Source organism: Pteronotus mesoamericanus, unplaced genomic scaffold (genome assembly GCF_021234165.1).
Source record: "Pteronotus mesoamericanus isolate MK-2021 breed Mesoamerican mustached bat unplaced genomic scaffold, CSHL_Meso_final contig_25, whole genome shotgun sequence".
Classification (NCBI taxonomy): domain Eukaryota; kingdom Metazoa; phylum Chordata; class Mammalia; order Chiroptera; family Mormoopidae; genus Pteronotus; species Pteronotus mesoamericanus.
In genome coordinates this window covers 31,947,307-32,351,476 of record NW_026555105.1, presented here as the reverse complement: position 1 = coordinate 32,351,476, position 404,170 = coordinate 31,947,307, and the positions used below count along the sequence as shown (strand labels likewise).

Sequence of the window (404,170 nt, the reverse complement as noted above, 5' to 3'; positions counted from 1 at the left end):
GAAAAGAAGCAAGAGTGGAGAAAGAAAGAAGTTGAGCTGCAACTTGAAGCTAATGACAGCTTCAGCCAGTCATGGGGAGCTCAGAAGCCAGAACAAGTCTTCAGAGTTGTCCTGAGTCAAACTGAGACGGTGCTCCAGCATTGATTAATCTTTGCATAGGAGCTGTCCCAGGAATGGGTAAATCAGTTTCCTGAAGCTGAGGCAATCCCTGAGGCATGAATGACTCAAAAGTGTCTTCTGAGCTTAAGATCTCTGCAACTGCCGACTTGATATCTCTTTCCCATCTCAAGATGGAGGAAGATGTTGAGAGTCAGAAGTGGAAACAAGGAGAACAAGATAATGAAGGTGTGTGCAGAAAAAGCACAGAAGACAGACTCCAGGGTACCAAAACTTATGTTATCCTCCTCACAATTTTACCAAGGGCTGATTATTATTCTAGCAATGGCTGCATGAGAAGTGGACCCAAGATCTTCAAATGTACCTGTGACCTCTACTCTGTCACCCGAGAACCCTTACTATTAATGCGCCCCTCACATTTCACACAGTTGTGATTGCGTTTCTTCCTTTTGCTTTGAAAGTTGATTTTCTTCTTCGTTTTCTTTTATTTCATAGTTCAGTGTTTATAAAAAGACCTTTAGGAATTAATACAAAACCAATGTAATTTAAAGATCTCAGAGCCAAAAGACTTTGGAAGAAAGAGTTTTAGGCCTTCAAAGTATAGATGGCAGCCAACAGCTTCAGCTATTGAGATTTTTTTTGGGCAGGAAAACTCTGGAATACTGGAATGATACTTTCTTCCTCTTTCTTTTCCTCTTCTGTCTCCAAATTGTTCCATAGGTCAAATATTAAAATGAAGAAGACTTCAAATTTGATCCCCAAAACTATGCTTTACCTCCAAAAATTTAGAAAAAGGAAAAACAAAGAGAAAAAGTTCAGAAGAATGAAATTGTACATTTGTGGTGTTGGAAAGAGTATGGGATTGAAAGCCAAGAGACTTGGGTTTCTGGTCCCGACTCTGCCACTGAAAGTAGTTATGTGACCTTGAACAAAACACTGACATTTTCTTGGCATCTTCTGTAAAAGGAAGGGGGTCTGGGCATGGTTATCTATAAGTACCTCCTCCACCCACTTCTTTTTCTTTTTTTTTTTTTTAACTTTTAAAGCAGTTTTATTCTTGGTTCTCCTTCATCCTGTTAAGCCTCCTCAGTGGGGCAAGGTTGTTTTCTGTCCCTGGATAAAAACTTAGGCAGTCAGAATGACTTTTCTGGTAACTTGTAAGTAACGCAGTTTCCCAGTCTAACTTTTCTTTTAATGCCGAGATTCTATTATTTACATAATTATGAGTAATACTAACACACATTTGCAGAGTTATGTGGAAGTTAGCAATATGCTTCCACACGTAGTAATTCATTTGATCCTCACAAATTAACAGTCTTGTGAGGTAAGCTAGACAGAGAGTAATAGTTTTCCATTTTGCTGCATGGGTAAGAAGTTTAGAGACATTTAGTTACATAGTGTTTTAGGGTTCTTTCAGTCACAAGTTCTTCCTAAAATTCCAACTCAGACTGGTCCAATAAAAAGTGAGAGCTTATTGACTCATGCTATCTCAAAGTCCAGAGGTAGGTAGGTATTCAGGTTTAACTGGATCCCAGATCTCAAACTGACATTAGCACCTGTTTATTTTCCATAATCTGGTCACTCTCTTCTGTGTATGTTTTTCATTAAATTAACAAATATTTATTTGAGTATCTACTATGTATCAGTCATTGTTGTAGGCATGAACAAAGCATTGTATTTAGAACAGTGACTAATACACAGCTATTTTAATAAATATTCATGAAATTTACATTCTTAGGTTCATGGGCATATTCATAAAATGTACTCTCTAGTGGAAAGAGAGGGCATAACTAACAAATAAATAATGTGTATTATGTCACATGGCGATAAGGATTATGAAGATGACTAAATCAGAAGAAAGTGAAAATGAGAAGGTGCAGGTCTACTCTTTATGTAGTGTTGTCAGAAAGGTATTATCTGTGATAAAGTCATTTAAAAATATATTTTAGTATAAAAATTTTCAAACACATAAAGGGAAAGAAAGTAATGTGGACCCATCATTTAGTTTCATTAGTTAACATTTTTCTAATCATGTTTCACCTATCCCCTTTCCACCTCCACACACATCTCTCTCTCACACACACACAAACACAGTCATACAGAGTGAGCCAATCCAAGACATCATACCATCCCATCCATAGGTATGGAGTCATGACAGATGAGAACATTTTTGCATAATCTACAATGTCATTATTGCACCTAGAAAGAATTAACAATAAAATTTTTAGCATCTGTGAATATCTGGTAATAAGGTGATACATGAAGGAGGCAAGAGAGCAACTCACCAGCTATCTAGGGAAAGAGCTCTGCAGCCAGAGAACTCAAAGTCCAAAGGCTCTGCAGTAGGACCTGTCTGGCATGTTTAAGAAACAGCATAGCATGGAAGCCAGTGTGGCTGGACCAAAAGGAGTAAGGGGGTCAGGAAGAGGAAAGAAGTCAGAAGTTAACTGGGAGCTGGATCCCAGGCAATATCAAGTAAGGTAAAGACTTAACTGAGTGAGACAGGAGATTTCAAGATTACTAAGAAGATTTCAAGTAGTTGAGATGACACTATCAGTCTTTTGGTTGAAAGGCTCGCTCTTGTTTGTAGAGAACTCTAGGGATCAGGTTAGAAGCGAGAGAACTTTGAGAAACGATTGAAATAATTCAAGCAAGAGATAACATTAGATTGCAACAGGGTAGTGGAGACAAAGAGAAGTGACTTGATTTTGGATATTCTTTTAGAGTAGAGCAGAAAGAGTTCCTGATGGAGCAGATGTGTGATGTGAGAGCAGTCAAGAACAATTCCATTGTTTCTGGTCTGGGAAACTGGGTCAGTGACGGAGCCATTTGCAAAGTGGATAAAACCATGGGGAAAATCATGTTTGGGGTGTGTGAATAAAAACTGTTGTGTTGGGACTTGCAAAGCTGTGATGCCTATTCAGCCTGTAAGTAGAGATATCAAACAATCCTTTGACTACATATGCCCAGCCTTTAAGAGAGAGGTCTAGCCTGGAGCCCACAGTGTGGGGTGTGTTGGTCCAATATATACTCTTCTAAACTCAATTTTGTTGCTTTAGGTTTTCACAAACCCAAATACTTATTTTCAGGTAATTGAAGCAGAAGTTGTGATTCATCCTGTTCTTTTGGATCATTGTTATCGATCGCTGTGGCCAGAGAGAAGGGAAGCTCGGGCTGGCCAAGCTTGTGTCCTAAAGTCCCTGATTCAGCCAGGGTGGACCCAGCACATGGACTGAGAGTGGGAAAGTTTGATTTCTCAGAAAACTATGGTGAGAAGAAGGTTGGAGGAAATGCTGGGAGGCAGAAACTATGAAAAATATGTGGGAGATCTGGGACTCAAAACAGGAGATCCATACTTTTTAAATAAAATTTAACAGAAAAACCCGCCATAACAGGTTATCATTCAAAGAAGAAGTCAAATACTAAAATGTATGTGTCTGATTCCCTGTTTTAGGGTTCCATGTTGGGAGCTCAAAACCAAACAGCTCCCAACTCTATTCTATGATTGTTTCTGTTGTTTATTGCAATGTAACAAATCACTTCAAAACTTAATGGCCGAAAACAACAACAAACAATCTATTATCTTCATGTTTCTGTAGGTTGACTGACATTAGCTGGGCAGTTATTCTTCTAGTCTCACCTGGGTTATAGTCAGATGGTGGCTGAAGATGGAGTCATCTGGAGATTCACCTGGGATGCTGGGACAGCTGGGTCTCTACCTCTACCTCTCTGTGCAGATGATAAGGCGTCTCCTCTTCACACGGCCTCTCTACCTGGTCTCTTAAGCAAACTTGCCAAGCTTCTTAAATGGCAGCTCAAGGCGCCCAAAGTAAATTTTCCAAGAGGGAAAGAGTAGAATTTATATATCCTCTTAAAGACCAGAGCTGCAATGTTATTTCTGCTCATTCTGTTGGCTGACACAAGTTCCCAGGCCAGGGTTGATTCAATGTGGGAATGGAGAGTGGGCCCACATAAAGGCATGGATACCAAGAGTGGTTACTCGAGGGCTGTCGTTAGAGACCAGCTGCCAAAACTGCATCACATGAAATCCAAGATTTTTTATCTAGACCAGCCTTGCCCAAAATGTATCTGTTGAACATTAGCCTTATAAATGTTCATGAAAGAAAAAAGTATTGCCATGTCAATTAATTTAGAGAATACTACATACTATAAAAAATATCATGTTGTCCACTAAAAAGTAAGGACCTAGAAAAGCTCTGCACTAGAAAAACTCATGTCACATTGTTTCATATAGGGTCTTATCTTCAAAAAGCAGAGCCTGAGACAAGGGTTTGTGTGCAAATAGACTTTTTTGTAGTTTTTGTTTTATTTTGTTTTTATTAAATAATCTTAAGGAATAAGAAGAGTAGAAGTGGGAAAGAAAACTAGCCAGTCTGAGGGTGTGCTATTAAGTTGATGACCACTGTGGGCAACAAGGGCTATGGATAGGGTTCCACTGATGAGCTATGTAGAATAAATCTTAGAATTTTCTACCTGAAAGATATAAAGAGGCATTTTTTATTCATTGGCTTTTTCCCCAACCTGTCAAGGATTTACCTGTAAGTATTACTTTCTTCACATGTCTAGTAGTGCCCATGCATCAGAAGCACTCAAGGGATTCCCATTGACATCTCAGCCTTCAGTGACAAAGAAGTTCTGGGACAAAAAGCAACTGAAACATGGTGTGGCTGACATGAGGTTCCTGTACATGGTTGGGTTGGCACAGCAATGGCTGGAATAAAGCGGTGGTCCGAGAAGTTGTGAGGTGAGGCATGAGGTATGTTTCACATAGGTTACATTTACATTTCTCAAACTTGTCTGCATAAGAACCCCATTTTTCAGATGGATAGAAGTGCCTGCCATTATCCCATATTGCCAATGTTGTGCAGGACAGACTTATTAGTGCATAGGTCTAAATTGCCACTAAAAGCAATGTTATACTGAAGCAATAGAAACCTCCGTCTCTCAGTTATCATACCTGATTTCTTAACAATATCCTGGCTAAGTCCATCTTAGTGTTGATTGAGCAGCCATTGGAACACACCTGCATAGAATCTCCTCCCCGACCCTTCATGGATACACTCGCCTGCACTCCTACTATTCAGGATTCTGGTTTGTGGTGGATGTAAGTTACTGGCTTTCATAGTCCCATTTCTCCTTCTACATTCCTAATAGCACCCCACATGCGAATTGGGTGACATTTATTCTATTCTTAGCTCAAGAGGTGAGCTATGTTGGGTTTAAGCAATCAGTGCATTTCATATGCTAGCCCTAGTGATTGGATAAGAGACAACTCAGTAATTTTCTGGATATGGGTGAGAGAGTGTATTACCCCAGTGGTTAACGATAGCCACCTTGTAACCACAGGGAGAGCCAGTTTGGGGATGCAGGCAAAAACATGGGAGGTACAATTATGGTAGAAAGACTCTGGAGGGCTTTGGGTCAATTCTGGCCTAAAGGTCAACTTAAATCCAGATTTCTCAGTTACACGCACTAATAAATCTTCTCCCTGGCTTAAACCAGTTTGAGTTTGCTTTTCTGTTATTTGTAACTGATCACACTCTACCTTATTGCTTCTTTGAAAAGGCTGACCAAATTTCAGACTCAATTAAGTATATAAGCTTTTATGAGATTAATTTCATAAGGCTTTGTTTTTCAGGTTATCCCTAAACCTGAAGTAAAAGAAATGGTATTTATTTGGCATGATTTCACTATTTTTCACTAAAACCCAAGTAAAAGAAATAGTATTTACTTGGCATGATTTCACTATTTTTCCCCTAGCACTATTTGCTCATAAGAGTAGAACACTAACACTCTCCCAAAATCTAGGTTGGAGGAGTGTGAAAAGGAAAGCCCATTCTTTAAGAAGAGATTTCCCACTCCAAGGGGCATTCTGCAAAATAATTCACCCCAAATAACTGACTCTTCAAAACTATCAAGGTCATGAAAAATGAAGGAAGATTAAGTTCCAAATTAAAGGAAACTAATGAAACCTGACAACTGAATGCAACATGTAGCCCTGGATTGGATACTGGACCAAAAAAAAGAAGATTAGTGAGACAATTATCAAAATTTGCATAAGTTCTGTAGTTTAGTTTATAGTATTGAGTCAATGTTGATTTTCTGATTTTGATAATAAATCTGTGGTTATGTAAGTTGTCAACATTTGAGGAAGTTGGATGAGATATACAAGGATCTTGTACTATTTTTGCCATGTTTTGAAAAGTGGAAACTATTTCAAATTAAAGGTTAATTTTAAAACAACTATAAGGAAGAACAGATTTGGGCTGACCCTTTTTTAATTCATAGATTAGAATTTCCATTGCCATGATATTTCATGAATATAGAGAGGATGTGAGTCTACAAAACTGCCTGGAAATGTATATATTTGCAAGACTTGGAATTCACAGTTATACCCTGGAAAACACTAAGCTGAAGGCAAATCTATTTCTTTTATGAGACCTTATTAAGGGTCTCTGACCTGGTCTTGGAAGAATGCAAAAAATGTTTTGGTTTGAGAGTAAGACAGATGTCAATCCAGAAAATTTTTAAAGCAGGCAATTGTTCAAATGAGACTTTTAGTCTCAGATTGGAGAGCAAAAAAGATTTGACAGAGAAATGCAGAGGAAGCTCATCTGAGCCGGTTGTTTTGGCGCCCATGAGTGAGTTGTAAGCCAGCATTTAGAATGGGCAAGCCTGGAAAATAGATTTGGTGGAAAAAGAGGATGATTCACTCACCAATAATAATAGTGATAAATACTGCTGACAAGGAACTTTTAATTAACAAATGGAAAATAAGCCCAAAACACATATGCTGAGTCCCTTCTAAGTGAGATCAGAACAAATTCTTTTCAAAATGGGAACATTTGCAGTAGCTCCTGCCCTGGAATCTTTTCATCCTATTTTTTTTCTTTTCTTTTCTTTCTTCCTTTTCTTTTTTCTTTTCTTTTCTTTTCTTTTTTTTTTTTTTTGTTTTTTTGCATGTTGGAAATATATTCTCTATTTCAGAGGAAATCTAATTATTTCCCACTGAGTTAACATGAAGATTGCTCTGAAATGCATCAGAAAAGTTACTGCACAGTGTATTATTTCTTTTCTCCAAGTACAGAAAAAGTATCTTAAGTTTTATTTTTCAGAATCATTAACTATGATTCTGATTCATACTCAAATTCTACAACTGGAAAGAGAGGTTAGGACCAAATTCTGGGAAGCGAGTTCAGTCAAAATTTGGAAACTTGTTTTGAGGACTTCCTGTCCTAGAATGAGGCATTAACTGGGGTGGAGGAGAAATGACCCTCAGGGCATTCAAGGAGGGAGATGTTAAAAGTTCTGTGCATAATGCTTTTATTTGAATTTCTACCTCAGAGGTTAACCATCCTACGTTAAATGGGATCATCCCCGACTTTACCTTTATTCTTCCTTCTGACAGCAAATTCCCTTAAATTTCTTCTATACTCTTAGTTTTCCTCCTTCTTCTCTTCTTCTCTTGTCTTTTTACTTATCCTGAGGTCAATGATCACAGTTTTCTTTGCCAACATCTGAAGAGTTTCAGTTTGCATAAGTCTAGAGAATATGATGCTGAGCAGAGGAAAAAAGTGACAGCCAACAAACATTAAAAGTCTTCTTCCCATTGAGGTTTTCTGGACTCTCCAACTCCAAGTTCAGTTTCCATCCAGGGTTGATTTAACCATACAAAAACATTATCATCTATATCATTCCCTTGAGGGCCAATGCTGACTCCCAACCTTGTTTTAACCCCTTGCTTAAGTCCAAGTCCCAATTACAAACTTTCTTGATCCTTCTTTTATACCATAGAAGGCCTGGAGTGGATTGCATTATTGTTCCCAATTATTTACTGCTTACAACAATAAGTATTATACTGATGTCTTTGCCAACTGACTTTCTAGTGCCTCTCAGTAGAATAGACAGTGTATACTCTCCATTTCATTGTTTTTGAGCTTGGCCATGTGACCTGCTTCAGCCAATGGAACATTAAACAGATATCATGTAACAGATAATAAGCTGATACGACATATTCAACATATATCATACAGCAGATAATAAGCAGATTCTAAGTGTGCTTGCATGGTTTGGTTTGGTCTCCTGCTTTGTCATCTCCATGAGTCTCTCCTAGATAGCTGTTGTTTTTAGAATGAGATACACATGGAGTAGTTCTAAACCTGATGTGCAGTCCGGTGCTACTCCCAACCAGCTCACAATCTGAGGCAGAAATTCTCCAGCCAATTTACACACAAATGTTTGTAAAAAGTAAGTGTTCATTATGAGAAGACACTGAAATATTTGTTGTTTATTACATAGCATTATGCCAACTATAGTTGACTGATACAGGGTCTTTTGTCTTCCCAGTATTAAACACATTTATTAGCTTTACCTCTAAAATTTGTCATTGTGTGAATTTGGGTGGGAAGCCAGTCCTCTCTAAGCACCCTCTTTCCCAGTAGCAACAATGAAGTCATGTGATCTGACTTAGCCAATCATATGCTGTCCTCCTTCCAGACCCTTTAATTTGGAGCATATAATACAGATAAGAAGGGACAGTGTATAATTAATTTCTTTAGTGGGTAGCAAAGAGTGTCCAGTGGAAGTGACATCATAACCAATCTCTTCAGTAAGATTTTGGTTACAATTTTGCAAGCCTAGTCTCCATTTTCTACCCTTCCTATCAATTCTGTAGAACAATCAACTAATTTCTTTTCTGCTTCAGTTAGCCATATCCACTTATGCTTGCAACCAAAAATCTTGACTGGTATAAATAGCTCATCAAAAATACAGTCATTTTGGAAGATAGAAGCTCTTTAAATTTATTTTTAAGGCTTTAAAATCTTTGGAGCCAAGGTAGTTGCCCTCCCCTCTGACAACTATATATTCATATTTCTGTGAAATCATATCAAATTATGTCAACAAAGAGTGTGAATTAGATCCATAATTTTAGAAAAAACTTCCTTCCTCTAAACCTACATTACCATTATATTTATAGAAAAGAGCAGATTTTATTCAATACAAGAAGCCTGGTATGCTTTTATAAGTGGAGCTTTGACTTAAACTAGGGGTAGGACCAGATTGCTAATCAGTATTGGGTCTCAAAGGAATGATTCAAATGATCATTTTTTTTGTATGGAATTTCCTTCAAAAACCAAGTATAGAACTATCATATGATACAATAATTCCACTCTCTGGTTTTCAAAGAAAATAAAATCCCTATGTCAAAGAGATATCAGCACCTGCATGTTCATTGCAGCATTGTTTATAATAGCCAAGACATAGAAACAGCAGAAACAACACATACACACAATGGAAACTAGTCAGCCGTAAAAAAGGGAAATCCTGCCATTTGGGACAAACTGAATGGACCTTGAGTGCATTATGCTAAGTGAAGGAACAGACAGGGAAAGACAAATACTCTATGATCTCGCTTATATTTGGAAACTATAAAACAAAAAACAAAAAAAAGAAGTCCAAAAAAAAGATCATATTTGTGCTTACCAGAAGGGAAGGTGGAGAATGGCAGGTGGAGAGAATTTGTACAAACTTCTACCTATAGATAGGTACTAGGGATGTAATGTACAACATGATAACTATAGTTAACACTGCTGGATGGTATATATATGGTATATTTGAAAGTTACTAAAAGAGTATATCCTAAAAGTTCTCATCAAACAAACTTTTTTCTTCCCCCTCTTTTCTGTATCCATTCGAGATGATGGAAATTAATTAAATTTATTATTGGTAATCATTTCACAATATCTGTAATTCAAGTCATTATGCTGTACACCTTAAACTTACACAGTGCTGTATGTGAAAAAAAAGAAAGAAAAAGAAAAATAAAAGAAAAAAAGAAAGAAATCAAAGACCTGGAGTCCTGGCTTCCTCTCTGTGAGTCCCAGTTTCCTCATGTATGAAATGGGCATAGTAAGTTGGATATAAAAAGGTTTTTGAACCCCAAACAGCTATACAGAAGGAAGATACCATTGTACCTTCTGATTATATATTGCCCTATCCATCTTCTCAGTGAGAAAAAAAGAAAAGAAAAAAGAAACTTTATGGAAAGATTGATTGCTAGTGGCCATTTCTGGCAAGCAATGGACATTGTAATAAGAACAAAAAAAAGTAGTAGATTTAGGCTTCTTAAGGTTTTTGGCTCAGCCCCTAGGTAGTCATGATTCCAAATGCTGGCCGGCAAAACAACACAATCACATTTAGGCTCTTTTGAGATGTTATGGAACATGCATTGGAAAGAGCAAGCTGGGGGTGTGATGCACCTGGGACTCCCAAGAATGCTGCAGAAACTCAGCCAGAACAGGCTGCTGAGGCGTTCCGATCATGTAAACTGAGTGATTATGTGAACCAAGTGTTTCTACTTGACTGGACATCAGAAAAATGGCCCAGCTAGTATGGTGGTGAAGGTAGAGTGTTTGCAGAGTTAGACTTATCCTGAGTGACTTCTCCTCAGAAGCACTGCCAGGCTTTTGGTAAATCATACAGCCTAACACGGAGATTGGCTGTGTTCACAGTTTTTCTCTTCTTGACTACATTTTTCCAAAATAAACCCTTCAGTATAACTACTTTAATGAATGAATTTGTTACTACATATTAATGGATGACTCCTATTAGAGTCAGCAAACTTTTTCCCAATATACCAGTGGTTTGCAAAATGTGCCACCCAAATCTGCAGATCAGTATTATCTGGGAACTCAGAAATGCAAATTCTTAGATTCCATCTAAGATCCACTGAAACAGAAACTCTGGTGGTTGGACTCAGCAATCGGTGTGTTGATAGGCCCTCTAGGGGATTCTGACTCACACTAAAGCTGCCATATACCATCTTTTTTTGCCTTTTCAAGATGAGAGCTCCAAGAATTCTTCCCTCTGCTCCGATATTATCGATTTCTCTGTCTCCATTCGATCATTTCCATCAGAACACTTATTCATGCTGTTACTTTTCCCACTCTAAAGCAAATATTCTCTTGACTTCATTTCTCGTCCTATAGCTTTGTTATTTGATTCACTTACATTTTAATAAATAAAACCTCAAAAAAGCTGTCTCCATTTTCCTCCCAGTCTCCTTTATACTTACACAAAAAAAGATTTGCCATGAGCAGTCCCAGACACTGCTCCAATCAACGTGAACCAGTGACCTTCAGGCTGCTAAATCTAATGAATAATTCCCAATATGCACCTTACTTGATCACTGCCTCCTCCTGCAAACACTTCCTCACTTGGCTTTCAGGTCCCATACTCTACTGGTTTTCCTCCTACCCCACCAACTTCTCCTCGGCTTTCCTTGTGGGTTCCTCCTCATATCCCTGGCCAATTAATGTTGAATGCTGTAGAGCTCAATTTTTTACCATTTTTCTTGTTTACCTACACCTACTCCTTTAGGTGATCTCATTTTTATTCTCATGACTTTAAATATGAACTATATGTTTATGACTCACAAATATATATGTCCAACCCAGTAATGTCTCCTAAACTCTATAATCATATATCAAACTGCCAAGCCAGTAGATCTACCTGGATATTTATTAGATATATCAAAGTTAACATATCCCAACCTGACTTTCTGATTTTCCCCTACAAACAGAGAATCTTCCATCCATAGTCTTCTACATTTCAATGATTGAAACTTCCATCTTTCTTCCAGTTGCTAAGACCAAGAAGCCTGACATCATCTTTTATCCTTCTCTCTCCTATATAATACACGTGCAGGCTAACACAAAATCATGTTGGGCCTACCTTCAAAATATAATCACAATCTGACCACTTCTTACCATATCCAGTGCCAGCACACTGGCCCCAGTCACTATCATCTTTCGCCTAGATTACTAAAAATGCCTCTTTTATGGTCAATTTTCAGCAAGTAGAAAGAAAATCCTTTTAAAACATAAATATGATCATGTCATCCTAGGTCTTAAAGCCAAGTAATTGTGATTTCTAATGATAAATATATATTTGGTATTTATCTGTTCCTGGCACAGAGCTCCTAAAACTCTTGAAGTTAACTAAGTGATGAGAGGAGGAAAGGTGTCTTTTGTGCTAACCAGGTAACTTTTGGAAAATGCCTAAGAATGGGGGCTGATTGCCAGGGGAACAAGCCATGTCATTAGAGGGCTAAAGTTTCAGTCCCACTCTCTGACCTCCAGGGATTAGGTTCAATCGTCAATGGACAATGAGTTAATCAATTATGCCTAGGTTATGAAGCCTCCATAAAAACCCAAAAGGACAGGGTTTGGAGAGCTTCCTGGTTGGTGAACACATGGAGATTTGGAAAGAGTGGCCCACTCAGAGAGGGCATGAAAGCTCCACACCCATTCTCCATCCCTCGTCCTATGCATCTCTTCCATCTGGCTGTTTCTGAGTTATTTCCTTTTATAATAAACCAGTAATTGAGTAAATAAAATGTATGTGAGCCATTGTAGCAAATTAATCAAACGTACGGGGAAGACGGGTGTTGGAACATCAAATCTATAGACAGTGGATCAGAAGCACAGGTGACAATCTGGGCTTGTGATTGGTATCTGAAAGAGTGGGGAGGGGGCTGTCTTGTGGAACTGAGCCCTTGACCTACAGGATCTGACACTAAGTTCAGGTAGATCACGTCAGAATTGAGTTATATTGTAGGCCACCTGGCTGTTGTTAGAGAATTGACTGGTGTGAGAGAAAAACCCACACATTGTAATTGGGTGCAGAATTCCAGTTCCCTTCTTTGTTCAAAGTTAAAGTCAAAGTCCTTCCCTTCACTTGCCTCTCTGCCTCATCTAATTCTCTCCCCATTTGCTCCTGCTCCAGCTACCTTAACCTTGTTGTTCCTTGAACACTCAGGCTTGCTCTTGCCTCATAGCCATTGAACTGGTTGATTCCTTCATCTGAAGTGACTGGATCCCTCAATTCCTTTGTCTTTTCAAAAAAGTCACTTTTTAAAATGAAGCTTACCTTGTCCATCTAAACTAAATCACAGCACCACTCCTCCATTTTACATGTCCTCCTCTCTTTTTTCTCATTGCATTTACCATCTTCAACATATTGTATTACTTACCTATGTAGTTTTTGCCTGCCTCCCTGCACCAGAATGTAAGTTTCACAAGGCCAGAGATCTCTGTCACAATGAATCCCCAGCCCCTAGAGCAGTTTCTGGCACATGGTCAGCACTCAATAAGTATTTGTTAATGTTCAATTGAATGAATACATGAATAAATTACTGCATGAGTAAATGCATGTGGAGTTACTTGGGGCCTCCGTGATACTGACGTCATCACTCTGTGTCTTTGATCTTAATGTATCTTGTCCAGAGGATCTGGAAATTTTCTTCTAGTTGTCATAAACCCATATGGATTTCGTTATTATTGCTATCACCACTGAATATCATATCTTCAAAATATCAAATTAAAAAGAATATAAAAGTGGAAAGGGAAACAGAAAAGGAAGCTGAACATCCCAAACTGAAAATTGTGAGAGGAACTAACACTTCTAAGCTTGAAAATATTCACTGTTGTTAGTGTTAGTTTTGTACTGAGGCCAGAAAAAACTGATGGGACTTGAAATATGACAGCAGTCAAGTTCAGTATACAGAGGGGTGGGAAAAATACAGAAGACCCTGATGACAGCCAAAAAGAATGGCAAGACATTTTAAATACAGGTTATGGGAGTCAAAACTGAGTCACTAACAAATGCATTATCGTTGTAACACATGAGAGGGTCTTGCAGTTTCTTCAGAAGCAGCAATGGACCTAAAAAGCAAATGGTATCAGTTCTCTACTGTTGCTGTAACAAATTACCACAAACTTGCCTTTTTCAGCTTCTGGAGGCTGCTCACATGCTTTGGCCCAGGGCCCCACTTCCATTTTCAAAGCTAGCAATGGCAATTCAAGTCTTTCTCACATAACATCACTTTCACACTGAAGCTTCTGGTTCCTTCTTCCCATTTAATTCCACTGTGCCCATATGGGAAATCTAGGGTAATCTATTTTAAAATCAGCCAATTAGCAACCTTAATTCCATATGCAACTGTAATTCCCCTTTGTCTTGTGCAATAACACATTCAGAGGTTTTGGAGATTAGTACATAACCAACTTTGTAGGGCGAGAGGCATTATTCTGGTTACCACAGATCTGAATCACAATGGTTTTTTTTTAAATTTGTTTAGAAATGGGTTCTAGAGAAAAACAGAACCAGCCCAGACAGCCTCCCTTTAACCCTGTTTCTCACTGACAATTCGAAGTGTTGATTACCCAGGATCTGTGCAAAAAATGTAACATGACTGATGAAAAATTAGGAAGTACCCTTGGCCAACAGTCAGGAAATACTTTTTGGCTGGAGAATTAAAAAGTAGAGTGGGATTAGAGGTGCTTTTTACTAGCAGTTTACCACAGGAATGTTTAGGATCCCTTGGGGCAAATAAGACTACAGTTTCCTATCTGTTATTATGTTTTATGTTTGCATACCTTAGAGATAAGAATAGGACTAGAAGAAAACTATAGTAATAATCAAATAATAATGTTTCAGAGTTTCTCAGTGAATGCCATTGGACTTGGGTCCATTTACAGATATTTTTCTACTTGCCTGCTTTCCGCTGGTGTAGGTGATTTATATAACTTTCCAATCCATCTTCATTGGGTTTTTTTCTTTCCCAGTTTCCAGGAGTGTTGTTAAGTTAATAATATATAAATAAACACTGCATGAATAACACATGAATTCATGCATTTGTCATCAGTAACACCCTCTCCTGTGCTCTCAAACAGGACCTGATAGAAGATAGTGCGGGCCCTGGATCAGGAGACTCCGTTTTCCACTTTCCTGGAGATCCACTTCTCCATGCTTAACTGTGCCCAGCACATAGTAGGCTTCAATAAATATTTGTGGGTTGTCAGATTGGGTTAATTGTCTGTGAAATGAATAGATTGGAGCAGGTGAACTTTCTCTTAGGTCTTAAGGGGGGCTCTTCAGAAGCAGGCCCTGCAATAAGGATTTGTGCACATGTAATATGTTAAGGAAGACTTCTGAGGAGACAGGTACAGGTGTAGGGAAGATGGGATGATGGGGAAGAGGAAGAAGCCAGGCAAAGATATGATTTAGGGCAGAGCACTAGCCTGCACTTGATCCCATGGGGAGGTTTTAGGATCTAAACTATCCCTCAGAATCTGTACTATTTTAAAGTAAAGGAGTTGGGGCTTTTATATTCCAGTACAAGTCACTTGTTGGCCAAAGGCCACCCCAGGGGGATATGAACTCTTAGGTACTTTCAGCTCTCAGCAAAATGGACAAAGTCGCCCCAACAGCCCAAAGAATGGCCTCCAAAGAGAGCCACAGTGCTGGCTGTTATAAGCAAAAACACAGAAGCCAAGGGAGGGGCACAGAAATGGGCAAAGAAATCTGAGGGGAGCTAGGTGGAGCCCCAACAATGTTTACCAAGCTTCTTCCAGCTCTACAATTACAGAAATAGACTGTAAAGTGACAACGTGTCCATGTTGGTATGTGCAAAAATTCACATTTTGAGAACTCGGAGAGATACCTCTTTACTTGAGATCCATTTGTCTTTAATAAATATGACTTGGCTCCCAGGAAATACCATTTTCCAGTGGTAAATATGGCTTTAAATGACCATGGTCTATATAATTCCTGCAGTTAAAAAATTCCATTTGGTTGTTTCTAAGGATATTTTGGACATTTTCAGTCCAATTCTACTGTACTTGTAGAATTGGACTAGAAAAATGTAATTGACCACATACTAGATTCAAATGTCCTTCTGATTGGTTATGGTATTAATTTGGTTTAATATTAATGTTTTGGATATTATTCATGGCATAGTTAGAAAACCATAAAAGTAAAACTTGAAGCATATGTTCTCTGGATCATTTCTGAACAAATATCTCAACAATTAAAGAAGAAAATAACTGAAAATAAAATAAACTGGAGAGGCCCATCTCCTCATGATCCTGGAACCACTAAGGGCAGAACAGTCCCTCAGAAGATTAAGACATTTCACTTATAAAAGTTTTAAATTAATCTGGTTTCCACTGAGGGCAGGTCAAAAAGGCACTTGAAAGCAATGCAAAGTGTTGGTTTTGGATCATTTTAATGTTAAAACACATATTTAAGCCATTTACACAAGATAAACTAACAATTTTTTTGGCTAAGGGCCTGCCAATTACAATGTTGAAAGAGCAGCATAAGAAACCCTGAGTTATTTGGGATGTAATTTGAGCCTGGTCTTTGGGCCAGCAAAATTGTGAAAGACCAACATGTTCCTGTTTAGATCAGCTTGTTTCTGTAGGCTTATGGGCTTCTGTGTGTCAAAATACTCTTAGAGCTGTTTATCTTTGTCTAAAAAGTGACTGGCAGAGTTACTGAGATACCATTTAGCCAACAGAGTTACAAATAAGATGTAATAATTCAAGTCACTTAGGAGCTGCAGTAACTGATTATTAAATATACCACATGTACTTTCCTATCATGATGAGGATGTTGATGAAAATGGTGAGGAGGAGATGCAGAATACTTTGCCAAGCTTCTTTTTGTTGCTAGAGCACCCTGGAGCTTTTGTACTGACTGGTCTTTCCTTCTCTCTGGATCTTGTTCCACCAGATCTTGGTTCCTTTCTTCATTGAGGTATAATCCAAGTCACCTCTTCCACGAGGTTTTCCTAGGGCTAATCTAATATTGTTTCCCCTGACACACCAAAATGCACTATGACATTACTCTGCTTTTTTTTCTTTGTAACACTCAAAACTAACAAAAGTTAATTTGTTTACTTCTATTTTTATTTATTTAATGTGGGCCTCTTCTAGGCTCACCACTCATTTATGGAGGTTCCTGACCCAAAGGAAAGCTTAACTGCTTTCCTTTCCCATCTCTGGCTCTATCCTGTACCATGAGGGGCCCTCATACATGCATACAAGCTAGCTTACCCATCCAAGGCCTATCCAACACACCACCATGCCTATAAAGGGTGAGGTATGGCAGAACAAAAAGAGAACTAGTTGCAATTTACCCTGAAATTCATTTTTAAAAATTAGATAAGTTTATGCCTGGATAGAAAAAAGGCTAGATATGTGAAAAAACAAGTAGAATTATATGTAAAAGGTAAAATGTAAGTGGTAGATAAACATGTACTTGCTTTTTAATTTTTCAAGTTTTCTGTATGTTTGAGAATTTTTATCATAAAGATTGGAAGAAACACAAAAATACAATAATTGTTTTGGAAATCAGGAAATCTATAATTGGGTCACAGCTTTGTTAATCACCAGACACATAACCTTGGACAAATCCCAAATGCTGTGGTACTTATACTTAAAAAATAGTTTGTCTCTTTATTAGTTAACCAGGATTCTTTGGGTTGGAAGTGACAGAAAGCCATTTCAAATTAGGGGAGAGAGAGAGAGAGAGAGAGAGAGAGAGAGAGAGAGATTGGCACAGGTAACTGGGAAGGAGGAGCCTTCAAACTAGACCATTTAAAATTTCTCCCCATTTCTTGACTCTTCATCTTTTCATGTACTAGCCTTAGTTTTTCCAACTTCAAATGGACTCTCTCCATGTACAGGGAAGAGGACTGACCACAGATTATACCTCTTTCCAATTTAGTATCCCCACATGTAAAAGAGGATTCTCTCTCCAAAAGTTCCTGTTTCCAGGGAAGAATTTGAATTGGCCTGGAATGAGTCATGAGCTTAGACTTAACCCCAGGGATGGTATGTAGTTAGCAAGTCCTGGATCACATGCTCATACCTGGGCCAGGCTGCCAGGGCACTTAGACTGAAAGAACCAGCAAAGCCACGTCAAATGGGCGTGGGGATCAGCTCCATGGTCCAAGGGACATTATTACTAGGAGAAAAAAGAAAAAAGGGATGCTAGAGAGAAGAGAAAACAGATGCCTACCACACCTGGGCTCTCCAAGGAATCTTCTAGTGCTAATATTTCATAAGTGCCAATCAGACTGCTATGTACCTAATAGGTGCTCAGAAAAGGTTTCTCAAATGAAAGAATATAGTAAAAAACCATGAAAATAAAAAATTACTTAAAATGTTAGTAATGAGAAGGTTCTTTAGAGATCAGCTAGTCTAACTCCTTCATTTCACAGATAAAGGAAAATGAGGTCCCAAAAGTTTAAGTGATGTTCTCAAGGACATGTGCTTCTTTCTATCTAGAACTCAAACGTTCTGATCTACCTCTTCATCTCCCTTTAAAGCCTTATTTCAAACAGATTCCCTTTGCCCTCAACTCTCAATAGATTAACCATCAGCTAATACCACCCAAGCATCTTGATAGCAAAGAAAATAGAGGCTAAAAATTACAAAAAAAGGAAAAGAAAAAAAAAAAACTACCTTTGCTTAATTGTTATTCTAATGAGTTAAGCCTTGGATTCAATGTAGGCAGCCTCTTCTAACAAAAAAGACGAAGGTTCTGTTGGCTGCCCCCACAGTAAGCTTGTGGATAAAAGTGTGTTTATACAGCTGGATTGGTCCAGAAGGAGCCAGGGCTGAAAACAGTTGGTGAGCAGGCTGATGGCAGATGACAGCTGGGAGCATCTGTTTCCCATTAGAGACACTAGTGCTGTCCTCTGACCCTTGGGCCTAGCCTGCCTAGGGGCCCGGGTGTGCTCCCAGGTCTCAAGGTGCTGACAGCCAACTCACTTGCTAACATACCCTAAGGGTACTCATGGGTTAGAAAACTCTAGTCTGGGATTTGAAAGTAAAGCGCAGAATTCGGATAGTGCGGTGAAGCTATTTATTTTCAATGCCTAAAGCACACTTTAATTCTGTAGTAAAAACTATCAGAAAGAACAGGTCATCCACTTTCCCTCCCCTGCTCTACCTTCCCCTGCCCTCCTCTCTCCTCTCCTTGTTTCTCCTCCCTCCCTCCCTTCCTTCCTTCCTTCCTTTCTTCCTTTCTTCCTTCCTTCCCTCCTTCCTCCTTTTTAGCTGAGCAAGAATATTGGAAGAGAACACTACTTTTAATTTTTGTAGAGATACAGCATTATGCTGCTCTTAATTTCTTTACAGCTGTTAGCCACATGGGGCAGCATCTTGAAAAACATTTTGAGTCCTGCCTGCAAAATGAGCCTCACATAAATTAATATTATACTTTGATGGCAATCAAAAGATATGACTGGGTAAAGGATGATAGTCTTAGTTTGGATTCCCCTGAATATGGATCCTGAGTCAGAAACATAGATGCAGGAAGCTTTTTGAAAGGTGGTTGTAGGCAACAGAAGTGAGGGACTAGGAAGAATAAAGCAGGGAAGAGGAAAAACCAATGTGAAGTAGCTTAATCAATTGCTGCTGTAGTCAATTCAGGACTTGGTATCCCAGAGGACAATCACTAAGAAGTTTAAAATATACCTTTCAGAAAGGGCCCAAATGACAGAAGGCTGGATGGAGCATTGCAGGTTGCCCCTGGCGTGTGTATTAACTTCCAGGCTGTGCTTCTGGGGCATTAAGGCTGAGCAAAGCACAGGGAAGCTGCCTGCCAGTGATGAAATCAGAGGCAGCCTAGGAGATGCAGTAGGGGTTCCAGAGGCATCTGCTAACAAAGTGTAAGTGGCCAGAATAAACCCAGATAAACTAGATTAATTGATGATTAGAATAGGAATTCCATTATACTGTCTTCTCTACTTTTGCATATCTTTGAAAACTTCCATAAGAAGTAAAAAAAGAAATTGGAGCTTAATACATAAATTTCTTTCCTTCAGTGTCATCTTTACATTTAAGAGAAACATTGGAGGAGATGCTCAATTAACCCTTGTTCTTCCAAATACTATCATATGCACTCGTTTGTAAAGATTATAAAGGATGGAGAGATGTTATTGGTTCTAAACTACATAAAATAATAAGGGTTAATAATTCCTCATAAAGGATATGTTTTAAGTTTGTTAAGACTTCATTGAATTCACAGAAGTAGAAGGTATAGTATAGGCAGATATTAAGAAAAGTATAGAAAGGGGGGAAGGTCCTCTTATTTTAGGCAAAGTTACACCCAAAGCACCTTGGACAATGCATATCTGTTGTTTGGGCAGCCTAGCTTTCGTGTCCCCTACTCTTAGAGGGGTTTCTCTGCTTCCTTCTTCCATTTTATGCAGTTTTTAGGGGGATTATAAGTTCATTTAGTGGGATGGTCTTAGGGTGTGAACACGTGATCCAACTGAAGCCATATATACATCTTTTTTTCACTCTGGAATTTGAATCTTGAACAGAAAGACATAAGCACCAGAAATGGAGGAAGTTGACTCATCCTGTGGTTGTACCTAGAAAAGCTTGTCCATTAGTACTTGTTAGGACACTAGAACTTCTCTGGTTCCTATCTTTTCCGGAAGTTTTCCCTTTGCTTCTGTTAGTTGTCCCATCCTTTTAACAAATTCTTCTTTTAAGTTTTATTTTTTTACTTAGCGAAAGGGGGTCTTGGTCACATGCAGCCATTGAACCCTTACTGAGTATGGCAGTTTTCCTCCAAGAACACTGCCACCAATTCTTCCCTTCCCTAGCGATGCGTGCTAGTCTACCTATTGAGAGGTGGAGAGAGACCCTTTTAAATCTTATCTGGCCTTTGACTGGACTCTCTATGGTTTAAGTGGCACTCTGCTAGTTGTGGGTCTAATTTAAGAGAACTGGCAGTACCCATTTTTTTCTTAGAATGTTCATCCTGGGGGAAGTCAGCTGCTACGTAAGAAGTCCAACTTCATTGTGATCTCCATGCTATGAGGGAGTCCAAGTCACATGGAGAGGCTGCGTGGAGAGGGAGAAAGATGCCTATTTCCCACTATAGGAGCCCAGGGATGTCAGACATGTGAGTGAAGAAGCCTTTAGGCGAAGAAGCCTTTAGTCCCAGCTGCCATATATCTACAACTACATGAGAGATCCCAAATGAAAAGTGCTTAGCTGAGCCCAGTCAACCTTAGACCTGTGAGTGTAAAAAAAATGTGTGCATGAGTATAACAAAAGACATATACTGAAATGGTCATAGAAATACTATTAATATGTCATAGCCCTGTATCAGTTTCTTAGGACTGCTATAATAAAGTACCACAAACTGGCGGCTGAAAACAAGAGAAATCTATTCACTCTCAGTTCTGGAGGCCAGAAGTTCAAAATCAAAGTGTCAGCAGGGCCATGCTCATTCTCAGACTTCAGGTAGAAATCTTCCTTGCCTCTTCCTAGCCTTTGGTGGTGGCCTTCAATCTTTGACATTCCTTGGCTTGCAGCTGCATCACTCCAATCTCTGCCTCTGTCGTCACCTGATGTTTTCTTTTTGTGTGTCTGCCTGAATCTGCAACCAAATTTTCTTCTTATAAGGACACCAGTCAAATTGAATTAAGGGCTTACCCTAATGACCTCATCTTAACTTGATTACATTTGCAAATACCCTATTTCTAAATAAGATCAAATTCATAGATACCAGCAGTTAGTATTTCAACATACAATTTTTTGCACAACTGAAAATTCAACCTATAACAAGCCCAACTGAAAAGCACCTCAATGACCACCAACAATGGAATGGAATATTTCACATGACTAAATACCACAGATTAATTAGAATAAACGTAATATGGACTAATTTCAAAGCATGGTATTGATGGGCAGAATAGAGTTCATAGTGTAAAATTCCATTTAGATAAAATTAGAAACCTGGGAAAAGGTTGTGATTTCTTTTAGTTGGTCTGAGTGACAATGCAGCATGTTCCTTTTGCAGAGCCATCAATCTTTACTCTATGTTAAAAATCAATACATTTTTTTTTTTTGCAGTTCTTGTACTTGTGGAGTTGACCCTACAGGAGAGATGGTCAATAATCAAAATAAATAGGAAAAAAATTATAGAGGATTAGCTGGAGCTATGTGCTGCTAATAGAGATAAAGCAGGGAAGGGACCAATGGGGACTAAAAGGGGGATGTGATGACCCAGCAATCTCATTCCTGAATATTTATCTAAACATTTTAAAATTTGGATCTGGAGAAACAGCTTCATTCCCATGTTCATTGTAGCATTATTCACAATAGCCAGGATATGAAAATAATGCAATTATCCACTGGATAGAGAAAACATGGTATACGCACAGAAGAGAGTATTATTCAGACTTAAGGAAATCCTGCCCTGTGTGACATAGAGGACATTATGCTAAGTGAAATAAGCCAGTGATAGAAGGACAAATACTGAATGATTCCAATTATATAAGGTATTAAAATAGTTAAACTCATAGAATCAGAGAATAGAATGGTGGTTTCCAGGGGATGGATGAAGGGGAAATGGGGAACTGTTGTTCAATGGGTCCAAGTTATAGTTATACAAAATGAGTAAGTTCCAGAGATCTGCTACACAACATAGCATCTATAGTTAACAATATGATGTTGCGTACTTAAAAACCTGTTGAAAAGGAATAAATCATGAAGGTAGACCTCATGTTAAGTTTTCTTACCCCCACCTCCCTGAAAAAAAAAAAAACAGCAAAGGGACACAAGAAATCTTTTGGAGGTAATGGATATTTTTATTGCCTTGATTGTGAGGACAGTATCAAAGGTGTATGCATATATCCAAACTCAGCAAAATGTATATATTAAATACATGCTTTTTAAAATATATTAAGTATACCTCAATAAATCTGCAAAAACAAAACAAAAGTGGTAAGAGAAAGGCAGTTGAGTAGCTGACAATGGTTTAATTCAGTAAGTTTAATTTAATTTTCACAAGTTTATGAGAGAGTGAGGGATTGTTACATATTAAAATAACATAGGCAAATGTGGATAAAGGTGCTAAACTAAACAACAACAAACAGCTAGGACAGTTTGCTGCTTAGAAAACACATTTATATTGCCCTGTGAATGAGGGTTGATGACATAGCTGGCCAATCACTGGCAGACAGACAGATGGATAGACAGACAGACAGACTACAAGGATAAAAACAGAGATGTAACGGCTTCCTATAACCTTGCTGGTCTTTGTCAGGGTTCAGAAGAGACTGCGTTTGTCATTAGAGCTTGAAGAGATAGTCAAGTAATCTCTGGTTGGTTTGTCTTGCTCAAGGTTTTAAAAATTGCAGAAGAAAAAAGGAATTTGTGGGACAGATAGGGAGTACCTTATCTAATTGAGAGAATGTGATATTTATCATATTACATAATTATAATACAATATTATTGTCTATATTCATTATACAGTGCATTAGCTCTCCATGGTTTATTTACTTGTTACAAATTTGTACCCTTGAACACCATCATTTTTGTTAATATTGTCCTCACCCCCTGGTAACCACTATTTTACTCTGTTTTTTACAGGTCTAACTTCTTTTAGATTCTACATATAAGTGATATCATATAGTTTTGTCTTTCTCTCTCTGACTTACCTCAGTATAATGTGTTAACGATCCATCCATGTTGTCACAAATGGAAGGAAATCCCCTTTTTCAAGGCTGAATAATATCTCATTGTCTATATGTCACATTAAGAAAAAAATCGTTTCATCCATTGTTGGACATTTGGTAGATTCTATATATTGGCTATTGTGAATAATGCTGCGATAAACATAGGAATGCATATATCTTATTGAAATCCTGTTTTCATTTCCTTTAAGAATATACCCAGAAGTGGAATTGCTGGATTATATGGTAGACCTATTTTTTTTTATTCTTTGAGGAAACTCCATGTTGTTTTCTACCCTTTTACTTTTGTCTATAGAGATTCACAGAAAAATACATTGCATAATACAAACGTTATTAAAAGGAATTTGAGATTAGTAGCAGTTGAGAAATCTTTCCCATGCAATTTACATATATTTTAATCTAGGAATATCAGAGTGGGAATAATTTCCAGGGTCTCATTCATATACTTACCCCAAAGTGCCTTTCTCTTCTTCTTTATAACTGAAGGCACAAATTTTTATTGCACCCTCACTTCTGAGGAGTTTCTTACATCACCCCTCCCATCCCATCTCTACAAGTAGGCTAAAGACAAAGTCCCTCTAGTTCCGTGGTTCTCAAAATTTAGGCACAGGATAATCATTTGGAGGGCTTGTTAACATACGTTGGTGAGTACCGAACCCAAAGTGTCAGCTTTGGAAGTCTGAAGTGAGGCCCAATAATCTGTATTTCTAGTGAAAGCCCAGGTGATGATGCTAAGTTGTTGGTGTAGGGACAATACTTGGAGAACTACTGCTTTATTTCTTTAAATCTGCTTCCCAAGGGAGGTTTAAAGGTGGTTATGCGGTAGAGGATTCTTGTCAATACTTACAAGGAAACACTAAAGGGATTACATTATTAGTGAGTCTTCGTTTTAGGTGACAGATATTAAAAGGCCACCCATACTTTCATTCTCCCTAGGGCAAGGCTGGCCCACACCTCCCACATGGAATCCAGGAAGAACCCATTTTCCCTATTGTATAAGAGGCCTGCAAGGATTTAATAAAATTAAGCTTTTAGGTGACGGACAGTTCAATAAATGGTGGCTGCTGCAACTCGTTTCCTGACATATAGCTAGTCAGCCAGCCAGCCACTGGGATCAGATGCGGTCACTTCTTGCAGGCTCACTAAGGGGCGGGACGAGGCGATACAGACAATGGCGCTTGCGCAGTTCAGGACGAGGCTTTGCAGCGGAGTGCCCTCGGCACCTCCGCAACCAGGTGAATGCTGTGGAGCAGAGGGCGGAGTCAGAGCCGCGCGTGAACGGAGGCTTCCGGCCACGTGGTAACGTTCTGTGCTAATGGTAGGACTGGACGTCACCCCGCTTCCTCACCCTGGCAACGGGCCGGTGACTACTTCCGGTGCTGTAAGGGCTCGGGGCTGACGCGGGTGAGTGTCCTTCTTCCTCACGCTGTCTGCGTCGCCGCCGCTCCCGCGTCGCTTCCTCTGTATGGGCCCCGTGCGCTCTTTGGGACCTTTTCACCAGGGCCGGGAGGGGGCGGTGCGCAGGAAACCCCTTGCCTGGGGCGGTGGCGACGGAGCGGACCCGGGACGCCCCTCATTCCCTCGTTCGCGCGTGGGGCCCTCCCGGCCCCCTTCCCAGCCTTGGCTCCAGTTTGGCCACCTCATTTCCTCTGCAGGGAAGGGACTGTTTGTGTGTGTGGAGTCCTCGCTGTCCTTCACTCACTTTGCAGTCTCTGGCCGCAGGTTTCCCCAACTCAGGCTCGCAGAGACTGGAGGGTGTGCGCCTTAGTCTTGCGTGGCCGATTGGGGCCAAGGAGCTCCACGTGTAATAGAGGCCAGGTTAGAGTCCTTCAGGACGTTAGCATTTACTCCCCAGGCGGAGGAAGAGGAGGAGGAAGGACCGAGATGAAGGAGGAGCAGCGGTTGGCGAGGAGGGTGGAAAACTGGAGCCTGAGGTGGCCTGGAAATAGAGGGCATCGTGTTTCCGGAAGGAGGGATTTCAACTTGAGTGGCTTCTGTAGAGTAGGGGAATAAAAGGTATTTTGGGGACCATGTGACTGAAATCGTTGACTATTAAAATAGGAATATATACATTCAGGAGTTTCATAATTTCCTCTTGTTTGTTTTAAATAAAGCTCCCCCCCCCCACCTCTAAAGCGACACATGCTTACTACACAATATCTGGGAAATGCAGATATATTTTAAGAGCTGAACTATGGTTCCACCAACCTGGCCTTTTGATCTTCTAAAAAAATATTTTATTTATTTATTTATTTTTAGAGAGCGGGTAAGGAGGGAGAAAGAGAGGGAGAGAAACAGGGATGTGTGAGAGACATGGATTGGTTGCCTCTCGTAGGCCCCCAACTAGGGAGGGCCCTCTCTGGCAAACCAGGCGTGTGCCCTGATTGGGAAGCCAACCAGCATCCTTTTGATCTCAGTCCACGGAGCCACACCAGCCAGGCTTTGATCTTTCTTTGTAATTTTTCATAGCATATTCTTAGTCTACTTTATGGTCGTAGAGTGTGTATAAAATATAATTGCAGTTGTCCATAGGTATCCACGAATTGCGTACGGAGATTAAACAACCACAGACTGAAAATGTTTGGGAAAAAATGCTACATTGTAAGGGTCTTGAGCATTCGTGGATTTTGGTATTTGAGAAGGTTCTGGAATTGATATCCTAGACTGATTTCTAGGAAGGACTGTAACTAAAAAGCGTACTTTTTGTACATTGCATCCATTATGTGGATAGATCTTTTTTTTTCCCTCAGAGATAAAATTCACATATCATAGAGTCCATTCTTTTAAATTGTAAAATTGATGTTTAGTATGAAATTCACACATCACTATGTAATTCCATAACATTTTTATCACCTCCAAAAGAAACTTTGTACCCATTATAGTCATTCCCTATTCAGTCATTTACCCCCTACCCCCCGACCTTGCTTCTTCAGTCCCTGGCACCCACTAATCTTTTTTTGTGTGTGTGTTTACGGTACCACACAGTACGTGCCCTTTTGTGTCTGGCTTATTTCACTTAGCATAATGTTTTCAAGGTTAATTTATGTATTGAATTAAGGATTACTCCATTCCTTTTTATGGCACAATATTATCCCATTACATGAATATGCCATGTTTTGTTAATGGGCATCTGGGTTGTTTCTGCTTTTTGACTATTAATAATTTTTCTGTAAACCTCCATGTACAAGGTTTTGTGTGGACATATGTTTTCAGTTCTCTGGTGTGTATACCTAGGAGTGGAATTTCTGGATCATGTGTTTTCAGAAGTGACCTGCACCAGCAGGTCATGAGGATTCAGATTTCTCTATATTCTTGTTAATACTTAACCTGCCTTTTTGATTTTGCTATACCGTTGGTTGTGAAATAATTTGCCATTGTGGTTTTGATTTGCACTTTCCTGACGGCTGATAATATTGAGCATTTTTTCCTGTGCTTATTGGACTTCTGCATATCTTTAGAGAAATGCTAATTTAATTCCTTTGCCCATTTTTATATTGAATTTTTTAAAATTTTATTTTAAAGTTGTGTGAGTCCTGTACATAGTCCAGATAAATCCCTTATCAGATATATGATATGCATATTTTTTTTCTATTTTCCCTGTTTTGTGGAGTTTCTTTTCACTTTTTTGAATGGTGTCCTTGAAGTGTTACTGGAAAAACCCGGGCTCTTCTCACCGACACAGTAAAGAATTACACATCAGTGAACTTACTAGTGCGTATGCAAAGTTTGTTAGTGCTAAATTCTAATGGGAGAGCAAAAGCAAGGGTGGCAAGAGCAGGGTGGTCAGAAGCCAGGTGGCCAGCACTCAGGTGGCCAGGGTGCACCTTTCCCCCTTGCCACCTGGCTCTTCACCCCTACTAAGTTGGCAGAGAGCCATGAACCAAGAGACGAGAGCAAGTCCTTTGTTCTGAGAACTTACATAGTTGGCAGGGTGGGGGTCAAGAAGTTACATATTGATTGACAGGTAAAGGTGGTGCCAGCTTTTGCCTGGGGAGATGAGACTACCCAAACTTAGTCTCATGTGTGCGGTCTTAGGTATGTGTGCGGGTCTGTTAGCCTGAATTCTTAACTTGCTCCAGACTCTATTTGTTCATTCTGCATCATGACAGAGGGCAGGCAATTAACCAAAGTTGTTTCATGGGCTTTTTCTCTGAGTACTGTAGACCCCCATCCCTTCAGACCTTGGAATGAATACACAGTCTCAGGGTTTTCCTTTTCCCTTCTAGTGGAGGTAATACTCACACACTTCCAAGGGCTTCCCCTCTGCACCATCTTGTTCGAAATGCCTGGTAGTCTTATTGAACCAGGCTCAGGACTACAGGGTCAATGGGTGAGACATGTCTTTCTTTGCTTTTAGCCTCCTGTATTAAGTTCTTTGTTAGATTACAATGATGAGGGTCCTGCCTTTATTTCCTTCTGGCCACTTAACTAGCTGCAATCTGAGTGTTAAAAGGTGTTGCCTGGCAATCAGGTCGCTAGCCGCTGGCCTGCAACAGCAACACAGTCTCAGAGTTCTTCCTATACTATCTCCTGCAGCAGAATTACTGGTCCAAGATTAAGTAAGTATGAAATTGTTTTGGCCCTGGCACGTGTGGCTCAGTTGGTTGGAGTGTGGACTTGTAATCCTAAACGTTACAGGTCTGATTCCAGTCAGGATACATACTTAGGTTGTGGGTTTGGTCCTGGTTGGGATGTGTACAAAAGACAGCCAGTCCATGTTCCTGTATTGCATCTATGTCTCTCTTTCCATCTCTCTGCCTCACTTCACTCTCTCTAAACTCAATAAGCATGTCCTCTGGTGAGGATTAAAAAACAACAAAACTGCCCTGACTGGTGTGGCTCAGTGGCTTGGGCATTGTGAAAGGTCGCAGGTTCAGTTCCTGGTCAGGGCACATGCCTGGGTTGCCAGTCTAGTCCCAGGTTGGGAGCATGAGAGAGGCAGCCAACTGATGTTTCTCTTCCTCTCTTTCTCCCTTCCCGTCTCTCTAAAAATAAATAAATGATTTTTTTTTTTTAAATAAAAGAAGTATGTTTTGGAGCTCATTGAACGGGGCATTAAACCTTCAGTGTCATGATGTTAAAAGCAACAAAATGCTTCCTGATTCAACAGTTGCTATAGCTTAAAGGCTGGGTTTCTGTAAAAGCCTTCTGTAAGAGGGATGGATTACACAACTTCCTCCTTCAACTGCTTCTAAAAGACTAAGTAAATCTTAGTCTTTCAACATGAGGGCAAACCGGACATGTGGTAGTTTTCTAAATGGTTTAAAGGAAAAAAAAATGTCATCATATGCAGTAGGAAAATAAAATTTTTGAGAGAAATAGGGTCAAAATTTAGACCATAAATCAGTGCCATGGAAGTTTCTGGAGCAAAAACAATGTTTCATTCTGAGTTTTTTTACTGGCCTTGATAATCAAGTTAGTTATGTTCATCGTGGTCTCAAAGATGGTTAATTTAAATATTCTCTTTGTAGTACAGTACCCAGTTTAAAAAAGTTCAAATACAAAAAGTTATTGGATAATCAAGTTTCCCTGTTATCTTGTCCCTTCAGTCTCCCAGTTTTCCTTAGAGGTATCCATGATACTGTTACATATGTCTGTATAGACTGGTTCATGCATAGAGTATATCTATCTGGAAAGATAGTATATCAAATTATACATTTTAAGGCTCTTGATACGAAAAAATGATTTTAAAAAATAGTTACATCAGTTTTTAGTAGCAGATACAGTGCTAGTTAGATTTCATTTTTGTTTGTATTTCTTTAATATTCTTTCCTTAATATTGGAATTCATTTATATTTCCTCTTATGTATTGTCTCCTAATGTCTTTTGTCTTGCTATTTGTTTTTACAGTATTAGAGTTGTCCTTTATGAGCTTTATTTTGGCAGGTTTTTGTGAATGGATGTTTTATGATAACCTGGACTTGAGGGAAGAAGTTAAATGCTTTTTGTAACTTTTAAGCTAAGAGGTATGTGAGCTGAACAAAGGTCAGGGCAGTAAGGAAAAGGAAGTTAAATGCTTGAGGAAGAAATCTGTAGGATTTGGAAACTGGGCGCAGTTGAAGATTACTTTAAGGCGAGTTAGAAAAGGATGGTGCCATTAAGAAAAATAAGGAGTAATGTGGGAAGAATTAGATTTCTGGGGAGAGGCGAATTTGTTTTAGGCAGGCTAAGAGTGATAACAGGTTGAGCTATCCAAACTTGCGGCTAGGGCTCAAGGGATAGAAGATAAAGAGTTAGGAATCATCTGATTTACTGAAAGTATAGTTTGAAAGATTGTTGGTGGATAAAATTGTTGAAGGAGACGTTTGAGAATAGGTGGATGGACAGGCTGTCTGCCAGTCATGTAAGAAGACAAAGTTGGGAGGGATCAGAGGAGCCATGAAGAGCTAGGATAGTAGATTGGCATGCCTACCAAGGAGAACAGGGGATCTAGAGAATCAAAGGTTGCAAGCAGAGGATTAGAAAAACCCATTCGGTTTGGTAAGTTGGAAGAGGTACATCATATGGGTAAAGATATAATTTATGAGAAACGAGAAGTTTTTAAAAATTCCCAAACAGCTTTATTAAGATATTATTTATTTATCATATAATTTACCCACTTAAAGTGTATAATTCAGTGGTATTTAGTATATTTAGAATTGTGCAAACATTGCCACAACCATTGCCACAATCAACTTTGGAACATTTTTTTGCCCCCAAGGGAAACCCTGCTCCTGTTAGCAGTCACTCCTCAACTCCCATTCATCCTTCCAGTCCTAGGCAATCACTAATCTAATTTCTGTTTATTTATATTTGTCTACCATAGACATTTCATATAAATGAAAATATGCAACATGTGGCCTTTTGTGTCTGATTTCTTTCATTGTTTTCAAGGTTAATTTATGCCACAGTATGTATCATACTCCATTCCTTTTTACAACTAATTGTTCCATTTTATGAATATATCATATTTAATCATCACCAGTTTATGGACATTTGAGGCATTCCACTTGTTGACTCTTATGAATAATTCTGCTCTAAATGTCCATGTACATGTTCTTGTGTGGGCATGTTTTACATTCTCTTGGGTCTCTGCCTAGGAGCGGAATTGCTGGGTCATATGCTGACTTTATGTCTAACTTTTCAAGCAACTGTGGCAGAGGATGGACAAGTTGCCAATGTGTTTTAGAAATAAAATTAATTTTAAATGATCATTGGTAGGAAATTGCAAAATGTCTATATTCAGACATTCAGAAATAAAGACATGATAAAAATGGGTCTATAAAATTGTCTTTTTGTTCTGTGAAACTGTAACATGCTTATGCATTGCCTTTCATTGGAAAACTTTAGTGTTGAGTGTTACGTCAAAGTTTAGCCGAAGTGCTAGACGTTTTTTGTGTGTATTGATGTATGATTCATCAATTTCAAATAGTGATTTGTAATAATGACTACAGATGTGATAAAAAACATTACTGGGATATTTGATGTTAATCTATGGTCATGATTGATTTTTAACTATTTAGTCTTAACCGTAGGGATCAAAAGCTGTTATTTATTTTTAATTTCGATCACCTGTAGTTTGTATGGCCCTAGAAGTTTAAGATCCAGAAAAATAAAAACAAAGACCTCTTGGGTCAGTATTGTTGATTGGCCATCTTTTTGTCTATTCCTTCCCTAAGTAGGAATAGTGTTGAGAAGTTTTAGAATGTGGGATTTCCCCTCTTACTGCAGTTTTTAAGGGGGATCTCATAGATTTGCCTTATTTTGGAACTTGAAATTAGCTAGTTACTTTGTGTTCCCATAAATAACTAACTAAATAACTAAATAAATAAATTTTATATGTAAGTAGTACATTCAGATTGTTCAAAATTGAAAGGTACAAAAATGATGAACAGTAAAACACCCATATCACCTTTATTCATCAGTTATCCAAATCTGCTGGTGACTACTATTTTTCTATTTTTTTGGTATCTTCTTCCAGATTTGTACTTTGCACATTTAGGCATATGTAATATTTTTTTCCCTCCCTCAGATATGGTACTACATATAATTGTGTATTTTTTTTGTACTTATCAAAATAACTTCAACATCTATCATTCCATATTTATATATTAAGAATGTTCTCATTTTTTTCCAGTGGTGGCTTTTATTTTTAACCAGTTTCATTAAGACATACTGTTGGTTTATATCTTTCCTATTATAGACCGTCCTTCAGTGTGTGTTTGTAATTTTGTTCAATTTTGCCAATTGCCTTTGTTGAGTTGTATTATTTTATGCTACCACTACTAATGTATGAGAATTCCTGTTTCTCATACCTTCAAAACATGAATTTTATCTTACTGTTTTTTTGTTACTTTACTTTTTGATGTTTGCCAATCCAAGTTTAAAAAAATGGTAGTTCAAGTGTAGTTTTAGTTTGCATCTTTCTTTTGAATGAGATTTAGCATCTTCTAGTATGTTTAAACTGTTCTGTAATTTTTATGTGAACTGAGATTGTCCCATTAGCTCTTTTTTGTCTTTTTTTAGTCTTTTGTTGGAACTCTTTATTTATTAGGTAGGTCAGACCTTTGATGGATTTTGAGTTGAACAAAAACTGATGTTGGAGTAGAAGTTGCTTCATTTCTAGTTGAATTAAAAACATTTTGGTAACCATTGCGAGTTGGAGGCCAGAGTTGTACTTGAGTCTACTTGAGTTCTTTTCCCAGTCCAGCAGAACTCTGGGGTCAGTGTTTTTGGAGGAGTTTATTGAGATGACATGGCAAGATAAATATGTTTCACATAGCCTCCGAGGGATGGTCGGTTGCTTAAGAAATAATGTTAATTCATCTTCTATGTTTTATTTTTTTCAGGCAAGCTTGAGAAGCAGTGTTTTAAAATCTTTCATATATGTATGTTTAAAGGTATTATAGCAAACTTTATTCATTATAAAATTATGTTCTAATTTTTATTTATTAAAAAAAAATGCATCTGAAAACAGTCTGAGTGGCCTGAAGTTTAATAACCCATACTGCTTGGATGTGTTTTTATTTTAACTGAAGCTCTTAATTTTCCAAAGCATGAGTTTTCATTCAACCTATTATTGTGGAAATGGGTGGGTCCAAGCTCATTTTATGGCTGGGTCATACATGATAGCCTGTAGAGGCTGGCAGATGAACCATGATCATTTAAATTCAACTGACACATGAATAAATAGAAATCTATCTCAGAGAAATAACCAAAGTTATTAAAGGTAATTGAGGCAGATCCTTGTGAAGTCTTTGGAAGAAAAATCATCCTTAGAAAGACAGGCACCACCACAAAACAAAAACAAAAACTGGCATTTAAACTCACTGTTTATTTAATCAGCTCAGCACTCTTTGTAATCAAAAATTTTTCCCTGTGTTTGTGAATATATGTAAACATTTTAATACAACAGTATATACCATTTGCCCTTTAATTTAAATGTTATATAATAAAAATTAAATGGACTCTTTTTAACCATGAATTAGAGGAAGTTAAAATATCATACTACAGTGCTCTCAGACCATCTCTGGTGTAAAGGACCAGCTTCAAAAAATTTTCAGTTCATTGCTGACTGGGAACTGAACAAAGAACAAAAACAAAATAAAACCAAAGCAAAACCCAAACAAAACTGAATTATGGAAGTGTGAATGAAAGATAAAAATAAAAGCTCAAGTTTTTATTAGATTTAGCAGATAAAATTGTTAAATTAAAAAAGATAAAAGTATAAATGAAACATGAAGAAATAGAAAAGATATACAAAGCTGTACATTTTTTATTGAAAATATGCATATAAAGCAATTAATATATTAATAAAATAATAATTTATTTCAGACTGGTAACAAACACTGGTACGCAGACCACACTTAGAGTAACAGTGCTTTTTTGGACTAGGCACCTCAGTCACTCTTTATATTACTATTTATGTTTTATAATAGAAAAGAAAGACTTTTGCTCCTTCCCGTTTCTCACTTTAGAATAAGGTAAAGATTTTACATAACAGTGCAAATCTAGGTTTAAGTAGTGTCAACCATGTTACTCTCAAATTTTCTTCAAACATATGTGTTGATTTTTTTAAATGATCCATTTTTCTTTAATATGAAATGTATTCTCCCATCATTACCGTTATTAAGCCAAGATTGTTAGAAACTTGTAAGTTTATGAGAAAAATTAGGAACTTTGTGGTGTAAGTTGCTGGTAATTTATTTTATTAAATTTTATGTTTCATTACTTATCTGTTGAGAAACTTGGAAATAATGCTTTCATAAAAATTAACAAGTATTTACACAACTGTTACTTTAATTTCTTGGTTTAGTCATATAATTTTGTTAGCATTTGTGTTTTACAGTTGAGCTATGGAGATCAGACTGTTTTTCTTAAAAGGACTTCATAGTGTGAATATATATGTGTATATATTGCTTCATTAAGCAGTAGTCTATAGATCTTAAGTGTTCTCATGACACAAAAAACTGTAAGTTGAGGTGATGGATGTGTAAACTAACCTTATTGCAATCATTTTGCAGTATATATCAATATCAAACCATCACGTTGTACACCTTAAACTTACATAAGGTTACATGTCAATTATATCTCAATAAAGCTGAATAAAAAGTAAGCAACAGCCCTGGCTGGTGTTGCTCAGTGGATTGAGTGCTGGCCAGCAAACCAAAAGGCTGCTGGTTCGATTCCCGGTCAGGGCACATGCCTGGGTTGTGGGCCAGGTCTCCAATTGGGGGTATGCCAAAGGCAATTGAGTGATGTTTTTTTCCCTCTCATTCTCCTTCCCTTCCCCTTTCTCTAAAAATAAATAAATAAAATCTTAGAAAAAGTAAGTAGCAATAATAAAGTCTAGGCTTTATTAGCAAGGTTTGGTGATGTTTCCAGCACTGCCTGTGATTCTAAAATGTCCCGTGGATTATTACCATTTGGTTTGGAGGAAGTAGAAAGTAATATTTAAGTTATATTGAGTTTTTCTTTAATGTAGATACAGTGAAAGATAAAATATCTTTGGACTCAGTATGAAGTCTTTTTATAACAGTTCTTTTGTTTATACAACTTCAGACAAGTACTATCAGTGGACAGAGATTTAAATTCTAACCTTTTTATATTCTTTGTATTACCCAGTTAAATAACTTTAAAGTGGTATTTTTTTGTTTTTTTTTGTAAGTTATCTTTGTACTAATTTATATAAGCTATGTGTGTGCTAGAGGAAAGGAATGTATACCATCTTTGTCTGTTTTCCTTTAGGGTAATTCCTCTCCTGCAGTTACTTTTGGATGGAAGTATGCTCTTTTTCCAATAGAAGATGGTAAACTTGGAGAATGACCATGGAGAAGGGGATGAGTTCTGGAGAAGGGCTGCCTTCCAGATCATCTCAGGTTTCGGCTGTTAAAATAACAGCCAAAGAATTGGAAACAAAGCAGTCACATAAAGAGAAGCGAGGGGGCTTTGTGTTGGTGCATGCAGGTAAACTCTAAGTGATTGAGTCGGAAGATGAGAATAATGTTGATTTTTTTCTTGCCTTAAACTACACTGAGAATTGAATTTCACCTTGTGAAGAGCACAGTACCAGAGAGGAATTGGAATCAAAAGAGATCAGCTTTGGTATAGTGAAGACCTCCCCTAATTACCCACTGGGAAGATCTTGTAATGACAGCTCTTCATATGTCTTCTTCAGTCCTCTACCCTATTATTTACTTTTACCCTATATAATAGATATATTTAGTGTTAAAACCAGACAAAGTACTTTTTTTAACCTCTGGTTTATAGTTTTAAAAACAGTGATGCTGAAAAAAAATTTTATTGACCCCCATATTCGATTGTGGCCATCCTGGAGTATATTTACACAGTGTTAGAGCTAGTTTGCCTTCTTAACATGATATGTGAGGAATCTTAAAACCAGAGATTCAGTGACTTCAGCCACATGGCTAGTTTGTTTTAGAGCTAAATTGAGAAACCTTTAAGTGGGCCCTTAAGTGCTGGTCTAGTGCTCTTGGCTATATGTGTGTATCAGCCTATGATCTCTACTTTAGAGGACCACAAGGACTGACAACTGAAATTTAACCCTTGGGTCCCCCATTATTGAAGGGTCTTGGATTTCAGAGTTTTGCATCTCTGCCCAGGTTTGTTCAGCAGGATTTTTTCTTTTTCTTTTCTTTTTTTTTTTTTAATTTAGTCATTTTTATTTGCCTGTATAGTATTCAGGTTCTAAAGTTTATGATTTCCCTGAAGGAAGAAGGAATGACTGGGTCCCCTTTTTGCTTTCCTCAGACAGCCAGGAAGTATGGGAACAAGATTAGTCTTGATATGGGGTTGAGGAGTGGAAATGTTTGCTGTCAAACTTGTGTCTTACTTGGTTCATTAACCTTTGGCTATATTTAGACTGGACATCTTGGAGGTCTTACAGAATCTGATCCAGAAGAATTAAAAAAAAGCATTTAATTTCCTTTTCTTTCAAATGATTTTACAAAGAAAAAAGTAATTTTATAGAAATAATTCTGGGACTAGAACCTCCTGCCAATGTTCAGACTCGAGGGCCAATGTTCTTTCTGGGACACCATATTGAAGGTACATCTTTCATAGTACCGAGTGAGTTGTTTTATTTAAGTATTTGACAACTGTACAAGAAATTTGAAATTTATAACAAGCGTTAAGCTAAAGCTTTTGATTAGTTAGGAAAGTGCTTGTTTCTATGACTATCATGATGTTATCAATTCTCTCTCAAATACAAACTTGATGGCTCCTAGATAAAGTTGGTGCTGGGGGCCAGCAGTAATGGGAGGAAATCTGGGTTATGGCAGGATTGTGTGAATTAAGGATGATCTCCCCTTCTAAATTTTTGAAAGTTCAGACAGGACGATTGATTATGCAGCAGCAGTATGTATCTTCTACAAATAAGGGACAAAATTTCAAATTCAAATTCAGTGTAGAGGTTTTAATGCTGATTTTTTTTTTAATATTAGAGATTTACCCACATTTTATTTGTTTGAGTAGTAGATTCTTTAGATTCTAGATTTTTCCCAGATCTGTCAACTACCTATATTTGTTTACCTGAAACTGGAAACATCGGTGTTTGTGCTGCCTGTCACTATAATAACCAATAAGTAGAGATACGGATTAAATCTTTATGGGTGCTTTATTCAGATGGCTGGCCATTTGAGAAGATGGGTTACGTACCCTGAAAAACTGTCTTAACATCTCATTTCAAGCCTACCTTTTTATAAGGAGAAGAGAGGGTAGGTAAGGGGTTTGGAAAACAGGTTAATTGGGTAAGGGTTGTAGTCGGGGGTGATTTTCCTATTATTTCTTTATCTGATCAACAATTCTTTATTTGCATTATGGAGTTCCCTAGGAACACAATGGCTCAGATACCATCTCCGTTGCTTGCAGATCCCCTGGACTGCAAAGGTTGAATTGCTCATTGATTTCCTGGAGTCCTGTGGTCACGCATTCCAGTTCCTGGAATAACTGTTTTCCACGCGCATTAATTACTTAAGCCTGTCAACTAAGGCTAAAATCTTTAACTCTTGAGTTTTCCTATCAGACCTAATGTTAAAAAAATGAAACACTTCGTTACCTTAAAATTTTAAAGATGAAACATATATTTACTAAAATGGAATGCCAGTATCACTTGCATGCAGAGAAAATGACTTTAAACCAGTGAAAACAGAGCAGTGTAATTAAATTTTAGCTAGATCCTATGGAATATCTGTGGCTTAGATCCTAAACCTACCTTTCCCTTGTTAAATAGAGTAATTACTGGAGCCATGTTGAGACTTTTTCCCCTATTCTAAGAGAATGTATATGTTAATGATATCAATGCTGTTATGCATTCACTTAAATGATCTATCTGGCAATAGTGTCCCATGCTTTGGGAAATGCAAAAGATTGGGGGTTGAGATTGAAGATGATGGATCTGAGATCAGATCTATTAGAGAACCATAAAGAGAGGCCTATTAAATATTGGCACAGATTCTATGAAGTTTTCCTGAGAAACAGGATTAGAATTTGGATGTGTTAAGGATTCCTGTTGCTTGGGCATCTTTTCTGCACTCTTGAGTCCAATAGCTTTTTGTCCAGTTCCTTCTCTGCCTTGAGAAATTGGGGTTTAGGTTGTATCAGTCTTCAGCCTCACAGGAGGAGCCGTGAGGTTTAGAGTTGTAGTTCTTAACCTTTTGTTGTACTCCTATGGGGTTGTGGGGCTTGGGTGGGGATAAAGCGGGGTGGGGTGGGGTGGCTTGGGTTGGGGTTCAGAACTTTGATTAGAAGCTTAATTATCACAAGAGTTTAAGGACTCTTATCTTGTTTTTTTCTTATTTAGATCATTCTCCAATCTGTAACTAAGCAAGTGTTAACCATTTTAGGGAAACAAATTTCAGAGCCATTCTCTTGAGGAAGTTGCTGGGTTTTTGATTAAGAGTCAGGGACCAACAGAATTTCTAATAGGCAGTCGTGCATTTACCATCACTGACGTTTCAGAGACACCCTGAGCTTATCCAGGTGAGAGGATGTAGGAGTGGTAGTATTGGTGGTGGTTGTGGATAGGTGGGGTGTAATACCTCTCAACTGTAAATGTTATTTAGAAACTAGTTTTGTGGTGTTACTTTTAAGAATTCTGGAATCCCAGATGGCAGGTGCTTTCTGAGGGTCAACAGAGAAGAACTTGAAGGGACTCTTTTCCCTGACACTGCCTGTGTTATCAACTCCAGACCAAAAAACTCCTGACTTTGGAGAGAGGTTTTTCAAAAGGAGGAAAGGTGACGTTGATGAAGCTTCTCTGGGGACATGAGCTACTTCTAGTGCCTCTCCCAGGAAAATAGCTTTTGAAAAAGAAGATAAGGCATGGTATTAAAAAGGTGTATGGTGGAGAAAGAAGCTATTAGATTTTTAAAACTCCACACAATTAAGACAATAGTTTTATTGTCATTACAGAGCATCAGTTTGTATGAACTATTTATATAGTATAAGCAAGGTCTCTGACATTTTAATGAATACTAATAATTGGTTGGTTTGTTTCACTACAGGTGCAGGTTATCATTCTGAATCCAAAGCTAAGGAATATAAACATGTATGTAAACGAGCTTGTCAGAAGGTATGATACAAACATTCCAGTTTTGACCATAAAGCAGCTTTACCTTGAAATTAAAAATTTTGAGGTTTGATTTATAAGATAATCTTTAGTTTGGATCATAAAATATTTTTGCTCATATTTGTGAGGTCTTTTGAGAGAGAGAGAGAGAGAGAGAGAGAGAGAGTGTGTTTGTGTATTTTTTCTTTTTTTAATTCAAATCATGCTTAGATCTTTCCTGGATTAAAGCCTGTATTTTTGGAATCATGGGCACGTAATCATTTATCTTTTAATCTTTGCAAAGGCGTTGAGCTCTATAGGAAACAGCTCAAAGGCAGTCAGTGTGTCTTTCTGTGAAGGGAAGGAAAAAAAATACTAACAAATGAAAATGGGTGCTTTTCTTTGAGATATTATCATGTATGTTTTCCTTCTGTTTTTCATCATGTAGTTTGTATCATAGAAATTCATTGTCATTCCTGAAGTTAGCTTTGCCCTTGTACTCTGTCGTGCTTTTTTCCTCTTTGGTTTTTGAGGTTTTGTTAAACAGTTGAATACTTAATGTGGAATCAGGAATGGAATCAGAACAAATAGTGTTTATTTTTATTTTGATCCTGTCTATATATTCTTGTAGGCAAACCTTTCATTTACTTTTATTTAAGTAGAATGTTAACTGGATATTGTAGATCAAGTAAATGAGTCTCTCAGTTCTTGATTTAAGTTTAATGCCATTTAAAAGAAAGATTGTACTTTATTAAAGATCCAAACTTTTTCTTATGAATGAAATCCCATACATAAATAAGAATATTTTGTTATAGGGATGTTTAAAAAAATTATAATAATGTTAAAATTTCTGTAAGCTCTTTTATTTTTTTATCTTATTTTTCAAAGTGTAAAATCTTTTCATTATCTGAAAAGAATGTTTTACTTCTATAGGACTACTGTAGTCCTAGAAACCTAATACATTTGGAGTGTGTAAGTAGCCTCCTCAATTTATACAGTGAATGAACTTCTTAAAAGTTTAATAGAATTCTCTTTTTAAGCCTTCTCTTTATTGACTAATGCGGAGCTTTAATAGTTCATTTAGAAATCAGTCTTCCTTCTCTGTCTTTCCTGTCCTAAGTTATACTCAAGAAGCAGGGTGATTTTATAGACCTTTACTCTCTGTAGTTTATATTACAAAAGAATATGATTTATTTATCTCACTATAAAATCCATTATAGTATCAAAAATGTGTTTGTTAAATGTATGTTTCCATCTAAGGATTCTGAAGTGCCTCTGTGATTGGGTGTCACTGTTTTTTTATAGTTAGGGGTGTGGAGAGTAGTAACAGTAGGAAGAGAACTTATTAGCTTAGTCTGATTTAAATATCTATATAAAATATGAATTATCAGGATGTTTAAACCAAACTGAATTCATATAATGTCTATGGCTATTTGACTTGCCTGTGATGAATGAAATCCTTGCACTTATTAAAATTCCTAGCACTTTGCATTTAATGGCTAGGTTTTTTTCCATTGTCTTAATTTGAAAAATATTAAGGGAGTTAAGTCATAAATTATCCTGAATGTAAGATAACTTGATTTTTATCCTACAATTGATTGTTTTAAACTGAGACTAGTTTATATCTTGAAGTATAGAATGGAAATAAGGATCAATTTTTACTAATTCTAAGTGTCTTTTACACTTGTTTAAGCCTTTGGAAAGTTTTTGGGTATGTTTGAGAAGTTGTGGTTTTAAAATAAATAATCTTTCCCCTTGGTTTCATAGGCAATTGAAAAGCTACAGGCTGGTGCTCTTGCGACAGATGCAGTGACTGCAGCTCTGGTGGAACTTGAGGTATTTCTTTTCTCTATGTTTTATTTAACATATTTGTGAGTATGTTTGTTACTGTTAAATGTCATGAAACTATTAAGTTAGTCAACCCTCAATTACATGTCTCATGTTTACCAACAATATTAACAAAGTTGTGAAGAAACCTGTGATATTGTTAGGTTGTTTTTATTGGGGACGTCTCTGAGCAATATAGGAAAATTGATTACATTTCTTTTTTCCCATTTTGTGAGACTCATGAATATAAAAGTTACTGGTTATTTAAATTACTGGATACTTAAATTTCCTTCATATTTTTAACAGGAAAATTCCTGAAGTTAGCGTCCCCCAAAGGAATATGTCTAAAGAGTTGGAAAACAAAAAATTCCAACTGTTATAGTCATTTCTAAAGTGGAAGAGAAAGTTTCCTGAACAACTGAATAGTTCGATATATGTTCTGAAGCTATGCTCTGTGAAGTATGTCTTGTCCAGTGTGGTGGTTAGGTTTCCAGTGAACTGTGGGCAGTGAGGAATTCAGTGGGGAGGTGCTCAAGTTTGCTGTAATTCTTTGTACTCCAGAGCGAGGGGCTCTCAGTTCTCATAGTGTGGAACTTTGATGATGAATTTGTCCAGGGGATATTGAGGCCTTCAGAAGACTGATTTCTGCCCAAACTTAGAGAAGATAGATTTGTATTAAGTCAGTTTAGAGGATTATAGTGAACAAATAATTTTTTGGTTGAGAAGACTACTTGGGGAATCAAATAAGACAGGAAGATAACATAGTGATGAGTTTGAGGGAGAAGGGGATAGTTAGATTTTCCCAAGTTGATTTGATTGTGGCCCTTGTGTTTAGGCTCTTATATCAGGGCACCTACCCTGTCATGCCAGGCCTTGCTTTTCCCTGTGAAAATTACCCAGGATTTTGCCAAAAGTCATAGCTGTGTTTTTTGTATATTCCCTTGCTTAATTGTGGAACTATATTTTGATCATGCTTTATAGATTTTAATATCTCCTGTTAACACTTCTAGCTTGGTCTTAGTCAAGGAGGGTAAACAAACATAGTAGGTGCCAGTTCTATTGGAGTTTGGTCCCAAGGGCATCTATCTGACTTTAGGTTATATGGTCCCCTCCTATTGTGACTGACACCAGTCATTAGCCATGTGTGTCTGGGCACCTCATAGCCTCTCCTTGATCCAGTTTTTCTATCTATAATATGTGGATAATAATGCCTGCTTTACAGAGTTGTGAAGATTAACTGAGTTAACAGTCCCTTAGAACTGTGTGTGGTACATGGTAAGCACTTCATAACTGTTAGCAATTATTAATATCATGAGGTGCTTTGGAATTGATATATATCAGGTTGGCTGTTTATGGTAACTAGTAATGACAAATTTTATAATCTTAAAGGTTAACTTAGATTATGGATAAAAGGAGGGAAAAAATTCAAGAAAAAAGATTAATGCATACTTAGCACCAAATTGTACCTTTACTCAGTATATACAAGGAAAGCTTCACCTAATTTAATTCAGTTGTTAATTGCAAATTACTCTCCTTTGTGCAGAAAATGATGTCCTGAGGTTACCTGAGATTACCAAGGCATGGAGTCACTGTGGGCCAGGGAAAGAAGGTTAATGAATAGCTGGGAGATATACTAGAATGACAATTATGAATACAAAATTGAGTAAAATTAAGTTTTCTTTTTTCTTTTCATTTTAGAATAACTTTAACTTCTCCAAGTCATACTTATATCAGATTGAATATTTTATTATATTTTTTACTCTGTGATGCATCAATCCTATTTTAAAAAGTTTGCTTATTTATACTTAAAATACAGTTTGGAATAATGTGTTATATATAAGTGAGCTTTATAACTTTGAGTGATGACCTGTGATTTTGAGTGTGGATATGGAGGGTTTCTTTTCTTTTCTTTTTTTTTTTTAAACAAATGTGTTCTCTTATTTTTGATTGTTACATGGGTAATGGTGGCATGGAATACTGTCGTAAGTGAAGAGAGTGGACTTCCCCCCCTTTAATTATTCAATTTGAGGAAGAATTTCAGTGAATTATCTTTAACAGTTCATTTTTATGTGGAATTTTTGATTGAAATACGTGTTAGTAGTTTAAAGGCTAAGGCTACGCTGGAAGAATATGTATCTTAAAAACTATGTTGGAAGTCATGCTTATAGTGCCCCCTGCAGTCCAGTCACCTTGCATAATAATTTTGATTCATCACCTTTAAATAGGGTGAGGTTTTTAAATAAAGAGTTTGGTTGAAGTATTATAATAGTTTGGGTCAATGGAAAGATATATGAAAATCAGAGTCTAATATTTTCTATACTTCAAGGAATATAAGCAACAATATTGAGTCCTTTCAATCCATTGAAAAGTCCCAGAGTATGATTTATACTACTATGTTTATTGAAGATAACTATAGTTTTTAGTTTTGATCAGTATATTCCGTGTCCTAATTCAATCTATACAGTCTTGACCTACTTATTGACTACATATGGACAATCATACCATTTCTTTTTGACTTTGAGATATGCTTTTTGACTAAAACAAAACTGTGCTTTTAAAACTTGCCTGTTACATTATTACTTAGGCAGATAACAAAAGTCATTTTGAGTTCCTTGAACTTTACTGACAGAATTGAAATGACTGAAATGGTTTAAATGGTCCCTATTGGCTAGAAGGACCTCGTAATTTGAAAAATATGAAAATTTGCACTTATCCAAATAGTAAAAATTTCACTAATCTCAACTTGATATCATAGAGGAGGAAGAGGCAAAGTGGAAGTAAAGAAAGTCTGTATAAGTATACATTATATTCAACCAAAAATGATGTACCTAGGTGGCCTATATATTTAATACACTCCACCTAGACACATCATTGTTCAGCTTTTCTTGGAAACCAATTATCTTGTGTAGTTTCATATATCTCATTTACCAGTACAGACAAATGGTGTTTTCCTAGGACTACTACTTCTGGGCACCGGAGTGGGTGTTTCTTTCATTTTAAAGAGGGAGGTAGGGCCAAATGCTAAGTTCCTGCCTATTAAAATGACTAGCTTCTCCCTTCAGGGTTTTGGGTGTGAAGTGACCACGGTTGTAGGAGAGGTGTTTTGTAGTGTGGAAATGAAAATATGACCCCACAGTGCATTTTGTTTTATCTGCAGAATGGGGGGAAGGAAATAGAAAGGTCAGTTTATATCAGTAGATCATATTTTAATAACTTATTGTTAAATTGATTTGGTTCTATTGTTTCACTTAGCTATTTAGAGCTTTTTTGAGATTATCTTTATAACTAACTGATGGGAAAGTGACTTATATCCATTGGTCAGTACAACTCTGATTTCACTCACAGTAGAGAAGATAAATATTGTGAAACAATTTGATATTCATCACTAGGGCTGTGCATTTGGAAGACAGTTGCTTTGATGGCTGCCTTTAAAAACAGTTTTGGTTCAGGTAGTAAATAGTGGGTTTTAAATTCTGAAGACCATTTTGGACATTTTACATGGTAGAACTTCCGATAGGAATTTCTTTTTTGAGGACATTGGATATAGAGCTGGGTGAGTCATGATGCCACTGTTAAAGAAGAAAGAGTTTCATAGATTCTGATAGAAAATGAACTAGTGCTCATAAAATAATTACTGAAGCACCCTTAGCATATTGATTTTTTTTTTTAAAGTACTGAGGCCTGGTTAAAAAATTGTAATAAGGAATAATAGATTTAATATGGATGACAAACTTTTGAGAGATTATTTGTAGTCTTGTGTTAGAAAACGGATGAATCTGGCTGAGATTTTGAAGATCTTGATGTAGCTAGCCTTTGGGAGATTTTGGTTAATTCATTTTGGAAACTGGTTATTTGGCATGTAGAATAGTCTATTAAAAATAGTGATAGGTATAGCTTTTACATTCCATATAGTGAAAGGCAGATTGCACAGGCTCCATTATTAAAAATATTTTGTATTCATGAATTTATGTTATTTGAAGTGGAGCCTACAGTTCTTTTGTTGACTCGATTCATCTGTAAAGGCTCCCTATGGTTAGAGGGGATAGTGTAATTCATGGTTGAAACTAGTTTATTGTACAAATGCTTTAGCATTTAAAGAGCAGAATCTATTGGGCATAAGTTTTTATATCTGTACATTTTCTTTGGATCTCTATATAATTCAATATAATGCTTACTTATAAACTCTAGGAAAATCCTCTAAGAAGTAACTTTTTGTCCAGATGGCTGATAGTTTGGGGTATAAGAGAAAAAATTAGGTATTGCATTATTATATATTTATATTATTATATGTAATATCATTACACATTTTTCGTGTCTCTTATACCCAGAGCCAGCTCTGTATGCTTTTCTGTTTCTGTTAAAAGTAGGAATCTTCAGAATGTCAGCACTGCTGAACAGCTGGTTGCTGGTGGACCATAGTGTCTGTGCAACCACAGTATTAGGCCACACCCTCTTCCCTTGGCTATATACTTCTTGCCAAATTGTTTGTGTGCCTCAGAGGGGGAGAGAGAGCGCGCTTAGGCCTGCTGATCCTTGAACTGCCTTGTGGTCATTGAGATGATGTGGCTTGTTGCTGGCACATGGGCATGTCTAGATTGGATGGGAACATTGGGAAGGGCTGATATGACCTCCTTTCTCTCACCAAACCTGTAGCAATATCACTTGTGGGATTTTTTTGTGAGTAAATACTTAATCACACTTTGTTCCTTATCTCACTTAAGTGATTGGTTTTTATTGCAAAAAAGTAGGCCATCTGTTTTACAGTTATTTCTGTTTATTTGGGAGGTTAAAAAACAAATTAATGAGCATCCACATTTGTCTGCACTTTTCTTTTGCAGAAATCATCTTTTCATACATAAAGCATAGCTGAGTATTTCGATGGTTCCTTACTTCCTTCTTCCCCATCACCCCTCTCCCCTTGGGGCTGAACACATTGGACAGAGAGCTTGATGCATTTAGCTCACAAATGCCCATTAACCAAAATGTAACGGATGAGTCTAATTTTAGACCTAATTTTTCTCTTCTATTTATAATATCTTTTATTATCTGTAATCGGAAGAGGTCCTGTTTTTATGTATGTGAAACAGAGTTTTTACCTTTTTTCTTCTTAGAACTTAAAATGTTTTCACTGCATGAAATTTGAGTTTTGACTTTAGATGCTGTTTTTTTTCCCCCCAACTTGGTATCATTGCTTATTTTAGTCAAAGACCCTATTTTGCTCTCTGTTAAGCAGTATTTCCAGTGGTGCTTCAGTATTTGTATATTCCAGCTGTTTATAGAGTCTTTATGTTTCTCTGCATTTTTTGTTTTATTTTTTGAGGTGTATACACACAGTTACACTTCATGGAGTTGCATCCAGCCAAGTATCCATGTTCTTCTTGTGAAGAGGCAGAGAAAATCACCTCTCCCAAGAATTTCCACCTTCTGACCAAGGGAAATGTGTCCAGAAGAGCTGTACGCAGATGGAGGCAACTTGTTTGCTTGTTCTGCTGCTAGAGCATTCATTTAATTAGAAGACAGGCTGTGGGTGGCCATGTGCAGACAAAGAAGCACCAGACAGAGCCCAGTTAGCCTGGGACAGTAAAAGTAAGTTACGCTCTTTTTAAAACATTTTTGAGTACTGATGCTAATTCTGGCCTTTCATACTAAGGGGCAATTTGTAACTTACTGTTTGTGTTTTACATTAGGTACATCTGTTCTTTTTCTGAGACCCTAGAAATTAAACATGCTCTCTAGCACAAAGTACCTGCTTAATGGAAAAGCAGTGATTTTTTTTCTTTAAGTTTTTTTTAGACAAAAAAGAAAACAATCAATTATTACATTCTAGATTAATTTTACTCTGCATCAACACTGTATATTACTTTTTGACCAGGTAAAAACACTTAAGTACAGAGCCTGTTATGTTATACTTTGTACTGATTCTTCCCTTTTCTAGCCATTTCTTGATGAGCTGTATTCACCTTGGCTGAATCTGTTAGAAGATGTGGTCCAAGACCAGACTTTGTAGCGTGAGCCCTTATTTTGCTCTAGGAGTTTTTGCTCTCTGAGAATATGTTACATTTTGGAATTTGGTTTTGAGCTACTTAAGCTACATTTGGTAGTGTGATAGAGTTGGTGGTAATCCTGTGTTTTAGGAATGAGGAAGCAATTTAGACTTTTGGGTTAAGTGTAAAATGTCTTCTTGTCATATATTAATAGATATATTAGATTCATTGGTAGTTGGAGTTATAGCGTTGTGACTGTTGAAGCATATTGTGTGTGTGTGTATGAGTTTGGATCCAAATTGTTTGGGGCATATATTTTATAATCTTTTTTTTTTTTTTTTTTTTTTTGGTACCTAATGAAGGAACTGTGCTAGGAAGAGTTTTCTATATTCAGTAAAATCACAGGCTGATGTCATAAAGGTCAATCTGAAAGACTGTCTTTAGCTTTTAAGTTTTTGTCTATCTCTCAAACCCAGGTTTTTATTCAGAATCTGGAAAGGAATGAGAAAGTGATATAATTTTTAGGAATCCTATCAAGATCATATCCTGCTCCAAAGGAAACTTTTTTTTTCATTCACCCTCTTTTTCTCCTTATCACCCGATCTTTATGGGGGTAGTGTTAGAATAATGAAGGATTGCATCTCACTATAGCAGAACAAACAGCTTAAAATTGAATTGTAAGCATCTTAGTTAACAGGAGTTCTTCGGCCATTCCAGCTGCTAGGGAGTTTTTGCAGGCAGTCATTCTCACTCAGAATCCAGCCTCCTGCATGGTATACACATTTACTGACAGTTCATGACATGTATATACTGTAACACAGGGCGTCAACACTGTAACACTTATTTGACTTCTCAGAAAATTCAGGGTGAAGAACTTATGTCTTCCTCTCTTGGAATATGTGCAGATGTTAACATTTTCTAGTGGGTTGGAAGTCTTTTTAATAAAAAGGAAAGCATAGTTATAAGTTACTCCTTATAAGTTGTTAGTAAATCTCCCTACCCTCCCATTCTGACCATGCCCTCATGATGGAAGGATAGTTTAAGTTACTATAATTCCATTGTCTGTTAGGATTTTTTTGAGTGATATTTTCATATTATTGTCAATATGGTTAAAAGGTATAATTATTTAGGTTTAAGGGAAGTGTAAGTGGATGCCAAAGTTGGCTTTACTAGAGAAACAGCTACATTTGTATTTTCTATGGTAGCTCATGTGGAAAGGACAGTTTCAGGTACTGTGTGTGCTGAGCTCTTCCTGGACATCATAAAGAATCCAACTAAAATAAAGTTTAAAGCTATTTCAGATGTACATGTCTATTGAAGCCAATATTTTATTTTAGTGGTTTGTGTTATATTTGACAAGTAACTCTGTACTGTGATTCTGTGGCTTTCAATTAAAAAAATGAAAATAAATTGCTGTGATGTCATTTTTCTGCTTAAGTGTACGTTTGTTTGAAAATTAGGCAGATTAGCCCTAGCTGGTGTGGCTCAGTGGATTGAGCACCGGCCTGTGAACCAAAGGGTTGCTGGTTTGATTCCCAGTGTAGAGCACGTGCCTGGGTTGCAGGCCAGGTCCCCAGCAGGGGGTATGCAAAATTCAGCCACACATAGATGTTTCTCTCCCTCTCGTTCTCCTTCTCTTCCCCTCCCTAAAAAAGCAAACAAACAAAAAAAATACTAAAAAAAAGTCCCATTTCCTTATTAAAAAAAAAAAGAAAATTAGGCAGATTAATAATAGAAAGTAGATAAAGACAGATGTGCAGTGCTTTTTCATTCAACTATTTTTAATAATAAATTAGAGAAAAATATGGTTTCATTTTTGACATGCTATTGTATGCCTGATCAACAAATGCTGTAATGAACAAATTATCAACATTTGTTGTCTTTATTCTGACTTTTCCAGAAGAGCTTGGATGCTTCAAGATCATAAAAAGCCTTAGTTCCTAATACATATGCTGTTGTGTGTGAGGGTTTTTGTTTTTTTTAAGACATTAAGTATGTTTTCTTTTGTGTAATTGAACATTTAAAAAATGAACTGTCACAGATACTAAAACTGGGTATTCAACATACTATATTTGACTCAAGTGTTCACAGTGTGATGCAAACAAATGTTCTCTCAACTTGCTTCCAGGATAGCTAAAATATCACTTTAACACATGTTTAAAGTAGAGCACTGTAATGATTTGGCTAGATGTAATTCTGGACTGTCTAAGTTGAGTAATTTCCTCAGGCATTCCAACTTTGATCAACCACAGCAAGAACTTTTAGCATGTCTGTAAAGCAGCCAGTGCATCTGTAAATATGTCCTGAGGTAGAGAGAAAAGAGAGAATGCCAGAAAAGAAAGAATACTTTCTGTCATTAAGAAGCAGTTACAGAATGAAAATGGAAAGATTTTTGTTTTCCTAGGAACTCTTTTTAGGTAATTAAGCCTCTGATGCCTAAGTATGACCTGGGGTTCTGTATTAATGAAGGAAAGATACTTCATTTGGGCCTAGTAAAAATGCCTTTTGGCTAACTCTGCTGAGACTAATTGGTTAAAGTCCATTAATTCTTAAACTTTTAATTCTTTATTAATATAATATTAATTGGCTAAAACCTAAACATAAATAATAACATGTATCTCAGTAAAGCATGTTGTTTATAGTTAATTATAATTAATAAGTTATTAAATTATTAATTATAGTTAATAAACAAGTTAATTGTCTATAATTGGCTAATATTTGGGTGAAAATACTCTTACATGACCCTGTTTCAGAGATGAACTCTTAAGAACATAGGCAGTACCACTAAATAAATAATCTCATATACCTTTTGTTTTCAGTACATGGATGAAAATAGGTTTTTTGGTTTTTATTTTCAGTCACCTAAAAATGAATTTGGCAATGCATATTAGTTTCTATACAGAAGCATTAACTAAGAATATTTATAATGGAAATCATTCTCTGCTACGTGGGAGATGCATATTTCCTATCTTTTTGGACATAACATGCTTATATCACATGAATATAACTTTCCCTGGAGATCTTTTAAGGTGTAGTTAACAACTGCTTGCAAACTGTATTTTCTTCTTATCTTGTTTTCTGTTGTCCCATGATAATATATAGACACCATGACCTCCAATTAGTTTCAGTTGTGAAAATTTGGATTTTTTAGATCAATATTGTACCAAACATTAGGAGGAATCCATAATCCTCTTGTAATTTTCATATTGTAGATCTCTCTTATTCTCCAATCAGTCAGTTCTGGAGAACATGGTTAACACAGTGAAATAAAATTCACTGGTAATAAAAAAAGGGATTTAATTATAGTTTCACTTCCATTTGATTGCTTTCCTTTTTCAGAACTGGACAAAGGGCAGTATAATTGGTAAATTTACACCCTTTAAGCCCATTCCTTGTATCCTTAAAAGAGGTGCAGAGAAAGGATGAATGTGCAAGTTAGAAGGAAGATAGAAGGGCAAGGCCTGGATAAACTAATTGTGATTTTCAATAGGGTACTTGAATAGATTTCTGAGTTGGTTACCTTGTTACTGTTTCTTTGTTTACCTCAAAGTTTTTCTTCCTGTAAATATTGTCCATCTGAATGGCATAATTGCTTCAAAATTTAATACTTATTTAATTTCATGTGTTTATTGCCTTGATCTTGAAATCACTAAAGTTTGCACTGAGAACAAAATAGCCAACTTTTAAAAAAACTATATGGGACCTGGTATCAAATTTATGGATAGATTCTCATTATCCTTTAATTATTTTACCCAATTTTCTCTCATTTTTTGCATGTTACTTGAACATTTATATTCTACCTCCCATGTAACTGTGTGAATTTTGTATGTGGATTAAAAAAATTTTGTTCCAGACTACTAACTCCACAAAGAAGACTGTCTCTTAATATCTTGATAATGGCAGTTTACCACTGCATAGAGTTGTAGGTGAAGTTAGTTGTCTATACTAATGGTGATCAAGGTGTTTCTTTACGAAAATACCATGATAATTCATCATTCTTCTTGTGGATTCTGGGTAAAAAACTTAACTGACTTACTTTGGAGAAGCAAAAAAATATGATAAATTCTAATTGTCAAAATGATAAAATATGTGGCATTTCTGACCACTAACCTGGCTCTTCATAGTAATGGTGTGTTGACATGTGGCAGTGCAGCTTAAATGACTTTCTATATTATTATTATGCTTCTTTAAAGTAGAAAGAGGTAAGGATATTCAGTATTTTAAATATTCAAATAAGCATGAGGATGAAATTATGATTTGTTTTTAGGACTGGTGTTTGTGTCAAGGCGCTACTTTGCCTGAAATCTGTATTGTGTGGAAAACTAAAGACTTAAACGAAGATCAGATTTTTGCATCTGGAGGAGCTTGAGACCTTATTAACCTTTAAAAAGAAATGTAGGCCAGAGGTTACAGAAGAGACAGGTCACAGATATGTGTTGCTTGGCCCATAGACAAGTTCTTAAAAATTGGAATTTGTTTCCAACATTTAAAAATTAGGCCCATAAAAATATTTCTAACCACTTTTGAGAGAGAAAGAGAGAGAAATATTGAGATCTGGCCATGTAGAGCATATATCCTCTCAGGGCTTTAGTCTGCCTGGGCTGAGTGACAGCTGCCCCCTTTGAGTATAAGAGGCTGTGTAACTAAAACTGTATTTTAGTCCAAGGTACAGCTAAAAATGAGGGTTGGACAGAGATGCCAACTTTTGTCTTGTTGGAAGGGCTAAGAAAGTGAATTGATGGTTTAATTGTTAATGCTCTAGACATGACAAATTATTGCAACAGGGATTTCAACAAAAGTATAAAATTAATTTTAATTTTTACAAACTGGAATTGGCCCTGGCTGGTGTTGCTCAGTGGACTGAGCGCCGGCCTGCCAACCAAAGGGTTGCCAGTGTGATTCCCTTCACACTGTACAGGGCACGTGCCTGGGTTGCAGGCCACATCTCCAGTAGGGGCTGCACGAGATGCAACCTCACATGGATGTTTCTCTTTCTCTTTTTCTCCTTCCCTTCCCTTCCCTAAAAATAAAAACAAAACAAAACAAAACAAAAAACTGGAATTGGGCTTAAATATTAACTAATTATTTAAAAAATGATCTTCAAATCAAACTGAGGACTTTTTAGAAAATTTCCCATTGAAGCAATTTGAATGGAACCAATATATATCATTCCAAAGAGTTTTGATCTAGAGATAAAGCAGATGAAAATACTCAATGACCCAACTAAGATTGAACCAAATTGTTCTTTTATTCACTTCTAGTCCCAGAAGTAAAATATTATTTCCAGTGTTTATGGTGAAGAATGTATGGGAAATGACTATAAACACACCATATAGTACCAGTTTCCAAATTTTGTCTTGCTAATCTCCTAAAGGATATTTAATTTCCAGCATAATTTATCTTATCTTGATTCTGCTACTTTTTAATGGAACACATACCAAAAAAGGTTATTGATTTGCACATAATATTTATGTCTGTGTTTGTGATGATTATCCAGAAAGCTTTCTATGTCCCTTTACCAATGACTTCTCGCATTTTATTAATGTTTTTCCAATTCATCTAATTCTTCAGTAAAAGTTGAATCCTGGCTCTCAGAGCGCTTAACTTTTGTAGCCTCTCATGGCTTATTTTGTGTTCTCTTACTCTCTACCTCCTCTGTGCTGTTTCTGATAGGTGCCTTTATAAGCCTCCTCAAGAATGGGATATGCAGAGAAAGTGAGGTTAAACTGCTTATGAAGTTCATTTAGGTCAGAGTTTCTCCAGATGAGGGCCATGATACAGCTGGATCGGAGGTTGCTTGTTCAAAGAAAAAATGAAGATTCCCTATCTTCACTGTATATGACTTAAATCACAATCTTTGATAATAGGAGTCAGGAAAATTTCATTTCTGATTATTTTTAAAACCTTTTTATTTTTAGGTAACTGTAGATTCACATGCAATTGTAAGAAATAATACGGAGAAAACCCTTGGATCTTTAACCTTCAATGATAATGGTATTTTAAAAAAATTGCAGTTAATCTTTTATTTTCAAAAATTTACATGATAATTTAAAAACTTTTTATCAAAGCCTAGTATACATATAGAAAAGTATACACATTTATTGTAAAGAGACAGGTTCTTGAATTTTTCATGATGAACATGTATGTGTACAACCAGCACCTAGATCAGGAAACAACATTTTCAGCCCTCTAGAATGTCCTTCATGCCCTCTTCCAGTCACTCGCAGGGTAAAACCTCTTCTGAAGGGAGTCATGTAATGTGTAATCTTAAGTGTCTGCCTTTTTTATTTGTTAATTGAGGGGAAATTCAAGAACACAAAATTAATCATTTTAAAGTAAATAATTCAATGACATTTAAACATTCAAAATGTTTTGCCCCCACCACCTCTTTCTTTTAATTTTTTAAAATTACATTTTGTTGATTATGCTATTACAGTTGTCCTGATTTTTTTCCCCTTTGCCCCTCTCCACCCAAAACCCCTGACTCCCTCAGGCAACTCCCCCACCATTGTTCACGTCCATGGGTCATGAGTATATGTTCTTTGGCTACTCAGTTTCCTGTACTGTACTTTATAGCTCCTGTAAATTCTGTAACTATCTGTTAGTACTTCTTATTCCCCTCACCTCTTCATCTATTCTTCTGCACTCCCTGCCCCTCTGGCAACTATCTAGTAACTGCTTTTCTCTTGCTGCTTTTAAGATTCTCTCTTTATCTTTAACCTTTGGCATATTAATTATGATGTGTCTTGGAGTGGGCCTCCTTGCATCCATCTTGTTTGAGACTCTGTGCTTTCTGCACTTGCATGTCTATTCTCTTCAGCAAATTAGGGAAGTTTTCTTTCACTGTTTTTTCACGTAGATTTCCAATTTCTTGCTCTTTCTCTTCTCTTTCTGGCGCCGCTATGATGCGAATGTTGGAATGCTTTAAGATGTCCACTAGGCTGCTTACTCGGTCCTCGTTTTTCTGGATTCTTTTTTCCTCTAGTTGTTTTGACTGGTTGCTTTTTGCTTCCTTATGTTCCAAATCATTGATCTGATTCTCGGCTTCATCCACTCTCCTTTTGCTCCCCCGTGAATTGTTCTTTGTTTCAATTAGTGTATCCTTCATACGTGACTGGATCTTCTTTATGCTGTTGAGGTCCTCATTAAGTTCCTTGAGCATCCTTATAACCAGCGTTTTGAACTCTGCATCTGATTGCTTATCTCCATTTTGTTTAGTTCTTTTGCTGAAGTTTTGATCTCTTCTTTTGGTTGGGCCACGTTTCTTTGTCTCTTCCTTTTGGCAGCGTCCCTTGTGTTTGTTTCTGTGTCACAGGTAGAGCTGCTCTGACTCTGTGTCTTGGTAGTGTGGCCTAATGTAGTAGGTGTCCTTTAGGGTCCAGTGGCAGAGCCTCCCTGTTATCAAGGTGTGCCCTTCCTGTGGGCTGAATACACCCTCCTCTTGTAGTTGAGCATGGATGCTGTTGACGGGTGAATGGGAGGGGTTTACCCAGGCCTGTCACCTGGAAAGACTGGCTTTGACCCCTGACCACCAACCTTCGCCCTTTGTGGAGGATCAGCTGTGCAGAGGCAGGGTCATGGTGCTCTGACATGGTCTGTAGCTGTTCCCTGGGTGCGCTGGCCCTGGGTTTCCTGGATAGTGCCGGTCAAGTCAGCCCCCACTTATGTTTTGCCTGGGACACCCTGCCTGAGCTATAAAGCAATCTGAGATGGCTGCTGCTTGTGCTGGGCTTGGAGATTTCCAGGCGAAGCCAAGCTGTGGATCTAGGCTGGCTGCTGCTAGTGCTGGGCCTGGGGCTCAATGAGACAGGCTGTTGCTTGTTTGAGAGGATTTAGGAAATTGTGAAGCAAGAGCCAAGATCAGCCATTCATATGGAAGAGCAGCTTGGGTGGGTCTGTAAGTTGGGTGGGGCGGAATCGCTGGGTTTCTCCAAGGCAGGTCAAACAGTATTAGCCAGAGCTCAGGCACCAGCCTGGCAGCTCTGTGGGCAGAAGGCCCAGAAAAGGGACAGTGGCCTCTGCTTGCCTTGAGGCCAGACACTTCAGCCTCCTGCTGCATGCCACTGGTGCCCCTCATACTACCACCCCAGTGCCGGAGTCCTGAGGGAGTGAGTCTGAGTAGGTGAGTCTGTGTGTGGGTTCTTTAAGAGGAACTGCTTAGGGCTCCAGCAGTTCCTTCCACTGACTCACTCTCCCCACTGGTTTTTACAGCCAGAAGCTGTGGGGATTTGGGCTGGTGGACCTGGTGTGGGGCCAGGACCTCTTGCTCCCTAGATATCCCTCTCAAGTTTTTATCCATTACATGTGGGTGAGGGACCAGCCCAGTGCGCATCTGTGCCTCCCCTACTTGTCTGGATGGATGTAGTTTCTTTAAGTCCGTAGCTGTCAAACTTCCATTCAGCTCGCTTTCTGATGGGTGAGTGATGGTTGCTGTAAATTTAGTTGTAATTTTGATGTGGTTGTGCCATGTCTGTGTATGCCACCATCTTCTCTGTCTTCTTCTAATACATTTTATCTCTCCAAAGGCAGTGCTGTGACCATTAAAATGTTGCCCTTCATTTCCTCCTTTTTCAATCCTTGGTGACCACCGATCTGCCTTCTTTCTATGGATTTACCTCTGGAGATTATATGTAAATGAAATCATGCAATATGTAACCTCTGTGTCTGACTTCTTTCAGTTAACATGATGTTTTCAAGGTTGATCTACAGTATAGCATGTGTCAGTACTTTTTTCATATGTGTAGAATATTATTCAACATTAATCATGTATATACTATAAATTTCTCTCTTTTTTAAAAATCCTCACTTGGACTATGTTTATTGATTTTAGGGAAAGAGGGAGAAGAAGTAGGGGAGAGAGAGAGAAAAAACATCTGATCAGTTGCCTCTGGCACCTTTGAAACTGGGGTCTGTCCCTGCAACCTCGGCATGTGTCCTGACTGGGGATAAAACCCACAGCCTTTTTTTGGTCTACACAATGATGCTTCAACCAAGACACCTGGCCAGGGCTACACTACAGTTTTCTTTATCCATGTATTGATGGACATTTGAGTTGTTTCCAGTCTTGCTATTTTGACTAGTGTTGCTGTGAATATTCAGCACAAGTATTTGAGTACAAATTGTTGGGTCATGTGCTAATTCTGTGTATTAACTTTTTGTGAAACAGCCAAACTTTGCACAGCAGCCCAACCATTTTACATTACCAATAGCAGTATACAAGGGTTACAATTTCTCCACATTTTTGTGTTTATGGTTTTCCTTTTTCTAATGACTAATGATGTTGCGCATCTTTTCAGGTGCTTGTTGACCATTAGTATATCTTCAGAGAATTGTTGAAGTATATTCAAGTCCTTTACCCATTTTTAAAATTGGGTTGTTTTTGGTTGTTCTTATTGAAAGTTATAGAAATTCTTCTTATATTCTGGATACCATATTACTATTGCATTCCTACAGATTGTTTTTAAAAAATTTTCAATTTATTAATTGGAGGGAGAGAAAGAGATAAATATCGATTTGTTTTACTATTTTATGCAATCATTGGTTGAATCTTTTTTTTTAAAGATTTTATTTATTTATTTATTTTATTTATTTTTAGAGAGAGGGAAGGATAGGAGAAAGAGAGGGAGAGAAACATCAATGTGTGGTTACCTCTTGCATGCCCCCTACCAGGGATCTGGTTCGAAACCCAGGCATGTGCCCTGACTGTGAATTGAAACAGCGATCCTGTCGCTGGCTGGCACTCATTCCACTGAGCCACAACAGCCAGGGGCATTCTTTGATTATTATTACCCTGACTGGGGATAAAACCCACAGCCTTAGCAAATTGGGACAACATGCTAACTAACTGAGCTACCTGGCCAGGTCTCTTTGTATTTCTGAAATTATGTTTAAGTAAACAATTAAAAGGAAAAATAAATTATAACTTCCCATGTGGTCTTTCTGTCTCCCCCTTAGAGCCTTTTGACCATGTCCAGTATTCCTTGTCTTCTATCCTGTTTCATGTATCTTCATCGTATTTACTGCTATCTAATTAATATGCCACTTAATTTATTTAATTTCTTGGTATCTGTCTCTCTTAGCTAGACTTGAGCCTCCATGTGGGCAAGGATATTTGTTTGGTTCAATGCTCTATCCCCATGGTTTTAGGTCAAGGATTAACAAGTTATGGCCTAAAAGCTAAATCTGGACTGCTGTCTGTTTTTGAATAGATAGGAAACTAGGAATGTTTTTATTTTTTTTAAATAGTTGAAAACCCAAAGCATCTACTTTGAAAAAATTAGAGTGTTCAGAGTAAGCCCTAAAATAGATAGCTAAATAAATAAATAAATGTTGAGAAAGGTCAAAAGAAGAATATTTCATAACACCAGAAAATTATATGAAATTCAGATCTCAATGTTTGTAGATGAAGTTTGATTGGAATATAGCCATGATCATTCGTTTATGTATTTTCCCTGGCTGCTTTTACACTACAACCGGAGAAGTCCGTAGTTGTAGAATTTTCTGTGTGGCCTGCAAAATCTGAACTATAGAATATATCTGGCTCTTTAAAGAAAATACTTGCCTGGCACGTAAGTGCCCAATAAATATTTTTTGAATGAATGAATCTTAATCTGTACCACCAGAGAAGAATCTGAGTTGGAAATCTTTCAACAATTCAGTTCTTGAAAATTTGAGCTTAATTGGCCACTAAACAAAAAAAATCCTAAAGGATTTTTTTGGTATTACTATTCATTAGCCTCCATTAATCCTGTAAATAATGAAAATTGATGATGAAATAACACAGAATTTGTAATTCTTGATAGTGTCAGTTAAGATAGATATATTGTACAAGTCTTACCAGTGTTAGTTTGAAAAAAAAAAAAAACTATAACAGCAGTTGAGTATACATCCTGTTTTTATTCTCTATTAAAAAATAAAAATAAAAAAATTGTTTCAAAAATTGTTTCAAAAACTGTTTGGATTTTTCCCTTCTCGTAAGGTTTACATTATTAAAGCTACCTGCTTATTAATGAAGATAGCAGTTAAAATTATATTTTGGTATTATAACCTCCTTAATTTTGAATAAGAACTGTATTATCACATAGTTTTATTGTACTGTATTTCAATCATATAATGATGTTTTTGTTGAATTTTCACTTGAATAACAGGGTATGATATTAACATATTAATAATTTCCTATAAATGTCTAACTTTTCCTTAAAAGGAAGATTGAAAATTGTACAAATGTAAATCATTTTATATAAAAATGACTTTATAATGCACCAGTTTAGTTTTTGTACATTTGAAAACTAAATTGTTTGCATCTGTAAGAGCTGTTAATAGAGGTCTCATAATAGATCTGTACCTCAAAGGTACAGTGTACCTCATAGCCTTGCAAACAGTTCTTTAATTTTATGCTTTCAGCAAAGGACATTAAATAAGTAGTACAGGTTGTGGTTTATAGTAAAAGAGTAATGCTTTGCAGATCTTTGCCTTGGCTTGGTGCTTCCAAATTTTATTAATAAGAAAGAGTTGTATGTCATGGTAGGGGTGTAGTTGCGGGCTTGCCTCTTGGCCTTCCTGCCCTCTCTTTGCTGGGTTAAGCAGTCAAAGGGATCTTACTTTTTACAAGCTTTGTCTCTTCTGAAAGGTATGAATAAGCTTAAACATGTTTTGCTTTTAATAAAAACTGAAAATACTGTTGTCTGAATTTATTTTATTTCTTGTTTTAATTGTTAAAAGATTGAATTCTTAGCACTCTATTACATTTGCCTCATATTTCTCTATAGGAGTAACCTGTAAGAATCATTAAGTATCAGTTTGCTTATGGAGTTATTGTTCATAATGATTAATTATTCCACTTATATCTAATCATAGTTAACTCCTATTCATTCATTCTGCAAATATTTATTGAGTACCTGCTATGTGCCAAGCATTACTTTAGACTTGGGGATATAGCACTTAAAAGTTATGGGGTTTACATTCTATGGGGAGAATTAGACAAACAAAATTACATATAATGTCCGGTAGTAAAAAATGCCATAAAGAAGCATAAAATCATAGAGAAAAGAAATTGGTTGGGGAAATGCCAGGTTAGTAAGCAGAAGGCCCTCTGATAAGATGTCATTTGAGCAGAGGCATGAGCAAAATAGGGGAAAAACCCATGGGAAGATGTTGGGTCAGGGAGTTTTTGGTTAGAAGGAAAAGTATCCCATTGTATCTTATCCCACTTCATTCTTTAAAAATCCTTATCCTCATTGAACAGCAGCTATTTATATGTACATGTATGTTTCTATACACACACACAGTCTGTATTTATTGACTCTTTCGTCTGCTAGAATCATGCACTAAACTCAGCATTTCAAAGGAATGAATAAATATGAAGGCCCTGAGTGGGTGTGTTCTTGGTATGCTCAGGAAATTGCAAGGAGGAGGAAATAAGTTGGGAGAGAGAGGGGCCAGATCATGTAGGGACTTATAAACGTTGGAAGTTAGCACATTGGAATTTATTCTAAGTATGATGGGAAACTATGGCAGGTTTTTGAATGGGAGTAACAGGGTATGAAGAGTTTTTAAAGGTGGTTGGCTTCTGATTGGACATAATGAACACTAGTTTTATGAAATTCATGTCAGAAGATAATTACAAATGAACATTTAAAAAGCTTATGCATATTATAAGAACAAAGTTAGTCTATAAGGTCATCAGTTTATATCAACTGATAGGTATACTTTTTTTGTCAAGTTTATTGAAGTCCAATTTATATACAACAAAACTCATCTATTTTAAGCATGCTGAGAGTTGTGACAAATGTATGCAATAGTGTAACCACGAATACAGTCATGTTATATATAATATTTTAATCCCCCTCCCGCCCCCAGCTAAATTTCCTTATACACCTATCTGCAGTTGGTCCCCTTCTGTCACCGGCCCCTGGCAACCACTCAGCTTTTTATCATAATTTGGCCTTTTCTTGAATTTGGTACAAATGGAATCAGACAATATGTGGTGTATTGTGATTGGCCTCTTTAACTTAGCATAATGACTTTGAAATTCATCCCATATTTTTTGGGTATATTAGGAGTTTGTTCCCTAATAGTTCTGAATAGTAGTTCATTGATTTGTTATATCACAATTTGTTTATCTGTTTACCAGTTGATGGGCATTTGGATTGCTTCCTATTTTTGGCTGTTCTGATTAAAGCTGATCAGAATATTTGAATACAAGTCTTTATGAGCACATATGCTTTAATTTTCCTTGGATAAATACTTTGGAGTAAAATAAGTGTATGCTTAACTTTAACGAAAAGTGCCTACTTGGCATTTTCATTCTCGTCATCAGTGTGAGTTGCAGTTCCTTCACATTCTTGACAGTACACAGTATTGTTAGTTTTTAAAATTTCAGCTATTTTAGTGGATATGTAGTAGTATCCTGTAGTGGTCATTTGCATATCCTTAATGGCTAATGATATTATGCATCTTCATGTGTTATTTGCAATCTGTACATAGAATTACCCATTAAAAACTTTGGATTGTTTGTCTTAATGAATTGTATGAATTTTTAAAAATATATATATTCTAGATACAAGTCCTTTACCTTTATGTTTTATTAAATTTTTCTTCTAGGCTGTGGCTTGATTGTTTCTTTTTAATACACTTTGTTTTAGAATAGTTTTAGATTTACAGAAAAATTGAAAAGATAGCATGGAGAATTTCCATATACCCAACACCTGATCTCCCCATTATTAACATTTTAAATTAGTATGTACATTTTCACAATTAATGAACCTATGTTGATACAGTGTTATTAAACAAAGTCCATACTTCATTCCAATTTCCTTAATTTTTACCTAATCTAAAAATCTGTTTTGTTGCAAAGTGTTTTTCATCTTGGATTATTATATTTTTCATTTCTAGAAGTTCAATTTATTTTTTTAATACCTTCCTTTTCTTCCTCCTTATCCTTATGACTGTGTAAAGTATGTTTATATGAAAATTAGTTTAACATTGTTAGCTAACATTAGAATTGCTTGTGAATTCTATCATCTGTGATATTTCTGGGTCTGTTTTCATTGTTTGATTATTCTGGTTATGGGTCATATTTTCTGATTATTTGCATGTCTGGTCATCTTTAGTTTTATACTAAATGTTGTGACTCTTACGTTTTTTGGAATTGGATATTGTAGTATTTCTTAAAATATAGTAGGACTTTGTTCTGTGACAATGTTGTTAGTTTCAATCAGTGCAATCCTTTTGAGACTGGTTTTTAAACTTTGTTAGTGAGGGTCTAGGATAGCATTCTTCCTAGGGCTTATTTGGCCCAACTCTTGAGATATTACCTCCTAAGACTATTCCTGATAGCCTCACTCTGACTGATGGGACCATCACCTAGGCTTACCTCTGTGTAAGCTCCATAATTGTTCAGCTTATCGAAGTTTTGTAGGTTTTTTTGGCCTTGATAGTTACCTTACAAGTGTAATACTTATTTAAAAGACTAAGAGCTCTGGAGCTCTCACCATGCAGCTTTCTCTTCTTTGTACTCTGTATTGCATATTCTAGCCTTCCTGGCCTTGAACTCATAATTGTCTCTTCAACTCTAGAAGAACATTGGCTCATTTTTGAGTTCCTCTTTCCTGTGTTATGGCCTGGAAAGTATCTTTAGGAGTTAAGTTGAGGTGCCTGGTTAGTGTCTCTTCTCTCAGGATCAGAGTCCTGTGCTAGCTATTGAATAAAGTCTGGTTGTCTCATATACTTGTATGTTGTCTGATTTTGTAGTTAGGAGAACAAATATGACCCCTATTATGCCTTTATTGTCAGAGCAGAAGTTTAGTAAACACACTTTTGAAGTTATATTTTGAAGGAGGAGAAATATTTTTGAAAAAATTGTTTCTAAGTTACCCTTCAATTTTCTTACGTACTTTTTTCTTATGTATTTAAAAAATGTCAAATTTAAACCATCACGCAAGGACCATTTTCACAATAACTTGGTTTAGTTTGTGGTTTCTAATTATGTTGGATTTAATTTTGTCGTGCTGATTAGCTGATATATCCTATTTCAAAGATTGTTGAGATAGTGTACATAGTATGAGATTATATATGTGTTTTGGTATTTTTAAATGTGGATGCTTTACATTTTTCTCATATTTCAACTCCTTTATCACATTCTTTGAAGATATACATGATAAGGCAAGAGAGGTTGTATAGATAGAGCTAGAAAACCTTTGTAATATGGTGGTAATATACTTTGTTTACAATTTCTTTGTTATGTGTTGGAGAGACTTTTGATCTGGATTTTTATACAATTCAAAATATAAAATAATTCAGGCAAGAATTCCGCATCTTCTGTTTTATGCCATAATCCTTTATTTTTATTTTATTTAATTTTAGAGAGAGGGGGATGGAGGGAGAAAGGGAGAGAAACGTTGATGTGTGAGAAATATCAATTGGTTGTGTCTCACACATGTCCTGACTGCGACTCAGGTATGTGCTCTGACTGGGAATGGAACCGGAGGCCTTTCGCCTTGCGGGATAATGCCCAGTCAACTGAGCCGTACTGGTCAGGGCCATAATCTTTCTTTAATTGTGTTCTCTTTCTCAAGATTTAGTACTCACTGAGGTACAAATATTCACTTGGAAGGTCTTATTCACAATCATTATGCCTAATTATGCACGCTCTTCCCTCAATCTTATAAAATGCCTTTTTTTACTAATGGTTTTGCCTCCGAAGTTTGAAGATTCTGATCTTTTCCTCTCTTCTTTTCTGTTCTCACTACTATCATTCCATACTATGTCTCCTCCCTTTCTTTATCATGCAATATATGAATGTCAGTTTATGTTTCCTCGATCAATATACTCGTCTTTCTCTTGTATAGAAAGCTTCACTGACTTCTCACTGTTTTCCCAGTTAACTCCAGTGTCTGACACGTGACTTGGGGCAATCTCTATATTTGTCTCCAGCCAACCATTTTTGCTGAGTGTATCTTTCGTAGCTCTTACATTTTCCATTGCTTATGTGTTGCTCATGTCATTTCCACCAAATGGAATTTTCTAGTCTCCTGGCTAATCTTTGTTTTTAATATCCTTCATGTACTATTTAATGATATAGCCTATGATCTTATTTTTAAAATTCTGTGGACAATTAAATTGTCTAACTGCATTAAGATGAAAACCTTGTCTCAAATCCCTGGCTCAAGGTATAGGTGCGTATTAGGAAGGATTTAATGTTGTCAGTTTTTCTTGCATTTGGCAGAAATCCACAAAACTGGGGACATTTGTTGATTTTGGGCATTTGATGATTTTTAGGTTGATCCAAATTGCCCTGGTTTCCTGTGTAATATTGGTCTTACCTTAAATCGGTGAATTTTCTGGGTTGACTCAGATATCTGGAATGCAAGGGGAAGTTTTATGGCCATTGGTTATTTTGGAGTAAGCCCTTCATCTATTCAGTGATACTCTTAAGGAGTGCCAATCTAATTGCTTTCCCCTCCCCTCCTTTAAAAAAAAAAAATGGAGTTTTGCCATGACTAGTGCGGTTCAGTGGGTTTGAGCACCAGCTTGGGAACCAAAAGGTCACCAGTTTGATTCCTGGTCAGGGCATATACCTGGGTTGTGGGCCAGGTCCCCAGTTGGGGATGGATGTGCAAGAGGCAACCTGTTGATATTTCTCTCACACATCAATGTTTCTTTTCCTATCTCTCTCCCTTCCCATCCCTCTAAATAAATAAATAAAATCTTTAAAAAAATTAAAAAATAAAGTTTTTTTAGGACTTTGTCCCCGTGACATTTATTTTTATTGTAAGGTTTCATTATTATTAGATTTTTCACATATTCTCCTGTTGGAAATCATGTATGATAATGTTCTTCATGTAATAGGACTAGTAGTATATATTTTCTAAAACTTTACTCACTGTATTAGAAAAACAAGGTACTCTGTGTGCATGTGTGTATGTGTGTGTGTGTTTTGCCTTTTAAAAAAATTCAAATATATCTGATTCCAGGCCTTTATGTTCTGTGTACCTTATTTATACAAGTTCTTTTTCCTTTATATCTTTTTTAATTGTATTATTTTCTATTATCATTTAGTTCCCTTATATCCCCTTCCCTCTTTATATCTTTCTTTAAAAGATATATTTCATATGTCATAAAATTCCCCCTTTTATGGTACACAGTTCACTGGTTTTTGGTATATTTATGAAGTTTTGCAGTTATCACCACCATCTAATTTTAGTTTCTTTTTTTTTATCAACCAGAAAAAAAATGCGGTAACCATTAGCTGTCACTCATCTTTGCCCCTTTTCCCAACTCCTGGCAACCACATCTACTTTATGGATTTGTTTATTCTCTAGATTTTATATTAACAGGGTCATCCAATATGTGGTCTTGTGACTGGCTTTTAAAAAAATTTACCATCATTTTTTTAAGTTTCATCCATAACTTAAGCATTTCATCCATATTGTGCCACATAGCAATACTTCATTAATTTTTATTGTAATTGATACTACATTGTATGGATATACCATTTTTACTTATTCATTCATCAGTTGATAGGCGTTTGAGTTGTTTCCAGTAATGCTGAAATATGAGTATTGAATATTCATGTACAGGTTTTGTGTAGACAAGTCATTTCTCTTGGATATATACCTAGAAGTAGAAGTGATGGGTCAAATGGCAACCCTAATTTAAAAAAAAAATGTTTTTTTAAAGATTTTATTCATTTATTTTCAGAGAGAGGGGAAGAAAGGGAGGGAGAAAGAGAGAAACATCAGTGTGAGAGAGAAATGCCATGCCTCCAACCATGGACCTGGCTTGCAACCCAGCCATGTGTCCTGACTGGGAATCGAAATAGTGACCTTTCAGTTCACAAGCTGGTGCTCAGTTCACTGGACCACACCAGCCAGGGCTTTGTTTAACTTTCTGAGGAATCTCCAGATGTTTTCCAAAGTGGCTATGCCATTTTACATTCCCACCAGCAGTGTATGAGGGTTCTAATTTCTTCATACCCTTGCCAACACCTCTCTCCTTCAGATTCTTTTTGATATTATTGTAAGTAGAATTTTGAGTGTGAAATAGTATTTTATTGTAGCTTTGATTTGCCTTTTGCTGATATCTAATGTTGTCAAGCACCTTTGTAGGTGCTTATTGGCCATTTACATAGCTCATTTGGAGAAATGTTTATGTCTTTTGCCCTTTTTAAATTCTGTTATCTTTTTTATTTTAGAGTTGCAAAATTTTAAAATATATCCTGGATACAAATCTCTTATAAATGATTTGTACATTTTTCCCATTCTGTGAATTTTTTCCTACCCTTTTTAATGGTATATTTTGTAACACAAATTTGTTAATTTTGGTGAAGTCCAATTAAAGTTTTCTTTGGTTGCTTGTGCTTTTAGAACCATATCTAAGAAACCATTGTGTAATACAAGCTCATGAAGATCTGTCACTTTGTTTTCTTTGAAGGATTTTATAGTTTTAGCTCTTACATTTAGGTCTTTGATCCCTTAAGAGTTAATTTTTGTGTATGGTATGAGAGTTTAACTTCATTCTCTTCTATATAGGTAGCTGGTTGTCCCAGTATCATTTATGGAAAAGACTGTCATTTCTTTATTGAATTGTTTTGGCATCCTTTTGAATTGACCATAAAATGGAAGGCTTATATCTAGCTTCTCAGCTCTATTGTATTGATCTATCTGTTTATCCTTAGTGATATGTCTATATCATACTGTCTTGGTTACTGTAGTTATATAGTAAGTTATAAAACCTAGATGTGTGTGAGCCCTCCAGTTTTGGTTTTCTTTTCAAGTTCATTTTGCCTATTCTGAATCCCTTACATTTCCATATGAATTATAGGGTTAGTTTGTCAATTTCTGCAAAAAAAAAAAAAAAAAAAAAAAGGCAGCCAGGATTTGATAAGTGATTTTTTGATTCAGAACAATTCGAGGAATATTGCATCTTGAAGATGGTAAGCCTTGTGATCTATGTACATACATGATTGTCCTTATATTTGTTTAGGTCTTTAATTTTTTTTTAACATGTTTTGTAGTTTTCAGCATACAGATTTTACAATTTTTGTTAAATTTATTCATAAGTATTCTTTTTGCTGTATCGTAAGTGGAATTGTTTTCTTAATGTCATTTTTGGATTGTTTACTGCTAGTGTGTAGGAAAAATACTCAGTTTTGTATGTTGATCTTGTAACTTGCAACTCTGTTGAACTTGCTTATCAGTTCTAGTAGTTTTTTAGTGGAGTCTTGAGGATTTTTTTGTATACAAAATCATGTCATTTTCAAATAGAGATAACTTTACTTGTTTCTTTACAATATAGATGCTGTTTATTTGTTTTTCTTTCCTTGTTGTCCTGTTCAGATATCTAGTATAATGTTGAATGGAAGTGGTAAGAGTAAACCTTGGTGTACTGTAGTGTTCCTGAGCTTAGGGGAAAGCATTCAGTCTTTTACTATTCTTTTGTTAGTGCTGAACTTTTTATAGGTGCCCTTTATCATATTACGTTCCCTTCTCTTTCTATTTTGTTGAATTTTGTTTTTTTCTCATGAAAGAATTTTGGATTTTGTCAAATTCTTTTTTTTCCCTGTCTGTTGACATGATCATGGCGTTTTATTTTTTGGTCTTTTATTAACATGGTGAATTACATTGAATTTCAGATATTAAACCAAACTTGCTTTCCTGGGATCCCTGTTTTTTATAGTGTATACTTCTTTTATGTTTTTTTGAACTTGATTTGCTAATATTTCCTTGAAGATTTTTTGTGTCAATATTCATAAAGTATATTGATCTGTAGGTTTTTTCCCCCTCTTTATGTCTTTTTGTTTTGTTTTGTGTTGTTTTGTTTTGTTATCATAGTAGTATTGCTGTCATATAATGAGTTGGGATGCGCTCTATCCTTTTTCAGTTTATGGAACAGTTTATGAAAGACTGACGTTAAATCTTTTTTAAGACTAAAGATATTTTAATTCTTGTTTTTATCTTTTAGGATTCTCCTTTTACAAATGCAGGAATGGGATCTAATCTAAATCTCTTGGGTGAAATTGAGTGTGATGCCAGCATAATGGATGGAAAATCCTTAAATTTTGGAGCTGTTGGAGCACTGAGTGGTATGTGGACACTATAATACACCATCTCTATTCTTTAAAAAACTATGAATTAATTACCATTCCATGCTACCTAAAGACTTAGTTCAGTTTTTTTCACTATTCTTGCTTGGAATAGTGTTGGAAACAAACATTTTTTCTTTTTTAAAGACTTTATTTATAGATAGAGGGGAAGGGAGTGAAACATCGCTCCCCAGCTGGGGAGGTGCCCTGCATACCCCCAGTTGGGGATGTGCCCTGCAACCCAGGCACGTGCCCTGGCTGGGAATCGAACCCGTGATCTTTCTGTTCATAGGTTGGTGCTCAATCCAGTGAACCATACCGCCAGGGCCATTTTTTTCTTGTACTGAATTTAAAACATGAAATTTTAGCTATAGCATGTCTTTGTTAGAGTTTGATCATTCTTCTCTATCGCTGCAAGCGATTATAGACATTTAAAATGGATCAGCAGATTTCCATTCAAGGTAGTGGTGTAGGCAGACATGGCTTGATTCTTCGCACAACCACATCAAAATTACAACTAAAACATACAACCATCACTCATAACTGCCAGAATTTGAGTTGAATGGAAGTCTGATTACAGAATTAAAGAGACCACTTCCATTCAGACTGTTAGGAGGGGACACTGTGCCATTAAAGGGCACATACTAGATTGTGGCCCCTTAATTTGGTGGTTTGGATTAACAGAAAATAGAAAACCCAAGTCAGATATGGATAATTAAGCATTTTATTAAGTGAAAGCAAAGTGAAAGCAAGAATCAAGAGCATACATCACCATATGGGAATTCACCAACACCCAAACATAGATGCTGGGGAATTCCAGAGGCAGCATTTGGGGTTGAACTGGGAAAGCTCTGAGCAAAGCGTCCTCCTCTCAGGTAGGATTCCAAAGTCTCACTTTGGGGGCTAGGCTTAAATGTTTCAGACAAAAATGGCTGTGTGCCGAGGGCCTTGTGTGATTTAGCTAACCAACAGGTCCCTCTGGGAGAAGGGCCAGTTCTCCCTGAAGGAACAGTTATATATTAAAAGTACTATTCTCCTGGGGATAAGGGCCAGTTCTCTCTGGGAGATAGCATGCCTATATTTAATTACCATAAAGGTCACAGCTCGGGCATAAACAAGGAGGATTCTCAATGTTCTTTCAACCCCTCAGGCACAGACATGGAATGGGCTAGTCTCTCACCCTGTGTGGTAGATAAAAATTCAGGAGGGTTATCTTAGGATGAGGAGTCCCAGCCACGCACCAGTCCCCCCGGCCCTGGGTTTCTGTTCCAGGAGATAAGTCCCCACAGCTTCTGGCTGTAAAAACCAGTGGGGAGAGTGAGTCAGTGGAAGGAACTGCTGGAGCCCTAAGCAGTTCCTCTTAAAGAACCCACACACAGACTCACCTACTCAGACTCACTCCCTCAGGACTCCGGCACTGGGGTGGTAGTATGAGGGGCACCAGTGGCATGCAGCAGGAGGCTGATGTGTCTGGCCTCAAGGCAAGCAGAGGCCACTGTCCCTTTTCTGGGCCTTCTGCCCACAGAGCTGCCAGGCTGGTGCCTGAGCTCTGGCTAATACTGTTTGACCTGCCTTGGAGAAACCCAGCGATTCCGCCCCACCCAACTTACAGACCCACCCAAGCTGCTCTTCCATATGAATGGCTGATCTTGGCTCTTGCTTCACAATTTCCTAAATCCTCTCAAACAAGCAACAGCCTGTCTCATTGAGCCCCAGGCCCAGCACTAGCAGCAGCCAGCCTAGATCCACAGCTTGGCTTCGCCTGGAAATCTCCAAGCCCAGCACAAGCAGCAGCCATCTCAGATTGCTTTATAGCTCAGGCAGGGTGTCCCAGGCAAAACATAAGTGGGGGCTGACTTGACCGGCACTATCCAGGAAACCCAGGGCCAGCGCACCCAGGGAACAGCTACAGACCATGTCAGAGCACCATGACCCTGCCTCTGCACAGCTGATCCTCCACAGAGGGCGAAGGTTGGTGGTCAGGGGTCAAAGCCAGTCTTTCCAGGTGACAGGCCTGGGTAAACCCCTCCCATTCACCCGTCAACAGCATCCATGCTCAACTACAAGAGGAGGGTGTATTCAGCCCACAGGAAGGGCACACCTTGATAACAGGGAGGCTCTGCCACTGGACCCTAAAGGACACCTACTACATTAGGCCACACTACCAAGACACAGAGTCAGAGCAGCTCTACCTGTGACACAGAAACAAACACAAGGGACGCTGCCAAAAGGAAGAGACAAAGAAACGTGGCCCAACCGAAAGAAGAGATCAAAACTTCAGCAAAAGAACTAAACAAAATGGAGATAAGCAATCAGATGCAGAGTTCAAAACGCTGGTTATAAGGATGCTCAAGGAACTTAATGAGGACCTCAACAGCATAAAGAAGATCCAGTCACGTATGAAGGATACACTAATTGAAACAAAGAACAATTCACGGGGGAGCAAAAGGAGAGTGGATGAAGCCGAGAATCAGATCAATGATTTGGAACATAAGGAAGCAAAAAGCAACCAGTCAAAACAACTAGAGGAAAAAAGAATCCAGAAAAACGAGGACCGAGTAAGCAGCCTTAGTGGACATCTTAAAGCATTCCAACATTCGCATCATAGCGGCGCCAGAAAGAGAAGAGAAAGAGCAAGAAATTGGAAATCTACGTGAAAAAACAGTGAAAGAAAACTTCCCTAATTTGCTGAAGAGAATAGACATGCAAGTGCAGAAAGCACAGAGTCTCAAACAAGATGGATGCAAGGAGGCCCACTCCAAGACACATCATAATTAATATGCCAAAGGTTAAAGATAAAGAGAGAATCTTAAAAGCAGCAAGAGAAAAGCAGATAATTACTTACAAAGGACTTTCCATAAGACTGTCAGCTGATTTCTCAAAAGGAACTTTGCTGGCTAGAAGGAATTGACAAGAAGTAATCAAAGCGATGAAAAGCAAAGACCTACCACCTAGATTACTCTATCCAGCAAAGCTATCATTTCGAATCGAAGGGCAGATTAAGAGTTTCCCAGACAAGAAAAGAAACTAAAGGAGTTCATCACACCAAACCATTATTATATAAATTGTTGAAGGGACTTATTTAAGCAAAAGAAGATCAAAACTATGAACATTAAAGTGGCAATAAATACATAACTATCAAAAATTGAGTCTAAAAAACAAACTAAGCAAACAAGCAGAACAAAGAATCATGTATATAGAGAACACTGGGATGTTGGTCAGTGGGGAAGGTGGTGTGAGGGAAGGGGGGAAAAGGTGAAGTGATTAAAGAGTACAAATTGATACAGAATGGGCAGGGGGATGTTAAGAGCAAGTACAGAAAATGGAGTTGCCAAAGAACATATAAGAATTACCCATAGACATGAACAAAGGAGGGGTGACTGCCAGAGGTAGTTTGGCATGCTAGTGGGAGGGAGGGCAAAGGGGGAAAAATCAGAACAACTGGGTTAGCATTATCAATAAAAAATAAAATAATTTAAAAAGGTGAAAAAAGTGGCACCTAAAATCAAAGCCATCAATTTCCTTTAAAGAATAAACATAATTATAAACAGCTTCAAATTTACCTTTGTTGAAAAATTAATGGCCAAATATTTTAAATCTCACCTGAAAGAGGGACTGAATGCATAGGAAGTCCTGCGAACTAGGCAAGGGTGGGGAAAAGAGACCAAGTATACTCACATACAAGATTGTAACCTAAAGTATGGTTGACTTTTCAGGAGGAAAGCAGAAACAACAGGGCAGTAAGTATTAGTGTGAAAACATTATCTTGATGACAGTGACAGATATGACATTAATGGCAATGACAGTTTAGTATCTAATATGTGCCAGGCCCAGCACCAGTCCCTTAAATGTAATCAGATTATTTAATTGATCCCTTCATTCTATCACATAAATATAAATATGAAGCCTACCTTATTACTGAAGAAACATTCGCACAGAGGGTTAATTAAGTTATCAGTTCAAGATCACAGTGCTGAGATTTTAACACAGGCAGCTAATGCCAGAGAATGCACCCTTAACCACTAACCTATGGATGCTTCTTAGGATACTACTAATGCACAAAACAAAACAAAACAAAAAAATCAGCAGTGGGATATAAAGAGGATATAAAAACTAAAATTAAAACCACCAGATTGACATAAAATTGACTACATATATTTAGCTCAATACCAAAAACTGTCACACAAAAAAGCATGAAATACCAAAGGAGGAAAAAGCTCAGTTCTCTGAGCTTTTTACTTACGTATAAATGATTCAATATTGTAGACATTAATAATTGCAAAGTTAACTAATAAATTCAAACCTATTCAAAACTTCAAAAAGATCTCTGTGATGTATGAGAAGCTGACTCAAATTTATCAGGAAAAGAAAATTTTGGAAAAAAGAGGTACTCACCCAATGAGATACCACTTTTATTGAGAGCTATTCTAAAGAAGAGTGTGGTTTGAGTATAAAATACACAAATATATCAGTTGAATAGAGTTCAAACACTGACATAACGTGAATTTGAATATTTAATACATGATATAGATAGTATTTCAAATGAGTAGGACAAGAATAGGGTATATATGAGATGGAGAAATAACACAGACTGGGAGTCAGACTGTTTTATAACTGTACCAGCCATCCATTAATTGGTTCCCGGCTATAAATTTACCCTTTGTTGCCTGATCTGTCAAAATGGATATGGGCCCTTTAAATGTTTCCTTTGTCAGCTGCCATGCTGATATACTTCGTCAGTAGAGGGCACTGGAGACACAGTGAGGAGGAAAGGGTGACTGGCTATCAAGCCTCCTAGAAAAGTACCAGTTTTGCTCCACTATTTGGCCCACATAGGGGTCTCCAGGGCTAAGTGACTACAGGATGCAGTTTTCTCCAGCGTTGGCTACCACGTTTTCCCCAGTTCCTGATTCAGGCCACAGGTGCATATCTGACAGCCCGAGAAAAAAAGAGGACTCCACCTAATTCAAGTCACTGATCCCCACATCTCCTCAGCCTCACAGTCAACATGGCAAAATGTCCCATCTGGTTGACTGTCTAATGAGCCAAAAGCCCAATTGTTACCTGTGCAACAGAGGTTTATTTCCCATGGCTTTCTGACATCTGTGTGCCCACCTACCACGCTAAGCTCACCTGACTCCCCTCCCAAGATTATTCCTGCTCTCACACTGACTATGGCCTGGGTACCCCAGCAACTTCTCTGCCTGACAGTGGGCTAGAACCATACCTTCTACAACAAGGCCCGAAACCGTTCCAAGTTTATCTATTCTTGAGTATTCTCCTTCTGCCATAGGATATCCTTTGAGTTTTCTATCTTTATATAACTACTCTCTTATCACTAATTAATAATTATTTATACTAAACTTTTCCTGTTTAAACTACTGTGTGCTTTCTGTCTCCTAGTTGGACTCAGACTATTGGACAAATTACTAAATCTCTCCTGTGTCTCAGTTTCTTCATCTGTAAAATAGTAAAGAAAAATACTTCATAATGTTATTGAGAGAACTAAATAATTTAATATATATAAACTACTGGAGAAAAATGCATAGTATGTAATTGTTTTCCAGTTAATGATAATTACTATTGTTATTAAAAAAATTATATAAGTACAATATTTTGGTCATTTCAGAAAAATAAGCGATGTCTTCAAGCATTAAAGAAAAATATACTATACATGTATTAAAAGAAAATATAGGTGACCATACTTATGAGAGAGAAACCTTAAGGAAAGCAAAATATAAAAGCCACAAAAGAAAAAGTAGTAAGTATGAAAAATAAAAATTTTTAATCCCAATATGATAAAGTACATAATAAACAGCTTTAAAAGGCAAGCCACACAAGAGGTATAAACAGTTCACAGAAAAATGTTAATTGCCTTTAAACACATGAAAAGTCATTAAACACCAATAAAATTTCATAAAAAATGAAAATAAAATCAAAACCAATTGAAATAACCTTTTTTACCTATGACAGAAATCATAAGAGATATAGAATATTGGAACAAATGAATAATCAAATAGACATAGCTGACATGTAGCACATACAGCCAAAAATTGCAAAATACATACTCTTTTGAAGTTCACATGGAACATTTACCAAAACACACTATGATCTGGGCTATAAAGCAAGTCTCAAAAAGCTTTAAGGGCTTGGAATCTTACACCATATGGTCTCTGAACATAGTGAAATAAAACTAGAAATCAATGGAAGCAAACTAAAAGGTCTTTAGCCAAATACATTTGAACACTCATCTGAGAAGGACAAATTCCTTGAAAAAGATACATAATAAAAAGAAAATACAGCCTTATAACTGTTAAAGAAATTGAATCCCATATTTTAAAGCTTCCCATAAAAACTCCACTACTAATTTAGAAAAACTAATAAATTCCAATTAAAAGGAAGTCATTCCAATCATACACAAACTCTTTCAAAGGTCAGAGACAAAAAATCCTCAGCTCAATTTATGAGGCCAGGCATATACCATAATTCCAAAACCTGAAAGGAATATTATAAGAAAAATTAAAGCCCATCTTTAATGTGAACACAGACGTCAAAAATCTTGAACATGAGCAAAATATAAAAAAAATAAATAAATGTATAACCAAGATTTTAGCCAATGGAACATAAATTTCATCGTATTTAACAAAATAAAAGAGAAAAATTCATCTCAGTAGATGCAGAAAAGCACTTGATGATATTCAATACTCATTTATAATAAAAACTATCAGCAAACTAAGATTAGAAGAAAACTTCTTTAATATGATAAAGAGCATCTATAACAATCCTACAATTAGCAGCATACAAAATGGTAAAATATATAAAGCTCTCCCTCTAAAGTCAGGAACAAAGGAAAGATGTATATACTATTACCACTTGTATTCAACTTTGCCCTGGATGTCAGAGCCAGTATGATAATGCAAGAAAGAAATTAAAAAATTTAAACATTGTAAAGAAAAAAGCAAAACTGCCACAATTCACAGGTGATATAATTGTGTATGCAGAAATTCCAAGGGAATTCTTTTTTAACTTTAATATGCACTGGGAAACAACAAAACTAATTTCATGTGACTCATTTTAAAGGGATATTCATTATACTGAAGTGGTCTGGAACAGAACCAAAATATTTCCAAGATATGCCTATATGTCATTTGAATTTTTAATAAAAATATATTATTTCATATAAATTATTTCAAATTATAAATTAACATACTAACACTTTATTTTTTATTTTTTAATTATGTTTTATTGATTATGCTATTATAGTTGTCATGATTTTTCCCCCTTTGCCCTCTCTCCACCCAGCACCCAAGACTCCCTCCGGCATTCTTCATGTCCATGGGTCTTGAGTTTTAAGTCCTTTGGCTACTCCATTTTCTGTATTGTACTTTATAATCCCATGGATATTCTGTAACTACCTATTTGTACTTTTTAATACCCTCACCTCTTCACCCGTTCCCCAACACCCCTCTTCAGTTAGGAAACCATCAAAATGTTCTCTATATACATGATTCTGTCTTTGTTCTGCTTGTTTGCTTAGTTTGTTTTTTAGATTCAATTTTTGATAGTTATGTATTTATTGCCACTTTAATGTTCATAGTTTTGATCTTCTTTTGCTTAAATAAGTCCCTTCAACAATTTATATAATAATGGTTTGGTGTGATGAACTCCTTTAGTTTCTTTTCTTGTCTGGGAAACTCTTAATCTGCCCTTCGATTCGAAATGATAGCTTTGCTGGATAGAGTAATCTAGGTGGTAGGTCTTTGCTTTTCATCGCTTTGATTACTTCTTGTCAATTCCTTCTAGCCAGCAAAGTTCCTTTTGAGAAATCAGCTGACAGTCTTATGGAAAGTCCTTTGTAAGTAATTATCTGCTTTTCTCTTGCTGCTTTTAAGATTCTCTCTTTATCTTTAACCTTTGGCATATTAATTATGATGTGTCTTGGAGTGGGCCTCCTTGCATCCATCTTGTTTGAGACTCTGTGCTTTCTGCACTTGCATGTCTATTCTCTTCAGCAAATTAGGGAAGTTTTCTTTCACTGTTTTTTCAGGTGGATTTCCAATTTCTTGCTCTTTCTCTTCTCTTTCTGGCGCCGTTATGATGCGAATGTTGGAATGCTTTAAGATGTCCACTAAGGCTGCTTACTCGGTCCTCGTTTTTCTGGATTCTTTTTTCCTCTAGTTGTTTTGACTGGTTGCTTTTTGCATCCTTATGTTCCAAATCATTGATCTGATTCTCGGCTTCATCCACTCTCCTTTTGCTCCCCCGTGAATTGTTCTTTGTTTCAATTAGTGTATCCTTCATACGTGACTGGATCTTCTTTATGCTGTTGAGGTCCTCATTAAGTTCCTTGAGCATCCTTATAACCAGCGTTTTGAACTCTGCATCTGATTGCTTATCTCCATTTTGTTTAGTTCTTTTGCTGAAGTTTTGATCTCTTCTTTTGGTTGGGCCACGTTTCTTTGTCTCTTCCTTTTGGCAGCGTCCCTTGTGTTTGTTTCTGTGTCACAGGTAGAGCTGCTCTGACTCTGTGTCTTGGTAGTGTGGCCTAATGTAGTAGGTGTCCTTTAGGGTCCAGTGGCAGAGCCTCCCTGTTATCAAGGTGTGCCCTTCCTGTGGGCTGAATACACCCTCCTCTTGTAGTTGAGCATGGATGCTGTTGACGGGTGAATGGGAGGGGTTTACCCAGGCCTGTCACCTGGAAAGACTGGCTTTGACCCCTGACCACCAACCTTCGCCCTTTGTGGAGGATCAGCTGTGCAGAGGCAGGGTCATGGTGCTCTGACATGGTCTGTAGCTGTTCCCTGGGTGCGCTGGCCCTGGGTTTCCTGGATAGTGCCGGTCAAGTCAGCCCCCACTTATGTTTTGCCTGGGACACCCTGCCTGAGCTATAAAGCAATCTGAGATGGCTGCTGCTTGTGCTGGGCTTGGAGATTTCCAGGCGAAGCCAAGCTGTGGATCTAGGCTGGCTGCTGCTAGTGCTGGGCCTGGGGCTCAATGAGACAGGCTGTTGCTTGTTTGAGAGGATTTAGGAAGTTGTGAAATATGAGCCCATACCAGCCGGTCATATGGAAATGTCTCTGTTAACAGCTTGGGTGGGCCAGAGTCTTTAGGGTTGGGCAAAGTATGTTAAACAAGGCTGATGGAGTCTCAAATATGGCATCTGCCTGCTGGGTCTGTGGCTCTTTGCAGGAGGGCTCAGAAAAGTGACCGTGATCTGTAGCTGCCTTTCTGCCTGGGTGGAAGCTGTCCCCCAGCTCTCTCCTTGATGCCAGGCACTTCACTTCGTCCCTGTATGCCGCTGGTGCCTTTTAAGCTGCTACTCCGGTGCTAGAGCTCAGAGGGAGTGAGTCTGTAAGTCTGTGTGTGGGTTCTTTAAGAGAAAATGCTTGGGACTCTTGGAAGTAGTTTCTTCCACAGACTCAGTCCCTCTGGTTTTTGTAGCCAGAAGTTTTGGGGACCTACCTTTCTGGCACTGGAACCCTGCACTGGGGGGCCTGGTGGGAATCTGGGGCCCCTGGCTTTCAAGATATCCCTCCTGAAATTTTATCCACCAAACCGGATGTGGGACCAGCTGTTCTGTGTCTGCCCCTCCTAAGTCTGGATGCTTGTGGTTTCTTTAATTCCATACTTGTATGACTTCCATTCAACTTGATTTCGGACACCTTTGAGTGATGGTTGTTCTATAGTTTAGTTGTAATTTTGATGTGGCTGTTTGAGGAGGTAAACCATGTTTACCTCTGACACCACCTTGAGCAGAAGTCCTCTGGTGCCACTTTTTTAGTTTGTTTTTCTGTTCCATTATTCTGCAATCTATTGAAAAGGAGCCTAGTTTAAATATGCATTATTTAAAATTCAGTCATTAGTATATAAAAGAAGAGTTTTCCAAGATATTTAGAAGTATTTGTATTGAAATTGCCACAAAACTGTGGGGAACTTGAAAACTTTTTTTTTTGACTCCATTTTCTGCCACTTTTATTTTATAGGAATCAAGAACCCAGTGTCAGTTGCGAACAGACTCTTGTGTGAAGGACAGAAGGGCAAGCTCTCAGCTGGCCGAATTCCTCCCTGGTAACCACTCTGTTCTGCCTGACTTTCCCTCATCTTTGGTTTGTTGCATGCTGTGTTTGAAGGCTATTTTTATCCACAGAAAGTTGATGCTATGGTTTTATATCAACAGTAGCTTGCCTTAGTTGAAGAGTCACTTGTTCTGTGATCTTGGAACAATTTGTATACTTGATAGACGTCTTGATGGAATAGAATATTAAGAATTAAAGCAGAAAAGAGATCAGAGTTAATTTTTGGTTTTGTTGATTATACAGATGTTTTTGCTCGTACTAAGTACTCAACTAGGGTCTTTTTATTATGAAATTTTAATGTATCTTGTGCATCCCAGTTCATAGTCTAAACTAATTTTTAATCTTGAGGAATTCTTAGAATAAATACACTTAATTTTTCTCTTCTGTAGAAATACATTGTGACACTAAGATTAATAAGGTCACATCTTTTCTTCAGCATTAACATACAGTTTTCATTAAAAACACTTTGAACTTTTTCAAATATTTATAGAAGTAGAGACAACATTGTAAAGAGCTCTCATGAACCTGTCATCCGGCTCTAATAATTAAAAATGTTTTTTCTCTTCATCCATTTTATGCATCTCCTTTTTCTCTTAGTGTTTTAAAGCAAATCCTTGATAACATATTTTACCCTCAAATAGTTTTTTAAATTTGTCTGTTCCACAAAACATAATCACCATCTTGTTAACAAGCCTAACATTATTCACATATATGCCTCAATATTACCTCATACTCCATATGTGTTCAACATGCCTGGTAGTCAAGGTTACTTTAATGTTCTGTGTTTAAATTCATGACAAAATAGTACTATAGGTATCACTTTATTTGACTTATTATTTGAAGTCATAGAAAATAAATTAATACAGTTTTGAAAAATCTTGAAAACTTTTACCTAAATAAATTACAGGTATCCTTTTAATTACATACTTCTTAGGGGTTTAGTTGTGTTACTAGGAGGGTTGATTATAAAATATTTTCAAAGAAATATTAATTTTTAATATTTGTTTTCAATAAAACAATGGTATGGAAAAGCAAATATAATATACTGAGCTAATTTCTAGTAAGTGTTTAATTATTTCCACAGTGTTAAGTATAAAATACGAATAAGGAAAAAATAACCCAAAATTCTGAAAATTGATAAATGATATAAATAGTTAATTTATAGAAAAGAAAATATTGATCATGTATAAATGCACAAAATGTTGCCCAATCATAATATCAATCAAAGAATTGTGAATTAAAATGAGATGGTATTTTCACCTTATTTAAAGTAGCAAAGTTAACAAAGACTAATGCTATCTAGTATTGTTCAGGGTGTAGAAAATAGGTTTTTTGTTTTTCTAGTGGTGGGAACATAAATTGATATAGCTAGTTGAGAGACATTTTGGCATTGTTTCTTAATGTAAAAAATTTAGAGTGCACATGCTGAGTGCTCCAGCAACCACATCTTCAGACAGAATACCTTCACATATACACAGGAAGGCTGGTACAGCCAAAGAAGGCTGTAGCAATGTGCTTGTGATGTAAAAAACTGTACACAACCTAAGTCTTCATCAGTGGCTAAGTAAACTACTTCCTAGTTGTTCTATTAAATACTCTACAGCATAAAAGAAAAAGAGCTTTTATATAGTGACATGCATAGATCTCTATATTGTAGAGTAAAAAAAAAAATTACTGAATACTTTCAGTTTCGCTTACGTTTTCTTAAAAAATTACAAAATAATATGATGAATTCCTGTTTCCTACCACCCAGGTTAGGAAATAAAATACTACCAAAGGATACAAAGCTAACTAGATTGAACCCTTTCTAATGGCATCATTATCTTTCCCATTGTCTGTCCTATACTCTCACCCTGACCCCATCTCTGCCCTTGCCCCTAGGTAACAGTTGTCTGAAGTAAAGCTTTTCTCATTCTCATATGTTCCTTCGTAGTATTACATCACATATAACACTAATTTCCTAAGGCTACTTATATATGTACGTAGATGTACAAAAAAGGCCTGGAAAGAAGGTTACCAAACTCACTGTGATTACCTTTGGGAAGGAGGAACGAGGGAATAAGGTGAGGCAATTATCAAAGGGGACATGTGCAATATTTTTATATTTTACAAAAATAAAATATATGGGGAAAAATGATGGCTGTTTTTCTGTTACAATGATATAATATGCTGCTACACTTGTCTGGAACTAGCTGATTTTCTCATGTATATAGTTCTTCAGCTGTGTTCTTTGTTTTCAAATTGTTTTGACTATTTTAGGCATTTTGTATTTCCATATGAATTTAGTCTGTCAATTTCTATAAACACCTGCTAGAGTTTTGATTAGGAATTGTAACATATCTGTTTATTAAGAATTTCTTTAACATCTCTGGACAGCTTTTATTCAATTTATATTTAAGTACTTTACTCTTTTTGATGCTATGATAAATTGCATATGTTAATTCCATTTGTTTATTGTCAATATATAGACATATGATTTATTTTTACTATAGTGATATTCGCTCCCAGGAATCTGCTGAATTTATTTGTTCTAGTACTACTTCTATAGATTCCATAAGATTTTCTACATGGATAGTCATCTTCTGGGGGTTGAGTTTGACTTTTCTTGTTCTAATCTGGATTCCTTTGATTCATTTCATTTTCTTAATTATACTGGCTAGGATATTCTTGCCTAGTTTATGATTTTAGGGAAGTAATATTTAGTGGTTTACTCCTAAGTATGATGGTTCCTATAGCTATGTTACAGATGTTCTTTTTTATGTTGAGGAAGTCCTCTTCTTTGCATAGTGTGCTGAGAGTTTTTAATAGTGGGCATTGCACTTTTTCAAATGCTTTTCTGCATTTATTGCGATGATCTTATAATTTTCTTAGTTAATATAGAGATTGGTTGCTTTTTAGCTGTTTAAGCAACAGTTGCATTCCTGGGGTAAGTTCTACTTGGTCATAATGTATTATCCTTTTACTATATTGTTGGATCCAATTTGCTAATAATTTGTAAAGAATTTTTGCATCTATGTTTATGAGAGATATTGGCCTATTTTGCTTTTTTGATAAACAGGAATATATATTTCTTCAGATTTGGGAAACTTGTATGTTATTTCAGACATTTTTGCTGATCTTCCCTTCTCTTCTATCCTTTAGAACTCCAATTATACATCTCCCTGATCTCTTGTACCAATAGTAGTCCTATAGATGACTGATAATTTGTTTACTTTTTCCTTTTTTATTATTTATTTAAAAAATAATTTACTTATTTTTTGGGGGGAGAGGGGAAGATAGAGAAAAAGATTGAGAAATATCGTTTTGGTTGCCTCTTGAACATGCCCCAGCTGGGATCGGACCGCAACCCAGGCATGTGCCCTGACTGGTAATCAAACCTGCAACCCTATGCTTTGCAGGCCTGTGCTCAACCAACTGACCCCTGCTGGTTGGGGCTGTTTACTTTTTCCATTCATTTTTCTCTTCATTGCATTTTGAATAGTTTTCATGGTTGTTTTCAAATTCTAATTATTTTTCTTCAATATCTAGTCACCTGTTAATCCCACTCAATTTATTTTTCACTTCTAACGTTGTAATTTTTTATCTTGCAGAAGTTTAATTTTCATTTAAAAAATGTCTTTCATATATCTACTTAACATGTTTAAGCTTTCCTGTAGCTTCTTGAACATATGAATAGAGTTGTAACTGTTTTAATATCTTTGATACTAATTCTGTCGTCTTTGCCATTTCTTTGTTGTTTTCAATCGAATGATTTCTCTCCTCATTATAGATTACATTTTCCTGCCTCTTTGCATGCTTGGTAATTATTTATTTATTTATTTATTTATTTTTTCAGACCGTGTGAGTTCTACCGTATTTGGTGCTGGATATTTTTGTATTATAATAAATATTCTTGAGCTTTATTCTAGGATGTGGTTAACTTACTGAGAGGCAGTTTCATCTCTTCAGGTCTTGCTTTATACTGTTACATGTGACTAGGGAAGCATTTAGCCTTGAGCTAATTTTGTTTTGCTATCCGGGCCAAACAGTCTAAGTATTATAACAGATGCACCTAGAATGAGGTTTTTTACTTTGACTGGTGGGAACAGGAGCTGTTTCTGGCTTTGTGTGAACTTGGGGATTGTTTCCTCTAAAACTTTCATATTATTCTTTCCCAGGTTTTGGGTAATTTCTTCTTTTTTAAGAAAAAAAATTATTCTCACCATAAATGCCTCAACTTTATACAAGTAGTCAGTGAAAGGTATAAAAAAGGTTACAACATAACACTCTTATCATTTCACATTTTTTCCTTTGTGACATAATCAAGTATATTTTTATTTTTGGAGCTGTATACTGTTTAATTTAACAAGCCTAAATGTCTATAAAGTTTAACTTTTCAAGTAAGAATATAGGGCTTTATGACTATTAATTTTACTATCAAAATATCTAATGGACTCACCCATTTTAATAATTATAATTTTTCTAAATGTCACTTGGAGAATTCTTTGCGCACACTAGACTCAAGACTACACTAAATGGAAACAGTATACCTATGACCAGAGTTTTAAAGTTTATCACCTCATACTGCAGTAACCTGTCTTCAACCTGCTACTTCCTCTCATGCTTTCTTCATTTACTTACACAAATTGTTAGATTTTTACATTGGACTCCCTCCTCCAGGGCTCTATTAGATAATTTTGTAAACATGCATTTATGGCCTTCAAACAGCAACATTTTTAAACTGAGATTAATGCCTAGAGTCACATTTCTTGATAAAATTTAAAGATTTATAGCTCTGGAGCTTTAACCCAACACTGACTGAAAAAGGAGCCAAATTCCTGATAGTACCATAAATCTTAAAACCCAAAAGTGCAATTCTAACTTTTTAAATATCACTTGTGAAGAAAAGTCAACTGCACTTATTACCTCAACACTGTTAAAGGATAAGTGACGCAACAAAGGGGCCTACTCATATATCTGAAGACCAAGATTTACCATGGCAAAGTATAAAAAACGGGCAAAGGAGATGAGATCCTAAATACCACTATCATAAAAATAATAAATATCTGTCTTTCTGTCCTCTTTCTGCTGTATGAGGAGCCAAAGAAGTGAAATAGAGAATTGTTCTGTTTGAGTCAACCAAGAAATCTTTAAGAACAGATAGGTATATTTCCTTTTATTCTTTCAGGGCATTATTTATACATGTTTAAAAAATTCAAAAATGAAAATAAGCATTTAACCTTGTGATTATTTTGAAATAAAGTTTCTTGAATTTCTGTGATGAACTCTTCAAGCAATTCAATTTTTTTGAGTCATCACTCAAAAGTCCCTTTAACATGGGCTCTATCCCGCAGTTACAAAGCACCTTTCACCTTTGTTGAATGTGAGAGTGGCTCTTTGTCCCTTCAGGATCCCAAATCGCTCCTTCGTCATTCCTGTCTGTTTTCCAACACTATTTATGTCAGATTGTAGGGGAACACCTTTAGGAACTTTCTTTACATCAGATTACTCCTGTTTTGTCAAGAATGAGGGTACAGCAGTACCAGTTAATCATGGTTTCTGAGGTCCTGGCACTGTGCTGCTCCAGGGTTATCAATGGATACAGTCAAAATTCCTCCATTTGTGGTTGGAAGTCTGCCATCCACGAGTTCTCTTTGCTACTACATTGTCTATCAGTTGTTCTGCGTTCAACTGGGCCTGAACCTTTAGTCCTCTTTTGAAAAGAAAAGTTGCCTGATGAATGTCTTTCTGAAGACTTAATTTATTTCCATTCCTGGTATAATTGGTTGGAATGTTATTTTTTCTGTTTAACTGGTTGGGTCTCTTGAGAACTGCAGCTGGTTTTCTCTGCACTTCATTTTGTCTCAGAAGGTTTGCCTTCCTTATCGTTCTATGTTCTTGTCACTTAGAGGTGACCCATTTGTAGGAGTCATCCCTTTTCAAATTCCAGTTGTTTTCCTACCTGCAAGACCAGTGATAACTCCATAAGAACATCTCTTGCCAGGCATTATTCTTCCTCTAGGGCTCAGACTGTTCTTACCAAGACCAGAATTTTGTTGGATTCCCCATCGTACTCTCATCATCCTGAATTGCCAGGCACCCCTATGCTGGAGTTTTCTATTTAGTCGTGGAAGATTCTGCTTCTTTCCTTCCTTTCGATTCAATTTGATGATGTCATCGACAGACATACCAGTTTTGTTGATTTTCATTACTGCGGGATGTTGGCTGATGTGACGGGATCGCAGTGGCTCCCACTAACCGGGTATCAAAATGGTTCACGGCTGGAGATATTGTGCTGGTTCAGTCAGTAGAGAAGGCTGGAGTCTGAGGCCTGCCCCCTCCCACTCATGCTCACAGACTAGCTGCACCGAGGAAGCGCACATGCGTGCTGGCTGGGCCCCCACCCTCCCACCCGTGGCTGTGGGCTGGGGAAGGGGCTACAGAGCGGTAATTTCTTCTTACATATACACTGATCTCTACTCAGCTGAAGACTAGAGGGGGACTCTGGAGATCTCTGGAGCCCCTTCTCTGTGGCAGCTGTCTCTTCTCTGGCACTCTGCCTCCTGAACTCTGGCTGTCTTGGCTTCTTTGGATGCTTAGCTCAGACAGACACTGCTGGGCTCTTCCTGAATTAACCTGCTTGTGCTGTGGCCTGGAAACTCGAGGCAGTAAGCTGGGACAAAGGGTTTACCTAGTTTCCTTTCTCTCAAGGATCACTGTCCTATGTTGTGTAGTGTCTAATGTTTAAAAACTGTTGTTTTCTATGTTTTGTCTGATTTTTTTTCATGAGTTCAGGCAAGAGTGTAAATTTGTTTTTTGTTACTCCATCTTGTCCAGAAGCAGAAATTTTTCCTAAATGTACAGTATAAACTACTGTATTCTGCAGTAGTTTAAAAAAAGTCCAATCCCCTGAGTATCTTAGTGTATTGTTTCTTTAAAAATACTGTGTAATCTATTGTAGTTCATAAATATATTCAAATTTTTTAAAAATACTACTTTATTAATGTGAAAAATAAATTTGAAGCCTAAAAATTAAAAGAACTATGTGACCTTAAAAGAAATATGAGGCCTATCAACTAATCAGAAGGTAGATTTAGTTGGATTTCCATTCAAAACAAAGTTTAAAAAACAAAATAAAAAAATAGCAAAATTTTATAAGATAATCAGGGAAATGTGAACATTGATTGACTATATTTTAATGATTATTGTTAAAAATTTTTAGGTGTCCATTGGTTATGTTTTTAAAAAGTCATTTTTTGAGATGCACGCAAATACTTGTATTTGAAATTCTATGATATCTTGGATTTGCTTTAAAATAATTTCGTTGGGGGTATAAATGAATGAGATTAGTAGTCTATTAATATTGATGAAATAGGTTGATGATCCATTTGGTTCAATATACTATTCTCTGTATTGTATGTGTTTGAAAACTTCTGTAATAGAAAATATTTAAAAGAGCTAATTATTTTTTAATTTGGTAATTTCCAAATTCAGCAATTTCTCCTTTGTTTGTACTTTATGTGTCTGTACTCTTTATTAACCAATAGCTATTAATTTGTTTTCCCTTAATTTTGTATATTTATGATGAACAAAGAAGTAATAGGTTAAATAGATGGAAATCGGTTTTTAAGTCTAAAGAAGCAGCTATAATTTTCTCATATATCTTTTCATCTCATTGAGAATTTGATTATTGGGGTCCCTGAATGTCCTTGAGAACTTTCTCAGTCACTAGATTACACAATTTTAGACTGATTATGGAGTCTTAGTTCTTTGAAAATGAGTGTTTCTTATCCATAAGATTATAATTCATGTCACTGTATTTGCCCAGAAAGCTTTTCTTGGGGACTTAAGCTGTGTTAGTACTTGCAGCAGTGCCTACAGCTCAAGTTTACTGAAGGTGTTAATCATCCCACCTCAGGTCTGGTCTCCCTAGAGTGTTGTTACCTTTTGTTTTATATCACTTTAGACTTGCTTTACTGTGAACTAAGGTGCATATATCAGAAGGAAAATGTTGTCCTTTAGGGAATTTTGACACCGTAGTTTATTTTTTTTAATATCTTGTCACTTTATTTAATGCTTAGTGTGCTTTAGGCAATATTCTAAATGCTTGGGATATTTTCAATATCAATGAAAACACAAAGATTCCTACTCTTGCAAAGCTTATAATTTATTTAGGGAGGACAGAAATAAATAATAGATACAATGTATAAATTATAAAGTATATAGTATGTTAGAAGGTAAAGAAAGAAGAAATGTGAAAAAAGAGTGGCAGGGATTATGAGTACTGGATAAGGGATTACAGTGTGTTGAGGTACAGTTTTAAGTAGATCTTGTCAAGCACAGATGTTGGAATGGATGAATGAATTTGGCCTTTGGGAGAGCATGATAGAGAGTACAGTCAGGATGAAGGCTTGAGACAGGCGACCCCATAATATATTTGAGTTTTTACAAGAGACTGGGGTAGGATTAGCAAGGTGGCAAAAGGAATAAGAGATGAAGTAAGGGGGCAGAAAGGATGAGATCATTTGGGAGAGTTTGTGAAAACTCCATTTTTTTGGTCCTAAGATGATATTTATTTATTTGATTTATTTTAATATTTTTTAAAGAATTTATTTTATTTTTATATGTTTTAAATTTATTTTTATTTATATATTTTAAATTTATTTAATTGTATTTTTCCATTACCATTTAATTCCCTTATTTACACTCCCCCAATCACCCCACTGTTGTCTTTGTCCATGAATTCTTCTTCCCCCCACCCTTAGCTGTCATCTTGTTATCTATGAGTCCATTTTGCTTGTTCAGTTAGTTCACTAGATTCCACATGTGAATGAAGTCATATGGTATTTGTCTTTCTCTGACTGGCCTATTTCACTTAGCATGAAGTTCTCCAGGTTCATCCATACTGTTGCAAAGGGTAAAAGTTTCTTCTTTATTATGGCCATGTAGTACCCCATTGTGTAAATATCTCATAGTGTTTTATCTGCTCATCTACAGGTGGACACAGGCTGCTTCCACATCTTGGCGACCGTAAATAATGCTGCACTGATCATAGGGGTGTATATATTCTTTTGAATTAGTGTTTTGGGTTCCATCAGATACATTCCCAGAAATGGGACTGCTGGGTCAAAAGACAGATCCATTTTTAATTTTTTGAGGTATCTCCATACTGCTTTCCACAGTGGATACAGCAGTCTGCATTCCCACAAACAGTGCAAAAGGGTTCCCCTTTCTCCACATCCTTGTCAGCATTTGTTGTTTGTTGATTTATTGATGATAGCCATTCTGACAGGTGTGAGATGGTATCTCATTGTGGTTTTAATTTGCATTTTTCTGATGATTAGTGACATTAGTATCTTTTGCCCATCTGTATGTCTATCCTTTGCCCATTTTTTAATTGAGTCGTTTGAGTTATGTAAATTCTCTATAAATTTTGGATATTAACCCTTTATCAGATGTATCAGTAAACATGTTCTTCCATTCTGTGTATAGTCTTTTTATTTTGTTGACATTTTCCTTTATTGTGCAAAAACAATTTAGTTTGATGGAGTCCCATTTGTTTATTTTTTTCTTTTGTTCCTCTTGTGTGGAGACATATATATGATGAAATATTGCTATTAATAATGTCTGAGATTTTGCTACCTATGTTTTCTTCTAGGATTTTTATGGTTTCGGGTCTAACATTTAAACCTTTGATCCATTTTGAATTTATTCTTGTGTGTGGTGTAAGAAGGTGGTGTACTCTCACTTTTCTGCTGGTATTTGTCCAATTTTCCCAACACCATTTATTGAATAAACTATCTTTAGCCCAATGTATGTGCTTGGTCCCTCAATTGACTATAAAGTTGTGGATTTATTTCTGGGTTCTCTATTCCATTCCATTGGTCTATGTGTCTGTTTTTCACTAGTATCATGTGTTTTGCTTTCTTTCTTTTCTTTCTTTCTTTTTTTTTTTACTATGGCCTTATAGTACAGTTTGATATTAGGTAGCATGATTCCTCCAACTTTGTCCTTATTTCTCAGGATTGCTGTTGCTATGCAGGGCCTTTTGTAATTCCATATTTATTTTAGTTCTGTGAAATATGTCATTGGAATCTTGATAGGAATAGAATTAAACCTATAAATTGCTTTGGATAGCATTGACATTTTAATAATGTTAATTCTTCCTATCCATGAACCTGGTATGTACTTCCACTTTTTTGTATCTTCTAAAGTTTCTTTCTTCAACGTCTTACATTTTCCAAGTACAGGTCTTTTATAGCCATGCTTAGGTTTATTCCCAGGTATTGTATTCTTTTTGAAGGAGTCACGAACAGGATTGTTTTCTTAATTTTCCTTTGTGATAGTTCATTATTGACATAAAAATGCAACTGATTTCTGGATATTAATTTTCTATCCTGCTACTTTACTGACTTCACTTATCAGTTCTTATCAGAGATGATAAGATGAAGAGGTAAAATTCATCTCTAAAGCCATCTGGTCAGTTGCCTTAGTTTGTTGGGATATTTTTTATTACTGCTTCAGTTTCACTAGGTGTAATATGTCCATTTATATTCTCTGATTCTTCCTGATTTAGTTTTGGGAGACTATGTGTTTCTAGGAATTTATCCATGTTGACCATGTTGTCTTTTGGCATATAGTTGTTCATAATATTTTCTTACAATCTTCTGTATTTCTTTGGTGTCAGTTGTTATTTCTCCACTTTCATTTGTGATTTTATTTATTTGGGCCCTCTCTTTTTTTCCTTTGTGATTTTTTTTTTTTAAAGGTGTCAATTTTGCTTGTCTTTTCCAAGAACCAACTCTTGGATTCATTAATCTTTTGTATTTTTTTTTTTTTTTTAGATTCTATTTTGTTCACTTCTGTGCTGATCTTTATTATTTCTTCTATTCACCTTGGGCTTTGTTGTTGTTTTTTTTCAAATTCACTTAAGTGTGAAATTAGAGTGTTTATTTGAGCTTTTTCTTCTCTCTTTTTTAAAATTCATGTTATATTGTGTTATTTTTCTCATGTTCCTTGAGATAGGCCAGTAATGCTATATATTTCTCTCTTAGAATTTTTTTGCTGTGTCCCAAAGATTTTAGGCTGTTGTGTTTTGTTTTCATTTGTTTCAGGGTGTCTTTTGATTTCTTCCTGATGTCATTGTTGACCCATTCATTGTTTAATAACATGTTATTTTGCTTCCACGCTTGATATGATTTAAATCTTTTTAAATTTATTGAGACTTGTTTTGTGTCATAACGTGTGGTCTATGCTAGAAAACATTCCATGTGCACTTGAAAAGAATGTATATTCTGCTACTTTGGCATGAAATGCTCTGAAGATACCAATTAAATTCATTTGATCTAGCATGTCATTTAAGGCCCCTGTCTCCTTGATTTTCTGCCAGGAATTTCTATCAGTTGAAGTCAATGGGTTACTAATATTCCCTACTATGACTGTATTTCTGTCAGTCTCTCTGTTTATGTCCATTAGGATTTGCTTTACATATTTAGGTGCTCCTGTATTGGGTGTATAAATATTTACTAGGTTTATATCCTCTTGTTTGATTGTTCCCTTATCATTATGTAGTGTCCTTCATCTTTACCATAGCCTTGATTTTAAAGTCTATTGTGTGGGATATAACTCTTGCTGCCCCAGCTTTTTTTTCCCCAATTCCATAAAATACATTTTTACATCCCTTTGCTTTTGGTCTGTGCCTATCTGAGGTGGGCCTTTTGGAGGAGACAGCATATATGTGTGTCTTTTTTTTCTTACATTCAGCTACCCTGTGGCTTTTGATTGGAGTATTTCAGGCATTTACTTTAAAATGATTGTTGCTAGATATATATTTATTGCCATTTTATTGTTTTTACTATTTAGCTTTGTTTTTTTTCCCGTTTTCTTTTTCTCCTTCTCTTCCCTTTGTTTTTTCTTTCCCTCCTTATGTTCCACCTCCTTCTACCCTTCTTCAGCCACCTCCCTGTCTTCCTTCTCCTAAAGCAAGCCCTTTAATTTATTGCGGTACTGGTTTGGTGGTAAGTAACAAACTCCTTCACTTTTTCTGGTCTGGGAAGCTCTTTATTTCTCCTTCAGTTATAAATGATAGCCTTGCTGGGTAATGTAGCCTTGGTTGTAGATCCTTACTTTTCATCATCTTTACTATTTTATGCCACTCCATTCTGGCCTGAAATGTTTCTGTTCAGAAATCAAATGACAGTCTTACTGGAGACCCCTTGTAGATAACTAATGGCTTTTCTTTTGTGGCTTTTAAGATTCTCCTCTTGTCTTTAGGTTTTGCCATTTTAATTATGATATGTCTTGGTGTGGGCCTCTTTGGGTCCATCTTGTTTAGAAATCTGCGCTTTCTGAACTTGTGTGTCTTTTTACTTCACCAGGTTAGAGAAGTTATCAGTCATTATTTGTTAAAATAGGTTCTCAAACCATTGCTCACTCTGCTCTTCTTCTGGTATTCCCATGATGTAGGTGTTGTTATGCTTCAGTCCCTAATGTTTCTTAAGTTCTCCTTATTTTTTAAAAATTCCTTTTCCCCCCCTTGTTCTGCTCAGGTGTTTTTTTCCCTACCTCATCTTCCAAATCACTGATTTGATCCTTTGCTTCATCTAACCTGCTTTATTCCTTCCAATGTATTAGTCATTTCAGATACTGCATTCCTTATTTCTGACTGGTTCTTTTTTATGGTTTCTATGTCTTTTTTCATGCTATTAAACATCCTTATAATCATTACTTTAAACTCTATATCTGATAAATTGCTTGTCTCCATTTCACTTAGTTATTGTTCAGGAGAAATCTCTTGTTCTTTCATTTGGGGTTCTCTTTCATTATCTACCATTTTGGCTGCTTCTGTGTTTTTTTTTTTCTATGTATTAGTTAGGTCTGCAAAGACTTTGCTGCATCATGTGTCAGACTCTGCCTGTGACTGGTCCTGGACAACCTGTTCATAGCTATCAGTGGTCCAGGGCATGTTGCTCTGTAGATGTGTACAGAAAGAACCAAGCTGTCCACTACAACTGGCTTTTACCAGCACCTGGCCCTGGGGAGGATCAGCTAGTCTCAAAGCTCTCAGACATTCTCTTCCACCTTCAGCCTTTCTGTTAGGCTTAATCACCGAAAGTGCCTCCAGCTGTACTTACTAGCAGCCTGGTTAAAGTTCCACAGTGTGGGTTGAGAGGGATTCCTGTGGGGCTCTTGCTTCAGTGAGATGAATGTTCTGCTAGATAAAGATAGCTTCTGCAGTATGGGGAATGACTGAGCACAGGGATCCTTGCTGCTCACCTTTCAGCTCTCTCCTGAGAGCCACCAACTCCAGACTCTCTTCATTAGGACTAGTCTGCTCTGCCCTCCCTCTGCTGGAGCCCAGTTTAAGTGGCTGCAAACAAAATTTTATGTGTTGGCTCTTTAAGAGGCTTTCTGCATTCTAGTCCTCTCTCCCTGGCAGACAGAAACCTTGGTGCTTTTCACGGCTGGATGTTATTTGGATTCCTTCCCTGGTTCTGGCACTCTAGGCTAAGGGGCCCGGCTTGTTGTTCAGACCTTACACTTCTCAGCAGAACCCACACTCCCCACTGCCCTCCCCCCGCCCCCAGTCACTGAAATATCCCTCTGGAACTTCAGCTGCCACCTGTATGAGCCCAGTGAGCCCCCTTCCCTCCTCCATGCTTCCTACCAGTCTTGATGTGGTGATGTGGTTTCTTCTGTAAGTCCTTGGTTATAAGGCTTCTCTCCAGCTAGTGTTCAGTTTATTTGGGATGATTTTTTTATAATTTTGTTGTATTCCAGTTTGGTCCTGGGAGGAGGTTAATATAGCTTCCACTTGCTCTGCCATCACCCTGGATATCAGTATTGTTTCTTGCAAAAGTTTATGTAGCTTTACAGCATCTTAAAGTGATTTCAAAATCAGTTACTTCATTTTGTGTGATGGTGAGCTAAGACACAATGAATTTTTGATAATAATTGAAGGTCTGATATTTAGGTTGTTTTTTTTTTTTTTTTAGATTTTATTTATTTACTTTTAGAACGAGGAGAAAGGGAGAAAGAAAGGGAGAGAAATATCAATGTGTGAGAGATACATCAATGAGTTGCATTCCTTCACTGGGGACCTGACCTGCAACCAAGGCATGTTCCCTGACTGGGAATCGAAGAAATAACCTTTTGGTTTGCAGGTCGGTGCTCAGTCCACTGATCCACACTAACCAGGACTGATATTTAGTATTCTTATTCATAATATTGCATCCATATATTCACCTTTCAATGAATATTGTAAGATTCCTAAAGTATTTAATACTTGCATACAGACAATGTCAAACTGGTTTTATTTAGAATCAAACCTATGAATGATTAAGGAATGAAAAATAAAGCTAAGAATATTTTGTAATATGCCATTGATTTCAGGTACTGGGATTAAACCCCAAATGAGCAATGGACAGGCTTTGAATACTAGATTCATCTCCAAACTTCTGTCCTCATCATTTAATTTATTACTTCAGCATCTCTTTTACATTTTTCCATGAAAATCTTTGAAATTCTTATATCAAATTCTTTCTCTATAAGAAGGAAGTGCTAAAAATGCCGTCAAGACAGTTCAACTCACATCTAAGTTTCTATTTCAGTTATTCTTCCATTTGAACTTTATGTGGCTGCTTTTCTTTGCAGTTTCTTTGCAGTGTTCTTCATTCGATAGAAGAATAGGAAAAACTTTTTTATTTTCAAAATCCTTTAGAATTTTATAAAAATGAAGTCTGAAGAGGTAAAGTTATTTATTCTTGTTGGCCCTCTCTCCCTCATTTTTTTCAATGTTCCCGCCATCCCTACCTTTATGTACACTGGAAAACACTTATTGGGCTTAACTGTTTAGTTTTTCATTGGAACCATTTGGATATGTTTTTGAGTGTCTACTTAGATTTTGTTTTGCCATTCTGTCACTGATCTTCTTATTAATAATCAAATCTAAAGACTTCAGTATGTATTGCTTTGAGTTCTTAGTGTTGGAATGATTAGAAAAACAGAAACAAAAAATAGGGAACAGGAAACTAATGAATAGGCACTTGTTCAAGGAATCCATTATTAGCTGGCTGAGATCTTTAAGAAGTTGGCTAAGGAAGGAGATGAAGTGACTGATTATAATGGTAACTGTTTGCTATTGTGTCTTAGAAAGTGGGGTGGTTAATTATCCTGCCTGCTATTTGAAACCTTTGAAAATGTCTCTTATAGTTAGCTAATAGTATTGTTTTATTTGTTATGTTAAAATGTGCAATTTTTGGGACAGCACAATACTTTACTTCCCATAGCAAAAATGATTCTGAGGGGCCGGTATATATTTTTGAGCATCAAGGGTTAGAAATGTAAGCACATCTCCTTGTTTTGGGGGTATCTCATTTTGAGTTATGACAGCTATTATACTAGGGAAGAATACTATATCTGAAGACTCACTTAAACTTTGACTCTTAACAAGATTAAATAGATCTTGTGATGTGAACTGAGAACCATGTTGATCCAAGATATATCTTAATATTTTCCATTGGGAAATCAACTTTTTTACTTGTGTGGTTGGGATTTTACTTATTAGTTATTGTAAATGAATGGTAACATTTCTAACTGAAAACTTTTTAACTTGGGAAAAATTTTAAAGAATTTTTTGAGCCATATTATTATTTTGAAGTTAATCTATAGTTATATCTATATGCTAAACATTTTTTTTTCAGTTGCCTTACTGTATTACTTTATTGAATATGTAGGAGAAGATGAAACTGGGAATTTTTAAAAGAATAATTTTTTTGTTGTTAGCTTTTTAGTTGGAGAAGGAGCCTACAGATGGGCAGTAGATCATGGAATACCCTCTTGCCCTCCTAACATCATGACCACAAGTGAGTAAAAACTTTTCAAAATTAAGCTATATTAGCATATATACCTGACAGTGTTACATTACTTTTGACCCATATAGTACTGATATTAAAGGAAGAAAACTTATATTTTGAGATATTTCTAATTAAAAGACACCAGGAAATTATTTGCTTTTAAGCCACATTTCTATTCCTGAGGTTCCTGCATTGCTGTTTCATGCTTTATAGAAGTATTGTTAAAGGATTTCTTTTAGGTTACTTTAATCACTAACAATAAAACCATAGTATGACCCCCTCAGAGAGAGAGAGAGAGAAGAAAACATAGAATGTTATTTAACTGTTCCTGAGCTGAGGAAGGCCTTTCTACATACCAAGTGCAAGAGAGGGAAAAAGAAGTGACTCTGAGAGAGTTAAGACTTAAAAAACACTCATCATCAATATGACAAAAGGATGACTATTCTTAATCTATGAAAAGGTTTACCAAATTTAAAACCACATGAATACATGTAATACCCCAGTAGAAAAGTGCTCAAAAGTCATGAATAGGTAATATGGAAATTTATATTAAAATGAGTACATGTTGCCCTGGCCGGGTAGCTCAGTTGGTTGGAGCATTGTCCTGATATGCCAAGGTTGCATGTTTGATCTCTGGTCAGGGCACATATAAGAAGCAAACAAAATGTATAAATAAGTGGAACAACAAACTGGTGTGTCTCTCTCTCATCAATAAAAAAAAATTCAAAAAATGAGTACATGTTAAATTTGTTCTCTCTTAATTTGTTGAAGAGTTAAAAACATTGTATTATTGGGAGTAAGTATGTGGTGAACTGAACATCATATATTATAAGTAAAAATGTAAATTGGCAGAAATTTTGGAGGATAGCTAAGTAGTATAGATCAAAAGCCTTAAACTTATTCTGCTTCTAAAACAATTTGAAAATATCTTTTGTGCAACACAGAAGAATGTAAGTAAATAAATTATCATATATTTGTATGTTCTTAAGTAGTTAGAAATTGATGTCAAGACAACTTTCTGATAGTGATTAAATCTAATGACTAAAAAAAGTGAAAAACCAGGTTGTAAATATGTATATATACGTATTATATGTCTATTTAAAATCAACCATAACTATATATTTATGGATAAAAAGACAAATATTTAAAACATATGCCACTACTTGTTTTTTAAGTTAAAATTTTGTTCTTTATCAATGAAACCTATGGATATAATTTAAATAATCAAATGAAAAAATGAGAAATCATTAATTCTAAGAAAACCAAGTAATATTAAAAAGAAATGATTTTATATCATAGCAGGTATTTAATAGGGATCAGTTCTTAATAATATTTTATTTAAAATGAATATTTATATAGCTGAAAGTTCAATATAGGGAGGCTGAAGGGAAGAGAAATGTGTGTGTGGTGAGAAAAGAGGGAGTATGAAGAGTTCTAATTCTCACAGTCCCCATCACCCATGCTGCCTTAAAATCTTCCCAGTGGAACTTATTGTAGAGTTTGAATATCAAGATCATCTACTAGGACCATTTTGTTTTTTTGGAGACACCCCCACCTGGCACCTTCAGGTCTAGAGTGGGTGCTCAATAGGCCTGCTGCGTAACCATCATCACTGGTCTTCACCTCACCATCATTTTGGATTCCCTTTTCCTTTCTCCAAAATCACATTGTCTGTTTCTTGATCTTGGTTTTTCTTTCTTATTTTACTTCCTCATTTGGTATATGGAAGACTGGAAATTATTTTTCCTTAGGTTTTTGAAGAAATTGTTCTTATTTTTTAATTTCTAGCCTTGCTTTTATGCAGTCCTTTGGCATTTTGATTCCCAGTTTTTTTGTGGTGTATTTTTTCTCTTTGGAAATAAGCTCTTAACTCCCATGTTCTTATTGTCACAATGAAGCCTCTTGGAATGGGTGCTTTTTATTCATTTTTCTGGGTAGTATTTTTGCACTTTCAATCTGGAAATTCATGTGCTACAGTTTTGGAGAAATTAAAAAAAATGTATTGAACTCTTCCTCTCTCTTTTCTCAATTTTATTTTCCTAATTTCTATGAATTAAATGTTGAATTGTGCTCCAATACCTTGTTTTTTTTCAAAAATTATTTTATTCTCCTTTTAAAACTTTCTGTCTTTTGTCTTGCTGACTTGGACATTTCTTCAATTTTATTTCCTAAATCTTCTAATTCTAATGAATTTTAATTTTCGTTTTTACAATTTTATTTTCTAGAGATTCATCTGTGATTAATACTTTGAAAAATAGTGTCCTGTTCTTGTTCCATGAACTTAATATGCATTTTGGCTTATCTCTTAAGGTATTATGGTTTAAATTTTGTTCTTATCTGCTGTTTTCTCTTTCCACTGCCTTATTTTTGGTTTATTTCAGACCCTAATACATATTAGCCAATTTCCTCAACTATCTAGTGACCCTCTGCTGTTTTCATGCTCATGAGTGTGCACTTAAAAGCCATTTGGAAGCTTCATGTGGAGGACAGGTCTGGGTGACCTCAAGGGGTGTGGTGATCAGGCTTTTTTGTTGAGGGAACTCCCAGATGTTCCCTAAACACAACCGAATGTTTATATGTTTTTCTTTTGGATTAGAAAGAAATCTTCTCAGCTCGGGCAGGGCAATACACCATTGTTCTGATATAGAGCAAAGGAAGGGGCTGGAGGTCTCACCTTTCTTTTTTCAAACTTTTATGTAAAATTCAGGTTTAAGTAGAGCTCCTGATATCTGCCCCAGGCTGTACTTGATGTCCCTTAGTTTGGAGCCCATCTGATCCAGCCTCTCCAGACTTAACTGCCTGTTTTCTGCAAGCATAAAGAGGGGATTTAGGTATCTATGTGTTACTTATTGACAGTTTCTGCCAGTTTTCCCATTTGTAGTTTCAACCTGGCCTTCCGAGATAACAAGCACTTTCTGTTTGGAGCTCTTTTGATTATTTATTTTTGTCAGGAATTAGTTTGCTTTGGAAGAAGAGATTAGTTTACTTTGAAGAGATTAGTTTGCTTAGTGATGTTTTAGCTACTAGGCAATTGGGGTTTGTCTTCCTGTATTCAATTAGTTACTGTTTATGCATCCATTTGCTTTCTGTTTTCTAACATTGTGTTGGTATTGCCCTTCTCATTATTATTATCCCGGTGTATGTCAGTCTTTTTTTTCCCCTTAAACTTCTTTTTGGGAAGGTTTTAGTAGGGTGTGGCAGTAGACTTACTCCTGTGTTCAATTTGTCAGTTTTACTTTAGAATATTTGTATAAAAAGGTGTTATAAAACCGCTATTACTGGATATTTTGCAGATGACAAAAATATTTTGACTATATATTAGTGTCTTATGCTTATAATAAGAAATATATATGTATATTATATATATATATATAAAATATACGTATATTGCTATAGATCTCTTAGGAGTTACATAAACAACCAATAAGAAATGTTCTCTGAATAAGTAAGTTATTTGAAAGATAAGTGATATATTCATCTATTTCTTGCAAAAAAAATATAGTATTGACCTATGGTGAATTGAGAAGTATAAATTATGCTCTCATAGTGCCCTTGGTGGTTCCCTGCATCTGCCTCTTGCTTCAGCAGTGTTTGGATAGGACATACCCAGAAATGCCCCTTCTTCCAGCCTTTGATCACCCTCCAACCTCATTTCCAGTCATCACCTCAGCCATCCTTGGACTCCAATTTCAGCCAACTCTGTTTTTGAGCTTAATCCTTATTGCTGAGCAACCATGGGCTCCCAAATTCAATCAGAATTATTCCACTGAGGTAGAGGCCAATGCCAACCTGCTTCTGCAGGTCTCCTATACCTACCTTTCTCTGGGCTTCTGTTTTGACTGCAAAGATGTGACTCTGAAGAGCATGGGCCACTTCTTCCATCAGTTGGTGAAGAAGAAGTGCAAGTGCACCTAATGTCTCTTGAAGATGCAAAATCTGCATGGTGGCTGCACCTTCTTCCTAAATGTGCAGAAGCCTTCGCAAGATGAGTGGGGTAAAACTCAGGACGCCATGGAAGCCACCATGATCCTGGAGAAGAACCTGAACCAGGCCTTTTTGGATCCATATGCCCAGGATTCTACCCTTACAGACCCTCATCTCTGTGATATCTTGGAGAACCACTTCTTGGATGAGGAGGTGAAACCTGACTAACCTCTGCAGGCTGGTTGGCTCTCAGGCTTGGTGAATATCTCTTTGGAAGGCTCCAGCACTAGTAGTAGCCTTCCAGTGGAGCCCAGAAGCCTTTGAGGGGTACCCCTGGACCCTACTGGTGTCTGGCTTCTGGCTGAGCCTCTCCCTGCAACCACTATGCCGCCATTTATCCACCCTGGAGCCTTTCCCATGCTGTGAACCAAATGGAAACAAAACTTTATGCAACAAAAAGAAAAGAAAGAAGAAGAAATCACAGCTATCATTTATAATAAAAGTTTAAAAAAATTCCATCCTATATTTCAGCACTCTACAATCCTTAATAAAAATTAGCTTGTGTATTTGTGGCAGTTAATGGTATACTTTATACTTGATTACTTTTCTGGGGGCATAATTTGTAGGCTCTTATCTCCCTTCAGTGTTACACAAGTTTATAGAATGTCTTTCTAAGGTTTATCTTAAAAGACTCTCTTAGATATTTTTACACATATTTAACATTTCATTCCTATATGTAGATTTGAATTTCTATGTGGCATTATTCCCTTCAGCCTGAAATGAGCTTAAGCTTTTTTGGTAATATGGTAGGTATTGTGGTTAAAAATTTTTTCCGCTTTCATTATCTAAAAAATCTTTTTTTTTAAAATTATATTTTATTGATTATGCTGTTATAGCTGTCCTAGTTTTTCTCTCTTTACCCCACTCTACCCAACACCCACATTCTTTCAGGCAGTCCTCACACATTTCCCTTTAACATTTCATATAATAATGATCTGGTGATGATGAACTCCTTTAGTTTTCTCTTGTCTGGGAAGCTCTTTTTCTGCCCTTTGATTCTAAATGATAGCTTTGCTGGGTAGAGGAATCTTGCTAGTAGGTCTCTGTTTTTAATGACTCAAAATATTTCTGGCCAATCCTTTCTAGTCTGCAGTTTCCTTGAGAAATAAGCTGACAGTCTTATGGGAACTCCCCTGTAGGTAACTAACTTCTTTTCTCTTGTTGCTGTTAAGATTCTCTCTTCATCTTTAGTCTTTGGTGTTTTAATTATGAGGTGTCTTGGAATGGGCGTCTTTGCATCCATCTTGTTTGGGACTCTCTATGCTTCTAGGACTTGCATGTCTTATTTCCTTCACCAAATTAGGGAAGTTTAATTATTTTTTCAGATTTCCAGTTTCTTGCTCTTCTTCTTCTCTTTTGGGCACCTTATTGTTGTAAATGTTGGAGTGCTTGAAATTGTCCAGTAGGCTGCTAATACCATCCTCATTTTTTTTTTTTTTGGATTATTTTTTCTTCTTCTTGTTTTTTGCTTCGTTATGTTCCAAATCGTTGGTTTGATTTTTGGCTTCATCCACTCAATTGTTCTTTATTTCAGTCGGTGAATCCTTTGTTTCTGATGAGATCTTTTTCATGCTGTTGAGGTTTTCATTAAGTTCCTTGAGCATCCTTGTAACGGGTGTTTTGAACTCTGCATCTGATAGATTGCTTATCTCCTTTTTGTTTAGTTCTTTTTCTGGACTTTTAATGTTTTTTTCATTTGGAACGTGTTTCTTTGTCTCCTCAGTTTTGCAGCCTCCCTGTGTCTGTTTCTATGTATTAGGTAGAGCTGCTACAACTCTCTGTTGTGGTAGCATGGCCTAAAGTAATGGATGTCCTTTAACGTCCAGTGGCACAGCCCCCACTATCACCTAAGATGGTTATTCAAGGTACGCCCTTTGTGTGGGCTGAGTATAACTTCCTCCAGTAGATGAGTCTTGATTGTTGTTGGCAGGTCAATGGGAGGGATTTACTCAGTCCGATGGGCTGCAAGGATTGGCTGTAATCACTGACCACCAACCTATGCCCTCAGTGGAGGATCAGCTATGCAGGTGCAGGGTAGTGGTGCTCCAATATGATCTGTAGCTGTCCCCTGGGTACACAGGCTCTGGGGTTTCTCAGGCAGTGCATGCCAAGGTCAACCCTCACCTGTGTTTTTCCTGGGGCTACCCTGCCTGGACTGTAAAGCAGTCTGAGATATCTGCTACTTGTGCTGGGCTTGGAGGTTCCCAGGCAAAGCCAAATTGTGCATATAGGCTGTCTGCTGCTAGTGCTGTGCTTGGGGCCACTTAGCAAGAGGTCGCTGGGTAACACTGAGGTCGGCTGTTGCTTGTTTGAGAGGATTTATGAAGTTGTGAAGGATGAACCAAGGCCAGCCATTCATATTGAAAAGTCTCTGATAACAGCTTGGGTGAGTCCATAAGTTGGGTGGGACAGAGTCTCAGGGCACCTCTAGGGCAGGGCAAACTATGTTAACTAGGTTGATGGAATGTCAGATATGGTTGGCATCCACCTGCTGTCTCTGTGGCTCTTGGGGCAGTGGGGTGGTTCAGGAAAGGGACAGGGGCCTTTCTGTCTGGGTGGAAGCTAGACCCTTCACTTCCTCCCTGTATGCCACTGTGCCTTCCAAGCTGCTACCCCAGTGGTGGAACTCAGAGGAAGTGAGTAGGTGAGTCTGTGTGTGGATTCTTTAAGAGGAACTGATTGGGACTCCAGAAGTTTTCTTCCACTGACTGATTCCCTACTGGTTTTTGTAGCCAGAAGTTTTGGGGACCTATCTTCTAGTCATTTCAATCCTGGGCTGTGAGGCCTGGTGTGTGGTTGAGGCTCCTTGCTTTTGAGATATCCCTCCTGAATTTTTATCCACCTCATGTGGGTGTGGGACCAGCCCATTCCACGTATTCATCCCTCCTACCAGTGTGGATGAATGTGGTTTCTTTAATTCTGTAGTTGTCAGACTTCCATTCAACTCAATTTCTGATGATTCTGAGTGATGGTTGTTCTGTAACTTAGTTGTAGTTTTGATGTCGTTGTGCGAGGAGGTGATGATCTGTTTACCCATACCACCACTTGACCAGAAGCCCTGAAAAACCTTTTAATTTTGCCTTTACTTTTAAAGATTTTTTTGTTGTTGTTGTTGGATATAGTCTTCTAGGTTGGTTGAATTTTTCTTTTGTACTTTTTATTCATTATTTTTCTTATTGTGATAAAATATACATAATTTAAAATTTATAATTTTAACAGTTTTTAGGTTTATAATTCATTGGTTCTAAGCATATCCACAGTGTTGTATAACCATCATACATTTCTACAACGTTTTCATCCCAAACAAATTTTGTACCTGTCAAACAGTATACTCATTCTCCCTTTTTGCATCCCTTCTAACCTCTATTCTATTTATTTTTCTCCATAAATTTGTCTGTTCTAGGTACTCCTTAAGTGGAATCACACTGTTACTAGCATTGAAATTCTTGGGTCCCCCAAGACAAATCGAGAGGAAATCCTGGAGAACTTCCCAGACAGATTTTATTAAGTTTATGCTCAAGCACAAGGGAGATACCACAGAGGAAAGAAAGGTCCTCTGAACTGGGCTTGGGATGGCGGGGGAGGGTGGTGAGGTTGTTGGCTCTCGTTGGCCTGCTTTCATAAGCTGGGGACAAAGTGAGATTGCATGAAAAGGAAGGCTTTTTGAAAAAGGCAGATTTGCGGAATTTTCCACTTCAGGGTCCAGTGACTTCCTTTTACAGCCATGTTCCTTGCCTGGTAACTGTTTATGCCTGCACTGTGGGTGCAAAATAGAAGACTTCTCATAACTGCCACCCTAGGAAGGTCATGTAGCAGTTAAACCTTAACAGCTGTGCACGCAGGTCAATAGTTTAAGCAGGCATTTGGAAGGATGATCAAATTAGCTACTTCTGCATTTTTGACTGGGAGTAAAGGCGTGGTGACATTTGTGCAGTCAGCTTAACTCCACTAGTCTTCACTAGACTTCCTGGGAACCTGGTATTTCCTATTCCCAGGCCCAGCTCCTGGTGCTGTGTCAATACAATGCTTAGCGTAATGTTTTTAAGGTTCATATGTACTGTATCCTGTTTTAGAATTTTATTCTGTCTTGTAACAATAATATTCATTTATATTTTTAGCATTTTTAAGGATGCTAGTACATTTTTCTTAGATTACTTTGTTTCTAATTGGAAGTCAAGACATTATTTTTATCACTGTTCCCCTGTATGTGGTAAGTTTTCTTTTTTCTGAGACCGCTTTTTAGAATACTTTTATCTTTGATTTTCAGCATTTTAAACATGATATGTCTAGGTGTGGCTTTCTTTGTGCTTAATTTTTACCCTGCCTGTTGCATCTGTGGGTTATAGCTTTTAATCAAATTAGGAAAACTTTGGACAGTATTTCTTTGGATACTTTCTTTGGTACGTATTCTACCCTCATTTGTTTCTAGGATTTGAATTCTACGTATCTTAAAACATTCGGTACTCTCACTTGTTATTGAGGGCCTTACTTTCTCAATATTTTTTCTCTCTGCTTTCTGGATTCTCCATAGAAGCAGAACCTGTAGGACATCTATCTCTGTCTGTCTATCTGCCTATCTTTTGTTTATCTACCAATTAAAAAGATTTGTTATAAATAATTGGCAGTTATGGAAGCTGACAAGTCACAAGATCTTCAGGGTCAGTCAGGAAGCTAGATCTTCATTCCAAGTCCAAAGGCCTGAGGACCAGGAGGGCCAGTTGTGTAGTTCCAGTATGAGGGCTGGCATGTTTGAGACTCGGAAAGAGCCAGTGTTTCAGTTCAAGTACCAAGGCAGACAGAGGTCATTGTTCCAGTTTGAAGGCAGTCAGGCAAGAGGAATTCTCTCTTCCTTAGTGGGGAGTTCACATTTTAGTTTATGAAAGCCTTCAATTGACTGGATAAGGTCCATCTACATTAGGTAGGTCAATCTGCTTTAGTCAGTCTACCAATTTAAATGTTAATCTCATCCTCATCAAACATACCTGTACAGACATATCTAGAATAATTTTTGACCAGATATGTGGGTCCCTTGTAGCCCAATCAAGTTGATATGTAAAATTAACCATTACAATTTCATTTGTATGATTTCTGTTGAATTGTCTTAAAGTTCACTAATCTTGTCTTCATCAGTGTCCAATTTAATATTAATCATACGTAATGATTTTAAAAAATATAAAATACTGTATTTTCAGTTCTAAAGTTCCATTTTTTGAAAAATAGTTTCCATCTCTAGAAATTCCCATGTCTTCACCCATTTTACTCATTGTTAACATATTTGTCACTGTTATTTTAAAATCCTTGATTGCTAATTCTAAAATCTAGGTTATCTGTGGGCCAGTTTCCATTGATAGTTTTTTTTTTATTTCTCTTTTGACTCTGGATCACATCTTCTTGTTTAGTTACATATCTCATAATTATTTTTATTGCAACTTGGGCATTGTGGGTGATATGTTTTAGAGGCTATGGATTTTTTATCTTCCTTTGAACGATGTTGAGTTTTGTCCGAGTATCCGAGGCAATAAATTAAATTATTTGCAGATAACCTTGATGTTGTCACAGACTGGTTTTAGGCTATGTTAATGTGAGTCTATTTCAGTTTTGTTGTTAATGCTAGAGTTCTTTCCTTAGCACTAGTTTGTGGTATTTATTCTTAAGATATACGTATAGGCTTTTTTTGGCTTTCCATGAAAAGTCTCAAACTTTAAACTTTGTCTCAACTGCAGTGAGTGTTTGCCAAAACTCCATCAGCTTTTTAGGTTTTGTTTTCCTCACTAAACTCTAGGGAACCCTGCATCGTTGTATGAACACTTTGAGCTCATTCGTGAATTTGAGGGGACATTTAAATAGATTTGGGGGCTTCACTTTTTGTGGCTTCCTCGTTTCCAGGATCGCTCCCTCAATTTCTAGCTGCTTCAGAAACTCCAAACTCTTTCCTTTCAGCCCAGTGAGACTGTAGTGTTCTATTTGAGATATATTTTTTGTGCATCTCAAAGAGTAGGGGATTGCCTCATGGGGTAAGCTGTATGAATGTGGGTCTCACATGTTTCTTTTTTGAATCTCCTCCTACTTCTCCCAGCATTTTGTCACTTGCCTTCAAACACACACACACACACACACACACACGCATATATGCATGTATATATGTACATATATGTATATATTTAATTTTTAACATTCCATGCAGTGTTTGCAGTTGTTATTGGTCTGTGGTTTAGTCTGATATAAATTACTCCTTCGTTACCAGGAGATGGAACCTATGCTTTGTAATTGTGTACTATTTACAAATATAATAATGTAAATTATAAAATATATAAATTAACAAGTATTACAAATTTCACATTAATAAAGAAGGTTGATTATTTAAACATTATATTTATTACTCCTTAATTGTGTGGTATAGGACTATGTTATCTTCGCAAAATTGGAACATTCTACATAAACCTGACCTTCTTTACTTCCATTTTTAGCCCCCCATCCCCTCCTCTTCACTCCAGTAACCAGTTTTTGGTTTGATTTGCTTTTTATAGTCTATAGCTAGACTATATTGTATTATTCTTTTTGTAAGTTTTAGATAAATGATATATTGTATCTTTAGTAAGTTTTTAGATAACAGTATTATAATATGATCCTCTTAATATAGTTTTATGAGCAAATTTGTATTTTGAAGTCTATCTATGTCGCTATAAATAGATCAATTAATTTTTAAATTGCTGACATTTAAATTGCTGGCATTTTATCATATTTATTTAGCTCTTTCTTTATTGATGGGCATTCAGGTTATTTCTAAGTCTTTATATTAACATTAATGATTCTATGAATATTCTTTTTTTTAAATCTTTACCCAAGGATATGTTTATTGATTTTAGAGAGAGAGAGAGGGAGGGAAAAAACATTGATGTGAGAGAGAAATATTGATATGAGAGAGAAACATTGATTGGCTGCCTTCTGTATGCCCCATGATGGAGCACTGAACCTGCAACTAGGCATGTGCCCTGACTGGGAATCAAACCTGTAGCCTTTTGGTGTACCGGACTATACTCCAACCAACTGATCAATCTGACTAGGGCTTCATGAGTATTCTTGTATATATCACTTTATACATAAGTGTTTTATTAGGACAAATAGTTGGAATTAGAATTGCTAACTCAGAGAATGTGCATTTATTGTTTTGCTGGCTATTGCCAGATTTCTCTCCTAAAATGTTTATTCTGTGCATACTTTAGAGATGTCTGGCTTTGTAAAGTTGCTACCCTTAATGATCACATAATGGTTCAGAGCATAGGCTTTAGCTTAGAGGCATACACCTTTGTGTGACTAGAAGCAGGTTACTTCCAAGAAACTTTTCTCATTGACGTGTTGTGAGCACTTGAGAAAATATATGAAGAATTCTTATTTCAATATCTGGAACATAGAAACACTCATGTGTTAACTATTAATATTATTCTTACTATTATTAGTATGTTGGATGTGAAAATGATCCTGGTGATATGATTTCATCAGAATTTAATAGGTCCAGCACTTTAACACTAACTGATAAGGTGATTTTAGTGATTGATCCTATCTGGTGTTAAGTGTAACCATTAGAGTGGTGATTCACAACTTCAACCGCATGTTACAGTCTCTGGGGAGCTTTGAGAAATTTGTACCCCCTAACTGCACCCAAAATCAATTAAACTGGCAACTTGGTAGGTGGGTCCCAGGCACCTGAAGTTTTTAAAGTTTTGTAGATAATTTCAGTGTCCATTCAATATTATGAATGTCTGGGATAGAGTTTGTACATCCTTGAGTCCTTCTAGAAGATTCATTAAAGCTGAAATAGAAAGTAGTTTTGTTTTCCCTTGGTAAAGGTTGACCTTAAATAGTTTGTGCTAGAAAAGTGAAAGCATCTATGCTTTAATTTTTAGCTATTTTATGCTTTAATTGGATCTGAGGTATATCTTTAAGTGAAGAGTAGATTGGGGTCATTATACCATCCTGTCAACTTATGGGCATGATTCTGCCAAAAGGAATCCTATTTTCTTCTTTTCTATTGGCTAGATTGTATTCTTATAGTTTTTTTTTTTAGTAGGATAGTTTGAAGGGCATGATTGATATAAAACATTTTATGCACTAATTGTATAATTTTATTACAATTAGTATGTGATATATCAGACTTAGCTTTACTCTTTAATATGGCCAGTTGTGCTATTTTTAATTTTCAATTTTGAGGTAACTCTAAATTCACATGCAATTTTAAGAAATAATACAGGGAGACCCCATGCACCCTTTGCCCAATTTCTTTCAACAGTAATATTTTACAAAACTATGGTGCAATATTACATTCAGGATATTGAAATTGATATAGTAAACTTACAGAACACTTCCATCTCCACAAGGATGGAGATGTATGTTGCTCTTTCATAGCTACATCCGCTCATATCCTCCCTTCACTTCTTCCTTAACTCCTCACAGCCACTAAGAGTATTCTTTATATAATTTTGTAATTTTAAGAATGTTATATGAATGATATCATACAGTATGTTGCCTTTGGGAATTGGCTTTTTTTTTTTTTAATCAGTGCAATTCTCTGGAGATTCATTTAGGTAGTTGTGTTTATCAATAGCTTGTTTTTTATTTTATTGCTAAGTATTCCATAGTATGGATGTACCACTGTTTTTTAACCATTTACCCAAAGGAAGAAAGCTGGATTGTTCTCAGTTTGGGGATGTTATAAATAAAGTTGCAATAATCATTTGTGTAGATTTCTTTTGTAAATTTTTAAAAAATATTTTAACAAAACACACGTAACATAGGATTTACCATGTTAAAAACTTTTATTGGCACAGTTCAGTGGCTTTAAGTACAGTACATTCACATTGTGGTACAACCGTCACTGCCATCTTTGTACAGAACTCTTCATTTTGCAAAACTGAAACTGTACACTCTTGAAATAGTAACTGCCCATTCCCTTCCAATTAGCCCCTGACAACCACCATTCTGATTACTATCTCTATGAATTTGACTACTCTGGGTACCTCAGATAAGAGGAACCATACATTATTTGTCCTTTTGTAATTGTGTATTATTAGAAAAAGAATAACAGTATAACAAAAAACAAAATAATATAAATAAATATAACAAATTTCATATTATAAAAGAGTTGATTATTTAAATACCATATGTATTACTTTTTAATGGTGTGGTACAAGAATTTCACTTCGCATGAGGTCCTCAAGGTTCATCTATGTTATAGCATGTGTCAGAATATCTTTTTAAGGCTGAGTAATATTCCATTGTATGGAAATGCCAGGTTTTGTTTACCTTTTCATCTGCTGATGAATATTTTGTTTGTTGCCAACTTTTGTTTCTTGCATGTAATGCTGCTACGAACATGGGTATAAAAATGTCCAATTGCCTGCTTTCAGTTCTTTTGGGTATTGAGAAGTAAAATTGCTGGATTATATGGTAATTCTGTTTTCAGTTTTTGGAATAACCACCAGGCTCTCTCTTCCATAGTGGCTATGTTATTTTAAATTTTCCCTAATACTCCACAAGAGTTCTAGTTTTTTCACATCCTCAGCAACACGTTTTTGTTTTTTTTTTTCCTTTTGGGTAAAAGCCATCCTGGCTTGGGTGTGATGTGGTATCTCCTTGCGGTTTTGATTTGCATTTCCCTAATGATTATGATATTGAGTACCTTTTCATGTGCTTATTAGACATTTGTATATCTTGTTAAACGTCTTCCTCCCAAAGGGGAAAAAATTGAATAATGAAGGGGGCAGAAAGCACCAGCCTTTTAAATCCCCTGGAAGTCAGTTCAGCTGGAGGTGGAGGGCACTGCAATGCTGGCTGCTTATCTCTGCTTCTCTGTGACCAGAAACAGCATGTAGCAATCAGAGCATAGATTCCAGTATTTGGAGGACAGGGTCTTTATTGCCCACTCTGGCTCTCTCAGATTGTGTGCACATTGCTCTAGGACTACTTGCATAACTACTTGCCTTGTGGTTGGGAATGGGAAATAAGTAGATGCTATTGCAGTGATTTGACGTCCCAAACTAACCACAGTTTACATCCAAGTCATCCCCTGGAAGTTACATACCTTTAATAGACCCCACAGTTCCATAAACCTTATATTAAAAACATTTTGGCAGGCCCGTCATCTAGGTGGGAAGATGGATTCCTTATGCCTCCTGCTCCATCTTCCCTTTAGCTCCATTTTAGTAATTTTGTATGAGACCATTCTGAATTAAGGATAATAATCTTGTTCTAGAAGTTTTTGCATATATTTAAAAAATTTAAATGTCACTTATCATTTACCTTTGTGCATGATATCTTTTGCTTTATAGATATTTTAATTATGTGGTTGCATCTGTCAACCATCCTTATGATGGATTCTGGCTTTGGTAACATTTTCTGGAAAAATCTTTTAATTAAAAATGATAATAAAACCTATCTAAATAAAAATTCAAGTGTCTCTCAAAAGGGTCTGATATTTATGTCTTTATTTTTGTGTGATGGTTTACTTTCTTTGTACCTTTTAAAAAAGTTTCTATATGTTTAAGTCATTAATATTTAAGATTTCATCTTTGTAGAATGAGGTAGGAACGTATTTTCTAAATAGTTAACATACAGTGCCAAGACAGTTTGTTGAATAACTTATCCATTTTCTTGCTGGTATGAAATATCAGCCTTATTCTCAAATTCTATTAGAATATATATGCATTTGTTTATGGATTTGTTGGTCAGTTATGTTAATTCTTAAAAAAATTTGGTCCATATCTATTACTATACTATTGTTTTTAGACTTTTGAGGAAACTTGGTTTCCTTTTGACCTAATTTTCCTAACAGATTAGTTTGTTATAATATTGAATCTTCCTATCCAGAAGAGATTTATTCAGGACTACTTTTTTTTTCAGTAGTTCTATACTATTTTATAATTATCTTTATTTTGATTTTCCATATTTATTGGTTAGTTTTTAAAAACTGATTTGTAACTTTTAATAATTACATTTATTGGGGTAACATTGGTTAATAACATTATATAAATTTCAGGTATAGACTTTATAATAGGGCATCTGTATAGTTTATTGTGTCCTCACCACCCCAAACCTGGTGTTCTGTCACTATGTATTTCACCTTCTTTACCCTCTTTGTTTTTCTCCTACCCCCTTTACCCTATGGTAACCACCATTCTTTTGTCTGTATAAGTTTTGTTTGTCATGATTAGTTTATTGTTAGATATTCTGGTATTTTAGTTGGTTTGGTACTGTAAATGATATCTTTTTCCATTTTGCATTTTAACCTCTTTATTGTGAACTGCAGTACATATACCTCTAATAGGTGGACAGTTGTGTTGGTTTTAGGCTGGATTGGAACAAGCCTACAAATTTCCTTGCATATGTATTCTGTATCTGTAGCCTTTCTCTAGTTGCATCCATTACAGTAAAATTGGTGCATCACAGTGTCTCCATATCTTCATCTTTATCAAGGTATTTTTCAAAATTGTTTTTACCAATAAATATAATTGTTTTTTAATATATATTTCTGTATATATGCATATACACATATATTTGTATCCAGCTACCTTGCTAAACTATTATATTTAATCATATATTTATCTGTGGATTCTTGTTGATTCCCTAAATTCGCAAGCATATCATTTGTGAATTGTGAGAGTTCACTTTCTTCCTTTTGAATCTTTATAGTTTTTCTCCCCTTTCACACTGACGAAAGATCATTAGTACAGAGTTTAATAGAAGTGATGAATAATGGGCATAATTTTAAGTATGATTGAAAATTAGTGGCCATCTGTTATGATATATAGGGCCTTTTTTCCCCAAGATTAAAAAAAGTGTAAATTAATTTTATCAGATTTTCTTTATGTTAAGAGGACATTAATTTGTTAGTCTAATGAATTATGTTGATTTTTTAATAAAGTTAACACAATCTCATATTGCTCATATTTATTACATGTTCTGTTATGCAAGAACCTAACAACACTTTCCATTTTTTTCTTTTGCTGTATGTACATATTTTACTTGCATATATGTTAATAGCCCGTAAGAAACTTTGGTTAATTGACCTTTGTATTTTAAAGAAATATCACTCTATATCTAATAATGCTTGCTGCCTGAAAGTCTTCTTGGTTGATATGAAAATAGCTAAAAATTTTCCTTTGGTTGGTGTTTGCCTATGTATCTTTTTCTATCCTTTTGTTGGAATCTATGTATTCTTATATTTAAGATGTATCTCTTAGAAGCAACACACATGTATTAAAATTTTCAAGACGAGATCTTTGTATTTTAAATGATGCATTTAGTCCATTTACGTTTGATATAATTACTCATATATTAGGATTTGAATCTACTCTTTACTTTGTATTTGTCCCACATGGTCTGTTCTCCTTTATCTCATTTTTTGACTTCTTTAGTATTATTTTCTACTGCTATTTTTTCTTTTTTATAAATAAGTTTGTTTTCTATTACCATTCTGTTGCAGTTAACTTAGAGATTTCATCATGCATACTTGATTTATGAAAGTCTATTAGAAAATACTGCTTATTTGCCTTGGCTGGTATGGTTCAGTTGTTTGGATCATTGGTCTTGTACAACAAAAAGTTGGGGGTTCGATTTCTAGCAAGGGCACATACCTAAGTTGCTGATTTGATCCCTGGTTGGGGCATATACAGGAGTCAACCAATCAGTGTTTCTCTTTTTCCCCTTCCTCTCTAAAATCAATAAAGATATTTTAAAAAGTTAAAGAAAAAGAAAATGCTACTTTTTATTACTTCTCAAACAATGCAGGGCTGTTGCATACTTAAATGAACTACAGTTAACATCTTCCCAACTTTTGTTTTCATCTTTTAAACTGTATATATATATATATATGTATTTTAAATGCCATGAGACATAAATTATTGCTTTGTGATAATCAATTTCTATTTAGATTTGCCAAAATACTTACTTTTTTCTTTGCACTTATTTTTTCCTACTCTACTTTTTTGTCCTTGTGCTTTCCACGTTGTATTATCTCCCCTGTTTTGGAAAAATATTTTTTGATATTTTCATCAGTACAGGTTTTGCTGGTGATGAATTTGTTCATCCTTGTTTATATAAAGCTATTTTAATTTTACCTTCTTTTTGAAGGATATTTTCACTGGGCGTAGTGTTTGAGTCAGCAGATATTTCCTTTCAGCACATTGAAGGTAATCAGTTCATTGTCTTGGGCTTCCATTGCTCTTGAAAAGACAACTGTCATTCTAACTGCTGCTTATTTGAAAGCTCTTTTTCCTCCTTGCTGTTTTTAGATATTTTTACTGTACTTATTCTCTTTTATTTAGTGCATTCTTGCTGTGGACTTTTATATTTTTAATGTAATTGATGGCTATTATTTGGAATTATTAAATCTGTGGATTAGTGGCTTTTAGAATTTTGGAAAAATTCTTACCCAATCTTAAAAAATATTACCTTTTTTCCATTTCTTACCTTCACCTTCTGAAATTATATTAAATCCTACATCTACAAGAATTCCTACAAGAATATTCCTTCCTGTTTCTTTTGTTTTTTTATCTTTTTAGCCACATTCTGGATAAGTTTTTTTTATCTGTTTTTTAAAAAATTTAATCTTAACTGTATTTTTTCCCATAACCATTTAGTTCCCTTACATTCTCCTACCCCCAGCAGTCACCACACTGTTGTCCATGCTCGTGAGTCCTTTTTCCTTTTTGCTTACTCCTTCCAACCCTAACCTCCCCCAGCTGTTGTACTGCTCTCCATCTATGAGTCTGTCTCCATTTTCCTTGTTAGTTTAGTTTGTTCATTAGATTCCACATATGAATGGAATCACATAGTATTTTTCTTTCTCTGATTGTCTTATTTACTTAGCATAGTGTTCTTAAGTTCCACCCATACTATCACAGAGGGTAAAATTTTCTTTTTTTACAGCCAGGTAGTATTCCATTGTGTGGATGTCCCATAGTTGTCTTGTCCACTCATCTACTGATGGACACTTGAGTTTCTTCCATGTCTTGGCAATTGTAAATAAAACTTCAATGAACATAGGGGTTCTTGTGTTCTTTTGAACTAGTGTTTTGGGTTTCTTTGAATATGTTCTCAGAAGTAGGGTTGCTGGGTCAAAAGGCAGATCCAGTTTTCATTTTCTCATGTATCTCCATACTGCTTTCCACAGTGGCTGCACCAATCTGCATTCCATCAACAGTGCAAAAGGGTTCCCCTTTCTCCACACCTTCACCAGCACTTGTTGTTTGTTGATTCATTGATAACCATTCTAACAGGTGTGAGAGGATATCTTATTGTGGTTTTAATTTGCATTTTTCTGATCATTAGTGATGTTGAGTATCTTTTCATAGGTCTTTTGGCCATCTGTATGCCCTCTTTGGAGAAGTGTTTATTCAGCTCTTTTGCACATTTTGTAATTGGGTTGTTTGTGTTTTTTGGTGTTGAGTTTTTATAAGTTCTTTATAAATTTAGGATACTAACCCGTTTTCAGATGTATTGGTGAATATGTTCTCCCATTCTGTGTGTTGTCTTTTTGTTGTTGTTGTTTTAGTTTGTTGATGATTTCCTTTGCTGTGCAAAAATGTTTTAGTTTGATGGTGTCCCATTTGTTTATTTTTTCTTTTGTTTCCCATGCCAAGGAGGATATATCCGATAAAGTATTGCTACGAGCAGTGTGAGATTTTGCGGCCTATGTTTTCTTCTAAGATTTTTATGGTTTTGGGTGTAACATTTAAATCTTTGATCCATTTTGAATTTATTATTGTGGGTGGTCTAGTTTCAGTTTTCTGCATGTATCTGTCTAATTTTCCCAATGTAATTTGTTGTATAAACTCTCTTTAACCCATTGTATGTGCTTCCTTCCTCTGTGTAATATTAATTGACTATAAAGGTGTGGGTTTATTTCTGGGCTGTCTATTCCGTTCCACTGATTCATGTGTCTGTTTTTATGCCAGTATCATGCTGTCTTGATTACTATGGCCTTATAGTATAGTTTGATATTGGTGTGTTTCTTCCAACTTTGTTCTTTCTGAGGATTGCTGTTGCTATGTAAGGGCCTTTCGTGGCTCCACATAAATTTTTGAAATATTTGTCTAGTACTGAGAAATACATTATTGGAATCTTGATTGGAATTGCATGAGTCTATAGATTACTTTGGGTAGTATGGACATTTTAATGATGTTAATTCACCAATCCATGAACACTGTATATGCTTCCATTTATGTGTATCTTCCTTATTTCTTTCCTCAGTGTTCTGTAGTTTTCTGAGTACAGATCTTTTACGTCCTTGCTTAAGTTTATTCCTAGGTACTTTATTTTTCTTGTTGCTATAGTAAGTGGGATTTTTCTCCTAGTCTCTTTCTGATATTTTATCTTAGTGTACAAAAATGCCTTTGATTTCTGAGTATTGACTTTGTATCCTGTTATTTTGCCAAATTCACTTATTAGGTCGAGTAGTTTTTTCGTGGCACCTGTAGGGTTTTTTATGTATATTATCATGTTATCTGCAAATAATGACAGTTTTACTTCCTCCTTTCCAATTGGTATACCTTTTATTTCATTTTCTTGTCTTATTGCAGTCTAGAAGTTCCAACACTGTTGGATAGAAATGGTGAAAGAGGACACTCTTGTCTTTTTCCTATGTTAGGAGGAAAGCTTTTAGTTTTTGCCCATTGAGTATGACATTAACTGTAGGTTTCTCCTATCTGGCCTTTATTATGTTGAGGTATGCTCCCTCTATTCCCACTTTACTGAGTGTTTGTATCATAAATGGGTGCTGTATTTTATCATCTATTCAGCATCTATTGATGTGATTATGTGATTTTTGTCTTTTTTTTTTCTGGTGTATTTTCTTTATTGATTTGGGAATATTATACCATCCTTTCATCCCAGGATGAATCCCACTTGATCGTGGTGTATAATCTTTTTAATATAGTGTTGGATCTAGTTTGCCAATATTTTGTTGAGTGCTTTAGCATCTATGTTCATCAGCAGTATTGGCCTGTAGTTTTCTTTCTTCGTTGTGTCTTTACCTGCTTTTGAAATTAGTATAATATTGGCCGTATAAAAAACATTTGGGAGTCTTCCCTCTTCTTGATTTTTTGAGGTAGTTTGAGAAGGATAGGAGTTAACTCTTCCCTAAATGTTTGGTAAAATTCCCCAGCAAAGCCGTCCAGTCCAGGCCTTTTGTGTGCCATGAGTTTTTTTATTACTCCTTTAATTTCACTAGTTGTTATCAGTCTTCAGGCTTTCTGCTTCTTGATTCAGTTTTTGAAGATTATGTTTTGTAGACATTTGTCCATTTTGCCCTGGTTGTCAAATTTCTTGGTGTATAGTTCTTCGTAGTAATTTCTTACAATCCTTTGTATTTCTGTGATATCAGTTATAATTTCTCCTCTTTTATTTCTTATTTTATTTGTGTTGTTTCTCTTTTTTTCTTCATAAGTCTGGTTAAAGGCTTGTCAATTTTGTTTATCTTTTCAAAGAACCACTCCTTGATTTATTGATCCATGGAATTTTTCTTTTAGTCTCTATGTCATTTAATTCAGCCCTGATCTTGAGTATTTCCTTCCTTCTACTTGCACTGGGCTTTGTTGTTGTTCCTCTAGTTCTTGTAGATGTAGGATTAGGTTGTATATTTGAGATTTTTCTATCTTTTTTAGGTAGGCCTGTATTGCTATGAACTTCCCTCTCAGGGCTGACTTCCCTCTGTCCCATAGGATTTGGGCTGTTGTGTGTTCATCTTCATTTGTTTGCAGGAACTTTTTGATTTCTTCCTTGATCTTATTGTTGACCCATTCATTGTTTAATAGCATGTTGTTCAGTCTCCATAAATTTGAATGTTTTCTAGTTCTATCCCTGAGGTTGGTTTCTAGTTTCAACCCATTGTGATCCAAGAAGATGCTTCATACAATTTCATTTTTTTGAATTTTTTGAGGCTTGTTTTGTGTTCCACCACGAGGTGTATATTTGAAAATGTTCCATGTGCATTTGAAAAGAATGTATATTTTGCTTCTTTGGGTGATAGGTTCTGTATGTATCAATTAAATTCATTTGATTTGTAGTGTTGTTCAGTGGTACAATATGCTTGTTGATTCTTTGCTCAGAAGATTTACCAATTGGTGACCAAAGGGTGTTAAAATCCACTACTATGACTGTTGCTGTTGATGTCTTTCTTGAGGTCCTCCAAGATTTTCCTTATATATTTGAATGCTATGTTGGGTGCTTATGTGTTTAAAAGGGTAATATCTTGTTGGGCTCCTCCCTTAAGGATTATGTAGTATTCTTGTCTCTTTTTATGGCCTTTCTGTAAAATCTATTCTGTCTGATATAAATATTGCTACTGTTTTTTTTTTTTTCATGCCCATTAGCTTGGACTATTTCTTTTCCACCCCTTTGTGTAGGCATTTAAAAATTTTTTAAAAAGATATGTATTTTACAGATTATGCTATTAGAGTTGTCCTATTTTTTTTCTTTCCTTTATTCCCCTCCACTGTGCACCGTCCCTCCCCGCAACATTCCCCTCCTTCCCTTTGTTCATGACCATCGGTCATACATAAAAATTCTTTGGCTTCTCCATTTCCTATACTAATCTTAACTTCTCCCTGCCTGTATTGTACCTACTATTTATGCTGATTATTCCCTGTACCTTCCCCCAATTCTTGCACCTCCCCCTTCCCTTCCCCTCTGATTTCCATTTCTGTGATTCTGTTCCTGTTCTAGTTGTTTGGTTAGTTTGTTTTTGTTTTTGTTTTTTAGGTTAAGTTGTTAATAGTTGTGAGTTTGTTGTCATTTTACTGTTTATGGTTTTTGATTGTCTTTTCTTAGATAAGTCCCTTTCATATTTCATATAATAAGAGTTTGGTGGTCATGAACTCCTTTAACTTGACCATATCTGGGAAGCACTTTATCTGCCTTTCCATTCTAACTAAATGATAGCTTTGTTGGATAGAGTAATCTTGGATGTAGGTCCTTGCCTATCATGACTCTGAATACTTCTTTCCATCCCCTTCTTGCCTGCAAGGTTTCTTTTGAGAAATCAGCTGATAGTTTTATGGGAACTCCTTTGTAGGTAACTGTCTCCTTTTCTCTTGCTGCACTTAAGATTCTCTCTCTATCTTTAATCCAGGGTAATGTGATGATGATGTGCCTTGGTATGTGCTTCCTTGGGTCCAACTTCTTTGGGACTCTCTGAGCTTCCTGGATCTCCTGGAAGTCTATTTCCTTTGGCAGATTGGGGAAATTCTCCTTCATTATTTTTTCAAATAAGTTTTCAATTTCTTGCTCCTCTTCTCCTTCTGGCACCCCATGATTTGGATGTTGGAATGTTTAATGTTGTCTCAGAGGTTCCTAAGCCTCTCATTTTTTTTTGAATTCTCGTTTCTTCTTTCTGTTCTGGCTGAATGTTTATCTCTTCCGTCTGCTCCCAGTTGTTGTTTTGTGCCTTTGTTTCCTACCCTTTACTGTTGGTTCCTTGTGTATATATATATATTTTTATATCATTTTGTATAGCCTTCCCTTTTTCCTCCATTTTGCGGCCATACTCAACCAGTTCAGTGAGCATCCATATTACCAGTGTTTTGAACTGTGTATCTGATAGGTTGGCTATCTCTTCATCATTTAGTTCTGTTTTTGGAGCTTTGTTCTGTTCTTTCATTTGGGCCATATTTCTTTGTCTCAGCATGCCTGTTATGTTGGGATGGGCAGAGTCTTAGGTATTCGCAGAACCTTAGGTAGTTGCTGCTTTGGGACGCTGTGTGTGGTAGAGAGGTCCAAGAGGGAGCAATGCAGCTTGCTCGGCTCTCAGCCAGCTTTCAGTGACTTCCCCTTCTACCCATAAGCAAATTGGACCCTTCTGGTCCTGATTCCTGGGAGGGTAGGTTTGTGTACATTCTAGGACCCTGTGGGTCTCTCCAACAGACTTTCCTGTGAGGCCCAGAGTTTCTCCTGCCACTGCAACCCCCACAAGTTTTTACCTCCAAAGGTTTTGAAGCTTTCTTTTCCTTCACTGGGACACTGGGTTGCATGGTCTGTCTAGCTCCCTAGCTATTCCTCACAGTTTATTGGCATGCAAATGTGGGACTACCTGGTCTGCCAGCCATGGCCTTGCCCGCTCAGTACTCCACCTTCCGCCTTGCTGTGCATCATTTCCTTCCCAGCCGCCCATTTCTGTCCCTTCTACCAGTGTGGGTGAACTTTTTTTTTTTTTTAAGCTTCTTGGTTGTCGTACTTTGTACTTCCATGCAGTTTGATTTTCTGGTAGTTCTGGTTATTTTTTGTTTTTAAATTTGTTGTGTCCTTCCTTGGGTTGTTCAAAGAGGCTAAGTGTTTCTACATACACCTCCATCTTGGCAGGAAGTGTGTGTAGGCCTTTTGTTCTGACGTAGGTCTGTTGTAGGCAGCATTTATGCAAGTCATGTTTTTTTGTCCATTCTGCTATTCTTTGTTTTTTGATGGAGCATTTGATCCATTTATTTTTAACAATATATTTGATAGGTACTTATTCATTACCACTTTCCCCCATTTTTCCTTGTTCCTTCTCTATCTCTTTCCTTTTCTTCATCTTAAAGCAGTCCCTTTAGTATCTCTTGCAGTGCTGGTTTGGTGGAGGTGTATACTTTTAGCCTTTTTTTGGTCTGTTAAACTCATTATTTCACCTTTAATTTTAAATGAGAGTTTACTGGGTAGAGGTAGTCTTGGTTGTAGGCCTTTGCTTTTCATTACTTGGAGTATTGCTATTGCCTTCTTGCTTGTAGTGTTTCTGTTGAGAAATCAGCTGATATTCTTATTGGAGCCCCCTTGTATGTTACTAGTTTTTTCTCTGCTGCCTTTAAGGTTCTCTCTTTGTCTTTAAATACTGAAATTTAATTATGATGTGTTTTGGAGGGGACTTCTTTGGGTTCATCTTGGTTTGGACCGTCTGCGCTTCCTGGGCATGTGTGACTTTTTCTCTCATCAGGTTAGGGGAGTTTTCCATTATTATTTTTTCAAACAGGTATTCTCTCTCTTGCTACTCTTCTTCTTCTTCTGGTATCCCTATGATATGGATATTATGTTTCATGTTTTCCTGCAGCGCCCTTATACCCACTCTGTACTTTTTGGGTTTTTTTCCTTTGGTTTTGTTGCTCTGTCTGGGAAGTTTTTTCTACTTTGTCCTCCATCTCGCTGATTTGAGCCTCTGCTTCATCTATCCTGCATTCAATTCCTTCTACTGTGTTCTTACTTTCAAATACTGTGTTATTCATTTCCTCCTGGCTCTCACTGATAGTTTCTGTCATTTTTAATGCTGGTGTAGTTCACAGTAAGGTCCTTGTAGCTTCCCTGGAGTTCTTTTTAGTTCTCATTGATCTCACTGAGAATTCTTATATCTATTATTTTGAACTCAACGTGTGATAGTTTGAGCATCTCAGTTTCATTTAGCACTTTTTCTGGGGATTCCTCCTTCCTTTTTGATTGTGGGTTGTTTCTTTGTCTCCCCATTTTAGGTGACTTTTGTTGTTTGATTCTGCTTCTTAATTGATCTGATTTGACTCCCTCTTTTCATGGTGTGACATTCTGTGGTAGACATGTGGGGTTCCATGCTGCTGTCTTCTTGATCTCCTGAACTTGATGCTCTTGTGATGCCCTTTATGCTGTTTATGTGGGTTCTCTGGTTGTAATTGGGTTCTGGTTGTTGTTTTTGGGTTGTGCTTTGGTGGGTCTTTCCCTCTAGTTGGCTGACTGAGACTTACTGTGCCCACCATGTCTTGTATTCTGTGGTACAGGTGCCGCCATAACAAAACCGAATAGCCCAGAAAATAATCCCAGCTGCAAAAATAACACCCACCCACAATCACACTATCAACAGCAATTGAGCCAGTATTAATAAAGCTGTAAAGAGAATAAGACTATTATAAGAAAGGAGAAATGAATATGGGATGACTACCTGAAAGAAAAGTGATTTTGACAGCATACAGAATCAATAATAAGAACAGGTAACAGAGACAAGTGAAGAGAGAAAAGAAAGTATAATTTATGTCATAAAAATAGGGCAGGAAGAAGGCTGAATGGAGTAAGAGAAGGGAAGTGCATAGTATTAGAATTAAAAAGAAATTTTAACAAAATATAGTGAGAGAGAGAAAAACAAATAGGAACCAAATTGGAGAAAAATCACCACAGCACTATCAACAACAAATGAGAAAAGATTAATATAGGTGGGATGGGAATAAGAGGGGAAAAAAGAAAGAAAGAAAAGCTTAAGAGATGTCTAGAGGAAAGAGAAATGAGTTTGATCGGATAGAAGGAGAAGGAATACTAAGAGTGAGGAATGAAAACCAGGCAAGGACAGGAAAAAATTAGAAAGGTCTGGAAGAATGCTAAATGGAGTGGGAGAGGGCAATGGTAAAGTTTGAGATTTGAAATGAACTATAATATAAAAGCTAGAAACTTAATATACACAAACTTGAAGGACAAGAAATGAATGTTAAAAAGGCATGCAGGAGAGAAAATAATGCAAATCAGGAAGAAGACCATAGTGGAATTCGTCTCACTGTTTTCTTTTTTTGGATGCCCCGTGGCAATGTCAAATGGTGTCCCAGTGTGGCCCTAGGCAGCCTGTTTGAGGCTACTAGTGATCCACAGTCTGTGGCTGTCTTCTTCAGTTGTTAATTTAGCCAGTCTGTAATCAGCAGTCAGGCTTATGCACCACATGGTGGGGCAGAGTAATTCCTGTGGGCAGGGCTGTTGCTTTCCCTCTGGCTGATGCCACTTAGTAGGGACTGTTGTCCTTAAGCAAGGTGGTTCCTGCAGTATGGGGAATGACTCAAACCAGAGATCCTGGTGGTGCTCCCCCAGTTCTATCTCCAGAGTCACCATCCTTAGACTCTGCTCATGTGTCTCTAGTCCACCCTGCTCCCTTTTTGTGAGTCTAGGGTAAGTGGCCAGCAATGAAATTATATTTGTTGTATCATTTTTCTAATTTTTATTTTTAAAATTTATAAATCATGTTTGTTCTATTACGGTTGACTCAATTTTTCCCCCTTTACCCACCTCCACCCATCCCACCCCCACCCCCTTGTTCCCACAGTCATTTCCCACTCTGTTGTACATGTCCATGGATCATTCGAACATGTTCTTTGTCTAGTCCCTTCCCCTTCTTTCCACCATTGTCCTCTTTCCCCCTTCCCTCTGTTCACTTTCAGTCTGCTCCATGTTTCCATGCCTGTGGTTTATTTTGTTTGTTAGTTTATTTTGTTGAACAGAGTCCACTTATAGGTGAGATCATATGGTATTTGTCTTTCATCAACTGGCTTATTTCACTTAGCTTAATATTCTCCAGTTCCATCCATGTTGTCGCAAAGGCAGGAGTTCCAACTCTCTCTCTCTCTCTCTCTTTCTCTTTCTTTCTTTCTTTCTTTCTTTCTTTCTTTCTTTCTTAAATGCAGATTGATTTTATTTATTATTTTTAAATGTCAAAGTTAATTATAAAATATTAAAAAAATGTGAAACCCTTATAAAGTCTCAGCAATTAAACCAACAGGACACCAGTACAGAAATAATCAACTAGATCAATGAAATATGATGAGCATTCTACAGAAAAACGTATATATTTGTCTAAGAATATAGAATATGATTAGGTTGATATTTCAAATCAATGAGTAAAATAAGGCTTATTAGCAGATAAGGTGCATGGACCACTATTACTTGAAATAAAACAAATATACAGCCCTATTTCACACATTATACAAGAAATATTCAGGTGAGTTAAAAATCAATATGTAGAATCTAAGGAGTTTTAGAAGAAAATATAACTAATGTTTTCCATGACCTGAAGTAAAATATTCAAACCCAGAAGGTATAAAGTAAATATTAACAATATGACTATATTAAACATTTAACTATATGGTAATATACATGTAAAAAAAGGACAAGGAATAGAATAGAAAAGTATTTGCAACACATCTAAAACATGGTTAATAGTTTTCTTTTGGTTTTTAGGGTTTTTTTTAAGAGAAAAAATTCTACAAACCTTGAATCAATAAATGGATAAAGAATACCAAAAAGTCATTTAAAGCTTTTTAAAAAATAATTGAAATAGGCAAGAAATATACAAAAACAGGTTTAATTTCAGCAAATAATAAAGAAACAATTAAAATAACATCATTGTCACAATCAGATTAATGAGTATTAAAAATATTGGTAATATCAAGTATTGGCAACTCTGAAAGGAACTAGGTATTCATACAAACTTTCTCTTCATCTTAAAGCAGTCCAATTAGCATATTTTGCAGTGCTGGTTTGGTGGAGGTGTATTCTTTTCGCCTTCTTTTGTCTGGGAAACTGCTTATTTTGCCTTCCATTTTAATTGAGAGCCTTGCTGGGTAGTGCAGTCTTGGTTGCAGGCCTTTGCTTTTCATGACTTGGAATGTTTCTTGCCATTCCCTTCTGGCTTATAATGTTTCTGTTGAGAAGTCAGCTGCTAGCCGTGTTGGGGCTCCCTTATATGTCACTACCTCTTTCTCTCTTGCTTGCTTTAGGATTCACTGTTTGTCTTCACTATTTGCCATTTTAATGATGATGTGTCTTGGAGTGGGCCTCATTGGGTTCCTCTTGAATGGGACCTGTGCTTCCTGGACTTGTGTGACTTTTTTTCTCCTCCAGTTAGGGAAGTTTTCCATCATTACTTTCTCAAACAGGTTCTATATCCCTTCCTTATCCTCTTCTCCATCTGGTATCCCTATTATACAGATATTACTACGTTTCAGTTTGTCCTGCATTTCCCTCAATGCCTCTTCATTCTTTTGGAGTCTTGTTTTATTTTCTTGCTCTTTCTGGGAGCTTTTTTCTACCTTGTCCTCCAGCTTGCTGATTTGGTTCAGCTTCATCTAGCCTGATTTTGATTGCTTCTACTGTGTTCTTCAATTCGAAAATTGTATTCTTCATTTCCTCTTGTCTCTTATTGATAGTTTCTATGTCCTTTCTCATGCTGATATAGTTTGCAGTAAGTTCCTCATAGTTTCCCTGTAGTTTTTTGTAATTCTCTCTGAGCTCATTGAGCTTCCTTAGAACTGTTGTTTGGAACTCAATATCTGGTAGTTTACTTGCCTCTATTTCATTTAGCTCTCTTTCTGGGAATTCCTCCTTTCCCTTCTAGTTGGGTGTGTTTGTTTGTCTTCCCATTATTTGTGAGAGTCTTCTCTTTTGCTCCTGATTCTTAAGTTGATCTGTCTTGATTTCCTGACTTTGTGGTGTCAACTTCTATGGTTGGAGACTACTGTTTTTACTTTCTGGATTTGCCTCTGATGATGTCAGATGTTGTCTCTGTCTGAATTTAGGTAGTCTGCTTGAGATTTTCAGTAATCTACTGTTTGTGGCTGACTCCTTCAGCTGTTAATCTAGTCACTCTTCACTCAGCAGGCCACCTTAGACAACTCAGGACAGGACGGAGTCCCTCCTGGGGGCCCGGTTATTGGGTCCTCTCATGCTGCTGCCATGTGGGTGAGGAGTCTGCACTGGGATTCCGCCAGCTACTCTCTCTGTTCTCTCCCCAAAGCCTCTGTCCCCTGTCTCTCCTCAAGTGTCTCCAGACCCCTCTGCCCCCACTTTAGCCACGGATCTACTGTCTGTGGCTGCCACTCTGCACTAAGCAGGCAGCTTAGGCAGTACATGGCAGTACATGGAATCCCACCTGGGGTGGGGCTATTGGGTCCTTTGATGCTGGTGCTGCTCAGGGGGAGTGGTCTCTACCTGAGCAAGATGGCTGCTGCTGCGTGGGGCATGAGTCAGTACCGAGATCCCGCCAGCTACTCTCTCCGTTCTCTCCCCAAAGCTTCCTTCCTTTAGTCTCTCCTCAGTCATCTCTAGCCCACTCTCCCCTACCTTTGCTGGAGACCTGGGTAAGTGGTTGGAAATAAACATTTATGCATTGGCCCCTTAAACAGTTCTTTGTGTCTCCTGCTGCTGGTCTCTGGCAGAGAGCAACTCTGCCGCTTTTTTCAGCTGGCTGTTTTCTGTGTACTTTTTGGGCTCTGGTGTTTGGGCTAGAGATCACCACTTTTGGTTTAGACACTGCTCTTCTCAGGGGGATCCAACTGGCCATTTCAATATCCTTCTGGTGCTGCCGCCCATGGGCGCCCCACCCGCCTTCTCGAGTCTGTACCACACTCTTTTCCAGTTAGATTGCGCTAAAGCTGATTCTTCCATCTCCGAGATTACAAGGCTTCTCTCTTGCTATTGTTCAGTCGTTTGTTCCAGGTGATTTTTCCACAATTTAGTTGTAATTCCAGGTTGGTCCTGGGAGGAGGTCAGTGTGACTTCTACTCACTCCTCCGCCTATCTGTTGTGTCTTTAAGAGGCTCTAGCCGTCTCTCCCTGGCAGATAGAAACCCTGCTGCTTTTCTCAGCTGGATGTTGCCTGGGTTCCTTTCTGGGTCTGAGGCTGTAGGCTGGGGAGCCTAGCTTGAGGTTTATATACCACACTAGTCAGGAGGAACCCCCGGCTGCTGAAATTTCCCTCTGGCACTTCAGCTGCCACCTGTGGGATCCCCATCAGCCCTCTCGCATCTCCTCTGCATTCCATACCAGTTACATTGTGGTGAAATGGCTGCTTTTGTCTGTCAGTGGTTATAAAGTTTCTCTGTAGTTATTGTTCAGTTGGTTATTCAGGATGATTTCTCTACAATTTAGTTGTAATTCTGGATTGGTTCTGGGTGGAGGTTAGTGTAGCTTCCCTGTACTTTTCTGTTATTCTGGATCCTCTTTATGAAATATTTTTCCATGCCTTTTACTTTTAGTCTGTGTGTATTTTTCTATGTGAGATGTAGCTCTTTGAGGCAGCATGTATATGGGTCTTGTTTTCTTATCCATTCAGCTACCTTATGTCTTTTGGTTGGCACATTTAAGCCATTTACATTTAAGGTGATTATTGATAGGTACGTATGTAGTGCCATTTTATTCTTAGACTGTTTTCCTCTAGTTTGTTTTTTCTTCTCTTTCTTATTATAACAAGGCCTTTAACATTTGTTGCAGTACTGGCTGAGTAGTAACAAACTCCTTTTGTTTTTTCTTGTCTGGGAAGCTTCTTATTTCTCCTTTGATTTTAAATGATATCTTTGCAGGGTAAAGTGGCCTTGGTCGTAGGTCCTTGCTTTTCATCATCTTGAATATTTCATGCCATTCTTTTCTGGCCTGATATGTTTCTGTTGATTAATTAGGTGACAGTCTAATTGGTGCTTCCTTGTAGGTAACTACTTGCTTTTCTCTTGTGGCTTTTAGGATTCTCTCCTGTCTTTCATCCATGTCATTTTAATTGTGATGTGTCTCGGTTAGGCCTCTTTGGGTCCAACTTGTTTGGCACTCTCTGACCTTTTTGGACTTGTGTGCCTTTTTCCTTCAGCAGATTATGGAAGTTTTTAGTCATTATTTCTTCAAACTGATGCTCAATTCCTTGCCCATTCTCTTTTCCTTCTGGCATTCCCTTGATGTAGATGTTGTTATGCTTCATGTTGCCCAAAATGTTTCTTAAGCTTTCCTCATCTTTTACAATTCTTTTATTTATTTATTTTTTTGCTGCTCTGCCTGGGTTTTTTTTAGTACCCTGTCTTCCAAATTACAGGTTCAGTCCTTAGCTTCATCTAACCTACTGGTTTTTCCTTCCAGTGTATCATTTATTTCAGCTGCCTCTCATGGGAGCCCAGCTAGCCCTCTCATGCCTCTTCTGTGCTCCCTACCTGTCTTGTTGTAGCAATGTGGTTTCTTCTGTCTGTCCATGGTTATAAGGCTTGTCTGCAGCTGTTGTTCAATTGGTTATTTAGGATGATTTCTCTACAATTTAGTTGTAATTCCAGAATGGTCCTGGTAGGAGATTAGTGTAGCTTCCACTTACTCCTCTGCCATCTTAGATCTCCCTGATCAGTCTTTTAATTCATCAGTTTTTTTCCCCTATATCCCATCGACTACCAAACATGTACATTTGAGATTTTAATTTTGCTTATTTGCTTTATCATTTCCAGAAGTTCTTTTTTTTAAGTATCTGTAGTTTATTTTATTTTATAATATGAAATGTGGTGTTTTCATGGTTTTTGTTTTGTTTTTAATCATTTTAAGGATACCTGTTTGATTTTGTGCCTGATAATTCCATCATGTGAAATACACATTAGGATTTTTTTCTGCTTGTTCTTGTTCATGGTGCTTCATTTCCTTTGTGCCTTATTATCTTTGACTATATATTTCTTATTGCCCTGGAATAATTATTTGTGTAGACTCACCCATGGCCTAGGATATAGACATCTTTTTTCAGATGTTATTTTTTGGTTTTACTTTTGCCAAGTGTGTGTGCACTCTGAATGGGAAAAACACTCTTATTTCTCCTTTACTGTCATACTTCTGTCACACTCAAAACTCCCTTCATCACTTCTGATCCCAGAGGTGGGGGTTTTCTACGCCAACTAATTTCCAATACCACTTGGGTGTCCTACAATTTAAGTTAATTCTGACACTGACTTGAATTAGTGCAGACCCTACAGATTAAGGGCAGTGTCATAAGACTGTAACTCCCCTGCTTTAAATGCCAATTGCAAGCCTTCATTGTCGCCTGTGCTTCTTACTGACTGGGTTATAAATCAGAGGTTCCCATGACTCCCTCCTTGGATTTGATTAATTTGCTAGAGTGTCTGAAAGATCTCTGGAAAACAGTTTACTTACTAGATTACCAGTTTATTACAAAGGATATTAAAGAATATGAATGAACAGCCAGAATTATAGATACATCTGGCAAGATCTGGAAGGATCCTGGGTGCAGGAGCTTCTGTCCTCATGGAGTTTGGGTGTACCACCTTCCCAACACATAGATGTGTTCAGCCACCTGAAAGCTCTCCAAAGCTTTGTACTTTGGGGATTTTTATGAGGTTTCATTATATAGTTATTGTTAGCTAAATAGCCAGTACTTTTTATTCCCCTCAGAGGAGGGTATAGGACTGAGAGTTGTAAGCTTTCAATAGTGGCTTTGTCTTTCTGGTGACCCGTCCACATCCTGAAGACTCAGGAACCCACCAAGAGTTGCCTACTCAGAACAAAAGACATTTATATCATCCTGGAAATTCCAGTGGATTGAGAAGCTCTCTTTCAGGAACTGGGGTCAAGAGACCTGGTGTTAGAACAAAAGGTGATCATAGTGCTTTTATCACTTAGGAAATTATAAAGGTCTTAAGAGCTCTGTGCCAGGAATTGGGGGCAGAGACCACTGTATATTTACTATTATTTCACACATTATTAATTGGAATCTACTTAAGATTAGTTAAAAGCTTACTCTTCCCTGACCTACCCAAGCCACATGTTTGCAAATCTGTGCAGAGGCCCCAGTCAACCCCAAAATTCTCAGGGAGTTTTTTTCTTTCCAATTACTCCCATCCCCCTTTTATTTCTTCTCCTTGTCCATTTTTTCCCTTCTGTTCTGCCATAATCTAAGACAATCTTGCCTGAATGCACTTGGTATTGAGGTAGAGAGTAGGGGCAGACTTGCATAGTTCTCGGTTATCCCTGTAGTGAGTGTATTAGCCCTTTAAATTCCCAGCTTATTCTGGAAAGTGTCTCCAGTAGAACTCTACTTTTAATGGCCTCTAGGCTTGACTTTGTCTTTTTTTTTGTTGCCTTACAACTAAAATTAATTTATACTAGTGTTGACAGATGCTCCCAGTGGTAGTAATAGCCTTAGTCCTCAGTTCACTCTCAGAATTTCACTTGGAACTTTTTATAATATTTTAAATGCTTTTAAGGTAATATGTTTTCATATTTTAATCTCACATTTTTAGTAATACTCTGTAGGAAAATTACTTTTAATAATTTAGCCTGCTATTATCAGAAAACTTTGGAAACCTTTTCATGTTCTAGTTTGTAATTTCTCTTTTATCAGCTGAATCTAATTGGCTGTTTAAATCTGTATATGAAGTTTTACATTTTTCATTATTATATTTTATACTTTACCTTTATTTTTTTAAGATTTTGTTTATTTATTTTTTAGAGAGGGGGGAGGTAGGGAGAAAGAGAGGGAGAGAAACATCAATGTGTAATTGCTTCTTGTGCACCGTCCACTGGGGACCTGGGCTACAACCCAGTATTTGCCCTGACTAGGAATCGAACCAGTGACCCTCACCTTTGCAGGCCGGCACTCAGTCCGCTGAGCTACACCATCCAGGGCTATTTTATTTTGTTACTTTTAGAAGCTCTATTTGTTTTTTTCTTCAAGTCTGCCTGACCACTTTATCATCTTTTGTTCCTTAGTTATGTTTTCAGTATTATTCTTTTTATTTCTATAATCATTACCATGTTTTATATTCTGTATGCAATTATTCCAGTGTCCAGCGTCTTCATAAGTTTAAGTTGAATTATGCTTCCTATGTTTGGTCAACTTTTTTTTTAGTGTTTTATTTCTCATTTGTGAATTTTTAAAAAATAACTATGGGCTCATGTTAAGTGGAACAGTAGAACTCTCAAGTCTGGTGAGTTAAGGTGTGTTTTTCTAGGGAATATGTGCATTTGTGTTATATGGGTTTTTAAAGCACTGGCACACCAAGAGAATTTTTGAATTTTTATTTTTATTTTTTTGCTACCCAGGTAATACACATTCTCCTCTAAACCCATCTGAAAGCCCTTCTTGGTCTAGAGAGACTTTTCTTCCCTTACGTGTATTTTTTAAGGATTATATTTATTTATTTTTAGAGAGAGAGGAAGGGAGGGACAAAGATGAAGAGAAACATCAGTGTGTGAGAGATACACCAGTTGGTTGCCTCCTGCACACCCCCAACTGGAGACCTGCAGCCCAGGCATATGCCCTGGCTAGTAATCAAACCAGTGACCTTTCAGTTTGCAGGCTGGCGCTCAATCCACTGAGCCACACGAGCCAGGGCCTTCCCTTACATTTAAATTCAAGGCTGAGACTTGCAAGTTTTTTGTGTCTTTGCATATGGTGGCTTTTCCTGGTTTTCCCTTTTATTGGTCATATGACCCTTTGGGGTTTCCTTCTGTTTTTTTGTGGGTAATCTCCAGTATGTTTCTTTGTGCTGTATTGTCCCCAGGTTTCATCTCTTGTCCCATATGTGCAGAGACCTTCAATACCAGAGTTGGCTGTTTTACATTAGCAGATACCAGAGGCATCTACCTTCAGGACTCACTTGTCTCTCTGGATTTGACCATTATTTTACTTCTCTAACCTTAGGTTATTTATTTTATTTTCCTACCATTTCAGCATACACTGAAAAGACTTTCTTAACCTTTTATCCAACACCCTTAAGTGTCCTGAGAAGGCTTTTCAGGATATCTCTTCTGCCCAATTGCCCTAATATTTATCAAATGTAATTTTTAATGTTTCTTTTATAGGATTCAGTTTAGCTGCATTTAAAAGAAACAAGCGGAAACTAGAGCTGGCAGAAAGGGTGGAAACAGATTTCATTCAACTAAAGAAAAGAAGACAATCAAGTGAAAAGGTCAGGAGGTATTTGAAATATTAATCATTAATGTGTCATAATGATATTTTTAATTTGCACTTAACATATACAGCTTTAAAATAGTATGATCCAGTGGAAATATAATGCATGCCACATACATGCCTTTTAATTTTCCAGTAATTATATTTAAAAAGTAAAAAGAAATAGGTAAATTTAATTTTAATAATTTATTTAAACCAGTGAATCCAAAATATTACTTAAAAATCTAACCAATGAAAAAATTATTAGTTAGCTATTAAACTTTATTTTTTGTGTTGTCTTTTAAGCCAGTGTGTAATTTACTCTTTGAGCACATCTTAATAATGACACTGAATTTTCTTTGGAAATATTTGGTCTGTATTTGTATCTCATAAAAATAACAGTTGAAAAGAATAGTTTACATAACAAGTTATTCCAATAATTGAATTGAATATGTTTTAAAATTCAAGTTAATTAAAATTTAATAAAATTAAAGATTCAGTGTTTCATTTGCTTTCACCACATTTTAAGTGTTCAGTAGCTACATGTGGTTGACGGCTACTGATCTGGGCCCTGCAGCTTTAGATAGTGACTCTTATCATGGCTGTTTAGGGAGTAGAGTATGTTATAAGGAAATGCATATATTGGATTCATGTAGTTTTTTTATACATTCTAATTATAGGTCTCTGTCATCGTTATACATTCTTGTTTACATTTCACGCATTAGTGTGCCATTATGAGTCCATGTGTGGCATTTCTTAGGTGTTTGGGGGATGAAAGAAGTTGAACCACAACACTCTTACTCAGTCTATGGCTGGGGGGGTTCATTAGCACACAGTTTGTGATGGATGTTTCACATCACCATCATTTGATGTGCTTGAACATTTCATCGATACCAGTTCATGCTTTTTATCATAGTTTTATATGGTTAACTTATTTATAAATGCATAATAAGTTATTTTTCATAGTGACACATATTTTTCCATTGTATTGCCACATTGGAGAATTTACAAAAAAATTGGTCCAAATCTAAATTTTTCTGCCAGAGAACAGTAGGAATTTCGGAGGAAAATGACCATTTTAATAAGTAGGTCTTGGTGAAAATGGATAACAGTGTGGTTCCGTTTCTGGATTTTTGTATCCTGTGTGATGTCTGAGAAAATTTAGGACTTTTGTTCTTTTAAAATCCTGTGATAAAATTTGCATATGGTGAACAATTTAATCATTTCTATAAATGTATATACCCATGTAACCCAGGTGTCTATTAAGATGTAGAACATTTTGGTTCCTTTGTACTTATTCCCCGCCAATCATAACCTTCTATCCTTGCCTCCTCTTTCAATCCATTCTCCACATAGCAGCCTAAAAGAACTTTGAAAAATGTAAATGAGATAGCATGGTATATCTGTTTTTAACTTTTTTTTTTTTAGGATTTTATTTATTTATTTTTAGAGAGACAATAGCAGGAGGGAGAGAGGGGGAGAAACATCAATGTGTGGTTGGCTCTCGCGCACCCCCTACTGGGGACCTGGCCTGCAACCCAGGCATGTGCTCTGACTGGGAATCGAACTGGAGACCCTTTGTTTTGCAGGCTGGCACTCAATTCACTGAGCCACAGCAGCCAAGGCTGCTTTAATTTCTTGATGGTTATTTATTATTACGTGATACATAGCAACCCAGAGATGGAAAGAAGCCCAAAGAAGGAGTCCTTCAGTTAGAATGATAAATAAACCTCTCTAAGGGCATATAACATTTGAGGTTACATCAGAAAAATAAGAAGTGAGGTTATGCAAAGTCAGTGGAATAGTGTTCCAGGCAGGATGACCTGCATGTGCAGTGGCCCTGGTAGGGATTTGGCATAGTAAAGGAAAGGGAAAGAAGGACTGTGCCTAAAGAAGAGTGGGCAAGAGGAGAATGGTGTGAGATGAATCTGGAGAGGTAGGTAGGTACTAGCTCCTTTAAGACCTGGTAGAACATGGCAAGGTAGATATCAGCTAGGAGGTGATGATAGCTTGGATTGTGGGTGATGGGGATGGAGGTGGAGAGAGGTGAACGTGTCTAGGATACATTTTGAGAGTTTCTGGAAAGACAGGAATTAGTGATGTTTTAGATATTAGTAAGGAAGAGAGAGGAATTAAAGCTTTTAGCTTTTGTAATCGACTGTTACCATTTACTGGTATGAGGAGGGCTGGAGAAGGTATGGCTTCATGATGATAAGGTGGGAAGTGGAAATCAAGAACTTTCTTAGCACATATCCCCTTAATGGACTTGGAATACCATGGCTTTCCATTTTCACCATAAAATATGTTACCTGATTTTAACAGTACCTAAGTACCCATACACCATCCTTTAGTGTGCCACATTTATTTAGTCCTTTTAGTTGAATTATATGCCACGTAGGGCCTCATTATGCTAATTATTTTTACCATTATAATTACATAATTCATGAAGTATCATAAACTCTAATGAATATTGAGTTTAAAATAGTTATCTATTTAAAAACTAAGAGAGTTGTTTGTTTGAAGACAATTTGTAAAAGTGGAGTTGGTTTATAAAAAAATTGCTATAGAATTAATTATCAGCAAGCCAGGTATATAAGCCAGGAAAAAAGTCTTAAAATTCTAGAGGCATTCTGCATTCAGAGTGCATGTTAGTGTCTTTATGTGCTTTTTCTTTGTTAGATCAAATGAAACTTGAAATCATAGGACAATTCAGTTTGTTATAAATTATGCAAGAAAGATGATATGGAACATTTATTTGTGAGTCCACATTCAAAGAAAAGGCTTTGGTCTCATATGAAAAGATTGGCTAACGAATGAACCTTTGTGTTTTAAATTAAAAAAAAAATGTTTAAGATATGTGTCTTTTTTGATTCCCACAGAATTTTCAACTTTTGAAAATTTCAGTCAACCACTTGTCATATTTGTTAAAGAGGACTTCCCATAAAAAGCTAGATATGACAAGAGGAAAGATTAACTGGAGTTTTTTACATGACTCTGAAGCTTATGGGGAGGTCAGGAGGGATATTCATATTCAGGAATTATTGGCATCAAAAGTAATATAAGTACATGTGGTTGGATGAGCTCACTTAGTGAGAGTAGATGGAGGTCTGAAAACTGAACCTTAGGCCAGTTCAACAGGTTAAGGAAGGCCAGTTGGGAGGGGAAACCAGCAGAGGAAAAAGAAGAGACAGCCAGGGAGGCAGAGGTACAAGCAGGAGAGTAGAGTGTCTACTAGGAAGCCAAGAAGGGAGTGTTTCAGTCAGTTATCATCTGGTTCAAGTGCTGCTGAGAAAATGAGGACAAAGAACTGGCCATAGAATTTAGCGCCTGGAGACCGTGGACCTGGATAGGGACAGTTTCTATGACACAGTGGATTATAGACCAGTAGGTTGATTAGGGAGAACAAGGGTAGAGATAAATCTTTCGAGAAATTTTGACATGGAGTGGAAGGGGGGCGGGGGGGAGAGAGAGAGAGGATACTAGACTATTGTCAAATACTTCCATGAATTCAGTTGAGTAATTTAACATGTGAAGTTTCAGTTTTTTACTTTTGAGTGCAAATAGTGATATTCTGTTCTCTAGCAGGGCTATTATAAGGAACAAAAGTGATAATGGATGTTTAAGGACTTAGTGGCTGTCATTGACTTAGACACCATAGTCTTAGCTATGGTAGCCTTCATTTTTAAAGTCACTCAGCCTAAAAGAAAGAAAACTGCTGCCTAGTTATTTACCCTGGGTGGAATCTTGTAATGGAGGAAGGGAGGGTGGTAAGGGAAGTAGGGAGAGGTGGATGGAAGTATGGGATTCAGGCATTATTCAAAAGGAATATTGTAGATATCTTAAGTGAAAGAAAAATATTTTTAATATTCAGAATATATGAACTGTAATGTGTACAAAATTATGTGTGAAATTGGCCTACAAAAATGACTAGGATCCACCCTCTACCTTTAGGGAATGATGCTAGTCATAGGCTTTGTTTTGTAGGTGTATATATAACCTGGGTAGGCCTTGTCTCTCATAGTAAAGATAAAACATGCTCCCAGAAGAAAAAGATGACCAGATAAAGAACCAATTGGGCAGAAAATTATACTTTTTAAGAGGAAGTATAGTAATTTTTAGAAATATGACAGCAAAGGACAAACAGCTATTTTCTAAATCAACCTGTATTTAGCTTATTTCTCCCTGTCCTGTCTGTGTAGTTTCAGCATAGTTCTGGCAGCATTGACTCTAAAAAGGAGTTTGAGAATTCACCATGACATAAAAAATGTTCACTCCATATCATATATTATGTGACAAGAAAGCAAGTTCTGTTCGAATTACTCTTGATAAGTTTTTACACAGAAATAATATACTTTAATTCTTAACACTTCTAATGTTTTAAGTTAGAGGCCTGGTACTACTGTTTGTTGTGGCTACATAAAAGAAGCTGTGAGTTGGGTATGTAAATATAATAGAAAAAATACAGTTTTGGTAAATTTCCTAATGTTCACATTTTTTGTTAGTTGAAGGAGATAAATATTGTCTTGAAAGGAGGAAAGGGTAGAATAAGTCAATATTTTAAAGCTGGAAAATAAAGTAGATAAATTCAGAAATTTTTGTTGCATTAATATTTCTTGTTTCTCATTGAAAAAGTGATTGTACGGACATCATAATAGTACTAGTAGAAATCAAAATTAATGCAAGAAACTATTTAATCAGCTTGCTACTGTAATAGATTAGAGTACTTTTGTTTTTCTTAGTCTTAGACATTGACATTGACATTTGACTGAGTTTAAAATAAGAATGGTTAATCCAGATCTGGCTGATATGGCTCAGTTGATTGGAACTTCCTCCCATCAAAGGTTCAATTCTTGGTTAGGATGCATGCCTGGGTTGTGGGTTCACTCCTGGTTGGGGTGCATACAAAAGGCAACAGATCGATGTTTCTCTCTCACATTGATATTTCTCTCCTTCTCCTAAAATTCTAGGTGACACATCTATATTCAAGAGAGAAGGAGAGAGTGGAAGATGGGAGTGGGGAGACTAGTGCTAGATATATCTGTCACTTTTTATCTGGGATGCAGGTTTTTCAGAATCTCCCTCAAAAGGCTTCTCTTTAGTTATTTCTTTTTGGGAGAGGGGGTGGTGGAGCAGGGGCACAATATCGTCACATGTCACATGGATATTCTTGGCTGCAAGGGAGCCTAGGAAATTGAATGGGTTGTTTTAAGTACTTTATCTCATAGCTCATGGCTTGCTGTTGGATACTTTGTCTTCCCAAGCAAAATAGTGGTTTTGTTGTGAAAGGAGGAGGAGAGAGGCTATTAGGAATGTAATTCATAGTGTGTAGCATAAATGGAGAAAGTTTTTTTTCATCTCTTTCCCCACAATTAACATGTCTCTTGTTATTACAAAACCAATATTGAGTTAAGTAGTTAATCTACACATAAATCAAACAAAACACATTTTTGTCTTAACTTTGAGGATATATGGATTTTAAGATATAATATTAAAAAATGAGGAGTATAAATTTTTAGTAATTGTTCTTACTAATTGGCATCTCTGTTTCATCCATGCATATTTTTTGTGACTTAGAGGGAAGACATGCTGGAGAAGCAAAAGATTACTATTTAACTGTAGAATTGTGTAATATAAAAATAGTAGCTGTTTATTCTTCATTTCACTCCACTCTCTGGGTGGATTCATGCCTTGTATAGTAGTGTTGGACCATAAAAGTGACTGGACAAGCTACAACTATGCGAAGGAGTCTTATGGCAAATCATTATGCTTGTTCCATGACCTTTATTTTGTCAAAACATTAAAAACTCTTACTGTTGGTTATAACATAGGGAAACAAAAAAAGTAAGTAAAACTAATACTTATTTAGTACACAAATATAAAACATTAGAAGTGTTAAGAATTAAAGTATATTATTTCTGTGTAAAAACATATCAAGAGTAATTCGAACAGAACTTGCTTTCTTGTCACATAACATATGATATGGAGTGAACATTTTTTATGTCATGGTGAATTCTCAAACTCCTTTTTAATTTTGAATCAGCTTTCAACATTTTATCCTTTGCTCTTTCCATGTAAAATATCTTCCACAGTTTCCTTAATGTCAAGTTTTTGTTCAGCTTTTTTATTTTTTGGTCACAACTACAGTTCTTATTTATGTTCACATGTTTTTCTTCACTAAATTCCTTTGACTATTAGTCTAGAGTGTCTTAAATGATAGCAGTGTTGAACATTTCTATGGTCAACCATTTTTTCTGTAACTTCATATATTCCTTATTAAATTTCATTTCCAAATGCTACCATTTTTTGTTTCTTTCCTTCATTCTCATCTTTGTTGGCCAGTTCCCTCTTTTGATTATCACTTCGTAAACTGTCATGTGAATTGATCACTGGGAGGCAAGGAGGAAGCAAGCACAGCTACTTGCTTTACTCTCTGTGCACAGTGACCCATCACTGATAGACTTTGAAAGAAATGGCATGATTGGTCACTGATCATGATGAATAGTGATCTGTGAACTGAAGAGCAAGCAGCAAAGTTTGTACTTTATGCAATTCCTCATAGTTAATATACGATGATAACTGAAATGTGAACCATGTTATTGAGTGACTGCTAGTCTTTAACTAAATTGTGGTAACTAAAATTCATATAAATTGGAATTAGGCAAAGTGAGGTGTGTGTTTCTGTAAAGCAACCATAACTATTTGTCCCGTGGTTTCCTTCAACATGAGTTTTGCTTATCAAATATTCATTGTGCAGTTCTTCATGCCCCTCTGTTTTTGTAATTCCTACAAATTGGCCTCTGGATCTTCCCTGGCAGTATGGCCATGGACTCTCATTGTTAGAACATTTTTTCAATAATTGTTGTGATATATGTGATAAAGTAATGACATGTTTAAAATTTTTTTACTTTGTTTTGATAAAGAAATAAAATCTTTATAATATTTGAATGAGGAAACCTTTATTTTGGAATGAAGTGGTTACCTTGTTAGTCAGTTGCTGTACTTGGCTTATGCCACAGGACTAACTCAGTGGCTACAAAGAGGAGATGCTCACATTGGGAAAACAAACAGACTCAATTCACACCGTAATCTAGATTTCATAAGTATCAGTTTCAAACAGCTAGTCCTGGATATTACTGGAGGGACTCTTTTATTCTTAGAGTATTAAAAGAGGTTGGGGGTATTGTTTGATCTCAACATTTTTGATGTTCAAGCCTTTTTTTTTTCCTCTTCATTTTTCACAAGCATATTGTTGAAATAGTTTCCATGTCTTTTTCTTTAATAGCAGATTTTAAGGTTGAATGTACATAGAATTCTTTGCCTTCTCCCACCACTTTTACGAAGTAATTTAAGTTTTCAATTAATTTCATTGGTTTTTAGGTAAAGCAGTTCTTGCATATGGTAGTGAAATAAAAGATAATCAGACTTTTACCATCGTGTGAATATGTTTCTTTCTTTAATTTCTAATAAACAAGTTTAGAAAATTTTGCACTGTTTATACAGTGTTGTGTGTTCAAAACCACTCTAAAGAGATGCTACAAATTTTAATTTTGTGTTCTTTAGCCACCATGTAGGAACATCAGATTAGCCACATGTTTCATAAAGAAAATGTTGGGCCTTGCTTTGTGTGCTTCATATAAATATATTCTATTCTTTTGAAGTATATCGTGGGTAACATTTTTTCCTTTTATCCACCATCTTGAAATTATTATGTAAACGCTTAACTGTATCATACTAAATCACTGTATTTTTTGGGTGAGAGGTGGGTTAAGATCAAAGAAAATAAATGCACAAAAAAACAACATGTTTTTCTCAGATTTTTGTATTTGTACTTGTGTATATGTCTATGCATTATATGTGCAGGGAAAGAAGTAATTAGTCTTTTACAGAAATTTACTTAATCTGGAGTTTTGTTATGTTTCTCAAGAAGATGGCTAATGTATAGATATATGTGTAAACAGGAGTAAAATTCTTTTGACTTCTTTTTTACATAAAGAAATATACATTATGTATTTGTGTTTAAATACAACTGAACATTCATCCTGTGAAATGATACCTTCTCTATGAAATGATTTCTTTGAATTGTAATATTTTAAAAATTATATTTGCCTCACCTAAGAGTATATTGATTACTGATTAAACCTATGGAATTTACATGTAAATAAGTAGGTAGGTTAATGCCTTAAATAAATGTATTACTAGATTACCACCACCTCATGCATTTAGATAGGTTATGGAGTCTGAAGATCAGCATTCCTTTGCAGTGTAACTTGATGAGAATTTAAAAAAAAAGCCTTTGGTTTGTGATACTTCGTGAAAACTTACCAATTACCGAAATCCAGAAATTTCAACCCTTGATAGCTGAACTCTCCCTGACCTTTTTAGGAAAGGTGTCTACATTTATATACAAAGATTTAATAGCTAGTTAAGTTGGGTTTCTTTCCAAGTCTTCCTTAAACTCATACCAAGGTCTGCCATATGTATATACATACTGAATCTTAAAGTTGTAAGTGTGATAAGATGGAAGCAAAATTGAGCAGTTAACCAATCTTAACTGCTGTCTTTATTTTGTAATGAAAGTAACCTGTTGTTATAAGTTGACATCAGATATTGTCAGTCTTATAAATCATTTCTCAATTTTTAGTATTCTGCAGCTCAGTGAAGCTTCTCTTAAATTTTAGTGTTTAACAGAATTAGTGGAGGGGAAAAAAGAACACTTTTCAGTTATCATTGTAATAGTCCCAGTTGATCTTGTGTACAATGTAGAAATCACTATACTGTAGCTTTTCTAACAGGAAATACCTCCAGTGAATGGAATTTAATTGGGACTACAGATAGAAGCCTTCCCACCTGGGAATTGACTCAGACCATGATGTTAAGATCATCAGATTCTAATTCAGAAGTTTTAAATACGTTCTCATAGAGTGTTACCATGCATTAATGACCTTAATGTGAGTTGACCCATCACATAGTGTTGCTGACACTTAGAGGTAATAAAACCAGTGGAATGAACCAATGCATAAAAAGACAAATATGTATGTATACACACACAGGCATATCCACACAGAGATCAATAACAAGGATGTTTTAAGAACAGAAGATAACATCTGATACTTAATCAGGTTGAACGAAAATTGTGAGTCTTTAAAAGCTTGATTGGGTCACCTATGTTCTAATCAGCTTAGAAGATTTTGAATAAATAGTTAGACCCTTGGAACTACTTTAGAATTCAACACCTGAGGCTAGGATTACCTAAGGAGTGGAAGGAGTAGTACAGGTTAAAAGATGAGGTATAGCAGACTAGGACTTCTAGTCTAGGTCTGCCATTGACTAGCCCAGGAATGTTGGACTAGCATGGAACCTGTCTAGACTTTACTTTCCTTAGCAGTAAAGTTGGCCTGCTGGACCAGATAATTACTATGATTCTAGTTTGATAATTTTCTAATATATTGTAACTGACAATGTGGATTTTGTCCAAAACTCTCTTGATCCTTTGGATGCTCTGATTAAGAGATTCTTTATTCTAGTGTAATCTAAACTTTCCTGACCATTAGATTCACCTGAGGAGTTTTACAACTACAGATTCTTACTCTTGCAATATACTTTATCTGCAGATACAGAATCTGCAGGGATGGGTAAGATATTGGGTCAGCACTTAAGAATCATTGTTTTATTCTGCCTAATGTACCACAGTGGTCCTGGAAAAGCTCCCTCCTAATAATCATTGTTTAAATGAACATAGAACATTATAGAGGAGTTGGAAATTACATGATCACATTCAATTAATAACTCTATATCCACTTTCATTCAATTAGCTGTTCTCCTTACTCTAGAGTTTGTCTCCAGGTCATTGTCATCGTCCACAGGCACCCAACACATAGCACCTATTTAGTGAAACTTTGAATAGATGAATCTAAATTTATATTTTTACCCTCCTTTTCATTCCCTCAACTGTCCTAGTTGCTTATTATGTATTTTTATTTCTCAGACTCATCAAAACATAACAGCATGTCTAGATTCAAGCTTTTTCAATCTCTCCTGGATGACTGCGATAGCATTTTAACCCATATGCCCACACTGCTGTTGCCCATTCCAGTCAGCTCTACACACAGCATTTGTGGAATCATTTAAAAGTGCAATTTGATTTTGTCATGCCCCTGTTTAAACTCTTTAGTCAGTTCCAGCTGCTCTTAAGAAAGTATAACTCCTTAACAGAGCCCGCAGGACTAGACAGGCACAGATGCCTGTCTTTATTTCCAGCCTTTTGCTCTCTTACTCTTATTCCAGGTCACAGTTTGTAAAGATTCTTCCCGAGTCAAGGCCTATTATTTCATATCCCAGGAATATTACCTCTCCCCCTCCCATTTCTCATTTCAAGCTGTCATAGTGCTCCAACTGCCTTTCTTTGTGTGGTTATTTTGTTACCTCAAAGGGAAGCTGACCCTGAGTGGGCCTGCCTAGGTTCTTGACTTTGTACAGGAAACGTTTCACAACATGAGCCCAGGTGATTTTTGAAAGTATGTTTATTAAAACTGAGGACAGTGAGACAAAGAAGGGCTTAGGACATACAAAGCAACAGGAGAGCCTAAGCAGGGCTTCTTTGGCTCTCTGGAATGTTAGTGAGCTGTTTTAGTTCACTGCAAAGTCAGAGAAAAGGAGACTTTGGAAACATGTTCAGGGGTTTATCCCGGGATGAGTTGCCACTGCCCATTGCTCCCCTGGTTGCAAGCCTTGTGGGGTCCTGAAGAATTTAGGAGATGCATACCTGTTGGGGAAGAAGACAGTGTAGGGGAAGGGAAAGGCAAGGTGTACTCCCAGGAGGGAAAGTGTGTGTGGGATCTTCAATTTGAGGGTTTTTAAAGGATGGGATTATAGGGGAGGATCTCAACACAATATTCATCAGCTTTATTCTGATGTGCCAAAATGAGATTTATTCCCCTAAACTTCATCTGTCCTTAAGTGTGGTTTGCAAATGGCACTGATTGGATTCCTGTTATCTACTTGAGTAGGGTGATTTTAGCTATTTACCCTCTGGTTGGGGGAAAGTGCAAACCAAGTGTCTTTGGTCTAGGGAAGATAGGATTTACTAGAGGGCTGCTAGCTGTTCCGTTAACTATCTATTTCCTTATTCTGCTTTTCCTGGTTTACCAGCCAGTCTTGATTTGATGTCATTCTCTTTCACTAGAGTGCAGGTTCCAGGACAGATTTTATATATCTTTTAGTCACCATAGTTTCTCTGCTTGGCATGTACTAAGTGCTCAGTAAACATTTGTTTAATGAATACATGTACTGTTGTTATTTTTTGCTTGTTTCTTTTTGGTATATTTATTAACATGAAGACCATACCTTTTTATCCATGATGGTTAGATGGTAGTAGCATCTTTAAAACTGGCTTCTCTGTCTGCTTCTAGCCTTTCTGTGTTCGTCTTTAATCCTATGTATTGTCTCAAGATATATTTCCTTAAAAATACCTGCACTGGTCATGTTGTTTCCCTGGAATAAACTTTAATAGAATGTTTATTGTCTGTAGCTTAAAACCCAAATTTTTAAAAAAAGATTTAAAAAATACTAGAGAGAGGGAAGGGAGGGAGAATGAGAGGGAGAGAAACATCAATGTGTGGTTGGCTCTTGGGTGCCACCTGCTGGACTCCTGGCCTGCAACCTAAGCATGTGCCCTGACTGGGAATCAAATTGGTGACCTTTCGCTTTGCGGGACAATACTCAACCAACTGAGCCACGCTGGTCAGGGCATAAAACCCAAACTTTTTAGCCTGACTTTATAAACCCTCTTCTAACCTGGACCTACTTTTCCATTATTTCTTTTTTGGAATAACATTTTTCTCTTGCTGAGAACATTTTTCTATTGTTTTTTCATGAATTTGCTGAAAAGTTCTCACTTCTAAGTTTTTGTTCATGTTTCCTTCCCTTCAAAGAATAAATAATAAGGAAAGACCAGGCACTTACTCTGACTACTGAAATTCTAATCCAAGTCTTCTTTAAGGACCAGCTCAAATGCCACCCAGATCAGAAATATATTTCTCTCTTCTACTTAGTACATGTAATGGAGATTCAATAAGAGCCTGTTGAATTATCTGTTTTATACATTTGCCATTTTGAGATTATTGTGTGTGGTTATTTTATTGTATTTGTGTGTGCTCATGGAGGCATGAACAGTTTTTAAATTTTTTTATCGTTAACACAGTGGTTAGAAACAGGGTCTCCATTCAGTAAACATTACTAACTTAATATATGAGTATATAATTGATGATTTTAATATTGATTTTGAGAGAGAAACATATGTTATTTTTTTAAATTGTACATCTTATGGTCTTTCAAGGTAAGTTGGAGTCTATTATTTGTTTCAAGCATATGTTGGTCCAAAATTATGCTTCACTTTTAACAATATATGCTTGTGTCTAAGATAAAATAAAAGACGAGAATTTATCTGACATTACTAATAATATCGTTGCTTTTCAATATTGTAGAGATCTGAAGAGACTATATAAGTAAATGAGGGAAATGATTGTCAGGAAATGTCTTAGAAACAGCCACAAATCTCATCTGACCATTCCAAAGAGGTGAGTCAGGAAGTGCCCACAAGGGGGCGTGCCCATCTAGAGAAAATTGACCAAGTCTCTTTCCTGCTAATGCAGGTAAAGTGGCGGTTTTGTAAACACACTTCCAGATCAAGTCTTATATTCTAGGAAAAATAATGGATTCTCACCACAACAAGAATTTCTACCCATTTTCTAGCACCTGTTTACTGTGGTTGTGTGGTTTTCAAAGGGGAAAGGGACAGAATGGAACTGGAGATTGCTTTACGAGCTAAGACAAACTTATATGAAGCTTGTGATAGTGCTTTTTTTTCCTTTTCTTTTTTCCCCCTGCGTTGAGAGCATTTTCATTTGACAAGGACTGTCATCTCTTGTGTGGTCATTTTGGGTCGTTTGCCCAAGGAATAGGCAATAAAGCACTGCTTCCTTTTCATTGCTCCATTGACCTGTATAGTCCAAGGTTATGAGGAAGTTATCTTGAGGAGGCTTTGAGTAATGTCTCTACCAGAGGTCATGGCCTCATGGGATCTTTGTTTTTTTTTCTTTTTTTCCAGTATCTGTTTTATCTTTGACATGAACATTATCACCAGCAAACATTTATTGAATGCTTGTTATATGCAGGTTTTTAAGTACGTTTTAGGGAGTAAATAGAGCATCTAGCATCTAGACCTTGACCATTATATTTGGTCCAAGGGAATTAAACAATAAAGGGAAATAATATTATTTGGTATGTGCTAAAAGAATGAAACCACCAATGAAAGCTACAGGAATTACCATATTTTACCATGTATAATGCACACTTTTTTCCCAAATTTTTGAGGGAAAAATAAGGATGTGCATTATATATGGGTAGTACTAATTCCATATCTATGTAAATGTTTTTAATTCTTTTATTTATACTTATGCATTAAAAGTGTAACTCTTGAAAGCAATAATGATATCCATGTGCAAAATAATACCCTGGAATTTGATAATTGGTTTTGTTTAAATAAATAAAAATAAAAAATTAATACATAAATAAAAATATAAATAAATAATTGAATTAAAAAATTAAAATGAAAGAGTTTTTTCCCTGAAAGTTTTGGCCAAAAACGTGGGTGCACATTATACACAGAAGCTCATTACACATGGTAAAATGCTGTAACAGGATGGAGAAATCACTTTAAACTCACTAAGTTTCTCATGGTAGGCTTTATGTAAGAGATGGGATTTAAGCTGAGTCTTGAATAAAGGAAGGAGTTAGGTATCTAAGTGGAGAGAAAGAGGAAGTAAATGCTAGATTTAGAAATCCACAGGTGGACAAGCTTGGTTGCATTCTGGAGTTTCTGCAAGATAGCGGTGTCAAACTCAGATGCTTAATGGGGCCAGACAGGTACCCTACATGTGTGAGCCAATCTGGATAGGTAGAGCTGCTGGCAATATGCATTCCATTTTAAGATATTCAAAAAACAAAATGTGTAACACCAAAAATATGTTGCTGGTCAAGCCAAACTCTGGTTTTGGCAGCTTGTTATCTTTGTGAAGACAGGGCAGTTGATAAAATCCAACTCTCCACAGAATTTAGTAAAGTAAAATAGGACACAGAAGAATTGAGTCCATAGCCAGAGTGGCTATGAATCACAGTGTTACTGATCAGGGATGTGAGGCTGTTTTCTGGGTTGGCTAAATGTTGTCTACTCTCATTCATACTAACTGTACTTAGGAGCACATAAGGAGAATATTTAGAAATGTGTTTGGATGGGGCCTATACTGATGGCTAGTTGCATTAAACATAGACTTTTGAATGTTGACAGTCTCTGACAACATTATTGAGGTTAATTTAAATGGCATTCAGATTTCTAGGATATAGTTCTATTATAATTAATTTAGATTGCATCTTACATCCTAGAATATACTTAGGTTCTCCTCTCCTGTTCTTTGTAATTTTTGATATATCACTACTTTCAAGTAAGATCTTAAGCAGTTGAGGAATAAAAGGAGAAAAAATATATAGGCTTTTTTCCTTTTCTTTTTGCTTCTTAATATGCTTATCTTTAATAGTTATGTACTCATGATTTTGAAATAACTTCTATTTTTGTGAGTATATTTTTATTTGTGTAGTCAAATAGATATTGCTGTACTTTAGAATAACATCAAATAAAGTAACATTACTATGCTATTACAGTCTATGTCAAATATTGTCCTTGAATCTGGAGAGGATTGAATTTAAATCCAGGTGTAATGACCCATTTCAATTGTCATGGTGTTTCACTGGCAGGAATAGAATCCAGATTGTCCCAGTTACCTTTTAGTCCTTTATCTGTTATTCCCCACTGCTTTAAGACTCAGTTCAAAGGCCAGTGGAGCTCTGGTATTTAAAAGAAAAAGTGTAATTTTATCCAGAGAAGGTAAATGTATGCCCTGAAATGAAAGAAAGACCAGAGGTCCAGACCATGACCAGGTGTTCCTGAAAAGAGCCAAATTGGACAACTAAATTGAAAAAGGTTGCCTGCTTTTATTAAAGAGACTTTATTGCTGTCTATTTAATTAGTAAGGTCTTAGCTCATGTATGTATGTGTTTTTTAATCTGCCCAGGTAATGAAGTTCATAGCCTATTAGTGAGTATGCTGGTAGCATGTTGTACTATCTCTGTCATTGAAGTACTATGATATATGTACCTCCCTCAAGTGAAATTGCCAGATTATCTTGATTTTTCTCCTTCTCCCTTGAACACATTTCCCAGATGGTGATGACTGAGTTTAAGATAGTAAAGGATGATAACCAGCTCTTGAGTGGAAAAGGCTAAATTAAACCTAAAGTATAGTACAGGTATTACTAATTTAGAGTTCAAGAAACTGAACTGGTCCGTCAAAAAGGAGAAGAATGTGATCTGGTGCAGATGACTTAAAAGGATGGGACAGCAGTGAAGAAGTGTTAGCAAAAGATATATTGAATGGAGGACTGTGTGACCAATGTCAAGACACAATTTCTTTATAGATAAAGTGAGAGGTTTGGTAGTAAGAACCTTAGGAGTTTGTTTTCAACAGTAGACCAAAGGGCATGCAGAGCTTCCTGAAACAAAGATTACTCCCATGTTGTGAAAAATGAGTATGGATTTTAGTTTGGTTATTATGGGGACCAGCCAAAGATTTCAAAGCAGTTCTTTAAGGATGTACTTTTGGGAAAGAATGTATTTAGGAGTGATATGCAAAAGCAGTATGTTAGGGAAGATCTAAATATGAAATAATCAGAGAGAAATGTGAGATAATAGTAAAACTGCATTAGATAGGCTGAGATTGGATCATGTATATAAATTGAAAAAAATTTGAACAAGATGTAATCTCAGCACAAAGTTTGATTAATGAGCTTCAATTAAAAAACATTTATGGCACTTTGTTAGTTGCTCCTTACTGGTGGATGAGCGACAAAACAAGCTGCAAAAGATCCCAGAACAAGCCAGAGTATGGAGTCTTTTTAGGGAGGAGAGAACTGCACAAGGATCTCTTATGTGTATGGGAAACCATTCAGAAAACTTTTCTGGTTATTTAGGCCGTAGGACTTGAAGAAAGGCAGTGTTTTGTTGTGGTGTAGTGATGTCGACAGTCACATTTGCACTGGACAGAGAGAGATTGAGGTAGGAATGCCAGTTTCTTTTACTCCAGAGTCAAGGCTCATGTTGGAAGAGAAGGCAGGAGGGCTGAGTCTTTACTGAGATTTTGGTGACACACAGAGAAAATTACTGCCTATCAGATTTAATTGATTCAGTTCATTTATCCAACAAGTAGTTTTTTTACAGAACCAATAAACCAATTGCCTTTTTCAGATCTATTTTATATTTATTTCTCTTTCCCTGATTTTTCATTGTCTTTGTTTTCTCCTTTCTCTTTGTGTTTATCTTCTTCTCTAACTGCTTTAGTTGGACACTTAGCCTATTAATTTTTGTTCTTTTCTAATAACATTTTGGGTATAAAATTTCCTGTAAGTACCACTTTTGCTGTAGCCCACAAGTATAGAAATACAATATTTTTATTATCATTCATTATATATTTTTGCTTCTATTTATATTTCTCGTTTGATCCATAAGTTATTTAGAAGTTTTTTTAATTGCCAAATTTTATTTATTTTTTTATTGACTTCTAATTGTATTACAGTCGGAGGGTGTATTCTGTTTGATATTATTTCTTAAAATCTGTTATGATTTAGTTTGTGGTTTAGTGTATGATCAGTTTTTGTAAATATATGTGCTTGAAAAGAATGTTTTCTCTCTAATTGTTGGGAACAATTTTATGAATGCCCATTTAATCAAGCTTTCTAATGTGCCATTGGGTTTTCTATTTCTTACTGATAATTGAGAGAAATGTACTGAAATATCTCATTATAAAGTGTGGTTTGTTAATTTCTCTTTATTGCTCAGTTTTTACTATCTGAGGGTATCTTTGATGGTTTGAAATTTTTAGGCAATCCCCTGGAATTTTCATATGGTGAGATTTTATAATTAATGCTATAATCCAGATATATTAAAGCCCCTTCAAAGCATAGTTAACCTACTTTATTTACATTTTGAGCTAAAAATATTTATGTTAACTTTCTTTGAGTGATTTAGGGAATAAATAATTTTTATGTAATATAAAATTTTCTTTGTTGTATATATGTTTGGCAATAATTTGTAGAGTGCTGCAAAGGTATTTAATGCATATTTACTAAACAAAGGAAATAAAGCATTTTTAAAGTATATTTTATGCTATTAGGCTATTACAGTTGGCCCCATTGTTTTTCCTTTTACCCACCTTCCCTCCAGCAATACCCCCCACCCTAGTTCATGACCATGAGTCTTGCATATAAGTTCTTTGGCTTCTCCATTTCCTATACTAATTCTTAACATCCCGTTGTCTATTTTGTACCTACTAATTATGCTTCTTAATCCCCTGTACCTTTTCCCCCATTCTCCCCATTTCCCCTTCCCTGTTGATAACTCTCCATATGACCTCCATATCTATGATTCTGTTCCTGTTCTAGTTGTTCGCTTAATTTGTTTTCATTTTTGTTAGATTCAGTTGTTGATAACTGTGAGTTTGTTGTCATTTTACTGTTCGTAGTTTTGATCTTCTTTTTCTTAGGTAAGTCCTTTTAACATTTCATGTAATAAGGGCTTGGTGATGATGAACTTCTTTTACCTTTACCTTATCTGAGAAGCACCTTATCTGTCCTTCCGTTGTAAATGATAGCTTTGCTAGATAGAGTAATCTAGGTTGTAGGTCCTTGCTTTTCATGACATTGAATACTTATTTCCAGCCCCTTCTTGCCTGTAAGGTTTCTTTTGAGAAATCAGCTGATAGTCTTATGGGAACTGCTTTGTTGGTAACTCTCTTCTCCTGCTGTTTTTAAAATTCTCTCTTTATCTTTAACCTTTGGCATTTTAATTATGATGTGTCTTATTGTGGTCCTCTTTGGGTCTATCTTGTGTGGTACTCCATGTGCTTCCTGGACTTATATGTCTATTTCCTTCACTAGATTAGAGAAGGCTTTTTTTCATTATTTTTTCAAATAAGTTTTTAATTTCTTGCTTTTCATCTTTTTCTTCTGGCATCCCTATGATTTGGATGCTGGTACTTTTGGAGATGTCCCAGAGTCTTATATTTTCATCACTTTTTTGAATTCTTGTTTCTTCATTCTGTGCTGGTTGACTGTTTATTTCTTCCTTATATTCCAAATTGTTGATTTAACCCTGGCTTCATTCACTTCACTTTTGGTTCCCTGTGGATTTTTCTTTATTTCACTTAGTGTAGCCTTCATTTCTTCCCTTAGGTGTTTGCTGTACTCAGTGAATTTTCTGAGCATCCTTATCACCAGGATTTTGAACTCTGCATCTGATAGGTTGACTACCTGTGTTTTGCTTACTTCTTTTTCTGGAGTTTTGATCTGTTCTTTCATTTGGGCCATATTTCTTAGTCTCCTCAATTTGGTGGCCTCCCTATGTTCGTTTTTGGGTCTTAGGTAAAGCCGCTTTGAGTTTTAGGGTATTACGTAAAGCTGCTTCGACTCACTGTCTTGGAGCACCTGTTATGTTGTAAGGGGCTGAGCCTTAGGTATTTGCCAGGGCAGGACAAACTGCTTAGCCTCTTTGTGACACTTTATGTGGGGGAGGGGTTGGAGAGGGAACAGTGCTGCTTGCTTGACCTTTGCCTGGTTTCCAGTCACTTCCCATATGCGACTGGCACCCCTCTAGCTTTTGCCCTGGTGGGTTTGCATGCATTCTTGTACGGGGGCTCTTTAAACAGACTCTCCTGAGACACTGGCAGTTTCTTCCACCTCCCCAATACCCACTGGTTTTTACAGCCAGAGCTTATGAGGCTTCATTCTGTGTTGCGGGAACCCCAGGCTGCTCAGTCTGGCCTGGGGCTCAGATGACTTGCTCCCCAGGTGTTTCTACCAGTTTTTATCCACCACATGTGAATGTGGGACTGTCCATTCACTGGCTGCTGCTGCCTCAGTGCCACCATACCACATCTTCTCTGCCCCTCCTACCCATTTGGATGAATATATCTTCTTTAAATCCTTAGTTGTCAGATTTTCATAGAGTTTTATTTTCTGGCTGTTCTGGTTTTTTGTTTCGAGGTTAGTTGTGATCTTTCTTATGGTTGTGCAAGGAGGCAAAGTTTGGCTACCTATGCCTCCATCTTGGCTGGAAGTCCTAGCTTAGGCATTTTTTAAGAGTAGACATCTTGTCAGTTTTCAAGAAACCTTGTTTATAGCAATGGGCATCAGATGGGTGACTTCCCCACCCCCCTCCTTTTTTTTTTCTTTAATCTACCACCTGTTAGAGCTCTGTGCCCAGTTTGAGAGCATAATTTTAAAGACTTAACAAATTTAGGCATGAGACATACTAAGAAGATTAAAATATTATGGTAGAAAAAGGCTTAGGATAAGGATTACTTAGTTTGAGAGAAAAGGTAAGAAGTTAACCTACCATGTACAAATCTAAACATTTCTAACTTTTATAATTTATTAAAATTTATATATTTATTTTGGGGGGTATTATTAAAATTTTTATTTTTCAATTACAGTTGACTTTTAATATTGTATCATATTAGTTTCAGATGTACAGAATAATGGCAGGACAATTATGTTAATTGCGATCCCCCAATAACTACCTGGCACCATACATAGTTATTACAATATTATAGACTTTGTTTCCTATCCTGTACTTTATATCCCTGTGACCATTTTATAACTACCAATTTGTACTTCTTAATCCCTGCACCTTTTTCACCACACCCCCAGCCTCCCTCCCCTCTGTCAATCATTAGTTTGTTCTCTGCATCTGTGAATCTGTTTCTGTTTTGTTTGTTTGTTTTTTTGTTCTTTATTCCACGTAAGTGAAATCATATGGTATTTGTCTTTGACTTATTTTACTTAGCATAATACTTTATAGGTCTATAAGTGTTATAACAAATGGAAAGATTTCATTCTTTCTATAGATAAGTAATATTCCATTTTATATGTATTATACATTCACATATATGTGTGTATGTTTATCCACTTGTCTATGGATGGGCACTTGGGTTGCTTCCACATTTTGGCTTTCATAAATAATGCTGCAGTGAACATAGAGGTGCATGTATATTTTCAAGTTAATGTTTGGAGTTTCTTCAGATATAGATACCCTGAAGTGGAGTTGCTGGGTCATTGGTAGATCTATTTTAATTTTGGGGGCAACATCCATATATTTTTCATAGTGGCAGCACCAATGTGCATCTTCATCAGCAGTGCAAAAGGTTCCCATTTCACCACATCCTCACCAACAGTCATTGTTTGTGCATTTACTGATGTAGTCATCCTGACCGGTGTGAGTTGATAATCTTATTATGGTTTTAATCCTTTAATAGATGTATCATTAGCAAATATCTTCTCTTATTCAGTAGGTTGCATTTTGGTTTTTTTTTATGGTTTTCTTTGTAGTGCAAAACCTTTTTAGTTTGATGTAGTCCCATTTATTTATTTTTTCTTTTTTTTCCTTGCCTGAGGAGATTTTTTTAGGAAAAATATTGCTAACAGAAATGTTGAAGTTTACTTCTTATGTTTTCTTCTAGGAGTTTTATGGTTTTGAGTTTTACATTTAAGTCTTTGATCATTTTTAGTTTATTCTTTATTTGGTGTAAGAATGTGGTCTAGTCTTTTTTGGATGTATCTGTCCAATTTTCCCAACATGATTTATTGAATAGACTGTTTTTACCCCATTGTATGTTTTTGCCTTCTTTGTTATATATTATTGTGCACATTGGTGTGGGTTTATTTCTGAACTTTCTATTCTGTTACACTGATGTATGTGTCTGTTTTTATGCCAGTACCATGCTATTTTGATTACCATAGTCTTGTAGTATAGTTTGATCCCAGGTTGTGTTATACCTCCAGTTTTGTTTTTCAAGATTGCTGTGCCTATGAGGGATCCTTGTGATTTTATATACATTTTAGGATTATTTTCTCTAGTTCTTTGAAAAATTCCATTGGTATTTTGATAGGATTGTGTTGAATCTATAGATTCCTTTGGGTAGCATGGACATTTAAAAATGGTAATTATTCCTATCCATGAGCATGATATATGTCTTTATTTATTTGTTTCTTCTTTGATTTCTTTCTTCTGTGTCATACAATTTTCTGAGTGCAGGTCTTTTACCTCTTTGATTAAATTTATTACTAGTTTTTTTTATTCATTTGTAATGGGGTTTTCTTAGTTTCTCTTTATGATAGTTCAATATTAGTGCATCAAAATGCAACTGATATGAATATTTATTTTGTATCCTGCTACATACTGAATTCATTTATCAGTTCAAATATTTTTTTTTGGTGGAATGTTTAGGATTCTCTGGAAATAATATCATGCCATCTGCCAATTATAGTAATAATATCATTACTTCTTCCTTTCTAATTTGGATGCCTTTTATTTCTTCTTCTTTTCTGATTGATATGTTCAGTAAGAGTGGTGAAAGTGGACTTCCTTGTCTTGTTTCTGATCTAAGAGAAATACTTTTATCCACTACTCCCCTCTTTGTCCCCCCATTGAGTATAATGTTAACTCTGGGCTTGTCATATATAGCCTTTATTATGTTGAGATGCTTCCTCTATTCCCATTTTGCTGAGCTTTTTTTTTTTTTGGTCACCAATGGGTGCTAGATTTTGTCAAATGCTTTTTTTGTATCTATTGATATGATTATATGATTTTTAGCAGTCTTTTTTTTTTATGTGGTGTATCATGTTAATTGATTTGTGGATATTGAACCAAACTTGCATTCCAGACATAAATCCCACTTGATCATGGTGTATGATCTTTTTAATGTACTGCTGAATTCAGTTTACTAACATTTTGTTGAGGATTTTTGTATCTGTGTTAACAGTAATATTGGCCTATAATTGTCTTGTTTTAAATCATGTCTTTGTCAGGTTTTAGATTCAGGACAATACTGGCCTTGTAAGATGAGCTTTGGGGTCTTCCCTCCTCTTGAATTTTTTGCAATAGATTGAGAAGGATGGTGTTAGTTCTTCTTTGAGTGTTTGGTAAAATTGACACATTTAAGTCATCTCGTCTAGGACTTTTGTTGTGAATTTTTTTATTACAGAATCAATCTCATTTGTTAAAATCGCACTGCTCAGATTTTCTGTTTCTTCTTGATTCAGTCTTGGAAGATTGTATCTTTCTGGGAATTTATTCATTTCTCCCCGATTATATAACTAGTATTTTTTAAAATAATCATTTATATTTCTGTGGTACCAGTTGTCACTTCTCTTTCATGTCTGATTTTATTTATTTGAATCCTCTCTTTCTTTTGTCTTTATGAGTCTGGTTAAAAGCTTATCAATCTTGTTTATCTTTGGAAAGAGAACCAGCTCTTAGTTTCATTGATCTTGTATTGTTTTTATGGATTCTTCCATTTATTTCCATTTTGATAAATATTATTTCCATTTTGATAAATATTATTTCCATCCTAGTCACTTTTTGATCTTTGTTGTTCTTTTTCCAGTTCCTGTAGGTGTAAATTTAGATTATTTGAGGATTTTTTTGTTTATTGCTATGAATTTTCCTCTTAGCAGTGATTTTGCTGTTTCCCGTTCATTTTGGGTTGTAACGTTTTCATCTTTTGTCTCAAGATACCTTTTGATGTCTTCCTTGATCTCGTTGTTAACCAATTCATTGTTTAGTAATATGTCCATGTGTTTGTGTGCTTTTTATTTTTTCCTGATTATTAATTTCCTATAATTGTGGTCAGAAAATATACTTGATATGACTTCAGTCTTCTGAAAGTTGATGAGACTCGTGTTGTTGCCTGACATGTGGTCAGTCCTGGGAAATATTTCATGTTCACTTGAAGAGATTTTATATTCTTCTGCTTTGGGGTGAGATCTAAAAATATTAGTTAAATACATATGATCTAATGTGTCACTTAAGGCCACTGTTTCCTCATTGATTTTCTGTCTGGAAGATCTATCCATTGTTGTCAATGGTGTGTTAAAGTTCTGTACTATCACTATATAATAGTCAATTTCTCCATTTATATCCACCAACTTTTGCTTTATGTATTTAATTGCTCCTGTTTTGGATGTGTAAATATTTACAAGGGTTATATCCTTATGTTGCTCCCTTTATAATTATGTAATGTTCTTTTCTCATAGCCTTTGTATAAAGTCTGTTTTGTTTGATGTAAGTGTTGCTACAATAGCTTTTAAAAAAAATCGTTTGTATGAATATCTTTTTTCATTCCTTTGTGTGTGTTTTTCAATCTGAAGTGGGTTTCTTTCCTATAGACAGCGTATATATGGGTCTATATTATTATCCATTCAGCTACCCTGTGTCTTTTGATTGGTGCACTTAATTCATTTGCATTTGAAGTGATTATTGATAGTTATATAGTTTTTGCCATTTCATTGTTTATAGTTATATTTGTTCTTTCTTTCTCCTTAAAGAAGTCCCTTTAAAATTTCTTGTAATAGGGGTTTGATGGTGATGAGGTCTATTATTGTTTTTTCTTATCTTGGAAGCTCTTTATGTCCTTCAATTTTAAATGATAGCCTTGCTGGGTAGTCTTAGTTGTAAGTCCTTGCTTTTCATCACTTTGCAAACTCTGTGCCAATCTCTTCTGGCCTAATATACTTTTGTTGAGAAATTAGCTGACAGTCTTATGGGAACACCCCTGTAGGTAACTCTTTTTTTCTTGCTTTTTAAAAAATTCTCTGTTGGAGGATCCATGATGGCAGAAGAGTGAGTGGAAGCTACACTAATCTCCTTCCAGGATCAGTCTGGAATTAGAACTAAATTATAGAGAAATCATACAGAATAACCAAATGAACAATAGCTAGCAAGAAGCCTTATAACCACGGACAGACAGAAGAAACCATTTCAGCAAACATTACTGATTGACTAGATTAACAACTGAAGGAGACAGCCACAGACTGTGAATCACTGGTAGTTTCAAACAAGCTGCCTAGGGCCAAATTGGGACTCCATCTAACATCAAGAGGGGTAGATACAGAAAGAGAAGTCAATAGTAAACACTAGATTCTGAGATGAATTCTACTGTGGTCTTCTTCATGATTTGCATTATTTTCTCTCCTGTACAGCTTTTTAACATTAATTTCTTGTCCTTTAAGTCTGTGCCTATTAGGTTACTAGTTTTTATATTATAGTGTGTTTCAAATTTCATATTTTGCTTGTCTCTTTTCTTATACCATTTTACCTTTTTTCTCCTATTTTCATTTTAAATTTTATTTTCTATCTTCCTATAACTTGTTTCCATTCTGCACTCTTACTATTTCTACCCCCTGCAGCCTGTCAAAACCATTTTTCTTGTCATTAGTTATTTCACATTTTTTCCCTGTTCTTAAAACACCCTCATTCTCTCTCCACTTTTATCAATCTCTGCTCGTTGGTTGTGGACATGGTGGTGGTGGTTGCGTTTCTTTAATTTTATTTCTAGATCTTACCTGTTTTTGTATTTCAAATCTCAAATTTTACTGTCCCCGTCTCCCACTCCATTTTGCATTCTTCCTGCCTTTTCTTTTTCATTTTATATTTTAATATTTCCCTGTCTTAGCCTGGGTTTTCATTCTTCACTCTTAGCATTCCTTCTTCCTCTATCATATCAAAATCATTTCTCTCTCCTCTAGACATCTCTTAAGCCCTTTCTTTCTTTCTCTCTCTCTCTTTTTTCCTCCTTCCCTCCCTTCCTTCCTTTGCTTTCTTTTCTTTTCTTTCTCTTCTTTTTCCTTTCTCCCTCATATACCCATCCCATCCATATTAATCTTTGCTTATTTGTTGTTGATAGTGCTGTAGTGGATCTTTTTCTCCAGTTTGGTTCCTATTTGTTTTTCTCTCTTTCACTATATATATATTTTTTTACCTTCTGTTTAAACCTAATACTATACGTTTCCCTTCTCTTAACTCCATTCCCTTCTCCTCCTTCCCTCCCTTTTTTATTTACAATATAAATTTTACTTTGATTCTCTCTTCATCTTGTCTCTATTACCTACTCTGATTATTGCTCCTCACTCTCTGCTGTCAAAATCACTTTTCTTTCAGGTAGTCATCTCATATTCATTTTTCCTTTCTTAAAATAGTCTTAATCTATACCTTTATTAATACTGGCTCAATTGCTGTTGATAGTATGATTGTGGGTGGCTGTTATTTTTTGTGGGGGTGGGTTAGTTTCCTGGGGTTTGTGGTTTTGTTCTGACAGCACCTGTACAACAGCATACAAGATGTGGTGGGTGGAGTGACTGTCAGCCAGCCAGAGGGAAGGATGCACTAAAACACAACCCAATAACAACCAAAACGCAGTTACAACCAGGGAGCCCATATAAACGGCATAAAGGGCATCTAAGAGCATCAAATTCAGGAGGTCAAGGAGAATGCACAACTGGATACCATGTGTCTACCACAGAAATTCACACCATGAAGACAGGGAGTCACAGCGGATCAATCTAAAAAGCAGAAACAAACAAGAAGAGTCACCTAAAATGAGAGAAAAGAAACAATCCCCAATAGAAAAGAAAGGAGGAATCCCAGGAAAAAGTGCTAAATGAAATTGATGCAAGCAAACTATCACACATTGAGTTCAAATTAATGGTTATAAGGATTCTCATTGAGCTCAGTGAGAACTACAAGGAACTCCAGAGAAGCTACAAGGAACATACTGCAAGCAACATCAGCATGAAAAAGGACATAGTACTGTCAATGAGAGCCAGGAGGAAATGAAGAACACAGTAGAAGGAATTGAATGCAGGGTGGATGAAGCAGAGGATCAAATCAGCAAGCTAGAGGACAAAGTAGAAAAACATTCCCAGACAGAGCAACAAAATGAATAAGATTTGAAAAGGATGAAGGGAGTTTAAGGGAACTGCAGGATAACATGAAACATAATAATATCCATGTCATAGGGATACCAGGAGGAAAAGAAGAGGAGCAAGGGACAGAAAATCTGTTCGAAAAGTAATGATGGAAAATTTCCCTAACTTGATGAGAGAATAAGGCATGCAAGGCCAGGAAGCACAGAGATTTTCAATCAAGAGGAATCCAGAGACCCACTCCAACACATCATAATTAAAGTGGCAAAATTTAAAGACAAAGAGAGAATCTTAAAGGCAGCAAGGGAGAAAAAGCTAGTAACATACAAGAGATCCCTGATAAGAATATCAGCTGATTACTCAACAGAAACACTACAAGGCAGAAAGGAATGGCAAGAAATTTTACAAGCAGTGAAAAGCAAAGGCCTGCCACCAAGACTGCTATACACAGCAAGGCTCTCATTGAAAATGGAAGGTGAAATAAGGAGTATCCCAGAAAAAAAAAAAGTATAAAAGAATTCATCTCCATCAAGCCAGCATTGTAAGAGATGCTAAAGGGACTGCCTTAATAGATTAAAGAGACAGAAACAGAGACAGAGAAAAAAAGGAAGAGGAAGAGAGGAACACCAGGTACAAAGGGAGAAAATGACAGTGAATAAGTACCTATCAGTAATAAACTTAAATGTAAATGGATTAAATGCTCAAATCAAAAGACATAGGGTACCTGAATGGATAAGAAAGCATAGCCCATATATATGTTGATTATAAGAGACCCACCTCAGAGCAGAAGATCCACACAGACTGAAAATGAAGGGATGGAAAAAAGTATTCCAAGCTAATGGACATGAAAAAAAGAGCTGGGGTAACAATACTTATAGCAGACAAAATAGATTTCAAAACGAAGCCCATAAAAAGAGACAAAGAAGAACACTACATAATACTGAAAGGAATAATCCATCAAGAAGATATAACCTTTATAAACATATATGCACCCAGTATAGGAGCACCCAAATATACAAGGAAAATCTTGAGGGATTTTAAGAGAGACATCAGCAGCAACACATTCATAGTTCAGGGTTTTAACACCCCAGTGTCAACAATTGATAGATCTTCCAAGCAAAGGATCAAAAAGGATATTGTGGCATTGAACAACACTCTATCAAACGGACTTCATTGACATACTCAGAACTTTTCACCTCAAAGAAGCAAAATATAAATTCATTTCTAATGCACGTGGACACTGTCATCAATACATAACATGGTAGGACACAAAACAAGATTGTAAAAATTGAAGAAAATTGAGATCATATCAAGCATGTTCTCAGATCACAATGGCTTGAATCTAGAAACCAACCTCAAGGGAAAACCACAAAACCATTCTAATTCATGGATGCAAATAACATACTCTTAAATAATGAATGGGTCTACAATGAGATCAAGGAAGAAATCAAAAAGTTTCTGCAAACAAAAGAAAATGAATACACAACAGCCCAAAACCTATGGGACACAGCAAATGTAGTCCTGAGAGGGCATCATAGCAATACAGGCCTATCTAAAGTAGAGAAAAATCTCAAATATTCAGCCTAACCCCACATCTACAAGAACTAGAGGAACAACAACAAACAAAGGCCAGAGCAAGTAAAAGGACAGAAACTATCAAGATCAGACAGAATTAAATAGTAACTAAAAGAACAATTAAAAGCATCGATGGTTCTCCAGGAGCTGGTTCTTTGAAAACACAAAATTGACAAGCCTTTAACCAGACTCCTGAAGAAACAAAGGAGAGAATACCCAAATAAATAAAATCAGAAACAAAAGAGGAGAAATTATAACCGATACCACAGAAATACAGAGGAATCCAAAGACCCACTCCAACACATCATAATTAAAGTGGCAAAATTTAAAGACAAAGAGAGGATTGTAAGACATTGCTACAAACAACTATATGCCAAGAAATTTGACAACCTGGTCAAAAGAACAAATTTCTAGAAAAATTAAATCTTCCAAAACTGAATCAAGAAGAAGCAGACAGCCTGAAGACTGATAACAACTAGTGAAATTGAAGCAGTAATCAAAAAACTCACGGTACACAAAAGGCCTGGATCAGACGGCTTTGTTGGCACTTTTACCAAGTATTTAGGGAAGAGCCAACTCCTTTTCTTCTCAAACTGTTCACAAAGTCAGGAAATCAAGACAGCTCAATTTAAGAAACAGAAGCAAAAAAGAAGAGTCTTCTCACAAATAATGGGAAGACAAAGAAACACCCCCCCCCAGTTGAAAGGGAAAGGAGGAATCCCCAGAAAGAGAACTAAATGATATAGAAGCAAGTAAACTATCAGATATTGAGTTCAAAACAGCTGTTTTAAGGGCGCTCGATGAGTTCAGTGAGCTCAGAGAGAATTCAGAAGACTATGGGGAAACTACGAGGAACTTACTGCAAACTATATTAGCATAAAAAAGGACATAGAACCTATCAATAAGAGACAAAAGGAAATGAGGAGTACAATTTCTGATTTGAAGAACACAGTAGAAGGAATCGAAAGCAGGCTAGATGAAGCTGTGGACTGAATCAGCAAGCTGAAGAACAAGGTAGAAAAAAGCTCCCCGAAAGTGCAAGAAAATAAAAAAAAAAAGACTAAAAAAGAATGAAGAGGCATTTAGGGAAATGCAGGACAACCTGAAACATAATAATATCCATATAATAGGGATACCAGAAGGAGAAGAGGATGAGGAAGAGATAGAGAACCTGTTTGAAAAAGTAATGACGGAAAACTTCCCTAATTGGAGGAGAGAAAAAGTCTTGCAAGTCCAGGGAGCACAGAGGGTCCCATTCAAGAGGAACCCAATGAGGCCCACTCCAAGACACATCATCATTAAAATGGCAAATAGCAAAGACAAAGAGAATTCTAAAGCCAGCAAGGGAGAAAGAGGTAGTAACATATATGGGAGCCCCAATACGACTAGCAGCTGACTTCTCAACAGAAACACTGCAAGCCAGAAGGGAGTGGCAAGAAATCTTCCAAGTCATGAAAAGCAAAGGCCTGCATCCAAGACTGCTCTACCCAGCAAGGCTCTCAATTAAAAGGGAAGGCGAAATAAGGGGTTTTCCAGACAAAAGAAGGCTAAAAGAATACACCTCCACCAAACCAGCATTGCAAGATATGCTAAAGGGACTGCTTTAAGAAGATGAAGAAAAACAGTCTATAAATACCCAGTTCCTTTCACAGTTACCAATACTTGATATTACCAATACTTTTAATATTTATTAATCTGATTGTGACATAGATGTGTTATTTTGTTATTTTATTATTTGTTGAAACTAAACCTGTTTTTTGTATATACCTTGCCTATTTCTATTATTTTTCAAAAGGTTTAAATGACTTTTTGATATTCTTTATGAATTATTTTTTACTGTTTGTAGAATTTTTTCCCTAAAAAGAAACAGAACAAAACTGTTAACTCTTTTTTAGACATGTTGCAAATACTTTCCTATTCTATTACTTGTCCTTTAACTTTTTTATATGTGTATTACTGTATAGTCTTAAATGTTGAATACAGTCATATTGTCAATATTTTACTTTATAGCTTCTGGTTTTGAATATTTTACTTCAGGGTATGAAAAACATTATTTTTTTCTAAAGCTCCTTAGGTTATACATACTCATTTTTAACTCACCTGAATATTTTTTGTATAATGTGTGAAAGAGGGCTCTATATTTGTTTTATTTCAAGAAATAGTGGTCCATGCACCTTATTTGTTGAATAAGCCTTATTTTCCCCATTGATGTGAAATATCAATTTAATCATATATTACATTGTTAGATATATATGTTTGTTTCTAGAATGCTCATTTTATTTCATTGATCTACTTGATTATTTCTGTGCTGGTGTCATGTTTTTTTAATTGCTGAGACCTTATAATGGATTTAAATATTTTATTATTTTATAATGGATTTTGATATTTAAAAAAATAAATAAATAAAATCAATCTGTATTTAAAAAAAAAAGGAAAGAAAAAAGGAATGCCTACCTTTTATGGCAACATGGATGGAACTGGAGAATATTATGCTAAGTGAAATAAGCCAGTTGGTGAAAGACAAATACCATATGATCTTACCTCTAAGTGGAATCTATTCAACAAAATGAACTATACGTATGGAAAAATGGAGCATACTGAAAGTGACCAGAGGGGGTGGAGAAGGAGGACAATGGTGGAAAGAAGGGGAAGAGACTAGACAAAGAACATGTATGAATGACCCATGGACATTGACACGAGAGTAGGAATTGACTGTGGGAGAGGGGGGCGAGGTGGGATGGGTAGAGGACGGCAAAGAGGGAAAAATTGAGACAACTTTAATAGAATAAACATGATTTAAATATTAAAAAAAAATTCTTCCAGACTGATAGGAGGGGCAGAGATGGGCAGAGATGGGCAGCTGGGGTGGTGAAGATGTATGTCAAGGCACTGGCTGGATTTCCAAACAGTGTCACATTTGCCTGAGGATAAACTGGGAGGGACAACTGGGTAGTGAGACAGACTGCACATCCCTGGGTTCCAGCGAGGGTAAATAAAGTCTCAAAACCTCTGGGTGTAAAAACCTGTGGGGGTTGCGGCAGTGGGAGAAACTACCAGATTCATTGAAGAGTTCGTTAGAGAGACCCACAGGGTCCTAGAATATACACAAACCCACCCACCTGGGAACCAGCACCAGAAGGGCCCAATTTTGCTGTGGGTAGCTGGGGAAGTGACTGAAAGCTGGTGGAGAGCCTAGCAAGTGGCATGGTTCCTTCTCTGAGCACTCCCCCACTTATAGCACCATAATGGAGTGACATGGGTTGCCCCGCCCTGGTGAATACCTAAGGCTACACCCCTTACTAACATAGCAGGAGCACTGGGACAAAGAAATATGACCCAAATGAAAGAACGGATCAAAACTTCCGAAAAATTACAACTAAGTGACAAAGAGATAACCCACCTGTCAGATTCAGAGTTCAAAACTTTGGTCAGGATGATCACTGAAATGGTTGAGTATGGTCACAAGATAGAGAAAAAAGTGAAGGCTATGCAAAGGGAAATAAAGCAAAATACACAGGGCACCACACGAAGGGAAGGAAACTGGGACTCAATTTTTAGCAGAAGGAAGAAATAAACATTCAACCTGAACAGCATGAAGAAACAAGAATGCAAAAAAATGAGAGGCTTAGGAAGCTCTGGGACAACTTTAAATGTTCCAACATCCAAATCATAGCTGTTCCAGGAGAAGAATAAAAGGAAGAAATTGAAAACTTCTTTGAAAAAATATAGTAGTTCTAGGAGGAGGAGAAGAAGAAACTGAGAACTTTGAAAAAATAATAAAGGAGAAGTTCCCCAATATGGCCAAGGATATAGATTTCCAGGGAGCCTAGGAAGCTCAGAGTCCCGAAGAAGTTGGACCCAAGGAAGCACATACCAAGGCACATTATCATCACATTACCCTGGATTAAAGATACAGAGAGAGAATCTTAAATGCAACAAGAGAAAATGAGGCAGTTACCTACAAAGTAGTTCCCATAAGACTGTCAGCTTATTTCTCAAAAGAAACCTTGCAGGCAAGAAGGGGCTGGAAAGAAGTATTCAGAGTCATGAAAGGCAAGGACCTACATCCAAGACTACTCTTTCTAGCAAAGCTATCATTTAGAATGGAAGGGCAAATAAAGTACTTCCCAGATGAGGTCAAGTTAAAGTAGTTCATGATCACCAAGCTCTTATCATATGAAATGTTAAAGGAGTTTATTTAAGAAAAAGATCAAAACTGTGAACAGTAAAATGACAACTCACAACTATCAACAAATGAACCTAAAAACAAAAACAAACTAATCAAACAACTAGAACAGGAACAGAATCACAGAAATGGACATCACATAGAGGGTTATCAGCAGGGAGGTGAAGGAGGAAGATAGAGGAAAAAGTACAGGGAGTAAGAAGCACAAATGGTAGGTTCAAAATAGACAGGGGGAGGATAAGAATAGTATAGGAAATGAAGAAACCAGAGAACTTATATGTACGACCAATGGACATAAACTTAAATGGGGGAGATGCTGTTGTGATGGGTAGTGCAGGGTGGAGGGCGATAAAAGGGAGGAAAAAAATGGGACAACTGTAGTAGCATAATTAATATACTTCAAAAAGGAAAAAAAAAACCAAAATAAATTATGTTCTAATGCATTTCTTTGATACTTTCATCTTATCCACCAAAGAAGGCAAACTTTAATTTGTCCATGGCAAATCACCAAACCTGTTTATTGGTAAATCTTCCCTAAGATATTAGCACCCTCTGAATTTGCATGAAATTGAATCTTGAGAAAAGGAGATGAAAGACTGAGGTCCTGACATTAGAATGGCATGACACCTATCATCACTTAACTAGCCTTGTTTTCGTGACACCAGGGATACAGACATGCTTTATTTCCTCCTAATTGGTGTATAATTATGTCCTGAATGTCTGCTGTGTGCAAAATGAAACAGAGTGAATGAAAGAGAGTTTCAGGTTGGGACACTCTCCTTGAAGGTCTCGCACCCTGCCACCAGCCGAACCATGGTATTTTGGTAGATGGCCATGTGGGTCCATTAGCAAGGCTTCTCCCAGGTATGGTTAAAAGGGAGAGTAGAAATACAGCATTCATTTCAGTCAGTTATACTTTTTCCATCAATGTAAGTACTGTTATATTATATCAGTATATTTAAGAGGAATTAGAATTTAGAGAAAGAACCAAAGAAATGTAAATGTCTAGATCTATCTCCTCGTAGCAGACAATATTTGTTGTGCCATACTCTCCTTCTGAATTTTTCAGTTTGCTTTAAGGAAAAACCTTTTGTTTGCCTTCTGCTCCCATTGTTTCAAAACTCCCTTTAGTTTTGCTCAGCTTCTGAGGTGGTTGTAGGAGCTCATTGACTGTTCTGGGGATTGCTCTTCAAAACCTTCTTAGGGAGCGATTCCTCAGTGCAGATGAAGTCTTACCAGTAGTGTGACCATAAACCATACAGGAGGGGGAGCTGTTCTTGTTGAATCTGGAGTTAAATCTGGCTTTTTAATTTATCTTTGTGGGTGGGAATGTAGATAGGGATCTTGGGTTCTGGAGCACAGTTTGAAAACCAGTGTCCTAATGTTGAGAACACCATCACAACTGACTGCTATTAATATATATAAAAGACATATTTTTTTCATGACACCTTTTATCTGCCTCCCTTAATTCTGATTTTTATCCAGTAGTATAAGGTTTTTCTGTCTTGCACAGGTGACCCAGAAACCTTCAAGGTAGGAAGATAGCTGCTTGCAGTCACTACATGTGAAGTGTCTTAAGCAAGTGGGACCTGGGACAAAACAGAGAAATACAAAGATGCTTCTCAAAGACATAAAATTTTCTGATATGCAATTAGGAAGCATATTATTGATAAAGTAAAGAAGAGGGCTTGTCATAAAGTTTCTCACAGGCCAAAAAGTGTAAAAGAAAATTACAGCATAGTATACTCTGAGATTGTAAATGCCATTCTCTACTGTGCTGACTCTATTACTTACTTTTAGAAATTTGCATATAGCATTTTTAAAATACTAATAATGGCATTTCACTTATGCCACAGATATTTTCCTTTACAAAATCTCAATTATGAACTTAATTCTTGGGAGTAAGAAGGCACTGTGATATATTGTAAAATCATATTAATTTTCCCCCCTCCCTTAGAAAGGCATGGTAAGCTTATTATGAGGAAAAAAACTTTTGTTCTGGATTTTTTCTGTGGAAAATACATTTTAACTTGAACAGGATTTAAATGGTAACTTGGTAATAGATAATTGTAGGAGATTGCTGAATGTTCCCCTTAAGGATTAGCTCAGATTTTATGTCATGATTTTTGTAAAAAGTACTATGGAGTCCTATCAAATTGTCTTACATCATGGTTAGTAAGTGCTTATGCTACTTTTTCTCTACAGGAGAACGACTCAGGCACTTTGGACACGGTGGGAGCTGTGGTTGTGGACCATGAAGGGAATGTTGCTGCTGCTGTCTCCAGTGGAGGCTTGGCCTTGAAACATCCAGGAAGAGTTGGGCAGGTAATTGTGAGGTTTTTAAAGTAGTTTTTCAAATTAAAACATGGAATTTTCTAGGTCACACATTTTAAACCATAGAGACATTTTTTTCCATAGGAAAAAAACACCATTGCTTTATAACACATCAATCAAAAACCTTTTCAATATTCTTTCTGAAAAAATTGACTCATAGTAATAGAGTTCTTTCTGATCTTCATCATTGATAATCCAGTGTTTTACGGTTTTCAGTAGGCTGGGCATTTAGTTGACATTTAATAAACGTGTTGATTTCCATTTTCTTTCTTTGTAAATGTCATTCTCTTTAAGAGGAAGCACTACCTCACTGTAGTGCTGTTTGCTCTTTAGGTGGGAAATGATTTTAGTTACATTTTTGTATTTCTTCCATGCAAGGGATATTTTGACCCTCTAAATCCTTCTCCTGATTAAGCATTTCAGCTGTTTTATAGACTAACCAGTATTTCAGGTCACCAACTTATGATACCCAAGAAATCTAGATATAAGGGAGGTCTAATTTATGTGCAACTGACTTATTTCCATTTCACTTGCACATATTCAGTCCCTTTCCCCACCCTCACCCCCTATCATCAACCTTTAGTACTATACTGAGAATGAAATTTAACAGTCTGTTTTATCTAGTAAGCTCTATGTGCTTAATATATTTGTTGAGTGAACAAATGAATTGGACACCCTCATGGTATCTGTTAAAGTAGTTGCAGAGGGTGTGTTTAAGCTCAGTGTTTGGATCCCATGTTACATAGAGAGCACTACGTGGCTGCTCTTTGCACTTTGTTTCTCATGTTTGAAAAAGAGTCGGTGTTACCGTTGCTTTGGACATGGTGGTTAGAGAATGCTTGCAACAGAGTGATCTGATTCATGGACAGCTTTGCAAAGCCTCAAGTCTTGTTCCGTAATCTGCATTTATTGTGGACAAACCACTTACACTCCTCAGAAGAAAGGGAAGGGAAAAATAGTTACTTTTGTGCAATTCTTTGCCTACTATACAAGGGAATTTATGGAGAATGATTACTCAACATGTGTACTATGCTTTGAACTCATTATAAAAAGGTCTTTGTCTCATCATGGTATTTTTCCACATTATGAAATTCTCATGCATTTGTCAAGTTTGGAGTAAGGAAACAAAGGTTGGCATATTGGATTTGGATGCCTTTGTAAAGAAGGAGAAAGAAAAGCCAGCAGAGCTACCTTTATACCATTCCAGTTCTTATGATTTTCTCACTGTTTTTTGTTTGTTTTGGTTAGCAAAATAGCAACAACAGAATCAAGGATAGCTCTGGACTATGTTAGCAGACTATTACGTCAAACAATCTTTAAGCCATTCTGCCACTGCAGAGAAGACTATCCTGGAAAAAGAAATACTTATGTAAAACTTAAATGTTTATTTGCTGCACTTGGCTAGTTTAAGAAAATACTGTTTGTGAGAGATGAAAACTCAGGAAGGGGTGAGGAGACGAGGAGTCAAGGTATTTACAGGCAAATACAATTGCTTAATTGGATTATTTTGCTTGGATAAGATGTAATTAACCTAGTCTGGAAAAATGTAAAATTCAGACGAAAGATAGAACTGTTCTTGACAATCAGGACAGAATGTAATAAAATACATAAGCAAAAAAAATGCACAAGCAAATTTATTTTATTTTTTTATTGTTCGGATACATTTGTCTTCATATTCCCACCACCACTTTCCCCTGTCACACCTAACCCCACCTCCCACTCTCAATTCTTTCCCACTCTCAATTCTTTCCCACTTTTGCTTTGTCTGTGTGTCCTTTATATATGTTCCTTGATTTGACCCTTCTCCTTCTTGAGGATGTTATTTCTTCCAATACATGAACATGGTATATGCTTCTGTTTACTTGTGTATTCCTTAATTTCTGTCTTCAGTGTTGTGTAGTTTCCTGAGTACAGGTCTTTTACCTCCTTGGTTAATTTTTTCCTAAGTACTTTATTTTTCTTGTTGCTATAGCAAATGGGATTTTTTCCCCTTGATTTCTGATTCTGATATTTCATTGTTGGTGTACAAAAATGCCTTTGATTTCTGAATATTGACTTTGTATCCCTCTCTTTTGCCAAATTCACTTATTAGGTCGAGTAATTTTCTGGTGGAGTCTATCAGGTTTTCTATGTACACTGTCATGTTATCTGCAAACAGTGACAGTTTTACTTGCTACTTTCCAATTTGGAAGACTTTTATTTCTTTTTCTTGTCTGATCACTGTGGCTAGGACTTTCAGTGCTATGGTGAATAGAAGTGGTGAAAGTGGAAAACCTTGTCTAGTTCCTGATCTTAGTGGGAAAGCCTTTAGATTTTGCCTGTTGAGTATGACATTGGCTGTAGGTTTTTCATATATGGCCTTTGTTATGTTGAGGTATTCCCCCTTTATTCCCATTTTGCTGAGTGTTTTGATCATAAATGGGTGCTGTATCTTATCGAATGCTTTTTCTGCGTCTATCAAAATGATCATGTGGTTTTTGTCTTTTCTTTTATTTATGTGATGTATTACATTTATTGACTTGCGTATATTGAACCATCCCTGCATCCCTGGGATGAATCCCAGTTGATTGCCAGATGAGGTTTGCCAATACTTTGTTGAGGATTTTAGCATCTATGTTCATCAGCGAAATTGGCCTGTAGTTTTCTTTCTTTGTAGGGTCTTTATCTGGTTTGGGGATTAGGGTGAGGCTGGCCTCATAGAAAGAGTCTGGGAGTCTTCCCTTCTCTTGGATTTTTTGGAATAGTCTGAGAAGGACAGGGGTTAGCTCATCCTTAAATGTTTTGTAAAATTCTCCTGTGAAACTGTCTGGCCCTGGACTTTTGTGTGCCGGGAGTTTCTTGATTACTGCTTCAATTTCCCCAGCTGTTACCGGTCTGTTCAAGCTTTCTATTTCTTCCTCCTTCAGTGTTGGAAGATTATACTTTTCAAAAAATTTGTCCATTTCATCAAGGTTTGCAAATTTCTTGGCATATAATTGTTTATAGTGATTTCTTACAATTCTTTGTATTTTTGTGGTATCAGTTGTTATTTCTCCTCTTTCATTTCTAATACTTATTTGAGTCCTCTCCCTTTTTTCCTTGATGAGTCTGCTTAAAGACTTGTCGGTTTTGTTTATCTTTTCAAAGAACCAGCTCCTGGATTTGTTGATCCTTTATCCTTTAAATTGTTGTTTTATTCTCTGTGTCATTCTGTTCTGCTCAGATCTTGATTGCTTCCTTCCTTGTACATGCTCTGGGCTTTGTTTTTGTTTCTCTAGTTCTTGAAGCTGTAGGGTTAGGTTGTTTATTTGAAATGTTTCTATCTTTTTTAGGTAGGCATGTATTGCCGTGATCTTTCCTCTCAGGACTGCCTTCACTGTGTCCAGTAGGTTTTGGACTGTTGTGTGTTCATTTTCATTTGTTTCAGAAACTTTTTGATTTCTTTTTTGATCTCATTTTTGATCCATTCATTGTTTAATAGCATGCTCTTCAGTCTCCATGAGTTTGAATGTTTTTGTGGTTTTTCCTTGAGGTTGGTTTGTAGTTTCAAGCCCTTGTGGTCTGAGAAAATCCTTGTTATGATTAAAATTTTCTTGAATTTGTTGAGGCTTGTTTTGTGTCTTATCGTGTGATCTATCTTTGAAAAGGTTCCATGTGCATTTGAAAAGAATGTGTATTTTGCTTCTTTGGGATGAAAGGTTCTATACATGGCAGTTAGGTCCATTTGATCTAATGTGTCATTCAGTTCCACAATCTCCTTGTTGATGTTTTGTTTGGAAGATCCACCCATTGTTGTCAGTGGGGTGTTAAAATCCCCTACTGTCCGTATGTTGCTGTCTATCTCTTTCTTGAAGTCTTCCAAGGTTTTCCTTATATATTTGTGTGTTCCTGTGTTGGTTGCATAGAGGTTTACAATGTTTATGTCTTCTTGATGGATTGTTCCTTTGAGTATTATGAAGTGTCGTTCTTGGTCTCTTTTTATGGCCTTTGTTTTGAAATCTATCTTCTCTGATATAAGTACCGCTACCCCTGCTTTTTTTTCCTGTTCATTTGCTTGGAATATTTTTTTCTTGCCCTTTACTTTCAGTCTGTGTAGGTCCTTTGTTCTGAGGTGGGTCTCTTGTAGGCAACATATGTGTGGATCATATTTTCTTATCCACTCAGCTTCCCTGTGTCTTTTTATTGGGGCATTTACTCCATTTACATTTAAAGTTATTATTGATAGGTACTTATTTCATTTTTTCCCTTTGTACCTGTGTTCCTCTCTTTCTCACTCTTTATCTTAGCATATCTTGCATTGCTGGTTTGGTGGAAGTGTATTCTTTTAGCCTTCTTTTGTCTGGGAAATCCCTTATTTCACCTTCCATTTTAATTGAGAGCCCTGCTGGGTAGAGCCCTCATGGTTGCATGCCTTTGCTTTTCGTGACTTGGAGTATTTCTTGCCATTCCCTTCTTATTAGTAGTATTTCTGTTGAGAAGTCAGCTGCTAGCCATATTGGGGCCCTCTTGTATATTACTACCTGTTTCTCCCTTGCTGTCTTTAGGATTCTCTGTCTTTGGTATTTTCCATTTTAATGATGATGTGTCTTGGAGTGGGCCTCATTGGGTTCCTCTTGAATGGGACCCTCTGTGCTTCCTGGACTTGTGTGGCTTTTTCTCTCCTCAAATTAGGGAAGTTTTCCATCATTACTTTTTCAAATCTACTCTCCCTTGCTCCTCCTCTTCTCATTCTGGTATCCCCATTATACTGATATTATTTCGTTTCAGGTTCTCTTGCATTTCCCTAAACGCCTTTTCATTCTTTTTGAATCTTTTTTTCACTTTCTTGCTCTTTCTGGAAGCTTTTTTCTACCTCAATCTACCATCCAGCTCACTGATTTGATCCTTGGCTTTATCTAGCCTGCTTTTGATTCCTCTGTGTTCTTCAATTCATAAATTATATTCTTATTTTCCCCTTGCCTCTCATTGATAGTTTCTCTCTCGTTTTTCATGCTTATATGGTTTGCGGTAAGTTCTTCATAGTTTTTGTGTAGTGTTTGGTAATTGTCTCTGAGCTCTCTGAGCTTATTGAGCTTCCTTAGAACCATTGTTTTGAACTCAATGCCTGACAGTTTACTTGCTTCTATTTCATTTAGTTCTCCTTCTGGGAATCCTCCTTTCCCTTTAATTGGGGGGTGTTTGGCTTCCTATTATTTATGAGACTCTTCTTTTTACTTCTGCTTCTTAAATTGATCTGGCTGACCTCCTCCTTGTGGTGTGAACTTCTGTTGTAGGTGACCACTGTTTTTTCTTTCTGAATCTGCCTCTGATGATGTCAGATGTTGACCACCTCTGACCCATGTCAGTCTGTTCGAGACCTCCAGGAATCCACTGTCAGTGGCTGTCTCCTTCAGTTGTTAATCTAGGCACTCTGCACTCAGCAGTCAGGCTTAGGCACCACAGGGTGGGGAAGAGTCCCTCCTAGCGGTGGGGTTACTGAGTCCTCTCATACTGCTACTGCTTCAGCATTCTGCCTGGCAAGATGGCTACTGCCATACAGGGGAGGAGTCAGCACTGAGATCCCATTGGCTACTCTCTTAGTTTTCTCTGCAAAGCCTCTGTTTAACTCTTCTCAAGTCTATGTAGACTACTTTGGCCCCTTTAGCCAGGGATCTACTATGTGTGACCGCCACTCTGTACTTAGCAGTCAGGCTTAAGCACCACTGGGCCAGGCAGAGTCCCTCCTGGGGGTGGGGCTCTTTTGTCCTCTCACGCTGCTGTTGCCCAGGGGAGTGATCTGCCTGAGCAGAATGGCTGGGGCCATACTGGGGAGGAGTCAGCACCAAGATCGTGCCTGTTACCCTCCGTTCTCTCCCCAAAACCTCCATCTCCAGTCCCTCATCAAGCAGATGTCTAGACCACTCTGCTTCCCTTTTAACCAGGGATCTACTATCTGACTCTACTCTGTACTCAGCAGTCAGGCTTAAGCACTACCTGTCCAGGGTAGAGTCCCTGCTGGGGGCAGCGCTATTGTGTCCTCTCATGCTGTTGGCGCTCAGGACAGTGGTCTGCCTGAGCAGAACGTCTACTGCTGTGTTGGGGATGAGTCAGCACCAGGATCCGGCAGGCTATTCCCTCAGTTCTCTCCCCAAAACCTCCTTCCCCAGTCTCTACTCAGATGTCTCTAATGTATTCTGTCCCCGCCTTTGCCTGAGTCCAGGGTAAGTGGCAGCAAATTAAAATTTATGCAATGGCTCTTTAAGCCACTCTTTTTGTCTCCAGATGCCTGTTTTTGGCAGAGAGCAACCCTGCTACTTTTCACAGCTGGCTGTTAGCTGTTTACCTTTTGGGCTCTGGTGCGGTAGACTATAGATCCCTGCTTATGGTCTAGACCCCGCTCTTCTCAGGGGAATCCAGCTTGCCGTTTCAGTATCCTTTGGGTGCTGCCACCCGTGGGTGCCCCACCCTTCTTCTCAAGTTTCTATCTCACTCCTTACCAGTTAGGTTGTTCTAAAGCCGATTCTTTTGTCTGTCTGATGTTATAAGGCTCCTCTCTTGCTATTGTACAATTGTTTCTTCCAGGTGATTTCTCCACAATTTAGTTGTAATTCCAGATTGGTCCTGGGAAGAAGTCCGTGCGATTTCTATTCACTCCTCCTCCATCTTGTAGTCAGTGTTTTTTAAAGCAAAGACTATTTTATAAATGTGCTAAAAGTAGATTTCCAGTCAGGATGGATGCATATGTAAGCATGACTCACCTTGCACAACCACATCAAAATTACAACTAAATTATAGAATAATCGTCACTCAGAAACATCAGAAATGTATTTTGAATGGAAGCCCTCAACTATGGGTTAAAAAAACCTAATTCATCCAGACTGGTAGGTGGGGCTGATATGTGGATATGTGAAACAGGCTGATGCTACACTCACATGTATTGGATAATAATTTGGAGGGATATCTCCGGAGCAAGGAGTACCAGCACTATGCCAGTTCTCCCAACCCACATTCACTTGTCAGGATGATAACTCCTCATTACTTAATGGCTGTTAAAAAAACAGTGAGGATTGAGTTGGTTGAAGAAACTTCTTGTGTCCCAATCAGTTTCTCTTAATAAACCCACACACAGACTTACTCAGACTTACTCCCTCTGAGTTCCAGCACTGGAGTAGCAGCTTTATAGGTACCAGTGGCATATGAGAAAGAATTGTAGTGTCTGGCATCAAAGTGAGGGCTGGGGAACAGCTTACTCCCAAACAGAAAGGTCGGCAGAGGCCATTGTTCCTTTTCTGAACCCACTCTCCACAGCGCTGGCAGGCAGGTGCCATATCTGAGACTCTATCAACCTAGCTAACACTGCTTGCCCCACTTTGGAGATCCACTGAGGTGCCACCCCAGGCCCATGCAAGCTGTTAACAGTAGTTTATCCATATGAATGCCTGGTTTCGGCTCATGCTTCACAACTTTCTAAGTTCTCTAAAACAAAGAACAGCCAGCCTCAGCGAGCTCCAAGCTCCTCTTCCATTTGCTATGAGGCCCAGGGCTGGCTCTAGGCAGCCAGCCTAGGTTCACAGATTGGCATTGCCTGTGAATCTCCAAACCCACAAGTAGCAGCCATCTGCAGATCATGCAGGATGGCCCTGGGAAAAACACAGGTTGGGGCTTACCTTGGCCTGCACCACTTGGGAAACTCCAGAGCCTGTACACCCAGTGGACCACTACACACCTTGCTGAAACACCATGACCCTGCCCCAGCACAACTGATCCTCCATAGAGAGTGGAGGTTGGTGGTCAGTGGTCACAGCCAGAACTTGCAGCTGACTGGCCTGTGTAAATCCTTCCCATTCACCTGACAACAGCAATCAAGGATCAACTACAAGAGGAGGGTGTACTCAGCCCACATGGAGGGCACACCTCAAGTACCCAGCTTGAATGATATGGAAGGCTGTGCCACTGGACCCTACAGGACACCTGCTACATTAGGCCACACTATCAAGACAGGAAGTCATAGCAGCTCTACCTAATACATAGAAACAAACACAGGGAGGCTGCAAAAATTGAGGAGACAAGGAAACCTGACCAAATGAAAGAAGAGAAAAAGAAGTAATCAAAATGGAGATAAGCAATCTTTCAGATGCAGAGGTCAAAACACTGGGTATAAAGATGCTCAGGGAACTTAGTGAGGACCTCAGCAGCATAAAAAGATCCAGTCAGAAATGAAGGATACACTAATTGAAATGAAGAACAAGTTATAGGAAACAACAGCAGAGTGGATGAAGTTGAGAATCCAATCAATGATTTGAAATATAAGGATGCACAAAACAACCAATCAGGGCAACAAGAAGAAAAAAGAATCCAAAAAAAATGAGGATCGTGTAAGCAGCCTCTGGGACAACTTTACAAGGTCCCACATTAACATCATAGTGGAGCCAGAGGAGAAGAGGGAGAGCAAGAAATTGGAAATCTATCTGAAAAAATAATGAAAGAAGACTTCCCTAATTTGGTGAAGGAAATAGACATGCAAGTCTATGAAACACAGAGAATCCCAAACAAGTGGATACAAAGAGGGACACTCCCAAGACACATTATAATTAAAATGCCAAAGTCATTTTTAAGATTCTCTGTTTATCTTGGCAAATGCCAGTTAGAATACAAAGACAAAGACAATCTTAAAAGCAGCAAGAGAAAATCAGTTAGTTACCTATAGGGGAGTTCTCATAGCACTGTCAGCTGTTTTCTCAAAAGAAACTTTGCAGGCTAGAAGGGATTGTCAGGAAATATTCCAAGTCATGAAAAGGAGGGACCTACAGCGAAGATTGCTCTACCCAGCAAAGCTATCATTTACAATCGAAAGGTAGATAAAGAGCTTCCCCGACAAGAAAATACTAAAGGAGTTCATCATCTCTAAACCATTATTACATGAAATGTTGAAAAGACTTATTTAAGAAAAAGAAATCAAAACTATGAACAATAAAATGGTGGTAAATAAATCTATATCAACAATTGAATCTAGAAAACAAACTAAGCAAACAAGAACAGAGACAGAATCATGGATACAGAGAGTGTTTTCTTTTTTTTTTCTTCTTTTTATTGAAATTTTTTCCCATTTTGTCCTCTTATATCCCCTTTCTCCCTGCAATCACCATGCTGTTGCCCATGTCCATTAGTCCTTTGGAGAGCATTTTGATGGTTGCTGGATGGAAGGGGGATTTGAGGGAATGGGTGAAGAGCAATGGGGATTAAGGAGTACAAATACTTGATAATTACGGAGTAGCCATGGGGATGTAAAGTACAGTATAGGAAAAGGAGTAGCCAAAGAACTTACATGCATGGCCAGTGGACATGAACAAAGGTTTGGGGATTGCCTGAAGGATTGGGGGGTACTGCATGGATGGAGTTAAAGGGGAAAAAATGGGACAACTATAATAGCATAACCAATAAAATACAATTTAAAAATTAAACAAATGTGCTAAAACTAGATATTTTAAATATATTTAAAATTAAAAAATGAACTTTTAAAAATTTGGCATATTTCCTTGCTCTTGGTATATGATAATAGTTCAGATGGTAAAATGGCAATTTGAATTAGAAAGGATTTGTTTCTTTAACTTACTGTTATAATTAGAATTTACAACTGGGACATGAAAACAATTATATTTTCCTCCTCCCCCCCCCAAGCTCCACCCTATCCACATACAAATAGACAGTTGAGTTTAGTGGTCAAGAATACGGGGTTTGGATTCAGGTAAACCTTTATTCTAATCCCACCTTTTCATTTACCAGTCTCCTTACTATGGACAATATTCAGTGTTTTAAGCTGTACTTCCCACTCTTTCCACTACTATAAAATGGGGATAAATAGCTACCTTACAAAGTTCTAGAAGGTTAAATGATATAATGCATTTAAATGATATAAGTAATATAAAGGTTAAATGATGTACATCATTTAACAACACTATGGGGAGGGTGTTTTTATTATCCTCATTTTATAAAAGAGGAAACTAAGACCCAGAGGAAATTAAATAATAAAAATAAATATAATTTATATGATCTACTTTTACCACATGATAATAAGTTTAATAAAATTTTACTACTAAAAGAAGGAAGCTTTTTAAAAATGTTTTTTAATCTGGCTTAAGGTTATTATGTTTCATCCAAAGAAGTAAATAAGAGAGAGACAATCTCTGTTTTTTTCTCTTATCTTACCTGTGTCTCAGCCCAACAAATTTCAGAAAGTTACAAAATAAGACAAATTTAGGTCATAAAATTGAGGAGAGGTAGAAAGGGGATTTTCTGAGAAGAAACAAGAATAAGAATAAATGTTCTTTCTTTTCTAGAAAGAGATGACTCTCCACTGGGTTTCTAAGAGGAGTCCTTATTTACTGTTTTTTGGAGTGCAGGCTACTGGTCAAGACTATTATGGGGAATGGAAAAGACAATGGGCTAATGTCCAGGGTTTTCAATGAAGGAAGAATGGGCCCTTCTACTGAGGTCATGTGTTCTCTGAGGCTTTGGCTGACGCAGCATCTGTCTCCCAGGTAGTACCAGTTGAATCACCAATCCCACAAGTCTGCCAGTTTTGTTATGAAATCCATGTGTTGAATAATTTCTGTAGAGCTTTCAGTTGCCACTCTGACCCAGCAGTCTTATGAATGTAGGCAGCATGGTGTTTTCAGCAGCCATAATGTATTTTTTACTGTCTGCTATGTTGGAAGTGTTGTGTTCAGTTCTTGGTTTTACTTTTAAGATGGCTATTGTCATGACACCTGGGAAGGCAACTGTGGGTCACAAGACTTCATCTCCAATTATCCTAGATTTTGTATTATTTCTCAAGGAGGGTAATTAGGGGAGTGGGATATGTGTGTATGCATTTCAAAGTCTTGAGGAACAGTTTACAAATCTAGGATTCTTTGAATGAGAAAAGAATAATCATGGCACTAGTATAGCTGTTTAAAAAATTCAAAGGACTTTAGTAGGAGGTTAAAGTATTTTGAGAGAGTAGAACTAGTACTGGTGGGTTGAAGTTAGCAGATATTCCCTATGCAATCTTAGGAAGAACTTTTTGCCATTGGCAAGTGTCCAAATGGGGAGTATGTTCCCATATGAGATAGTGAGCTTCTCAGTATCAGAAATGCCTGAGGTATTTCATGGAGATTCATGTGCTTGGTAGAATATTGGAGCAAATGAATTTTGAAGTCCTTGTAAAAAAAGAATAGAATATTATAGAAAGCTTGTAGTATGCCTGTTCACCATTTGCAGTCTTCTTCCTCCATTCCTCAGCAGTGAGCACCTAGAAAATAACAGTGCTATTTTATGGGGCTGTCTTTCTTCCCTTTGGTCATACTGAGTGCTGATGTATTATTGTGGCTCATTTCTTTTTTTATTGGAACTAATTTAATTATTTTTGAACCTTTGCAGTGAATTCCACATAATTGCTATGCCAATATTTAGCCATTTCCTTACTCATTGACTTTATGTTTTCCATTTTTCATTCTCACCAAATAGGTGGTAATGTACATTTTTATATTCTATGATAGCAATCTAAGGTTTTTTCTAATTCTGCTTCTAACTGATGAGTGGAAAATTATCAGTTGTGATTCCCCTCTCAAACGCACAGAAGTCATTGTGGATTTTGAAAAGATGAATCCAGACATCCTGGGTAGCATTAATGGGAAACAAAGTAGGAATGATTGATGTATTCTTTTATAAAACTATAGTAGCTTATTTTCTTTCCAGTTTCAGACATATAAATCTGCTTCATGACTTTACAAAGCAATTAGCTTTAACAGAACTTTTATCCTTTTTTCTTTATACCTGGAAAGATCTAGCATAGTGGTGAACATAAACTGGGCTCCTTGGTCCATAACTGTTTGCAGTTGTTATTGTGCCACCCAAGGGAGGCATGGAAAAGGCCATCTTAAATGGGGTTTTCTAAATAAAGGCAGAGGAGCTCTGGCATTCCAGTCTCCTAGGGCCCTGGTTAATGTAGCTGATACCTGGGCCGGCTCCCAGACCACTGACTTAGAATATCTGGGAAGATGGTTCCTATCTCCATGCTCCTTAAGTAGTTTGATAACACACCTGGTTTGAGAATAAGACAACTGGAATGATTTGAAGGGGCCAGAAGAGTAACTAGTTGACAAATTACAATGGGGGAAGATTTTTCAGAGTAAGGAAAATTACTATTGATAAGACTAAGGAACTTTCTTTTCCTGTTTTTCTGAAAAATTTGCTGCAATAACTGAAAATATAATTTTAATAGTGTTAGAATGTTGTTTGGATAGATTTTAAACAGCCTCTGGTATTATTACCCAGTTGATATACATCACTATTAAATTTATTAGTTGGTATGATTTTGTCTTCTGTTGAAAGCCAGTAATTACATATAGTATTTCTGAACTATTGTATTTACCTATTTTCTTTTCTTCCAGGCTGCTCTTTATGGATGTGGCTGCTGGGCTGAAAATACTGGAACTCATAATCCCTACTCCACAGCTGTGAGTACCTCAGGTATTTGCTGCTTTCATGACCATTTTTCATAACTTCAGCCTTGTAGGTCATTTAATGATTGAAAACAATATTTTCATGTAAGAATAAAGCATGTGCTAAAACACTGCATAGACAAGAACACTAATACATAAAAGATCTGTGATATTTGAGAGCTTTTAAGAGTTTCACAATGTATCACAGTGTAAATGCTTTCCTAACATTTTAACACACTTTTGGAGTTAACTGTAACTTAATAATATTTTTTATGCATTTTTTTGTCTAATGATTTATGATAGTGCCAAATTTAGATCACAGATATAAAAGAAGCAAGGCATTTCCAAAACCAAGTTGTGTTCTTCAGTAAAATGCTGACATAAAACTTACAAGGTACATTTCAAAATACATAGTTTATGATACCCAATCCTTTACATGTTTAATAAAATGTATATCCTGTGTTTGTACCTATATTATAAAAGTCATTATCATTTAGAAATGAGAGAGAGAGAGAGAGAGAGAGAGAGTGTGTGTGTGTGTGTGTGTGTGTGTGTGTGTGTGTGTGTTGGGGGGTGAATTTTAATAGGCAGAATGGTTGGTGTCTAGATCCAAGTTTTTATATGCTGTGTCGTCAGATGTACTTGAAAGCTTTTCTTTTAATGTGGTGATATGCATGGCTGACAACATAATATTGGTTTATATTGACAAAATAATACTGGTTTGCTTTTACCTATCAAGTTACAGCTTAGGCCTCTCCCCCCATATCCTCAGAATTTATTAGTAGGGAAGATTGATATGACTGCCTCTCCATCCTTTCCTTCTTCAGTCCAATTGCCGCCTCCTCCTGATAACTCTCGACTCTTTCTGTGATCTCTGATGAAGTTGGCTGTTTTCTTTATGGCTGTAGCAAAGATTCTGGAATTTTTTGGTTTGTCCTGCTTCTCTGACCTGTCTTTGCCTTCTTTCTAGATTCTTCCCATTGCTAACAGCTGCAGATTGAGGCCTCTGCTGTCTTTCCTTCATCTCACAGCATGTGTTGTCATGGTGATTTGGTGTCATTGCTGTGTTCCCATGATTTCTGCAATTATCTCTTAGGGTATTGGCTTTCATGTCTATCTCTACTATGGACTTTTCACTTGAGGCCCATGTGAGTCATTTCCTACTTCCTGTTGGACATGTCCCTGTGGGTGTCATGCATACACAGCATATTCACCAGACTCTGCAAACATGTTGTTTCTTATTCCCCCTCTTTGGCTATCTTTCTCCTGTACTCCCTATCTCTTTTATTGCCACCATTATCCTATTTGTTGCTCAGACTTGACATCTTAGTACCATTCTCATATTTTTTGCTTCTTTCCATTTCTGCTGACCTGTCATTTTCAGTCTGTACGATCTTGCCTGCCTGTTTTAGCAGACCTAAATTCACTCCTGACCTAGATTCATTCCTGTATCAGTGAAAAAATAAGACTCAACCACTAGCTATTAAGTGGTCTAAACACATATTAATATTTAGTATAAACCACAGTAATGTAATTGGTAAAAATTGTTTTCAGTCTTTTAATTTTGAAGAGATGAACGTAAAATGATATTATAAATTAATTTTTAATTTAATATTAGTAGCATGAAAATCTCTACACACAATATTTAGGAATTAGCTTGTGCAATGGAAAATTGTGGTATTTGAATAAACAGGAGTCTAAAATAGATAATTTATAATTTCATTTTTATTTTCTCAAAGAAGTATCAGTTTGTATCATCTGTCAGTTTTATTGTTGACCAATATGTTGTTCAGTAAATTGTTTTGCTATTCTTTAAATGTTATTCTCATGTCTAGACCTTAGGAAACCTGGATTCTATTTTTTAAGCTGAAATTCTGAGAGCCTATCTGATTTTGTCACTTCGGAAAATAAATTCAATTTCCTTGGGATTTTCCAAGCTCCCCGACCCTGATTTTTAAAATTGGTCATGTAGGTGGGATAAGAACACATTTACTGAATTTGATTCTGTTAAGTATAATGGAGTGGGTGGGTAAAACTAAAATTGTAAAATTAAGGTCTTTTTCCCTTACCCTTGGATATTTCCTTCTTTGCCTAACTTGCATCAGTTAAAGATAGTGTCATATGACTAAATATAAGCTTAGGTTTCCAATTCATGACATCTTTTGTAGCTTTTTAACTTGGATGCCCAGCTCACCATTCTACATCCTTCCCAAGTATAAGACTAACCATCATCAGCCCACAGAACCTGAAGATATTAGAGCAGGTCTCCAGTTTCTTTCATGTATAGAACTTTGTGTGATTGCTTTACCCTTGTTTTTCTGGGGGCTGTTGGTATGAGTTTGACAATGGTATGTATGGCAGAGTTGGGTGATCAACTCAGAAGAAAGGTGGAGCAAAGAATTTTGCAGTTGTTTGGCCAAAATATAAAACTTGTACCTTAGCCTATTGCAGAAAATCAAGAGACCTGGCCTACATTTTAGGTTTATAGTTTTTGGAAGGTGATAATCGAATGGCAAGAAGGAAGGTAGGTAGTTATGGTTAGGGTAGGGCTTTCCCAAGGCCAGACAGGACGTGATCATTAGTCTGAGGGATAAACTCCAGCATCTTGTTCTCATCACTGGGTAGGGAAAAATGAGTAGGGAGTGGGGAAGAGAATAAGGTGGCAGGAGCTGAACTTGGAAACTCTGACTAATGTTCTGGCATCATGGAAATTTGCCTAGGTAGGGAGGGAGCAGAGTGGATACCTGGGTCCTTTTTCAGACTCTTTCACTCATTGGCTGTGACCCTGTCAAGGGGTTATTTGTAAAATAAGATTAAATATCTATGTTAATATTTATGAGACTTGAATGAGTTAACATACAAAAGGAACCTAGCACACTTTTTGGTTCTGAGTATTTAAATGTATTTTGTTGAATCTAAATCACCCTCTTTTATAAGATACACCATTATTTAAAAAAAAATGCTAATTGATTCCTTTTCTTTTTTATTGTGGTAAGAACACTTAAAATGAGATCTACCTTCTTTACAAATAGTTTTTACCATTTTAACCATTAAAACAAAGTATAGTTGTCATAAAATGTTAGTTTCAGATATACAACATTGATTTTTGACATTTATATACCCTATGAAGTGATCACCACAAGTCTAGTAACCATCTTTCATAGTGCAAAGTTATTAAAATATTATCAAATATATTTCTTATGCTGTATATTACATGCCCATTTCTTATTTATTTTATATCTGGAAGTTTGTACCTCTTAATGCCCTTCACGTTTTTCACCCATCTACCTGCTCTTCTCTCTGGTAACCATCAGTTTGTTCTCTGGGTCTGTGAGTCTGTTTCTGGTCTTTTGGGTTTTTTTTTCTTTGTTTTATTCTTTAGATTTCACATATAAATGAAATCATACAGTATTTGTCTTTCTCTATTCAACTTATTTCAAGTAGCATAATACTCTGTAGGTCCATCCATGTTGTCACAAATGACAAGCTTTCATTCTTTATTATGGATGAATAATATTCCATATTGTATATATACCACAGCTTTCTTATCCATCTCTCAATGGACACCCAGATTACTTCATATAATTTGCCAGTATAGTCATGTGCTGCATAACATGCTGCATAAAAACGTTTCACTCAGTGATGAACTGCATATACAATAGTGATATATCATATAGCTTAGTTTTGTAGTAGGCTATTCCATCTAGGTTTGCATAAGTACACCTTAAGAGGTTTGCACAATGATGAAACCATCTACCAATACAGTTTTCAGAATGTACTCTTGTCAGTAGGTGGTGTATGACTGTATCATCTTTTACTCAGTAGGTTGCATTTTCTTTTTGTTGATGCTTTCCTTGATTTTGCAGAACCTTTTTAGTTGATATAGTCCTATTTGTTTATTTTTTTGCTTTTGTTGCCCTTGCCTGAGGAGACATTAACAAAAAAATGTTGCTAAGAGAAATGTTGGAGGGTTTACTGCCTATGTTCTTTTATGAGTTCTATGGTTTCAGGTCTAACATTTAAGTCTTTAACCTATTTTGAGTTTATTTTTGTATATGGTATATGGTATAAGAAAGTGATATAGTTTCATTTTTTTGCATATACCTGTTCTGTTTCTCCAACACCATTTAGTGAACAGACTGTCCTTTCCTTATTGTATATTCTGCCTTCTTTGTTGTAGGTTAAATAACCATGTAAGCATACGTTTATTTCTGTACTCTATTTTGTTTCATTGATTTAAATATCTGTTTTTGTGCCAGCACCATATTGTTTTTATTTCTATAACTTTGTAGTATAGTTTGAAGTGAGGATGTGTGATACTTCTTTGTTTTTCTTTCTCAAAATTGCTTTGGTTATTCAGCTATTTTTGTGGTTCCATATAAATTTTAGGATTATTGTTTTGTACAAAAAGGCCATTAGTATTTTGATAGAGATTGCGTTGAATCTCTAACTTGCTTTGGGTAATATGGACATTTTAATCCTATTAATCCTTCCAATCCATGAGACAGTGTATCTTTATATTTATTTGTGTTGTCTTCAGTTTCTTTTGTCAATGTTTTATAGTTTTCAGAGGACAGGTTTTTCACTCCTAGATTAAATTTTTTTCTAAGTATTTTATTCTTTTTGATGAAGTTGTAAGTGGGATTGGTTTCCTAATATCTCCTTCTGATAGTTCATTATTAGTGTATAGGAACGCAACAGATTTCTGTATATTAATTTTGTATCCTTCAACTTTACAGAATTCATTTATTCTAAATTTTTTTTGTGGAGTCCTTAGGGTTTTCTATATATAATATAATGTCATCTGCAAACAGTGACAGTTTTACTTTTCTTTCCCAATTTGGATACATTTATTTATTTTGCTTGTCTGAATGCTTTTCTAATACTGTCGTGAAGAAAAGTGGTGAGAGTAGGCGTTCATGTCTTCTTCCTGATCTTAGAGGAAAAGCTTTCGGCTTTTTTACATTGAGTATGATGTTAACTGTGGGTTTATCATATATGGCCTTTAAGTGTTGAGGTATATTTCCTCTATAACCACTTTGCTATGAGGTTATCATAAATGAGTGTTGAATTTTGTCAGATGCTGTTTTAATTGAGATTATCATAGGATTTTTATCCTTTGTTTTGTTAAGGTCATATATAATGTTGATTGATCCGCAGATATTCAACCATCTTTGAATCCCTGGGATAAGTTCCACTTGATCATGGTTTATGATCCTTTTAATATATTGCTGAATTCTATTTGCTTGTATTGAAGATACTGCATCTATGTTCCTCAGGGATATTGGCCTGTCGATTTCTTCTTCGTCGTCTTCCTTCCTTCCTTCCTTCCTTCCTTCCTTCCTTCCTTCCTTCCTTCCTTCCTTCCTTCCTTCCTTCCTTCCTTCCCCTTCTTCCATCTCCTTCTTCTTTTCTCCTCCTTTTTCTTTTCTCCTCCTTCTTCTCCTCCTTCTCCGCCTTCTCCTTCTCCTTCCCCCTTCCCTCCCCCCTCCTCCACCCCCTCCCCATCCTCCTTTCTTCTTCTTTCTTCTTCTTCTTTCTTTTTCCTTCTTTGTCTGCTTTTGGTATTGGGGTACTGTTGGCCTTGTAGAATGAGTTTGGAAGCATTCCTTCTTTTTAAATTTTTGGAATAATATGAATTCTTCTTCTTTAAATGTTTAATTCTTCTTTAAATGTTTGGTAGAATTCACCTGTATTAATTCTTCTTTAAATGTTTGGTAGAATTCACCTGTATTAATCTTCTTCAAATGTTTGGTAGAATTCACCTGTAAAGCTGTATGGTCCTGAACTTTTGCTCGTTGGGAGTTTGTGATTACTGACTGACTCAGTTTTGTTACTGCTAATCATTCTGTTCAGTTTTTCAGTTTCTTCCCTACTTAGATTAGTTTTAGAAGATTGTATGTTTTTAGGAATTTTTCAGATTCTTCTAGGTTATCTAATTTGTTGTGCATAATTGTTCGTAGTGTTCTCAAGATTTTTGTAATTTTGTGGTGTCAGTTGTAACTTTTCTTTCATTTCTAATTTTACTTATTTGGGTCCCCTCTTTTTCTTTATGAGTCTGATTAAAGTTCTATCAATGTTGTCTGTTTTTACAAAGAGCAAGCTTGGTTTCATTGATCTTTTCTATTTTTTTAGTCTCTTTTATTTCCACTCTAATTCTTATTTCATTTCTTGTACTAACTTTGGGCTTTGTTTTTCCTTTGTTTTCTAGTTCCTTTAGGTATAAGATTAGATATTTTGAGATTTTTCTTGTTTCCTGCAGTAGTCCTGTTTCACTATAAACTTTCCTCTTAGAATTGCTTTTGTTGTTTCTCATTGATTTTGGAACATTGGTTTTCCATTTTCAGTAATCTCAAGGTATTTATCAACTTTCTCTTTGATTTCTTAATTCATGCTATTGGTAGTTTAGCTTTCACATATTTGTGTTTTCCCATTTTTCTTCTTGTATTTAATTTCTAATTTCATACTGTTTTGGTCAGAAAAGATGCTTGATATGATTTCCATCTTCTTAAATATATTGAGACTTGCTTTATGGCTTAAGATGTGATTTATTGTGGAGAATGTTTCATGTCACTTAAACAGAATATGTGTTCTGTTGTTTTTGGATGGAATGTTCTATTATGACCATTGTACCTAATGTGTCATTTACATTTAGGCCTCTGTTTCCTTTCTGGTATTCTCTGGATAGTCTATTCATTGATGTAAGTGGGATGTTAAAACCCCCTACTAATACTGCATTACCTTTAATTTCTCTCTTTACATATGTTAATATTTTTTTATATATATAGGTACTCTTATGCTGGGTATTTAGATATGTATAAACTTTATATCTTCTTGGATCAATTCCTTTATCATTATGAAATACCCTTCTTTGTTTCTTGTCATAATCTTTGTTTTAAAGTCTGTTTTGTGTGATATAGGGATTGCTACCCCAGCTTTCTTTTTGTTTCCATTTGCATTAAACATTTTTTTCCATCACTTCACTCTCAGTCTGTGTGTGTGTGTGTGTATCTGAAGTGAGTCTCTAGTAGGCAGTATATGTATGAATCTTTCTTTTTTTTTATCCATCCAGCTACCCTGTGCCTTTTGATTGGTGCATTTAAACCATTTACATTGAAAGTAATTACTGATACATGTGTACTCATTGCCATTTTGCTGTTTTCTGGTTGTTCTGTAGTCCTCCTCTTACTCCTCCCTTGTGATTTGATAACTTTTTTATCGTTTAGTTTGGATTCTTTTCTCTTTATTTATTTTTTTACATTTGGTATGTAGTTACCATGAGACCCATACATAGCAAACTGTGTATATAGCTATCTAATTTAAGTTGATGGTTGCTTAAGTTCAAGTACATTCTAAAAGTAGTACATTTTTACTCACACCACTCACCCATTTTATGTTTTCGATGTCATATTTTATATATTTGTGTGTGTGTGTGTGTGTGTAGTCTTTATTGTACAGATGATTTTACTACATTTGTGTTTTCACCTTTTTTACTAGCTTTATTAGTGACTGATCCACTACCTTTACTATGTATTTGCCTTAACCAGTGAAATTTCTGTTATATATTTGCTCATTTCTACTTTTAGACTTTTCTTTTCCACTTACAGAAACCGCTTTTAGATATTTCATAATGCCAGTTTAGTGGTGATGAACTCCTTCAGCTGTTGAATGTCTGGGAAATTATTTCTTTCAATTCTGAATGATAATATTGCCTGGTAGAGTATTATTGGTTGGAGGATTTTCTCTTTCATCACTTTGAATGTATCTCATCATTCCCTTCTGGTCAGCAAAGTTTCTGCTGAAAACTCACTTGGTAGTCTTATGGGGAGCAGGGTGGGGGGTCCCTTGTATGTAATTGGCTTTTTCTTGCTGCTTTTAAGCATTTTCTCTTTAATTTTTTAAGTATATTTTATTGATTATACTATTACAGCTATCTCATTTTTTTCCTCCCCTTTATCCCCCTCCACACTACAACCCCCTTCCCTCCAGTATTCCCACCACTTAGTTCATGTCCATGGGTCATACAAGTTCTTTGGCTTCACCATTTCCCATTCTATTCTAAACCTCCCCCTGTCTATTTTGTACCTACCAATTATGCTTCTTATTCCCTGTACCTTTCGCCCTAGTCTTCCCCTCCATGTGATCTCCATTTCTGTGATTCTGTTCCTGTTCTAGTTGTTTGATTAGTTTGCTTTTGTTTTTGTTTTTTTTTAGGTTCAGTTGTTGATAGTTGTAAGTTTGTTGTCATTTTACTGTTTATAGTTTTGATCTTTTTCTTAGATAAGTCCCTATAACATTTCATATAATAAGGACTCAGTGATGATGAACTCCTTTAACTTGACCTTGTCTGGGAAGCACTTTATCTGCCCTTCCATTTTAAATGATAGTTTTGCTGGATAGAGTAATCTTGGATGTAAGTCCTTGCCTTTCATGACTTTGAATATTTTCTTTCCAGCCGCTTCTTGCCTGCAAGGTTTCTTTTGAGAAATCAGCTGATAGTCTTATGGGAACTCCTTTGTGGGTAACTGTCTCCTTTTGTCTTGCTGCTTTTAAGATTCTCTGCTTATCTTTAATCTTGGGTAATGTAATTATGATGTATCTTGGTGTGTTCCTCCTTGGGTCCAACTTCTTTGGGACTCTCTGAGCTTCCTAGACTTGCATGTCTATTTCCTTCGCCAGATTGGAGAAGTTTCCTTTCATTATTTTTTCAAACAAGTTTTCAATTTCTTGCCCCTCCTCTTCTCCTTTTTGCATCCCTATGGTTTGGATGTTGGAATGTTTAAAGTTGTCCCAGAGATTCCCAATCTTCTCATTTTTTTTTTGAATTCTTGTTTCTTCATTCTGTTCTGGTTGAATGTTTATCTCTTCTTTCTGTTCCTTATCATTGATTTAAGTCCCAGTTTCCTTTCCTTCACTGTTGGTTCCCTGTATATTTTTCTTTATTTCAGTTTGTATAGCCTTCATTTCTTCCTTTATCTTGTATCTGTACTCGATCATTTCTATGAGCATCCTGATTATAGTGTTTTGAACTCTGCATCTAATAGGATGGCTATTTCCTTATTGCTTAGTTGTATTTTTTCTGGAGTTTGGATCTGTTCTTTCATTTGGGTCATATTTCTTTGTCTGGGTGCACCTGTTACATTGTAAGGGGTGGAGCCTTAAGTATTCTCCAGGGTTAGGCAACCTACCTGGCTGCTTTGTGGCACTGTACATAGGAGAGGGTTCAGAGAGAGAACAGTGCCACTTGCTTGGTTCTTGCCCCGCTTTCAGTCACATCTCCCGCTACCCATGGTCAAATTGGGTCCTTCTGGTGTTGATTCCCCAAGTGTGTGGGTTTGTGTATGTTCTAGGACCCCATGGATCCATCCAGCAGACTCTCCTGTGAGACTGGGAGTTTCTCCCACTGCTTCAAACCCCACAGATTTTTACAGCCATAGGTTTTGAGATTTTATTTCCCTTTGCTGGAACCCTGGGTTGTGTGGTCTGTTTGGCTCTCCAGTTGTTTCTCCAGTTTATCTGACACAAATGTGGGACTGCCCTGTCTGCCAGCCACCGCTTTGCTTACCCAGTTTGCCAACTGCCAACTTGCTGTGCATCTTCTCCATTCTAGCTGCCTGTCTCTGCCCCTCCTACCTGTCTGAATGAATGTTTATTTTTTAATTCCTTGGTTGTTGGATGTCTGTACAGTTCAATTTTCTGGCAGTTCTGATTTTTTTGTTTGTTTCTGAATTGGTTGTTATCCTTCTTTTGGTTGGAAGAGGAAATGAAGCATATCTACCTATGCCTCCAATTTGGCTGGAAGTCTTTATTTTTAATTTTTGATATTTTAATTATGATGTGTCTTGCTATTTGTCTTTTTGTGTTCATCTTATTTGGGACTCTCTTTCCTTCCTGTCCTTGGATGTCTGTTTCCTCTGCCAGGTTAGGGAAGTTTTCAGCCATTGTTACTTCAACAGTTTTCTTTCCCCTTTCTTCTCTCTTTTCTGTCTCTGGGACCTGTGTAATGCAAATATTAGTATACCTGATGTCCTAGAGATCCCTGAAACAATCCTAATTTTTAAAAATTCTTTTTTTTCTTTATTTATCTTCCAATTGATTTTCATTACCCTGTCTTCCAGATTGCTCATCCACTTTATTATCTAATCTGCTGTTGATTCCCTTCCAGTGTATTTTTCATTTTGATTATTGTATTCTTTAGTGCTGATTGGTTCTTTTCTATATTTTGTAGTTCTTTGAAGTTTTCTCTTATTTATCTACTCTTCTTCTGAGCTTGGTGAGCATTTTTATGACCATTACTTTTAACTCTTTTATCTGTTATACTGTTTATCTCTGTTATTCCACCCATCAGCACACCCATAGTATCACAGACCAAGTCCCACCAGGTGTGCACAAGGGTTCATTTAACTCTATTTCCTCACGAACACTTGTTGTCTCCTGTCATTTTGATAATAGCCATTCTAACAGGCTTGGGATGCTAGCTCATTGTGATTTTGATTTGCATTTCCCTGATGATTAATGATGTTGAACACCTTTTTATGTACCTGCTGACCATTTGTGCGTCATCTTTGGAGAAATGTCTATTAAAGTCCTTGGTCCATGTTTTAATCTTGTGTGTGTTTTTTTTTTTTTTTTTTGCTATGACTTATGTTCCTTATTTCTTATATATATTTTGGATGTTAACCCCTTATCAGATATATGGTTTGGAAATATTTTCTCCCATTCTGTAGGTTGCCTTTTAATTTTATTATTTCCTTTTCTGTCAGAAGCTTTTTAGTTTGATGTAGTCCCACTTGTCTATATTTGTTTTTGTTGCCAGTATGTTTAGTGTCATATCCAAGAATAAAATACACCTATATAAGAAATATACACTAAAGTGGAAAAGACTGACAAGTATAGTATAACACACTGCTTTCTCATACATAACACATGCTTGTTGCTTTAAAGAAAGAATTTGGTTTATTCCTCCATCAAGAAATATTTGCTTCATTGATAATGTCATATTTATTGCTATTTCCATGCCTTCCTATGTATAAATTACATTTTGTATCATACTATAATCCTTTTGAGCACATCTTAAATGGTAATTAAACTTAACACGTGTAGTGCTGACAAAGCCTGTAACTCAACTGAAGGGTCAAAAAAATGGCAGTGGGTTACCTCCAGTGGCAGTGGTAACTGCTTCACAACTGCAGTCTAGGGGATGGCCATTGGAGGATGCTATCAATTTTAATGCAACTCCGGATTTCAGAAAATTTACAGTGTGAAAAAAAGGTGCACTTTAGAATTGATAAACTATAATAAAAGCTGTTTGTCCCTTTTTCAACTTATTTTATGAAAATAATTTGTTTCAAGGTTTTTTTAAGTGGTGACATAAGCTCTTGAGGAAACGGGGATTGTGGGTATACTTGTGTCTACTGAATGCCTACCAGAGAACCTTGCATTTAGTAAGTGCTTAATAGACAAGTTAAAATTAGGTGCATATGTATAGACATTGATATTGTATTATAATTATCAAACTTGCTAAGTGACTAGAATTTAATTCTTCCAACCACTAAAAAGAAGGAGTAATTATGTAATGTGATAGTGGTGCCAATTATTGCTACAATGGCTATCATATTATGGTATGTAAATGCAATATAAATATATTTATATGCAGTATATAAATGTATTATTACAGTATATAAATGTACAGAGTAATATGGTATACACCTTAATTTACCCAATATTATATGTCAAATATATTTTAATTAAGAAAAGGAGCGCATATGTGATTCCTCCCTCTTCTAGAAGGTTGCTTGTCTTTTCAGAAAGATTATTTAACATGGAATTTCTTTAAATAGTATTTTAAAGTTTAATTTAATTTGCCAAGCAGAATTACACACTGTCCTTCAGTGACAGATCAGATGCATAATGTAAGATATACCTGTGTTCTCTCACTGGCTGTGGAAAGGTAGACTAGATTGAGGATTAGAACATTAGAAGGAGGAAAAAAGAAGGAGATTGAGTTTATGCTTAGGTTGACCTTAACATTGGTCTTTTGTTACTTATTTTTGCAGTCTGTTTTATTTTTAAAGAGAAACAGTGAGTCTGGGGAGGGGGTGGCTATATGGCAGCTGTTTAGGGATCAGAAGAACTAGATTTCAGTTTGCCTTCTGAAATGAAGAAAGTTTTGCTACTTTGTTTCTGATCTGAGGCCCCATGATTTCTGATATCTTAGGTTCTTTTATTCTCTGGGTCTTGGCTCTGGATAATGCTAGAAACCTGAGGTCAGTGAGGGTGTGGCACACTTGCCCAGAGTATATTTAAAGGTGAAAGAATTAAAAAGTGCATAGAATGAGACTAGGCATTTACTTTAGTATTTCTAGCCAGTGATTGGGAACTGTGTAATCCCTTCTTGGTTTTTCAACCTAATAATCACCACAGGTTTTCCTCTGCCCCTATGTAGGAGATTATCTAACAGAGTCTTTACTGCAAAACTTCTTCCCAGGGACCTTTGTCAGGAAGGTACAAGGCAGCCTTCCCTGTGGGATTGGGGTCACATGACAGAAGATCCAGTGGGAGAGTATTGCTGAGCCATTTACATTGCTTTGTGGGGACTCAGAAGGCAATGGAGCGGCAGACAGGAATCCATGTTTTTGCTTCAGTTTTACAAGTGACTGTTATTTCTCTTTAGTACTCTTTGTATGTCACAAGCATTCTTGATGGCCTAGTTTCTTGATTACTGTCCTGAATAAAGGCCTGTTCTACTCAGACTCAGTGTGTAGGTCACCTAAGTGGTTGAGCTTTCTTTCCAACTTTCTTATGTGTTTGTTTTAGCAGCCCTTCAAAGTGAAACTTCAAGGAGTGGTCTGTACTTGAGGTTCACTTTTTTCTTCAGTTCTCTCCTCTCATTTATTCTTAAATCTTCCTCAGTCAGGCCCTGTCCTCTGCCACTCCACCAATTGGTTTGTGTCAAGATTAACAATCACCTCTAAAACCCAGTGGTCATCTCTTAGTCCTGTAAGGTAGCATTTGGCACAGTTGCTTGAGTGACTTGCTTCCTCTGGAGGTACTACCCTTGATTGACTTCCAGGGTACTGTGCTTTCCAGCTTCTTCCCACCTCACTGGCTGCTCCTACTCAGTTTTTTTTGTTCATGTTGGCTTTGTCCTTGAACTTTTCTCTTTTTGTATACCCACTCCTTTTGGTGTTCCCTTCCAGTCTAAAGGCTAAGTATCACATATAGAGTGACTTTGGCATTTTTATTTCCAACCTGGACCTCTCCCCTGATCTCAGTTATTCAACTGCTTATTCAGAGTCTGCGCTTAATTTGTTTAACAGTCATCACAAATTTAGCGTGTCCAAATATGAGCTATTAATGTCACTGTCCCCTTTCCCACCCTTTGCTTGCAGTCTTTTCCACACAGCAAATGGCAACTCCAGCCTTCCAGTGGCTCAGGTCAAAATCTTGGGGTCATGCTTGACCTTGACTGTCTTCTTTTACATCACACCCACAACCAAAGCAACAACAAACCCTAAATATAATTAAAATCTAACCACTTCTTAGCAATTTTAGTTCTACTAATAGAGTTAAAGTGCTGTCATCTCTAATCAGGATTATTGCAGTAGACTCAAGCTGGTCTCTTGTTTTGGCTCTTTACCCTTTATTAAACTCTCAGCATAGGAGTTGGTGTTCAAACCTAAGTCAAATCATGTGTTATACCTCCCCTCTGAATTGTCCACTGCTTCCCCTCTTACCCAAAGGAATAGTCCAAGGTTGTGTGAAGGGCCTATGAGGTCTTATGCAAAGTGCTTCTTTCCTTCCCATTGGATTTCAGCTCCTGCTTTCCTTCTTTTACTCATTCAGTTTCAATTATATTGGCCACTTTGATGTACCTCAAACATGCTAGGCATACTCCCACCTTAGGACTTTTGCTTGAGTTGCTTCCTTCCCCTTTAGCTCTCTACCCTCAGTATCTTAAGCCTTTGACCCTGACCTCGTCAGTTCTTTATTCAGACAGTTCACCTGCTCATTGAAATCTTCCCAGACTGCCCTACTTAAACATGTAAATCTTCCCTCATTCAACATTTCCTACCCTCCTTCTGTTGTTTTATTTTTTTCAATAATATAGATCATTATCTAATATTTATTGCTTTTATGTATTTTTATTTATTTTCTATCCCTCTCTATTATGCAACTCCATGAGAGTTGGGATTTTCATCAGTTTTCTTCACTGCTGTGTGAATGTTGCTCATCAGGTAGCACCTCTGATGTTTGTTGAATGAATTGACGTGAATGAAATATGAACAAATAAATATATTCAGGTGACATCTTACTCAGCTTGGGCTACTGTAACACAATAGCATCGACTCCGTGGCTTAAACAACAGATGTTCTCAGCTCTAGAGGTGGGGAAGTCCAAGATCATGGTGCCCTCAGATTTAGTGCATGGTGAGGGCTTTCTTAAGTAACAGGAACTTTAAGGGCCTGGCTTGAAGGTGGCTGCCTTTTTGCTGTGTCCTTACATGGCCAGCAGGGAGAGAGCTCTGATCTCTCTTTCTCTTCTTATAAGGACATGAGTCCCTTCAGAGGGTGCCCATGCTCATGATTTCACCTAACTTCCCCCCAAATACCATTACATGGGATTAGCACTTTAATACATGAATTTATTTGGAATTGGATGGGGAGACAAATAATTTAGTCCATAACAGGTATAGTTCAAGCCCAGATGAGTTAGGGCTGACATGAAGTTTAGGGAAGGGTTGAGAGTGGTGTGTTCTGATGAGAACAGAGGATACCTGAAGAAGAGCAGTGAGTGCAAGGTGTGTAAGACTTAATTTCAGATATTATGTGGTGGCCTCTAGATGGTCTTGACTAGGTATTTAACTTTTGTATAAAGCGGGTACCCTTTATGCTCATTCTTTTTGGAAGACAGATGAAGACAGATAAGTCATCCATGAGGTTGCTCTGGAATGATAAGCAATGATTCAGACAGTGAAAGGCAAAACTGGTCAAGGAGTTAAATACATTGCTCTTAGTTCTACTGGGGTGGAATTGAGACTCTTCAACCCACTCTGTTCCTTTATCTGCTTCATTAGACAGTACTGTTTCTCACTTTCATGGCTGACACTGTGGCTTCTTAGAAGCTTTTTGTCTTATGAAATAATACTTTTTAATAATCTTGCCACACTCAACAAGATTCCTTTAAGAATCTCAGGCTCAGGGTAAGAAGCAGCCATGGGATATAATATGTATCATTGGGAATAATGCCATGAAAAATCTTTTTGTGAATTATAACTTCTAGATATGAGCATAGATAAAACTGTGACATTTGTAAACATCATCTTAAAAGCACTTGACTCTTTGGATTGTTTTGTTAGTAGGGATGGGGAAGAAATATAGTTTATTTACAGATAACAGAGTATATAAAGTATCAGCACATTTCCAAGAACTAAAGTAATTATCTGGGACAGGAATTCTATTCTGAGACTGTTGCTTACTCTAATTAGGTCATTTCATATCTGATGAACTATTAATATATTACTTCTTACTTTTTTTACATAACTAAAATCATTGATGGTCCAAAATAAAGTAGAATTCTGAATCATGATAGGTCATTTCCTGGGAAGTCAGCTTAGTGTTACAGCTTTGGTTATCATGCACCTTAGAGGTTTTAAATGAGTGGACTTTTTTTTTCTTGATTGTGAAGTAATACATGTTCATTGAGAGGAATTTGGAAAATGAAACTGATAGTTTTGCTATCCTCTGGTAGTGTGTTAATTATTTTTTATAGGTTTTTGGTAGATAAAATAAAAATACTTGTTTAGCTTGTATCACAATTTATTTTATATTATAAAATGAACATTTTTATGTATTATTAAATATCATTCAAAACATAATTTTAAAGGTTCTGAAGGATATCTTTTCATACATACATACATGAGTTTAGGTATTTTAATTTTACTTAAGATGGCTTGTAATTGTTCTGTGCTATAAAACAACAGCTATTTTAGAGGCTGTTATTTTGTGCTCCAGCTTAGGTATGATAAAAGAGAAGTAAAGATAGTTCTTGTTTCAAAGGGCATCAGATCTGTGCCCTTACTTGATAATACAGGAAGGTTTCTTGCCAGCCTAAGTGTAACCAATATGATGAAATACGTATTGGCTATACCAAAGGCTTGCTAGCCCTGAGTGAGATTTGATGCATCCATATACCTGGAGGTCATTTGCAGGCACCTCAGTGCACCTGACGGCTGGAGTGTTAATCTCCCTTCCTGCTATACACCCTGTCCCCAAAGTCCCACCAAAACCAGTTGTCTCTAAGCTTAGCCCCAGCCACCCAACTCATACTCACTGAAATGTCTCTAGCACCCCAGGAGAGTGAGCACATGACATCATGAAGAAAAGTTGGTATTTCTCTGAAAGAGATTGTAGACATGGGTTACAGGGCGTCGAATGAGACCCATGATCTTCTTTTGACATTTGTACTTTCTCAGGGTTTGTTTTTTTTTTGCCAGATACATATTTTGTATTGCTTTGTTGTTGTTTTGTGAAAGAACACACTTTTAATTTAAAGACATAAAGTGAAGAAATGGTAAAAACAGAAGCATAAGATCAAGTGATGGGTTAAAATGCCAATGCTATGATCCTTAATGTAAATCTCCCTTTGATTGTTCTCACTTGAAAGAATGCCTTTCCTTCCTATTGTAGAGTACTACCTGCTGTCATTTGGAGAGGGAGTTAAAGTTGAGCAACTTGTCAAATACTTTCTAAGCTCCCTTCATATGGTTCACAGAAACAGAGCTGGATTTTCATTTCTTCTTTCATTCAACAGAAGTCCCTTTCATGTTTGAAAATTGAAAACGCGTGTTTTTCAGTGTGGAGCGAGGATGTGTGTGCCCTCTGGCACACCTGTTTCTAATTTCCTGACTTGAAAGCAGAACCCATCAAAAGGAGCAGAAAAACAGTTTCTTTCTGACACGCTGCTTCGTGTTCCTTACTGGACTGAAGGCCTTCGTGGCTTTGCCATCTTAGTTCCTTCTTTAGAACATTCTTGTTAGAGGCAGAGTTCACTCACTATAAGCAGTGCCTTTTATATCACAAGACCATTTTGGGTATTATTTTGTTGTGGTGGTGGCGGTGGTTCTTTTCACCTCAGGAAATTTACTTGAAATAAATTTATTTTTAAAAAATACACAGAAAGTTCTTAAAATTTCAAACATTAAATTTAGCTGAGCAGTATATGTTGGAAGCATATATGTAAGCTGATCAGTGAGCTGATTGACCAGGAATAGGGTTTGGTTGAGCATACGAATGTTTAAATTCCAGAGCACTGTTTAACATAAATCAAATATTTCTAACGCATTACTTCAGATTTGTGTATACTTTAAAGTCTTGCCAGCTTAAATGACTGTGAGGCACAATATGTTGACTTGGAGTTTTGTAAATTGATAATTTGTTGCTATGAAAGTTGTACATGGTATAACTCATCACTTTCTGAAGGTACATATATCTGATGTTGGCAAGCTGTTATGAACAAATTGATGCCCAGAAAGTCAGGGCTTTAGCTTTCAGTGCTTGAAGTGTAGATCTTTGGTTCCTATTAAGGTTTCCCTGGACATTTACAGTGTAAGGGACATGATTCTTTATACCCAAACTTTGGTTTAGGCTTCCTGTTTCTGAGAGTTATTTGAGATAATAATCTCAATGGCATATCTTCAGAAAGTTTCTTAGGCTATTTTTTTAAAAACATGTAGTCTCCTCTCTATACCCCCTCCTCCCTGACACACACATATAGGTTTGTATGTATGAGTCACCTGTTAAAATGCAGATCATGATCCAGTGAGGCTGGGAAGGATCTGGGATCCTGCATTTTTCGTAAGCTCCTAGATGTTGCCAGTGCTTCTGGTCCATAGATCACACTTTTTAAGTAGGAAGACATGTTATGGGCAAACCAGTGCTGTTCCCAGCTCTGCCTTGCCTTTAACATTCATTCCATGCAATTTACCAGTTTCTTCTGTCATTGTGTTTTGGTGAATCTAAAGCTAAAAAGATATGGTCTATATCCTTGACCCTAGGTACTCCTGAGAGCATTAACAGATACTTTAATAAGTGACCATAAGGGCCGGCATGGATAGGGACCACCGAGACAGGATTGTTGTGCTGGCAGAAATTATATTTATGTTTCCAGACCCTTCTGGGATACACCTAGCCATGATATATATTAGCCGAGGTTCTTGTTGCAAACAGAAGTAGATAAAACAAACTGGTAACTCTAAATGTGCTTTAGTGGGGTTAGAAAGACATAATGTTGATTCAAATGTTTTAGGTTAACCAGCTCTGTCCATAGTGGCTGGTTAAGCAAAATGATTTGCTGGCAAATCATGGAGAAAAAGTGGAGACATGTAAATATCAGGTGTAGAAACAGTCAATTTGTATTTTTATTAACTTGTTATTCAATACATGTCATGGTTCTCATTAATGAATCATAGCACAATCAAGCCCATAACATAACACATCATGACCAAAGGTTACCTTACATTTTTATTTTCAGAATGTTGTGTTCATGTCATGAAAATTTATTCATGTGTTGAATTTGTCTTTTGGCTTTGATGAAAAAAATTTATCAAACACTGGCTAGTAGAAAGAAAGCATGGATATACATTTAAAAAAATCCAAATTAGCCATGAAAGAATTAAGAGACTTCATCAAAATTCCACAGTGGTATTTTAGCCCTACACATTTCCACATTGAATGGAAGAGCAGGTGCCCTCTGGAGGAAGTTTGGTGTAGGGGAGATCATGGGTTTGGGAATCAGACTCTGGTTTGAATCATAATGGAGAGAGCAGGTTCAAAGGTTATGTCCATCTGTCCCAGGACTGAGACAGCTTTCTTTGTGGAGGGGAGACATACAGATACGCACAGTATCATTGGTGTTATCACTTTGTACCATTGCATCTACTGTTAGTTGGGGCTGAGTGTTGTATGTTTTGTAATGCTGAGGATTTCTGTTTTCTCCGTCTTAATAGTACTTCCTTCTTTGTAGCTTTTAACATCAGAATTGTAGCCTATTTGCATTTATAGTAAGCATAAGCAATACAGAGTTGGTTTATGTACAGCCTCTGAATTTCCTCAGATCAACTTATGCAGGTAAACCCTGCCCATGTCATCAAGTTCATAGATAGTTTTCAGCAACTCACTATGTATTTCACAGGTAATTTTTATTTTGATCTACAAGTCTGGGTAACTCTTATTAGAAAGTCCTAGCTATCATTATTCACTTCATTTCTTTATTTTCTGTCATGCCAATGTCAACAATATAGCACAGTTTCTTGAGGCAGGAGGGTATGTTTCTTTTTATGTTCCTGTTTGCAATTTCTTCCCTCCTTATTAACACATTATGTGTGTGTTTGCACACATGTGTGCAGGGATAGACAGGGCTTATGTATGTACAGGACTGAGGAGCTTGGTTCATCCTTCAAGGATGAGTTCAGATGTCTTCTCTTTCCTGCAGCCTCACTGGTCCCATCTCTGCAGATTTATTCCCTTCATAGTCAGTGGTGCCATGATGTAGCACTTATACCACTCCTATGGGACAAGTTGTTCCTCTTCACAAAAACTGTTCGCTTCTTGAGGGAAAGGCTGGTGGCTTAACAGTAGAGTTTGCATTCAGTAAACCTCTATTGAATTGAATGCAATAATCTTGCATATTTTGAAGCACTATCAAACAGATTCTGATTGGCAAAATGATTTACTTGTTCCACATTGGTAAACCTGAGCAAGTGCTCCTGCTTGTTTAAGAGCTTTAGATATTTGTGCTAGAGGCTCTGTTCTACTGAAGAGAAGGATGATTTAATTTTAGTTTAGTTTAGTTTTAATGAAATCCATTACAGTTTTCACACATTTCTATTACTGCAGTAACTAAAATGTGTTGGGTTGCTTGACAATGGCTTCAACAATAAGGAATGATATTATTTTTACCTAGGAGGAAGTTCAGAGACTGGTGAACTAGGATTGGCTGGTTCAGGGGCTGCACTCATGACATCAGGGATCTTCACATTCCTTGCTTGCTCTGTTGTTGCCATTAGTGACCTCTTCTTCAGGCTGGGGGCAGACTGGTACTGCATTGTTAAGAAAACTCATCACATAAAAATCTAGAGGAAGAAAAAATAAATCTCTTTGTAGCTCTTTTCTAGAAGTAGGGAACACTTTCCTCAGAAGCTCCCCAGCAGACTTCTCATAGTTTATTGATTGGCTAATATGAGCTCACATGCCCATTCCTGAGCGAATCAGTGACAAAGGGGAATTAACCATGAACTAACCATGGGCATATGCCAGGCCATGGGTCAAGTACATGACCATGGGTGGGATCAGTAGAAGCAGAACAAACTAAGGATTCTGTTTGGCTAGAAGGAAATAGTTATTGTGCAGGTATCACCAGTATCAGACAAAACTTCATACTTGCTGTCATTTTGTGATCAATAGGTGTGATAACCGCTATCATTTATTGAGCTTTTGCTGTGGTCAGGAATTATGTTAGGTACTTTTTACAGAATGATTCTCATCTTCAAACAAGAAAACTGAGGTTTAGAAAGGTGAAACAGTGCCCAAGTTCCTAAAGAACTTAGAGAATCTTAACTTAATGATAGAGAGATGTGGAAAAAAAGACGGGCCAAATTTAAATTTAATCACCCATTGTTGAACTAGAAATGTTATAGGTTATGTATTTAGAGAGTTAAAAAATGTTTAGTTGTCATTTAAATCTGTCCTTACAAAGCCATGCCTCTTGCCATTATTTTTGGCTAACAGAGAGCTGGCTGTGGAAAATGGATGTTTTTGTTTTGAAAAATCAAATGCAGTAGATTAAAACCAAAAAAAAAAAAAAAAACCCCAAAAAATCCCAAAACCAAAAAGCGCCACCGCAAAGTTTGTTTATATCTTCATTTCACTCAAATTGAATGGATGAAATGGGATCTGGCCTTTTTCATATTGTTTATGTTCTGCTTTGCTTCTTGGTTCTGGGGCAGGATTCCTGGTTCCGTTTGAATTTGTTTTCCTCTCAAGTATCATTTGCAAGATTATTATGGAAATTAATAAAGAGAAAGTATTTCTATTCAGTAAATAGTATAATTGTCCTAATAAGACATAAAACAATGCTATTTTATTAGTATTATAAAATACCTTTTAAATACAAGTTTCCTTAACCTCAGTGTACTTTTTTTTTAAAGTCTAGAAGGAGGCAACGTGATTTACCTAAGTAACCTCTGTAATATTTAAAATGAAGGGTCATTTGAGGGTCTCACTCCTTTTCATCTCTTTTAATATAAGGGCAAAGTTAGATGCTTGAGGTATGTTTCATTTACGTGTAATAAAAGGGCCTGTATAAATAAAGTAAATGAAATCAAAGTGACTAAAGTAGATTTTGCTCAATGAAACTGATATATAAATGGCATCATTATGTGTGTGTTTGCACACATGCATGTATGGATTGGCAGGGATTATGTATGTACAGTACTGAGGAGTGATGTTATATGCTCTGGTGGATAGCTTCTGATTTTTGTTTCAGCTGTTATATTGCAACATATTAGGTACTTAATTAGGTGAAGTTACTCTGTCTAAACAAATACTCTGTAACTCTTGGTTCATCTATTGCTGTTTAACAAATCACCCCCCAAATTTACTACTTATCTTTTCGGATCCTGTGTTAACTGGGTCTCAAGTGGAAAGGTTTGTTTGTTTACTTGTTTGTGTGCCTATTATGCTTAGGGATTCTCATGTGGCTGCAGTCAGATGGTGGCTTAATTAGATGCCTGTGATGGCTTTATCACATGGCTGATGCCTTGTTGGGGGCAGTCAGAAGTTTGGGCTCAGTTTGTATGCTTTGGCCTTGCTCTTTTCCCATGTAGTATCAGGGCTTCTCCTTTTCTAATGTGGCCTCACCAGCAAGGTAGCTGGACTTCTTTACCAGGTAGCTCAGGGCTCTTGAAGTACAGAAGAGAAAGCTATCAGGCCTCCTTAGGGCTTAGGCCTGAGACTGGCATTAGGTTTGTTAAAATGAATCACAGGGCCAATTCATAGTCAGTGTAGAAGGGGATCACAAAACAGCATGAATACTGGGAAGCTTCATTGGCTGAGCGGCTATAGTAACTGCTGTAATAACACATTTTTTTATTGGAACCATTAGCCTTTTAAGAATCGAAAAACTGTGGATTCTCTTCTTAGAGCCATGCATATAAACACAGTTACCTGCACAAACACACGCACGCATGCACACGTGCGCACACACACAATTCTAGTAAAATTTCATGGGACTTTTAGTCATGGATTGTTCTGCCTAAGTACCTCTGGTTTAACTCATAAAATTTAGGAATCTATTAACTCCTATGTTAGTGATTTAAACTATACTTTATTATTTTAAAATAGCTGCATAAAATTCTATTCAATAGTTATTTTAGTTTTTGAGAATAACCATTGGGTTGTTTCCTGGTTTTGTTTTCATTCATTCTGTTCTAATAACAGTGATTTTCTTATACATAACTTTTGTATATTTGTCTATTTCCTTACCATACATTTCTGGAAGTATACTTGATGACTCAAAAGGAATGGATATCTTTAAGGGTTTTGATAGATATTGACTGATTATATCTTTTTTTCTTTTTAAGAACTATTTCAAAATTGAATTATTGTATGCCTTTGAAACAATGTATTATATATACATTATGAAACAAAAAATAAAATCCCTTAAACTTATCATCAGCTTAACATGAACATTAGTAGTAATATTATATACTTCGACTCTTTCCCAAATCCCTGCCTCTCTTCTAGATAAATCCACTGTCCTGAATTTTGTGTATCATTCACTTGCTTAAAAAAAAAGTTTAATCACATACATATGCATCCTAAACAACGTATTATTTATTTTTTTGATTTTTATTGAGCTGTAGGAGAATGGTATCATATGGTATATAGTTATGTGGCTTGCTTCTTTCACAAAATACTATGTTTTTATAGTATTTGTCCATATAGTTGCTCTGTAACTCTAGTGCATTGTTTAAACTTTTTTAAAAAAATTAAATTACATTTATTGTTTATGCTATTACAGTTGTCACAATTTTTCCCCCTTTTGCCTGCCTCCACCTAGACCTCCCCCCAATTCCATCAGGCAATCCCCACACTGTTGTCCAAGTCCATTGGTTGTGCATTCATGTTCTTTGGCTACTATATTCCCTATACTGTACTTTACATCCCCATAACTATTTTGTAAGAACAGATTTGTACTTCTTAATCCCTTTACCTTTTTGGCTCATCCTCCAGACACCCTTCCCATCTGACAACTATCAAAATGATCTTTATCTATGATGCTATTTCTGTTATGCTTGTTCATTTATTTTGTTTACATTCAATTATTGATAGATATGTATGTATTGCCATTTTATTATTCATATTTTTTCATCTTCTTAAAGAAGACCCTTTAACATTTTGTATAATAATGATTTGGTAGTGATGACCTCCTTTAGCTTTTTCTTGTCTGGGAAGTTCTTTATTGGCTCCTCAATTCTATATGATAGCTTTGTTGGGAAGAGTAATCTTGTTTGTAGTTGCTTGCTTTTCATCACTTTGACTATTTCTTTCCAATCCCTTCTAGCCTGCAAAGTTTCTTTTGAGACATCAGCTGACAGTCTTATGGGAGATCCCTTGTAGGTAACTATCTCTTTTTCTCTTGGTGCTTTTAGGATTCTCTCTTTGTCTTTAACCTTTGGCATTTTAATTATGTTATGTGTTGGTGTGGGACTCTTTGGGTTCATCTTGTTTGGGATTGTCTGTGCTTCCTGGACTTGTATGTCTATTTATTTCACCAAGTTAGGGAAGTTGTCTGTCATTCTTTTTTCAAACAGGCTTTCAATTTCTTGTCTTTTCTCTTCTCCTTCCAGCATCCCTGTGGTGTGAATGTTGGTACCCTTGAAGTTGTCCCAGAGGGTCCTTACATTATCCTCATTCTTTTAATTCTTTTTTCTTTTTGCTGTTTTGATTGGGTGTTTTTTGCTTTCTTATATTCTAAATCACGGATTTGATTCTCGGTTTCATCCATTCTCTGGTTTATTTCAGTTAGTGTATCCTTTGTTTCTGGCTGTTTTTTTCCCCCCATGATTTCCATGTCCTTTTTTATGCTGTTGAAGTTCTCTCTGAGTTCATCTACTCTTCCCCTAAGTTCATTGAGCATCCTTAATCCAGTGTTTTGAACTCTGCATCTAGTAGATTGCTTGTCTCCATATATTTAGTTCTTTTTCTGGAGTTTTTTTGTTTGGGCCATATTTTATTCTTATTTTGGCAGCCTCCCTGTGTTTGTTTCTTGTATGAGGTAGAGCTGCTTGGTAGAATGGCCTAATGGAACATATGTTCTATAGTCTAGTGGCACAGGTTCCCCTATGACCCAAGCTGGGTGCTTGCGGTACACTTACTGGGTGGGCTGCGCACATCCTCCTCATGTAGCTGATACTTGATTGTTGTTGGCACCTCAATAGAAGGGATTTTCCCAGGCCGATCACCTGCAAGGACTGGCTGAGACCACTGACCACAAACCTCCAACCACTGTGGAGAATCAGCTGTGCGGGGGCCCAATCCACAGAGCAGGACTTACTTCAGTAAGGTTCTGGTGCCCGTTGAGTCTGCCTGTTGAGTGTGTTGCTTGTGGAGGTGGTTGGGTGGTGGTGCTCTGACCTGGTCTGTAGCTGTCCAATGGGTGTATAGGCTCTGGAGCCTCCCAGGAGGTGCAGGTCAATATCAGTCACCCCCTGTGCGCTGTCAGGGCCACCTAAATAAACTACAAAGCAGTGCAGATGGCTGCTACTTGTGCTGTGCTTGGTGCTGCCCAAGTGAGGCCAACCTGTGAAACAAGGCCAGCTGCTGCTAGTGCCAGGCCTGGGGCCACTTAGCGAGAGGTATGGGGCTCATTGAGGCCAGATGCTGCTTGTTTGAGAGAATTAGGAAAATCTGAAGCATAAACCAAGCCGATCCATTCGTATGGAAAAGCCACTGGAAACGGTTTGGGAGGGCCCATAATTTGGGTGAGGTGGGGCCTCAGGGAATCACCAGGATGGGGCAAACGCTGTGAACCAGGTTGATGGAGTCTCAGATATGGTGCCCACCTGCCTGCTCTGTGGTCAGGCAGACTATCTGAGAAGTCGCCTCTGCCAGCGCTTCTGTCTGGGAGAAAGCTGCCCCCCATTTCTAGCCCTGTTGCTAGACACTTAAGTTCTCCCCGTATGCCTCTGGTGCCTTTTCAAGCCCTTTTAAAGGAACTGCCTGGGACTCCAGAAGTTTATGTCTTCCACAGCCTCTATTCCCGCTGAATTTTGCAGCCAGAAGTTTCAGGGACATACCCTTCTAACACTGGAATCCTGGGCAGGGACCCCTGGCTCCTTAGATATCCCTACTGGACTTTTATCTGCCACATGTAAGTATGGAACTAGCCTGTTCTCCGCCCCTCCTATCAGTCTCAATGTGGTTTTTTCTCTAATTCTGTAGTTGAAGGGCTTCATTCAGCTCAGTTTCTGGCAGTTCCCTATTTTAACTTTTGTGTAATACTCCATTGTGTGTCTATATCCCAGAATTTGTGATTTCTCCTGCATTTATTAGCTGTAATTCTTCTAAAAAGAAAACCTGTTCTCATTACCTATTTGGCTAGAATCAGAGTTACAGTTTATACAGGAAAGGCAAGAAAGGTGCTGAGATCTTTCTGTTTATACCCTAATTTTCAAAACAATAAAATGATACACAGGCAGTTTCCTAATATGCTAAATTAGGTTTTATTTTATTTCATTTATTTTTAACCTACATTTATTTGTTCATGGGAAATTGTCAGTTTTTGGATTTTTATATAATTGATGTGTTTCAGCTCATTGTATCCATTATTATTTTTTTCACCTGAATGTATAAGCTCTAACATTTGGAAGTATTCTAAATACAGCTCTGTTGTATTTAGATGTTACTAGGTATGTACACATTTAGGATTGTTATGCCTTCTTGACAGATTGATATTTTTATCATTATAAAATACCTTCTGTTATCATAGAGAATCCTCTTTGTTTTGATGTTTACTTTGTTTAACATTAATATAATTATATTATCTTTCTTATACTCAGTGCTTTTCTGGTTTGTAATTTTCTACTCATTTTACTTTTTGCCGACCTTGCTTTTATATTTAAAGTATGTTTCTTATAAACAAACTGCCCCCTCCGCTTTAAAAATTAATATACATGGATAATCGGATCCTTCTACAAGGAGTGTTTAGTCCATTTACATTTAATGTATGGTTGGCCAAACGTTCATGTGGTATTTTCCTGCAAAAGACACATTTTTCATTTTTACCAAAAACTTTATTAATTTGGAAATTTTTAGTATGTTGTCTGTCTCCCATGTGGTATAATGTTGGTTGTTCTCAATGAATGTCTTGATTTGATCGCTGTCAACTTCAGCTGGTCTACCCAATTGCATCATCCAGCAGGAAGTCTCCAGCACAAAACTTCCCAAAATCACTTTTGACAACATTTGATCAGTCACAGCACCTTCTTTATACACTGCACAAATCCTTTTCTGCATTTCCAGTGGGTTTTTACTTTTCTTAAAAGAATAAATATGATGAAAATGTGTATTTTCTTCCATCTTTGATATTAAAATGGCTACGCAAAAACTCACCAGTTTGATAAATTTTTAAAAAATCAACACTGATTTGACAGCTGCTGTCACAGTGCAGTGTAACAAAATTGTTCTGAATGAAGTTAAAGACAACTAAACGTTACTAGAGCCATCTTACAGGAAAAACTAAATGAACTTTTTGGCCAACCTAATAATTATTGACATTATTGGAGTAAATATACCACCTTGCTTCTTGTTTTCTATCTGTTCTGTCTTTGTTCCCATGTTCTCCTTTTCCTGTTTTCCTTTCCCCGCCCCCCGCCCCCCAGTATTTCACTTTTCTCTTCTATCATCATTTTGTTATACTTCTATGTTATATTTTTTGTGTGTGTGATTGCTCTAAAGATTACAGTAGGCACCATTAATTTACCATAGTTTACTGTAAAGCAGTATCACTTCACAAACAATGTAAGATCTTTCTGACAGTGTAAATTCATTCTTTCTCACCCTTTGAGCTCTTGGCATATATTTTAAAGTCCATATTATGTTATAAATTCCACAATACATCATAATTATTATTTGTGCTTTAATCAATTAGTTATCTTTTAAGGAAATACACACTCATGCGTATAGGCAATGTACATATACCTAATGGCTTTTTAAATTTTTTTAAAAAAATGTACCTAACTAGTTCTTTTTTCTGTTCTTTTATACCTTAATCCAAATACCAGCCTTCTTCTGATATTATTTCCCTTTAGTCTAAAGAATGGCCTATATTATTTTTTATAATGCAGATCCACTGGTGATATATCTTCTCTTCCCTTTCTGCCTCTCGCTTTTCTCTCCCTCTCCCTGCTTTTGTTCCTTTACAGACTGGCTGCCAGCTTCTTGTGAAGTTCACTATGTAGATTTTAGCCCCCATTGCTATCTCTCTGCCCCTATGAGGTCTTCTTCTATCCTCCTGCTCTGCCCTCGTGCTTTGGAGGACTGCTGCAGTGCAGTTAGGGAAGACAAAATGTGCCTTTGATGGATTTCTCTTAGCTTTCCTGCCTGTCTCCCATTGTTTAATAGCTACTGCCTTGCATTAGGTGATAGCTTTATGCACCGAGGTTGATGGGGGAGGCTCTCTTTTAGTTTTCTTGTTCCGTTCCCAGTGTTCAACATGCTGCTACTCTGCACTTTGGGAATACCCATGAGATTGAAGGTGTGTATGTTCATTAGCTCTCTTGCCCAGCCCCAGGTCTTTGGAGCTCTTGCTGAAGACCTGCAACAAAGAGTCAGCATATAGAATCAGATTTTCTCAGTTAATGGGCTTGACTGGATTCTAAATCACTTTTTCAGCCCTTATGTGGTTATTTAAAGTTTGTCCAAGTTCAACTAGTATCTCTTTGGCCTCATCTGTAGCATTTCTCTTTTTTCCCCCTGCTTCCTGGAGAATAAAAGGTCCATTGACCTTTTCTCTCATAGGAAAGGCCTGTCCCTTTTGAGAATTTAGTTCATTGAGATAGCTTTGCATTGTCATATCTCTGAGTTTTTAAAAAAAATCACAGTGTTGTAGCTTATTTGCTGTTCTTAGGGTGGGAGTGATGGAATTTGCAAATTTCTCTATCTTAACTAGAAGTGGAAATCCAGGGGATCAGTTCTGGTGGCTTGTAAGACATTAAAAAAGTTTAGAACCATCTTTTGTTTTTTGTTTTGCTGGTAAAATTGTTCATCTTTTGTCAATGAAAGCCCCTTTAAGTTGGCTTCTGTGGTCTTTGACATGACCACAGGAACTATCTTTGATCGTTCCTTTGCTTTTAGGTAGGACAAGATGTCTCAGACTCCTCTTGCTTACTTCTTTACTCAGACCCAGAATCAATCATTTCTCCAAGGATCCCTATTTTTTAACAGATAATGGCCTGATTATAACATGATAATCTTAGTATATGTGCTGCTGGAGTAAGCACTATGATAATCTAATTTCAATATCTTCACCAAAATTTTCATGTTAGCCTCTAGGTAATGATTGTGTCTCTATTGCCTTTGTCATATAGAATTAATGGCCCCAGCAGTAAGTGTTTTTATTGGAAATCAAAATGAAAGTTTAGCCTACTGGTTTATCACCATATGCTTATAGACTTTTAAATAAAATAGAGCTATGTGTATGTTGTTAATTTGGGGTTTGTGGACCCAGTGGAATCTACACATGGATTTTCATGGTGAATTCTGTAAATTTCCTGAATTGGTTAATTTTAGGCAAAGATACAACTTTTTTTCTTTTTCTTTCTCATGACCAAGGAGAAATTAGGAAACAATTTTAGGTAACTTTGAATAAAATTTTAAATAAATTTCTTGGCTAAAATAGAAAGTTAAAAAGTAATACAAGTAAGTGTATTTCCTTTTACTAGCATTATTTCTTAATAATAATGTCAAGTGAAAACCTTGAAAATTGCTGAATTGTATATTGTCTATTTGCTCTTTGCTACATTGTCTTATTTGAGGTGGCCTACCTATGTTGCCTTTTCTTTTTCTTTCTTTTATCTGCTTTTATGATAGCTCTACTAGTTGTAGTAAGATAGCTTTGGGATCATTGTTTTCATTGTTTGTTCTTAAATTCTATTCTGATCTAACAAATGAATATGATTATCATTTTCCCCTTCTATCTTCAGAACTTTTTGTCTTTATTCAGTCTCAGAACCACCCCTGATACTGTGTTGAATAGAGAAAGGAAAAAGCAATGACTGGTGAGCAGATTTAAAAACTTGTCTCCATCATACTTCACAAAATCTCTTAATACTGAATGTTGTTTTTAAACTCTGAGTACAACTTTCAAACTGATGAAATGATTTGTATTGCTTATCCTTTGTGCAGAGGAATTTACTGAGAAATAACATCAAATCCAACTTCCTTCTTTAGTTTTTAAACAGTCCCTGGCCATTTGGATCACCCCTATCAGTCACTTCTAAATTTTGTCATTGAGAAAATTATTAATTAAATGTTTAATGTATATGGTTAGCTTAGTAGTTATAGGTTAAATTTATGGTATAACATAACTGTTTTGCTTACGTTCTTTGTGTTTGTGAGCTTTATACTACATATATAATTAATATGTATATTGAACTATGTATTTTGTATTACATTGCATCTACATTATTGTTGATGTTTATAACTTTATCTTGTTTTTTCCCTCATAAAATGCATACTGTGGTCTTAATGAAAAATGAAATCTCCAGTTTTAATATTATTCCTTTGGGACCTGCTTAATTACTGTTTCTAACATGTTGTGGTTAAATATGGGGGCTAGCTACAGTCCTAAGAATTGGTATCAGACTTCGTTGTACTGCTTATCTGCAGGCAATTATTACTTTGATCTTGACCATGGATTCAGGTTTTTGAAGCCTTTGAATTTTCTTTGCTTGTATTACTTTTATTTGTATGATGACAGCCTGATTTCTCCAGTGGTGGAACAAGCATGTTACATGAAGGTGTAAGGCTTGGATCTTAGAATCTTAACTCTTCCAATTCACTTTTCTTAATGTGTCGATCTGGATGATGATACCATTCTTACAAATAACTTGTAATGCCTTAATGAGATGATATTTGTGAATGCCCCAGATGTGTGTGTACAGTAAATGAATCAGTGACTTTTCTCTTCCCCCTTAAAAAATAAATTCTCTGTAGTTGAACTAAATCTAAATATTCTATTTCATTAATTAACAGCTTTTTAAAAAAGAAATTTCTTGTAAGTGTTCTGTCCATTACAATCCTCTTAACTAAAATTAAACCAAAACATTATTGAAGTTCTAAAAGTATATTCAGCAATAAAATTTTGTCCTGTGAGGAATTTAGAGTTATTTAAGCTAAGTCATTTTTTTTTTCCAGTGAGAAAACTGAGGCTCAGAGATCTTAAGTGACTCATTTTAGGTTCTGCTGGTAATGATTCCCTTCACCTGTGGTTTCTCTCTCTAATGGAACAGGAATCCAGGTAGAAGATATACAAAAGCATCAACTAAATATTACAGACAGCGCTGTTTCTTTTTATGGCTACTGCCCTAGTGAAGTTCCCAAGTGTACATAAGTTTAATGCTAATAGTATATGTAGTACGCTTCCCAGACAAGTGCAGTAGTAGTGATACAATTTTAGGGGCTCCATCGTAGTTAAGAACACCACTTCTTCTGGGAGTGGTTGCCTCTGATTGTTTTCTACCAGTTTGGGATCATTTGTCCCTGGTGTTCTAATTGGAATATTGTAATTTAGATAACTAAGTTGAGAAAATTTAGAACAGAAAGCACGATTCTGTTTCATGATTTGCATTCATACTCGCAGTGAATATTGGCTAAATTCCTACATTGAGATGTGACGGACAAAGAGACAAGAGAAAGGGCTGGCTCAAGCTTTAGAAGGGGACAGTTCTGTGTTCTTAACCCCTCATCTTTTGACATGACAGATTGGATAAAGGATTTTCACAACTCATTTTTGTTGAAGGTTTTCTGAAATAAGTTTTAATCTATGAAAGTGTTTACATATTTACAGAACTGGAACCCTTCCCATTTTTGCAGCTACTTCTTGTTCAGACAGTTGAATCTTTTGTGGTTTAGTTATACCTTCTCAATAAAATTGATGATAATAACAACTAATAAATAGCAAGCATTTAATATACATAGCATATGCCTAGCACTGTGCTCTACAGAAGATGTTTTCCCAGGTTTAGTGGTAAGTGTTCTAATATATTTGTCCACGTTTTAGTAATTATGAAATTCTAAAGCATATATCAATCACATCGTAGTTTGTAAGAGGAAATCTGTAGGAGATAATTATAAAATTGGTTTTTCTTTTATTTATTATTTAACAAAAAAATTAGAAAGCATGAGTTGTGTTTGAGAGATTACTATAAATATTCAAAGGGTTTATGGATTAGAGAGAATTGAGTATTGGGGACACACTAAGTGTGTGTTGGTGACTATAACCTTTGGACTTGACAGGATTAAACATCTTCATTACTTATTCCACCTCTTTATGAAGCTCCTTATGTTTTCTTCTATATAATAGATTCCAGGTTTGATAACCATGGGGGCACTGTGAAGACTGAAATCATGTGTGTTCTATCACTTTTAAGGCAGACTTCTTTTTAATTTCACTAGACAGGCTTGAAAACCAGAAGTAACCCAACTCCAAAATTGGCAGTAAATCTTCCGACAGGGAACAGGGAAAAGGTGACGTACTATGTAATAAATTCCTTTGTTGAAAAAGAGATGTTGCAATACTGGAAACTGAAGTACCAAATGTTTCCTTTTAAATTTGGAAAGGCCTTTCCTCATTACTTATCTGTCCCTGTGGACTTCTAACAGGGGATGTGTTGAAAGATTTTTCAGATGCCCACTAGCCGCAGTGAGAGTGAATGGCAGCATTTATAAGATGACATAAATACTTCAAAATCATCAGTAATCCTTAGAGATGTGTGGTGTGCCAGTGGTACTAAATGTGAACTTTTGTTGCTGCTGATCTTGTACTCCTGGATGTAGGCTGCCTGGGAATATGGGTTTATGTACTCCTGTGAATGAAACTTCACTTTTTCCCTCTGGGGGCTTTTTGTATCAGAACTGAGGTTAGAATGTTTTAGAAGAAATAAAATCTCCCAAAGGAGAGAAAGATCTATGAGTTTAGGAGTTATACTTGAAAATCCTAATCTCATTTTCTTCTTGTATATAATAGGTTTGGAGTTTGATAACGATGGGGACACTGTGAAGACTAAACTTGTGTGTTCATGGAGGAATTATAGCACAATCTTTTACCATTTAAATACTACTTTAAAACCTTACATTTTGGCTGTGGCTGGTTGACTCAGTTTGTAGGAGCATTGTTCTATACACCAAAAGGTTGCAGAATCAATTCACAGTCAGGGCACATAACTAGGTTGTGGGATCCATCCCTGGTTGGGATGTCGATGGAAGCCAATGGATAGTAGTTCCTCCCTCTATCTCTCTTACTCTCCTCTCTCTATTCCCCCTTCCTCTTTCTCAATAAAGGCATCCCTGGATGAGGATTAAAAATCCCTACATTTGCACACTATGCTAAAAACTTGACATTAGGGGTCTTTTAATTTTCATTCTGTCATAATTTGGCTCATAGCATCACTGCTGCCACCACTAAATGAGACAAAAAATATTAAAAATTATCTTGAAATGCAATGTAGCTTGTATTTTCAAGCCTGTCTAGTGAAATATCAGCCAAGAGTTGGTAAATTTTCGTATTTCTTTATGCTTATTGCAAATACTTTTTAATTTTTTAGTTGTTAGTTACCTTTTGGAACTAAAACATGATTGACAGCATGATTTTATTGGGCTATTATAATAAATCTTTTTAATTATCTTAATTTGAAGGATACATTTGTCATTAGAGCCGAAATGAAAATACCGAAAGTGTGATGAAGGTCAGATGAAATATAACATCTGTAGTATTAGTTCACGTTCATTTTACCAATTCATGACCTCAGATATGGGGAAGTAAAGTGCATGGGAGCAAACCCCATCACAGGAGACCGTGCTTTGCTCTTTGCTGTCTTGTCTTAAGGGAAAGTATTGTGAATATAGGAGTGTAACATTGAAGTCAGGCAACAAATCTGTTGGGGAAAATATATATAAAATAGAATTTAGGTAAAATAACAAACAAAAACCATGCATAATCCATAATCCCTGGATAACCACAGTTAAAATATTTCCTGCCAGACTAACAGAAATCTTTATCATGTTTTTTTTTTTAATTTTAATAATGAAAGGTTTACCTGGGTGGTCATTTTGACCCTGTATGAAGTCTCTGCTTGCTTTGAAGCAGTATCCTTCAGAATTGCAATTTAAAAGCTAAATTCTTTTTTTAACTCTGTTCTGGCATGTTAGAGATGATTGTCAGGCTAACTGGGAATCACCTTTCCCTAAGAGAAGGAAAATGCAGAGACAAGGATGAGGAGAGAAAAGAAAATGGTGGAAAATGGGTTTTCTTAAGGCAGTTATGATCCTCATTGTAGTATTTATTAAAGTGCTTACTGAATACCCTGCTGCTACAGATAGAAATGGTGTCCATGTTTGTGGTGGTCACAGACAATGAATTGAATGGACTACATAAACAGAAGTAAGCAAAGCAAGTGAGATTTATTAAGAAAAGTACACTTCTAGTAGACCCAAGATGGTGGAGGAGTAAGCGGAAGCAACAGTAACTTCCTCCCAGGACCAACCTGGAATTACAGCTAAAATGTAAAGTAAGCATCTTGAACAACCAACTAAACACCAGCTGGAGAAAAGCCTTAAAACCAGGGACAGACACAAGAAGCTACATCACTGCAACGTGACTGGTAGGGACTGTGGAGGAGATGCGAGAGGGTTGACTGGGCCACTACGGGTGGCACCTGAAGCTCTGGAGGGGTATTTCAGTGGCTGGAGGTTCTGCCTGAGAAATGTGGGGTCTAAACCCCAAGGTATGCTCCCCAGCCTACAGCACCAGAGCTGGGAAAGGAACCCAGGCAATATCCAGCTGTGAAAAGCAGCGGGGTTTCTGTCTGCAGGGGAGATATGGCTGCAGACTCAGAGAATGCTTTAAGGGCTAGTGCACAAAATTTCATTCGCAGCCGCTTACCCTGGACTCTGGCAGAAGGAGGACAAAGTAGACTAGAGATACATGAAGAGAGTCTGGGTCTGGTGGCTCTGGGGAGACAACTGAAGAAACAGCCGCCAGGATTCGTATACTGTCATTACCCATACTGTAAAGGCCATCTTTCTCAGGCAGAATGCTCCCCTGCAAATCGCATCAGTCTAAGGGGAAGCAATAGCCTCACCTCCAGGAATTACTCTGCCCCACCCTGTGGAGCTTAAGCTGGGCTACAGATTACAGTTTGAGGCTGTATCATTGAAAAGTTTAACTAACAACTAAGGTGGATCTCTGGGAGCTCTGAGACTTTCCCTGACTCCCTCAGTCCTGGTGCTGGTAAAAGTGGCCTTGGTATATACCTTGGTTCTGCACACAAACAGGCCCAGCAGAGGCAGCACATGCCGTGGATCACTGATAGCTCTGAACAGGTTAGCCAGGGCCAGTGACAGGCACCATCTGACAAAGGCCTACAACAGAGTCTTTGCAGATCTACCTAATTAATACACAGAAACAAATACAAAGAAGTAATCAAAATGAGAAGACCAAAAAAAAAAAAACAAAAAAAACAAAAACCCCAACTGAAAGAACCAGAGAATTCTCTAGAAGAACTAGATAAAATGGAAGCAAGCAATTTATCAGATAGAGTTCAGAGTGATGATCATATGGATACTGAGCAGCATGAAAAAAAAACAACATAGAAACCGTAAGAAAGGACCAGTCAGAAATAAAGAATGCAATATCTGAAATGAATAATACACTGGAAGGAATAAACAGTAGGTTAGACGAAGCTGAGGATTGAATCAGTGATTTGGAAGACAAGGTAGAAAAAAGCACCCAGACAGAATAGCAAAAATAAAAAAAAAAATTTAAAAAATGAGAGCTTAAGAAGCATTTTGGACAACATTAAGCATAACATCTGCTTCGCAGGAATACCAGAAGGAGAAGAGAGTGAGGAAGGGATTGAGAACCTATCTGAAGAAAGAATGACTGAAGACTTCCCTAATCTGGTGAAGGAGAAGACACATAAGTCCAGGAAGCTCAGAGAGTCCCAAGGAAGTTGAACCCAAACAGGTCTACACCGAGACACATCATAATTAAAATGACAAGGCTTAAAGACAAGAAGAGAATCCTAAAAGTTACAAAAGAAAAGACATTAGTTACCTACAAGGGAGCACCAATTAGACTGTCATCTGATTTCTAAACAGAAACATCCCAGGCCAGAAGGGACTGTCGTGAAATATTCAAGGTGATGAAAAGCAAAGACCAACAACCAAGGCTACTTTACTCAGCAAAACTATCATTTAATATTGAAAGAGAAATAAGGAGCCTTCCAAACAAGAAAAAGCTAAAGGAGTTTGTTAACACCAAACCAGTACTACAACAAATGTTAAACGGCATGCTTTCAGAAGAAGAAGAAGGAGAAGGGGAAGGGGAGAAGGGGAGAAGGAGAAAAGGAGAAGAAAAACAGAGGAAAATAGTCTAACAATAAAATGGCACTAACTACGTGTCAATCAGTAATCACCTTAAATGTAAATGGCTTAAATGCTCCAACCAAGACATAGGGAAGCTGAATGAATAAGAAAACAGGACCCATATATGATGTCTGTCTTGAGAAAGCCTGACCACTGTTAACATAATAAGACTGGTTTGTGTAACATTGACGTAACCTGGCATCCAAGGAGAGTGGATAGAATGTGCATGAATGAACAATGACGACTTCATTGTACTAGTCAGTGGGGTGGTAGATGCCATTGAGTGAGCCTTTGTACCTTGTGGCCATCACATTCATAATGACTGAGCGAGTAGAACAACGAATCTGCATCAAATTTTGCATTAAGCTTGAACAGTCCTCTGTGGAAACTACTTGGATGATTCAGAAAGCTGCATCTATGGACAACTGTTGATTGGCAGCTTCATCACAGAATGTGCCCATACATCCATCACATCTCGTGGAGAGTTTTTTGCCCAGATTGGCACCCTGTGACTCATGGATTTTTGCAAAACTGAAATCACCTTTGAAAGGGAAAAGATTTCAGACCATTGATGAGATTCATGAAAATGTGACAGCAGCTGATGGCGATAGCAAAAACTGTGTGGGGTCCCAAGATGCCTACTTTGAAGGGGACTGAGGTGTCTGTCCTGTGTACAATGTTTATCGAATTTTGTATCTTCTTCAATAAATGTATCTATTTTTTGTGTTACGTGGCTTGATACTTTCTGGCCAGACCTTGTTGTGTATGCTGCCTCTAAGAGACCCACCTCAGATAGAAATATACATACAGAGTAAAAGCAAACAAATGGAGAAAGATTTTTCATGCAAATGGAAAGGAAAAAATGTTGGGGTAGTAGTATTCATATCCAACAAGATAAACTTTAAAACTAAGGCTATATAGTAAGAGATAAAAAAAGGACACTACATAATGATAATGGGAATAATCCAAAAAAAGGATAGAACCCTAGTAAAGATTTACACATAAGAGCACCTAAATATGCAAAGCAAATCTTGATGGACATAAAGGCAGAGATGTATAGTAATACAGTCGTAGTCAGGGATTTTAACACCCCATTGATTTCAACGGTTTGATCTTTCACACAGAAAATCAACAAGGAGACAGTGGTCTTAAATGTCACACTAGATCAAATAGATTTAATTAATACCTTCAGAGGATTTCAAGCCATAGCAACAGAATGTGCATTTTTTGCAAATTGTACAAGGAAGGTTTTCTAGGATACACCACATGTTAGGACACAAAACAAGTCTCAATAAATTTAAGATTGAAATTATATCAAGTATCTTCTCTGACCACAATGCTATGAAGCTAGAAATCAATCATAAGCACACAGAAAAACACACAAAGACAGAGAAGCCTAATAACATGTTATTAAACAATGAGTGGGTTAACAACAAGGTCAAGGAATAAATCAAAAGATACTTTGAAACAATTGAAAATGAGAATACAACAATCCAAAAACTTCAGGATACAGGGAAAGCAGCGCTAAGAGGAAAATTCATAACATTACAGGCCTATCTCAAAAACACAAGAAAAAGCTCATATAAACAATCTAACTTTACACTTAAAGAACTTGAAAAAGAACAACAAACAAAGTCCATAGTGAGTGGATGGAAGGCAATAATAAAAATCAGAGCAGAAATAATTGGAAGAAGGTCTAAAAAAATGATACAAAAGGTCAATGAATCCAAGAGCTGGATCTTTGAAAAGATAAACAAAACTGACAAATTTTTAACCAGACTTATCAAGAAAAAAAGAGAGGATCCAAGTAAATAAAATCAGAAATGAAAGAGGAGATATGACAACTGACATCAAAGAAATACAAAAGGTTATAAGAAAATATTATGAACAGCTATATGCCAACAAACTGGACATCCTGGATGAAATGGATAAATTCCTAGACATATACAATCTCCCAAAACTAAGTTGGGAAGAATCAGAGAATCTGAATATATAGATTACACCTAGTGAAATTGAAGCAGTAATCCAAAAATTCCCAACAAACCAAAGCCCTGGACCAGATGGCTATACGGATGAATTTTACCACATATTCCGAGAAGAACTAACACCTCTCCTCAAACTATTTCAAAAAATTCAAGAAGTGGCAAGGTTTCTAAGCTCATTTTATGACTCCAGCATTATCCTAATTCCTAAACCAGTTAAAGACACCACAAAAGAAAATTATAGGCCAATATCCCTGATGAACATAGACACTAAATTCTTCAGCAAAATATTAGCAACCCTAATATAGCAATGCATCAAAAAATCATATGCCTTGATCAAGTGGGATTCATTCTGGGAATGCAAGGTTGGTACAACATTCACGAATCAAAAAAATGTGACTTACTATATAAATAAAATGAAGGATAAAACCACATGATAATATCAATAGATGCAGACAAAGCATTTGTTAAAATCCAGCACCCATTTTGATAAAATCTCTCAGCAAAGTGGGAATAGAGGGAACATACCTAAACATAATAAAGGCCATGTATAACAAAAATGCACTGCCAGCATCATACTCAAAGGAAAAAAACTGTAAGTGATCCCCATAAGATAGGGAACAAGACAGAGGTGTCCCCTTACTTCTCTGATTCAACTTAGTACTTGATGTCATGGCCACAACAATCAGACACAAAGAAGAAATAAAAGACCTCCAAAATGGAAAAGAGGAAGTAAAACCATCATTATTTGCAGATGACATGATATTGTCCAAGAAAATCCCAAAGATTCCAACAAGAAAGTACTAGAACTGATAAGTGAATTCAACAAAGTAGCAGGACACAAAATTAAATATTCAGAAATCAGTTGCATTTTTATATGCCAATAATGAACTAAAAGGCTAATCAAGAAAGCAATCCCATTTACAGTTGCTTCAAAAAGAATAAAATACCTAGGAATAAATGTAACCAAGGATGTAAGACCTATACTAGGACATTGTAAGACACTGAAGAAAGAAATTGAAGATGATACATATAAGTGGAAGTGCACACCATGTTCATGGATAGGAAGAATTAACATCATTAAAACATCATTAACCCAAAGTAATCTATAGATTCAGTGAAATTCCTATCAAGATTCCAATGATGTATTTCAGAGAACTAGAACAAATAATTCAAAAATTTATATGGAACCACAAAAGACCCCACATAGCAACAGCAATCCTGAGAAAGAAGAAGAAAGCTGGAGGAATCACTCTACCTAATATCAAACTGTACTGTAAAGGCCATAGTAATCAAAACAGCATGGTACTGGCATAAAAATTGATACAGTTAATGAACAGGATAGAGAGCCCAGAAGTAAACTCACATCTTTGTAGTCAGTTAATATTTGGCAGAGGGAGCAAGTACATGCAGTGGGCTAAAGATAGTTCATTCAATAAATGGTGTTGGGAATATTGGACATACTATGTTAGAAAAACAAAGTGACCACTTCCTTACATCATACACAAGAATAAATTCAAAATGGATTAAAGACTTAAATATTAGATGTGAAACCATAAAAATCATAGAGAAAACATAGGCAGCAAAATCTCGGACATTGCTCATAGTAATTTTTTATTGGGTATGTGTCCCAAGGAAAGGAAAACAAAGGAAAAAATAAACATGGGACTACATGAAACTAAAACGTTTTTGCACAGCAAAGGAAATCATCAACAGAATAAAAAGATAACCCACAGAATGGGAGAACATATTCACCAATACATCCGATGAGGGGTTAATATTCTAAATTCATAAAGAACTTAACAAAACCCAACACCAGAAAAACAACCCAATTAAAAGATGGTCAAAGGACCTGAATAGACACTTTTCCCAAAAGGGCATACAAATGGCCAATAGACATATGAAAAAATTCTCAACATCACTAATCATCAGAGGAATGCAAATTAAAACCACAATGAGATATCATCTCACACATGTCAGAATGGCTATCATCAATAAATCAACAGACAAGTGCTGGTGAGGGTGAGGAGAAAGGGGAACCGTTTTGCACTGTTGATGGGAATGCATGTTGGTGTAGCCACTACTGAAAAGCAGTATGGAGATACTTCAAAAAATTAAAAATGCATCTGACTTTTGACTTAGTGATCTCACTTCTGGGAGTATATCTGAAGGAACCCAAATCACTAATTCAAAAGAACAGAAGCATCCCTGTTTTCATTGCAGTATCATTTACTGTTGCCAGGATATGGAAGTAGCCCATGTGGGTGTCAGGAGATGAGTGAATAAAACAACTGCAAGGCAATTACACAATGGAATATTACTTGGCCTTAAAAAAAGAAGTAAATTTTACCCTTTGTGACAGTATGGATGGACCTGGAGAGCATTATGCTAAGTGAAATAAGCCAGTCAAAGAAAAACAAATACCATGTGATTGCACTCATATGTGGAATCTAATGAACAAACTGAACTAACAGCAAAATAGTGATAAACTCACAGATTGTGAGCAGGGTAATGACAAAGGTATGGGGACATTAGGGGGTGGAGGGATCAAGCAAAGAAGGAGAAGAAGTCATGGACATGGTCAGCAGTGTGGATTGCAGAGGGGAGGGGTGTAGAAGGGGACTAAATTGTAGTGGGAATATAAACAAATTTAAAAAAAAAACCCTATATCATAATGGAAAAAAAAAATAAAAGCACAGTTCCCAAAATACAGATTGCAGGCCATCTTTTGCTAGCAACAGATGGACCCTTTCCCTGGAAAGGGTACAGGCTTTATAGGGGCCACTTTTTTCCCCTCAATTTCTTTGTTTTGTTTGGCAGGCTTTTTTCCACACATGTGCAAGTGCTTATAAGTATATAACTTTTAAGCTTGTGCTCTAGCCATTTCCCACAACGTCCCTTGATTGCTCACCTGGAAATCAACTTGCAATTCTAATTTATTAGAATGGCGTGATGATGAAGCAAGGTGAAACAGTGGTCAGTTACTGGTAGGGTCCACACCCATGGCCACCTTGCTGGGTGCTGCAATGCATTTCTTGGTAATCAGGACTGTGGACACTGGCTGGTGACAGTGTGGCATCTCAGGGCTTCCTCATTCCTATCTTCTGTCTCACAACCCCATGCTAAATGTTTTATGTGGATTGTGTCATTTTGTCTTCACAACAACTGGATGAGGCAGTTATTACTCCCATTCTCCATTTTATAGCTGAGGTAACTGAGGCTTAAATAGAGTCCCAGAGTCTTTCAGCTTGATTCAAACACGAGTTTGAATGTAGACTAGAAAGTGCTAACCTGCCATGGGGATGGAGTGTGTTGCGGGGAGTGCAGGGCTCCCAGATCTGAGGGTTACTGTCCCAGGCCAGCTAAGGAGGGAGCGGGGCTCTGAATCCTGCAGAGCCTGTCTCAGGGTTGTCATGGATGGGGGGAATACACACGAGTAGTCGCAAACATTTCTCTGTTTGCCAGGAGAGGGGACATGGCTCTTCCCTCTAATGCAAAAGGCCCCTCTAGTGGAGAAGGGCCCGAGCCACTTTGTTCAAAGGCTTTTATTGAAAAGATTATCAGGGGGGCTAGGTAACAGGAATGCACAGGTTATCTCATTACATCAGTATGTTAATGTTTACAGAGAATAGATGACATTTTGAAGAAAACAAATGGCAGCAACACACCGATTTACATGGATCCGAGAGGAGACTAGTAAACACGAGAGTGTAAGCATGAGAGCGCCAAAAGGCATACGATTAGGGTCTGTGAATAATGTCAATTTCCTTCCCAGAATGAGCTGACTACCATAGCTTTTGAGGGAGAAACAAAGCATTCTTTAAATAATGTACTTCTAGGCCTGATTTCCCTGGGAACCGTCAGATCTAGTTCAAGACTGTCTCCAGTACTGAATATTGTTTTGAGCCTGAGCCAGGCAGGGGGAGAGAGCCACCGAGACAAGGAGGCTTCTTTCAGATAGAATGAGGACTCTGGCCATGTCCAAGCCAAGCCGATGGGTGTGGGCCTTTTTGCCTTTCTCTGTGTCCCCCAAGTCCTTCTCCCACTGTCTGATGTCTGTCTTAGGTCATCTCTCCTAGTGAGAGAACTTACCCATCATCAACAACCAACTATCGCTGGGCCAAGCAGGGTGATGTGAGGGAGGCAGGGGCTGTGCCCCTGCCAGGGGGACAGGTTTCGTCTCCTCAGTGGCCTGTTTTCCTCAAGGCCTCCTTGATTATTTCCAGTCTTGGGGCCCTCTTGCCTGTCCACGGGGTTACAGTTCCTGAAACCAGACAGGGCGTTTCCCAACACTAACCTCTACTCTACAGTGGCTTATGGCCTTAAGGGAGGGGGGGAGGAGAGAGAGAGAGAGAGAGAAAGAGAGAGAAAGAGAGAGAGAGGGAGAGGGAGAGGGAGAGGAGAGGAGAGAGAGAGAAAGAGAAGAAGAAGAGAGAAAGAATGAGAGAATTCAATAAATAGAATGTGCAGGCTGTTCTCCTCTTAAGAAGACAAAGAAGACCCTGTGGCTTGGCCCAGAAATCTCGGATTTCTCCTTTTTAATAAAGATACAAAAACTACTTGGTAATGTAGGCCATTGTGTTCACTAGAGAAATGATGGGGTTTTTTTTTTGGAAACATTTGGATGAGGGAAAAATAAAGATACTTTAGTAACTTTTCTAGGTTCCTTGGGGTTTTTTGTCACCTTTTTCTGGATTCTAAACAAATCTGCAAACAAGTGTTTTAAGGATTGCCTTCTTAAGTGGTTTAATACGGCTGAGGGAAATGGTCATTCTTTATATGAATAAAAAGTACTCTAAAATATGTCAGATTCCATTGTTTCAGACATCATAAAGCATTTATTTCAATCAGATTGCTCTCATTTATTCAAATAAAATAAAAAGAAATTTGATTATTAGTACCAATTAATTATATCATGGATTTTCCAAAATTAACTCAGTTAAAATAAATGTTCTTAGATCAAGTTATCTTTTTTTCATGTGTTGCTGCAAGTGGCATCTGATAAGCACATCTATCTATATGGACTTATCAGAAACCATTTTTGACTGAGCACAAAAGTTGTATGAATTGGAAGTAGCTAGAAGTTGTCTTTGCAGTATAAAGTTTTCTGAGCCATTTTCACCGGCAAGTAGCTCTCCCTCTATATTAAGAATGCATTTGATAGCAAATTTCTATCAACAGATTGATAGATAAACAAAATGTGGTATATACATAAAATGGTATATTCTGCCTTAAAAAGGAAGGAGATTCTGACACATTCTATACAACATGGATGAGCCTTAAGGACATGATGCTAAGTGGGATGTCAGTCACAAAAGGACAAAAGTGTATGATTCTGCTTATATGAGATCTATAGTAGCCCAGTTCATAGAGATGGAGAGTAGAATGGTAGTTGCCAGGATAATGGGGAGAAAGGAAGTGAGAGTTATTTAAAGGGATCAGAGCTTCAGTTTGGAAAGATGAAAAACTTGTAGAGATGGATGGTGGTGATCGTGGCACTGAATTATACAGTTAAAATGATGGTTAAATGTTAAATATTCTGTATATATTTTATATGTGTTTATATATTGATATTTGTATATCTGTGTGTGTATATGTCTGTATATATATAATATGTGTTTTAGCAAAATAAAAAAAGAAGGATACATTTGGTCTTAAAAAAAGAGAACTCAATTACTCTGGTTTAAACATAGAGTTTTTGTTTTATTTTAAATCTCATGTGACAAGAAGGCTGGGAGGAGTTGAGCTGGCCAGGCTACCCAGCAATGCTGTCTGGTACCCTGTTCTTTCCCTTGTCTCTACCTTCCTCAGGGTAGGCTTTCTTGCTCATGTTTGTCACCTTATGGTTAGAGGATGCCTGCTGCACCTTATTTAGCTGTGCAGGTGCAGGCGTGGGAAATTGGATTTAGTCCGATATGTCAGAGACATTTAATTTCACATTCTTTGAATATCTATCTGTACACTATGCCATTTGTCCCATTGTAGTTGCCTGAGAACGTGTGGCTATTTCTTGCAAATGAAGTCAGGTGCAAATATGTGTTACTTCCAGGCTAAAGCTGTAGAACAGCCCTCAGTGGCCCTGTTGCTCTCCTGGAAGGGACATGAGCCAGGAGGTGCAGTGACAGAAGAAGCTTCTATCAGCCAAGGTTTGTTCATGAGTGACTTTATGGAGCACATCTTCCTGGTGACTCAAGTATGACTCATAATATTAATGAGAATTATATTTATATTGTATTAAGCTAGTGAGATTTGGGGGTTATTTATTTTTGCAGCTTTTACTGTACTTATTCTGACTGATAGTCCAAGGTGGGCTTTGTGAGATAGATTTGATGGAGTGAAATACGGAAGATTTCAGGAGTAAGAGAATGATTGCAAGTTGATGAAGCATTATATTTTAGTTGGTTAAGGAATGAAGTGAGGACCTAAGGGGAGTGAGGAATAATTAAAAAGCAGCAGAATTAATGAATGACAGTTTTTAGTGAGGTGGAGAGATATTAGAATTGGAGTGCTCAAGAAGTCAACCTGAAAGAGAGGAAGGGTGGGATGTATGCTGGTGAACCTGTGGAGGAGTTAGTGTTACTAATATTGACACAGTCATGGGTGTGAATTTATAAGGTTGTGTGGATAACTTGAAGAAAGAATATCAGACTGTGGAAGCCACGGTATTGGTAGAATCATCTAGGTATATATTAAATCAGTAAGAATTATGACAAGGAGTAGTGTTGGGCAGAGTGGAAGTAACCTGGGAACTAAAATCTCAAAGGAATGAGTTTGTCTTTATTTATCTGAAACTGTTTATATTCACTCTCACTCTAGAATGGTAGTTTAATTGCTTCTAGGTTGACACGTGTTGTTGTTTTTTGTTTGTTTGTTTAATGCCATCTTTAAGATATTAGTGTTTTGGTCTTTTTTGCTGTTTGGCAATATGTAACTTACCACTTAAATTTTAAGATTTCTTTGTAGGTGATTCTTTTTTACTTTATTACTAGTTTTTAATATTTTATTTATGTCTTTGCCCAAAGCTTCACTGAGGTGTACCTAAGGATGTATTTATTTTTATTCCTCTTCTTTGGAACTCTGTATCTTCAGTTTAAAAATTTCCTTATGACTTAAATTCTGGAAACTGCATTGATTGACTCTTTAACTATTAGTGCCTCCTTCCTCATTCTTTCTCTCCTTTCAAAATGCCTATTAATATCTGGATATTCTCATTTTACACTCCAGGCTAAAATCCTCATTTTCATTCTGTTTAACATTGTAGGCTGCTTTTTAATTTTCCACAGATATATCTTCTAGTTCTCTCACTTGAGCTGAATTTAATCTTGTTGCATGTGTTGTATTAAACATTTTTTTTTTAATTTGAAAAGTTTTATTTTGGTTCCTTGAAAAAAGTGCACACCTCCCCTGACCTCTACTCCCAGATTGATCTGCTTTTAAAATTATGATCCCCTTTCCTTTTTATCTTTGTACTACAGATCGTTCTATTAAAAGAATAACCAAATGATGACCTGTGGGTCAGATTTGACCCATGGTCTATGTTAGTGCAACCTATGATTTAAGAATTATTTTTAAATTTATAAAAGGTTATTACAAAATTAAAGATGAAGAATAATTGACAAAGATCAAATGTAGCCTGCAAAGCCTAAAATATTTGCTTTATCCTTTTTTTTCCTTTTTTTTACAGAAAAAGTTTGTCAGCCTGTGTTCTGTTATCACCACTTCTTGGTTTGAACACCTTTCTGATTTTTGCATCTGCACATTCCACCTTATGGGTGTGTGTGTGTGATTGTATATATGTGTTTATGGTTTGTAATTTTTTTATTGTGAGTTTATCTTTAGTGTGGGTCATGGTAGGTTAAGGATCCCCACAAGAGAGGAAATGTATTATAAATATGAAGTCTTTGGATGTGGTATATACTGGAGCCTCAGCAACAAGAAGTACACTGGGAAAGAGACAGCTGAGAGTGGGCTCAGGTTTGAGATTAACAAGAGATCACCTGGCCATAGAGACAGGCTCTCAGTAGGCTATGAGAATGTCCAGAGTTCCTGCTGAGTCCAGGGTTCTCATCTAAATCCCGAAGGTTGGCCTTTAGGATACACAGTTAGGGCACTAGCATCTGGAGTCGCCAGAATGACAGTTGAGTAAGTACTCAGTAACCAAGTAGGGGGAGATCTGACAATATGCAGCAGCACCACTGACAAACTGCTCTATGCTCCGGGCCTAGCACGGTGCTCGGTAACAATCTGTTGAATAGATGGGGGAAGAACTGAAAATCAAGTCCACATTTGCAGTACTGATAAGTACCAGGTGGGTATCTGCTGGGAGCCTTTGCCCTGGACTACTAACCAGATAGGAAGAATCTGGAGACATTCCTTTAGTAGTTGTTTTGTTGATTTCCCCTGGAGTTTTGTACATGAGCAATTATATCATCTGCAAATGGGGCAGTTTTTACTTCTTTCTTTCTGATCTTTAAGCCTTTTGTTTCTTTTTCTTGCCTTAGAGCAATGGCTGGAACCTCTAGCATATTTCTGAATAGCAGAAATAAAAGCAGGCCTCGTTGCCTTGTTTCTGATCTTAAAGAGAAACAATTCAGTCTTTCGTAGTTAAATTTGATGTTAAGCTTAGGTTTTTTGGTGGTGCACTTTATTTTTGGAAAGTAATCATTGAATTTGTAGATTTGATCAGATTCAGGTATAATTTGTCAGCAGGGTCAAAATTAAAAAAGTCTAATTTTATCAAGAGATAATGTGGTATCTGGTTGTATCTTTTTGTGTTATTAGCAGCCATTTATGATTGTTGCCTATAATAGTTATTACATTAAGGTTGCAAATGGTAATATTCTAATTCTGTTGATTTCTTCTTCATTTATTAACTCGGATAATTCTATGGAGAAAATTTTTCTTCATCACCTATTTGGTTAGCCTGCTGTATATTTCTTATAGGAAGTAGAGAGAAATCCTTGCTTTTATTTTTTTAAATTTATCAGTTTTCACAAGACTGAGTTGGTTCTATATCATCCTTCAAAGGTAACAAATGCTTTTTAAGACATTAGTTATGGATTTACTATGTGTTTCAGTTCATTCAGTTATTTTTACTGATGCTAAGTAAGTGTGTATTTATTTAAGTTCTTTTAGAACTTGGTATTTTTTTCATTTTTCTTCTAGGTTTGTTGTTAGGTCTTCAATTCTATAATATATACAGTTCATATTTACTCCTCAGAACTGAGAACATAAATACACTCTTACTTGTGTGAGTAAAGACAAAAGGAGGATGTGTGAAAGGCTTATGTCTAATATCTTTGAATAAAGAATGGAACTGTTTGCCTTTGTATTACACTTCAGCTACATGGCATCATATTTAAGAAATCTTGGAATTTTGTGGGTAAAACCACAGAAGTCAAATTTTTCTTTGATTGGAACCTGCAGGAGAACAAGCTTTGGTGTCAAAGCTCTTATGTTAGAGGTGATATATGTCAGAATAGAAGTCATAATTTTAGAAGTTCCTTGGTAAAAATCAATCATGGGAAAACCCTGCTGTTCCTGTATAACAACAGAGGAAAAAGTCTCTCTGACATATATTGTGTATTTTTGATGTAATGTTAACTTCATGTGGCTTAGCTGTTTGACTTGAGGTGTGTGTACATAACCTTCTGAACACTCATTTAGCTTATAATATGCCAATTTCCTAGCAATTATTATTGTTCCAAAGTATAACATTTCACTGTTCAGCATCAGATATGTACACAAAGGGAATTAAAATTTATGGAGTTTCATGAGCTTAGCACAATGTCTCAACATAGTAAATGTCAAAAATGGTTTCTTTTCTTTTAGTTTTATTGTTGTTTTTTCTCTGATTATAAAAATAATATTCAAAAAATTTAACAAAATAGAGATTACCACAATACTGCCTACAAAGTTATATATTAAGTTGTATATCTAGATCTTCCTGTAAGTGTAGATACTCACAAAGACATATTTAGACGTTGAAGGTTATTCACATTTCCACTTTTCCAAAAAATACAGGGGGACTCTTTCAGGCAAAATGTCAGATGATTTTTTAAAAACCTATATGCTTTTTGAATGATTTGTATTTATGGCAATGAGCATATGTGTGTTTATATGTGCATGTGTTTATAGGGGGAGGGAAGGAGAGAGGGAGGGAAGGAAGAGAGGTGTATATATGAGAGAATATTTCTGAATGAAAGATACCAACATGGTTTAACAATTACAGGTTATATTTTTAGTGAGATTTGCATTTAGTGCATAACATCTGTCATAATACATACTAGCTGAACAGAGAACTGTGTATCTTACCAGTTTGTGTTGGTTGAGTTTTATGATTTTAAGACTTTTAAGGCTTAAAAGAGGTTCTTTCATTTGATAATCTTAGTCCACATTTCTTTGGAACTGCTAATAACCTCCTCTCTCCACTCACCAGTGTAGTGTTTGTACATGAACATATCTGTGTGCAAATTAATGACATGGAAAAAAAAGTTACTTTCTCTCTGGTTCTGTTAGGGAAAATGAATGGATCCTGGAGATGCTTCTTTTTTTGCTGTGATTGTTTTTGACAATAGTGTTGAGTAATACTTTCGTCTGAGTAGATGTTTAGAACATTTGATACCTTTTATTGGTGAATTTATAGAGGACTTGATTTTCTAATGAACTACAGCACATCTTTGGCAGGGATTTTTTTTTAATTTTTTTTTTTTTTTAAGAGATGGGAAGCAGAAGTTCAGTTGGGAAGAAGAATCATTTTGAATGGAAAAATGATTTTAAGAAAGAGACCTAAAGATATTTTATATCTACTGTTCTCATTGAGATAAGAGGGCACTTTCATTTTGATAGGAAAATTGGTTTTATATATAAAAAGCATTTCAAATGTCATTTGCTATATTTTAAAAAAGGCTTACTTCTCCAATGTTTGTCAAAGTAGCATTTTAACATTTTTTATTTTTAAGAAAAAAAATCAAGCTCTTTATTCAGAAGTCTTTTATTTGAACTAACCAGTTTATAAATTAAATTTTCTGTCTTTGCTTTTGCAAGGAATTTCTACTTTTAACAGGTAGAGACTCTAATCAGATTCTAGGCTTTGCCCATCACCACCATGCCTACTCTTTCTTAGTATGTCTAAATGGTCCGGATTCAGACACACTCAAGGGATTAAAATACAGTCTTTCTTTAGAACTATAGAGAGTATTCGCCCTTGAAAGCTATGTAAATTGCCATTAGAACATGAGTAAGGTGTTATTTTATTAAGTCCACTTTACAGCTGTTGTTGTGTGGTGGACATTTCAGTGAAAAGTAGGTTGGGGGAGATTCAGATTGGCCCTGGCTGACTAGATTTCTCCCAGGCCCCCAGGTGTGGGATGCCAGAGGGAAATAGGAGACCAAGGTCGATGGAATGTAAACAAATAAAGAAATTATAAAGCAGAGTTTTTTGTAGTTACCCAAATGTGGAAATGAGATAGAACCCTAGGAGATTCCTAGGTAAAAGACTAAATTCTTGTATTGTATAAATCATTCTTATGAAAAGGAGTTTTCCTGGGGTTTTTTTCTTTTTGTTTGTTTGTTTGTTTGTTTTGAGATTAGTCAATCATGTGTTTCTCTAGTTTCTGCCAAATCTCATTGCTAAAGTTACTAGATTGCTCATAGAAATCATTTCATCCATCACTGAATTATTCTCCAGCACAACTACTTCTTAAGTAGTTCATAAGGGTATTTTAATGTTCATAACGCAAGACAGATGTTTAGTACTGCTTTTCCTCAACAATTTTTGGTTTCCTTCAATTTCTAGGATGTGGGGAGCATCTTGTACGCACCATACTTGCTAGAGAATGTTCACATGCTTTACAAGCTGAAGATGCTCACCAGGCTCTTTTGGAGACTATGCAAAACAAGTTTATCAGTAAGTATAACATTAAGAACATTGTATTTTTCTAATATAGATTGCTTTACTGAGCTATACACTTCATGAGTCACGTACCACATTTGTATTGCTAGACCTAGGTCCAGAGCCTAGCATTGACTTAGACCCTCAATATTGGTCATAAAAAGAATCCATCACAGTAGCTACTACAGCATGAAATTTGCCATGTAACTAATCTAACGTGCAAGCTATGAGAGATATTCCTAGGATTTGAGTGACATACAGTAGAATAAAATTCTACTAAAATAAAATTTAAGGTATAATTTCCTTTAAAAGTTTTAAAATAAAATTTGACTTTTTTTAAAAATCCAAGTTTTAAAATTTAGTATTCATGAGTCCAGTGCTGCCACATATATTTGTGTAGGGTTAAGTTGAAATCCTATTCGGGCTCCATTTGCTGAACCATGTAAGGGTTAAAACGATTTGACTTAGTGTGGTTTTCCCATCACTTAACATTGAACTTATCACTATGCAAAGATATGGGAAGTACTGTAAATAATATAAAACATTAAGTATGTTAGAGTAATTAGCCATGAACACATAAATTAGAGAAAGAGTATCACAGGATTAATGAGGAGAATATGTCCACTTAGAGAATTAAGACAAGAGGATATAATAAGGTGTTAACTGTGTATAATAAGGAAAACACAGATGAAGTGTAGGAAGAAATCACTCCAAAAGGACTAAGGCATGATGGGCTCTTAGTACTGGCTCCGGAAGGCTCTGGGATTAGTGGGGAAAGAGGGAGAAGAAAGAAACATGAATGGAGACATGACAATAGAATTAAGCATGGCAGGGGGCGGCGCATGGTGGGGGTTGGACACCTGTGTGACTCTTACTTAGTATTCCTGATGTGTGGTGGGGCTGGATTGGCCAGGTGAGGCCAGGTCACAGAGGGCATTAGAATCTCAGTGTAGGAGTTCATACTCGATCTGATAGGAAGGAGAGAACCTGTATGTGTTCTTAAGCTAACAAAATGTGTTTGGTGGGGAGAGTTATAGAGTAGAGCTAAAGTTGTCCAGGTACCTCTCTGTAGGAACAAGACATTAGGGGCTGGGAATGGTCCAGGGAATGGAGAGGAAATGGTGATTTTGAGAGAGTCATCAATAGAGAAAGTAGAAATATTGATAAACTATGATTTTGACATTGGGAGGATATAGCCCTCTGGGTCCATTCAAGAGATAGAAACCATACATTACATTAATCAGGATAAGTTTAATATGAAGACTTGTTAACTATGATAAAAGTGTAATTATAAAATACAAGGAAACTCTTTGTGGTACTCTAGAGCTGAGAGACTGTTTAAGGAATGACATAGTTAGAAGGGGCTCAGACATTTTTGGAAAAGGTGTGGTTTGACCACCAGGTAGCAGAGGTTTGCTAGTTTGATCAGGGTGTCAGTGGTCTGGAGTAGCTGGGTAAACAAAAGGCCACACTCTAGAGTGCTGACAGGGAGCAGCTAATCAGCAGTGGGTGGCTGGGTGTGCAGTGCACACAGAGGTCACCAGAGCACATATGCCACAGGGCACTTGCAGCAGGAATGACTGCTTGGAGTTTGACCATCTGGGCCACAGGGGCTACATGTAGGTTGTGTGGCACCTTGACAAAGGAGTCCTGATGGGATGGTGTGCAGCTGCTGGGAGCCTCTGGTTTCCATGTTGAGAGGGCTGTGGATAGGTTATCACCAGGCTTATCCTGCAAGGTCACAGATGGACTGTGTTCTGGGTCTTGTGGCTGGGGCAGGCTTTACCAGGTAACCACACACCACACTGCCTCTCTTTGGCATATGCTGGAAATTGCAGGAACAGTGCCTATTTTAACTCTGTTTTTGTTCTCTAACTCAGATTAATGCCTGGCTCCTTGCCTTCATGCCACTAGTCCCCTAATCTCTTTCTTACATGGCACTTTATATTTGTCCCCGCTTCCGTCTTCTTTGAGTGGTAATTGGATTCCAGGGAGCTTTTTTGTTACTGGAAGAGGGACTGTGGTTCACAGTTATTCTCTTCCCATTGTAGGCTTTTGCTGAAATGGGACTTGCCCTGTACCTACCTGTGGGTTACTGTGCTCTGTTGCTGTTGAATTCAGTGTGGTGTTTGGCTTCCTTAGCACTGACTGCAGACACTACTGGTAGTGGAGCCAGCTGGTCTGAAAACTTGGGGTAGTCAGTGAGACTGCCAATTCCTTATGCATATCAGGCTACTTTTTCTGCTTTACTTTTGCTGGCGTGAGGGTGGTATGGGAATGGAGGACTTACCTACCTGCCTTTTTGTTTCTTTAGATTTCATCTATTCTTGGATCTTCCAAATCTACCTGGGGCTTTTTTTATTATATCTTCTATTTTCTCCGCCCTCGCCAGTTTGGGAAGAGGGACAGAAACCCACACCAGTGATCAATCTATTCTTTTCTTCTAGTTTTCTCACAAATATCCAGGTGTTCAATAATACCTCTACCCCAGCGCTTTGTTTAGGGTACTGGTGAGGGATGCAGCTAAGCAAGGGTTGCTCCAAACTATTTATTTTGCCAAAATTTAGGCTTCCATACTCAACAATATTTCATTTCAAAGCTGTCTCTACCTAGAATTTACAGAAGTGCATGTAGCAGCTCAGCTATATAAGCATGCAACTAATGGGATAAATAGAAGCTTCCATGGATGAAGCTAAAACTGAATTTCACTGTTGTTCAGGCCTTTTAATTAAGTTTCATGCCCTGTTAAGAAACATTTTTTAGGGAAAAGAGTAAGAAAAACAGATTATGGGCAAGAAGGGACTGTACTTACTTATTTGAAGGAAGAAATATTTGAGTAAATAATTGTAGAAAAATTTTAATATGAAGAGATTTTATGCAGGTGCTTTCTTGCAGTTATTTGAACTAAGTTTATGAAGACATAAATAATGGAATTACCTGTATGCATATTAGTAAGAATTGCCAAATGGCTAGTGGAAAAATGTAAATTCAGGAATGAGTTAGAAAGAGGATTTGGAAGTCTGCCTTCTAGTGATTTTCCAGAAAAAAGGTTGATTATATTTACATTACTATATCTTCAGGTATATCAAAATCAAAGTTTAGGTTATTGTTCTTTTGTTTTAATAATTACCATTGTTGAATGCTGTTTTTAAGGGAGTCCAAATTCTTGGCCTTAATAGCATATATAATTTATATAATGTGTTAGTTGTCCAGTTATTCTCAACACGTTCTAAGGGCATTAGTGGAAAGGAATAGTAAGGGGTGAAAACTAGATGTTCAAGAGAAGTTAACTTCCAGGGAACCATGTGGTAGCTGGGTAATTATGGCATATAACTTTCTACTTGCTGAGAATGACCTGAAGCACTTTATTGAATCTGAAATAGCAAATTCACTGGCCCTGGCTAGGTAGCTCAGTTGGAGTATTGTCTTGATATGCCGAGGTTGCAGGTTTGATCCCCAGTCAGGGCACATATAAGAATCAACCACTGATTATATCAGTAAGCAGAACAATAAATTGATATTACATGCTCTCTCTCTCTCTCTCAAAATCATTAAATAAAAAATAAAAGGACAGATTTACTAGCTACTTCTACCTCTCCAGAGTTGGGTCCATGCTAAGGAGTTCCTGAACTCCATTTTTTTCTCTTAGGTTGGTTGGTTGTACTTTAAAAAAAAACACCAAAAAACAAAAACTCTCCCCTTTAAAAGTATTCTCCCCTTTAAAACTACTTAGAGCATTTGACTGCAGTATTTCATTTTGCCACTGGATTCTATGATCTAGTGTATATTGAATCCAGTCCTAAAAATTCCAGATTCAAATTTTTAAAACATATCCAAAATCATGGATTAAAAAAACGTTTTCAGTTTTATTTTGTCTTCTTCTGATGAGTGAGGTTGAGCATCTTTTCATATTTTATAACTTGGCCTTTTTATTAATTTGTGAATTATCTGTGTATAGCTTTTGACAGTTTTTTTTTTTGTACTGGTTGGGTGATATTCTTTTAATTGACAACTAACTTTGATTAATGATAAAATTACCTTAAATGAAAGATTCTAAAATGGCACAGCAAAATTTTAAAATAACTCTTCTTTTTCTGAGTAGTGGTATGTTTGATATCTGTGACTTTCTGCACTAATAAGGGATTTTTTTTTTAAGTAATTTTACACTCGTGATGAAATAATTTGTTTTTAATGTATTTTTCTAAAGTTGTCAGTGACTTATTAAAATAAAGATTCTTTTCCATTTTTTGCATTTCGAAACAAACTCTGAAATTATCTTAAAAATAAGGTTCTTAAAAAATCTATGTTCGATAAAATGAGACTTTAATGTGATAGAATGAATAGAGTAAAATTGGAAGACACTTTGAAGATTTAACTGTTTTTGTTTCCTCTTGCATTACCATTATGCCAAGATCCAGAGCTTTGGTTTGACTTAATATAGGAAGCATAAAAGAGAGTAACCAATTCATGCATTTTTTAAAAAACCACTGTTCGTGTAACATACAAAACCCATAAAAGTGGGTACTGTAAAAATAGTGCCTTAATAATACTTCATGCTAACCAACTGATTATAGACTGAGTGCTTAGTTAAGTAGGGAAAAGAAATAAATAGACTTCCTTTTTAGTTGTGCTTTTTAAATGATTACACATATGCATACACACACAAGCCCTTACAATGATTCCGATGTGACTTTTCCTACTCTTGGTTATTTTTTAACAAACTTGGTTTTATGAATTTTTCTTTTTTCATGCAAACTGTAGCTACATGTGTGGTATTTGAACTTAAGGGTGGCATTGTAGCTTCCTGCCCTGTTCTCGACAAGTGATGTCACAGAACACTTTTTAGTTGGTTCTGCGCAATACTAAACATAATGGCTGATAAAATGTTATCTATAACAGGGGTCCCCAGCCTTGGGCCAAGGACCGACTGGTACTGGTCTGAGCCTGTTAGGAACCAGGGCCATACAGCAGGAGGTGAACTTGAATGTAATGCTCTTGAATCATCCCAAAACCATCTCCTCCCTACCTCCCTCTCTCCCTGGGTCTTCCTTAAAACAGTCCCTGGTGACCAGAAGGTTGGGGACTGCTGATCTATATAACTCTAATGTCTCTCTTCTTTTTTTTTGAATTTCTAAGCTAAGTTATTAGTATTATCAACCTATAGTCTACGTGACCGTTGAAAAATTTTATGCAGTGTACATATTATGATAAAAAGGTAGTTTTGCCCTATGTTCTTTTATTCCTTTGGGAAGTGTTCCTACAACATTAGTTACATCATAAATTTATTGTCAATTACAGTATGCCATCAACAGTTGAGGTTGAAAGGAGTACACTCTTGCAGTTTCCTGCCAAATGGAGGAGTTATGCAATAAATATTTTCTTCTAATGACCAAATTTTTGGCTAAAAACCCAGTAATTCATGATCATTGGCTTTTCATAGGAAGAGCAAAAGGTATGTTGGTGTTACACATTTTAACCTCTTACCTGAGGTTATTCATTATGTTTCATGAATTTCTTTATAGTTTAGAAAACTTTAAAAATACACCATTCTCTTTTCCAGTACAATTTTGGAGTTTTATAAGACCTTTCTCCATATTCGTTATGCATGTTTCTCTTTTTTAAACACAAAAATCTTTTTCCTTTGCAGCTACCTGGAACTTGAGGGACATCTTTTTATCCATTAAAAAATCAAAAATATTTCTCCTTCATTACTTGCAAACACTGCGATATTTAGCCAATTGCACTCACATGTCCAAATTGCAAAATAAGGAAAACAATAAATTTAGCATCTTCCGCAGCATTATTCATAACAAATTCTTGGGCCCTGGGCTTTTATACTTTCAGGATTTTTACCACCTTTTTGTTTACAAATATACATTGAAAGCCATGTATGTACTCTGCTGGCTATTGGATGAGGGAAACCCTCACCTGCAGGGTGAAGGCCATGACTATTAGAGAAAGCAGAATTAGTTTGGATAGAAAGGAGTGTCAGGTACCAGAGATTCTCAGAGAACCTCTGGGACTTGATGGTCAATCAAGCGTGACAGATAATAGCCAAAGAGTCACCCAAAAAACTAGAATTTTCATTATGATGGCCTTGAAATTGCATGCCAATAAGTGATTATAAGAAGGTCATATATGAAACATTGGACATGAAGAGAGAATGGAATTGATTTTGACCGTTATGGCCTAGAAGTATTTATAAGCAAGACAGTTAGTGGGATATATAGGGCTGGAGCTTGAAAGGGAAGTTGAGTGCATGCCGAGTGTAGGAAAGAGAATCATCACAATTTCTGAGAAACCCAGAAGTTATCTTCTGTGAAATGGCTGATGTTTTGTTTCTAAAGGAGAATAAAATTAGGCCATCCTGTTTGGGACAGTCTCGATCATTTTTCAATTTTTTCTCTCCTCTTACAAATAAGAAAAAAGAAAAACTTGTTGTTGTATTAAATTACTAACAGAACTGATCAGAAGCTGACTAACAGGATAGACTATCAGAGTAAGTGGAAATGGGTAGCCAGCAGGAGAAGGGTAAGTCTCTGGGCTTTGGGCATTCACAGCTGAAGTTTTTCTCCTTATGACCAAGGTTTTCTCTTTACACAAGGATTTTTAGCTTCTCTTAGATCCTGGAAATCCCATATATTTTGCACATTTGGAGCTTTTTGTCTATTTGTTTATTTAAAGTCTTAAAATATTTATTGTGGTTTTTTTTCATTACCATTTAGTCCCCTTATACCTGCCTTCCCCTCTATTGGAGCTTTTTAAAAAGTGGAGGATGGTTGTGTTAATCGCAGGTGTGTTCTTACTCAGGTCTTTTGGGAAACAGGGAAAAGACCATTTATATTAGCTATCAAATTTTGATAACTGGAAATAAATTGTTAATATTACTTGGTTGAAAAGGAAGTAAGTACAGTACTAAAAGGTAGAAAATAAAAACAATTCTGTAAACAGTGTCATGTCACTTTAAAAAGAACCATAGTTTTGTTGCTGGTCTATTTGAGTTTTAGGGACCATGGACTTGATTATAAAGGTTGGTGCCATCTCAGAATTGGGAGCTGCTGAGCTATTCACAATAGGTACTTTATTTTGAATTTTATGTTAAAAAATATTTATGAAGTATTAGGATATAATTAAAACCACACAAGGAATTTGTTTTATCCCATGCAGGGGAAAAAAAGAAAGAAAAATAAAAATCTTTGTTTCCATATTAACAATATATTTCTCCTAAGGGTACTGATTAGGTGATCAAAAAGCTTTTTTGTCTGTTCCTTTAGTTTGTGAGCATGTGGAGAAAACCACTAATATTAGTTACAGTAAACTCAGAGCACATAATTATAATGTTGCGAGAAGGAAAGGAAAATTAAATCATATGAAGCTGAAGGCTGAGTTGTACAGTATATGGAATGATTAGTTTGAATAGGGTTTAAGTTACACATGGTGGAGGTGGGTAAATAAATAAATCCATAATTATAATAATGTTCATAATAGATTTTAGAATTGTTTTTATGGTTGTAAAGTTGCTTCCCCTCATTGTAAACTTTTTTTTTTCAGTCATCACATATTTTAGAGTAGCTGATTTTTGAGCCTGTGAAGACCATATATTCATGAGGGAAAAACAGAGTGTATATAAACAACATTATTCCTAACCTTTTATGAATGTGGTAAAACCCAGTCCATTCATTAGCATTAATCATGGGCAGCTTGTGCTGAGTGCTTCTCAAATAGTCCATCTGAAGCTCAATGACACTGATGATTTTCTGCTATTTTACCTCGCTTCTGGGTTGATTTTCAGTTTCAAATTGGGTAAGCTGAGAGTATTTTCTTTGTTTGTTTTAAGTAGCAGATTTATATTTATTTAAAACATTTCACTTCTTCACTTACTTGAATTTGTGATTAGAAATTCTGTAACTATTGGGGGTGAGTAAATTTTGAATATGTTGCTCTAAGACTGTATGTGGCATATGTATGTTTTAAAAGTTACTTTAAAGGTCAGAAATAATCCCGCCTTTCTTCCGTCCCTTTTTTCCTTTTCTTCCTGTAAAATACAATGTTCAAAAGAACTTCTTGTTATATTCTGTAACTATTTAGATTCACAGATGCAAAACAAGTGACCATTTTATGAGTACAGAAACCTGTATTTAAAGAATCCAGCCCAAATGGTAATTGACTGACAACTGATAAAAATGATATAGGTGAAAATTAACTGTCTTTGTTTGATTTTGAAGCAACACACTTTAAACACAAGTGTTTGGGAGTGATTAGCCTTTGATTGAAAAACAAATACTTTTTAAGACAAATTTTAATAGACTAAGTGATAATCAATATTTATAAATATTACTAATTAACAGAATTACTGTTAATAGTGTTAGACATGATAATATTGTGGTTAGGTAGAAGAATGTCCTTGTTCTTAAGAGATGTCTTCTGAATTATTTATGATGGATTATGATATTTTAAACTGACATTCAAATGACTCAGGAAAAATAAATATTTGTGTATGTAATTCTTTTGTACTGTAGGCTGATGATGACTTTATAAGGTAATTGACCTTTTTAGTAGGAAACATTAAGATAAAGCAGCAAATCTTTGGGACTTGAATTATAACAAAACTGTTTACCATTTAACAAAGCTGAGAGAACACAACTGACTTGTACATCCTGAGAAATAAATTAAAATTCTAAAATAATAGTTCATTTAACAAATGAAAACTTACATTTAAGAAAAAAAATGTATAGAAAGTAAATATGTGATGTGTGTGATTTTTGTATGTGCATTTGGCAGGAGAATTACATTTTAATGGGGAAGTACATAAATATGAATTGTAGGTTATTTTCTTATTTGTGGATTTCTGAAAAATCCCTCAATATTTTCACTTCTGAACTCATGCATTTACCATAATATTGTCATATTTATGTGATGAGGGGTCACACAAAAAGGAAAAAAGTACTCATGGACATGGAAAACAGTGTGGTGATTATGTGGGAGAGTGGAGTGAAGGAGGATTAATGGTAATGGAAAAAAATACAATAAAATATTTAAAAAATACGCTTTTTTAATTAATTAATTTTTTCAAATACATTTGTCTCTGCCTTCCCCCAACCACTTTCCCTTGCCCCCTCCCTCAACTCTTCCCCTTTGGTTTTGTCCATGAGTCCTTGCTATATGTTCCTTGACTTTCCCCTTCCTTTCCTTTTTCCCCACCCCCACTCCCTCCCTCCCTCTTGTCTCTGTTGGTTTCTTTTCCTTTCAGTGTTGCTGGTCTTATTTTCCTTGCATCTTTGTATTGTTGGTTAGGTAGGTTCCACTTATAGGTGAGATCATATGGTATTTGTCTTTCGCCCCCTGACTTATTTCCCTTAGCATAATGCTCTCCAGTTCCATCCATGCTGTTGCGAAGTTTAGTACTTTTTTTTTTCTTTCAGCAGCGTAGTATTCCATTTTGTAAATGTACCATAATTTTTTGATCCAATCACCTACTGATGGCATTTAGGTTGCTTCCAACACTTGACCATTATAAATTGTGCTGCTATGAACATTGGGGTGCATAGGTTGTTTTGTATTGGCATTCTGGGATTCTTAGGGTATAGTCCCAGCAGGGGAATGGCTGGATCAAAAGGCAGTTGCATTTTCAGCTTTTTGAGGAAATTCCACACTGCTTTCCACAGTGGCTGCACCAGAATGCATTCCCACCAACAGTGGACTAGGGTTCCCTTTTCTCCACAGCCTCACCAGCACCTGTTGTTTGTGGATCTGTTTCTGATGGCCATTCTGACCGGTGTGAGGTGGTCCCTCATGGTGGTTTTGATCTGCATTTCTCTGATGGCTAGTGATGCCGAGCATCCTTTCAAATGTCTCTGGGCCCTCTGTATCTCCTCCTTGGAAAAGTGTCTGCCCAGGTCCTTTGCCCATTTTTTGATTGGATCGTTTGTCTTCTTGGAGTGGAGTTGAGTGAGTTATTTATATATCTTAGAGATCAAACTTCTATCTGACGTATCATTAGCGAATATATTTTCCCATAGGGTTGGGTCCCTTTTCATTTTGCTGATGTTTTCTTTCACCGTGCAGAAGCTTCTTATTTTGATGAGGTCCCACTTGTTTATTCTTTCCTTTATGTCTCTTGCTTTAGGAGACATATCAGTGAAAAAATTGCTACGTGGTATATCTGAGCGTTTCCTGACAATGTTCTCCTCTAGGACTTTTATGGTGTTGTGACTTATACTTAAGTCTTTTATCCATCTTGAGTTTATTTTTGTGTATGGTGACAGCTGATGATCTAATTTCAATGTTTTGCATGTGGCCATGCAGCTCTCCCAACACCATTTGTTGAAGAGGCTATTATGGCTCCATTTTATGCTTCTGCCCCCTTTGTCAAATATTAGATGCCCATAGAGACCTGGGCTTATTTCTGGGCTTTCTATTCTGTTCCACTGGTCTATGGGTCTGCACTTGTGCCAGTACCAGATTGTTTTGAGTATAGTGGCTTTGTAGTAGAGTTTGATGTCCGGTATTGTGATCCCTCCTACTTTGTGTTTCTTTCTCAAAATTGCTGCGGCTATTCGGGGTCGTTTATAGTTCCATATAAATTTTTGAAATGTCTGTTCTATTTCTGTGAAATATGTCATTGGTATCTTAATAGGGATTGCGTTGAATCTATAAATTGCTTTGGGTAGTATGGACATTTTGATGATATTAATTCTTCCAATCCATGAACACGGTATATGCTTCCATTTTTTTGTGTCTTCCTTAATTTCTTTCTTCAATGTTGTATAGTTTTCTGCGTACAGGTCTTTTATGTCTTTGGTTAAATTTATTCCTAGGTACTTTATTTTTCTTCTTGCTATATTGAATGGTTTTTTTTTTTTTTCCTGATTTCTTCTTCTATTGCATTGCTGGTGTACAAAAATGCCTTTGATTTCTGAATGTTGACTTTGTATCCTGCTGTTTTGCCAAATTCACTTATTAGGTTGAGGAGTTTTTTGGTAGAGTCTACAGGGTTCTCTATGTACACTGTCATGCCATCTGCAAACAATGATAGCTTTACTTCCTCCTTTCCTATTTGGATGCCTTTTATCTCTTTCTCTTGTCTGACTGCTGTGGCTTGGACTTCCAATATGATGTTAAAAAGACGCGGTGAGAGCGGACATCCTTGTCGTGTTCCCGATCTTAGGGGGAAAGCTTTCAGTTTTTGCCCATTGAGTATGATATTGGCTGTAGGTTTTTCATATATGGCCTTTATTACGTTGAGAAATGCCCCATTGATTCCCATTTTGCTGAGTGTTTTGATCATAAATGGGTGCTGTACCTTATCGAATGCTTTTTCTGCATCTATTGAGATGATCATGTGATTTTTGTCTTTTCTTTTACTTATGCGATGTATCACGTTTACTGATTTGCGTATATTGAACCATCCCTGCATCCCTGGGATGAATCCCACTTGATCGTGGTGGATAATCTTTTGAATGTATTGCTGGATGCGGTTTGCCAATATTTTGTTGAGGATTTTAGAATCTATGTTCATCCGCGAAATTGGCCTGTAGTTTTCTTTCTTTGTAGGGTCTTTATCTGGTTTTGGAATCAGGGTCATGCTGGCCTCATAGAAAGAGTCTGGGAGTCTTCCCTCCTCTTGGATTTTTTGGAATAGTCTGAGAAGGGCAGGCGTTAGCTCTTCCTTAAATGTTTTGTAAAACTCTCCTGTGAAACCGTCCGGCCCTGGGCTTTTGTGTGCCGGGAGTTTCTTGATTACTGCTTCAGTTTCCCCAGCTGTCATCGGTCTGTTCAAGCTTCTTATTCTTCCTCCTTCAATGTTGGAAGATTATACTTTTCTAAAAATTTGTCATTTCATCAAGGTTTGCAAATTTCTTGGCATATAATTGTTTATAGTAGTTTCTGATGATCCTTTGTATTTCTGTAGTATCAGTTGTTATTTCTCCTCTTTCATTTCTGGTATTATTAATTTGGGTCTTCTCCCATTTTTTCTTGATGAGTCTGCTTAAAGAATTGTCAATTTTATTTATCTTTTCAAAGAACCAGCTTCTGGATTGGTTGATCCTCGGAAATGTTCTTTTCGTCTCTATGTCATTCAGTTCTGCTCTGATCTTGACTATTTCCTTCCTTCTACTTGCTCTGGGATTTGTTTGTTGTTGTTTCTCCAGTTCTTGAAGTGGTAGTGTTGGGTCTTTTATTTGAAATGTTTCTATGTTTTTTAGGTAAGCCTGTATTGCTATGAACTTCCCTCTCAGGACTGACTTTGCTGTGTCCCATAGGTTTTGGACTGTTGTCTGTTCATTTTCATTTGTTTCCAGAAATTTTTTGATTTCTTCTCTTATCTCATTATTGACCCATTCATTGTTTAATAGTCTACTGTTCAGTCTCCATGAGTTTGCAACTGTTTGAAGTTTCTCTATGAGGTTGATTTCCAGTTTCCAGCCCTTGTGGTCCGAGAAAAAGTTCGGTATTATTTCAGTTTTCCTGAATGTGCTGAGGTTTGCTTTGTGTCCTATCATGTGGTCTATCTTTGGAAAACTGCCATGAGCATTTGAAAAGAATGTGTATTTTTCTTCTTTGGGAGGTAAGGTTCTGTATATGTCAGTTAAGTCTCTTTGATTCCGTGTGTCATTCAGTGCCACAATATGTTTATTAATGTTTTGTTTGGAAGATCTGTCCATTTTTGACAGTGGGGTGTTGAAATCCCCTACTATCAGTGTGTTGCTGTCTATATCTTTTTTGAAGTCATCCAACAATTTCCTTATAAACTTGGGGGCTCCTATATTGGGAGCATATAAATTTACAATGTTGATGTCTTCTTGATAGAGTCTTCCTTTAAGTATTATAAAGTGCCCCTCTGGGTCTCTTTTTTATGGCCTTTGTTTTGAAATCTACTTTGTCTGATACAAATATGGCATCCCCGGCCTTTTTCTCATGCCCATTTGCTTGGAATATTTTTTTACATCCCTTTACTTTCAATCTTTGTTGGTCTCTTGCTCTGAGATGTGTCTCTTGTAGGCAGCATATGTGTGGGTCATGTTTTCTTATCCATTCAGCTACCCTGTGTCTTTTGATTGGGGCATTTAGTCCATTCACATTGAGAGAGATTACTGATAGAAACTTACTCATCTTTTCTCTTTGTACCTGTGTTCCTCTCTGTCTCATTCTTTTCCTTCATCTGCTTAAACCAGTCCCTTGAGCATATCTTGGAGTGCTGGTTTGGTAGAGATGTATTCTTTTAGCCTTCTTTTGTCTGGGGAACTCGGTATTTCCCCTTCTATTTTAATTGAGAGCCTTGCTGGGTAGAGCAGCCTTAGCTGTAGGCCCTTGCTTTTCATGACTTGGAATATTTGTTGCCATTGCCTTCTGGCTTGTAGTGTTTCTGTTGAGAAGTCAGCTCCTAGGTGTATGGGGGCCCCCTTGTATGTTACTTTCTCCTTCTCCCTTGCTGCCTTGAGGATTCTCTTTGTCTTTGATCGTTTCCATTTTAATGATGATGTGTCTTGGAGTGGACCTCCTTGAGTTCATCTTGAGTGGAGTCCTCTGTGCTTCCTGGATCCATGAGAGCCTTTCTCTCCTCAACTTAGGGAAATTTTCCATCATTACTTTTCGAGGAGGTTCTCTATCCCTTGCTCCTCTTCTTCTCCTTCTGGTATCCCTATTATGTAGATATTATTGTGTTTCAGGTTGTCCTGCATTTCCCTCAATGCCTCTTCATTCTTTTTGAAGCTTTTTTCCATTTCTTGTTCTTTCTGGGACCTTTTTTCTACCTTATCCTCCATCTCACTGATTCGACCCTCGGCTTCATCCAGCCTGCTTTGGATTCCTTCTGCTGTGTTCTTCAATTCAGAAGTGGTATTCTTCATATCCTCTTGTGTCTTCTTGATAATTTCTATGTCCTTTTCCAGGTTGATATAGTTTGCTGTAAGATCCTAATAGTTTTTCTCTAGTTTCTCATAGTTATCTTTGAGGTGGCTGAGCTCATTGAGCTTCCTTAGAACCATTCAATATCTGATAGTTCCCTTGCCTCTATTTCATTTAGCTCTCTCTGTGGGGAGTCCCCTTTTCCACTCATTTTGGGGGAACTTCTTTTTCTTCCCATTTTTGTGAGAGTCTGTTAAGTAGTTTGTTTGTTTGTTTGTTTGTTTATTTATTTATTTATTTATTTTTGCTTCTGCTTCAATTGGGCTGTCTGGATTTCCTGACTTTGTGGATTAAACTTCTATGGTAGTAGGTGGGTCTTTTTATTTATTTACTTACTTACTTACTTTTTTCTTTTACTTTTCTTTCTGGGCCTGCCTCTGATGATGTCAGTTGTTGACCCTATATGACCTTGGGTCGTTTGTTTGAGCCTTCCAGGAGTCTACTGTCTGTGTCTGACTCCTGCTTTGAACAGCTGTGTGACCCCTTCAGCCAGGGATCCACTATTTCTGTGGATCGCTCTGCACTCTCACTCTGGCTCCTTGATCGCCTGGACCGGCAGGATCCCCAGCCCACCTGGGCTCGTGTGTGCTTGTCCCAGCCCAGGGGGCTTCTTCGGGACCTCGCGTACTTGTCTGGCCCCCCAGCCCGTTGGGCACCTCGGCACTGGTCTGTTTAGGGTCTTCTATTGTGTGCTTTCCCCGCTTTTGGCTCTTTGGATGCATTGCCTGCCCTCGCCAAATGAAGACTATGGCAATGGGAGGAAGTCAGCTCCACGACTCTCCGGTTAATCCTGTCTCCCGTCTGTCCTCCAAGGACTCTGGGCAGCTTTGTGACCTCTTCGGCCTGGGATCCACTATTTCTGCGGACTGCTCTGCACTCGTGGGCCCGCGCGGGTCTATTTACACCTGCCCTCGCCAATCTGCGCACTCCTTCAAGGCCCCATCATTGCCAACCTGTGGGAGGCCTCGCCAGCCTGCGCGAGCCCTCGCCAGCCCGCGCAGGTCCACACACAAACTTGCCAATCCTCGCCGGCCACTCGGCGCAAGTGTGCGCGCCTGCACTGGGTGGTTTTAGGCTCTCTATTGTGTGCTTTTCGGCTTTGGCTCTTTTGGGGTGTGTCCTCTTCCTGCACAATGGAGACTAGGGAAAGGAGAAGGAGTTGGGACTCCCCGGTTCCTCCTCCTGTTCTTTCCCCAACGCCTCCGTCTCCAGTCTCTCCTCAAGGCTCTCCCAGCCATTCTGCACTTAGCCCCCCAGCTCACACACACACAAGGTGTGTCAGAGCGCACAAAAGGCAGGTTAATTGATTCCCTTATTCCAGAGCGAGATGGTAGCTGCAGAGTGGGAGGTGCATTATCACTGGGGCTCCACCGGCGGCTGTCTCAGTTCTCTTCAGAAAGTTTTCCTCACCAGTCTTTTCCCAGGCACCAGCCCACCCTGCTGCCGCCTCTACCCAGAGATCAAGGAGGGTGGCTGCCACTGTAACTTTTGCATTGGCCCTTTAAATGTCTCTTTGCATCCCCAGCCACCTGTCTCTGGCAGAGAGCGCCCCTAAGCTTTTCAGGGTTGCATTTTGTCTGTATTTTCTTGGTTTTAGCTGCTGTAGTTTAGGGGTCCCTGATTATGATTCAGACCCCATTCTTCTCGGGGGAAGCTGTCTGGCTGTTTCAATGTCCCTCTGGTGCTAGTGCCCGTGGGCACCCAGCCCACCCTCTCGAGCCTTCACCGCACTTCTCACCCGTTGGGATGTGTGAGAGTTGAATCCACTCTATGTCCGCAGCTCCAAGGCTCCTCTCCCACTATTGTTCCATTGTTTTCCAGGAGATTGTTTCACTGTTTAGTCGCAATTCCAGTTTGGTCTTGCGGGGAGGAGGTCAGCATGACTCCCATTCACTCCTCCGCCATCTTTCCACCTCAATCTTAAAAAATATTCTTAATAGTTAATAAGACAGTAAAGAGTACAGACTGACAGAGGTCACACTTATCATCTCTACATTTATTCTTCTGCATCCTATCAGAGGACTTGTGTCATGCACTGTGGGCCGGCTTGTCCAGTCATCTTTCTCAACCTGCTTTGCTCTTGCATGCCTCTATTAATTAACTGTAAAAACTGAATATTCACATTGTAAGACTTTCTTGCAGCTTAGGAATAGCTATACAGTATAGGTCAGGAATAAGCAAGAGTTTGCTTGATTTTTAGCGAGAGCCTTTGTTTACTTGATAAAAGGGCTCACATCGTCCCTTTTGTCTTCTTCCTGTCCTAAATATGGATATGATGTCTGGAGTAAAAGAAACCATCTTGTAGCTGTGAGGGAATGGATGGGAGACTACAGAAATCACGACCTTGACACTGTAGACCTGCTGCTGGAAATGCAGGTCACTCTCTTCCAGATGACTTGTTAAATGGGAAGAGTAAATTTCAATTTGTATAAGTCAGAGTAAGTCTGGGTTTTTGTTAGTTATTGCTGAATACAGTCCTAAATTGTTCTTTCTGTATTTTTAGCGAACATCTGTGAAATGGTGAGTTTGTTCAAGATCTGTCCATTCCTTTATTTTGAAAATACATACATACATATATACATACTTGCATACATAAATGAAGGGGATGTTTTTGTTTGAATACCTAATTCCTGTATGTTTCTGCTAATAAAACCAAAGGTTTGCTCAAGTGAATTTTGTAGGGAAAGGCGGGGTGATTGTTACATTCTAGCCACTATCCTATGTTAACACAGCTATGGTGTTCGACTATTAAACTTAGAGCTGATTTTTCTGGCACCCAAGTTCATCAATCTCTATGCTTGATTATTAGAAATCTGTGTGGTCTGGTGGTTTATTTTATCTTTCCATAAAGTTTATGCTGTATTATACTATCAGTCTAATATTCATTCGGTACAAAGGTAATATGTTCACATAGTACAAGATTTGAAAGACACTAAGGAACAATTGGAGAAATCTCTCTCATACTCCATCCTTCTGCCAACATAGTTCTTCTTTGTTGAGGCAACCAAGAAAATTAGTTTCTTTGTATTCATCCAGTGATATCCCATGCATTTATGGGTGCTGTGGGATGTGTGGTCTTTTCTTGCTTTTTACACTAGTGGTAGATACCCATATACCAATCCTTCACTTTGCTTTTTTCTGCTGAATGTATCTAAGAAATCCTGTATGAGTTAGTCAGTAGTTTCTTTATTCCTCTTAACAGCTACATAATATTCTATTGTATGAATATATCATAATTTTATTATACATTCCCCTTTCAGTGGAAATTTAGGTTGTTTGTATTACAAACAGGTGCCACAGCAAATGATTATATGTATGTCCATTCATACAAGTCATTTAAAGTTTAAAACAATATGTGTACAGTTATTTTATTTTTTTAGGTTTGGTTCTTAAAGACTAACAAAATGAGGAGGTATGACTAGAACAGGAATAGAATGAGGCAAGTAATTTTTGAGGAGAAGGTAGTGTATTGCCTTGGTTGTCTAGGAAGATTTCAATCTGAGGCTTCTTATGGTATTTATCATAGTAACTGTTTCTTAACATATTTTATACGTTTGAATGAGGTAGGAAAGAATCTCTTACATTTTTCCTTTTATATCAGCTGCATTCATTCACTTATAATAATTATACATAATTATATAGCACTTTATACTTTTCAACAGTTTTCAAATTCTTGAGATCATCTTTTAATACTAATGTTGGATAAGTCATCTCCTTTTGGTAAATGATTGGAAAGCTTAGAACCAAATCATGTGTCAACCTAGTGACCCACAGGTCTAAACCCACAACTCACATCTCTTAATTTCCTTGAGTAGGTACAAAAAAAATGTGTGCGTGTATGTGTATATGCATGCGCACACTTCAGGACTCTTCTCCTATGTCTTCTGGTGTTATTTATGGTGAATCACACCAGGATGTTGGACCTTGGTTAGCAAGGAAAGAATTCAGAGCCTAGGAACTCAAATTATAAGAGAAAGTTTACAGTCATACCTTAGTACTTGTTAACTTCAGAACTTGTCAAACCCTGTACTGGTGACTTTTTGAAGAGAAAAAATGTTTCAGTACGTGGTCCTTGTTCAGGACTCATCGCATTTGCTAGAACTTGTATGAGGTATGATGCTACCCTGCAAGAGAAAATGCTTTATCATTCATTGCTTGCTTGGTACTTGTCGGTTTTGGCACTCTTCATGAGTTCCAGAATGAATTAACGACAAGTAGCGAGGTACCACTGTATTTAGAATGCTACAGAGGTAGAGGGAGTAAGCCAGCTCAGCTACTCAGGTGAAAGTTACAGAGGCAAAAAGAAGGGCCCTTGCAGCTTAGGAAAAAGAAAGCCAGAGAGAATGGGCTTGGGCAAAGGAGGGCAGGGAAGGCAGGGGCATGCTCCTGAGAGAGAGAGAGGGAAAACCCACTGGGTCTTTGTCGTAAGGGCTAGGAATTAAAAGGCTTGGAATTTATGGGAGGTCTCAGGGGAGGATCTCAATAGACTATTCTTTAGCTTTCCAGGTGTGCTCCATCAGGGTAATGGTCTCTAATATTTGGTCAGCACCAGGACAGGGGCCTAATTGTCCTGATGTCAGCTATGGTGTTGCTCCACCTGGCCTTGCTGCTTTTCTGGGCCTGGAGCTGAAAAACAACTGAGGCCTAGATGTTATCTCTAGGGCTGCATGCAAATGTGGTCATTCTTGTGTAATCAGTGGAAGTGGGGTTCTTGCAGTGTCTAGAGGAAAAGAATTTCCTAAGACCCACACAGAAGGATTGATCCATGGTGAACTTTATGGATGATGTAATGAAAAGGGTCTTCTCCTGACTTCCCAGTGTCTTATCTCCAACCACCTCCCCATAGAAACAGTCCAATATTGTCTTCAGTGGGTCCAACACAAAAAGCCAATGTCCAGAGTTCCTGCTCCACATTAGTGTATAGGCCAGTCCAGCATCCAGCTAGCTTAGTATGTATCTCCAGCTACAGTTTATTGATGTGCTGCAGTATTCAGTCTCCCTCCTGAAGTTCTCATGGCCATGGGCCATGCGGCTGCCAGGGCCACACAGCTATGGAGACAGAGCTGATGAACACAAGGGGCAAGTGCAGGTCCTAGGCCAGAGAGAGAGAAAGCCTAGTCCTTTTGGAGTCCTTGCCATCTGCCACGGGGCCTGGTGGCTGCCAGACCCACATGGTTACCTGCTCCTGTGTGAGATACCGCATGAACAAATAGGGCAAGTGCATCACCAGGTTGGAGCGGGGCGTGATGATAAAGAACTTCTCTGTTCTTCTGGGATTATATTAGCTTGGGTTTGGAACAGACCAGGTACCTTTTCAAAAGAACCAATCAGCTTCTCAAGCTTTTGCTAGCTTTGGATGTCTCTACTCCCCCTAGTAAGACTGACAAGCCTCCGTGGTCCATCACCTCCCCCTGGGCCCCTCAACAACCAGGAAGTGGAATGGGGAAGGGAGGGGTGTTAATCCCCTTGGCAGAGCACAGTGCTGTAATCCTCTGGAGTGTGAAGCTGTAGCTTCCTGGCTAGCAAATAGGCTTATGTTCCCTAGATTACTAAATTCAATGTCTAGTTCCCTTTTCTCCCCTTCTGAATATCTAGCTAAACAGTGACAGTAACACAAGGACTTATATGGGGGGTCATGTGAGGCTATTCTCTGGCCCCCTTGTTTCTTCTCTAAAGGAGCCTACCACAGAACTAGCAAATGTCAGGGGAGGAAAGGGCAGGGGAGGGTCCGAACTGCATGACTAGTGATATGAAAGGTCAGGGGGTCTAAACCCCATGACCAGCAATACGCTAGAGAAGGAGAGGTTACCCTGGGACAAGGTCCCACCCTATAATTGTCTATTGCTAGGTGCCTAGGGCACGTCTCTCTCTCTCTTTCTTTCTTTCTTTCTTTCTTTCTTTCTTTCTTTCTTTCTTTCTTTCTTTCTTTCTTTCTTCCTTCCTTCCTTCCTTCCTTCCTTCCTTCCTTCCTTCCTTCCTTCCTTCCTTCCTCTCTCTCTCTCTCTCTCTCTCTCTCTCTCTCTCTGCCTGCCTTCCTGCTTGCCTTCCTTTCCTTTCCTTTCTTTCCTGGGAGGAATTATTCTGACCCCATTTGGATGGGATTGTCTCATCTCTGTTGCCATGGATGAACATGTGACCTAGTCTAAGCCAATCAGAATAGTCAGCATTCTGGCTATAGTGGTTGGTTCAGTGATGAGTATGATATCCCAGTGAGGCTGATCAAAATCCTCTCTTGGGCTTTTCTGCCGAAGCTTAGTTTGTGAATTACAGGATTGACTTTTGGGCAGTCAGCAGTATAAATCCAGACAGGTCTGAAGTTGGATAAAATTCCCAGAATTTCTAGTTATTTTTAGTTTAGCCTGGCAAATGATCTTTTTTTTTAATATAAAAAAGGCTTATCTAATTTACATACTGTCTACTTTGCATGGAATAGCATATTGTGTCTTTTATTCTGCCTTTGAGAGGGGAGTGGCATGAGAGAAATGTTACCAAAAAGCCTCCTGTTTTTCCAGAACAGTCGGTGGGGTTCTGTTGCTTGCTACTTAGAAGCATAACTCTGGAGACAGGAGTCTGGTAAAAAGGAAAGTGCCTTATTTAAAGGTTATGTAGTTTTGGAATGGTGGTAGGTTTCTGCCTCAGGGCCCTGTTCCCTTTAAAATACCCAGAGACAAACAGCTCTGCTACCCTCTGCCAGTTCAAGAATGTGCCTGAAATCCCTTTTCCCACTCCTACACGTTATCATCCTTTATGAAATGCAGATAACTGTAGCAGGACTATCCAGGCAGGTTGGCAGATTCCCAGTCACAGTTTAGCTAGCACTGCCGCTTTCTATGCAGGAGGGATGCAGGGGCTTGGAGCTTGACCATGCGGTCTCCTCAGAACCCTCCAGTCTCAGGAACCCAGACTCCCTGTGGCCAACCAGGCTAGCCAGGGAGAGGAAAGAGATTGTGCTTCTCGGCACATTCCATTTTTAAGACTGAGCCCAGAAATCCTCGGGTGACAGAACATTCGTCTTTTTAATTGGTGCGTGCTAATATCCACCATGTTTGCCTTTGCCCCTCTTCGGGCTGCCATTTTGCGCAAGAGGGCAGAAGTCTTGAACCACACATGGTCTGTACAAGCTCCCTTCTTCTGAGTCACAAGCTGCTCAGTTGCTGGCAGCCATGCATGCTGTCACAACTGGGCTGGTTTGCCCAGCTGTGTTGCTTTTGTTTATAGTTGCCTTGGACAGTCTCCCTTCTACCACCCCTCCCTTCACAGGGAAAGCAAGCCACTCCTAATTTTCAGTACCACCTTGGGGTTTTCTTCCCTCCCTCTGACCTCCCAGCAATCTAACATGACCCCTGACCCCTCTTTTACAGAAAGGCTACTGAAATGGAAGTCACAGGATACGTTCAAGTCTCTATTTTGCCACTTGCTGGCTTTTAGGATTTGGATGATTTATTTCTCTCTTTAAAAGCAACTTCGAGTGGCTTAACCCAAGATTTATTCTCTTTTTAAAAAACTCTGTTTAAGAACCACTTTCTGATGGCTTAACGAGAGATTAATTTTTACTCTCATAATTAGACTTCCACAGGACCTGTGTCTCCTTTCCTCCTCTGCTCTCCTTAGGGTGTGGCTTTCACCACTCCCTGGACATCATATTTGCATTTCAAACAGGAAGAGGGAGATGGGTAAAGAGCAAAAGGAATGTGTGTGCCACATGTCAATTGTCTTTAAAGGACTTTTTACAAATCCCCTCCAAATGACTTCTCTTTGTGTTTGATTGTTCAGGTTTGAGTCCCACGTTCACCTCTAGCTATAGAGAGGTTGAGAAATAGTTTCTTAGTTGGGTATATTGCTGTCCCAACAAAATTGGGCTTCTTTTAGTTAGAAAGAAAGAGATAATAGGTAAGCATCTACTGTCTACCACAGGGATTGGATTAGATGATCCTTTTGTGGTAGGCAGTTAGACAGACATGAGCAGAGCAAAGTCAATTGACCAAGTTCAGAAGGGCACCAGGGCAGAAAGCGCTGGGTGCCTAGCAATGGGAAAAACTGGAAAAACAGGAACCTCAACCCAGCGTAACCTTTCCTCCCTTAGCATATTGCTGGTCAAAAGGGTTAGATCCCCTTAAGGGGGAATGAAAAAGGGGGCCAGAATAGCCCATAAGCATTAATTCCAGGACAATGATGTTCTGGTCTGCTTCAGGTAAATCTAGACTTCAGTTGTGTTTCAGCTTTGGGCCCAGAAAAGTGGCACAACCACACAAGTGCCGCCATGGCTGACCTCAGAACCAGCTGCACTGACTAAGGACCACTGCCCTGGTAGCAACCAATCAGTGGAGATCACAACCCTGAAAGGACACACCTACAAAGCTGATGAATATTCCATTAAGATCTTCTCCTACAACCTCCCCTAAAATTTCTACCCTTAAAAGCCCTCAGAATGGAGGACCCAGCTTGCTCTCCCTTCTAAGAGCTTTCCTAGGCCTTTCCCATCCCCATTCTCTTCTCTGCAGACACATTACCTTTACCTTCCTCTTTCCTAAGGTTGAAGGACCTCTTCTTTAGCCTCTTTAACTTGTTTCCTGAGCCTATTTCTTCTACTACTCACTTCTTCTACACCTGTGACTTTGTAAATATACTTCCTCTAATAGTTTGAGTCTGAACTGTTTCCTAGGCAGAACTCAAGTACTGAGGTGGCTGAATCGAGGTCAGGTCTGACTCCTCCAGTCTAACACCTGGTGCTGTTCTCTCTGCCAACACTTGCTCTACATGGCCCTTTCTAGTTCTAGAAGCTGTGAACTCTATTTAATAAGTTCTGGGAGAATTGATGATCAAGACTCTAATGCCCACTGCAGCAAAATAACCTATATCAGGATTTGGTTACTTATGTTCCAAGGTCAAATCCTGCTACCCACCTGATTTTAGAAATAAAATTTTATTAAAATGCAGCCACACTTATCTGTTCACATATTGTCTGTGACACTTTTATATTACAGTGGTAGAGTTGAATAGTTGTGACATAGACTGGATGGCCTGCAAAATTGAAAATATTTACTATATGACCTTTTACAGAAGACGCCTGCCAATTTCTGGCTTAGATGATCCAGAAGAGCCCTTCTATTTGGGGGTTTCAAAAAACAAACATGTATTCATTTGTTTCTTAAGTATTTGACCATATACTACATTTCAGTATTTAGACCAGGAACTGAGGGTATAGCAGTAAAGAAAACAAAGTCATGTCTTTATGGAACTTATGTTTTGTAAAGTCAGGCAGACAATAAGTAAATAAGTAAAACTTATAGTCTTTCAAATAGTATCATATAGTAAGAGCTACAGAGAAGAATGAAGCAGGAGAGATGGATAGTAAGTACAGGAGAGGAGCTTACAGTTTTTGAGCATGGTCAGGGAAGGCCTCCCTCAGAAAGTGACATTTAAACAAAAATCTAGAGTTGAGGGACAGAAGCCATGTGGCCAAGAGAGGAAAGAAAATTCCTGAAAGGCATGTGCAAAGGAGGTAGCAGTGTATCTGGAGAGGTTGAGAAATAACAGGGACGCCAGTGTAGCTGGTGCAGAGTGAGCAAGGGAAAGGATGGTTAGGGATGAGCTCAAAGAGGTGGTAAGGACCATCATGTAGGGTCTTACAAGCCACTGTAACATGGGAGCCATGGAGAACCTTAAGGTGAGGAATTACATGTCCTGACTTATATTTTAACACAGTCATTTCGGCTGCAGTGCTGACTATTAATAGACTATGAGTAAGGAGGCTTGGGAGAGTGGAACCTAGGAGACCAGTCTAGATGCTGTTGAACTCTACCAGGCAGGTGACAATAATGGCTTTATTCAGATAGTGGTGGTAGGAGGGAAAGAAGTGGCTGGACTCTAGATAGTTTTTAAAGGCAGAGCTAACGTGATTTGCTAATCAGTTGACACAGGGTAAGTGATAGAGTCAAAGATGACTTGGTTTCTGGTCTGGGCAAGTGGAAGAGTGAAGTTTTGTTTATTGATATGAGGAAACCTCCAGGAAGAATAAGTTTTATGGGAAAGATTGGGAATTCCTGGAAGTGCTTATTAAATATGCACGTGCAAATGTTAATTAGGCAATTGTATACTCAGGTCTCTCATTTGGGGGAGGCCTGGGATAAAATAAATTTGAGAATCAAGAATGTGCAGATGGTATTTTAAAGTGATAGGCCATATGAATTTACCAGGGGAATGAATGCAGATAAAAGAAGATGTTGAAGGACCCTGGAACATTCCAAAAGTAAGGCCACAGAAATGAAGAGGGGCCAACAATAAGATTGAGGAAGGATAGCCAGTGCTCCTCCTGGAAGTCAAGTGAAATAAGTGCTTCAAAGAGTGATCAGCAAGTTCAGTGCTGCTGACAAGTAGTCAGGAAGATGACGACCAGGGTATTGATTCACCATTGACTTTAGCACTCTGTGGAGGTCATGGGTAACCTTGGAAAGAGGGTTTGGTTAGAGAGATAGGGATAGAAATCCCAAATTGAGTAGGTAGGGGAAAAGAATGAGAGGAGAGAAATAGAACACAGTGAATACAGACAAGTCTTTCAAGGAATCTTTCCACTTTTTTAAGGATGAAGAGACGGGGAAATAGATGAGTTGTAGTTATTTTTGTTTTTGCTTTTGTTTTTGTTTTGGTATATATAGCAGACAAACAATATGTTTTTTGTTTTTGTTTTTTTCTATGTAGGAGACATTAGAGTAAATGACTAGGAGAATGATCTAGGAGAGAGACAAATGACTGCATGTGTATTTGGGGAGGGGTAATGTGGCGAATGAATTGCTGTTGTGAGGTCCTTGAGTAGGTGAGAAAAAAATAAACCATGCACATGAATCAAGAACATGTGAGGGTAAGGGATTATGGAGATTCTTTCTGATTGCTTCTGTTTTTCTCAGGGAATTGGGAAGCAAATTCAGCTGCAGAATTAGGGTGAAGGAGATGCGAGATTTGAGGAGAAATGAGAAAGTAAACATCTGTACTTGCGAGATGTGCGATTGCTGGGCAGCATTGAGGGCTGACACTGAAGTTAGTGATCATGAATTTAAAGAGAGTGGTTAGCCATGGTAGTGCCACTCTCCAGCCAAATTCAGCTTAGGAGTTCAGGCATGGAGTAGGATTTAATTATGCTTGGAGTTTTGCCAGGTATTTAGGTGGCCCAGACTGGGCCAAAATAGTTGATAGTTTCTGCAGGGACTTAATTATAATGATGGACCATAGACTTTAGCCCATAGGACCAAAGTGAAGACTTGAGGGGGATGAGGGCCAGGTTAAAAAGTTGTTAGGAATGGGTACTAGAGGGTGCTCACTGGAAAGTTAGGGGTAGTAACGAGATGCTGGCAAACAAGACCTATGGAAGAGGTGGAGTTTTTTGGTAATCATAAGGACTAGGGTGTGATGAGGTGAGTGAGTGGCTGACAGAGTAGAGGACAAGATTCTTGGGAGAGAAGAGGTCAGGAAGTTAAGTGTAAACTTCATGCCTTGAAATCTCTAGGAATTATGGCAGGGCAGGTGTCAGAGAAACAGTGATCTAGTAGCATAAAACTTGAGGAGTGATAGGGAGTGACCTCTGGGGGCCAGTGGATGAACTGCCACATGGACGAGTCTGATGACAAGAATCTCAAGTCTGGTTCAGGGTGTATGGGCAGCCCCAAGGAGGAAGATAGTGCCCTTCTCCAGACATGATGAGTATTTCATTGTTTCCATAGAACTCATTTACATTACTATAAATTTTAAACCTTGGACACCCCTAATGAGTGTAGAAATGCCAACTCTTTGTTACAGTTAAACTGGAAAGAAAATGCATGGTTCTCTAAACCCACAAGCACTAACATTGTATGTTGGCACATATGTCCTTTACATCCCCAAATCTGCTGTTTTTTGCTGAGTTGAGGCATTAACTGATGTGAACATGAAACAGCCACAGGGCTCAGGAGTCCTGGGATGGAGCCCGGCCAGATGGGTACAGAAAGTGAGTGATTCTTCTTTTCTTTAGCCCAGAAATTGATGCATAAACTTAAGTATGAAATGAAAAATTTGAATCACTGGCACTCCCCTTTTTCCTTCATGGTGCTCACCCTCAAAAACAACATTGTTCATTTAACTGTCTATATAGATCTTGCTCTTGTTAAAAATGGCTCTAAAATATGTGTGCTGTTTTCAAATGTTTGGAGTTGAATGGTATTGCTAATGTTAACTTCTTTGGTTGCACACTAGATTAAGGTTTTGTGTGCCACAACTGGCTGGGCTATATTTAGTTGTCTTGGTGGATATGCATAATTGAAAATGTGCAAATGAAAATATCTCTCTATCCCCTTTTCAAATTTAGAACTTTTTATGAGTCTCACAGTAGTATTTCACTTGATTTCTATATTTCTGACAATTTTTTGGGTGGAGGACCTTTTGGCTCTTTAGTAATTATCCCTTTCTGGGAGACAGGTCCAAAATAGACCTTGCTTATATGGAATTCCTCAGATTCACAGAGTGAGAGTTCAGTGTTTATTTCTTATTAATATAAAAACCCTACAAAATTTTGTGTATCTGGATAAACTTGCTAACCTATACAGTGATATTTTAGCTTTATCCCAGGTATTATTTTTTCCTTAGAGTTGCTTCATTTTGGTGGTCTACTGCTCATCCTTCTATAAATTAAAAGTAACTGCCAAATCACTTTGGTCTTTCAATGCTGCTGATGTCATATTTATTCCAGGAGAGATGCTTTTACAAATGCAAATGAAGGAATGGAATTAAAATTTTTTGGTTACTGTTGCCTTCTTTCTGGTTGTTCTGTAATAACAACATCTCTCTCCAATAATGTTTATGAATTTTTTTTTAAAATCATGGCTCTTATTTTTGCCTATCAGCCAGTCTTTAAGATATTTATGGTTTTATTTATTAGACATAATAAATGGTTACCCACAGCCTAAGGCTTTTTGGAATGTAAACTGTAAAAATCACAGTTAAATCAAACAGGGCTGCTAAAATTCCACAAGGAAGGTGGAAAAAAAGTTCAGGGCTTTATTTAGTAGAGAATGACAAGCTGAAAATTAGATCCTGCCCAGCATCCTAAAGTTAACAAATTAGAGCTCTATTGAATTAGAACTGGGTGGGAATTCCAGATACGAACAAGGCCACAATGAACCAACAAAGGGAAAGAAGTTGGAGATTTGAACTAGGGAAACAATTTCACAGGAAATAGTAGACCTCTCTGTGCCTGGGTTTCTCTGATAACTGCCCTGGAGGCACTGCAAGCTGATTTTACATAATGATGACAGGACATGTAAATAACTTGATTAAAATGACAGAATGAGGTTAGGGGCCCCTTACACACGTTCTGGTGTGGTACCTGGACCTCCTGATGGAGAGCAGTGACCCGAATGCTTCTTCTAGGTAGAGCATCTGACTTCAGTCCCTAGTGGAATTTCTTCTGGCCTCACTTCTACCCAAAGCAGCACCTGCTGCCCTGTGTACTCAGCATGATGCCATGGGTATGGTCGGTTCAGCCATGCTGGGCCACCTCATTGGACCCAGGGGAAGGGACGCCACTGGACACATGGGGGTATCTCTCCACACTCACTGAGGAACACTCACCTGGACTACCATAGAAACCTCCTCAATAGTCTACCTCCCTCTTCTCTTGACTACTACCCCTCAACCCCGTCTGTTGTCCACATAGCAACATAATCTGATTCCTTGCTATTATCCCTTTGATGATCCTTCAATGTAAAGAAGATAAAACACAGACATTACCTCATGGTCTCTGTGATCCCCATCACTCTCCTCTCTTGCTCATTATACTGGCCTCCTCGATCTTGTTTTTCTAAATTCCTAGGTTCTGTCATGCCTCAGGATATTGGCATGTCCTGTTATCTTCATCTGGAATGCTCCTACTTTTAATCTTCATCTGGTTCCTTTCTCCTTTTAATCAAAATAAAAATGCTCCCATCTCAGAAAGGCTTGACAACAGTGGGTTCTGCCTGTTCCCATTCATCTCCATCTCAGCCTGTCATTCGTTTTCTCTGTGAAACTGCCACAATTGTAAGTAACGTGTGTATTTGCTTGTTTGGCCATCTCTCCCATCAAAATGTAATCTTTCTGAGAGCTAGGACCAAGTATGTCTTGTTACCAGTGTAATCCCAGAACCTTAGATAGCATCGAATGTGTAATTAATAGATACTCAAATAATTATAGAATAAATGAAGGAAAAGTAACAGTGATATCTACACACTATTATAAGTGGTGGGTCACCTTTTTGTTGTCGATCCTCCCTTTTCAGTATATAGCTTTTTTAATTTTCTTTAACCTAATTTAGATGTGATACTTCCAAAAGGAAATCAAGAGCTCACTGTGGGAGCTCTGGGTCAAGTGGCACTTGCTGGACTTTTTGAAACAGTTAAAAGATTGTTGGAGCCTTGTTAACAAGTCAAGTCCCTAGTTATTATGACCACTGTCATCAACTTGCTAAGCAGAAGATCTTGGAAATGATATCACTTTCTTGACTTTCTGGATTACCAGTTGTCATCTTTATAGCTGTCATTTCATCCTTCTCTTCTGCTCCAAGATACCGCCAGTCTTTTCCTTCCTCTGTTGTTATCATTTCAGCATGATGACCAGTTGTGGACTGCTGGTTTTTTGTCATTCTACTCTCATATTTTCGGTTTAGTCAGTTTAATCTGTTTCTTATGTCATTTCTCCCACCGCATAGTCCTAGACATTCTCTACACTGTTGTTCCTTGGATCATCAGGCTTTGCTCCTGTCTTTTCTCTTCTTGGCTCCTCTATTAATTCTTATCTTGTTGATATGCCAAAACTGCCCTCTATGTCAAAACTCAGTCGTCTCTTTTCCCAGTGTTGCCTGTGCGAGAATAGCATGCCTCCACATCCACGGCCGAGCAGCTTTTTAGCCCTTCCCAGGTCCACATCATCTCGCAGATAAGTACCTGTCATATTCTGAGCTATTTACACTTTTATTTATGACTTTCTCAAGGTTCTCATTGTCCAAAGAGTCAAGAGCTGTGACTCATCATTCTACTGCTTGCTTGATGCCATGATAAGAATCCATGTTCAACCCATTGTCCATGGGTAGATTTTCCCATTGCTCCACCTTGAGGCCTTTTTCTAATAAAGTGAGTTTGCCCTTATTAAGTCCTAAAACACTTAACACAGGCCCATGGTTGGGCTATTTATTTATTCATCTAACAAATGTTTTTTGATCACATGTTTTGTGTCAGACACTATTCTAGATGGTGGGTGGTGAGCAAGACATTGAAATTGCCCATACATTGTAGTGAATACATGTACATGTTTAGTGTGTGTGTGTGTGTGTGTGTGTGTGTGTGTGTAAAAATAAAATATGTTATTATACTTTGTTATGTAAGTGAATTGTGTCTTGCCAACAGGGTTATGTTTTTCAGAAACTTTTCTTTTTTTAGTCTTTGCATACCACACTGCTTGGGAGAATGCTGAGTACAGAACAAGTATTCAGTAAGTTCAGTGACTTCATTAAAAATAAAACACAAGAGAAAAATGAAATACATAAGGAAGTACATTCAAGTGAGATACAGTATCTCACATATTATTGCATTGATGCATTGTCCAATTGCAGACTAGCCCCCCAGCATAGCATAGGGTGTCACTATGTGGTGGGTTCAGGATATAACTCACTATATATGGATATAAAACAGCTTCATTTAAAGTTCATATTGTAAGTAGTGTAGTGTTTATAGAATTTAAGTTGTAATTTCAAGCACTGATAGCTAATATTAATAATTTGCATACATAATCTAAATGTATACCCTCTCAGTGCAATAACAAATATAAAAAATATTGAAGCAATCCCATTTGCTAAGAAAAAATATGCTCCTGTGTGTCTTGTCCACTTTCAGCCCTTCACTTCTGATGCTCCTGATCACCAAGGTTTTCCTACATCAAGCCATCTCTGTTTCTCTAGATACCAGTTGGGTGGGCTACAATTTAACTCAATCCTGACATTATTTACCTGGAGATAACATCAGATCTCAAATGTTAAGGGCTCAGTCCCACAAGACTGCCTCCACTCCAGATGCCAGTCACAAAACCAGATTGTCACCTGTTCTTCTGACCTACAGCTGTAAATTGGAGGTCCTCATGATGGCCTTCCTGAGTTCAAATAACTTGCTAGAGTGGCTTCCAGAGCTCAGGAAAACAGTTTGCTTACCAGATTACCTACTTATCATAAAAGAATAACTCAGGAACAGACAGATGAAAGAGATGAATAGGGCAGGTTATACGGGAAAGGGCCTGAAACTTCCATGCCTCCTCTGAGCTTGCCGTTCTCCTAGCACCTCCATGTATACCAACCCAGAGCTCCTCTAACCCTATCCTTTTTTTAAAAATTAAATTTATTGGGTGACATTGGTTAATAACATTATATAGATTTCAGGTGTACATTTCTATAATACATGATCTGTGTATTGTTTTGTGGGCCTACCACCCAAAGTCAAATCATCTTCTATCACCATATATTTAGTGCCCTTTACCTTGTACTAACCCCTCAACCCTTTTCCCTCTGGTAACCACCATATGTTGCCTCTGTCTATGCATTTCTATGGACGCTTCATTACATAGCCATGATTGATTAGATTGTTGAACATTGGTGATTAATTCAACATCTACTCCCTCTCCCTACCCTGAGGTCTAAGGTGGGGGTCTGTAAGTTTCTACCTTCTAATCACGTGATTGACTTTCCTGACAACCAGCCCTCATCCTTACATTACCTAGGGACTTTCCAAAGTCACCTCATTTATATAAACTCAGCTATGGTTGAAAGGAAGTTGCTGTGAATAATAAAAGACACCCATTTCACTTTTGTTGCTCTGGAGCTATTTCAGGAATTGGGAACAAAACTAAATGTTGTAACAGAAGTATGGATCTTGAGAATATTATGCTAAATGAAGTAAGTTACATGGAAAAAATCAAGAACCATATGATTTCACTCATACGTGGACTATGAAACTGCAACCAACAAATAACAAACAAGAAAAATTCATAAACACAGAATTTGGCAGTTATACCAGTGGGGAAGGGGGGTAGGGGAGGTAATAAAGAGTAAAGGGGGGGTCAGATATTTGAGTGATAAACACATAGTGCAGCTACATAGTTGTATTATAGAATTGTATGCTTGAAACCTATATAATTTTATTAACTAATGTCACACCAATACATTTAGTAAAAGTTAAAAAAACCAGTTTAAAAAGCAGACAAAAAAAGGATGCTTCTATAGCTCTCTTAAGAAATTATGAGGGTTTTAGGAGCTATGTGCTAGGAACTGTGGATTAGGACCAAAATGTATATTTCTTAATATGTCACAATAACACACCATTTTGTCAGGCTTTCCAGACAGAGACTGTATAAAGCCATTTTGCCACACAATAAGATAAATTTATTTATTTACTCAAAAAACAAAGTAGTTGCTGTTACCAAACAAATGGACCCATGGTGGGGAGAGTGTGCCCAGATGCTATTATTGAAACAACAACACCCCTTTCTCTGGGGTCCCTCGGTTGTAGGTCCTTTTCCCGCCACTCTTGGAATTATGGCTCTGAATGACAGAGTTTGGTGAAAAGGAAAGGAACTATTTATTCAAAAGTTATACAGGTTTAATTAATGGCTAAATGTCACCCTTAAACTTCAAAATCCCTTTAAAACAATCACCAGCACACACTGTCCTACCTTCCCCTCCTTTGCCCAGTTAAGCCAGTCAGGCCACTTAGGGTACCGTCCTTCAGAAGAAAAAGAGCAGAAGTTCGGGGCTCAGCTAGGCAGGCCTCTCACGGTTCTCAGCACCATCCGCTGCATTGCTGTGATCTCCAGCTCTTAATCCATAACCATGTGGCACCTTCTCATGGTCCACTAGCAAGAATTCTTCCTCCCCTCTTTCTCCCCACGTAGTCTTTACACTGATTGCCAGAGACTGGGTCCCTTATTCTCTCCTGCAGACCCCTGTCTCTCCTCCTCCTTTCCAGTTACATCCTGCATTAAGTCTTTTAAACCTTCCTGATTAGCTTTAGTGATACGCAAAAGAACCCTTTTTGCATCTGAGGAATGAAGCTATCCTGTTATTGACATGCAAAATGACTCACAATGACCCTGCTCCTCGTGGAGGCCTGCCCTGGGGTGGGGAGAATATATTTTTCTTTGATACTCCAATCTCTGGACCCCGTTACAAATACCCCTTTGCGGGGGCGGGGGTGGGGGGGGGCCCTGACTGTGCCTCATTACATTGCTACATCAAACTGACTGTAAGTTAGAACTTAAAACATGGTAGGAAGCCTCCATATGATGTGCTTCTGCACAGTCCATGAGCAGAATCTGACCTTACAGAGTAAAAGTGAAAGAAATTTGTTCATAGGGCACAGTGGCTTCTGTGAAGAAACAGCTGGAGAAGGAAAAACTCAGCAGCAACAAGGTGCTCAAAACAATAAGCAGCACCAGGTGAGTGAGTCTTTAGGGTCTGGGGTCCTTGAGGATCTCTGTGCAGTGACTGGTGAAGACAGCCCAGTGCATGCACAGGTGTCTCTCTACATTATTTGATCATACCTACTTTGTTTACCAAGTTTAGCGAGAAAATATCAGCATAGTCCTTCTGAAACAACTGGCATTGCTCAGGCACAAACTTTGGTGCCTTGGACTATTTTGTAAATCCCATAAGATACTAAGCACAAATGGAATCTCGAATTCAATGAGCAAAAACTTATCTACCCAGAAAAGTTTTTTCATGTTTCAAATGCTTTCATATATTTATGATTGGTTAGTTGACCTAAAAATTTGCCAATCTAGAGTGTTTTCACCTCACTCAGAGACAATTTGCCATCCAAATCCATTTTGCTTGATTTTGTTTTTGCCTGTTCTGTGGGAGTAGGCTGAATGTTCCTGAAAATGATTTTCTTGATTTAGAAGTATTACAGATATTGACTATGGCACGTAGTAAATCAGATAAAATGGATCAGAAGTCTAAGAACTGGCAATGAAGGGAAAAAAAGGTTATTTTTCATACTACACCTCAGAATACATTCTATAAATACACTTATTTGATTCTTTTAAACTATATAAAGGTGTGCATGCAAATTTTATTTTAGGGATATCATGTTGCATTTTGTTGTCTAAAAATCCACTTGGTTCCAGCATTTGGAGGTGTCAAGAATATACTTGACTCTATCTTTAGGTTTTCCTGAAAAAAACTTATCAGGGAAGCCAGACTCTTAAGAAAAATCAGTTTTATTAAATTATGTTCATATGAAAGTTACAGTTAAAGTGGGAGGCAACAGTACCAAGCAAGCCTATTTTTAATATCTATGGAAAATCACATGAAAGTATAAAGAATATTTTGAAAATAATGAATAATGAGAGGAAACTGGCCCAATCAGATAGACTGTACTGTCAAACTATGGTAATTAAAGCCATTTGGTATCTGGGGGAATAATTTCATCAATGGAACAGGATAATCTGGGTATAAATACAAATACATATGGGAATGTTATATGTAATAAAAATGCATTTCAATGAGTGGTAAGAGATGAATTTTCCAACAAAATTTATCTTAGGCAATTTGCTGACCATTTAAGAAAAAAATAATAAAGTATGATCTCCACTGCAGTCCTTATCACTAGAAATTAGTTCCTGATGGACTGTAGTTTTAAATGTAAAAAGTGAAATTACAAAAGTAGTAACAGAAAACATGGACTTATTATTTCATGGATTACAGAAGGCCTTTTCAGTAAAAGTTTCAACACAGAAACTATAAAGGAAAAAGAATGAAAAATTTGACCACAAAAGCATTAAAGGTTATCTATTACCAAAAATAAGTCATATAAAAAATTAAAAGATATATGATAAGCTGGAAAAAATATTTATAAAACATGTGACCAAGGACTTACTGACTTAGTATGTAAAGAGTTTAGCAAATTAATAGGGAAAAGAAAAAACACAACCCACTAGAGAAATGATAAAGGAAATTTTCATTTTGGAATTATATTTGATTGGTACAATATAAACCCAACTATAGAAGCTTAACAAAATGAGGGCTTTTTTCTTTTTTCATTTAAGAAGTCTGAAAGCAATCCAAAGCTGGTACACCAGCTCTACCATGCATCAGGGTGTAGACTCTTTCTGTTTCTGTTTTTAGTGAGGGGCTTTATTTTTCATGGCCACAAAGACTTCATCTGAGGCAACCAGCAACAGTCAATAAGATGCATGTTAGTCAAATCTGCCCTTTGACAAGCTCTGCTAGACACTCTACCACTTGGCCTGACAGCTGCAAAGGCTTTTAGGAAGCCGGACCTATTTCTGCCCCAAACAAAATAGATGTTTGTTTGTAAGGAAGTAAGGAAAGATGGATAATGGGTAGGTAATCGGTTTTGTATGCCACAGCTTTGAAGGTAACTCACAGATAAATAAAAATGGCTTGTCAACATAAAGATATTAACTTTATTCATAATTTTAAAAATATAAATCAAGACAACAGTGTGATACCAGTTTTTAATGTATCAGATAAGTAATAATGAGTTTGCTATTGCCTAGTTTTGGTAAGGTTACAGGGAAATGGGCACTATCAAACACTCTTGTAGGGGTGTAAATCTTTTTAGAAGACAATTTGGGAATTTGTAGCAAATTATTTTAGAATGCTAATTGACTCATTAACTCTAATTTATAAAGGAATCCTATAAATGTACACATATGTGTACAGGAGATATATGTATGTACATGTTCACTGTAGCTTTTACTTGTTATGGCAAAAAAAAAAAATTAAACTTAAACAATCTAAATGCCCATCACTAGGGAACTACTTAAAGATGTGATGTCATATATGTCCAAGAGTATATTTATTGTTAAAAAGAATAAGCTAAATTTGTGTGTGCTAAAATGGAAGGTTCTCCAAATCATATTACCAAATGTAAAAGGCCAGATACAGACGAATCACCTATATAAAATGCTCCCATTGAGTGAAATATTGAAAAAGGATGTGTGTTTAAGTGTGGATAATTTCAGAGGGGATATACAAGAAACTCTTGAAGGTACTCACCTCTATGGAGTGGAACTGAAATAAGACGCATACTTTTATTGTATATATATTTTTGTTCTTGAGTATTTAAAACTTGCATGTGTGGTTCCCATCGTACATTTTTTTAGAAGTAAAATAATGAATATACCTTTTGTCAGGGGATAGTCAAGAGACTTAATAACCAGTAGGGATACTAGCCATTAACAATCAACTGAACACCAGCCCTTCTTTCTCTTGATTTAAAATGAGGAATACATTTTCTGGTTGTTAGGCTTGATTATATATGAGAATATATTTCTTTACTATACTGGAAACTTTCTTGCTCCAAGGCCCCAATAACTGTAGGACTGTTCTCTTATTGCTTGGGTTTTTCTCCTCAAATGTCACCTTCGTCAGAGAAGCTGTCTCTGACCATCCTGATTAAAATACTGTCTCCCTCCCTACCTGCTGTACACCGTGTTTCCCTTATGCTGCTTGATTTCCCTTTCTGGCACTAATTGATTTTGTTTATCATAGGTGACCTGGTGTCTTAGTCCATTTGGACTGCTTTAATAAAATATCACAAACTGAGTGGCTTGTAAACAACAGGAATTTATTTCTTACAGCTCTGGAGGATGGAAGGTCAAGGTCAGGGTGCCAGACTGGTCAGGTGAGGGCTCTCTTCTGCGTTGCAGACTTCTCATTGTAAGTTCACAAGACAGAAAGGGCAGGGAAGCTTTCTTGGGCCTCTTTTATAAACTCATTCATGACCTAATCACCTTCCAAAGGCCCTACCTCATAATACAGACTGGGCATTAGATTTTTTGACATAAGCATTTGGAGGGGACACAAACATTCAGACCATAGCATTTGGGGACCCAAAATTTGCCTTAATCATTGCATAACCAGGCCCCCTAACAGTACTTGACAGAGCTGATTCTTAAATATGAAATATTTGTTGAATGGATATTGTCCTCAAATTGATAGCATCTAGTTTAGTATTAATGACCAAGTATGAATTTATATCACCATACACTAATCCCACTAAGGACAATTTAGCTGGTAATGGAAGTTCTGGCAGCTGTAACTGAAAGGGAAAGGTGTCTTTCACCTCCTCAGGAAGCTTGGGAGGACTTAGTAGAGTCTGAGGGTAAAGAATGCTCTTCTTACTAAAGTTAACATGGAAAGTGTCAGGACCAGGGCTGGAAAACCTGGCCCATTTGGACTCCCCTTCAGCAAGTCTTTAGATCTCTGTAGCCCACTGTTACTTGCTTCCTCTGGCAGGGATTTGCAGTTGTTACCCTGTTGTTGTTACTTAGGTGTGAATTTGTGGAACCCTGGATCTCTCCCCTTGCAGATAGAATGCTGGGCTGGAATATTCTGAAGATAATCCCTGATTCTTTTTGAATTGCTTTATGATTTTTGAAGTATGTTAATGTTTCTTTTCATTGAAGACAGAGACCCAGCATCAAGCCTTTTTTTTATTATTATTAAATATCATTTATCATTTCTTGAACAGTATCAGGTGAATATATTCTATAATATAATTGGTTAAACCAAGAATCAGAGGCTTTAATGGAGTCTTCAGTTTGGTGTTCACTTCTAATCTTGTGGCAGAATCAGTAAATTTTTTCAAAGATTGAATGTCTGATATGTTAAGATTCCAGAGTATAGTTTATTGGAATAGAATGGAATTTTCTGTTCTGACCCAAGTTAACTTTCTGTCTTTCAAATTTTGATAGATAAGGCACTTCAAAAGGGTCATTGGCCACACTTGACTCTTCTTTCTAAAGAATTGAGATTTTAAAACAATGTGTATTACCAGAAAACTGTATATAATGATGACACCCTTGAGCTGTGGTGCAGTTTGGCTTTTGAGGAACAGGTGTATGTAGGGTTTGTAGTGGGAGGATATGAGTCAGTGGTTTTGTGTTCTGCTCCCTACTTCCTCTTCGTGTTTCTGTAGGCTTGTCATTTTCTTCCTGTGCCTCAGCTTCTTTCTTTCCTTCCTTAGGATTCTCTTCTAACAAGTGAATGTAGTAATAATCATTCCATTGGCATTTTTGTGGGAGCAGGAAATGATAGAATGCACTTGAGCTAATATATGTCTAATAGGATGATGGCAGCAACCTGTAGATTTCTCTTTAAAGGCAGAATATAGTGGCACTTTATTAATTAGCTTTTGCTTCTGAACTTAGTGTTTGGCTCCTCTCATTATGTTATGTGGTCTTCATGTTTATTGTGCTTATACTTTACTTCTATAAAAGATATGTGCACCAACTTAAGTGCATCTTTAAAAGAAAGGTCCTTGGTCTTCGGGGAAGTATAAACTATTATCCAGCTTCTGTATTTAAAGAATATTTATAATCTTTTTTTAAAGGATTTTATTTATTTATTTTTAGAGAGAGGGGAAGGGAGGGATAAAGAGAGGGAGAGAAACATTGATGTTAAAGAGAAACATAGGTGACCTCTTGCACATGCCCTGACTGGTGACCAAACCTGCAACACAGGCATGTGTCCTGTCTGGAAATCGCTGTGCAGATGATGCCCAACTCACTGAGCCACACAGGTCAGGGCAAGAATATTCATAATCTTTATTGTCCTTTTGGAGTTAGAGGCATGTGTTTTCATTAGGGAACATTCATTATTCCACAGTCTTTCATTTTCTTGCTCACCTGACCACCCAACCATTTCTCTGTGTATATCAGGATATTTATTTTTCTCAATGTATGTGTAATTCTTCCAAGAGAAATTGGCATTCAAGTGATTTGGCATACAGACATTAAAGAGAAGAAAGAAATACACAGAAATGTATTTAAAGGACAGTTTCCTTGTTAAACGTAATGGGAAGGTGGAACACTAGCAGCTGCCTTCTGGCTACAGAATCACTCTCTTGATAAGTTCTCACATGTTGAAGAGGAAGTGTTATATCAGTTTTGCAAAAGGAGCTTGCTGGCATCAGGTAATGGCTTGTTGCTGCTTATGGGTAGATGTGAATCTACCCATCTCTAAAACTGACAGTACTTCTAGGACTATGCCCGTTAGAACTGGTAGAAGCATCAAAGATTATTAGTCAAGTCTCCTAATTTTTCAAATGAGGAAGAAAGCAAAGTTCAGAGAGGTGAAGTGAATTGTCTAAGTTCAAGTATACTGCACCAAGTCTGGAACCCTGATTTCCCGGTTGCACAGTCCAGTATTCTGTCCATTTGTGTTTTGTGGATATTTATGAATTTGTCGGTTCATCTGTGACCCCACATTATGGTTCTCTTGATCATAGTTGATTGTCCTAGGAACTCCTGACCAGAGCCAGGCCAGTCAGATTTCCTTATCTTCCTGAGTCTGATTGATGACCTCTGAGAATGTTAAAACTAATAAAAGAGAGGAAGTCTCTCTCTCTGGTGGTTTAAGATGCAGATATACAATTCTGGAGCTGTTGATGGCCATTACCATCTGTATGTAGTAAAGGAACCTATTTCTAGCTGTTCCTGAAACATATCACATCCCTACTCTTCCAGAAGTTTGAATTTCTTTCTCTTGGATTTTTTGAGCCAACAATCATCCTTTGTACTTAAAATCATTATAATTGGGATTCTGGCACTAGCAATAAAAAGAATATAGATTAATATTTTTGTTAACTTCTTTATTTTAATACTTATAGTGATTCTCCTTAAAGATTATGAAACAAATACAGTAAGTAGTTGTCTCATTTGTTTACAGTCTGACTTTACAGTTTAAATGAATGTCCAGATTATACACATTTGATCATAGTGACTGTCTCTTGCCATCTGTAATTATAATTTCTTTCTGGAGCAGTTATAGACTTTGATATTTAAAGAATCTATTTGAGACATTTTATTAGTGTGAATGAACCCTAATTTTATTATTTCTTTATTTTTTTAATCTTATTTTATACAACTCCTTGCATATATAATAGAAAGACTTTGGATAGTCTTAGTTTATTTATATTTATCACCCATTTTATGTATGAATATAGAAAGCCTCTAGCACGATGCCCAACGTGTCACTTCATGTTAATTTTTCTTTTCTTACTGGGAAGAATAAGAAATAGTATTTTCTTTTATACAGAGACTGTTTAACATTTTAACTTGGGAAATTGATACTCTATCACCACCACCACCACCCAATTGCTGAATGTCAGTGGAGCACTGGTTCCAGCTGTTGTAGAAGGTTAACCAGGTAGGAACATTAATAGATTTTGTTCAACGTGCTAATCTTTGAGAGCCAGCAAAATGCTATAAAGTGTCTTTTCTATCATCAGTATTACTACCACCAAATGTTTAAGTAGCACCTTAAAGGTTACAAAGTTCATAATCAATCCTCAAAGTAGCCTAGAAAGTTGTCTTTCAGTATCCTTGATTTATAATGAAGAAGTGGAAGCATGTTTTTATTTTTTAATATATCTTGCTTAAGAGCACAGTTGCTGCCTGAAACTCAAAATCTTCTCTTTTTTTTTTTTAACATCATGATGATAATATGAAATCTAAGTACGTCCCATGAAAAATTTGGAACCTTTATATAGTGCTAAGCATTGTTTCATTAAATTATTGAATTCATACTAAGGATGATGAGTCCGGATAATAAGCTTCCATGATGACCTGGGTTCCCATCCCCTTTCAGAGCACTCACATACTATCTTATTGTCTTCATGCCACACACCACACATAGCAGGAGTGTGTGTGTGTGTGTGTGTGTGTGTGTGTGTGTGTGTGTTGAGGTTGGGGATGGGGAAGGTGGTCAATGAGTAAAAGCACCTACTTAGTCACTAAGAGGGTTTCAAAGGTGAGTCAGACCCCCTCACCCCATAATCTGTATAAAGGCCTTAGAGCTGAAGAACAGATTAGGCTCTTGGGAGGAAAGGGAACCAACCAGGAAGGACATTTCATAGCCATGGACCTAGGGGAAATCTTCGGGTCATGGGATACAGGAAGTCCAAGTTGGCTGGGGTATATAATGTGTAAAAATAAATAGGGAGAGAAGTTTGGGGAGAGAGAGAGCTAGGCCAGGTAGGGAGTTTGGACATCATTCTCTGGGCAAATGGGAGCCATTGATGGTTTTTGAATGGTTTAATCATGTGATCTTGGGCACATATTTCTTATTACAGTAAACTTTGCCATCTCTGTTTCCCATGTCCCGCATATCCATTCTGTAAATGACCCTATCTCTACTTACAGAATAATTCCTAGGCTTACCCTCTCTTGACAGTCTCCACTGCCACTAGGATCACCCCAGCCACTGTCATTTCTCAACTGGGCTGCCATGGCAGCTTTAGTGGCTTGCCTCTTTCATTTTGGTCCTGCCAACCAGTCCAGTGCAGAATAAAGCCTGTCAATGTCCTGGTATAAACCCTGCATCATCTTTTCATCACACTGGAGTAAAATCCAAACTCCTTGCTAAACCCACAAGGCCTTGTGTAACCCTACCTGACCTGTGCCTGCCTTTCTCTTAACTCATAGTCTACCCCTCTCTTCCGCCACTTTCTTGACTCTCACCATTCTAACATCCTTTCTATGTTCTGAACACTCAAGCTCCCTCCCATCTCAGAGTCTATGCATTTGCTTGTCCATCTGCCTAGAATGTTCTTTCCCTAGATCTTCCCATGATTAGTGCCTTACCAAAAGATGCCTTCCCTGCTTCTTGATGTAAAGTAATCCCTGACCCAGTCACACCCTCCATCATTTACCAGGGCTCATCTTCTCCATAGCACACTTTTTCTTGTCTGAATGGGTTTCTTTATTGACAAGTAATATACTTGTGAGTGTATTATTTGTCCCCCAACCTGCTCAACTAGATGTGAGCAGAGACTTCATTTTGTTCACTGCTGTATTGCCAATACCTAGAAAAGTTCTGACACATAGTACATATTTATTGAATTAATAAATTTAGAGATCTGAATAACTGGAGCAGGGAGGCCAAACTGGAGTAGTGTGTTCAACACAATGGGAGTATGCTTAGAGTCTTGTCAGTGGAAGTGAGGGGGCAGAGGCAGGTGAAAGTGTGCAATCTTATGAGGGAACTGTCAGGATCTGACATAGTTTGAAGTGTTGAGTCATTGGAAAAGGAAAAAGTAGAGACATTTGAGCTTGGATGAGCTATGAGGAACCCAGGATCCTTTGGGACATACTCAATCAACCATCTTCATGTCAGCCCCACCTTGTACCCCTGCCTCCAAAAGAACTTGAAACCTCCTACTTCTGATCTTTTTGGGATTTTATGACAAAACTGGGTGGTTTCCTACAGGTGTCCCCTCACTCCAACCAACCTCACCCCTCCCATGGAAGCTCAGGTTTCAGCTTTCACAAGTCTGCTAGGTGAGCAACTAACTACTTGTTTATTTTCTTTCCATTTTCTTTTTTTAAAGTATATTTTATTGATTATGCTATTGGAGTTGTCCTATATTTTCCCGTTTATTCCCCTCCGCCCTGCACCCCTACTCCCACCAGCATCTCCCCCCCACCTTAGTTCATCTCCATGGGTCATACATACAAGTTCTTTGGTTTCTCCATTTCCTATAGTATTCTCAACTTCTCCCTATTTTGTACCTACCACATAAACTTCTTATTCCCTGTACCTTTTCCCCCGTTTCCCTCCCACCCCTTGCTGATACCCTCCACATAATCTCCAATTCTGTGATTCTTTTCCTGTTCTAGTTGTTTGCATAGTTTGTTTTTGTTTTTTAGGTTCAGATGTCAGTAGTTGTGAGTTTGTTGTCACTTCAGTGTTCATAGTTTTGATCTTCTTTTTCTTAGATAAGTCCCTAAGGGCTTGGTGATGATGAACTCCTTTAACTTGACCTTATCTGGGAAGCACTTTATCTGCCTTTCCATTCTAGCTTTGCTGGGTAGAGTAGTCTTAGATATATGTCCTTGCCTTTCATGATTTTGAATACTTCTTTCCAGCCACTTCTTGACTGTAACGTTTCTTTTGAGAAATCAGCTGACAGTCTTATGGGATCTCCTTTGTAGGTAACTACTTCCTTTTTTTTTTTGCTGCTTTTAAGATTCTCTCCTTATCTTTGATCTTGGGTAGCTTAATTATGATGTGCCTTGGTGCGTGCTTTCTTGGGTACAACTTCTTTGGGACTCTCTGAGCTTCCTGGACTTCCTAGAAGTCTTTCTCCTTTGCCAGATTGGGGAAGCTCTTCTTCATTATTTTTTCAAATAAGTTTTCAATTTCTTGCTCTTTCTCTTCTCCTTCTGGCGCCCCTATGATTCGTATGTTGGAATGTTTTAAGTTGCCCTGGAGGTTACTAAGCCTCTCATTCGTTTTTGAATTCTTATTTCTTCATTCTGTTCTGGTTGAATGTTTATTTTTTTTTCCTTCTGCTAAAAATCATTGATTTGAGTCCCAGTTTCCTTTCCTTCACTGTTGGTTCCTTGTATGTTCTTCTGTACTTCACTTTACATAGCCTTTACTTTTTCCTCTATTTTGAGAACATATTCAACCATTTATTTCTGTGAGCATCCTGATTACCAGTGTTTTGAACTCTGCATCTTATAGGTTGGCTATCTCCTTGTCATTTAGTTGTGTTTCTGGAGTTTTGGTCTGTTCTTTCATTTGAGCCATATTTCTTTGTCTTAGTGTGCCTGTTATGTTGTAAGGATAGGAGCCTCAGGTAGTCACCAGGGCAGAGCAACCCATTTCACTTCATTTTGGCACTGTGTGTGGGGGAGGGGTCTGCGAGGAAACAATGGTGCTTGCTCAGCTCTCCCCCGGCTACCAGTCACTTTCCCTGCTACCCACAAGCAAATTGGGTCCTTCTGGTGCTGATTCTCGGGTGGGTGGGATGTGTATGTTCTAAGATCCTGTGGGTATCTCCAAACAACACTCCTGTGAGGCTGGGAGTTTCTGCTGCTGCCACCACTCCCACAGATTTTTACAGCCAGAGGTTTTGAGGCTTTCTTTTCCCACAGTCTGTCTTGCACATGAACATGGGACCACCCGGTTCACCAGCCGCTGCCTTGCCTACCTGGTTCTCCATCCTCTCAACCCTGAGTACCTGTCTCTGGCCCCAGTCTGGATGAATGTTTCTTCTTTAACTCCTTTGTTGTCAGACTTCCATACAGTTTTATTTTCTGGCAGTTCTGGTTATTTTATGTTTTTAAATTTGTTGTTGTCCTTCTTTTGGTTGTGTGAGGAGGCAAAGCGTATCTACCTATGCCTCTTATCTTGGCTGGAAGTCCATTTTCTAAAAGGTCAGTTTTTTTTCTTGTCTGTCTTTTTCCTTGTTCTTATTGGGTCATGCCTTTTTTCCCCTCCTCAGGTTACTGGGATTTGACAAGGACTGGACATAAATGCATGCATTTAATTTACTATGTTTAACCAGAAGCTCCCCCTAAATCCAATTTAATTGTGTTTTATTTTTACTAATTTATTTGATAGTTCTTGGGTTAATTTAGCATTTGTTCTTCATGTGCTCACTTGCTATGCCAGATGTTTGAAGATGTCCTTGAGGAAGAAAAATGAGGGGTTTTAAAATGTAGTGTTCTGCCCTGGCTGGCTGTTTGCTTGGTTAGAGCATTGTCCTGGTAGGCCAAGTTTGTGGGTTCAATCCCTGGTCAGGGCACATACAAGAATCAGCCAATGAATGCTAAATGAGTGGAGCAACAAATCCATGTCTCCTTCTCTCTCTCTTTAAAAATCAATAAAAAAATGTTTTAAATGTAGTGTTCTTGAAATGCTACAGTGGTTCAGTGTGTGAGATTTCACAGAGGCCCAGTCATTTCTATCCTCTAGACTCTCATAATAGAAATATAGTTTCACCCTTATTTGTGTAAACCATCAGGAGCATTTTAACATGTTTGCAATAAAGTTTGTGGTGTATTGTTTAAAATTGAATTTAAGGTAGTAAATCAAAGCTTTTGGTGGCATGCCCCTGACAGCAGGGAGAGCTTGGTAAATGATCTCTAAGAGCTGATCAAAGAGAGTTGCCGAGCATTTTTTCCTGTATTTGTGTTTGGTTTTAATCTGGTAGTGTTTCCAATTCCATTCTGAATACAGTAATGCACACTCCACCCCAACTCAAGTCTTCTTGGCAACATGTGACACTGTCTTTGCCAAATGACCCCTATTCAGACATCAGCCTGCCTTTGCTATCTGCCTATACAAGGTGGGAACAATGGTGATTGTCAGGAGATCGGTATCATTCAAAATCTTATTCATACCGCATTTTTGTTCTAGTAATTGAATGAAAATGAAAATAGTAAAATTAACTGACAAGTCATTTCTGCCTAGGTTCACCTTTCCTGGCCAGTGAAGATGGTGTGCTTGGAGGAGTGATTGTTCTGCGGTCTTGCAGATGTTCTGCAGAGCCTGGCTCCTCCCAAAATAAGCAGACACTTCTAGGTAAGCTGGACATAAACACTGTGTGTGTGTCTTTCTCTTTCATTTTTTGAAGACATGGAAAGATTTCTATCCTTAAGTCAATAAGCTATGGGAGGGCCAGGATGCTCTGTTGACATGTAACCTTCTCTTTCTACTGATCTTTTTGCAGAGATAAACATCTAAAAGATGAATGTTTACTTCTGATTCTATGCTTCGAGCATATTTCTCAAATGGGCTTGGAACCAAGGACCTTCACTAAAGCCCAATATTAAGAATATTGGACATTTTTTATCCCCTTCCTCATTCTACAAAACATTTAAGATGACCCATAACAGCATACACAGTAGTATAGAAAGCTTCTTCCTGTGCTCCCTCCCAAAAAGGAATCAGAACCATGTGAAGAACTGCTGGCCTAGAAATCCATCCTGGCTCCATCACTTATTAGCTGTGACACCCTCATGCAACACTGTTCTGTGTCACTTCCACATCTGTAAAATAAGGATGTCTGCCATGTCCTTCTCATAAAGCTGTGGTGAGGAAGGGTCAAATGAGCGTTTTTCAGATTTGCAGATGTTCATCCAGATGTGTGATAAAACCCAGCCTGCCTTCCACTTGCCATGGCCCAAACTTGTAGGGCTACCTCTACCCATGGGGTGCCTTTTTCTAATTCATTCATCCAGAGGGGTATTTTTATTTATTATTATTTTATTTTCTTAAAAATTTATTTTTTAGAGAGTTGGGAAGGGAGGGAGGAAGAGAGGGGGAGAAACATCGATGTGAGAGAGAAGCATTGATCGGTTGCCTCTCATATACATTCTGACTAGGACCAAACTTGCAACCCAGGCAGGTACCATGTCTGGGAATTGAACTGGTGACCTTTCATGTTGCGGAACAACACCCAACCAACTGGGCCACACAGGTCAGGGCCAGAGGGGACATTTTTAAAAATCTGCATAAAGATGCCACATAAACTAGTAGGGAGTCCTATATATTATTTTTTAATTGACTTTTTAATTGAAGTGTACATACATTCAGACAAGTGCACAAATTGTAACTGCAATTGCCTGATGAATTATCACAAAGTGAACCACCCCATGTAACCAATACCCAGATAAAAAAAATAGAACTTTACTACAACCTGAAAAGACCATTTGTAACACCTCCTAGTCTCTACCTCCTCTCAAGTTAACTGCTATGCTGACTTCTAAACACCATGATTAGTTTTGCTTGGTTGTATATTTTATTTGAGTGGAATCAGAGAATGTGTACTATTTGTGTCTGATGTGTTCAGTCAACCTTAAGCCTGTTAGATTCATCATGTTCTATGTGTTAGTAGTTTGTTCATTTCCATTGTTGTATAGTATTTCACTGTAAGACATACCAATGTGTATTTATCCTTTCTTCTCTAACAGTTTTTTAATATACACAGTATAGGTGATTCACAGGGGCTAAGGTAGTTCAACTCTTTGTATAAATTTCCTTAAAGGAAGTATGGATGTACTGTAAAATGAGGACACTTGCCATGTCCTTCTCATAAAGCTGTGATGAGGAAGGGTCAAATGAGTGTTTTGTATGACTGTTGTGAATTGCTATAGTAAAAGTCTCTTCATAATTTGAGGATTTATGAGTATTAAATAGAAGACTGTGCATATCTCATGACCATAAAAAATATTTTTTCTATAAAAGCCCAAAGAGCTTTCATAGAATCTCTTTCCTCATTCCTCAAAGGAAGAAAAGCACTTTTATGTAAAGGGTCTCTTTCTTCACCAGGATTCTGACCACCAGCCTTGCCGTTTTTCTTGTTGTATTCCTTTTCTCTTTCTACCCCTTATACTTGGTACTGATGTTGCTCTCAGGAAATGTTTTTCTTAAATGGTCACTTTTTGTTAAACCAAGGCACATTAACCATTTGCTTATTTGGTATCTTAATCATTGTTGAATCCTTTAAATATCTTTCCCAGTTAGAAAGCATAGAGTTCGCTTTTAAGTACCTGCACCTTCCAGAACAACTCAGACTAACCCCTGGTGTCAGGAGGAGGGACAGCAGTTATTAAAACTGCTTCATGGACTGTTTGTAGGACAGAGGGTCAGTTTTTTATTGAGCCTGGACTCTTGCCCATTTGAGTGAATCCTGAAAATTATAAGGTATTTTTGGTGGTATAGCATAGAGATGCATATTTAAGAATAAGTCACAGAATTTTAGCTTGATAAATACATTTTATCAGCAAAGTAGTAATTTGTAAACTGGTTTCTTCTCTCTGTTCAAGAAGAAGAATGAAATGTGTTAATTTATGAACTAAGTAATATTGTCATTTGTTAAATTGAACTAGAGGGATTGATGTTCATGACTTTTATCTACTAAAATCTAGTGAATATTAGTATCAACTTATAGATGCTACAGACTATATGGATTTTTATATTTTTGCTTTAAATATGTTATATACATTCAGTATGTAGTAAGAAAGCTAACACAGTACAGAAATATAGGAAGGGAGACATGGAAGTCACTTTGTCCCCCATTCCCAGAGCCACCACCCTCTTGTTCTGGTTATTCCCATAGGAAATACCTTCACTCTGTAGAATGTGTTCATGCTTCTATTTCTGGAGTAACTTATGACTCCTTTTGGGCAAAAACGTAAGAGTATAGTTCACATCACAATGTCTAACTTCATCTTTTTCTGTATCTACTCTCTTTTCTGAAAATTCATAAATAGTATTTTCATCATACCACGAAAGCAGTTTCAGTTAAATAACATTGCCACTTAACCATGTCCAGAAAGACAGTATAAGCCACTACTCTTGATAAATACATCAATTACAAGAGCCCTGGTTGGCCCCTTCAAGGGTGGGATGACTGAAATACAGGCACTTTCATAATTTGTCCTTTCTTTATTGATTCATGAATAGAGCTAGAGAATCTCAGGTATGAAGAAAACCTTGAGGTCCTTGTGTATAACCTTGTTACATGTGTTTTGTCTATAAACTGTTGGCAAGAAGTGAAGCTTAATTGCTCTTCCCTTGAGATGCCCTTCCAATGCATAAAAATTTGGCAAAGTGACAGTGTGTGACTTGTGAGGCGAGGTCAAAAAAGGCATTGTGGCTTCTCTGAGGCATCTTGCTCTTTCTGTTGGGTCACTCACTCTTGGAAAGGCCAACAGCCAATTTGAGAGGGCACTCAAACAGCATGTGACAAAAAACTGTGGGCTCCTTCCAACAGCCAGTGAGTCATGGAGGCTGCCAACCAACAGCCTCAGCTCTGAGTGAGCCTTCAGATGACTGCAGCCCTGGGCAGATTTCTTGATTAAAATCTCTTGAGAAACCCTGAGCAAGAACCATCCAACAAAGCCACTCCTTAATTCCTCACTCACAGAAACTGATATAATAAATGGCTGCTGTTTTAAACTACTCTATTTTGTGGTAATTTATGCAGCAATAGACAACAAGGAAACCTTTTGAATCCTCTCACTTGTCAAATGGCTGTCGAGTTTGTCTGACAATCTACAATGGCAAGTCAAGGTGCTCTCTTGCATCTTTAGGCAACTTAGGCTGTCAGACTTCAGTTTGTATCACTGGATGCTGGTTCTCTTCTTTGGATCCTCTGGGACAAATGTGACCAGTGCCCTCTACTTTGCGTGCCCTAATCACTCTTTCCCAAATTGTCTCCTTCCCATCTGTACTCCTCTCCCACCTCCATGCTGCCACCAGACTTCTCTCTCTATAGGGAACTTAACGATGGTCTGGAAAAAAAGGAAAGTCAGGAGAGAAGCAGACTGTCCTGAAGCAGAAAGGGCAAAAAGGAGAACCCAACCCAAGTATGACTCGAGAGCTACACCAATCCCATGATTAGAAAGAGGGTAGTGGTCAAAACAAGAACCATAAAAAGTATATGTAATTAGTTTGTCTGTATGTCTAAGCTAAATGTTGAATAACTTTCTATAAAAGCAAAATATGTATTACTTATCACCCCCCCATGCTCTTTATTTTTAATTTTTCAGCGAGGACACACACACATAAATTCACATTTCCACCTTTGCTGCTCATTTCCCTACAAGGTGGATGGGAACTACTTACCTTGCTGGGAAATGCACTTCCCTCATATGACCTGAGAACACACTGTCAGTATTGTTCCTGACTACTACTTTTTTCCCCCACTCGTCTTCAAGGCCCCAAATTCTGGCCACTCTAGATTGCTCAGTTTTTTTCCAAAGGTTCATGCTTTTTCCCCATTAACTTTTTTTAATTGAATTTATTGGGGTGACATTGGTTTACAAAACCACGTGGGTTTCAAGTGTACAGCTCAACAAAACACCACCTGCACACCGCAGTGTGCATCCATCTCCCAGAGCAGTTTCCTTCCATCTCCATGTATTCCCCCTTTGCTCACCTCCACCTACCTCCACCCACCTCCCACCCCCCTTTCCCTCTGACTGTCACCACATTGCTATCTGTGTCTTTGTTATATGCAAATTTTTTGCTTAATCCCTTCACCTTCTCTCATCCAGCCCTCCATTCCCTGTCTCCTCTGACAGCTGTCAGTCTGTTCCATGTATTCATACTTCTGTTCCTATTTTGTTTGTAAGTTTATTTTGTTCACTAGATTCCACATGTTAGTGAGATCATAAAATATTTGTCTTCTTCTGACTGGCGTATTTCACTTAGGATAATAATCTCCAGGTCCATCCAGCTGTCACAAAACGTAAGATTTCCTTTTTTAGGGTCAAGTAGTGTTCCATTTTGTAGGTGTACCACAGCTTTTTTATCCACTCATCTGCTGATGGGTATCTGGGCTGTTTCCAGATCATGGCTATTGTAAATAATGCTGCAATGAACGTAGGGGTGTATATATTCTTTTGAATTAGTGTTTCCTGTTTCTTAGAATGTATCCCCGGTTTCTTAGAATGTATCCCCGGTTTCTTAGAATGTATTCACTTAGGATCGATGAGTCAAAGGGCGGTTCCATTTTTAATTTTTTAAGGAAACTCCACACTGTTTTCCACAGTGGGTGCACCAGTCTGCATTTGCTACAGTGCATGAGAGTTTCCTTTTCTCCACAACCTCACGAGAGTTTATTGTGTATTGATTTATTGATAACAGCCATTCTGATGGGTGTGAAGTGATATCTCATTGTGATCTTAATTTGTACTCCTTTAATGATTAGTGACATTGAGCATTTTTTCATATGTTTATTGGCCATCTGTAATGGGCAAAAATTAAGTGTTTTCCATAAGATCCGGAACAAGACAGGGATGTCCACTTTCACCTCTTTTATTCAAGATAGTACTGGAAGTACTAGCCACAGCAAGCAGACAAGAAGAAATAAAAGGCATCCAAATTGGAAAGGAGGAAATAAAACTCTCATTATTCACAGATGACATGATATTGTATGTAGAAAACCCTAAAGAATCCACCAAATAGCTACTTGATCTAATAAGTGAATTTGACAAAGTAGGATACAGAATTGCTATTCAGAAATCTGTGGCATTTTATATACAAATAATAAATTATTGGAAAGAGAAATTAAGAAAACAGTATCATTTATTATTGCAATAAAAAAAATAAGGTACCTACAGATAAATTTAACCAAAGAGGTAAAAGATCTGTACTCAGAAACTTGTAAAATTCTGAAGAAAGAAATGGGAGAAGAGACAAATAAGTGGAAGCATAATCCTGTTCATGGATAAGGAAGAGTTAACATCATTAAAATGTCCATACTACCCAAAGCAATCTACAGATTTAATGCCATTTCTATTAAAATACTGATGACATATCTCACAGATCTACAATAAATATTCCAAAAATGTATATGGAACCATAAAGGACACCAAATAGCCTTAGCAATCTTGAGAAAGAATAAAGTTGGAAGTATCATACTACCTAATATCAAACTAAACTACAAAAAGTAGGAATTAAAACAGCATTGTGTTGGCACAAGAACAGGTACATAGATTAATGGAACAGAATAGAGAGCATAGAAATATACCCGCGCCTTTATGGTCAAGAACATACAATGGGCTAAAGACAATCTCTTCAATAAATGGTATGGTGAAAATTGGACAGATACATGCAAAAAAAAAAAAAAGAAAGAAACTAGACTGTCAACTTACACCATACACAAGAATAAACAAAGGAGTAAATAAATGTAAGGCATGAAACCATAAATATCCTAGAAGAAAATAATAGGCAGTAAAATTTCAGGCATTTCTTTTAGCAATGTTTTTGCCAATAAATCTCCTTAATCAAGGAAACAAAGGAAAAAATAAAACAAATGGGACTACATCAAACTAAAAAGCTTTTGCAGAACAAAAGAAACCATCAAAAAAATGAAATGGGAACCCACTGAATGGGAGAACTTATTTGCCAATGATACACCTTATAAGAGGTTAATTTCCAAAATACAGGGACTGGCAGAAGTAACGCCACTGAATGTAATTGGGAGGGTTTATGAGTGTCTCACATGAGATGGGCAGCAATTTGCACATTTCACTTAAAATGTCACATGGTGTGCTTGAGTGTGATACTGTTATCTTACAGAATTACATACTTATGATTTTGTAATAAAAGGTTTGGAATAGATTACCTGCTCATAAAAAGGGGCATTATTGTGCCTGACTTTGTATATAAAGAACTTATACAGTTCAACGCCAAGATGACAAACAACTCAATTAAAAAATGGTTAAAGGACCTAACTAGACACTTCTCCAAAGAGGACATACAGATTTCCAGTAACTTTCATATGCTGTTACCTGTGCTTGAAATGCCCTGGACCAATTACATTCCTTCTTTGAGACCCACAACAGGTATAGGAATCTTCTAGCAATCCTTTGGAAGCCATTCTCCCAGGTGATTTGTTCCTTCCTTGTGCTCTTTTTGCAACATGCAGTTGGTACTCACTTTGACACACCCTAAAGATATGTTCAAGTGTCTGCTTCCCTCTCTAGGCCAGCACTTCTTAACTTTCTTTCTGAATTCAGTTATTTCAAAGGAATATATCAGAGGCCTTGAACCTTAGTGATTCACATGGATGGTACAGGGATTTGAAATATTTTTCCAAGTATTAGAAGATTCCACTGCCTTATCAGACTCACACAACCAGATTGTGAATTGTTTGAAGACAGGGACTGTGTCATACCCAGTTTCTATCCACCTCCATAGAAGGCTCCCAGTAATTATAAGATGAATACATTAAGCACCAAATAAATTTCCGTACTGATTTTTTAGTAGAAACTTTTAAAGAAATTGACTGCTCTTTTAGAAAAATGAAAAGTTGCATGAAATAACCCTACATGCTGTAAAAAACAAACAATGTGGGTAGGAAATGTTGGATAATGATGAGTGTCTGGGAACAAGAAGATGGTTTGGAGGCAGTTTAAATGGATCGCAGAAGACAGCGTCAACAAACAGCCTTGTACAAGGACAATTTGGATGTGAATGTGTTTGCTGCACCCATCCCACCACCTCCCACCCCCAGATCACAAGATGCTGGCAAAGGCCTGCCTACAAATCACTGCTTTAACGCAAAGCAAATGCTTGTCCCTGCAATGAAACAGCTGAAAAGAATTAATTTTCTCTGCTTTTAGAGATGAAAAAACAATATATTTTTACCTGATAAAGTACAATTACATGTGCTTCCCAGGCCTCCTCAGAAGTGCTTTATTGAGGCTGCAGTATTAGTATGGCTAGTAATGGTGTAAACAAAGACACATCAAGCCTTCCAGTGGGAAAAAATGAGTTATTTTTGGTTTTAGGCTTGTGATTCAATATAGGTAATTAGAATATACGCAAATATATGGCATAAAAGGCTGATCTTACCATATGGATACATTTTTTTCCCTTGTAGCTTGCCCCCACTCTACTGATAGATTACAATTCAGGAGTTCATGCTTTAGAGTGATTAGTAGGAAACAGTGAGCACAGGGATCAATGTATTTAAGAAAAATCTTAAGCAATTCAGAATAGGAGGCATAGGGGTGCTTAGTGGGTAAAAAGGCTGTGTGTTTGGCCAGCGATCTTTGTGACAAGTCTGTGTTGGAATCCTTCATCCTAAATAGGTTTCAGGCCCACAGTTAAGCTTAGAGTCTATCATCTGATGAGCACACACGGTAATTGTTACTTTAGTGTAAAGTTACCCTCATCTTACTCGGAGAATAACTTCAGGTTTTTGCTATCTAGGAACATGTTCATGATGCTGATAATTAGGTTTGTACATGATATTGCTTGTAACTGTTCAGTTACCCTCGTTTCCCCTATTTTTCATCTTTACTATGAAATGCTTTATATATATTTTTTAAAGGAAGAATGTAATATATTTGTAAGTTATAAAGGATAATAATAAAATGAACACCTGTGGACCCTCCACCCAACTTAAGAAATTGCCCATTACTCATATCTTTGGAGCCCTCATATGGGCCTGTCTGAACTTTATATTAATGGTGTACCATATTATTTCTTCTGTGAGAGTTTTTGCAATTTCTTACATAATTAACTGAAAGGTTAATGAGTCCCTCTATCTTCTTAGACTTAACTCTATTAAATAATCTAACTGTTTTCAATTGCCAATTAGAACTTAAATATGGAGCCGTCATTTCTCTCCTTTTTCAAAACAGGCAAAATTTTTTATCAAGTACTATTTTTGTCACTGTTACCAAAATTAGCTATGGTTTAAAAAAATGTTGGATTGAATTGATGCTTCCCACAACATGAAAAAGATAAAATGTCATTTTACTGTAAGTTAAAATTCCAAACTGCCATTTGGTTTTACTGGCATTAAAAATTTGGCGAGCACGTATAAACACATGCACTTCAAAGGAGCTTCATTCTTGGGACCCTAGCAATATCACTTATTTCTATTTCATGGCACATGCCACCATGAGCACTTATGACTAGGCATTCTGCTGGGCACACACAATCATAAAAATAACCTCAAAGAGAAGGCAAATTAGCTATTAGGCTGGTAGTGGGAAAAGAGGTACTTATGGATGTTCATCTGATGTTAATAACTTGCCTTAAAAGTATAACAAAACTTTGTTCTGCAAGAGGATTCAGTGCTGTGGTTTTTCTTTAGTGCCTCAGCAATGCTTTAGGATTGTTACATCTTCACTATGGTCTTAAGAGATAGGCTGACATTTTGGTTCTTATTTAAGGATCAGATGGAAAGAAGCAAATTAGTTTATTTTTAGAGGCAAAGTGAATAAGGCATACATGATTATTTCAACTTTTCAATAACTGAGTTGGATTAATCTGTTGAGGTACTGCTCAGAGATTTATATAATTCAGAAATAGCTTTCTTATTTTAAATTTTATTTTCAATTACAGTTTGCACTCAGAATTATTATGTATTGGTTTCAGATGTACAGCATAACAGTTAGACAATCATATGCTTTACAGAGTGTTCCCCAAATATTTTGGGTAACCACCTGGCACCATACATAGTTATAATATTGTTGACTATATTCCCTGTGCTTTACTTTACAGCCCCATGACTATTTTGTTGTACTTCTAGTTTTCATTTTTAAAACAGAGATGTTGATTATAAGTACCTATAATCTGCTTTGCTTGCTTTAAAACAGAACAGAGCTTTTCTTCCCTTAAATATCACTAACATACTTTTTACAATTGCAGATAGATTTTCACCTATAATTTTCTTCCCTATCATGAGAAGTAGAGTTCTAGCTATAATCTAACCATGTAGGGTTTTTTTTGCGGGGAGGGCACATTTTTCCATCTAAAATAAATAGCACAAAGATTTATGAATAGAATTCTAGTGATTATGTAATTCTTATTACTGTGGTTCTCCTAAAACTCTGAGGAAAACATTTTGACAATTTTTTTTTCTTGGCCAGTAATTATTTATTTTATTTTATTTTAATATATTTTTTTTAATACATTTGTCTCTGCTTACCGCCCACCACTTTCCCTTGCCCCCCTCCCTCCTTCCCTCCCTCAGCTCTTCCCTTTTGGTTTTGTCCATGAGTCCTTGCTATATGTTCCTTGACTTTCCCCTTCCCTTCCTTTTCCCCTCCCCGCCTCCCCCCTTCCCTCTTGTCTCTGTTGATTTCTTTTCCTTTCAGTGTTGCTGGTCTTATTTTCCTTGCATCTTTGTATTGTTGGTTAGGTTCCACTTATAGGTGAGATCATATGGTATTTGTCTTTAGCCCCCTGGCTTATTTCACTTAGCATAATGCTCTCCAGTTCCATTCATGCTGTCGCAAAGTTTAGTAGTTCTTTTTTTCTTTCTGCTGCGTAGTATTCCATGACTTTTTGATCCAGTCATCTACTGATGGGCATTAAGGTTGCTTCCAACTCTTGGCTATTGTAAATTATGCTGCTATGAACATTGGGGTGCATAGGTTGTTTTGTATTGGCGTTTTGGGATTCTAGGGTATAGTCCCATCAGGGGAATCAGTGGATCAAAAGGCAGTTGCATTTTCAGCTTTTTGAGGAAATTCCACACTGCTTTCCACAGTGGCTGCACCAGAATGCATTCCCACCAACAGTGGACTAGGGTTCCCTTTTCTCCACAGCCTCACCAGCACCTGTTGTTTGTGGATCTGTTTCTGATGGCCATTCTGACCGGTGTGAGGTGGTCCCTCATGGTGGTTTTGATCTGCATTTCTCTGATGGCTAGTGATGCCGAGCATCCTTTCAAATGTTTCTCGGCCCTCTGTATCTCCTCCTTGGAAAAGCATCTGCCCAGGTCCTTTGCCCATTTTCTGATTGGATCGTTTGTCTTCTTGGAGTGGAGTCGAGTGAGTTCTTTATGTATCTTGGAGATCAAACCTCTATCTGATGTATCATTAGCGAATATATTTTCCCATATGGTTGGGTCCCTTTTCATTTTGCTGATGTTTTCTTTCACCGTGCAGAAGCTTCTTATTTTGATGAGGTCCCACTTGTTTATTCTTTCCTTTAATTCCCTTGCTTTAGGAGACATATCGGTGAAAAAATTGCTGTGTGGGATATCTGAGAGTTTCCTGCCAATGTTCTCCTCTAGGACTTTTATGGTGTTGTGACTTATACTTGTCTTTTATCCATCTTGAGTTTATTTTTGTGTATGGTGACAGCTGATGATCCAATTTCAATTTTTTTGCACATAGCCGTCCAGCTCTCCCAGCACCATTTGTTGAAGAGGCTATTATTGCTCCATTTTATGCTTCTGCCCCCTTGGTCAAATATTAGATGCCCATAGAGACCTGGGCTTATTTCTGGGCTTTCTATTCTGTTCCACTGGTCTATGGGTCTGCTCTTGTGCCAGTACCAGATTGTTTTGAGTATGGTGGCTTTGTAGTAGAGTTTGATGTCCAGTATTGTGATCCCTCCTACTTTGTGTTTCTTTCTGAAAATTGCTGCGGCTATTCGGGGTCGTTTATGGTTCCATATAAATTTTTGAAATGTCTGTTCTATTTCTGTGAAATATGTCATTGGTATCTTAATAGGGATTGCGTTGAATCTATAAATTGCTTTGGGTAGTATGGACATTTTGATGATATTAATTCTTCCAATCCATGAGACGGTATATGCTTCCATTTTTTTTGTGTGTCTTCCTTAATTTCTTTCTTCAATGTTGTATAGTTTTCTGCATACAGGTCTTTTAATCTTTGGTTAAATTTATTCCTAGGTACTTTATTTTTCTTCTTGCTATATTGAATGGTATTTTTTTTTTCCTGATTTCTTCTTCTATTGCATTGCTGGTGTACAAAAATGCCTTTGATTTCTGAATGTTGACTTTGTATCCTGCTGTTTTGCCAAATTCACTTATTAGGTTGAGGAGTTTTTTGGTAGAGTCTACAGGGTTCTCTATGTACACTATCATGTCATCTGCAAACAATGATAGCTTTACTTCCTCCTTTCCTATTTGGATGCCTTTTATCTCTTTCTCTTGTCTGACTGCTGTGGCTTGGACTTCCAATATGATGTTAAAAAGACGCGGTGAGAGCGGACATCCTTGTCGTGTTCCCGATCTTAGGGGGAAAGCTTTCAGTTTTTGCCCATTGAGTATGATATTGGCTGTAGGTTTTTCATATATGGCCTTTATTACGTTGAGGAATGCCCCATTGATTCCCATTTTGCTGAGTGTTTTGATCATAAATGGGTGCTGTACCTTATCGAATGCTTTTTCTGCATCTATTGAGATGATCATGTGATTTTTGTCTTTTCTTTTACTTATGCGATGTATCACGTTTACTGATTTGCGTATATTGAACCATCCCTGCATCCCTGGGATGAATCCCACTTGATCGTGGTGGATAATCTTTTGAATGTATTGCTGGATGCGGTTTGCCAATATTTTGTTGAGGATTTTAGAATCTATGTTCATCCGCGAAATTGGCCTGTAGTTTTCTTTCTTTGTAGGGTCTTTATCTGGTTTTGGAATCAGGGTCATGCTGGCCTCATAGAAAGAGTCTGGGAGTCTTCCCTCCTCTTGGATTTTTTGGAATAGTCTGAGAAGGACAGGGCTTAGCTCTTCCTTAAATGTTTTGTAAAACTCTCCTGTGAAACCGTCCGGCCCTGGGCTTTTGTGTGCCGGGAGTTTCTTGATCACTGCTTCAGTTTCCCCAGCTGTCATCGGTCTGTTCAAGCTTCTTATTCTTCCTCCTTCAATGTTGGAAGATTATACTTTTCTAAAAATTTGTCATTTCATCAAGGTTTGCAAATTTCTTGGCATATAATTGTTTATAGTAGTTTCTGATGATCCTTTGTATTTCTGTAGTATCAGTTGTTATTTCTCCTCTTTCATTTCTGGTATTATTAATTTGGGTCTTCTCCCATTTTTTCTTGATGAGTCTGCTTAAAGAATTGTCAATTTTATTTATCTTTTCAAAGAACCAGCTTCTGGATTGGTTGATCCTCGGAAATGTTCTTTTCGTCTCTATGTCATTCAGTTCTGCTCTGATCTTGACTATTTCCTTCCTTCTACTTGCTCTGGGATTTGTTTGTTGTTGTTTCTCCAGTTCTTGAAGTGGTAGTGTTAGGTCTTTTATTTGAAATGTTTCTATGTTTTTTAGGTAAGCCTGTATTGCTATGAACTTCCCTCTCAGGACTGACTTTGCTGTGTCCCATAGGTTTTGGACTGTTGTCTGTTCATTTTCATTTGTTTCCAGAAATTTTTTGATTTCTTCTCTTATCTCATTATTGACCCATTCATTGTTTAATAGTCTACTGTTCAGTCTCCATGAGTTTGCAACTGTTTGAAGTTTCTCTATGAGGTTGATTTCCAGTTTCCAGCCCTTGTGGTCCGAGAAAAAGTTCGGTATTATTTCAATTTTCCTGAATGTGCTGAGGTTTGCTTTGTGTCCTATCATGTGGTCTATCTTTGGAAAACTGCCATGAGCATTTGAAAAGAATGTGTATTTTTCTTCTTTGGGAGGTAAGGTTCTGTATATGTCAGTTAAGTCTCTTTGATTCCGTGTGTCATTCAGTGCCACAATATGTTTATTAATGTTTTGTTTGGAAGATCTGTCCATTTTTGACAGTGGGGCGTTGAAATCCCCTACTATCAGTGTGTTGCTGTCTATATCTTTTTTGAAGTCATCCAACAATTTCCTTATAAACTTGGGGGCTCCTATATTGGGAGCATATAAATTTACAATGTTGATGTCTTCTTGATAGAGTCTTCCTTTAAGTATTATAAAGTGCCCCTCTGGGTCTCTTTTTATGGCCTTTGTTTTGAAATCTACTTTGTCTGATACAAATATGGCATCCCCGGCCTTTTTCTCATGCCCATTTGCTTGGAATATTTTTTTACATCCCTTTACTTTCAATCTTTGTTGGTCTCTTGCTCTGAGATGTGTCTCTTGTAGGCAGCATATGTGTGGGTCATGTTTTCTTATCCATTCAGCTACCCTGTGTCTCTTGATTGGGGCATTTAGTCCATTCACATTGAGAGAGATTACTGATAGAAACTTACTCATCTTTTCTCTTTGTACCTGTGTTCCTCTCTGTCTCATTCTTTTCCTTCATCTGCTTAAACCAGTCCCTTGAGCATATCTTGGAGTGCTGGTTTGGTAGAGATGTATTCTTTTAGCCTTCTTTTGTCTGGGGAACTCGGTATTTCCCCTTCTATTTTAATTGAGAGCCTTGCTGGGTAGAGCAGCCTTGGCTGTAGGCCCTTGCTTTTCATGACTTGGAATATTTGTTGCCATTCCCTTCTGGCTTGTAGTGTTTCTGTTGAGAAGTCAGCTCCTAGGTATATGGGGGCTCCCTTGTATGTTACTTTCTCCTTCTCCCTTGCTGCCTTGAGGATTCTCTTTGTCTTTGATCGTTTCCATTTTAATGATGATGTGTCTTGGAGTGGATCTCCTTGAGTCCGTCTTGAGTGGAGTCCTCTGTGCCTCCTGGATCCATGAGAGCCTTTCTCTCCTCAACTTAGGGAAATTTTCCAGCATTACTTTTCGAGGAGGTTCTCTATCCCTTGCTGCTCTTCTTCTCCTTCTGGTATCCCTATTATATGGATATTATTGCATTTCAGGTTGTCCTGCATTTCCCTCAATGCCTCTTCATTCTTTTTGAAGCTTTTTTCCATTTCTTGTTCTTTCTGGGACCTTTTTTCTACCTTATCCTCCATCTCACTGATTCGACCCTCGGCTTCATCCAGCCTGCTTTGGATTCCTTCTGCTGTGTTCTTCAATTCAGAAGTGGTATTCTTCATATCCTCTTGTGTCTTCTTGATAATTTCTATGTCCTTTTCCAGGTTGATATAGTTTGCTGTAAGATCTTGATAGTTTTTCTGCGGTTTCTCATAGTTCTCCTGAGCTGGCTGAGCTCCTTGAGCTTCCTTAGAACCATTGGTTTGAATTCAGTATCTGATAGTTCCCTTGCCTCTATTTCATTTAGCTCTTTCTGTGGGGAGTCCCCATTTCCACTCATTTGGGGGGAACTTCTTTTTCTTCCCATTTTTGTGAGAGTCTGTTAAGTAGTTTGTTTGTTTGTTTGTTTATTTATTTATTTTTGCTTCTGCTTCAATTGGGCTGTCTAGATTTCCTGACTTTGTGGATTAAACTTCTATGGTAGTAGGTGGGTCTTTTTGTTTGTTTGTTTGTTTGTTTGTTTATTTATTTAATTTTGTCCTTTACTTTTCTTTCTGGGCCTTCCTCTGATGATGTCAGTGGCGGACCCTATATGACCTTGGGTTGTTTGTTTGAGCCTTCCAGGAGTCTACTGTCTGTGTGTGACTCGGGCTTGGGGCAGCTCTGTGACCCCTTCGGTCAGGGCTGGGCTATTTTTTGGGATTGCTCTGCACTCTCAAGCCGGCTCCCTGGGCACGCTCCCTGGCGCGGCAGGATCCCCTGCCTGCCTGGGCTAGCATGTGCTTGCCCCAGACCAGGGGGCTTATTCGCGACCTTGCGTACTCATCTGGCCCCACTGGCCGGCGAGCTCCCTGGCACTGGTCAGTTTAGGATCTTCTATTGTGTGTTTTCCCCGCTTTTGGCTCTTTGGGTGCGTTGCTTGCCCTCGCCAAATGGGGACTACGGAAATGGGAGGAAGTCAGCTCCAGGACTCTCCGGTTAATCCTGTCTCCCGTATCTCCTCCAGGGACTCTGGGCAGCTCTGTGACCCCTTCGTCCTGGTAGCTACTAATTTGTGGCCCTCTCCGCAATCCCAGGTGGGCGGGTCAATTTACGCCTGCCCTTGCTGCTCTGTGCACTCCCTCCTAGGCCTCATCGGTGCCAATCTGTGGGAGGCCTTGCTGGCTGGTGCAAGTGTTCGTGAGCTGGCGCGGGTCACATACACGCTCACCAACCCTCGCCGGTCACTCGGCGCAAGTGTGTGCGCCTCACTGGGTGTTTTAGGTGGTGTCTATGTTTGCTTTTCGGCTTTTGGCTCTTTGGGGGTGTGGCCTCTTCCCGCGCAATGGAGACTTCGGCAAGGAGAAGGAGTCGGGACTCCCCGGTTCCTCCTCCCGTTCTTTCCCCAACGCCTCCGTTTCTAGTCTGTCCTCTGGGGTCTCTGGGCAGTTCTGTGACCCCTTCGGCCAAGGATCCACCACTTGTGTGGCCTGCGTTTCAGTCGCAGGCAGTCTGGTTCTTGCGCTTCCCTCTTCTGCCTCTTTGGGGGCGCGCCTTTCCAGCCCACAATGGAGACTACGGAGCGGGGAGGGAGTCGGCTCCCTGGTTCCTCCTCCCGTTCTTTTCCCAATGCCTCCGTCTCCAGTCTCTCCTCTAGGCTCTCCCAGCCAGTCTGCACTCAGTCCCCCAGCTCACAAGCACAAGCTGTGTGCGGAGCGCACAAAAGGCAGGTTAATTGATTCCCTTATGCCTGAGCGAGATGGTAGCTGCAGAGTGGGAGGTGCATTATCACCCAGGCTCCACCAGCGGCCGTGTCAGTTCTTTTCACAAAGTTTTCCTCACCAGTCTTTTCCCAGGCACCAGCCCACCCTGCTGCCGCCTCTACCCAGAGATCAAGGAGGGTGGCTGCCACTGCAATTTTTGCATTGGCCCTTTAAATGTCTCTTTGCATCCCCAGCCACCTGTCTCTGGCAGAGAGCGCCCCTAAGCTTTTCGGGGTTGAGTTTTGTCTGTATTTTTTTGGTTTTAGCTGCTGTAGTTTAGGGGTCCCTGATTATGATTCAGACCCCGTTCTTCTCGGGGGAAGCTGTCTGGCTGTTTCAATGTCCCTCTGGTGCTAGTGCCCGTGGGCACCCAGCCCACCCTCTCGAGCCTCCACCGCACTTCTCACCCGTTGGGATGTGTGAGAGTTGAATCCACTGTCTGCAGCTCCAAGGCTCCTCTCCCACTATTGTTCCATTGTTTTCCAGGAGATTGTTTCACTATTTAGTCGCAATTCCAGTTTGGTCTTGGGAGGAGGTCAGCGTGACTCCCATTCACTCCTCCGCCATCTTCTCTTCCACCCATTTTGACAAATTTTATAGTCAATTTTCTTTTTCTTTTTTAAAATATTTATTTTTAGACGGAGGGGAAGGGAAGAAAGGGAGAGAAACATCAATGTGTGGTTGCCTCTTGTGCACCCCCTACTGGGGACCCGGCCCACAACCCAGGCATGTGCCCTAACTGGGAATCAAACCAGCGACCCTTTGGTTCGCAGGCCAGTGCTCAATCCACTGAGCCACACCAGCCAGGGCTATAGTCAATGTTCCTCTGCTCAAAGGGTAATAGAGATCACCTTAGCATGATATAAATCCTAAAAATAATTGTTGAATGAATGAAATCATGTTTCAGTAAAACAAGTTTTACTGAATGCTTTGCTTTTCAGCAGAGCACTTTGAACCCCAGCCAAGTGGCCCCTATTTCCAGCAGTTTTTAATACAATAAAATGATAAAACAGGAAGATAATAGAAATGTCCTTTAGGGCTTGTATTACTATTTGACCCACATCCATCTCTTCCTTTTCAGTCAACATCCTTCTTTAGTCTTGAACATATCTGAATGAACCTTGGAAAGAGAGGATAATTATTTTCTTGGCTTAGTATAATGGGGGTTCTATAGAACTCTATCCCCAACCCTCCCAAGACAGTTCAGTGGTGAAAGTTTCAGGGAAGCAAGCCAACTCAGAGCTACTTCATGGCCATAATGTGACATGTTAGATGAATCGTAAGGATTCCATGTCAGGATGGTAGAGTGTCCTTGTATAAACTCCCTATTGGGTTATAAAGAACCTAACAGCCATGAGGGGAAAATCTAGAGATAAGAGGAGGTTGTTCTATTTATAGTTACTCACTCTTCTCATTTAAAAATTGAATTTATCTTTATTAATAAGGAGTAATTTAAACACTGCGCAAAATGTCTTAGGGTGAGCATTCAACCTAAGGCAGCAGCTGACTTGGCAACTGCCCAGGCCAGGACAGTTCTGATTTTAGAGGTCTGTTTTCCTTACAAGAAACTCTGGGATGTGAAGTCAGGCAGAAAGGTTTTAAATGGGTGCGGGAGCCAGTGCAGCTGGGGGTTGTTAACAACAATTGGTGAACAACATTTAAAAGAAAAAAAGGGAGGGGCTGAGGGCTTCTCTCTGGTCAGAAAAAACGTTTGGATAGAAACAACTTGCTTGCAACACTGGTAAGAAAACTTTGTTTGACTTAATTTAAACAGGATGACATGTGAATCCTTTTGAAGAGAAAGAGGTATCATTGGGGGGGCATCATACAACGGATAGCTTTTTAAACAGTGAAGGTGATGATTTAAATGTTAGGAGGAGGAAAAGCTTTCCATTAGGCTAAACGCTCTCATATATTGGAGGAGCGTATGACTGAAGTAGAGCTGCTCTTGGGCATTATGCCCATAGGTGAATTCATTTGTTGCAAAACATTAGAGTCAACTTCCCAGAAGATCTGGCCTCTTAAGATTATGTACAAATCCATTCTGAATGTCCCTGTAATGTCATTAACCTGCCGTTTTTGAGCACATCTCTATGACCCGTTCTCCAGCTCTGGGACAGGATCAGTAGTGTTGACCTTTCCTCACATCACACTTGTGATGTTGTGGATCACAATGTTGTGAAGTCACTTGGTGGAAAAGAGTCCTGCTAAATCCCTGTGTCCATCTTTCACATGTAAAACCCACTCAGGAAATTATTTTAGCATGGCTCTGGGTGTTCTTAATATTTCCTAATAGAGATCTTTTCATGGTCTGGGCATTTCCAGTAGCCTCACAATCACTGTGCTTTTTGGCTTTTTAAAAAACAAAAGCCTTTTCAAATCAGTAGTTGAGGTGTAAATGGTCTTGGGCCCACTGCCAAAGAAACATGATCATAATTGAAAGGCCAGGAGCTTCTCTAAATGAAACTATGCTTCAGCTTGATCGCACTAAAGACTATTGTGGATAATATTTTCACATGCTCGGACGAGTCACTCCAGGCCATTCCTTTATTCTGCATGTTGCTTGAATTCATGGTCTCCTATAAGTAAGAATTACATGTGAAAAAATCCTGACACTATGATGTAGCATCTGTCTGGTTTGTTGCACTATTACTAGAATCATTTTTAATACTGTTATCACTAACTTTAATTTTTAGTGATTGGAACAATTTCAGATTTAGTAACTAAAATCAAGAAACAAATTATAGACTTCTAGATATCACTGAGCATAAGAAATGCTAGTATTTTGCTGAAATATTAATTTTTTTCTCTGTGCAACTATATTTGAACAAACTTTTTCTACTTTTTGCTGGATTTTAGTTATAAATCAGGATTTTAAAAGTTTTGAAAGTTTTTATGAGATAAAATTTACCCTGAGACAAATAAATGTTTTCTACTCATAAAAAGTTAAAAAGATTTTGACTTTAAATTTCTAATGGAAAGAAAGATTTGTCATGTGTGTTTTGACTGCTCTTTGATTGTAACAGGTTTTGCCCTAAATATATATGCTCAGTGTAAATTTATGTAGGGATTTATTAATGGCCCTTCACATGATTTGATCATATTTTATTGATGAGGCATGAAACAATTTGAAAGCATTAGATCAGTTTCATATCATAATAAAGCATTCTCATGAAGGACAATTAAAAATATATGCTGGGGGCTCCAGCCACAGCCTGTAGCTAGGAAGGGAGACCGAGGTAGCAGATAAGGGGAACAAGTCTGCAGAGGTGATGGTGGCAGAAAAATGTTGGGCAAGGACAAGTAGCAGGAGCAAACCATTGCCAACGACCTGCTCATGACCAAGTATGAGATAGGGGAGCGATGTCACCAACTGAGTAACTTGGTCTTTGGTGGAAGCATTCTCTTCAGGTGTGTCAGTACTGAGCCTGTGTGAAAAAGGTGATCCCATGATTGTGGCATAGAAAGGGAAAATTTTCAAGATAGAAAAAGAAATGAAGAAATTATTACCTTTCCCCCTAACATTTCAGTAAATAATTGTGTATGTTCCTGCTTCAGAGTGACCATGACGATTTTCTCAAGGAAGGTGACTTGGTAAATATTGACTTTGGGGTCCATGTTGATGCCTTCATCACTAATGTGGCTCACACTTCTGTGATTGATGTAGCTCAAGGGATCCAAGTGATAGGGAGGAAAACAGATGTCACTAAGGCAGCTCACCTTTGTGCTGAAGCTGCCCTATACCTGGTCTAACCTGAAAACCAGAACACACAAGTGATAGAAACCTGAAACAAAGTTGCAAACTCATTTAAACGCACACCAGTAGAAGGTACGCTGTCACAACAATTGAAGCAGTATGTCCTTGATGGAGAGAAAACCATTATCCAGAATCCCATGGACCAGCAGAAAAAGGACCAGGAAAAAGCTGAATTTGAGGTACATGAAGTATATGCCATAATTGTTCTCCTCAGTTAGTTGGCAGTTGCAAAAACAGCACCAGGTGTTGTCAGACCGGACCTTGATTCAGCAACCATGGTTCTTAAGTTCTGGCTAAGAAAGAATTCAGAGCCAAGACTCAAAACTATAAGACAAAGTTTATTTAGAAAGTCACAGAGGTAGAGGAAGTGAGCTGTAGAAGAAATAGGCTCAGGAAACAAGTTACAGAGACAAAGAAGGGGCACTTGGAACTTAGGAGAGAGGAGGGTAAAGGTAATGTGCCTGGGGGTGGCGGGGGGAGACAGGAAGGAGATGGGAAAAACAAGAGTGTGCTCTCAAGAGGGAGAGCAGCGCTGGGTCCTCCGTCCTAAGGGCTCTTGAGGGTGGGGATTTTATGGGAGGTCATAGGGGAGGTTCTCAATAGAATATTCATCAGCTTTCCAGGTGTGTCCTTTTAGGGTTGTGGTTTCCACCGATTGGTTGGTGCCAGGGCAGGATGTCATTAGTCAGTGCAGCTGGTCCTGAGGTCAGCCATGACATCACTTGTTTGGTTTTGCTACTTTTCTGGGCCTGGAGCTGAAACATAACTGAAGCCTAGATATGATCCCTAGTGGTTAGTACTTAAGGGAGAGGTTATGCAAGAGCCCACATGGGAGTGGCATGAGGCCACTTTTCAGCCCCTTGTTCCACCTCCAAGGGAGTCTATCACATGACTAGCAACATACCAGGGGGCAAAAGGGCAAGGAAGGGTCAAAGCCACATGACCAGCAATGTGCTAAAGGTTACCCTGGGGGTGAGGTCCTTGTTTTCCTAGTTTTGCCTCTTGCTAGGCACCCAGAGTTTTCTGTCCTGGTGACCTTCTGTACCTGGCCCTTCATCCTTGCCCTGCTCATGTCTTTCTAACTGCCTGCTACAAACTCAGGAGAGGTCAAGGCCAAGGATATAGAATAGAGAATGACCGTTTTACAAATGAGATCCCTCTAAACAATATAGTCAGAAAATGAAAACTTCATGTGCCTTCTTTAGTGAGGTTGAAAGGCATTTTGATGCCATGCCATTTAAGAGCGTCTGATGATGAGAGAAGGCCTGGGTGGGTATGGTATAGTGTGCCAAGCATGAACTACTACAACTATATAATGTTCTCTGTTGAGAAGGAGGATGATTTGGTTGCCCAATTTAAATTTACAGTTCTGCTAATGCCCAGTGGCCCCATGTGAATAACCAGTGGTCTCTTTGAACCTGACCTTTACACATCTCAGATAAAGGTTCAGGATGCAGAGATAAAGGCCTTCCTCCAGAGTTCTGCAAGTTGGAAAACCCAGAAGAAGAAAAAGAAGAAAAAAAGAAGAGGGAGAGGGAGAAGGGGATGGGGAAGGGGAAGGAGACCTCCAAGGTGGCAGAGAATGCCACCAATGAAGAAACATTAAAAGAGAATGAAGCTAGGGACTGAGGTGGGTCCCATCTCCCCAGCTTGCTGCTTTTGCCTCATCCTCTTATAACACCTCAGGCTCTGTGAAGTGCACTTTGTCTTCTCCACCCAGGACTACCAGCAGAGCGGGGGTTTCCCTACCCCCATCCCAGTCTACCAACCCAGCCCTCTTCCAACAACAACTGTTACAACTGACTGATCTTGGGAGACCAGGCTTCCCAGTCACCAAAGGCTACTTTAACTTTATGTATAAAAAATAGAATAATAAAATGAAGAGCCAGAAAAGTGCTAACATTCCATTACCACTATGTCAAATTTCAGTAGCTAAGAATATCATAATCTCAACAGGGGAAAAAAATGAATTCCTCATAGGTAATATAGACGAACAGGGTAATTGAGATTCCTAGGAGTATTTTTTTTATTTTTAAATAGAACATGAATGAAAATGGGGTAAAATTCAGAAGTTTCAGAAAGGATAGATTGTGAAAAATAGATTGCCTCCACTCAGCTTCCTGAATCAACCAGTTCCCTCTGTAGTAGCAGCAACTCTTGCTAGTTTCCTAAGATATTTTTCCAGGGAGATCCATGTTACTGCAAGCATGTTCATCTATGGTGCGCTTTTATTTTCTTTCACGAAAAAGGCCACACTCTATATATCATTCTCCATCTTGCCATCTATCTATCATCCATCTATCATCCATCCATCTATCTATCTATCTATCTATCTATCTATCTATCTATCTATCTATCTATCTATCTAATCTATCTATCTTTCTATCTTTCTATCTTTATCCTTACCTGGGGACTTTTTTTCATTGCTTTCAGAGAGAGGGAGAGAGAGAAGCCTTGATGTGAGAGAAATATCGATTGGTTGCCTTCTTGTATGTGTCCCCACTAGGGACCAAATCTGCAACCTGGGTATGTGCTCTGACTGGTAATCAAACCCACAATCCTTTGGTTTATGGGATGATGCTCCAACGAACTGAGCCACACTGGCCAGGGCTCCACCTTGCCTTCTATTTTAGATAAACTATATACTTGCAGATTAGTGTTTTTTTTTTTCAAAACTGAAATAACTTGTATTAATGAGGTAAAGTCAATTTAATGAGTCACAAGCATAATCTTTGTAATGCAACAGGTAGAATATAAAGAACCCAATAGAGTAAACCAATGCATTGTGAGTAAAATTGTATTCTTTTATGAAATTTCAGTTATAAAGAAATGTGTGTGAAGTAACAGTATATGGGGTTTTTGCTTTATTTTGGTTCATGGTCAAAAAGTTTGAAAAACAATGTAGATGATTTCATATCACCTTTACAGAGCTACCTCTTTTGTTTTTAACTGTTGCATAGTATTTTATTGGCTAGAGTACCATAATTATGCATTAATGCTCCCACCAGTAGGCAATTAAGCTATTTCCAGTTTCTTCCTAATTAAAACTACTTCAATGAATATCTTTGTAAAAATTTATTTCATAAATATAAATGCATATTTTTAGAATGCATGAAAGCATATGCCACTTTGGTAACTACAGTCAATGCTCATTATTTGTAGAGTTTGTATAAATCTTACTTGCTGAAATTTATTTGTAATCTTAAATTTAGTACTCTTTGCACCTTCACAGTCATTTGTGGATAGGCACAGAGTGGTGAAAAGTTTGAGTCACCTGACATGCACATTTCCAGCTGAGGTGAACAAGGCTTTTTTTGTTTCAGCTCCCATACAGTAAACAAGTGTCATTCTTGTGGTCTATTTGTGCCACATTTTTCATAGTTTTGTGCTTTTTGTTGGTGATTTTGCTTTAAAAATGTCCCCCAAGCATAGTCCTGAATTGCTGTCTAGTGTTCCTCTGTGCAAGGAGATTGTGGTGTCTTGTGTAGAAAATATGCATGTTGGATAAAGTTGCAATACTGTTGGCCATGAGTTCAAAGTTACAATACTGTTGGCCATGAGTTCAAAGTTAATGAACCAACAATACTGTATTTCCAAAAAAGGAAGAAGAAATTCACTGATCTGTTTGCTGTTTTAGAAATTGCTGAAGTAACATCTATGGTGCCTCATGAAGCCATGGAAAAACTGGAAATGTAGTTCAATTTGTGGATTCATGAGATGATGGCCATTAAAAAGAACATAGGGGACAGCATTGTCATGAGGCTGAAAGCCAAAGACACTGATGGGCAGGTTATCCAAGGTCAAGAAAATGTTAAACTCTTCTTGGCTAGTGTTTTAGTATAAAAGAATACTACATATAGTAAGTTACTTAAAATAAATATATATTAAATATGATATCTCTAAACAGAATCCCACATAAAATAAGGTTACTCTCAGGTACCTAATGCTGTATTTCTCCTAGGAGCAATAGCTCCATATTTTCTAATTAATTGTTTATGGTTACCTTATGGGACATAACTACCACAAATTACAAGAATGTATTTCCAAGTGCCCATACTCCTCCCATCATTATATGAGAGCTCATTTCTTCACCCCCGTCGACCAAAAAAACAGTTGTTTCAAACCTTTTGATATCTGATAACCTGAGAGTTAAATAATGGTATCTTGTGGTTTTAATTTGCAGCTCTTTTAGTAGGAGAAATGTAGAACATGTTTTTGTGTTTTAGAGCCATTTAGATTCTTTTTTGTTTTTTTGCTTTGTCTTTGGATATTTGTCTCATTTATTTGTAGCAGATCTTTATATATTAAGAAAATGTCCTTTTTCTATGCCATGAATTGCAGATATTTCCTTAGTTTGTCAATCATGTGTTGACTTTTTTCCATATATGGTAAAGAAAATACTGTAAACATTTTTTAATGTGGTCACATTTATTGATCTTGTCTTTTATGACATCTGGATTTTGTTATTGTTTTAAAAACTTTTCTTTAGAGATATTTGTATGGAATTTAGTCCTCTTAATATGTCACACTAATTATAAATCTTTTTCAAGATGAGTAAATTTCAAAGTAATAAAACAATGGGCAATCATAGGTTTTGGAATCCAAAGGTCCAGTTTGAATTCGTTTGTTCATGTACTAAAATGACATAAGCCATGTTACGTACTTCCTGTGAGTGCCAGGTGCCCCCATCCAGGCCATGCTGAGTTCTAAAGAGAGTGCCTAGCACTTGCTAGATTCTGAATGTTACTTCCTCCCTCTTCTGCTTTTTGAAGTCCTCCACCAGGAAATAATTTGTTATATTAATTTAAGGCATGCACTAAAATAAATAAAATAGGGTTTCTTTTCAAAAGCATTCTATAATTTCAATTGTAGACAGCTCCTGCTGAGTTTCTCAACCTGGCTTGAAGTTGTTATACGCTGAACTGATGACTATGTACTGATTTGAATTGTTGGTATTAGTACAATGTACTTCTTTTTATTTTGTTTGTTTTGTTGTGAAAAGAGTGAAGACTGAATATCTAGACATTAAGTTACTTTCTTTAAGGACTCCTAAACTCTATATCTAGAAACTTTATTGAAAAGCATTCAATATAAAAATATTTAATGTGGTCAATCAGTATACTCAATTTATTCTGTTTTGTAAGTCTAAATGTTTTATGTATCACATTTCTCAAAGCAGGTTACATTTTTAGAGAGAACAGTGCAGTTTAAAATAATCAAAATTGTATCTTTAAAAAGAAACAAAGTACAATGTTTTTATCCTTCACTTGCACTAGATTGACTACATGTCTATGTACTTTTCTTTACTAATTCATGAGCAGTTACTACCTTAACATTAGGGGCATAAGAAGTCACAGTTTTAGAAATGCCTTAACTTTGTATTTATAAATATAATTGCATTGTCCTTAATCTAGGGAAATTCAGTAAGACTTGAGTGCCTTTGCTCTGTTAGGCAATTTAGAATATCCCAGATCTTGCTCTGGACTTTAAGATTTTTGAAGTTCAAAGGCTATGTGTGAGGAAGAAAAAACATCTGGTGAAGAGAATTTGCTTCATTGCATGACACTGTTTCCCTGCACTCTTTAGCAGAGCGTCTGTTTAGCAGGTTGGCAGGTTTGATAATTAATTAATGATGAGGGAATGAGCCACGTATCTGAGGAACTCAATTTTGTCCCTTACTGCTTCTTTCTTCCCCACATGTCTGGCAAAGCCTTCAGAGTCTAGGATCACTGATCCCACAGTTGTGTCTCAACTCAAACACTTGTCTTCAGGCTTAATTAGCTCAGAGATATAAACAGATGGATGGCCTGGGACCCAGAGGGTTTAGTGTTGAGCAATGCAGTTTTATTATCAGGGACTTTTGGAATTTTTGTTGGAGAAATGCCTCAAAACTTCAAAAAATGTCTTTTAAAAAACTCAGAATTTTGGAAGTATGTACTTGAAGGTGACAAAATTTTATGCATATGTCTGCATATTTGTGAATTTTTCTTTCTGTAACTTAATTTAGATATAATTTCAAACTTACAGAAAAGTTATGAGAATAGTACAAGGGACACCTATCATCTCTTCACCCAAATCATCCACTGTTTTTATTTCCCCCTATTTGTTTTTCCGTCCTCACTTCCCCTTTCCCTTCATCTTCCCTTTAGGCATGCAGACACACACATAGATACACACACACTCACATAATTAATCATGTACATTTTTTTCTAAACTATTTGAGACCAAGATGGAGATTTCAGGGGTCTTTACTCCTAATACTTCAGTGTGTATTCTTAAGAATAAGGCCGTTCTTCTAAATAATTACATACAGCTATCAAAATCATGAATTTAACGTTGATACAACATTATTATCAAATCCATAGTCCCTTTTTAAACTCCATCAATTGTTTCTATAATGTCCCTTAGAACACCCACAGGCCCTAGTCCAGGATCCAGTGTAGGATGACACATTGCATTTAGTTGTTATGTCTCCTTTATATGGAAATAGTTTGTCAACTTTTAAAGTATTTTTTGACTTTGACCTTTTTGAAGAGTTCAAACCAGTTATTTAGTATTCCTATATCAGATTTGTGTGGTGCTTCCTCATGCAATTCTGGTTCTGCATTTGTGGCCAGCGTACCATAGAAGTCGTGGTGAGTCTTGGGGTGTCTTATCAGGAGGCATATTGGGTTGATGTGTCCCTTAATTGGTGATGTTGGCTTGGATCATTTGGTTAAAGTGGAGTCCATCAGTTTTCTATGCAGTAAACTTCCATTAAATATTCCCTCTTTATATTTAATAAGAATTTTGTGAAGAGATTATCTTGAGACTATGGAAATAGCCTGTTTTCAAATTTTCACCAACTAGTTTTAGCAACCATGATGGTTTGCTAGCTCTTACTTTGTCTGTATTTGTTACGTAGTATTCTACTGCAAGGAAGAGCTTTCTCTTCTCCCCCATTTAGTTATTCATTTATTTGTTTACATTACTATGGGCTTGCTGGTTCTTACCATGTTCAATGGTGATAATTCATTACTATTATTGTTTATGGTGATACTTAGATTGACACAGATTTGGCCAGCAGGAGCCCCTTTGAACTGACACCTGGTCGTTTTGATAATTCCTCATCATTTTTTGAGCACCTTCTTACTTTCTGGCACAAAAAGATGTTCCAGATTCATTTTATATTTTCTCTGTCCCAGCCCTGGAATTGACATTTCTCCAAGGAATCCTGGTTCCTTTTCTTGCAGAATGGTAGTTAGAAATTAAGGGTGTGTGTGTGTGTGTGTGTGTGTGTGTGTGTGTGTTAAAGGAAACTACGTTATGGAATATTACATTTACTAAATCATTGTATACTGTATACCTGAGTGTGTATGTGCACGTGTGTGTCTTTAATGTTACAAGTTTAAAACAGAAGAGCATTTATTTTTACATGTAATAATCATAAGTTTTGACAAGAAAGAAATACATTTTTCATTTCACAGTAAATGGCATTACACAGTTTTGAGTACTAAATCATCTTGACATTTATGAAGGAGCAAATGGAAAGTCGGGAACTGAGTGTGTTAAGTATAAAGCTATCTTTAACTGTTCTATTAAAAAGCAAAGATTTATTTTCCATCTGTGATCTGAATGTGCCTATTTGTGTTCTCTTCCATGGCAGTGGAATTTCTGTGGAGCCACACAACAGAGAGCATGTGTGTTGGATATATGTCAGCCCAAGATGGGAAAGCCAAGGTAAGCTGGAAAACTGGGGCATAACCTGAAAACCTTGCAGCCATTGCACAAATCTCTAACAGGCTAAATTGATAGGAATGAATTTTCTCAGCCTCGCCTGGGAAGTAGCTCTATGATCTTCACGAGAGTCTGATTAAGAAGAGTTGATGATCTTCCCACCAAAAAATAAAAATAAAAAAAATAAAAGGAAGCATGTCTTTTATGCTTTTGATGGTGGAGCAGGGAAAAGTAAGAAAAACTTTTTTTTCCATAGTTTTTGTCTGTTGTAAACAAGGAAAAGAGGAAACTGGGATAGCAAAAAGAAAATGGGAGTGAAGCTAATGGGCTCTCAGGTCTGGGTGATTTTGCAAGGAGTGTTGGAATAGATAAAGGAAACCAAGATAAACAAAAGCCAAGTGCCTGGACTGTGTCCTGCACATGTGCGGGCAGAGGTGGCTGATGTGCTTATGAGTACCACCTGACTTGTTCTCTGGTGTGTTCTGGCATGCCCTGGCATAGTGTCCTCATGGACAGAGGCAGAGGTTTGTCTCTGTGTGTCATGTGTCCATGGCACACTTCCTTCAGTGAACCACAATGATCACATAGACATCCACACATCACCTCCTGAGTTGCTTGACATTCCTGAACTCAGAATGGCTGAGGTTGGGAGTAAGAAACATAATTTGTGGATATTATTATATTGGCCTCATGTTCTTCTTTTTCATAAAACTTTTAGAAACAGCTGTGACATATGATCTTTACATGGCATTAAAGTTACTCATTTGCAAAGCTGTGAAGTTGGGCAGTGTCTTTTTTTTAAAGGGCATGGTTTATTTTACACATTTGGAAACATAAGTAAGGAAACTTCTGGTATAAATTGTCTGATAGAGGTGGCATCATTAATAAATTAAGGGTGCATGTAATAAAGAATAGTTCATTGCGTATTTGTCATATAACAGCTATTCAGACTGGCCTCTATACGTTATCCAGCAAACAGGTCTTGTCACAGGGCATCTGTGAGTACAAAAGCATCTCATCAGACAAGCATTGGTTCACATTCGTGAAACTTACTGAGCTCCCCTCTTCTGTATCACCTTCACATAGTTCAAGATTTGTTTGTATTAATAAGCTTATTTCATAAGAGAATGCATAAAGATTGCTTTCTTTCATAGTATTTAGAGAAGGGATAACTGCCCATTTTAAAGGTGATTTATAGGTTTAGAGCAACAATATCTAATAGAATTTTCTGTGATGATGGAAATGTTTTATATTTATATTGTGCTGTCCAATAAGATAGCCACTAGCCACACATGGCTATTAAGCACTTGAAATGTGGCTAGTATGCCCGAGGAAAAGAATTTTAAATTCAATTTAGCTTAAGTTTAAATAACCATGTGTGTCTGTATTAAATAGCACAGGTGTAAGAATGAGTGGAAATGGTTATTCAAGCAAGTATTTTCAGAACACTCTTTTCTTCCCAATAACAAAATGGTTCCAAAATATAAAATGTCCGATTAGCCAGAAGAATCCTTACACATGAATGACATACAGACATTTATGTTTTTCTCGCCTCTTACAAGTTGATATTGCTTTTTAACAAAAGAACATTGTGTGAGGTGGGCTTCAGTACTGAAACCAGTCTGATGGCATATGATCATGTTATTGAGTCCCTTGTGTGGAAATGTTCTTGTTATCCCTCCTGGTGGCCTATGGAGGATACCTTACTATTTAACATGAAATATGGGTGGTAGGGAGAGGGGAGAATACTGCATTGAGCCAGAGATATTTGGCCTCCAGTTGCATTGCTTGACATCTGGTGGACATGGTTTTCATATTGCTGGTAAATTCTCCAGCTGGTAGTCTTGATTAGGCCAACAGATACAGCTGCTCTTCTTGCCTCACTTGTAAATTATGTTTTTGACCTTTGCAGAAAGTTAATCCCTCTCCCTTTCTTCCTCCTTTGAGCCTGTGGCTACAAATGCTTTAAAAAAAAAAAAATGAAAACACTAATGCTTTGGCTGCTGAATTCTATTGATCAAAAAAATATCTCTTTTTTCATACAGGCTGGAATTTTATTGTATTGCAAGTAAGACAAAGTTATAGATGAGAAGCTGGGCTCAAAAGAGAAAGGGGGCTCTAACAAAGTTCATATTCTTTTGGTCTGGCCCTGCCCCCTCCAGTTTCCTGACTTCTATTCTATGGAAGAATTGTTGAATTAGTGGCATATCTGTAATCAGAATGACTGGTTTGTAACACATGCTTTTACATAATGTTGAGAACCGCGGTAGTAAAATAAAGAAAGGAGGCATCTTTAAAAACTTTAACAAAAAAATTTCAAAACTATTTCTAAACAGTTTTTCTTTTCCATTTTTCCCTGCTTTCTAAAAATTACCTTTTTTTGTGCTTGTTGCCAAACTCAAACTAAAGACACCAGACCATTTAAACATTTTATATAAGCTAACTATGTTTAATCTAAGTTAAGGCCTTGAATTAAGGCTCACCTCAAAATTACACTGCTTTAAAAGGCTAGATAATAATCAATATCATTGTAACCAGGATTCATGTATAATTTGAATAAATAGAGGTAGGTTCTTTTACAAGTTTCTGTTTGTTTTTTTTAATGGAATGTTCTTTCAATTACATCATCTAATTTCTATAGCCTAAATTAAAGAGATTTCTTTTCATTAAACAAAAATTAGGGAACTGATAACAGTTGGATTTAAAAATTAGATGCCCATATCCTACCCAGATAGCAGTTAATGAACAATTTTTAATAAACACTCAGTGTGCATGGACTACTGTAATAAAAACAGATGTTGAAACTGGCATGGAACTTATTCAAGTATAATAAATGAAATGAAGGTTTCTTTTACTATATAGGGGTCACTTTTTATAGCAATAGTGAAAATACTATTATAAAAATTTATCCTTGGGGAGGAGCAAGCTATTTTGTGGTCTTAAAGTACCTCCCCACAGATTTCTTATTAGTTGCTGGGGAGAATAATAGAAAAAGCAGGCAACAACTTGACTGTGTGACCAAAATTAATGTCATCATCATGGGGCAGATGGACATCATGTGACACTAGATGTGATAACCTGAGAAGACACAAACATCACTTTTGTAGTAACCCATTTGGAAGTTCATAACCTGAATCTAATCACAGGGAAACATCAGACAAATCTAAAATGAGAAACATTCTGTTAAGAAAAAAAAATAGAGTCTATATAGTTGACCTTGAACAATATGGGTGTGAACTGTGTGGTCCACTTATATGTGGATTTTTTTTTTCAATAAATACAGTAAATGTATTTTCTCTTATGATTTTCTTAGTAACATTTCTTTTCTCTGGCTCACCTTATTGTAAGAATATAGTATGTAACATATAACATACAAAACATAAGTTATTTGACTATGTTATCTGTAAGGCTTCATCGGTAAGGTCAACATTAGGCTATTAGTAGTTCAGTTTTTGAAGAGTCAAAGTTATAGACAGATTTTTGACTACATGGAAGGTCAGTGCCCTTAACCCTCGTCATCCAAGGGTCAACTGTTTTCTTAAAAAATGTCAGTGTCATACTCTGGCCAGCTGGCTCAGTTGGTTGGGGCATCGTCCCATACATCAAAAGGTTGCAGGATCAATTCCCGGTTAGGCCACATACCTATATTGTGGGTTTGATCCCTGGTTTGGGCACATACCAAAGGCAACCAATCAATGTTTCTCTCTCTCACCGATGTTTCTCTCTCTCTCAAATCAATAAACATATCCTCAGGTGAAGATTTTTTAAAAATGTCAATATCATAAAAGATAAAGGCTGAAGAAATGTTCCAGATTAAACAATACTAGAGTGTACAACTAAATACAATAGTGACCCTTGCCTGGATCCTATACAGGAGGGAAAAATACATTGTTAGGTCAGTTTACAAAATTAGAATATGAATGGTGAAAAGTGTTATATCATTGTTAAATTTTTTATAACTGTGCTATATTATATAAGGAAATATTTGTACTCTCAGGAAATACAAACTGAAGTATCTAGGGGTAAAGGGCCATTAATATATGCAGTATGTTCACAGTGGTTCAGAAAATAAGTGTTATTTGGGTGGTTGGATGGATGGATGGATAGCAAATTACAAAGCAAATGGAGCAAAATGGAACCTTCCTGAAGGATGTATGGGTTGTTCCTTGAACTATTCTATAATTTTGAAGTTATTTTCAAATAGAACATTAAGTATTACCCTTAGATAATATGGCACACTTAATTAGTTATTTGATTAGTTATTTGGGCCTTGCATTTGAAATGAACAAGTATTGGAGTGGATATAGTGCCAGGAAGTTGGAACCTGGGTTGTCCTTCCACCCACTGTGCACTGAGATACTGACTTGGTGTGATCACTCTGCCTCTCTGCATCTCAGCGCACTCATCTGGAAAATGACAATCAAAAATACCTTACAATCCTTTAAGTCCTTCCTGGGATAAGGTATAATAGGAACAAGGAAGCAAAATTATATTTGTCTGAGTATAGATGACTAGACTCCCATTAAGTTCTTTATATATTATAGATGTATTATTTATATTATGAATATTGTATGTACTATGGCCCTTTACTGATGATATTTGCTTCCAGTCTAGAAAATTCAAAATTCTACATGTCAGATCACATAAGCAGATAGTTGCTGTTTAATTTTTCAGTAGGATTTTTATGATCCCAATGTATTATCTACCATATTTTGTTTTTATGAAGATAGTTTCTGGGGCTTTAAGAAAATTCTCAATAAATGTCTATGTAGAAGGAATAGCACAGATGAGATTTCTGGGAGCTTTTTATGAGACTTAACTTACCCCTCAAATAAAGCCATAGGTGAAAGACTTAATTAAATGCACCTATATACCATTTAACCATGGGGACACGTTCTGCAAAATGTATCTTTAGGTGATTCCATAGTTGTGTAAACATCATAGAGTGTACTTAACAAGCCTAGATGGTATATCCTACTATATACTAGGCTATATGGGATGACCTAATGCTCCTAGACTACAAACCTGTATAACATGTTACTGCACTGAATACTCGAGGCGGTGTATTTCTATAAACATAGAAAAGGCACAGTAAAAATATAGTATAAAAGATTTAAAAATGGTACATTGATTTAGCTATGAATGGAGCTTACCATTCATTAGGACTGGAGGTTGTTCTGGGTGCATCAGTGAATGAGTGAATGTGAAGGCCTAGGACATTACTGTACACTACTGTAGAATTTATGAACACTGTATACTTAAACTACACTACATTCATAAAACCACTTGAGTAAATCAAGTGATGATGTAAATACAAGATATATGATGAGACTCTTGTAGTGTATACAGCATACCACTTTACATCAAACTTTTTTATAAGTAAAAAGAGTACACTCTAAAATAACAATAAAATGTATAGAACAGTAAATATATAAACCAGTATTTATTATAATTATCAAGTATTATGTACTGTACATAATTTTATGTGCTGTACTTTTATATATGCCAGTGGAGGAAGGGGGTAAAACTGACTTAGACAAGTATAGAGCTAAACCAACCAAGCTTTTAATGAACTATTTATGAGCCGGTGTGATGGATTAAAACCCTCAGAAGTCCCAGTCACATGATGAGCCTTGCACCAACTGTCAGTTCTTCTCTATGAAGTCTTCAAGTTGAGCACACCAAAGGCGTGGAACACAGCAAAGAACTGATGATGACTCATCAGAATGTTTAGGATTTTTACCAAATGCATGGCAGTGGCCAAAGAGACACTGGAGGCAGAACAGGACTTCTGAGAGACAGATGCCATGGCATGGAAAGCTCGGGTGGGTTATCAGAGCACAGAGATCACCTAAGCAACACTCTAAACAAAGAGAAATCCTTCATGCTCAGAATGCTGGCAGCTGGATTGTAAGACATAGGGAAGTCTCCAGAGTCTCTCCAGGGCTCAGATCCCAGACTTTGCTTAAGAGAAATTATTGATCCAGACTTCAAAATATTAGCCAATAGTGAACTTAATCTAAAACTACCACAAAGCCCAGAACCAGCTCAACTAGAGATTAGATAGACTCAGTCCTAGCTTGGAGGAAGGGGTTTATTATTTTCTTAGAGTAAATATTATTTATTTTAAATGTTATTTACTGTTCTTTTACATTTAATGTATATGGCCTACAATAAAAATTTAGTCCTTTGAAGCAGGAAAATGTGATTGGTACTTAAAGGAAAAATTAAGTGAAGTTTACCCACAAATTACTCAAAATGTTGAGATTAGCAGAGAAGGATAATGAAATGCTTATGATAATTATAAATGGGAAAGATATAACTGAAAAATAGAACATCAGAAACAGAATTTATGTGATAGGCTTAACCGGAACTGGGGTGGAAAATACACTTAGTGAACTTGAGAACCAGTCAATGGATATTACCCAAAATTACCCAAGGAGGAAAATGAATTTATAAAACTAAAGAGAGTGTCTGAGACCTCTGGAACAAATGGTCTAAATTATGTGCATTTAGAATTATACAACTGTAAGGTTCTTACACTGCTCATGAGATAGTTTGTGATAAGTGTAGGATGCTTTTTTAATTTCTAGAGTAACAACTTTAAGCTTAACAAAATATTATAACTAAAAAAAAAACCAGTACCCTACATTCAAAGAAGTACTACAGATTTCTCAACTCAAAAATAGGCAGGAAAAGAGGAACAGAAAAACCAAGAACATATAGAGAGCAAATACCAAAAGATATAAACTCAAGTATGTCAATAATTTTGTTAAATATGATTAAACTAAATACTCCGTTTAAAAGGCAAAGATATCCAGACTAAAAAATAATGGAACACCCAGTTGGAACACACTTTTTTTTTTGTTAAAGAAATACACCTTAAATGTAAGGATTCAGAAAAAATTGGTAGTAAAATTATGGAGAGTATATTTATCATGCAAACATTAAGCATAAGAAAACTAATTGTGGCTATGTTAATGCCTGATACAGGAAGCATTATGAGATAAATTCATCATAGACATAAAAATTCTAAATGTATATGTATCTGGTAACATAAAGGATGCAAAAATTGAGAGAGCTATAGAGAGGAATAGAGAAATCTACAATCATCATTGAAAATCTTAACGTCTCTCAGTTATAAGTAAGTCGAATAAAAATTAGTAAGTATGTGAACAACAATACTGTGATCCAACTTGACTTAAGTGATATTTAAACAAGACTACACTCAACAAGTTACTCTTTTCAAGTTCACAAGGAGTTCTCATCAAGAGAAACTAAATTATTTCAAATTGAATCATAATGAAAGCATGTCAGAACTTATAGGATATAATAAAAATATTAAAAGGAAAAGTGTATCCTGAAGTGCATATAGTAGGGAAAAAATGTTTAAAATAAATGAGCTGAATTTCCACCTTAATAAGTTTTAAGAATAATAGGTATAGATTCAAAATAATCAAAAGTAAAAATAATAACATAGAAAATAAAAATAGAGAAAAAAACAACAAAGAACTTTTTTTTAAAAAAATAATTAATGAAATTGATAGAACCTTAAAAAGAATAATCAGGAAAGAAAGAGAAAAAAAAATACAAATAACCAGTATCAGAAGTGAAAAAGGGACATCAATGCAGGATCACAGATCCTACAAACATTAAATGAGAGATTAGCTGATATTAGCAACTTTATAATTGAATGCAATAAATTCAGCAACTTGGATGAAGTTTATAAATTCCTGAAAAAATACAACTTAGAAAATATAACAGAAGATTGGAATAACCATATGCATATTTAAGAAATTGAATTTATAATCAAAATCTTCTCACAAAGAAAACTTCATGCCCAGATGGCTTCACTGGTGTGTTAGACATTTAAGGTAGAAATAATACAATCTTAAACCAATCCTTTTAGAAAAACTAGGGCAGAGGGAATGTTTTTCAAGCCATTTTATGAGGCAAAGGTAACCTCAGTATCAAATTTTGACAAAGATGTTACAAGCAAGGAAAAGTACAGATTAATGTTTAATGTTTAAGTGGCTTCATACATACAGCTTCAGGAATTCTTAAGTTAATTATTCATTTAGGATTAAAAATTTAGCAGTATTACATGCACACACACACCCCATACATACACAAAAAGTAAAATTTTTCCCAGGAAAAGTAATACAACTGAATAAACAGTGTCAGTGATGATCTTGAGACATGTGGATGTCCATATGCAAAATAATGAAGTTGGACCACTATTTCAGACTATTTATAAAAATTAACTCAGAATGGGTCAGAGACCAAAATATAAGAGCTGAAACTGTGAATATCTTAGAAGAAATCTTAGGAGTAAATCTTTGTGACCTTGGGTTAAGCAATGATTTCTTAGCTCTGACCCCAAAATCACAAGTAACAAAACAAAACAAAAAAAGTAAATAAAGCTATCAAAATTAATAACTTTTGTGCATCTAAAGATACCATCAAGAAAGTGAAAAAACAACTGACAAGAAAAAATATTTGCAAGTCATATATTTGGTAAGGGATTTTTATTATTTAGAGACTTCTTACAACTTGACAATAATAAGATAAATTATGGGCAAGGGATCTGAATAGACATTTCTATTCAAAAAAAGATATGAATAACCAATTAGTACATGAAAAGATGCTCAACATCAGTAGTCATTAGGGACATGCAAATCAAAACCACAACTAGGTATCGCTTCAAATCTACCAGCAGGATTATAATAAAAAAGATGAACAATAACAAGTGTTGGCAATATGGGTAACCCTCATGTATTATTCATGGAATGTAAAACGGGGCAGCTACTTTGGAGAACAGTTTGGCAGTTCCTTAAAAAATTAGACATAGAGTTATCATATGAACCAGCAATTCCACACCTAAACATGTAACAGAGAATTGAAAAGATATGTACACACAAAAACTTGTGCTTAGATATTTATAGCAGCATTATTCATAATAGCTAAAATGTAAAACAGCCCAAATGCCCATCAGCTGGTGAATGAATCAACAGAGTGTGATATATTCATACAATGGAATGTTATTCATCCATAAAACGAACAAAGTGTTGACCCATAGTACAACCTGGATGAATCTGGAAAACCTTATGCTAAGTGAAAGAAGACAGACACACAGGCCACATATCATATTGGGTTGGCCAAGAAGTTCGTTTGGTTTTTTTTTTGTAAGATGGCTCTAGTAGCACTTTTTGTCTTTAACTTCATTCCAAACAATTTTGTTAGATTGTATTGTGACAGCTGTCATTATCAGCATGAATTTTCTTAAAAAGCCAAAACTGGTGAATTTTTGTGTAGCTATTTTAATATTGAAGATGGAAAAAAAGCAACATCTTCAGCATATTACGCTTTATTGTTTCAAGAAAAGTATGAACACAACTGAAATGCAAAAAAAAAACACTATTTGTTCAGTATATGGAGAAAGTACTGTGACTGATCAAATGTGTCAAAAGTGGTTTGCAAAGTTTCGTGCTGGAGATTTCTTGTTGGACAATGCTCCAGGATCGGGTAGACTGGTTGAAGTTGATAGCAGTCAAATTGAGACATTAATTTAGAATGATCAACATTATTCCATGTAAAGATAGCCAACATACTAAAAATATCCAAATCAATAAAGTTATTGGTGAAAATAAAAATGTGTCTTTTATTTTATGGAAAAAAACCATAGAGACTTTTTGGCCAACCCAGTATGATTCCATTTACATGAAATGCCCAGAATAGGCAAATCTGTAGAGACAGAATATAGATTACTGATTGCCAGGGGTCAGTGGAAGAGGAGTTTGGGGAGTAAGACTAATGGATACAATTTCTTTTTGAGGTGATGAAAATCTTGTGGAATTGGAGTTGCCCTACTTTGTGGATATACTGGAAGTACTAAATTGAACAATTATTTAAAGGGTGAATTTTATGATATGTTAATATGATCTCAATAAATTTGTTTAAAATAACCAATATAATTTACCATATTACAAAAAAAGGAGAATAATCATTTTGATAACCTCAATATATACACTCATCTTAACTTCCACTCATGATAAAAACCTTGAAATACTAGAAATGTTATAAATACCTCAATTGGATGATCAAGAATAAATTAAAAGGTAAATTACTTCCAAAACCTACAGTTAAAGTCATACTAGTTGGTGAAACACTGAACACTGCTTTCTTATATTGAGAATAGGCAAAGAGGAGGTCCGCCCTCATTACTTCTATTCACTATTTTATTGGAATTCCTAACCACTGCAATAAAGCCAGTAAAGGAAATAAAAGACGAAAGTTGGAAAGTGAGTAAATATGTTAGTCATTTTCAGATAACGTGGAATGACTGACAGGTAATGTTCAAGACCTGTCCTCTGAAAACTACAAAACCTTGCTGAGAGAAATGAAGCTTAAATAAATGGAGAAATATGCACTGTTCACTTGAAAACTCAAGGATGTTAAGATAGCCACTCTTTCCAGATTCATCCATTGTTTCAAAGCAATCCCAATCAAAATTCCAGCAGGTATTTTTAATAAGAAATTTACAGGCTGATTTCAGAATTTATATGGAGGCAAAGGACCTAGAATTGCAAAAAATCAACTTTAAAAAACAAGATCACAGTTAGAGGACTTAACTGATTCTGAGACTCACCATAAAGCTACTATAATCAAGGCAAGTGTTCACTCACAGAAGAGACAGCCCTAAATCCAATATATGAGAAACTTTGAGGTCAGCAGGAAGACTGTCTCCCTTTTCAGTAATGTCACAGCATTCTAAGGGAGGTAAACCACCAAACTTGCTGATATAGAAGGTTTCAGTAGAGACTGCAGAATTCATAAGAACATTACCTCAACAGTACAGATGGAAGCTCGTGTCTCAGGAAGAAATTGGATGTATCTAATGTGGAGGTCCAGAATTACCACTGGCAGTGCGGCTACTATTTGCCATTAGATAAAAGTATTGTCCTTATCATAAAGAACTTCAAAAATGACAACTGAGAAAGTGTGTATTCAACAACTTTAATAAAATATTCTGTAAAAAAATGAAAGAAAACTTAGATGGGCACTTGGATCTTCCAATTTATGTAGCTTGGTCAGTTACTTCACAAGCTTACCTGTGTATATACTTTATTTTTATTAAAATATACATTTTAAAATGTTAACCAATTAATTTACTCTTGATCATCAACTGTTACCAGTGTTGAAGTATTAAAAATACCTACCTAGTAAACTATAAGAGGTTTCCCTTAATTTTACTTTTTTTTTTTTCAGTCTGTTTGGAGGTGGAAAATATTTATTGGGCAGAATTGCTGATCTAGGGAAGTGATTTTTCTAAAATTGGAGTGAGTGCAATAATTTCCCATTATTTTTCCTTAACTTTATTTTAATCCTCACCTGAGATTGATTTTCATGAGAGAGGGAGAGGGATGGGGGTGGAGGAGAGAGATGTGAGAGAGAAACGTTGATCAGTTGCCTCTGGTATGCATCCCGACTGGGGATTGAACCCATGACTCAGGTATGTGCCCTAACCAAGGATCATACCCACAACCTTTTGGTGTACGGGATGATGCTCCAACCGAGCGCCCCCAGCCAATGCTCTAATATTCTTTTATTCACAGGGTTATTGGAGTAAAACTGGTTAGGTAAACGAATCCCCTGTAAAGGATACCAATATAAACAAAGGGAAACAAATGACTTTGTGATTTTGAGACTGGAAAATAACAAAAGATTATAACTTATATTCAGAGAAAATGTCAGAAAATATAAAATTGTAAATAAATTCAGAAGTCCGAAATGGATATAGCATGGGAATAAATGTTTGACTAGAAACTACAATTTATTATGTTTTTAGGGGTTTTTAAGAAGTCTTATTCCTCGGTTTGTTTTCCTGTTTGGATTTTGGTTATGTATTCAAATCCTGATGACCATTAACTTTTTACCCAATTAAAGCAATCTATAAAACTTTAATAAGGTCTTCCTGTGTCAAAAGTTTGTATCATTGTGGAAGAAAATCTCACAAAGCTAAATTTTCTTCTATGTGCCGTTTAGTCGACTCCAACTCCTGGATACCCTGTGAATGAGTGATGCCCACAATGTCCTGTCCTCAATAGTCTTTTCCTAAATCTTAAAAAAATACAAAATAACCTAGATCTTTATGTTGAGTGGAGAAAGCCAGACACAAAATAATACTTACTGAATTATTCCATTTATATTAAGTTCAAGAACTGGCAAATGTAAGGTACTGTGATAGAAATTTGAAACTTGTTGCTTCAAGAAAGGAGATTAGGGAATTTTCAGCAGTAATAGAAATGTTCTATAGGGAAATTTTTCTATTTAGGTTTTGGTTTCATGGCTATGCAGATGGTCCAAAGTCATCAATACCTTTATTTAACATCTATACATTTTATTGTATCTAAATCATACTTTTTTTTGGTCTAAAAATGTTATTAGCAAGACCATCTATTAATGAAGCAGTATGAAATAATAAGAGAATGAACTTTGGATTTAATCATACTTGGATTTTGGTCCTGGAATTTCTGCTTTATAACATGGGATGAGTTTCAACTCTGACCCTCGGTTTCCTTATCTTTAAAGTAGAAATATTGCTGATACCTTTATAGCATTCTGAATAGTAATTGAATAATATAACTGAAGCACATGTAATAGATGCTACCTTAATTGTGATGAGTGATGATGGTGTAGTGATGGGAAGAAGAGGTGATGGTAGAAGTTGTAGAGAATTTCTCAGGCCCATCACATAATGCAACTCCACAGCCTCATTTGTGCTGTAACTGTGCTCCCAAAGGTGCCATTTATGTCACCTATGACAAGAGCAATACCTCTTGGGTTTTTATCCTAGTCCTGTGGTGGAGTTGTTAATGGTTATTATATTTTGACAAAACATAACTCCAACATGTAACTATAAACCAATTGACAAATGAATTCAGAGATACTAGAGGAGAAAAACAAATTGTTTGAAGCTACAGGAATGACACACCACCACTTCCAACTTTGCAATTCAGTCCAGTATGGTGGTAATTGAGTTCTTTTAAAAGGTTGTCTGACTAGAGGTCTACCAGCTTGACAAAATTACAGACTTGAAATTTGATTTGCCTTTAGTGTTTCTGTTAAGCTCATGTAACTGTATAATTTTTTTTCAAGTAAGAGGGAAAATATTGCTTACTAGCCACTGTTGAATTTATTTTATGTGAACCTTGAATGTACAGGCAGCCTTCTTGTATTCCACTGAGCACTAGAAAACGGAACACCTATGAGTGTATTGACCATGGATTCCTTAAAAGAGACTTCAGTTCCATGATAATGACTAGTGGAATTCAGTCCCTGGATGGATTTATTGGACCATATTTTAGATTTATGAAAAACCATCTAGAATTAAGTTGGTCTTAGTCTAAACCTAATTTTAACTACTTTTGATAATCTAGTCTCCATATTACCCAATAACTGAAGGAGTCTGATCCTTGGCAGGACACCAGCTGCCTCCAGATAGTAGGTTGGGTACCACCAATAAGCTGTGTCCTAAGAAAACATCCCAGACAACTAAATATGGCAAGTACTTCATGGAACACAAAGCAAAGTGGATAATCAGTGATTTTTCTTGTACCTTTTAAGCTTGCCTAGGATTTCAAATATAAAAGTTGCATTTCTTTTCCATGCTCTTAGACTGCCAGGAGGGTCCCATTGGGCCTATTTAGAAAGTCCTTTACACAAACAGGAGAAGATTGAATATGTGAATGACAAATTTTAAGACAGAAGTTTCTTCAGCTTCGTGTTTATTTCTAAGAGTAGTTAGTAATTTTATTTTTGTCTAATTAGTCTTACGCCATCAGTTTCTTCCAAATGATTCATTCGACTTTGCTCCAAAGCAATAAATAGAATAAACACAAAGAGGGAATTCACCATGTTGGCAAGAGCATAAATCTCCTCAAGGGTATTAACTGAATTTATCCATATAAATTTCATTTTAATCATAGTGCAGGGTTGGAGCTTGCAAAGATAAATATATCTATTACTTGGACTTGTCAATATTCCATGTTATTTGAAATGAATAAGCCTTTTTTTGGCTATAGCAACATGAAAAATAAAAAAACATTAATTTCTCTACTTCTACATACTTACATAATCATTAGTTAAGTTCACATCAGGTGTGAATATTAAATGTCACCTTATTACCTTCTAGTACCCTACATTTTAGGGAAATAAATACCTTCCCAAAGCAGACTCATGCCTGCTGTTTGCCCACAGGACATATAACCATGACATGTAACTAAGACAAGCATCCTCGAGAATAACCTTATTACCCACAGTAAGTAAGTAATGATTACTGAATGGTGTTTTCCTTCTTTTGGTTGGAAAGCATTGGACAAATATTGAAAGGAATCTCTTCTTGTTTTTTTAATCTTAAAACAAAAAAGTTATAGTCTTGGTCATGTCCTTCTTATTTCACCTTACCTTTCTAATTCTTAATAAGGAATTGATTCTATGATTGTAAATATTTAGGATCTCCCATTGATTTTATGTTGTAAGGACTTTTATTACATTATTAAATAGGTGAGTGACAGGAGCTGAACCTACCATGCATACAGTGCATACAGAAGTGCTGATGTCCACACAGGACCTAGCATGTGTAGGTGTTCCATAAATACATCTTTAGCGAGTGATTCTATGTTGAGGTTTAGGGTAGAACTTTGAGTCCAGATGGTTTCTTGGACACATTTTGTCCCCGGTATCGCTTCTTCCCAATAACCTCCAGATTTGAGATTCAGATCCAAAAACTGGCTTCATCAGCAGATCAGCTTTGTTTAAAAATGGAAAAATTTTACATAAAAGTTTTTGAATTTACATGAAGTACAGATTTTACATAATTTTTTTTACAAGATATAAACATTGTAAATTTTATGTAAAAATACAATTATTTTTCTTCTGATTTATTTTCTCCTATAAGAGCATTCAGTTTGGAACACTGAGACCCACTGCCTATGCAGTGATTGGTTGGAACCTAGTGGTAGCCACCTATTTGGTGGGGCCTGTGCACTCCACTTTGACAGTGCTAACCCTGACCTGTTCCACTCACAGGCATTTGATACTGACCCAAATTATAGAGTTTGAAGTCTAAGCAAAGTCTATCTGCTAGAATGTATTTTTATTCAAATAATACAGTTTCTGACTTTTTTAAAGCCTTCATCTTGGGCTGTCTCTTCTTTCTAACCCTAAGGATTAAAATCATTTGTGATAGTTACAATGTCTGACTTTTTTATATCTTGTAAGCAAAGCAGTGCTATAAATTGGTGAAATTTAACATTTTACTAATAACTAACTGAGACATTTGGATATAGTTGAGCTACTCTATTTACATTTCTTTCAAATACTTCTGGATGTAATAAGCAGTAGGTACTGACAATTTACTTTTATGCTATTGAGCTGTCATCACTGTACTGTACATGTTTGGACTATACTGTCTGCTGTAGTGTTGAAGGGGTAAGACGAAACTTAATTTAGGATGAGGCTTCCATTAATACTTTTCTGTTAGGAGATGCTCATAGTACTTGGAAACAGCTTTTTCTTTATACTAGAAAATGTTATTTTAAATGTGTATCCTGTAATAGATGAAAAATCCAATAATCCCCTGATTTCTTCCAGTGAAAGCTCTTGTGTATGTTATGGTAAAATTTTGAACAGTTAGAACCTGTCAGCTATACTACTCCATTAAAAAATGTTCATGATGTAAATTTTTAGGATAAAAATGGAAGATTTTGGCAAAGCAAGCTTTTAATAGGCAGTAAGAAGCCCCAGTAACCCCTGACTGAAACATACTTCCACCCCAAATATCTACAAACTTCCAAAAAGTCACATGGTCAAACAGGAATACCTGGTGTTATGGTCAGGACCTCTTAGGTATAACAAGTTTCTGAATCTAGAAATTTATGTTTTTGTTCAGTAGACCATATTTGGGGCAAAAAAGAAATAAAGGCAAATAAGATTTTCACCATTAAAGATGACAAAAGTGCATTTCTTCTAAGATCAGTTAACCAGTATTAGAGCTAGTCAGGGATTTCTTACAGTGACTGATAATGATTAAATAGGAAGGAAACCTTAATTCTTTGCCTTTGAAATTTTAGCTATTAAACAAAACTCAGTTTACCTAGAACTAAGATTTAGGTTGTATTGGGTTGGACAAAAAGTTTGTTTACTTTTTTTCTTTAAAGACACATTTTTAATTTTCACCAATAACTTGTTTGAATATTTGAGTATGTTATCTATCTCCTGCTATTGGCTTCTAGTGGATAGAGGCCACGGGTGCTGCTAAACATCTTCCAGTGCATAAGACAGGCCCCAGCAAAGAATTATTTGGCCAAAATGTCAATAGTACCATTCTACTTTTGACACATTTGATCAGTCATAGCACTTTCTCCATATACTGCAAAAATCTTTATTTTTGCATTTCAGTTGTGTTTTTACCTTTCTTGAAATAATAAAGTGTAATACGCCAAAAATATTGTATATCTTCTTCCATCTTCAATATTAAAATAGCTGGACAAAAATTCACTGATTTTGGTAAGTTTTCTTTTTTTTTTTAATGCACACTAATATGACAGCTGTTAAAATACAATCTAACAAAATTGTTTTGCATGAAATTAAAGACATCTGAGCACTAGTGGAGCCATTGTATGGAAAAAAAGAAATGAACATTTTGGCCAACCCAGTACTACTCATATGAGTGGTGATAGTGAATTGTACTAGAGTGTTAGCTATACTGGTGTTGAGAACCAGTTGGCTTCTATGTATGTTTTAAGGTAGGAGCAATGGGATTTGCTGATGGATTGGATAGAAATATGGGGGAAATAGAGAAGGCTACCATGGCTCCTAAAATTTTGGCCTGAACAGTTGGAAAAATGAAGTTGCCATTCATCTTGAGGAAGAAGAGCAGGATGGGGAGGAACAAAGCTTGAGGGGAGGTAGAAAGAGCTCAGTTTTAGACACGTTAATTTTGAGATGCCCATTAAGCGTCAAATGGAGATACCCTGTAGGTAGTTGGATATATGTGTCAGGAGGGAGGACTAAGCTAGAAATGTATATTTGGGATTTTCGACATGGAAATGATTTTTACAACTACAAGGCATGATGGTATCACCAAGAGAGTGAATGCAGACAAGAGAAAAGGGTCCTGCGGAACTTCTGTGTTTATATGTAAGTTGTGGATATGAGGAGGAACCAGCAAAGGACACTGATAAATGGCCATAGAGGTTGTTGGAGAACCAGGCATGGGTGGTATCTTAGAAATGGAGGAAAAGGACAATTTCAAGAGAAGAGGATGATCAGCTTTATCAGAGGCTGTAGTCTGGTCCTGTGAAATCAGGCCTGAGCATAGACCATTGGAGTAGTCAAAGTGAAAACCTGACTGTATAGAGGGTTTAAGGAGAAAATGGAAGGAAAGAATTTGAGGTAACAAATATAGGTAAGTCTTTAAAAAAATTGTTTTTATTCCCATCCAAGGATATGTTTACTGATTTTAGAGAGATAGGAAGCAGAGGGAGGGAGAGGGGGAGTCATCCATGTGAGAGAGAAACATCAATTGGTTGCCTCCCACACCCATATGTGCCCCAATCAGGGATCAAACCTACCCTATATATGTGCCCTGACCAGATACGGAACACACAACTTTTTGGTGTGTGGAATGATGCTCCAACCAACTGAGCCACTCAGCTAAGGCTAGGTAAGTCTTTTAAAGAATTTTGCTATAAATAGAAGTAAAGAAATGGAGTGATAACTGGAAGCGGGGACAGATCTGAAGAGTTAATCTTTCCTCTTCCAGTGCAACCAGATGCATCACTGTATGTGCAAATCAATTCTATAAAAGGAACTGATGAAAAGTGGTCCAGCTGTTGGGTCCTCGGATACCCTAACATTGAGTTGTTGAAAAAGTGAGGAATAACTAGCAAAGGAAACTGAGGTGTCAACATTAGAATAAGATAAAAGGAAAGTTTCAGTAGCCTTTTTGTAGTAGTTCTGTGTGCAGCTGGAATTCAAGGAAGGTATTCACTGACATGTGAAGTGAACTGATTTAGAGTCATGCAGGTTTCTTTCCTGGAGGATGACTGAAACCTACCTTCTCAGTTCTCCTTGCCTGTCTAGCTCCAAGAAAAGTGGACTGGGGCCAAGCAATTAAGTTGCAGCATTATCCTGACATTTGACCATGTTCCTTTGTTTTTATAAAGCATCCTCTGGGACTCAGCGGAAGTCAGCTTGGGAAATGCTGCTCTCTAGGTCTCAATGCCTTAACAGTTCTTTAGTGTTGCAGAGGTCTGATCAATAAGAAGTCAGAAGCAGATGGTTTTGACAAGAACTTTCTCCAAAGAGTTTGTTGATGTTTTTTATTTTTACCCCTCCAGAATTCCTCACTGACAGATCAACTGAAATTCTCAGGAAATAGTCCATTACATAAATAGTAATTTCACACTTTATGATAGTTTAAACATTAGTCTTTCAATTCTTTTCAAATATAAGATGCTCTTTTCAAGCTGTAGTAAAAATCCATGTTATCTGGCAGCTTACCAAATAGAAGATTGTAACTGATGGTTTGGATTTCCACCCAGTACAAAAATCATCAGGATGCTAGGACTTTCCTACCAGGTTCTCTTAAGAAGAGGCCAGTGGCCCAGAGCCTCTTCTTACAGAACAGAGGTTCAAACCCCCAGCTTTGATGCAGGGATTGGGGTAGCTGCACCTTGGTCTGCAATGCTCAGCTAAATTTTCTGTTAGCTCATCAGCGCCTTCTGCTACTATTAACCCCCTCAGAGAAGAAATATTTTCTTTAAGGTCACACAGCTATGAAGACATAGAGCTAAGATTCAAGAAAACTTGAATGCCAGGTCCCAGTGTTCTAAGTCACCTGGAGAAGCCTAAGCTGGAGATGTATATGTGGGAGCCTCACCATACAATGCTTTTTTAAAACTATGAGATTAGATGAGATCATCAACAAAGTGAACATAGACAAAAGAAAAAAGACCTGAGTCCTGGGAAACTCCCATGTGTGTAAGTTGGGAAGATGAGGAGGAACTTACAAAGGAGACTGAGAAGTTATGCTCATAGGAGTTAAGGAGAACCAGGTGAATGGGGGGTTCTAGAAATCAAGGGAAGATGGTGTTTCAGGAAGAGACTCTCAAATTGATAGATGTTGTTGCTGGGTCCTGTGTGGACTTTGCAGTTACTTTATTCATTCATTTTTACCAATGCTAGGAGTGGGAACACAGTCAGTCATGCTGTTCAAAATCTGTCGAGAACAGTAAGAAAAGGACATAGATTAAGTTCTCAATAGATTATGTTGCTGCAGTACACACTCACTAAATCACCCTGCTACATAATTAAGAAAATACAGGAAAATGACAGAAAAAAATTTAATCGGGGCTCTGAATGAATCCTTCTGGAATGTAGTGAGCTATCCCACATTAACTACTGTTGACATTTTGGTATATCCATTCTGTTTTTGCAACTGTGATTTTCGTTTTACAATTATGATTGTATGGAATACATGAAATGGCATATTACTAATTTATTTTTTTATTATTTTTAAAAATCAATTTCTAATACAAAAATAATATGTTTTACTGAAGATATTTGAAAGAGTAAAGAAAATTTAGAAGTCAGAGTGAAGAATATAAGAGGTCTCTACAACCTCAGTATGTACCATTAGCATTATGGTATCTGATACGTATTTTCATATAATATGCATGGTATACTTACCAACCTTTCTCCCTGCCTGCCTACCTACTTATCTAAGAAGTAACCCAGGGACAGGCTTTGTTTCTGCATAGATGGAGGTACAAATCCAAGGGGTGGGTGTGGGAAGTGGGGTAGGGTGGGGATGGGGTGAAAATCCAGCCTGCTAGACACCATCATCACATACCCTGTTGTAGGGGGTCTCAGTAGGTGGTCCTACCACCTTCTAGGAACACCACTCTTAATATTAAGCTGGATCTAAGAAGAAGGTGATAAAAAGTTCTAGGACCAATTGGTGTTTTAGTTAATTCTTAGAAGGGATATTTAAAATCTGTAACCTGATTCCAGGAAAATTTAGACACATAGGTATTTGGGGGGAAAAATATTTAAAGAATATTTAGAGGGTCTTTGTTAAGAAAAACTATATAGAATGTTAGGATCAGAAATAATCCTAAATATAATTAATTCAAGTTTTTCATTTTTATCTACAAAGATGCTAAAGCTCAGAGAGCTAGTGATTTTCCCATCCACAAACTGTAATCCATCAGCAGCAGAGTTAAGGCTCAAACTCAGTTTTCTCAATCCCAGAATCATCCTGGAATTTGTTGATAAAATTTGTGGTAATAGCTTTTTGGAGCCAGCCTTATTTGACACTGAAAAACTGCCTAGTCAAGCCTCCTGTAGTGAAAGGTGTGTGAACAGAGCTAGATTTAGAATTCTTCCTTTATGGTAAGGCTTTGTGGGAGTAAAGAGAGTCCCAAATTTGGAGTCCTGAGGTTTCCATCAAGTCTCAGTTTTTCCACTTCCTCTGTGATGAGAAGCAAACCGCATAACCATTTTGAGTCTTGGTTTTGGTTTTTTTTTCATCTGAAAAGTATGTGTGATATGTATCTTTCTACCTGACATGGTATTTTGAAGATGTTGATGCAAATTCACTACGGAAACTACAGCATTATGCAAATGTAGGGACTTGGTATTTTTATTAAGGTTTCGCAAGGAACTAGTTTCCGCATCCTACAAAAACATAATTGCCTTCAGAGCAAGATCCATGTGTGTTTCATTTTTCCGTTCCCCCGTAGTAAGTGCAGAGTAAATATTTGCTAAATAGTGGAGAGCTTTTATCACCTTTAGTAAAATGGAACATTCATGATGATTCTCCATGTGAGTTGTGGTGTAATAGGTACTGTGGGGATTGCCATGTTTATGTGGATGCCTTCACTGGGCCCTTAAGCTAAAAATAGGAGGGCAGCCCTGTCTGATGTTACTTCTGAAGTGTGGGGTTGTTTGTGTGGTAAAAGAAGTCACAAAACTTGCCATGAGACTGGAACAACATGCTGTTCTCATCAGACAGCATTTTAATCTTATTTTAAGGCTCCTTGGACATGATATTTATATGTGAAAACAATAGAGCTTTCCTCTTTATGTAGTCTTGTTTCAGTATTAATAATGTAATTTACCATAATGCTGTCTTTGTATTTTGTCCAAATTTGCCAATGGATCTTTTATGGCATTCTTGTTTTAAATGTGGAAAACGAGGTAGGGGTGACATACAGTAAAATGACTGACATGTGGCATTAATTCCTCGTTTTGTTGATATTTCTGATTTGTTAAGTTGAACTTAGGAATCACATCTTCAAATCGCTCTGGCCAGTTACTTTCAGTTTAAAGCAATGAAGTAATAGAAGTAAAGTACTTTATTTTTTGATTCATTAACACTGTTATGTATACAAAACTACATGAAATCAGCATCAAAGAATGTTGAAACTTGGAGAGGCTGCTCTAGAAACTATCTAACCCAGAGTCCTCAGTTTACAGCTCTGAGATCTTCCCTGATTTGCCTGGCATCACACAGGCTTAGGAAGTGAGCACCCAGATCTCTTGACTTGTAGTTAAATGAGGTTTTAGTCTGTAAAACAGACACATTATTCTGAACTGTGTTAAGCGGGTTCATGTGAAACTGTCATCTAGTTGAGTACATCTGTTTTCAGGATGAAGTCTGAAGATCCAACTATATTTAGAGCAGTAAACTGCATTCCAAGGTTCAATGTTGTACACAACGAATGCTCAGAATGTACTTATTCACAAGTTGTGTCTCCTTGAGAGACAACGCTTGAAAGCAATGGGCCGGGAACTTCTGGGAAAAGGATGGGGCAGTGAGGGTAGGGGTGGTGGTGTCTCCTGACTCAACTCATTAACGAAAAAAGAAAAAAGCCTATAATAGAAACAAAGCAATAAAAACCAACCAGACACACTTTCTCATCCCTTTTCTCCAGAGTGGGTCATTTAAGGTCTATCACGTACGTGCCAGTAAAAGAAAATGAGAGTGACTATTATCACATCAGGTAAGAATTCACTATGTAAGGACATAAGATGTGTTTACCCCTCAGTGCCACCTCACAGTACCAAATTTACATCCCTGAGTAGCACAGTGATTAGTACAGCAGATAAGCTTTATTCTATAAAACATATACATTATTCCATGTTATACTAAGAAAGTTCATGTGACACTGTTAGTAGATTAAAAAAAACATGTTACCTAGGACTCAACAATTTGAAAACTAAGGCAGAATTAACAGGAGAAGGGAAAAGGAATGTCTGCCTCTTGTGACATTGTGATAATGTTGTGACATTGAGCTAGAGGCACCATGTCTCACTAGGCTGGTGTCCTGCTTTCCAGAAGGGGAAATAAATACCCGTGCAAAATTGCCTCGGAGTCCTCCATGTTCCTTCTTGGGCTGAATTTGTCAGAATTTCGTTAATGCAGCATAGCACAACAGACACACAAGCCACACAGCCCTCATGTGACCACTATCTAGGTTGCTGATGTCTCTGATGATCTCTTTCTCAGAGAGGATAGTATGTGTGCAGCTGTTGTGTAGGAGAAACGAACCGAAGTCAGATTCTATGTCAGAATGTCTGTGTCAGTCATGGGAAATAGGTAGGCTTTTTTTTATTTTTTAGAGTTTTAAGGTCCATAACTTCAGTATCATTTTGATTGCTTAATTTTTACAAATCTCTTAATAAATTTATAAACTATAATCAAAAACTAAAAAATTAAGAAATATAAAATATGCAATTCGCAGTTTGTTCTCTTTCACTTTCCAGCCCTTATTTTTTTTTAAATCATTTAATGAATATACTGAGTCCGTAACATGTTCCAGGCTATCTTTTAGGTACTGAGGAAAAACAGTAAGCAGATGAAACTTCCTGCCCTTGTGGAGCTTTTGTGCATATCAGGGACACAAGAAATGAATAAGATAAAGATGCAAAAGAGATGGATGACTAGATAGTGGTAAGGATATATGAAACGCTGAGGCAGAGAGAACTGTGGTAGTGAAATTCAGGTGAGTGGACTGTGTAAACCTACCCAGAAGGTGGCTTTTGAGTAAAGATCTGACAGAGGTGAAAAAGTGAGCCAGACACACACTGAATGGAAGGAAGAGCTCCCTGGATGAGGACAGCTCATGTAAGTGGCCTTGAGGCAGGAGTGTGCTGTGTGGCTAAGGAACAACAGGAGCAAGTGGAGGGTGAGAGTCCTAGCAAAGTGGGCAGCAAGGGGTTTCAGCTCAGAGAATTAATGGCGACCAAAATGTATAGGGTATTGTTGGATTTTACCTCGTATCATTTTAAGATCACCATTATATAACTTCTGAAATGAACTATTTTACCCCAAATTCATATCTTGAAGCCTTAACCCGCAATTGTGACTGAATTTGGAGATGGGCCTCTAGAAAGGTGATGAAGATACATGAGGTCATATGAATGGGGCCCTAATCCAGAAGGACTATGTCCTTACAAGAAGAGGAAGAGACACCAGGAATGCTCTCACATAGAGAAAAAGCAATCAATCTGCAAGCCAAGGAGAGAGGCCTCAGAAGAAAGCAAATGTACTGAGTACTGATACCCTGATTCTTGGACTTCAGTATCCAAAGCTGTGAGAAAATAAATTTTTGTTATTTAACCAACCAGCCTGAGGTATTTGTTATGGAAGCCCTAGCCAGCTAATGCAGTATCTTAACACCCAACTATCTTTGTATAAGAGAACTTTCTGCTAAGTAGTCTGATTGATCTTGAGCAAACTTTCCTTATTAACTGACAGTAATACTTATTTTGTGTCAACCAAAAGTTGATAACTCATCCTACAGGTACTGTATTTGGTTTAAAAGTGGATAAGCTTACAGGTTAGTCATCCAAAGCAGAGCTAGTAGATCAGTCCAGCCAGATACATAGTTTCTTTTGCATTGGCAGTTTAAGAGTAGTTCTTAGAATTATTTTATTTCTACCTCTTTTATGTTTTCTCTTTTTTAACATAGAATTGGCCTTTGGCCAATATGAATGAATAAGATGCCATACCTCCTCTTTCCATCCATTTTTTCCACAAACCATGCCTCCCTCTTTAATATCTTATTAACTCTCTTTAAAAAAAAAAAAATGATGAGGGGGAAAGTGATGGGCTGCTTTTGGAGGTTTATTGTTCTGAACCAAGCACATAGCCATTATGATAAACTGCCTCTGTAAATGAATTTTAAAACTAGACATAAATATGTTGTATGCTGCATGTACTTTTTTAGCTCCTGGCTGTGCTCTATTTTTGAAATGCTATTTTTTTAGGACTCTGTATGTAGAAGTGCTTTTCCAGTGTCCTTTGTTCTATTTGTAAATGCATGTATTGCTTTGACTGTAGTATCATCTTGCTTCACGCTCTATTTTTTAAAAATAGGAAACCATGGTGATGCAAAGTACAGCAAAGAGAATATAGTGAATAATGTTGCAATAACTATGTATGGCACTGAGTACTAGAGTTATATGGACTATCACTTTGTAAGATCTATAAATGTCTAATTACTATGTTGTACATCTGAAACTAATAAAATATTGTACATCAACTATAACTGAAAAATGAATTTTTAAATAATCTAAAAAGATTTAAAAATAGTAAAAAATAAAACTGGAAAGCTAAACCTTTGGAACTATTGAGACCAATGAATAAAATATTTCCAGAAGCTTTTTTTGGACTGTATTTGTCTGGATTTTATTTTCCTGACCCTACCAAAGGAGGATAATAACTTGTTTAAGAGAATCTTTTCTTGACTCTTGTGGCAGATCTCAAGCAACTCTCCTTAGAGCGGGAAAATGAATTAAAATACAACCACTAAATAAAGGCTTTGAGACTTTTAAAATTAAATTGTGTGCTTGTACTTTCCCTAAAAACCACAAAAAGAGCAGTAACTAAGGTGGTCTTAAAAGATTTAAAGACATAAGTATGAATGATAGGAAGTTTCAGCTACTACCTAGATTGTGATTAAAACATCATGCAATTATATAATTTCTATATTAATTTTTTAACTTCCTCATTTTAAAATCTTAAGGATAAATATGTTATTATATATTTGGTTTTACAAAAGATATAGCCCTAACAATATTGGCTTTGAATAGTCACTTTAATTTGTAAGTTGAAAATTCTTCAAGGAGTGTTAACCTCAAGGATCTGCCTGTGCTATTCAGGGAATTAGCAAGAAAGTAGGGAATTTAAGTATCAGGCCATTGGGTTCCACTAGTATGGAGCTCTTAACACTTGAGAAATCTAAAGTTCCACCTCCATTCTAACAATACAGTCATTTGGAAAGTGGGAAAATTTAGTCAGTCTATACTTTTTTTTTTAATTTTATTTTTCAATTACAGTTTATATTCAATATTATATTAATTTCAGATGTATAGCATAGTAGTTAGACAATTATATGCTTCACAAAGTGCTCCTCCTGAATATTTCAGGTACCCACCTGGCACTATACATAGTTACTACAATATCATTGACTTTATTCCCTGTGCTGTACTTTATTTACATCCCTGTGACTATTTTGTAACTACCGTTATACTTCTTAATCCCTTTACCTTTTTAACCCAGTACTCCAAGGCCCTTCCCCTCTGACAACCATCAGTCTGTTCTCTGTATCCTTGAGTCTATTTCAGTTTTGTTTATTTTGTTCTTTAGATTCCACATAATAAGTGAAATTATATGGTATATGTCTTTCTCTGTCTGAATTATTTAGCACAATACCCTCTAGGTTCTTCCATGCTGTTGAAATTGGTAAGATTTCATTTCTTACAGCTGAGTAATATTCCACCTATATATGTACAACAATTTCTTTATCCAGTTGTCTGTTGATAGGTACTTGGTTGCTTTCACAGTGCAGTGAATAATACTGCAGTGAACATAGAGGTGCATATATCCTCTATGCATTTTGAATTAGTGTTTTGGGTTTCCTTGGATATATACCCAGACTGGAATTGCTGGGTCATAAAGCAGTTCCATTTAAAAATTTTTAAGGACCCTCCATACTGTTTTCCACAGTGATTCCATCAATCTACTTTCCCACCAACAATGCACAAGGGTTCTCTTTTCCCTACATCCTCACTGACACTTGTTAGTTGTTGATTTATTGATGATAGCCATTCTGACAGAGATGAGATAATATTTCATGGTGGTTTTAATTTGCATTTAATTTGCATGATTAGTGATGTTGAGCATCTTTTCATACATCTATTGGCCATCTGTATGTCTTCTCTGGAAGTGTCTATTTCAGTCCTCTGCCCATTTTTTTAAATTGGATTGCTTTTCTTCTTGGTGCTGGGTTGTGTGAGTTTTTAATAAATTTTTTATATTAACCCCTTATCAGATGTATCATTTGTGAATATCTTCTTCCATTCAATCTATACTTTTTTTTTAAATCTTAAAAAAGAAAAAAATCTTTGCTATCACAAACTAGTTTACTCACCTTTTTAACCAAACTGATTGGTCACATTAGCTAAAACACTTGAGATTCTTTGTGTGTTCAGAAACATAGCCTTTGGAAGGTATATTTTTGTCATATCCACTTATTGAGCATTTCTAGAGTGTGCGTTTTCTGTCAAGAACTATGACAGGTTCAGGAAATACATAGGTGTGTGTATAACAAGCTTCTTCCTTCAACTGACATTCAATTACAGACACCTAAAAACTCAAATCAAGACAGTTACATTACATGCTCAGATGAGTGCTCTAGGAGCTAGAATCAGAGTCAAAGAGATGTTTCCTTGAGAAAGAACCAGAAAAGGATATTAGAGACCTGAAAATATGGTTATAGCAGTATATGAATGGGGCTTGCAGCAAGAAATGGAGGAAGGTTAACCAAAATGGATCGATCTGCTGCCTTTTCATCTGTCATTTTCATGTTTTATTACTAGTTCTAAAGTTCAGTTAAAGTACATTGTTATTTAATTGGGTTAAAGACAGCTTTTAAAAACAATACAATATACAAATGATGTATTCTAGAATTGTATACCTGAAATCAATATAATTTTATTAACGAATGTCATCCTAATAAATTCAATTTAAAAACATAAAGTAAGTCCTTATGCTTTTAAGATACCCTAGAATCTGCACAGGTCTTGAGAATATGAAATACTTTATCACACTTTTAAATGCTGACATACAAGTTCATTGTAGAAAGCGGTCTATTTTTAGCCTTCAGAGCAATTCAAACCCACTTCTCTAAAAGAACTTTGAAAGATAAACACTCATATAAAATACTCTGTTATACAGCTTCCCCTGTTTATAATATAATTTGATGTGCCATTGAAATCTCCATAGAAAGCTTCAAATACATCTTGCTCAAACTTTTTCACACCAAGGTCACTTAGTTTTTGATGAGTCAGAAGATCATGTTGATGGATGAAACTGGTGAAGTAGTGACGTTTGAATGGTTAGCCATTTTATTCCTCTCAACACCAAGATCATGCCAATGTGTTTTGGAATCACATTGACAGTTTAGGAAAGGGGTAATCCTGAGAAGTGATTCTAACAACTAGTTTGTCTTGTTAAACTAGTGTGTCTAGTTAAACATTGTGTAAACAGCTCTATTTATACAAATCTCAATGTATTTTTTAAGTATTTTGCCCATATACTGTTAATATCTCAAGACCACTGTCATCATTTTCAATCCCTTTTTCTTTTCCTTCCTAACTCTCCTTGACACGTTGTGATTTAGTTCAGTTTATTTAGATGTTCTTCAATCATAAACTTAGTGGGGGTGGGAGTGTTAGAGATAAGTTTAAATTGGCCTTCTGTGTTTTTGTAAATTTCAAGAGACTACTGTCATGTCCCCTGGTTCATGGGACATGAATTTCTTCCTTCTAGTTCTAGGTCTTTTCCATGGTCAGCAGGAAATCAATTGGTTTAAGAATGACATCCCTCTGGTCAAGTTGCAGGCCATCTTCTTGAACATAGGGCCACTCTTTGATCTTTTAACAATTTATTCTCTGTTCCTCTGATGCCTGGATTCTTCCTGAATCTTTGGAAAACATGAGGATAGATTTTCCTGTGAGCTTTTATTTTAGGGACAGATATTTTAACTAATGTGATTGGAAAATTGCAACTTATTTATGAACAGAACCTGATGGTGTTAATATTTATCCTATGGGGTCTGCATAATGATTTCATTCCTAGCTAACCCCTTCTCTAAATGGCATCTTATGGAGAACTATTCTGAACCAGGTAGGAAAGTGTCAATTCTGCTTTACTAGTTTTTTTAATTTACTTTTTATGTCAATATGAAGTCACTTTAATATTCTTCTGAATTGGTTTTGAATTAGATGGAAAGTAGTGAACTTTCTCTTTGGAAGCAAAACTTTTCAGATCTTTGATGTTACGCTGTTAAAGTTGTTCCAATTATTTCCCCTTTTGCCCCCCTCCACCTTGCCTGCCTCCCACTTCCATAGTCAATCCCCACTGCATTGTCCGTGTCCATGGGTCCTTCATATGTATATTCCTTGACTACACCCTTCACCTTCATTCAAACAGTCTCCACCTCACTCCTCCCCTCTTACAGCTATCAGTCTGTTCCTTGTTTCCAAGCCCCTGGTTCTGTTTTGCTCATTAGTTTATTTTGTTCATTAGATTCCTCTTCGAAGTGAGATAATATGGTATTTGTCTTTCACCAACAGGCTTAATTCACTTAGCATGATAGTCTCCGGTCCATTCCATGCTGTCACAAAAGGTAGCAGTTCCTTCTTTTTTCTCTGCTGCATAGCATTCCATTTTGTAAATGTACCACAGTTTTTTAATCCTCTCATCTACTGATGGGCACTTAGGCTGTTTCCAGCTCTTGGCTACTGTAAATAACACTGCTATGAACATAGTGGTGCATAAGTTCTTTTAAATTGATGTTTCAGGGTTCTTAGTGTATATCTCCAGAAGTGGAATCACTGAGTAAAAAGGTAGTTCATTTTTAGTTTTTTGAGGGAATTCCATACTGTTTTCCACAGTGACTGCACCAGCCTGCATTCCCACCAACAGTGCTCTAAAGTTCCCTTTTCTCCACAACCTCGCCACCACTTGTTGTTTGTTGATTTATTAATGATTGCAGTTTTGGCAGGTGTGAAGTAATATCTCATTGTGGTTTTAATTTGCATCTCTCTGATGGCTAGTGATGCTGAGCATCTCTTCATATGTCTATGGACCCTCTGTATGTCCTCCTTGGAGAAGTTTCTGTTCATGTCCTTTGTGCATTTTTTAATTGGATTGTTTGTCTTCCTGGTGTTGAGTCATATGAGTTCTTTATATACTTTGGAGATTAAACCTTTGTCCAGTGTATCATTGGCAAATATGTTCTCCCATACAGTCGGTTCCCTTTTCATTTTGATGATGGTTTTTGTAGCTGTGCAGAAGTTTTTTAATTTGATGTAATTCCGTTTGTTTATTCTTTCCTTTATATCCCTTGCCCTAGGAGATACATCAGCAAAAATACTGCTGTGTGAAATATCTGAAATTTTACTATGTTTTCTGCTAGGATTTTTATGGTATCATGGCTTTTAAGTTCTTTATCCATTTTGAGTTTATTGTAGTGTATGGTATAAGTTGGTGGTCTAGTTTCATTTTTTGCAAGTACCAGTCCAGTTCTACCAACACCATTTATTGAAAAGACTATTTTTACTCCATTGTGTGCTCATGCCCTCTTTGTCAAATATTAATTGACCATAGATACATGGGTTTCTTTCTGGACTCTCTATTCTATTCCATTGATCTATTTGTCTGTTCTTATGCCAGTACCAGACTGTTTTAATTACAGTGGCCATATAGTATAGTTTGATATCAGGCATTGTGATCCCTTCAACTTTGCTCTTCTTTCTCAAGGTTGCTGCGGCTATTCAGGGTCTTTCTTAGTTCCATATAAATTTTTGGAGTATTTGTTCTAGATCTGTGAAATATGCCATTGGTATTTTAATGGGAATTACTTTGAATTTGTAGACTGCTTTGGGTAGTATGGATATTTTAATGATGTTAATAGTTTCAAATCATGAACACAGTATGTACTTACATTTATTTATATTTTTCTCAATTTCTTTTTTCAGTGTTCTATGGTTTTCTGAGTACAGGTCCATTACCTCCTTGGTAAAATTTATTTCTAGGTATTTTATTTTTTTGTTGTTGCTACGGTAAATGGGATTTATTTTTTAGTTTCTACTTCTGATAGTTCATTGTTAATCATCAAGTGTCATCAATTGATGACATTGATTACATCAATGTAATCAATAAAAATGCCATCAATTTCTGGATACTGACTTTGTATCCGGCTGCTTTACCAAATTCACTTAGTAGGTTGAGTAGTTTTTTGGTGGAGTCGGTAGGGTTTTTTAGTGTACACTATCATTGTCTGCAAATAATGACAGTTTTACTTCCTCCTTTCCAATTTGGATGCCTTTTATTTTTTCTTCTTCTTGTCTGATCACTATGGCTAGAAGTTCCAGTACTGTGTTGAATAGCAGTAGTAAGAATGGACACCCTTGTCTTGTTCCTGATCTTAAGGGAAATGCTTTTAGTTTTTGCCCATCGAGTATGATGTTGGCAGTAGGTTTTTTGTATATGGCCTTCATGATGTTGAAGCATGTTCCCTCTATTCCACTTTGCTGAGGGTTTTTACTATAAACTTGTGCTGGATTTTATCAAATGCTTGTTTCAGCATATATTAATATGACCATGTGATTTTTGTCCTTCATTTTGTTTATGTGGTGTTTTACATTTATTGATTGTGCATATTGTACATCCTTGCATCCCTGGAATAAGTCCCACTTGATCCTGGTGTGTGATCTATTTAATGTATTGCTGGATCTGGTTTGCCAATATTTTGTTGAAAATTTAGCATGTACGTTCATCAGAGATACTGATCTGTAATTTTCTTTATTTGTTTCTTTACCTGGTTTTGGGATTAGGATAATAGTGGCCTCATTAAAAAAAAGAAAAGTTGGGAGTCTTCCTGATTCTTGAATTTTTTGGAATAGTTCGAGAAGGATAGTTGTTCAGTCTTCTTTGAATATTTGGTAAAATTTGCCAGTGAAACCATCTGGTCCAGGGCTTTTGTGTCTCAGCAGTATTTTGATTACTGCTTCGATTTCGCTGGTGTTATCAGTCTATTCAGGTTTTCTGCTTCTTCCTGATTCAGTTTTGGAAGATTGTATGTTTTTAGAAGTTTATCCATTTCACGCAAGTTGTCCAATTTCTTGGCATATCATTGTTCATAGTAATTTCTTATCATTCATGTTATTTCTGATACCAGTTGTTACTACTTCTCTTTCATTTCTGATTTTATTTACTTGGGTCCTCTCTCTCTCTTTTTCCTGATAAGTCTGGCTAAAGGTTTGTCAATTTTATTTATCTTTTTAAAGAACCAGCTCCTAGATTCACTGATCTTTTGAATTTTTTTTTCCTTAGTCTCTCTGTCATTGAATTCTGCTCTGATCTTGATTATTTCCTTCCTTCTGCTTGTTCTAGTTCTTTTAGATGTAGGGTTAGGTTGTTTATTTGAGGTTTTTCTATTTTCTTTAGGTAGGCCTGTTTTGCTATGAACTTCCCCCTCAGGACTGCTTTCTCTGTGTCCCATAGGTTTTTAGGTTGTTATGTGTTCCTTTTCATGTGTTTCCAGGTACTTTTTTTATTTTTTTCCTTGATCTCATTGTTAACTCATTCACTATTTAATACCATGTTATTCAGCCTCCATGTTTTTGAGCTTTTTTTCCTTGAAGCTGGTTTCTAGTTTCAAGCCATTGTGACCCAAAAGGATGCTTGATATGATTTCATTTTTTTTGAATTTGTTGAGGCTTCTTTTATTACTTTTTTAAAAAATTGTGACAAAATTTACAAGACTTTACCATTTTAACCATTTTTGACTGTACAGTTCAGTGGCATTTAGTACATTTACTAAATGGAGATGGGTGGATGTTGTACTTTCTGCCTCTTTGGATTTGACTATTTCTGGTACCTCATATAAGTGGAATCATACAATGTTTGTCCTTTTGTGTTGTTTATTTCATTTAGCATAACGTCCTCAAAGTTTATCTATATTATCACTTGTGTCAGATTGTTACTCCTTTATCAAGCTGGATAATATTCCATTGTAAGCGTGTTACACATTTTGTTTATCTCTTCATATATTGATGGACATTTGGGTTGCTTCCACCTTTTGGCTATTGTGTATAATGCTGCTGTGGACATTTGTGTATAAACATTTTTTTGAGTCCCGTCTTTCACTTGTTTTGGGCTTATACTCAGAAGTGGAAATGTTGTATCATATGATAATTCTATGTTTAATTTTCTGAGAAACTGCCATACTGTTTTCAACAGTGATTCTGCTTTGTTCTTGACCCCTATTATAACTGCCTGTGCTCATGGCTGAAGAGGATGAGATCAGGGATAAAACTGACTGAGGGGCTTTCTACCCTGTCAGGGATCTTTAAAAAAAGAACAAACAGAGAAACTTTTAAAAAATTGATGAATGATGCCTAGGCAAACAGTTCTCTTTCACTTCATGTTAATAAAGTTCTGAAAGAATAAAAGTGGCCCCATCAGTACAGAGCCCTGGGAATTGTGGGATTTAAGCATTTTGTGCCTAATGTGACAAGGGCTGTTTGGTAGCAGAATCAAACAACATACCCTCTTCTAACTTCTCCCAAAGGGTTAATGAGGCACCACAAGAGACATAATAGTCACAAGTTTGTTTTACTGTGGTGAGACCCAAGTCTGGCCCTCAGATGTGATAAGGCCAGGTTCTGTGACATAGTTCCCATAAACATGAACCTGGTGAGTGAACTCACTGATACTTGCATCCCAGGAAATACCACAGAGATTGCCTCATCCAGCTCTCCACCCCAAAGGGCAATGGACCTCACCCCTGAAGGTTACAGGTTGTTTCCTGCCTTGTCCACAGAAAACTAAGTACCCAAAGAACATTTCCTGTTCTCCAGACTTTTCCAAATTGTTGACCTATGTCAACTACTCTAATGGGACTTTTACAGTGAGACTTGAGAATAGTGCCCACCCTCAACTACAAACCACCTACCTTACCTGTATAAAACGTATGCTTGCTTCATATTTGGTTGCATGCAAGGATGTCAGCCCCACCTGAAGCTTGGCTACCTCACCAGCTGCATCTAACAACCCACCCTTGGCTTGAACTCATCTTATTTCAGTTCCCAGGAAAATCTTGTTTAGAGAAACAATTAGAGAGGATTACCTATAGGATATGCAATCCCTCTGTTCTTCTTAGAAACTCCTCATACTTATCTATCCCTGGATTAAACAGGACCATCAAACAAGGAATTTCTGGATGCTGACATCCTGACCCCTTGTGCAACAGCTTACTGTCTTCCACTCAGGGCCAGCCTTCTTTGAGTAATGTAACACTCAGCTGTACAAAGCTCAGTGTTGTACAACTGATCCACTGTACATAGTACCTACTGTATATGAAGCCCTACAAAAGAAATGGCTCCCTGGCCTCCATCCTAGGAGGAGTCGTTCTCTGAGCAGTTGGTTTGTTGTGATCCTTTCGGCTAGAATTTGAGTGTTAACCTCATGCCATTCTCCACCTTATTTTTCTGTTTGCTCATTGCCTCACTTACTTTAGGTCATTGAATTACCTGAATTTTTGTAAGTTATTCAAATCTTTTACGGAATAAATTGTAAATATAAACGTGAACCAGGTATCCTTAGCTGCTTCGAATGTTCAGAGGACAAAATGTATGTAAATTATTAGCTTTCAGAGAACTGGAACATGATCAATAGTGTTGGCATTAAAACCACTGCTATTCTGAACATGACTAAATTTTAAGTTCTGCACTGTCAGGGACCTTGACCATCTTGGTCACTATGTATCTCCAGTTGCTAGTGCTATGCTTAGATGTAGAGATGCTCAGAAAACATTCCCTGAGGACCTGAGCAGGCAGGATTTCTCTATACCTAAAAGGGACCACCACCGCAGTCTGTAGATGCTCAGAAGCAAGAGAAGCCATGACACTGTGGTGTTGCCTCCCCCTTTGTCACACATGAGGGAACGCAGCAGGCACTTCTAATGTTCTCCTCTCTCCCTCTCTGCAGACTCACATTTCCAGACTTCCTCCTGGTGCAGTGGCAGGACAGTCCGTGGCAATCGAAGGTGGGGTTTGCCGCTTGGAGAGCCCAGTGAACTGAACCTTCAGAATGAGCATGAAGCACCTGAGGCATTTCAGAACCTGAACTTTCTGGTGTTTTTAACGAAGTTGGATGTTTTATTGTCTTCATTTCATAAGTCCTATTGCAGCCTTGTGCACCGCTGGCGACACTAGCGCTGCTGTAGTTATTGCTTAGTGACACGCGGGCCTTTGTGGGTGAGTGGGACTGAATGCGTGTGTGTGCGTGCATGCTTGCTTTTCCCTTGATGAAACAGAAACTTCTCCCTATTGTGTAAACTTAAGACCAGGAATGATTAAATCATATTTACAAAATGTGTGCTTTAACTGTTTACAAGTCAAACCTGAAGTTGCAGGAAACATTTTTTATTTCATAAAGAGGTACCAACTGTTGATGTAATGTGTCTGAATTGAAGAGTAAATCTACTTGTTTAAGTGATTTGACAGTGATAGTGCTCAATTTAATAACAGTAATAAGTAATAAAGTGTTTTTATTTGTTAACCAGTTTAAGTGGATCCTGTGGTAACTTAAACTGTTATTCTCATCCCTCATATGGGGCATTTTTTTTTTAACAGAGAGTGGTTTCAGTGAAACAATCTAGCAAAGAATTAAGGTCAGAACCTTATTAAATAATAGTCTTATTGATAAAGTTTGTACTTCTTTACTCAAGCCTTTCTAAGCTTAAATACTGCATAGCTTCGAGCTGTATGTACTGTATTATGAAAGAATATGTAAAGAGAACATACAGTAATGCACAGTCCTTAATTTGTGTATAATAGAATGTTATTTACGATGTAACACTGTAAATAAGAAAGCAAAATTTATGGGAAAATTCAATATTATCTTTGTTTCTTGTTTAAATATATTTTTAAGGTAAAAGCACGAAAATAAAAGCAGCATATTACTGGGTATAGTGTGTGACTCCTCTTCTCAGACTAATAAATTATCTTTTGAATCCTAGATTGACGAGCCAATTTTTATTTTGTTTGTAAAAAGTTACTTCCATAAATCATACTTTTAGCCTTCTTACTGTGATTCTCATTGTTCAAAATCCAGTCTTAGGTTTGTCCAGTTAGGTTGGGCACTAGCAAGGTAAAAGTTAAACTTAGTACATGATTCAATGGTCAGTACAGAAATCCCTACAATATCTGTTGCAATTTGATAAAAAATAACAATGGGAAGGAATAAGAACGCTTTGCTTTGAAAAATTGTAGTGGCAGTTGAAAACTCAAAGATTGCAGTTTGATAAATGCTTCTAAATGTTATATTTAGTGATTCTGGAGCCACATAAGAAAACCAAGACTTTCCTTTTGATTTTCGGTGTAAGAAGTGGCTATCAAGAAGCTACTAAAGATAGACTTGCTCAGGGGGAGGAATTTCCCTGCACCATATAATCATGGCTCTGGGCGGTAACTGATAAAACCCCAGATGAAATTATATACTTGACATCGATATATGGCCAAATTATAAAGGAAAGACAACCAAAATGGAGTGGGTGTAAATATGAATGATTTGGGAGTCTCTGACTTATATTCCTTGTACAGGCAATTACATTTGTCTCACTGTGTCCTGTAGACAGGTTGGTGCCATGGTATCTGTTTCTCATTCTTAATGAGGCTGGGAACTTTGTGAGAGATGGGCTGGCTGGTAGGGAGCCTTTGGCTTCAAAAGCTTTCAAAGACCTGTTACCTGTTGGCAGGGTTTTTTTAGGAACTGGACTGGATCACGTAAAACTATCAGGACACTTTGGAGTCTGAAAATGATCTGACCTATATCACTAGGAATGCCATGTCTTTCATCTCCTTTTGACTTTATTTCATTCATATTTAAAAGTTTGGGCTTGTTAAAGACCCCTTTTAAGAAGAGTTTAAAAACTGGTCAGTATAAAAGAGCATGACCCCATAACAGTTTGTTAAGACTTTATTCTCCAGTTTCTATTTTTTTTAATTTATGGAATATTGTGAAACCAGGGAGAAAAGAAAAAGTGGTAGTCAGAATCACGAGGAAAAAAACGTAATGGGCAGTATAAGTTCCTTTGTTATAATATCAGATGCTAATGAATGGATACTGGCAAATATAAAATCAACTTCATTTCACACAAAAGTAGAAAAGGTAGAGACAGATAAGAAAATGACCTCATGTCCTAGTCTGACTTATATTACCAAGATTCTGAAGCTATATTTTAAGATGCCGACTTTTAATGTGGAGAATCTTAGCTGTATTGCCTATATTCTATTACCTTTTAAGTCCTGAACATCGGATGTTTGGTTCTCTTGGGTATAATGAAATCTGTTCTGGATTCATCAAGGTGTTATCACTGTGATCCTGCTTGGGGTTTGGAAGCGGTGTCTTCAGATCTGGAAAGGAGCAGAGGGGACCTGGGGTGCCTGTGCTGACAGCACATGTGGCAGCCACACCTGGGCTCTGTCCTCCTCTTGTCAGCTCTGCCACTTATCATGCCACTCCTAAGGCAGGCCCTGCCTCATTGTTTAACTGCCACTTTTAAATGTGAACTTGAACTCAGATGTCAATGTCAGAATTTTGTAAAAGTACATATAATCAAGTCCTAAATGCTCGTCCTAGGTGCTTGTCTGTGAGCAAAATGGAAGAGTTTTGGGTCCTGGATATGGGGACATCTCTTGGCTTTTCATAGCCTTTTGTGCCCAATTCCTCAGTTTCTCCCATGTGGCGGAGTGGTGATGCTGCATGCCAGTTAACCGCAGCTAAGCAAGGTTGCTCTGTTTGGAAGCATTGGAGGTAGGATGTGAGGGAAGAATGGAGGGAAAGAAGAAGGGAAGATTTAGAAAAGTGCTTGAATTATTCTTGAATCTTGAGATTGTTTGGAATTTTTTTTAAAAAATCTCATCGTTATAAAAAAATTCATGTTTGTAAGAAATCTGAAAATAGGTAAGAAAAAAATGAACCTTACCCCACTTCCCTAAAGAACTAGTAACTAGTTCAGCAACTAGTAACACTTTATGCATAAATTTTCTGTGTTTTTAACACATAAATGGGGTTATATTGAACCCTCAAATGGAGTTACATAACCTTTAATTTTCACTTAATATCATGGAAAGATGTCTAGACCTATAGGTTTATACAATACCTCATTTGCTGCTTCTCTATACAATTCTGGTTACACTCTTGCTGTTAAATAAATATGTTTCATCCTAAAACTTTTGTGGAAATCCATCACAGTCCTGACAGTACAGTCAGCATCCATTTTTTCAGGCCATAAACTCATACAGTAAACACTGGGAGGTTTTAGAGAATGAAAGCCGGTTTGGCAGGTGTCCTGGAGCAGACCGTTGTCATTGCCCACAGATCTGTTTCAGAGGGCCCCAAATACCTGCATCTCTGAAGAGATGATAGAAGCTGGTGTATAAACATACTGCTTCCCTTGCTCTTCGGGTGAGATAATTCTGAGTTATGTGTTTCATACAGTTTTTGAGATATTTCCCACAGGAATTAAGCTTTAGTTACCTGTTGAAGTAGTTGACTGGTTAATACACCTTGTATTAGCTTTATTTTCTTCTCTACCTGTGTTTCCTGGAATTGTTAGGTAGCAGCTAAGAATGAGTGGCCAAAGGGAAAATAAAGGCAGAGCCCTCATCATTACATTACAATCTAACAACTTAATACAGGAGGCTAGAAGCAAAAGGAAGACATGTGTCACCAATTAAATCAGCAGTCCTGAGCTCAGTTTGATAAGATTGTCATGTGTCCTTAGCATTGCAAACGAAATAGCACAGGAGGAGGGGAGAATCCTTGAGAATGTGTTGAGAAAGGGGCTCCTGTAACAACCTTGTTACTAAGATTCCTGGTTGTCCTGAACATCACAAGCAGGAAATCGTACAGGAAGCGGGGGTGGGGGGGGGTTGGGGGGGTGGGAAGGGGTTGGTCCTTGAGATTCTATGCTGGGAAAGGGAGCTTCTGTAACAATTTCACTAAGAGCCTTTACTAACTGAGAAAGGAAGCCTATGTAGCTGTACATTATTCTCAAGGGAGAGAAAGAGGGGTACCTGGAAGCTAGCTAAGGTATATAACCCCTGAACCCCAATAGTATACTTAGATGAGTTAGGTACCCACTCGTAGCCTTGGTTCAAGTGTATATAATAAACTTAACAACTTTATTTCCTCTGTACATGGGGCATTTAGACTTGCTGGGTTCTTGCTTGCAGATTTGTGCTCATATGTGTTTCATAAATAAACTTAGTATTTCATTCCCACTATACATACTTGTCTCCTCATTGAATTACTCTCTTGCAAGCAAGATAGGAACTGAAAATGGGGAGGGAGCCTCTTGACTCAGGCCTCTTTCTCCCTATCCGTAACAGAATCATCTACCAAATGAACGACTTGTACTTCACTCCTTATTTCAGGGTTGCTTCTGGGAGACTTGAAACTAAGAAACTTCCTGTTCCATATACTCTTGGCCACAAGCCCTTGGTGGGCCTTCACTCCTATGGGTGATGGACCCATCCAACTGCCTGTGTACCCACTGGCGCCTTTCTTCGTGCCTTGCATTCCTGATGAACCATTTTCATCCATAACATCTGACAAAATCCTCCAAGTGATAAGGCTTGATGTGTCACAAAAGCAGAGGGTTACCACTAAGTCAGTATTGACAGACTGCTAGAGACAAGCAAGCACTTTTAAGGATGTAGTGAATAAACAAGCTGGCCTGCAGCAGTCCACCAAGGATTGATGGACACCTTAAAGGAAGTGACTGGGATTGTGGTAATGGTAGTTGGGAGAAACCATAGCCAGATACGTAGGTTATGACTGAGATTTAAAGAGACCTAAAAAGATGTTGCCAGTGTCTCCATGTCATGAACATGTCTCCACCATGACCATCCAATGGCAGCCTCATACAGTGCCATTTCCTGAATGTCATTTCTCAAGCCTGGATATCCGTAACAATTTTATGATTAAAAAATTTTAATGCCTCCCAACATTTTTCATAAAGCAAAATGTTTATTAAATCAAACACATCAACTTTGTTCTGACATAAACCCTGCAATTGCTCAAGGTTTGGGAGTCCTTCTGTGCCAGGAATTGCAGTGTCTTTGTCCAGCTTAAGGTTGCAGTGGAAGGACTTGCAAAGGAACTACAGGTGGAAGGCACTCCTCCCTCCCAGGAACACTGGCCCACAGAAAAGGTGCATCCAGAAAAAAAGAGCTTTTGTGTATATGATACATTTATTTTACTTTAGCTGTATTCTAAACCTTCCCCAAAAACTGATTAAGCAGAGGAAGAGGTGTGGGTGGGTAAATGTCGCAGGCTACAGGTGGGAATCAGTGAATAGGAGTTCGGCAACCTAAAGTAATACTTTTACATTAATGTTTGTTCTGGAATGTTAAGAATTCTTAAGGAATACACTGCTTTTCCTCAACACTCAATTTGGGTTCAAGTTCACAAGGTATTAACCCAGATGTCTATCATCAGAGACCCACAGGCTGACCAAATTGACCAGGCAGTTTTTCTTTTCCACATGCTGCTCTGAAGCATATGTCCACAGGAAGGATTAAATATAAAACTGGCAAGGGCCTCCCTCCAAGGCTGTACACTCAGCTTCCAGAAGCCCATCAGCCAAGCCCAAGGTGGTTCTTCACGACCAGTTGTGGAAAGCGGGAGGGGAAGCAAGCATGGTGGTTTCTCCTTTACATGGTAAAGTCTGTGAAGCACTGAAACCACAGTGGCAAAGCCGGAAAAACTGGGCGAGGGTTTCTCTGCCTTGAACTGCCATGGGGATTCCATTGATTGTCAACAGAGTTTTAAGAAGCTGTAAAGAAAAAAACAAACAATCCCTTTAACCTCTGCTGTTGCTATTACGTTGGAGACCCAAAAAGTTGCTCTTGCCTGGGTTGGTGTGGCTCAGTTGGTTGGAGCTTTGCCCCATAACCAAAGGGTTGTGTGTTTGATTCCAAGTGAGGGTACAGACCTAGGTTTCGGGTTTGATCTCCGATCCCTGGTCCAGGCGCATACGATCTTTGGTCTGTGCACGTCGGGAGGCAACCAATTGATGCTTCTCTCTCACATTGATGCTTTCTCTCTGTCTCTCTCTCTCCCCTGCCGCCTCTCTAAAAGCAATGAAAAAAAGTGTCCTCGGATGAGGATTTTAAAAAAGGAGGAAAAAAAAGAGTTGCTCCTAAAATGACTTTTCCTGGCCTTAGAAAACCTAACAGTACTTTAAGAGATAGAAAATCTTCTTCTAATATATTAAGAAAAGGATTATTAATATATAAATATATTAATATATTATTATATTATAATATTAATTGTTTTATTATTAATATATATTAATGTAAGGATTCTTTTCCACGTAGAAGCAGTAATATTTTAAGCTGTCCAAACAAGTTTTTCCCTCAAACCTGTTAACTAGCAGTCTTCTCCATTTGCTTAATAGTATAACTCCATTCTTCTGGGTGCTAAGGTCAGAATTCTTGAGGTCATTTTTTCATGTATCTATTGCTGTATAGCAAAGCTGTCCCAAAACTTAGAAGCTTAAACAACAACTGTTTTATTTGCTAACAATTCTATCAAGTAGGCTTGGCCTCAGTCAGTGGTGGTTCTGCTGCTCTTGCTGGTTTCACTAGTGTGCTGCATTCAGGGGAAGGGGGAGCCAGGGGCTGGGCTGTCTGGGCTGCTTTCTCCCTCCATGCAGGCTCAGGCCCCCCGCACCCCGACACATGGCCTCTCTACATGGTCTTTCCACGCTACATCTCCCACTGGACATGGTGGCCCAAGTTTCCCAGGAACACAAAAGCAGAAGCTGTCACGTCTCTTTAAGGTTTATTTCCAGAAATGGCTCGTCATCACTTTTGCCACATTTATTACTTAAATCAAGTCATCTGGCCTAGCCCAGATTCAAAAGGGTAGGGGACTACATAAGGGCATGAATACAGAGGCAAGGCTCATTGGGGCCCACCAACCTGATATCCTTGAATCCACTTTAGCTCCTATTTAACAACCAATCCATCAACAAATGCTACCAGCCCTCCTTTAAAATGTATCCTGAATCCAACCACTTTTCACCAACATCTCTTACTTGAGTTATTAAGACAGTGTCCTCACTGGTCTCCCTGTCTTTGTTCTTGCCTACAGTTACTTGTTGACCTGGCAGGTGGATGGAGTCTGATCATGGTGTTCCTTGCTCAAAACATGTCAGTCAGTACACCCTGCCTCAGAGCCTTTACCAGGCCATGGGATCTCTTCCTTGTTACTTCCCTAACTCACTCTACTCCAGCCATCTGGTCTCCTTGCTGTTCTTCGAACATCCCAGACATCCTCCCATCTCAGAACCATTGAACTTTCCAGATGGATTCACAAGGCTTTGCTCCTCTCTCTTGTCTCCTTCAACTCCTTGTTCAACTGTTACCTTCTCAAAGAGCACTCTCCTCACCACCTTCCTGCCCCACACTGAATATCACCTTTCTGCTTTTTACCCTCTCTGGCATTTATTACTTTCTAATCTACCATATAACTGACATATTTGTTTGGTTTATGTGTCTCCCTCTGTTTGAAAGTAAACTCCCTGAAAACAGAAGTTTTTGTGACATTCATGTTATACCTCCAGTACCTAGAACAGTGCCTGGCACATAGTAGGTCCTCAGTAAATATTTGTTCAATGAATAAATGAAGGTTCCTCATGGCAACATGGAAGAGACAGTGTGGAGAAGTGTATTAGTTTTCTATTGCTGCCATAGTAAATTACCACAAACCTGGTAGCTTAAAATAACACAAATTTATTATCTCACAATTCTATAAGTCAGAAGTTTTTTGCTTGTTTCTCTGCTGCAGCTCCCACAAGGCCAAAATTGAGGCATTGGCAAGGTTTCGTTCCTTTTGTGAAGTGTTAGGGGAGAATTTGTTTCCGGGTCATTCAGGCTGTTGGCAGGATTCAGTACTACGAGATTGTAAGAATGAGATTCCCCAGTTTCCTTGCTGGATGTTGGCTGGGGGAAAGTAAATGTAACAAATACACAAATATATGCTTGCTCTCCTTATCTCTGCTTCTTTAATTAACATAAAATCATGGTGTATTTTTGCATTTATAACATCTATAGATATAATATGTGTGACAATAGTAGCAGAAAAAGGGAGCCATATAAGAGTAACGTTTCTAATTTTTCAGGGATTGTGTCAGTATAAGGTTGATAAATTAAGGTGTAAGTGGTAAGCCCTAAAGTAACCACTAAGAAAATAACTAAATAGTTAAAAAAAAAAATCATTGAAAGAATTAAATTGCACTTAATGCAAAACAAAGCAGTAAAAGAGGAGCAGAAGAACAAAATAGATAGAACAAAAATATGACACAGTTCCATAAGCCAGGGGGCGAAAGACAAATACCATATGATCTCACCTATAAGCGGAACCTAACCAACAATACAAAGATGCAAGGAAAATAAGACCAGCAACACCGAAAGGAAAAGAAATCAATAGACACAAGAGGGAAGGAGGGGTGGGGTGGGGACAAGGAAGGGAAGGGGAAAGTCAAGGAACATATAGCAAAGACTCATGGACAAAACCAAAGGGGAAGAGCTGAGGGAGGGAAGGAGGGAGGAAGCAAGGGAAAGTGGTGGGGGGATGGCAGAGACAAATGTATTTGATAAAATAAAATAAAATAAAATAAACCAAAAAATAAAATAAATAAAAAGCATATATTAACAAAAAAATATGACATACAAAAACAAAAAAATGCTAAATAGATATATATTTAAATATATTAATAATAACGGATGTTGTATTAGGCAGAATTCTTCCGATAAATAGAACCAGCAGGATGGCGGGGGGGCGGGCAGTGTATAGATATAAATATGATTTTTTTATATGGAACTGGCTCACATATTTATGGAATCTAGCAAATCCAAATCTCCAATGTAGGCCAGTAGGCTCGAGACCCAGGAAACCCAATTATGCAGTAGTTTGAAGGCCAGCAGCTTGGAGAACCAGGAGAGCAAGAGTGTAATATGAAGTCTGAAGAAGGTCTCCTGGAAAATTTTGCATTATTTAGGATTTCAAGTGATTGAACGTCTACCCACATCATGGTGGGCAACCTTCTTTACTCAATGTTCACTACTTTAAATGTTAATACAATCCAAAATACACCCCAAATTGACACATAAAATTAACCATCACAGATGTGAATGGATTAAACCACCCAATCAAAAGGCTGAGATTATTAGATTGGACTTTAAAATAAACTCCAATTACACGTGGTCAATAGGAGACACGATTTAAATTTAAATGTATAAAAAGGTTGAAACTAAAAGGATGGAGCAAGATATGTCATGCAAAGCAGCAACCATAAGAAAAATAGAGTGTATTTACTCATATCAGACAAATAAACAAATATACAATATATGACTAGAGATAAATAGGAGCATTTTATAGTGATAAAAGAGCTAATGCAGCAGGAATTTATAACAATTATAAACATATATACATGTAACAGTGCTGTCCCAAAATACATAAAGCAAAGGCTGATGCTATTGAGGGGAGGAATAGATAATTCAACAATAATAGACTTCCATGCCCCACTTTAAATATTGGCTAAAACAACTAGGCAGGAGATCAATAAGGAAATAAAAGACTTGAACAACACTATATGTATACACAAGGTATACCTAAAGAACGCTCTATCCAACAACAGCAGAATACAAATTCTTCTTAAGTGCACATGAAGCATTCACCAGGATGGATCTTATGCTAGATCATAACACAAACTTTAGTAAATTTTAAAAGATTGAAATCATATGAAGTATGCTCTTTAATCACAAAAGTAGTATTAGACATTACTAACTGAAATAGACTGGGGGAATTCAGCTATATGTGGAAGTTAAACAATGCATTATTTAATAACTAATGAATCAAAGAGAAAAGCATAGAAAATGAAGACATAACATACCAAAACTTACGAGATGCAGCTAAAGCAGTGCTTAGAGGGAAATTTATAGCTGTAAATGCATACGTTGAAAAAGAAGAAAGATCTCAAAAATCAACAACCAAACATGTTACTTTAAGACACTGGAAAAAGAAGAGCAAACAAAACCTAAAACAAGTAGAGGAAGAAAATAACAATAGTTAATTAAATTGAAAATAAAAAGACAATAGAGAAAATCAATAAAATCAAAGTTGACTCTTCAAAAAGATTTTTAAAATTGATAAATTGTTAGCTAGACAGACCAAGAAGAAAGAGAGAAGACTCAAATTAATAAAATCATAAACAAAAGAGGAGATCATGCTACTGAATTTACAGAAATAAAAAGACTATAAAGGGAATGCCATGAATAAGTCAGATAACTTAAATGACATTGACAAATTCTTAGAAAGATACAAATTATCAAAACAGAGTAAAAAAGAAATAGAAAATTTGAACAAACCTATAGGAAGAGATTAAATAAGTAATCAAAAAACTTTCCAGGAAGAAAGTCCAGTACCAAACATTTATATAACAACTAATACCAATTCTTAACAAACTTTTCCAAAACAATAGAAGAGGAAAGGACACTTACCACCTTTTCCCTCTAAGGTGCAGCCACTTTAGAATGTCATGAAGTTCTTCAAACAGTTAAACACTGAGTTTTTTTTTCTCCTAGGTATAGACCCAAGAGAATGAAAACATGTCCACACAAAAACTTATAGATGAATGTTCACAGCAGCATTAATCATAATAACCAAAAAGTTGAAACAGCCGTAATGTCCATCAACTGATAAATAGATTAAACAACATAGTATATCCATATAATGGGATATTATTTGATGATAAAAAGTAATAAATATTGATAAATGTTACAACATGGATAGACTTCAAAAACATCATGCTATGTGAAGGAAGCCCGTCACAAAGGACCACATGTTGCATGATTCTGTCGCTTTGAAATTTTTAGTATAGATATATCAATAAAAATAGAATATAGGTTAGAGCTTCCCCAGGGCTACAAGGGATGGGTGAGGGTATAGTTGAGGGGTGAAATAAGGAGTATGTAGGGTTTTTTAGGATTAGCGAAGATGTGCTTCAATTGATTGTGGTGCTAAATGCACAGTTTCTGTGAGTATGCTAAAGCCATTGAATTGTACACTTTAAATGGGTGGATTTTATGGTATGTAAATTATATCTCAATTAGGTTGTTAAAAATAGAAAATAATTTAAGAATAAATATTGGACTTGAATATCATGTTCTATTAGATTCTTCACTTTTACTGGGTGATCATTCCCAGTTTTTACAAACATTTTTTTCCATGTATTTTAAAATAATGCCACTTAAAAATGTACAAAAAATGGTAGAGTAGGGAAATGCTATTCTCACCTCCTCCCATGATTACATCAAAATTAAAACTATAGAACAACTATAACTGAGAATTGCCTAAAACCTTGCTGAACAAGAACTCCTATGACTGAAGATACACAGAAGAAACCATGTTGAGATTAGTGTGAGGGGTGGAGACTCAAACAAACAAGCTCGCCTCACATCCCTGGTATGGCAGTTAAAAAGCAGGGTTATCTCAGCTTCAGAGGTTCCTCAGGAGTAAGGGATCCCAGTCACACACCAGACTCTCCAGCCCAGAGCCCCAGTGCTGGAAAGAGAGGTCCTCATGACTGCTGGTTGTGAAAACCAGGCCTCTCTACCAAGACCGGGAGATGTGGTAGGTCTACCTAACAAACAGGCACAAACACATGGAGGCAGTGGAAATGAGGAGACAAAGAAACATGTCTTAAGTGCAAGAACATAGCAAAACAAAAAAAAACAAAAACAAAACTAAACAAAGTGGTGACAAGCAATCTACCAGATGCAGAGTTTAAAACACTGGTTATAAGGATGCTTAATGAATTTAGGGGAAAAATAGATGATCTCAGTGAGAACTTCAATGAAGAAGTAAAAAACATAAAAATGGAGAGAGAAAGCATAAAAAAGAACCATCTGAAAATGAAGAATACAATAAATGAAATGAAAAATAGAGAGAATAACAGTAGAGGAGATGAAGCAGAAGATGAAATCAGCAATTTGGAATAAAAGGTAGCAAAAATGCCAAATCATAACAACAAAAAGAAAAACAATTTTAAAAATGAGGATACTTTATAAGGCCTCTGGGACAAAATCAAGCATATCAATATTTGCATTATAGGAATATCAGAAGGAAAAAGAGAGAGCAAGGAATTGAAAATCCATTTGAAGGAATAATTATGGAAAACTTTCCTAACCTGGCAAAGGAAATAGACATACAAGTCCAGGAAACATAGAAAGTTCCAAACAAGGTGAACCCAAAGAGGCCAACACCCAGACACATTATAATTAAAATGCCAAAGGTTAGAGACAAAGAATCTTAAAAGAAGCAGTTACCTACTGAGATACTCCCATAGGACTGTCAGCTGATTTCTCAACAGAAACTTTGCAGGCCAGCAGGGATTGGCATAAAATACTCAAATTGATGAAAAGCAAGGGCCTACAACCAAGATTACTCTGCCTAGGAAGGCTCTCATTTACAATCATAGGACAGATAAAGAGCTTCCTAGACAAGAAAAAGCTAAAGGAGTTCATCAGTACCAAATCAGTATTATAAGAAATGTTAAAGGAACTTCTTTAAGAGAAGAAGAAAAAAAGATTAAAATATGAATAACAAAATTACAGGAACTATATACCTATCAACAATTACTTTAAATGTAAATGGATTAAATGCCCTGATTAAAAGACAGAGGGTGGCTGAATAGATAAGAAAACAAGACCCATATATATGCTATTTAGAAGAGGCCTACTTTAGCTCAAAAGGTACACACAGACTGAAAGTAAAGAGATGCAAAAAGATATTTTATGCAAATGGAAACAAACAAAAAAAAAGTTGGGCTAACAATACTTATATCAGACAAAATTGACTTTAAAACAAAGGCTAGAACAAAAGACAAAGAAGGACCCAGCAAATCCACCTCTGGGTATTTATCCAAACCAAAAACGCTAATTTGAAAAGAGATTTTCATCTCTATATTCATTGTGGTATTGTTTACAAGAGCCAAGATATGGAAGCAATCTAAGTGCCCATTGATAGATGAATGGATAAAGAAGTTGTGGTACCTATATACAATGAAGTATGACTCAGCCATAAAAAAAGATTAAAATTTTGCCATTTGCAACAACATGGATGAACCTTAATGGTATTAGGTTAAGCGAAATAAGTCAGAGAAAGAAAAATACCATATAATTTCACTTTTTTGTGCAATCTGAAAAACAAAATAAATGAACAAATAATAAACAAATTCAGAGACACAGAGAACAGGCTGATGGTTGCCAGATGAGAACAGGATTGGGGAAATGGGCCAAAAGGGGAAGGGATTAAAATGTGCATATTGCCAGTTATAAAAACAGTCACTGGGATGTCTAGTATAGGAAATATAGTAAATAATACTGTAATAACAATGTATGTTTGATAGTGGGTGCTGTATTTATCAAGGTGATCACTTTGTAAATTGTATGAATGTCTAATCTCTATGTAGTATACCTGAAACTAGTATAATATTTGTCAACTGTAATTAAAACATAAAAAAATTAAATTTACAAACATAAACCTAGATGTAAACTTATCTGTATAGCTCTTACACAATCATAAATCCAAGTAGATTTCTAAGTAAATGCAACAAAATCTAAAACCCATAAATTTCATGTTAACAACAATATAATGTACTATATTACATTGTGTTTTGTTACTGTTTTATCTAAAGCATTATTTGATTTAATTTTGGTTATTGTGTTTTTCAGTTTAAAAATTTCCATGTGGTTTTCCTTTTTATCTTAATTTTTATTTTTGCTGAGACTTTCTATCTTTCATTTATTTCAAGCATGCTTGTAATTGCTTATAGAAGCATTTTCATAACAGCTGCTTTAAAATCTTTGTCAGATAATCCTAACATTTGTTGATTGTCTTGTCATTCAAGTTAAGACCATCCTGGTTCTAGATATAAATGACATTTGATTAAAGCCTGGATGGACTGGGGCTATGTTATGAGTCTCCTGATCTTGTTTAATTTTGTTTTAGCAGGCCTCCTCAGACACTGCTGAGGTGGGAGAAGGGGAGTGCTCACTCGTTACTTGCCAGACAGAGTGGAAAAGTCCACGTTCTCCAATCAGCTGCATTGTTGCCCATAGGGGTGAGGTTTCTCATTACCACTTGGTGGGGGAGGGAATTCAGGCTCCCACAAGGCCCTTCCTGACAACAAGCCAGCTGGGAGGGGAGGAGCTCTTAATTCCCTAGAGGAGATGAGAGTCTTTAGTCTCTACTCAGCCTTCTCTGACACCATCTGGCAGAGGGAGGGTTGGGATGCCTGTTACAGCCTGATGAGGATGGAGGTCTACACTCTCCCCAGGACTTCCCTGGAGCAGGTATTTGGCTGGAATAGGGCATTTATTGTCTACAAATTTTCTGTTCTGCTAATCTGTTAGCCCAAAAGAGCAGACTTTTCTTGGGGCTCTTTGTTTCTCTGTCCACTGGCATTTCTGGGTTGCTGGCTTCTCCATTATCCAGTCTGGGACACATGGAGCAAAATGAGAGCTCAGGGAACTCATATCCATGCTGTTCCTCATGACCCAAGATCCCCAACAGGTTTGCCTTCTTTTCTAATACACCTTCTTTATCTAAATTACCTTTCTAACTTTTCTTATGTTTGTTTTATATATAATATAATGCCCGTGTTTTCAGCTGTACTTACTGGAAGGAATATGGGAAAGTACTTCTACTCCATCTTTCAGGAAGCAGAAGTCCTGATTTTTATTAGAGAAGCATTTATTTGGAAACTGACTATCTCATTAGTTAACTTGATTCTTTTCATTTTGAGCTGGAGAGCCATCATCTAGTTCAGTGATTTCCAACCTTCTTCATCTATGGCACACATAAACTTATTATTAAATTTAATAATTATTAAATTTAATAAATTTAAATAATTATTAAAATTCTGTGTGGCACACCAAAAAATATATTTTTTGCCTATCTGATTAAAAATAGGTTTAATTTTCATTCATTTACACTGGAAAACTTATGTTGGATGTTGTTATTTTTTCTAAAATCATGTTTATTCTATTACAGTGTCTCAATTTTCTTGCTTTTGCCCTCCTCCACCCATCTCACCCCACTCCCACTCGCACAGTCATTTCCCACACTGTTGTCCATGTCCATGGGTCATTCATACATGTTCTTTGTCTAGTCCCTTCTGCTTCTTTCCACCATTGTCCTCCTTCCCCATCCCCTCTGGTGACTTTAACCCTGCTCCATGTTTCCTTCCCTGTGGTTTATTTTGTTCACTTGCTTATTTTGTTGAATAGATTCCACTTTTAGGTGAAGTTGTATATAGGTGAGAACATATGGTATTTGTCTTTCACTGACTGGCTTGTTTCACTTAGCCTAATATTCTCCAGTTCCATCCATGTTGTTGCAAAAGGTAGGAGTTCTCTCTCTCTCTCTCTCTCTTTCAGTGCAGATTTATTTATTTATTTTAAATGTCAAAATCCATTATACAATATTAAAAAACTTAAATCCATTATAAAGTCTCAGCAGTTAAAACAACATGACACCAGCACAGAAATAATCAAGTAGATCAATGAAATAAAATGAGCATTCTAGAAACAAATATATATATATATATCTAACAATGTAATATATGATTAAATTGATATTTCAAATCAATGGAGAAAATAAGCCTTATTCAACAAATAACGTTCATGGACCATTATTAATTGAAATAAAACAAATATAGAGCCCTATTTCACACAGTATACAAAAAATATTCAGGTGACTTAAAAATCAATATGTAGTCTAAGGAGTTTTAGGAGAAAACATAAAATAATATTTTTCTAACCCTGAAGTAAAATATTCAAAACCAGAAACTATAAATTAAAATATTGACAATATGACTGTATTAAACGTTTACGACTATATAGTAATATACATATAAAAAAAGTTGAAGGACAAATAGTAGAATAGGAAAGTAATTACAATACATCTAAAAAAAGGGTTAATAGTTTGTTTCTTTTAGGGAAAAAATTCTACAAACATTTAATCAAAAAATGGATAAAGAATACCAAAAAGTCATTTAAAGCTTTTTTAAAAAATAATAGAAGTAGTCAAGAAATATACAAAAACAGGTTTAGTTTCAACAAATAAAGGAACAATTAAAATAGCACATCATTGTCACCATCAGGTTAATAAGTATTAAAAATATTGGTAATGTCAAGTATTAGTTACTGTGAAAGCAACTGGGTATTTATAGATTCTTTTTCTTCATCTTAAAGCAGTCCCTTTAGTGTATCTTGCAATGCTGGTTTGGTGGAGGTGTATTCTTTTAGCCTTCTTTTGTCTGGGAAACTCCTTATTTCACCTTCCATTTTAATTGAGAGCCTTGCTTGGTAGAGCAGTCTTGGTTGCAGGTCTTTGCCTTTCATGACTTGTAATATTTGTTGCCATTCCCTTCTGGCTTGTAGTGTTACTGCTGAGAAGTCAGCTGCTAACCGTATTGCGGCTCCCTTCTATGTTACTGCCTGTTTCTCCCTTGCTGCATTTAGGATTCTCTGTTTGTCTTTGATATTTGCCATTTTAATTATGATGTGTCTTGGAGTGGGCCTCATTGGATTCCTCTTGAGTGGGACCGTTTGTGTGTCCTGGACTTGAGTGATTTTTTTGTTTCCTCAAATTAGGGTTTTCCATTGTTACTTTTTCAAACAGGTTCTCTATCCCTTGCTCCTCTTCTTCTCCCCTTTTTGGTATCCCTATTATATGGATATTATTATGTTTCAGGTTGTCCTGCATTTCCCTAAATGCCTCTTTATTCTTTTTGAGTTCTTTTTCATTGTCTTCCTCTTTCTGGGAGCTTTTTTCTACCTTGTCTTCTAGCTCGCTGATTCGCCCCTCAGCTTCATCTAGCCTGATTTTGATCCCTTCTACTATGTTCTTCAATTCAGAAACTGTATTCTTCATTTCCTCTTGTCTCTTATTCATAGTTCCTATGTCATTTTTCATAGTGATATAGTTTGCAGTAAGTTCCTTGTAGTTTCCCTGTAGTTTTTGGTAATTCTCTCTGAGCTCACTGAGCTATTTTGAACTCAATATATAATAGTTTACTTGCCTGTATTTCATTTAGTTCTCTTTCTGGGGATTCCTCCTTTCCCTTTGATTGCAGGGGGTGGTGTTTCTTTGTCTTCCCATTATTTGTGAGACTCTTCTTTTTTGCTTCTGCTTCTTAAATTGATGTCTTGATTTCCTGACTTTTGGTGTGAACTTCTATGGTAGGCAACTGCTGTTTTTTTCTTTCTGGATCTGTCTCTAATGATGTCAGATGTTTACCCCATCTGACCTTAGGCAGTCTGTTCAAGACATCCAGGAATCCACTGTCTGTGGCTGTCTCCTTCAGTTGTTAATCTAGGCACCCTGCACTCAGCAGTCAGGCTTAGGCACCACTGGGCCAGAGCAGAGTCCCTCCTGAGGGTGGGATTATTGGGTTCTCTCACACTGTTGCTGCTCAGGGGAGTGGTTTGTCTGAGCAAGATGACTGTTGCTGTGTTGGGGATGAGTCAACACCAGCATCCTGCCAGCTACTCTCTCAGTTCTTTCCCCAAAGCCTCCTTCCCCAGTCTCTCCTCAGGCATCTCTAGCCCACTCGGCCCCCACCTTTACCAGAGTCCAGCATAAGTGGCTGCAAATAAAAATTTATGTGTTGGCCCTTTAAAAAGCTCTTTGAGTCTCCAGCCGCCCCTCTCTGGCAGAGAGCAACCCTGCTGCTTTTCGCAGCTGGCTATTATCTGTGTACTTTTTGGGCTCTGGTGCTGTAGGATGGAGATTCTTGCTTATGGTTTAGACCTTGCTCTTTTCAGGGAGATCCAACTGGCTGTTTCAATATCCCTCTGGTGCTGCCTCCCATGGGTGCTCCACCCACCTTCTCAGGTCTCTAATGCACTCCTTACCAGTTAGGTTGTGCCAATGCTGATTTTTCTGTCTGAGATTATAAGGCTCCTCTCTCGCTATTGTTCAGTTGTTTGTTCCAGGTGATTTCTCCATAATTTAGTTGTAATTTCATATTGGTCCTGGGAGGAGGTCAGTGTGACTTCCTTTCACTCCTCTGCCATCTTGATTTCTCTCTGATATTGTTATTTTTTTATTTGACAGTCTAAGAAAAAAAAATCAGTGTCCCTAACTAAATTGTCAGGTTTTGCATGTTTTAAAAATTTTTGCAACACACCGGTTCAAAATCACAGATCTAGGTTATAGACACATTGACATTACACTTCACTTTGGATATAAAAAACTTGTTTTTAACTCCCTGTCCATTATTTTTCTAGCCAATTCACTAAATAGACACCCTAAGAAATTGTGAGACAGTCATTTCATGAAAAATTTCTAGTTGAGAGTTGACTACTACATTCAGTGCCGACAAAGGTTGGTGCATGTACTGACTGACCCAACTCTGCTCAACCTGGGACATAAAGATAATACCACATAGGCTATTTTTTCATTCAACATGGCTTATTATTGATCATAACTCAGTTCTCCATCTTTCTCTTTTTCAGATACATGAAATCTTATTTTGTATGAACATTATTACAACCTCAAATACAAATGCAAATGAAATAGCCTTGCATGAACTAGTTACAAGGTGACTCTGAATACATTTGTATTAATTCATTTTACTTTGTCATCAAAATTAAATATTTTTAAATTATAAACTGTATTACATTAATGGGTTCCAGGGACATCTATAGACATACAGGAGACCACAAACTCCAGTTTGAGAAACTTAGGGCTAGACTATCTCCAGATCTATCTGATTAAAAAGAAGAGTTACTAATGTACTACAAGCTAGCCTGCAGGTAGCTGTTAAATTTTGGGGCACATGGGTTAGGGACGGTGACAGGCAGGCACTATCGGACTGATAACAACAGTAGTGATAACAACAGTAGGTACATTTGTACATCTGCAACATTCACTGACTGTTCTCCACATTCTTGGACACTACCATTTCCAATGTGATCCAGCTGATTTCTAGCTACCAACACCTGCATCTCTGTGCCTGAGGGTTCTCCCCAAACCCATAGAAGACTTCTTTGCCTGTGGTAGGCCAGAAGTGCCAGGAAATTAACACTTCTTGGAGCATCCCTCAACTCATGATTCTCAGATATTGGTGTATAAATACCCCTATTCTCACAACTGTGGAGTGGAATATCACTGAGGATTGTGTTTGCACCATTTCCCAGAATTTCCCTTTAGTATTTCCAGTCTCTCACAGTGGTAACTTACTGCTAATGCATCCTTTATTGCCTGACTTCCCTTTCCCATCTCATTTTTCCACTATCAGTGTTTCTTATACCTCCCAAATAAACTTCTTGTGTGCAAATTCTTATCTAAGAGTTTGCTTCTGGAAGAAACAAATGAGATATCATAAACTTTTACTTATGATCTCTCACTTAACCCATACAACAATTCTAGAAGGTAGGAAGTTATGTGAATCAAGACTTGCAATGTAATGTGAGCCCCATATTCTGTTTGTTCTCTCATGTATCCCAAGAATAGCACCTGTTTCATTATAGATGTTCAATAGATAATTGATGAATAAATGAAGAAACTAATGCTCCTGCAAGCAATTTGATGAAACACTCACTGGGGCAGCCAGGACTTGAATGCTGGCCTTTTGACTCCGAAAACAACCCTCTTTCCACTATTCATGCAGGGTCCTCTTCTCAATCCTGTTGTCTCAGATCATGGCTTGTGGAGGAACTTAAAGATGATTTAAATGTGCCAATATCTTTGGCCAGCTCTAAACCATAGTAATGTCAGTGTTTTCAGGGTTGGTAGAATTGGAAGCTCTGTGAAATATTAAAGATATCTATAGCACAACTGCCAACTCTGCTTGTTTATATCCCACAGACATTGGTGGGGGGTCACGTCATTCCCATGATGGCCATCTGGAACTGTGGGTCCCATGAAATAGAGGCAACTAACTTTTCTCAGCTCCAACACATCCTAGCTTATGCTTGTTTTAATGGTGTTTTCCCCATCAGCAGTGTGAACCTCTAAAGGTCACTTTACTTGGAGGAATCTCATTCTTTAACATTCTAACTTGGGCTTTAAAAAATTATTTCCTTTAAAAATTCTAATGAGTTCTTTAATAAATGGATACTTACAGATCAAACCATATTCAGCAGTATGACTAAAGAAATATCTATGGCAATTAGCTATCAGATTAGATGCTACTCATTAATCAATTTTTACTTAAATCATGCATCTTCTCCCAAATGAATGGTTATTCTGTGAAGCCATTTTGATTCCCAAGCACTGCTTTCCCTAAACTCCTTAAAGTCATCAGGCACATTAAAGGATATCCAATTTCATTGGTCTAAGCTGAGTGATCGCAATTCATCAAGGCATGAAAAGTCTGTCCAGTCTTGTGGAATATCATTAAATGGTTCAAGGACGTTTCTAATCTTAATGATGGCCAAGGGGGAGCAACTATTATGATGATGAATGGGAATGAATATCTGGAGAAAGTTCAAGGCATGTTATACTTACAAAGACTAATACACATTGTTTATCTAAATCATCCAACTGATTAAAGAAACACACAAAGCCCAAGACAGTTAAAAGCAGAGAACCAAATAGGGTTTGACCTACCCTGGTATATTTATCGCTGACCATGTCATGCGTGTAAAATGTATTGCTCCACCAAGATGCTGTGTATATAAATCGGGAGAGTCTTTTGAGGCTGATGTTGAGTAATATAGGCTGTCCAGTTTATTGCCTGGCTAAATATTTATATAAAATGAGTTCACTGATGGTGGGGAAGTCTCCATAAAAGGAGTCTTTCAATGGTACTAACTGATTAGCTACAATGCCCATGGCTTAGTAGGAGCTGGTTGGTGGTAACTTTTTGGTACTTCTGCCCCTAAAGCCAATTTCTGAGCTGCTCAATGTTTTTAATCTCTGACCTGAGTTAGACTTGTGTGTGTGTGTTTGTGTGTGTGTGTGTGTGTGTGTGTGTAGCCAAGTAAGGCAATATTCACTTGGTACAAAGAGCAGTGCAGGGTCTGCAAGGAAAGGGCAAATACATCTTTGTACACACCTAGAAGAATGCTCTTTAGAGCCATCTCTTGTTGGGAGAACATGCCTATTAAATGCATACTGTTCTTAGCACAAAGCAGTAAATGCTGGGTTATATGGGGCAAGACTCATTTCTTATCATAAAGGCCAGAGAATAAATCTCTTGTTCAGGGACTTGTTTTTGGCTGACCTTTCCTTGGACAGGAGGAGGAAAAATCAACCACATCAGTGGCTAGGAGGATGTTGGGCCATGGTCCAAAGTCTTAATCATAGTAAATATCTTTTAAGTAGGTCTGGGAATAGTAGGTTGTTGGGCTGAACTAGTGCAGCCATTGCTTACAGGATTGTTTAAAGATACACAAGAGTAGTAGAATACTTAGAATTAAAGACTTCCTTCACTTGGATTCTGAGACATCTCATGCTTCTGGTTTTCCTTATACCTCCTTGGTTTCTCCTTCTCAGTATCCTTTCATGGTTTCTTTTCTTTTACTGACCTCTGAACATTGGTGGTCTCAGGACATGGTTCTTGGCCTTATTGTCTCCATAGATGATCTTATTGAGTCTGCTGGCTTTAAATATCATGCCTCCAAAATCTTCAACCTGAATGTCACCTGAACTCCAGCTACTAACTTGACATTTCCACTGTGACACCTAATAAAGCATTTTCATAATATGTCCAAAACAGAACACTTAGTTTGCTGAGGGAGGGAGATGGGGGAGGGGAGCAGGGGAAAGTGGTGGCAGGAAGCTGGAGACAAATGTATTTTAGCAATTTAAAAAAAAACCAACAGAGCAAAACCTTAGTTTCTGTCTCCTCATCCTCTGATCCTAGCCTGCTCCCTCTCCCCAGAATTCTGCATTTCTACTGATGTTCTCATTTACTCAGTTACGTCTGTAAAAAAATCCAGAAGTAGTGTTTGGGTCCTCTTTTTTTCTCATATCCACAAAATATATCCTGAATCCCAGGATGAGGAGTAGGCTGACTTAGAAAGATGCAGTCTAATTTGTTAATTTGGAGCTGCAGTATGTAGGACATCTGATGAATAGAAAACTACTCTCAGGTCACTTCAAGGTTTGTTGTTATTGTTTTTCATTGTTTCAGTAGAGATATCAAATTGGGCCATCTCAGGGGTCAGACAGGTAAACTTCAAATCCTGGGCCTTTGTTTTCAACACTGGGTGTTTCAATCCAGCTCTCCTAGGCCCATAGGCAGGAACACAAGGCACACTGCTGCACAACATGTGAACCTTTGCTATCTGCCCACCTTTGCTCATTGCAGACATGCAAGACTTCAGGAGAAATGACAAGACCGAACCAGCATCTATCCCTACCCTGATGACCATGGCACCATTTGTCTGATTCCCTTGGCATCTTTCCTACTCTGAGGAGTTGTCTTCCTTTTCTCACCTCATTTGTCTCCTCAACTTAGTGCTGTTGAGAAGGCATGGCCTGTCCTCTACAAGCTCCCAGTTCACCACTTTTATATATCTTACTTCATTTTTCATAATCAAACACTTTATAATGAAAAATGGAATTATTTTTAAATGATGAGGAAAAACATTTCTTATTATTTGAACTACAAAAGTAATGTTTTGATATACTATAAAGTTTTTAAAAATTTTTTATTTATTGATTTGAGTAGGAGGGAGAAGAGGAGAGAGAGAAATATCAATTTGTTGTTCCACTTATTTATGCATTTATTGGTTGATTCTTGTGTATGCCCTGACTAGAGATCATGTGCTTAACCTTGGTGTGTCAGGATGACACTAACCAACTGAGCTACCTGGCTAGGATGATATACTACAAAGTTTTAAAAATACATACAATGAAGAAAATCAAATTCCCTTACAGTTCCATCACTGAGAAATAACCACAACAGTTAACATTTTATGTTTTCATACCATCTCTTTTTAGTGCATTTATATTTGGAAGAAAAAATTTGTCTCAAATCTTACTTGGAACTGAACCTTTTTTGTGAGCCATTTCACACAAATGTCCTCATAGGGAGCAATTGGCTTTCCTGATAAATTTCATAAGCAAATTTCTGATGGATTCAGAGTGGATTGAGACCATGTTTGAGAAACCAGTTTTTTAATTCTCCCAGTTGACTCTCAGTTAAGATTCTGAAAGGTCTTTAAATAGACTTTCTTCTTCCTTTATATCTTGTCTAACAATGATTCCTTAACCTTTTCTTTTCCCATAAAATGTCCCTGCTAAGAGTAAATCCTTGGATTAGACCACTATAATTCTTTTTCCTGAAGCAAGATTGTCATAAAATTTTGGCATGTGTTCTTAACCAAATTATCTAAAAAAGTGTGCTTTTAAAACACTACCATTAATGAGAACTTACTGTTTTGTAATAACAATAAATTATTTTAGTGCCAATCATATATTCCCTAAATCCTCTGCCTCAGAAATCTGGATGTCCCTTTCATGGGACATAACCTCCCATGGACCCAGTTTTGAGAAATCATGGGGAAAGTTTAGTGGAAATGATACTGGCAGTACACACCCTGAGAACCATCATTCTGCTGTGTTATACTTTTATCCCAGAGAAAGAGCTGAATACTTATTTCTAGGCCAGTAAGGACAGGCATTAATGGGTATTAGTCATACCATCACCACAGGCACCATGACCATATTGGTAGAGTGGGATTAATGTATTACTACATATAAAATGTTTTGGCACAAACAAAGAGTTATGTAGTTTAATCCTCACAACAACCATTTGAGGTAGAAAATATCATTCTTCCTATTTTTCAGATGGAGAAACTAAGGTATAGAGAGACTCTATGTCTTCCTCAAGGTGCCAGTGGCAGAGTAAGCTCTTTGATCCCTTGTGTCTCCGACCCTCTACTGACTCTCAACACCCTAGAGATAAACATCAAGAGACATGTGTTTTTGTTCTGCTTTCATTTTGCTCCTGACCAGGTGTGGACCCTTGGTGTTCCTTTCTTTTGTTAATTCCACAAATATTTGTTGAGTACCTGTGCAAGAGATAGTCTCCAAAGATGGCTCTCATCAATTTTTCCCCTCTCTGTATGCATGTACATTTATGTTTCTCCCTTTGAATCTTGACTGCTGTTACTGCTTTGACCAATAGAATGCAGCAGAAGTAAAATTATGAGAATTCTTTTATTTACTTATTTTTAGAGTGAGGAAAGGAAGGGAGAAAGAATGGGAGAGTTACATTGATGTAAGAGAGAAACTTCAATTGATTACTTCTCATATGTGCCCTGACTGGGGACCAAATCCATAACCCAGGCATGTGCCCTTACTGGAAATCAAACTGATGACCTTTCACTTTGTGGGACAATGGCCACCCACTGAGCCACATGGGCCCAGGGCAGTTATGGGACTTCTGAGCCCAGGCCTCAAGAGGATTAGAAATCTCTGTTTTCTTCTTCCTGGAACATTCCTTTTGAAACCCAACAGTCTTGCAGTGAGCAGGCACACACAGCCACATAGAGATATCCATGTGAAGATAGCATCAGGTAGGCTAGTGGCAAGCAACCTGCACCTACTGCTAGCTATGTAAACAAGGCCATTTTGGACATTCCCATCATCTCAGCCATTGCCATGGGAAACAGAAAAACTAAACGGCAAACTACAAAATATGAACAGAACTATAATGTTTAAATAACTAAGTTTTGAGTGGTTAGTTTTGCAGCAAATGATAACTGAAACAACCTACTATGTGCATGCAACACATCTTTAAAATGTGGACATTAAAACCATCTCACTGATTTTTCAAGAATGCTGCTGAAGTCTAAAGTTCTAAGTATTATTGGTACCAAGGCAGCATGGAAATTTTAGCCCAATATTTGAATATGTATTTATAATTATAACCAAAGAAAGCTGGGGAAATATACATTAGCATTTTTATTTCTTGGCTTATACCAAAGTTCTAATCATACTTAGGAATAGTCACGGACTGTTTTTATTGTTGTTGTTGTTGTTGCTGTTTTTGTTATTATTATTATTAAAGTTGAAGACAGGAACTTCAGACAGTTATCCATGAACCTAAGTTAAACTCACAGATAAGCTACTTAGGAATGGTTATAAGCTAAATGGTAACTTAGCTTCAAAGAAATACTTGCTTCAGCATTCACTTATATTGAAGAGGTAATGGCTATTGATCTCCCTAAAATATTACCAATCATTACTTCCTCACCACCAGTCTTTTTTCTTTTTTCTTTTTGGATTACCAGGGAAATATAACTTGTAATAAACTTTAGGCAACAACTCTGTTTGAAAATATGAGACTATGTTCCTGGAGTATCCTTCTTTCCAAGGGTGTACACAGATTTCTTCAATATCTCCCAGTTCTCCCCCTTCTCATGACCAGCTCCATCATGGCCTCCCTCACCACTTGGGCTGATTGTTTTGAGATTTCCATTCTCCAGCCCCCCCTTACCCCTAACTTATATGCTCACTCACCCCGTACCTTTCAGCTCTGGTAGGGTGTAAGAAGAACAAATAAAGCTTCTGAACCCTCAGCTGGATGTTGAAATCTGAAAGTCCTTTTCCTCATGTATAAAATGGCGACAATAACATTTACCTCATGAGGTTATTAGGAGTTATGACTGTGGTTGAATTTGGAGAAGAGTTCAGCAGTCTCATGTGGAAACACAATTCTATCTTTATTTCATTAAAAAAAATAGTCAACTCATCTAGGTAAAATTTATTCTGATAAATATACCCATTTCTAGTGTACAGTTCAAAGAATTTTGACAAATGCATACTCATGTGTGACTATCACCACAATCAGCATATAAAATATTTGTACCACTCCAAACAGTTCCCTCATGCCCCTGTGCAGGCAGTCCCCCTCTAGTTTTGGTTCTATTTAACCACTAATCTAGATTTTTCTATAGACGAGTCATTACAGATGAATTTTGCCTTTTGTAGAATTTCACATCAATGAAATCATGCAGTATATTCATTATGTCTGGCTTTTTAAATGTGTTTAAGATTTGCATCCATGTTGTTGCATGTAGCAGTAGCTAATCTGCTTTCTCTGTTGTATAGTATTTCATTAAGTGAATATACCACAATTCATTTTATCTATTCTATTGTTGATGAGCACTGGGTTGTTTTCAGCTTGGGGCTAATAAGAATAGTGCTGCTAAGAATGTTCATATCCAATTCTTTGTGTGGATATAAGTTTTTATTTCTCTTGGATAAATATCTAGGAGTGAAAATTCTGGGTTATATGGTATTTAAATTTATATAAGAACGTAAGTATAAGAAATTGCCAGGTTGTTTTCCAGAGTGGTTGATCTTCTATTTTAACTGTAACTGCTTATCAGGGATTTAAAGAATTTCAGAGAAAAGGGAGTTTAACAATGAGAAACATGAATATGTTTTCTTTTCTCTGTGTTTCTTTTCTTATTTGAAACACTTTTTATTTTTGTGAAAGAGAAATATCCAGAAGAAATAAAATAGTTTTCTGATCCTGAAAATAAAGAAATTGAAGAGAATGCTAATATATTCCTAGCCTAATACAACTTAATTTTTCCTTTAGCCTGGAAGGTTTTCATTCTCCATTTTCAGACTCTAACCTGGAGATTACTCATTCCTCCTATCTCAGCCCCAAAGACCTAATGCTTTGCAGATTTCTCCCAGTAGGCCTATTAAATGTTTCTTTGGCACAACATGCCCTTCATTTATAGCACTTAGCACAATTTATAGTCATTTACATTTGTGGAATTAGTTTATTAGTGTCTTTCTTCCTTACTTTATGGAGAGGAACCAAATCTCTCTATCCCCTTGGCTCATTTGAATGAGTGAATAAATGAATGAAAGAAATGGAAAAGAGGCTAACAGAATAACACGTCAAAGCCAACAGATGGAGTCTACAAAATTGGTTGATATCTGCCTGTACTTGTCAACTACCAACTCTCCCAAAAGACCACAGCAGTAGTGCAAGTAGGGGCTTATTATTTATTGCAATAAAGGATAACATCACCTTGACAAAGTCTTAGTAGTAGGTTCGAAGGGAAAGGCAAAGGGGAGATATGTATATGGTTTTATATCTGGTTTTGAGTGGTTTCTGACAGGTCTTTCAATGTGGGGATCCCAAGAGGGCAAAATTCACTGCTGAATGGGTTGGTGCTAATGGACACCAAAAAGTAAGCATTCTAGAGCAAGTTATGCTTTGATAAGCAAGAAGGTCTGCCCATGGACCAACCTGTTAACCTGAGAAAGGTGATAGCCTTTATTATAGTGGGTGATTGTAATGGAGTCTCATAATTTTGGGAGCAGAAGTGGTTATGAGCAAGTTTGCACACATATCTACATGGCTATTTTGTTGCCATGTGAGGAGCAGTGAGATATCCATAGGACTCTTTGGTGATAGGAAATCTCCTTGACCAAGATGAACAGACCTGAGAGATTAGGAGGAAGGAAAGCAGAGCTACAGAAGCATTTAAGGCACATTGCCATGTCCCCACCAATCAGATCCCTAGCTACACCATGAACCATTCACCTGGTTGAAATGGAAGACAGGGCTAGTCTGTAAAGCATTCAAATGGCACTACTGCTATCATGTTACACAGACTTTGCAGCCAATGTTGACACACCAGTGTTGGAGGAAGCATGCTGGGGCTTGTGCACTTCCTCACCCCATGTATGGCAGGTAGGGATGTAGGAAACTTTCTGGCTATGGAAAGTAAACATCTCACCTCCAAATGGGTAGAGTCCTGCAAGCTCCATGAAACAAAGACTCAGTATTGTGAGCTGAGCCAAGAATCTCCCAAAAGAGGGGGTGGAGCTTGGACATGGCTTTTCTTCTCTTCCCTTGTGTAATATCGTCACATCATCTGGGGTAATGCTTATAGAAGGGGCCTTTAAAAAGTTGGTTGTGCTACAATTTATGGCTCTTCTCAGCAACTAAATCTTTGTTCCCTGATCTGTAGCCCAGCAACCATAATTCCTCTCTCCCTTTTTAAAAGTTTTTTTCATAAGATATATGAACACAACTTTAAAATTAAATAATATACCTCAAAAATAGCAGGGAACTTTGCTCCTCCTACCTCTATCTAGGTCCTGCTGCTCATGACACACTTCCGTCTTTTTCAACTGTTTCTTCTGGTGTTTATCTCCATGTGCTTATATTCTCTCTGGATTTACTCATTTTAGACCTCTGTGTTGATCTCCTGCTGTGTTCAATCAGGACGCAATATCTTTACATACTCCCTCCCTTTTTCATCTCTTCCTATTCTCATAATTACACTGTGATTGTTACCTAAATCAATTGTCACTGTTTATATGATTTGTAAATATAGTTTACTCCAGAACAAAGTAGGGAATTGTGATTATCTTTTGTGCACAGTGCTTTATTGTTGTTGTTTCTCACTTGCAGTTTTCTGGGTCCTCCCTTATTTTTTTCCCATCAGATCTGTCAACGCCCATTGATAGCTTTTCCAAAACCTCAAATATATCAGATAATTTATTTGTTCTACTCTTTCTTCTCTCTAGAGATTCTTGGGAGGACCCCTCTGTCCTGTTCTTTGCAGTCTCTAAGGCTGTGGCACAATGATTATCCTGGAATTTTTCTTCAAATTGCTCTGTGACCGCCCTTTCTGGATGCCCTATTTCTAGTTAACATGCTGTCCACTTTCTTGGCTTACTCTCTCCTGTTGTAGGATTATCTTCTCAGTGCTTTCCTAAGAAAGGACACATGGGAGGCAATTATTTTTCACCTCAGGATTGTGTCTAAAATGTCTTTATTCTTCCTCATACAGTTACTTATAATTTGGCTGTATATAGATCCCTGGTTGAAAATCAATTGCTTAATTGTCTTCTAGCGCATATTGCTCACATATTGCTGTCACTAGTCCAATGGAAATTTTATTTCCAGTCCTTTATAAATCGCTCTCTCTCATAGTTCTTAAAATCTTTTTTCTTTCAGAGAAACCTATTTATAATTTCATAGAATTTTACGATAATTTTCTTTTCTTTTTATTTTTGTGTTTTTTCAGTTGTTGACACTACTACAGATGTCCCCCATTTTCTCCATATTTGGCCCCCTCTCTCCCCTACCCTGGCCTTCACCACATTGTTTTCTCTGTCCATGGGCTATGCATATGTGTTCTTTGGCTAATTTCTTCCAGTTCCCCTCATAATCCTATTCCTCCTGAATTCTGTCAGTCTGTTCCATGTATCTATGCCTCTGGTTCTATTTGGTTTGTCCTCTTTATTTGATGAGCCTCAGACCACTAGTCACTCTGTGGATCCTTCCAAAGTCAAGGTACGTTCTTCAATTATGGAATTTTTCTTTTATTATTTATATGATAATTTCCTTCCCATTCTTTTCCCCGAGTCTCTGAAATAACTATTATTTGGATTTTGGGTGTCTTAGATTAAGTCTCCCAAGACTGTTATCACTCTGTAAGAAAACTCTTTTGCTATTTTTTTACTTACTGAGAAATTTCATCTACTTTATTTCCCAAACCTCCTAATTTTTAAAAATTTTAACCATCCTTTTTAAAATTTATGAGTCTTTACTTATTTGATCCATTATTTTCCATAGTATTCTGTTTTTGTTTCATGGATGCAACATATTCTCTTTTTAATCTAAGAATATTAACTTTGGTAGGATTTTTGAAGTTCTCTTCTGATCCCAGTATCTCTGTGTCCTTCTCGGTCATTTTCTTCTCTTTCTTTGTTTTGGTCTCTGTCTCTTATGTTAGGAGCCATCCCTCAATTGTCTGGTGGTCTTTGGCCCACTCTTCCTATTTAGAGTAAATTACTTAAAATATGATAAAAAAAAAAAAACTTTATATGCAAAGGGGGAGGACTTTACAGTAGAATCAGGGAGTGGGCCAGCTGCTCTGTGGGAGAACTCCCAAAAATCAGAACCTGGGCAGGGCAATCAATTTCCCCATTGAAGAGTCTTCTAATCTTCTTACTGGGGTCTGTGGGAAGGTGTTGCCTAACTGCTAGAATAGTAGTGGGGTGCATAACCTATTTCCTGGTGGTGAAGATACTTAAGCTGCTTATAAAAGCCACATTACTCATACTGCTGAATGTGTGTCACTGGTGGCAATTTTAGGGCACAAATGGCTAAAACTTTTTTCTCATTTTATTATATATTTGTTTTAATATGTGTTGGCAAACATATAACTAGCACACCAAACCCATGATATCATAGATATCATCACTTTGAGACAAATTATGTAAATGAGAGTGAGTCAAGTTAAAAGTATTAAGATAAATAATAGTACAGGAGGGATATAGACATGGCAAAATATCATGAAGGAAGTACTCAAATTGACATTTGGGAGACACTGTAATAAATAAAGGAAGGCACCTTGTACTACATTGAGAGAAACTAGAAAGGAAGACATCTTTTATTACATTGAGAGAGAGTAGAAAGCAAAACTGACAGCCAAAGCAAAGGGATAGAGATGGTGGTGGGGAAATTACAAGTCCCTCTGTGTGTCTGGAGAGTGGTGAGAGGTGGTCAGGGGCTGGATTATAAAGAACCATGTATTTTCATAAGTATTATTTTAAAATACTGGTTTGATGGTTGTTCAGCATCTGGTCTGAGAAGCAGCATGGTTATTCATTGTGGTTGACCCAAGTAAAGTCAACAAGTAATGATTTGCCTTTGAATAATTTACAACAATTTAAAAAGGACACAGACTAGCTTTCTGCTGCCACACAGCGAGCTATTGGCGTGTCTCCAGCCCCTCACCCCTACCCACACCTAGCCCACATGCCCATGGCAAGTCATTGAATGCTGAGAGAATGCAAGTTTATTTTAACTCACATCTCTTAAAACCTTAACCAGAAAGGTAAATCTACTACAAAATATGAACTAATATATTTTCAATGAGTATAGATGTAATACATTTTGGATTTCTCTTCATTCTAGATGTTCCCATTTTTTGCACATGCACAAGATCAGGAACACAACATAGCTATTCCAGTGTTCTGCAACTGAATTGCCCAATATGGTAGTGATTAGTCGTATGTGACTATTAAAAGTTAAAATAATTAAGTAAAATTAAAAATTTAGTGCCGCACACTAGCCATGTTTCAAGTGCTTTCTCATCACATGTGACTAGCTGCTGTACTTCTGGATATCACTGATAAAAAACATTTTCATTATCACTGTCATCTTAGCTAGCACTGTTCTATGGTTACAGAAAGCTTAAGTTTTACTGAGATATAAAAGACATAACATTATATTAGTTTCAGGTGTACAACATAATGATCTAGTTTTATACAAAGCTTACTTTTATTTTTATTTATTTATTTTTTTATCAGTTCTTAAAATAATTTTTTTTACAATTAAACAAAGCTTACTTTTAAGTTAAAAAAAGTCTTTTAAATTTACATACTGTAATACTGGTATTTGTGTGTATGCACAATTCTGAATTTTAACGCAAGTACAGACAAAAGCACGTACCACCACACAATGATACAGAACAGTTTCCTACCCCCCCAATTCCCTCATTAAAGTTCCCTTTTAGAGGCAAACTCTTTTACTACCCCAAGCAACCATTTAATCTATTGTTTGTTCCTACAGTTTTACATTTTCAAGAATGTAATATAGATGAAATCATATAATATGTCACATTTTGAGACTAGCTTCTTCTATTAAATTGTATTAAATTTATTGAGGCAACATTGGTTAATAAAACTATATGGGTGTCCAGTGTACATTTCTAGGAGACTGGCTTCTTTTACACAACTTCATACCTGTAAGATTTATCCAGTTTGTTGCACATGCTCTCTACAGTGCTGTATAAGCACTCCATTATGTGCTTGTCCCTCTGCTTGTTTCCCCATTTACCCATTGAAGGAAATCTCGGTCGTTTCCAGTTTCTGATGTTTATGACTACCGCTTCTAAAACACTTGTGATCAGATGTTTTTTTAAGTAAGTGATTTATTGTGAAAATTCTCTCAGAAAGATGGGGGCAAAGGAAGCAGGATACCATGGAGAGGAAAGCTAAGCAAGGATGTGCTCACAGCTGGATAATTGCTCCAGCCTGATTCCCTTGGGAGCATGGGAATATGAATCTGCAAATGGTTTGTTCAAACTTGGGGCTGGGAACAAACCCACAGGCTAAAGAAGTGTCAAGTTCAGGTGCATCTGGCTCCATCCGGCCCAAAGCAATAGATTTGGGAGAGGTGGTATTGACAGATAACTCTCATAGCAGCAGGAGAAATCTGCCTGAAGTGGGATATTTCAGGGTACCAACATCACCCACTACACCAGAGAGCTGTTCTAACTTGTCTCCTGAATAGCAAAGACTTCTTCAAAATCACTCTTAAATTCCTCCTTTATTAAGTATAAATATTTGCACCCTGGGTCCCAAAAGAAATTGTCCATGGCCCAAATCTTCGACTTAGGGGTAATATCCCTTAATTAGTTTCTTCAATTTTGTACAACATTCTAAGTTTCCTTAGGTATTGAGAAGCCTTTCTTACATAATTTTCATGTGGAATATTTGGAAAAGCATCGCTCTCTAAATGGCAATAGACCTTTAAGAGAAGGAACTCACATTTCAGCTTCTCCTCAGGCCCCATCAGCTTTATCAGGACCTCACATTTCTTGTAACATTGCTGACTTCTTGAAGAATTCTGAATTGTGCAGGAGGTACGTATCCAACCAGTCCTCCTAATGTCCACAGGTAGGAGGTGACAGTACCCATGAAAGAATCTGTAACAAGTACCACAGCCAAAGAGCTTTCCTCCAACCCGGCAGATCTCACATTTGTCTGAGTTTCCCACCTTTTTTTTTTTTTTTCCTGTCAATTGTTTTTGGAGGTGTATATAGCTTTCCAGGTTCCATCGGCTCTTTTAGGGTTTTTCCATGGCAGGTCAGGTTAGTCTTCCAGTTATTTGATTTTTCATGGCCTCCTCTGACTTCAAATTCCCTGGGGATGAACCAATTTCCATCTTCACTTCTTACGCACTTCCTTGTGACTTCTTGTTCCAATTTTCTCTTAATTAAGTTCCCCCTTAACTCTCCACAGGTCACAGAAAGTATTTCAGTGTGAAAATTCACAGGCACACATGGGTGCTGTCTTGCCCTTCTTCTTCTCTTGGATTTTTGTATGGTAGGGGCTTTTCCAAGATCCACAGGACCTTCACATCAGCACCACTCCTCACTGCAGAGCTCCTAGCTCCCGAATGCTTCTCCTCTGCACTGAACCCCGAAGGCTCTTCAGGACTTCTCACTTGTTTGCAAAGTCTGTTTCCAGATGTAGGTGACTTTCTTAAGTCTATAGACTCAGGGTCCCTTGTCAGTGCTGAGGTGGAAGTTTTGGGATGCCTGTCTCCATCACTGCATTCTGTGATCAGATTTTTGTGTGAATATAGGTTTTCATTTCTCTAAGGTAAATATCCAGGGTTACTGGGTCATTATGGCAAATATATATTTAATTTTATAAGAAACTGCCTACCAGTGTCCCAGAATGGCTATATTATTTTTCATTCCCAACAGCAATATATGAGTGTTCTGGTAGCTCCGCATCTTTGTCAACACTGGGAATTGTCACTTTTTTTGGTCATTCTAATACATATATATATGCAGTATCTTATTGTGGCTTCAATTTGCAATTCTCAATCAATACCTAATTGTTTTGCTTCTTTTCATATGTTTATTTACTATCTTTATATCTCCTTTGAGAAGTGCTTTTCCAAATCTTTTGCCCATTATAAAATTATATTGTTTTCTGACTGTTGAGTTTTGAAAGCTGTTTATATATCTTTGTTATAAGTTCTTTGCTAGATATGTAATATGGAAATATTTCTCTCAGTCTGTAGCTTGCATTTCATTCTCTTAACAGTATCTTTCACAGAGCAAAAGTTTTAAATTTTGATGGTTCTGATTACTGTTCCTTTATAATAAATCTTAGTGTGGTTTATCCAATTTTATTACTCTTTTTCAAAATTGTTTTGGCTGTTCCAGTTGCTTTTCCATATAAATTTTAGAGCCAGTATTACTGTATCTACCAAAGAAAATCCTCCTGGGATTGAGATTGAAATTTAGTTAAAGCTTTAGATCATTTTAGGGGAAAATTAACAACTATGTTGAGTCTCTGGTTCATGAACGTGGTATATGTCTCTCCATTTACTTAGATCTTCCTTGATTTATTTTATTAATGTTTTATGTTTTATTACACATTCTGCACATTTTGTAGATTTATACATACTTTTTGTCATTTTTTGAGATATTTTAAATTGCATTAAATTTTTTTGATTTCTAATTGATTTATATATAGAAATATGACCGAGTTTTAAAAACATTGACCTTGTATAAAAATATTGACCTTGATAAATTCATTTTTTAGCTCTAGGAGATTTTTAGTAGATTTCTTGCAAATGTCTACATAGAGTAATTGATACAGGTATAGCGGGCCAGTCTTGGCCAGAACGGGGCAGAGGAGGGGCTGCGGGAGGAAACTGCCCTGAGGCAGGGGCGTCGTCACATGGCTTGGGTAACCAAGCTAATGCAGTGGGCAGACGACAGATTCCCCACCCCCAGGTAGAAACTTGGCAGGAGGAAGGCTCGGGCGAAGCGAAGGCTAAGGTTTGGATAAGGGAAAAACCCTCTTACCCCAGTTCTGATCCCTGGGTGTAGGTGGGATAAAGGGACACAGCTGGCAGGTATACCTTGAAGGCCAACACGGCAGAAGGGGGAGGGGTACTTTCCTGTCAGTCTAGCCTGGGAAAAGGACGGGATTGGCTAGAGTGGCTAGACCCTCCCCTAGCACATGGAAGTTTAGGCCGGAGATTTAAACAGAAGGAAGGGAAAAACTAGAGATTCTTCACCTGGGATCTGTTGGCTTCGACATAGGGGCCAGAGACCGAAGGACCTTCCTGGTCTTAGAAGCTTTGTGGCAGCAGAGGCCCCACGTGGCAGACTTCAGGAAGAAACCTGAAGGCAAACTGCAACCGGGAACAAGCTATGCTGCTTGAAGAGTTGCGCTGCGGCCTCCTGCGATTCCCAAAGGACCATCTTTTTCAATGAGAGAACCTCCCTCTGAAGGTGGTGGCTGAGTTTTTCTCCAGGTTTTCTGGAGCAGATGGGCCCTGAGGCAGAAGCCCTGCCATTCTTCCAAGTTGTGCAGTTTTTGAATAAAATACCTATTTCCTTTTTCACCAAACCTCTGCCTCTGGAATTTGCCTTTGGGTGGCAGGGGGCAGCTGAACCTCACTTTCTATTTGATAACATATTCATTACGTATATGTGAATGGGTAGCAACTTTTTTCTAACATTAGGGCTTTGTTAACAGTCTCCTAAAAATCAGGTAAAAAATTTCAAGCTGTAAGTTATGTAAAATAAAGTTGGATATACATTTTTTTAATTTCTATCTTTCTTATTTAAACTCCTTTTATATTACTTGCATGCATTCCCTCTAATGCCCCTAATAACAAGGACTTTTGTATGTTCTCCCAATGAAATGGTTTTATGGCAAGAGTGGTTTTGACAACATGGTCTTTCTGCATATTAACTATTCTAAAACTGAAATCAACTTTCTTAGATGTTCTTAAGGATTTATAACCTTATACCCAGCAACACTCTTGAATGAGTTATTCCACAGAGTTACTTGGAGGTAAATGTTGACTCTTAAGTACTAGTAATGATAAAATGAAACTGGAACCAGACATCCTTGTGGTCCAGAGGTCTCGTTAGGGTCTTCTAATAATGGAATGGAAAAGTATCAGTCCCCATAATAAGACAGCCTGTGAAGACAAGAGGAAGGGGACTGTCATTTATGCCCCCTCAAAAGGTCCCCAGAACCAGAGCATGGCTGGTGGCTTCCAGACATTGAGGTTCCATCATTTGTTTATAGAAAAATGGTCCTCCCACCACAGGCTGACCCCTCAAGGATTTTTCAAACAACTTAGCCCACACAAATGACAGGCTGAAGTTAACTGTATTGCTTTAATTGAGGACTGTCAAAAATACCAACACGCAGGAGGTGGCAGGACATGGGTGTTTTGCACGTCAGAGCTTCTGGCTCCTGTATGATGCATTGGATCTGCTGTGGGTCCAGAATTATTATAGGAAATAAGAAGGAAGGTGAGAGAAATATTTCTCTTGGGCTGTCTTAGCTCACATGCTGTGTATCATTAATCTGGCAACAAAACAGGAAGCAACATAAATGCTCAGAGCCAAAAATAAAACCCAGGCGCCATGTCTGGAAGTTCTAAAGACAAAATGAGGGAGTCTTTTAATTAGGACTGACCAGTCATAATAAACCTATGGTTTATTGCCATGCTCCCTGGCATGCACTGCACCACCCATACAACGGTGTCAGTAGCTAAAAATTCACATCATTTGAGTCAAAAGAAAAAGAAAAGCTGACATTGAATCCATTAGGTCCCTGGAGATGGGTTGACTTGCCAAGTTTTGTCAATAGTAATGCACAGCTATGAGTAGACTCTATCAAATACAATCTCTCTGCCTCTCAGGCACTATTTCCATTGGTGGGGGGTGGGGGACTTCCAAACAATGCCTGGAACTGTTGGTTGGAATCACATTTTAATTTTTTTCAATAAATAACAACATGTGGCTACACCTAAACTTTTTACATGCTACAGTTACTATTTTTCAGCATTATTGAGATATAATTGACATATAATATTGTGTAAGTTTAAGGTATACAACAAGATGATTTGGCACATATGTATATTATAAAATGATTACCATAACACATTTAATGTTCTTGATGATGTTGAGGTAGGTCTCATCCATCCACCCATCGATCCATCCACCATCAATTATCCAGCACCTACCATGTGCCCGCTACTAATATAAGTACTCAGAATACAAAGTTATAAAAAATTTAGACATCTCTGCCCCAAGAAGATTATAGTCTTAGCTATCCCTTTTCAGAAACCATGTTATCTCCTATTTTAATTTTAGTACAGCCACTTTATATTAAAATGTAAAGTAACTCTGCCCTGGGCAAGTGGTTTAGTTGGTTGGAGCATTGTCCTGTACACCAAAAAGGCTGAAAGTTTGATTCCCAGTCAGAACACATACATAGGTTGAGAGTTTGAACCCCAGTCAAGGTACATATGGGAGAAAACTGACCAATGTTTCTCACATCTATATTTCTCTCTCTAAAATCAATAAGCATGTCCTCAGGTGAGGATTAAAATTTTTTTAATACAATTTTTCCTTACAACTAAAGCAACATACACATACAGTACAAAAACAAGAATATATAGAAAATAGAAGATGAATTGTTACCAATTCTACATATATTCTTAAGATCAGGGTTTTTAAACATTGGCACTATTGACATTTTCAGCCGGATGAACTTTTGTTGTGGAGGCCTGTCTCATGCATTGTAGGGTATTTAGCAGTATCTCTGGCCCTTACCTGCTACTCACTAGATGCCAATAGCAACTGTATTCCTACCCCCACTTCTGTTGAAACAACCAGAAATGATTCTAGACATTGCCAAATGTCTCCAAGACCTTGCCTGCCTTAGGTCATTCCAGGTTGCAGTGTGGGGTTTGTTGACTAAATTCCATCATGCACCCATTTTCCCCTCTAAGAGTCTAGATGACACTTGTAAATACAGGGAATTGAGCCAAATGGAATAAAAGTTATCAGCTTTAGTAATTGCTCAAGTTGAAGCAACTGGGCCTCAGATGAGTCTGGCTGGTTTTTACTCATCCAAAGCAATCTAAAAGCTGGAAACAGAAAGCAAGAGGCCTGGTTGGGCTTGCCTGAGGCAGGAAATGAGCCTGTGGTTGAGAAGCCAGGAAGGGGGGAGGTTCTGTTTTAGGGTTTTAAGGTTTCTGTACCACTATCTACTTGTGTGTCAATATGCCAACAAAGACACGCCACTCTCTCTAGGTTGGAAGGTCAGCTTTGTGGATGGGTACTTTCTCTTCAGCACTTCAAGAAAGCCACAGAGTTGGAGGGAACTCCTGTTCTATGAGTTAAGGCAGAAATGTGGGGAGCAGGCGAAGGACTCCCCCACATGGAGATTATTTTCTGTGACTATATACATACACATATATATTTTAAGTAAAAACAGTATCATACTGTACACAGTGTTTTGTAGTCTTTTTACTATCACACTGTACAAACTGTTTTATAACCCTTTTTCATTTACCATATCAACACTTCTCACATTAAATTACTGAAGACATAATTTTAAATGGCTGCATATTGCTTGCTTGTACTAATGTATTTAGCCAATTCACTTCTTTACTTTTTATGTTTGCTGTTATTCAGATTTCTTCTATTACAAACACACTTGAAGTTCTAAGAGGTTAAGACCACGTTTGTCCCTGATTATTGCCTCAGGGCAAAGTATAGGGCTTGGAATCATTGCTTCAGATGCTGTGTATTGTAATGCCCTCCTATGAAGAGGCCCCAAATTATATGTAGCCTCAGAAGCTAAAAGAACTAAGACCTAAATGAAGAAAGGGTGACTTCACAGATGCAATGCATGTTTTTCTGGCTTCTCTGAGGTCCAGATGACTGCACAAGACAAGGGCCCCCTGTTTCAAAGGTTGGAATCCTGATGTGGGTTTTGCTGCCCTCAGGAAGCTGACAGCTTCCCGGTCCCCAGAAAACTCTGCTCTCCTATCCCTGGGTCATTGGCACACCATAGTGACTTGCTGTTAGCTCCATGCTCTGGGCAAAAACAGTGTTGTCTTTTGGAGTTGGCATCCCTGAGCTGCTTAAGTGCGTTTTCATTGGCTGTGGACTCAACTGGAGATGGCTATGTGTACTGTAAAATATTTTAAATTTTCTGTATATTATGATGTTTTGACACTTAGAAAACTCTTTCTGGCGGAGAAGAGACTGCCCTTCCTTGGGCTAGCCAACTCTTAGAGATAACAAAGGACCCAGCCAGGAACATGCCCACACCTTTACTATGCAAACTAACCAAGCTAGGTCCTGACCTCCTCGCTCTGGTACACCAGGATGCAATCTTCCTCTGCCTTAATCATCCCAGGACCAGGGCCGGGCGCTAGGTAACTAGGGACTACCCTATAGCTCAAAGCCCACCAAAATTATTCAAGCAAGGCACACCTAAACTGTTTACCTTGCTCTACCTTGCCTTTCTTATGAAAACTCCAGTGAAGGCCTTGGCCTAAGCAGTCCCCTTACTTTTGTTTTCTGCTTCCTGTCTCTTCTGGTGTCTTTCCCATGTGGCCCTGCCTTCTGCCTATAGATCTGTGAGTATAATAAACTTTGTTTCTGAGCCTCTTTTCTGTCTCCTCTTGTGGCCACACCTGCTGACCATCTCATAAAAGAATATTAAACAAATCTTTAGGCTTTATGAAGCTGATTCTCTAGCCTTCCAGTCTTTAGGTATGGTGATTAGTAATCACCTGAGCACTTTTACAATCTTTACCAAGAATGTATGCATTGACACTTTGATTCTCCTGTTTCCAGCCTGAGGACCCCATAAGAAAGAGCTGCTAGAATTTACCCACAGAATCCCTTCGGCTCTAGAAGTTCCTAGAAAAATAGCCTTTAGCTGGGGTGGATTTTAAACACTAGTTCAAGTTCAATACTGTCCAGAATTCAAAAGCTCACTTTGTTCCAGGAGACTTTACATCTTTTTTCTTCATTTCTCTCTTCCCCAATTTAGGACCCCAAAAGCACGGTCTAAGCTGTGGAGCAGGAGACAGCGAGATTGCCAAGGTTAATATTTGTGTTTGGAAGCATGGACCCTGTCAAATGGGCAGTAGCCCTTGAGCTGCCTCCAAGGTTTTCCTTAACCAGTGTGTTGGCCAAACAGTCCTGCTCTTCATTCGTTTTTTACAGTTTCGAAGGGAGCTGAGTGTTTTCATGGGAAGGGACTGACTAGGTATTGAGGAGGCTATGACAGTGGTTGGGGGTCAGTCCCCTGGGGTCTTGTTCAACATCCCCATCTGCCCCCCTTCAACCTCATTCCAAGTTGAATAAACCCATGGGGTTTGGGGAAACAGAGGAACCAATGGAGTTGGCTCAGCAAACAAACCCCCAGTGTTCCACCCACTCTGAATCTAGTGCCAAGGTCCATCCTCCAGAGACACTGATGGCTCTGTTCAGCAAGGTACCAGCCTTGCATCACTCCACTGGAAAGCGGTGCGTGCTAGACCTCCCTCTTGCAAAAGGTAGACCCGCCAGGGAGCAGCGCCAGAGACCTGATATTGGATATCTGCAGGGGTGTTAAACTCAGGGAGGTGACTCATTTTTCTCCTGGCACCCTGTGGAAGTCAAGCGCACCTTAAACTGACTTGGGGAAGGACTGAGGAGTGCAGTGTCAGCCCTTGGACACCGCCTCCTGAGCAGCCCTATGGGCGCCACCCTGCCGTTGGTGAATTCCAACGCCCAAAGTCCTTGCAGCTCTGAGAGTGCAGCTGCAGTGAAAAGAAGTCAGCCGACAAAATTCCCTATATTTAAAAATAACTATATGCATACAAATAAGGACTAAACAAAAATAAAAATTTTATCTCTGGTTTCTTTATTTTCTGTATTGTGGTTATATTCTCTTTGTAATAAAAAAATAGAAAAGAACTCTAAAATTTTCACCAGTTTTTCAAAGGTACAGGGTAGGTTTATGCTTCTAGGCATCCAGCCCAGTGGATGTGTGTAAACATGCATAAACCTGGGGAGGTGGTGGTGCACTGGATGTGCTTGCCTGAGTGAGGTGTGATTTTTTTTTTAAACATGGAATAGATGGAGCACAGTAGAATCCTGGAAGACTGAAGCCCTTTGCTGTGCCTCAGTCCAAATAAACCTTGGAGGCCACTGGGACTGTTTCCTGGGCGTGTCATGGACCATTAATTAATCATGTCAGCCACAGAGTGAGCCCATAGTGGAGTGAACACAGGATCCGCATAATCACCAGCATCATGGGGTGTTTTGTTGAAGGAAACTTTGGGCTCGGAAATCTAGTCTAGGCAGGGGTATGTGTGTGAGTGTGTGCGCGCGTATGAATATTCCATATACTCTGTAACCCTGAATTCATCCCAACATCTGCCCCACTAAGGATCCTGATTCTAATTCCAATGTGTGTGTGCATGCACATACATGTGTGTATGGTGAGGGGTTATTCCACACAAGCTGGGTGTCCTGCCATTCAACTCAATTCTGACACTATCCACCCAAGATAACATCAGATTCCACACGTTAGAAACTTTCCAATCCCCCATCGTTTTAGGTTTTTTGGAAGCTTTATTAAATAAGCACAGTTGATTAAATCATTGGCCATTGGAACTGATTCACCCACCAGTTACTCTCCCCTCTCCAAGGTGGGAGTGGGGTGTAGGTAGGGCTGAAAGTTCCAACCCTCAAATTAGCTGGTTGGTTCTCCTGGCAACCAGTCCCCCAACCTAAGGTGCTTTCCAAAACTCACCTCATTAACTTAGGAAATTCCAAGAGTTTTAGAAGTTCTGTGACAGAAATGGGAAAAAGGCCCAATACATATTTAGTATTGTAAATCACAATATCATGCCCCAGAGCCTGGGTGTCAAGACCAAGGGTACTTCCTGACCTTCACAGGTCATGCTTCTCCCATCAGAGTGAGATTCCAGCTGATGTCACACAACCAAATGTCTGCTGAATGCCAGAAAAGAGAATCCTTCAAAAACAAAGGTGGGATCAGTTTGGGGTGAAGCAGATAAGAAAAGGGTGGAGTAAGAAGTGGATAAGCTGAAGAGCTAAGGGTGAAAATGTTCCTCAGTGGGACATGTCCAGAAGCTTGCAGTCCAGGAGGACAGATGGCAAGGCTGGCCTGGCTCTAGTGGCTGCTCTCAAAAACGGGGCTGCACAGTTAGGCTTGGGAATTCTTCCAGGTTCTGGGTTCCTTAGGAGTAGACTCTATTTTTTAGGGTCCCTCATGTCTTGCTTCCTGCATGCTGGCTGCCACCATCTGCTGGGAGACCTCGACAAGATGCTTGGTAAACAGGGTGTCGCATGTGAAAGGAAAGTGGAAGAAGGTGAAAATGCCATTCACTGAGGCCTGAGGGGAGCAAGAAACTCTGATTGGGGGAGCCTCTCATCTCAGGATTGGGAAATACATGTTTAGATGAGGAATTTTCTAGTAAGGAGGGCATGAACCACAGTTGTTTGGCCCAGGTCTACTGCCCCTGGCCAGCAGGGAGAAACTCATAGAAAGGAGACGGGTTTCTTTTGTTTTTTCCCTGGTCCAGGTATGGTTTGCAGAGTCTCCTTGGCTTTTGGATTTGGAAACTTTCACATGGGTGAGAACTGAATTTAACATTGTCTGTAGTGCCAATATACCTGAGGAATGAAGCCCAACAGGGCCATTTTCCAAAGCCAAACTGCCTCCCTCAGGCACTGCTGAGCCTCTGTTCTCCTAGCAGACTGGTGGGTGAGCATGGCCACGAATCATTTTGGCAGAGGCTCTGGCTTCCGCATGTAGTCCTGGGCCTCATTTAATACCTACATGTGGGCGTAGAGGCTTGGAAGTGCAATTTCTCATTTTGCCCACTCACACAAGAATGCCATGGAGCAGGACTTTGCCTGAGGTAAGAGAGGCCAGTGCAAGAACATTTGCCCCCATTGGCCAGGACCCTTCTCTGACCCTTCAGCATCTCAGCCGTGTTGCAATATTTCCTCTGGAGAAGTCTCTGTTCTCAGAGGTTCTGCCAGCAAAGTGCATGAGAGCAATTTTTGCTCATTTTGAGACATTCCTTCCTGCATCTCTGCCAGCCACGTCCTCTAACTTCTTGTCCGGCCCCTGATGGCAAGAAGTGACCCATGCTGGGCAGACACCCACTCCGCAACACCCACATGCCTTCAGGAGGCACCCTGTCAAGAGTATGTGAACCCTCCTCGTCCCCGTCCAAAGGGGCCCTTTGTGTACTCTCATCAAACGGGACATTCCAAGGCCCTCTGCAACCTTTCACGTCCCTTGTGCAATCTTTAAACTTGAAAGCGGAGAAAGTGTGAGCCAGATATTGTCATCTGAGGCCGGGAGTTCCACAAATTCATCAGGCTGGGAGTGTCTTCGATTTGCTAGGGAGGTGAACTCCCCTGTCACCCTTGGCAGAGCTGAGTAACATGGGTCATGCTTTTGACTTGCACAACCCTGGCTGTCAGGCAACTCCAAGCACCTCAGAAGGAAGATTGTCTTCTTATTTTGGAAGGGCAGCCTCCAGTCCCCTGAGGGCCTGTCACAGTCTGCTGACTCTATTCCCACCAGGTTCCAGGGCCCGTGACCACAAAGCAATGCTCATCACAGCTCATCTTAATACACATGGCAGACAGAACTGAGCTTTCTCTTTTCTGAAAGAAATGTCCTGGAAATAGCTAAAAGTCAAAACAAACACAGAAACAAACAACCCGTCCAGACCTGCAATCTGTGCCCTTCTGGAAAAACAAACTCTGTCTGGGTTTTTGGGCAGAGAAGATTTGGGAAGGCCAGCTCATGTGTGTGTCTCCACAAAACTGGCTGAGTATTGTAATTGATTGCTAAAATGGCCACAAATTCTCCTTAACTTTGCAGCTCCTCTAATCAAAGGGTGGAATCTATTTCCTCACTCATTGAATCTGGGCTGGCCAGTGACTTGTTTTGACTAACAGAATGTGGCAGAAATGAGCATGTACCAACTCTGAGTTTGGGCCTCACAGGTTATTACACACTTTCTCTCACTCTCTTGTGACCACCATATGAACAGGCCCAAGCCAGCCTGCTGGAAGATGAGAGATATGTAGCTAGTCACCTATTGTCTCACCTAAAGCCACCCAACCACCATTCTGGAGCAGCCAGCTACCAGCTGACCCCTCATTATATCACAGACACATAAGAGAATCTAACCAAGCCATCCCAGATGAGAAGAATCACCCAACACATCCATAGAGTTTTGAAAAATAATAAATGATGGTTATTTTAAGTCACTAAGTTTGTGTGGTGTGTTATATACAAAAGTTAACTGATACACCAAGAAATCCATCATCAGGAAAAGGGTGGGGAGAAGGGAGAAGTGAGAGAAAGAAATTTCAGAGGAGGAGGTTTTCATAGCTGTTTGCTCAACCTCATATATACATCATCGCTTTTGTTTTATCATCAACCCTAATTTTACAGGCAAAATTCACACAGGACAAGTAAGTTGCTCAGTTTCATTGGCAAAATGGCAGATTGGAGACTCAGGTCCTGACCCGTCTAGTTTTCTGTAAGATCCTATTCCCCTACCTCCAAAATTCACAATGGGTGTTTACAATATTTTAAAATGCAAAACAGGTGCTGTAGTTGGACAGTATTGCCTAGTGAATTAGCCCCTTGGTCTTAGAGTCAGGTACCCAGGGCTGAAATCCTGGCTCCACTCTTCCCAAGAGCCATGATGTTAGTCATGTTGCTTAATTTTTTAGAAAAGGAAAGGTGAAAGTACTCTGTTTTTAGAGGACTGGAAAAAGTAGCATGCTTATCCTCTCATTTCATGATGGCCTTTTTGGAAGTGTATTAGTCAGCTTGGGGCTACTATAACAAAATACCATAACTCAGAGTTTTATAAAACAAACATTTATTTCTCACAGTTCTGGAGGATGAAAGTCTAAGATCAGGGTTCCAATATGATCGAGTTCTTGGTGAGGACCCTCTTCCTGCTTTTCAGATGGCTACCTTCTCATCGTATCCTCACATGGTGGAAGAAAGCTCTAACCCATTCATGAGGGCACCACTTACGACCTAATTACCAACCAGAGGCCACACATCCAAATATCATCACATTGAGCAGAAGATGGTGGAGGAGAAAATAGAAGCTACACTATCCTCCTTCCGTGGCCAATCAGGAATTACAGCTAAATTGTAGACAAATCATCTGGAATAATCAATGGAATAATAGCTGGAGAGAAGCCTTATAAACAAGGACAGACAGAAGAAACAGCTTCACCACAACGTGACTGGTACAGAGGGCAGATGAGACATGAGAAGGCTGGCTGGAAAGTAGAGAGGTGTTTGAAGGAAATTTCAGAAGCCAGGGTTTTCCCTTTGAGAAGTGTAAGGTCTAAACCCCACAGCACCAAGTTGGAAAGGAACCCAGATAAAATCCAGCTGTGAAAAGTGGCAGAGTCTCTGTCTGCCAGGGAGAGATGACTGGAGTCACAGAGAGCCTTTTAAAGGGCTAGTGCTTAAAACTTCACTTGAAGCCACTTAATCTGGGCTCTAGCAAAGCTAGGGTAGAGTAGACTAGAGATGCTGGAGGAGAGTCTGGGGGAAGTGGCTTTGAGGAGAGAACTGAAGGAGCAGTCCAGGATCCCTGTACTGAGACATCCCTCATACTGCAGAAACCATCTTGCTCAGGCAGAGCAGTTCCCTCCAAGTGGCATCAGCCTGAGGGGAAGCAATAGCCCTGCCTACAAGAATTACTCTGCCCCACCCTGTGGCGCTTAAGTCTGACTGCTGATTATAGATTGACTAGATAAACAATAGAAGGAGACAGTTACAGACTGGATTGCTGGTAGCCTCAAATAGGCTGCTCAGGGCCAGACTAGAACACCATCTGACATCACCAGGGGTGGATCTAGAATGAAAAGAGAGTGAGATGAATTCCACTGGGGTCTTCTTCATGATTTGCATTATTTTCTCTCCTGCATAGCTTTTTTTTTAACAGGCATTTCTTGTCCTTCAAGTTTGTGCATATTAAATCACTAGTTTTTATGTTATAGTTTATTTCAAATCTAATATTTTCTTCCTCCCTTCTCTTATTCCATTTTACCTTCTTCTTACCTCTTATTTTTTGTTTTAAATTTTATTTTCTCTCTTGCTACAACTGGTTTCCATTCCACACTCTTACTATTTCCTCCCCATCCCCTGCTCCAGTCTCTCAAAACAATTTTTCTTGTCATTTCATCTCATTCTTTTTCCTGTTCTTAAAATACCCCTATTTGCACTCTACTTTTATCAGTCTTTGCTCATTGGGTTTAGATATGGTAGTTGTTGTTGCATTTCTCCATTTAATTCTAGATCTTCACTATTTTTGTATTTCAAATCTCAAATTTTACCTTTCTCCCCTCCTACTCCATTTTGCCTTCATTCTGCACTTTCTTTTTTTGTTTTTAAATTTTAATTTTTCCCTCTTTTAGCCTTGTTGCCATTCCTCACTCTTAGTATTCCTTCCACCTCTATTATCTCAAAATCAGTTATCTTTCCTCTAGACATCTGTTAAGCTTTTCTTTCTTTCTTTTTTCCCCGCTTACTCCCCTTCCACCCTTATTAATCTTTGCTCATTGTTGTTGATAGTGTTGTGGTGGATTTTTGCCCTCCAATTTGGTTCCAACTTCTTTCTTCTCCTTCTCACTAACTTTTCTTCTTTTTTCTTTATTTTTTAAAATTTCTGTTTAAACATAATACTATATGCTTCCCTTCTCTTACTTCACTCTGCCTTCTTCTTTTTTTATTTATGATGTAAATTTTTCTTTCTTTCTCTCTTTCCTTTGTCCCTATTCCCTACTCTTATTATTGCTCCTCACTCTACCCTCTCAAAATCAGTTTTTTTCTTTTTTTAATTCAATTATTTATTTTTTTTAAATTTATTTACTTTTTAAATATATTTGTCTCTGCCTCCCCCCCCACCTCTTTCCCTTGCCCCCTCCCTCCTTCCCTCCCTCAGCTCTTCCCCTTTGGTGTTGTCCATGAGTCCTTGCTATATGTTCCTTGACTTTCCCCTTCCCTTCCCTTTCCCTGGCCCCCCCTTCCCTCTTGTCTCTGTTGACTTCTTTTCCTTTCAGTGTTGCTGGTCATATTTTCCTTGCATCTTTGCATTGTTGGTTAAGTTCCGCTTACAGGTGAGATCATATGGTATTTGTCTTTCGCCCCCTGGCTTATTTCGCTTAGCATGATGCTCTCCAGTTCCATCCATGCTGTCGCGAAGTTTAGTAGTTCTTTTTTTTCTTTCTGCTGCGTAGTATTCCATTGTGTATATGTACCATAATTTTTTGATCCAATCATATACTGATGGGCATTTAGGTTGCTTCCCACACTTGGCTATTGTAAATTGTGCTGCTATGAACATTGGGGTGCATAGGTTCTTTTGTATTGGCGTTTTTTGGTGTTCTTAGGGTATAGTCCCAGCAGGGGAATCACTGGATCAAAAGGCAGTTCCATTTTCAGCTTTCTGAGGAAATTCCACACTGCTTTCCATAGTGGCTGTACCAGTCTCCATTCCCACCAACAGTGGACTAGGGTTCCCTTTTCTCCACAGCCTCACCAGCACCTGTTTGTGGATCTGTTTATGATGGCCATTCTGACCGGTGTGAGATGGTACCTCATGGTGGTTTTGATCTGCATTTCTCTGATGGCTAGTGATGCTGAGCATCCTTTCAAATGCCTCTGGGCCCTCTGTATCTCCTCCTTAGAAAAGCATCTGCCCAGGTCCTTTGCCCATTTTTTGATTGGATCGTTTGTCTTCTTGGAGTGGAGTCGAGTGAGTTCTTTGTATATCTTGGAGATCAAACCTCTATCTGATGTATCATTAGCAAATATATTTTCCCAAATGGTTGGCTCCCTTTTCATTTTGCTGATGTTTTCTTTTGCCATGCAGAAGCTTCTTATTTTGATGAGGTCCCACTTGTTTATTCTTTCCTTTATGTCCCTTGCTTTAGGAGACATATCAGTGAAAAAATTGCTGCGTGGGATATCTGAGCGTTTCCTGCCAATGTTCTCTTCTAGGACTTTGATGGTGTTGCGACTTATATTTAAGTCTTTTATCCATCTTGAGTTTATTTTTGTGTACGGTGTCAGCTGATGATCCAATTTCAATATTTTGCATGTAGCCATCCAGCTCTCCCAACACCATTTGTTGAAGAGGCTGTTATTGCTCCATTTTATGCTTCTGCCCCCTTTGTCAAAATTTAGATGTCCATAGAGACCTGGGCTTATTTCTGGGCTTTCTATTCTGTTCCACTGGTCTATGGGTCTGTTCTTGTGCCAGTACCAGATTGTTTTGAGTATGGTGGCTTTGTAGTAGAGTTTGATGTCCGGTATTGTGATCCCTCCTACTTTGTGTTTCTTTCTGAAAATTGCTGAGGCTATTCGGGGTCGTTTATGGTTCCATATAAATTTTTGAAATGTCTGTTCTATTTCTGTGAAATACGTCATTGGTATCTTAATAGGGATTGCGTTGAATCTATAAATTGCTTTGGGTAGTATGGACATTTTGATGATATTAATTCTTCCAATCCATGAGCACGGTATATGCTTCCATTTATTTGTGTCTTCCTCGATTTCTTTTTTCAATGCTGTATAGTTTTCTGCATACAGGTCTTTTGTGTCTTTGGTTAAATTTATCCCTAGGTACTTTATCTTTTTTCTTGCTATATCGAATGGTATCTTTTTTCTGATTTCTTCTTCTTCTATTGCATTGCTGGTGTACAAAAACGCCTTTGATTTCTGAATGTTCACTTTGTATCCTGCTGTTTTGCCAAATTCACTTATTAGGTTGAGGAGTTTTTTGGTAGAGTCTACAGGGTTCTCTATGTACACTATCATGTCATCTGCAAACAATGATAGTTTTACTTCCTCCTTTTCCTATTTGGATGCCTTTTATCTCTTTCTCTTGTCTGACCACTGTGGCTAGGACTTCCAATACGATGTTGAAAAGAAGCGGTGAGAGCGGACATCCTTGTCGTGTTCCCGATCTTAGTGGGAAAACTTTCTGTTTTTGCCCTTTGAGTATGATATTAGCTGTAGGTTTTTCATATATGGCCTTTATTACGTTGAGGAATGCCCCATTGATTCCCATTTTGCTGAGTGTTTTGATCATAAATGGGTGCTGTACCTTATCAAATGCTTTTTCTGCATCTATTGAGATGATCATGTGGTTTTTGTCTTTTCTTTTATTTATGTGATGTATCATGTTTACTGATTTGTGTATATTGAACCATCCCTGCATCCCTGGGATGAATCCCACTTGATCGTGTTGGATAATCTTTTTAATGTACTGCTGGATGCGGTTTGCCAATATTTTGTTGAGGATTTTAGCATCTATGTTCATCAGTGAAATTGGCCTGTAGTTTTCTTTCTTTGTAGGGTCTTTATCTGGTTCTGGGATCAGGGTGATGCTGGCCTCATAGAAAGAGTCTGGGAGTCTTCCCTGCTCTTGGATTTTTTGGAATAGTCTGAGAAGGACAGGGCTTAGCTCTTCCTTAAATGTTTTGTAAAATTTTCCTGGGAAACCGTCTGGCCCTGGGCTTTTGTGTGCCGGGAGTTTCTTGATTACTGCTTCAATTTCCCCAGCTGTTATCGGTCTGTTCAAGCTTTCTGTTTCTTCCTCCTTCAGTGTTGGAAGATTATACTTTTCTAAAAATTTGTCCATTTCATCAAGATTTTCAAATTTCTTGGCATATAATTGTTCATAATAGTTTCTGATGATCATTTGTATTTCTGTAGTATCAGTTGTTATTTCTCCTCTTTCATTTCTGATACTATTAATTTGGGTCCTCTCCCTTTTTTTCTTGATGAGTCTGCTTAAAGGCTTGCCAATTTTATTTATCTTTTCAAAGAACCAGCTTCTGGGTTGGTTGATCCTCTGAATTGTTCTTTTTGTCTCTATGTCATTCAATTCTGCTCTAATCTTGACTATTTCCTACCTTCTACTTGCTCTGGGATTTATTTGTTGTTGTTTCTCCAGTTCTTGAAGTTGTAGTGTTAGGTCTTTTATTTGAAATGTTTCTATCTTTTTTAGGTAAGCCTGTATTGCTATGAACTTCCCTCTCAGGACCGCCTTTGCTGTGTCCCATAGGTTTTGGACAGTTGTCTGTTCATTTTCATTTGTTTCCAGGAATTTTTAGGTTTCTTCTCTTATCTCATTATTGACCCATTCATTGTTTAATAGTGTACTGTTCAGTCTCCATGAGTTTGCAAGTTTTTGAAGTTTCTCTTTGAGGTTGATTTCGAGTTTCAAGGCCTTGTGGTCTGAGAAAAAGTTTGGTATTATTTCAATTTTCCTGAATTTGCTGAGGCTTGCTTTGTGTCCTATCATGTGGTCTATCTTTGAAAAACTGCCATGAGCATTTGAAAAGAATGTGTATTTTTCTTCTTTGGGAGGTAAGGTTCTATATATGTCAGTTAAGTCTCTTTGATTCAGTGTGTCATTCAGCGCCACGATATGTTTATTAATGTTTTGTTTGGAAGATCTGTCCATTTTTGACAGTGGGGTGTTGAAATCCCCTACTATCAGTGTGTTGCTGTCTATATCTTTTTTGAAGTCATACAACAATTTCCTTATAAACTTGGGGGCTCCTCTATTGGGAGCATATAAGTTTACAATGTTGATGTCTTCTTGATAGATTCTTCCTTTAAGTATGATAAAGTGCCCCTCTGGGTCTCTCTTTATGGCCTTTGTTTTGAAATCTACTTTGTCTTATACAAGTATGGCAATGCCAGCCTTTTTCTCATGCCCATCAAAATCAGTTTTTTTCCATTAGTCATCTCATATTCATTTTTCTTTTCTTAAAATAGTCTTAATCTCTTTACACTTTTATTAATACTGGCTCATTTGCTGTTGATAGTGTGATTGTGGGTGGGGGTTAATATTGCAAGTGTTGGTTTGTTTCCTGGCTGATTGGTTTTGTTTTGGTTCCACCTGTACAACAACATACAAGACGTGGTGGGTGGAGTGACCCTCAGTCAGCCAGCCAGAAGGAGGGGCCCACCAAGGAATGACCCAACAACAAACCAGGCTCAATTACAACCAGAGAACCCACATAAATGACATAAAGGGCATCTCAAGAGCATCAAGTTCAGGAGATCAAGGAGACTTCACTACTGATTCCACAGGTCTCCTATGGCAGACGGTCACACCAAAAAGACAGTCAAAGCAGATCAATCTAAGATGTAGAAACAAACAAGAAGAGTCAGCTAAAATGGGGAGATAACGTAACAACCCCAAATCGAAAGGAAAGAAGGAATCCCCAGAAAGAGTACTAAATGTAATTGAGGGAAACAAACTATCAAACACTGAGTTCAAAACAATGGTTACAAGGATGCTCAATGAGCTCATTGAGAACTACAAAGAACTCCAAGGAAGCTATAGGGAACTTACTGAGAACTACACTAGCATTAAAAAAAGACAAAGTATCAATAAGAGCCAGGAGGAAATGAAGAATACAAATACCTGAAATGAAGAACACAGTAGAAAGAATTAAAAGCAAACCCGATGAAGCGGAGGATCGAATTAGCAAGCTGGAGGACAAGGTAGAAAAAAATTCCCAGACAGAAAAACAAAATGAAAAAAAGACTAAAAAAGAATGAAAAGGGTTTAAGGGAGCTGCAGGACAACATGAAATGTAATAATATTCATACCATAGGGATACTATAAGGAGAAGAAGAGGAGCAAGGGGTAGAAGACCTGTTTGAAAAGTTATGACAGAAAAATTAGCTACTTGATGAGAGAAAAAGTCACTCAAGTCCAGGTAACACAGAGTGACCCAATCAAGATGAACACAAAGAGGCCCACTCCAAGACACAACATCATTAAAATGGTAAAATTTAAAGACAGCAAAGGAGAAATAGCTAGTAACATACAAGGGAGCTTCAATAACAATATTTGATTTCTCAGCAGAAACACAAGACAGAAGGGAATGGCAAGAAATATTCCAAGTAATAAAAAGTAAAGACCTGCAACCAGGACTATTCTATCCAGTAAGACTTTCATTTAAATTGAAAGGTGAAATAAGGAGTTTCACAGACAAAAAAAGGCTGAGTTAACTTTTTTTTAACTTTTGGCAAAGTTAATGTTCAGAAATTTTTTTTAACTTTTGGCAAAGTTAATGTTCAGAAATTGAAGGCATATTTGTACACCAACAATGAAATATCAGAAAGAGAAACAATGAAAAAAATTCCATTTACTATAAAAACAAGAAAAATAAAGTACCTAAGATTAAATTAATCAAGAAGATAAAAGACCTGTACATGGAAAACTACAGAACACTGAAGAAGGAAATTAAGGAACACACAAATAAATAGCAACATATATCGCATTCATGGATTGGAAGAACTAACATCATTAAAATGTCCATACTACCCAAAGCAATCTATAGATTCAATGCAACACCTAGTAAAATACCAATGACATATTTCATAGATTTAGAACAAATATTTCAAAAATTTATTTTTATTTTTTAAATTTATAAATCATTTATTCTGTTATAGTTGTCTCAATTTTTACCCCTTTACTCCCCTCCACCCATCCCACTCCCACCACCTGCTCCCACAGTCAATTCCCATTCTATTGTCCATGTCCGTGGGCCAGTCATACATGTTCTTTGTCTAGGCCCTTTCCCTTCTTTCCACCATTGTCCTCTTTCCCCATTCCCTCTGGTTACTTTCAGTCTGCTCCATGTTTCCATGCCTGTGGTTTATTTTGTTCATTAGTTTATTTTGTTGAACAGAGTCCATTTATAGGTGAGATCATATGGTATTTGTCTTTCATCAACTGGTTTATTTCACTTAGCTTAAAATTATAAGCAACCAAAACAACCCCAAATAGCCTCAGCAATCTTGAGAAAGAAGAACAAAGAAGGAGGAATCACAATACCTAATATCAAACTACATTACAAGGCCACTGTAATCAAAACAGTCTGGTACTGGCATAAGAACAGACATATAGATCGATTAATGGACCAGAATAGAGAGTCCAGAAATAAACCCATGTCTCTATGGTCAATTAATATGTGACAAAGCAGGGGGAGGGGAGCATGAGCATAAAATGGAGTAAAAATAGCCTCTTCAACAAAAGTTTTTGGGAGAACTGGAATGGTACATGCAAAAAAGTGAAACTAGACCACCAACTTACACCATACACCAAAATAAATTTAAAATGGATAAAAGACTTAAACATAAGGTATGACACAATAAAATTCTTAGAGGAAAACATAGGCAGTGAAATTTCAAATATCTCACCCCGCAATATTTTCATCAATATATCCTCTAGGGCAAGGGACATAAAGGAAAGTCTACACAAATGGGAGTACATCAAATTAGAAAGCTTCTGACTTGCTAAAGAAAACATTATCAAAATGAAGAAGGAAACAATGAAATGGGAAAACATATTTGCCAATGATAACTATGACAAGGGTATGATCTCCAAAATATATAAAGAACTCATGCAACTCAACACCAGAAAGACAAACAATCCAGTTAAAAAATGGGCAAAGGACCTGAGCAGACACTTCTCTAAGGGGGCCACACAGAGGTCTCAAAGGACTATGAAAGGATGCTCAACATCACTAGCTGTCAGAGAGATGCAAATTAAAACTACAATGAGATACCACCTCACACCAATCAGAATGGCCATCATTAACAGATCAACAAACAACAAGTGCTGGTAAGGATGTAGTGAAAAGGGAACCTTAGTGCACTGTTAGTAGGAATGCAGGCTGGTGCTCTACCATGGAAAACAGTGTGGAATTTCCTCAAAAATCTAAAAATGGAACTGCTTTTTGACTGAGTGATTCTACTGCTGGGATTATACCCTAAGAATCCCAAAACACCAATTCAAGAGAACATATGCACCCCTATGTTCATAACAGTGTTATTTACAATAACCAAGTGCTGGAAACAAACTAAGTGCCCATCAATAATGAGTGGATCAAAAATCTGTGCTACATTTACACAATAGAATACTATGCAGCAGAAAGAAAGGACTCCTACCTCCTCGACAGCATGGATGGAGCTGGAAAATTTTGTTCTAAGTGAAATAAGCCAGGTGGTGAAAGACAAATACCATATGATCTCATCTATAAGAGGAACCTAGTGAACAAAACACACAAATAGCAAAATAGAACCAGAGATATAGAAGTAAACAACAACAACAACAACAAAAAAACACTGACAGGGACCAGAGGGAAGGGCAGAAGGGGATATGGGGGGAAAGAACGGGAAGGATCTAATCAATGAACAGGTATAAATAATGCATGGACATAGACAATAGGGTGGGAATTGACTGTGGGAGCAAGAGATGGTGGGTGGACAGGGCACAGGAGAGCAATGGGGGAAAATTGGGAAAACTGTAACAATAAAAAAATACCATCACATTGGAAGGTTTCAACATACAAATTGAGGGTTGGGGGTACAAACATTCAGTCCATTGCAAAAAAAGCAAGTACTGCCTTTATCATGGTCATGAGCTCTGGAGCCACCACGTTCTGTTTTGGTGACCTGTTAAGAAATGAATGTTACTGTGCATGTGATTGATATCTCACCTGGTTTTTCAATTTAATTTAGGGAGGGTTCCTGTTTTCTCAGCCTCTAAGCTGTAGGTTTGAGTATTTGCTAGAACTCACCAGAGGAGACTTAGCAGGCAATATGACTGAGAGAGGCAAGTATTTATGATCACAATACTTGAATTTAAGTCCCATTCGCTTTCTGGGAAAATTCAATCTTTTCTGCACTTCAGTTTTCTTGTCCCTGACCCCACTCCTCCTGCTTTTTTCTAGTTTTATTGACATATAATTGGCATATAACATAGTGTAAATTTAAGGTGTAAAACATAATCACTTGACATATGTATTTGCAAAATGACTTCCACAGTAAGTGTAGTTGACATCTCTTCACATAGTTACAATTTTTTTCTTATGATGAGGACTTTTAAAATCTACTTTCTAGCAACTTTCTTTTTTTCCTAGCAATGTTCAAATACACAAATTTTTTAAATTTAATCTTTATTGTGTTTTTTTAATGTTACTTTTTCATCTCTATACTCTCTTTCCCTAGCAATCATCACACTCTTGTCATGTCCACAAGTCTTTTTTCCTTTTTGGTCAATCCGTCTATCCCTCAACTTCCCCCACCTCACCTCCAGCAGCTGTCATCCTGCTCTTCATCTATAAGTCTAATAGTCACAGTTTTCTTACTTTCAAAATGGAGACAGGAGAATGAGATAATATAAGCTCAAGTACCATAAAGTATCTGTTGTTGTTGTTGTTGTTGTTATCACAAAAGTAAAGTTATTACTGAAGTTGATTTAAATGGCAGATTCGAAAATTTTGGGTTAAACAAAAAGACATGTATTCCATTTCTTTCAAAAGCAAAAGATGTTAAAATACCTAGAACACTTTAGCACACTGGTATGATTAGTTTTTTCTAGGTGGCTAGGTGTAGTCAGTTAGGAATACTGCACACAAGAGAAAAACTACCAGTTGCTTAAATAAATAGGCATTTATTTTCTTACTTGATAAGAAGTCTGGAGGTGGGAAGCTGCTGCTATTGGTTCAGTTGCTCAATGATGCCCTGGTGTCCACTCTGTCACCCTTAACATGTTGGTTTTCATCTTCATGCTTACTGTCTCATGGTCCCAAAATAGCTGCTGTAGCTCCAGATCAAGGGAGGAAGGTAGGAGAATCCATTTTTCCCAGAAACTCCTGTAGGAGTTTTTTGTGTGTTTTCTATTTAGGTCTCACTAACTAGAAATGTGTCCTATAACTACCTAAGCTGCAAGGGAGGCTGGACAGGATTTACTTTTTCCAGATTCTGTAGTAGAGACAGCCAAGTGAGGAAATACTTGTGAATGTGTTGGTCTAACTAACCAACAATGATCCCACAGGGGAAATTTGAGGTTTTTAAATTTCTTTTTACTTTTTGCTTGTTTGTACTTTCTAGCATTTTTTTTTTGGGTAACAGACATATTGTGTATTTGTATAATAAGAAAGGACCTGATTAAGTTCTATTATTTAAAAATAATCAAATAAAGACTTTAACATACTGTTGTCATACTGAACATAATGCAGAATGGCTTGATTATACATGTGTTGCCTCTTGGTGGTGTTTCCTCTTGTCTTCCAGACCAAGCAGAAGACTAAAGTTCAACACTTGAAAAAAGTTGACAAATCACCACTTGTAACTTTGGGGAAACAAGAACCATGTTGAATTGAGTTATTCTTTATTATACCCTCTGCAGATTACACTTCGACTATGGTTCTCTACCAAAAATCACATATAAAGAAGGAACAAAGTTCTGAGATGCATGAAAACAAGTTCAAATGTAGTCATGACCAACATCAAATTTGGTGGGATGAGGTATACAGGAAAAGTCTATAATCAAAATTCTGTTCTTTGAATCTAGGAGAAAAACCACCAACTGTTATTGACAAAGTAGCTGGTTAGCAAACAAAGAAGGTGACAAATGATGACACCAGGAGATGTTGCAGTCTGCAACATGTTACAGATTAGTGGGAGTTGTCCTCATCAATGACACCAGTTTTAGGCAGAGGGGAAAAATGTGGCTTGATTTAGAGCTGATGATATAATGTGTCTAGTCATTGGAGATCAAAAGAAAGCTTGCCTGTAAAACATTGCTAATGAAATTGGAGCAAAGAGCAGGCTCTTCTCCTGGGTGTGTCAAGGGGAAGTTTTGGTCTTCACCAGGCCAATGGGATATGAATCATAGGTACCTTCTCTGGGATGTGGTCATAGGCACATGACCTCATGTTCAACCCCACCAGCCATAAATTCTGAAGGTGTATCAGTTGTGTGTATCAGCTTTTAAAAAAATCCTCACCAAAGGATATGTTATTGATTTTAGTGAGAGGGAAGGATAGGGAGAAAGAGAGGTGGCAGAAAGAGAGAGAGAGAGAAAGAGAGAGAGAGAGAGAGAGAGAGAGAGAAACATTGATGTGAGAGAAAAACATCAATTGGTTGCCTCCTGTATGCAACCTGACCTGGGATCGAACCCAAAAACCTAGGTATGTGCCCTGACCGGGAATTAAACCTGAAATCTTTTGGTGTACAGGACAAAGCTCCAACCAGCTGAGCCACTTGGCCAGGGTGGTGTCAGTCCTTCTAATTCTTGATGATTTGGGGGACCAAATGATTCTTTTCTTTTCCTATGGCGTATGACTAGAAACTGTGTATTTTGTTTTGCATTTCCTTAGAAAGTGGCTGTTGCCTCTGTGTGTGTTTATGTGTGTGATGCTGATGTGGGGGAGGGGGGAGCATGCATTGTGGAGAAGCAATTCACTTTCATATTCTCATTATGTAAAGTCAGATTTTGAACATCTTATCTGTGATAATGTAATATCTTTTTCTTCAAACTAGAAACTAACATGTGGAAGTTGAATTGTTCTACATCTTTCTTGGATAACTTTGAGCAATGCTGAAACCACTATAAATTCAGACAAGTTCAAGAAATGAATGCCACACTCTTTGCAGTGTGGAATTAGCATGAAGGAGAACAAAACATTGCTAGCATGAAAATCTGTTAAAATTCCTCTATATTCTGGAGTTTGGAAGAATTTTATTACGGAGAATTTATCCTGTGCAAGGGCAAATTCTTTCTTTAATACAGTGGAAATGATTGGCTTTGCCCAGCTCCCTTCCATTAAGTTCCATGTGCCTGAATTATCACAGAATTCCTATTTATAACTCCACAGAGGTGCTGAAGAGCTGTCAGAGCCACACTCAAAGCTTAACTGAAACACTCACGTTTCCTTTCCTCTGGCCTCTGGTTACTGAAAACATTTGCTGAAAATTGCTGTCCCACTCAAGAACTGTCAAAGGTAATTGTGTTGCACAAAAGTTACTGAGAAACATGAAATAATATGGTTACCACCTGGCGACCAAGTTTATGGAACCTGTCTCATGAACCTCAAGCCTGCCACATGTGTACACGCCAGTTTCACTCTGAAAACCACGACAGCATAAATTTCTGAGGAAGACGTGTATCAGAGGTCTCTTAGTGGCAATTTATGATACAAATCCCTATGTAAAGGGCAGTTGTCAGGTCACCAAATCCAGTGAGATCTGCAGTTCTGGAGGCGGCAGGAAGGAAAAAGATGTGGGGAAGGGGGAATTAAGCACTTTGGGAATGTGGACCTGTGTGAGGCAAGTAGCAGTACTAACTTCTAAAAGCAAGGTCTAGACTTGGCTCTTCTCACAGCTAGCAATGACCTTGGTGTCTAAGAAAATAAAAATCAGAGACTCAGGAGGTTGGGGGTTGACTAGAGTCCTTCTGTGTCCTGACCCCTACCCTTGGCCATTGGCTAAAACTGTACCTGTCCAGATGAACAGGAATCTCTTTTCCTCTTAAAATTCCCCAGAGAAGGAAATCTTCCCCATTTGTGGTTGTAATTTTCAGAGTCTCACATTCTCCTTGAGATGGTTTCACCTTCACTTGAACTTACAAGACGCCAAGAGACTCTTCCAAAACAGGTACTTCTATTCATATGGCAAAAACTCCATTAAGCCCCCATATCCTCCCATGGATTCCCCTAGGAGCATCTAATTCTGTCTAAATCTGTCCTTTGGGTCATAAATTGTGGCTATTTGGAAATGAATCTGATGCTGGTGTCAGCACTCTAACCCAGCAGTCAGGGTGTGGCTCAGAAAAGATGCATTGGAACCAGGAAATTCCAACTGTGGGACTGGTGGTCCACATTGGAACCATCTTGACATCGTTAAAAAAACCAACCAATGTTAGGAGTACCTGCTCTTTTTATCTTTGGTGATATTCACAGTTGAGCTTTCAGTACAGAAAAAAAAAAATCTCCCTTCTCAAGCAGCCTCTAAATTGAAACCAGGGATGGCAACATAATTCATGGGGCCCAGTGCAAAATGAATATGTGGGGCTTTTTGTCCCCAGGAGTAGGAAAAAAGCCTTTTCTCATCTTTTGTGACCTCTCTCAACCTCTCATGGTGTTTTTTTATTTGCCATTTTAATGTCACACTCCCTCAGTCATGGAAATGTAATGGATGTGGAATGAGGTTCAGAATGAAGTGTTTGAGCTAGGGATTCCCTGAACCGAAGAAGCTCTCCCCTCCCAACCCCGGGAATATAGAAAAAAGGGAAAAAATCCAAAGCACCCACAGCCGTGGCTGGGGGATGAGGAAGTGGACAAATTGGCAGAGAGGTATTTTGCATATCAATAACAGCTGACCAGTGTTACAGTCATGTTTAATAGCTTGCTCGCCTGCGGGGTTGGGGCGCGGGATAGGGAGATGGACATGGCTTTAACCTGTGATATAGCCGGGAGGCGGTTCCCTGATTGCTATGCCTGAGGAGACTAGGAAGGCAGTTTGCTCTTTGTCATGGGGCCATGCCTGACCAGACTAACAATGGCAGTCAGGGAAAGGCAGAAAATTCTGGAAAACTGGCCGATATAGTTGATTGTAGGAGTCAGAAATGGGGTTACAGAAGAGGTGCCAGGTAGGCACAGGTGCTATTCTCACTCTTGGCCATGGGACTTGGGAAGGAGAAGAGCTTACCTATGGAGTTTGGAAGAGAGTAGGAGAGCCATGAGAAAGGGATGATGTGGTAGCCATGAGGCATGCTCCCTCTCTCTACCTCTCCCCCATGCACGTGCTTTCCCATGCAGGGAGTAGTACTGAGAAGGAGAGAGCCATGATGTAGCTTGTAGTGAGAAGGAAGAACTAAGCAGGCAGCTATGTAGTTGACAGTGAGGAAGGAGGCCATGTGGCCTAGACTAATAAGAAAGGAGATGCTGCTGCCACGATCGTGCCTGCTCTAGCTGACCCTAGAGCTGCAAAGGACTTCTTTGCAAGATTCTTTCCTGCTGCACCTGGATTTTACCTGCACTATTAAGACCTGTGCCTTTCCTGAGTTTCGTCATGGTCAAAGTAACATTGGAACATGCTTTTTTGGACTACTATATGGAGGCTGATGGCAACATATTCCAGATCCTGCACAGATAAGGACATGGGAACCTCTGGGGGATGCTTTTGGTTAGTAGCCTGGCAGGGAGCATGGGAAAGGAGGGCTCTGAGCTGAGGTGCTCTGGGTCCTCCCCCACCAATGTTGGAATGTTGTAAATAAAGATCTGCTCCTTCCAGCATTAATTGTTGGGTCATTTACCAAGATGCCATGTGGATGGGCCCCTGTCTGCTCAGTGACAGGAATACTTGCAGTGTGAGTGTTGACCTCCTCAGACACCTAAAGCCCAGCCTGGCAGCCAAGTATGTGGGCTATGTGTGCCTGACCCCAATCCTTCCTGCACCTGTACCAGGCCCCCAGGCAGGTGCAGATGGAAGCAGTATCTCTCAGTGGGGATTGGAGAGCAGGTGGCCAAGAAGACGTACCAGGGAGGTGAGGAGGTGGCGAAGCCAGCACTGTGCATGCACTGCTGTCCTATCAGACTTTACTTACAGAGATAAAATTATTAAGATTTAAAAAATGGTGACACAGCATTCAACCCAAGAGTGTGGGGCTCCCTTCTGAGTTAAGGGTACTGTGTGACTTCGCTTGTAGCACATCAGTGAAGCTGGTCCTGGTTGAAATTCATTCTCCTTTGGGATTATGAAAGTGTAACATAAACCAATGTAATTTTATTGTTGGAAACTTCTTGCCTGATGACTTTCATTCCCATTCTTTTCTATATAATTTATTATTAATTTTTGGAAGCTTTTAAGATGTTCCCTTTAACCTCAGTATTCAGAAATTTCTCAATTGTATACCTTTGTGTAAATTTTTCATTTGTTTTCTAGAGATGTCAGAACACCTTCAGTCTGAAAATTCATGTCTTTCTGTTCTGAGAAATTGTTTTGCACCATTTCTTTGATAACATACTCTCCTCTCTTTTTCTCTGCTCTTTCTGCAACTCCGCTTGCTGGATATTTGATCAGCCCTCTAATTTTCTTCCCTTTCTTTCACTTGTTTCTCTTTGTTCATTGCCTCTTCTCTTGAGGAATTTCACTCAACATTGTCAACTTTATGTTAAGTTAAAAGAACTTCCACAATCATATTTTTTATTTCCAAGACCTTCTTGTTTCATCTTTAATTTCTCATTTTTCATAGCAACCTATTCTTATTTTGATACAATGTTTTTTATTACTCTATTGGGAATTATTAGTATGGGAATACTAATAATATTTTCAACACTTTCATTTATTCCCAATTCTATTTCTTTTTTTTCTATTTGTTTGACCTTATTCTTTTATGTTGAAGACATCTCACAATTATCTGGTGATATGTTTATGTGGTATAATAAAAATACTTGGTCTTTGTCTGGGTTTCCTCCTCATAGAACACTTAACACCTTTGGGATCTGAGCAAGAACAGTGCTTTTGGTATGCTAATGAGAAAACTTTTAGCAGACGGGCTTCTACAGAGCTTCAGGATGGTGGCTGGTCTCTAGAAAGATCAAGCCATAATTAGAGGGTTGGGACTCCCAGCTCCACCCCATGACCTTTGGTGAGGGGAGAGGGTCTGGAGTTCAATCACCAATGGCCAATTAATGACTTAATTAGTCTATGTAATGAAATTTCCTTAAAAATATCTAAAACATAGGGTTCTGAGAGCTTCTGGGTAGGTAAACATATTGAAGTGCCAGGGGGTGGAAGCTCTGTGATCCTCCCCCATATATTGCCCTATGCATCTCTACCATTTGGCTACTCCTGAGTTGTATCCTCTGTAGAACACTGGTAATATAACACTGGAAAATTGTAACAGCCACCCCACCATCCTTTTGACATTGTTTCTGTAAGTGCTGATTCTGACTGCTATTTAGCTTGTAGATAAATAGAATGTTTGTATAAGAATCTTAGGAACTAACTTCAAAAGATACATACTCCGACCTTTAGACATCTCAGCTCCAGGCGATTTGCTGACCTTCAACCATGCAGCCAGGGTGACATGAAACTGGGATGACACAAAGCCAGGATGACTAAACCAGGATGATGTACACTGGACCATCACTAGTCTTATTGAAGTGAACTGTGCTCATCTGCACACAGAGAACTTTTCAACCCCCACTCCCTTGATCTTTTTGTTTTGTTCCCCTCTCCCTCCTTATGAAAACCTCTGCCGCTGCTGAGATACGGAGATAGGATTTGGGACATAAGTCCCCCATCTTCCCAGGAGATGGACTTTGTGACATGCGTTCCCCATCTTCCAGGTTGCCAGCACCTGAAAGTAAACCACTTTCCTCTTCTTCAGCACCTGCCTCTGGAGTATTTGCTTTCCTAGAGGCAGGCAGCCAGATGTGCTATCGGTTACAGTAATGCTAACTACAGCAGCTTCCTGAGTTTTGTGAGTTGTTGCAGCAAATTATCAAACCCAAGAAGCAATCATGGTAGCCCTTGATTTAAAGCTGGTTGGTCAGAAATACTGGTGGCCTGAGTCTGATGTTTGGCATCCGAAGTGAGCCAATCTTGTGGGACTAAGACCTTATTTTTTTAATTTTTAGTATTTCTAGACAATTTTTATTCTAATATATTTTTTATGTTATCACAGTGTCCTTTTCACTACTTTAGTTAAGGAATTGTTCTATAGGTTGTTAAATTGATATAAAACAATGGCTTGGTTTGAATTATTTAAAAAATATCACACACATGTGTATACACACACACACAAAGGTTTTGGGAATAGATAACTGGATAGATTTTATTTCTTAATATAGCTGCAATACCTTTCTTAGAAAAAACTATTATTACTTATCAAAATATATGTTTTCAGCTAAAATCTACAAATTGAATATCATTGAGTCATTTCCACTGAAGTCACCCTTCCTCATGTTAAAAAAAGATATGGGTAGTCAATAAGACCAGGAAGCATTTTGAGCCATGTAATACATTAAATTTGTCAATACTTACAGGATTTCAATGGTTCTTTGCAATGGGACTGAGCTCTTTAACTTGTGGGATTGGAACTGTTGGATGCTCAGTTGGTGTCAGAGAGTTGGAGAAGCAGTGCTGGAAAAGACACCATATACTTGGTGTCAGGAAGTAAAAAACCTATCCATCCATATTCAAGAGAGACATTATGATTGGGTGCGCTGAGATCATGGATGGAACATTTCTCTAAACCTCACCATAGAGTGATTGGGAAGTGAATCACAAATTCATTAAAGATTTCCCAAATGTCATTCTCCATTGGTTAGATTTCTGGACTGATTTAGAGAAGAACCTGAATCTCCAGCGCACGTGTGTGAGTGCGTGCGTGCGGTTCTGGAGGCAGGGTGAGGAAGGGGAATTGGTAGTTGACAATACGACATGTAGACTCATTTCACCCTTGCTGTATCTTTGCATTTCTCTAGGCCAGCTTCCCACACCCGGTTACCCTGAAGAACAAACCTCTACCTTTCTGCCAGGAGGCGAGGAAAGGGCTTTGGCATGAATACACATGATGAGCAGAGACATGATGGCTCCACCACAGTATGGGCCAACTTTCAACAAATGCCCCTTTTAACAATGAACTTTGCTCTCACTTTCCTTTTGGAATATTCTTTTCTTATAAACACTGATCAACTCAGAGGTTCTTCAGGGTGAAACAGCTCTGTTCCCACTTGTCTGCAAGCAATTGGCTTTCTGCTTTCTTCCTTCTGCCAAGGTAATTACCATTCCTCTGTCCATTTCTCACCTACCAAAAATTTGTTGAAAGCATTTATGGCAAATTGTCTCTTATTCTCTTTGACCTTGTTGATTAATTTGTTTTTTAAAATACCTTGGCAGTCATTTTAATGAGATTTTGGTAGGAAGAAAAGCTAGTCATGGTGAATTCCCTTACTTTTAACCAGAAGTTTCCATTAGAAATATTAGTCTTTATTGAAGTCTAAACCCATGTACTTTACTGTTAGGCTAATCCTTGCTGTTTACTAAATAAAACGGTAAATGATCTAAAGAAAAAGCAAATTTTAGTGTATTCCTGAAAGCCTATTTATGCTTAAATACAATTCTAATAAACTTGGCTATGTAGTTTCTGAGGTTTTAATAGACTAGAAGCAGAATTTAACTGAATGTTAGATCTAAGTGTGTCTATATCCCGATAGATATTTTGATACTATGAAGAATTGCTGGCAAACCAAAAGATAACTGAAAACTCATAATAACCAGTTAAAGAACAGATAATAGAACAACAGTTTCAATAGGCACAGTCACAAACATTTCAAAATGCATTGCTGCATTAAAATGTAATATTGATGCTATCCGTCTATCACAAAACCTTCTAAAATCTGTAGTTGCAAGTTCAATGTTCTCTCACTATTCCATCTATTGCTAAACATGTGACTTGTGGTTCCCACGTTTTAAAACACCCTGCTCTATTTCATGCCTATCGGTTTCCATTTTATTCCCGTGGATTTCTTAGCATGGCACACACCTTAGTATGCTCATTACAAATCATCCTTCAAGACCATTTGAATTCTCATAATGTTCCCATCATACTTTCTTAGATTTATATTGTGATTTGCCAAGAATTTTGAACTTACTCATTTGCTTTGCTTCTCCAGTTGGATCATAAACACCAACTGACAAGGGCCATTGTAATGAACTGAATGTGTTCACACCCCCTCCCCCAAATTAATATGTTGAAATGCTACTTCCAATGTGATGGTATTTGGAGGTGGGCTCTTTGGGAGGTGAGTAAGTCATGAAGTCAGACCCTCATGAATGGGATTAGTGCCCTTATCAGAAGAGGCCAGAGCTAGCTAGCCCTACACACAGGGGAAGATACATGGAGAAGTTGGCAGTCTGCAAACCAGGAAGAGTATCCTCACCAAGAACTTAACCATGCTGGCACCTTGATCTCAGACTTCCTGCCTCCAGAACTGTGAGAAATAAATTTTTGTTCTTTATAAATTACCCAGATTATGGTATATTTGTTAAAGCAGCCCACACTGACTAAGACAGTTATTAATCTTGGCATAATGCCTTGCCTGTAAATGCTCTTGAATAACTGTTTGTTGAATCCAATAAAGAATATAATAATTGATGTTTGACAAGATAATCTTTAGTCCTCAAGGAAAGGTCAAATAAAAATCTGTATACTCCATTTAAGAAGAAGATAAATGTGTAATGCATTTTTCAAGATTTCAAAAATAATAAAAATGAAATGAGAAATAAATTTCATAATGTACAAAGGGAAATATTACCTTCAATTTATCATAAAATTTATTTCTTGTTGATAGAACAATGAGGCACTATTTTTCACATGTACAACAATCTTTTTATGCCACCAAGATGTTTAAGTTTGAACATTATAGCTTACAGATGGAACATCAACTATGTCTCTTTAAAAGGAGGCAGTGTAACGGGGTTGTGGCAGGTGGAAAAAATGTGAATATTTTTATTTAAGTATGTTTTGGAGAGCAGCTATGTGTTCTTTGACATAACTGACTTGTTTCCAAAATGTTTGGGATCAAACCCTATCTTGCCATTGACTCATGTTGTAATTTTCAAGGTGCTTTTATCTTTGCTTTAGATTGATCTTTGATTAGGTGTGACTCCTGACACATTTGCTTTAAATTTCTCTCTCCTCCCCTGTCAAGTGGTTAATGATCTCAAAATGTCACACTGCATTCTGTAGATTTCCCAGGAAGTCAAGTGTGGGTAGAACTGTAAAACAAATAAAAATTGCAGAATCGCTTTATTGGTGATTTCTACACACACACACATGCCAGGCCAGTTTTATGGGTATGTAACTTGGGCAGTTGAACGAATTGTGTTCAGAAGGGCCTCATGCATGGTTGAATGCTCTGCTGTTGTTATCTTGACATTCTTAATAATTTTATCTTTTAACTTGTGTTGTGTAAGTGAAGTCTGACGGAGCAATGGAGCATGCACATGAGAGCACAAGAGATATGTACAATATGTGGGTCTGCTGTTCTTTGTTGCTCATTTTCAGATAGTGTTTGTGGTGGCCCATGAGCACAGGGTTCTGATGGACCTGTGATGCATAGGAGTTCAGCAAGACTCAGAGCTTGTATTTCCACAACATACAAAGCAAGTGTTAGCACTAATGGCGCTGGGAGGCCACAATTTCTGTTTGACCAGAACTTAATTCCAATGCAGAAAGAAGAAAGTGGTGTTGTAAGAAACATGAATGATCAAGAAAACTTATATCTTATATTAGCCAATTGTGTATGTTGAAAATGACATAGAAACAAAGGACATGATAGAATATATAGCTCCTTTTTCTTTCAGCCATTCCCAGCTCACCAATAAGCACACACTAGAGTCTGTTGGTAGTTTGTGAGTGTTTAAAGAAGTAAAATTAAAATAGTTGAGTTAGTTTTTGTAGAATTTCCACTGTTCTGATAAGAACAAAATACATATGGATATACAAGCTATGAAATACAAATTGTATAATTTTGGTGATTCCTCACACAAATTAAATTCTCTTATATTTGCACTTAAAACTGGTGTTGCACAATATAAAGATGAATGGTAAAATTCACACTAATAACTTAAAATTTTATTTTAATTGTCCTTTACTAAGAACAAAAACAGCAAATAAAAAATATCATGGCAAGTCAAGATGGAAGCCATGAGAGGAAAAAGCTTTATATTTAGTAACTTTAATGACACTTTTTCCTGCTTTTTGAACAAGGGCCCTATATTTTCACTTTGCCCTGGGCTCCACAAATTACATAGTTGACCCTGCATGCAACTGTAGACTTTGATAGACAAAATCACAAACTAGTACAATTTTGAAGGAAGTACTGTAATCTCTGTTTCAATAATGATAAAAAACATTGTCAGAGACTTCCAGGATGGGATAAAATTTTTTGTGATCTCCAGGGACATGATCAATGAGCGCCAGATGATGGGCATGGCCCCAAGGGAGAAAGTCACATCAGGAATTACCTGAGGATCAGCCCACTCATGGTCACAAAACATGTACTAGCCTAATTACATTCAGGTCAACCAACCCATTTGCACACTGACACAAAATAACCCCAGTTGAAGACCAGTGACCATTTATTCCTTACACACATATATGTAGGTCATAGACTATTACACGGTGAACAAGACAATCACAGTCCTTATCCTTTTGGAATTTACAGACCAGCGTCATAAAATGTAACAAATAAAGAAGGGAGTAAAGTAAAAAAAAAAATTTAAAGGAATTTTTATTGGTCATCAAGACCCTTTCATTGCAAGGGATGGAAAAATAAGAACCCCAAACAACCCTCATCTCAAACTGTCTCAGGCAAAAATAAAAAGGTGTGAGCTTATATAACCTAAGTCAAATGAACTATGAGTGGGGCAGAGGTGATTCTCTGAAAGAAAACTGAGGTGATTTAATCAAAGCAGAGAGACTGAATACTCCACTACAGAATGTTTAAATGAATCATGAAATAATTATTTTAATGATGGAAATAATCACTCCTATTTCTACTGGAATATGTACTTTAAAATGTTGGCATGATGACTTTTATTAATTCAGGGGATTCCTGAATGTTCTTGACATTTTTGGCTGTGTCTGTAATCAGGGGAACAGTACCACTGGTTTGTTGGAAATGTCAATCTGAGACTTGGGTACAATGTCTTAGAACACTATAAAGTTCAATAACCCAAAAGAATTAGAAAATGTTTTAAACTAAACAAAGATGAAAATAGAACATATTAAGTTTGTGTAATGTAAATAAAGCAGTTCATACAGGAAAATTTAAAACATCAAATGCTATACTAGGAAATAAAAAAGGTCTCAAATCATTTTAAGCTCCAAGCTTAAGAAACTAGTAACAGAGGTGAGCAAAACAAACAACACAAGCAGAAGTAAGGAAATCCTATAGATATGAATAGAAATCAGTAAAATTAAAAGCAGAAAAAACAATGGAGAAAATCTGTAAAACCAAGAGTTGGTTCTTTGAGAAGATCAATAAAATTTTTAAACTCTAGCAAGACTGATAAAGAGAAAAGACAAAAATTACGAGTGTCAAGAATTAAAGCTGAGAATATTAATATAGATCCCACAAACATTAAAACAATAATAAGGGAACACTATGAATAAATAGATGCACATAAATTCTACAACACATGAAAAGAAATGCTCTCTCAAAAACCACAAACTTCTAAACTTACCCATGATAAAATAAATACCTGAATAGTCTTGTAACTGGTAAAAAAAGAAAAAAAAAAGAATCTATAGTGTAGAAGTTTCCACTAAAGAAAATTTCAGGCCTGGATTTTTTAACTAGTATATTGTACTAATTATTTTAAGATGACATAACACTAAGTTTATACAATCTACTCCAGAAAATAAAGGAAGAGGCAACATTTCTAATCTCATTTCATGAGGCCATTATTATCCTGATACCAAATTCAAAGACACTACAAGAAATGGAAACTACAGGCCAATATTCCTCATGAATACAGATCAAAATCCACAAAAATATTAAAAAAATAAAATCTAACAATATATAAAACCAACTGGGGTTTATTTAGCAAATGCTCATTCAATATTCAAAAATTAATCAGTGTAATCTAGTATATTAACAGCTGAGGACAAATTGCATGTTCATATCAATAGATACAGAAAAAGCATTTGACAAATTTTAACATCTATTCCTGGTAAAAATTATCAACAAGCAAGGGATAAAATGAACATCCCCAACTTGTGAATGGTATTTTAAAAATCTCATACCTAACGTTATACTTAATGCTTAGATACTGAATGTTTTCCCTCTGAGACTGGGAAAAATGCAAGGGTGTCTTCTTTTATTATTCATAGTCTACATTAAACTAAAAGTCTTAGCCATTGCAATAGCAACAACAAGAAATAAGAGACATTCAGATTGGAAAGGAAAAATAAAAACTGTTGTTATTTGCAGTTGACATCATTGTTTATGTAGAAAAATCTCAAGGAATCTATTTTTAAAAAAGCTTGTTGGACTAATAAGCAAGTCTAACAATGTTATAGGATATTAGGTAAACACAAACAAATCATTTTTCTATACACTAGCAATGAACAACTGAAGCTGAAATTTTTTAATTAAATTTATTGGTTGATATTGTTTTGCAAAACTACACAAGTTTCAAGTGTACAACTCAATAAAACATTATCTGCACACTGGATCATATACCCATCACCCCAAAGTCTCTTTCTGTTCCTATTTTCTCCCCCTTTGCCCACCTTCACATACATGTCTATGTCTATGTCTATATGAAATATATACATATATACATACCCACACACATTCACAAGTGCACATACATGCTTTTGTTTAATCGCTTCACTTTCTTTCATTCAGTTCCCCAATCCCTACCCCTCTGAGAGGTATCAGTTTGTTCCATGTATTGATGCCTCTGTCTCTACTTGGTTTGTTACTTTATTTTGTTCATTAGATTCCACATGCAAGTGAGATCATATGGCATTTGTCTTTCTCTGACTGGCTTATTTCATTTAGCATAATAATATCCAGGTCCATCCATGATGTTGCAAAAGGTAAGAGTTCCTGTTCTTTTTTTAATGCTGAGTAGTATTCCATTGTGTAAATGTACTACAGCTTTTTTATGCACTCATCTACTGATGGGCACTTGGGCTGTTTCCAGCAGATGTTGGCTATTGTAAGTAATGCTGCAGTGGACACATGGGTGCATATATTCTTTTGAATTGGTTTTTGGGGATTCTTAGCCATATATTCCCAGAAATGGGATTGCTGGGTCAAAAGGCAGTTCCATTTTTAAGTTTTTGAGGGAACTCCATGCTCTTCTACAGTGGCTGCACCAGTCTGCATTCTCGCTGACAGTGCACTGGAGTTCCCTTTTCTTCACATCCTGGCCAACACTTATTGTTTGTTGACTTATTGATGATAGCCTTTCTCACAGGTATGAGGTAAAAATCACACTGTGGTTTTAAATTACGTTTCTCTGATGATTAGTGACAGTGAGAATTTTTTCATATTGACCATCTGTATGTCCTCTTTGAAGAAGTTCTTATTTAGGTCCTTTGCCTATTTTTAAGTTGGATTGCCTTTCTGGTGTTGAATTGTATAAGCTCTTTATATATTTTTGAAAGTAACCCCTTACGCGGTGTATCATTGGCAAATATGTTCTCTCATTTAGTGGGCCCCCTTTTCATTTTGTTGATGGTTTATTTTACTGTATAAAGCTTTTTTCTTTCTTTCTTTTCTTTCTTTCTTTCTTCCTTTCTTCCCTCCCTTCCTTCCTTCCTTCCTTCCTTCCTTCCTTCCTTCCTTCCTTCCTTTCTTCCTTCCTTCCTTTCTTTCTTTCTTTCTTTCTTTCTTTCTTTCTTTCTTTCTTTCTTTCTTTCTTTCTTTCTTTCTTTCTTTCTCTTCCTTTCTTCTTTCCTTCTTCTTCCTTCCTTCCTTCCTTCCTTCCTTCCTTCCTTCCTTCCTTCCTTCCTTCCTTCCTTCCTTCCCTTCTTTCTTTCCTTCTTTCTTTTTTAGAGACAAGATTATTGTCTTTACTAGGGCTGCCATAACAAAGTACCACAGACTCGGTGGCTTCAACAATGGAAATTTATTTTGTTATGGAGGCTAGAAGTCTGAGATCAAGGTTTGGGCGGAGTTGGCTTCTTCTGAGCCCTCTCTTCTTGGCTTGTAGATATTTCCTCTTTGTGTATTTGTGTCCTGATCTCCTTTTTCCATAAGGATACTGGTTATATTAATACTAGAGCCTGCCTTGGTAACTTCACTTTAACTTAATTACCTTTTTCTAGTCCTTATCTCTAAATAGAATCACATTCTGAGGTACTGGAGGTTAGGACTTCAACATATAAATGTTGAGAAGACACAATTCAACCCATAACAATTATTAACAATAGCTCCAAAGAAAAATAAATAATTTATAAATCTCAAAACACATGTGCAGAATCTGTATGCTAAGGGCTTCAAAATATTATGGAAAAATTACAGATGTCCTAAATAAATGAGGAGACATATCATATTGGTGCATTGTAAAACTAAGCATAATAAAATGTCAATTCTACCCAAATTGGCCTATAGATTTATTGCAATTTTAATCAAAGTACCATCAGAATTTTTTTGTAGATGAGGACAAGCTGATTCTAAAATTTATATAGACAATTAAAGAAATTAGAATTACAAAAAATAAAATTAAAAAGCAATTAGAAAAAAGAAATTAGAAAAAATTTTCAAGAGAATAAAGTTGGTGGGCTCAATCTGACTTAAAGGCTACCTTAAAGCTACAGTAATCAAGACAATGAAATATCAGGGAAGGGATGTATTTATAAATCAATAAAACAGAATAGAGCATCCAGAAAAAGACCCACACAAGTAAAATTAACTGATATTTTTTGATAAAGGTACAAAGATAAGTAAAGGGAGAAAAGATTTTTTTTTAACAAATGGTGCTAGAATAATTGAATATCCTGTCCAAAAAGTGAAGCTGGACCTAAATATCACACTTTATGAAAGTTAACTCAAAATGAATCATAGGTCTAAGTATAAAATGTAAAACTATATAAAATTTCAAAAAACAAAAGAGAAATATATTCCTGCCATGGGATTTGTCAAAGATATTTTAGACATGACACCAAAGCACAAAAGATACAGGAAAATTATTGATACATTAGAATTCATGAAAATTAATAACTTTGCTTTGCCAAAGACACTCTTGAGAAAATGGAAAGAAAAACTACATTCTGAGAGAAAATATTTGAAAAACACATATCTGACAACCTGTATCCAGAGTATATTAAGACCTTTCAAAACTCAATAGTAACAAAACAAACAACCTGATTTTTAAAATGCATAAAATAGATTCCATTACAGAGGCTATATGGAAGGTAAATAAACACATGAAAAGATGTTTATCATTAACTATTAAGAAAATTCAAACTAAGATGATAATGAAACACTACTATATACTTACTGGAATGGCTAAAATAAAAGATACTGACAATTACTAATGAGGAATGTGGCACCTGGAATGCTCCTACATTGCTGGTGTGAATTCAAAAATGGTACAGCGCTCCAGAAAATTATTTGGTATTTTCTTACAAAGTCAAATATGTACTTACAATATGACCCAGCTATCCCACTCCTGGATATTTACCTTAGGAACAAATCTTATTTGCACACAAAAACCCTACATAATTATTTATAACACCCCTTTTCATAATTGCCCAAAACTAGAAACAACTTAGATATCCTTTAGTGGGTGATGGATAAACAAACTGTGGTGTAATCCTACAGTAGGATACTGCCAGCAATTAATCATTGACATACACACATACACAAAACAGTACACACACGCAAAACAACAACTTGGATGAATCACAAAGGCATTATGTTCATTGAAAGGAGCCAGTCACAAAAGAACACACTGTAGGTTCCTGTTTACATGATATTTGAAAATGACAAAGGTACAGTGGTCATTGGTTGCCACAGGCCAGGATGGTGAAGGCAGAGCAAGTGACTATAACAAGTAGTAAGAGAGAGTTTTGAGGGGAGTGAGGGGTGATGGAACTTTTTTTTATCTGTAAAGAAGTTTCCATTTCAAATTACTGGGATTGAAAAACAAGGTTCTCTTTCAAGGTGAATGTTGAATACTCTTCTTTTAAAAAATTCTTTTAATAGTTAGCTCTATAAGTAGTTAATGGTATAGATCATGCCCAAATTTATGAAATCAATTCTTCAAATGAGAATTATAAATGAACACATATTACCCACATTTCAGTGCTTTGATGTAGGTGGACTTCACTGAAGATCTGATCATTTTGGATCTGGCTTACTCCTGAAGGGAGTTTTGCCTCTGAAGGAGTCAGAGGGGTTTTTTCCATGGTCAAATCTCTGGGGACAACCAGATGACTGTTTTCATAAACAGCCTGGGGAAGGATGAGTTATATTCTACCCCCCCACCACACCCCTCTTATAACCTTTTCTGTAGCAGAAATTGTGAGCCTTCTCATGACATCTAATCCCAACTGTCTTCTGCCTTGTATGGAAATCAAAGCGACAGGATTCTCCCGATTTTATTTATGGAGACAGACATCAGAGAAGCAAGCAAGAAAGCAAGAGCTCTAAACAAATACATCTTAAGCACAAGGTTTGCATGTGTTGCAGATTTTCTTTCCCAGGACAGATGTGCAACCTCGATTTTCAGAAGGGACCTGAGACCTCTAACCCCTTGCTAAGAACAAAAGATAATAGTCTCAGTTGTGGTATCACATGTGTTTCCCATGAGAAGGGAAACTCTCCAGGGTCACCCCCCCAACCCCCACCATTTGTCAGACTGTCTTGAGGGCACCCCCTGGTGGTCACTTAGGTGGAGTGGCTCTCTGTTCTTGCATCTGGAAGTTCCCTGGCTGGAACACTGGTGTAAAACAGAGGAACATTCTGACTTGTTTCATTCAATCAGCAGGAAAGAAATAACTGACCACCAAGAGAAGAAAAAGAACCAGAAAACTACTTTCTGACCAAATGGTGTTAACATACGGTCATCAGAGCTCAGAGCCCTTGTATTTTTCTTCAGCTGCATGAACAAGTTTTGTTTTTCTTTTGTTTTGTTTTTTTGTTTTTTGTTTTGTACCTCTTCTCTCTCCCTGTGCTTTACTTTTCTCATTTGGAAAATAGGAAGCTTAAATTAGGTTATTTCTATGTGTGCTTCCAGCTTTAAACTTTGCTAATATCTAATATCTATATGTTTAGTAAGTGTCTTCTGCAGAAGTCTTGGATGCCATTTCTGCCCCCTGACTGTACCAGCCCTGAGAAGAGATACGTGTCTGGGAAATTGAAGAAGATATAAAGAGATCATGCAGACATCTCCTTGCCCTCTGTCTTTAGCCTTTTCTGTATGTGGCTGCACAAGCGCCCTTAACACTTGAAAGAGACAATCACGAATAGAACATAATTAAAGACAATTGACACTTAGTTTGGTTTCTTCCAAAAGATTCTCATCCAATCACTATTAAAACTTGTTGTCAGAGAGACATAGGATATAAGTTTAAATCCTAAACTCCTGCTGAAAAAGGTGGGCAGGACCTCCTTTTATACCTTTGGGTCCCATCTATTATGTTAAGGCTGCATAATTCCTGAAGGTAGAAGTTGTATTTAAAAACATATCTCACTTTTAATCATGTCTTACAGATAAAAGGCAATTGATCCCTACAGCTTCCTGTGTATTTTTAAGCAAGCTACTTAATTGCTCTCACCTTCTATTTCCTTACCTGTGATGAGAGGCTGTGAAAGTTAACCTATAGGGACATGCTTTGGGAAGGGCCACCCAAGCATTAGTGAGTGTTATTAAAGCTGATTTCATAGCCAAATCCCAGAGATGGGACCTGAAAGTTAAAATGTTTTCCTACAGAACATCAACAATTACTTCAAATGTTTCTTAGTTTATAATTATAATTCCTCTTACTGCAATTTGTTGTCCTTAGTAGGAGGAAGACAGATTATATTTCTTAGAGAAAAACACATCCTAAAAGTGATGAACTGACTACATAGAAACCCAAAAAGAATCACCAGAAATAATGCAATTCTCATTGATTTGGCGATTTAAGAAATATAGTATTTGTTTGGGGAAGAGGACAGAAAAACACTTGTGTATTATGCCATAATGAAGCCTCCATTTTGAACTTCTGTAGATGAAGAACAAGGTCTTTCAGGGTGAATGTTAATTATTCTTAAACATCTCTCTTAATAACCAACTCCAAGAACAGTCCATGGCATGTATAAGAAAAATCAGATCTGAATTGATGAACCCAGATCATCAAATTACAGTTATAATCACATGTACTTATAATGATTAAATAAAAGAATATATGTTTTAAATGCCTAACAAAGTAAATGACTAAGAAGTCTTAGCTCCTTACGGATAGCACAGTATTGAGGGAGCTATCTATGTTTTTTGGAAGAAAAGTATGCAAAGAATTAATTGCACTAGGAGAGAAATGATACTGAGCTTTCTCTATGGCAACACTTCAGGTTGGGGCGGGGGGCGGGGAGTGGATCCTGGGTCTATACTCGATTATCCTGGGAGACAAACTCTTCTTACCTTTCTAGTGTAATTCCAAGTTTCCTGCCTTGTTGCCCTTGAGCCACTGAACTTCTAAGAAGTAACCTTATTTTCTTAAACCAGTTCCCAGTCTCCTCTTCAATAGGCCAGCTTTTGTGCCTCTCCTGCTCTGTGTGCACACCCCAGACCCTGACTCTGCCCACCATCCCATCCTTTGGGCCAGGGAAGATCTGGGCACTGTATCTCTGCTCTCTTGGCCTCTGTCCCTCGTCACATCACATCACATCACGGTCCAGTTGCTCCCTCTTACTGCTTGCCTTTTTCTGAGCTGTGAACCACAAGGCCTGGCAGTTGGGGGAAAAGCTTGTGACAAGTGGCTGCGTACACTTCCTCCTGGGGACTTCTTTGATCCTGGGGAATGGCAAGTGGTGGGTAATCTACTTAGAGAAATGAAAATGGTGGCACCCTCCTCCAGGGGGCACACCTAGTTTTGAGAAGCCAGGAAAGACTGTGGCTTTGCCAAGTTTTTTGCTTTGCTCTGTCATATGTTGTCTCTTCCTACAGTAATGCCAGGGACTCTTTTCAT

General features: G+C 37.4%; 1 protein-coding gene and 3 pseudogenes across 2 annotated transcripts; 2 read left to right on the top strand and 2 right to left on the bottom strand.

The window, feature by feature from the left end:
• Positions 1-24,842: 24,842 nt before the first annotated feature.
• Positions 24,843-329,843, top strand: TASP1 (taspase 1). 2 transcript variants are annotated; one of them, XM_054574067.1, is made up of 14 exons: positions 24,843-24,895; positions 34,718-34,936; positions 38,494-38,561; positions 40,305-40,373; positions 66,311-66,431; positions 76,415-76,499; positions 92,270-92,349; positions 126,670-126,776; positions 160,586-160,705; positions 173,104-173,182; positions 222,639-222,749; positions 266,917-267,027; positions 294,673-294,746; positions 328,879-329,843. In XM_054574067.1, the coding sequence occupies exons 2-14, from the start codon at positions 34,792-34,794 to the stop codon at positions 328,969-328,971; spliced, it is 1,263 nt and encodes a 420-aa protein (XP_054430042.1). In that variant the 5' UTR covers positions 24,843-24,895; positions 34,718-34,791; the 3' UTR covers positions 328,972-329,843. The 2 variants fall into 2 exon arrangements, with proteins under 2 accessions (XP_054430042.1, XP_054430043.1); XM_054574068.1 differs by lacking the exons at positions 24,843-24,895; positions 34,718-34,936; positions 38,494-38,561 and adding an exon at positions 45,685-45,950.
• On the bottom strand, positions 81,830-88,944 carry LOC129070573 (UAP56-interacting factor-like; annotated as a pseudogene).
• Positions 286,557-288,656, top strand: LOC129070879 (proliferation-associated protein 2G4-like; annotated as a pseudogene).
• Positions 329,844-361,259: 31,416 nt separating the features above from the next.
• On the bottom strand, positions 361,260-388,535 carry LOC129070974 (nuclear body protein SP140-like protein; annotated as a pseudogene).
• Positions 388,536-404,170: the final 15,635 nt, after the last annotated feature.

Excerpts from the sequence above, each read along its gene's own strand:
- TASP1 (XM_054574067.1), top strand. The coding sequence starts at position 34,792 with ATGACCATGGAGAAGGGGATGAGTTCTGGAGAAGGGCTGCCTTCCAGA. Across the intron at positions 92,350-126,669 it reads TCCTAACATCATGACCACAA|GATTCAGTTTAGCTGCATTT; the intron begins GTGAGTAAAAAC and ends TTTCTTTTATAG. Across the intron at positions 222,750-266,916 it reads TATGCAAAACAAGTTTATCA|GTTCACCTTTCCTGGCCAGT; the intron begins GTAAGTATAACA and ends ATTTCTGCCTAG.